The sequence below is a fragment of the Poecile atricapillus genome, chromosome W (assembly GCF_030490865.1).
Source record: "Poecile atricapillus isolate bPoeAtr1 chromosome W, bPoeAtr1.hap1, whole genome shotgun sequence".
Classification (NCBI taxonomy): Eukaryota; Metazoa; Chordata; class Aves; order Passeriformes; family Paridae; genus Poecile; species Poecile atricapillus.
This window is the reverse complement of record NC_081288.1, coordinates 82,118,878-82,695,593: the sequence shown is the minus strand read 5'-3', so window position 1 is coordinate 82,695,593 and position 576,716 is coordinate 82,118,878. Positions and strand designations below refer to the sequence as shown.

Sequence of the window (576,716 nt, the reverse complement as noted above, 5' to 3'; positions counted from 1 at the left end):
GAAAAAGGAATTCAAGCTGGAATTTGGGCATTGCAAGATAGTGAAATAATTACAGGCCAAAATACTGTGACTGTACACATCCAGTACAGTGATGGCTGAAATTCTTCCAGATGGTGTCTATCCCAAAATATTAGCCATGGGGAAAATGGAATTGTTTACACCAATGGATTGCATGGAGGGACTGCAGCTTATTAATCTAGATGTGAACATTCATGTAACAACCTCTGACAATGCAGTATGGTTCTATACTCCATTTTATCCTCTTATTCTACATCTTCTGTTAATATCATATTCTCGAGCTCTTGTATTTCAGGTATATCTGATGATTACTCATGCCTTATCTAGGGGGGATAGCATTGGAGCTATGTTATTAGTGTCACAAACCCAACATTGAACTGAACATCAATCTGAAAAAGCACAAGCCACAGCTCTTCAAACTGTGTGGGCATTAACCCCACCTCAGGCTATCAAGCCTGGAGAAAAATTAGCTGAAGGAGCTGGAGCAACAGCATATTTATTACTGGGAGGAGATGACACTCTTATTTTCCTCCCTTATCACAGCTTGGCTCATGGTGCTTTGTAGGCTTGTACTATGTGCACATGCCTTGGATACTGTCTGCAAGATCAATATGTAAATACTCATGTGCAATTGGATTTTACTGTAAGAAACTTTTTCTTTCTGAGTGGGAAATACAGAGCACCTGGTGTGTGCCCTCACACAAGGTTTAAATGGGATGTATGAGGCAACTGTTGCCTAAAATTTGGAAGTACGTGCTGTATACCAAGGAGCCTTACAATATTGGTTACTGCTGAAAAACTTCCCTCTTTAACATCATAAACACTGTTGTGAGTTTGAAGGCTGCTTCAGCATGATTGCTGATTGTGTTGGTGTAGTGGTTTAGGTTCACCAATTTGAGTTCCCCAGCCAACGCACCAAATAATGTACTGGGTTTAGCTCTGGCTAAAATAGCCAGTGCACCTACTAGAATTATTTACTCATTTCCTGCTGTGAGATATGAATTAGGAGGAGGGAAAATCAGGCCCAAAACTTAAAATGTATAAAGAAAACTTTATTAACAGAACTAAAAAGATAAGAAGAAGCAGAATAAAACCTTCAGAACACTTTTTCTCCACCTTCCTCACTTTGTTTCTTTCCCAACTGACAATGTAGAGACAAAACCTGGGACTTCCAGTCAGTTGCCACCTCTACAATAGTCTTTCATCAGTTCTTGTAGGGAGAGGAGTTTTCTCTTGCCATGCCATGGAGACTTCTCCACAAGAAACAGTAGTCTCGTGGCTTTTTAATTTCCTCAAATAACAGCTGCTCAGAAAATCTGCAATCATGACGGTCCTCCCATTTTCACAGCCTTCCCACAGATACATTTATGGGCCATGTCAATTTATGGGGCATTGTTTTAAGGATGAACTGTTCAAAACAAACGTTCTCTTCATCTATCTCTGTGATCATCTTTATCTCTGGGAACAGAGGTCATCTTCTTTCCCTGGGGGAAAAGGGTATTCATCACTCTCATGTTCAAGTGTCTCATGGGTATTGAGAGACCGCCAGCTATTCACCAGTCCTCACAGAAGTAAATGTGAATGCTGTTTATTTCTATTATTAACACACTTTTTATAGGGTTCTACAGGGTCCGCGGGCTAAGCAAACTACAATTGGCTAATACACACAGGTTTACATTCTTTCTCTTATACACAAGGATATTGTTTTGCTTTACTCTCTCTTCTGCAGGAAGGTTTCAAGGACTTTAGCCTTTAATATCACAACTTATTTCAAAGGCTGGTTTGTGCAGACAGGCCTTTACTAATATATAAAATATATAAACAATTCCCCCTTTGTCTTTTTGCACAAACCAGGCTTTGGATGTGACTCATTTTATACTTTTATGAAGACAAGATAACATAAAACTTAGACTGTCATCCCGATTAACATTATAAGCAAAGTCCGCCCCCCTTCTAGCGTAAGAGACCTCAACCATCCAGTGATGCCCCAGCTGGCGAACCAACTCCTAATAAGGTCACTATCTTCTTTCAGGGCATGTAACCCATCCTGTAGCTGGCGTAGTTGCTTATGGATGGAAGCTGAATGATCAGTAAGATTCAAACAGCACATGCCTTCAAACTCCTCACAACCGTTTCCTTGTGCTAAGAGCAAAAAATCAATTGCAGCTCGATTTTGTAATACTGCATGACATACACTACTCACATCGGCTGAAAGTTCACTTAACATTGTGGATGTTAAGTTCAATTCTTTCTTAGTCTAACAAGCGAGCCTTTTTGGAGTTGCTAGGCCTTAATTCATTCAGGCTTCACTTTGACTGTTTGATGCTTTTTATTTTATCAGCTACATTCAGCAATTGGTGTAAGCTTGGATGGAAAAAAAGTAAATTTCCCAAGATAACAGGGTCTTCTATGTGGATTAGCAGGAATCCCATTCCATGCTCTGTCTCCACAGATTAGGAATATGGAACTAAGTAATCACTTTGGTAATTGTCCTGTGAGATTGCACCGCGAATAAAAGGCTTTACTTTCAGTGGTAGTAACGAGATCAACTCTAGGGTTGACTGCAGCCCAGTGCTGCATTACTTGGTTGGAATGACTTTTTGTCGGGGGTTCAAACATTATCCATCCACCTGAGGTATTGGTGGAACCTAACAAGTCCAATTCTTCTGGGGGCCCTATAGTAACATTAAGAACCTTGATAACTTTTGCTTGCCAACAGGCTTCAAGTTGTCTTAATGTGAAGCCAACAGTGCGATTGCACTCTTGCAACATTGCCAATCGATTCAGTAGAGTCTCATTACTAATTAAACCTTTAAATGCTTGAGGATCCCATTCAGGGACTCCTATGAGACAGGTGCAAAAGGATCTCCTGGTGTGGCTAGGCTCAAACACATTGACCTTTAGCCAGTTCAATGTGCCAGAGTGACTCATATGTTCTGTTGCTTTTGGATGTTAGTTAGCATACAGCTGGTCGGGACTATACACAGCACAATTACCATAAGCAGTTTGTTCCATGTAAATAACATCATGTTTGCAAACTCACAGCTAAAACTTTAACGTTAAATGAACTTTCAAAGATGCTTACACTACCTCTTGAAGGGGGAATACTTATACTTTATACTAACATAACAATTACTACACAGGCTAAACACTTTATCTTAAACTATTATCTAACTACTTTTAACACACGTGCTCTGGTATATATGTAGTCTAAGCACGAAACCAATTTGCTGAAAGGGTAAACACACAACTACAATTTGCTTTATATACAATTAGATGGAGTCTCTACACCTTTCTTAGATCTTCTACAGAATTTCCCTCACAAACAGACTATGATTTAACAGGATTCAGTCTTGGAACGTTCACTGCTCTCGTGATGTCAGCTGGCAGCTGATCGGTGACTGAGGGCTTTGATGTTCAAGTTGTTCTTCACATCCTTCTAAATCTTAAAACAAAAAATAACTGAAAAATTGTTAGAGACACAACATCATAATAACAACATAAAATTTCTGTTGGTAAACTGTCTGTTTAGTGTTCAGACACAACTGTGTCCTGACAGGTCTACTGCTGATCCATGTCTGGAATACCAAGGCTGTGTGGTGACTTCTCTGTTCACTGGATCTCATGTGTTCAGAGGCACACAGTCTGGTCAGATGAACAGGTGACCTTTTTGAACCTGCCAAAAAAACACAGACACTTCTCACCTTGAAGTTAATGAATTACACTAATCAAATGCTTTTAGGGCATCAATTTCCCCCGTTTTCTTAAAAAAAAATAAAAATGAGATGTACTTCTGTTATACATATCAACATCAACACAAAACCATATACACAATTAATAAGAATCTATAGCAGTTAAAAATCAATCAAATTATAAACATTATTAATAACATATGTAATATAAAACTACTATTAATTACTAAAACACTGCACCACCATCCCATAGTTAGCAAACAAACAGAAACAAAAAATCATCAGTGAAGGATTGGATAACCACCTCCGGAAATGATTCTTCAAGCCCACTTCAAAATTGATCCAGCTGTCATATTAATCGGGTCAAATTGCTGAGTCAAAAAGTGACTCAAATACTGATTTGGTACAGAAAACATCTGGATCTGCTGGCAAATATTCCGTCCAGGTAAAGTCAAGGCTTGGACAGGGCCTAGGCTTTTAACTGGAAAGATGCCTCTTAACATATTTCTAAAACAAGGTTCTCAATAATAGCAGCTATGAGATGCTTACAGCACAGCAAACTGTTGAAATGCATTTGTACAAAGCAAATGATCAGAAGCCTTAGGTACCAGACCAATTAAACCATTTATCAGTTGGTTTAATCTGAAGCCTCTCCCATGGCAGCTGATCTTCAGCAATGGTACATCTTCTTAAAATTCTGGAAGCACTGAAAAATAAGAAACCTATAACAAAAAAAACCTGCAGAGATTGCAACAACCAATAGAACTCCCGATGAAGTCAAGGGTGTCACAGACGGCATTCGCTTCTATCCACAACCAGGTGTTCATCAGCGTTCTATCACAGCCGTTTCAGTTGTGGCTATCTTAATTTCTCTAGGAAAACAACTATACTTTGCAGTTTAAACAAGTGTCTCCATTAAAACACAAAACCATTTAAATTAAACAATATTTAAACCTAATAAAATTAATTATGACAAAAGGAAATAACAAAACTTAACCTTAAAAGAATATCCAAGTTATAAAACTTAACTAAAAAACATTCAAGCCTAAACATAATAAAACTTGACTATTCTTAATTCTATTAACACTTAATCTATGCTAAATGAAAACATAACTTAAATTTATTCTGTTACTACAAAAAGCAGCTAAAAGTTTGACATATACCTTTTAAACACAATATAACAATAATATGGATTCACTATAAAGATTATAAAAATTTAACAAATACATCACAATTCTATGTCATCTAGCTTTGAGAATAACTCACAATAATTGCAAATGTTACTAAAAATACTTATTCATAATAGGAATTTGCCTTGTATATGCCTAAATTGATTAGGATTTTAAAGTGCAGTTTTTCTAGAGAAAAACCACAACAACACAGGATTTGGCAAGTTGCCATTCAGCCTTTGTAGCACTTTTCAGAAACATAAAGTCCAATTCTTAAAGTAAAATCCAAAATCCAAATTGGTATATATGCAGTTATATGTGTTTTATATAACAAAAGGGCTCACATTCAAATTACCTTATTAAAATTGTGGAGAAAACAAGCAAATAGGTAATATATTCTCTCACTTAACTTTCGTCTTGTACAGTAAAGTTCTCTTAACTAATTATTTTTTAATCTACAAATCTCTTCTGTAGATAACATTAATTGGAAGGTTTTCCTAGTAGCTATAAATCACACCATATTTTAACCTTAGGTTCTAAAACCAATTATTGCAAGGCAACTTCTGTTAATATTCACCTTAAACACCTTTTTTTTTTTTTAACTTTTTAAGAATCACAAAATTTCTTAAGTAAAACTCTAAAAACTTCAACTGCATAAACTCATAATTACTTAAAACACAAAATTAACTCTAAAAGGGTATATAAAAACATTTTGAAAACCCAATAAATCATGACTTTGTAACAAACTGGGTATTATCCCGGTGCTTTTTCTTAGAGAGGGAGTGGGGGGGATGGACTGTCTGCCTTGCTGCTGCTGCAGCTCTGCTGTTATCTTTCTTCACATTCCACAAATACTCTTGCAGAGAGGAAAAACGGAGAGAAAGAAAAAAAAAAACCCTCACAAAGTTCACTTTAACAAATGCAGTTGTTTCTCTCAATATTTCTCTCTCGTTGTTTGCAGATAGAGGAAAAAGGACACGATTTTACAAAAGCAGGCGATGTTACACGAAAAGTCTCTCAGGGCCAGGTGGTAACAACGGTGACCATTGCAGCTTATCAACTTTTAATTACAGTGATGAATTTTAAACTAGATACCATATAGTTAGCGATTTCTTGGCTATTTTGTCTCTTTTTGAAGCTGTCTGAGCCACCTGTTTCTGCTCAGCTGCTTCTGTAATTGTTCAGCATGGCCTTGGAACTTTTCTTGCACTGCTTCTAGCCCGAGGGTGCCTTTGTTCTCTGCGCACACCTCAGTGCTCCCCCATGTCCCCCTGGTTCGGGTGGAAACCAACCTAAATTTGGTTTCTTTTCTCCCAGGGTAGTAAAGCTGGAACTTAAGTAAGATTGTAGTGTTAAGAGTGTCTCCAAAAGTGAAGCAAATAGTTCCAGATATATCACATCCTGCTATAACTGAACAGATTCTGTTCGTTGTTTCAGCGTTCGCTGTGGAACTTTTTTCTCATTATTTTCTTCTCTTTGACTCTCCCTCCTTCTCTCCAAGGGCAGCATAGATAGGAGTGCTTGCCCAGCAGTGGGAGATAAAGGCATCTGCTGCTGTGATGCAGGTAGAATTACGGGGCTCACAGCCTCAGCATATCTCGCTTTTCTGTTTTTTAAGGTATTAATGACAATGTGCCAAGTTGGACCGAGAGACACAGTGTCCTTGCTCTTTTCTGTGATTGCCATTTCCCTTATCAGAGCCGTTATTTCCGTCCGTTCCTTCACTGCAAAGAGCAGTGAGGGCACTAATAAATGCCTGTGATAATTAGCCCATATAATGAGCATATACAGGTCTTTTTCCCGGGCTGCTTCGCCTCATTTAACGAGAATGCTAAGAAGCAGTTTTTTTCGCCGCTGCAAATTCCACATCCATGCTAGCGGCAAACTATGGGAGGGGAAAGGTCGCGACCCCTCTACAACGCCTTCGCCCCTCAGACTCCCCCAGCGATTCGCCCCCCTTTATTTTTGAGCCGCCTATCCAGTACCGATCCAAGGCAGCATCTATCTGCGCTCAGAACCGCTCTACCAACCTCAGTCCAAGGCTCCGTCTTACTGTGCGTGGACCCACCGAAGCCCCCCTGCCCGCAGGGTGTCCCTGTTCGGGCGCCAAATATTGAGAGACTGCCAGCTATTCACCAGTCTTCACAGAAGTAAATGTGAATGCTGTTTATTTCTATTATTAACACACCTTTTATAGGGTTCTACAGGGTCGGCGGGCTAAGCAAGCTACTATTGGCTAATACACACAGGTTTACATTCTTTCTCTTATACACAAGGATATTGTTTTGCTTTACTCTCTCTTCTGCAGGAAGGTTTCAAGGACTTTAGCCTTTAATATCACGACTTATGTCAAAGGCTGGTTTGTGCAGACAGGCCTTTACTAATATATAAAATATATCAACACATGGGATCACAGCTACTTCAACATCTGCTTTGCTTTATTATGGATACCTCTGCTCACATCTACATTTTGAACACTCCATCCCCCATACTTTTGTTTGGGTCGAAGCTACAGAATGTGTGCCCTTATCTGTGATGCCTGACTCTGACACCCAAGAGAGCACTGAATTTCACATAACACCATGGAGACAGCTGTTAAAGTAGAGAAACTGGGAATGTGTGTAGGTTAGATAGAGTTTTCTTAAGTCACTGAGTGAGAAAGTTAGAGTTTAAGCTTTAAGCTATTTTAGAAAATAATAGACAAGATGGAGGACTTTGGGCGTTGTCCCTTTCTCCTTCTTCCTTCAACTTCTTCTTCTAGGGATTTTTGGGTAATAATAAGTGATTGGATAGAAAATGCCGCAGTGCAGCACACAGGTGTCGGATTATTGGGTCACTAAGAAGAATAATTTACTTAGCATTTAATTGGACAAATAGACATATAAATGACCTTGAAGAGGTTCTTCCTTAGCCATTTTGTACCTCTCTATCTTAGTGTATATAGCTCCTTGTACTCTGTATATATGTAATATAGATAAGGAAAGAATAAAGAACCAAGTCTGAACAAGAGAAAACTGCCTCTCGTCACTCTCAGTCCTGGGGAAAAAAACCCAATCACCAGTGTCGCATCCTGACATACTTTTTCATGAATTAAAGGGGATATTTTAGTGTATCATAGTCCATTTCCATGGCCTTACCAAAAGAACTTTCTGCCCCAATACTAAGGCATTTCTTCATTCTCCTTCCATCTGGGACTTGACTCCTTTACTGACCTTGGTGTCTTCATGTTGTCCTCTATGTGTCTTCACTCTGTCCTTTTCTCTCACTCAAGAGAGGATTGAGGTCTGCAGGCCTCATCTGTGCAGTGAAAGAGTTAATATCTTGCCCAGGCCTGCAGATGGTCATGATGGTTCCTGCTAGGCAGTGGCTGAAGCAGTCATGGTGATGGATTTCAGGCCATGCTGGGCCCCTCCCACTGCCCAGCAGCCACTGGGGCCAGTGCAGGCCAGTGGCAGGGGGCAAGGCTTAGTGTCAGCAAGATGTTAGCAGCCGTGGCCTGGCCCAGCTTCTGCCAGGGCCCCACAGCCTCCCGTCCCCCATCCGGCCATTGGTGGGGTCCAGCCCAGCCCTGCCAGGCCATGCGAGCCATGGCAGAGCGGGGCGGGTCCGACCGGTGCCCAGTTACTTCTTCAAGGTGAAAAATTAATGTGCTGTAAAGGCATTACTTTTTATTTTAAAGTTCTTGAACTATCATAAACTGTTTAAACTGTTTTGATTCTTAGCTTTTCACATAACTCCTGTTACAATAACTTGAAAGTAATTTTAATTTGTCGTATAGTGCCTTTCCTATATGCCTTGAGCTTATTAAATATGATTGCTGTTTCATGTCCTTTTATTGACTAGAGTATTCTTGAAGAGGACGAAGTGTGTGGGTGACTTGCTAGATCTGGAGTCAAGGCTTTTGCCTCATTTTCCCTGAGTCAAAATATAGCCCACATCTCAGTGGATTTGAGAGTCCAGGGAGTGGATGGCCATGCCTTTGGGTTACTCACTGCCCAGTCAGGGCCTGATGATTAGTATTTACTGAGCCCTGATGACCACTATGAAATTAATTGTTTTTTTAAGGTCTAAATCAGAGTTACTGACAAGAAAATCTCATTTGAAAATAAGTAAGTGCTCGGTTTTGGAAGACAGGTGTCAGCTAGGGAGGGCAGGAGCCTCCCTTGGAATGAAAATGTAGACCCCCCTCCCTCCAAATTATTATAATTTTGAAATCAAGTGGCTCTCAGGCAGAGATTTGGGGATAGGAATAACAGTTCTTTACTAGTATGTATAACCAGGCAAACAAACAACACTAACTACAGCGTTAACAACAAAACAGAACCAGGGGCCCCGTGACAGCCTTCTCGGCCGAGACGGGAAAAGATGGAGGAGAGGCTTTGCTTCACAGACCCTCTCGGGCGGGCAGTCCCGGTGCTCCTGCGGGGCTCTGAGGAACACTTAGCTGGAATAGCAGGAATGAGCAGAGATCCTGGGCTGGTGGATGAGGTGTATCAGCAGCTCCACGGCGGTGGCTGGCACTGCCACACATCCCGGCAGGACAGGGGGTGCGAGGCCCAGCAACCAAGAGGGAAGAAGGAGAAGAAGAAGCAGCAGCTCCGTCTGGGTGATGGCAAATTCCCTTCTCCCTGCAGCAACAGTTCCCAGCAAAATGTCTTTCTCTGAAACTGAAGAAACCAGCAAAACTTTCCCCACCTTCCCTTTTTCCTGTCCCCCCTTCTCCCCTGGGCTCAGCTGAACTCTTTGTGTTTCTCAAGCACTCACCAAGTACCAGCAGTCAGGTTTTCCCCACAACTAATGGGTAAAAAATCCACAAGTGAGCCAGAACTAAAGGAAGGACACCTAACCCCCAACAGTCAGCTCCTGCACTTATGCCATATATGTTCTTTCTCTCTGCCAGTGTTCATAGTGAGGCAGGAAACAAGCCTGTTACTTGCCAGTGAGGCTGTTTTTACTGCTGAGCATCATTTCCATAGGCTTTCTGTCCTTGTCCCTTTCATTGCTGTCTTGGTTTAAGGCAATTTAAAGGGGACACTAAAATGAGTTGTCCCCCGTTTTGCCTTAACCAATCCCTTTCCACCAATAAAGAAAGGATACGAGTAGATATAAGTGAAAAAAATAACATTTTTCTTACAAGCTAAACTGCAACAGGAAAAAAAATAACAGTGTTATAAATGACAATATAGTATTGGCTTTCACATTTATGTATTAGCTTTTGCAAGTTATTATTATTAACTGTGGACCTGATTCTTCTGAGCCTGAGAGAGTTACAGCCTGTCAGTGGCTGTTCTGTTCCCAAGGGAAAGTCTCTTGAGACCATCTCTCGCTCAAGGACTATTATTGTAAATAATCTCATTTTCTCAAAACAGTTCTGTACAGATGTGGTTAGTGTGTTTTCTCTTGTCCCACCAATGGGACAGAGAGGTGGTGTTCCCTTTACCAATCATATTAAACCTGTAGTGTAATACTCTATAAAAGGCTGAAAAGTTCGGGGAATAAAAACCTTTTCCTGGCATCTCGTTCGGTTCTGTGAATGAATCTACTTTTACTTCGTGTCCAACAGAGACAACCACAAAGATTTTGATATGGTACAATTTGTAATTCCTTTTAACTACTTTTTGGTAAACTATTATGTCATCTTATGTATGCACCATATAGCTTATATAAATAGTAGTGTGATAAATATATATTAGGCCTTTGCATAATATTAAATTAGGGACTAGGTAATGTTAAAATGCTTCTATTTGTGTAACTAAGATAATGGTGTGAAATAGCTATGTTGTTTCTCACATTTGTGGACCATCTTATCTCAATGATGAGTGACATGAACCAGGACACCAAAAGAAGCATTTGCTACTGACCCTCCAGATTATCAGGAAGTGTCAAAACAACAGAATGGAGCATCAGAAATAAAATATATTTATTTAATCTTCAAGATGGCATGCAGACAAGTCAAAGGTTAAAACCAAGCAAAAGAATTTCTGGAACATCTAAACTCACAGGAATCTTTGAATATGTCTAACTCTCATGAATATGCATTTAACCCATGTAATGTAAAAGGATATAAGAACATTGTTTTAAGCTAACCAGTGTGCTTGGAAATCTGCCAAAAGCACCCCAGCACTGGATATTGTCCCTTTTATCCCTTATTAAAATTTTTAAAATTTTGAAGACTGAACTTTGTTTTTCACAACATTAAATAGTCACTAAGTGACAATATTGATTGATATGGTACATATTATAATTACTTTTTAAATGCTTGTTGGTATAATATAATCTATCAGTTTGTTATAAATTAAATCAACCAGATTTTATCAATAAGAAATTTACTGAAAAATTTGTAAAACCAAATTTCAAAACAGCCACAATCAGTCAATGTCGAGCCCGGGGTCGGCGTCGGGTGACCTTGGAATCAGCCTCTGTCACACTGATTCCCCCAAGTTCACAAACTCTCTATCGGAGTTTGGAGTTTTATACAGTTTTTTCGACCTGAGGCTATGCAGTCTCAGTTTTTTCCTCCTTGATGCGTTGTTGCATATTCATATTTCTGCTGTTGGTCTGTTGATGAGTTTTCCCAGAAGGAGAGAGGGTTTCAGCAGTTTTTTGGGAATCGGGCATTGAGATGTATAGTCGACTGGATCAGTATCAGGCATTGATTACTGAGTCATTAGTGGCTCGTCTTGCCTGGGTGGATCCATCTCTTTCTGGATGCTATCTTTGTTCTCTTGCAAAAATCCTGGGTTCCCAGACTCCTTTTGCAATCCCAAGTTGTTCATGTTTTATTCATAAGACCTGTTTTATACCTGAGTTATATATGTGTACAATAAATGTGAATTATACCAACATATATACATTACAAGTTTATGTATGCACTGCATAGCTCATACAAATAGAGTGATAAATATATCATAGGCCTTAGCAAAATATTAAAATAGAGATTATGTAATGTTAAAATGCTTTTATTCATGTAACTAACTCAGAGAATGGTGTAAAAAAATTATGTTGTTTCTCACATTTGTGGGCTGGCCTATCTAAGTGATAAGGTAACAGTGACAAAAACCAGAGCACCAAGAGAATTTATTGACTGTTATCAGGGAGTGTAAAACGAGGTGGAACCACATGAAGAAATAAAATATATTGATCTAATCTACAGGATGGTGTGCAGACAAGTCAGAGGTTAAAACCAAACAAAAGAGTTCCTGAAACTCACAGGAATGTTTGAATAATGTATAAAACTCATGAATATGCATGTACCCCAGTAATGTAACAGTATATAGGGAACCTTCTTTTAAGCTAACGGTGTTTTTTATGTCTGATCACCAAAAACACCCCAGTGCTGGATATTATCCTTTCTTATCCCTTATTAAACTTTTAAAAATTTGTTTGTTGGGGGTTAGGTGTCCTTCCTTTACTTCTGGCTCATCTGTGGAATTTTTACCCATAAGTTGCAGGAAAACCTGATTGCTGGTACTGAGTGGGTGCTTGAGAAACACAAAGAGTTCAGCTGGGCCCAGGGGGGAAGGAGAGCAGGAAAAAAAAGGGAGGGAGGGGGCAACTTGCTGGCTTCTTCAGCTTCAGAGAAGGACACTTTGCTGGGAGCTGTTGTGGCAGAGAGAGGGGAATTCGCCATCACCCACATAGGGCTGCTGCTTCTTCTCCTTCCTTGTCCGTTGGTGGGCCTCGCACCCCCTGTTCTGCCGGGACGTGCCAGTGCCAGCCACCGCTGCGGAGCTGCTGATACACCTCATCCACCAGCCCAGGATCTCTGCTCATTCCTGCTATTTCAGCTAAGTGTTCCTCAGAGCCCCGCAGGAGCACCGGGACTGACTGCCTGAGGGGGTTTGTGAAGCAAAGCCTCCATCTTTTCCCGTCTCGGCCGAGAAGGCTGTCACGGGGCCCCTGGTTCTGTTTTGTTGTTAACGCTGTAGTTAGTGTTGTTTGTTTGCCTGGTTATACATACTAGTAAAGAACTGTTATTCCTATCCCCAAATCTCTGCCTGAGAGCCACTTGATTTCAAAATTATAATAATTTGGAGGGAGGGGGGTCTACATTTTCATTCCAAGGGAGGCTCCTGCCCTCCCTAGCAGACACCTGTCTTCCAAAACCAAGATATTTTTATAAATACGTAGTATAATATTGGCTTTTCGCAGGTATTAAGATGAATGTTATATGTAAAATGTTAGAATGGCTTTGCTGTGTGAATGTAGTTTTGGGGTTTTTTTTCTCCTATTTGCAAAAATTTAGGCATAAGTGGCAGTAGTCAATATAGTATGTTTGAACTGCCTACCGGTTCGGATAACATCCCGTGAACAGATGATGGGGACCCGGCTGCTATCAACACTCACCACCTGTGGAAAGAAGGAGCCAAAGCCCAAATTAAAAGATGATAAGAAGGGAATTAAAACTGCAAGCCAAGAAATGCGCATGTACTAAAAAGGTGGATCCAAGGAGTGGCCATGCAAAATAGTTCCTGGAAGATGTAAGCTAGTTAATGGAAAAGTTTGAATATGCATAAAGTCTGTGAATATGCATCAAGGTGATGCAATAGAAATGGTATATTAAGGGTGTTCCTGAAACACCAGACATACTCTTGACAGAGCGCCAAGCACCCGGCCATTATTCTTTGCTTTATTATCTGTGTCTCTTATTGTCTTTATTAAACCTTTTCAATTTTACCAGGAGAGTGAACTTCATTTTTCACAAACTTTAAATAGTGAACTTTGTTTATCACAACTAGATACAAAATTGCAAAATCCGTTGAACTCCATGGGAATAAAGAAAATCACAGAATGGTGGGGTAACCCTCCCCACCAAGATGCCATTCTGCAGCTGAGCGCCTGGCTCAAAAGACAAAGGGAAGATGGTGTCAACCTCCCCTCTTTCCACATCTTTTATCTCTCTGGCGACTGAAGCTTCATGAAGAGAAAGGCAACTGGTATTCTCCAGATCAAGGGCTAGATCTCATGGAGGGACTTTGCCTTCCTCACAGCAGGAGATGCAGGAGAAGATGGCTGCAGTGTCTTGGACTCCATGCTTTTTGCGCTTTGGCCAGGTGGTTTTGGTGGGCTGAAGCAACTTGGACTGGAGCAGGGCCACCCTGTTCTGTGCCGCAGCAGCAGGCAAGCACTTGCTGAATTCACCTTGAGGCAGTCCAAGACTGCTACATGCAGCCTCTAGGAGAGGAGGGAGTATAGAGAATATTCTAGCAGACCAAGGACACAATATTTTATTCAAGGCCTGTTTGCACAATCCAGCCTACAGCCCGAGAGGCAGTGTCCTTGAAGTCTCCCTGAATAACGAGCATGAGGGAGAACAGTGAAGTTATAAACAAGAAAGAAGATGATAAGCAGGATGCACTAACTGCAGAATGGGGAGGAGAGATTGATGTAGAGGCGCATGCAGATTTGCATATAACCATTCATGTAAAAGTAGATGCGCGTGATCAAGTTAGTTTAGCCACTAGTAGTTTCGCTTAAGCCGTGTGAACCCTGTCAAACCCTATAAAAATGTACTGATAAAAAATCAATAAACAAAGTTCACTCTTATCTCTATGAGGACTCTGTGAATATTCCTAGTGGTTTTCCTTTAAGGGAGGAAAAATAAACCAAAACAAAACAGAAAAAGAAAACCCAAAAGGGAAAATCTCTGCCTGTGCTGCCTCAGTTCCATAGCAAAAAAACCAAGAAGCAAGCCAAACAGCAAGAGAGGGACTCTGCCTGAGTCCAAAACCCACAGGGTGAGAGAGAGCTCAGTTCTAGTGATTTGACCTGTCAGAGGGACTGTGGCTATAGATGTACAAAGCACGCACTTGCAGTGAGAGACCTCCAGGGTCAAGCTGTTCAGGTATTGTTGCAATCCTCCTCCCGGTGGGACCCCTCTGTCCCACCCTCCGTGGTGAGAGCCCTGATCGTCTCAGGACACAGGCAGCGGAGGGGGTCCTGGAGTGGATACAACACGGACTCAAAGTATCTAGACACAGGAGGCTCAAACTTGCTGGAATAATCCCGGGTTTATTGTCTGTCGTCCATCCGGGGCAAGAGAGAGACGGAAATGCCCTGGGTCTTATCTCTTATACTAGGGGGCAGGGGTAATCAGGGGATACAGAGAGGTCACAGCCAATAGGAAGGGGGAAGGGAAAGAAGGTTTTCAGGTAGGAACTAACATTACACAAACCAGAGGTGAGTTTTACCCTTGGGAAATACCAAGATTTTTTAGATGCACTACAAGGTATAAGCAGTTTATTATTTGGGTAGAGGGAGGAAGAGACCCGTTTTCACCACCAGCGATAGCATACATGTGGTCAGGGAGGGAGAGAGAGAGTGAAGAGGGGAGAGAGAGAGTAGAAGGTAATTAAGGGGGTAGAGAAAGAGGGGCCAAAGGGGGTAAGAACAGGGAATAAATAAGAGCAGGTAAAAGTAAGAGAGATGGGAGAGATGGGGGAGAAGTTAAGAGCGAGGGGAGAGAGCTTAAGAGCTAAGGGTTAAGAGAGGAGAGGGGATAAGGGAATAAGAGTTAAGGGTTAAGAGAAGGGAATAAGAATCAAGAGAGAGAAGTTCTTGTTACAGCACATTATATCCTTTTCTATAGTGAATATTCTAATTCCCAGTAACCAACCACTATGAGACACACATACTAAAGAATTTACATATAGCCTATAAGAACTACTACATTACCATACAGTGTTACATTTTAAACTCTAAAAGCTACCTTTCAAATTCTCTTGCTGCTTGACCTTTGGAGTCTCTATCAGCAGAAGGGTATTGTTCTATCAACAGGCATTCTTTTTTAGCTGTCTAGGCTATTGTTCTTTGGTTATATAGTAGCTAGCACTCAGTATCCTATGACTCAAAGCAAGCTTTCATTTCTATTTCGATTCTAGGCTTCATATTTTCAGAATCTTTTGCTAAACGATCATATTCATAAGGTTTTCCTGTTTCATCTTCCCCAACAGTGGCAAACCTTCTGACCTCATGATTCTGTTTCTGGGTGCACTTCTGTGTCTTAAAGAGACAGTGACAATTTTTGGGCACAGATTGATATAGAATACAATAACATTTTGGGTTACCCCAGGACAATTGCAAATTCTCCTCTAGCACTATACCCTTTTCATCTATTCTTGTGCTTTCCATTCCTCTACTTAAAATGTATTGCTTTGTTCTGCTCTACATCCTCAATTTTTGTAGCTGACTCCTTTCCCTTTAAAAATTTTCTTCCTGAGATTGCTTTTAAAGCCAAAATAGTTATGCGAACAGTATCAGGTCCTTCCCTTTTATCATGTCATTTCCAGCCCTTCCTTCACTTTCATGGCTGTGTTCTTCCAGTGCTTTGTGATAATTTTTTTCTTTTTTTCTTCTTCTTTTCCCTCACAGGTGATGGTTGTCTGCCCTTCTTCTGTGCCTGTCCTTTATCTGCCTTCTCTGACATCAGTTTCTTTCCTTACTTAACTCTTTATTTCTTCAACCAGGTGGCTTTAGCCTCCTGTTCAATCTGCAGCCACCTCATGTCTTTTTCTGTGAATGTAATCTTCCGTATTCTTGGGTGAACATATGTCAAAAGCTGGTTTGCTATCAGAGACTACCATCAGGTACTGGCTTTCTGGATGAATCATTAATTAGAAGCATCTTTAGGCTCTTGTATGTTTGTGTACATTAATAAGAAATGTGTTTCAGTGTTCAGTCTGTTAAACTAATTGGATGTGCCTGGATCTTTGTGTTCCCAATGCAGCTTTGTAAGTAATAATATTTATGTATGATTGGTACTTAAATAACATCATTATTTTCAGGTTTGAAATGTGTTATTTACAATTGAGCCCCACAGCATTTTGGGAAGATGCAGAATTATGTAAAGGCATAAGCCAATAACCCTAAATCAGACTGAAGAGACTGGAACCACTTGATTCTCATCTCTTCTGAAAATCAGGTCTTGAGTTTGACACAGGACACACGGAAGTGTAGTATTCTTTAAAAACGCTAACCTGTGTGGCATATACAAAAATATGCAGGAAGTTGTTGATAGGGCAGAGAACAGCATCCCATTTAACCCTGTGTCACTCCCATGTGTGGTCCTCTATGGTGAGAGGAAATAGCCACAAATGCTGAGATTTAGGAAAGCAGTTATTTTAAATATGATTATGTAGTTTTAATACCAGCTGGCAACTAAGCACCACACAGCCACTCACTCACTCTGCCTTGGTGAGATGGGGAAGAGAATCACAAGGGTAAAAGTGATGAAACTCAGATTGAGATCAAGACAGTTTAATAGGTAAAGCAAAAGCCACATGTGCAAGCAAAGCAAAATAAGGAATTCATTCAGTGCTTCCCATCAGCAGGCAGGTGTTTATTCATCTCCAGGAAAGCAGGGCTCTGTCACACATAATGGTTACTTGAGAAGACAAATGCCATCACTCCAAACATGTCCCCCCTTCCTTCATCTTCCCTGCACTTTATATGCTGAGCATGGCATCATATAGCATGGAATATTCATTTAGTCAGTTGGGTCAGCTGTCCCAGCTGCGTCCCCTCCTAACTTCTCATGCACCCCCAGCCTACTTGCTGGCGGGGCAGTGTGAGAAGCAGAAAAGCACTGCTGAGCAATAATGAAAACACCTCTATTATTAACACTGTTTCAGCACAAATCCAAAACATAATCCTGTACTGACTACTATGAAGAACATTACCCCAGCCAAAACCAGCACATTCTCCACCCCTTATTTATGTCATGCTCAGATTCCACACTGCTCCATATATTCCTTATTGTCCACCACCCTCCTTACCATGTGTCTTGGTTTAAAAGACAAATGTCTGCCAAGAAAGGCAAGAACCTTTCTGGAATGAAAGAAGACCCCTCCCTCTGAATTATTATAGCTTCAAAATTACGGAGCTTTCAGGCAAAATTGTAAAAAAAGGAATAACCATTATTTACTAGAAAATAGACATAGAACAGAACAAAAAACACAATAACAGAAGCTTCCAACCTGCTAGGTACTATTTTAGTTATGACCACAGCCAGCAGGGGATGCTGGCACACTTCAGGAGGCAGAGACTGCAGTGACTCGCAGCTGGCAGGGGGTGCTGGTGGGCGCTGGGATCTGTCAAGACAAAGGCTGTAACTCATTCGCAGATGACAGGGTGCCCACCAATGAGAACTTGGAACTTCCCAGGTGGCGTGGGCTGGCACAGGGAGAGAGGGGAAAAAGGGGGTTGATCCATTTTTCAAGACATTCCTGCAAACTCAAACCCATTTAGTAGCAGGAACCTCAGCACAAAAGGCTGAGCTGATAGCCCTCATTCGAGCATTAGAACTGGCAAAAGGAAAGAAAGTTAATATTTGGACTGATTCCAAATATGCTTATGGAATTGTTCCTGCCCACAGAGCCATATGGAGAGAAAGAGGACTTCTGACTGCACAAATGATTGTCAAATATACAACTGAAATCCTTAAGCTCTCGAGGTGGTGAAACTCCCATTGCAAGTGGCCAAGGGCATTCTAAAGGTAACATCCTCCCAGAAGCAGGTAACAAATTTGCTGGTTATGAAGCTAAAATCGCTGCTGAAAGAAATGAACCAACTGTGGCAGATCTAATACCTACTGTAGTATCAACTAAGCAGCCTGTAAAATACCAACCCTCTGATTATAAATGGATTAATGAAAATAAAAGGACACTTTTAGAGAATAGTTGGGGACAATTAGAAATGGGTCAACTAATAATAACAGAAAAGTTAATGAGATGTTATATGAAATCTGAACAGATAAGACCCACTAGGGAGCAGAACCCTTATACTAATACCTAAGGGAGTTTTGGATAAAAGGAGGCTATGCCCCCCACGACCTCAAGAGGGAAACCCCACAGGCATATGCCCCAGTGGACACTCTCTCCCTTTATTGGAATAAAGTTGCAGGACTCCTCTGTCTCCTTTATGGACACTGATTTTTCATAGCGTGATTTTTCCACACACCAGGGCCATAAGCCATTACTTCTGTGCATTGATTGCTGCCTATTCATCCAGAAGCCACCCCCTCCCAGTGCCTCCCCAATGACAATGAGAAGAAATTCCTTGAGAAATCTAAATACACAACACCATACTTTGATAAAATACACAGATATAATTCCCTTAATCTATGGACCACCCATGTAAAATGTCTGTAAAATGTCCACAAACATCCTCAAAATGGCCACTGAGTTAACTTAGTCCATGATTTTGGGCTCCATCTGTTCTGGTGGTCACTCAGGATAGGAAAGGTGCTGTATTACATGGAATACTAGGCACCAAAACTAGCTGTTGGGGGTTGGGTGTCCTTCTTTTAGTTCTGGCTCACCTGTGGAATTTTTACCCATTAGTTGTGGGGAAAATGTGACTGCGGGTACTTGGTGGGTACTTGAGAAACACAAAGAGTTCGGCTGGACCCAGGGGGGAAGGGGGCAGGAAAAGGGGAGGGCGGGGACAGTTTGGCGGGCTTCTTCAGCTGCAGAGAAGGACACTTTTGCACGGAGACCTGTTGCTGTGGAGAGAAGGGAATTTTTCACCATCACCCAGATGGAGCTGCTGCTTCTTCTTCTTCCCTCTTGGTTGCTGGGCCTCGCACTCCCTGTCCTGTCGGGACGTGTGGCAGTGCCAGCCACCGCCGTGGAGCTGCTGATACACCTCATCCACCTGAAACAGAGGAATTAAGAATTAGGAAGAAATGCTTAAAAGGGGTGTCTGACAAAAACCAGACCCTGACACCCTAATCCACAAGAACAGGAAAAAGAGTCAGACTGCAAGATGAGACAAGGAGCTGGAATACACAAACGAGATGCAAGGACAAAGGCACCACAAGATAAAGGAGATTCCTGGACCCTAAGCCGGAAGAAACGGATTTGAAGTCCCAAAAAAAAAAAAAAGTGGCCAAAGGACTGAAAGGGGCATGGGGCTAATTGTAATATGAAGTGAAGACAGGTGGGGTTAGGAAATTAATATGTATTAGGCGTATCGTGTAAACCTGGTCTGTAAAGGATAAAAAGGGAAAACCCAATCAAAAAGGTGTGCATGCTTTTTGGAGGAGATATCCCCATGCACCTCAGCGCTGAATAAATTCATACCTGCTCTTATAACTATTCTGCTAGTTATAGAGTCCCTTTATTCCGCACATCATTTTGGCGAGCCAGGCAGGAGGGTCTCTGTCTGGCTGCGGGAGCGGCCGAGGAACGGATTCCCTGGCACGCCCCCAGGACTTTCCGGGAGGGACACCGAGCCTCGGTTCGCTCACCGCGGGGATAGACAACAACCTGCCGGCCTGCGGATAAAGGTATGAATTAAATATCAAGGGGAGAGCTGCTGGTAAAGCGACCAGAGACGTCTGTCATACAGCACAGTCCCTGTGGGCTTGCAAGCACCCGGCCAGGAGGGGCCGGGGACAGAGGGAAAGGGATCGATCCTGGCCGATAGCGCGGCCGACAAGGGGGGGGTTCTCGCTGAGCTGATAGGGCAGCCCGCTAGCCACTCTGGGGGTGAGTCAAGCGAACCCTTGTTTTGTGTGAATGCTAAGTCCGGACACGTTGAGTCACTGAGTGAGTGTGGTCTGTGAGTGAGCGAGTGAGACGCGCCAGAGGTGCAGAGCGAGTGTGGAGCCCTATCCACGGTTCTGACCTCGGGCGACTGAGGCGGCCGGAAAAAGGCGAAGCGACTGGAGTCAGTGTGGGGCAAACCCAAATGTAGATGAGGAGTGTTGTGCCTGAGTGCGAAGTGATTAATATTTGTTTTAACCGTGGGTAGATGCTGGTATTGTTGCTTTCATAACCATCAGGGCATATGCTTCACGTGCAAAGTGAAAACTTTGAAGTTTGTGTGTGAAAAGTCACATTGGGTACCCACTAATTGCAATTGTGTGTGAGGAAAAGTTTGGATGGAAACAGGACAGGACAAGAAAGGGAAACAATGGGCACTGGACAAAGTAAAGAAATCCCTAAAGCAAGTCGGCTAGGTTGTATTCTTGCACATTGGAAAAATATTGCTGGACGTGGAGGAACTGAGAACAAGAAGGATTTAATCAAATTCTGTAAGGACTGGTGGCCGCTATATAAATTGGATGAGGGAGCGAAGTGGCCACCTAGTGGAACTTTGGACTATAACACACTATTGCAACTCATGCTCTTTCTCAGGAGGGAAGGGAAATGGGCAGAGGTAACATATGCTGATATGTTTTTCTCCCTTCGAAATCACCCCGAATGTCAGAGGGACTGTGGGATCAGGGCTCCCTCTGACCCTCTGGTATTTGCCCTGGAGAAGGAGAATAAGACTAAGAGGGGGAGGCTTCAGCGGTGTTGTTCAGCGTGTAGCATAGGGCAAAGATGCACAAAATCAGATAAGGTTTACCAGACTGTGGCCCAAGAACAAGATCTGGCAGATGATTTGCTTAAGCCTCCCTACATAAGACCAGAAAGGGATGAGGGGGAGGATGTGGACTCAGGGGATGTAGACATTCCTCCGGTTGCACACCGCACTAGACAACAGACACACATATTACAGGCACTGCTGCGAGAGGCAGTGGCACCAGAGGGAAGAGTGGTATTGGTTAAGGTTCCCTTCTCCACAATCGATTTGGAGGCATGGGAGAAGGTTGCTAAAAATTACCACAATGATCCAGTTAACACAGCTAAACGTCTGCGAAATGTAATAAAACAACACAATCCAGACTGGAGTGATATGCAATTATTATTGGATTCACTGACCAAGACAGAAAAACAATTAATTATAAAAATGGCAGGGGATCTGGCAGAAGATTATTATACAACCCAACAATTGGATGTGAAAGATTATTTCCCACTCCAAAACCCACAGTGGGATCCAAACAGATTAGCAGAATTAAAAAAACTAGAAAGCTATCAGGAATGGATTGCAAAGGGGATGGAAAGAGCCATCCCCAAAACTATAAATTGGTCAGCCTTATATGCAATCAGGCAGGGGCCCTCTGACTCACCATCTGAATTCCTCCAAAAATTAAGAGATGCCATGCGCCGTCACACATCACTGGACCCTGGGTCTGAAGTAGGGATACAGCAGTTAGTTAATTTATTCCTGGGGCAGTCTATGGGTGACATAAGGCGTAAACTACAAAAGCTTTGGGGAGCAGATGGGAGGAACTTAGAGACTTTGTTAGATGAGGCGTGGAGAGTTTTTAGTAACCGGGAAGAAGGATATAAACAAGGAATGAGGAAGTTTGTAGCTGTTGTAAGTGAGGGAGTGAGAGGAAAACGTGGACAGGGATCATATAGACAAGGCCTGTCCTGTCTGGGCAGAGACCAGTGTGCCATCTGTAAGAAATATGGTCACTGGAAAAATCAGTGCCCAGAGCGGAGACGGGGTGGCTTCCAGGAAAAGAGAGACCGGGAAAAAGGGAAAATGATTGCATATGAAGATTGAAGAGGACCGGTAGATCTCACCCCAGAAGATCCACTGGTTATAAAATTGAAACTGGGGGAAAGAGGGAAAGAGGTGGAATTTCTGGTTGACACAGGGGCAACATATTCAGCCTTGAATAAGACTTTGGCACCTGTGGGGAAGGATTATGTTACAGTAATAGGAGCAACTGGTCAACCTGAAAAAGCATATTTTTGCAAGCCATTAAAGTATAAGCTTGGAAAGCAATGGGGTATTCATAAATTTCTATATCTGCCCAGATCCCCGAGACATCTGTTAGGTAGAGACTTATGGATGCGAGCTTCGGAGCAGGCTGCAGGGAGCTGCAGAAACTGCAGGCCCCATGGCCTTTCAGGCCTGCCTGAGAAGCTAGCCTGGGAAATTCAAAGGAGGATTTCAAAACAATCCTTAGAGACAGAAAACAACTGCCAGGTGCTGTTTGTCTGTCCTCTTGTTTTCCTTGCAGGAGAAAGTCAGGGGGTGGTGAACCCCACTGACCAATGATGGTAATGTAGCACTTTACTAACCAATAAGAGTTTCTTTTCTGTACTTTCCACGAACTAGTCTATATAACATAGCTGAAGCAATAAACTAGAGATTCTCTCCTGTTCTGACTCCCTTGAGAGTCCGTGTCGTTCTTTCCGGCCATTCCTTGTTGCCGCTGAAGATGAATAGATCACACGGACACAGATCAAGGTGTGGCGGAAGAAAGAGCTGAGTTTATTTTTCCTGCCAGGATTTATAGGCTTCTCACCACGGCCAGGGATTGGATGGTCAGGATAACACTTTCTCACTGCACTGGCCATGAGAGATGCCCATCACAAGACGTGTAACAGAAAGAATGTACACATATCTATGTTTATAGTTACTGTCCTGGGAAAGTCCTTAGAAAACCATGTCAGCAAGCTCAGAAGCTGAGTTTTCAGGGCGACAGTTCCTAATTAGAACGACAGAGACTTGTTAGAACAATTACAAGTAACTATTAAATTTAAAAATGGAGAGGTTATTCTGGAGGTAAATGATGAACAGTACATAGAGGCATTGAGTCTAATGTTGACAGCCGTCCACACAGAGGGGGAAATTAGTGAAGAAATAATAAATCAAGTATTTCCTGGAGTGTGGGCCTCCAATGTACCAGGGAGAGTGAAAAATGCACTCCCAATATTAATCAAACTCAAGGAAGGAAGACAACCAGTTAGAATTAAACAGTATCCCCTGAAAAGAGAAGATAGGGAAGGAATTAGTCCCATAATTGAAAAATTTTTGCAGTTAGGCTTGTTAAAAGAGTGCCCATCTGAGTTCACTACTCCCATTTTGCCAGTCCGGAAACCTGATGGGTCATACCGGATAGTACAAGATCTAAGGGCTGTTAACAAAATAACTGAGGATCTCTATCCTGTAGTCGCAAATCCATACACTCTATTAACATGCCTGACACCTGAGCTAACTTGGTTTACTGTTTTAGACTTGAAAGATACCTTCTTTTGCCTCCCTATCCATGCGGACAGCCAGAAAATTTTTTGCATTTGAATGGGAAAACCCCAAAAGTGGGCGCAAATCCCAGCTCACCTGGACTGTGTTGCCTCAAGGATTTAAAAAATCTCCTACTCTGTTTGGAGAGCAACTTGCCAAGGATCTGGAGTCCTGGGAGGCTCCCCCAGAAGAAGGAAAGATATTGCAGTACGTGGATAACATCCTCATAGCCACCCGGACAAAAGAGGCATGCATAGCCTGGACTGTAAGCCTGCTAAACTTTCTGGGACTTCAGGGATACAGGGTATCAAAGAAAAAGGCCCAGGTAGTGAAGCCAAAAGTAATTTATCTGGGTTATGAGATCAGTGCTGGACAGCGGACTCTAGGGCAAGATCACAAAGAAGTGATATGCCAAACCCCGAAACCTCAAACAGTGAAGGAGCTGCGAACGTTCTTAGGAATGACAGGATGGTGCAGACTATGGATACACAGCTACGGGTTGCTTGTGAAACCTCTGTATGTGCTCATTACAAGCGGGAACAGAGAACTCCAGTGGACAAAAGAGGCCACACAAGCCTTCCACCAGCTGAAGAATGCCCTAATGTCGGCTCCAGCGCTTGGACTCCTGGATGTAAGTAAACCGTTCTTCCTGTTTTCCCATGAGAAGCAAGGAATTGCCCTGGGAATACTAGCCCAGGACTTGGGTCCATACCGAAGAGCAGTTGCTTACTTCTCCAAACAACTAGATGCAACAGCCAAGGGATGGCCAGGATGCCTTAGAGCTGTTGCTGCAGTGGTGCTGAATATTCAGGAAGCACGCAAATTCACCCTGGGCCAGAAAATGACTGTATTGGTGCCTCACACAGTGTCTGCAGTCCTAGAAGTAAAGGGCGGGCACTGGCTTTCCCCACAAAGGTTCCTGAAATACCAAGCCATCATGGTAGAACAAGATGATGTAGAGATAGTTGTAACTAACATTATCAATCCAGCTTCTTTTCTCAGTGGGAATCAAGGGGAGCCGGTGCACCACGACTGCCTGGAGACCATCGAAGCTTCCTACTCCAGCCGCCCAGACCTGAAAGACACCCTGCTGGACGATGCAGAAACCTGGTTCACTGATGGGAGCAGCTACATCATCAGTGGAAAGTGACATGCCGGGTATGCAGTTACCACCTGCAAAGAGGTAATAGAATCTGGACCCTTGCCAACGGATACCTCTGCACAAAAGGCAGAGATCATCGCTCTAACCCGTGCCCTGGAGATTGCAAAGGGAAGGAAAATAAACATCTATACAGACTTGAGATATGCATTTGGGGTTGTACATGCACATGGGGCCATCTGGAAAGAAAGAGGACTGTTAAACTCACAAGGGAAAAATATCAAACATGTGCAGGAGATATTGCGGCTACTGGAAGCAGTCCAGCTACCTGAGCAGGTAGCAATTTGCACATTAAGGCACACCAGAAGGTGAGCTCAGAATTGGAGGAAGGGAACGAGCTGGAGGACAGAGAGGCAAAAGAAGCAGCAAAAGGTGAGATAACAATTGAGGGAGCCTTAATTCCTGATGGACAGATCTCCCTTGAAGGTAAGCCAGTATATACTAGAAAAGATAGAAAACTAATTCAAGATCAAGGGGGAAAATATAACCAAGAGGGATGGGCTATTACTGCAGAAGGGACAATAGTCATCCCTTCTCATTTGTTATGGTCACTAGTAAGAGAAGAGCACCAGAAAACACACTGGGGAATAGATGCCCTGTATAGCTATCTAATTGAAAAGATTACTGCCAGAAATTTATACTCTACTGTCATTCAGGTAACTCGGCAGTGTGACATTTGCCTCCAGACTAAGCCTAAGAATACCCCCAAACCAAAACTCGGCCAAATTGGAAAAGGCCATGGGCCTGGAGAACAGTGGCAAATTGACTTCTCAGAACTCCCAAGAAAAGGGGGGTATCGATATTCGCTAGTTTTAACAGATACCTTTTCAGGGTGGCCAGAGGCTTTTCCCACCAGGACTGCCAAAGCCCGGGAGGTAACCAGGGTATTGTTACAAGAGGTAATACCACGCTTCGGGGTTCCAGCCACAATATCTTCAGATAGGGGGCCACATTTTATCTCAAAGATAGTACAACAAATCAGTTGACATCTGGGGATAGATTGGGAGCTCCATACCCCTTATCGCCCCCAGTCAAGTGGCCAAGTAGAAAAAATGAATCATTTAATTAAACAGCAAATTGTGAGGCTGGGACAAGAAGCTAATTTACCTTGGCCCCAATCTCTCCCACTGGCATTGATGCAGATCTGAACCAAGCCCAGAGCCAAAGAAAAACTAAGTCCCTTTGAAATGCTTTATGGGAGACCATACGGTGTGCAAAAGGGATTGTCTACCCAAGTGGGGGAGGAGAGGCTGACTGCCTATATGATAGCCCTAGGCAAGCAGCTCAGAGCAATTGAGAAACATGTGGTTGGAACCCGGAGCAGAGGGCTGGATGGGCCAGTGCATGACATACAGCCTGGAGATTATGTGTATGTTAAGTCTCTTACAGAAAAAACTTTAGAACCACAGTGGGAAGGACCGTTCCAGGTGATCCTCACCACCTTCACTGCAGTTAAGATCAAGGAACAGAGCGCCTGGATTCACCATTCTCGAGTGAAGAAAGCTCCAGAAGCCCCTTGGAAAGTAACACTGGGTGACAATGAACTGAAACTAAAACTTACTAGAGCAAAATAAGTACATTGCAGTTGGGAGCATTCCATGATTTAGCTTGCAAAAACCTAGTCAATAAAGTCAGTCTGTTTCTTTTACTTGTAACCACAAGTGTAATTCAAGAATTGGAAAGCACCTCTAGCCAGAAAAATGCTGAATGGCCTTGGTCCCAAGCTTTCATTCAATCCACTGGATTCATGGGAAAACACTCTGATATAAGGGATTTAAACCTATCAACTGTAGTTATGCATGAAAACCAGATATATAAAAAACGAGAATGGCAAAAACAAAGGTTATGGACACTTCAAGGGACTATCGGAGAAGTAATCAGGGTAGGATGCCGGATGATTAATGGGACTAACTATGAAAAGGCAGTCCAAATTAGTGTTTCAGCTTCCCCTACGAGCAAGCACTGGGAAGTTTTTGACCGTTTAAGTAAATTGGATTGTTGGTATAATTTTACATTAGTACAAACAGTGGATGTGGTCTGCCTCTGGGGTCGTGGGGATAAAGGGCTAACATTCAAATTTAGAATGAAAGCCGTGCCTATTGCAACGACCAAATCAACTGTAACCCAAGCTCAGACCACACCATCTAAAGTTAAACCTAAGATTGAACCTAAAATTTATGAAGTTGGTCCATATGTAATAAGGAATACAGGACAACAACAACTGTTATTTAATCCAGAGTGGTCTCTCAAGCGTATTGAATTACTAATGCAAACTAACATCTCTGAGATTCAGCCAGCCTGTTCCTCTTTCCTAAAGACATCATCTGAGGGCTGGGCAACATGGTTACAAAAGCAGATACACTTCAGGAGCAGAATGAGAAGAGACTTAACTGGAATATTAGGAACAGGGTTAGGAGTATTAAATGGAATTGATTCAGAAATATTAATGAATAAATTAGCTGCTGCAACAAGTGATTTGACAAAACTAAAACAGCCCCTACAATCCTCTTTATTAGCACTAGGAACTAACCAATGGGAAGTTTCTAAAATATTACCGAGGTGGAAAGAGGCTGGGGGCCAAGACCACAAGCTAATAATAAAAGCACTAAATATTGCCCAAAATAATGTGTCATTAGCCCTCAGCTGCATACAGGCACAATTATGGATGCAATCAATAGTTGCTTCAGTAATAAGAGAAGTAAGTGAAGGTGCTTTTCCAATTGAAATTAGGAAAATTGTCTGGGACAATGCAAATAATTTAGAAAGAAAACTTCAGTCTTGGTGGACTCTGGTAAATTTTACTTATGACCCTACCACCAAAATAGCTACTGCCTTTGTGCTGACTATACGTAATGCCACAATTTACAATATCCACCCTATTATTGCATTAGGACTGAATCATGAAAGGACAGTGCTCTACCCCTCGGAGCATAGAGCATGGGCCTGGTTGATGAATGGGGGGTGGCAAACTGTGAATTTAGAATCTTGTGTTACCCGGAAACTGTCGTTCTAATTAGGAACGGCGGAAAGAACGACACGGACTCTCAAGGGAGTCAGAAGAGGAGAGAATCTCTAGTTTATTGCTTCAGTCATGTTATATAGACTAGTTCGTCGAGAGTACAGAAAGGAAACTCTTATTGGTTAGTAAAGTACTACATTACCATCATTGGTCAGTGGGGTTTACCACCCCCTGACCTTCTCCTGCAAGGAAAACACGGGAATCAGAAAACAGCACCTGCAGGCTGTTTTCTGTCTTTGAGGATTGTTTTGAATCCTCCCATGAATTTCTCAGGCTAGCTTCTCAGGCAGGCCTGGCAGGCCATGGGGCCCGCAGCTTGCTCTAAAGCTAGCCTCCATAGGAAACAACAAGGGTTTATCTGTGAGGCTAACACGATTGATGCACAAGACATATGTTTAGACACTGAGCAAAGCATCTGCCACTTTGAGATTCATCCTGATACTAGTCATAAGAGTGTGCTTGTATATATTGGCCTAGGCTGTGTATGTCTAAGAACTGTGTGTGTTTCTGTAGAAATAGATTATAACAATGTAAATTTGCCTATTAAGAACCATTCTAACTTTTGGATTTGTAATTTTGTTAAAACTGTAAGGTGTGATTTTTTATATTCAGCACCGGTAACATCCCACCAGTTGATAAAATATAACTATACAATATACCATAAATTATCACCTACACCCATTGGAATGAACCTGACATTAATAAGACAGCTAATGAACCACCAAGATTTGGCAAAAATCCTGAAAGAGATCCAGGAAAATGGGCAAAAGACTCTGATTACTGTCTATCATGATACAAAAGAAATAAGCAAAGTATTACAAAGAGTAAACCAAGACACAAATCATCACTGGTGGGATGCACTCTTTGGATGGTCACCAACTGCAACTGGAATTTTGAACACACTTTGCCACCCTATCATTATAATACTGGCATTAGTAGGTATAAGTCTGGTGCTATCAATTGCAATGCTTGTTTGGAACTGGAGGATGTTAAAATGGATGGCAGTACTGACTTCCCTAGCAGCAGCATATGGTAATGCAATGAGGGATACATACCGAGGAGAGCAAGCTGTAAAAGTAGACTGAAAAATAAAAGGCATTAGTATTGCTAAGTAAAAGAATTTACTGATTTTCTAGAAAAGGGGGGACTGAAATAGAGAAATTAAGAATTAAGAAGAAATGCTTAAAAGGGGTGTCTGACAAAAACCAGACCCTGACACCCTAATCCACAAGAACAGGGAAAAAGAGTCAGACTGTAAGATGAGACAAGGAGCTGGATTACACAAACAAGATGCAAAGACAAAGGCACCACAGGATAAAGGAGATTCCACGGACCCTAAGCCGGAAGAAACGGATTTGAAGTCCCAAAAAAAAAAAAAAAAAAAAAAAAAAGAAAAAGCGGCCAAAGGACTGAAAGGGGCATAGGGCTAATTGTAATATGAAGTGAAGACAGGCGGGGTTAGGAAATTAATATGTATTAGGCGTATCTTGTAAACTTGGTCTGTAAAGGATAAAAAGGGAAAACCCAATCAAAAAGGTGTGCATGCTTTTTGGAGGAGATATCCCCATGCACCTCAGCGCTGAATAAATTCATACCTGCTCTTACAACTACTCTGCTAGTTATAGAGTCCCTTTATTCCACACATCACACCAGCCCAGGATCTCTGCTCATTCCTGCTATTCCAGCTAAGTGTTCCTCAGAGCCCCGCAGGAGCACTGGGACTGCCCGCCCGAGAGGGTTTGTGAAGCAAAGCCTCTCCTCCATCCTTTCCCGTCTCAGCTGAGAAGGCTGTCACGGGGTCCCTGGTTCTGTTTTGTTGATAACACTGTAGTTATTGTTGTTTGTTTGCCTTGTTATACATACTAGTAAAGAACTGTTATTCCTATCCCCAGATCTCTGCCTGAGAGCCCTTGATCTCAAAATTATAATAATTTGGAGGGAGGGGGGTCTACATTTTCATTCCAAGGGAGGATCCTGCCCTCCCTAGCAGACACCTGTCTTCCAAGACACTAGCTCAGGTCAGGTCACTTCTGTACTGCAACTGCTTCTTGTGAGGTTTCCCCTTGATTGATTCAGGTGGTTCCTGTTATAGTAATTCCTGTAACATAAAACTCAAATAATGATTTACATCAATTTAAAGGTATTTCCATTGCAGTCTTCACCCCTGGTCTCTTTGGGCCAGGTTATGGGGTTTAACATGGCAATAAACTCCTCCCCTTGCTTCTAGTCATGCTAGAAACAAGGGGTTCCTGGTATAGTAATTTGTTGTATGTAAGTAAAACCTTACAAAATAAGGGCCTTGTTACCCTTGTAAAATCATGGCTCAGGCCTACTACTTCTGCTAAGTAGAAGAGAACTATGGGAAAGTGACTCAGCTGAATTAGAGGTAGAAAAACAAGTTATATAACCATAATTTTATCTATTTTGGTTGTGGTTCTTATTGTGTTACTTATGTTCTGTTGCCGCCCATATTGCTTGGTTTTATTAAGTTCAGAGGTGGTTTACCCCAGTTGCTCCCCGGTCATAAAGAATGGTTTGTCCCCAGGTGCCCATCATGGTAAACCCTTCCCATTTTTCCAGATTGTTCCCCATCCATCACCCCAATCCTGCCCCTAAGCCCTGTCAATCTATGTGAACCCCCACCTTTTGTTCCAGTTCTTTCCTTGCCTATCATCCCTTCCTCGACGCCCCATTGATTGTACAGTTGCTTTCCCCCCCCCGGGTCCCTACCATTGGTCCTGCATATTGTAATCCCCACCCATAACCCCTCCGTTGCTGTTGTCCCATTGGTCACCATATGAGCCGCCCACGGTCCTTAAAACCTGGCGCATGGGGGTGCCCAGGGTCTCGGCTCAGACCTCTCCCCTGTGATCCCAGCCCTGCACCTGTTGGAATAAACTTGTTCCTGGGAAATTGGGAGAGCTTGAGCACTCTTTCTCCCTTCGTCACAACCTGTGTCGCCCTGTGAGCCACGACGCCAGAGCGCAGAGGAGCTCTGGAGGTTCCAGATTGAGCCTCGCAGTGCTTGCCTGGTTCCCCACTCCTGCCGCTGACATCGGCCACAGCTAGCCGAGGCAAAAGGGGCCGAGCGGGCAGCGACAATGTTCTCCTGTTTAGTTGTGTCTGCATAAATCTATCGGAGTTTAGTAAGACAAAACAGGGGAGTTGAGGAAGCCCTTGAGCCTGCTAGGGGAATTCCTGGGCATATGCCTTGGAAGAGCCTGCCACAGGCTTCAAGAAAGCCTGACTGCTTTACAATGAGGGAAAATGCTTCTTCCATGGTGCTGTGCAACACTAGGTAAATCCACCTTGTCCCCTATAGGTCAGTGACCTTTACCTTGCCCCTGTGCCCCGAGACTATTGCCCCCTGACCCTATACTTAACCTGAGACATGGCAGGAAGTATTGGTCTTTTGTCACTGGACCCCTTCAGTGGGGTTCTAATAAATTTCTCTGGAATACCATACAGGAGACCCTTTCCGTCTTTCTTTGCTGATTTATCCGTGGTGTGCGTGTGAGTTTTGGATACAGTGACTGTGCCAACCCGAGCAGCTTTCTCAAGAGACGTTTTGGACTGGTAGCAGTAACAATATCTTTCTTCCATGCTAATGATAGTAAAAGGTTTTAAAATCATAGAAAATTCAGGGACTTAGAAAGAAAGTTAAGCTTGGAAAGCCCTGGGAAAAGTAGGCCCTGAGAAATGTTAGGCCTTGTGCTTGCTAAAGATCAGGTGAAACTGCACCTGTGTAGTCAGTATATGATAAATGATACAATTGTTAGATGTGATTGGATATAATTATTGTTTGAAGAACATGAGGAACAATGTTAAGGGGTTGAGTGGGATCATGAGAAATCCATGCTTGGGTAAAAACAATGCATACAATAGAACAATGTAAGTTTAATAATTAATATATAAGTTATATAACGATAGAGTATAAAACATGTTCAGCTCAAGACCAAGGTGGGTCAGATTTGGGTATGTGTACCCCTGACACCCAGAGCTCCTAATAAAGCACCTTCATATAATCATTCCGTGATTATGTGTTCCTGAACGCTAACAGTGTAGTATAATTTATATAGCCCTGATCTACTTGACTGGGGATGAAGTAAACTATAGCCCTAAAGGTTGTGTCAGAGTTTGGAGAGCCTCTCGACCTTGGGAATACAAAAGAACTGATGAAGCCTACAGGGAATTCCCTCCCAGTCTGGATTGATGTGCAGTTGCTCATAGTTTACTTGCCACATTGAGCCCGCACGTTTCGTTTCAAAATAATTTTCAGTCCTTCTGTGGAAGTTGTGGGGTTCTTCCACTGGTCCTTTTATTCTGCTAGCATGAGTCTGTCCTCATTCCACAATTCACACAGCTGATTTGGTGGTCGGCAACACCTGAAAGGGACCTTCTCATTGTGGGGTTAAAGGTTGGGCTTTCTATGATTTAATCATTAGCCAGTTCCCAGGATTAACATAAATTTTGAAATCTAGGGTAGCAGTCTGAGGGATTATTCTTTTTTCCCGCATTTCCTCTAGAGCTTGTGCTATAGACAGGACGTATTTCTTGACAGTGTCCTCCCCTTCTTTATAAGTGGCAATATTATTCGGAGAAATCAGGAAAGGTAAGCCAAACATCATTTAATAAGTTGAAACCCCTAAGTCTAATCTAGGTTGTGTTCTGATTTTTAACAAGGCAAGGGGTAGGCATTTTACCCATGACATTTGGGTTTTATCATCAGTTTAGTTAGAGTTCTCTTGAGAATTTGATTCATCCTTTTAACCCACCCCGAAATTTGTGGATGCTATGGAGTGTGTAATTCTTATTCAATACTCAGAGCTTGTACTACCTGCCATAGTATTTTTGATGTGAAATGGGTTCTTTGGTATGAGTCAATGTTGTTTACTATTCTATACCAGGGAATGATTAGTTCTAGAAGAGTTTTGCATACCATACTGGCAGTAGTTGGTACTGCCTCTACCCAATGTGTTAAATGATCTACTATTACCAGTAAAAGTTTCTACTGATGCACTTGGGGGAGTTCAGTGAAATCTACTTGGATACTCCAAAAGGACCGTAAGGCTAATTCTCGCCCTCTTCAGTGTGCTCCTGTCATGACTTTTCTGTTTACTTTCTGACATATTGCACACTTTTCAGTTATTTGCTTAGCTTTTCCAAAAATTTATATGCAACCTCAATTTCTTAGGAACTGATAACTCAGAGCTTGGGTACCCCAATTAATCTTATTGTGCATGCATTGCCAGTGGTTTATTTAATAACTGTCTCTCATTGGATAACACCCACTTCCCTTTTTTGCCTTTTTTTGCTCTTATTTCAAGGAATTTATTTTCTTCTGTTTCACTGAATACTGGTATATCTTGAATTTCTCCTGTAGGGTTCAGGATCATCATCATCACTTTCTCTTTCTCTGACTCAGATGCATTTTTAGCCTCTAAGTCTGCTTAGTTGTTCTCTCATATTTCTAAGGTGGTTCCTTTCTGATGCCCCCAAATGTGCACAACAGCAATTTCCTCTGGCAGTTGTAAGGCTTCTAATACTTCTGTGATAAGCCTCTCATTAATTAATCCTTTCTCTTTTGAATTTAGCAGTCCTCTTTCCTCCCAGATTTTCCCAAAAGTATGCACCACTCCAAAGGTGTACTTGGACTCAGTATACACAGTCCCATCTCCTGCATTAATATTTTGAGGGCTTGTTTCAAGGTGTTCAGCTCACATGCTTGAGCTGACTTGCTGGGGGGTAATTTCTTCTTTTCTATGGTTACTAATTTCTCATCTATTATAGCATATCTTGACATTCGCTGCCCCTGAATGACCCTTGAGGATCAATCAATGTATAATAATTTCTCCCCCTGAAGGGGTTGGTCTGTCAGATCCTCTCTCACTTTGGTCTGATAGTTTATGATTTCTAAGCAATCATGCACTAGTTCTTCTATTGGTTCTTCATACAAAAACTGGATAGGATTGAGGTGTTTATCTGTAATCAGATCTAGATCATCTTTATTAAAATTGCTTCATATTTTAGCACTCGAGAATCAGTGAGCTATTTCTTAGCTTTTTGATTCAAAATATTTCTAACTGCATGTGGGGTGTGCACCTTTAACTTCCCTCTAAAAGGTAATTTTCTGCTTTCTTCTACTAGTAAGCCAGTGGCAGCTACTGCCTGGATACAGGTGGGCCACCCCTTACTAACAGGGTCTAACAATTTTGACAGGTAAGCCACTGGGGTTTTGGCCCCCCCTCCCATTCTTGTGCTAGGACTCCATGGGCTACCCCATTTTCTACATCTACAAATAGGAAAAAAAGTTTATCTAAAGCAGGGAGACTTAGAGCAGGGACACTAATCAATTTTTTGTTTTAAAAATCTTTGTTCATCTTCTTTTCTCTATGTAATTTCATCTTTTACTATTTTTCATATAGTAATTTAACAGCCTGGGTGTACCCTTCTATCCATATCTTACAATATCCCAACAGGCCTAAAAGTTTTCTGATTTTTTTTTTTAAATTTTTGGCTGTGGGAGTGAGGTTATTCCTGTAATCTTTTTCGGATTTAATCACCAGCTCCCTTGGCTTATTATATGCCTGCAGTATTTTACTTCATTCTCTACAAATTGAAGTTTTCTTTCTATACCTGAAACCTTTGGCTTTCTAAGAAACTTATTAACGATATGGTGATTTCTCAGACTTTCTCCTCATCCTCCCCTGAAAGAATTAAATCATCAACATATTGGATAAGATTTACTTCTGGTACAATGGGGGAAAGTTGCAGTACTTCTTCCAAGGATTGTCCAAATAAGTTAGGGGATTCAGTAAATCCTTGGGGTAATTTTGTCCATCTAAGCTGTTGCTTTCTCCCTGTATTGGGATCCTCCCATTCAAAAGTAAATACATCCTTACTTTCTTCTGCTAGGGGACAAGCCTAAAAGGCATCTTTGAGGTCTATCACACTGAACTGCTGATGTGATGGAGGAATTTTACTCAATAGTGTGTAGGGATTGGGTACTATTGGATATTGATCTATAGTTCTTTTGTTCACTTCTCTCAGGTCTTGGACAAGCCTGAATGTCCCACTTGATTTTTTTTTACTGGTAATATGAGAGTAGTGTGGGGAGACATGCACGGTTCTGAAGTTCCATCCTTAATTCTTGAAATACTGTCTGCAACCCTTTTCTCCCTTTTAAACAGTGTGTACTGCCGTACTCAAATTGGACAATCTGTATTAGTTATTTTAACTACTATAGGGGTTATGTTTAACTTGCCCCAATTTCCAGTCTTGGCCCAAACTTCTTCCTCAGTTTGTTTTTTGTCCTCATCTTTTAAATGGAGGAGTTTGACTACATTCTATCCCTTTCTGGAAGCAGCTTGATACCTGGCTGCACTTGCAAATTCCTCCCCAGCAAATTACATCCTGCCTCCAGTACTAATAAAACATCCCCATTTCTATTTTGTTTGCTTCCTCAACTATTACATTTTATATAACTGGTGCTTTAAATCTTTCTCCTTTCGCCCCTACTACTTGAATCGTATTTTGACTTTTTTCACATCCTTTCAGAATTCTACAAACACATGCCCTCTCAGCCCCTGTATCTACTAGAAATTTAAATTCCTCCTCCTGAGGACCTACTTTTACGGTTATCAAGGTCCCTGCTGATATTTTGCCCCCAGGAGATAGAGCCCCTGACTTCCCTATTTGTCCGTTTCTCGAACTTCTTTAAAATCTTTCAAGTCTTTTTCCCTTTGGGTCCAGTTTTGCCTTAAATGTCTGTGGTGGGTTTTAGTGCTGGCTAAAATCACCAGGGCACTTACCCATTTCTTGCTGTGGGATATGGATTAAGAAAAGGGCAAAACAGGCTTAAAAGGAATAAAGAAACTAATAACAGGACTACAAGAATAAAAAGCATCAGAATAAAACCTCCAGAACACCTTTCCTCCCCCTACCCAACTCTTTCCTTTCCCAAGTGACCACATAGAGACAAAACCTCAGATGGTAAAGCAGTACCAACTATACAATAGTCTTTCATCAGTTCTTGTAGGGAGAAGAGTTTTCTCTTGTCATGCCATGGAGACTTCTCCACAAGAAACAGTTTTCTCGTGGCTTTTCATTTCCATGAATAGCAGCTGCCCAGGCAAAAAAGTTCTGCCATCGTGACATTCCTCCCATTTTCACAGCTCTTCTAGAGGTGTGTCCATGGGCCGTGAACTCATGGGGTATTATTTTAAGGATGAGTTGTTCAAAGGCAAAGGTTCCCTTCATCTGTCTCTGTGATCATCTCTGAAAACAGAGGTTTTCTTCTCTCCCTGGGAGCAAAGGAAGATCAACTCTCTGTTCTGTTCTCTGTTCTGAAGCTCTGTTCAGGCTTCTCATGGGATCACAGCTACTCTAACAGCTGCTTGGCTTCCTCAATGGATGCCTCTGCTCAGATCTACAGCTTGAATACTTCATTCCCCCCATAGTCTCTTATGAATTAAAGGAGACATTTCAGTATATCATTGTCCATCTCCATGGTACTACCAAAAGAATTTTCAGCCCATTAGAGCATCTCCTCATCCTCCTGCCATCTGAGGCTTGACTCCTTCTTTTACTGACCTTGGTGTTTTCATATTGTCTTTCTACGTGTTGCCACTCTTTTTCTCACCCTTGAGAGAGGATCAAGGTCTGCAGGTCTCATCTGTGTAGTGAAAGTGCTAAATCTTGCCCAGGCCATGGAAGTTACAGTGTTGGATTTCAGGCCGTGCTGGGTGCCTCCCTCCGCCCGGGAGGGGGGGTCTCGGCCTGGAGCCATCAGTGTGGGCGGGGGGGGGGGGGGTGTTGGTGTTGGTGAGATGCCAGCAGCCATGGCCCAGCCTGGCCCACCCTGGGTTCAGGAGCCACAGCCTCTATTCCCCACCTGGGAGCCACTGGGGTCTAGCCCAGCTCCCCGCCCCAGGCCATGGAGCAGCAGGGCCGGCCTCACCAGAGCTCCATTCCCTACTGAGACGGGAAACAAAGAGGAAAAAGCTCCCGGGGTTGTGTTTCTTAAAAGGTGGAATTCACAGGGGTGGACCTAATTTCTTAATGGTGCAAGATGTTGTCAGTTCTCAGAACTAGCCAGCTATTGGCCTGTCCTAGGAACAGAGGAAACTCCCAGCAGCTTCTCTCAAAGAAATCACTTCCGTGGGTGTTTCTTACTTCTTTCCCGAAATATCAATCAATGTCAAACCACCACAATGCCCAATTTCCTTGCAATAATGACAGATCTGGCCTTGGTTTTTAGATTCACTTTTTCCCTTTTAAGGGCCTCTCCCTCAGGGAGCTCTGTTCCATTAATCCTCCCCCTGGCTCCACTTGTTTTGGCCTGACTGGGGCCTAACCTCCTTATAAAAGTGAGTCCTTACATGGTAGTTTCCCTCAACAATAGTAGCTGCCATTATTTTTGCTTTTGCCTTTTCTTTTTCTTCGTCTATTTGTGCATATACCTTCTGGCTTCTTTTAACAGGACGTTCAATCTTTTGTCTTGTCAGACATCGAATCTATCTTTTTTTCTTATATCTGGCCAAGTTGACCGTGGAGGTATGACTGACACCGAAGTTATTGATGTACAAAACACTCGCTCGTGGTGAGAGACTTCTCCAGGGTCAAGCTGTTCAGGTATAAGCAATTTATTATATGGGTAAAGAGAGGGAGAGACCCGTGTCTGCCGCCAGCCTCGGCGTCCACGTGGTCAGGGAGAGGGGTGAGAGAGGGATGGGGAGAACAGGAGAGATGAGGTTAAAGGTGGGGAGGGAGGGATCAAGAGCGCATGAGAGAGATCGGGGAGAACCAGGGAGGCTTAGGAGAGAGGGGGAGGACAAGAGAGGGGTAAGAGCAGGAAAGAGGGAAAAACAAGAGAGTGAGAGGGAGAGAGGGAAAAACAAGAGAGAGAGCGGGGAAAACAAGAGAGGGGTAAGAGCAAGGAAAAACTAAGAGGGTAAGAGTAGGGAAAACAAGAGAGAGCTAAGTTCTTGTTACTAATACAATATATCTTTTTCTATAGTGAATATTCTAATTCCCAGTAACCAATCACTACAAGATACACCCACTAAAGAATTTACATACAGCCTATAAGAATTACTACATTAACATACAGTGTTGCATTTTAAACTCTACAAGCTTTACAAATTCTTCCCTTGCTTCTTGACCTTTGGACTTTCTATCTGCAGAAGGACATTGTTTCATCAGCAGGGATTCTCCTTTAGCTGGCTAGGCTATTGTTCTTTGGTCATATAGTAACTAGTACTCAGCATCTTATGACTCAAAGCAGGCTTTCATTTCTACTTTGATTCTAGGCTTCATATTTTCTGAATCTTCTACCAAACAATCACATTCATAAGGTTTCCCTGTTTCATCCTCCCCAACACAAAGTGTTATGGCGCATGCTGCAAAAAGATCCCAGAGAGGGACCAGCATTCTCTGAGCACGGAGCACACCATAGAAAATGTTGATGATTTAAGACGAAGGGATGGGTTCCCGTTTGGCAATCCAACAACTGGTTTATCAAACACAGCTTCAAATAGGTGCAGGGGTGAGAACCAAGGATTGGGCTAAAGGCACAGGGTTAAATGAAGGGTCAAGAAAGGCAGATCTGAGGGTCGAGGTCCAATAGGGACAAAGAAAATGGTACAGGGGAGTGGATAAGGGTTGGGAGAACAAAGGGGGTAACAAGGGTGGAACAACGTGGCAAAACAGAGCCAATGGGGGTTAAGGGAAGGAAGAACATTCTAGGAAGGGTACATGAATGGTAAATGGGAGCTGAACAAGGGTAGCATCAATGCTCACACACTATCAGAACACCAGAACCCAAAAGGCACCAACATGTGGCTGCAAAAGATCCATGGGACGGAGGTCTATTCTTACTCTATTCTAGAGAGGCGTCTCTCTCCTTTTGCCTCTGCTCCTCCAGGGTTGAGGCATTTTGGTAACAGGCCCCTGGGCCTCCACACCAAAGAAGGCTTCAAACACCCACACTTTACCCTTTTTAGTGCAACCTTTTATACTATTCATCTTACATGTATTACACCTGTGTGCCCTCTCTACCTTTTGTGATTGGTCAGTACACCACAGCACTCCATATTTCATTGCCTTCAATATTGTTCACCTGTCTTACACAGTTGTAGCCCATGAGGGATGAGGCTCAGCAGCAGCCCCATTCCCAATCACCACAAACTGTGTGCCCACAATTCCCCCTTTCTTTTCTTTTAAATAAATGCCATGTCTACCGTCCTTCAACAGGGCCCTTGCAGAAGAAATATCAAACGTGGTACAAGTATCTGTCTTGGTTTAGGGCAAATTTGGGAGAAAACTTCTAATGGGGCCCCCTTCGGGAAGCAAACTCACGTGGCCCCTTTCTCCCACCCTCCAACTGGTTCGGGAAGAGATTTCTCTGAGAGAAGTGGAAAAAACTTGTTTATTTAATAGGCACAGCACTACCCAGCACAAGAATGAGCAATATCAAATTACAAAACTTCTCGCCGCTCTGAAGAGATGACAAACTTCAGAGGGTCTCTTTCCTGTGGATGTTCGCTCTGTTATCAATCCCTCTGGCGCTGGAAAATGCCGCTGCCCAGGCTGGGCTCTCAGTAGTCCATGGGTGCAAGCTCCTGGTGCTCTCTCAAGTCCTCAGTCCAGAGCAGGTTCAATCTGTTTAAGGAAAAGGGAAAGAAAACAGTCTAGGAAGACCTCACTGCTCCGGCTAGCTGGAAAGCCAAGGCGATCTGTGTTGTTGTCTGTCTGTGCTGTAGTCAAAACCCCGTCCAGGATGTGGGGGGAGCAAGTACAGTCTCTGATAACAGACTCGGTGCTTCTTTTCTACTCACTTTTACTCTTAGATGAAATTTTAAGAATACAAAACCTGTGTCTGGGCTAGGTGGATGAATGGGGATACAATTTAACATCATAATCAACCCAGGACAGTGTCTTTATGTAGGTTCCACTAGCTCTGGAATGCATTCGTGTACTGACCTTAATTCATTCCCCAAACCTACATTATACTTCATCGAAGTTTTTATACTTATGGGGTATTAACAAGCAGTGTCGAAGTCTTTACACATATGTGTACAGAATATTAAGAAAGATTAATGGCTGCAATTCACAAACACAACACATATGTTTCACCAGCAAATAAACACGTATTGAATAATAGAACTACTGTCTCGGGCTTCCACTGCTGCTTTAGTAAATTCTCTTGTTACTTTTTCAGTTTTTGTTGCTTTTGTTTTCTGTAATTTCAGTTCTTCTATCCACTGAAGCAACTTCTCTGCTTGCTGCTTCTCTCCCTCTTGTCTTGTTCTTTTCAAAGCTTCCTCTCGCACAGTTTTGTGCTCGTGTTTATAACATAACTCCCATCCATAGCTGTGAGGGAAAGGCTGTTCCCACTGTTTGGCACAGCTGCAGTTTATCAGGGGCAAGATTGCCTTCAGCACTATCTATCTGCCCCCTCTACAAGTCCCCCTTCCTTTTTTAATTATGAAATTACAGCATCTCTAGAAAGACATGTTTAGGCAAATTGATATTAAGATATATTCACATATTTCACTCAGGACTAATAGGTAGAAAGACATATTGTGAAAAACAAGATTCACTTAATAAATTATAAAAAGTTTAATATAAACAAAAAGACAATTAGGAGACAAAAGAAATAAAGCAAAGGGTTAAAATGGCCAGGTGCCCTGGCAGGTTGCCAGGAACACACCTGGTATCTTGGGAACACTCTTTTTATCCCCTCCTGCTGTGAGGGTTTAATGCATATTCAAACTTTTTAAGAAGTATTTAGCATGTCCCCTCCCTGGTTCTGCCTATTTAGAACATGCTCGGTATGATTTTTATTTCTGCTGTTCAGCACTATTTTTGCTGGTCATCATTATTCTTGCTGATGAGCATTATTTTGAGTCTGGTTTCCTTTCTTCTGCAAATGGTCAGTGTTGATAACAGTCTGGGCCCCTCATCCTGCCCTGGTGACAGCTGGGCTCCACATCCCTCCTTCCGCTGCTGCCACCGGCCTGGTCCTGGCTGCTGGTAGCAGCCATTATTCTTCTGCTGATAACAGCTTGGGCCCCACCATCTTTACCCTCTGGGGTTTCCTTGCTTTGTACTAGGAGATTCCTTTAAGCTTAAAACTTGTTAGCAAGAAAAAAGTACATACATAGCCAAAAAGTATTTAACATATAATATTCATCCTAATACTTGCGAAAGCCAATATCACAATAGAGATTTATAACAGTATCTAAATACAACACATAGGTTTTACTAGCAAGTTAACACATTGTACTGATTATTCAGCTCTCAGTATTTCTGCTTCCATGCTACCACTTCCAAAACTAATCTGCTGGTCTCCTCTGATTTGGCCTCAAGCACTTGATCTTGTTCAAGTTGAGTGTCTTGGGTTGCAATGCAAGATGTAACCAAAAGTATGTATTCTGTTACCTTCTGTTGAAACCAGGTGTGGCAGTGTCCTTTATCTCTTCCATGACCCATCCTCTCTCCAGGGGGATATCTTCTGTTAATGGGTCATTGACCCTCACTGCATGACTGATAAAATTACTGTTGTAATGCATTTAGTAAAATGGTATGACCTGAGAATGCACCCCTGAAATGTAGAATGTAAGCTTCTTTCCCTTATCTCTTTCTCCCCACTTCTCCTTATTGGCTGTGTGAATGTTATCCACCCTCTTCCCCCTGCCTTCAACAAGACACGCGTTATCAATATTCTTCCTCTTTCTCTCCTGCTCTCCTTCTCCAAGGGATCCCAAGAATAAAGCTGAACTTCCATTTCAGCAAGGGAAAGAGCCTTGTTTTAGTTCCTCTGTTCCATGCTGTAATATCTCCCGTTTCCCTGGCTGCAGCTGGGCAGACAGTGGCTACAGAGAAACAGGGGACATAGAAATTATAGCAAATTACATCATCCCATTGTGAGATGCTCCACCCAGGGGAAGAAGCCAAGCATTTCTACCTGGATGTAATCGAGACTTGGAACACCACAGGCAGTTTTTCTCCACTGAATTAGAGGACACCAGACCCATCTACACCACCGGACCTTCAGAGGAAAACTACGCTCTTCTACAGGATCATTACTTCAACAGAACCACATCTGTCACTCCAGGACAACTGCAGCCACCATTTAATTAGACTGCTACCAACACCCTGACCAGCAGGGTGTCAGGTTGTATTCTGACTGTCAATGGGTTGTATTTTGGTTGGTTTTCTTTTTTTTTTGTACTACTGCATTTCTATTTTAATTTCCTTAGTAAAGAACTGTTATTCCTACTCCCATATCTTTGCCTGAAAGCACTTTGATTTCAAGATTATAATATTTGGGGGGGGTTACATTTTTATTTATTTCAAGGGAGGTTTCTGCCTTCCTTAGCAGACACCTGTCTTTTCAAACCATGACACTGAGCCTGTTCTTGTTCTTCTAATGTAATTTCTCTGTTTTCTGTCTACACTGGTATATTTATCTTGCAGAACTACTGCATTACTTTCTAGGTTTCAGATAGTAGATTCGTTTCTGTTTAGGTCTTCTGACTCTTTCATCCTGTCATCTTTAGCCCTAAAACTTCCAACATGCATTCAAAGTCCCTTTCTTCTGCATTGTACCTGGTAACTTTCTCCCATGCTCTATCAAAACCCCTATACCTACACCTATAGAATAGTGACGTCAGTAGCTGTACAACTTGATAAAACATACAAGAATAAGCTAAAGGCCATATATGAGGATATTAACAAAATCAACAGCCATATAGTTCTATCAATAGCTATACAACTTTGACAACATCAGTAACTATACAACTTCATAAAGTAACACTCAAGGATAAAATAGAGTGTATATGTTCCCATCACCCACACATTTCTGTGTTCTCCTTTACATTGCTAATTCTGCTTGCTCCAATGCATCAAGTGCTTTTGGGGACATGCTATTTTAAGTCCCCCAACTCCCCCGAGGCTGTGTTCCGCCCATCTGTGGCCCAGAGGAGGGGGTAGTTATATATATAGCAAGGACTAGAGATAAAACGAGGCTCTTTTCTTCCTGGGATGATATCCCAGCTTTATTCAGGGGAATCTGGTGCAGAAAAGAGGAAGACTCTGATCTTGCGCTGCTTTTTGAAGTGAGGAGAAAAGGGGTAGGGTTACATGTTACAACCAATAGGAAAGCACGACGAGGGAGGAGTCAGGGGAAGGAACTAACACTCTGCAGCTCAGAGGGTATATCTCAGGATTATACCATGTTTCTTAATGTATTACAACAGGGACAAGCTCCTGGAAGATAACAAGGAGGGATCACCTTCTAATAAATCAAAAAGTGGTGCCAACAGCACATTCAATAATTCCAACAATGGTCTGATCCAATTAATTGTACTTAGCAATTTTTGCAAGTCATTAGATGTTTATATAGAATGCAGAATAGTCACCATTGGAAGTTCAACAGTTTGGCCTAAGATTTCCTGTGGGGGCCGGGGAGCCCGCTGGCTCTGCGATCCTGGCTCTCCCCTGGAGGCAAGACACCTTTCACTCAGAGAGAGACAAAGTATCGCTCCCAGGGATCTTTGAGTTAGTTATGTTAAACTGTTGCGCTCCATTGGTGTTCCCCCCTGCTGTCCCACCCTGATACATGTATCCTGGCCTCCCCCCGCCCCTCTCCTCCCCTATAAATATCCCGGTTTTTCCCCTGTTCGGCAGAGTAACTGTCACCGGCTCCCTTTGCTAAAAGCCCTGCCTGAATAAAGGTTAGTGCTTGGCAAAACGCCAGATCAGCTCTTTGGTCCCTTCTTCCATGTCGCCTGCACACCACCGCTGAGCCGAGCCAGAAGAGCTGAGCTGAAATCATTCGCCTGCCCGAAGACACTTCAGGCCAGTTCTTTCCAGGGCTGCTTCTCCAGGGAAGTTGCGGTGCTCCCGCCCCCACCGTCGCCGTGGCAACTGGCGCCCAACCGCGGGGCATTCAAACAAAGCCCTGAAGAAGCGCCCACCTGCAGTTTAACTGTGAAGCATGCCGCTGTTTGAGCCATCGCCCCTCGAGGAAGCTTTCTTGCATTTTAGAAAGAGTTATCCAAGAGGCTGCGACTGGGAACCCTCGCTGACCATCCGGGGCAAGGAAAAGCCCCTGAGGACCGGCCGCCCAGGTGACCACCCACCCAGCAGCTTTTTGTTCGCCCGCCTGCATCTGCTGAAGAGAAATTCTAAGTCGATCCCATGAAGGGTTTTTTTGGACTTTTTTCTTTTTCTTTGCTGTTTTGCTGCTGGGCGGGGAGTGAATAAGGATGGGAAATCAGTCCTTGACGTCGAGGCTGACCCCACCTGAGAGGGACTTTTACATCCAAGTTGTAAGCACCCTAAAAGCGGGAAATTTTAAGTTTTCTAAAGGGGATTTAAAGAGATTTATTCATTGGGTTTTTAAACATTTTAAGATTAATCTGGATTCTGCTAAATCGGGAATTTTTTGGGATAATGTGGGAAGAAAGTTATATACCGTTCAAGCAAAGGGAGATTTTTCTGTTGAAAAATTTTTTCCTGTGTTTCAAAATATTATTTTCTCATTGGAAAAAGAGGGGAAAAAAAGAAAAGGGAGTTTTGGGTCCCCAGTTGAACCCCCCAACGCTGTCAACCTCTCCAAGTGTCCCTAAACCCTCTTCCCTTTCTGAGAGCCATTCGGCAGGTGGACGCAGCCATCAGGCACAGGGGTGCTGCCATCTCCCTGACACCCCCCTACCGTCTCTCTACCCTTACCAGGATGGCAATGGCCATGCTGCTCTGGGTCTTTTCTCTAACTTCTCTCATATGCCCTCACACCCGGTTGTGTCCTCCCCAGTTCCGAGCATTAGCACAGATGGTGCCGTCAGTGTGGCCAGCCCCACCATTTTGTCCCACTCACACCCTGGTTTTCCCACCCTTGAAGCCCAAAATGGCCACTTTCCCACCTTCACCCCTTCTCTTCCTGCCGCGTCTTGTTCTTCCTCCCCCGCCATGGCGTCGATGGGTGGCCCCACCCCATCCATTGGGAAACCCCTCCCTGTCGCGGACCCTGGTCCCGCTCCTTTGTGCCGGGGCCCCGCCCCTGGCGGTGCGTCCGCTCCAGGGTCCCAGTGCCCCAGAGGTTGGGACGGCTCCAGCCAGAGGGGGGAAATCTTGGCTTCCCCACCCGGTCACAAAAGGGCCAACTCTAGGCACCTGAGCCGGCCCCACTCTGTCACCAACCACCCCCCATCTCCACTAAGAGATGAGAGCAGTGAATCTTCTTATTCAGATTCTGAGTATGAAGACCACTGGCCTGAGGTGCAGAGGGAAGCCACACGAACAGGGAACTCAGCTCTATCCCAGAAAATACTTGCCTTTCCTGTAATAATGAGGAGAGACAGGGCAGGGGCACAAGTTGCTGCATGGGAATCCCTTCACTATAGGGAACTGCAGAAACTTTGTAAAGCTGCCGAGGAACATGGCAGGGGTTCACACTTTTTTAAACACTTGCTGGAAGCCTCCTTCTCTGCCCACGTCATGGTCCCTCATGACATCAAAAATATTATGAACTGCCTTCCCTCCCCAGCAGAGTACATGTTGTGGGAGAGGCAGTGGAAAAAACATTTAAAGCAATTGGCAGATGTTTATGCTAAAGATGCCAACAGACTTAATTTTACTTTGGAGCAATTAGCAGGAGAAGGAGATTTCCAAAAGCCCTGAGATCAGGCCCGAGATCTGCCTGAAGCAGATTTACAAGATATAGCTAATGCTGCTAAGATATCTCTTTTTACCACCCCTGATGATAAAGTGCCAACACAGTGTTTCACCAATATTAAGCAAGGGGCAACTGAGTCTTTTATTAAGTATACTGATAAGTTAAAAGTGGCTATTGAAAAGCAGATAGAGAGTCCTCAGGCACAAAAGGAATTATTAGTAAAAATAGCAATGGCCAATGCTAATTCCAAGTGCAAAGCAGTTTTGCGAGCCCTCCCACTGGACCCCAAACCAACCATAGATCAGATGGTTGAAGCCTGCACCAAGCACTCCTCTGCCTCAAGTGAGAATACAGTGGCACTTGCAGTGGCTAAGGGAGTGGCAGAGGAGACATCTGGAGCTTATGCTGCAGACCCCAACACAAATCGCTGTTTTAATTGTGGCGAGCCTGGACATTTTTTCAAGGACTGTCCAGAGAGACATTCTATACAACCACCTGCCCACCAACGGTTACCCAGACCAAACTGGCGTTCGGGAAACTTCAGGCAGAGCGTGGGATGGACCCGCGCTTCGACACCAAATCAAATGCCGCACCGCTCCACCCCTCCTGCCAAACCCACCATCCTGCCTCCACGGGGACCCCAATATCAAGCCCAACAGGTGGAGCGCTTCAGATGGGACCCCAGCGTCAACTGGTAACTAGACTCTCTTTACATATGAAGGGTGACTGTATTTACAAAATCCCCACAGGGAAACATGGACCACCAGGCGGTCCCTCTAACATCTTAATACTTGAGGATCCAACCAACTCTCCAGGGCAAATTCATACTGTTCCTGAGGTTCAGACTATATACCCTGGAGATGAAATTTCCGCCTCCCTGACCTGCACAGACCCTCCTTATTATTTAAAGGAACAGACACCCATGGCACAGGCCTTTTTACTTCCTAGTGACTGCCCAGAACAGGTTCCCCTCAACCCCAGCGCTATGTGGACTCAGGTTGTGGGCTCCAGCAAACCCATCGTGGACAGCAGCCTATTTTGTTATGGAGAAAGGATTCAGCACCCAGGAATGCTAGACACCAGAGCAGATGTTACCATCATCGCCAGCTCGAAGTGGTCAGACAATTGGGAATTACAACCTGTGGCAGGCATGATTTCAGGAATTGGAGGGATGACAGCTTCCATGAGGAGCAAATGGAATATTGTCATCGAAGGACCTGAGGGACAAATGGCAACCATCAGGCCATTTGTGGTGAGAGCACCAATCACCCTCTGGGGATGGGATCTCCTGTCCCAATAGGGGGCTTCTCTGTGGATTCCCAGCAGGGATTTTTAGTTGGGGTCACTGAGAAGCGCGCCATGCCTACCATCCCCCAACTCACCTGGAAACAGCACCATCCAGAGTGGGTTGATCAGTGGCCCGCATCTGAGACCAAACTGCGTGCACTGGAAGCCCTCGTGGAGGAGCAGCTTGCCAGGGGCCACATCACTGAGTCCAACAGCCCTTGGAACTCCCCTGTCTTTGTCCTACGCAAACCAGGCAAGGACAGGTGGAGACTCCTTCATGACCTCTGGAAGATCAACGATGTCATTGAAGACATGGAATCCCTTCAGCCTGGCATGCCCTCCCCTTCTATGCTCCCTCAGGATTGGAAGCTGGCCATCATTGACATCAAGGACTGTTTTTTCAACATACCCCTCCGTCCTGGGGACACCCCCAGATTTGCATTCTCGGTTCCCTCCCCAAACAGACAAGCACCTTTAAAAAGATACCATTGGCTGGTCCTTCCCCAAGGGATGAAAAATTCTCCTACCATCTGCCAATGGTACGTGGCCCACATTCTGTCACCTGTGAGGACCCTGTTCCCAGATGCTGTCATCCTCCACTACATGGATGACATACTGGTTTGTGCTGCTGATGACGACTACCTACACCGGACTTTACAAAAAACTATAAAGACAATTGAGGATGCTGGATTTGAGATCCGTGAGGACAACATCCAGCACACCTGCCCTTGGACCTACCTGGGACTTCGGATCCCTGAGTGGACCATCGTACTCCAGCAGCTGACCATCAGAGACGACCCCAAGACCCTGCGGGACTTACATCAGCTCTGCGGGTCCATCAACTGGATACGCCCTCTGCTTGGGGTAATGACGGAAGTCCTTGCGCCCCTCTTCAACCTGCTCCGCGGCAGCGAGGACCTCGATTGACCGCACTCCCTCACACCGGAGGCCCAGGAATCCATCACCAAGGTCCAGGAGGCCCTGTCTTCGCGGCAAGCCCACTGCTACGAGCCCAGCCTGCCCTTCCAACTGGTTGTCCTGGGTAAGGCCCCGTGCTTACACACACTCATTTTTCAATGGGACATGGCATTGAAGGATCCACTCCTTATCATCGATTGGATTTTTACACATAACCAGCCCACTAAGACTATTACCACTCTGCAGGAAATCATGGCTGAACTCATTAAAAGAGCTAGAGTCCGTCTCTGCACTCTTGCAGCCTGTGAGTTCACATGCATCTTCCTCCCATTGGCAACTGGAAGTTTGGAGCCTTTGCTCCAAACCAGTGAGAGCCTTCAGTTCGCTCTCGATAGCTATTCAGGCCAAATTTCTATACATCCACCTGGCCACAGACTTTTCAAAACCACATTTAATTTGGTCCCCAAATTGTTACAGAGCAAAACACCACTCAAGGCTCTGACGGTTTTCACAGATGGCTCAGGGAAATCCTACAAGTCAGTCATGACTTGGAAGGGCCCCAGGACACAGAAGTGGGAGTCTGATGTCCAAGTGGTCGAGAGATCACCACAGTTTGCTGAGTTAGCAGCCATCGTCAGAGCTTTTGATAAATTCCAAGAACCTTTCAATCTGGTGACTGATTCGACTTCTGTGGCTGGAATAGCTATGAGAGCAGAACATGCATTTTTAAAAGAGGTCTCTAACCCAAATTTATACAAATTGCTTTCTGAATTAGTGTTGAGAAACTGCCCAGCTATTCACCAGTCTTCACAGAAGTAATTGTGAACGCTGTTTATTTCTATCTTTAGCACACCTTTTAGAGGGTTCTACAGGGTCTGCAGGCAGAGCAAGCTACTATTGGCTAACACACACAGTTTACATTTTTTCTTCTACACACAGGGATATTGTTTTGCTTTACTCTCTCTTCTGCATGAAGGTTTGAAGGACTTTAGCCCTTAATATTACGACTTATTTCAAAGGCTGGTTTGTGCATACAGGCCTTTACTAATATATAAAATATAGCAACAATTCCCCCTTTCTCTTTTTGCACAAACCAGGCTTTGGATAAGATAACATACAACTTAAACTGTCATCCCAATTAACACTATAAGTAAAGTCCATCCCCCTTCTAGGACAAGAGACTTGAACCATCCAGTGATGCCTCAGCTGGCGAACCAACTTCCAATGGTGTCACTATCTTCTTTCAGAGCATGTAACCCATCCTGTAGCTGTTGTAGTTGCTTATGGATGGAAGCTGAATGATCAGTAAGATCCAAGCAGAACACGCCTTCAAACTCCTCACAACCATGTCCTTGTGCTAAGAGCAAAAAGTCAATTGCAACTTGATTTCAAAATACTGCATGACATACACTACTCACATCGGCTGAAAGCTCACTTAACATTGTGGATGTTAAGTTCAATCCTTCCTTATTCTAGCAAGCGAGCCTTTTTAGAGTTGCTAGGCCTTAATTAATTCAAGCTTCGCTTTGACTATTTGATGTTTCTCATTTTATCAGCTACATTCAGCAATTGGTGTAAGCTTGGATGGAAAAAAAGTAAATTTCCCAAGATAACAGGGTCTTCTATGTGGATTAGCAGGAATCCCATTCCATGCTCTATCTCCACAGATTAGGAATATGGAGCTAGGTGATCGTTTTGGTAATTGTCCTGTGAGATTGCACCACGAATAAAGGCTTTACTTTCAATGGTAGTAACGAGATCAGCTATAGGGTTGACTGCAGCCCAGTGCTGCATTACTTTGTTAGAATGACTTTTTGTCGGGGGTTCAAACATTATCTATCCACCTGAGGTATTGGTGGAACCTAACAAGTCCAATTCTTCTGAGGGTTCTATGGTAACATTGAGAACTTTGGTAACTTTTGCTTGCCAGCAGACTTCATGTTGTCTTAATGTGAAGCCAACAGTGCGATTGCACTCTTGCAACACTGCCAATCGATTCAGTAGAGTCTCATTACTAATTAAACCTTTAAATGCTTGAGGATCCTATTCAGGGACTTTTACGAGACAGGTGTGAAAGGATCTCCAGGTGTGGCTGGGTTTAGACACATTGACCTTTGGCCAGTTAAATGTGCTGGAGTGACCCATATGTTCTGTCACTTTTGGATGTTAGTTAGCAGACAGTTGGTCAGGACTATACACAACACAATTACCATAAGCAGTTTGTCCCATGCAAATGACATCATGTTTGCAAGCTCACAGCTAAAACTCCAATCGTTAAATGAACTTTCAAAGATGCTTACACTAGCTCTTGAAGGGGGAATACTTATACTTTATACTAACATAAAAATTACTACACAAGCTAAACACTTTTTCTTAAACTATTATCTAACTATTTTTAACACATGTGCTCAGGTATATATGTAATCAAAGCGTGAAAGCAATTTGCTGAAAGGGTAAACACACAACTACACTTTGCTTTATATACAGTTAGATGGAGTCTCTACACTTTTCTTAGGTCTTCTACAGAATTTCTCCAGCACGATTCAGTCCTGGTATGTTCACTGCTCCTGTGATGTCAGCTGGCAGCTGATCGGTGACTGAGGGCTTTGATGATCATGTTGTTCTTCAGATCCTTCTAAATCTTAAAACAAAGGATAACTGAAAAATCGATAGAGACACAACATCATAATAACAACATAAAATTTCTGTTGGTAAACTGTCTGTGTAGTGTTCAGACACAACTGTGTCCTGACAGGTCCACTTCTGATCCATGTCTAGAGTACCAAGGCTGTGTGATGACTTCTCTGTTCACTGGATCTCGTGTGTTCAGAGGCACACAGTCTGGTCAGATGGACAGGTGACCTTTTTGAACCTGCCAACAAAACACAGACACTTCTCCCCTTGAAGTTAATGAATTACACTAATTAAATGCTTTTAGGGCATCCATTTCCCCCGTTTTTCTTAAAAAAAAATAAAATGAGATGTACTTCTCTTATAAACATCAACATCAACACAAAACCATATACACAATTAATAAGACCTTATACCAGTTAAAAATCAATTAAATCATAAACATTATTAATAGGGTATGTAATATAAAACTACTATTAATTACTAAAACACTGCACCAGCATCCCATAGTTAGCAAACAAACAGAAACAAAACAATCAGTGAAGGATTGGGTAATCACCTCTGGAAATGATTCTCCAAGCCCACTTCAAAATTGATCCAGCTGTCATATTAATCGGGTCAAATTGTTGAGTCAAAAAGTGACTCAAATACTGATTTGGTACAGAAAACATCTGGATCTGCTGGCAAACATTCTGTCCAGGTAAAGTCAAGGCTTGGCCAGGGCCTGGCTTTAAACTGGAAAGATGCCTCTTAACTCATTTCTAAAACAAGGTTCTCAATAGTAGCAGCTATGAGATGCTTACAGCACAGGAAACTGTTAAAATGCATTTGTACAAAGCAAATGATCAGGAGCCTTAGGTACCAGACCAATTAAACCATGCAGCAGTTGGTTTAATCTGAAGCCTCTCCTATGGCAGCTGAGCCTCAGCAATGGCACACCTTCTTAAAATTCTGGAAACACTGAAAAATAATAAAGCTATGAAAAACAAAAACTGCAGAGATTGCAACAACCAGTAGAACTCCCGATGAAGTCAAGGGTGTCACAGACTGCATTCACTTCTATCCACAAGCAGGTGTTCACCAGTGTTCCATCACAGCTGTCTCAGCTGTGGCCGTCCTCCTCTCTCTAGGAAAACAACTATACTTTGCAGTTTAAACAAGTGTCTCCAACAAAACACAAAACAATTTCAATCAAACAATATCTAAACACAAAACAATTTTGTCTTGGTTCTAGAAGACAGGTGTGTTGAGAAGACCCCCGAGCTGTTCACCAGTCTTCACAGAAGTAATTGTGAATGCCAACTTTATTTTTATCTCTAGCACACTTTATAGGGTTTTACAGGGTTCGCGGGCAAAGCAAACTACTATTGGCTGGTGCACACAGGTTTACATTCTTGTCCTGATACACAGGAACATTGTTTTACCCTCTACAGGCAAATCTCAAGGACTTTAGCCTTTAATATTGCGGGTTACTCCAAGAGGCTGGTTTGTGCAGACAGGCCTTTACCAATATATCATGTCCCCCATCTGCTAAAAAACTCTCTATAATTCCCCCATTTCCTTTTTGCACAAACCAGGCCTTGGATACAGCTTGTACTATACTTCTACGAATGCAAGATAACATACAACTCACTAGCATTATCACCATTATCCCAATGAGTAGCATCCGTCCCCCCTCTAGCACAAGAGACTTCAACCACCCAGTAATGCCCCAGCTGGCGAACCAACTCTCAATGGGGTCACTGTCTTCTTTTAGGGCATGTAACCCATCTTGTAGCTGGCGTAACTGCTTATGGATGGAAACTGAATGGTCAGTAAGATTTAAACAGCACATGCCCTCAAACTCTTCACAACCATGCCCTTGCGCTAGGAGCAAAAAGTCAATTGCAGCTCGGTTTTGTAATACTGCATGACGTACACTACTTACATCGGCTGAAAGCTCACTTAACATTGTGGATGTTAAATTTAATTCTTTTCTAGTCCAGCAAGCGAGCCTTTTTAGGGTGGCTAGGCTCTTGGCGGCAGCTGCTCCTGGAATAAAGAAGGAGGTTGCCCAGATTATGCCGCGATTCCAAAAGTCTGGGTTTCTAACATCATCACATTGTAACTCATTTAGGCTTCGCTTGGACCGTCTATTGGTTTTCATTTTGTCAGCCACGCTCATCAATTGATGTAAGCTTGGGTGGAACAAGGTAAGTTTCCCAAGATAACATGGCCCTCCATGTGGACTAGCAGGAATTCCATTCCACGCTCTGTCCCCACAGACTAGGAAGATGGAACTAGGTAAGCGCTTTGGTAATTGTCCTGTGAGATTACATCGCGAGTAAAAGGCTTTACTCTCAGTGGCAGTAACAAGATCAACTATGGGGTTAACTGTAGCCCAGTGCTGTGTTGCTTTATGAAGATGGTTTTTTGTTGGGGGCTCAAATATTATCCATCCACCTGAGGTGTTGGTAGAACCTAGCAGATCTAACTCCTCTGGGGGTCTCATGGTAACATTGAGAACCTCAATAATTTTCGCTTGCCAGCAGGCATCAAGTTGCCTAGATGTAAGGCCAATGGTGCGGTTGCACTCCTGCAGCATTACTGATCAATTTAGTCGAGTCTCGTTGTTAATTAAACCTTTAAAGGCCGGAGGATCCCATTCAGGGACTCCCACGAGACAGGTGCGAAAAGGATCTCCAGGGGTAGCTAGGCTCAAACACATTGATTTCTGACCAGTCAGGTGTGCTAAAGTTACCCATATGTTTTGTCGCTTTTGGGTATCAGTCAGTAGACAGCTGGTTGGGGCTACACACAGCACAATTACCATAAGCAGTTTGTCCCATGCAAGTGGCGTCATGTTTGCAAATTTACGGCCAAAACTTTGATCGTTAAGTGAACTTTCGAAGATGCTTATGCTAACTCTTGAAGGGGGAATGCTTATACCTTATACTAGTTTAACAATTGCTACACACACTAAACCTCTTATCTTAACTCTTATCTATCTACTTCAACACACGTGTTTTGGTATATATATAATCTAAGCGTGAAAGCAATTTGCAAAAGGGTAAACACACAACTAAAATTTGTTTCGTGCACAATTAGATAGAGTCTCTGCACTCTTCTCAGATCTTCACAGGAATTTCTCACGAACAGACTATGGTTTGACACAGTTCAGTCCTGAAACATTTGTTGTTCTCGTGGTGTCAGCTGACAGCTGATCAGAGATTGACTGAGGGCATCAATGTTCTGATTGTCTCTCAGATCCTTCGTGGCTGGTTTGGTCCATCGGCTAGGCACCCACAACGGTCCAGTATCTGTGGAAACACAACTATAACCACGCCCGTTAAATAGTAATGGACTTGGTCCCTCCCAGATACCTGTTTTTGGGTTTTTGTAATATAACTTAACTTCTGGGGTAGCTTGCATCTTTACTTGGCTATTGTGAATGACCACTGGGGGCTGCTCTAAATCTCCAACTAAACTGAGGAAATTTAGAGTGAATAACACTTGCTGCAATCGAATGGTAGGGTCTGACTGTTCTGGTGTTTTTTGTTTATTCAAGTACTCTTTTAGGGTTCTATGGGCTCTTTCTACAATGGCTTGTCCAGATGACACATGGGGAATTCCAGTTACGTGTTTGACTCCCCATTTTTGTAAGAAGCAAGAAACTCGTGTTCCTACATACGCAGGCCCATTGTCTGTCTTTAGTTCTTTCGGAACCCCCATTACGGCAAAACATGCTACTAAATGTCGAATTACGTGTATGCCCTTTTCCCCTACTTGTGCAGTGGCCCAAATCATTTTTGAAAAGGTATCTACTGTAACATGTACGTATTTGAGGCGACCAAATTCAGGCACGTGTGTTACGTCCATTTGCCAAATCTCACAGGCTTGAAGACCTCTAGGGTTAACACCTAAGCCTAGAGTGGTTCCATATTGACTGCATTGTGGACAGGACCTTACAATGCCTTGTGCATCTGTTAAGCTGATATTAAATTGTCTCTGTAAGGCTTTTGCGGCTTGATGAAAGAGAGCATGACTCTCTCTTGCAGCTGCGAAGGAGTCTCTTGGTGCTGCTACAACAGGACTGACAAGCGTGTCAGCTCTTGCATTGCCTTCTCCGAGACCTAATTCTGTTTGATGACTGCGGATGTGAATGATGCAACAGGGCTCATCTCTGTCCTCTATAGCCCTCTTGATTTGAAAAAATAGTTGACACAATCGCTTATTATCTGGTGGTTTGATGAGAGCGTCTTCAATGCGTTGTACCACTCCTACCACGTACAATGAATCTGATACAATGTTTAGCTTACTGTCTCGCCAATGAGACAGTGCCCATGCGACGGCTGTAAGTTCTAATGTCTGCAGTGAGTCGTGTGCATCTCCATCTATAACTTTACTTCTCCAGCTCGAGTCTTCTTGCCAGGTACAGGCTGCCTTCCTCCGCCGACTTCCTGCATCCGTATACACTGTAAGGCCTTTCACTGGCTGTTTCACAACTTTGGGCTGTAGCAACCACCGCTGTTTTAAGACAATCTGCAGGCGCGGGTCGCTAGGTTGCTTGTTGTGTACAGTTCCTGGGTAGTCGAGCAGCGCTAATTGGATTGGTTCTGAGTGTCTCAGCATCCACTCAAGATTCTCTATCGTTATTGGTAGACTGATATGTTCCGGTTCAGCACCACTAATCTCCATTATTCGTGTTCTCGCCTTTTTGATGAGATAAGCAATTGCTTCTGTCCTCTGCCAGATACTCATTGGTGGCGTATATGGTGTGAAAATCCATTCAAGGATTGCTAGAGGCTCTGCACTTTTCCTCGCTAATTGCACTAACATTGGCTTCTTGGCAGGCTGCTTGGCACCTCGACGACTCTTAGGTGGGCCTTCTCCCCCTTTCTCTTTTTGCCAAGCAGGCCACTGAAATATGATGGCACATGGTGCAACAGAGTGGTTACAAATCAAAAGTCCTAAAGGCACATCTGGCAATCTTCTATCTGCTAGTGTTGAAAGTAGTTTCTTTCCCAGATAAATGAGACAGTTCTTTTGATCTGCTGAAAGAGTAATTGGGGCTTGTGGGTCTGTACCTTTCAAAAGGCTCATTAAGGGTGCTATCTCATCATTTCGTATACCAGCAATGGATCGTACCCATTGCAGATCTCCAATAAGTTTCTGTGCATCATTGAGAGTGTTGATTTGAGTAGTTAGTTCCAATTTCTGCGGGCGGACTGATGAAGATGTCAAAATCCACCCTAGGTACTTCCATGGGGCTTGTTTTTGGATTTTTTCTGGGGCAACCACCAAGCCTTTTGCTGCGAGCTGGGTGGTGATAAATGTGAGATCTTCATCTTGAAATGGATCGCGTTGACAAAACAAGATGTCATCCATGTAGTGATAAATAATTGTCTGGGAGAGCTTGGCTCGCACAGGTGTCAGTGCCCAGTGCACGAACAGTTGGCACATAGTTGGAGAATTTTTCATTCCTTGTGGAAGGACTACCCACTCAAATCTCTGAGATGGACTTTCTTTGTTGATTGACGGCAAGGTGAAAGCAAATCTCACTGTGTCTTCTTTCCGTAGGGGTATCGTGAAGAAACAGTCTTTCAAATCTATAACTAGAAGATGCCATTCTTGTGGCAGCATTGTGGGAGAGGGCATCCCTGGTTGTAGCGCACCCATCGCCCACATTTGGTCATTTACTTTGCGCAGGTCATGCAGCAATCGCCACTTTCCAGACTTCTTTGGGATGACAAAAATTGGAGTATTCCATGGGCTGAGAGATGGTTGGATATGCTTTGCTTGTAGCTGTTCCTTGACAAGTTCATGTGCAATTGCTAGCTGCTCTTGAGATAGAGGCCACTGCTCAACCCACACAGGCTCATTAGACTTCCACTGAATCCTTGGGGTAGGCGGCCTGTCAGCAGTGGCGACTACTGAAAAGGCGATTGGCTGGGGAGAATTAGCGTTGCTCCGAGCTGGCTGAGAACATCTCGACCAACGAGCCCTCCGAGGGTTCCAGGCAAAGGCATGACGTATGGACATAAGGTGGCGGTCTGTCCTTCAGGAAGTCGAAACTGGACCGGGTGTACACTTCTCAGTGGCGTGGAGTATCCTCCTACACCTTGTACCGAGCTTAAGGCTCTGTGGAGAGGCCATTCTCTTGGCCACCAGACTCGGCTGACGATGGTGACATCAGCTCCCGTGTCTAGCATCATCTTAACTCTTTGTTGCTTTGACCCGTGGCACAGAGTGATTTCGATTACTGGACGATGACTCATTTGTTGAACGAGATTCACCACGGTGTCTCCTGTTGATCCAAACGCTTTGGCTCCGCGTTCAGGAGCGCTTCGAAAAATGTCTTTCTCAGTTGCCACCTTTTGGAGCAACACCAGTTGAGCAATTCTTGTTCCCTTCTTGATTGTAAGTGGAGGAGCTAGAGTGTAGGCACACACTTGGATTTCACCCGTGTAGTCAGCATCGATGACTCCTGGGAGAACAATAAGTCCTGCCATTCCAGCAGATGATCTCCCAATCAGCAAAGCACCAAGCGCACTGGTAGCAGAATAAATGGGGCCTGTGACTCCGGTTGGGATTTTGCGGACGCTGGTGTCGATGAATGTGACATCTACTGATGCTGCCAGATCGAGTCCCAGGCTTCCCCGGGTTGCTGGTGGGTTGAGCTGCTGAATAGAGTTGGGCCGGCAACTTGTGTCCTCGCGCGGCGGCTCCTCGCGCTCTTGATCACGTTTTTTGCAAGGCGACATACCGAGGTAGCATGCTTGTCTGATTGGCAGTGATCGCACCACACAGTAGCTGGACAGGATTTTCGCAAGTGTCCTCTGTTGCCACATCGAAAACAGATGCCTGGAGGTGTGAGGAAGGGTTTGCATCTGCTTCCTAGCTTGCTGACAGCGGCAGCAATCAGACTTGTGGTTGGTTTGATGGCTTCCGCAACAGCATTGGCTACTAGCTGTCCTTGCTGCGTTTGATTTACTCGCAGGGCAATATCTAGCATGTCTCCCACGTCTGCTTGCTTTGGGAGTGTGGCAAGAATAGGCTTTATCTTTGAGTTGGCGTTCTCAAAAGCCAGCAGTTTAAACATGTTCTGCTTTGCCTCTTCTGTCATGTCACTCTGAGCTTTAAGGGCTGCTGACAGACGATCGATGAATTGAGAATACGGTTCCGTGAGGCCTTGCCGTATTGTGGTGAAGGAAGGATGAGGTTTGGAGTCAGGCACAGCATTAAAGGCTTGACGAGCGAGCTGTGCGGACAAATGATGCATTGCGAGGGGATAGTTTAATTGCACGGCCATATGATTGAAAACTCCTGACCCGGTGAGCATGTCAGGATTAAGTCCATACAATACATCATTTTGATCTCGAGGTCGATTAGCTTCTAGGACTGCTAACCTCTTCCATTCCTTCTCCCACACCATAAGCTGTGATGGGGTTAAAAGCAGGCGTGCGAGATTCTGGCTGTCTGTGGGACTGTTAACATCAGAAGTGAACAGCCAGTCCAATGCAGTGTTTGCAGCTTCAGATTTGATGCCATTCTCGGTGACTGTCTTCTTGGCTTGCTGCAAGATTTTCCAGTCATGCTGTTCATAGCGTGGATTCTGCTGGTCATACAAAATGGGACAAGCAATTGCTCCTACTGCGTGCCACTCCCCTTCAAGGATTGCATCTCGGATGATGCCGGACCACCTCTGCTGTGCTCTGTGCTTTCTGTTTTCTCCCTCCAAGGTGACAGAACTGGAACATGGCTGTGGTGTTGGCAGTATTTCCAAAGGTGGAGCAGATGGTTCAGGGCGCAGCATATCCTGTAGCTGTTGGACTGACTCTGCTCGTTGTCTGGGTGTTTGCTGCAGAGCTGCTTTCTCTTGTTGAGGCTGCGCTTTATTTATACATAGGGTTTGCTCAATTCGAGCTTGGAGCTGCTCTACAAGCTGCTCTATTTGATGTTGCCATCCCAGTAGCTCCTTCTTTGTCGCTGCGCTGTCATTAGTTGGCTCTGCTCCCGCTGCAAGCCGTCCGTCATCGGAATGCATAGAGATGTCGTCATCGGAGGGGATAGGGATGTCCTGCGGTTTTCTCCAGTGAACGGTAGATGGCATCGAAGGGTAGATCTTCGGTTTGCACTTTGCGGCTCTTGTTTCTGCTGACGTATCAGGCTCCGCCTGGCTGGAGCTGGCGCCTCCTCCTTCCGGGGGAGCCGTCATTTCTACATCCGCATTCGGCGGGGTAACTTCCGGCTTAGGCTCTGCCGGCGCGGCCGAAGCGGCAGCATGTTCCGCCGGCGCGGCCGGAACCGCGGAGTGCTCCGCCGGCGCGGCCGGAGCCGCATCGGCGCACCCCTGGGATTTTAAAGGTTCCGACACGGTGCTACACTGCTTCCCTTTGAGCCCCTTCGCTGGCCGGACATGCCCCACCCCGAAAAATGCGCTCAAACGACTCGTAGACGCGGCAGGGGGTGAGCGCGGCGCGCCTGTTTCGTGCTGCGCCATGGCATCTATAGCAGCCGCTGCTACTGAGGACTCCGCCTTCATATCCCGTACGGCATTTAACACAAGTTTCCAAACCGGACCGAGGGCTACTACGTCTTTGCTCTTTCCCGTAATGGCCGTGTCCCACATCAGATTCCCGACCTCAATCCACTCTTCCACTGCAAAAAGCAGTGAGGGCACTGCAAAATGCCCGCGATTTTTCGCCCATATAATGAGCTTATCCAGGTCCTTTTCCCTGGCTGCTTCACCTCGTTTGACAAGGATACCGAGAAGCAGTTTTTTGGCCGCCGCGAACTCTGTCTCCATAGCGACGGCAACCCGCAAGGGGGAAGGTCGCGACCCCTCTACTACGCCCTTGCCTTCTGGGCCCCCCCCCAGCAGCCCTACTTCCACGTCTAACCGCTCCGCGTCTCACCGCGCTCAGGCTGCCTATTTGGTGCCGATCCAAGCCCACAACGCAGCGCCCAGATCCACTCCGATGACTCCAGAGTCCTTCTGCCCGCAGGGTGTCCCTGGTCGGAGCGCCAAATGTTGAGAAGACCCCCGAGCTGTTCACCAGTCTTCACAGAAGTAATTGTGAATGCCAACTTTATTTTTATCTCTAGCACACTTTATAGGGTTTTACAGGGTTCGCGGGCAAAGCAAACTACTATTGGCTGGTGCACACAGGTTTACATTCTTGTCCTGATACACAGGAACATTGTTTTACCCTCTACAGGCAAATCTCAAGGACTTTAGCCTTTAATATTGCGGGTTACTCCAAGAGGCTGGTTTGTGCAGACAGGCCTTTACCAATATATCATGTCCCCCATCTGCTAAAAAACTCTCTATACAGGTGTCTGCTAGGGAGAGCAGGAGCCTCCCTTGCGATGAAAGAATGTAGAACCCCTCCCTCCGAATTATTATAATTTTGAAATCAAGGGGTTTTCAGGCAGAGATCTGGGGATAGGAATAACAGTTCTTTACTAGTATAACCAGGTAAACAAACAAACAATAACTACAGCAATAACAAGAAAACAGAACCAGGGACCCCGGGACAGCTTTCTCGGCTGAGACGGGATGGAGGAGAGGCTTTGTTTTCACAAACCCCTCGGGCAGTCAGTCCCGGTGCTCCTGCAGGGCTCCGAGGAAACAGTCAGCTGGAACAGCAGGGACGAGCTGCGATCCTGGGCTGGTGGATGAGGTGTATCAGCAGCTCCACAGCGATGCCTGGCAGGACAGGGGGTGCGAGGCCACCAACCAAAGAGGGGAGAAGGAGAGGCAGCAGCTCCGCGACCCAGCGCACCAACGTCCTTCTTCCCCGAAGCCGAGGAAAAAAGCCAGCCAAAAACTGTCCCCACCCTCCTTTTCTGCCCCCTTCCCCGCCACCCTGGGCCTGGCTACTCTTTGTCCCTTGTGAGCACCCTTAAGTACCGGTAGTTAGGCTTCCCAGCACATAATGGGTAAAAATTCCCACCTAACCCTCAACACTATCCACCCCGAATTTTTTCCCATACCAAAATGTTACATCAAATATTAAACCTTTAAATTATACACTAACACATACTACTTTAACTATATACATATGTACATGCAGATACAGATACAAGCACAGTGTCATGGGTAGTTCACCCTAAAACCAGGTCCCCTTGAGGTATGCACCGGGTTTCTCCATCTTTTTGCATCACCCACCAAGTGCAACCCGGTCCTTGAGCAAAGACAACCCCACGGATTGGATTGTCTTTGCTGGAGGCAGAATTAACCCAAACAGTTTTTCCCAGCATACCTCTCATATGTACCACTGGAACCTTATCTCCATCTGTCGTTCTAAAGGGCTCAGATTGGGCAGGGCCTGCTCGGTTAGTGGAACCTCGGGTGTTCACTAACCATGTGGCTTTTGCTAAATTAATCTCCCAGTTCTTGAAAGTTCCCCCACCCAGTGCCTTCAAGCTGGTTTTCAGCAGGCCATTGCATCGTTCAACTTTTCCAGCAGCGGGTGCATGGTAGGGGATATGGTACACCCACTCAATGCCATGTTCCCTAGCCCAGCTGTTTATAAGGCTGTTCTTGAAATGAGTCCCATTGTCTGACTCAATCCTCTCAGGGGTGCCATGCCTCCAAAGGACCTGCTTTTCAAGTCCCAGGATGGTGTTCCGGGCAGTGGCATGAGGCACAGGGTAGGTTTCCAACCATCCAGTGGTGGCTTCTACCATGGTGAGCACATAGCGCTTGCCTTGGCGGGTTTGGGGCAGTGTGATGTAGTCAATCTGCCAGGCCTCCCCATACTTGTATCTGGACCACCGCCCACCGTACCAGAGGGGCTTCAACCGCTTGGCCTGTTTGATCATGGCACACGTCTCACAGTCATGGATAACCTGAGAAATACTGTCCATGGTTAGATCCACCCCTCGGTCTCGTGCCCACTTATAGGTGGCATCTCTACCCTGATGACCTGAGGCGTCATGGGCCCATCGAGCTAGGAACAACTCTCCCTTGTGTTGCCAATCTAAGTCTGTCTTTGACACCTCTATCTTTGCAGCCTGATCCACCTGCTCATTGTTTCGGTGCTCTTCATTAGCCCTACTCTTGGGGACATGGGCATCTACATGACGGACCCTCACAGACAGTTTCTCTACCCTGGTGGCGATGTCTTTCCACTCATCAGCAGCCCAGATTGGCTTTCCTCTGCGTTGCCAGTTGGCCTTTTTCCACCTTTCCAACCATCCCCACAGAGCATTGGCTACCATCCATGAATCAGTGTAGAGGTAGAGCTTTGGCCACCTCTCTCTTTCAGCAATGTCCAGGGCCAGTTGAACAGCTTTGAGTTCAGCAAGTTGGCTTGATCCACCTTCTCCTTCAGTGGCCTCTGCGACCTGTCGTGTGGGGCTCCATACGGCTGCTTTCCACTTCCGGTTCATCCCTACGATGCGACAGGAACCATCAGTGAACAGAGCGTAGCGTGTTTCTTCTGCTGGCAGCTGGTTATACGGTGGAGCTTCTTCAGCCCGTGTCACTTGTTCCTGCTCCTCTTCATCAGTGAGACCAAAGTTTTCACCTTCAGGCCAGTTTGTAATTATCTCCAAAATCCCAGGGCGATTTGGGTTTCCAATACGGGCGCGCTGCGTGATGAGGGCGATCCACTTGCTCCATGTAGCGTCGGTGGCGTGGTGGGTAGCAGGAACCTTTCCTTTAAACATCCACCCCAGCACTGGCAGTCGGGGTGCCAGGAGGAGTTGTGCTTCTGTGCCAATCACTTCTGAGGCGGCTTGGACTCCTTCATAGGCAGCTAAGATTTCCTTCTCTGTGGGAGTGTAGTTGGCCTCGGACCCTCTGTAGCTTCGGCTCCAGAATCCCAGTGGTCGGCCTCGAGTCTCCCCAGGCACTTTCTGCCAAAGGCTCCAGGACAAACCATTGTTCCCGGCTGCAGAGTAGAGCACGTTCTTCACGTCTGGTCCTGTCCTGACTGGGCCAAGGGCTACTGCATGAGCAATCTCCTGTTTGATCTGAGCAAAGGCTTGCTGCTGTTCAGGGCCCCAGTGGAAATCATTCTTTTTTCGGGTAACCAGGTAGAGAGGGCTCACGATCTGGCTGTACTCAGGAATGTGCATCCTCCAAAAACCTATGGCACCTAGGAAAGCTTGTGTTTCCTTCTTGTTGGCTGGTGGAGACATTGCAGTGATCTTATTGACGACCTCAGTGGGAATCTGACGCCGTCCGTCTTGCCACTTTACTCCCAGGAACTGGATCTCTCGAGCAGGTCCTTTGACTTTGTTCTTCTTGATGGCAAAGCCGGCTTCTAGCAGAATCTGGATGATCTTTTCTCCTTTCTCAAATACTTCCACTGCTGTGTTCCCCCACACAATGATGTCATCAATGTACTGCAGATGTTCTGGAGCCTCACCCTTTTCCAGGGCAGCCTGGATCAGTCCATGGCAGATGGTGGGGCTGTGCTTCCACCCCTGGGGCAGTCGGTTCCAGGTGTACTGCACTCCCCTCCACGTGAAAGCAAACTGAGGCCTGCATTCTGCTGCCAGGGGAATGGAGAAAAATGCATTAGCAATGTCGATAGTGGCATACCACTTCGCTGCTTTGGACTCCAGCTCGTACTGGAGCTCCAGATGTCCGGCACGGCAGCGCTCAGCGGTGGAGTCACTTCATTCAATGCACGATAGTCCACAGTCAATCTCCATTCTCTGTCAGACTTGCGCACAGGCCAGATGGGGCTGTTGAAGGGTGAGTGGGTTTTGCTGACCACCCCTTGGCTCTCCAGTTCTCGGATCATCTTGTGGATGGGGATCACAGCATCTCGATTTGTCCTATACTGCCGGCGATGCACCGTCGAGGTGGCAATTGGCACTCGCTGTTCTTCCACCTTCAGGAGTCCTACTGCAGATGGGTTCTCTGATAGTCCAGGCAAGGTGTTCAATTGCTTAATGTCCTCTGCCTCCACAGCAGCTATTCCAAAAGCCCACCTGAGTCCCTTTGGGTCTTTGTAATAGCCATTTCGAAGGAAGTCCATGCCCAGAATACACGGGGCCTCTGGGCCAGTCACAATGGGATGTTTCTGCCACTCCTTCCCAGTCAGGCTCACCTCAGCTTCCAACAGAGTCAATTGCTGCGATCCCCCCGTCACCCCAGCAATGGAAACAGGTTCTGCCCCCACATGTCCTGATGGCATTAGGGTACACTGTGCACCAGTATCAACTAAAGCTTCGTATTTTTGTGGCTCTGATGTGCCAGGCCATCGGATCCACACCGTCCAAAAGACCCGGTTTTCCCGTGCCTCTTCCTGGCTAGAGGCAGGGCCCCTCTAGCACTGGTCATCCTCTCCTCCCTGGGCATACATGCTAGAGGTTCCTTCAAGGGGATCATCCTCTTTTCTGTAATATCTGGCAGTTTCGTCACAGGAGGTTGAGGCTACCTTCACTTTAGTGGAACCTTTCTGGTTACTGGTTCCCTGCCTGAGTTGACGCACTCGTGCTGCCAGGGCAGAAGTGGGTTTCCCATCCCACTTTCCCATGTCTTCCCCATGGTCACGTAGAAAGAACCACAGCTCAGTTCGTGAGGTGTACCCTCTCTCTCTAGCTGGGGGACGTGGGGCTTGGAGTTTTGGGCTTGTGACCCGCACTGGTGCCATATGGGAACTGCTCTTCCTCATCTCTTCCCTCATTTCCCTCATCTCCTCTTTGAGTTCCTTAATCACAGCAGAAATCTTAGCCTGATGTGGGCCATGGACCATACTGTCATAATTTCTAAGCCTGGTGGCAACAGAACCCACCGTCTCTCGGCCGTTATCGGCATTAATCGTTGCAATATAGGTGGTGTAGTCACGTGGCCCTAGATTTGCCAGACTCCACAACATCTGCCCAGTGCACCTGACTTTGTCGGGGTCATTATCATGCTGTCCACCCCTTCCAAAAAGGACCTCTAATATCGCCACTTCTCTCAGCTGTTGGATCCCTTCCTCAATGGTTTTCCATTCCCTTCTATGATAGTGCTCCTCCATTCTCTCTCTATGGACAAACCTTTCTCTTACACTCATCAAAAGCCGCTCCCAGAGGGAAAGGGGCCCTTGCTCCCTGACGAATATCTGATTCACACCTGAGTCCTGCGTCAAGGGTCCCACATTCCTCGCCTCACCACCATCCAGCTGCACGCCTGTACCCATAAGGTCCCAGACCCGAAGTAACCAGGTGGTATAAGGCTCACGCCCCCGCCTCACAATGTCTTTTTGTAACTTACGGAGACTGTCATATGTCAGAGACTCAGTAATGATTTCAACTTCTGGCTCCCCTGTGGGTTGTGAGGACCCTCCTTTCTTATCCTTATCAGCAGGGTGCTGTGATTTCATCTTAGACTTCCTCGTTTCCACAGGGGCAACAGCTGCTGGCTGTGACTGCCCTTGTGGTTCAGCTGGAACCTGGACGGTTGTAACATCTGTGGGTTCCACTGCTGCACCATCAGACTCTCCCTCTTTGGGGCAGGGGAAGGGTTTCCCTGCAGCTGAGGAAATGCACTCCTTTAGCATCTGGCCCATCTCATGCATCTCCTTCACCAGCACCCCCACCCACCCTGGGTGGTTCATTTCTGAGGTGGGCTGTGGGGCAGGGACAGGCTCTGGAGCAGCACTCCCTGTCTCTGGGGCAGGGGCAGGCTCTGGGGCAGCACTCCCTGTCTCTGGGGCAGGGGCAGGCTCTGGAGCAGCACTCCCTGTCTCTGGGGCAGGGGCAGGCTCTGGAGCACCACTCCCTGTCTCTGGGGTTGTGCCAGGCTCTGGAGCAGCACCCCCTCGCTCTGGGGCTGTGCCAGGCTCTGGAGCAGCACCTCCGGTCTCTTTCCCTTTGTCTCTGAAGGCTAGGTAGAACAGGCCTATCAGCAACACCAGCCACTGTATGATGTCATTAGCATCCAGAGAAGATTTTAGCCCTTTGAAAACTGGCGGGGTAGGCCCAAGGAACTGGGTGAAAGGTTGGGAGAAAATTTCCCCAGCTGTCTTTTTCTCCCAGTAGGTACCATTATTAAAGTAACCTGAAAACCATCCAGTTAGTGTGTGACAGCTCTGAATCCATGAGCCCGCCGTCCAGAGGACGTTAAACATCCATGAGTTCCTCACCTTATCAACCCACAAAACAAGCTGGATAATAGCCACAGTAGCCTTAGTTATAGGACCCATATTTAGGTAAGGTGCAGCAAATGGGAGAAATATAGCTGTGACCACATGGCCCACAAACCTGGGTAAGCTAAACAACATGGTTCTACCTAACAAGGTTTCTAAATCCAGCACACAAAAGTTAGGTTATTTAAGAACTGTTATTCCTTTTTTGCCCTTTTTCTCTCAGTGCCCCACGTTGGGCGGCCAAAATCTGTCTTGGTTCTAGAAGACAGGTGTCTGCTAGGGAGAGCAGGAGCCTCCCTTGCGATGAAAGAATGTAGAACCCCTCCCTCCGAATTATTATAATTTTGAAATCAAGGGGTTTTCAGGCAGAGATCTGGGGATAGGAATAACAGTTCTTTACTAGTACAACCAGGTAAACAAACAAACAATAACTACAGCAATAACAAGAAAACAGAACCAGGGACCCCGGGACAGCTTTCTCGGCTGAGACGGGATGGAGGAGAGGCTTTGTTTTCACAAACCCCTCGGGCAGTCAGTCCCGGTGCTCCTGCAGGGCTCCGAGGAAACAGTCAGCTGGAACAGCAGGGACGAGCTGCGATCCTGGGCTGGTGGATGAGGTGTATCAGCAGCTCCACGGCGATGCCTGGCAGGACAGGGGGTGCGAGGCCACCAACCAAAGAGGGGAGAAGGAGAGGCAGCAGCTCCGCGACCCAGCGCACCAACGTCCTTCTTCCCCGAAGCCGAGGAAAAAAGCCAGCCAAAAACTGTCCCCACCCTCCTTTTCTGCCCCCTTCCCCGCCACCCTGGGCCCGGCTACTCTTTGTCCCTTGTGAGCACCCTTAAGTACCGGTAGTTAGGCTTCCCAGCACATAATGGGTAAAAATTCCCACCTAACCCTCAACAAATTTCAATCAAACAATCTCTAAACCCAACAATAATTATATATGACAAAAGGAAATAACAAACTTAACCTTAAAAGAATATCTAAGTTAGAAAACTTAACTTAAAAACATTCAAGCCTAAACATTATAAAACTTGACTATCCTTAATTCTATTAACACTTAATCTATATTAAATAAAAACACAACTTAATCTTATTCTGTTACTACAAAAAGCAGCTAAAAGTTTGATATATACCTTTTAAACACAATATAACAATAACATGGATTCACTATAGAGATTATAAAAATGTAACAAATCCATCACAATTCTATGTCATCTAGCTTTGAGAATAACCCACAATAACTGCAAATGTTACTAAAAATACTTATAACAGAAATTTGCCTAGTATATGCTTAAATTGGTTAGGATGTTAAAGTGCAGTTTTCTAGAGAAAAACCACAGCAACATGGAATTTGGCAGGTTGCCATCCAGCTTTTATAGCACTTTTCAGAAACATTAAGTCCAATTCTTAGTCTAAAATCCAAAATCCAAATTGGTATATATGCAGTTATATGTGTTTTATATAACAAAAGAACTCACATTAAAATTACCTGATTAAAATTGTGGAAAAAACAAGCAAATGGATAATATATACTTTAACTTAACTTTGTCTTGTACAGTAAAGTTCTCTTAACTAATTATTTTTTAAACCACAAATCTCTTCTATAGATAACATTAATTGGAAGGTTTTCCTAGAAGCTGTAAATCACACCATATTTTAACTTTAGGTTCTAAAACCAATTGTTGCAAGGCAACTTCTGTTAAACACTTTTTCTCTTTTTTTTTTTTTTTTTTAAACTTTCAAAGAACCACAATAATTTCTCCAGTAAAACTCTAAAAACTTCAATTGCATAAACTCATAATTACTTAAAACACAATCTTAACTCTAAAAGGGTATATAAAAACATTTTAAAAACCCAATAACAAACTAGGTACTATCCCGGTGCTTTTTCTTCGAGAGTGAGCAGGGGGGTGGAATGTCCACTCTGCTGCTGCTGCTCTCTGCTCTTATCTTTCTTCACATTCTCCACATACTCTCGCAGAGAAGAAGAACGGAGAGAAAGGGAAAAAAATCTCACAAAGTTAACTTTAACAAATGCAGTTTTTTCTCTCAATCTCTCTTGTTGTTCGCCGATAGAGGAAAAAGGGGCACGATTTTACAAAAGCAGGCGATGTTACACGAAAAGTCTCTCACGGCCACGTGCTAACAATGGCGATCATTGCAGCTTATCATCGTGGCTTTGGAACTTTTCTTGCGCTGCTTCTACCCCCAGGGTGCCTTTGTTCTCTGCGCCCACCTCAGTGCTCCCCCATGTCCCACTGGTTCGGGTGGAAACCAACCTAAATTTGGCTTCTTTTCTTCCAGGGTAGTAAAGTTGGAACTTAAATAAGATTGTAATGTTAAAAACTACTCTAAAAATGAAGCAAATATTTCTGGATGTATCACATCCTGCCATAACTGAACAGATTCTGTTCGTTGTTTCAGTGTTCGCTGTGGAACTTTTTTTTTTTTTCTCATTATTTTCTTCTCTTTGACTCTCCCTCCCTCTCTCCATGGGCAGCATAGATAGGAGAGCTTGCCCAGCAGCGGGAGATAAAGGCATCTGCCGCTGTGACGCAGGTAGAATTACAGGGCTCACAGCCTCAGCATATCTCACTTTTCTGTTTTTTTTTAAGGTATTAATTACAATCTGCCAAGTTCGAACGAGAGACACAGTGTCCTTGCTCTTTTCTGTGATTGCCGTTTCCCATATCAGAGCAGATATATCAGTCCATTCTTGCACCACAAAAAGCAGTGTGAGCACTGCAAATGCTCATGACAATTAGCCCATATAATGAGCATATCCAGGTCTTTTTCCCGGGCTGCTCCGCCTCGTTTAATGAGGATGCAGAGAAGCAGTTTATCTGCCGCCGCAAATTCCACATCCATGCTAACGGCCCGCGGCAGGAGGGAAGGTTGCGACCCTTCTACTACGCCCCCGCCTCTCGGACTCCCCCAGCAGCCTGAACTTCCACGTCCTACCGCTCCGCGTCTCACCGCGCTCAGGCTGCCAATCCGGTGCCAATCCAAGCCCGAGATGTCTAACGCTCAGATCCACTCCACTGACTCCAAAGCCCCTCTGCCCGCAGGGGTGTCCCTGTTCGGGCGCCAGATGTTGAGAAACTGCCCAGCTATTCACCAGTCTTCACAGAAGTAATTGTGAATGCTGTTTATTTCTATCTTTAGCACACCTTTTATAGGGTTCTACAGGGTCTGCAGGCAGAGCAAGCTACTATTGGCTAACACACACAGTTTACATTTTTTCTCCTACACACAAGGATATTGTTTTGCTTTACTCTCTCTTCTGCATGAAGGTTTCAAGGACTTTAGCCCTTAATATTACAACTTATTTCAAAGGCTGGTTTGTGCATACAGGCCTTTACTAATATATAAAATATAGCAACAAATTAGTATATCTTATCTCCCACAGAAAGCAACCTTACTATGTCATGCATGTGAGGGCACATACTGACCTCCCAGGTGCCATTGCCGAAGGAAACAGGAGGGCAGACGCCTTAGCCATGCCTGCTGGAGCAGCCAATGTCCCTGACATTTTCATACAAGCGAAATTGTCCCACCAGTTCTTCCACCAAAACATGCCTGCATTGATGAGAATGTTCAGACTACCCAGAGACCAGGCTAGAGTGATAGTTGCCACCTGTCCCAATTGCCAATCATTCCAAATACTTGTCGCTAACTCCGGGGTTAACCCCCGAAAACTTAACAGCTGCCAGATATGGCAAACCGATGTCACTCAAGTCCCATCCTTCGGGAGAGTTAAATATGTACATGTCTCCCTACACACCTTCTCTGGTGCAGTGTTTGCCTCAGCCCATGCAGGAGAAAATGCCAAGCATGTAACTTTTCTCTAAAAAATCCTTTTTCTGTTTCTCTGTTTCTGCTGCATCTCTTCTGTATTTTTCTTTTTATTCTTGGATTTCTCAGCCTCCTTTGGACTGAATTCTTTTGGAATCCTCCCTCATGGGGAGCTCTGCTTATCTCACTTCTTACGATTTGAAGAAAACTCCCGAGCTCGTTAGAATCTTGTTTGTCGTGTTTATTAACAGGTGACTACAAAACTTAACAGGTCTCTCCAGGCTGGTTACACAAGGTTAATTTTTGTAATTTGGTACATTTCTTTCTTCTGATGGTACAAACAAGGCCTTGTGGCACACTTTGTGTCTGATGCACAAAATGGCCTTGAACTACGCAGTTCTTTTATCTTTATACCTATTTTTACCCAATTAACAATAGACGCCTATATTATTTTTCCTAATGACCCAATGACCCATCACCTCTGTGATGCACTGCGGCATTTTCTACTCAATCACTTACTATTACTTAAAAACCTCTAGGAGAAGAACATGAAGAAGAAAGAAGAAGGGACAAGGGATAACACTCTAAATCTTTCATCTTGTCTCCTGTTCTTTAAACTAACTTTTTCACTCAGTGATTTAAAAAAACTTTCTAATCTACACACTTACACTTTTAGCTTTTTTCATCTAACTTTAACATTTGTTTTCATGTATCACCATGAAAACATGCTCATGAATTTCATATTATATGAAATTTAGTGTTGTTTTTAGATCTTATAATTAAGTATCAGAAACAAGGGCACACACACTGTATTCTAGACTCCAACACAAATCACCACAAACTGTGTGCCCACACCAAGCATGAGTGACAAAGGTCACTTTTAGCGGAGCTTGTTCAACCTCTGAATCTGGGTACATTCTTGAGTACCATCTCATATTTCTTTTTAACCTCTCTAGCTACTACTCCAACTTCAGTTGGAGTCTCATCCTTTTGTAATTCAGCAAATGCTTTATGGGCACTGTGATTTTGGGGAGCAGCTTCCCTAATTCCCTTGATAAATCGTGTCCTATACTCATCCATGTTTTGCCTTCCCCTGGCATTATTGTGGTGCCAATTTGGGCGTTGTAATGGCATTTTCTGCTCCCCAGGGGGTCTGTTTGCATGTTCCCTCTCCCATATCTACATCCCTGCTGCACAGATCATTTGTCTTTTTTCGTGTGTAAACAAGAGGTTTATTACAGATTGCATTTCATCCCAAATATAAACATTGTGTCCCAAAAATTGATCTATTTTTTCTGCTAATCCAATAGGATCTTTTAGTAGGGCTTTTAATTATTTTTTAAATGCCCTCACTTCAGAAGAATTAAGTCAGGCAGTTAAAAACCCGATTCCCCCTTGTGCCCCTCCCAATGGTGCTTCCTAGAGGGGGGATAGTGATGCTGCCTGGTCCTCTTCTTTCAGTTCCTCTCATTGGACCCCTCTTCCCCTGGTATTCTGGCTAGGTCCATCAGGGTGTGGAGGGGGTGCATTAGGTGCTTGTGGATATGGAGGGGGTAGCTAATCTAAGGGGTCCTAGTTTTTCATTTCTTTTCATTTAAATGCATTCACCTCCCTCAGAGAGGCTTCCCCCCCCCCCCCAGCAAGCAGTGTAATCCCTTTCTGCCTGACTGACCATTTCTTTAGCATTGACATAAATATTCAAAGCTTGGCACATCCCCTTCTCAAAGGAACCATCTGTGAAAAACGAGATTCACTCAATAAATTATAGAAAGTTTAATATAAACAAAAAGACAATTAGGAGACAAAAGAAATAAAGCAAAGGGTTAAAACGGCCGGGTGCCCTGGCAGGTTGCCAGGAACACACCTGGTATCTTGGGAACACTCTTTTTATCCCCTCCTGCTGTGAGGGTTTAATGCATATTCAAACTTTTTCAAGAAGTATTTAGCATGTCCCCTCCCTGGTTCTGCCTATTTAGAACATGCTCTGTATGGTTTTTATTTTTGCTGATTATCATTATTTTTTTGCTGATCATCATTATTTTTGAGTTTGGTTTCCTTTCTTCTGCAAATGGTCAGTGTTGATAACAGTCTGGGCCCCTCGTCCTGCCCTGGTGACAGCTGGGCTTCACATCCATCCTTCCGCTGCTGCCACCGGCCTGGTCCTGACTGCTGATAACAGCTTGGCCTCTATTGTTCTTCCACTGATAACAGCTTGGGCCCCACTGTCTTTGCCCTCTGGGGTTTCCTTGCTTTGTACTAGGAGATTCCTTTAAGCTTAAAACTTGTTAGCAAGAAAAAAGTACATACATAGCCAAAAAGTATTTAACATATTCATCCTAATACTTGCGAAAGCCAATATCACAATACAGATTTATAACACATGTATAGGCCAGAATAAATGGTCTGATCTTATCTCCTCTTTGGTCCATTATATCATACAATAATGTATTATTTTGATCTGATTTTTATTCTTTGTGTCAAGGTTATGTTCCCACTGTGCCAATTTTATTCCCAGTGGGCTATTGGAAGGTATACCTATGGATGCTTTCCTGCTTCCCCTTTTCCTGTGAGTTTTCTCCTTGCTTGCTTTGTGTCTTATTTTTATCTGTTTGTCCCAACACCTCCCTCACAACTCCTTTTGTCTCTCTTTTTCTTAGCTTCCACGTTGCCGTGGTTTTGAACCAGTAATTAACAAAAAGGGGAAAAAAGAATTATTTATCTCTTGCTGTGAGATATGGATCAAAATAAGAGCAAACCAGGAACAAAACTTAAAAGGAATAAAGAAAAATTTATTGACAAACTACAAGAATAAGAACACCAGAATAAACTTTTAGAAAAAACCTTTTCATTTCTCACTGCTCACTATTCTTTCGTTCACATGACAACAGAGACAAAAACTTTATAATTTTGATGGTTTAAACAGTTCTAATTCTTTTTATAGTCTTTTCCTCAGTTTCTGTAGAGAAACAGAAGTTCCTTTCTGTTAATTTATGGAGTTTCTCACAAGAAAGCTATTTTGTTATAGTTTTCTGTCTCCTTGATATCAGCTGCTCAGAGCTGCTGCTATCAAAGTTCACTCCTCCCATTCCACATCACTCTGAAATGTGTTATGGGTCATAAGTTTGGGGATAGCATTTTTAAGGATGTTAGTCAAAGGCAAACAGTATTTTTTATCTGTTTCTATGCGCTTCACTAGAAAACAGTTTTCTCATTGCCTCTCAAGGCTTCAAATCTCCCAGCACTTCACTATACTACAATTACTCTGCTTTTTACTCAAATTTACACTTTGAACACTCTATTCCTCCCCATACTCTATTATGAATTAAAGGAGTTCTTTTCAAGACTTCATTGTCCATCTCCATAGTTTTAACAGAAAGATATTTCAGCTTAATTAAAGCATCTTCTTAATTCTCTACCTTTCTTGAAGTTTCTTTTCTTTCTTGCCACTAGTAGTTTATAAAGTCTCTTCTCATGTTGATCACTCTCCTTTTTTTCTCTCTGGATAAAAAGATTAATCCGCAAGTCTCATCTGGATAAGAAAGAGTTAAAATCTTGCCCAAGCTTTTGTAGATGGTTCGGTGATCTCTGCTGAACAGGAGCTGGAGCCGTCTGCGATAGAAAGTCCTTTATAGCTGCTTTAGAGAGCGTAGCCTCCGTCTCTGCTTGCTGCGGGCTTAGAGCTCTTTTCCTTCTTCACTCAGCAGTTTTCTAGTGAATGTAGTTACAGCAAAACCTCCAGCTGAACCAGAGATCGGGCCGGGCCCGGCCCAGCCCGACCTGGCCCGGGGCAAGCCTCATCTCCCGGCCGGGAGACGAGAGACGCGGCGGGCCCGGCCCGCCCCCCCCCCCGGCCGCATGGCCTGGGCAAGGAACCGGAGGCCAGCCGGAGCTCCGCCACCCTTCACAGTCAAGGAACAAAGAACCCCACAGACTTCTGGTTGTACACTTTAAGGTGGGGTTCACAAGTTGATTTTACTTTTCAATGGCTAAAACTGCTGTCAGTTCTCAGCAATGACTGATAATTGGTCAGGAGAAAAGACTCCCAGGAGTCCCCAGCAACTTTAACTTCCTTAAAGGTAAACTAACCCCATGACACACGTGAATCTAACTTTACACTCTTCGCAGGTATTTTCCTAATTCTCAGATACATTCCATATTCTGGGAACAAAATACTGTTTTCTACACACTAATTATTTCCGCCTGTTCTCACTCAGTCTCTGCATCCCTCCAAGCTTTTCCATGTCCTAGGGCTGTCCACTTCCTTGTGTCCTACAGAAATTAGGAAATTTAATGCTCAACATCTGGTTCTTAATTCTGCCCTTTTACACTCCTGCCACCAGGCACTCTTGTGAGTAGTGGTGCAATACCACCTTGTTGGGGAAGATGAAACAGGGAAACCATGTGAATATGATTGTTTAACAAAAGATTCTGAAGGTATGAAGCCTAGAATTGAGATAAAAATGAAAGCCTGCTTTGAGTCATAAGATACAGAGTACTAGTTACTATATGACCAAAGAACAATAGCCTAGCCGGCTAAAAGAGAATCCCTGCTGATAAAACAATGTCCTTCTGCTGATAGAACGTCCAAAGGTCAAGAAGCAAGGAAAGAACTTGTAAAGCTTTGTAGAGTCTAAAATGCAACACTGTACGTTAATATAGGAAAGCGCATAGGCTGTATGTAAATTCTTTAGTGGGTGTGTCTCATAGTGATTGGTTACTAAGAATTAGAATATTCACTATAGGAAAGCATATAATGGATTGTAACAAGAGCCTCGCTCTCTTCCTCCCTCCCTCCCCTTTTCCAACCTCTCCTCCCCTACTCTCTCCGCTCTCTCTCCTGTCCCCTCGGTCCACGTGAATGCCGAGGCTGGTGGCAGACACAGGTCTCCCCATCTCTTTACCCTTATAATAAATTGCTTATACCTGAACAGCTTGACCCTGGAGAAGTCTCTCACCACAAGCGAACATTATAGTCAGCAATACCACCTCTTATGACAGATTTTACACTCACACAATACCCAAGGCTCACACCCAGGTCCACAACTCAAGCACAAAATTTCACTCATATAAACAACAGAAAATCTTTATTATAAAACGACAAGCACTTCCCTTTTTTCTGGCCTTTTTGGTCACCCAAAAATGGAACCATGGATTCAAGACTCCCACTCACTTCATGCTAGTAGTATGTCTCATTCATTCAGCAGTTATACTTGTCAGTCACACTAGATAAGGGACATACACATACACATTACACACATTTACACAATAATAAGGTACCCTTGTTGTTGAATCAGGTACTAATATTCCTTTACAGGTGCTTATTCGTTGCACAATAACCAACCTCCCAATAAAGTAGTCTTAAACCCTTTTGAGATTTCCCAGGCTTAAAACCTTTCTCTCGCCACCCACATACCTATAAAACTCCGGTCATATAACAGTACTTAAAAATAACTACACAGCCCTACTGAAGGGCTATCCCACTTTTTACCCTATTTTCAAGCAGGTCTAATCAGTTTCTCGGATCTCTGAGGCAGTGTTTTCAGCTCAGCAGATTAACACTTTAGATCAGCCTAACCATTTGTGCTTCAAGGGTATATTGGGGTTTCAAGTTTTCAGCATCCCACCTTTTGCAGCCTCTGCACCAATTTTTAACTGTTCCAACACTCAATATAGCCAGGATTCCTATAGGCCATCAGACATGGACTGAGTGCAGTAATAACTGGAATTCTGGTTCATGCAGTCAAAATTAGAGGCAATTTCTCTCCTCTTTGTTTTCTTATTCCCTGTTTTAACCCCAAAGTAGCTAAACCTCCCCCATTTTGGACTCTCACTCGGCCTCTAACATTCACTTCCTCTCTTCGCAGGCCAACCTCCTCGTGAAGAGTGCAAAACCACAGCGGTCAGGACTCCCCACTGGCTTCACAGATCAGAGACTGTCCCATCTGCATCTCATGCACACACGCACTCCCGGATTTTTCGCGACCACCCCCCCCCCTCCCCCCCCCCCTTTTTGAGGTATACTAACCAGTCTAGGTCTTCATGCACAATTTTAGGAGTTGCCATGGTTTATCAGGAAGTTTTTACTTCCTGTTTTCTCTTTTTCCCTTTTATCCTACCGAGGGTTTAACCTGCGGTTGCCAATAACAGCCGGAGAAACCCCAGGCAAGCCGCTTTAAATTAGTGGGGTGCCTCTCGCCCAGGACCCCCCAGAGCCACCGAGACACGAGGTTTATCTCGGTGGAACATTCAATGTGTGAAAACAAAATTCAGTCTTTACAATACTGAAAAGGTTAATAAGGGGTAAAAGGAACAATATCCAGCGCTGGGGTGTTTTTGGTGGTTGGCCAAAGAACACACCGTTAACTTAAAACAATGTTCTTTATATACTGTTACATTACTGGGGGTACATACATATTCATAAGTTTATACATTATTTTCTTGGTTTTAGAAGACAGGTGTCTGCTAGGAAGGGCAGGAGCCTCCCTTGGAATGAAAGAATGTAGACCCCCTCCCTCCAAATTATTATAATTCTGAAATCAAGGGGCTTTCAGGCAGAGATCTGGGGATAGGAATAACAGTTCTTTACTAGTATGTATAACCAGGCAAACAAACAACAATAACTACAGCATTAGCAAGAAAACAGAACCAGAGGCCCCGTGACAGCTTTCTCGGCTGAGACGAGAAGGGATGGAGGAGAGGCTTTGTTTCACAAACTCCCTTGGGCAAGCAGTCCCGGTGCTCCTGCAGGGCTCTGAGGAACAGTCGGCTGGAACAGCAGAGATGAGCAGAGATCCCGGGCCGGTGGCTGAGGTGTATCAGCAGCTCCACGGCGGTGGCTGGCACTGCCACACGTCCCGGCAGGACAGGGGGTGCGAGGCCCAGCAACCAAGAGGGAAGAAGAAGAAGCAGCAGCTCCGTCTGGGTGATGGTGAAATTCCCTTCTCTCCACAGCAACAGCTCCGCGCCCCAAAGTGTCCTTCTCCGAAGCTGAAGAAAGCTTGCCAAACTGTCCCCACCCTACTTTTTTCCTGCTCCCTTCCCCCCCTGGGCCCAGCCGAACTCTTTGTCTTCTCTCAAGCACCCACCAAGTACCCACAGTTAGGTTGTCCCAGCAACTAATGGGTAAAAATTCCACAGGCAAACCAGAACTAAAAAAAAAAGGACACCTAACCCCCAACAATTATTCAAATATTCTTGTGAGTTTTTGATGCTCCAGGGACTCATTTGTTTGGTTTTAACCTCTGACTTGTATGCATGACATCCTGTAGATTAGGCCAATATATTTTATTTCTTCTTGTGGTTACATCCTGTTGTTTCACACTCCCCAATAAGAGGGCAAATAAATTCTCTGGTGCTCTGGTTTTTGTCACTGTTATCTTATCATTTGGAGAGACCAGTCCATGGATGTGAGAAACAACATAATTATTTTACATAATTTTCTTAGTTACAAAAAAGAATTTTAAAATTGCATAGTTTTTATTTTAATATTGATATATTCATATTATATTTATATTTAATATGATATATCTATTTATTACACTACTATTCATACAAGCTATACAATGCATACATAAACTGATAGATTATATTATACTAACGAGCAGCTAAAAGGAATTATAAATATTACCATAATAAAATACTTGTGATAAATAACAACATGCAAAAGCTAATACATAAATGCGAAACCCAATATCATATTGTCATTTATAACACCAGGAATACAAAAGACTTGCAACCAGCCCTGTATTAGACTGCAGATTTTGAATATAAGGCCGAGAAGTTCCAGTCTTTCCTTATCCTTATCTTTATCTCCTGGTTCTATTTGCCTTAACCATATTTCTCCATACTCCCCCTCTACCAATCCTTTCCCAAACCAACACCATATTACCCTCTGGGCATAGGTTGCCGAGACCATTTCTTGGTGCCTCTAATTGCCACCTTAGGGCACCAATGTTGCCCATATTGCTTGCTCTGGGAGCCCAAGTCCTTTTAACTACCTCTAGGAGATTGTGCAAACCATCTCAACATTCTCCTGAGAGGAATGACAGGTTTGTCTTTACAAACAAGCTGTGGGTCTGCTGATAAGATGCAGCTATCAGTGAGAGACAACAGAAACAATGGGATGGATTCCACTAAAAGATCAAAGAGGCACTGAAAGACCACCATGAATTCCACAAAAGTTAAGAATTAAGAAGAGATTATGCATTGGGAGGGGGGGAAGGTATCGAAGGTATCAGGTGTTCCGGGAAGTCTGTACCTCTCAAGTACCTCAGCCTATGGGGAAAGGGAGAAGGGACAAGCGGCCGGGAATTAGGATAAAAAGGAGGCTGTGCCCTCCAAAAATTTGAGAGACCCCAGGGGAATGCCCCATGGCCTCTCCCTTTATTTGAATAAAGAAGAAGGACTCCTCTGTCTCCTTTTTGGACATAAACCTCTGGTGTTTGTGGATTAATTTTCCTGACACTCCTAAAGGACCCTTCAGAGGTATTTTGGGATTGTCATTCCTATAGTCAAGGCCATTTTTTTGACTTTCCTTTCGTTGCCCACCCTGGGTGTCCTGCCATGTTTTACTCCCTGAAGTTCTATTCAATGGTGAGATTTGCTGAGACCCTTCCTGACTTTCCCTTACTGCCCCTGTTTCGTGGAAAAGACTTCACAACTTGTTAAAGCTGTAAAGTAGGTTGTCTCAGTTTTGGAAAACAGGTGTCTGCTAGGGAGGGCAGGAGCCTCCCTTGGAATGAAAATGTAGACCCCCTCCCTCCAAATTATTATAATTCTGAAATCAAGGGGCTCTCAGGCAGAGATGTGGGGATAGGAATAACAGTTCTTTACTAGTATTTATAACAAGGCAAACAAACAACAATAACTACAGCGTTATCAACAAAACAGAACCAGGGACCCTGTGACAGCCTTCTCGGCCGAGACAGGAAAGGATGGAGTAGAGGCTTTGCTTCACAAACTCCCTTGGGCAGTCAGTCCCAGTGCTCCTGAAGGGCTCTGAGGAACACTTAGCTGGGACGGCAGGAATGAGCAGAGATCCCGGCCCGGTGGATGAGGTGTATCAGCAGCTCTGCAACGGTGGCTGGCACTGCCCTCCCTTTCTTCCTGCCCCACTTCCCCCCCCCCCCCCCCCCCCCCCCCCCCCCCGTGATCCCAGGTGAACTCTTTGTGTTTTCTCAAGCACCCTCTAAGTACCAGCAGTCAGGTTTTCCCTGCAACTAATGGGTAAAAATTCCACAGGTGAGCCTGAACTAAAAGAAGGGCACCAAATCCCCAACACAGGTATGCCTTTATTCAGGGCTGGGCATATGCAGAATCAATCCCAAAGGGATATGTGCCATTAGCAACTAGTGTTCTCCTTTTATTCTCTACAATCTAGGATTACACATTATGCCTAATACATATTCAGTTCCTAGCCCTGCCTAGACCTGCTTTGTATCATAATTAGCTCCAGGTCCTGTCTGTGCTTACGCCTCCCCAATTTGGGGGTTGTCAGTGGTCTTTGATGGAGGCTTCCAAGCTCTTCTTCACATCTGAACTTTTCAACTTTGTTCTCGGAGCATGCCCCTTAGTCTCCTGCTAGCATTCCAGGCCATGAGATCAGTTTTCACTGGCTCAGGGGTCTAAAGAATGTTACTTATCACAAGTAGCCTTTGTAATATATGGTTGTATTATTTGTGTTTCATTGTATATGTATATAAGCAGTAAGAAGAAATAAAAACTGGTTACAAGTATCAAACACACATGCATAGCAAGGAGTTGCAACATGACAGCCAGGAGCCGGAGGAGAAGGGTAATTTGAAAAATAACAGAATGGCACCAAGGATAACAAGTCCCACCCAAGCAAGATCGGGTGTACTAAGGACTCAGTGATTTACGCCTGATACCAGCCTGATCTGATTCTCAGGACCATGCATTTCAATACTCAGTTCCCGTAACTCTCCCCCTCCCATGGAACGTCATTAACAAACCACAAAGAAAATATCTCCAGATCATGCATCTCAAAACTCAGTTCCTGTAAAGCCACTCCAACCTTTCCTCCCTTATCGGAAATGTAGTTAACAAACCTACAGTAAATATGAATATACAACAAACCCTAGAAGAAAGAACTGTACAGCCTCAGGCTATAGAAACTGTGTAAAAACTCACTCCTCCAAAGACCAGATGGTGAACTTGGGGGAATCAGAGCAGTAGAGACTGATTCAGAGTTCACCCAGCGCCGATCCCGGGCTCGATGCTTCGACCCTGTGATTGTGGTTGTTTCCATAACGCAATTTTGCAAATTTTTCAGTAAAATTATTATTGATAAATTTGGCTCTATTTCATTTATAACAGCCTTGGAAGAGACTTGTATCCCTGTTATATGCCAGCCGTGGGTGGGGAGACAGAAATCCACAACTCAAGAGCCAAATGCTCATCAGACAACAGCCTCGTTTATTGTTCAGAGCTCACTTATATAGTCAATTCAATACTTCTGGGCTTAGCTCATTAGCTGAGATGTCTCTGGAGAGACATCCCAGATCTCTGGCCAGTGATGTGCTTCCTACTAAGCCTGAATGAGTGTTGTGAATTCATGTTGTAAATATTGGCTTTTCACAATTATTCTGATAAATATATATATTATATGCTTTCACTATATTCTTTTCTCTCTTAGCAAGTTATAGGCTTAGATAGGAATTCTGAATGGTAAGGATATGTTTCATCTGGACAAGGCAAGATAAACAGGCAAGACAATGGGAGGATCAAGCTGTGGAAAACAGGCTATTATCAGCAGCAGGAAATGGAGAGCAAACTCTTATCAAAAAGCCGGTACCAGGACGTTGGCAGGGGGAAAAGATATGAAGACCAGCTGCTCTCAAAGGAAGGATGAGGGGCCCGGACTCTTATCGACCAGTGACCATTTGCAGAAGAAAGGAAGCCAAACTCAAAATAATGCTGACCAACTAGAATAATGATGACCAGCAAAAAATATGCTGACCAGCAGAAAATAAAAAATTGTGCAAAAGAATGATCCAAGAAGGCGGAACCAGGGAGGGGACATGCTTGAATATGCATTAACCCTGTCAGGAAAATTAATCCACAAACACCAGAGGTTTATGTCCAAAAAGGAGACAGAGGAGTCCTTCTTCTTTATTCAAATAAAGGGAGAGGCCATGGGGCATTCCCCTGGGGTCTCTCAAATTTTTGGAGGGCGCAGCCTCTTTTTATCATAATTCCCGGCCACTTATCCCTTCTCCCTTTCCCCATAGGCTGAGGTACTTGAGAGGTACAGACTTCCTGGAACGCCTGATACCTTCGATACCTTCCCCCCCTCCCAATGCATAATCTTTTCTTAATTCTTAACTTTTGTGGAATTCATGGTGGTCTTTCAGTGCCTCTTTGATCTTTTAGTGGAATCCATCCCATTGTTTCTGTTGTCTCTCACTGATAGCTGCATCTTATCAGCAGACCCACAGCTTGTTTGTAAAGACAAACCTGTCATTCCTCTCAACCCCTCACAGCAAGGATGGGATAAAAAGGGTATTCCCGAGATACCAGGTGTGCTCTTGGCAGCGCGCCAAGGCACCCGGCCGTAACTCTGCTTTACTTTATGTCTCTTATTGTCTTTATTAAACCTTTTTAAAATTTTACAGGAGTGAACTTCGTTTTTCACAATGAGGATGGCTGAGGGTCCCCTGTAACTTATTTGGGGACTTGTTCTGGCATGAACTAAGCTAGCTGAATTGGATTTGTGATATGGTCAGATTTACCTTGTAGTAAAGTATTGTCAAAGTACAGACCATCTTTACTTTGACAATATTGTGACTTGCCCCCATCCTGTTTGCGAGTCCTGGCTCCTTTCTTATCTTAGAACAGCCTTCCTCTCATCCTGTCTTTGCAAATACAGTAATTTTTCAGCATTCCTCAATGTCTTGTCACCTACCTCTTAATCAAGTATTTTTTTAACTCTTAAGTCCCCTTGTTTCACCCCCTCTGGGCATCCATGTCCAGTGGTCCTTTCTTTCATGGAACCCCCTGGTCTGCCTCTTTTCTGTCTCCTGGACAGTCATGGGTACCCAATCAATCACCCGGTGCTGGCCAGTGCCAAAGGGAGCTGGTCACCTGTCGCTGCCCGAATCGGCCTCTTTTGCCTCGGCTAGCTGTGGCCGATGTCAGCGGCAGGAGTGGGGAACCAGGCAAGCACTGCGAGGCTCAACCTGGAACCTCCAGAGCTCCTCTGCGCTCTGGCGTTGTGGCTTACAGGGCGACACGGGATGCGGCGAAGGGAGAAAGAGTGCTCAGGCTCCTCCGATTTCCCAGGAACAAGTTTATTCCAACAGGTGCAGGGCTGGGATCACAGGGGAGAGGTCTGAGCCGAGACCCTGGGCACCCCCATGCGCCAGGTTTTAAGGACCGTGGGCGGCTCGTATGGTGACCAATGGGACAACAGCCACGGAGGGGTTATGGGTGGGGATTACAATATGCAGGACCAATGGTAGGGACCCGGGGGGGGGGAAAGCAACTGTACAATCAATAGGGCGTCGAGGAAGGGATGATAGGCAAGGAAAGAACTGGAACAAAAGGTGGGGGTTCACATAGATTGACAGGGCTTAGGGGCAGGATTAGGGTGATGGATGGGGAACAATCTGGAAAAATGGGAAGGGTTTACCATGATGGGCACCTGGGGACAAACCATTCTTTATGACCGGGGAGCAACTGGGGTAAACCACCTCTGAACTTAATAAAACCAAGCAATATGGGCGGCAACATCTCCCCCTTTCCTTTTAAGAAACAGAGGAAGGCGTGGGGTCTAGGGGAGCAGAGGGTACAGCAAACCATTCAGGAGAGGGAAGAGGAGGAGGAGGGGAAAGAGGGTTTACATCAACATAGTTAACTTGCCGTGGGGGGGATAACAAAGAAAGGATAAATTGAATTAAACACTTCCGCAACACCGCGAATGTACCTAAAATAATAAAAAAAATTACAAAAACAATCTATAATATGGTCCTTATAACAGAAGAGAGCCATCCGGAGACACCCCATCCTGCAGGAGCACGGTGGCCAGTGCGACGTTCGGGGTGGTCATCCTTCTGATGGCTCTCTAAAATTAAAGGAAAACAAATACTTCAGTTAACATAAAGGGAGAGCAAAAAATCAATAGAGAAAAGGGGTTCGAGACATTCCTCCTCTTCGTCGTCCTCGGGGGTTACTGGGGCGGCCTGCACGGACACAGCGACATCCTCTTGCTCATCTGGTGGCCTGGTAGGATGTTTTGGGACATAAGGTTTCACCCACTTTTGTGGGATCCACCTTAGTCCCTGGGGCGAGGAGACGCAAGCGTAACCTCGCCCCCAGGTCACCAGATCGAATGGACCCATGATCCTTTGGGTCTCTGGGTCCCGGACCAGCACTGGAGGGCGATGTTGGAGCTCGTAGTTGCTGGTGGAGTTAAAGTGCAGTGCCACTGGAGGATTGGGATTAGTATCAGTACAGTTCAGAAAATTGATAGTAAACAGCGCCTTTGATAGCCTATCCTGAGGGGCGCAACCTTTCATTGAATCCCATTGACGTTTTAGGACGCGTTTGAGCGACTGGTGGGCTCGCTCTACAATCGCTTGGCCGGTGGGGGAGTGTGGGATGCCTCTCTTATGTGTCACTCCCCAACTCTGCAGGAATTCTTCCAGTTTCCTGGAAATGTATGCTGGGCCATTATCTGTCTTTAGCTCTTTGGGGACCCCCAGCACAGAGAAAGCCTGCAAGAGGTGTTTGCAGACATGCTCGGCTTTCTCTCCTGTGTGGGCAGAAGCAAAGACTGCCCCTGAGAAAGTGTCTATGGATACATGTACGAACTTCAGCCCGCCAAATTCGGGAATGTGAGTTATATCCATCTGCCACACCTCACAGCTCCCCAGGCCTCGAGGGTTCACCCCCGCCCCTAGAGAGGGCATGACAGTGGTCTGGCAATGGGGGCATGTGGCCACAATGGCTCTGGCCTGATCCCGCCGCAGGTGGAATTGGCGGACCAGGCCAGGCACATTCTGATGGAACATTTGGTGGCTCAGCTTAGCTTGTTGGAACCGATCGGGGAGCTGAGCCATGGAAACAGGGGCAGCGAGGGAATCAGCCATCTGGTTTCCCTCGGCTACTGGGCCGGGGAGATCTGTGTGCGACCTCACATGCATCACGAAAAATGGTTGCTTCCTGTGGGAAACAGTATATATTAATTTAGAAAGCAACTCGAACAATTTTGGGTTAGAGACCTCCTTCAGGGCAGCGTGTTCTGCTCTGGCAACCACCCCTGCAACATAGGCCGAATCAGTGACTAAATTGAAAGGTTCAGAGAACCTCTCAAAGGCCCTGACGACTGCATCCAACTCAGCAACCTGTGGAGATCCCTCCACATATTGAACATCTGCTTCCCACTGCTGAGTCTCAGGATTTCTCCAAGTCACCACAGACTTGTGAGATGCCCCGGATGCGTCAGTGAACACAGTCAGGGCTTTGAGGGGCTTCCTGCTCCGTACTTCTTTTGGAATTGGTTCGAATTTGGAATTGAAAAATTTGTGGGCAGGGGCATGAACAGAGACCTGGCCCTCAAAACTATCTAAAGCAATCTGGAGTGTCTCATTTTCCCGAAGTAACTGATTAAACATCTCTTTTGTCAGCTTATTTGGGGACTCTTTGTCCCGAGACAAGCTGACTGGTACCCGAATGCATGCAAAGTCGCACCCAGCCATCTCCCGAAGCCTGGCCCGAGCTCTCCCGATGAGCTGAGCCATCAGCTCCTGTGGCCGGGTGACACTTTTGGACCTTTGATGGCTCAAGAAAACCCACTCTATGATTAAGAGGGGATCCTTTGAGCCCTGGTCCCACTGAAAAATCAGCCCACTGAGGTGTGGCATTCTCCCGAGCACAATAAACTCAAAAGGCAGGGTCGGTTCGTACCGATGCGCCTGTCTTTCAACAAGGGCCTCTTCTACTTTCTCCAGGGCTTTCCTCGCTTCTGGGGTCAGGGTCCTGGGAGAACTCAGCTCCTTCTCCCCCTTCAAAAGTGTGAAGAGGGGGGCTAGGTCTTCAGTGGAAAGGCCCAGCCAAGGCCTGACCCAGTTTAAGGTCCCACACAGCGAGTGAAGGTCTGACAAGGTTTTCGGATTGCTGTTTATTGCCAATTTTTGAGGCACAACGGTCCTCTCAGCAATCCGCAGACCCAGATACTTCCAGGGTGGCATCCGTTGAACTTTATCCTCCTGGAGTTGAAAGCCTGCAGATGTTAAAGCCTTAACCACTCGGTCAAGTGATCGGGTGAGTAGATCGTCATGGGGGGCGCACACTAGGACATCATCCATATAGTGATGGATGATGACCTCCCCCATCTCTTTGCGCACGGGAGACAGCAATGAGGAGACATACCACTGGCAGATGGTGGGTGAATTCTTCATGCCTTGTGGCAACACCCGCCAGTGGAATCTCCTCATTGGGGCTTCTCGGTTGAGGGTGGGCACCGAGAAGGCAAACCGTGGGGCATCATCAGGGTGCAAGGGAATTTGAAAGAAGCAGTCTTTTATATCAATTACGGCCAGATCCCAATTTCGGGGGAGCATCGTTGGGGTAGGCATCCCTGGTTGGAGGGGTCCCATGTCAACAATGATCTTATTGATGGCACGAAGGTCGTGAAGGAGCCGCCACTTGTCTTTCCCCGGCTTCCGGATAACAAATACCGGGGAGTTCCAAGGGCTGGTAGTCTCTACAATATTACCTTTTAATAATTGCTCCTCCACGAGCTCGTTGAGCGCCCTTAATTTGTCTTTTCGAAGCGGCCACTGATCAATCCAGATTGCTTCATCAGTGGTCCAATCAAGTTTTTGGAAGGGGCGCTCCACAGTGGCCGCTATTAAAAATCCCGAGGGGTTTTCGGGATGTCGATCTTTACCCCCCATTGTGACATAAGGTCCCTCCCCCACAAGGGAACCTGGAAATCCGCAATGAATGGGCGTAAATTTGCCAATTGCCCATCCGGCCCCATAATTTGCACTACGCTCTTTGAGATTTGTGCCAATTGGGTACCCCCTATACCCTGTATTTTGCCAGCCACGGGTTGCAACTCCCAATGTGACGGCCATCTCCTTTCGGGGATGATCGTCACATCTGCCCCCGTGTCAAGCAGACCTTTCAGATGGACAGATTCCGCACCCTGCTTGATGCTGCAATCAACAATGGGTTTGTCCTCACCCACTACTTCTGTCCAGTAGACGCCTGGTGCGTGGTCGTCTACTGGGACTCCCTCCGGGACAGGAATGTATTGGGCTATGATTTGCCCCTTTGGGAGAAAATATGGTGGGTGAATGCAGCGCGCTAAGAGGATGAGATCTTTCGGACCCTCTGGGAAGGTGATCGGGGAGATCTCAATCTCTGGGGGTGTGTGTTTAGTGTCCCCGATGGCGATGTACTTACAGTCACATCCAGTATTTTTCTTGCCTCCCTCCAGTGGATCCACAGCAACTACTGTCCAGTGCTGGGTTCGAAAGAGGATGTCCTTGGTGGTGGTTAGATGTCGCGTCCGGTTGGGTGTCCAAGCCTGATGTAAAAAGCCCCCCTCCCCCGCGAGACCTGCCCCATTTATTGCTTCGCGCGGGGCAGGCTCGCGCAGCTCCCCTAGTTTTTTTTTTTATTATTGTATTGCTTGCCCTCGCCCCCGCACTGCTCCCTTGGTTAGGATGCCCTGCCGGGCAGTCCCTAGCTAGATGTCCAGGTTGCCTGCAGCGGAAACACAATGGTTGACGCGCTGGTGATGGTGGAAACTGCGTCACTGCTGCAGTAGGCGCTCGTCTCAACTGTTGCGGTGGGATGGCTCTGGACATCCCCATCATCGGCACCTTCTTGGAGCAGGCTTCGATGAGGATGTCTAGTGTCGGGGTTGGATAGAGGCAAACTGAAAATTATCTGTTTACAAATGTCATTGGCATTAGCTTTCGCCACTTCTAATACAAGCTGTTCTTGTAGATTTGCCTCTTCTACTTGCTTCTCTGCCTGGGCTTGCAATCTATTGATAAACTTATTAAAAGGTTCATTAGGGAGCTGGAAAATACTCATTAAATTTATCTGGGGTCCCTCCTCAGGTAATGTATTGAAAACCTTTTCTGCGGCCTCCATGACTTTAATCAGGACAGGCCGGGGTAATGCCCTGGCCTGCTCCTCTGGCTTGTCCCAATTTCCCTCACCGCACAAGTGATCTAAAGTCAGAGGGACTCCATCTATACATCCATCAATACTGTGCAAGAGGCTTGGAAGGATGGTCTCTAATGATCTCTTCCACCCCTGTTTCCACAACCTGAAGTCAGCTGTGGAAAGGAGGCAGGAAAACAGCTCCTTCAGATCACTGGGCACCATTTTGTTCACAGAAAAGGTAGCTTTTAATAGACCTTTAAAATATTCGCTACCCCTCCCGAACTCCTTCTGTGCCTTGCACAGCTCTCTCTTAGTCTGGAAGGAGAGGGCTTCCCATTCCCGGGACCGCCCACCCCTTCCACTAAAAGTCACCGGTGCGGCAAGGGGGATTTCTACCTGTTCCGGGTTCTGGCTTCCAGGCTTACCACCTCCAGCTCCCAAAGCATGGGAACCGGGTGTGGGACCGTGGGAACCGGAAGAAAAGGCGTGGGAACCAGGAGCCGGAGGGGGCGGGACTGGAGGACCGACTGAGGAGGAGGGCAAGGGGGAGGAGCGGCGATCAGAAAAGGCGGGGTTTAGGTGCATGACTTCAGAGGGGCCCGCCCCTGAGGAGGAGGAGGTTTTCGAGGGGAACTGGGTGGAGTTAGGGTAGGGAGAAAGGGTGGAGTCAGGGAGAAAAGGGTTGTTCTTGGGGGTCTGAAAGGGATTATGGGGAGAAGAGGCACGAGGGAAGGTCCCAGCCATGTGGTCCCCGCCATCTTGTGCCCTCCGGGAGCCCTTTTGAGGGTTAGGAGAGGGGTAGGGGAACACAGGGGAACATTGGAAACTGGGGGAAACTGAGGCACGGGGATCTGAGGGTGAAAACTGGGGACTTGCAACCTGGGAAATGTTTAGCTGAGGGTTTGTAACTGGGGAGACGGGGGAATGGAAAAGTGCTCTGGTAACTTGGCCAGGGCTACCAGGGCAGGGGTTCTGGGAGAGACGTGGGGAGCCAGGGATCCTGTTACCCTTGGGGGAACCCTGAACAGGACAATTTGCCCTGCAGGTCGCTCCACAGGTCTCCCTCAACTCGGGATCAGGGGGAGAGGAACACGGGGATGGGAAAACTGGGGAAACTGGGGCAGTTTGTGGCGTTTGCTCCTGCATCATTTTTTTTTCTTTTATTACGGCAGACTGAATTAAGATAAACAATGTTACAAATTTGTCAGCCGATGTATCTCCTTCATTCACTAACTCTGTTAACTTTATTCCGACTTCATTCCAAAACTCTACGGTGTTTGCTCTGTCTGGGGTGAAGTTGGGGAAATGCAGGAACAGCCATCTCACAAACTGTTTCACCCTCCCACGAGAAAACCGTCTACTCTCTCCTTCAAGGGTACCCACAACTTGGTAGAAAACTCTTTTTTGCTGTGCTGACAGACGTGCGCCCATCTTTCTAACCCCAGTACAGCAGTTCCCACCACCCCCTGCAGCTAAAGGCACACGTAACAAAGTACGGGTCTGAACCGGGCTACCCCACACTCCCTCCCCGAGGGATTCTCAACACACAGCAGGGGGAGCTGCACACCAACACACAGCAGGGGGAGCTGCACACACTTGCACACCCCCTCGTCCCCCACGTGGGGGCTACTCACCCAAGTCCGGACTGGTGCTGCAGGAGACGTCCACAAACCCCGAGGCGATCGTCGGCACGTCGACGGTTGCCACCTCGATCCCCGGGAGCAGCACTCGACAAAAATGAGTCTGCTCTACCGGGGTAGCTGCCGCTCACAGTCTTTTGTAAAATCCACACAAGTGCGTAGATTCACCGACTTCTCCGGGGGTCTCCACGCCTCACGAGAGGCCCCGCGTTGAGCGTCATCTGTCGCTGCCCGAATCGGCCTCTTTTGCCTCGGCTAGCTGTGGCCGATGTCAGCGGCAGGAGTGGGGAACCAGGCAAGCACTGCGAGGCTCAACCTGGAACCTCCAGAGCTCCTCTGCGCTCTGGCGTTGTGGCTTACAGGGCGACACGGGATGCGGCGAAGGGAGAAAGAGTGCTCAGGCTCCTCCGATTTCCCAGGAACAAGTTTATTCCAACAGGTGCAGGGCTGGGATCACAGGGGAGAGGTCTGAGCCGAGACCCTGGGCACCCCCATGCGCCAGGTTTTAAGGACCGTGGGCGGCTCGTATGGTGACCAATGGGACAACAGCCACGGAGGGGTTATGGGTGGGGATTACAATATGCAGGACCAATGGTAGGGACCCGGGGGGGGGGAAAGCAACTGTACAATCAATAGGGCGTCGAGGAAGGGATGATAGGCAAGGAAAGAACTGGAACAAAAGGTGGGGGTTCACATAGATTGACAGGGCTTAGGGGCAGGATTAGGGTGATGGATGGGGAACAATCTGGAAAAATGGGAAGGGTTTACCATGATGGGCACCTGGGGACAAACCATTCTTTATGACCGGGGAGCAACTGGGGTAAACCACCTCTGAACTTAATAAAACCAAGCAATATGGGCGGCAACAGTCACCAAAACTGGGTGAGGCACACCTCCAGCTCCTCTTGCTGTGTGCCAACCCATGATGGTGGAAGTATCCCAGATGAAGCTCCCATTTGTCAGGAAAATCCACAAACACCAGACGTTTATGTCCAAAAAGGAGACAGAGCAGTCCTTCAACATTATTCAAATAAAGGGAGAAAGTTCGCCAAGACACATGTCACGATCCACAAGGTGGGATTCGTGATGTGGTTCTTTTATTTGATTCTAGAGTACAAAAGATTATCCGCAAACCAGGGACTCGAACAGCAAAACACACTTTATTGAGTGCTCATCAGCACTAATATGTGATAGAGGGAAAAGAGGAGAAAGCAAAGCATAGGAAAAAGAGAAAGGGGATTATAGCTACCAACGTCGAAGTCCACTTGGCCGTCTGTTGACGCAAAGTCTTCTGTCCGTTGGGGAGATCTCAAAGGAAGGCAAGTTTTGGGTGTATTTTTAGTCTTTACAAAGCTAGGGGCACAGGGCCAAAACCAGAGGAGATTGATGACCATTGTGATGAAACCCATGGCAAAGGGGGGAAGGTGTAGGGTACAACGCAAACCACATCTTACCAGTCTTTGCTCACCAGCAGGAACGAGGAGAGTGTACCGTGCAACCACCTGCAAACAATCACTTGGCAAACATCTACCTCAGCTAGGCCCGAACCCCTATACCACGTGCCTTGGGATATTCAGGGTCTTAGTCTCTGTTCTAGAAATGGTCGTGAGACAGATGAGAGAATCTTCGGACCGTCTCTTACAACATGCCCACAGGATTTTCTCTCTCAAGGTTTCTGAGAGCACAGTGTCCTTTTATCCTAAACTCCTGGCTGCACATTGCTCTCTTCCTTTCCCCATTGGCTGAGGTACTAGGAAGGTACAGCTTTCCCGAACCACCTGCCCCATATCCCCCCTTGAACTTGTCAATTTAACTCAAAGTTGAGAAACTCTGGCTTGTGCAGACCCTTGATGGTTTCAGGCACCAAGCTGTCTGGGCTCTGCAACAAACCTGCTGCCCAAAGTCAGTAGAACCATTAAGACCCATTTCAAAGATGTTAACACCTATACCTTCACCCATCAAATTATTTTTAGACATTAGAACTCATCTTTCCTTTCAAATGGAAAATTACCAACTAAAGCCAACTGTCTTGTAAGCCTACAAACAGTAGTACAAAGTGAGACCCTTTGAGTCCACTTGGACTGCAGTGGGCTGTGACGAGCAACCTTCCTCTGCGTGGGGCCTCTCAGAGCCAGGCAACACTCAAGTTTGCTCTACTGGGAGGATCGCTGAACAACGCCAATGAATCCTGGGCTGATATCCCCCACTCCTCGAGGCTAAACCTTTCTCCTGCTGAGAAGATGCAAAGGCATCTGAAGTGAGTATTTCACTAAACTTAAGGGGAATTTTTCACAGGTACCTTGTACAGACTTTTTATGTCCATGTGCATGTGAGTGTGAATATGCTATAGCAAATGTACCAGTGTTGGGGATTAGGGTTCTTTTAGTTTGTTTGGTTTGGTTTGGCTTTTTTCTTTTTCTCAGGTAATTTTTTTTGCCATCCGGTAAGAAAGAAAGACTATGCGGGGGGAGGGGGTTGCCCGGGGGACAAATAGGTGTCGTTCTAATTGGGAACGGCGGAAAGAACGACACGGACTCTCAAAGGAGTCAGAACAGGAGAGAATCTCTCAGTTTATTGCTCCAGGCCTGTTTTATAGACAGATACGTGGAAAGTACAGAAAGGAAACTCTTATTGGTTAGTAATCTACTACATCACCATCATTGGTCAGTGGGGCTCACCATCCCCCTGACCTTCTCCTGCAAGGAAAACAAGGAGCACAAAACAACACCTGCAAGACTGTTTTGTTTCCCTGAGGATTGTTTTAATTCTTTCTCATGTTTTTCCCAGGCTACTTTCTCAGGCAAGCCTGAGGAGCTATGCGGCCTGTAATTTGTACAGGCACTCTGATTCAGATTTAGCATCCATAATTCACCCCTTTTGTTAAAAAAAAATAAATAAAATAAAAGGGCAGTGTTTGTCATGTCCTGCTGGGCCCTTGCAGGAGAGAGAACAAACACAGCACAAGAGGTTTATTTCAACAGAACTTGGAATGGATGCTGATTTAGAATCTTGACTTATGTTTTGATGTTTAAGGATTGTTCTCCTTGCAAGGATCTGATGGCTGACTCTAACAGAACCGGTTCAGTGAACTAACACACACGCACACGCAACAAAAACCATTGTTAGTCTGTTCCAACTGACGGTCTAACTTGTCGACAAGTAAGAATGTTCAGTCTCTGCTTGTAGAAGGACCATCTGAGTGATGATCGGTATCTTGGTCATCATCTGAGGGTCGCCTGTTGATTGCTTTCTGCCTTTGGTGTCGCAGATCAGGGCGGACACACCTTGCGGGTACCCACCGTACCCCAGTGTCTGTGGAAACGCATGCATACCCGCGACCCCAAGCGATGAGTTCACACGGGCCTTGCCACCTGTTGGTGGTTAGGTCTTTCACCCAGACTTTCGCTCGGGGCAGGTGCACCTCGCCTGAGGACTGCAATGAAAGAAAATGATTCAAAATGACAGGGTTATCAGAATTTTTTTGCACTGTGAGGTGATTGATTGTATACAAGGCTTTCTCCAGCCGGCTGTGTGGAGTTTCTCCAACCATCCCCGTTTTTTGTTTTTCTAGAACACGTTTTAGGGTACCATGAGCGCGTTCGACAATAGCCTGCCCAGTGGGAGAATGTGGAATACCGAATGTGTGTGAAACTCCCCATAACTGTAAAAATCGTCGTGTCTTCTGTGAGGTGTAGGCAGGGCCATTGTCAGTTTTCACAGAAGAAGGTATGCCCAAGACTGCAAATGCAATTTTCCAATGGGCAATAACATCACGACCTTTTTCCCCGGTGTGAGCAGATGCCCACATAGCAGATGAAAAGGTGTCAACAGACACATGCACATACTTAAGTCTGCCAAATTCCGCAATGTGAGTAACATCTGTCTGCCAAAGCTGTAGGGCTTTCAACCCTCTGGGGTTCACCCCCGCTGGCAGAGGTGCTGCAAGTCCATGACAGTCAGCACAAGAACTGACAATGTCACGAGCTTCGGTCGGCATCAAGTGAAACTGTTTTTGCAAAGTATGTGCACTTTGGTGGAAAAAATCATGTGATGCCTTAGCTTGTGCAATTTTGTCAGGCTGAGGTGCTACCCATGCAGGGTTAGCTAACCTATCAGCCCTGGCATTACCTTCTGCTATGAAACCTGGTAGATTGGTATGACTCCGAATATGCAGGATATAATATGGGTGAACTCGAGCTTGGATTACACACCACAAAGACTTCAGCAGCTGAAATAGATGCTCATTATCAACTTCTTTCAGGAGCACACAATCTAGACGCTTAGCAAGATCTGCTACATAAGCAGAATCAGTAACTAGATTCAATGGTACCTGAGAAAACCGCTGGAATGCCATGGTTGCAGCCCTTAGTTCGACTAACTGGGCTGAGCCTGACTCATGGCCTTCCAGCACTTGCCACTCAGACTCATCCTTCCATGTAACAATGGCTTTTCCCGTCCTTCCTGAACCGTCAGTGAAGACGGTGGGTCCCTGCACCGGCACCCGACTACTCTTTTGTCGAAAGGACAATTCAGCTGACCCTGCTAATTGCAACAGTTTGTGGCTGGGCAGATGATAAGCAACCTGCCCTGAAAAGTTTTGCAGCGCACTCTGTAAGGAGGCACTATTAGTCAGACTCCATTCAAATTCCTCCCGCCGTATTGGGAGGATAATTTTCCCAGGGTCGGCTGCCATCAGCTGCAAACACCGTTGATGGCATTTAATTATCAATTGAGCAACCAATTCAAATACCGTGGGCGCCGTCTTTTTCGGTTGATGGGGCAGAAAAATCCATTCCAAAATGTGCAAAGGATCAGACCATTGTTCACTCCATTGGCCAATGATACCTGTGGGATGAGACTCTGGACAAGTAATAAAAACAGTGATATCAATGGATGGATCCACCCGGTAAACCTGCCGAGCAGAAACAGCCTGTTGAACATCCTCCAGCGCTCGCTGCGCTTCAGGAGTCAGCTCCCGAGGGGAGTTCAGATCAGGGTCCCCCTTCAAAAGATTGAACAATGGGGACAACTGTGCCGTGGTCAGCCCTAAGTAAGGACGCAACCACGTGATGATACCCATCAATTTTTGGGCATCATTCAGAGTTTTGATAGAATCCACAAATTGCACTTCTTGATGGCAAATGGTTCGATCTAAGATTTTGACCCCTAGATATTTCCAAGGAGGATGCTGCTGAACCTTTTCCGGAGCTACCTGCAGGCCATGAGAACGCAGAGCTCCGAACAGCTGGGGCTGTATCCTCAGCAGTTCATCCTGGGTGGATGCTGCCACCAGGATGTCATCCATGTAATGATAACAATAAGCTTCAGGAAACTGCTCACGGACTCCTGATAAGGCCTGAGCCACATACCACTGACAAATAGTCGGGCTGTTCTTGCAGCCCTGTGGCAAAACCTTCCATTGATACCTCTGCATGGGTTCAGCGTTGTTGATCGCAGGCACTGTGAAAGCAAACTTGCATTTGTCCTCAGAATGCAATGGAATAGTAAAAAAACAATCCTTTAAATCAAGGATTAGGATTTTCCACCCCGTGGGAAGCATGGTAGGTGACGGCATGCCAGGCTGCAGTGCCCCCATGCTTTCCATGACTGCATTGATCTTGCGGAGATCCTGCAACAATCTCCATTTCCCAGATTTTTTCCTGATCACAAAAACGGGACTGTTCCAGGGACTAGTGGAAGGCTCAATGTGTCCGTGCTGTAACTGTTCTTGGACTAATTCACGAAGGGCAACCAATTTCTCTTTAGCCAGGGGCCACTGGTTTTCCCAGATGGGTTTGGTCACCAGCCACCGCAAAGGCAGCGTGGAAAACTGTGTGCCCTTCGTCACAGTGGCCCCTATCAAAAATGTGTCCCAATCCGCACTCCCCATGCTGCCAAGACATCCCGCCCCCAGAGGTTAAGTGGAGCTGCAGTGACATAAGGCCGGACCGTAGCTGTTTGCCCTTCTGGGTTTTTGATCAGCACGGGCCGCTGGCTCACAAATGTCTGCGTGGTACCTCCCAGTCCCTCAATGGCCGAACCCATAGAAGTCAAAGGCCAGGACGGAGGCCACGCAGAGAAGGAGACGATCGTCACATCTGCCCCGGTGTCGATGAGACCTCGAAGCTGAATTTGCGGCGGGCTGGCAGTCGGCAGACTCAGGGTGCACGTCATTTGAGGACGCTGAGTAGAGATACAGGCAGACCAAAGGACTTGGGGCAATCCGGTAGATCCAAAGCCACCATCCCCACGGGTCCGATCAGCAGTCCTAGGAACACAGGACTTAAAAGGCACAAGTTGAGCAATGCGAGTCTTCTCAGGGATGGTAACGGGGGGGAAGGAGTAGAAACCAGGGCACAAATCTGTCCCATAAAGTCAGCATCAATGACTCCCGGGTGTACAAAAATTCCTTGTAGGGTCGCACTAGATCTTCCCACAAGCAGTGCACTCAAACCGTGACCCAGAGGACCAAAAGCATCCAGGGGAACCTTATACACATGACTAGAATCTAATGTAACTGTTGTTGCGGTGTATACATCCACTCCTGCCGCCCCCTGGGTGCTGCCTCTAAGCTGGCTGAGTAGGCCTGTGGGGGGGCTGTGCCCTGGGAACTCACTTGTGTCAGAGCGCAGGTCCCCTGTGCGCTCCTGTACACGTTTCCCGAATCCCCCAAAGGCTGACCATTGGCATGATATCTAGATCTACATTGATCAGCAAAATGACCTGGCTTGTGACATCTAGCACACAAGAACTTCCCTTTCCCTTTATTATTCTGCTGCACCTGCCGAGCCTTGCCCTGAGCATTCTTTTGCTTCCTGGAACCACCCTGACAGCCTGGTTGTTTTGATGCTAGAGCTGCTGCCAGAGCAGACATTTTGTGCCCCACAGAGCCCACCTTGGCACAGGCTCGGACCATTTCTGGTATTGAGGGGTCCCCTGGAAGAGCTTCTATGATCTTCCTACAGTCCTCATTAGCATTATCCCTTGCCAGCTGTTTACACAAGAGCTGTCTCAGGTTATCATCTTCAACCTGCTTCTCCAAGGCTGCAGCAATTTTTTCAACAAAGGGTAAGAAAGGTTCCTTTAGACCCTGAGTAATCGTTACATATCGTGCCCTGGGAGCAGCCGCTTCTATAGTTTTTAGCAATGCTCCCATACCAATCTTCTGCCCTTGCTCAAGGACTCTGATGTCCCAACAGGCCTGGAGGTCAGGATTGGAAAAGTCACCAATACCCATAAGGGCCTCTACTCTGACCCCCTGTCTGGGATCATGTGCAGGCAGACGCGCATTCCTGTCTGCAGCCCTTTGAGCCATCTGCCTCCAATTGTCTTCAAAAACTTTAAACTGCACAGGCTGGAACAAGACTTGAGCCAGGTGCCTAATATCAAACGGAGCAAGCACATCAGTGTCTAACACCCTAATAATCTGCATAACCTCGGGAGATCCGAGCCCGTATTGTGCCACCTTACTCTGTATATCCTGCACCACTCTCCATGCTATCACATTATGCTTGTCGGCCTGTCCCGTATTCGGGGCGGCCTTAAACACAGGGAAGGCTTGGGCCGCCCCTTGGGGCGCCCCTTGGACGTCCCATCCCAGCCGGACCCAGTCATCAGGAGCCGAAGCGGTTTCCAGTCCTCCCGCCGTCTCCCCCGCTCCAGCCCCTACGGTGTTAAAAATCCCGGTCCCGGGTGTCCCCAGCCTCTCGAGCAACTCCCAATCCCCCACTTCCAAAGCTTGCTGTTTCACCACGTCCCAAAAATGCCCCCGATGCATCGGAGACGCGGTCACCGGACAGGGTGGGGATGGGCCGACATGGCCCCGGGGCGGGCTCGCTGCCGGGTCGTTGCGGGCACCAGAAGAGGTGGACGGGCCGGCCACGTCAGGCGGTGCAGATCTTCGCTCGGAGGCCAAAGCAGGTACAGCAGCAGAACAGCCGCACCGGGCTCGGGGGAGGGGCGGCGCCGGCCCCGGCACGGGCCCCGCCGAAGGCAGCGGGGGGGGAGAAGCCCCCGCTGCCGCCGCGGCAGAGCAGCCACAGTGAGTCTGGGGGAGGGGCAGCGCCGGCCCCGGCACGGGCCCCGCCGAAGGCAGCAGGGGGGCGGGAGAAGCACCCGCCGTCGCTGGCGGCAGAGCCCGCAGCGGCGGTCCTAGGGGGGGGGATTTCTGGCGCGCAGCCCGCCTCCGCCCGCGGCCCAAATCTTCCGGGGACCCGGGCCGCTCCGAGGAAGCCCTACGCCACTCATCCACAGTCTCATCTTCCACCCCGGCCTCACTGTCCTCAGACTGGCTCCGTTCCAGCGCCTTAAAAAGCGCCCCCCAGGTGACTGCCAGGCCGCTCACACTGGTATCCCCATCAGTCAGTTCAGACCATAGACGGTCTCCCACCGACAGCCAAACCTCAAGATCAAAGGCATTATCCATAGTCACAGCAAAACCTTGCTCTTTTATCCACTGAAATAAGGCACGCATGGCATCTTCAGAAACACAGAGTCCCATACGGGGCAGGGCATCCTGCCAAGCGAGGTAGGCAAGTTGTTCATCAGCTGAATTACAGTTCCCCATTATGAGAACTTTATCTTGGTGGCTCCGCGAATGTAATTACACAAACGCTATCGGCTTGGACCCGGGATTTCAAGCTCTGCTTCACCAAGATAGGCCGTTCCAAGCCCGCTCTCTGGCAGGCTCCACTATCCCGTTGGTTAGAAACCAGCTTCCTCTTGGGAAGCCCGGGAGAATTCCACTTTCCCCTCTAGGGGGAAGGGCCGGTGTTTTTCCCGCTCGCTGCTTACCCTCAGGGGTTCAGCGTCACGTCGGTTGTCTTCAGACCTCAGGGGTCAGTAGATACAGTTCACGGCGGGTTACCAGACCTCGGAGGGTCGGTTCATCCTCACGTGGGGTCACCAGATGTCGTTCTAATTGGGAACGGCGGAAAGAACGACACGGACTCTCAAAGGAGTCAGAACAGGAGAGAATCTCTCAGTTTATTGCTCCAGGCCTGTTTTATAGACAGATACGTGGAAAGTACAGAAAGGAAACTCTTATTGGTTAGTAATCTACTACATCACCATCATTGGTCAGTGGGGCTCACCATCCCCCTGACCTTCTCCTGCAAGGAAAACAAGGAGCACAAAACAACACCTGCAAGACTGTTTTGTTTCCCTGAGGATTGTTTTAATTCTTTCTCATGTTTTTCCCAGGCTACTTTCTCAGGCAAGCCTGAGGAGCTATGCGGCCTGTAATTTGTACAGGCACTCTGATTCAGATTTAGCATCCATAAATAGGAGCAATTAGGAAACAAAAGAAAATGGCCCTGCATTCCCACACACCATGGTAATGGCCCAGCCAGAGAAACAAGAGTTGAGGAGTGATGATTGAGGGGGAAGTGGTGCGGGTTTCAGCAGTTTCTTAGTTAGGGTTCTGGCAGTCTTTGCCTGGTCGGGATCAGAGACAGTCACGTGGTGCTGCTTCATTTTGGACCTCTCCTGTGCAGGGATTTTTTTCCAACACTGTGGTCGAGCTTTGCCTGCCACTGGTTTGTGAGCTCATTGCTCACAAGAGAGAAGCACCGAGAGACAAACACAATCCATTTGGATGGCTGGGGGAGTTGTCCCTTCCCCCCATGTTGGAAACAGTATAACTTGTAAATTTTTGTCTCTCTAGTTAGGCTTGACTTGACTTTGCCTTGGGGAAAATAATTTTCTTTAGTGTTTTAGGCCATGTAGCATCACTCTAAGAAGATGGGCTTAACATACCAACAGACTGGGAGTAGCCCAAAGATAATCCAGAAAGATAAAAGGCCATCAACAGAACATAAATGGAACATCAGTGGCCATCAACAAACATCTACAAACATCTACCCTCAGATGCTGCCTCTGGCAGAGTTGAAGACATCTGGTCCAGAAAGGACGGATAAGAAAATCGAAAAATGAAGATCTAATTAACTTCAGAGGGGAGAAGATTCAGATCCAGTGGGAAACTGAATACTGGGGGTTGCTCAACTTAGGACCAATGAACTTTGAAACAGTGCATCTCTATGGGTTTTGACTGTATAAATTTAGGGGAAAATCCTGCAAAAATATGTGTGTTTGGAATATTTTCCTTGGCACATCCGGGCCAGAAAATAAATTAATGCCTGATTCTCTATCCCTTCAAATATAGTGCTAGAGAGTTTTATTTTCTCCCTGATTTTCGGTGACACCCAGAGCCACTGCATGGAGGGCTGCTTGGAGCTGGAGCAACACCCCATTGGACCTGTTCTCTATACAGTAGGTTCAACATCGCAATAAAGCCCTGCCACCTTTCCCAGCATGTACTGGCTGCTGTTAGCAGTGCCAAAGACCAATCACCACTCACATGGGTGGCTGCGAGAGTCAACCGTTCTCGCTCTCTCTCTGAGCAGCCATCACCACCAGGGAGGTCCGGATCTTGCATTGGGAGTGCCCCTGCAGCCGCAGGTGACTCAACACACACTCTCTGCCCCAACACTAACCAACAGCGCCCCCTGCCGGTTGTGGTTGTGGTTCCCAAAAGGGAAATGGCTTGACGGGCAGTAAAAGGCTGTTGTTGGGTTTTCTGTTTTTGTTGTTTTGTTGTTGCCGCTGTTATAAACACATTTTATAATATTGGCTTTTCACAAGTATTAAGTAAATTTTATATGTATAATGTTAGAATGGCTTTGCTGTGTAAATGTAGGTTTTTTTTCCTTCTATTAGCAAAAATTTAGGCATAAGTGGTAAGAGTTGATATAGTATGTTTGAACTGCCTGCTGGTTAGGATAACCTCCAGTGAACAGATGACGGGGACGTGGCTGCTATCAATACTCACTGCCTGTGGAAAGAAGGAGCCAAAGCCCAAATTAAAAGATGGTAAGAAGAGAATCAAAACCACAAGCCAAGAAATGTGCATGCTCTAAAATGGTGGATCCAAGGAGTGGCCGTGCAAAACAGTTGCTGGAAAATGTAAACTAGTTAATGGAAAAGTTTGAATATGCATAAATTCTATGAATATGCATCAAGGTGATGCATTAGAAATGGTATATAAAGGGTGTTTCCAAAACACCAGGTGTGCTCTTGGCAGAGTGCCAAACACCCGGCCGTTTTAACCCTTTGCTTTATTGCCTTTGTCTCCTATTGTCTTTTTTTATTAAACCTTTTAAAATTTACCAGAACAGTTGTCCTGGGGTGACTTTATGATACTGGTATCCCCAGTCGTCTGGTTTATGTTATATATTAAGTTCTGCACCTTTAAGACTGGCTTTGAGAGCAAGAGCGGGGGGAAGAAGAAGCACGCAGTTTGTATTAAAGAAAAACATCACTCCCCCACATCCTGCTCCTGGACTGTGGTGTCTGCAGCACGGACAGACAGCAGGATAGAGCTTCTCTCTGGCTTTTAGTTAGTTTTAGCTAGCTGAGGCAGAGGAGTTCCCTGGACCTTTGTTTTTTCCCTTTTTTCCTGGATCTGTGCAAACCTGCTCTGGACTGAACACCCAGCCAAACCCCGGGAGCTCACGCCTGTGGCCCACTGGGGCCTGGGCCTCAGCACTTTCCAGTGCCGAAAGGACTGATAAGAACCTGAGTGAGCCAAGCTACACCACATGAAAAGGACTTTTCTTCCTAGATTTGCCACCCCATCGAACAGCGAGAGGTTTTATTATTTAATATTATTCAATTTCTGTTAAATAAACAGCTTTTTCCACTTCTCTCCAAGGAAATTTTTTTTTCCTTTTCCCGGACCAGTTCGGGGGGGAAAGGGGTCATTTGAATTTTTTTTTCCTCCCTGGGGAAACCCCCATTTGGAGTTTTTCTCCCAAATTTGCCCTAAACTAGGACAACAGTGAACGTTGTTTTTAACACTGCTGTTGTTGTTGTTTGTCTTAATTTACATATGTATATATATTTTCTAGTAAAGAACTGCTCTTCATTTTCCCATATATTTGTCTGAAAGCCCCATAATTTCAAAGTTACAATAATTTGGAGGGAGGGGGTCATCTTTTCCATTCCAGGAGGGTTCCTGCTTTCCTTGGTAGACACCTGTCATTTAAACCAAGACAACCAGGAATGCTGTTCTCATAGATTCTTAAATATTTCATATTTGTAAGTTAGGCCTGTGAGTTACTGTTGTGGTATAGTAATGTCTATATGAATCCTTTGCTATGCTGTTCAATTTAAGTGACAAGGTGTGGTAGTTTGGCATTTAGGAAAAAAAGTGGAAAACACCAACGGAAGTGATTCCTCTGAGAGAGGCTGCTGGGAGATTCTTCTCTGCTTGAGACCAGGCCAATAGCTAGCCAGTTTTGAGAACTGACAGCATTTTAGACCACTGAATAGTAAGAACACCTTTGTGAATACCACCTTTTAAACCCAAGCCTGGGAACTGCTTGTCTCTTTGTTTCTGGCCTTGAAAGTTATTGGAGCTCTGCTGCGGCTGGTCCTGCTCCCCCGCGGCCTGTGTGGCCTGGGGGGGGAGGGGCGGGGTGTGGCTGGGCCGGACTCTAGCAGCTCCCCGGTGGGGCATGGAGACTGTGTGGCTTCCCCCAGCCCCAGGCCAGGCCAGGCTTGGCTGTGGCCCCCCCTGGGAAGCCTTCCGGGTCCCATTCCAGCAGGGTGGCTTAAGCCCTTCCAAGGGGGGCCCCCGGCCCTAGGCTGGGATGAACCACAGCTGCTGACATCTTGCCAATACCCTCTCACCCCCCTACCATGGCCGGCATAGAGGGCTCCAGGCCGAGGACCATCCTCATCCACTCCGGGCTGAGAGAGGCACCAACACAGTTTGAAATCCAAGACTGTGACTGCTTGCTTGGCTTGGGCAAGAATTTAACCCTTTCACTACACAGATGAGACCTGCAGACTTAATTCCCTCTCCATGAGAGAGGAAAGTTGGAGCGATCAACATGTAAAGAGACAACATGAAACATCAAGGTCAGTAAAGGAAGGAGTTAAGCCTCAGATAGAAGGAGAATGAGGAGATGCTTTAATAAGCTGAAATATTCTTTTAATAGGGCCATGGAGATGAACAATAATGTTCTGAAAAACTCCTTTAATTCATAAAAGAGTATTGGGGGGAATGAAGTATTCAAACTGTAGACCCTGAGCAAAGATATCCATTGCTGAAGCTAAGCAGATGGTGGAGTAGCTGTGATCCCATGAGATGCTTGAAAGGAGAGAGAGATGAGAGCCGATGAAGACCTTTTGCCCCAAGGGAGAGAAGAAGTAAACCTCTGTTCCCAGAGATGATCACAGAGACAGATGAAGAGAACCTTTGCCTTTGAACAACTCATCCTTAAAATAATACCCCATGAGTTCATGGACCATGGACACACTTCTAGGAGGGCTGTGAAAATGGGAGGAAGACATGATGGCAGAGTTTTTTTCCAGGCGGTTGCCAGTCATGGAAATGAAAAGCCACGAGAAAACTGTTTTCTTGTGGGGAACTCTCCATGGAATGACAAGAGAAAACTCCTCTCCCTACAGAGATTGATGAAAAAGACTATTGTATAGTTGGTACTGCTTTAACATCCCAGGTTTTGTCTCTATGGTGTCAGTTGGGTATTGAAAAACCGCTCAGACTATTCACTGAGTCTTCACAGAAGTATGGCAAACGTCGTTTATTTCTATCTTTAGCACACTTTTATAGGGTCCGACAGGGTCTGCGGGCTTAGCAAGCTACTATTGGCTAATACATATCATTTGCATTCTTTCCCCAGTACACAATGCCATTGTTTCCCGTTATTCTCACTGTTCCAAGAGAGTTTCAAGGACACTGATTTTATTTTTGTCGCCTGGATTAAAAGCTGTCTTGTGCAGACAGGCTTTTACTAAAATACCATGCTTTTACTCTGTTAAAATGTTTCTCTAGAGTTGGGAAAGGAAAAAGGTTGGGTGGGGAGAGAAAAGGTTTCTGGAAATTGTATTCTGGTTTCTTATTCTTGTAGTTCTATTAACAAACTTTCTTTATTCCTTTTATGTTTTAAGCCTGTTTTGCCCTTCTCCTAATCCATATCTCACAACAAGAAATGAGTAGGTACTCTAGTGTGTTGCTAGAGTACATGAAGTATTGGGCAAATGTCCGAGCTAGAACACCACACACAACCAGGTTTTCATGTGGCTAAAAGCCTTAATTGCAGGGCTTTTTCAACCCTTGTATAGTTTTTCCAACCAGGTTACCCTGATTGGTAGAAGGAACAACACCCCCTTTGGTCCCATTGGTGGGACCAGAGAAAACACATCAAGAACATCTGTTCAGTATTGTTTTAAGAAATATTATGTATTTACAATAACACAATCCTGGAGAGAAACTGTTCTCAGGAACTTTTCCCCTGGGAACAGATGAGCCCCTGACAGGCTGAAAACTCTCTCAGGCTCAGAAATTCTGTCCACACTGGTGATTTTAGCTACTGCTAAAAACCACCACACAAGGTTTAGGAATGGTATTCCCCAACTTAGTACTACCGCTAAAACCATGTGCTGCTTCCACTCCCCCCTCAATCGAGTTGGAGGAACAAAAGATAAAGATCATGGGTTGAGATAATAAAAATTTACTGGAAACTGTCACCCTGAAAACTCAGTTTTTCCATCTTGTTGACATAGTTTCCAAAAACTTTCCCAGGACAGTGACTGTAAACATAGATATGTATACATTCTTTCTGATACATGTCTTTTGATGGACGTCTTGCTCGACCAGTGTGATTAGAAAGGTGGTAACCTAACTATCCAATCCCTGGTCACTGCCGAGAATCTATAAATACTGAGGTTGTAAGAATAAAACCATTTTTTTCCCTGTCATATGGGAGCCATGTCTGTGTGAGTCATTGCGTGTCCTACAGCGACAGGAAACAGCAAAGAGATAAGAAAACAAACAGTAAAAGCAACAATAGTAATAATATAAGTATACAAAAGAGGGTGATTTATGTAGTAAAACATTTTAACAGAGTAAAAGCATGACATTTTAGTAAAAGCCTGTCTGCACAAGCCAGCCTTTGGTATAATCGACAGTCTTAAAGGTAGTGTCCTTGAAACTCTCTTGGTGCAGCGAGATTAAAAGAAAAACAATAGCCGTGTGTATTGAGGAAAGAATGTAAACCATACGTATTAGCCAATAGTTGCTTGCTAAGCCCACAGACCGTGTCAGACCCTATAAAAATGTGCAAAAGATAGAAATAAACGATGTTTGCCATACTTCTGTGAAGACTCGGCTGAATAGTCTGGCGGTTTCTCAATAGATTTACATGCAAAATGCTCGCTGTACAGCCCATATTTTCTTGACCAGAAGGAACCCCTTCTCCCCAGAAGAGAGTCCCTTTGCCCCCCACCCCTGGCTATGATGTGAGTGGTATAGAATAACAACTGGGCCCTAGCCACATCCCCACCCAGCTACTGCCAAAAACTAATCCTGTCCTGGATAAAACCAGGACACTGTTGTGAATTGATGTTGTAAATATTGGCTTTTCACAAGTATTCTGATAAATGTTATATGCTATATGCTTTTGCTATATTCTTTTCTCTCTTAACAAGTTATAGGCTTAGATAGGAATTCTGAATGGTAAGGATATGTTTCATCCGGACAAGGCAAGATAACTCCAACAGGAAAGACAATGGGAGGACCAAGCTTTCCAACAGGACAGTGGAAATCAGGCTATTATCAGCAGCAGGAAATGGAGAGCAAACTGTTATCAAAAAGCCGTTACCAGGACGCTGGCAGGGGGGAAAGATATGAAGCCCAGCTGCCCTCAAAGGAAGGATGAGGGGCCCGGACTGTTATCAACACTGACTATTTGCAGAAGAAAGGAAACCAAACTCAAAATAATGCTCATCAGCAAGAATAATGATGACCAGCAAAAATAGTGCTGAATAGCAGAAATAGAAATCAAACAGAGCATGTTCTAAATAGGCGGAACCAGGGTGGGGACATGCTAAATACTTCCTGAAAAAGTTTGAATATGCATCAAACCCTCACAGCAGGAGGGGATAAAAAGAGTGTTCCCAAGATACCAGGTGTGTACCTGGCAATCCGCCAGGGCACCCGGCCATTTTAACCCTTTGCTTTATTTCCTTTGTCTCCTAATTGTCTTTTTGTTTATATTAAACTTTTTATAATTTATTAAGTGAATCTCATTTTTAATAACACTTAAGTTATCAACTAAGTATTGTTAAGTTCTTTCAAGTTTAAGTGTTTAGGCTAAGTGTCCTGGGGTGACTTTAGGATGCTTGTATCCCAAATTGCCTTGTTTATGTTACATATGAAGTTCTGCACCTTTAAGACTGGCTCTGAGAGTGAAGAGGGGGGAAGAAGCAGTGCTCAGTTTGTGTTGAGAAAGAGCACTCACTCCCCCAAGTCCTGGTCCTGGACTGTGTTGTCTGCAGCACAGACGGACAGTGGGACAGAGCTCTCTTGCTTTTAGTTAGTTTTAGCTAGCTGAGGCAGAGGAGTTCCCTGGACATTTTTTTCCTTTTTGTTGGATCTGTTTCAAACCTGCTCTGGACTGAAAAAAAATCAGACAAACCCCGGGAGCTCATGCCTGTGGCCCAGCAGGGCCTGGGCCTCGGCACTTTCCAGTACCGGAGGGACTGATAAGAACCCGAGTGAGCCGAGCAACCCCACATGAAAAGGACTTTTTCTGGATTTGCCATCTCATCGAACAGTGACAGGTTTTATTGTTTAATATTATTCAATTTCTGTTAAATAAACAGTTTTTTCCACTTTTCTCCAAGGAAATAGTTTTTCCCAAACCAGTTGGGGGAGGGGCCACTTGAATTTGCTTTCCTGGGGGGACTCCCATTTGGAGATTCTCTCCCAAATTTGCCCTAAACCAGGACACTAAGTAGTGCTGTTGGGGCTTTAGGCATAAACTGTAGGTCAAGTCCAGTCCAGGGCTCAGTTTAGCATGGGGGTCTACTCTGAACCTTGTGACTCAACAGGAGGGTCTTCCATATTCCTTTTTATCCCTACCCTTTCCTATCCTTCCCCTCCCACCTCCACGTACATAGTTTTGGGATTATTTCAATTTGGATTGATTTTGGACTTCTGTTTGCTGTTTCTCTGTGTGTTTATCCATCTAGTAAGAAGTAGAGTGAACCTTGCCAAGGAACTTTGTTGTTGGAGTCTGAGATACAGACTGTGTGCCCTTGTTTTTAATATTTAGTTCTAAGATTCAAGGAAACACTGAATTTCATATAATATGAAATTCATGAGCATGTTTTCATGGTGATACATGAAAACAAATGCTAAAGTTAGATAAGAAAGGTAGGTGTGTAGATTAGAAAGTTTCTTAAATCACAGGGTGAAAAAGTAGTTTAGAGAACAAGAGACAAGATGGAGGATTTAGGGTGTTGTCTCTTGTCCTTCTTTCTTCTTCATGTTCTTCTCCTAGGGGTGTTTGGGTAGTAGTAAGTGATTGGGTAAAAAATGCCGCAGTGCAGCACACAGGTGTTGGGTCATTGGGTCACTAAGAAAAATAATTTAGTTGGCACCTGTTAATTGGGTAAATGGACATATAAAAGACCTTGAAGAAGATCTTTGTTAGCCATTTTACCCCTTTTCTATCATAGTGCACATAGCTCCTTGTACCTTGTAATGCTGATAAGAAAAAATAAACAACTGAGACCGAACGAGAGAAAACTGCCTCCCTCTCATCAATCTTCAGTTCAAAGGGAAAAAGAACCCAAAGCCAAAAGTCCCTAATGAGACAAATGGTGCCCAACGTGGGGCACTTTGAACTGAATGCTCCTGTTGAAAAAAAAAAAGAGAAGACAGCGGAAAGCTGGAAAACTCCCTGGAAAAGAGAAAAAGAAGATCTCGGTAATCCCGGTGCTGGTGAGAGCGGGCAAGCCAAGCCAGACGTCTGTGAGCTGTGGAACGGATCACGGATAGAGGAGCTGAGAGAAAGCTGACCCTGAGGTCAGGTAAGGCGTCAAAAGGGAGCAAAAATATGGAAAACATGTCCAAAACTGAGGGGGAGGTTTTGGCTATTTTGGAAGCTATGGTAAAGGAGCACCCGATCTCTGTATCCACGGATGAGCTTAAAAGCCTTCTATCCTGAGTACGGGTAGAATTCCCTAACGTGAATTCAGAGAAAATTTTTACCCCAAGCCTGTGGGAGAAGATAAACGTGAGAGTATATGAAAAAAACACTCTTAGAGACCAAGCAGTGACTGAACTTCTAACAGCTTCTGCAGTGACTTATGAAGTCATCGCCAGTAAATGGGACTGAAACTCAGACAAGGGACACTATGGGTCTAGAAAAACAGAAGGGTTTGTTTCAGTCAAATGCAAAATGCTTGTTACCACACGCTGTAAAGTCTGTGTCAGCCTTCCTGAATTCTACCTTAGGAAAGAGAATGTCTAAGCCTGTTGAAAGCCCAGAAAAACAACTATACAGAGACGAGGAGGCAACTCTAAAACGTGGGCAGAATCTGCAAAAAAGGGTCTTAGAGCTTTTGTAAGTGTCTAAGTTCTCTTAGAGCTGTTCCAGCACCCGGTATTCTGTTGCAAGCAGAAGAGGGAGGGGAAACTTCCTTGGCCGCCTGCGTGCTGACAGCTGAGTCCCTTTTTGGCCCTAGGGGGGCGGAGTAGACAGCCCTGTCCCCCCTGGGAGGGTACGGGAGAGTTCAGCCCGACCCAGAGCGGTCCGGGACCTCCACGGGCACGGTGGCCCCTGCGCCCCGCCTGCCAGGGGTGGGCTTTGAGCCACAGCTGTCAGTCAAAGTGACATCATCAGTGACGCAAGCACAGCCGGAGCTCTATACCCCGCCTGCGGCACCGCCCCCAGGCCAGCCCTCATCAGGGGCGCCCGTGACGTCACAGGGAGGCGTGGTCCCGTCCCTCCGTGCCCAGCCCGGAGCCGGGGGACAGGCGAGTGGAGAAACCGAGCCTCGGCCTGCGCCGAGCGCTGCAGCGGCACTTTTAAAATTGAATGCGCTTTGCAATACAGCTGCAGCAGAGCAACAACAGCTTGAAAAAACAACAGTTTCACCACAGCAGATAGATTCACTAGACACCACACAAAGCCAAGAGTCTTTTGACCACAGCCGTGCTAATGCACAGTTCTTTCAATCTACAAATCCTCCCACAGACATGGACTAGGGGTCACGGGACATGTCAATACAAAGTCCAGCATCTCTGGAATAGTTTCAAAAAAATAGCCGAAAAGCAAAAATCAAAAGCATTGTAAGATGCATTACTGGCTAATCTGCAAATTATAGCAGTCACAAGCTTCAGAAAGAAGCCCTTATTGAAATGCCTTCAAAAATGGATCAAAAAGTTTAAAAATGTTGCATAATAGAATACATAGAGATGTTGTATTTCTAATGATATCTGTTGAGTTTGTTTTTACAGAATAACGTAGAAAAAGATGATACTTATTCATCCCAAAAAATTTAAAATATTTTAGTTCTGTTTCAGTATTCCTAATACATGAAAGTTTTAAAAATGTTATCTTCTCTATACATCTACTGATAATGTAATATTGTATGATATGGAGTGATCAAGTATTATTACTAAAGTTACAGTTAATTTCTGCAAGATGCATTTCTTTAAAATTGAGTTGAAAAATCATATGATTAACCCTACAGAAAAAAGATTTAATGACAGATTTCTTTCATTTTTAACCTTTCCTTTCATTTGAGTATGTGTATTGTAGATTTAGTTCAATACAGTTTTCAGTAATCTGAAAGTTATGTTAATCATATATTACCCATTTGCTGAGTTGTTTTTTTTTTACAATTTTGATAAAGAAATTTTAATGTGAGTATTTTTGTTATATAAAAAAAACATGTATAACAGCATATATACCAATTTAGATTTTAGATTTTAGTTAAAAAGTTAGACTTAATGTTTCTGAAAAGTACTACAAAAGCTGAATGACAAATTGCCAAATCTGTGGTATTATATTTTTTTCTAGTAAAACTGCATTCTAAAAATCATAACAAATGTAAACATATACCAAGCAAATTCTTGTTATGAATAAGTATTTTTAATAACATCTGCAGTTATTATGAGTTATTCTCAAAACCAGATAACATAGAATAGTGATATATTTGTTGCATCCCTATAATCTCTATAGTAAACCAATGTTCCTGTTATATTGTGTTCAAAGAAGTGTATACCAAACTTTTAGTTGCTTTTTTTTATAATAGAGTAAGATTAAGTCATGTTTTCATCTAATATAGATTAAGTGTTAATAAAATTAATCAAAGTTAAACTTCACTGTTTAAATTTAAGTATTTTTAAGTTATAACTTTAGTATTTTTTAACGTTAAGTTTTGTTATTTCCTTTTATCATAATTAATTTTTAACAAGTTTAAAATTTAAATTGCTTCATGTCTTATTGAAGACATTTGTTTAAACTACATTGTTATTTTCCTAGAGAGATGAAGATAACTACAACTGAAACAGCTGTGATAAAACACTGGTAAACACCTGCTTAAGAATAGAGGTGAATGCAATTTGTGACACCCTTAATTTCATTGGAGGTTCTATTGTTTGTTATAATCTCTGCAGTTTTGGTTTTCTATAATTTACACAAAAAAAACCATAGTGATTGTTATTTACAAAAAATTTAAAAGTTTTTCACCTTATTTCATTTTTAGTCACTAAGACGTGAATGTTTTAAAAATATCTTGATTTCCTCAAATACTTACTAATGACATATTCATTGTATAATGTAAATTTATAGGTTTCTATGATGAGCATTATCTATAAAGTGTTGTTGTATTTACAACCAGTTTTATACATATTTTGATATATCTGTGTAATTACCTTTTAGACACGTGTCATTTGAGATTTTTTTTATTTTCTAACTACAGATGCATCTTAGTAAATAAGTTATGCAACTGCTTCTATACAGAAGTTTTTTTGTTAGTTTTTACTCTTTTCCTTGTTTAAGAAAATTTGCATTTACCTAATCCAATGTAACTTTATTATTTTAGTTTCCAAGATTCTAAGAAAATGTGTCATAGTTAAAAGTTAAGTTTTATGAAAGAAACTTCAGATTAAACCAACTGCTGAATGGTTTAATTAGTCAATTACCTAAGACATCTGATCATTTGTTTTATACAAATGCCTTTTAAAAGTTTGCTGTGTTTTAAGCATCTTACAGCTGCTATTTTTAAACCCCTTGCTTTAAAAATGGCTTAAGAGACATCTTTCCAGATGAGGCCTAAGGCTCTGGCCAAGCCTTGACTTTACCTAGATAGAGAATTTGCCAATAAACCCAGAAGTTTTCTGCATCAAAACAATATTCAAGTCAATTTGACTTGGCAATTAGTGAATTAATATAACAGCTAGATTTTACAGTAGGCTTAGAAAATTGTTATCCGGACATGATTTTCCAATCTTCCATTGATTTATCAGCTGTAGCAGACTCTAAGATGCGAGTATATATTTAGTACATTTAGCAATTCATATTACAGATTATTCAGATAAGTTTAATATAATATAATATTAATTATGCATCTTCTTAATAAGTTTTTAATTTCTGTAAAAGTGATATTTCCTATATGTGTATACATGTGCAAGTGTTTTAATTTGATGGTTTTTCATTGTCATAACAAAAACCAAATACCTTACTTAATTACAAAAAAAGGGGGGAACCAAGGCTATGCCCCAGAAGTATAAAAACCTTATATATCTAAAATTTTTAGAAAAAGCATAAAGATCTTATATCTATTGCAAATAATACTTGAACAGTCCTTTTTAAAAGAAGTCTGTTACAAAGCCAATTCCATCAATTATCAGATATTGTTCTAACAAGACTCAAGCAAAGTCGAGAGAGAGTTCTTTAGTTCTGGTCAAAGGTTCAGAAACAAGAAGATTAAAAAATCATTTCAATTAATAATTTGGAGGAAAGTCTATGTTTTTGTATTCACAGGTTCAAAACAGAATTAACTTCCTAGCAAAGAACGTAGAAACTCATCAGCTGCAGAGACAAACAGACAGCCCAAAGAGCAGAAGAGCGAGCACACAGATGTGAACTGTATCAAGACCACAGTTGACAGCTAAACAGCTTGGATCCCACATGCAAGAGCAATGAACTTTGGGTTTCAAGTGAAAGAGTGGGAAAATTAATATTGTAAAGCCTCATTTGTTAAAACATGAGTGAAGGAAAAATAACCCTTCTTGAAAAGTAATCCAAGAAAAGATTTGGGTTGATTTTTTTTTATTGTTTTTTTAAAAAAAAGAGAGGGGCAGATGTTGGAGTCTGAGATACAGACTGTGTGCCCTTGTTTTTAATATTTAGTTCTAAGATTCAAGGAAACACTGAATTTCATATAATATGAAATTCATGAGCATGTTTTCATGGTGATACATGAAAACAAATGCTAAAGTTAGATAAGAAAGGTAGGTGTGTAGATTAGAAAGTTTCTTAAATCACAGGGTGAAAAAGTAGTTTAGAGAACAGGAGACAAGATGGAGGATTTAGGGTGTTGTCTCTTGTCCTTCTTCTTTCTTCTTCATGTTCTTCTCCTAGGAGTGTTTGGGTAGTAGTAAGTGATTGGGTAAAAAATGCCGCAGTGCAGCACACAGGTGTTGGGTCATTGGGTCACTAAGAAAAATAATTTAGTTGGCACCTGTTAATTGGGTAAATGGACATATAAAAGACCTTGAAGAAGATCTTTGTTAGCCATTTTACCCCTTTTCTATCATAGTGCACATAGCTCCTTGTACCTTGTAATGCTGATAAGAAAAAATAAACAACTAAGACCAAACAAGAGAAAACCAGCCTCCCTCTCATCAATCTTCAGTTCAAAGGGAAAAAGAACCCAAAGCCAAAAGTCCCTAATGAGACACTTTGTCATGCTTTCACTTTTATATTAAATCTGTTTTTGTGAATACTTTTGTTAGTGATTCCTAATGCAACCCTAAAACACTCATTCATGACATCCCCGAAGCCCTCTGACCCATTTCCAGAAAGGTCTGAAAGAACAGATTTCAGATTTTCAGATAACTAATTTGCAGAGAAATTGAGAAATCTATCTTCAGGGCGGGGAAACCTATACATAAGGTATCCCCACCAAGCCTGGGCAGTGCCCCAGCACCCTAGACATCCCATGAGCTGGATTGATGCTGGAATGAAACAGAGAAATTAAGAATTAGAAAGAAATGCTTGACTAAAAGGGGGGTTTGACAAAAACCATACCCTGACACCCTGATCCACCAGAACAGGAGAAGGGTCAGACTGCAAGATAAGATAAGGAACAGGAATACACAAACAAGATGCAAAGACAAAGGCACCACAGGATAAAGGGGATTCCTTGGACCCGAAGCCGTAAGGAACGGATTTAAAGTCCCAAAAGGTGGCCAAAGGTCTGAAAGGGGCATGGGGCTAATTGTAATATGAAGTGAGGACAGGCGGGGTTAGGAAATGAATATGTATTAGGTGTATCATGTAAACCTAGTCTGTAAAAGATAAAAAGGGAAAACCAAATCAAAAAGGTGTGCATGCTTTCAGAGGAGATATCCCCCATGCACCTCAGCGCTGAATAAATTCATACCTACTCTTATAACTACTCTGCGAGTTATAGAGTTCCTTTTATTCCGCATATCAGGAACTAGGACTAGTGATGTCTTTATCTCTCTTTCTCTCTCTTCCTCTTTAATTAATCTATTTTTTAATCTCTTCCTTTTCATTTTACTCTTTTATCTAAACCCCACTGCTGTGTGCTTATATAGTAGGTCAGGGACTCACATATCAATTGCCATGCCAAGCGTGTAATTTACTAATAAAACTTTGTGAGTTTTTGCAGACCCTCTGACTTTTGTAATTCCTTTTGACCACAGGGATTTATAAAATTTGGGTGGTCCCTTCCCTTAAGGGTGGGATGTCACACTTGGTTAGTTATGGATTTCTGGCACATGTTCTGGACTGAGGAAGTAGGCTGCTTTGTTCTGTCATTTCTGGGCCACCTATGCTAACCCTCTTTTCCCCAACCCAAAGATCAAATACATTTGGATTGACATAAACCTGCTATGAAAAAGGTTTTATCTACCAGGTCAGCCTCTGCTTTTAAAGCAAATACTTTGATACTCCAGTAGTAGATGAGATCCAGGAATGAGTGAGCCCTTCATCCTGTGAGAGGATGCACACAGAGATGCCCATGCAGAGCACAAGGCAGACAGTGAGGTCTCACAGACATACATCCACCCACACCACTGCTCCCAGAGTAGGGTTAGGGCCACAAAGGTTAGTAGATAACCTAAGTTAATTGTCTGAACTGAGAGAAGATCAAATAGTTAAAAAAAGGGAAAGTGATAAAAGTTACAGCTAAGTATAATTGAAAGTATTTTTTTTAAAACAGGGATTTCAACCTATCCATTTAGCAGCCTTGAAGATTCTCTGACACACTAGGGACATCTCAAGTGCATTAAAACCTACCCTGGAAGTGTCATACACTGTAACAGTGACAAAAAGGCATAATATAGCGATGACCAAAGACTCTTGTGGTCTCATAGGGCTGCAACAGTACTGTAACAGTGTGGGGTGCTGCAGCTTTAGGACATGTTTGTTTGCCTGAGTAGCATGGCAACACATAGAAGTGCCATGGAACATGCAGGGTATCAGTGGCAGAGTGATGACATACCTCAGTGCAGGAACAGAGTGATGCAACATGATGTAAGGACACAGCAAGCAGTGCCAAGGAGGGACTGTGCCAAGCCCCCATGTCCCACCCAGCCCTGCGGGATTACAGCTCTGTGTCACTCTAGAGGGAAAGGAGCTGGGCTGCGCACGTCAGTGTAACATGTAACAGTGGGAATGGTGATGTCATTGTAGGACTGGTGTCACACCAATGACACATTTGAGGCATGCGCTCAGAGCAGGAGCTGAGGGCAGCAGAGACAGCAGGGCCACATAGTGATGCTCTCTCGTGTGAATCGTTATTCCCCTGAAAAACGAAGCACAGGTGGTGAGCTCACCACGGCACTATCATACGAGAGCGTGGCACAGCCCTGCTACGATACCTGCTCATGTCAGACCCTTTACCTACCGGTGCCTGTCGCCCACCTTGACTGACATGGCAGCTTACCGCAGCGGCTCCCCCGCCACCAGCTGCTCCTCACAATAGCCCCACATCCTTCCGGCAAACGGAAGTCGAGAGTGCCAACCATGGCAGCACGCCGGAAAGCGGCGTGTAACTAATCCGGGCGCTGTCGGCATTGGCTAGTGCTTTCCTCTCCACCTCCCCCTGAAGTGTTCCCGCGCCTCCCGAGGGAGGAAATTCTACGTCCCTGCGGCAGTGAGGCAAGGGCCGCGGAGAACCGAGCTTTTGGACCCGGAATTATTGTCAGAACTCTCGCCTTCATGAATATGCAAATGTAGGGCGGGGCGGTGGCGGCCGGGCCCGGAAGCGGCGCGGCTGAGTCACTTCGGCGGTGACGATGATAAGGCAGAACCTGGGGTGGGCGTCGGCGTTGTTGTAATCTTTCGACGTTTAAGGAGTCTCACCCCGTTCGATCTTCTTTCTTTCCGCCTTGTCTCCACCATCATGATGGAGGAGATAGACCGGTTCCAGGTGCCAGCCGTTCGGGCCGAGATGCAGCCGCTGGTGAGGGGCGAGGGAGGCCGCGTTGTTTCCGGGAACTGCACCCTTGCCATGGGGGTGTGTGCTCCTGTTCCCGTGCGCCGTGATTGTTGTGTAACGGCCGTCATCTCCCTGGGTGTTGTCGGTAGCAATGGGGGGGGGGGGAAGGGAAGGGAAGGGAAGGGAAGGGAGCGGGCGGGCAAAAGGAGCCTTGCTCTTGCCTCGGTTGAAATGTCGCTTCTCCAAACGCAATAACGTCTCGAAACGCCCCAGCCTGACTAATGCATGAAGTGAGTGTTTCGCGCCGCCTCGGCCAGTGGGCTCCAGTGTAGGGGAGGGGAGTGCTCCGGGAGAGTGGGGAGCGGCAGTAAGATTGAGGAGCCTGTCCAAGTAAGGACAGGCAGCCAGAGCCACTGGAGGCATAAAGGACTGGTGAGGTGTCAGTTGATTTTTTCAATATACGTGAGATCTGGGGGGAAAAATTGAGTGATGCTTATGCGCAGTCCGGTCTGAGAGGTTCTCCCTAGGGACGGGATATCCGTACGGGATGGGCGTTAAATACGCTTGTCTGGTGTGAGTTGTATGAAGCTGTGGGACGCTCTCTGTGGCTGATTTTATAGCCACTGCTCTAGGGGGAAAATCTAGGTGTTTTGCAAAGAAACACCTGTGTCAAATTACAGTTTTGCTCACGTAGAACTCTTTACATAAAAAAACAATCTGTAAGGTGTTGGATTTTTTCCCCCACGCCAGAGCATGTTTTTCATTTTGTTTTATTTTTCCACTTCATGGACACAATTATACTCGGTTAATGAGCTCTGAAGAAGTTGACATAAAGGTTACACTACTACTTGGGACCCTGGGGAATCTTTGCAGAGAAGGAAGTATACAGGCTTGTGGGACTTTGTGGCTGCATAACTGGGCAGGTAGAGTGGTCCTGGGCTCTTTGTCTCTTCTGAAATGATGCTTATGAAGGAAGGCCAGCTGGAAGGTAGTCATGGGAGATGCTAGATCATCACCTAGTAGTCTTGGTGATGATTTCTTATGAGTGTGTAGTTGCTTTGATGCTACAGGCTTGCTTGTGTGTGCTGTGCCCCAGCTGCATTCTGCAGAACACTTGAATGTGGTTATCTATTTGTTTCCCATCTGGGAAAGGTTCCTTTGTGTGTTCCTCTCCACTTAATTCAGTCTGCCTCACTCTTCACTTGAAGGTGCATTGTTATGTGCAACCTGGGACCTGTTGAAATACAGTTCACCTTGACATTAAAGTGAAAGCTGGATATGAGCTGATTCAAGATGTTGATTCCCTGTGGCACCTGGAGTAAGCAAATTCCATCTTGGCATCCGATTGCATGAGACAGTGATATGAATTATTTGGAGAAGTGGAAATAACTTTAATAAAGTACTTGTACAGATCCTTTTGACAGCAGCTGAGGATAGGTTATTGGCTGGTTCATGTTAGCACTGAAGATACTACTGAAATTTCCAGTATATCAAACTGTATATAATTTAGAGTTGATGTACCAGTCCTTAGTTTCTCATTGCAGCTAGTATTTGCAAAAAGTTGAGAACAAAATAATTGTCTTGTGAACAGAAAGTTTACAAATTTAAATTACCCCTCAGTGGCAAGAAAGGCACTTTTCTCATGGTGGGAGTGTTGAAAAATTGTGAAAATATTTTTAGCTAGGTGGTATTTTCTTGTTTGCTTTTTCAGCTCCTAACTTTTGTGGTGGGGAAGAAAACCATCCATAAAAGCTGATGTAGACTTGTTGCATGCTTTACTTGGTATATGTGTGTGTGTGTTTTTTGTCAAGCAGAGACAGCAGGCATGACAAGGCTGGCCCTCTTTATTCATGTTGAGAGCAGTAGGTATGGCAGTGAGATTAGGAAGTTTGGAAAAGATGTTGGCAGACAAAAAAAAAATACACATAAGTATTTTCTAGAAACCCCATGATAATAGTAGAGGAATGGAATTTGCTTGTGGATGCATGTTCGCATGGTCATGGAGTGACCAGAACCCAAAGAGATGGTCTGGTCCAGCCCTGCTGTTGCAGGGTAGGAGGGTATATTATTCAGCTGTCATAATAAGCTTTGGAAATAGGTTTCCTTCTTCTTCAGCAGCCAAGAATTAAAAAAAATTTCACAAAGAGATTTAACACTTGCATTAAAAGAATTTTCTGACCCTTTGTTTTGGGATTTCAGTTCATTTTTAGCTAATGGAGTACATAGTAAAAGCTTGTTGATGTTGAAGGCTGTTGCTATGACTGGATATGTGGGATTTTTCTGTGTGCCTAGAAATGCTGACATTTGGCTCAGAAATGGGACAGAACAAGTCTGGTACAACATTTCCAGGTGCTTTGTCTACTTTGTGTAGCTCTTCCTGGTCTGTATTTTGCAAGTAAGGACTGGATACTTGCAAGAATTGCTGCAGTTCAGAAGGTAACTGAGGTTTATCGTACTGATTTGCCACACAGTTCTGCCCTATATTGCTGCTTTATTCTGTTTACAGTAACCATTTGACTCTTCCCTCTCTCCTCAATCACATGCTTTAAAGTATAGAATAACCTTAGCATCTCAGGACTTTTTTCTGTTCCCAGTATAAAAGTTTTCAGTTTCACATGGTCTTGGGGACAGATGAGTTGTCCAGTGTTGAAGGCCAAAGGAGTCTGGCAATGTTTTCCCCATCCAAAGGGCTGAGGTAGAAGTTTATTTTCCAGGCAAAACTTGAGAGCTGTTATAACTACTACTAAAGCTATCAAAAACTGTTTTGAAACATGATCCCTTGCTGAAAGCAAATAGAGGATGGAAGGTCCTTTGCCCAGTCTGAAGTGCATAAACTATAAGAAATATATTTTCATTCTGTTTAGGCTGGAGGGTATCCTAGGAGAGCACTGTTTCCTCTGAGTCTGGCCAGTACCTGGCAGTGTGAAAAGGGTCCTGAAGTGAAGTTTGTAAAGCTAGGCTTTTCTCAAAATCCTTAAAAATTTGCGTTCTTGACCAGCATGCATACTTTTTAATGTCTGTTCATCTGTGTAGGTAAAGTGTCATCTTATCTTTTGATGTCTTCATGCTGAGCTCCAGGATAACTGTCGGAGATCTGCCTAGAAACAATGTGACAGGCAAGCCTGCTGATCTGCTAATGTTCACAATGAAGCAATAGGTTTGCTGTTAAATGCTGAAGGGAAGCCATTCTTAGAAAGTAGTCTGAGGCTTTTCTGAGCCCTTCAGCCCCAAAACTTGCCATTGATACTGGCACTATTGATCAGCTGTCTGAAATCCTCCTGTGTCACTGTCAGACACAAAATGATTCACATGGACACAGCTCGAAGTGTGATGAAAGAAGAAGCAAGTTTATTTGTTCTTTCAGTATTTATAGGTTTTCGACAATGACCAGGGATTGGATAGTCAGGTTACCACCTTCCCAACCACACTGGCCGTGAGAGACATCCATCAAAAGGCATATCTTTAATGGAATGTATAAACACCTATGTTTATAGTTACTTTCCTGGGAAAGTGGCTAGAAATTATGAAAACAATATTGAAAGACCTGATTCTCAGGGCGACACTCCTGAGCCTGTATCTCCAGCATACACCAAGCACTGACTGGTATATGACGGGAAATTGACAGATGATGGTGTTGGATCATATGTTGCTCCCATACACTGATGCAGACAGTTTCTGTTCTTAGCACAAAAATGGAAGTAAACATGCTCTTGCCCACACAGGACCAGTATGACTTTTCTGAAGAAAACACACCTGTCAAAGTGCAGCAGCTTCAGAGGAGCTTTGCTAGAAACTTATGAGACTTTGGCTTGCTTTCTGAAAGCGGCATGTGTAACACAGCATTTTAGTTTCCCAATTCTCTGCCCACATGAAAAGTGGGAGCTCTTTCTGGAGAAATTGGGTTGATGGTTCTTAGATCTCGTTTTCAAGTATTGTGGCCATGCTGGTTCCTTGCAGATGTTTGCCAGGCTGTGGGACCTTGGGCTGGTAGCTCTAGTTGTGATGCCTGCAACTGATCAAAGGATTTTGCTTAGCTGCATCCTACAGTGATGTTGTTTGTTTTCTAGCTGGGATGTCAAATATATGCTACTCCTGGAGGTGTAAAATTTTCTGAAACTTTGAAGGATACAGAAGATGCTTTTCTATACAGCTTTCTTTGAACATTAGAAAAGATAAAAACTGGACTATCTACTGTATGCTTAGCTTTTAAAAACTAAACTATCATTTTAGTCAGTGGACAGTATGAGTGTTCAACATGCTTATCAAATCCACATTCATTATTTTTGGAAAATATTGACTGTTTCATCCTAGGGAAGTTGTGCTATGTGTTAAGACCTTTTTGTTTTGTCTGATGCATCCCTAAAATAGGGGAAAATCTGAAATGAGAAAGTAAGAGTAATGAAGAAGCAAAAAGAAAGGCTATACCTGTAAGGCTTAGAAAGAGTATGTTAATATAACATTAGGTCTAGCATAGATACACAAGAAACTCCTTTCTAGGTGGAAAAAAGTTTCTAAAATGAAAATGTCATCCCTATGTATATTAATTTTAATGTAGCCCAGGGGTTACACAGCTATATGTTTTGTAAATGCCTACAGTACTATGTGTTCTGAAATTAAAATAATTCAGAAAGTGATGCTTTTAGTTACACAGCTTGTTTTGATGTGCTGCTGTATCATTTGTAGCAGTAACCTTAAAATTACCTCCCTGCATGTTTCATTTTTCTCATTGGGATTGTCTTGTTCCTTCTCTGCCCTGTATCAGGTCTTAGGTGCAGAGGTACAGGAGCATTTTTATTATCTCCCCCCCCAGGCCAGGGACAAACTCCAGAAGTGATTCCAGCATAGGCTCCAACTCCTGTCTATGCTTCTCCCCCTCCTCCCCTCCTTGTGCACCTGCTCACTGGCAGAGCATGGTATATTGAAAAGTCCTTGATTTAGAGTAAATCATCAGTGTGTATGATGCCCTACCCTTAAGGGGAAGGGAGCACACAAGATTTGTAGATGGTCACAGTTGAAAGGAATGACAAAAGTCAGAGGGTCCACAAAATCTCACAATTTTATTAGTAAACTACACACTTAGCATGGGAATTGGTATGCTAGTCTCAGACCTACTATATAAGTACATGGCAGTGGGTTTTGGATAAAGGGGTAGGGTGAAAGGAAAGAGAGAAAGTGAGAAATTAATTAAAGAGGGGGAGAGAGAAAGAAAAAGAGATCACCAGTCCTGGTCCCAGTGTCGATACAGCTGGGGTGTCCAGGGTCCTGGGTGTGCCATCTGGGCTTTGTGGGGGTACCTTTTTATATATAGGTTTTCTCCACCCTGGAGATAAGTTTCTTGCTTTCTATGCAAGTTAGTTCTCATGTGCAGTCTGTTCTGGACCTTTATGGAAGTGGGTTGGAGGGCTTCAGGGGTCTTCGGTGGTCTTGATTTCCCCCCTCCCACAGTCTATGCCTGCTTCTTGACTTTATTCCTGCATTTGTGGTGTATTGTGTTGTGCTTATCTCCACAAACTAGAACAAGGACATTTGTCCCAGAAAAGTGCTGCTTTACCTACACATGGCCCCCTTGTCCAGCCACATCCCGTTCTTTCTCACAGTGTGTTATTACCAACAGTCCTCAGCTGTTATTAACAGCAATCATTGCTTGACTCCACAGCTATCTGGCTATCGGTGTTTGAGACATACACATTAGCCCCTTATCTTCTGGGATTCTACACCACTCCATGGCTCAAACACCAATATAGACTCGGTGATCCATTGATAAGAGAAGAGAGTGGGAGAGACGGAAAGGGGCAAATGCATTCTATAAGTAGTCTCTAAATTTTGGGGATAATCTCATTTTAATCCCCCACATTTTAAGGTGTAATTAGATTACCAAAATGAAAAGCAGGGAGATCAACATTAAAAGAACTATCACAGGGTGTAACATCTTGTTAAGAATTCCCATTGCTGTTGGTGACCATCCAAATAAAATGTCCTACCAATGGTGTTCCCTGTTTTTCTTCACTTGTTGCAATACTTGTTGGATTTCTTCCACATCATTAGTCTTTTGTTCATATCAAGGTGAGATTCATTCCAATAGGGATAGGCTGTATGTTTTATATCAGTGTATAATTAAATCATAATAATTGATAAGATATAACAGGAGCTGAGTAAATAAAATTGCATCCTGTAATGTTAACAGAATTATAGACTCAAATATTAAAATGATTACTTGTCTCTACAGTAAAGTTGTCTACAAGTACAAAATCACAGGGGGTTATCATACAGGCTGTCGTGGTTTTAAACCAGTAACAGAAAATTACTTATTTTTTTGCTGTGAGATATGGATTAAAATAAGAGCAAAACAGGCTTAAAACTTAAAAGGAATAAAGACAGTTTATTAACAAACTACTAGAATAAGAATACCAGAATAAACTTTCAGAAAACCCTTTTACTTTTCACTACTTGACTATTTTTGTACACGTAACAACATAGAGACAAAAAATTTTAGAATCTTGGTGGTCAAAAACAGTCTCAATTTCTAGAGTCTTTTCATCAGTCTCTGTAGAGAAACGGAAGTCTCTTTCTGCCAATCTATGGAGTTTCTAGAGTCCACTCCTCCCATCCCACACTACTCCGAGGTGTGCATGGGTCAAATGAGTCCAGGGATGCTGTTTTTAAGGATAAGTTATTCAAAGGTAGAAATCTTCTTCATTTGTTTCTGTGAGCCTTCCTGGAAAACAGCCATCTCTTTGGCCCCTTTAAGGCTTTAAAATCTTCACTTCACTTGTAAGTTCCAGCAACTCACAGTATCACAACCACTCTCTCTTTTTTCTAAAGTCCACACTTTGAATACTCTATTCCTCCCATACTCTAGTCATGAATTAAAGGAGTCTTTTAAACTACTAGAGTCCATCTCTATAGCTGTAACAGAAAGATATTTCAGCTGTAAAGCATCTTCTTATTCCCTCTTTCTTATTTAAACTTAACTCTTTTCTTCACTGTTTTTAGTAGTTCTATGATGTCTTTTGCATGTTGATTGTCTTTCTTTGTCTTTCTGAGAAAAAAGTAATCTGTACGTCTATTCAGGTAGTAAAAGAATTAAAAAGCTTTAGAAAGCTACAAAAGTTCATGGTGTCAGGTTTCAGTCCAGCAGCAGAAACTGAAAACCAAGCTTGGCTGGCCGGCTCTGCTTCTCCCCCCCCCCTCCCTGCGGCCTTGTCCGGCCTGGAGGGGGGGGAAGGCCAAGACAGAGCTTGTTACCTCTCAAAAGCCGGAAACCAAAGAGAACGAGACAGCTCGGAATGTACTTCTTAAGGAGGTGTTTACAAGTTGAATTCACTTTTTAATGGTCAGATCTGCTGTCAATTTTTGAAAATGACTGATAATTGGTCAGGAGGAAAAACTCCCATCAGCCACCAGTAGCTTCAACTTCCCCTCTTTTTACTCTGTCTTAAAGGTGAAGCCACCCCATGACACAGGCACATCCATTCAACTGGGCCTGTACTCTGTTCCAGGGGATAGAGTACAGCTCCATTGTGATTTAATCCCGACACAATGATTGCATATATAGTATATACCAAAGCACTGTGTATTGTTAAAACAAAAACTGGCTTTACTCTTGGTGTGGTCATAAGGGAAATTAATTAGTTGCCACCAAGAGTGGAATTCCCTTTCAAATTTGGTTGCATTAGCCCAGGTTACCTTTTGAATTTCAGTGGACAAATTGCTTTTATTTCCTTCCTTTATAATTACTGCCACAGTAAATTGCACCCACAACTGAGAAACATGTGGGATGCAGAATGTACTATAGTTACCATACTGATTAGCATAAATAAAAGAACTGAGGGTCTCCACCCTCAGGGTTGAGCTTCTTGATGTGTGAACCAGATTTGGTTCATGCTGGCAATGATTGTTCCTGCAAGAAGGATAAGCAGTCCTTTGATGGTTAGCTTCATCTTCAGTGGGGGTGTGCTGGCATCATAAAGGAAAACCGCTCAGAATATTCACGGAGTCCTCATAGAGGTAAAAGTCAACTTCATTTATTGCTATATTTAGTACATTCCTATAGGGTCTTACAGGGTTCACGTGGCTTAAACAAGGCTACTATTGGCTACTACATTTTGTTTATCATTATTTTTCTTGTACACAGCATCACTGTTTTTCTTCATTCTCGCTCCTCCAGAAAATCTCAAGGACACTGTCTCTGGAATTGTACAGTGGGTTGTGCAAGCAGGCTCTAACTAAAATATCATGTCCTTGCTCTGTTAGAATGTACTCTACAATTCCTCTACAGCATCATTCCTGGAAAGAGAAAACTATACAAGTCTTGGCAGGGTTACTCTGGACAGGTTACCCCTCAGTGACTCAAGTTGTCTAACAGCTTGGACTAGTGACAAAATTAATTTTTCCCACTCAGACTATCTCTGTTCTGTCTCTTTAAATGCAGTTGAGTTGAACAGTAAAGATATTTTTGTTCTGACAGGGCCAGTTTGGCTTTGACATTCCTCAGGTAGAATCTCAACTTATACTTCATGAGGTGCTTTCTGCACTGCTGTTGCTGCTTCCACCACCTTTTCAGGGTGGTCTTCTGCAATTAGAGCATTACATAATTTCATGTTCAGAGGGAGTGAGACTGTCTGTAAAAGTTCAGCAAGTGCAGCATGTGCAATCATAGGTGAATGCTTATGCCCCTGCAGGAGTCTCTTAAAAGGTGTATTACACTCCTTTCCAGGTATGTGCAATTTGAGCCTCATGTTCCCAGTGTGGAATCCTAAAAAACATTTTTTACATATAGGGTTGCCATCCACAAGTGGGATGCTCTCTGAATTTGAGTTACCAGTTCTGCAAAAGTTAGCACAGCAGCAGTTAAAGGCATAGTATTGTCAGTCAATTGACTGTAATGAACTGTAAACCACAACTGTCTCTCACCAGCCAGACATAATAATCAGAAGGGGAGTATGAGTGAGTGATACCTCTTTTCTCCAAATCTGTTACCACCCTGTCAATGGCCAAGTACATAGCTGCTGGTAGTGTGGTTGTTAGGTTTGTGGTATTGAGTACCACAGCTGTTAGTGGGGCCAAATCAACTAGAACTTCAGAAATTCCCCCTCATGCCACAGCAAAAATCTGGCATTGCAATACACTGGCAGTCCTTGGATCAGGGACTGCAGGTGCTGCATAGAGTGAGTGCACTGCAGTCTCTGGTTTGGATTAACGTTTGAACTGAAGGACCACAAGCTGCTGTCCACATGTCAGGTTCGATCGTTCAGAACATCCAAAAAATGTTTTCATTACAGTCTTTAATTGCAAAGTGAGTAGCCAACATCTGCTTCTCACCCAGGAGCCATAAATTAACCTTAGGAGCTTGGCAGATAACACTTGCTTTGTTAAATCCAGTGATTTTAATTCTGTTGTCCAGGTCATACATCCAGCTTCTCATCATCCCACTGCATTAATTTTGAATGCTGTGCTCCTGTACCTATTAGAAACTTTATTAATTGTTGATGAGAACCAACTGGAATCTGACTATCTGGGCCGTTTTTATGTATGCATTAATAGGATTCCACTTGCTGGATTTCAGTTTTGTCTGGCTTGTGGACAGAATGCTCACATTAGCCCCTTCTGGGCTTCTAGAGTGTGTTATCAACATTATTCCCAAACTGAATCTAAAACAGAGCACTGTAGCAGTTGCTAAGAAAAAAATGAACTCTATCCCAGCTGCAATGGGGACAGTATCCATCCCTTATTCCATACCATTTACATCATGCTAGATGCCTGACTTTCCACTACACCATTGCCTTTCCTGTCTTTTGATAGATATGCACACAGATATAATTTCATTACCTTAGTCAATGGGCCATCCCTATAAAAGTCTGCTGAGTTCATTTAGTCCATGACCTTGGAATCCTTCTATCGTAACAGCCTTTCAGGCAGGAAAGATAGTGTGTGGTCTTGTCAGATGTTGAAGCCAGTCCTGATTTCATCAAGGCTGCCCTTGTTTGCTTTCATCACAGTTCATTCATCATTAATGTGGTGATTGAAGGGGAGTAGTGTTCGGATCCCCAAATCTAGAGTGGCACAGATGGGCATTGTGAGATGCTCAGTGCACGGATGGGCATATAGCTGCCATAGAAGTGATAATAGTGTTATATAGTTACTATCATCATATAGTTAAATTCATTGTCCGTTCTCATCCAAAATCAAATCCCCTTGAGGCACACACCGGACTTCCCCATCCTCCCACATTACCCACCAAATGCCCATGGATCCTTGAACAAAAGCAATCCCATGGATGGATTTGCCTTTGCCTGAGGCAGGAATAACCCAGACTGTTTTCCCCAGCATATTTTTAATGTGTGTTACAGGAACTTTATCTCCTCCTACAGTATGTAAAAATTTTGATTGGGCTGGGCCAGCCCGATTATCAAATCCTCTGGTGTTGACTAACCCTATGGCCTTTGCTCAATGTGTATCCCAATGTTTGAAGGTACCACCATCCATTGCTCTCAGTGTAGTCTTTAACAGTCCATTACGTCATTCCCTCTTTCCAGAGGGTGGTGCATATGGATGATAGCTTTGGAGCAAGCTGCAGGCCCCATGGCCTGCCAGGCCTGCCTGAGAAGCTAGCCTGGGAAATTCATAGGAGGATTTCAAAACAATCCTCAGAGACAGAAAACAACTGCCAGGTGCTGTTTGTCTGTTCTCGTGTTTTCCTTGCAGGAGAAAGTCAGGGGGGTGGTGAACCCCACTGACCAATGATGGTAATGTAGCACTTTATTAACCAATAAGAGTTTCCTTTCTGTACTTTCCACGAACAAGTCTATATAACATGGCTGTAGCAATAAACTTGAGATTCTCTCCTGTTCTGACTCCCTTGAGATTCGTGTCATTCTTTCCCGCCGTTCCCAATTAGAACGACAGGTGCATGATAAGGAATGTGATATACCCACTCAATGCCATGTTCTTTGGCCAAAGTGTCTATGAAGTTGTTTCAAAAATGAGCCCCGTTGTCTGACTCAATTCTTTCTGGAGCACCGCATTGCTGTAAGACTTGCTTTCCAAGGCCCAGGATAGTGTTCTGGGCAGTGGCAGGGGGAACAGGTTATGTTTCCAGCTATCTGATTTTTGTTTCTACCATTCCAAGCACATGGTGCTTGCCTTGGTGCGTTTGTGGGAGTGTGATATAGTCAATCTGCCAAGTCTCCCCATATTTATATTTCAGCCATTGTCCTCTATACCACAGGGGCTTTAACTGCTTGGCCTGCTTGATTGCAGTGCATATTTTGCATTCATGGATACCCTGTGTGATAGTGTCCATGGTAAAGTCCACCCCTAGATCGCAAGTCCATTGATATGTTGTGTTGCACTATATTGGGAATGGCGAAAGTAACGATACAGACTTTCTTGTGGGTTGTACATGAGAGCAAGGTTTATTATCCCAGATCTTCTTTTATAGACAAGTCCGAGAAGGTCCGGAAAGGTAAAACTCTTATTGGTCAGTAAACTAACACATCACCATCATTGGTCAGTTGGGTACACCACCCCTTGACCTTCTCTTGCAAGAAAACAAGGAAGTGACAAACAACACCTGCAAGGCTGTCTTCTATCACTAAGGACTATTTTGATTCCTCCTTATGATTTCCCAGGCCGCATTCTCAGGCCAGTATGAGAAAGTTATGTGACTTGCTTTTCCACAGACACTGTGCTCCCTGCTTGCTGCTTGCATTTAGCATCCACAATGTTGCATCTCTTCCTTGATGGCCTGAGGTGTCATGGGCCCACTGAGCTAGAAATAATTACATCTTGGTGACCTGATTCACCTGTTAGTCATTCTGATATTCTTCAGTGGCCTGACTTGTACATAAGTGTTGAAGCTGGGTCTAGGGGTCTGTCTGATCCCCAGCTCTGCCATGAATGATCCCAGATAGAAGTCCAGGAAGGAGCAGCCATCCAAGGAGTTTCAGGCAGTTTCCAGCCAAGGGTAACCCTTAGGAGCACGGCCTGAGGCTTCAAGTGATTAGCTCTTTTAGAAGTGATTTTAGCTCTGTGATCAGCTCTGATCAGCCTAGCCAGCTCTGCTTATGGGTTACCCCAGCTGACACATAGATGAAAGACAGGAGACCATGTAGCTTTCTGTGGAGTCCTTTATTGGGAGGCTTCAGCGAAGGGGGCCAGTGACCGTCTACCACTGAACTGGGCAAAAGCCGTGGTTTTTATAGGGAAGGGGAGAATTAGGAAAGGGACCAATGGTCCGAGACCAGGATAAAATGACCAATAGTTAACAGGGAGATAACATGGGGTCCTGAAGCAGGAAGGGGTCTAAAGCTTAGTCACCATGACTAAGTAGTTTTATTTTATCTTAAGGAACAGATTTCCAGGGAAAAAGCCTGTTGGAGGACTGGGCTTCCTCCACACATAAGCATCTACGTGACTGTTGCAAGTGAATGTTTAAAGGTCACCTAAAGCATCACTGGCAATGGTATCGGCAAAAACTAGACGGTTAAAGCACACCAAGAAACAACCAAACAAAAATCCAAAATCAATCAACTCAAATTGAAATAAACCCAAATCTATCTATGTGTAGGCTGGAAGGGGGGTAGACAAAAGGTTATGAAAGGGTAAGGATAAAAAGGAATACACAAGACCCTCTTGTTGAGTCACAAGGTTCAGGGTAGATCCCCATACTAAACTGAGCCAGGATTTGATCAACAGTTTATGCCTAAAGGCCCAACAGCACTTAACTGATAAGTTAAACAATTTAGTAAAGGATTCCTATAGAATTTATTATACCACAACAGTAGCTTACTTACAGGCCTAACTTAGAAATCTAAAGTACTTAAGAATCTAGTAGAGCAGCATTCCTAGCACGTTTGCTATAGCATATGCAGACTTTCACGCACACAAATCTAGAGTTTATAAAAGTTACCTGTGAAACATTCCCCTTAAGTTCAGTGAAATACTCACTTTGGATGCACTTGCATCTTCTCAGCAGGAGAAAGGTTTACCCTCGAGGAGTGGGGGATATCAGCCCAGGATTCATTGGCATTGTTCAGCGATCCTCCCAGTATAGCAAACTTGAGTGTTCACTGTCTCTGAGAGGCCCCATGCAGAGGGAGGTTGCTCATCACAGCCTGCTGCAGTCCAGGAGAGCTCAAAGGGTCTCACTTTGTACTGCTGTTTATAGAGTTGCAAGAGAGTGGGCTTTAGTCATAGTAATTTCCCATCCTGGTCGCATTTTAGGTTGGTAACTTTCTTTGAAAGTTCTATAACAAAAATATTATTCCACTTGGATTGTTATTCAGGCAAGAAAAATAAGTTTCCAAGGCCGTTCCTTAAAAAAGAGGAGCTTGTTAGACAGCCAAAGTTTCTGGGAGCAGTGTTTCTGATAAGCTCAAGAGGAGTTTAGTCCAGATGCTGTTCATTAAGGCTGAGGCTTAAGGAGCATTTCACAGATCATAGTGTGGGAGGAGGTGGGGGTAGCAGGGGGAGATGCACCACCACAGTGATCTTCACCCAGGCAACAATATCATTCCATAATGCAGCAGCCCATATGGGATTACCCTTATGCTGCCAGTTATTCTGCTTTCATTGCTGCAGCCACCCCATGGGGATGGGGCATTTGCTACCATCCGTGAATCAGTGTAGAGGGAAAGTATTGGCCATTTTTCTCATTCAGCAATGTCTAAAAGCCAGCTGGAGAGCTTTCATCTCTGCAAACTGATTCAACACACCTTCACCTCCAGCAGTTTTCACAACGTGTCATAAGGGACTCCATACAGCTGCTGTCTACTTTCTGTCTTTTCCCACAATATGCCAGAGCCAATCAGTAAACTAGGAATATTGCTTCCTACTTTCTGGTAATTTCTTGTACAATGGAGCTTCTTCAGCACATGTAGTGGTTTGACCTTGGCTGGATGCCAGGTGCCCATTAAGCCATTCTATCATTCCCTTTCCCAGTGGGCCAGGGCAGAGAGAATAAGATGGAAAACAACTCATAGGTTGAAATAAGGCAGTTTACTAAAGCAAAGAAAAAAAAAAAGCAAAAGTTTGCGCATGCATAAGCAAAGAGAAAAGTTAATCTTTACTTCCTGTCAGCGAGCGATGTTCAGACACTTCCTGGGAAGCAGGGCTTCAGCTTGCATAGTGGTTGCTCTGGAAGGCAAACATTGTTGAATAATGAATGTCCCCTGTTCCTCCTCTCTCCCTTAGCTTTTATATCTGAGCTGACATCATATGGCATGGAATATCCCTTTGGTTAATTTGGGTCAGCTGGCCTGGTTGTGTCATCTCCCAGGATCTTGTCCGTTCCCAGCCCCTTGATGGGGGAAAGGAGTGTTAGAGGGACAACGTTGTTTAGCAGTAGTCAAAACACTGGTGTGTTATCAACACCCTTCCAGCTACCAATGCAAGGCACAACACTGTGAGGGCTGCTAAGGAAAAATGAACTCTATCTCAGTCAGACCCAATACAGCACATTATGCCTTTCTTTGGTGACATTCCAAAATCTTTGCTTTCTGGACTGTCCATGATCACTTCCAAGATTCCTGGACTGACCCTCCCTTTGATCATCCAGCCCAGCACTGGCAGTCAGCATACCAAGAGGAGCTGTGCTTCAATACCAATCACTTCTGAAGCAGCTCAAGCCCCTTCATAAGATGCCAGGACTGTATATCAGGCTTTGGATCCTCTGCATCCCTTAGTCCAAAAGCCTGGGGGTTGACCTCAAGTATCAGAGGCCCCACGTGGAGCCATTTTCCCCAGCTGCAGTGAAGAGCACAGTTGTTTTTTTTTTTCATCTCTCCCTGTTTGGACTGGTCTGAGAGCTACTGCATGAACTATCTCCTGTTAAATTTCTTCAAATGCTTTTTGTTGCTCAGGGCCTCATTTAAAATTATTCTTCTTTTGTTGCAGCTGGGTCCTGGGGGCCTGTCTGACCCCCAGCTTCTGCTGACAACAAGCCCAGATAGTCAGGCTGTCCCGGGGGGGAGCCGCCATCCGGGGTTTTGCAGGCAATCTCCATCCAGGGGTAACCCTTGGAGCATGGGCAGAGGCTTTAGGTGATCAGCTCTTTTAGCAGTGATTTCTGTTCTGTGATCTGCTCTGTTCAGCCCAGCCAGCTCCGTTCAGGGGTATCCCTGCCAACACAGACAAGAGACAGGAAGACCATATGGCATTCCACAGAGAGTCCTTTAATGCAGGCTTCAGCGAAGGGGGCCAGTGATGGTCTAACCACTGATCTGGGCAAAAGCTGGTGTTTTTATAGGGAAGGAGGGAATTGGGAAGGGGACCAATGGTCTGAGAGGGGATAAGGTGACCAATAGTTAACAGGGAGATAACATGAGGTCCTGAGGCAGGAAGGAGTCCACAGCTTAGTCAAAGTGACTAGGCAGTTTTATCTTATCTTAGGGGGTTGATCTCCAGGGAAGATGCCTGTCAGAGGACTGGGCTTCCTCCACATTCTTCTGGATCAGTTGATAAAGAAGATTTACAATAAGACTGTACTTCAGAATATGCATTCTCCAGAAACTCACAATGCCTAAAAAAGCTTGAGTTTCTTTCTTAACAGCAATATCTCTGTGTAAACTGAATATGTAGATGTAACACTAAGATGGCCATGACCACAGAATCACAGAATCAACTAGGTTGGAAAAGACCTTTGAGATCATCAAGTTCAACCTGTGACCTAACACCACCTTGTCAACTAGACCATGGCACTTAGTACCACATCCAGTCTTTCCTTAAACACCTCTGGGCACAGAGACTACACCACCTCCCTGGGCAGACAATTCCAATGCCCAGTCACTCTTTCTGTGAAGCACATTTTCCTAATGTCCAACCTAAACTTCCCCTGGCACAACTTAAGACTCTGTCCTCTTGTCCTGTCTCTAGTTGCCTTGGAGAAAAAGCCAACCCCCACCTGGCTGCAACCATCTTTCAGGTAGTTGTAGAGAAAGATATGGTCTCCCCTGAGCCTCTTCTTCTCTAGGCTAAACAACCCCAGCTCCCTCAGCCGCTCATCATAGGATTTGTGTTCTAGTCCCTTCACCAGCCTTGCTGCCCTTCTCTGTACACCCTCCAGGATCTCAATATCCTTCTGTCATGGGGTTACTTTACCTTTAAGAAAGTTAAAGTTGCTGGGGACTGCTGGGAGTCTTTTCTCCTGACCAATTATCGGTCATTGCTGAGAATTGACAGCAGTTTTAGCCATTGAAAAGTGGAATCAACTTGTGAACCCCACCTTAAAGTGTACAACCTGAACTCTGTGGTTCTCTTTGTTTTCTGGCTGTGAAAGGTAGCAGAGCTTCGGCCTCTCGCTCTCTGCCCGGTCACGTGGCTGGGCGGGGGCCGGGCTGGGCCTGCCGTTCTCCCGGCTGGGAGATGGGGCTTGCGGGAGCTTGCTCCGAGCCAAGCTAGGCCAGGCCAGTTCCTGGCTTAGCTGCAGGTTTTGCCGTGATGGAATTTACCAGAAAACTGCCGAGTAAAGAAGGAGAAGAGCTCTAAGCCTGCTGCAAGCAGAGACAGTGAGTATGCTCTCCAGAGCAGCTATGAGGAACTTTTCATTGCAGACAGCTCCAGCTCCTGTTCAGCAGAGATCACCGAACCATCTACAAAAGCTTGGGCAAGATTTTAACTCTTTCTTATCCAGATGAGACTTGCGGATTAATCTTTTTATCCGGAGAGAGAAAAGGAGAGTGATCAACATGAAAAGAGACTTTATAAACTACTAGTGGCAAGAAAGAAAAGAAGCTTCAAGAAAGGTAGAGAATTAAGAAGATGCTTTAATTAAGCTGAAATATCTTTCTGTTAAAACTATGGGGATGGACAATAAAGTCCTGAAAAGAACTCCTTTAATTCATGATGGAGTATGGGGAGGAATAGAGTGTTCAAAGTGTAAATTTGAGTAAAAAGTAGAGTAATTATGGTATAGTGAAGTGCTGGGAGATTTGAAGCCTTGAGAGGCAATGAGAAAACTGTTTTCTAGTGAAGCTCACAGAAACAGATGAAGAATACTTTTTGCCTTTGAATAACTTATCCTTAAAAATGCTATCCCCAAAACTCATGACCCATAACACATTTCAGAGTGATGTGGAATGGGAGGGGTGGGCTCTGATAACAGCAGCTCTGAGCAGCTGATATCAGAGAAACGGGAAACTATAACAAAAATAGTTTTCTTGTGAGAAACTCCATAAATTAACAGAAAGGAACTTCTGTTTCTCTACAGAAACTGAGGAAAAGACTATAGAAAGAATTGGGACTGTTTAAACCATCAAAATTCTAAAGTTTTTGTCTCTGTTGTCATGTGAACAAAAGAATGGTGAGCAGTGAGAAATGAAAAGGTTTTTCTAAAAGTTTATTCTAGTGTTCTTATTCTTGTAGTTTGTCAATAAACTTTCTTTATTCCTTTTAAGTTTTATGCCTGGTTTGCTCTTGTTTTAATCCATATCTCACAGCAAAAAAATAAATAATTCTTTTTTTCCCCCCTTTTTGTTAATTACTGGTTCAAAACCACGACACCTTCATAAATTGGGGAGCCCAGAACTGGACACAGTACTCAAGGTGTGGCCTCACCAATGTGGAATACAGGGGAAGAATCACTTCCCTAGTCCTGCTGGCCACACTATTCCTGATACAGGCCGGGATCCCATTGGCCTTCTTGGCCATGTGGGCACACTGCTGGCTTGTGTTCAGTCTGCTGTCAGTCAGTATCCCCAGGTCCCTCTCAGCCTGGCTGCTGTCCAGCCAGATCCACAAGTGAAGTTTGAAGAAAGGATTTATTCCATTATTTTGTTGGCAAAACAGGGACCCATACACTGCTAAGCTTATGTCATTTTAGCAGGGACAAAAAGCACTCAGGCTGCTCCCAGTCTCACATATCAAAGGCCTGCCACAGGTACAATTTTTCACAAGGCTGTGTTTTACAATCTACAAGCTTCTTATTTCCCTTCTCCCCTTACTTCACAGTAGGCCTAGGCCTGTGAAGAATGCTTTTTAAGTCTTTTTACAGCATTATGTTATCTGACTTCTCAAGATAAACAGAAACAACAGTGAATTTTCCCAGCCTTAATATTTTTAGTACCCCCCAGCTGCAAGGTCATCTTGAGCACAACTCCTTCCACCAATCTTCCTTTTTTAACCCTTTCCTCCCCACAGTTGCCAACAACTAGTATCTTGTTAATCATATCCATTGGGATCTGATGATGTCCATCTTGCCATTTTATTGCTAAAAAACTGAATCTCCTGTGAAAGTCCTTTGACCTTACTTTTTTTTATGGCAAAACTGGCTTTCAGAATGATTTGGATTATTTTCTTCCCTTTCTCAAGATTTTCTGCTGTATTGCCTTGCATGATGCTATCATCAATGTTTTACAGATATTCTGGAGGTTCGCCCTGTTTCAGTGCAGTCTGGATCAGTCCATGGCAGAAGGTAGGCCTCTGTTTCCACTTCTGGGCAATCAATCTCAGGTGTAGTGGATACCCCTCTGCTGCCAAAGGGAATGAGAAAAGTGCATTAGCAATATCAATCATGGCATACCACTTGGCTGCCTTTGGCTCCAGTTCATATGGAAGTTCCAGCATGTCTGGTATGTCAGTGCTTGTCAGCAGTGTGACTTCATTCAGGCCACAATAATCTACTCTTAGTCTACATTCTCCATTTGACTTTCACACTGGCCATATGGGACTATTAAAAGGTAAACACGTCCTGCTGATCAGTCCTTGGCCCTCCAGTTGATGAATCAGCTTAAGGATGGGAATGACAGAGTCCCAGTTGGTGTGCCACTAGTAAACCATTATGGTAGAGATTGGCACCTACTGTTCTTCAGCTTTCAGCAACCCCACAACAGAATGGTCCTCCAAGAAGCTAGGTAACAGTCAGCTGTTGGGATACTCCTGTCACTCCAGAAATACAAATGGATTATGCTTCTGCATACCACCCTGCAATTAACATACCCATGCCTCTAGGGTCAAAGTAGGTTTTCCATCCTACTTACTCATGTCTTCTCCATTATGGATGCTAATTTTGAAGCAGGCAGCATAGTGCTTGTGGAATAGCAGGCTGCATAGCTTTCTCAGTCTTTCCTGACAAAGTGGCCTGAGAAATCATGGGGAGGATTTAAAACAATCTTCAGAGACAGAAAACAGCCTTGCAGGTGCTGTTTGTCTGTTCTTTGTTTTCTAGCAAGAGAAGGTCGAGGGGTGGTGAGCCCCACTGACCAATGATAGTGATGTGTTAGTTTACTAACCAATAAGAGTTTATTTTCTGTACTTTTCACATATCGGTCTATAAAAAAGATCTGAAGCAATAAACCGAGGGAAATTCTCCTGATCGACTCCTTAGAGAGTCTGTGTCGTTCTTCTCGCCATTCCTAATAGAGCGACACTCCATGGTCCAGCAAGTAAAAGCACAGAGTACCCTGTGGTGTGTTCTTTCCATATCCTTCCTATTGAGAAACTGCTCAGACTATTCAGCCTAGTCTTCACAGAAGTATGGCGAACATAATTTATTTCTATCTTTAGCGCACCTTTTATAGGGTTTAACAGGGTCTGCAGGCTAAGCAAGTTGCCATTGGCCAATACATATTGGTTTACATTCTTTCTCCTGTACACAAGGATATTGTTTTCTTTCATTCTGTCTGCTTTAGGAGAGTTTCAAGGACTTTGGCCTTTAATATCATTGCTTATACCAAAGACTGCTTTGTGCAGACAGGCTTTTACTAAAATGTCATGCTTTTACTCTGTTAAAATGTTTTACTACAATTCCCCCAATGTCTTTTTGCACAAGCCAGGCTTTGGATGCGACTCGTTCTACACTTCTATGGAGACAAGATAACATACAACTTAAAACCACCATCTCAACACTATAAGTAATATCCGTCTCCCTTCTAGCACAAGAGACTTCAACCATCCAGTGATACCCCAGCTGGCGAACAAACTTCCAATGGGGTTACTATCTTCTTTCAGGGCATGTAACCCATTCTGTAGCTGTTGTAGTTGCTTGTGGATGGAAACTTGTCGCTCTATTAGGAACGGCGAAATGAGCGACACAGACTCTCTAAGGAGTCAATCAGGAGAATTTCTCTTAGTTTATTACTTCAGGTCTTTTTTATAGACCGATACGTGGAAAGTACAGAAAAGAAACTCTTATTGGTTAGTAAACTACTACATCACTATCATTGGTCAGTGGGGCACACCACCCCCCGACCTTCTCTTGCTAGAAAACAAGGAACAGACAAACAGCACCTGCAAGGCTGTTTTCTGTCTCTGAGGATTGTTTTAAATCCTCCTTATAAATTCCCAGGCCACTTTCTCAGGCAAGACTGAGAAAGCTATGTGGCCTACAGTTTCACATGCTCTCTGTTTCAGAGTTAGCATCCACAGAAACTGAATGATCAGTAAGATTCAAACAGCACATGCTTTCAAACTCCTCACAACCATGTCCTTATGCTAAAAGCTAGAAGTTAATTGCAGCTCGATTTTGTAATACTGCATGACGTACACTACTCACATCAGCTGAAAGTTCATTTAACATTGTTGATGTTAAGTTCAATTCTTTTCTAGTCCAGCAAGCGAGCCTTTTTAGAGTTGAAAAGTCTTTAGTGGTGTTGGGTTTTAAGCAAGAAAAACACCCTGACCAGCTCCAGCATGGCGGCTATCCCAGCCACTCGGTCCACATTTCACAGCATCAATGTGATGAATGAAGAATATGGCGATTTATTGCAGGGAAACTTAACATTTTATAGCCTAGGTTCACTGTGTTACTACCATCTACATACGTCACACCTAGGTGCTATTGGCTAATTGCAAGAGGCCTTGCTATCCTAACAGAGAGGGGTGGGTTACTAGCTTTCCGTTACATCCCGAGTTCTTCAGATCGCAAGCCCTTAAACTACAACATATCTCCCCTCTCTATGAATAACTAATTTGCTAAAATATAAGGTGTATTAGTCTTAAAAATTGGTAATATAAAATTGCGTAACTTTTTCTAGTCGGCTCTTAACAAAGGACACAAGCTTATTTAAAACACATGGTCCAAAGATCAGCACAAGTAAGATCATCACAACTGGTCTAATCAGGATAGACACTAGGGTGGTTAGCCACGGGGATTGGTCAAACCAGGACTGGAACCAGCTTTGCTGAGCTTCTCTCTCTGCTTTCCATTGAGACAGCCTGTCTCGTAGCTCTGCCATGGTGTCTCTCACTACTCCGGTGTGGTCAGCGTAGAAGCAGCATTCTTCGTTCAGGGCGATGCAGAGGCCTCCTTGCTGCATGAATAGAAGGTTGAGACCTCACTTGTTCTGCAAAACAACTTCAGAGAGTGAGGAGACTGATTTTTCTAGAAAGGATATGGATTTCTCAATTCTCTGTAGATCTTCATCTACAGTCATCTGTAGCTAAAACAGTCTCTGTTTGGGTCACGATGACAGAGACAGCTGTGGCAGCACCAGTTGCTCTCAGGTTAAGCAGTATCGCTATGGTTACACCTGTCACCACTTCTCTTTTCTGAAGTCGGGTGAGTCTCTCCACTTGCAGGCTCAACTCTTCATCCAGGTGGTATAGGACTCTGGGGATGATAACAGCTAATACACAAAAGTCAACAGAGGAGTTAAAGCTTGGGTATAAATACAAGGGCTAGACTATTAGATCGTGGGTTCTCAGCTTGTACCACAAAATTGGGGCTCACTGCTTCAGGTGTTATGACTATAAACAACACAATTACCATAAACAGTTTACTATATAAATGACATCATACTTATAAACTCACAGTTAAAACTTTAATGTTAAATGAACTTTCAAAAATGCTTACACTACCTCTTAATGGAAAAATACTTATATTTTATACTAACATAACAATTACTACACAGGCTAAACATTTTACCTTAAACTATTATCTAACTACTTTTAACACACGTGTTCTGGTATATATGTAGTCTAAGCGTGAAAGCAATTTGCTAGAAAAATAAACACACAATTACAATTTGCTTTGTATATAGTTAGATGGAGTCTCTACACCTCCGAAATCTTCTACAGAATTTCTCCAGCACGATTCAGTCCTGAAATGTTCACTGCTCCCGTGATGTCAGCTGGCAGCTGATCGGTGACTGAGGGCTTTGATGATCAAGTTGTTCTTCAAACCCTTCTAAATCTTAAAACAGAGAATAACTGAAGCAATTGGTAGAGACACAACATCATAATAACAACATAAAATTTCTGTTGGCAAACTGTCTGTGTAGTTTTCAGACACAACTGTGTCCTGACAGGTCCACTTCTGATCCATGTCTGGAGTACCAAGGCTGTGTGGTGACTTCTCTGTTCACTGGGTCTCATGTGTTCAGAGGCAGACAGTCTGGTCAGATGAACAGGTGACCTCTTTGAACCTGTCAACAAAACACAGACACTTCTCCCCTTAAAGTTAATGAATCATTTTGGCTTAGCTGTGGTATACCCAATTGTAAATTTAGATTATATGATCTTTCTAAACTTTCAATATAAATATTTCATTATTGTGGTCCAAATTTCTAATACACATTATTACACTAATCTAATGCTTCTAGGGCATCAATTCCCCCCATTTAAAAAAAAAAAAAAAAATGAGATGTACTTCTGTCATGCACATCAACAACATAAAACCATATACACAATGAATAAAAACCCTATAGCAGTTAAAAATCAATCAAATCATAAACATTACTAATAACATATGTAATATAAAACTACTATTACCCACTAAAACACTGCACCAGCATCCCATAGTTTGCAAACAAGCAAAACCAAAAAAAAATCAGTGAAGGATTGGATAACCACCTCTGGAAATGATTCTCCAAGCCCACTTCAAAATTGATCTAGCTGTCATATTAATAGGGTCAAATTGCTAAGTCAAAAAGTGACTCAAATACTGATTTGGTTCAAAAAACATCTGGATCTCTTGGCAAACATTCCATCCAGGTAAAGTCAAGGCTTGGCCAGGGCCTAGGCTTTAAACTGGAAAGATGCCTCTTAACATATTTCTAAAACAAGGTTCTCAATAGTAGCAGCTATGAGATGCTTACAGCACAGCAAACTGTTGAAATGCATTTGTACAAAGCAAATGATCAGAAGCCTTAGGTACCAGACCAATTAAACCATTTATCAGTTGGTTTAATCTGAAGCCTCTCTCATGGCAGCTGACCCTCAGCAATGGTACATTTTCTTGAAATTCTGGAAACACTGAAAAATAATAAAGCTATAAAAAACAAAAACTGCAGAGATTGCAACAATCAATAGAACTCTCAATAAAGTCAAGGGTGTCATAGACTGTATTCACTTTTATCCACAAGCAGTTTCATCAGTGTTCTATCACAGCTGTTTCAGTTGTAGTCATCTTCATCTCTCTAAAAAAAATAACTATACCTTACAGTTTAAACAAATATCTTTAACAAAACATAAAACAATTCAAATTAAACAATATTTGAACCTGATGAAAATTAATTATGACAAAAGGAAATAACAAAACTTAACGTTAAAGGAATATCAAAGTTATAAAACTTGACTTAAAAACATTCAAACCTAAACATAATAAAACGACTTTTCTTAATTCTATTAACACTTAATCTATATCAAATAAAAGCATAGCTTAATCTTTTTCTATTATTACATAAATGGAACTAAAATTTGATATATACCTTTTAAACACAATATAACAGTAACATGGATTCACTATAAAGATTATAAAATTGTAACAAATACATCACAATTCTATGTCATCTAGCTTTGAAAATAACTCACAATAATTGCAAATGTTACTAAAAATACTTATTCATAACAGAAATTTGCCTAGTATATGCTTAAATTGATGAGGATTTTAAAGTGCAGTTTTTCTAGAGAAAAACCACAACAACACAGGATTTGGCAAGTTGCCACTCAGCTTTTGTAGCACTTTTCAGAAACAGCATGTCCAATTCTTAATTAAAATCTGAAGTCCAATTTGGTATATATGCCGTTATGCGTGTTTTTATAACAAAAGGACTCACATTGAAATTAAATTATTAAAATTGTGGAAAAAACAAGCAAATGGGTAATATATGCTTTAACTTAACTTTGTCTTGTACAGTAAAGTTCTCCTAGCTAATTATTTTTTAAACCATAAATATCTTTTGTAGATAACATTAATTGGAAGGTTGTTTTCTTAGTAGCTGTAAATCATTCAATATTTTAACATTAAGTTTTAAAACTAATTATTGCAAGGTAACTTTTACTTCTGTTAATATTCACCTTAAACACTTAAAAAGGGGCTTTTTGAACTTTCAAAAAATCACAATAATTTCTCTTGTAAAACTCTAAAAAATTGCAACTGCATAAACTCATAATTACTTAAAACACAAAATTAACTCTGAAAGGGTATATAAAAACATTTGAAAAAAACAATGAATCATGACTTTTTAACAAACTGGGTACTGTCCCGGTGCTTTTTTCTTAGAGAGGGAATGGCGGTGGGGAACTGCCCACTCTGCTGCTGCTGCAGCTCTGCTGTTATCTTTCTTCACATTCTCCACATACTCTTACAGAGAGGAAAAACGGAGAGAAAGAAAAAAAAAACCTCAAAAAGTTAACTTTAGCACATACAGTTCTTTCTCTCAATATTTCTCTCGTTGTTCACAGATGGAGGAAAAAGGACATGATTTTACGAAAGCAGGTGATGTTACACAAAAAGTCTCTCAGGGCCAGGTGGTAACAACAGTGACCATTGCAGCTTATCAACTTTTAATTACAGTGATGAATTTTAAACTAGATACCATATAGTTAGCGATTTCTTGGCTATTTTGTCTCTTTTTGAAGCTGTCTGAGCCACCTGTTTCTGCTCAACTGTTTCTGTAATTGCTGATATTTGTCCAGTGTGGCCTTGGAGCTTTTTCTGCACTGCCTCTGCCCTGGGGGTGCCTTTGTTCTCTGTGCACACCTCAGTGCTCCCCCATGTCCCCCTGGTTCGGGTGGAAACCAATCTGGCTTCTCTTCTTCCAGGGTAGTAAAGTTGGAACTTAGGTAAGTTTATAGTGTTAAAAGTGTCTCCAAAGGTGGAGCAGATGGTTCAGGATGCATCATGTCCTGCAGCTGTTGAACTGACTCTGCTTGCTGCTTCGGTGTTTGCTGCAGAGCCGCTTTCTCCTTATTTTCTTCTCTCTGACTCTTCTCTCCCTCTCTCCAAGGGCAGCATAGATAGGAATGCTCTCTCAGCAGTGGGAGGTGAAGATGGCTGCTGCTGGCTGAGAATTACAGCACTTGCAGCCTGAGCATATCTTGCTTTCCTGTTTTTTAAGGTATTAATTACAATCTTCCAAGTTGGATTGAGAGCCAGTGTCCCTGGTTCTTCCTGTAATCATTTTCTTCCACAAATCCCCCATATCTTTCCATTCTTGAACTGCAAAGAGCAGTGGGGGCACTGCAAGGCACCCCTGTTCATTAGCCCATAAAACGAACCTTTCCAGGTTCTTTTCCATGACTGCTTTGCCTCGTTTAACGATAATACTCAGAAGCAGTTTTTTCGCAGCTGCAAATTCAACTTCCATGCTGGCGGTGCACTGCGGGGGTAGGGGCTCGACCCCATATTTACTCCTTTGCCCCAGTTTCCCCCAGCCGCTCCAGACCGCGTCCCACCGCACACAGACCTGCTGAAGCCCCCTGCCCACAGGGTCCCTGTTCAGGCGCCAAATACTGAGAAACCGCTCAGACTATTCAGCCTAGTCTTCACAGAAGTATGGCGAACATAATTTATTTCTATCTTTAGCGCACCTTTTATAGGGTTTAACAGGGTCTGCAGGCTAAGCAAGTTACCATTGGCCAATACATATTGGTTTACATTCTTTCTCCAGTACACAAGGATATTGTTTTTCTTTCATTCTGTCTGCTTTAGGAGAGTTTCAAGGACTTTGGCCTTTAATATCATTGCTTATACCAAAGACTGCTTTGTGCAGACAGGCTTTTACTAAAATGTCATGCTTTTACTCTGTTAAAATGTTTTACTACACCTTCCTCATGAGTGGGAGGACACTTACTGTTCATGGCTGTGATGCTGGTCCATACAGGTAGGGAGGGAGTAGGATCTATCCTCTGAGTTGCTGGACCAGTTTCTCCATAGCCAAGACAAAGGAGGAAGAGATTGTCATTGTATTCCCAGAGCTGGTGACCTACTTCATCCACCATTGGTGGCCCATTGTCACTGTTATTGCCAGTGGTTTGGCATGCAACAGTGGTGCACTCCATACAAATTTCCACCACATGGGTCACTGGACTTTGTCTGGGTCTGTGGGTAACTGCACATTTTTTGAGTTAAAATAAATCATCTCTTGCATGGCTAATTCTGTATGGTACTGGCTACCTTTCTTTACTTCAATCTACTTGCCTGGGTGACATACAACATCTTCCTTTAATGCTTGATAGAAGTTGCTTCCAGAAGCTAAGGAGTCTTGTCCTTCTTCTAATTGCCTTGTCAATGCCTGTTTGACTAGAAAGTGATCCTAGCTGCTTGTCTTCTCTGTCCTCTAATTCCAAACTGTTAGTCTTGTTATCACCTGTCTGCTCTGATGCTGGGATGATATGTGCACCTGGATGATGGCTGAAATCTTAGTATGTCTTGCAGCTCACTCAAGGATAAGGATTGAGTAGTTACCTTTTGTTCTGGTTCTGCCTTTTCCTCCTGTTCCTTTGATGGCCCTGCTTCATCCTCCTTTACTAAATGATCTGTCTTTCATGTCCATTTCTTCTTGTGTATAGGGGCAACTGATGCTGGCATGGGTTGGTCCTCTGATTTAGCTGCATTACCTACCACTGGGGTCAGACAAAGTGAGCAAAATGCCAGGGTGAGAGAGGGGAATGTGTGCTTTTTAATTCTGAAAGCTTACATTCTAGGAAAGCCCTCAGCTTACCTAGATGGACTGTGAGGTATACTCAGCCTCTTGAATCAGAGAGATCCAAAAGGTTCAAACTTCAACAACTTAGGAGTTTAAGTAATGTCCCTAATAATGACGCTGGCCAGTATTAGGGACAGGCAGTCATTTATTCACCAAGAATGTCTGATGAAACAAAGACTTACAGGGGTTTATATACACTGCAACTTTTATCCCCCTTCTGCTGAGTTCAGCCCACTATTTTGTCAGATACAGGTGTATCATGTTTCTTCTTGCTGTTTTCTCTGAAGCACTATTGCCATCTAACATTATTTTCTGGTAATTTTGAGGAGGGGTCAGGGGGAGATCTCTTACTTCATCGCCATCATCTTTGTCATGCCATCCTCCATATGGCCTTTCTAGCCTCATGCATGTGCTTTTTCTTCTTGTGATATCCCGTTTATTATTGTTCTAACTTCTTATTTAGATATCTAATTCATCTCTAGTTATAACTCCAAGGCTCCTCTAGCTAAAACAATACTCTTTTGACTGAAACTTCTGGGGTATAGCTGCTTTTCCTTATCACAGGTATAATATATTCATCAGAGTCTAAGTCTGAGTTATCCCTGTTCTTTCCCATAACATTCTTCTTATTTTATTAGAACAAAGTTATCCATTCTCTAGAACTAAGAGCAGCTAAAGCAACAAGATTATAAAAACTAAGATAGCAAAGTCACAGAAACACAAATTTCTTAACTAATTTCAATACAGTTCCTTATAAAATTCAAGATCATTAAGTTTCTTAGCTAAATACTGTCTCTCTCTCACTCTCGAGTTGTATCCTCTTTGCTGTGAAATTGAAGACAGAATGTGGTAAGAGAAGAAGATGGGACCTCATCACTGATTTGATCTGTGGAGCAGGAGATTGAGAATGGAGCTGGCTAATGGCAGGACTTGGAGTCAGTCATGAAGGTGTACCTGTTTTTTCCAGACATCTTAAGACTTTGGCTGGAGTATTTGTCTTTGGGCTTCTGTGCAGATTAATTATCTGTCGCTCTCCACAGACTGTAGAAATGCACCTCTTCCCTCACACACACACAGCATGCATCTTCAGTGAAGTCTTGTGCCATTCTGAAAATAAGGTCCCTGTGAGGTTATTGTGTCACTATAAAATTGTCATTGTAGTAATGCAGCCACTTGCAACTAGTAAATCTGTCAGTTCCAGCTCTAGCTGTATGTGGTCTCCCTGACTGTTATTTTCCTTTGAGGTTTTGTCCTGGTTTCAGCTGTGGTAGAGTTAATTTCTTCTCAGTAGCTGGTACAGTGCTCTGTTTTGGATTCAGTATGAGAATAATGTTGATAAACATGTGTTTTAGTTGTTGCTAAGTAGTGCTTACCCTGAGTCAAGGACTTTTCAGTGTCTCATGCTCTGCCAGTGAGCAGGTGCATAAGAAACTGGAAGGGAGCACAGCTGGGACAGTTGACCTGAACTGGTCAAAAGGATATTCCACACCATAGAGCATCATGCCCAGTATATAAACTAAGAGGAGGTGACTGGAAGGGGGGCTGATCAGGGTTCAGGGATGGGGTTTGGCATCAGTCAGCAGGCGGTGAGAAATTGTATTGTGCATAACTTGTTTTTTCTTGGGTTTTTCTAATCTTATTTTTTAAAATATTGACTATTTTTATTATATTTTAATTTTATTTCAATTATTAAACTGTTCTTATCTCAACCTACAAGTTTTACTTTTAATTCTCTTTCCTGTTCTGCTGGGGTGTAGGGGATGAGCGAGCAGCTGCATGGTGCTTAGTTGTCAGCTGGGCTTAAACCATGACAGGTTTAAAGTGTAATCTTGTACAACAGATTGGTGTCCATTTTGGAATATGTAATAAAAAGCAATCATTTGCTTCTTTCCTTTAACTCTAAGGATAGCAAGGTGGAGAGAATCAAATTCTAGGTAGAAGTTTTCTTCAGTTTCAAAGAGTACCTGCTTTTGGACATATCTACCATTTATTCACAGAATAAGTTTATTGCTTCTCTGGGAAGAAATGTTCTCTTAAATGCATGCCAATTATACTGACTCTATCCAAACTGCTTTTACTAAGTGAGATGTAAAGTCCTCTTAGATGAGTTAAGAAAATTAGGAAATTAAGATTTTAACTAGAATAGGAGCAGCTTAAGAAAATTCAAGGTAGAAGAAACATATGAAAATCTAAAGTAGGAGCAATATAGGTAGTTTATGATTACTAGGTGTGATTAGAAGCAAGGCTACATAACTTTTGCTTGTAGAAAGATTGTAAAATAGTCAATGATTGCCAAGATGAAATGAATTGCCCAAGGATATATATAATTTACTTGTCTTCAGTTGTGTTTGTAGAAGGAGACAAGGATGGACTATTGTGGAAAGGAAAGAACTATGTCTGCACCTGCAGGTAAGAAATCTGAACTATGTCCAAGAGGATCAGCAGAGCTGCCAACAGGACACAGTTGAAAAGTTCAAGCCCGAGGAAGATTTCATTATAAAGGACCCCAGACCCATTTCAAAAAAAGAACTGAGCATGCCCAGAGGGGCGTGGAGCTCATTACCATACGAGGTGAGAGAGAGCAGAGTCAGGCAATGAATATGTATTAGGCGCATTGTGTAATCCTATGCGTATGTAATACTTCAGAGAATAAATAGGGAATGAGGGGCAGTAGTAGGGTGCGCACTTCTTTGGGAGATGACTCCGCATGCCGCCCAGCCATAATAAACATACTGCTTTGTAACTTTAAATAGTTGGAGAGTCCTTTGTCTGTGATTTTACTGCTTCATAGGGACTGAGAAAGGTTATTTTCAGCAGTAAAGCTGAAGGATGGAGGGAGGGGAATGATGTTTGTTTTTCCACTGTTTGCCACAGGCACTGGAGGAGCTTTTGATCTGGTATGAAATGGCTTGCTTTGGTGGTAGCCTCTCCTGCTTCTTGCCTTCAAACCAATCTCTTTTATGGTTGGCAAGTAAATGATTTTTTTTTTTTCTTGGTAGACTGAATATCTTCCTTAAATGGAATTATTTTTGTGTCTTCATCAGTTCTTTATTTCACTCCTACACACAGTTGTCTAACTTGAGATTTTTTATGTTTCTGTATGTACCTCTGTGAGGGTGTTCTCACATTTAAGGTACTGTGAATTCCTTTTTTCCTCTCAAAGTGAAGAAGTGCTGTAGTCCTCGCAGAAGAATACACTTCACATTGGATTGTTGGCAGTTGATATGCCAAGGAGAAGCTGCTAGCTACTGATGCAATTTGTCTAAATCTGTGTGTGTCAAAAATTTGATCAAAACCAGAATCTAAATCGTACACTAGGATAAAGGGAGTCGACTGGGTATGGTAAAGGAGTTACAGGACATCCAGCTCTTCTTGAAAATGCCTTATGAGTACATCTGTACTGAGGTTTAACTGTCAAGAATTGACTCTTTCATAGAATAGAATAATTTAGGTTGAAAAAGACCTTTAAAATCATCGAGTCCAACTATTAACCTAATGCTACAAAGTCCACCAATAAACCATGTCCAAAAGTGCCACATCTACACTTCTTCTAAATACCTCCAGGGATGATGACTCAACCACTTCCCTCTTGTCCTATCACTTGTTACTTGGGAAAAGCAACTGACATCCACCTGTCTACAACATCCTTTCAGGTAGTTGTAGAGTGCAATAAGGTCTCCCCTCATCCTCCTTTTTTCCAGACTTAACAACCCCAGTTCCCTCAGCCTCTCCTCATAAGACTTGTTCTCCAGACCCTTCACCAGCTTTGTTGCTGTTCATTGGACGTGCTTCAGCACTTCAATGTCTTTCTTGTAGTGAGTGACACAAAACTGAACAAAGTATTCAAGGTGTAGCCTCACCAGTGCCAAGCACAGGGAGAAAATCACTTCACTAGCCCTGCTGGCCATGCTATTTCTGATACAAGCCAGGATGCCACTGGCCTTCTTGGCCACATGGGCACACTGCTAAGTCATGTTCAGCTGGCTGTCAACCAGCATCCATGGGTCCCTTTCTACCAGGCAGCTTTCCAGCCATTCTTCCCCAAGCCTGTAGCATTCCATAGGGTTTGTTATAAATGCAAAGGCAAATTTGGGATAAAATCAAAAAGAGAAATTTATTAATAAACAGCAAAGAATAACAATGAGAGAAAAAAACCACAATAAAGATGGTCAATGCAGCGCTGGGTGGACAGGGTCTACACCGGAGGTGTAGGGTTCCCAAATCCACGTCTGAGCGCTCTCAAGCTTGGGGTTTTATAGGGATTTTAAGTCCTCAGGCTAAAATTCCAAGCAGGCTCCATTCACCAAGTGTTCTTGATTGTTCGGTGAATGGATTTCCTGGCTTGGAAAAATAGACCTAACCAGTGTCCGGACAGAGTCTCCTCATATGTAAAGAGACTCTGTATGTATTTTAATTTTGGGTTATCAAGGCAGAAGTGGTGTGATCCGGGGTTGGTGCCGATGGAAATCTCGGCAGAGTCTTCCCTTTTGTTCCCAGTGATTGCATCTCCAACACTGGTCTGACAGGTGGGACATTCAGGACTATCGACGGATACTTTTTCTGAGGCTCGTCTTTGTCGACCTTGATTGTTTCTCAGCAGAGATCTGCAGGGACGTTGGTCAGGTCCGGGGGTGGGTTCCTCCTCCGAGCTAGTCCTTTTGTTTTCTTGATGGCTCTCGTCCTGTCTATTTTCCGAGCTAATGTTCGTTATCTGGGTGTTGGCTGCAATCCTTTGCCTTCGGAGAAAACTCCCGGCCAGGCTTGGAAAAAGGGTTTATGTACATCTTTGGATTTTTATTATTTCAACACATATACATCTTATTTATACCTTTACGAATTTTTATTTACAAATAATTTATTACAGTCCCCCGCCTAATAATTCATCTTATTAAAAATTTGTATTCAATTGCTATTTGGAGAGGAATACTAGTATTCCTCTGTATCTTCTTTATTTTCCTGAGTTAACATGTGTTTGGTTTCGAATTCTTCTAATGCTTTGATTGCATTTCTGCTTTCTTTCTCTTCTTCTAACTTCATTAGTTTAGAAAGAAGTGTGGTTTGTCCTTGCGCTTTTTCTGGGTCTTTTGGGAGGGTGGCAATCTGCATTCCTTGTACTACTGAATGTATCAACCTGATCAAACAAGGAATCAAACAAGGTAGGAAAACTACTCCGGCAACCGAACATCCTATAAAGAAGACTAGCTTTTTCCACCACGCCCCCTGTCTAAAAATTTGATCCCACCAGGAAGCCTGTAAAATGGAATTCCACTTTTGGACTGGCACATGTGCCACCTTTTTTATTTCGGCAGCTAGTCCCTTTATAGTTTCTCCATAATCGTCAATTTCCATGCAACACTCGGACTCATTATATCTACCGCACACTCCTCCCTCCTCAGCTAGCAAATAGTCGAGAGCTAATCTATTTTGGTATACAAAACCTCTCATCTGTGAATGCTGTTTCGCTAGGAGTTCTAGGGCTTCTGAAGTGTGGTTTGAGACTACCTCTACTACAGCTTGTAACCTAATAAGTCGATTGAGGAGGTAAATGGGGGTTCGGTAACCCCAGCTGCCGTCATTTGCCCAGGTAGCGGGCCTATAATACTGAATGATTCGTTCGGCAGGCCACTCCTCCTCTTTCCACTTTTGGTTACCTCCAGCCATCGGTAGTTCTCGTTTCAAGTCCCTCTTTTGCCGGGCCAATGTTTCAAAGAGGGGAGCACCTAAAGACTTACTTTCGTCTTTAGGTAATGTAAAGAAAAACGGCCGAATTATCCCAAGTGTGCAAGACCCTTTCCATCTCCTTGGCAATTCACTGTATGCTTTCTTTCCGCATACCCAGTAAATCCCGTCCGATGCCTCCCATCCTTTGTTTGATTTTGCCGGATCCTCCCAATAGTCTCTCAGGCCTACAAATGCATGGAAGGGATTTGCCCCCTGGACTTTATTCCAGCAAAGCCCAATTATGTCTACCCATTCACAGTTATTTTCCCGAGAGTAGCTCCAATAACCCTTGGGTGGTTCTGGTTGCCAGACCTTCGTTTTTTTATCTGAATTTACCGTGAGAGTGTTTACACACGGGGTGTATCCTACTAAATCGGTAAATTCTTTTCCCTCCCGGCTAATGCAAAATGTTTTAATTATTCTTTCGTCAATTACCCAACCCTCGGGTCTCCGTGTTGTTTTAGATAGTTTTAATCCAGTCCATTTTAGTAATTGTTCCGGGGTCAATCCCTCTCCCTTCCATGGCCATCTTTCGGCCGATTTCAGACCACCACATATCCAACAATTGGACAAGCCTAATTCTGTGGCGATTTCTTGCATTAGATCTATAAATAGGTTTTGATTGGGGCTGGGTAAATTCCAGCTGTTGTATTGTTTTTCTAACTGCTCGTATTGCTCACTGAGGGAACTTAGCCTTTCCTGTTCCAATCTCCTTTTCCTGGTTTCCATTTCTCGTTTCTTTAATTCCAGGGTTAGTTGTTTTATTTTACTCTCCGGGTCTAACCCGTCACTGTCTTTCGAGAAACAGAATACTTGATCAAATTGCAGGCACACTCGATTATCATTATTCTCTAGCAAGTCTAAAATTATAGGTTCGTTATTAAATGACATTTTAGTTTCGTGATTTAAGTTTCTTCCCTCCCAATACATTTTTCCACCCATGGTGCACGGCTTTAAGGTTGCTTTATTGTAGCAAATAGGGTTGACTCGGTGATATGCTAAAAAAGTGGATTGTCTCCTTCCCCCAATCCAGACAGTCTTATTACACTGTCCGCAGACCGAAATTGGGGTAACCCCCTTCAATTCTCTTTTGGTTCGGAGGTGATTTATTTGACTCTTTTGTTCCCCCGAGTTCCGAATTTGTTTTTCCGTAATACTTGCTCCTGGGTTGGAACACCAAATCTTTCCCCTTAATTTGCACAAATTTAGTTGGGTATCATTTAACCAGCATACCCCTGCGTGCAGTTCTGGAGGACAAACGGTTAACGGCTCGGTTTTTGTGGCAGCTTGACACTGCTCACACTTCCCCGTGGGGTTCACCCCCGGGGGCACCTCGAGGTTCATCCCCTTGGTCGAGCACATGGCTAGGCTCAGGAACATTAGGATTCCCCACCACTTCATCCCTCTGCCTTGCCCTTCGCCCGTATATAAGCATACGGCGGGGAAAGCCATCTTCTCGGCAGCAGGGATTGTCTTCAGGGGCCCTTGAAGTCCTGATTGCGAACCTTCGCTTAAAGGTCGCCCACCGAGACGCTTTAACCGTGTCAAATCTGCACGGTACTTTTATTGTTCGCCGGCACTCGACTACCAAGGGTTCTGCCTTGCAGTCAAGCTGACCCCTCAATCTGTTTCGATAAAACAGGAACCACTCCAGAGAGTCAAGTTCCAGCAGGCCCGTCCGGGTAGCAAGTATTAGGAATCGATCGGTCTGTTCTAATTCTTTCTCAAAACATTTAGTACATAAACCCCTTGGTTTACGCCCTCTCAAACAGTGAGTTACCCAAATTTGCTTACAATAAACACATTTGAAGTGAATAAAAGGAAAGCAATAACAATTAAAATTTATACAACTTATCCGATCTTCACTCATTTGTGTTGCCGTCGAAGTTTGATCTTCAAATCTCCCGGAGGGGTAGTAACTTTCCACTCTGAGGAATTGTAGTTTGTAACTTTCTTTACTCGAGAGGAGTGTGTCCAGCCTTTCTCTGCAGTCCGAACCGCTGTATCTGTGGTCAGGAGGACGAGGAACGGGCCTTCCCAGTGAGGGCTCAGGGGAAGCTCTTTCCACACTTTGATCAGGACTTTATCTCCTGGTCGAATTTGATGAATGGGAAATCCAAGAGGGGTACTTTGAGGAATCAATCCTCTTCTCCTCAGTTCCTGCAAGTTTTTATTTATAGAAATGAGATATGGTTGCAGTTGCACATCCTCAATTTGGGGATGTGCCACTGGCATTCCATGCTTATATGGCATTCCATATAGCATTTCAAATGGGGACAAGCCAGTTTCAGAATGTGGCATGGTTCTAATATTCAACAGTGCCAAGGGGAGACATTTGGTCCAGGACATTTTTGTTTCAATTATTAGTTTGGACAGTTGTGATTTTAAAGTCTGATTCATCCTTTCCACTTGTCCCAAGCTCTGAGGATGCCAGGGAGTGTGATATTGCCATCTTATCCCTAATGCTTCCGATAATTGTCTAATAATTTTTGAAGTGAAATGAGTGCCTTGATCCGAATCAATATGATCCACTATCCCATATCTTGGAATTATTTCCTCAAGTAGAATTTTAGATACTGTTTGGGCTGTCGCTTTTGCTCTGGGAAAAGCTTCTACCCAATGTGTCAGTTTATCCACTATTACTAATAAAAATTTATTTCTACCAATTTTTGGTAATTCTGTGAAATCTACTTGAATTCTTTCAAACGGTTGGTACGAGAGGGGCCGACCTCCCCAGTTTGATTGTTTAAAATTTGATCGATTCACTTTTTGGCATATCACACATCCTTGCACCTCTTGTTTTGCAAGCTCGAAGATTCCTTTACACCCAAAGAACTTTAAAAATTGTTCAGCCAATGCCCTGGTCCCCCAATGCGTCTGTTCATGTAACCTTTTGAGTATTCCCTTTGCTATTCCCTTTGGGACTAGCTCCCTCCCATCTGGTAACCACCATTTTCCTTCTTTCAGGTAGCCTCCTACCTTTTTGAAATCTTCCAGCTCCTTCTCCGACGGAAGCAAGGAGACTTCTGGTGGTTCCCTAGGGACTATCTCAGGAATACTTACCGTCAACAAAGCCGCTCGTTTAGCTTCTTTGTCTGCTAGATTGTTCCCCCTTGTGTGGAATTGCCACCCCGTTTGGTGTCCCCTTACATGAACAACCGATATCTCTTGTGGCTCTCTGACTGCTTCTAAAATTTGCCTGATTATTTCTTCGTGTATTAAATCTTTTCCTTTCGTGTTAATCAACCCCCTCTCTTCCCAAATTTTTCCAAAAGTATGCACTACTCCAAATGCATACCTTGAGTCGGTGTAAATGGTTCCCCTTTTCCCTTTCAAGCCCTGAAGTGCCCTTAGGAGAGCAAACAGTTCGCAAGCCTGGGCCGACCAACTTGCTTTCAGGGGACCCGATTCTATGGTTTGTCCTGTTATGCCATTTATAATGGCATATCCTGATTTTCGTTTCCCTTCCACCATTCTCGAGGAGCCATCAATGAACCATTTTTCTCCTCCTTCTAATTCCTGATCCTCCAGGTCAGGCCTCACCTTCGTTTGCAGTTCTACTGTCTCAATGCAATTATGAAGCAGCTCACCTGTTGGTTCTCCAAACAAAAATTGTGCTGGATTTTGCGCAGCAGTTGTTTTTAGTTCCAAGTCTGGTGAGCTGATTAACATGGCTTCGTACTTCAGAAGCCTTGAATCAGTTAACCATTTTTCTGCTTTTTGTTGTAAGATATTCCTTACATCATGTGGGGTGAAAACTATCAAAGGAGCTCCAAAAGTTACCTTTTTAGCTTCTCCAACCAGCAAGGCTACTGCCACAATTGCCTGCAGGCAAGTAGGCCAGCCTCGACTGACTGGATCTAGAATTTTTGACAAAAATCCTATAGGCTTTTTCTTTCCTGCCCATTCCTGGGTCAGAACTCCCTGTGCTGTTTGTCCGCTTACGTCCACAAACAGCTGAAACTCTTTATTTGTGTCCTGTAAGGTTAGTACCGGAGCGGTTATGAGGGCATTCTTTAATTCTTGAAATTTAGTTTCATCTTGCATTGTCCATTTCAATCTGTCAGTGTTTAATCTTTCATACAGAAATTTTACCTTCTCACTGAATCCTTCAATCCACTGTCTGCAATATCCCAGGAGCCCTAAAAATTGTCTAATCTGTCTTTTTGTTTTTGGGGCAGGGAGCACGAGAATTCCCGCCACTCTTTCAGGGTCTAATTTCTTTTTCCCCTGAGATATCCAATGTCCAAGATATTTTACCTCGGGCTCTGTGAATTGCAGCTTGGATTTTGATACCTTCAATCCTTTCTGTCCCAGAAAATTCAATAAAGAAATCGTACTCTTTTTCACCTTCTCTTCCAATGCCCCAGCAATCAATAAATCATCTACATATTGCAATAATTTTGTCCCCTCCTCTGGAATAAATTCGGTGAGTAGCTGCTCCAGTGTCTGTTTATGGACTTTTTGATTTGGGTTCTTTTTCCCTTTGAACTGAAGATTGATGAGAGGGAGGCGGTTTTTTCTCTCGTTCGGTCTCAGTTGTTTATTTTTTCTTATCAGCATTACAAGGTACAAGGAGCTATGTGCACTATGATAGAAAAGGGGTAAAATGGCTAACAAAGATCTTCTTCAAGGTCTTTTATATGTCCATTTACCCAATTAACAGATGCCAACTAAATTATTTTTCTTAGTGACCCAATGACCCAACACCTGTGTGCTGCACTGTGACATTTTCTACCCAATCACTTACTACTACCCAAAAACCCCTAGGAGAAGAACATGAAGAAGGAAGAAGAAGGACAAGAGACAACACCCTAAATCCTCCATCTTGTCTCCTGTTCTCTAAACTACTTTTTCACCCAGTGATTTAAGAAACTTTCTAATCTACACATTTACACATTTCCTATCTAACTTTAACATTTGTTTTCATGTATCACCATGAAAACATGCACATGAATTTCATATTATATGAAATTCAGTGTTTCTTTGAATCTTGGAACTAAATATTAAAAGCAAGGGCACACAGTCTGTATCTCAGACTCCAACACTCCAGAGCCTGTCCAAACAGGTTTGGAGATTCTACAAACCCCTGTGGGAGGACAGTCCACCTTAGTTGTTGCTTTCTGTTGGTGTCCGGATCTTCCCACTGGAAGGCAAAGAAGTTCCTGCTCTTTTCATCTAAAGAGCAGGTCCAGAAAGCGTCTTTCAAATCGATTACACTATACCATACATCCTCTGGTGAGAGTCTGTTTAATAAAGTATAAGGATTTGCCACCACCGGAAACCTGGTTTGGGTTCTAGCATTTACTGCTCTAAGATCCTGAACCAGTCGGAAGCTCCCATCCGCTTTCTTTACTGCCAGGATGGGTGTGTTATGTTGGGACATGCAGGGTTCGAGGGTACCCCCTCTGAGGAGGTCATCGATTACTAATTTCAAACCCCTTCTCCCTTCTATCGGGATGGGATATTGCTTGATCCTTATTGGATCCTCTGGGTTCTCTATTTCAATTTTGATGGGAGTAATATTTAACTTCCCCACCTCCCCTTTCGAATGCCACACTCTGGGATCAATTTCCCTTTCATCTTTTGGAGTCAAATGGAATATCTTTATTACCAATTCGGAATTCTTCACAACAATATTTATACCTAATGCAACAATCATATCTCTTCCTAATAAATTGTAATCAGCTTCTTCTACTAACAATAAATTTCCTAAGCATATTTTATTTTGAGATTCAATTTCCACATCCTTGATTACAGAGACCTTGAAGGGATCTCCCTTAGCACCAATTACAACTACTTTTTCTTTACTTGCCACACATCCCCTGGGTAATTTCTGCAGGGTGCTTCTTTCAGCTCCCGTGTCAACCAAGAATTCTATTTCTTGGCGATGGGGACCCACTCTTAATTTTATCAAGGGCTCTTTTGCTGTTACCGTCCCCACCTGAAAAAGCCCAAGACTCCCCTAGTCTTCTTGAAATACCTTTTCATCTTTTAATTTTTGTCGACAGTTCCGTTGAATGTGTCCTACTTTCTTACAGTAAAAACACTCTGGAGGATCCTTTCGTGGAGCGGAACCGTCTTTTTGAGACTCTTGCGGCTTTTTCGGCGCTGTTTTAAACTTGCCTTGTGCCTGTTCTTGTTTTTGGGCCTCCTTTACTGCGGCCACTAATATTTTGGCCTGGAGTTTCTGTTTCTCATCCTCTCTCCTCATGTAAATCTTTTGAGCTTCCCTCAGAAGCTCTTGGAGACTTTTCTCCTGCCACCCATCAATCTTTTCTAATTTCCTTCGGATATCCTCCCATGATTTTGCCACAAATTGGGTTTTGAGCAAGACTTCCCCCACCGGAGAGCTAGGATCAGTCCCAGAGTAAATCTGCAGACTTCGTCACAATCTCTCCAACCATTCGGTGGGTGATTCTTCCTTTCCCTGGCATTCCCCGAATACCTTACTGATATTTTGACCTCGGGGAACCGCCTCCCTTATTCCTTGCACAATGATATTTCTTAAATCAATCATACTTCTCCTACCTTCCTCCGTTTGGGCGTTCCAGCTCGGGCTTACGCTAGGCCATTTCTGATCGCCTGGCGTCCCCTGCGGGTTTCGCCATTCCCAGTCTCTGATACCAGCTTGTTTAATCATTTCTCTCTCCTCTTGACTAAACAGTGATCTCAGGATGGCCATGAGATCCTCATATGTATAAATACTACTACCTAAAAACTCATCCAATCTCTCGGCCACTCCAAACGGATCGTCTAGCAATTGCCCCATCTCTTTCTTAAACGCTCGCACATCCCCTGAGTTAAGGGGTACATTCACTAACCCAATTACTCCAGGGGCAGTTGGCACTTCCCTGAGAGGGAACATTCTGTGTCTATTCTTATTCTCTTCCCACTCCTCACTCATCAGCTTAGATTTAAAACGAGTCCTACTCGCAGGAGGGGAACTGGGGTTTTTGAGGGTTTGTTCTTTTATTATTGATGTACAGTCTGTTGCCACCAGGTTACCGTGAGGGATTCCCTCTGCTAAATTCGAGGGACCTGGCTGCGGCAGTCGGACGGGCAATTGTGGATAGGGTGATCCCCGACCTTGCACCACTATAGACTCTGGAGAGGCGGCGGCGGCTGCGGTTCCCACAGGAGGGGACAAAGGGGGGGCCACCGGAACCACTGCTGGTGCCGGCTCCCCTGTTCGCGATGCGTGTGCTTCACCCGGTTGCCCTGGGGAACCCGTGGGTGCTGACGGCACCACTTGATCCACCGCAGAAGGTTCTGCCGGCCCGTGGTATGGAGGGGGTAAATGATCAAGGGGTTCCCAGGTTTCTGTCTTTGTTCCACCTTTTAGTTTCATTGGGAATAGCCCTACTCTGGCCGTTAGCCAGAGCTTGGCATATTCCTTCTCCTCGGAGTCCGAGGGAACCTTACTCTCCACATAAGAGAGTAATTCGTTACATGTCCACCTTTCAAATGTTCCTAATATCGGCCAAGTGAGATGGGTTCTCAGTTCCTGCCCACCCCAAACTTCAGCACAATAATAGATCATTTTTGCTTTGGATTTCTTTTTCCTTTCAGGGCAATTTTCCCAATATTTCAACATCCATCCCAAAGGACTTTCTGGTGGGATGTCTAACAACTCCTTCGCTTTTTCAGAAGGACTCCTTTCCTCACCTTTCTTTTGTGATTTACTTTTTCTCTGTCCCATATTTTAAACAAAAATCTTACCTATCCTGCGTTGTGTTCGTTCCGCTTTTCTTTACCCAGGAAAATCAAAGACCGTCAATACTCACCTCTCGGTTAGCTGCACCGGGGTCCTCTGTCTCGATTTTCCTCCGGACCTTCTCTTAGGTCCGTTGGCTGAAAGGGTTTACTAATTCCCGAGCTCAACTGGACGTCCTCTTCCCCTTTCAGCCCCTTGTGATCGGTCCCCCAGGACTCCCTTTAGTCCCAGGCTTTACAAACGTGAAGAGAGAGTCTTTCTCACACCGACTCGCTTCCTCCGTGGCCGGCCAATTCCCTCGCGGGAGGATGGAAACGCGGCTTTGGAGTCCGCTCTCGCTCCGTGATTAGATCACGTCTCACACACGCTTGCCCAATCACCCGCTCAACCTCACAATACTTACAGCAATTTTCTTGCGAGGATGTCTTCGTGCACTGTCAACTTTTTATGAGCTACCAAGCTGCGGCTTTTCTCGAAGGCTCCGTGCCTTCCCGAGCTCCTCTGGATCCGTTTTCTCTTTTATTGTGGTTTTTACCCCAGCCTAAATTTGGTTCGGTTGTCGGAGCAAACTGCGGAGTCTCTCGGCTCCCCAGGACGCCGAAATCAGCGGGGGTACCCGACCTGGATAGCGAGGTTCTCCCACAGTTTTTCCGATCCGAGTCACGGCACCAATCTGTTATAAATGCAAAGGCAAATTTGGGATAAAATCAAAAAGAGAAATTTATTAATAAACAGCAAAGAATAATAATGAGAGAAAAAAACCACAATAAAGATGGTCAGCGCAGCGCTGGGTGGACAGGGTCTACACCGAGGTGTAGGGTTCCCAAATCCACGTCTGAGCGCTCTCAAGCTTGGGGTTTTATAGGGATTTTAAGTCCTCAGGCTAAAATTCCAAGCAGGCTCCATTCACCGAGTATTCTTGATTGTTCGGTGAATGGATTTCCTGGCTTGGAAAAATAGACCTAACCAGTGTCCGGACAGAGTCTCCTCATATGTAAAGAGACTCTGTATGTATTTTAATTTTGGGTTATCAAGGCAGAAGTGGTGTGATCCGGGGTTGGTGCCGATGGAAATCTCGGCAGAGTCTTCCCTTTTGTTCCCAGTGATTGCATCTCCAACACTGGTCTGACAGGTGGGACATTCAGGACTATCGACGGATACTTTTTCTGAGGCTCGTCTTTGTCGACCTTGATTGTTTCTCAGCAGAGATCTGCAGGGACGTTGGTCAGGTCCGGGGGTGGGTTCCTCCTCCGAGCTAGTCCTTTTGTTTTCTTGATGGCTCTCGTCCTGTCTATTTTCCGAGCTAATGTTCGTTATCTGGGTGTTGGCTGCAATCCTTTGCCTTCGGAGAAAACTCCCGGCCAGGCTTGGAAAAAGGGTTTATGTACATCTTTGGATTTTTATTATTTCAACACATATACATCTTATTTATACCTTTACGAATTTTTATTTACAAATAATTTATTACAGGTTTGTTGTGACCCAAGTAAAGGACCCAGCACTTTGCCTAGTTTAATCTCATACAATTGGCCTTGGCCCGTCAATCAGCCTATCTGCATACATCCCTCTGAAGACCCTTCCTACTCTCCAGCAGATCAACACTCCCACCCAACTTTGTATCATCTGCAAACTTACTGAGGATGCACTCAATCCCCTTGTCCTGACCATCAATAAAGATATTAAACAGAACTGTCCCCAATATTGAGTCCTTGGAAACACCACTTGTGACCAGCCACCAACTGTATTTGACTTCACTCATCACTGCTCTTTGGGCCCAGACATCCAGACAGTTTTTTACCCAGCAGAGTATGCCCATCCAAGCCATGAGCAGCCAGTTTCTCCAAGTAAAACAAGCGGTTTTCATACAAGTGCATCCTTTTCCAATATATACAAGTATAATTTCTAGGGTTTTATCAGGATGTATTTCAAACTGACAAATATTTTGTTCATTGCCAAGACAAATGTCTTGGGCCTTAATGGTGTTACTTTCACAAATAAATCCCTGTTGTTCCTGTATGTTGGGGGTTAGGTGTCCTTTTTTGTTCTGGCTTGCCTGTGGAATTTTTACCCATTAGTTGCTGGGACAACCTAACTGTGGGTACTTAGTGGGTGCTCGACAAAGGACAAAGAGTGGCCGGGCCCAGGGGGGGGGGAAAAGGGGCAGGAAAGGAGGGTGGGGACAGTTTTTGGCTGTCTTCCTTCGGCTTCCGGGAGAGACATTCCTTCTTTGGGGGCGCGGAGCTGCTGCGGTAGAGAGAAGGGAATTTCACCATCACCCAGACGGAGCTGCTGCTTCTCCTTCTTCCCTCTTCGTTGGTTGGCCTCGCACCCCCTGTCCTGCCGGGACGTGTGGCAGTGCCAGCCACCGCTGCGGAGCTGCTGATACACCTCATCCACCAGCCCAGGATCTCCGCTCATTCCTGCTGTTACAGCCGACTGTTCCTCAGAGCCCCGCAGGAGCACCGGGACTGCCCGCCCGAGGGGATTTGTGAAAACAAAGCGTCTCCTCCATCCCTTCTCATCTCAGCCGAGAAAGCTGTCACGGAGTCCCTGGTTCTGTTTTCTTGTTAATGCTGTAGTTATTGTTGTTTGTGTGCCTGGTTATACTAGTAAAGAACTATTATTCTTATCCCCAGATCTCTGCCTGAAAGCCCCTTGATTTCAAAATTATAATAATTCAGAGGGAGGGGGGCCTACATTCTTTCATCCCAAGAGAAGCTCCTGCTCTCCCTAGCAGACACCTGTCTTCTAGAACCGAGACACTGTACAAGACAGGTAAAGCCAAAGCCGTGCATGCATGTAAAGCAAAACAAGGAATTAATTCACTGCTTCCCATGGGCAGGCACGTGTTTTAGCCATCTCTAGGAAAGCAGGGCTTCATCACACGTAACGGTTACTTGGGAAGCAGACACCATCACTCCAAATGTCTTCCCCTTCCTCCTCTTTCTCTCCCCTCTTTATATACTGAGCATGATACCATATGGTCTGGAATATTCCTTTGGTCAGTTTGGGTTAGCTGTCCTGCCTATCCCCTCCCAACTTCTTGTGCATCCCCAGCCTATTTTCTGGTGGGGTTGTGTGAGAAGCAGAAAAGGTCTTATTAAGTATAGTATAAAGACAATCCATAATTGCTCTTTGTAGTCCTGTGGGTTGTATTTTGAAAAATTAGAATAAGTTTGGGGGTAACCCAATGACTACAGATAAAATGAAGAGGTATTGTAATCAATGGTGACTACCTTATAAATTGGAGGATGGGGAACATGCGTTATTGCAGTTTAATATTAATCTTACAGTTGATGTTGCTTTGCACTGACTTGGTAAATGAGATGAAGTTTTTTATGTTAATGCTTTTATGACATTGTATAGAGATACAGGTATTCAGAAAAAGTGTAAACTGGGGGGGAATATGCTGATGCCATGTATTGAGGAGGTGTAAAGAAAGGGATTGTATGTTGTGGAGGGGATGAACCTGAAGATGTGCAAATGTTAGTTTCCTTTTTTTCATCCCCATATAACATCAAGGTAGGGACAGATAAGGAGAATAAAGAGCAAAATAAAGAGCATATGGGAAGTGCCCATTGTGGGCTCGTCTCAGAGGCATACTCTGGTAGTGATAGATGCCTTTAAGACAAAGAATGGGGGCAAAGGGTCTGCCAATTTTTGTACTGAGACCGAAATCAGCTAGAAAACAAACTTTCTAACATAACTTGAAGCAGGAAGGCTAAGGGCTATTTAGGGCCAAACACAAAGCAAGCAAATGTCTTGACCCTACCTCCTCTTGGAATTTCTATCTGAATGAACATTGCTGAAACCCAGGAGTTGATACCTATATGTGTGCCTTTCTTTATCTCTTCCGTCTTTCTCTTCTTCTAATTCCCTCTCCTTGGAATTTTTGAGTAACTTATAATTGAACAGGCTTAAAGTTTTCTAAGTTGAATGGGCTTAGTTAATGCTTTGGGAAGTGTTTCACATTGATTGAATGCTGCTCTAAACCTTTTGCCAAAGTCCTCTGATTTTCTAAAGTTGCCAGTAAAATTATTTTTGTTGTTTTGACCTCTTGAGGGTATCTAGTCAGTATTTCTCCTGACACACAGAATAAAGACTCCACAACCAGCAAGGTTGCTAAGTAGGTATGTTTTTCTCAGTGCTGGAATGCATGGGGGATAGCTCCACCACAAACGTGCATGCCAAACAGAGCAGACACTCTTTATATACTCAAGTTCATACATATTTATGAAAGCCTATACATATTCATAAATTATGCCCGCCTCCTCTCGTCTCACATGTTAATCAGTTCTCCGTCAATCTGCACTTGCACACTGCCTCCTGGTGGACCTGGGCAGAGGTCGTTGGATGAAGTAAGAAGTCTTCTTCACAGTGTCCGCTGGATGACCTTTGTCTTTGCGCAGGCCTTGGTATCCGGCCGTCCCTCAGGGCTTCTGGCCACATTCTAAACTAGAGATCCAGTTTTTACTGGTTTTTAGAGCACTAGTTCCTGCTTTATTAATTCTTAGAGACAGGCAAAATCCTGTTGTTGCATAGCAAAGGACCATCTGTTCTGAACACACTTGATTACACAGCAAACTATAGTTGCATAAACCTAGTTATAAGTTCTCTATATCACACCTCTGTGTCTAACTCAGAGTACATGAACCACCATAAGCCTTTTTAAGTGTCTCATTGAGCAAGGTTGTTTGGGGCCTGTTATAAATGAAATTCAGTCAAATTTATCGATAACAATTTTATCGAAAAATTTGAAAAATCAAATTTTGGAAACAACCACAATCACGGTCAGCGTCGAGCCCGGGATTGATGCTGGGTGAACTCTGAATCAGCCTCTGTTGCACTGATTCCCCCAAGTTCACCACCTGTCCTTTGGAGAGCTGAATTTTTATACAGTTTTTACGGCCTGAGGCTGTGTAGTCTCAGTTATTTTTCTTTCCTCCAATGTTTGTTGCATATTCATATTTTTCTGTGGGTTTGTTAACAAAGTTTCGGAGAAAAGGGGGAAGAGTCTGAGTAGTTTTACGGGAACTGGGTATTGAGATGCATAGTCCTGGAGAATCGGATCCGGTCTCACCGTGTCGTTGGAGCGCCTATCTTGCTTGGGTGGACCCAGCCCTCCTTGGTGCCATTCTTGTTCTTTTGCAAATTATTCTCTCTCCCTTGGCTTCCAGCTGCTGTGTTGCAATCCTTTGGTGTGTGTGTGTGTTTGATATATGGAACAATTTTATTTCTCCCTTTTTTCTTCTATACATATACAATAAAATGCGAATTATACTAACATATATTACAGGGCATTACATTTTTTTAATGGTGTAGTTGACAGGATATTACTGAGTTGATGAAGAGGTATTTTATATGGAGATAACTGCTCATCACAGAATAAAGGAGAAATTATTTTTTCGTTGAAACTGATATTCTCCAGCAAAAAGGTTATGGAGCCCCGGGTATAAAGCTTAACCTGAACTGCTCTCCGCTAATAGAATTGTTAAAAGCATGTCCAGACCCAGACAGAGAGATGTGGGCTGAGAAAAACTAGCAAAAACTGCAGTTATTTGCAGAGAAAATTAGAACTTTGGCAAAATAAAGGAAAAAAACCCTTGTAAGGGACAAGGCCTGGTATCCACATAGGTGGAGGCTGAACTCAGAGAGCAATACATTGTGTAGTGCAAACATAAAAATCTGGTTGAGTTGCAAATTGCTCTGGAGGCTGAAACAATAGCTCACCTGAAGGCAGTGAGTATTGAATGCTCAGAAGATAGCTCAAAGCTTGAGAAAGCAGTCTGACAAGTTTGTCCAGAGCCAAAGAGGTCTAAAGACTTTCAAATTAACACTGCTGGGGGAGGTGTGGAGGATGAACCAGCATTTTCCAGCCTTGTGGTAGGAGCTGGGCCTCCCAGAACTTGTCGTCCCCGTCCCCCCCCCGCCCCCCCGACAGCTTTGGTGAGGAGTTGGATGCAGTCAAACCCCTCCCTTCACTCTAAACTCTGTCTGCCTGTAAAAAATGAGGAGACGGAGAGGGAGGTGGGACTCCCTGAGCATGATGTCACCTCTCTCCACTCCCTGGAGAAGGGGTTTGACTCAGCAAAACGAACCCCCTCTACCCCTCACCCCAAGCTCTGCCCTCTTGTAGACAGAGTTTGCTTATCAACAGGCACAGCCCATGCTAATGATATCTCATTCTGCAACAGAACTGCTTAAGTTGCAAAGGAACACTTGCAATTGACCAAAGAAAATGAAATAGACAATGTTTTTAAAATTTTACTAATGGGGGGGAATGAAATAAAGCTTTTTGAAGAAGAAGCACATAATGGAGTGCCCTGGTCTTTTGCCCAGGAAGCAACCTGTTGTGTGAAAAGTTTGGACCCATTGGAGGGGGAAGAACCCATCCCTCTCCCCACTCCAACATGTGCTGAAATTACTGGGAGATTGTGGGATGCAGCAGGATTCCAACCAGTGCATGAGAAACAGCCGATGCCCCATCGGCCTTCTCCCACGTTATTGTTATTTATTGCAAAATTTAAGGATCAAGACCGAGAAAACAAACTCTCAGCACCACCTCCAAAAAGTGAGCTGTGAGAGGTTGGCAAATTCAAATACCCTAAAAAGCTCACTGGAAGTAAATGGAAAATTCTTTTCCTGTAATTCCAATGAAGCTTCGCAAAATGCTCCTACACTGCCTTCTTCTGACAATAGTGAATATTGAGCCTTGACTGCCACTAGAGGCCAGAGGCAGAACTGTTGATGCTGTAGAATTTGTAACCTTTAGGGGAAAAATACTTTAATCATTGTACAAGTTTTTTGTTTTTCTCCTGTTAATAACCCCTGATGTTCAAGTATATCCTCATCAGCCAGAAAACTCGGTGCATATCCGGACTTGGAATACAGAGCTGCTTAAGCAGAAGTGGAAAGCACTTTTGAATACCTACATGGTTGTGAGATCTAAGTCTGGAGACTCCTAAATTACGTGAATAAAGTCAGCTCTGAACAAAGAGGAAACATATTAGACAGTACAGTAAACAGTAAATCTGCAGCAGATAAAGCCACAACAAAACCTGAAACTCTAAACTGAAGTACATTAAATGGTTTATTTCTTGTATTTTCTGAGCAATGTCCCCAGTATGGCAGCATGGTTGTTTGTTCCTAGATTAGTCAACTGTCCTAGAAGGACCTTGTACCTAACAATTTTAATAGCAAATATTGCTTCAAATGCCAGAGGGTTAAGTGAGCAAGAAAGAAAAGAGAGCAGTGCCCTTTTCTCTAAGGACCACTCTAACATCACACGCATAGAATTAGTACTATGTTAATAGTTGGCTTGTGGACTTAAGTCCAAATTTGCAAAATAGTATGTAACAGAATATGTAGATTGGAGAAAAAACATTTTATCTAAAGCTGAAAAGGTCTCAAAAGGATGGCTGGCTACTCTAAATCGTTTGCCTACATGATGCTACAGATCCTCATCAGTATTGTTAAGTTACTAGATAATTTAAGTCTTACCAAATAAGTTTTATTTGTAATTGTTGCATTTTTGATGTCTTCTAAGTTTCTTTTCACAGACTGTTATTGTTAGTTAAAGGATCACTAAAACTTTCTATGGCAGAGAACACAAAAGAATACCAGGCAGATAGTTCCTCTTTTTGAAACAGGTACAAGTGAGACTGAGTTTTCTCCTTCTAGAAGTTTTCCATGAGAGGATGAAGTGGCAACTGGACCGAAGAGTTGCTGTTCTTTGCTGCATCAAGTATTTACATGTTTTTATTTTGATAAGTTTCAAGATATTTATGTTTATATATGTTTTATATGTTTGTTCCCAGCAACGTTTTAGGATGCTTGTATTTTCTCTCTGGTTGCCACAGTGGGTGGAAAAGATTCTTCCCTCAGTTTTGGGAGCTCACACAGGATTTAATCTGATTATAGAATCAAATTTGTGTACCTCTTCCTACCTCCTCAGAGCAAAGCATAAAATTGCTGTACCAAAGGAAGCACATGTAGTAATGGTAAGCGATGCGTAAAGTATAATTGGCAGAAGAAGGGGATGTGGAACTGTTTGCAGCCCCTGGAAGGAGGGAGAAAAGGGGATGACAGAGGAGCAGAGGTGGCAGCTGGAAAGTTCTCTCCAGCTGTAGACAAAAAAGGCAAAAGTGGTTAAGAGAAGAAACAAGATTTTGGATTTGAGAACTACTGAAGGGTTTGGTAAAGCTGGAAAGGTATTTTGTCCGAACCCAGGACCCTGACTGAAATTATATGCCGAGTGTGGGAACTGACAATGGTCAACTAAGAGATTTTTAGGCTTCAGGCATTAGCTTGAGCCTGTGTGAAACCAAGTCACATAACTTTCTCAGACTGGCCTGAAAAAGTATGGCCTGAGAAATCATAGGAATCAAAACAGTCCTTGGAGAGGGAAAACAACCTCTGCAGGTGTTGTTTGTATCCTTGTTGTTTTCTTGCAAGGAAAGGTCAAGGGGTGGTGTTCCTACTTGTCCAGTAATAATGATGTGTTAGTTTCATGACCAATGAGAGTTTTACCTTTCAGACCTTCTTGGAACTATCTATAAAAGATCTGGAATAATAAAACCTGCTCTCTTGTGCAACCCAGCTAGAGAGTCTGTGTCGTACTTCTGCTGTTCCTAATAATAGTGCGACATCTGGTAGACCCCGATGTTCCTTGCAGCCAAGAGCTGGACATTGGAGTCTCCCTCCTCCTCCCCTTGAGAGGTAAGGAGTTTTTCCCCATGTGCTCCTGGAGAGCTACAGGTCTCAGTGACCCCAGGTAGAGGACCCTGCCGGTGAGGAGGTCTGGAATGGCATATATCAACAAAGCTAGAGCTTACATTCCTAGGATAAGCCACTGTGTTTGCATATTGCACTCGCCGGCCGTTGTGATACAGGTTTCCCACAAAAGGAAACCGAAATTCCGCAGAGGAACAAACTAATCCTCTCTCTGAATTGGATGTAAGCAGTGCTTGGGACTCACTGTATCAGAAGGCTTTAAAGCCTTACAACTCTGGCCATCTGGGCATGGTAAAATGAGAGCGGATCATCTGGGGTGGGTCCCCATTTGATGGATCCCCGAATAGCCTGGTTCCAGCCAGAGCAGCTCGGCCCCTCAAACCGCTCGTGGATGCAGATCTGGGAGACCATGCAGGGGGTCCGCAACCTCTACTTCCAGCAGCAGCAACAGCAGCAGAGTGTCCCCACTGCGGCTGGCCCAGCCTCCCCACCCAGCTCCTCCACTCTGATATGCAGGGTCTGCGAAAGCGACTCCACCCCCCCCCCCCCCCCACCCCCCCGCCTCCCTGCCAGCAGGGATGGTGCTTCTGGGACAGCCAGCAGGACTTGTCATCTGGCCCTCACCGTCCGCATTGCTGCCTTCCTCGCCAGCCTGTCCGGACTTCTGAAGATATGGACTACCTCCGCTGATACAGCTTTGCACGGAACACTGTGGTCCCAAAGCTGAAAGTCGGACAAAAGATGCTGTAACAGAGGTGTTATAAATAAATCAGTCAAAATTTATCATTAAGGATTTTATTGAAAAATTTGTAAAATCGAGTTTTGGAACAGCCACAATCAAGGTCAGCGTCAAGCCCAGGGTTGGCGCTGGGTGAACTCTGAATCAGCTTCTGTCGCACTGATTCCCCCAAGTTCACAAACTGTCTTTTGGAGAGCTGAGTTTTATACAGATTTTTCAGCTTGAGGCTATGCAGCTTCAGTTTCTTTCTTTTTCTTGTGTTGTTACATATTCATATTTCTGATGCTGGACTGGTGATGAGTTTTCTGAGAAGGAGATGAAGTTTGAGTAGATTTTTGGGAAACAGAGATTGGGATGCATGGTCCTGAGGATTTTGACCATATCAGTATCAGCTGTTAATTGCTGGGTCGTTAGTAGGCTCGCCTTGCTGGGTGGACCCATCTCTTCTTGGTGTTATCTTAATTGCTGGGTCCTTCTCTTGCAAATTCCTGGTTTTCCAGCAGCTGCTTTTACAATCTCAAGTTGCTTGTGTTTTTTACATAAAACATGCTTTTATACTTGATTTTATATGTGTACAATAAAATGCGAATTATACCAACGTATATTACAGAGGTTTCTCCCCATGGTCCCTCCCCGTGGGTTTCGGGGCAAAAAGTGTGTCTTCTGAGTGTTTTTTGCCTTTAACTTTTCCTATGTTTGTTTTAAGGACTGGCCCCTGTGCTCTTTGCCGCGGCACCATGGGCAGAGGTTTTCCCCCCTGCTCTGGAGTTGGAGGGAGCTGGGGCAGTGGCCGGGCAGGGGGTTGAGAGACAACGGCTCAGATTTCTTGGTTAAGGTACCCCCCCCAGACGCGCGTCACGGCAAGCGCCGCTGCTCTGATGTTAGCACACAGCACAGCGGGGGATGGGTACAGCTCCCCTGCTCTAAGGAGCAGCTCTGCCAAGGGGAACGGCTCTGTTCCTGTACCCCCCCCCCCCCCTTCTCCTGGGGGCGATAAAAGGGTAATGATATATTGATTACATAATGTTATTGTTATAAATTATATTGTGATATTGGCTTTTGCAGGTATTAAAATGAATGTTATATGCTAAATACTTTTTAGTTATGTATGTACTTTTTTTCTTGTTAACAAGTTTTAAGCTTAAAAGAATTTCCTAAGTACAAAGCAAAAAACCCCAGAGGACAAAGACAGTGGGGCCCAAGCAGCTTATCAGGAGAACAATAGAGCCCAAACTGTTATCAGCAGAAGATGTGAAGCCCAGCTGCCCTCAAAGGAAGGATAAGAGGCCCGGACTGTTATCAACAGTGACCATTTGCAAAAGAAAGGAAACCAAACTTCAAATAATGCTGACCAGCTAGAATAATGATGACCAGCAAAAAAAAATATGCTGACCAGTAGAAAATAAAATTGTGCAAAAGCATGATCTAAGAAGGCGGAACCAGGGAGGGGACATGTTTTGAATATGCATTAAACCTTCACAGCAGGGGGGGATAAAAAGAGTGTTCCCAAGATACCAGGTGTGTTCCTGGCAACCCGCCAGGGCACCCGGCCGTTTTAAGCCTTTGCTTTATTTCCTTTGACTCCTAATTGTCTTTTTATTTATATTAAACTTTTTATAATTTATTAAGTGAATCTTGTTTTTAATATTATCTACTGATATGATATTTGTGAAAAACGAGGTTCACATAATTTTTATAGAATTTAAAAGTTTAATAAAAAAACAATTAGGAGAAAAAAATAAAGTTAAGTATACAGATATGGCCGGGTGCCTCTCCATTCAGCCAAGAGAGCACACCTTACTAACAAAGGATTGTCCCTTAAAAACAGAACCCTACTACATATCCATAAATTCTCATACATATTCATACATTCTTCTTAGGATCTTTGGTGTTCTTCTGTTTAGTTTTCTCTTGCCCCCTTCCCAATAGATCAATCTTCTTGGCGCCATTGAGATTTACATTCTCTGATACCAGAAATGCAATAAATTCCTCCCCCCAGAGTTCTGGTCACTGCTGTCTTCATCTGGATAAGATAGTTTACAAATGCAGAAGTTCTCTAGCTATTTTTTCCTCAGTCTTTGGGTTATACAAACAAAAGCAGTTTTTATTTTAATACTATGCCATAACCTAACATATATGTATTATACTACTATTTCTAAATTTCATCAATAACAGAAATAAAGAAAACTACATATTAATACAACAAAATTTCTCATTCTTATACACATAACATTCATTTTAATATTTGTGAAAAGCCAACAATATAAAATGTATCTATAACAAAACCCCCCTTTTTCTTTTCATGAATCATTTGGCTTGAGCAATATTTCTTGTCCTCTAGCCTTTATTATTTGCTCATTTTTTTCCTAAATTAATCTTGCTTCTTCAAGAGGATCTTCTATGTTGTTCTGTTTCTTTAGCACCATAATTTTTTGTGCCGCTCTAGATGTAGTCAATTTTGGATCTATAGGCATTGTTGTCACTTGCATACTCTGAACTACTCTGGTGATTAGCTGAATAAAGCAGGGGATTAAACAAGGAAGAAATATCAAGCCAGTTGTAGCACACAAAAGGAAGAAGCCTAACTTTTTCCACCATTCTATTCCCAATAGATTATCCCACCAACTGCTTTTTAGCATTGGGTCCCATTTTTGAACTGGTACATGTGCTATTTTTCTGATATCATTGACTATATCCAGTACGGCATCCCCCTTGTCATCTATTTTTAAACAACAATCTGATGTATTAAATTTCCCACAAACACCTCCTTCTTCAGCTAACAAATAGTCTAAAGCAAACTTATTCTGATATATTGCAGCTCTGGCTTGACGTTGCTGAGTGGATATTAATTCTATTACCTGGGCAGTTTTATTTGTTATTACTTCTACAACTGCCTGGAGTTTTATGATGCGATTTAGCATATAAATTGGGGTTCGGTATCCCCAACTCCCATCTTGTGCCCAGGTGGCTGGCCCATAGGTTTCCAATATGCGCTCAGGGGGCCATTCTTCATCTCCCCATTTTTGAAATCCTCCAATCTCTTCCCTTTTGCTTCTTTTTAGGTCCTCATATACTGGCACTCCTAGTTTGTCTCCATTTGGTCCTGGCAGAAGAAAAAATCCTGGCTGTATAATTCTCTAAGTACAACTCCCTTTCCATCGTGGGGGGAGTTTTGGGTATGCTCTTTTTCCACATATCCAAAATAAGCCATCTGGTGCTTTCCAAAAATCAATTTTCTGTTGATTTAAGTTTTCCCAGAGTTTGGAGATTGCAGGTATACTAAAGTAAGGATTCTTGCCTTTATCCTTACATTGAAACAGTTTAGTTTCATTATTATATATGCAATCTCCTTCCTTTGTTTTTCTGGGAGCCCAGTACCAAGTTGGTTCATCTGGGATCCACCATGTGGAAGTTTCATTACTAACTTTATATCTCTTACAGGGAGTATTTCCTACTTCATTAAGGAAATTCCTCCCCATGCGCCAGAGACATTCTTCTCTTATCACTGTTGAGCTTAAAATCCACCCTTCAGGATGGTTTTCTCTCTTTGTAATTGTCTGGTTCCATTTTAGGAGTTCAATTTGACTTAAGCTGCTGCTTTTCCATGGCCATTCTTCTGATGTCAAAGCCCCTCCACATAGCCAACAGTTAGTGATGTTAAGTTCCTTACTGATTCTCTCTCCCAACTCCACAAACTGTTTTTTTCCCAGTCTTGAGATATCTATTTCTTTTTCTAATTGTTGTTCCAGTTTTGTATACAAATCTTGAAGTGAAACTGGCACAGGATTAGATTGCTGTGCTGGTTTTGCTTTTTTTGCTTATCAGTTGTTCTTTTACTAAATTTTGGGTTTTGCTCCCAATAACATATGTAAAACAAATCCATCTCTCCCCTTTTGGACATTCACTTCCTAACCTATTACTACTTGCTCCCAAATTTTCTGTAACCCAATATTTTTTCCCATTATGCATACAGTTACCTAGTTTGGATGGGTTATAACAGTGACTGTTGATACAGGTATGAGTGACAAAAAAGGAACTTCGGTGTCTTTGCATATACAGCTTTTGGTAGCATTTATGGCACATGTTTGCTGGTATTCCAAAAGAGAAAAGACAAAAAATGAGTGACAAAAAAAGGAGTAACAGAGGTCCGGTATGGCTTGTATTCCCACCTCCCATGCCTATGGGGTTGCTACCTATAGCAGGTGTATAGTATCTTCTTGGTGGCGACTACAGTGGCCAACCCAGTCTTGCCCTCTATTTCCTTATCAACTCCTTTTTGTCAGTTTCCAGGCAAATAGCTTTTGGCACTTCCTCTTTTTTAATTTCTCAGCAAATCCTTTTTTGACACTTTTTAACAGTAGTTTCCCACCATTTCTTAGGTATTTCCCACTCAACAGGCACTAGTAATTTCCCATCTGCAAAGCAAAAGTTATCATTTAAGTTATTTTTAATAGATTTGGTACACAACACTTCCTGCAATGAGAGGCTTAACTTTGTGAACTACAATACTTATTTTTCTCTAATTTAAGTACTTACATTTAATCCAGCTAGCATGTCTTATATTGGGATGATTTAGACAAGGTATATGATGTAGCACTGATGGAAGTTGTGATTTTCTCCCCTCCTTTATACACATCACAGGCAAAAGCAAAAATATATGAGGATTTCCCGACCAAAACAGCCCCAGTCCTCCTGTTTGGGGTGGGAATTTTTGCCCCCCCCAAGGTGGATATCGAAGGTGTCCCAGAACTTGTCCAGGCAGGACTTGAAACTACTGATACAGACTTGGTCTTACTTCCCAGTTAGGCGTGATTCTTAGCTCATCCCTTGGATCATTTGGATTGTCTCAGTTCATTGCCACCCGATCTCTGCTTAAGAGTCCATTTGGTATCACTCGGTTTGGGTGTTATAGTCCAGTCTTATTGGTGTGAATCCAACTTCACTCTGGTCCAGATTGCAGCCTCGCTGCCTTAGTTATCAGTAGTACCTGAAAGGGATTTCTTAGCAACACAGGGAAAGTGAAAACATCACATAAACAAAATTTAACAGTAAACATAGGAGCTAATCTCTTTCTGTGAGTTTAAATTAGTTAAACAAGAAAGGCTAGGATAGTTTTGACTTCAAATCTTTTTAGCTCTTTTTTAAAATCTCTGACTTCTGAGGAACTCAAAGGGGCATTTACAAATCCCATATTTCCCCCTCCCATTGGGACTTCTCGTAATGGGAATAAACTAGTAGCCTTTCTGTATTGTTTTGGGGAGGAGTCAGGGGAAACCCGCTTTTGAACTAAGCTTCCTGTATTTTGGTATGGTACCTCTCCGTTAAGGAAGAAATTCTTTAGGACCACTGCGTCCATGGCAGAGGTTGATGGGACAATAAAGGCAGGGATCCGTCCTGCCGCTGAGTCCTCCAAGGGGGGGCCGTAGGCAGGAACTGTTACCGGAACCACCGAGAGAGCGGAGTCTCTCGGCGGAAACCAAACCGGGGCGTGGACAGTCTGCACGTGTCTCCTGGCGGCAGGAGCAGCGGTGCCCAGCGCAGCCGGCAGGGACACAGCCACCGGGGCCGGGACGGCCGGGGCAGCTGCGGGAAAAGTGGCGGGGGATGGGACAGCAGGGGTGCCCAGTGCGGGTAAAGCAGCCGGGGCCGGGGCAGATGGAACCCCCGGCAGGGCCGGCGGGGCTGCCGAGAGCCACGCGGCTGCACCCGGGGCAGGAGGGACCCCCAGCAGGACATCTGCATCAGGCGGGGGGCCAAGCAGGAGAGGAGGGGGTAACACTTCTAAAGGGTCCCAGCTTTTCTCTTTCCTTTTTTTTTTTTTTCTTCTTGTTTTGTCTTTGAGATTTCTGATATTTCTAGAATTTTTACTCTCTCAGAGTTTGTGTCCCCCATCCAGCATGCTGCATATTCTTTCTCCTCTGCATTAAACAGTTCTTTTGAATTTACAAACACGTTTAAAGCCTGACAAATCCAAGTTTCAAAAGAACCATATCTAGGCTGTTATAAATGCAAAGGCAATTTCGTGATATGAATTGAAAAAGAGAAATTTATTAATAAACAACAACAAGCGAAACAGCGATAAAAACCCACAATAAAAAGATCAGCGCAGCGCTGGGTGGACAGGGTCTACACCAGAGGTATAGGTTTCCCAAATCCACGATCGAGGGTTCCCAAGCCTCGGTTTTTATAGGGATTTTCTGTCCTTAGGCGAAAATTCCAAGCAGGTTCCATTCACCAAGTGTCCTTGATTGTCCAGTGAATGGATTTCCTGACATGGAATAATGACATTAACTAGTGTCCGGACAGAATCTCCTCATATGTAAAGGAGATTCTGTATGTATTGCAACGTTAGGTTTTCATGGCAGAGCGGTGGAATCCGGGCTGGTGCCGATGGATATCTCGGCCGTGCTTTTCCCCTTTGTCTTTCCTGATTGCCTTTTCAACACCGGGATGTTCAGGTCTGGCAAAGCCTATCTTTTGGAGCTTGTCTTTCTTTCGTTGATCAGTTTTTTTCCTACAGGAATCTGCAGGGCGTTGCTCGGGTCCGGAGGCAGATAATTTCCCGAGCCAGCTCCATTGTCTTCCTGATGGTCCGTGTCCTGTCTGTTTGTTCGAGTTGATGGGCCTGCCTGAGTTCGTTATCTGGGTGTTGTTGGCAATCAGTGGTTTTTCGGAGAGAGCCCCGTTCTGCTCTGAGGAGAGGCCTTTTTACATTTCATATTTTCATTGCAAAACACATTTGTCTTATTTATATACTTCGAATTTTTAATACAAACAATAATTTATTACAGTCCCCCACCTAATAATTTATTACATTTAAAAATTCGTTATTTTAACATCAATTCTCTTTGGAAGGAAAGTATTTCTTTTTTATCCTTTTTCACCTTTTCCTTCCTCTGTTACCCAATCATTAATTTCTGTTGACAACATATGTTTGCTTTCAAATTCCTCTAAGGCTTTTAATGCCTTATCACTCTCTTTCTCTTCCTCTAAAATCATTAATTTAGAGAGAAGGGCTGTTTTATCTTGTGCCTTTTCTGGGTCTATTGGGAGGGTGGCAATTTGCATTCCTTGCACCACGGAGTGTATTAATCTAATCAGGCAAGGAATCAAACAGGGCAGAAAGATGATCCCGGCAATTGAACATCCTACAAAGAATACTAGCTTTTTCCACCAAGCCCCCTGCGCAAAAATTTGATCCCACCAGGAGGCTTGTAGGATGGAATTCCATTTCTGGACTGGCACATGTGCCACCTTCTTAATTTCTGCAGCTAGTCCCTTTATAGTTTCTCCATAATCATCTATCTCCATGCAACACTCGGATTCATTAAATCTTCCGCACACTCCTCCCTCCTCGGCTAGCAAGTAGTCGAGAGCTAATCTGTTTTGGTAAACAAAGGCTCTCATTTGGGAATGTTGCTTTGCTAGGAGTTCCAGGGCTTCTGAAGTGTGGTTTGAGACTACTTCCATTACCGCTTGCAGTCTGATGAGCCGATTGAGGAGGTAAATGGGGGTTCTATAACCCCAACTGCCATCATTTGCCCAGGTGGCTGGACCATAATATTGTATGATCCTCTCGGCAGGCCATTCCTCCTCTTTCCATTTCTGGCTCCCTCCTGCCATTGGTAATATCTTTTTTTAGATCCCTCTTTTGTCGAGCTAGAGTTTCAAAGAGGGGAGCACCTAAAGACTTGCTTTCATCTTTTGGTAATGTAAAGAAAAATGGCCGAATTAATCCGAGTGTGCATGACCCTTTCCACTTCCGTGGTAATTCACTGTATGCTTTCTTTCTGCATACCCAGTAAATTCCATCGGGAGCTTCCCAATCTCTATTAATTCTTGCCGGATCCTCCCAATAGTCCCTCAGGCCTATGAATGAATGGAAGGGATTGGCCCCTGGTTTCTTGTTCCAACAAAGTCCAATAGTTTCTATCCACTCGCAGTTATTTTCCCGATAGGGAATCCAATACCCCTCGGGCGGTTCCGGTTGCCAGATTTTTGTTTTCTTATCTGAGTTTACCGTGAGGGTATTTACACACGGAGTGTATCCTACCAGATTGGTAAACTCCTTTCCCTCCCGGCTGATGCAAAAAGTTCCAATTATTCGTTCGTCTATTACCCATCCCTCTGGCCTCCGGGTTGTTTTTGAAAATTTTAATTCTGTCCATTTTAGTAATTGTTCCGGGGTCAATCCCTCTCCCTTCCATGGCCATCTTTCAGCTGATTTCAAACCACCGCATATCCAACAGTTGGATAAACCCAATTCAGTGGCTATCTCCTGCATTAAGTCTACAAATAGGTTTTGGTCTGGGCTAGGTAATTTCCAATTGTCATATTGTTTCTCCAATAGTTCGTATTGTTTACTGAGAGAGTTTAACCTCTCTTGCTCCAATCTTTTCTTTTTATTTTCCATTTCCTGTCGTTTCATTTCCATGGCTATCTGTTTTATTTTATTCTCTGGGTCTAACCCTTCCTCATCCTTAGAAAAACAGAACACTAGGTCAAATTGAAGACACGCGTTTTCATCATCTGACTTCAATAGATCCAAAATTATTGGTTCATTATTGAATGTCAGTTTCGCTTCGTGTTTCAAATTTTTCCCTTCCCAATACATTTTCCCCCCCATCATGCACGGTTTTAAGTTTGCTTTATTGTAGCATGTAGGGTTAACTCGGTGGTAAGCCAAAAATGTTGAATGTTTCTTTCCCCCAATCCAGACAGTTTTATTACACTGTCCACAGACCGCAATTGGGGAAATTCCCTTTATTTCTCTTTTATTCCGGAAGTGGGTCATTGCGACCCCTAATTCTTCCGAGGTCCGAATGGGTCTTTCCTTGATACTTGCTCCTGAGCTCGAGCACCAGACTTTTTCTTTTAATTTACACAATTTGAGCTGAGTACCGTTTAACCAACATATTCCCGCGTGTAATTCTGGAGGACACTCGGTCAAACGCTCGATTTTTGTGGCAGTCTGACACTGCTCACACTTCCCCAGGGGACCCTCCCCTGGGGGCGCCTCGGGCTCCATTCCTTTGATCGAGCACATGGCTAGGCTCAGGGACATCAGGATTCCCCACAATTGCATCCCTCTGCCATTCCCTTCTCCCGTACAAAAGTATACGGCGGGGGTAACCATCTTCTCGGCAGCAAGGACTGTCTTCAGGGGCCCTTGATGTCCTGATGGCAAACCTTCGCTTAAAGGTTGCCCACCGAGACGCTTTAACCGGGTCAAACCTGCACGGTACTTTCACGGTTCTACGGCACTCAATCTCCAAGCGTTCTGCTTTACAATCAAGCTGACCCCCTAATCCTTTTTGATAAAACAGGAACCACTCCGGAGAGTCAAGTTCCAAAAGGCCCGCCCGAGTTGCAAGTATCAGGAATCTGTTGGTCTGATCTAATTCTCTTTCGTAGCACCTAGTGCACAATCCCTTTGGTTTATAACCCCTTATGCAATGAGCCACCCAAATCTGCTTACAATAAGCACACTTAAAATGCACAAACAGAAAACAGTAACAATCACGGATATTACAACTTATCCTTTCGTCACTGTTCATTTGTGTTGTCTCCGGAGCTTGATTTTCAAATCTCCTGGCGGGGTGGTGACCTTCCACTCAGGGGCTTTGCAATCGGGAACTTTCTTTGCTCGAGAAAAGTGAGTCCAACCTTTCTCGGCCGTTCGTACAGCGGTGTCTGTTGTCAGAAGGACGAGGAACGGGCCTTCCCAGTGATGGCTGAGGGGAAGTTCCCTCCACACTTTGATCAATACTTTGTTGCCCGGCTGGATTTTGTGAATTGGAAATCCCAATGACGCGCTTTGGGGAATCAATCCTCTTCTCCTGAGCTCCTGTAAATTTTTATTTACAGAAATGAGATAAGGTTGTAATTGCACATCCTCTATTTGAGGATGTGACACCGGCATTCCATGCTTATATGGCATCCCATATAGCATTTCAAAGGGGGACAGGCCGGTTTCCGAATGAGGCATGGTCCTGATGTTTAACAATGCCAAAGGAAGACATCGGACCCAAGTCATTTTTGTTTCAATTATTAATTTGGACAATTGTGATTTTAATGTTTGATTCATCCTTTCTACCTGCCCCGAACTCTGAGGATGCCAAGTAGTGTGATATTGCCATCTGATTCCCAATGCTTCCGACAATTGTTTAATGATTTTTGAGGTGAAGTGAGTACCTTGGTCCGAATCGATATGGTCTACTATCCCATATCTAGGAATTATTTCTTCTAGTAGAATTTTAGACACTGTTTGGGCTGTAGCCTTCGCTCTAGGAAATGCTTCTACCCAATGTGTCAGTTTATCTACTATCACTAGTAAATATTTATTTCTCCCAATTTTTGGTAATTCAGTGAAATCCACCTGGATTCTTTCGAATGGCCTGTATGAAAGTGGCCGACCACCCCAATTTGTTTGTTTTGAATTTGATCGATTAACTTTCTGGCATATCACACACCCTTGTACCTCTTGTTTGGCAAGTTCAAAGATTCCTTTACATCCGAAAAATTTTAAAAATTGTTCAGCCAACGCTCTGGTTCCCCAGTGAGTTTGCTCATGCAATCTTCGGAGTATTCCCTTTGCTATACTTTTTGGAACTAGCTCCCTCCCGTCCGGCAACCACCATTTATTTTCCTTGAAATATCTATCCACCTACCTTTCTGAAATCTTCCAGCTCCTTCTCCGAAGGAAGCACGGATACTTCTGGTGGTTCCTTGGGGCTAATCTCAGGAATACTTACCGCCAGCAACGCAGCTCATTTCGCCTCTTTGTCTGCTAAATTGTTCCCCCTAGTGTGAAACTGCCACCCAGTTTGGTGTCCTTTTACATGGACTACCGATATCTCCTGGGGCTCCCTGACCGCTTCTAAAATTTGTCTAATGATTTCTCCATGTATTAATCCTTTTCCCTTTGTATTTATCAAACCTCTTTCTTCCCATATTTTTCCAAAAGTGTGCACTACCCCAAATGCATACTTTGAATCCGTGAAAATAGTCCCCCTTTTTCCCTTCAGGCCCTTGAGGGCTCTTAAGAGTGCAAATAGTTCACAGGCTTGAGCTGACCAGCTTGCCTGCAGGGGACCCGATTCAATGATTTGTCCGGTCATACCATTTATGATGGCATAACCTGATTTTCTTTTTCCTTCTACCATTTTTGATGAACCATCAATGAACCATTTCTCCCCCCCTTCTAACTCTTGATCCTCCAGGTCCGGTCTTACCTTAGTTTGCAATTCTACTGCTTCAATGCAATTATGAAATAGCTCGCCTGTTGGTTCCCCAAATAAAAACTGCGCCGGGTTCTGGGCAGTAGTTGTTCTTAACTCGAGACCTGGCGAACTGATTAGCATGGCCTCGTATTTCAGAAGCCTTGAATCAGTTAGCCATTTCTCGGCTTTTTGTTGTAAGATATTTCTTACATCGTGTGGGGTGTAGACTGTTAAAGAGGCTCCAAAAGTTATCTTTTTTGCTTCCCCAACTAACAGAGCTACTGCAACAATTGCCTGCAAGCAAGTAGGCCAACCTCGACTGACTGGGTCTAGGATTTTTGATAAAAATCCAATGGGCTTTTTCTTTTCTGCCCATTCCTGGGTCAGAACTCCTTGGGCTGTTTGTCCACTTACATCGACAAACAGCTGGAATTCCTTGTTCGTGTCTGGCAAGGTTAGAACTGGGGCAGTTATGAGTGCAGTTTTCAGTTCCTGGAACTTACTTTCATCCTGAGTGGTCCATTTTAATCTGTCTGTATTCAATCTCTCGTATAGAAATTTTACTTTTTCACTAAATCCTTCAATCCATTGCCTGCAATATCCCAGAAGCCCTAAAAACTGTCTGATTTGTCTTTTTGTTTTTGGGGCAGGAAGTATGAGAATTCCTGCCACCCTGTCAGGGTCCAATTTCTTTTTTCCCTGTGATATCCAACGACCAAGATATTTCACCTCGGGCTCTGTGAATTGCAGCTTAGACTTTGATACCTTCAAACCTTTCTGTCCCAAAAAATTTAACAAGGAAATTGTACTCTTTTTAACCTGTTCCTCTGTCGTCCCGGCAATTAGTAAATCGTCTACATATTGTAATAGTTTTGTCCCTTCCTCCAGAGTGAATTCAGTGAGTAACTGTTCCAATGCCTGTCCAAATAAATTTGGGGATTCCACGAATCCCTGGGGGAGGACCGTCCACCTTAATTGTTGGTTTCTGTTTGTGTCAGGATCTTCCCACTGAAAAGCAAAGAAATTCCTGCTCCCCTCATCCAAAGGACAAGTCCAGAATGCATCTTTTAGATCAATTACACTATACCATACATCCTCGGGTGAGAGTCTGTTAAGTAAAGTGTAAGGGTTTGCAACGACCGGGAACCTGGTTCGGGTCCTAGCATTTACTGCTCTCAGATCCTGAACCAGTCTGAAACTCCCATCTGCTTTCTTTACTGCAAGGATGGGGGTGTTATGTTGGGACATGCAAGGTTCGAGGGTACCTCCTTTGAGAAGGTCGTCAATTACTAATTTTAGACCCCTTCTCCCTTCTATTGGGATGGGATACTGTTTGATCCTAATTGGATCTTCCGGGTTTTCTATTTCAATCTTGATGGGGGTAATATTTAATTTCCCCACTTCTCCTTTTGAATGCCATACTCGTGGATCAATTTTTCTTTCATCTTTTGGAGTCAAATGAAATATCTTTATTACCAATTCAGAATTTTTCACGACAATGTTTATGCCTAATGCCACAATCATATCTCTGCCTAATAAATTATAGTCTGCTTCCTCTACTAACAATAAATTCCCTAAACAAACTTTATTCTGAGATTCAATTTCCACATCTTTTATTACAGAGACCTTAAAGGGGTCTCCCTTAGCACCAATCACGATTACCTTTTCTTTGCTTGCCATGCAACCCATGGGTAATTTTTGTAGGGTGCTTCTTTCAGCTCCCGTGTCAACCAGGAATTCTATTTCCTGGCGATGGGGACCCACTTTTAATTTTATCAAGGGCTCCGTAGCTGTTACTTTCCCCATCTGAAAGAGCCCAAGACTTCCCTAATCTTCCTGGAACACTTTTTCATCTTTTTGCTTTAGTCAGCAATCCCGTTGGATGTGCCCCACCTTTTTACAGTAGAAACATTCTGGCAGATTCTTTCGAGGAGTGGGACTGTCTTTCTGGGATCCCTGCTGCTTTTTCGGTACTGTTTTACCTTGTTTCTGTTCTTGTTTTTGTACTTCTTTTACTGCGGCCACTAATATTTTGGCCTGTAACTTTTGCTTTTCGTCTTCCCTTCTCATATATACCTTTTGAGCTTCTCTTAGAAGCTCTTGTAAACTTTTCTCTTGCCATCCATCAATCTTTTCTAGTTTCTTTCTGATATCCTCCCACGATTTTGCCACAAACTGAGTTTTGAGCAAAACTTCTCCCACCGGAGAGTTAGGGTCAGTCGCAGAATATATCTGCAGACTTCGTCTTAACCTCTCTAACCATTCAGTGGGGGATTCCTCCTTTCCTTGGCATTCCCCAAATGCTTTGCTAATATTTTGTCCCCGGGGAACTGCCTCCCTTATTCCTTGTACAATCATATTCCTTAGATCCACCATGTTTCTCCTACCTTCTTCCGTTTGCGCGTTCCAACTCGGGATTACACCAGGCCATTTTTGACTGCCTGGCGTTCCCTGTGGGTTACGCCGTTCCCAATCCCTGATACCCGCCTGTTTAATCATTTCCCTTTCTTCCTGACTGAACAGCGATCTCAGGATAGCCATGAGATCCTCATATGTATAAATACTACTTCCTAAAAATTCATCCAATCTCTCAGCCACCCCAAACGGGTCATCCAACAGCCTTCCCATTTCCTTTTTGAAAGCCCGCACATCCCCTGAGTTAAGAGGTACATTTACAAACCCGATAACTCCTGGGGCAGTTGGCACTTCCCTGAGGGGAAACATTCGATGCCCAGTCTCGTTTTCTCCCCATTCCTCACTTGTCAACCTTGCCTTATAGCGAGTTCGACTCGAGGGAGGGGAACTGGGATTCATAAAAATTGACTCTTTTATTTGCGGATATTCCGCGGTAACTAATTTACCAACGGGTTTCTCCTCAATTACGTTTGAGGGTCCCGGTAGTGGTGGCCGTACTGGCAACGGGGGATAGGGTGTTCCCCAGTCTTGCATCAACCTGGCTTCTGAGGAGGTTGTGGCGGCCGGGGTTCCTGCAGGCGGGGACACAGGGAGGGCTGCCGGAACTACTGCCGGTGCCGATTCCCTTGTTTGTGATGTGTGTGCTTCGGCTGGTTGCCCTGGGGAACCTGCGGGTGCTGACGGCACCACCTGATCTGCTGCAGGAGGTCCTGCCGGCCTGTGGTATGGTGGGGGTAAGTGATCCAGGGGTTCCCAGCTTTCTGCTTTTGTCTCACTTTTCTGTTTTACCGGGAACAACCCGACTCTGGTAGTTAACCAGAGCCTGGCCTATTCTTTCTCCTCGGGGTCTGAGGAAATTTTACGCTCTACATGGGCGATTAATTCGCCACATGTCCATCTTTCAAATGTCCCTAGTACTGGCCAAATGAGATGGTTTCTCAGTTCCTGACCTCCCCAAACTTCGGCACAGTAATAAATCATTTTAGCTTTGGATTTTCCTTTCCTTTCGGGACAATTTTCCCAATTCCTCAACATCCATCCCAGAGGACTTTCTGGTGGGATGTCTAACAATTCCTTCGTTGTCTTGGAAGGGTTTTTCTCATCAACTGGCTTTTGCACTTTACTCTTTCTCTGTCTGTTGAGAAGACCCCCGAGCTGTTCACCAGTCTTCACAGAAGTAATTGTGAATGCCAACTTTATTTTTATCTCTAGCACACTTTATAGGGTTTTACAGGGTTCGCGGGCAAAGCAAACTACTATTGGCTGGTGCACACAGGTTTACATTCTTGTCCTGATACACAGGAACATTGTTTTACCCTCTACAGGCAAATCTCAAGGACTTTAGCCTTTAATATTGCGGGTTACTCCAAGAGGCTGGTTTGTGCAGACAGGCTTTTACCAATATATCATGTCCCCCATCTGCTAAAAAACTCTCTATAATTCCCCCATTTCCTTTTTGCACAAACCAGGCCTTGGATGCAGCTTGTACTATACTTCTACGAATACAAGATAACATACAACTCACTAGCATTATCACCATTATCCCAATGAGTAGCATCCGTCCCCCCTCTAGCACAAGAGACTTCAACCACCCAGTAATGCCCCAGCTGGCGAACCAACTCTCAATGGGGTTACTGTCTTCTTTTAGGGCATGTAACCCATCTTGTAGCTGGCGTAACTGCTTATGGATGGAAACTGAATGGTCAGTAAGATTTAAACAGCACATGCCCTCAAACTCTTCACAACCATGCCCTTGCGCTAGGAGCAAAAAGTCAATTGCAGCTCGGTTTTGTAATACTGCATGACGTACACTACTTACATCGGCTGAAAGCTCACTTAACATTGTGGATGTTAAATTTAATTCTTTTCTAGTCCAGCAAGCGAGCCTTTTTAGGGTGGCTAGGCTCTTGGCGGCAGCTGCTCCTGGAATAAAGAAGGAGGTTGCCCAGATTATGCCGCGATTCCAAAAGTCTGGGTTTCTAACATCATCACATTGTAACTCATTTAGGCTTCGCTTGGACCGTCTATTGGTTTTCATTTTGTCAGCCACGCTCATCAATTGATGTAAGCTTGGGTGGAACAAGGTAAGTTTCCCAAGATAACATGGCCCTCCATGTGGACTAGCAGTAATTCCATTCCACGCTCTATCCCCATAGACTAGGAAGATGGAACTAGGTAAGCGCTTTGGTAATTGTCCTGTGAGATTACATCGCGAGTAAAAGGCTTTACTCTCAGTGGCAGAAACAAGATCAACTATGGGGTTAACTGTAGCCCAGTGCTGTGTTGCTTTATGAAGATGGTTTTTTGTTGGGGGCTCAAATATTATCCATCCACCTGAGGTGTTGGTAGAACCTAGCAGATCTAACTCCTCTGGGGGTCTCATGGTAACATTGAGAACCTCAATAATTTTTGCTTGCCAGCAGGCTTCAAGTTGCCTAGATGTAAGGCCAATGGTGCGGTTGCACTCCTGCAGCATTACTGATCGATTTAGTCGAGTCTCGTTGTTAATTAAACCTTTAAAGGCTGGAGGATCCCATTCAGGGACTCCCACGAGACAGGTGCGAAAAGGATCTCCAGGGGTAGCTAGGCTCAAACACATCGATTTCTGACCAGTCAGGTGTGCTAAAGTTACCCATATGTTTTGTCACTTCTGGATATCAGTTAGCAGACAGCTGGTTGGGGCTACACACAGCACAATTACCATAAGCAGTTTGTCCCATGCAAGTGGCGTCATGTTTGCAAACTTACGGCCAAAACTTTGATCGTTAAGTGAACTTTCGAAGATGCTTATGCTAACTCTTGAAGGGGGAATGCTTATACCTTATACTAGTTTAACAATTGCTACACACACTAAACCTCTTATCTTAACTCTTATCTATCTACTTCAACACACGTGTTTTGGTATATATATAATCTAAGCGTGAAAGCAATTTGCAAAAGGGTAAACACACAACTAAAATTTGTTTCGTGCACAATTAGATAGAGTCTCTGCACTCTTCTCAGATCTTCACAGGAATTTCTCACGAACAGACTATGGTTTGACACAGTTCAGTCCTGAAACATTTGTTGTTCTCGTGGTGTCAGCTGACAGCCGATCAGAGATTGACTGAGGGCATCAATGTTCTGATTGTCTCTCAGATCCTTCGTGGCTGGTTTGGTCCATCGGCTAGGCACCCACAACGGTCCAGTATCTGTGGAAACACAACTATAACCACGCCCGTTAAATAGTAATGGACTTGGTCCCTCCCAGATACCTGTTTTTGGGTTTTTGTAATATAACTTAACTTCTGGGGTAGCTTGCATCTTTACTTGGCTATTGTGAATGACCACTGGGGGCTGCTCTAAATCTCCAACTAAACTGAGGAAATTTAGAGTGAATAACACTTGCTGCAATCGAATGGTAGGGTCTGACTGTTCTGGTGTTTTTTGTTTATTCAAGTACTCTTTTAGGGTTCTATGGGCTCTTTCTACAATGGCTTGTCCAGATGACACATGGGGAATTCCAGTTACGTGTTTGACTCCCCATTTTTGTAAGAAGCGAGAAACTCGTGTTCCTACATACGCAGGCCCATTGTCTGTCTTTAGTTCATTCGGAACCCCCATTACGGCAAAACATGCTACTAAATGTCGAATTACGTGTATGCCCTTTTCCCCTACTTGTGCAGTGGCCCAAATCATTTTTGAAAAGGTATCTACTGTAACATGTACGTATTTGAGGCGACCAAATTCAGGCACATGTGTTACGTCCATTTGCCAAATCTCACAGGGTTGAAGACCTCTAGGGTTAACACCTAAGCCTAGAGTGGTTCCATATTGACTGCATTGTGGACAGGATTTTACAATGCCTTGTGCATCTGTTAAGCTGATATTAAATTGTCTCTGTAAGGCTTTTGCGGCTTGATGAAAGAGAGCATGACTCTCTCTTGCAGCTGCGAAGGAGTCTCTTGGTGCTGCTACAACAGGACTGACAAGCGTGTCAGCTCTTGCATTGCCTTCTCCGAGACCTAATTCTGTTTGATGACTGCGGATGTGAATGATGCAACAGGGCTCATCTCTGTCCTCTATAGCCCTTTTGATTTGAAAAAATAGTTGACACAATCGCTTATTATCTGGTGGTTTGATGAGAGCGTCTTCAATGCCTTGTACCACTCCTACCACGTACAATGAATCTGATACAATGTTTAGCTTACTGTCTCGCCAATGAGACAGTGCCCATGCGACGGCTGTAAGTTCTAATGTCTGCAGTGAGTCGTGTGCATCTCCATCTATAACTTTACTTCTCCAGCTCGAGTCTTCTTGCCAGGTACAGGCTGCCTTCCTCTGCCGACTTCCTGCATCCGTATACACTGTAAGGCCTTTCACTGGCTGTTTCACAACTTTGGGCTGTAGCAACCACCGCTGTTTTAAGACAATCTGCAGGCGCGGGTCGCTAGGTTGTTTGTTGTGTACAGTTCCTGGGTAGTTGAGCAGCGCTAATTGGATTGGTTCTGAGTGTCTCAGCATCCACTCAAGATTCTCTATCGTTATTGGTAGACTGATATGTTCCGGTTCAGCACCACTAATCTCCATTATTCGTGTTCTCGCCTTTTTGATGAGATAAGCAATTGCTTCTGTCCTCTGCCAGATACTCATTGGTGGCGTATATGGTGTGAAAATCCATTCAAGGATTGCTAGAGGCTCTGCACTTTTCCTCGCTAATTGCACTAACATTGGCTTCTTGGCAGGCTGCTTGGCACCTCGACGACTCTTAGGTGGGCCTTCTCCCCCTTTCTCTTTTTGCCAAGCAGGCCACTGAAATATGATGGCACATGGTGCAACAGAGTGGTTACAAATCAAAAGTCCTAAAGGCACATCTGGCAATCTTCTATCTGCTAGTGTTGAAAGTAGTTTCTTTCCCAGATAAATGAGACAGTTCTTTTGATCTGCTGAAAGAGTAATTGGGGCTTGTGGGTCTGTACCTTTCAAAAGGCTCATTAAGGGTGCTATCTCATCATTTCGTATACCAGCAATGGATCGTACCCATTGCAGATCTCCAATAAGTTTCTGTGCATCATTGAGAGTGTTGATTTGAGTAGTTAGTTCCAATTTCTGCGGGTGGACTGATGAAGATGTCAAAATCCACCCTAGGTACTTCCATGGGGCTTGTTTTTGGATTTTTTCTGGGGCAACCACCAAGCCTTTTGCTGCGAGCTGGGTGGTGATAAATGTGAGATCTTCATCTTGAAATGGATCGCGTTGACAAAACAAGATGTCATCCATGTAGTGATAAATAATTGTCTGGGAGAGCTTGGCTCCCACAGGTGTCAGTGCCCAGTGCACGAACAGTTGGCACATAGTTGGAGAATTTTTCATTCCTTGTGGAAGGACCACCCACTGAAATCTCAGAGATGGACTTTCTTTGTTGATTGACGGCAAGGTGAAAGCGAATCTCACTGTGTCTTCTTTCTGTAGGGGTATCGTGAAGAAACAGTCTTTCAAATCTATAACTAGAAGATGCCATTCTTGTGGCAGCATTGTGGGAGAGGGCATCCCTGGTTGTAACGCACCCATCGCCCACATTTGGTCATTTACTTTGCGCAGGTCATGCAGCAATCGCCACTTTCCAGACTTCTTTGGGATGACAAAAATTGGAGTATTCCATGGGCTGAGCGATGGTTGGATATGCTTTGCTTGTAGCTGTTCCTTGACAAGCTCATGTGCAATTGCTAGCCGCTCTTGAGATAGAGGCCACTGCTCAACCCACACAGGCTCATTAGACTTCCACTGAATCCTTGGGGTAGGCGGCCTGTCAGCAGTGGCGACTACTGAAAAGGCGATTGGCTGGGGAGAGTTAGTGCTGCTCCGAGCTGGCTGAGAACATCTCGACCAACGAGCCCTCCAAGGGTTCCAGGCAAAGGCATGACGTATGGACATAAGGTGGCGGTCTGTCCTTCAGGAAATCGAAACTGGACCGGGTGTACACTTCTCAGAGACGTGGAGTATCCTCCTACACCTTGTACCGAGCTTAAGGCTCTGTGGAGAGGCCATTCTCTTGGCCACCAGACTCGGCTGACGATGGTGACATCAGCTCCCGTGTCTAGCATCATCTTAACTCTTTGTTGCTTTGACCCGTGGCACAGGGTGATTTCGATTACTGGACGATGACTCATTTGTTGAACGAGATTCACCACGGTGTCTCCTGTTGATCCAAACGCTTTGGCTCCGCGTTCAGGAGCGCTTCGAAAAATGTCTTTCTCAGTTGCCACCTTTTGGAGCAACACCAGTTGAGCAATTCTTGTTCCCTTCTTGATTGTAAGTGGAGGAGCTAGAGTGTAGGCACACACTTGGATTTCACCCGTGTAGTCAGCATCGATGACTCCTGGGAGAACAATAAGTCCTGCCATTCCAGCAGATGATCTCCCAATCAGCAAAGCACCAAGCGCACTGGTAGCAGAATAAATGTGGCCTGTGACTCCGGTTGGGATTTTGCGGACGCTGGTGTCGATGAATGTGACATCTACTGATGCTGCCAGATCGAGTCCCAGGCTTCCTCGGGTTGCTGGTGGGTTGAGCTGCTGAATAGAGTTGGGCCGGCAACTTGTGTCCTCGCGCGGCGGCTCCTCGCGCTCTTGATCACGTTTTTTGCAAGGCGACATACCGAGGTAGCATGCTTGTCTGATTGGCAGTGATCGCACCACACAGTAGCTGGACAGGATTTTCGCAAGTGTCCTCTGTTGCCACATCGAAAACAGATGCCTGGAGGTGTGAGGAAGGGTTTGCATCTGCTTCCTAGCTTGCTGACAGCAGCAGCAATCAGACTTGTGGTTGGTTTGATGGCTTCCGCAACAGCATTGGCTACTAGCTGTCCTTGCTGCGTTTGATTTACTCGCAGAGCAATATCTAGCATGTCTCCCACGTCTGCTTGCTTTGGGAGTGTGGCAAGAATAGGCTTTATCTTTGAGTTGGCGTTCTCAAAAGCCAGCAGTTTAAACATGTTCTGCTTTGCCTCTTCTGTCATGTCACTCTGAGCTTTAAGGGCTGCTGACAGACGATCGATGAATTGAGAATACGGTTCCGTGAGGCCTTGCCGTATTGTGGTGAAGGAAGGATGAGGTTTGGAGTCAGGCACAGCATTAAAGGCTTGACGAGCGAGCTGTGCGGACAAATGATGCATTGCGAGAGGATAGTTTAATTGCACGGCCATATGATTGAAAACTCCTGACCCGGTGAGCATGTCAGGATTAAGTCCATACAATACATCATTTTGATCTCGAGGTCGATTAGCTTCTAGGACTGCTAACCTCTTCCATTCTTTCTCCCACACCATAAGCTGTGATGGGGTTAAAAGCAGGCGTGCGAGATTCTGGCTGTCTGTGGGACTGTTAACATCAGAGGTGAACAGCCAGTCCAATGCAGTGTTTGCAGCTTCAGATTTGATGCCATTCTCGGTGACTGTCTTCTTGGCTTGCTGCAAGTTTTTCCAGTCATGCTGTTCATACCGCGGATTCTGTTGATCAAACAAAATGGGACAAGCAATTGCCCCTACTGCGTGCCACTCTCCTTCAAGGATTGCATCTCGAATGATGCCGGACCACCTCTGCTGTGCTCTGTGCTTTCTGTTTTCTCCCTCCAAGGTGACAGAACTGGAACATGGCTGTGGTGTTGGCAGTATTTCCAAAGGTGGAGCAGATGGTTCAGGGCGCAGCATATCCTGTAGCTGTTGGACTGACTCTGCTCGTTGTCTGGGTGTTTGCTGCAAAGCTGCTTTCTCTTGTTGAGGCTGCGCTTTATTTATACATAGGGTTTGCTCAATTCGAGCTTGGAGCTGCTCTACAAGCTGCTCTATTTGATGTTGCCATCCCAGTAGCTCCTTCTTTGTGTCTGCGCTGTCATTAGTTGGCTCTGCTCCCGCTGCAAGCCGTCCGTCATCGGAATGCATAGAGATGTCGTCATCGGAGGGGATAGGGATGTCCTGCGGTTTTCTCCAGTGAACGGTAGATGGCATCGAAGGGTAGATCTTCGGTTTGCACTTTGCGGCTCTTGTTTCTGCTGACGTATCAGGCTCCGCCTGGCTGGAGCTGGCGCCCGCTCCTTCCGTGGGAGCCGTCATTTCTACATCCGCATTCGGCAGGGTAACTTCCGGCTTAGGCTCTGCCGGCGCGGCCGAAGCGGCAGCGTGTTCCGCCGGCGCGGCCGGAACCGCGGAGTGCTCCGCCGGCGCGGCCGGAGCTGCATCGGCGCACCCCTGGGATTTTAAAAGTTCCGACATGGTGCTACACTGCCTCCCTTTGAGCCCCTTCGCTGGCCGGACATGCCCCACCCCGAAAAATGCGCTCAAACGACTCGTAGACGCGGCAGGGGGTGAGCGCGGCGCGCCTGTTTCGGGCTGCGCCATGGCGTCTATAGCAGCCGCTGCTACTGAGGACTCCGCCTTCATATCCCGTACGGCATTTAACACAAGTTTCCAAACCGGACCGAGGGCTACTACGTCTTTGCTCTTTCCCGTAATTGCCGTGTCCCACATCAGATTCCCGACCTCAATCCACTCTTCCACTGCAAAAAGCAGTGAGGGCACTGCAAAATGCCCGCGATTTTTCGCCCATATAATGAGCTTATCCAGGTCCTTTTCCCTGGCTGCTTCACCTCGTTTGACAAGGATACCGAGAAGCAGTTTTTTGGCCGCCACAAACTCTGTCTCCATAGCGACGGCAACCCGCAAGGGGGAAGGTCGCGACCCCTCTACACACGCCCTTGCCTCTGGGCCCCCCCCCAGCAGCCCTACTTCCACGTCTAACCGCTCCGCGTCTCACCGCGCTCAGGCTGCCTATTTGGTGCCGATCCAAGCCCACAACGCAGCGCCCAGATCCACTCCGATGACTCCAGAGTCCTTCTGCCCGCAGGGTGTCCCTGGTCGGAGAGCCAAATGTTGAGAAGACCCCCGAGCTGTTCACCAGTCTTCACAGAAGTAATTGTGAATGCCAACTTTATTTTTATCTCTAGCACACTTTATAGGGTTTTACAGGGTTCGCGGGCAAAGCAAACTACTATTGGCTGGTGCACACAGGTTTACATTCTTGTCCTGATACACAGGAACATTGTTTTACCCTCTACAGGCAAATCTCAAGGACTTTAGCCTTTAATATTGCGGGTTACTCCAAGAGGCTGGTTTGTGCAGACAGGCTTTTACCAATATATCATGTCCCCCATCTGCTAAAAAACTCTCTATATCTGTCCCATGGTGAAGAGGGAGTCTTACCTGTTTTTTTCTGCGTTGTGTTCGTCCGACTATATTTGGAGAGTCAAAAGTCTGCTAATACTCACCTTCGCGGTTTGCTGTACCGGGGTTTTTCTTAGCGCTTCGACCTCTCCCTTTGAACCCTTCCCAGGTTCTTTTGGTTGAAAGGGTTTACTCGTTCCAGAGCTCGATTGGACGTCCTCTTCCCCTTTCAACCCCTTTGCGATCGGTCCCCCGGGACTCCCTTTAGTCCCAGGCTTGACAAACGTGGAAAGAGAGTCTCACACGGGATCGCTTCCTTCGCGGCCGGCCAATTCCCTCGCGGGAGGATGGAAACGCGGCCTTGAAGTCCGCACTCGCTCCGTGATCAGATCACGTCTCACACACACTTGCCCAATCGCCCACTCAACCTCACAATACTTACAGCAATTTTCTTGTGAGGATGTCTTCGTGCACTTCAGACTTTTTACAAGCTACCAAGCCGCGGCTTTTCGAAGGCCCCACGCCTTCCCGAGCTCTCAGGATCCGTTTTTCTTTTATTGGGGTTTTTACCTTTTCGCCTAAATTTGGTTCGGATGTCGGAGTGGTCTGCGGAGGCTCTCGGCTTCCCAGGCCGCCGAAATCGGCGGGGGTACCCCCCTGGACAGCGAGATTCTCCCACAGTTTTCCTGATCCGAGTCACGGCACCAATCTGTTTTAAATGCAAAGGCAATTTCGTGATATGAATTGAAAAAGAGAAATTTATTAATAAACAACAACAAGCGAAACAGCGATAAAAACCCACAATAAAAAGATCAGCGCAGCGCTGGGTGGACAGGGTCTACACCAGAGGTATAGGTTTCCCAAATCCACGATCGAGGGTTCCCAAGCCTCGGTTTTTATAGGGATTTTCTGTCCTTAGGCGAAAATTCCAAGCAGGTTCCATTCACCAAGTGTCCTTGATTGTCCAGTGAATGGATTTCCTGACATGGAATAATGACATTAACTAGTGTCCGGACAGAATCTCCTCATATGTAAAGGAGATTCTGTATGTATTGCAACGTTAGGTTTTCATGGCAGAGCGGTGGAATCCGGGCTGGTGCCGATGGATATCTCGGCCGTGCTTTTCCCCTTTGTCTTTCCTGATTGCCTTTTCAACACCGGGATGTTCAGGTCTGGCAAAGCCTATCTTTTGGAGCTTGTCTTTCTTTCGTTGATCAGTTTTTTTCCTACAGGAATCTGCAGGGCGTTGCTCGGGTCCGGAGGCAGATAATTTCCCGAGCCAGCTCCATTGTCTTCCTGATGGTCCGTGTCCTGTCTGTTTGTTCGAGTTGATGGGCCTGCCTGAGTTCGTTATCTGGGTGTTGTTGGCAATCAGTGGTTTTTCGGAGAGAGCCCCGTTCCGCTCTGAGGAGAGGCCTTTTTACATTTCATATTTTCATTGCAAAACACATTTGTCTTATTTATATACTTCGAATTTTTAATACAAACAATAATTTATTACATAGGCTAACAAACGTGGTCGGATCTTACTTCCTTGTTTGCCCATTTGATCATGCAAAAATGAATCATCTTTATCTTTTTTCTTTGTACTTGGGGTAATATCTCAATTAGCTAACATAACTCCCAAAGGGCTATCTTGGGGTATTTCTTCTAGAGATTTTTTTTTTGCCTTTGTTTTTTCTCTAAACCCGATTTACTGGTTTTCTGCCCCATTTTTTTTTTTTTTTAATCAATTTATTTCTACTAACCTAAACACTACCTTCTTCCCCCCTTCTTTCCAGGCACTGAAAACCCTTTTTCTTAACAATACAATATAGAACACAATACACTTTCCCCCACAAAAAATAAAATTAAACATAGATTCAACAACATTTTCCTTCATCCATTTCCACCCGCTCTTTTTATTTCTTTGTCTCTTCTCTGCTCCTCCTGAAATCCTAAACTTTAAACCACAAAAAAAAACAAAACAGCCCACTATCGCAAATGCTTGCACACAATCACACAGGAAATTGTCTTGGGACTTAGCAAAACAAGAGCTATAACTATAGGGTGCCCCACCCATTCCTCTTCAACTGCGACTAACACCAGCACCACTCTGCATTCTACTTGCACATCTGGCTTTAGAAAGAGCTCCCTGATAGTCTCACACCAGTCCTTAACCCCTCACCACAACACAAACAACCTAATACAGTCCACTTCCTTCCAAACAAACCAAAATCAACTTTTAAAGTAACAATTACACATTTATTTACTCACATTCACTCACATCTATTTTACTCACTCTCACTCATTTTTACTCAAAGCTAAACAATAAAATACTTTTTATTTTCAAGTTACTGATATCTTCCCATGGGTATTATAAGGCCTTGGATGTTTTAGGTTTCTTTGCTGTACCCCTCAATCCAGCACTGTTAACCCCAGATGCTCTTGGGTGTACCCCTCAATCCAGCACTGTTAACCCCGGATGCTCTTGGGTGTACCCCTCAATCCAGCACTGTTAACCCCAGATGCTCTTGGGTGTACCTCTTAATCCAGCAAAGTGTTGGGGATCCCCTCTTTTATCCCGTTTTCCCAGTGGATTGTGCCAGGAAAACCCTCGGCTCCCTTTCCCGAGGGGCTAACCCCTCCCCTGATACCCAGTCCCAGTAACCCCAGGAGTATCTTGAAACCCCTGCTTCCCGCTCCCCCAAAGATTACTTACAATCCGTCTTCTTCTTTGGGTCTTCGTGCACAAGAATTATGGAGCAAATACCGCGGTTTAGGGAGCCTTTTCCCTTTTCTTTGCTTTATTTCTTCTCCTTCTTGTCCTCGGGGTATTTACCTGCAGCCACTGCTGACTCACACCAGGGGAAATGGAGCGGGTCTGCTGAACTCAGCAGGGTGCGCGCTTTTTCCCACTCAGGATCCCTCGGTGGTCTTCAGAGGCGAGGTATTTATCCCAGGCAATGAGCCCCCAATTGTGAAAAACGAGGTTCACATAATTTTTATAGAATTTAAAAGTTTAATAAAAAAACAATTAGGAGAAAAAAATAAAGTTAAGTATACAGATATGGCCGGGTGCCTCTCCATTCAGCCAAGAGAGCACACCTTACTAACAAAGGATTGTCCCTTAAAAACAGAACCCTACTACATATCCATAAATTCTCATACATATTCATACATTCTTCTTAGGATCTTTGGTGTTCTTCTGTTTAGTTTTCTCTTGCCCCCTTCCCAATAGATCAATCTTCTTGGCGCCATTGAGATTTACATTCTCTGATACCAGAAATGCAATAAATTCCTCCCCCCAGAGTTCTGGTCACTGCTGTCTTCATCTGGATAAGATAGTTTACAAATGCAAGAGTTCTCTAGCTATTTTTTCCTCAGTCTTTGGGTTATACAAACAAAAGCAGTTTTTATTTTAATACTATGCCATAGCCTATATGTATTATACTACTATTTCTAAATTTCATCAATAACAGAAATAAAGAAAACTATATTAATACAACAAAATTTCTCATTCTTATACACATAACATTCATTTTAATATTTGCGAAAAGCCAACAATATAAAATGTATCTATAACAAAATTGTTGATAAGTTACAGTTTTAGGGGTACATTTGGTTTTTACCCCAGGATTTTTGGGAATCGTTTTAAAATTATATCATGTAAGAGATTCTTTTCCAGTTATGGAGGGCACTGGCCACGCCTTAGCTCTTTCTGTATAAGAATTACCAACGGGCCCAGATATTTCTGCAGCAAAAATTACATACGAGTTTTTGACTTGGCAATTTGACTTGTAAATATAACAGCTGAATTGATCTTTAGAGTGAACCTGAAACCCTCGCTTGGGAGAGGTGTTCAGGTCTTTTCACTGGAAAACACTTTAGCTGTTTGCAGTTTCTGGGCTGATCAAATTTATAGGCAACAATTAAAAAAAAAAAAAGATTAATTTGAACAAGGTGTATTTATATTAGAAATTTGAAAAATAAATTACCAAATATTAAAATTTGACTAACAACAGTAAAGCCTAATTAATTTATTAACTTGGGTGAAGATATGCCTGTGTTTTATCATCAGCAGGTTCAAGCAGTTGCATCAGACACCCATCACATTCGAGGAATGAAAAGGAACACGTTGCATGGCTTTGTGGCTAGATCAGTAACAGAAGAGTGACTGAAAAAGAGACAATCATGTGTCTAAAAATTATAGTCAATTTAACAACAAAAGCCCTATATCAGCATCATAGTACTGTGTTTACACTAACCTTCTTCAGTTGTTTCTTGTTTCAAGATTCAAGAAGACATCTAGTGATGCTAAAGATCAAGGTCTTCAGCTGATGGACTTTTCCCTGAGTTTCATTTATTTGAACTCTAAACCAAAAATTATTAGTTTTCCAAAAGAGATGTAGTTGTACTTCATGTAATATCTCATGTGCTTTTGGTGTACCTTGTAGTTACCAAGGGCTGTGGTTTTACTTTGTGGTAATTGGGATCATGTAGGTCTTTGGGAATCAAGTTCATCAAGCAAAATTCCTTCATTGATATTACTGTTTTCAATTCAGATTCTCATCTTACAGGTATCATTGGCAAAATTGAGCGAGCAATGGTCCAATCCTGCACATCCTGCAATGGGTCTCTCTAAAACATACAATCTACAAAGCCCATACAGCTCACTCTGGTATTTTCACCACACTTCCTGCAAAGGTAAAAAGTGTAAGTGCAAATACACTAATTTCCAAAAGCTCTGAAAGTGCTTTGGAGATTCAAGTCTAAATATTTGGCCTGTACAGTCTTGCAGCCTTTATCAGAGTAGACCTTGAAACAATTTGAAAATTGTAAAAAACAGGAAAAGCTATTGACACCTGGAAGGATGAATCTGACTAGCAAGTGCTAGAAGGTCACAAACCAAGCTTGGCCCAGTTAGGTACCTGTCAATTTGGTCGTTGAATCTGCTTATATAGCAGACATAACTGTCCTGGGGTGACTTTATGATACTGGTATCCCAAATCGCCTGGTTTATGTTACATATTAAGTTCTGCACCTTTAAGACTGGCTCTGAGAGTGAAGGGGGGGGAAGAAGTGCACTGTTTGTGTTCAAAGAAAACACCACTCCCCCACATCCTGCTCCTGGACTGTGTTGTCTGCAGCATGGACAGACAGCATGATAGAGCTTCTCTTTTACGGTTAGTTAGTTTTAGCTAGCTGAGGCAGAGGAGTTCCCTGGACTTTTTTTCCTTTTTTTATTGGATCTGTTCAAACCTGCTCTGGACTGAAAAACATCCAGCCAAACCCCGGGAGCTCATGCCTGTGGCCCAGCAGGGCCTCGGCCTCTGCACTTTCCGGCACTGAAGGGACTGATAAGAACCTGAGCGGGCCGAGGTACACCACATGAAAAGGACTTTTCTTCCTTGATTTGCCATCTCATCGAACAGCAAGAGGTTTTATTGTTTAATATTATTCAATTTCTGTTAAATAAACAGTTTTTTACCACTTCTCTCCAAGGGAATTTTTTTGCCCTAAACTAGGACACATAACCAAATGTTTGGATTATTCACTTTTGAAAGAGGTCAATAATGCAACCTTGTTTCATTATTGAATTTTTTTCCTGCACATTCGGAGTCACTCCAGTTTAACTGATTCCTTGCAAGAATGAACAACAAGACTTGATAGTAATGCATGAAGGATTCGATAGCATGTGCCAGAGAATGTCCCTAACCATTCTAAGTCAGTGTCCAAGCAAGGTTCCATCTGGTAATCGACAAGTTACTAAAGGGACCTCTGATGCTGTATTTGTTCTCTTTCCTGCAAGGGCCCTGCAGGAGATTACAAATGCTGCCTTCCACCTTAAAACAAAAAGGGGGAGATGTGGGAACTGACAATGGTCAAGAGATTTTTAGACTTCAGGCATTAGCTTGAGCCTGTGTGAAACCAAGTCACATAACGTTCTCAGACTGGCCTGAAAAAGTATGGCCTGAGAAATCATAGGAATCAAAACAGTCCTTGGAGAGGGAAAAAAACCTCTGCAGGTATTTTTTGGATCCTTGTTGTTTTTTTGCAAGGAAAGGTCAAAGGGTGGTGTTCCCAACTGTCCAATGATGATGATGTGTTAGTTTCATGACCAATGAGAGTTTTACCTTTCAGACCTTCTCGGAACTCTCTATAAAAGAAGATCTGGAATAATAAAACTTGCTCTCTTGTGCAACCCCTCTAGCGAGTCTGTGTTGTGCTTCTACCATTCCTAATATATTGCGACAGCTGAGGAGGTTGGAATGACTTGAGTTTTGTTATATCTTTGACTCCTACCCCTGAGGCAATCCCAGATTATTTTATTTAGTAGAATTTTCTACTGAATGTAATTTTCCCATGGTGCCCATTGATCTTTTCCTCTTTCCCTGGGTACAGGTTCTGGGGAACCCCTGAAACTTGGTTGGTGGGAGGGATAAGGGTGTTAATCTGGGGCATGTATATTTGTTTGGGTTGTGGTGATAGCTGGATCTGTAAGATTACAGACTCCAAAAGGCAAGATGGCCTAACTATTGAGCCTTACAGTTTGTACAAAGAGTACAATACATTGCAATATCAATAAGTAATAAAGAATCTTTAATTGAACTCACCATGCTATTTTGGAGTCCATCTTACAAGTCAACAAATATCAAAAAATATTTTATAAAATTGTCTAATGTTTGAGATGTTATTAATAAATGAGTAAAGAATATATAAAATAACAGACCCCACCAAAGAAGAATATGGTGTCAAGAAATACAAAGGAAATCACAGACCAATCTGCTGGATTTTTTGGTCTCTCCAGCTGAAAGACTGGTTCATGAACTCTCCCTCTGGATCCTGGTTTGCATCGCACCTTGCCTGCAATTTTAGAGATTCAGAGGGTGGGGAGTGATGACCTGCATAGAAGGAAATTGTTATGTTAACTAGACATGCTTTTGATTATTGAGATAGAAATTGTCCGTTATATGATTTCCTGTATACTTTCCTCTTCTTTCCTTTCTCCTCTGTCTGCTATATTAGGATCCCAGTGCTGCCATGAGAGGAAAGGAACCATTACTGTGGTTCTGGTAAATGTCTCAAGCCATGGGGTGGTGTGAGAGACTGGAAAGATTGATGCTTCAAAATATTTTGAGGTGCATGTGTGTGGGGGAAGGGGCAGGTCAGACCTTGCCCTGATGAGGCAGTTTCATGTTGAAATGTCTCAACATACAACCCTCTGTCTGATGACATTCCCAGAGGAGCTCCAAAATGCAAAATTATTTGATTTAGCAATATTTTTATTACTTCTTTTGCTGTGTTTCTTTGACAGGGAAATGCTTCAGGTCACCCAGAAAAGGTATCCACTAAAACTAAAAGATATTTATAGCTCCCTTTATGTGGAAGTTATTTGCCGATAATTTGTATCCCAGCGAATTGCCAGATTTTGTAGCCCCTATTACCACTTTATTTCCAGGATTGTGGTTATTTCTTTTACATGTGCCACACTTTTGAGTCTTTGAATATATGATTTTGGTCATCTTGGAGCTAATTACTGTCTTTCTTAAGTGTTTCAACAAATTTTCTGCACTCCAATATGTAGGCAGGTGTTCTCTGTCTATTTCTCTCATAATTGCCTTGAGAACTATTACTTGTCCAGTAGGGGTGATTGCCCATCCACTGGGGTGAAATCTAGCTTCTGATAGTTAACTGACAATCTTTTGCACTTTATTCTGGCTTGATATATGGTAGACTAGTCTCTTGTTGCAGAACCAAAACACGGATGCCTTTTTCCACAGCTTCTTTAGCCGCCCTGTTGGCTAAGTAATTTCTGTATTTTGGCCCTATTTTATTTGTCTGGTGTGCTTTATAGTGCATAATTGCAACTTCATCTGGTTTTTGTACTGCTTCCAATAAGTCTAATATTTTTGTCCCATGTTTGATTGTCATATCTTGTGCTGATAACAATCCTCTCTCTCTCCAGATTGCTCCATGGGCATGTACTATGCCAAAAGCATACTTAGAATCAGTCCAGATGTTTACTTTCTTTTGCTTAGTTCCAATGCCCGGGTGAGAGCAACCAATTTGGCCTTCTGTGCTGAAACATCTGACATTAGAGCCTTAGATTTATTACCTTGCTCAGGGTAGTTACTGTGTATCCTGATATGCATTTTCCATTGTGAACAAAGCTACTTCTGTCTGTGTAAAGTTCACAATCTGGATCCTCTATTGGGATGTCCTTTAAATCTGGTCAGCTGGAATAAACTTCTTTGATTGTTTGTAGGCAGTCATGTTCTGAAATACTTTCTACTTCGGTGGCTGACAGAAACATAGGATTAACAATAGAGGTGGTTTTGAGGGTAATGTCGTCCTGTTCCATTAGTACCACTTTGGCTGTGAGACAGCCAGTGGTTCCCCTTTTGTTCTAAGACTATCTGTACCATAGGCGGTACATAGACTGTCATGCTTTGTCCCAGAGTCAATATATGAGTTTCCTGAATCAACAGCACTGTAGCTGCAACTGCTCGCAAACAGCTCAGCCATCTTTGTCTCACATTATTGAGCTGTTGAGAATAATATGCAATGGCTCATCTCTGGTCCCCTAGAAATTGTACTAGAACTCCCAAGGTGATATTTTGTCTCACATAAGTGAATAATTCAAAAGATCTTGTGAGATCGACCAAGCCTAAAGCTGGAGACCTCAGTGCTTTCTTAATTTGTTTGAATTCTGCCTGAGTATCATCAGTCCATATAATAAAATCTTTGTGTGTGGTTTTTAAAAGTCCATACAAAGGTTGGACTAGTAATTCATAATTACTGATCCACAAGTGACACTACCCGACCATTCTGAGAAAGCACACAATTCTCTTACAGTTTGTGATTCTGGAAGCCAGCAGATAGCTTCTTTGCTTTCTGTGCTTAGTTTCCTTTGACCTCAAAGAATTTCAAAACCCAGAAAGGTCAGTCTTCATCATTTGCACCTTCTCCCTCAATACCCCGTTGTTGTGGCACAGCATTGCTGTCTTGATTCTTTTCCCCAGGACTGAGATTGACGAGAGAGAGAGACCTGTTTTCTCATATTTGGGCTCCGTTGTTTATTCTTTCCTTATCTATATTACATATTTACGGAGTACAAGGAGCTATATACACTAGGGTAGAAAGGTGCAAAATGGAGAGACGAAGAATCTCTCCAAGACCATTTATATGTCCATTTACCCAATAATCACATGCCAAGTAACTTATTTTCTTTAGTGACCCAATGACCTGACGCCTGTGTTCTGCTATGTGGATTCTTTCATCCAATTACTCATTATTACCCAAAAACCCTTAGAAGAAGAACAAGAACAAGAAGGAGAAAGAGACAATTCCCCAAATCCTCCATCTGGTATCTCACATATTAATATAACTAAAACTCCAAACTCTTAACTTTTTCACCCAGTGATTTAATACAATTCCAACTCACACACTCACATTACCAGTTTCTCTACTTAGTTCTAGAAGCTTTCTCCATGGCTTTAAGTTAAACTGTTCTCTTGGGTGTCAGAGCCTGTCAGCACAGATAAGGGAATATTTCCTGTGCCTCTGACTGCAACATCTCTCCCTCCTGTTTGAACCAAGAACACTTCCTTAGCAGCCTTGTCTACCATTTGTCAGATACTTCAAAGTAGACAGGGCACAAATACCAAAAGGACTACAATGATAACTAACACAAATATACTTGTTCTCATAAGTTCCCTCCACAGTGGTGCAAGGTTCAACCAACTAAATAAACCACCCAACCACAATCCCTTTTCAACTCCAAGTTTGGCTATACCCTCCTTCAATTGTTGTATGCTCTTGTGGATAGACTCCAAATGATTGGATGGATTCATACAACACATTCCTTCAAATTCTTCACACCCGTGTCCATGCACTAGCAAAAGAAATTCAATGACTGCTCTGTTTTGTAGAGTTACGTCTCACAGTTTGAACATCGGTTAACAAATTGCTCAGTGCAAGAGATAGAACAGGATCACTTGCTTAGCCAGCAGCCTAGTCAATCCAATTGTTTCAAGGCTGTCACTGAAGTTGCCTGAGGTAAAAGGAGAGCTGTTACAAATCTCTGCCCAAAATTCCATTAATTAAAATCACGATTGCAATCCGGTGTGTATCGATCTACAAACCGCTTCCCTCTGCGTCTCTTTTCTTTTATTATTTTTATGTTAGGTGTCAGCAGAGAGTTTTCCAGCACTGCATGGACCACCTTTAACATTTGATGGAATGGCGGGCCAAATTCTGTCTCTGCAAAAGAGAAAAGTCCCTTGTGGCAATTGCAATGGAATGTGGTTGGGTAGTGTGGCTATGACTGATGTGAAATTACACCAAGATGTTGCATTTTTGTACAAGGCGTGATTTGGACTGACATCTGTAACTTTGCTTTGTTTTGGCACAAGAGAATTGAATACTATACAAAAATCCATTCTCACTGAGCCAAGGATTTCCAATTCTTTGGGTTCACAGGGTGCCTCAGGGAAGAATTTGGTCCAGATGTCCCATCCTTCAGTGGGGTTTAAAATGAATCGTGAAAGTTTTGGAGGGATCTTTTACTGAATTGGCCAATTGTCTACTGGCAAACTGACCAAGCAAGTCGAGAATGGTTTCCCTGGACTTGAATGAGTCAAACAAATGGCATCCAGGCCTGATGCATTGGCCAGGGTCACCCAAACGTTTTCTTTTAGTTGACTCATGGGCAGGATCGCATTACTTAAAGTGATCAGCAAAGTGATAAGGCACAAGGGTGATACCTGGTTTAATGTTCAATGGCCTTATTTCTTGTGTGAGATTATGAATCATGATACAATCCACACTACACTTTAACAAACAAGATTTTACAATATTAACAATTTCCCACACTTTTTTACATAAAATCCAAAGTTCACTGCTTCTGCATGTGGGATAAAAGAACATGTTGTCAACTGCAGTCTTGATACAGTTCATGTCTGTGTGCTCGCTTCTCTATTCCTGGGGTTGTCTGCTTGTTTTTGTTAGCCTTCGCGAACACACATAATCATAGATTGATTATATGTAGGTGCTTTATTGAAGCATGCGGGAACTAGGGGTATCAGCAACTTAAATCTAGCTCCATCGTCTTTGTCCAAAGTGCACATATTTATACAATTTCAGCTGTAGCAGTAATCACTATAACAACTTTATCAATATTGCTTCATTAATATTGCTTCATTAACTTTATCAATATTGCTTCATGAGAGTTAGCTCATCCTTGTACGAACATATACGAATCTTATTTCTGGGTGGGTATCTTGGAGACCCCAAGTACCAGTTCCCATTACCGTAAACATTTTAGCTTGCTAGACCATCTCTAATACCAAACCTTCTTGCAGCTTACTTCTACATGATTTTCAGAAACATTTTCAGAAACATTTAACCCCATAGTGACATATTTCCTCCTTTGAAAGTATTTCACTTTACTATAATAAATGTAATGCTTTCACTATATACAGTCCTTTTTCTCTGAGTTTATACTTGATGTTCATCTTTGAATCCACAGTTGTCATAAGCGTTGATGCACTCTGGAGGACTTGGAGATGACAAATACGGATGTGGATCTCTGTCCTGTGTCAGTGCCTTTATTATCTTCTGGTTCTAGGATACTCTTTTCTTTATCTCTCTTTTCAGAACTGCATAGATTAACCAGATTGCTAAAAACACAATCAGTAGGATTATCAGACTCAATAACAGATTTGATCCATGAGCTCACATTCCATCTTAACTCTTCAAAGATTTTATCTAATCAACTTGTGGTCAGTTCTTCCTGCTCTTTCTGTGCTTCATGTTCTATTTGTTTCAATTAATTAATGCCATGTTCTACATCTGCAGTTACATTTGGGATGTGGATGCAGCAGTGATCAATTTGTCCTTTTAGGTACCCACATACTCCATGTTCTTTCAACAGTAACATATCTAAAGCCAATCTGTTTTGCAGGGTTTAGTCGTGGCTTGTAATTGTACATTTTGCTCTCTAAATCCCTCTTTGGTGACTTGCCAGTCTTTCTACCTGACTTGTAAGTTTGTACAACATCTTTCTATTATTGTAATTTGCTATTGGACCAAACAAGGATTCCAGAGCCCACTCAAATTTTACACTACTGGAGGGTTCCTGCCATCTTTCTTCATCTTCAATTTTGTTTTCTTGAACTTCTTGTCTCGTCCTTATTTGCAGAAGTTCATGTTCTCCCTTAAATGGGGACCTTTTACAAATTGGGCATAAGGTGGGGAGGCCTAAAGTAATCTCTTTTACTTTTCCACTTACAGGCAGATGTGTTGTCCAGGTGCCATTGTTGCCCGATCCGAAGAAAACACAAACAACCGAAGTTGTTTATGCGGTGCTTTATTGAGGGCCCGGGAGCCTGTGGACTAGCGTCCAAAGACAGAGCCCCATTTCACAGAAAAATCACAGGGTTTTTATATGTTTTCTACATGATTTCTTCATCATCACAAACTTTCACTACTTGGTACGATTATCTCTTTAACCTTTAAATTCTGCCAACAGGTACATTCCTTAGATTATCTCCTAGTTACACTGCTTACATTGCAATATCTGCTATATAGTTCATCTGCAGGTTACATGCGGCCTACCAAGCCTTAGCATGACTACTACTAATGTCAACTAATGCTAACTGTTAACGTTTGCTACTATCTTAATAATACAGTTTATTGAATCAAATGGCAACAATTCCCCCCCTTTTGAGCATTCTTCAATCTTCTGCAAGAATGCTCAACTCTTAGTTCTCATTGGTTCTTTCAAATGCTGGATTATCTCGCCCAACGACATCTTCATATTTCGGAGGAGGTCGGCGTCTTTCGTTGAGGCGTATCTCATTGGTTCTTGCCAAGGCTTTGATCACTCTTCTGGTACGTCTTGTTTCCTTTTCGATGACTCCTAGAACACACTTATAGGCTAACCAAATGATTAGTAACAAGACTGCAAATAACAGAATGTACTGTATCACTGACAAAACCCATCCAGAAACCTGAAGTCCTAAAGACTCAAATATTGCTCCGATCCAATTATGTTGTGCTTCTTTTTCAATTTCTTTTGTTTTGGATTCAATTGCTTCCAATTGAGAAATATCTTTTTCTACTTCAATGGTCACGTTTGGAATATGGATGCAACAATGGTCAATTTTCCTTTTTAGATACTGACACACCCCATGCTCTTTTAACAATAGCATATCCAGTGCCATCCTGTTCTGTAAAGTCATTCGGGATGTGGCTTGTAATTGCAGATTCATGTCTTTAAATCCTTTCTTAGTGGCTGCTGCCAATCTCTCAGTCTGCCCTAGCAATTTGTATAGCATCTCTCTGTTCCTATAGGAGGCCACAGGTGCAAATAGTGATTCTAAAGCCCACCCAAATTTAACTCCACCATCAGGTTCATGCCATTCATCTTCTAGTTCAGCGAATTCATCCACTTCTCTTTTCTTTTGTTTAGATTTTAATTCTGATTGTTTCCAGAGGGGGCAGAGGGTCGGGACTCCCAGAGTGATTTGTGTCACAGGCCCATCTATAGGAATGTGCGTAGTCCATTGTCCATGTCCCATTACCCAGACTAAATTCCCTGGACTTTTGACAGTAGTAACTCTACAACTTACCACACGTCTGATTCCACTGCTTCTGGATGCTTCTCCTGTAATTGTATGATTAAATTTTCTGCATTCACATCCCCACTTGAGTAGTACTCTAAGAGGAGCCAGGCTAATTTGGCTTTCAGGGGTATCACATGTAATGACTTTAGTACAATTCCAATTTTCCTTAGCTGCTTTAATGTCTCTTGTAGAGGTCCCTGTTCTATAGACTTCTTCCGGGGTTTGATTTTTACTTCCTGTCCATTGTATGCACCAGTCCACTGCTCCAATATAACTATAATGTTCTAATAAACTCGGACCCCATACGGTTTTCCACTCATCCCACAGTGTAGTTTGGCTCGTAATATTTTGGCAATCTTGTAATTCATTATACTGACACCACCCTACATCATTAAACCCTCTTATACGGGTAAATTTGCTGTTGGGCAGTTTCATACAATCTTCTTCAGGTCGGGCGGCTACCTTTTGGACAGTCTTTTGACATACTGTAGATGTGTTGTCCGCCGTCTCAGGTAGTAATGGAATGGGAATTATTCCCCACGGAATTGGTTCTCCTGCTGCTTGTGGAAGGGGCAAGCATGCTGTTATTCGGGACACGTTTTGGACTTTTCCGAAATCTCTAATTAACCCCACCACTAAATTCTCTTGTTTGTGACTTTGATGTACAGCTACTCCTGTATCTCTTGGCTCTCTATGCTTCTTCCCTGTTAGAGATACTATGTGAGTAGGCCTGGTCTTTTGTGCATCCTTACCCCAAACTGTGACAATATTTGCTTCTGGATGATCAGCACCTTCCTTCCAGGTTGCTTGCATATTCTGGACTTCAGTTTTCTGGTCATAGGTCAGGTTCACATCCATCTTTTCCATAACACCAACCACTGGTTCGGTAACTGCAACCACAGTAGAGCTGTTAACAGGAATTGGTTTCGTTACTACCAGCAACAATATAATCAAAAAGGCTACTTTTTGCGAAAGATCACCCGAGTTGGAGAGACTATCTGAGTCTCCCATTGTACAGGGACTTTCTTGACTCGGGTGTAGTGGATCCATGAGTCGATTCCTTCGACCTTTACTGCAGTGTAAGTTGTCAGGATCACTTGGCGGGGCCCATCCCATGTCTCCTTCAAAGGGTGGGTGGACCAATTCTTCACATAGACTTGGTCTCCTGGTTGAATGTCATGCACCGGATTTTCCAGTGGTAAAGGTCGGTTCCACTGCAAGGTTCCCCTTAAAGCATTAAGAGTTTTGTTTAGCGACATGATATAACCAAATATTGTCTGATCACCCTGCATGTGCAAATCTCCTTTCAACACATTTGTATGGTATGGTTTCCCATATAGAATTTCATATGGGCTGACACCCACTCGCTCCCTGGGTTTGATTCTGATTCTTAACAATGCCAATGGCAGTGCCTGTGGCCACTGTATTTTTGCCTCTTGGCAAATTTTCTTGATTTGCCCCTTAATTGTTTGATTCATCCGCTCTACCTGGCCACTTGACTGAGGTCGCCAAGGGGTGTGTAAGTCCCAAGATATATCTAACATCCTGGCCACCTCTTGTACTATTCCTGCTACAAAATGTGGGCCTCTATCTGATGACAGTCCTAACGGTACCCCAAATCTTGGAATAATTTCCTTCAACAGTGTTTTGACTACTTCCTTTGCCTGATTGGTTCGACAAGGAAAGGCTTCAGGCCATCCTGAGAAAGAGCATACATACACTAAAAGATACTTGAAGTTCTGTGCTTTCGGTAATTCTGAAAAATCTACTTGCCAGTAGTCTCCTGGTTCTGGTCCCACTTGTAATTTCCCCAACTGGATCTGCTTCCTAACTATTGGATTATTCTTCAAACAAGTGGGACACATGGCATTCATCCGTTTTGCCAATGTTAACATCTGGTTAGAAATTACTTCTTTCTTTAGAAATTTTACCAATGCCTCTGCTCCCCAATGGCATTTATTATGTTCAGTTTCTAAGATGGCTGTCATAATTCGGGTGGGAACCACAACTTGTCCCATGGCTGTTACATACCATCCAGTTGCATTCTTCTGTGCTTTCAGCAGTGATGCTAGTTTTTCATCATCCGGGGAATACTTCGGTTCTTGAATCAAATGTGGAGTTACAGGACTCACCTTAGTGGGTATCAGGGCCATTTGGGTCCACACTTCTCTGGCCACTTCTCGTGCTGTGACATCAGCCAATCTGTTTCCTCGATATATTTTTCCTTCTTCTTTTTGGTGACCTCTCACATGCATTATTGCAACTTTTCCAGGTTGGTGTACTGCATCTAGCAAAGCTAGAATTTCAGTTCTATATTTGATGGTGGTTCCTTGAGAGTTCAATAACCCTCGTTCTTTCCACAAGGCACCATGAATGTGCACCACCCAGAAAGCATATTTAGAATCAGTCCATATATTCACTTTCTTTCCGGAACTTAATATTAGGGCTCTAGTGAGTCCAATGATCTCAGCTCGCTGAGCTGACGTTCCAGGGACCAAGGCCTTTGCTTCCACTACAGTGGTAACTGTTACCACTGCATATCCCGCATACCTGGTACCATTTTCTACAAAGCTGGACCCGTCGGTAAACAGTTCCCAATCCGGGTCTTCCATTGGAACGTCTTTCAAATCCATTCAGCTGGCATACACTTGTTCAATCACCTCCATGCAGTCATGTGCTAACTCCCCTTCTTCTTGCTCACTGCGGAGAAATTCTGCTGGGTTAACATGATTAGTCATTTTTAGATCCACATCATCTTGTTCTCTCAGGATTGCTTGGTATTGCAGCATCCTGCTGGATGAAAGCCAGTGACCCCCCTTTTGTTCCAGGACTGCCAGTACCATGTGAGGCACAAATACCTCTATTTTCCTGCCCAAAGTTAATTTCCTGGCTTCCTGGATGAGGATCACTGTGGCCGTAACTGCCCGCAAGCATGACGGCCAACCAGCACTTACCGTATCTAGTTGTTTCGAAAAATACCCTACCGGGCGTTTCCATGAACCAAGTCTCTGAGCTAGCACTCCCAGTGCCAGTTTCTGTCTCTCATTTACATACAACTGAAAGTCTTTATTTAAATCGGGAAGGCCTAATGCCGGAGCTTCTCTCAAGGCTTGTTTCAAGTCTTCAAAGGCCTTTTTCCTCGGTCGATCCCAGCTCAACTGCGGTTCCTTCAGAGCTTCATATAATGGTTTAGCTAGAAGTCCAAAATTCAGAATCCACAGCCTGCACCATCCCACCATTCCCAGAAAAGACCTTAGTTCCTGATGGTTCCTGGGGAGGGGAATAGCACAAATAGCTTCCACTCGATTGACTCCCAATCGTCTCTGGCCTTGGGTGATCTCACATCCCAAGTATATTACACTTTCCTTTATCAGCTGTGCCTTTTCTTTTGACACTCGGTAGCCAGCCTGGCCCAACATATTCAACAGAGCAATAGTCAATTTCAGGCACAATCCTTTTTCTGCTGTTGCCAAAAAGATATCATCCACATACTGGAGAACAACATAAGAGGAAGGTAACTCTCTTACCTCAGCAGTCTTCCACTCTTCTAATTCCTTTGCCAATTGATTTCCAAATATTGTAGGGCTGTTTTTGAATCCTTGCGGCAGTCGAGACCAGGTGAGCTGTCTCTTCCTTCCAGTGTCAGGATTTTCCCATTCAAATGCGAAATATTTCCTACTTTCCAATGCCAGAGGGATGCAGAAGAAAGCATCTTTCAAATCAATAACAGAGAACCATTTAAACTTTTCTGACACAGATGTTAATAGAGTATACGGATTGGCAACCACTGGGTGAATGTCTTTGACAATATTATTAATTGCCCTTAAATCCTGCACTAGCCGATACTTACCATTCGGTTTTCTAACTGGAAAAATAGGAGTGTTAAAGTCTGATTCACATTCCTGCAAAATTCCTTGTGCTAAAAACTGAGTTATCAAAGGAGCGACACCCTGTTTAGCCTCTAATTTAATTGGGTATTGTTTTATTCTCACTGGCTGAGCACCTTCTTTTAATTCTACTACCACCGGCTGAGCAGCTTTTGATTTTCCCGGGTTCCCCGACTCCCATACCCAAGGTACCACAGCGTGATCTACTTCGATAGGAATAGGAGAGGGATCAATTTCTTTTATTACAAACAATTTAGCAATTTCTTCTCCCGGAACCTCTAATTTTACTCTCCCATTTTCGAATATAATTCTGACATTTAACGATGACAACAAATCTCTGCCAAGCAATGGCTTGGGGCAATTAGGCATATACAAAAACTGATGGTCTAATTCTTTTCCTCCAAATCTCAAATTTAATGGTTGTAAGAAGGGTCTTTCTTCTAATTGTCCCGTTGCTCCCACCACCTGTATGGTAGTATCACTAATAGGTCCCAACCTTTTGTTTAAAACTGAATGTGTTGCCCCCGTATCCATGATAAACTCTTGTTCTTTCCCATCAATATCAATCCTGACCTTCAAGTCCTGGTCTAGTCAGCTTTGATTCTGATAATTCCCCAACACAAATGCTTGGGCGCCACCTTCTGGATTCACAGGGTAACCTGTTGATCCATTCACTGGCATTCCTCCCAGTCCAGCTTTCACTGGGCACTCATTTTTCCAATGTCCTATCTGACGACAGAACGCGCATTGATTGGGAGCAATCCCTCCTTGCTGGGGACCAGGAGGGGCCATCCCCCGTCCCCCGAAATTGACATTCTGGAATCCTGCCCTGCCACGTCCAGAGCCACGACCGCGCCCAAAACCACCTCTGCCTCTTCCTCTATTACCGGCTTGCTGCATTATAGCTAATAGGTTCGCCTGCTGTTTCTTGGCCGTTTTTTTTTCTCTGTTATTATAAACCTTCCAAGCCACTTCTAGTATTTTATCTAAGTCCCGAGTATCCTGACCCTCTAATTTCTGCAGTTTTTTACGTATATCTTCCTGTGCCTGACCCAAAAAGATTAAAGCAAGCTGCAACTTTCCTGCCTCACTGTTGATATCCAAATCAGTGAAGCGACTAGCAGTCTCCTTAAGGTGTTCTAAAAATGCCGAAGGAGATTCATTCTTATCCTGCTTGACTGAATACAACTTTGACCAATTTAATGTTTTAGGCATCCCGGTCCTGATTCCTTCCACCAACAACTCCTGGTACGCCCTGATAGATTCCATCCCTTCAGCCTTGTCCGGGTCCCATCCCGGATCATCACTCGGAACCAAGTCATTCACGGTTTCCCCAACTCGATACAGTCTGATCATTTCCCGAGCACGCTCTTTCATGGCCCGCAACACCATCCCTTTCTCAGTAGAATCCATTAGGGTGTCTAATAAAACCTGCATGTCATTCCAGTCCGGGTTCTGAGTTCTAACAATCATCTTAACCACCCGTGCCACTCTTTCAGGATTCTCACGGTAATTACCTGCTGACTGCTTCCAAATCACCAAATCTCCTGGAGAGAAAGGTACTTTTACAACCACTTTCTCTTTTTGGGGTCCCACCGCTTCCCTTAAAGGGGCGATTAACTGGGGTCCCCCATGATTTTTACGTCCCTGTCTAGTTCGTGCTGCGAGGGGAGTATTTCGCGGGGAAGGGATTGGAAGACGTATAGCAACCTTTTTAGCATTCCCGGGTGCCACTGTAATGTTTGTCGCCTCCTCATCCTCCCCATCCTCCTCCTCCGAACTACTTTCAGGTAACGGCGGATACAGCGAGGGACGAAGTGAGGCAGAAGGGAGGGGTGAAACGGTAGGAAGGGGTGAAGCAGAAGGCGCAGGAGGCGCGCCCGGTGACACCAGTAAAGACAAATCTTCTTCTGTCCGGGATTTTAAAGCTAAACACCGCACACATTTAGATTCCTTTTTACAACACTTCTCCCCCCCGCACTCAGATTCTTTCATCTCCAGCACCATTATTCCGCACTCGGTTTGCCACTCCTTTTTACGACGCAGTAAATGAAACAAGTCTAAATACTGTATTTCATCCCATTTTTCACTGTCCTCTAAATAGCGCATTAACGAATTTATGGTGTCAAAGTCCACAGTACCATTCTCTGTCCATGACGGCCCTTCTCGCTTATATTCGGGCCACCAATGATTACAATAATCAATCATTTTATCTTTACTCATCTCCTGGAAAAACCCTTCACTTTTCCACCTCTTCAGTAAACATCCCAGAGGGGTATTTTCTGGGATACCTTTATCAGATTGAACCATAGACTTATCAGACTGAACCATAAACTTAAGTGCCTTAAATGCCATTTTAAACCTTACTTACAGCCGTACAAAAACTCGGTAACCAATAGCAACAACCAATATGCAACAATATACGAAGTAATAAAAACCACAATCAATACTGACAGCCCAACAAAATCTATCATACCACACACTCACACACAATCTCTCCAATACTGAGGTAGTTTCACTTTTAGCAGCAACAACCTACAAACACCTAAACAATAAATCAACAACACACTATCATATCAACCAATAAGCAGCAATATACAAAACCACAATCAATATTTACAGTTTAACAAATTTAAGCAAACCACATACAGCAACAAAAGGGACTTAATACCAGATAAATACCAGACCAATCCCACTTGCCGCTACCCGGTGCCGCGAGGGGCAAGTGCCGGACTTGCGCAGCTTTCGCCGCGTCTGACAGCCAGCGCCTAGGCTCCCCAGACCACCCAGACGTCTTAGCCCAACCCTGCGAGGATCGCAGCCTCGTCTTATGAGCAGGCACCCAAACCAGAACCAGAAAATAAAGCACCTTCGGGCTTACCTTTCGCAGTCGTCCGCCAGGTGCGGGGGTTGGGCACGAACCGATGACTCCCCGAGAATCACTCGGTGCCGGCGTGGAGTGGATCAGAACGCGAACCGCCCCAGTCACCTTCGGAGTCCTGCCGCGGTCGCCAGAAAACTGTTGCCCGATCCGAAGAAAACACAAACAACCGAAGTTGTTTATGCGGTGCTTTATTGAGGGCCCGGGAGCCTGTGGACTAGCGTCCAAAGACAGAGCCCCATTTCACAGAAAAATCACAGGGTTTTTATATGTTTTCTACATGATTTCTTCATCATCACAAACTTTCACTACTTGGTACGATTATCTCTTTAACCTTTAAATTCTGCCAACAGGTACATTCCTTAGATTATCTCCTAGTTACACTGCTTACATTGCAATATCTGCTATATAGTTCATCTGCAGGTTACATGCGGCCTACCAAGCCTTAGCATGACTACTACTAATGTCAACTAATGCTAACTGTTAACGTTTGCTACTATCTTAATAATACAGTTTATTGAATCAAATGGCAACGCCATCACTTGCTGCCCATACAAATTGGTCTGGACTCAGAATTGTACTTCTGCTCCATACTACCTTTTGGATCACTTGTCCTATCTTGTAATTTATTTCACCTTGTTTATGCTTGATTCCTCTGCAGGCACATCCAATTCGCAGAGCTACCACTAGCGGTGGCATTTGTCTTATTTCTTCATCATCAGAAGTACAGTCATAAGTTTTGTTACATACCCACCAATTAATTCACTTTGCCTCTATTCTATTACTGGTTACAGTGTTCCATACCCCTGGATCTGTTTCATTTTCAGAGCCTTCCCACTTAATGCATCAAGGGGTATCTGCCATATACTGGAATTTCTGAAGCACACTCATTGACCATGCACTGTCCTAAGCCTCAGCTCGATCTTTTCCTTCCTGCCTTTCACACTTCCATACAAGAACAGTATCTGAAACATTTTCCATAACCTTTTTATATTTTGGCAACATACATTCCCACCTTGCCTCGTCTTCATTTAAAGTCATGGAAAGGTCCCAATCTATGATTTGCCTCACTTTGCCATGGCTTATAGCACAATCTTGTTTCTTTAAAGGTTTCATCCATTCTCTCACTATTTTCCAGGCTTCTTGAATTACGTGTCTTGTTTCTGGTACCTGTTTACATGCAATTGTTTTGTTCTTTTGTATTTCAGGTAATTTTGATGTTATAATTCCCCAATTTATTGGGTCCCCTGCTGCCTTTGGTATTGGCAGACAGGCAGTTACTTTGCTGGTGTTTTGCATGTTGGAAAAATCTTTAACTAATCAAATCATCACATTTTCTGCCTGAATTGTGTTGGAGACTTTTATCACTTGTGTTTTTGGCTGCATATCCCTCTTCATTCTAAAATGAAGAGTTGTCAGCTGATCCTTTTGCATTTCTCATCCTAAAGTAACATTGATTCCTACTGATGGCACTAGTGGCCATTAAATAATCACCATTACAAGCACTAGCAACCTAGACATTTGAAACTATCAAACTCGCTTTATCTGCAGCTTCGTTGGTCCTACAATTTGCGCAGTCCACAGTGCAGGAGAAATCTTCTTCACTCTGGTGTAATGTATCCAGGGATCCAGTCCATCTACTTTGACTGCTGTAAAGGTAGTTAACAGACCCTAATAGGGTCCATTCCACCTTTCTTTTAATGGTTCTTCATTCCAGGTTTTAACGTACACTTCATCTCCCAGGTGTATGTCATGAACTGGATTCTCAAGAGTCAGCAGGCTATTCCACACAAGGGTGGTCTGAAGTCAAGCTAGAGCTTTTCCAAGAGACAGAACATAATTATACACCTCTTGCTTCCCTGTAACATGTACATTTGGATTAGGTTCAGGGGATTCATATGGTTTCTCATACAATATCTCATAAGGACTGACTAACATCCCGCTTCTAGGCTTTATCTGAATCCTCAGCAGTGCTATTGGTAAAGCTTGTGGCCACTGCAATTTGGCCTCTTGGCATATTTTACTGATTTGCCTATTCAATGTCTGATTCATCTTCTCTACTTGTCCACTGGATTGGGGTCTCCATGGTGTATGGAGATCTCAAGCTATTCCCAGCAACCTACTCAGCTCTCTCACTACTGTGGCTGTGAAATGTGGGCCCCTATCTGATGATATTCCTAGATGCACCTCAAATCTTGGAATGATTTCTTGCAGTAACCATTTGACTGTCTCCTTTGCTTGATTTGTGCGACAGGGAAGAGCTTCTGGCCATCCTGAAAATGTGTCAACCCCTACCAATAGATATTTGTATCCTCAAGTTCTTGGTAACTCTACAAAATCTACTTGCCAATAATCTCCTGGTTCTATGCCTACCCAAATTCTTCCTAATTGTGCTTGTCATCTAGCCACTGTGTTGTTCTTTAAGCAGATTTTACATTTTGACATTATTGATTTTGCCATTGTTAACATCCGTACTGAAATTAAATTTCGTTTTAACAATTTCACCAATGCCTCTGCACCCCAATGACATTTGTTATGTTTAATTTGTAGAACTGTTCTCATTATCAAGGGGGGTAACACTACTTGTCCTTGTGTAGTCACATATCACCCTTCTTAACTCTTCTGTACATTCAGTGAGCATCCCAGTTTCTCATCTTCTATTGAATATTTTGGTTCTGGAGGTAAATTGAATTGAGATACATTAGTTTTTAAAGGTATCAATGCCATTGCAGTTTGCACTTTTCGAGCAGCTTGTCAGGCTGTCCAGTCTGCTTTTCAATTTCCCTCATGAATTTTGGAGCTTCCTGATCAGTGAGCTTTACAGTGCATGATTGCTACTTGCTCAGGCTTTTGTACTGCTTTTATTAATTGCAGGACTGCATCTTGATGTTTAATGTGCATGCTTTGAGAAGACAGCAGTCCTCTTTCTTTCCACAGTGCCCCGTGTACATGCACCACTCCAAAAGTGTATTTTGAATCAGTCCAAATATTTACTTTCTTCCCTTCACTCAGCTCTAATGCCCTGGTTAAAGCAACCAATTCTGCTCATTGGGCAGATGTGTTTGCTGGTAAGGCCTTTGCCTCCACCACTGCACCTATTGTTGTCACCGCATATCCAGCATATCTGGTCCCATTCTCCACAAAAGTGCTTCCATCTGTAAACAGCTCCCAGTCTGCTATAATTCTATTTGATCCCTGCCTCTCTATAGCCACCGTCTGCCCTGCAGTAGCCAGGGGGGTAGAGAAGAAATTATAGCATGGAACAGAGGAACTAAACCGAGGTTTTTTCCCTTGATGAGATGGAAGTTCAGCTTTATTCTTGTTCTTGAAATCCCGTGGAGAAAGAGAGCAGGAGGGAAAGAGGAAGAATATTGATAACGCGTGTCTTTTTGAAGGCAGGGGGAAGAGGGTGGCTAACATTCACACAGCCAATAAGGAGAACTGGGGAGAAAGAGATAAGGGAAAGAAACGTATATTCTATATTCCGGGGGTACATTCTCTCAGGTCATACCATTTTTATAAATGCATTACAACACCTCACCCTTTCTTATTATATAAAATTTTTGAAGGGTTACAAGCTTATCCTGATACAGAACACGAGTTTGTTCACCACTTGTGATTGGCGGGCCAGTTAGATTGCTTCCAGTTTGCTAGTTCTATGTGGTTGATCTCTGAGGTAGTAGAGACTAAATTCTTGAGAGCTTTTAAAACTAAACAACGGACAATCCCGAATGCTAGCATGTTTAGAAACAGAACAACAAAAAACAACAGGATTGTTTTGACTACTGAAGTCCACCATCCTGTTAGTCCTCAGCCTTTAAACAGCTCACTAAACCAGTCCTCGGCTTCTTGCTTCACTTGTCTGATCAAGTTCTTCATCTCTCAGAAGGGCTCCATGGATGTTGGGAGCAAGGACAGGTTTAGGCAGCAAAGTTCTTCAAATTCCTGGCATTCGTGTCCATGCAGCAGCAGAAGAAAATCTATGGCTGCTCAATTTTGGAGTGTGGCCTGTCTGGTAATTTCTTCGTCTTCGAGGAGGGAGCTGAGGGCAGCTGATGTTAAGTTTGCCTGTTTGACTACCCAGCACTCCAAATGTCCTAATTCATCTAGTGCCTTGGCAGCTGCAACCCACAGAAGAAATAAGGATGCAGCAACTCTTTTTGATTTTGCCCAATGAAAGATGTCAGAATCGCAATTTGAGTCTAAAATATCAGTGCTTCTTTTGTGAATTTCATGGGCTGAATTGTCTTTCCAAGCCCATTTAAAAATTTGGGTTTGGTTGGGTGCTAACAGGAACAGCCGTCTGAAAGTGCAAGGCCCTCCTTGAAGGCGAGATGGGACTCCTGCCCATGCTTTATCTCGGCAAATCAGAAATATACCTTTAGGGAGGATTCTTGGATGTGAGCGGCAAGGATTGTCCCCTAAGACTTGACTTAGCGCACCACACCATTGTTTTGCTTTGTATTCTTTTCAATACTGGATTATGTGGTTGTATAGTTTTGTATCTGGCAGTGAATTGTAAATGAAGTGAACACAGAAAGGTGTGGTGGAGGAACCTAATAGCTCTAATTCTTGGAGCTCGTTATTAGCTCTGGGCAGTACTGGTAACCACTTTTCTATAGGGTTCTTCACTGTCCCATCTCGCCCCTTACCGTTTTCATGTGGCTGGGCGCTGTGTGTTTTAGGAATTGTATTAAACTTGGGATCACTGAAGCTGTCTGGAAAGTCTTCAGCCTGCAGTGGGATTCCTACCAGACAGGTGGACATAGGGTCTTTTGCTGCTGCAGTGGACAGGCAGATATTGTCTTGTTGAAGTGTGTGTTCTAGGGTCACCCAGATGTTCTGTCGTGGCTGAGGGACGATCCAAGCAGCTGCCAGCCTGCTCAGTGTGAGCAGGAGGATAGCTGAGGTAAGGCTCATCATGGGTTTGAGTGTGAGGTAGGTTTTTTCAAAAAGAAATAAAACAAACATTTTTTAAAGCATATTCACAGTCAATGTATGCAGGTCAGAGAGTAACCAGAGGTTAGGAAGGTTTCTTCTTGTTTTTCCTAGCGGCGTCTTCTTTTGGAAGCAACTGCCACTTGTCTCTCTTCTTCTGCTGGGGCTGGGTTTTTGGGAACAAAAGGCTTTACCCATTTTTGAGGAATATATCGAGGGCCTGTAGGGGTGGATACACATGCATAACCACGGCCCCAGGTGACAAGTTCATAGGGGCCCTTGGTTTGCCAAGTTTCAGGGTCCCTGATTAAAACCGGTGGACACTGTGATAACTTAAACTGATCACCACTGTTAAAATGCTGAGTCACAGGAGGATTCATGTTTTCAAATGAACAGTTCCGGAAACTGATAGTAAACATAGCTTTGCAAAGCTTTTTTTGTGGAGGCATCCATACTGTCCCACTACTTTGCCTGGCTAGGACTTGTTTGAGCATCTGGTGGGTATGCTCAATCACAGCTTGACCTGTGGGGGAGTGGGGGATGCCAGTTTTGTGGTCCATTCCCCACTGCTGGACAAATTTCAGGAACTCCTTGGATTTATATGCTGGGCCATTATCTGTTTTAATTTCCCTAGGGATCCCCAGCACTGAAAAGGCCTGTACTAAGTGTTGTTTGGCATGTACAGATTTTTCTCCTGCATGAGCAGAAGCGTGCAATGCTCCTGAGTGTGTATCAATACTCACGTGCACATACTTAAGGCGACCAAAACTGGGAATGTGTGTGATGTCTTTCTGCCACACCTCACAACTTCCAAGGCCTCGGGGATTAACATCGACACCCAGGGATGGCACCGTCTGGAGCTGGCAACTGGGACAGATGGCCACAATGGCTTTAGCCTTATCCTGTGTCCTTTGGAACTAACAGATCTGTCCTGACACATTTTGATGGTATTGCTGGTGATTCAACTTAGCCTGGTAGAATACATCTGGGAGATATACCTTTTCGGCTGGGGCAGCAAGGGAATCAGCTTTCCATTTTCCCTCAGCAATTTCACCTGGTAACTCAGTATGAGATCTTATGTGCATCTCTGTCCTGGTTTAGGGCAAATTTAGGAGAAAACCTCTAGTGGGGCTTCTCCCCTCCCCCCGGGAAGCAAACTCACGTGGCCCTTTTCTCCCACCCCCCAACCAGTTTGGGAAGAGATTTCTTTGAGAGAAGTGGAAAAAACCTGTTTATTTCACAGGCACAGCACCACCCAGCACAAAAATGAATGATATCAAGTTACAAAACCTCTCGCCTTTCAGAAGAGATGACAAAACTTCAGAGGGTCTCTTTCCTGTGGGTGTTTGCTCTGTTATCAGTCCCTTCGTCGCTGGAAAATGCCGCTGCCCAGGCTGGGCTCCCGGTAGTCTACGGGTGCAAGCTCCCGGTGCTCCCCCGAGTCCCCAGTCTAAAGCAGGTTCGATTTGTTTCAGAAAAAGGGAAAGAAAACAGTCCAGGAAGACCTCTCTGCTCTGGCTAGCTGGAAAGCCAAGGCGATCTGTGTCTTGTTGTCTGTCTGTGCTGTAGTCAAAACTCCCGATGCGGGGGGAGCAAGTACAGTCTCTGATAACAGACTCGGTGCTTCTTTTCCACTCACTTTTAGTCTCAGATGGAATTTTAAGAATATAAAACTTGTCTCTGGGTTAGGTGGATGAATGGGGATACAATTTAACATCATAATCAACCCAGGACAATCTCATAGAAAGGATGCTCTTGAGTTGAAACCAAATAAATCAGTTTTGAGAGCAGAGCAATCTAAAGAGATGTTCCTTCTCGATGTCCTTGAGAACTGTCTGCTCCGCTCTGGACACCACCCCTGCGACATAGGCTGAATCAGTAACTAAATTTATCGGTTCTGAAAACTTCTCAAAGTCTCTCATGGCCGTAGCCAGTTCAGCTATCTGGGGTGATCCCTCTACAAACTCAGCATCAGCTTCCCAAAGCTGAGTCTGCAGATTTCTCCAAGTCATCATTGACTTATGAGATGCTCCAGATGCATCAGTGAACACTGTAAGAGCTTTGAGTGCCTTACGGCTCCTTTTCTCACAAGGAATGAGGTGGAATTCCTCATGAAACAATTTGTGCGATGGTGCGTGGACTGATATTTGCCCACTGTCGCTGTCAAGAGCTAACTGGAGGTTAGCATTGATCTGCAGCAGGTGCTCAAACATCTCTTTGGTCAGTTTCTCAAGAGAGTGTTTTCTTTCTCCAGAAAGTCTGACCAGGAGGTGAATACACATAAAGTCACAACCAGCCAGTTCCCACAGCCTCACCCTGGCCTTTTGGATCAGCTGAGTTATCAGCTCTTGTGGCTTGGTGATGGTTTTGGATCGTTGATGGGAGAGGAAGACCCACTCTATGATTAATAGTGCATCTCTCTGCCCCTCAGCCCACTGGAATATCAACTCATGTAGGTGTGGTAGTTTCCCCAGGACAATAAATTTGAAAGGCAGCTCAGGCTTGAAGAGATGTGCCTTGTCTTTCTGTCAAGGCCCTTTGTGCTTCTTCAATTGCGGTTTTTGCTTCTGGAGTCAGTTCCCTGGGAGACAGCAACTCTCTCTCCCCTTTCAATAAATTGAGCAGGGGACTCAGGTCTTCATTAGTGAGACCTAGCCTGGGTCTGACCCAGTTCAAGGACCCGCACAGGGAATGGAGATCCGCTAAGGTTTTAGGATTACTAATGATTTCCAATTTCTGCGGGACAACGGTCCGTGCAGTGATCTCCAGGCCCAGGTATTTCCAAGGCGGCATCTTTTGAACTTTGTCTTCCTGCATTTGGAATCCAGCAGAGGTTGAAACTTTAACCACTAGGTCAAGTGTGTCTTGCCGCATGTTGTCATTTGGACAGCACACAAGCACATCATCCATGTATTGCAGGATGATAGCATCACTTTTTTCAGCACAAACAGGGGATAGTAATGACACCGCATATCACTGGCAGATGAATGGACTATTTTTCATTCCCTGAGGTAATACTCTCCAGTGGTATCGCTTCATTGGGGCTTCTCGGTTAACTGTGGCGATTGAAAAAGCAAACTGTGGTGCATCTCCTGGGTGTAGAGGAATTTGGAAGAAACAGTCTTTAATGTCCAGAACTGCCAATTGCCAATTTTTTGGGAGCATTGTAGAAGAGTTCATCCCTGGTTGGAGAGACTCCATGTCTTCAATGTTTTTGTTTATTTCTCTCAAATCCTGAAGGAGGCACCACTTATCTTTCCCTGGCTTTTTTATTACAAATATCGGGGAATTCCAAGGGCTGATTGTTTCTACTATGTGTCCCTTGGCTAATTGTTCATCCACTAATTTTTCTAGTGCCCTGAGCTTTTGTTTACTAAGAGGCCACTGGTTCACCCACACTGGATTGTCATCCAGCCACGTTAACTTTTGGGTAGGACGCTCTTCAGTGGCCCCCTCTAAAAATTTTTGGGGGTCTCAGGAATGGTTAGTTTGACTCTCCACTGGAACATGGTGTCTCTCCCACACAGGGGGCACTTGCAGTCAGTGACAAACAGACGGACATTAGCCAATCTTTCATCTGGGCCCTCGATTTGAACAATGCTCTTAAAGATTTTTGCCAATTTCACTCCTCCAACACCCTGTATTTTGCCCACCATGGGTACAATTCCCAATGTGAAGGCCACACCCTTTCGGGTATGATAGTCACATCTGCCCCAGTTTCAATCAACCCTTCTACATGGAGATGGTCTGATCCATGTGTCAGGTTGCACCCCATAATGGGTTTGTCCTCACCAACCACTTGTGCCCAGTAAACTCCTGGTGCTTTATCATCTACTGGGACTTCTGTTGGTACAGGAATCATTTGGGCTGTTATTTTCCCCTTGATCAAATAGAATGGTGGTTGAGAACATCTTGCTAGAATCGTGAGATGTGTTAGTTCTCCCTTAATTTTCATGGGGGCTTTTTCAATTTCTAGGGGTGTGTGTGCTGTGTCTCCAATAACAAAATACCTACTCTCCAGTCCTTCCAGGTCTTGTGAATTGTCTTGAATATCCACACCAATGACCGTCCAGCAGTCAGATCTGAAATGAAAAGCTTCAGCAGTTACAGTGTGGATTGCTTTTGCAGTTTCCAGATCTTATTAGGCATGTGTTCCCCACAATTATGTTTCTGCAGACCCACACCCGGCTCTCCCTTTCCCCCCCTTTTTATTATAATAGAGTCTTTTTTCTGTTTCAGGTCTGTCACTTTTGTGTCTTGGCGCTCGATGGAATAGCGCTTTTTTTCTAGTTTTTTTGTTGATTTGCTGCAGCTTCATTCTGGTGTTTCCCTTGTACTGTTTTTGAAAACAATTCTTTGCAAAATGTCCTGGCTTCTTACACTGGAAGCAGATGATGTGCTGCAGATGTTCTGGTGACATCTGTGGCTTTTTCATTCCTGGTGTTGCAGCTTCCACAGTCCTTGGGTTTATCGGTCCCGGCTTCCTGTCATGTGCACTGTACAGATCTGCTCTCTTGGCACAGGCTTGAAATGATTCAATGATTCTGCTATGGTGGGTGGAGGATGGATGGGCAGATTTAAAATCACTCTGCAGCAGGCTTCGTTGGCATTCCTTTGAGCTTTTTCCTTAACCAGTTCTGCCTGTGCCACCAGTCCTTCTACCTGTTGTTGTATATGTCCTCTAAACCGGTCGACGAACTGCAAAAAATTTTCTGATGGAATCTGTTTAATATTAACATAACTGACTTGGGTTTCAAGTGTTGGTCATTTGTTATAAGCTTTTCCTGCTACATCACAGATCTTATCTAAAACAGGTTTTGTTAGAACTTGCGCCTGGTCTTCAGGCTTGGTCCACCTCCCTTCCCCACACAGATACTCAAAGGTAATTTCATTATTTTCTTGCTATAATTTCTAATGTCCCCCGCCTCTCTGCTACCACTGTCTGCCCGCAGCAGCCAGGGAGACAGGGGAGTTAGATTAGCTTGCCAAAGAAGATCCTAAAAACAAGCTCTTTCCCTTAGCTGAGAGGGCAGTTACAGCTTTATTTGTTGGGATCCTTCGGGGTGAGGTTGCAGGAGGGAAAGAAGAAGAGGTATCAATAAGCACCCCTTTTTCAAGACAGGGGAAAGGGTAGGGGAATTTACACAGTCAATAAGGGGAACTGGGGAGAACAAGATAAGGGAAAGAACCTTAGAAGTCTACATTTTTGGGGGTACATTTTTTGGGTCATACCATTTTTCCTAACTGCATTACAACATACCATGGGGAACAAAGAATCATTGTATTCTGGTTTGCTATCATTGGGATCACTGCAGATATCTCCATCCCAATCTTCAGGGCATACTATTAGTTTCCTAATCTGTATGATGCTAGGGGAATGGGGAGCCTGTATAAACATTATTTTAACTTTTTCTCCCAACTTTTGTCTTTTCTTCTTTTCTTCACAGAATGGGTAAGGTTGGTGTTACAAATGAGGGGGGAGAGCTTAGAGAAGTCCCTGTCTTTGCCCAGGTTTCTGGCAGTAGACAGCAGCTTTATTGAGGCAGCCAGCACCCCAAAACCCAGTCTCGCTCACAAGTCCTTAATAATGACCGATCAGGTCTATTAGATCATGAATTATTTATTGAATAGACACAAGGAAAAGACAGACATGAGACTTTAACAGTCTTACTACACAGGATAAACAAACACTACTAGTATGTTCATAAGACAGTGCACGATAATAAAGGTACTTATATTGCAGCTAGCAAAGAAATAGTATAGATTAGGAGTCAATGTCCCTTACCAACAAATGATAGTGGTATCCAGAAGTCTCATAATTTCTCTTAATCCCAGGGAAGTATCTCAATACCGATGTCTCAGTATTGAGAACTCTCCACACACTCAGAGTGTATAAGAGATTTCTGATTTCATTAAAAGCATAGTGGTCTTTTATAGTTTTAAAAGTGCTTGTCTGCCAGTCACTGATTTTTGCTTATCCTTTCCCATGCATGCAAGGCAGGATATTTATTGCTGGCTAATGGTGTTTTCAGCCAAGAAAACTCACCAGAAGGCAAACCATTCTAGCCTAGTTTAGCCATGAGGGAAGTAGATAAGCTTTTGCTGTGTCAGGGGTGAAAGGTCCTGTCACAGTTGGAAGGGATCACAGTGGGTCATCTGGTCTGATCTCCCTGTTCAAGCAGGGTCATCCTAGATCACATTGCACAAAATTGTGTCCAGATGATTCTTCACTATCTCTAGTGAAGGAGATTCTACATCATCTCTGGGTAATCTGTTCCAGTGCTTGGTCACCTGCACAGTAAAGGAGTTCTTCCTCATGTTCAGGTGGAACTTCCTGTGCATCAGTTTTTGCCTGTTGTCCCTTGTCCTATTGCTTGGCACTATTGAGAGGAGCCTGGGTCCATCCTCTTGACACTCTCCTTTCAGATACTTATAGACACTGAAGAGGTCCCCTCTCAGTCCTCTTCTCGAGGCTGAACAACCTCCACTCCCTCAGCCTTTCCTGAGATGCTTTAGTCTCTTAATGGTCTTTAGTGCCCTCTGCTGGACCTACTCTAGGAGCTCCATGTCTCTTGTACTGAGGAGCCCAGAACTGTACACAGCACTCCAGATGTGGCCTCAGTAACACTGAGTGGAAGGGCAGGATCACCTCCCTTGACCTGCTGGCAATGTTCTTAAAGCACCCAAGGTTTCCATAGGCCTTGGCCACAAGGGCACACTGCTGCCTCATGGACAGCTTATTGTCCACCAGGATCCCCCAGGTCCTTATCCACAGAGCTGCTTTCCAGCAGGTGTGGTACATGAATGTGAGACTCACAAGCTGAGAGCAAAATTAATTTGTTTATTGCAGAGTTAAGACAGTACTTATTAATTTAGTGTAAGAATCTTAGTTCAGTCCTTCGCATGCAACCTGGTTGCAGGCCTGGAATAAATCCATTGGTCTGACTGTTAGTTTCCTCAAGGTTTGCAGGCTTACAAAGAAACAGGATGCCTTTCCTGTTCTCAGATAGTGTGTAATCTAGGTTCTTCTGTGCCTTCCAGGATTTTTCTGCAATTCCAGGCTTTGCTGTTTCCTTACATCTTCCCCCCACCTTTCTTTTTTTCTTTTTTCTTTTTTTATTAGGGTCATAGATAAGGCTAAGGTAACCATGACTTGTTTTTGCATGCTTTTAACAGCTCTGATTATGTTCAAAAGGAAAAACAGAAGATTAAAAAGAATATCATTGCCAGACAGCTCAGTTCAATGAAAACCCAAACTCATAAATTTATCCCAGAGAACCATTTTTTTGGATTTAGCCAAGAAAGATAATTTTTCTGATCTGTGAGCACCTTTTGTTCCTGCAGAGTTTGTAAAGTTATGAGTTGATCTTCTAATTGAGTGTGAAGTGACTGTATATTCTGTTGTAAGGATTTATCAAAGGCCCCTTGGCAGTGATTTTTAACTGTCTCCCAATTCTGTTCAGTGTCATTCCATGGAAGGGGAGTGACATGTAAGGAATTATGGATATGTTCCCAATCACAGTTCAGGGATAGCTGAGGTTTTTGGGCCTCGACTGTCGTGCCTAACCATATAAGAGCACTTTCCAAGGCATCTAATCTGGCCATTATTTCTTTATCAATTTTCTTGTATTTTTAATTTTTTTGTGATATTAGTTAAAGCTTGTCCCATGGTATGGGCGGTTTGAATGGAATGAGTTAAGGCAGTGACAGCCACAGAGGCTGTGGTTAATATTATTACAGCAGAAACGATAGCAAAGATTAACCAACCCAGTAATTTGTGAGCCCATTTCTTACTTATTTGGAATTCCTCTAGGACTATTCGAGCCAATTGTGAGAGACTATCCTGACCTTCCCAAGCCTGAGTAAGTTTTACAGGTACCCATATTTCAGATCTTCTTTTAAATGGAAGGACAGAATAGTTACTCTTATCTCCATATGTTATACACGATTTGAAAACAAAAGAATCAGTCGATAAAAAATAAAAAACATTTCTATAATCTATCGAAAAATCATTAGCTAAAGCAAAAACATATGGGTGTGAAGTACAAGTCATTAGTAATTGTTCCTCTTGCAGTGGTAAAGTAGCAATTGTAGCATTCTTATCTAATTTTACTTGGTATATCCTATTGTCAAAAGCAGGTAACAACATTTTCCACAACTGTTTGTTCATATGGGACTGATTATTACCTAAATAATATTGAATTAATGATCCAGCCATTCCACCATCATGCCAAACAGTACTGTGGTTTACCTTTTGGAATGGGAGGTTGGTTGCATTGGTCCCACCTTCTTTATACAGTGTGGTCTCCAATCAATTAGCCTCCCATACTGTAAGAACTGTTGTTGTGGCTGTTGTCCTATACATGATGTCCATTCCAAACGCCATGTATTGGATATGGGTGTAAAACAACATTTGGGGAAATGAGGTGGAGTGGCATCCATAGATTTGTTGGAGGTAGACAGAATGGCCGGCAATGTGATAGCAGTCAATTTTCTTGCGTTGTCTGAGTATACATATATTAAATGCAATTGCATAGAAAAGTTAGCACAAGGTAAAGGTAAAGAGGTACTTGTTTGATTTCATGTTAAGCATATAGGCAGAAAATCTGTAACAAAAGTAGTGTTAATACTATATGTATCTACAATATCTTGATCCAGGGGAGGAAGCCAAGTTCCTCCTACCCATTCTGTTCCATTGTTGCTGAGGGGAGGCTCTGAATCCTGCCAGGTCAGAGGCCAAAACAGTGGAGGTTGAATGATGTGGGCCCACTAGATTCTTCCTTCTATCATTTGATGGCAGTACAGCAGAAGAAAGATGATAAGGTTCATTGTTGTCATCCTTGGCTCGGTTTGATGTATTTCACTGGAAGCCAATATGGTCCTGTAGGTAAAGAAACACACCCATATGCTCTTCCCCAAGCTAACAGTGGAACTGGACCTTTCCACTGACCAGTATGTACATCCTTGTATGTAACTTCTGGGTGAACTCCTTCTCCATCAGCAGTCTGACCCAGGAGCCTTTTATGTGCAGTTAAGTCATCTCTACTGGAGAGATTAAAAAAATTTAAAACATAGGTTGCTTTGTCAAGCTGCTTTTGAGGGAGCATGCCTATCGGATTTCCCCTCTTTTGTTTTTGTGGCATGTTTTTCAATGTGAAATATGCCTTTTCTACTATTGCTTACCCTGTTAAGGAATGGGCAATACCTGTGATGTGTTTGATACTCCAAGTGTGGAAGAATTTTTGTGTTTTATGAGATGTATATGCAGGTCCATTACCTGTTTTTATCTGTTGAGGGACACCCATCGTGCTGAAGGCACAGAGAAAATGTCAGGTGGCATCTCTTGATTTCTCACCCTTGTGTGCTGTTGCTACTATGAATCCTGAAAAAGTATCAATAGAAACATGGACATATTTAATAGCCCCAAAGCTCAGTATGTGTGTTACATCAGTTTGCCAAATGTCATTAGGTTTCAACCCTTGTGAGTTTGTACCTAATATTTTTGGCAAAGAAAGAGTGCTGACATTGTGAGCAAGTGTTCATTACATCCTGTGCTTGTGGCAAAGTCAGATCAAATTGTTTTGCCAGTGCTCGGGAATTCTGATGGTAGAAATCATGAGAAAATTTTGCCTGCCTTAATTTTTGTGGTATTGTGACTGTCATAGTGAGGGCATCTGCCCTTGCATTACTTTGCACTATAGGTCCAGGCAGAGTGGTGTGTGACCCAAGGTGCAGAATGTAATATTCATGAGACCTTTGAAGTAAAAAGTTGTATAGTGTACAGAGTGGTTAATAACACAAAAAGATCTTTGTTAAAGACTTCCTTCAGGAATGAGTGCTCAATTCTCTCAACGATTCCTGTAACATTAAGGGAATTGCAAACAATGTTAATAGGTTCCTGTGAAAAAAGGCAAAATGCTTCTACCACAGCTGCCACTTTGACTAGCTGGGTAGATCTGGGTTGAAAGGTTATCAAATGTTCCCACTGTTCCTTATCATTTCTCCAAAGGGTGACAGCTTTGTGTGTCTTTCCTGATCCGTCAGTTGTTGCAATAATGCAGACAGGACTCAGTTTCTTCATGCAGGAAAAGCTGAATCTTTATTGCATAGTTCATATTTTTATAGGATTAACAGAAGGCACTGTGTTAGATCTAATTGGCTGACCACACACTGACAGTTCATTGGTCGGTAAATGGCATTTTGCATATCTATCAAACCTCTCTATTTTTGGTTAGTGCACATATTTTCTTCACTGATTCTCATGGGACAGATTTCTTGTTTTTGCAGGTATGAAGAGTTCTCTTACCAAAATAAATTGTTGTGTTAACTGACTTTCATTCTTATGATTTTTTTTACATGGGAAGTTACAAGCTAACTGCTAGCATAGCTAGAGTAGCAGGACCTAAACCATATAAGGCCTTTCTTTTATATCTCTACCTGTATGCAACAGTCAGTGAAAACAGTCTTTGCATCAGGGATTGGAGTTTTCATTTGTAGTCATCATTGTTGAAAGGGAAGTTCCTTGAAGGATTGTAGTAGGGCATGTTGAGGCATTGTGTTAAAAAATTGTCCATTATAGTCTGCAAGAGCCATTTGAAATGAGAGTGAATTCCTGAACAGATTCTCTAATTCTGCTGTAGTAATAGGGAGATGTGTGACTGCCAGATCATTTCCTGTTAGGCTTTGGGTGCTTCCAGCTGCTGGGCTATCACAGTAGCAATCAGTTCCACTTTGAATTGTTCCAAGCCGATATTAGCACATGCCTTGATATAATCAGAAAGTTTGACATCAGCACGATTACAAATTGGGTCCAAGGCTTTTTTACAGTCATTGTTAGCATCTTCATAAGCAAGAGATTTTAAGACAGCATCAGCTGCTTCCTGCATACCAATTTTCCATCTGACAGCAGATTGTAATCGATCAATAAAAGTAATATATGGTTCCTGAGGCCCCTGCCTCACAGCAGCAAAACCAGACTCCAACATTTTTCTATCAGGTAACTTTTGCAGTGCCCTCATGATATAAGGAACTCATACTAGGTTTATGCAATTATAGTTTGCTGTGTAATCAAGTGTGTTCAGAACAGATGGTCCTTTGCTATGCAACAACAGGATTTCACCTATTGTTTAAGACTGATAAAGCAGAAACTAACAGCCATAACAGTAGACTTATCCCACGCTTGGTGGGGGAGTCTTAACTGAGCCCAAGCAGTAGCATATATGTCTGTGCCAGAGAGCTGTGATGCAGTGATATTAATGGGTGGTTGTTGATTACCATTATTCAGTGCCTGAGTTTGAGCCAAATCTACAAATTTCTTCCATGAGACAGAGTATTGTCTTCCTGTCAAAATTGCCTTAAAAAATATTTCCAATCCACTAGTGACATAGTATGTCCTTCTGCAATTGCATCCAATAAATTCATAGTAAAGGAGGAATGTAAACCATTTTCTTTCACCGATCTCCTCAGTTCCTTTACTATCTCATATGACAATTGTTTGTGATGTGAGTTTTGATTACAATATACAACAGGCATTGCTTGAAAAAATTCAATATCACCCTCCTCCAGTGCTTGCCTCCTGCATCTCTGTATAAACCTTTCTGATTCAGGTCCTATAGGTGGTATTCTTTCTTCATCATATTTGCTAGAGGAATGGGATAAGGTATAAGAGGGTTGTCGAATTTGTGAAATATTTGCTGCAGCCTTTTTGCGTGCTGTTTTTAGTATTTCTTCCACGCTAGGAGCACCTGCTGCCATAGGATGTACTGGGGCTAAAGGAGGATATAAATCTGGTTCTTGTCCAGAATCAACAGGATCAGGATTAAATGGATCTTTTTTTCCCCAGATCATTATCTTCAGGTGATGTTTCATTAATAAAAATAACATAATCTGATGGCAATGCAGGTGGAGCATCTGCAAGGACACAATCTGCTTCCTTAAATTGTTGCAAAGGAGAGTATACCACATGTCAAGTAATAATGTCATCAGGGTGGACATTGTGATGAGAAATTTGGCAGGTTTGTAAACTTTCACCAACCTTTTGCCAGTGAGTAAGATCATAGGAACCAGCTGATGGATACCAGGGACTATGGATGCTAAATATGAGCAAAAGCAGGCAGCACAGTGCCTGTGGAAAAGCAGGTTGCATAACTTTCTCAGTCTCGCCTGAGAAAGCGGCCTAGGAAATCATAAGGAGGAATTAAAACAATCCTCAGAGATAGAAGACAGCCTTGCAGATACTGTTTGTCAGTTTCTTGTTTTCTTGCAAGAGAAAGTCGAGGGGTGGTATACCCCACTGACCAATGATGGTAATGTGTTAGTTCACTAACCAATAAGAGTTTTACTTTTCTGTACTTTCGCATATTGGTCTATAAAAGAAGATCTGAGGTAATAAACCTCGCTCTCCTGTTCAACTCACAAGAGTCCGTGTCGTGCTTCTCGCCGTTCCCAATAGTGCGACAAGGGACAAAATTGTTTGACCCATATAAGTAATTGGATGAGGCTTTGGGGCTGGAGTTTATAACCCTCTTCCCTGGTGATGCGCAACAGACAGTCTTTATGCAGTTTTTGGGATTTCGTTGCACCTTGTCTCATTATAAAAATGCTGCCCGACCATTCGTAAAAGGCTGACCTGTTATATAACCAGCGATGAAAGGAGCTCCTTCGTGATCAGCTGAATACACACATGCTTAATTCTCTTAGGGTACACCACTGGACTGGATCACATCAGTAGTAATGAAGTCCCTGTAGAATTGGGAGCCATTTGTGGCATATGAATGTGAGACTCATAAGCTGAGGGCAAAATGAATCTGTTTATTGCAGAGTTAAGACAGTACTTATACACTTAACATGAGAATCTTTGTTCAGTCCTTCACATGCAACTCGGTTGCAGGCCTGTAATAAATGTCGGCCTGACACTTTGTTAGTTTCCTCAAGGTTTGCAGGCTTTGAAGAAACAGGATACTTTTCCTGTTCTCAGATAGTGTGTAATCTGGGTTCTTCCATGTTTCCCAGGAATTTTCTGCAGTGCCAGGCTTTGCTGTTTCCTTACAAGCAGGTCACCCTCAGCCTGTGCATGGGATTACTCTTCCCCAGGTGCAGGACTCTGCACTTGCCTTTGGTGAATTTCAGAAAGTTCTTCTCTGCCCATCTCTCCAACCTCTTCAGGCCCTTCTGAAGGGCTGCACATCACTGCAAGGTATCTTCCTCTAATTGTTTTTGCAGCAGTTTCATTTTTAAAGACAGCACTTATATACATTTTCTATTTCCTTCTCTAGGTCCTGTTCCTTCCTTTGTCTTCTCTCCCTTTTTTGATATGCAGCTTCTAAACCAGTATCTAGCATCTCTTTTCCCTTTTCTATCCTTTATGTGACCCCTAATTGCCTTTAAGTGGTCTTCAACAACTTAATTATGCCAATTGTTATGAGCCTGTTCTTCTGAGAATTTGGGACTCATTCACTCTATGCGTCTGTAAATGATATTACTTGCCATCCTGCTGACTACTCCAATTTGTTGCAAATGGCGTGATGCAGTTCACTTGAGAGAAGCAACAATATAGTTTATTGATATAAAATAGTGAGTTAAGAAAATTCAATGGTAAACGTGACAGTGGTTTAACAAAATTCAATGACAAGGTACACTTGATTATTTACTGAATAGAAGACAAGGTCAGGCAAAACTTTCAGGGAGCCTGTCCCCATGAGTGATGAGGTGCAGAAAGTACCCCTTTGCTTTCCAAATGCTTTCTCAGAGAGGAGTCTAATTGCAGCTGGATCCAAGCCTGATCCCAGACTTGGTCAACAGTTTATGTCTAAAGAATTATATGAGCGCAAACAATCCTTTATATCACTTAGCTAAAATTTCAAATAAATGTCGTGGTTTTAAAGCATTAGCTAAAAAATCACTAGAAAACTTATTCATTTCTTGCTGTGAAATATGGATTAGAAGAAGGGCAAAACAGGCTTAAAACTTAAAAGGAATAAAGAAACTTTATTAACAGAACTACAAGAATAAGAAACCAGAATAAAACCTCTAGAAAACCTTTTTCCCCACCACCCAACCATTCCCTTGTTTAATTGACAACAGAGACAAAACCTGGTGGTTAAAATAGTCACAACTTTGCTATAGTCTTTTCATCAGTCTTTGTAGAGAAAAAGAAGTTTTTTGTCAATCTATGGAGTTTTTCACAAGAAAACCATTTTCTCATGGCTTTCTATTTCTCTGATGCCAGCCACCCAGAAAACTCTGCCAACAGTCCTTTCCTCCCATTTCACACTACTCTGAGGTGTGTTTATGGGCCATGATTCAAGGGGTGTTACTTTAAGGATGAGTTATTCAAAGGCAAAAGTTCTCTTCATCTGTCTCTGTAAGCCTCTCTGGAAACAGAAGTTTTCTCTTTGTCTCTTAAGGGCCACAAATCTTCAACAACTCTTACTTCTCCTTTTCTGTTCCAGCATCTCATAGGATCACAACTACTTCACCATTTGCTCAGCTTCATCAATGGACTACCTTTGCTTAGATCTACACTTTGAAATACTTCATTCCCCCCAAAATACTCTTTCATGAATTAAAGGAGTTTGTTCAGAACATTATTGTCCATCTCCATAGCCTTAACAAAAGAATATTTCAGCTTATTAAAGCATTTCCTCATTCTTTGCCCATTTGAAGCTTGATTTCTTCTTTCACTAACTTTGATAGTTTATGTTCTCTCTACATGTTAATCACTTTTACTTTCTTCTCTCTGGAGAAAGGATTAAATCTGCAGGTCTCATCTGGGTAGTGAAAGAGTTAAAATCTTGCCCAGGTCTTGTGGATGGTCACGTGATCTCTGCCGAAGCAGTGGCTGGGGCTGTTTCCGATGGAAGAGTTTCAGTGGCTGTGCTGGGGGAAGGTGGCCAGCATTTCAGTAGCCAGGCTAGCACTCAGAGGCATCATGCCGTGGGCCAATGGCTTCCCTCCCCCTAATTGCCAGTCTCTCGTGAAACCCAGCAGCGGCAGAATTCCAGCCAAGACAGGGACTGGCCTGGCCCAGCAGCACTGCTGTACTGGTGCTTGGTGGGCTTCCTGAGGGGGCTCAGCCCCTCTGGGAAGGGGCTCCTGTCACTTCACAGTTTCCATCCCCCCCCCGCCTGGGAGCTGCTGGAGTCCGGCTCAGCAACCCTCCCCTCAGGCCGGACAAGGCCGCAGGGGGAGCGGGGCTAGCCAGAGTTCTGTTACCTTTCACAGCCAGAAACTGAGAGAGAGGGAAACTCTCGGGCTTAGGTTTAAAAGGTGGTATTCACAGGTTGATCTCCCTTTTCAATGGTCAAAAAACCTGTCAATTTTCAGAGCCAGCCAGCTATTGGCCAGTTCTCAGACAGAGAACTCCCAGCAGCCTCCAGCAGCCTCTCTCAGAGCCCTAGCTTCTGTGGGTATAGTTACTTTTTTTTTTCTTAAATGCCAATCTATCACACTCTCTTATCTGGTTCTTGTGGTCTTGTTTTTCTGTTTCTCAGCTTCTTCTTTCTTATTTTAGAACACTTTATGCTGCAGAAACCTTGAGAAATTCCAGAGGGTCTGATAAGAAACTCTACAGATAGTTTGTCTGGGGCACACTATGGCTTAAGTTGGTTAGATGCATTGCTACAATTCCCTCTTTTTCTTGCACCAGCCAGACCCTCTTTACTGTATTTTTTACCAAGTGAGGCACCAATTTTATTATGCATGGAATAATACAAATCAATATAATAATGACTACTAGTGATAACAAAGCTTTCTTTATGATATCTTTTAACTATATAGTTATTCCTCATCCCTTGAACTATTTATCTAAACTACAATCATTCAGTTAATTTATGTTATTTTGTAGTTGTTTGGGTTTCCTGGGAATGGATGCAGAATGGTTAGAGAGGTTTAAAACAGTACATTCTTTTAAAATCCTTACACCTGTGCCCATGTGCTAACAGCAAAAATCTATAGCAGTTCTATGTTGCAGTGTGCTGTGTCTAATACTGTCTACTTCACGGAGCATTTGATTTAAAACAGCTGAAGTTTCACCCAAACATTGGTTCTAGGCTGGCTAACTGGCAAAGCTAAACTACTAAAAGCAAACAAGGAAAACAAATCAAAATCAAACTTAACATTTGATTGAACTCCATATTTCTCTAAGGTCATCCTTTGGCAAAAGGTTCTTTTCTCAAATTTTAATTCTCAAGCAAAATTTTTAGCACTTTTTTTTTGTTTCTTTCTAATCTCATTTAAATATCACTCAATGATGAGGCACAAAGTTACTTTGTGCACATTCAATTTTTATTTATTTATTTATTAAATTTGGACATCTGATTCTTTTGCAAATTCCTTCTTATATTCTTCCTCAAAAATAGGAAGGCACAGGCTAATACCATGCTTTTGCCAAAAGAGCTTTACAATATTCCTGTTTTTTACACCCTTTACATTGATATAAAGCCCAAGGTTCACAGTTTTGAAAATTGAGCAATAATAACGTCCAGTGTCCTCCAGGGAAATGAGAAAATTACTATTGTTTTCAGGTCCAAATAGTTGAGGCTCCAGATGTGCTGCTTAAGCAGGCAAAAGTCTATCAGTTGAAAATGTTGATCCTTAACATCACTGAATGTTCTTTCAAATCCAGAAACAGGGAATAACTGAAGAAAATTAGTAGAGACACATTATAATGATAACATAAAACTTCTGTTGGCAAACTGTCTGTAGTTTTCAGACACAACTGAATCTTAGCTGTCCTACTTCTGTTCTTGTTTTGACTACATAGGCTATATGGTGTCCTCTCCATTCACTGGGTCTCATGTTTTCAGAGGCAGTCGTGTCTGGTCAGATGAATAGGTGACTCTTTTGAACCTGTCAATAAAACACAGGCTTATTTACTCTTTAGGTTAATGAATCATTTAGGCTTAGCTGTGTTATAAATGAAAATGCTAGACTTGCCAGTATTTCAAGCAATATAGCTGTGAAAAACGAAGTTCACTCCTGTAAAATTTTAAAATGGTTTAATAAAGACAATAAGAGACATAAAGTAAAGCAAAGAGTTACGGCCGGGTGCCTTGGCGCGCTGCCAAGAGCACACCTGGTATCTCAGGGATACCCTTTTTATCCCATCCTTGCTGTGAGGGGTTAATGCATATTCAAGCATGTCCCCTCCCTGGTTCTGCCTTCTTAGATCATGCTTTTGCACAATTTTTATTTTCTGCTGGTCAGCATATTTTTTGCTGGTCATCATTATTCTAGCTGGTCAGCATTATTTTGGAGTTTGGCTTTCTTCTGCAAATGGTCAGTGTTGATAAGAGTCTGGGCCCCTCATCCTTCCTTTGAGGGCAGCTGGTCTTCATATCTTTCCCCCCTGCCAACGTCCTGGTACCGGCTTTTTGATAAGAGTTTGCTCTCTATTTCCTGCTGCTGATAATAGCCTGTTTTCCACAGCTTGATCCTCCCATTGTCTTGCCTGTTTATCTTGCCTTGTCCAGATGAAACATATCCTTACCATTCAGAATTCCTATCTAAGCCTATAACTTTCTAAGAGAGAAAAGAATATAGTGAAAGCATATAATATATATATTTATCAGAATAATTGTGAAAAGCCAATATTTACAACATGAATTCACAACATAGCCAATTTATTAATTTGTTCGATAAAAGGTGAGCAAGTTTTTTACAGCGCCCTGGGTATGTTGAGAGCTTCTACCCTAAGCAACGCACAAATTCAGGTCTCAGAGGTTAGTCTCTTATACTATTCTAGGCATTTTACTTCCTCAAATCTTCAGTTATTTTCTACTTGCTTTTTCTTCATAATCAGTGTTATAAATTGGTGTGACAAAATAAAAGGGACAATTTGAAATAATTTATAAAAGCAAATTTTTATTAATCCAGCAAGCAGTAAAGCAAGCAAAAGACCAGCTAGCCGGGACGGCTGTGAGGGACTCTGCTCCGCTCAGCAGCGTCTCCACCCACAGTGCACGCCTTGGCTGAGGAGGTTCCTCTTTTTATACAGTCCCTGCATCTGTGTCTTCCTGGATCGTGTCAGCGCCTGCACCATCTGTTGCTAGGGGGTTGTCTTCTGCTTCTTGGTGGTCGTGGGTAGGGTCTTCTGCTTCTTGGTGGTCGTGGGTAGTCTTCCTCAGTCTCGTGATCAGGTGTTGGTTTTAAAATGATTAAACAACTCCCCCTTCTTAAGCAACCCCCCTTTCTTGCTTGTGCAGCTGGATACTGTGGGTTTTACCTTTTCTGCAGCTGCAGTAGTTTCTTGTTTTTGCAACAGGATGTTTGTGGTTAGGCATTTTTACAGTGTTAACTCTTAAAACAGCTTTAACAATCATATTATATTTAACAATTATATTAAATTTGATTAACAAACAATAATAATTTATTACAATCAGCAGTTGTGGTTCTTGGACATCTGTTGGGGAGGTGGTCCAGGATGGTCTTCTGATGTCTCCTTAGTCTCTCATCTTTCTCTTAAAATATCTTTTTCTATTAGCAGTTTATCTAATTAAGCATATATTTTGTTAGCATATATTTTGCAAGCTTTCTTTCAATCATTTCACAACTTAAATCTAACCTGTCTAAAAATACCTTCATAGGCTCTTTCCTCAGTTATTACAAAACTCAAAGTTAGCATGTTTTAAAATGCTTTTGTAGAGCTTTTTAGCTCCTGTTGATCTTACTTCCCTTTCTTAAGTGATTACAAATTTTTCTTAAAACTGGTTTATACAAAGGATACAAGATAGTTTAAAGTTTAATATTTTGTTGTTAGAACAAGCTGCTATCTAGAAGCTCATTGTTATATAATTATTTTGTTAATCTTTACTTCCATGCTTTATTTTAGCTAATTTTCAAAACTTTTCTTTGTAATAATCCTGTGGTCTCTGTGTGCATTGCTTGCAGACACACATACATGGGTGAGTGTTATTTGATTGACAAGAATCACCACTTAATTTCTCACAGATGTAGTACACTTAATTGTGAATTAAGATTTTATGATATTTTCTAAATTTTGGGGGTAAATATTTCATCATTCAAAATTAATTGTGGTCTAAATTTCTAATGTACATATTACATTAATTGAATGTTCTCAGGGCATTGATTCCTTTTGCTTTTACAAGTGACATGTACTTCCTTTATCATGCACATGAATATCAAAACAAAACTATACACATAATGAACAAAAACTTACAATAGTCAGAAATTAATCAGATAATAAGCATGATTAATAACACATGTGAGATCAAATGACTATTAACTACTAAAACACCGTACTAGCATCTCAGAGTCTGTAAACAGCTGATAAACCTCAAATTAGTGAAGGATTGGATAACCACCTCCAGAAAATGATTCTCCAAACCCACTTCAGAATTGATCCAGCTATCAGGTCGATAGTGTAAAAAACAGAGTAACTCTCCAGGATTTTTAAAAAGTTTAATAGGGAATAGACAGAAGTCCAGCACTGGGGTGCTCCTGGCAAACAGCCAAAGAACACCTCATAGATTTGAAACAGTTTGTCTTTATCATTCCTGAGGCTCATGCATATTCATATGTTTTATTATTCAAACTTCCTTGGGAATTCTTGATACTCCAGGTTCTCTTCTTGTTTGATTTTTAACCTCTGACCTGCCTGCAGGATATTCTATAGATAAGGTCTTCCTATGTTCCTATCCTGTTATTTCACACTCCAGATGCTTATGCATCAGTTCACAAATGTAAGGAAAATTAGTGTCTTTGCACCATTCTTTAAATTGGTTACATAGAGGTATTTTTAAGTTTGCTAATGCCTACAAACAATGTATTTATTACATTACCATTCATATAAACTATACAGTGTATACTGACAGATTATACTATAAAAAAGCAGTTAAAAGTAAGTATAAATTGTACTATATCCAAACACTTGTGATATAAAAAGTTATTCTATAAATGCAAAAGCCAATATTATATTGTGATCTATAACAATAGGGTTCAATTGCCAAGTCAAAAGCGACTCGAATATTGATTTGATGTATAAAGCATCTGGATTGTTGGCAAACTTTCCATGCAGGTAAAGTCAAGGCCTGGCCAGGACCTAGGCTTTAAACTGGAAGGATGTCTCAACTCATTTTTAAAGCAAGGTTCTTAATAACAGCAGCTATGAGGTGCTTAAAGCACAGCAAACTGTTGAAATGCATTTGTGTAAAGGAAATGATTAGAAGTCTTAGGCAACAGACCAATAGAACTACCTAGCAGTTGGTTTAATCTGAAGTTTCTCTCAGAGTTAGCTGACTTTCAACAATGATACATTTTTCTGGAATTCTGGAAGCACTGAAAAACAACAGAACTGCACTGGATTAAGCAATAGCAAACCTTTTGAAACATGAGGAGGAATTAAAGCGCAAGAAAAACCCTGTACAGGAACAGTTGTGTAACTTGTTTAAGGAGATGCATCTGCAGTTAGAAAACAAAAGGATCTCAAAATGATATGTCTTAAAGGTAATTACACAAAAATGATAAAACATATGAGAAGCCAGCTATAAATACAGTAATAATACCTTATGAATAATACCCATTATAAAAATCAGTGAATTCACATCATGTAACTAGTATATCAGCAACAACTGTCTTAGGAGGTTGAGATAAAACTTTTCTAAACATTTATGTATCTATGACAGTAAGGTGAAACAAAGCAAAACAATAAAAGAGCTTATGATTAATAACAGTCACAATGTAAAACCATCACTCACTTTTCTGAGTTATCTATGAAAGATTAAACAACAGAGACTGTAGTAAAGGATCATATTAAGTAAAAGGTGCAGGGATTTGACAAACTGTATCTTCAAATTGTATCTTCTTATATCTATAAACAGATGTTTATCAGTGTTTCATCACAGCTTTTTTAGTCGTAGTCATCCCTAAAAGAAAACAATTATAATTTACAGCTTAAACAAGAATCCTTTAACAAAACTTGAAACAAATTAAACACCTAAACTTAATAAGAATTAAATTTGACAGAAAGAAATCTTAAACATTATTCAGACCTAAACCTAATGAAACTTAACTGTGCTTAATCCTATCAACACTTAATTTGTATCAAATGAAAATATAACTAATTCTGACTCTATTATTACACAAAGGCAACATAAATTTGCTATATAACAGTTGAACATAATATAGCATCAACACAGATTTACTATAGAGATTATAAGGATGGGACTAATATAGTTGATTTTATATAATTTGGCTTTGAGAATGACTCATAATAATTGCAAATATTATTGAAAACACTCATTTGTATTAAGAGTTTTCCTGGTGTAAGCATAAGCTTATTAGGACTTTTAAAGTGCAGCTTTACTAGAGAAAAAACATAACAACACAGGGTTTGACAAATTGCCATTTAGCCTCTGTAGCACTCTTCAAATATTTGTACAATAAATTTGAGCTTGGTTTTGCAATTATGCTTAAACTATTTTAATATCAAGTCCAATTTTTAATTAAAATTTAAAGTCTAAATAGGTATACATAATTAAAAAGTTGACACATAGGCTTTTATGGCAAAAAGATTCACAATGAAATTACCTGCTGAGTTCCATAGCTGCAGGATCAAGTCCACGGAGGTTATGGATTCTGGTGACTGACATGGGACTCAACGAGACGGGCCTCTGCTTGGTTAAGCTCAGGAAACCATTTATTCAACACAGGAACAAACTCAGCTTAAATCCAGAGACAGAACCCAGAACAGAGGCAGGGTGGGGGTTTTATGGGGCAGAGCCAGGGTGGAGTTTTTTGGTCTGAGTCTAATAGGAATATAGCAAGAGAGAAGACCCAGGGGCACAAACCAATCAGAACCCCTGGGCTGCCACCCCATGAGGGGCCTGGGGGTGGGGCAACTCTTCCCGGGCTCACAGGGCACATCCCCCGAGGCAGAGGTTGGAATTTATTTTTCCCGGACTTTAAAGCCATGCCTCTCACTTTAACAATGCTTATCTAAAACAAAATCTTTGCCTCCCTGGGTGGAGGCACCCCACAATTACCTTATTAAAATTGAGTTAAAAGTAAGTAAATGGGCAATATATAGTTAACTTTGTCTTCTTGTACAGTGAAGCTTTCCTAGCTAATTATTTTTTAAACCATGAATATCTTCTGTAGGTAACATTAATGAGAAGGTCGTTTTATCAGTGGTTGTAAACCACTCAATATTTTGACATTAGGTTTTTAAACTAATTACTGCAAGGTAACTTTTTAATTCCGTTAGTATTTAAACATTTCTAAAGAGGTTTTTTTTGAATTTTCTAAAGGATCACAGTAATTTATAAATAAACATTTTCCTGTCCACAAAAATTACACAAATCCATCTGCTTTTTATAAGGAAGTTCTTATCAGCCAATTAAAAATTGTGGGACAAAAGAACTTAAAATTGATTGTTGCAAATAATCCTGGATAAATAGATCCCCAGTTATTATTTTACTAGTTACTGTATGCACAATCAGTTTGAAATTCCTCCAGTAAAACTGTAAAACTGCAGAAACTTATAATTACCTAAAAACTGCAAAATTAACTCCAAAAAGGTATATAAAGACATTCTAAGAAAACAATGAATCATGACTTTTAAAGAAACTGGGTACTCTTCCAGTGCTTCTTCTTGGAGAGGGAGTGGGGGAGCTGAACTGCCCTGCTCTGCCACTGTTACTGTTATTTCTGTAAAGTTCTTGTGCAGCCTTCACCATCCCCCACACACTCCCGCAGAGGGGAAAAACGGAGAGAAAAAAACCAAACACCCCCCCCAAAGTTAAATTTAACAAACACATTTCTTTCTCTCAGTATAGTCTTATCTCTCGTTATTCGCAGACAGAGGGAAAAGGAATGATTTACAGAAACAGGCAATGTTAGACTGAGAGCCTCTATGGGCCAGGTGGTAGATGCAGCAGCAGCCACTGCAGCTTCTTTATCTCCCTTTAATTGCAATAATAAATTTTTAACTAGATGCCATATAGTCAACAATTCTTTTGGCTATTTTGTCTCCTTTTGAAGCTGCTTGACCCACCATGGCTCTGCCCAGCTGTTTCTGTAATTGCTGATATCTCTCCAGCATGGCCTTGGAGCTTCTTCTGCAGCAGCTCCGCCATGGGGGTACCTCCGCTCTCTGCGCACACTCAAAGGCTCCTCTGCCACGCCCCCCCTGGGTCAGGTGGAAACCGATCTAAATCTGGCTCATCTTCAAAGGCAGAGTTAATATCTTGGCCCTGTATTTCCACAATCAATTTAAAGGCATCAGATATCTCTTTTTTTCTCTCTCTGACCCCATTTTAACAGTCTTTTTAAGACTTCTGCGTCATATTTAATTGCTCTCTTAGAGAGAATATGCTGGAGGATGTTTAGTGTGGCTTGCTTTTCTTTTGACAATTTCTTCCCCATTCTCTCCAGCCCCAGCTGCTCACCTGTTCTGGTGTACCGCTGCAGCATACTGTGTATTAACCAGAGTTTTTTCTCCCTGGGAGCCACTCTCTCCCTCACTCTGTATGGAGCCGTCCTCCACCTCCCACCAAGACGGTCCAACCACGTCAGTCTCTGGTTGGGCCTGCCGCCTTTTCACTCTGCAGGACCCCCTTCAAAGTTCAAAGGGTTGTGGTGCTTGCTTCATATCACGGTGCTGTCATCATGTTGCATTCCTTTGGATCACATTGTTAGAATCATGTTGCTAGGGTCACCAATATGCAGGAGCTCGGGACTTCTGATCAATGAACCAATATGATTTTGCAGAAGCCATTTATTGCTTACATTATGCACTTATTTATAGATTCTAAAACTACTGTTCACGCAATCACGCATTACTTGATTGGTGCCTCTATCTTTTCCAAGCACTCAGCATGCACTCCTCAGGTCCTGTGATTGGCCACGGGGCAGGTATTCAAACGCCCTCCTTTATCTGGTTCTTGTGGTCTTGTTTTTCTGTTTCTTAGCTTCTTCTTTCTTATTTTAGAACACTTTATGCTGCAACAACCTTGAGAAATTCCAGAGGGTCTGATAAGAAACTCTGCAGGCAGTTTGGCTGGGGCACACTATGGCTTAAGTTGGTTAGATGCATTGCTACAATGAGGAAGGAGGGGAGAGAAAGGGGGACCACCAAACCTATAAGTAATAAGACCAAAAAGTGGATGATCCAAGTCCACAAACATGACTTCACCCACAAATGTGATTTTGACTGTGCACACAAAAATAAAGCAATAACCAATAATACTCAAAACCTCAGAAAACATTCAATCAACACTCTCTCTCTCAGTAAACAAAGATTTGTATCATGGGAAGCCCCATGGTCATATGCCAGAAGTTTCAAATTAACACACCACTCTCACACAAACACTCTTGCTGAAATCCCTTTGCTCCCAGCCCTGGGAAATCTTCCGACTAGCTGCAGTCCATCGCGGGTGGGAGGGGGTTCAGCAAGGACAAAGGTTAAAGAGCAAGGAGGCTCTCTCTTCCCGGGACACTGTCCCCAGTTTATTCCAGAACAAACTCCAGGGAAAAAAGAGAGCAAGCAGGAAGTGGCGGGAATTTTATACTGGGGAGAAGGGGGTGGGGGAGAGTAGGCTACAGCCAATGAGGTTAAAATGAAGAGGAGGAGTGAGGGGAAGGATCCAAAACACCACAGACCCAGGGGAGGAGCAACAGGGAGAAACCATTTCAGTGCAAACATAACTAGTTTAGTGCAACAGACATCCCCCCCTTTTTAATTATATAAAGTTAAAAGAAGGGTTCAACTACTGAAGTCCACCACCCCGCGAGTCCCCAGCCTTTGACCAATTCACTGAACTAGTCCATGCAAACAGGATGACAAGTGGGAGAGGGCTCATCACGAGGTTGAGTGGGAGGTAGGTTTTGACCAAAAGGACAAATGAACATTTTTAAAGCATATTAACAGTCAGTAGGTGTCTGCTGCAGAGTAACCAGATGTCAGGAAGGTTTCTTCTCCCTCCTTCCAGCGGCATCTTCTTTTGGAAGCGACTGTCACTTGTTTTTCATCCTCTTCTGCTGGAGCTGGGTTTTTGGGAACAAAAGGTTTTACCCACTTTTGGGGTATCCAACGTGGGCCTGCAGGGGTGGGCACACACATGAAGCCACGCTGTTAAGTTCAATCTTAAGGCAGGAATCAGACAGCACACCAATATGATGTGGAACTGAGACCTTTATTTCTTGCTCTTGCATTACTTATATAGTTTAAGCCAAGCATTTAAAAATAGCATACAAACTTATAGCTCTGATTTATAATATTCTTTGCGTTCTTTTCTATACACATTACTATCTTTATCTTAAAGTAGCCACCAGATGTTTGCAGACCTTTGTTTGATCCTTGTTCTTGCTCAACAAGCAGGAATATTTATCACATTGTTTGCTTTGGCAGTCTACTGTTAGGGTCAGCATGCTCTGTAAAGAGGCTGTAAGCCAAGCACACCTGCAAAAGCCCTAACACCGTGCCCCCAGGTAGCACGTTTATTGGGGCCCTGGGTCTGCCAGATATGTGGGTCCCTGATGAAGACCGGTGGACACTGTGATAACTTAAATTCATCACCACTGTTAAAATGCCGAACCACCAGGGGACTCATGTTTTCAAATTAACAATTCAGGAAACTGATAGTAGACATGGCTTTGCAGAGCTTTTCTTGTGGTGACATCTACACTGTTGCACTGCTTTGCCTGGCCAGGACTTGTTTGAGCGTCTGGTGGGTATGCTCAATCACAGCTTGACCTGTGGGGGAGTGGGGGATGCCAGTTTTGTGTTCCACTCCCCACTGCTGAACAAACTCTAGGAACTCCGTGGATTTATATGCTGGGCCATTGTCAGTTTTAATTTCCCTAGGGATCCCCAGCACTGAAAAGGTCTGTATCAGGTGTTGCTTGGCATGCATAGACTTTTCTCCTGCGTGGGCAGATGCATAAACCGCACCTGAGTATGAATCAATGCTCACGTGAACATACTTGAGGCGGCCATAACTGGGAATGTGTGCAATGTCTGTCTGCCACACTTTGCAGCTCCCAAGGCCTTGGGGGTTAACCTCGGCACCCAGTGATTGCACAGCCTGGAGCTGGCAACTCGGACAGGTAGCTACAGTGGCTCGAGCCTGACTCTGTGTTAGTTGGAACTGACAGATATGACCTGGCACATTCTGATGATATAGCTGGTGGCTCAGCTTAGCCTGCTGGAAGATGTCTGGAAGATGTACCCTTTCAGCTAGGGCAGCAAGGGAGTCTGCTTTACGGTCCTTTTCTGCGATTTCGCCTGGCAAATGTGTACGTAACCTCACATGCATCACATAGAATGGATGCTCTCAAGTTGAAACTAAATAAATTAGTTTTGAGAGTAACCTAAAGAGATGCTTGTTCTCGATGTCTTTGAGGACTGCCTGCTCTGCCCTGGACACTACCCTGGCCACATAGGCAGAGATGGTAACCCAATTGATTGGCTCCGAGAATTTCTCAAAGACTCTCAGGGCCGCAGCCAGTTTGGTTACCTGGGGGGACCCCTCCACAAACTCAACATCAGCTTCCCAATGCTGAGTCTGGGGATCTCTCCAAGTCATCACTGACTTGTGGGATGCCCCAGATGATTCAGTGAACACTGTAAAACTTTGAGCAGCCTACGGCTCCTTTTCTCACGAGGAATGAGGTGGAATTCCTCATGAAACAATTTGTGTGACAGGGCGTGGACTAATAATTGCCCACTGTAGCTGTCCAGAGATAACTGGAGGTTAGCATTGCTCTGCAGCAGGTGCTCAAACATCTCCTTGGTCAGCTTCTCAGGCGAGTGCTTTCCCTCCTCAGAAAGTTTGACTGGGAGGTGAATACACACAGTCACAACCAGCCAGTTCCTGCAGCCTCACCCTGTCCTTTTGGATCAGCTGAGCCATCAGTTCTTGTGGCATAGTGGTGGTTTTGGATCGTTGGTGGGAGAGGAAGACCCACTCTATGATTAAGAGTGAATCTCTGTCCCTCGGCCCACTGGAATACCAACCCATGTGTGGTAGCTTTCCCATGACAATGAATTTGAAAGACAGCTCAGGCTTATAGTGATGAGCCTGTCTCTCAGTTAAAGCTGCTTGTGCTTTTTCAACTGCCGTTTTTGACTCTGGAGTCAGTTCCCTAGGAGAAACCTGCTCTCTCCCCCCTTCAATAAATTGAGCAGAGGATCCAGGCCCTCATTACTGAGACCTAGCCAGGGTCTGACCCAGTTCAAAGACCTGCACAGAGAATGGAGATCTGTCGCTATCCCTCTCCTCGGTGGGACCCCTCTGTCCCACCCCCCGTGGTGCGAACCTGCTCGTCTCAAGGCACAGGCGGCGGAGGGGGTCCTGGAGTGGATACAACACGGACTCAAAGTATCTAGACACAGGAGGCTCAAACTTGCTGGAATAATCCCGGGTTTATTGTCTGTGTTCCATCCGGGGCAAGAGAGAGAGCGAAATGCTCAGGGTCTTATCTCTTATACCAGGGGCAGGGGTGATTAGGGGATGCAGGGAGGTCACAGCCAATGGGAAGGGGGAAGGGAAAGAAGGTTCTCAGGTAGGAACTAACATTACACAGCCCAGAGGTGAGTTTTACCCTTGGGAGGTACCAAGATTTTTAGATGCACTACAACAGAGATCCACTAGGGTTTTGGGATCACTAACAATTTCCAATTTCTGCAGAACAACAGTCCGTGCAGCAATCTCCAAGCCCAGGTACTTCCAAGGTGGCATCCTTTGAACTTTGTCTTTCTGCAGTTGGAATCCAACAGAGGTTAAAACTTTAACCACTAGGTCAAGTGTGTGTTGGAGTATAGTGTCATTGAGGGTGCACAAAAGCACATCATCCATGTAGTGTAAGATGATGATTTCCCTTTTTTTGGCGCGCACTGGGGACAGCAGTGAAGCCACATACCACTGGTAGATGGAGGGACTGCATTTCATTCCCTGAGGCAGACCTCTCCACTGTTATCATTTTATTGAGGCCTTCCAGTTAATCGTGGGAACTGAGAAGGGAAACCGAGACGCATCTGCCTGGTGTTGGGGAATTTGAAAGAAACAGTCCTTGATGTTAGGATCGCCAATTGTCAATTTTGTGGGAGCGTTGATGGGGAGGGCATCCAAGGTTAGAGTGACCCCATGTCATCAATTACTTTGTTTATTTCCCTAAGAACCTGAAGGAGGCGCCACTTATCCTTCCCTGGCTTCTTTATTACAAAGACCAGGGAATTCCAAGGGCTAGTTGTTTCTTCTATGTGGCCTTTGGCCAATTGCTCTTCCATGAGCTATTCAAGCGCCTTGACCTTCTCCTTACTGAGTGGCCACTGAATTACCAAGACTGGATTATCATCCAGTCATGTTAACTTTTGGGTAGGGCACTCCACAGTGGCCCCTTCTAAAAATCCTGGGGAGTCTCAGGGATAATTAGCTTGACTCCCCACTGGGACGTGGTGTCTCTCCTCTACAGTGAGCACTTGTGTGATAGATTGGAATTTAAGAAAACAAAGAAAAACACCTAAGGAAGTTAAAACTGCTGGAGGCTGATGGGAGTTTTTCTCCTAGCCAACAGCTGACCATTTCTAAGAATTGACAGCAGTTTTAACCATTAAAAAGTGAGATCAATCTGTGAACACCACCTTAAGACCTAAGCCTGGGAATTTCTTTGTCTCTTTGTTTCCTGGCTGTGAAAGGTAACTGAGCTTTAGCTGGCTTCCTGTCCCCTGCCCAGGCCATGCGGCTGAGCCTGCCATGGCTCCCGGCCGGAAGATGGGGCCTGCAGGGCTTACCCCGGGCTCTGGCAGGGCCAGGCCAGTCCCTGGCTCAGCTGCAGTTTTTGCTGTGACTGAATTCACCAGAGACTGCCGAGTAAAGAAAGAAAAAAAAGCTCTTGACCTGCGGTGGGCTGAGACAGTGACCACACTCTCCAGAGCAGCCATGAAGAATCTTCCATCACAGACAACTCCAGCTGCTGCTCCGGCAGAGATCACAGAACCATCTACAAAGCCTGGGCAAGATTTTAACCCTTTCATTACCCAGATGAGACTTGCAGATTAATCCTTTTTTTCCAGAAAGAGAAAGAGAGAGTAATCAACATGTAAAGAGACTTTATAAACTTGTAGAGACAGTAAAGAATTAAGCTTCAGAAGAGGTAGAGAATAAGGAGATGCTTTAATAAGCTGAAATATTTTTCTGTTAAAGCTATGGAAATAAACAATAGTGTTCAGAAAAAACTTTAATTCATGACAGAGTATATTGGGAGGAATGGAGTGTTCAAAGTGTGGATTTTGAGCAAAAGGTGGAGTAATTGTGATACAGTGAGGTGCTGGAACAGAGTGGGGAGAAGTAATAGTTGAAGATTTGGGGCCGTTGTAGAGGCAAAGAGAAAACTTCTGTTTTCCAGGAAAGCTCACAGAGACAGATGAAGAGAACTTTTGCCTTTGAATAACTCATCCTTAAAAATGACATCCCTAGACTCATTGACCCATACACACCTCAGAGTGATGTGAAATGGGAGGAGTGAACTATTGACAGGATTTCTGGGCAGCTGGCATCAGAAAAATAGAAAGCTATAACAGAAATAGTTTTCTTGTGAGAAACTCCATAGATTAGCAGAAGAAGACTTCTGTTTCTCTACAAAGGCTGATGAAAAGACTAACAGGAATTGGGACTGTTTTAAACACCAAAGTTCCAAAGTTTTTTTTCTCTATGTTGTCATGTGAACAAGGAAATGGTTGGGTAGTAGGGAATAAAGGAGCTTTCTGGAAGTTTATTCTGGTGTTCTTATTCTTGTAGTTTTGTTAATAAACTTTCTTTATTCCTTTTAAGTTTTAAGCCTGTTTTGCTCTTGTTCTAATCCACATCTCACAGCAAGAAATAAGTAAGTTTTCTAGTAATTTTTTAGTTACTGCTTTAAAACCACGACCTTTATTTGGTGCATTGGCCGGGAAACAAAATTGGCAAATCTAAACCACTACAACTTGTAGTCAGTGACAAATAGATGAACACTGGCCAATTTGCCGTCCGGCCCCCCTATTTGAACAATGCTCTTAGAAACTTTTGCCAATTTTATTCCTCCTACATGTTGGATTTTGCGAGCCACAAGTTGCAAGTCCCAATGTGAAGGCAACACCCTTTCAGTTATGATTGTCACATCTGCCCCCATGTCAATCAACCCTTCCACATGGAGATGATCTGATCCACGGTTTAGGTTGCATCCCATGATGGGTTTATCCTCGCCAACCACTTCTGCCCAGTAGACGCCATGTGTTTTGTCCTCTACTGGGACATCTGCTGTAACAGGAATGGCCTGGGCGATGATTTGCCTTTGGCCAAATAGAAGGGTGACTGAGGGCAATGCGCCAGGTGGGTGAGGTGTGTTAAGTCTCCCTTGATTGTCATGGGAGCCACCTTAATCTCCATGGGTGTGTGTGCTGTGTCCCCAATAACAAAATACTATCCAGTCCTGTCATGTCTCGTGAATTGTCCCCCAGGTCCACTACAATGCCTGTTCAATAAGTAGACCTGAAAAGAAAAGCTTTGGCAGTTACAAGTCTGGATTGCTTGTTAGGCTGCCAGGCTTTGTTAGGCACGCATTTCTCAAAATTATTTTTCTACAGTCCCGCACCTCGCTTCCCTTCCTCCCCCTTATCAATTAAGAGAGAGCTTTTCCCATTCTGGAGCCCGCTACATTTATTTCATTACGCTGGGCGGGGCTGCACTCTAGTTTCAGTTTTTTTCTTGGTTGGCTGCTGCTTCCTTTTGGTATTTCTTTTAATGCTGGCTTTGAGGACAGTCTCTGGTCAAGTGTCCTGGCCTTTTGCACTGGAAGCAGATGATATGCTGGAGCTGCTCTGATGTCATCTGTGGCTTTTTCATTCCTGGTGTTACTGCTGCTACAGTCCTTGGGTTTGTCAGTCCTGGCCTCCTGTCTTGTGCACCAAACAGCTCTGCTTTCTTCATACACGCCTCTGTCATCTGTGCTATGGTAAGGTAGAGGATCAATGGGCTGTCCCAGGATCACCCTGCGACAGGCCTCATTGGCATTCCTGTGAGCCATCTCCTTAATCAGCTCTGCCTGCACCATTGGTCCCTCCACTTGCCTCTCTATTTGTGCTCGTAGCCTGTCCACAAACTGAAAAAAAGTTTCTGATGGAAACTGTTTATTGTTAACAGAGCTACCCTGGGTTTCAGCTGTAGGCAATTGGTTAAAAACCTTTCCTGCCACGCCACAGATCTTATCTAAAATAAATTTTGTTAGCACCCGAGGCTGGTCCTCAGGATTAGTCCATATCCCCTCACCACATAGATGTTCAAATGCGATCTCATTATCATCCGCATGTTTTGCATCTTGTGGGCTTTGCTTTAGCTCAACCAGGAGAATTTTTAAGGATCTCTTCCATGTGCTTTCCCAAAGATTGAACTCTTAGGGGATTAGGAGACACTGGAAGAAGTCTCTGAGAGCAGCTGGAACTAACTCATTAGATGTTAAAATAGCTCCTACCATTTCCTTAAGGATTTCACTATTTCTACCAAACTCTCTTAGGGCTTTACAGATTTCTTTTATGTTTTGGTAAGGGAAATATTGATAGTGTCTATTTATCCTTCTTTTACCAATATATATGACAGGAGCGGCTGAGGGTATAGTTTCGTCATCATCCCCAGGGTCCCCATCCAGTGGGTCACCCCACCCACTCCCACCCCTGAGGGGTCCAGGGGACCCAGCCCCCCCACCGGGTCCAGGGAAGGGCCCAGCCTTACCCCTGTATGAGCTAGGAGGGGATTCACATCCCCCCCCAGGGGAGCAGTGCGGGGACACCCCCCTCCACCGTGGGGAAAGGGGGTGGACCCACCCTCCCCACTGTGGGAACACAGGCTTCCCCCCCTCGCACCCTGTGGGAACAGTTGGCAGACCCGCCTACCCTACGTCCACCCCCCCCGTGGGAACAGGGAGAGGGGGCATTGGAACCAGGGATAGGAAAGGGGGTGCAGTCACCATGGGAACCAGGATTGCAACACCTGAGGGCGGGATCACAGGGTGACGTCAAACACAGTGGGAACATATTGGAGGGGGGAGGGATGTCTGAAGGAAGGAAGGGGTTGTGGGTGGGGTAAGCGTTGTGGTCAGGGACAGGTGGATGAAAGGGATTATGGGAAGGACAAGGAGGGTAAGATGGAGGTTCTGCCATGTGGCCAGCCAGCACGTTGCTGGTGCCCTCTTGGATCTCGTCCATGTGGGGATAGGGGGTGTTATAAATGCAAAGGCAATTTTGGGATAAAATCAAAGAGAAATTTATTAATAAACAATAACAAGTGAAACAGCGATAAAAACCCACAATAAAAAGATCAGCGCAGCGCTGGGTGGACAGGGGTCTACACCAGAGGTATAGGTCTCCCAAATCCACGTCTGAGCGTCCTCAGGATTGGGGTTTTATAGGATTTTTAAGTCCTCAGGCCAAAATTCCAAGCAGGTTCCATTCACCAAGTGTCCTTGATTGTCCAGTGAATGGATTTCCTGGCATAGAATAATGACATTAACTAGTGTCCGGGCAGAATCTCCTCATATGTAAAGGAGATTCTGTATGTGTTGCAATGTTAGGTTTTTCATGGCAGGGTGGTGGAATCTGGGCTGGTGCCGATGGATATCTCGGCCGGGCTTTTCCCTTTTGTCTCTCCTGATTGCCTTTTCAACACCGAGATGTTCAGGTCTGGCGAAGTCTATCTTTTGGAGCTTGTCTTTTTCGCCGATCAGTTTCTTTTCCCACTGGAATCTGCAGGGCGTTGCTCGGGTCCGGAGGTAGATAATTTCCCGAGCCAGCTCCATTGTCCTTCTGATGGTCCGTGTCCTGTCTGTTTGTTCGAGTTGATGGGCCGGCCTGAGTTCGTTATCTGGGCGTTGCTGGCAATCAGCGACTTTTTGGAGAAAGCCCCGTCCTGCTCTGAGGAGAGGCTTTTATACATTTTATATTTTTATGTCCTTGCAAAACACATTTGTCCTGTTGATATACTTCGAATTTTTAATACAACAATAATTTATTACAGGGGGGATTATCACTTTTAAAACTAACAGAACACTGTAAATGAGGAGTAACAACTGGGGTAAAAGGGTGCAGGGAGGGATCTCTGTCAGTCTGTGCACAACCACCAGAGACAGGGTGCTGAAAGGCAGGCAGGGAGCCAGGGCAGCAACGGCTGAGCTGGGTGTCCTGCATTTCTGCCCCATGCATCCCCTTAAGCTCAGGAGCAGAGGGTTTGGGAGAAGGGGTAGGGGAAGCTGGGGGAATCTGCTGTGACTGTCCCTTCACTTCCCTCTTAACCAGCTCTTTCCAAATTAAAATGAACAACGGGAGAAATTTTGAAGCAACTTTGTCTCCCTGTTCTACTTTAAGGGTTAACAAGTTTACGATTCTGTCCCAGAAAGAGACAGAATCCACATCTAGCAGGGTGAGCTAGGGAAAATGCCAAGATAGCCAACAGACAATTTGTTTCAACCAAGTTCTAGAAATCTTAATATTCCCACCACCTAAAATTTCCCGAATTTGGGAACACAAACTCCTTTGGTGTGCAGATAGCTGTGAGCCCATTTTGATGTTAAAAGCTATTTGCACAGTGCAGTTTACCTTCCTTCACATCAAAAACAATACAGCCAGCCCAGGGAGGCTTTTTATCAGTTCCTTTCCCCCACACACTGGGGTAAGAGATGAAACTGCTTGGCAGAGACCGCGGTTTCTTGAAACTCAGGCAGCTGCCGTGTGGGGACAGCAGCCCCACCCCTCCACACACCGAGCCGAACCGCTAAAAACCACGTGGCCAGAGCCGGTGCACTTGCCTCATGCCACTCCTCTGGTGGCTGCCACTTGTGCGGTGCTGGGTACGCCACGTGGCCGCCCGAGAAAACCACTGGTCAGCCCATGGCACCGAGAAGCTGTGCGCCGCACTGTTGAAAAAACCCTTGCAGCTTCCCACATCAGAGCCGAAAAACCGCGGCTCCTGAGTGTAACTTTTCTCTAAAAAATCCTTTTTCTGTTTCTCTGATTCTGCTGCATTTCTTCTGTATATTTCTTTCTCTTCCTGGATTTCTCAGTCTCCTTTGGACTGAATTCTTTTGGGATCCTCCCTCGTGGGGAGCCCTACTTATCTCAATTCTTATTATTCAAAGAAAACTCCCGAGCTTGTTAGAATCTTGTTTCTCGTGTTTATTAAAAGGTCATCACAAAACTTGACAGGTCTCTCTAGGCTGGCTGCACAAGATTATATCTTTGCAATCTGGTACATTTCTTTCTTCTGATGGTACAAACAAGGCCTTGTGGAGCACTTCGTGTCTGATGCACAAAAGGCCCCAAAGTATGCAGTTCTTTTATCTATATACCTATTTTTACCCAATTAACAATAGACACGTATATTATTTTTCTTAATGACTCAATGACCCATCACCTCTGTGATGCACTGTGGCATTTTCTATCCAATCATTTACTATTACCCAAAAACCTCTAGAAGAACATGAAGAAGAAAGAAGGGACAAGAGACAACACCCTAAATCCTCCATCTTGTTTCCTGTTCTCTAAACTAACTTTTTCACCCAGTGATTTAAGAAAATTTTCTAATCTACACACACTTTTAGCTTTTTCTAACTTTAACATTTGTTCTCATGTATCACCATGAAAACATGCTCATGAATTTCATGTTATATGAAATTCAATGTTTTTCTGGATCTTATAACTAAGTATCAGAAACAAGGGCACACACTCTGTATTCCAGACTCCAACACTGAGCTGCCTGTGTGGCAGCCGCTGAGCCACAGGCTGTGATGCTCGCTGGTTGCTGCCCTGTGTGGCGCTTGCCTACGTGCCATGTTTTGGAACACACCTTGCATGGCGGCTGCGCCGCTGCACCTCACGGCTTTGCAGTGAACACACTCTGTAGCTGCCTGCATGCCTCACCCGCCTAACTCGGGCTGCTGAACCTGTGCTGCTCACAATTACTCTTTCCTGGGTCCTCTGCTGGCTTGGGGCTGTGGTAGGAAGTCCTTTACGTCCTGGGACTTACCTTCCCGTATTGAGAGACTGCCAGTGATTCACGAGTCTTCACAGAAGTAAAAGTGAACGCTGTTTATTTCTATCTTTAGCACACCTTTTACAAGGTTTTACAGGGTCCGCGGGATAAGCAAGTTACTATTGGGTAATACACACAGGTTTACATTTTTTCTCCTGTACACAAGTATATTGTTTTGCTTTATTCTCTCTCCTGCAGGAAAGTTTCAAGGACTTTAGTCTTTAATATCATGACTTATTCCAGAGGTTGGTTTGTGCAGACAGGCCTTTCATGCCCACCTTCTGTTAAAATATTCACTACAATTCCCCCTTTCTCTTTTTGCACAAACCAGGCTTTGTTCTACATTTTTGCGAAGACAAGATAACATGCAACTTAAAACTACCATCTCAATTAACACTATAAGTAAAGACCGTCCCCCTTCTAGCACAAGAGACCTAAGCCATCCAGTGATGCCCCAGCTGGCGAACCAACTTTCAGTGGGGTCACTATCTTCTTTCAGGGCATGTAACCCATCCTGTAGCTGTTGTAGTTGCTCATGGATGGAAACTGAATGATCAGTAAGATTCAAGCAGCACATGCCTTCAAACTCCTCACAACCGTGTCCTTGTGCTAAGAGCAAAAGTCAATTGCAGCTCAATTTTGTAATACTGCATGACGTACACTACTCACATTGGCTGAAAGTTCACTTAACATCATGGATGTTAAGTTCAATTCTTTCTTAGTCTAACAAGCGAGCCTTTATAGAGTTGCTAAGCCTTTAGCAGCAGCTGCTCCTGGAATAAAAAAGGAGGCTGCCCATATTATACCACGATTCCAAAAGTCTGGGTCTCTAGCATCATTACATTGTAATTCATTTAGGCTTTGCTTTGACCATTTGATGCTTTTTATTTTATCAGCTACATTCAGCAATTGGTGTAAGCTTGGATGGAACAAAGTAAGTTTCCCAAGATAACAGGGTCCTCTATGTGGATTAGCAGGAATTCCATTCCATGCTCTATCTCCACAGATTAGGAATATTGAACTAGATAATCGCTTTGGTGATTGTCCTGTGAGATTGCACCGTGAATAAAAAGCTTTACTTTCAGTGTGAGTGTCCTGGGGTGACTTTATGATACTGGTATCCCCAATCGTCTGGTTTATGTTATATATTAAGTTCTGCACCTTTAAGACAGGCTCTGAGAGCAAGAGAGGAGGAAGAAGAAGCGCGCAGTTTGTGTTAAAGAAAAACATCACTCCCACACATCTCGCTCCTGGACTGTGGTGTCTGCAGCACGGCCAGACAGCGGGACAGAGCTTCTCTCTGGGATTTAGTTAGTTTTAGCTAGCTGAGGCAGAGGAGTTCCCTGGACCTTTGTTGTTTTTTTTTCCTTTTTCTTGGATCTGTGCAAGCCTGCTCTGGACTGAACACCCAGCCAAACCCCGGGAGCTCATGCCTGTGGCCCACCGGGGCCTGGGCCTTTGCACTTTCCAGCGCCAGAGGGACTGATAAGAACCTGAGTGAGCCGAGCTACACCACATGAAAAGGACTTTTCTTCCTAGACTTGCCATTCCATCGAACAGCAAGAGGTTTTATTATTTAATATTATTCAATTTTCTGTTAAATAAACAGCTTTTTCCACTTCTCTCCAAGGAATTTTTTTTCCTTTCCTGGACCAGTTGGTGGGGAGGGGGCATTTCCCTGGGGAAATCCCCATTTGGAGTTTTCCTCCCTAATTTGCCCTAAACTAGGACAAATACAGTTTTTGGCGCGCAGTGCGGGACAAGAGAAAGTGGAAAAACCTGTACTGATTGTTGGTTGTATTTTTGGTTGTATTTATTCTGTATTGGGATAAAGCAGTCAGTAGCCATGTTGTTTGGATACATAATATCTCTCGGGGTGGAGGCCTTCATGTCGATCTGGTCCCTAGAATTTTTTGAGGTTTTAATACTTGTCTTTTCCCTCTTTCACAGTAGAGGGGCACGGATTAGCATGGTTATTGTGCTGGGCTTGGTGATAATAATTTATAGGAAGTTTATAGAACTACTGAAGTTTCTGTCAGGTATGTTTGGCTTATGGTTTCTTCGCCTGACCCTGCCTCCCAGTCCCAGTAGCACATTTTGGGAGTTTATTAGTAATTGTACCCAGTTTGTTAGAGGAAGAGCAGGGGAGGAGGCTTTTCAGCCTTTTCTTTCCTTCTTCTCCTTTGAATCTGTTATGTCCCTCTTTGAGAATATCCAGTTTCCCCTGAGTGTTAAGAATACCACATTCCTGGTCACTTTCCTGGTAGTTCAGCTGTTAAGCTTCCTCTATACGGTCTGCAACTTCTCTAGAATGAGGGCTGAGATATCCAGAGGAGCCAACGAGACCCCTGTCCCAGAAGTAGACTCAGGTGTGAGAAATCCTGAGTGGAGTAGAGAATGGGAGAGAATTGGCCGAACTCTGAAGGAATTTTCTGATCCCCCAGCCTGGGAATTTTCACGTGAACCAATTCAGAACCCAGATGAAGTAAAGAAATATCTGGAAGAGAATTGCTGTGATGATTCTAAGAAGAAAAATATCATTGCAATAAGCTGGGCCCTAGCGTATGCTTATCGCACGGTGCTAGATACTGTAGGGCAGGCAGATAAATCAGCAGCTACCCCAGTCACTCCGGCTGCAGCCAAGCCAGCAGCCAAAGCAGACAATGAGCCTAAGCCAGCAGCCAAACCAGACAGTGAGCCTAAGCCAGTGGCCAAACCAGACAGTGAGCCTAAGCCAGTCTGTTGCTCCTGCCACGAGAGGCATGAAATTCAAAACCAAAACCGATCGACCAGTAGATGATGATAATGGTGATGCGGGGGAAGGACCCTCAAGACCAGCAACTGATCAAAAATCAGAAGGCGCTGGTGAACCTTTCTCCCTGAAGGACCTTCGTGGCCTGAGAAAAGATTACACCCGACGACCTGATGAATCTATAATTAGTTGGTTAGTCCGTCTGTGGGATGCTGCAAGTGAGGCTACAGTTCTGGATGGCACTGAAGCGAGGCATCTGGGATCCCTGTCACACGATCCGGTTATCGATCAAGAAGTGATGAGGGGGGCTGACCCTTACAGTCTCTGGGAATGGGTCCTAAGAAGTGTGGCACAAAGATATCTGTGTGCAGACGATCTCTATATACAGCAAACTCATTGGAAAACCATAGAACAAGAGATTCAGCGCTTGAGAGAAATGGCAATAGTAGAGATTGTCTTTGTGGGTGACTTAGGTACTAGAAATCCAGACTTGGTGCCATGTACATCTGTAATGTAGCGAAAACTTGTTCGACTTGGGCCACAAGAATACGCTTCTGCTTTAGCAACAATGAAGCGGGATGACCGGGAGGAGACTGTGCTGGATATGGCGAAGAAACTTCGAACATATGCAGATACCGTGCATGGCCCCATACAGGCAACAATTGCAGCTGTGAGAACAGATATGCAAAACTTCCAAGACAAAATAGAGGAGAATCTCAAGAAATTCAGGGTGGACCTTCTTCCAGTCTCGGCAGTACAGACCAGGAGCCCTGGTACTCAACGCAGAAGTTCCCCAGATAGAGAGAAAAAGCTACCAGCTGAGCTGTGGTTTTTCCTATGTGACTGTGGAGAAAACATGAAAAGATGGGATGGAAAATCTACTGCTGCTCTGGCAAAACGGGTGCATGAATTAGAAGACAACAAGACTCAGGGGGGATACTCCACCAAAAAGAAAGCCGCTCCAGTAGCCTGTAGTCAAACTGACAAGTATGATGATGACATGTCTGATTCCCTTGAAGGAACCTCCAAGACATATACCCAAGGAAAGAAGGATAACCAGGCTTGGAGGGGCCCTGCCTCTAGCCAGGTAGAGGCTAGGGAAAATCGTGTTTTTTGGACTGTGTGGATTCGTTGGCCTGGCACATCAGAACCATGAAAATATGAGGCCTTGGTTGACACTGGTGCACAGTGCACCCTAATCCCATCAAGATATGTAGGGACAGAATCTGTTTCTATTGCTGGTGTGACAGGGGGATCACAGGACTTTAGTGGAAGCTGATGTGAGCCTGACTGGAAATGAGTGGAAGAAACACCCCATTGTGACTGGCCCAGAGGCCCCATGCATTTTGGGCATAGACTACCTCCGAAGTGGGTATTTTAAGGACCCAAAGGGGCTTAGGTGGGCATTTGGGATAGCAGCTGTAGAGACAGAGGGCATCAAGCAATTGAACACCTTGCCTGGACTGTCAGAGAACCCATCTGCAGTAGGACTCCTAAAAGTGGAAGAACAGTGAGTGCCAATTGCCACCTCGACGGTGCACCGCCGACAATATAGAACAACTCGAGATGCTGTGATCCCCATCCACAAGATGATCCGAGAACTAGAGAGCCAAGGGGTGGTCAGCAAAACCCACTTACCCTTGAACAGCCCCATCTGGCCTGTGTGTAAATCTGAAGGAGAATGGAGATTGACTGTGGACTATCGTGCATTGAATGAAGTGACTCCACCACTGAGCGCTGCCGTGCTGGACATGCTGGAGTTCCAGTATGAGCTGGAGTCCAAGGCAGCGAAGTGGTACGCCACTACTGACATTGCCAATGCATTTTTCTCCATTCCTCTGGCAGCAGAATGCAGGCCTCAGTTTGCCTTCACGTGGAGGGGAGTGCAATACACCTGGAACCGACTGCCCCAGGGGTGGAAGCACAGCCCCACCATCTGCCATGGACTGATCCAGGCTGCACTGGAAAAGGGTGAGGCTCCAGAACATCTGCACTACATTGATGACATCATTGTTTGGGGAAAGACGGCTGAAGAGGTCTTTGAGAAAGGAGAGAAAATCATCCAGGTTCTCCTGAAAGCCGGTTTTGCCATCAAGAAGAGCAAAGTTAAGGGACCAGCTCGTGAGATTCAGTTCCTGGGGGTAAAGTGGCAAGATGGACGGCATCAGATCCCTACTGATGTCATCAACAAGATCACTGCAATGTCTCCACCAGCCAACAAGAAGGAAACGCAAGCTTTCCTAGGTGCCATAGGTTTTTGGAGGATACACATTCCTGAGTACAGTCAGATTGTGAGCCCTCTTTACCTGGTCACCCACAAAAAGAACACTTTCCAGTGGGGCCCTGAACAACAACAAGCCTTTGCTCAGATCAAGCAGGAGATCGCTCATGCAGTAGCCCTTGGCCCAGTCAGGACAGGACCAGATGTGAAGAACGTGCTCTACTCTGCAGCCGGGAGCCATGGTCTGTCCTGGAGCCTTTGGCAGAAAGTGCCTGGGGAGACTTGAGGCTGACCACTGGGATTCTGGAGCCGAAGCTACAGAGGGTCCAAAGCCAACTACACTCCCACAGAGAAGGAAATCTTAGCTGCCTATGAAGGAGTTCAAGCCGCCTCAGAAGTGATTGGCACAGAAGCACAACTCCTCCTGGCACCCCGACTGCCAGTGCTGGGGTGGATGTTCAAAGCAAAGGTTCCCTCTACCCACCACGCCACTGACGCTACATGGAGCAAGTGGATCGCCTTCATCACGCAGCGCGCCCGTATTGGAAACCCAAATCGCCCTGGGATTTTGGACATAATTACAAACTGGCTGGAAGGTGAAAACTTTGGTCTCACTGATGAAGAGGAGCAGGAACAAGTGACACGAGCTGAAGAAGCTCCACTGTACAACCAACTGCCAGCAGAAGAAACAAGCTATGCTCTGTTCACTGATGGTTCCTGTCACATCGTAGGGATGAACCGGAAGTGGAAAGCAGCCGTATGGAGCCCCACACGACAGGTCGCAGAGGCCACTGAAGGAGAAGGTGGATCAAGCCAACTTGCTGAACTCAAAGCTGTTCAACTGGCCCTGAATATTGCTGAAAGAGAGAAGTGGCCAAAACTCTACCTCTACACTGATTCATGGATGGTAGCCAATGCTCTGTGGGGATGGCTGGAAAGGTGGAAAAGGGCCAACTGGCAACGCAGAGGAAAGCCAGTCTGGGCTGCTGATGAGTGGAAAGACATCGCCACCAGAGTAGAGAAACTGTCTGTGAGGGTCCGTCATGTAGATGCCCATGTTCCCAAGAGTAGGGCTAATGAAGAGCACCGAAACAATGAGCAGGTGGATCAGGCTGCGAAGATAGAGGTGTCAAAGATAGACTTAGATTGGCAACACAAGGGAGAGTTGTTCCTAGCTCGATGGGCCCATGATGCCTCAGGCCATCAGGGTAGAGATGCCACCTATAAGTGGGTACGAGACCGAGGGGTGGATTTAACCATGGACAGTATTTCCCAGGTTATCCATGACTGTGAGACATGTGCCACGATCAAGCAGGCCAAGCGGTTGAAGCCCCTCTGGTACGGTGGGCGCTGGTCCAAATATAGGTATGGGGAAGCCTGGCAGATTGACTACATCACACTGCCCCAAACCCGCCAAGGCAAGCGCTATGTGCTCACAATGGTAGAAGCCACCACAGGATGGTTGGAAACCTACCCTGTGCCTCATGCTACAGCCCATAACACCATCCTGGGACTTGAAAAGCAGGTCCTTTGGAGGCATGGCACCCCTGAGAGGATTGAGTCAGACAATGGGACTCATTTCAAGAATAACCTTATAAACACCTGGGCTAGGGAACATGGCATTGAGTGGGTGTATCATATCCCCTACCATGCACCTGCTGCGGGAAAAGTGGAGAGGTACAATGGCCTGCTTAATGACTACCTTGAATGCGTTGGGTGGGGGATCTTTCAAAAATTGGGAGCAGCATCTAGCAAAGGCCACCTGGATTGTTAACACCCGAGGTTCCACCAACTGAGCAGGCACAGCCCAATCCGAGGCCCTGCATATAGTAGATGGAGACAAAGTCCCAACAGTACATCTCAGAGGTTTGTTAGGAAAGACAGTTTGGATCAATTCTACTTCGAGTGCGGACAAACCCATTCGTGGGGTTGTTTTTGCTCAGGGACCGGGTTGCACATGGTGAATAATGCGGAAAGATGGAACAACACAATGTGTACCTCAGGGAGATCTGATGGTTGGGTGAAGATCATTAATTAATTCCCTTGTCTGTATATAATGTATGTGTTGTAGTGTTAAAATATATATATATTAATTTTGATAATAAGTTGACAATATGGGGATAAGGGGTGGAATGTCCTGGGGTGACTTTATGATACTGGTATCCCCAATCGTCTGGTTTATGTTATATATTAAGTTCTGCACCTTTAAGACTGGCTCTGAGAGCAAGAGAGGAGGAAGAAGAAGCGCGCAGTTTGTGTTAAAGAAAAACATCACTCCCACACATCTCGCTCCTGGACTGTGGTGTCTGCAGCACTGCCAGACAGCGGGACAGAGCTTCTCTCTGGGATTTAGTTAGTTTTAGCTAGCTGAGGCAGAGGAGTTCCCTGGACCTTTGTTTTTTCCCCTTTTTTCTTGGATCTGTGCAAACCTGCTCTGGACTGAACACCCAGCCAAACCCCGGGAGCTCATGCCTGTGGCCCACCGGGGCCTGGGCCTCGGCACTTTCCAGCGCCAGAGGGACTGATAAGAACCTGAGTGAGCCGAGCTACACCACATGAAAAGGACTTTTCTTCCTAGACTTGCCATTCCATCGAACAGCAAGAGGTTTTATTATTTAATATTATTCAATTTTCTGTTAAATAAACAGCTTTTTCCACTTCTCTCCAAGGAATTTTTTTTCCTTTCCTGGACCAGTTGGTGGGGAGGGGGCATTTCCCTGGGGAAATCCCCATTTGGAGTTTTCCTCCCTAATTTGCCCTAAACTAGGACAGTGAGTAATGAGATCAACTATTGGGTTGACTCTAGTTTAGTGCTGCATTACTTTGTTAGAATGGCTTTTTGTCAGGGGCTCTATGGTAGCATTGAGAATTTCGATAATTTTTGCTTGCCAGCAGGCTTCAAGTTGTCTTGATGTGAGGCCAATAGTGCGATTGCACTCTTGCAACATTGCTGGTTGATTTAGTCGAGTCTCTTTACTAATTAAATTTTTAAATGCTTGAGGATCCCATTCAGGGACTCCTATTGGACAGATGTGAAAAGGATCTCCAGGTGTGGCTAGGCTTAGACACATTGATTTTTGACCTGTTAAGTGTGCTAGAGTGACCCGTATGTTCTGTCACTTTTGGATGTTAGTTAGCAGACAGTTGGTCGGGACTATACACAACACAATTACTATAAGCAGTTTGTTCCATGCAAATGACACCATGCTTGCAGAATCACAGCTAAGGCTTTAAAGTTAAATGAACTTTCAACTATGCTCACAATAACTCCTGAAGGGGGAATACTTATACTTTATACTAATATAACAATTACTACACAGGCTAAACTCTTTATCTTAAACTATTATCTAACTACTTTTAACACACGTGCTCTGGTATAAATGTAGTCTAAATGTGAAAGCAATTTGCTGAAAGGGTAAACACACAACTACAAGTTGCTTTATATACAGTGAGATGGAGTCTCTACACTCTTTTGATCTTCCATAACATTCTCCTTACAAACAATGATTTAACGCGATTCAGTCTTGGAACGTCCGCTGCTCCCGTGATGTCAGCTGGCAGCTGATCGGTGACTGAGGGCTATGATGTTCAGGTTGTTCTTCACATCCTTCTAAATCTTAAAACAGAAAATAACTGAAACAACTGGTAGAGACACAACACCATAATAACAACATAAAATTTCTGTTGGTAAACTGTCTGTGTAGTTTTCAGACACAACTGTGTCCTGACAGGTTGTCATGGGGTAGCTTTACCTTTAAGACAGCTTGGAGAGTTAAGGAAGTTGAAGCTGTTGGTGGCTGATGGGAGTTTTTCCTCCTGACCAATTATCAGTCATTTCCAAGAATTGACAGCAGTTCTGACCATTAAAAAGTGAATTCAACTTGTAAACACCCCCTTAAGATGTACAGTCAGAGGTCTCTTGCTCTCTTTGGTTTCCGGCTTCTGAGAAGGTAACAAGGCTCTGTGGTAGCATCCTCCACTCCCCCCCCCCTCCTCTCTCGGCCAAAGAAGGCCGCAGAGGACGACAAGGAAGGGTGGGGGGGGGAGGAAAGGAAAGCAGAGCCTGGCAGCTTGGTTTGGTTTTCAGTTTCTGTTGCTGGACTGAAACCTGACACCATGAACTCTTGCAGCTTTCCTAAACCTTTTAATTCTTTTACTACCTGGATAAGCGTAAAGATTACTCCTTTTTCCCAAAAACACAGAGAAAGAGAGACAATCAACATGCAGAAGACATCATAGAACCACCAAAAACAGTGAAGAAAAGAGTTAAGTTTAAATAAGAAAGAGGGAATAAGGAGATGCTTACAGCTGAAATATCTTTCTGTTAAAGCTATGGAGATGAACAATAGTAGTTTAAAGGACTCCTTTAATTCATGACTCAGGTCTACTGATCTTGTCTGGAGTACTAAGGTTGTGTGGTGATGTCTCTGTTCACTGGATCTCATGTGTTCAGAGGCAGACAGTCTGGTGAGATGAACAGGTGACCATTTTGAACCTGCCAACAAAACACAGACACTTCTCCCTTTGAAGTTAATGAATTACACTAATCAAATGCTTTTAGGGCATCAATTCCCCCATTTAAAAAAAAATAAATAAAAATGAGATGTACTTCTGTCATGCACATCAACATTAACACAAAACCATATACAGAATGAATAAGAACCTATAGCAGTTAAAAATGAATCAAATCATAAACATTATTAATAACATATGTAATATAAAACTACCACTAACCACTAAAACACTGCACCAGCATCTCATAGTTTGCAAAAAAACAAAAAACAAAGCAAAAAAAAAAAAGGTTCTCCAAGCCCACTTCAAAATTGATCCAGCTGTCATATTAATAGGGTCAAATTGCTAAGTCAAAAAGTGACTCAAATACTGATTTGGTACAGAAAACATCTGGATCTGTTGGCAAACATTCTGTCCAGGTAAAGTCAAGGCTTGGCCAGGGCCTTAGGCTTTAAACTGGAAAGATGCCTCTTAACTAATTTTTAAAGCAAGGTTTTCAATAGTAGCAGCTATGAGATGCTTACAGCACAGCAAACTGTTAAAATGCATTTGTACAAAGCAAATGATCAGAAGCCTTAGTGTCGTGGTTTTAAACCAGTAATTAATAAAAAACTTACTAATTTCTTGCTGTGAGATATGGATTAGAACAAGAGCAAAACAGGCATAAAACTTAAAAGGAATAAAGAAAGTTTTGACAAACTACAATAATAAGAACACCAGAATAAACTTCCAGAAAACCCTTTTCATCCCTTATCTACCCACTATTCCCTTGTTCACATGACAACACAGACAAAAACTTTGGAACTTTGGTGGTTAAAACAGTCTGAATTCCTGCTACAGTCTTTTCACCAGTCTTTGTAGAGAAACAGAAGTTTCTTTCTGTTAATTTATGGAGTTTCTCACAAGAAAACTATTTTTGTTATAGTTTTCCATTGCTCTGATGTTAGCTGCCCAGAACTGCTGTTATCAGAGCTCACTCTTCCCATTTCACATCACTCTGAGGTGTGTATGGGCCATGAGTTTAGGGATGGCATTTTAAGGATGAGTTATTCAAAAGCAAAAGTCTTCTTCATCTGTTTCTGTGATCTTCACTAGAAAACAGTTTTTCTCATTGCCTCCCAAGGCTTCAAATTTTCGCTTTACTGTTTCCAGCACTTCACTGTATCACAATTATTCTACTTTTTACTCAAAATTTACACTTTGAACACTCTATTCCTCCCCATACTTTGTCATGAACTAAAGGAGCCTTTTTAAACTATTATTGTCCATCTCCATAGCTTGAACAGAAAGATATTTCAGCTGTAAAGCATCTCCTTATTCTCCCTTTCTTTACTGTCTCTGACAGTCTATTAAGTCTCTTTACATGCTGATCACTCTTTTCTTCTCTCTGGATAAAAGGATTAATCTGCAAGTCTCATCTGATTAATGAAAAGTTTAAAATCTTGCCCAGGCTTTGTAGATGGTTCTGTGACTTCTGCCGGTGCAGGAGCTGGAGCCGTCTGCGATAGAAAATTCCCCATGGCTGCTCTGGAGATGGTAGTTGCTGTTTTGGCCCGCTGCAGGTCCAGAGTATTTTCTCCTTTACTCGGCAGTCCCAGGTGAACTCCGTCACTGCAGCCGAGCCAATAACCGGCCCGGCCCGGCCAGAGCCCGGGACAAGCCCGCCGCAGGCCCCATCTCCCGGCCGGGAGAGGCGGCAGGCCCAGCCCAGCCCCCGCCCGGCTGCATGGCCGGGCAGAGATCAGGAGGCCAGCCGGTGGTCTGTTACCTTTCACAGCCAGGAAACAAAGAGAACCCAAGTGCCCTGACTTTTCATCTTAAGGTAGGGTTCACAAGTTGATCTCCCTTTTCAATGGTTAAAATTGCTGTCAATTCCCAGTAATGACCAATAATTGGTCAGGAGAAGAGATTCCTTTCAGTCCCCAGCAACTTTAACTTCCTTAGCTCTCACAACCACCTTAAAGGTAAAGTAACCTCATGACACTTAGATAACAGACCAATTAAATCATTCAGCATTTGGTTTAATCTGAAGCCTCTCTCCCATGGCAGCTGACCCTCAGCAATGGTATATTTTCTTGAAATTCTGGAAACAAGGAAAAATAATAAAGCTATAACAAACAAAAACTGCATAGACTGCAACAAATAACATAAGTCCTGATATAATCAAGGGTGTCACAGACTGCATTCACTTTTATCCACAAGCAGGTTCATCAGTGTTCTATCACAGCTGTTTCAGTTGTAGTCATCTTCATCTCTGTAGGAAAATAACTACACTTTGCAGTTTAAACAAGTGCCTCCAATAAAACATAAAACAATTTAAATTAAACAATATTTGAACCTGATAAAATTAATTATGACAAAAGGAAGTAACAAAACCTTAAAAGAATATCAGTTATAAAACTTAACCTTAAAAACATTCAAACTTAAACATAATAAAATTTGTATTTTCTTAATTCTATTAATACAATCTATATAAAATAAAAACATAACTTAATCTTATTTTGTTACTACAAAAAGGCAACTAAAAGTTTGATATATACCTTTTAAACACAATATAACAATAGCATGGATTCACTATAAAGATTATAAAAATGTAACAAATACATCACAATTCTATGTCATCTAGCTTTGAGAATAACTCACAATAACTGCAAATGTTACTAAAAACACTCATTCATAACAGAAATTTGCCTAGCATATGCTTAAATCGGTTAGGATTTTAAAGTGCAGTTTTTCTAGAGAAAAACCACAACACAGGATTTGGCAAGTTGCCATTCAGCTTTTGTAGCACTTTTCAGAAACATCAAGTCTAATTTTTTAACTAAAATCCAAAATCCAAATTGGTATATATGCAGTTATATGTGTTTTTTATAACAAAAGGACTCACATTGAAATTACCTTATTAAAATTGTGGAGAAAACAAGCAAATGGGTAATATATACTTTGACTTAACTTTGTCTTGTACTGTAAAGTTCTCTTAGCTAATTATTTTTTAAACCATAAATCTCTTTTGTAGATAATACTAATTGGAAGGTTGTTTTCTTAGTAGTTGTAAATCATACCATATTTTAACCTTAGGTTTTAAAGCTAATTATTGCAAGGTAACTTCTGTTAATATTCACCTTAAACACCTTTTTTTGAAAAGGGACTTTTTAAACTTTCAAAGAACCACAATAATTTCTCTAGTAAAACTCTAAAAACTGCAATCGCATAAACTCATAATTACTTAAAACACAAAATTAACTCTAAAAGGGTATATAAAAACATTTTTAAAAACCAATGAATCATGACTTTTTTAACAAACTGGGTATTATCCCAGTGCTTTTTCTTAGAGAGGGAGCAGGGGGAGTTAACTGCCCACTTTGCTGCTGCTCTCTGCTGCTGTTATCTTTCTTCACATTCCCCACATACTCTCGCAGAGAGGAAAAACAGAGAGAAGGAAAAAACCTCACAAAGTTAACTTTAACAAATGCAGTTATTTCTCTCAATATTTCTCTCGTTGTTCACAGATGGAGGAAAAAGGGCACGATTTTACAAAAGCAGGCCATGTTACACGAAAAGTCTCTCAGGGCCAGGTGCTAACAACGGTGATCATTGCAGCTTATCAACCTTTAATTACAGTGATGAATTTTGAACTAGATACCATATGGTTAGCGATTTTTTGACTATTTTGTCTCTCTTTGAAGCTGTCTGATCCACATGTTTCTGCTCAACTGCTTCTGTAATTGTTCAGCGTGGCCTTGGAACTTTTTCTGCACTGCCTCTGCCCTGGGGGTGCCTTTGTTCTCTGCGCCCACCTCAGTGCTCCCCCATGTCTCCCTGGTTCGGATAGAAACCAATCTGGCTTTTCTTCTTCCATGGTAATAAATTGGGACTTAAATAAGATTGTAGTGTTTAAAGTGTCTCCAAAAGTGAAGCAAATAGTTCAGGACATATCACATCCTGCAGTTGCTGAACAGATTCTGTTCGTTGTTTCAGCGTTTGCTGTGGAGCTTCTTTCTCCTTATTTTCTTCTCTCTGACTCTTCCTCCCTCTCTCCAAGGGTGGCATAGCTAGGAGTGCTCGCCCAGCAGTGGGAGGTAGAGACATCTGCCACTGTGATGCAGGTAGAATTATGGGGTTCACAGCCTCAGCATATCTCGCTTTTCTGTTTTTTAAGGTATTAATTACAATCTGCCAAGTTGGACTGAGAGACAGAGGGACTTGCCTTTCCCTGTAATCATGTTCTTCCACAACAAATCTCCTATGTCTTTCCATTCTTCTGGGCGCCCACGCCTATTATCTCTAGCCCATAGAACGAGCTTTTTCAGGTCCTTTTCCCTGACTGCTTCGCCTCATTTAACGATAATGCTAAAAAGCAGGTTTTTAGTTGCCACAAACTCCACATCCATTTTTCGTGCTGCCACGGAGGGGGGAAGGGCACGACCCCTCACTTACTCCTCTGCCTTTGGACTCCTATAACGATCTGACGTCTTTTTCACCACACTCAGGTCGTCTATCCGGTACCGATCCCAGGTAGCATCTATCCGCGCCCAGATCCGCTCCACCAACCTTGGTCCAAGGCCTCGTCCCACCATGCATGGACCCGCCAAAGCCCCCCTGCCCACAGGTTCCCATTTGGAGCGCCAGATATTGAGAGACTGCCAGCTATTCACGAGTCTTCACAGAAGTAAAAGTGAATGTCGTTTATTTCTATCTTTAGCACACCTTTTATAGGGTTTTACAGGGTCCGCGGGATAAGCAAGTTACTATTGGGTAATACACACAGGTTTACATTTTTTCTCCTGTACACAAGTATATTGTTTTGCCTTATTCTCTCTCCTGCAGGAAAGTTTCAAGAACTTCAGTCTTTAATATCACGACTTATTCCAGAGGTTGGTTTGTGTAGACAGGCCTTTCATGCCCACCTTCTGTTAAAATATTATCTACATTCCCGGGCTGAGGAAAGCGGTCGGTCCCGCCCTTGTAACCGCAGTTACACAAAATGCAACTTGCTGCTACAAAGTAGCTGACAATCCAAAGCTTGTACAACCCACACATGGATTTTCCAGCTGCTACGTAAGGTGTCTGACCTTAAGACAAGGTCCCATGTTGGATGCCAAACTGACGAAATCCCTTTGCTCCCAACCCTGGGAAATCTTATGACTAGCTGCAGTCCACCAGGGGTGCTAGGGGGTTCAACAAGAACAAAGGTAAAAGAGCAAGGAGGTTCTCTCTTCCTGGGACATTGATGTATAAAATGCTCGCTTGCAGTGAGAGACTTCTCCAGGGTCAAACTGTTCAGGTATAAGCAATTTATTATATGGGTAAAGAGAGGGAGAGACCTGTGTCTGCCGCCAGCCTCGGGGTCCACGTGATCTGGGGTGGGGAGAGAGGGCTGTGAGAGAGGGAGAAAAGAGGTTAGAGATGGGGAGGGAGGAAACAAGAACAACAGAGGGAGAGCGGGGGAAACCAGGGAGGCTTACCCCAAGAGGGTAAGAGTAAGAGAGGGAAAGATGGAAAAACTGGAGGGAGAGAGCAGGGAAAACTAGAGAGGGGTAAGAGCAGGGAAGGGCTAAGAGAGGGGGAAAGGCTAAGAGTGGGGGAGAGGGGTAGGAGCTAAGAGGGGGGTAAAGGGGTAAGAAGTAAGAGCTCAGAGGTGAGAGCTAAGAGAGCAAAGTTCTTGTTACAATCCAATATATCTTTTTCTACAGTGAATATTCCAATTCTTAGTAACCAGTCACTACAAGATACACCCACTAAAGATTTTACATACAGTCTATGAGTGTCGCCATATTAACATACAGTGTTGTATTTTAGGCTCTACAAGCTTTACAAGTTCTTTCCTTGCTTCTTGACCTTTGGACTTTCTATCAGCAGAAGGACATTGTTTCATCAGCAGGGATTCTCCTTTAGCTGGCTAGGCTATTGTTCTTTGGTCATATAGTAACTAGTACTCAGCATCTTATGACTCAAAGCAGGCTTTCATTTCTACTTTGATTCTAGCTTTCATATTTTCAGAATCTTCTGCCAAACAATCACATTCATAAGGTTTCCCTGTTTCATCCTCCCCAACACCGGGACACTGTCCCTAGTTTATTCCGGAACGAACTCCAGGGAAAAAAGAGAGCGAGCAGGAAGTGGCAGGAACATTTATACTGGGGCGAAGGGGGCAGGGGAGAGAAGGCTACAGCCAATGAGGTGAAACCGAAGGGGAGGGGCAAGGGGAAGGATCCAACACACCACAGACTCGGGGGGGGGGGGGGGGCAACAAGGAAACACCATTTCAGTGCAAACATAACTAGTTTAGTGCAACACAACACACTCTCAGAGTTAAAGAAGAATGCAAAGGAATTGAACACATTTAATGACAAGACTCCTGCAAAGGATGAGGACAGGCTAAAGTTGTATACTGAGCCTGTTTTTTTCTCTCTTCCCAAGTCAAGATGTCAGAAACTGCTGCCGGACAGGAAAACTTCGAGCTCAGTTTGATGTTACCTCCTGGGGACAACTTCTACTATTATCAGGGGACTTGAACCTCTATTTTTTTTTTTTTCCCAGGTGTCTTGAACCCATAATACTTTTTCAGTATCCCCCCAAGGGGATGGAACTCCCCCCCCCCCCCATTGATAAGCTTACCCAGGGTCTCGAACCTTGTGCTGGGGGAGTCAAACCCCCTTACCAGTAACTCCATGTGGGGATTTGTATCCCTTGTCAATAACCCCAAGATAAATAATTTAAATGATGCCATTACTTACCCAAGGATCTTGCCCCAAGTCCCAGATGGTCATGCGAAAAACAGAGATCACTTTAGAATTCTTAAAAGTTTAATAATGGGATTAAAAGGGACAATGTCCAGAGCTGGAGTATTTCTGGTTATCAGCCAAAGAACACACCGGTAGATTAAGACAGTGTTATTTATATACTGTTACATTACAGAAGTCCATACATATTCATGTGTTTGATACATTATTCAAACATTCTTGGGAGCTTTTGATGTTGCAAAAACTCTTTTGTTGGGCCTTTCATGCTGATTTATCTGCATGACATCCTGTAGATCAGGTCAATATATTTTATTTCTTCATCTTGTTGTTTCATACTTTCCTGATAACAAGGACTTACAAGTTCTTCTCCAACTCTTCTCTGGTGCTCTGGTTTGTGTCACTGTTATCACTTGGAGAGGTCAGTCAGCAGATGTGGGAAAAACAACATAATTTCTTCACACTGCTTACTTAGTTACATAGAAGCATTTTAACATTTCATGTTTTGCTAAGGCTTACAGTATAATACATTCATCACACCACTATTTCTATAAGCTATACAATACATATATAGATATAATATATTCATCACATGACTATTTCTATGAGCTATACAGTGCAGAACTAATAGATTGTGTTATACTAATGAGCAGCTAAAAGGACTTAGAAATTGTTCCGTATCCAAATACTTATGATCAATAACAACATGTAAAGGCTAATACATAAATGTGAAAGACAATATTATATTGTTATTTTTAACAGTCAGAAGTTACAGTCTCCTCAAGAATCCCTTGCAGCCGTCTGGACTGTTAACCACAGATGAGCCAAGGCTCAAGGCTGAGGTCCCAACTGGGGTGCCAATTACTGTCACCAAATCACCAAAATATCAGAATAAGACTCCTTAGCACTAATGCTATGTTAAAGAGGGCATCATTTATTCATGACTGAGGTCCAATGAGGGATACTCCTAACCTTACACAGACACATGATTTTACAAGAGTGCTGCCTATATACAGTCGCTACATGCATATCACAATTTACACATTACCATAAAACCTACTCCAAGTTCCCAGATTCAGTCCTTGTTTTGTCTGTGTGAAAAACAACATTCACTCTTCTGGTAAATTTTAAAAGGTTTAATAAAAAAAAATACAATAGGAGACAAAGACAATAAAGCAAAGGGTTAAAATGGCTAGGTGCTTGGCTCTCTGCCAAGAGCACACCTGGTGTTTTGGAAACACCCTTTATATACCATTTCTATTGCAGCTAAAGTGATGTGCTTTTCTGTTGTCTCCTGAGAAAGGAGTTCCCCAGTGGCACCTCTCTTCTTGAATTTTTTTGAAAGGCAGCAGTGTAGTAGTTTGACCGTGGCTGAATGTCAGGTGCCCATCAAAATGCTCGATCATTTCCCTTCCCAGTGGGACAGGGGAGAAAGAATAAAATGGAAAAAAACTCATAGGTTGAGATAAGGCAGTTTACTAAAGAAAAAATCAAAAGACAACCAAAAGTTTGCATGTGCATAAGCAAAGGGAGAAGTTAATCTCTACTTCCCATGAGTGAGTGATGTTCAGACCCTTCCCAGGAAGCAGGGCTTCAGCATGTGTGGCACTTGCTCCAGAAGGCAAGCATTGTAGAATAACCAATGCCCCACCCACTACCAAAACCAGGCCATGTGTCTTGGTTTTAGAAGACAGGTGTCTGCTAGGGAGGGCAGGAGCCTCCCTTGAAATGAAAGAATGTAGACCCCCTCCCTCCGAATTATTATAATTTTGAAATCAAGGGGCCTTTAGGCAGAGATCTGGGGATAGGAATAACAGTTCTTTACTAGTATAACCAGGCTGTCATGGGGTGGCTTTACCTTTAAGATAGCTTTGGGAGCTAAGGAAGTTGAAACTGCTGGTGGCTGATGGAAGTCTTTCCTCCTGACCAATTATTGGTCATTTCTGAGAATTGGCAGCAGTTTTGACCATTAGAAAGTAGGATCAACTTGTGAACACCTCCTTAAGATGTAAAGTCAGAGCACTCTGGTTCTCTTTTGTTTTCGGCTTTTGAGAAGGTAACAAGGCTCTGTCGTGGCCTCCTCCTTCCCCCCCCCCCCCTCCCCCCCCCCAAGGCCGGACAAGGCCGCAGAGGACGAAGGGGGGGGAGGAAAAGAAAGCAGAGCTGGCCAGCCTGGTTTAGTTTTCACTTTCTGCTGCTGGACTGAAACCTGACACCATAAACTCTTGCAGCTTTTCTAAAGCTTTTAATTCTTTTACTACCTGGATAAAACGTACAGATTACTCATTTTTCTCAGAAAGACAGAGAACGAGAGAGACAATCAACATGAAGAAGACATCATAAAACCACCAAAAACAGTGAGGAAAAGAGTTAAGTTTTAAATAGGGAAGAGAGAATAAGGAGATGCTTTACAGCTGAAATATCTTTCTGTTAAAGCTATAGAGATGGACAATAGTAGTTTAAAAAGACTCCTTTAATTCATGACAGAGTATTGGGAGGAATAGAGTGTTCAAAGTGTGGATTTTGAGCAAAAGAGAGAGTAATTGTGATACAGTGAGTTGCTGGAACTGAGTAAAGCGAAGATTTTGAAGCCTTGGGGGCAATGAGAAAGCTGTTTTCCAGGAAAGCTCACAGAGACAGATGAAGAAGACTTTTGCCTTTGAATAACTCATCCTTAAAATGACATCCCTAGACTCATGGCCCATACACACCTCAGAGTGATGTGAAATGGGAGGAGAAGAACTGATGACAGATTTCCGGGCAGCTGACATCAGGGAAATAAGAAACTATAACAGAAAGAGTTTTCTTGTGAGAAACTCCATAGATTAGCAGAAAGAGACTTCTGTTTCTCTACAAAGACTGATGAAAAGACTGTAGCAGAAATTGAGACTGTTTTTAACCACCAAAGTTCTAAAGTTTTTGTCTCTATGTTGACACGTGTACAAAAAAATGGTCAAGTAGTAGGGGATAAAAGGGTTTTCTGGAAGTTTATTCTGGTGTTCTTATTCTTGTAGTTTGTTAATAAACTTTCTTTATTCCTTTTTAAGTTTTAAGCCTGTTTTGCTGTTGTTCTAATCCATATTTCACAGCAAGAAATAAGTAATTCATTTTTAGTTACTGGTTTAAAACCATGACACAGGCAAACAAACAACAATAACTACAGCATTAACAAGAAAACAGAACCAGGGACCCCGTGACAGCTTTCTCGGCTGAGACGGGATGGAGGAGAGGCTTTGTTTTCACAAACCCCCTCGGGCGGGCAGTCCCGGTGCTCCTGCAGGGCTCTGAGGAACAGTCGGCTGGAACAGCAGGGATGAGCAGAGATCCTTGGCCGGTGGCCGAGGTGTATCAGCAGCTCCGCAGCGGTGCCTGGCACTGCCACACGTCCCAGCAGGACAGGGGGTGCGAGGCCACCAACGAAGAGGGAAGAAGGAGAAGCAGCAGCAGCTCCATCTGGGTGATGGCGAAATTCCCTTCTCCCCACTGCAACCGCTCTGCACCCAACGTGTCTTCTGAAGCTGAAGAAAGCCCGCCAAACTGTCCCCACCCTCTTTTTTTTCATGGCCCTTTTTCCCCCACCCCAGGCTCGGCCAAACTCTTTGTCTTCTCTCAAGCACCCACCAAGTACCCACAGTTAGGTTGTCCCTGCAACTAATGGGTAAAAATTCCACGGGCAAGCCAGAACTAAAAAAAGGACACCTAACCCCCAACACCATGCCAATCCAATACATTCCACTCCTCCCTTCTGTAAATCACATATTTAAGAATTATCATTAAAATCCACATTCAGCATACAACCTTCACTTAAAACAACAAAAACAACCAAAAACAAAAGAAAAAAAAAATCCTCACACCAGAACCAAAATCACATCATTACAAATGTCTTGATTTAAAAGAAAAATTTCTGCCAAGGAAGGTGAGAACCGTGAAATGGGAAGACCACCCTTCTCTCCAAATTATTGTAACTTCAAAATAACGGGTCTTCCAGGCAAAAATATAGGAAAAGGTATAATAGAACTATAGAAGTACAGAACTTAATATCCAGCATAAACAGAACAGACGATTGGGGATAAAAGCATCATAAAGTCACCCTAGGACACAGTTCTTTACTAGAAAAAATATACATAGTATTAAAAACGATTCACTTAATAAATTATAAAAAGTTTAATATAAACAAAAAGACAATTAGGAGACAAAGGAAATAAAGCAAAGGGTTAAAACAGCCGGGTGCCCTGGCAGGTTGCCAGGAACACACCTGGTATCTTGGGAACACTCTTTTTATCCCCTCCTGCTGTGAGGGTTTGATGCATATTCAAACTTTTTCAAGAATTATTTAGCATGTCCCCACCCTGGTTCCGCCTATTTAGAACATTTCTATTTCTATTTCTGCTGTTCAGCATTATTTTTGCTGGTCATCATTATTCTTGCTGATGAGCATTATTTTGAGTTTGGTTTCCTTTCTTCTGCAAATGGTCGGTGTTGATAACAGTCTGGGCCCCTCATCCTTTCTTTGAGGGCAGATGGGCTTTGTATCTTCTGCTGATAACAGTTTGGGCTCTATTGTTCTTTTCCTGATAACAGCTCGGGCCCCACTGTCTTTGCCCTCTGGGGTTTCCTTGCTTGTACTTAGGAGATTCTTTTAAGCTTAAAACTTGTTAGCAAGAAAAAAAAAAAAGTACATACATAGCCAAAAAGTATTTAACATATAATATTCATCTTAATACTTGCGAAAGCCAATATCACAATATAGATTTATAACAAACCCCTCCTTTTTTTATAAATCATTTGGCTTGAGCAATAATTCTTGGTTTTTTTAGCTTGTAGTACTTGTTTATTCTTTTCACAAATTAATTCAGCTTTTTTTTTTTTTTTTAAGGATTTTCTACATTATTTCATTTTTTTAATACTATGATTTTTTTGTTTTTGCCATTCCAGATGTAGCCAATTTCAGGTCTATAGGCATTTGCTATACCCTGAACTATATTGGTGATTAGCCAAATTAAACAGCGGATTAAACAAGGAAGAAATATTAAACCAGCTGTAGCACATAGGGGAAGAAACTTAGCTTCTTCTACTACTCTATCCCCGATACATTATCCCACCAGTTAGTGGTCATCATTAACTCTCATTTTTGGACTGGCACATGGGCCATTTTTCTGATATCCTTGGCGATATCTAGAACGGCATTTTCATTGTCATTGAAAACAAAAATCTTATGTATTAATTTTATCACAGAATACCCCTTCTTTTACCCAATAAATAGTCTAAAGCCAGCCTATTCTGATATATTACAGCTGTGGCTTTGCATCACTGACTGGCTATTAATTCCATAGCTCCAACTGTTTCATTGGTTATGATTTCTACAACAGCTTGGAGTTTCATAATGCGAAAATTGGGGTTTGATATCCCCAACTTCCATCTTGTGCCCAAGAACGTTTCCAATATGTGTTCAGGGGCCATTTCTCATCTCCCCATTTTTGAGGCGCTCCAAACCATTCCCTTTTATTTCTTTCTAGGTCCTCAAAAACCAACACCCCCAATTGATTTCTGTCTCGTCCTGACAAAAGGAAAAATCCTGGTCGAATCATTCCCAGAGTACAACTCCCTTTCCATTGCGAAGGGAGCTTTGGGTATGCTCTTTTCTCACATATCCCAAAATAAGACATCTGGTGCTTTCTAATAGTCATTTTTCTGTTGATTTATATTTCCCCAAAAATTTGGATATTTCTGGGATTCCAGAGTAAGGATTTTTCCCTGTACTATTACACTGGGAGAATCTGGTTCTGTTACCATATACACAATTTTTTTCTTTTACTTTCCTTTGTGTTTAATACAGAGTTGGTTTCTCTGGAACTTACTATGTACAAGTTTTATTACCAACTTTATACTTTTTACCAGGAGTATTTCTCACTTCATGAAGAAATTTTCTCCATTTAATTGCTGTTTGAGCTTTGCTTACAGGTCCTGACATGAGGTTAATACAGGTTTAGGTTGCTGTGTTGGCTTTATCATTTCACTTACCATTTGCTCTCTTACCAAATCTTGGTTCTTTCCCCTGGCAACAACTGTGAAGCAAATCCATCTTTTTCTCCTTTTGGGCAGTTGTTTTCTAATCTGTTACTACTTGTTCCTAGATTTTCTGTGATCTAATATTTTCCCCTTTATGCATACAGGTACTTAATTTGGATGGGTTATAGCAGTGACTATTGATATTGGTGTGGGTAATAAGAAAGAAACCCCGGTGTGTTTCCATGTAAAGCTTTCGATAGCATTTGTAACATGGCTTTGCTGGTGTCCCAAAAGGGAAAAGGATAAGTGACAGAAGAAGGAATAATAGGGGTCCAGTATGGCTTACACCCCCACCCATCCTGCCTATGAGGTTGCAGCTCACAGCAGGTGTTTTATATTCTTCTCGGTGGCGAGTTGTAGTGGTCAGTCTGGTCTTGCCCCCTATTTCCTTGTCACTTCCTCTTTTGTAATTTCCAAGCAAATTTCCAAGCAAATTTCTTTTGACACCTTTTAACAGCAGTTTCCCACCGTTCCTCAGGTATTTCCCACTCAACACGCATTAGTAATTTCCCATCTGTAAAAAAAGTTATCATTTAAGTTATTCTTAATAGATATGGCTCACAACACTTCCTGCAATGAGAGGCTTAACTTTGTGAACCACAATACCTATTTTTCTCTAATTTAAACACTTATATTTAATCCAGATAGCATGTCTCGTATTGGGATGATTTAGACAAGGTATATGATGTGGCACTGATGGAAGTTGTGGTTCCCCCGCCTCCTTTATACAAATCACAGGCAAAAGCAAAAAAATATATGAGGATTTCCCGACCAAAACAGCCCCAGTCCTCCTGTTTGGAGTGGGAGTTTTCCTCCCCAGGGTGGATATCAAAAGTGTTTCAGAACTTGTCCAGGCAGGACTTGAAACTACTGATACAGGCTTGGTCTTACTTCCCAGTTAGGCGTGATTCTTAGCTCATCCCTTGGATTATTTGGATTGTCTCAGTTCATTACCGCCGGTCTCTATCCAAGAGTCCAGTTGGTATCACTCGGTTTGGGTGTTATAGTCCAGTCCTCAGGTCTTTTGATCTTCTTGGTGTGAATCCAACTTCACTCTTTGGTCCAGATTGCAGCTTCTCTGCCTTGATTATCAGTAGTACCTGAAAACGATTTCTTAATAACACAGGGAGAGTGAAAACATCACATCAAAATTTTCCATCAGTATCCTTTAAAATTCTTGGGTTAAACAAAATTTGACAGTAAACATAGGAGCCAATCTCTTTCTGCACGTTCAAATTAGTTAAACAAGAAAGGCTAGGTTAGTTTTGACTTCAAATAAATTACATTTATTACCTTTTTACCCTTTGGTTAATATTTACTTGTTTAGCTTCACAAACTTCTTTTATCAGTTTCTTAGAACAACCCCCTTCTTTTTTTTTTTTAACAACAAGAGTAAAAGAAAGAAAGGGGAAAAAAAAATAAGAGAAAAAGAGATCCTATTTCAAGAAAATAAACACCTTGATGAGGTTTTCAGAACCTAGCAAGCAAGACTACTTTTGCTTTGGTCTCATCATCTACAGGTCTGTTTCTCAGCTTCTGTTCCGTTCCTTCTTTCCCATTCACAGCAGTTTTTCAGGCCATCTCTGTCTCCCGCTGCTGCCACAGGTCTAGGCCCAGCAGGCTGTTTCAGCTGCTCGCTCTGCAGGGAGGGGCCCATGCGCTGTCACTTGCGTGCAAAGCCCGTGCATTATCTCTCCCCGCTGCACCATCCCTTCACACACAGGACTGGCATGTTCAAACACACTCAGCTCCCACTGTTAGCATTCAGGATCACACACACCCACGAATGGTTATATGAAGGTGCTTTATTTAAAGAGCTCTGGGTGTCAGGGGTACACATACCCAAATCTGACCCGATTTGAGTTTTCGAGTTGAACATATTTTATACTCTATCATTATGCAACTTACATATTAATTATTAAACTTACATTGTTCTATTGTATGCATTGTTTTTACCCAAGCATGAATTTCTCGTGATCCCCCCTTAGCCCCCTAACACGGTTCCCCATGTTCTCTAAACAATAATTATATCTAATCACATCTAACAATTCTATCATTTATCATATACTGACTACACAGGTGCAGCTTGACCTGGTCTTTAGCAAGCACAAGGCTTAACATTTCCCAGGGCCTGCTTTTCCCAGGGCTTTCCAAACCTAAGTCCCCGAATTTTCTAAGATTTTGGAACCTTTTACTATCATTCCCCCCTTTGAAAGCATTTTCACTTCACCATAAGTGCAAATGTTTTCACTTGATACAGTCCTTTGTTTCTGAGTTTATACTTGGTGTTCTTCAAATCCTCAATTGATGTAAACATTGTCCTGGATGTTGTCACGAAATGGAGAACCGGAAGATGGTGGGTGTGGGTCTCGCGTCAGTGCCTTTATTATCTTCTGGTTCCAGGACGTTTTCTTCTGTATTTCTCTTTTTAAGATGCTGTAAACTAACCAAATTGCTAAAAATACAATTAGTAAAATTATGACATTCTCAATAATAGATTTAATCCATGAATTCACATTCCACCCTAACCCTTTGAAGATTTTGTCTAACCAACTTGTGGTCAAATCCTTTTGCTCTTCCCGTGCTTCGTGCTCTATTTGTTGCAACTGATTGATATCATGTTCTACATCTTCTGTTACATTTGGGATGTGGATGCAACAATGATCAATCCGTCCCTTTAAAAAACCACACACTCCATGCTCTTTCAGGAGTAGCAAATCTAATGCCAATCGATTTTGTAAAGTCATTTTTGTGGTGGCTTGTAATTGTATGTTTAGTTCTTTAAATCCTTCCCGAGTGACTCTTGCCAGTCTATCTACCTGACCTGTAAGTTTGTACAACATTTCCCTATTCCGATAGTTCGCTATAGGACCGAGAAAGGACTCTAGGGCCCACCCAAATTTCACTCCACTAGAGGGTTCTTGCCAAATGTCATCCTGATTCTCATTGTCTAGAACTTCTCGTCTGGCTCTTATCTGCAGAAGTTCATGCTTTCCATTAAATGGGGACTTTTTCCAAATTGGACATAAGGTAGGGAGGCCCAAAGTAATTTCTTTTACTTTCCCATCTACAGGCAAATGTGTTGTCCAAGTACCATCACTTGTTGCCCATACAAATGGTCCTGGACTTCGGATTGTACTCCTGCTACATCCTACAATTACTTGGTAATCCACTTTGCCTTGTTTATGTTTAATACCTCTGCAAGCACAACCAATTTGTAGAGCTGTTACCAGAGCTGGCATTTGTTTTACCTCTAGGGCATCCGAAGTGCAGTCATAAGTTTTATTACATGCCCACCAGCTTACCTTGTCTGCCTTTGTTCGGCTACTAGTGGCTGTATTCATTACTGCTGGATCTGTTTCGTTCTCAGAGCCTTCCCACTTAATACACCAAGGGGTGCTTGCCATGTATTGGAATTTTTGAAGTATACCCATGGACCAAACACTGTCCCAAGGCTCTATCTGACCTTTCCTATTTTTGGCCTCATATTTCCATATCAGAGTGGTTTCTGTAATGTTTTCTCTGATCTTTTCATAATGTGGCAAAAAGCATTCCCAATTTGCGATATCTTGGTTTTCAACCCACCACTCTATGATTCGTCCTACTCTGCCATGACTTAAGATGCAATCCCGTTTCCTCAGAGGCCTCATCCATTCTTCTGTTATTTTCCAGGCCTCTTTGACTACTTGCCTTGATTCTGGTACTTGCTTACAAATAATTGTTTTGTTCTTTTGTACCTTAGGTAATTTTGATGTTATAATTCCCCAACTTATTGGGTCTCCTGCTGCCTTCGGTATTGGCAGACAGGCAGTTATTCTGCTAGTGTTTTGTATTTTGGCAAAGTCTTTAACTAATCCAATCATCACATTCTCAGCCCGAATTTCATTGGAAATTCTTATCACTTGTGTTTTTGCTTGCATCTCTCTCTTCATTCTAGAATGAAGAGTGATTATTTGACCTTTTTGCGTTCCACATCTCAAAGACATCAATAACCATAAAATGAGCATTGACACAACTACTATTAACACCCTTAAAGCAATTAAATGCATCTTATCTGCAGCTTTGTTGGTCCTACAGTTTACAGTCTGTGATCTGGAACAGATTTTCTTCACTCGGGTATAGTGAATCCAGGGGTCCACACCGGCTACTTTCACTGCTGTGAAGGTGGTCAACAGTACCTGATGGGGCCCAGTCCACTTTTCTTTCAGTGGTTCTTCATTCCAATTTATAATGTACACCTCGTCTCCTGGATGTATATCATGAACTGGATTCTCGAGGGTCAGCGGTCTGTTCCACACGAGGGTGCTCCGGAGCCGGGCTAAAGTTTTCCCAAGAGAAAGAACATAATTATACACCTCTTGTTTCCCTGTGACATGTGCATTTGGGTTGGGTTGAGGAGATTCATATGGTTTCCCATACAATATCTCATAGGGACTAACTGACATTCCACTCCTTGGTTTTATCCGAATCCTTAACAATGCTATTGGCAAAGCCTGGGGCCACTTCAATTTGGCTTCTTGGCATATTTTGCTGATTTGCCTCTTTAGTGTTTGATTCATTTTCTCTACCTGTCCACTTGATTTGGGTCTCCATGGCGTGTGGAGGTCCCAGGTTATTCCCAGCCATCTACTTATTTCTTTTACTATTGTTGCTATAAAATGAGGCCCCCTATCTGATGAGATCCCTAAGGGTACCCCAAACCTGGGAATGATCTCCTGTAATAACCACTTAACCGTTTCCTTTGCTTGATTTGTGCGACAGGGAAGGGCTTCTGGCCATCCTGAAAATGTGTCAACCCCTACCAACAGATATTTGTATCCCCGAGTCCTTGGCAATTCTACAAAATCTACCTGCCAATAGTCTCCTGGTTCTATTCCCATCCTAATCCTCCCTAGCTGTGCTTGGTGTCTAGCCACCGGGTTGTTTTTCAGGCAGATCTCACATTTTGACATTACTGATTTTTCCATTGTTAGCATCCGTACTGAGATTATCTTTTGTTTTATCAGTTTTACCAATGCCTCTGCACCCCAATGACATTCATTATGTTTAATTTGTAGAACTTCTCTCATTATCAAGGGGGGTAACACTATTTGTCCTTGTGCAGTTACATACCACCCTTCTGAATTCTTTTGTGCATTTAGCAAACGTCCCAATCTCTCATCTTCTACTGAATATTTCGGTTTTGGAGGCAAATTAAATTGAGATACATTAACTTTTAAAGGTATCAATGCCATTGTTGTTTGCATTTTCCGGGCAGCCTGTCGTGCTGTCCAGTCTGCCTTCCAATTCCCTTCACAAATCTTGGAATTTCCTGATTGGTGTGCTTTGCAGTGCATAATTGCCACTTGCTCAGGCTTTTGCACTGCTTTTATTAATTGCAGGACTGCATCTTGATGTTTAATGTGTGTGCCTTGGGAAGACAGCAGTCCTCTTTCTTTCCACAGTGCCCCATGTACATGCACCACTCCAAAAGCGTATTTTGAATCAGTCCAGATATTTACTTTCTTCCCTTCACTCATCTCTAATGCCCTGGTTAAAGCAACCAGTTCTGCTCGTTGGGCAGATGTGTTTGCTGGCAAGGCCTTTGCCTCCACCACTGCACCTATTGTTGTTACCGCATATCCAGCGTATCTGGTCCTGTTGTCCACAAAACTGCTTCCATCTGTAAACAGCTCCCAGTCTGCCTGTTCCAGTGGGACATCTTTCAAATCTGCTCTGGCTGAACAGGTGTATTCTATCACTTCCACACAATCATGTTCTAATGGGCCTTCTTCAGTTGTTGTACCTAAAAACAAGGCTGGATTCAAAAGGTTAGTTGTCTTTAGTGTGACATCATCCTGCTCAGTCAGGATTACCTGGAATTTCATCATCCTGCTTGGAGATAGCCAATGGCCCCCCTTTTGTTCCAAAACAGTGGTCACCATGTGTGGCACATAGACATCTATGTGTCTACCCATCGTGAGTTTCCTGGCTTCTTGTATCAGCATCACAGTGGCTGCAACTGCCCGCAGGCATGAAGGCCATCCGGCACTCACATTGTCAAGTTGTTTGGAGAAGTAGCCTACCGGCCTTTTCCAGCTTCCCAAACGCTGGGTTAGTACTCCTAGAGCTAGGTGTGATCTTTCATGCACAAACAGCTGAAAGTCTTTGGATAAATCAGGCAATCCTAACGCTGGAGCAGTTGTCAATGCTTTCTTCAGTTTGAGGAAGGCCTCCTTCTGTGGTTTGCCCCAGGTAAATGGCTGCGTCTTCTGGGCCTCATACAGGGGTTTTGCAATCAGTCCATAGTCCATGATACACAGGCGACACCACCCTGTCATCCCAAGGAAAACTCGCAGCTTGTGTAAGTTCTGGGGCTCTGAAATAGCACAAATAGCTTGAATACGATTAGTACCCAGCTTACGTTGCCCTTGTGAGATTTCACACCCCAGGTAAATCACAGTCTGCTGGCCAATTTGTGCCTTTCCTTTAGACACCTTATATCCTCCCATTCCCAGCTGATTTAGAATTTCAATCGTTACCTTTATGCAGGTTGCTTTTTCTTCTGTAGCTATCAGTATATCATCAACATACTGTAACAGCAGGTATTGTTCTCTCGGTACTTGCCCGTTTTCGGTCCAAATCTCCAGCTCCTTCGCCAGCTGACTTCCAAATAGGGTTGGACTGTTCTTGTATCCTTGTGGGAGTCGTGTCCAGGTGAGCTGAGTTTTCCTTCCATTTTCTGGATTTTCCCATTCAAAGGCAAACAGTTTCCTACTTTCTTTGTCAAGAGGTATGCAGAAAAAGGCATCTTTTAAATCAATTACAGTAAACCATCTATATTTCTCTTTCACGGATGTCAACAATGTATAAGGGTTAGCTACTACTGGGTGAATGTCTTTAGTTATTTCATTTATTGCTCTTAAATCCTGTACTAGTCTGTACTCACCATTTGGTTTCTTCACTGGGAATATTGGTGTATTAAATTCTGATTCACATTCTTCTAAAATTTGGTACTTCAAAAATTTATCAATGGTCTTTACTATTCCTTGCCGTGCTTCTGGTTTTATAGGATACTGTTTGACCCGCACAGGCTTTACCCCATCTTTTAATTCCACATGTATCGGTTGTGCCAGTTTAGATTTTCCCGGTATATCTGTTTCCCATACAGAGGTAATTACTGCATCCTCTACTTCCTTAGGGATAGTAGGGACAGGTTTTTCTTTTATCATTAAAATTTGTCCTGTCTTTGATTCAGGTATTTTCATTAATAGTTCCCCGTTCTCAAAAGTTATTACTGCATCAAGTTTTGCCAATAAATCTCATCCTAAAAGTGGAATTGGACACTCAGGCACATATAAAAATTCATGTGATAAAACTTTGTTTCCAAAACACAAATCTAGGGGTTGCAGGAATGGCCGATTCTCTTCCTTCCCTGTGGCCCCAACTATTGTTGTTGTTTTGTCCCCAATTGTCCCATTCAGGTAATTTAGTACAGAATATGTAGCTTCCGTATCCACCAAGAATTTTACTTCTTTATCTCCCAATTGTATAGTTACTAAAGGTTCCTGTACTGACTTCTGTTCCGATTCTAGTCAGCTGCTGTACTCTCCCAGTGCCATAGCCTTGGCAACATCTTCCTGCTGGAACTGATTGCCCTGGTTAAACCGGTTATTCGGGTTGTTTGGGCATGCCTTTTTCCAATGCCCCTCCTGCTTGCAATATGCACATTGGTTTAACCCTAATCTTGGCAAAACCGATCCCCCTCGTCCTCTGCCAAGTCCGCCCCTCCCAAATTCACGACCACCCCTGCCGTGTCCTGAATTCTCTCTCCCTTGTAATACTGCCAAGAGATTTTGCTGCTGTTTCTTACTAGCTTCCCTTTCTCTGCTATTGTATACCTTCCAAGCTACTTCAAGTAATTTATCCAAATTCCTTAATTCCTCTCCTTCTAACTTCTGTAATTTTCTCCTGATATCATCCTGCGACTGCCCAAGGAAAATAAGAGCAAGCTGAACTTTTGGTGGTTCTGTTTCTATTTGCAGATCTGTATATTTTCTCGCGGCTTCTTTAAGCCTTTCCAAAAATGCAGTGGGGGATTCTTTCTTTTCCTGCCTTATCTCATACAGTTTAGACCAATTCATAGTTTTAGGCACAGCATTCTGAACCCCTATCTGAACCCATTCTTGGTATCTCTTCAGCCTCTGCATATCTCTAAATACATTAGGGTCCCACCCTGGATCCTCGGTAGGAAAATTCTCATCTAAAGTCCCTGTTACCAACCCAGTTCTGAGATCTTCTCTCGCTCTCTCCTTGGCTGCTCTAAGCACCATCTCTTTCTCAGTAGAATCCATTAAAGTATCTAATATTACTTGTATATCATCCCAATCTGGGTTCTGAGTTTTCATAACCATTTTTACCACCCTTGCCACTTTATCAGGATTCTCTCTATAAGTTCCAGCTGACTGTTTCCAAATTACCAAATCTGCAGGAGAGAAAGGCACCTTTACAAACACCAGCCCCTCTACTCCTACTCCTTGTCTCAAGGGGGCAATCACAGTCTGATTTTGTCTGCCCAAGTCTTTTTCCGTTTTATACAGGACCGGGGCAAACTTAGACCGTGTCCGGTGAGATACCGGTGTTGCTGATTTATTATCATTACATCCATTACTACTATTTTCCCCCCCAGCATTTTTCACATTTCCTTGTATTACGGTTAAATTTTGATCATCTTCTGGGGAAGAAGGATCTGGTGAAGGCGGGAGAGGGAGGTAAAGAGGGAAGGGTGAGGTAGGATTAAGTGGACTAGAATTAGGTGTAATAGGGTTAGGTGAAGTGGGGGCAGACAAGACAGAGTCAGGTTCTTTTGGTGTTGTTAAAGCCACTTGTAAATCAACATCCATATCGTTCCCATGACGCAAACTTTCTTTTAATGCCAGGTGTTTTAAACATTTCTCTTTTACACAAACCTCACATTTATCACTCACACACGCTTTAACCACCATCAATCCACACTCAGCTTGCCATTCTGGCTTGTCTCGCAGATAGAAAAACAAGTCAACATACGGAACTTCATCCCATTTTCCCTCTCGCTTACAAAACAACATCAACTGTAAAATAGTATTATATTGCAAAGATCCATTCTTTGGCCACTTTTCTCCACTATCCAGGACATATCCTGGCCACCATGTATTACAATAATCAATTAACTTAGCCTTATGTAATTCTTCCCCAAAATTACCTTGTTTCCAATGTGCTAATAAGCACCCCAAAGGAGAAGTACTTGGTATGGGAGCACTGCTGCCCAAAATCCCTTTAAGCTTCTCCATACTATAACTATAACTATAATATACCACAAATGCCGAACCCACGACGCTTTCGCAGTCGTCTTACAGACGGCGCCTAGGCTTTTTACCAAGAGGAATTCCTTTAGCCCAACCACGCGCAGCTTTCGCCGCGTCTAACTGGCAGGCACCAAAACCAAATTAAAGCACCTTACCTCTTCTCCCGGGGACGTTGTGAGCAGCGGAGACGGTCGTGGCTGATGGGCTCCCCAAGAATCCCTCGGTGCCGGCTGGAGCGTGATCGGGTCGCGAGTTCGCTCAGCAGCACTCACAAGGTCCCATCTGGGTTGCCAAAATGTTAGCGTTCAGGATCACACACACCCACGAATGGTTATATGAAGGTGCTTTATTTAAAGAGCTCTGGGTGTCAGGGGTACACATACCCAAATCTGACCCGATTTGAGTTTTCGAGTTGAACATATTTTATACTCTATCATTATGCAACTTACATATTAATTATTAAACTTACATTGTTCTATTGTATGCATTGTTTTTACCCAAGCATGAATTTCTCGTGATCCCCCCTTAGCCCCCTAACACGGTTCCCCATGTTCTCTAAACAATAATTATATCTAATCACATCTAACAATTCTATCATTTATCATATACTGACTACACAGGTGCAGCTTGACCTGGTCTTTAGCAAGCACAAGGCTTAACATTTCCCAGGGCCTGCTTTTCCCAGGGCTTTCCAAACCTAAGTCCCCGAATTTTCTAAGATTTTGGAACCTTTTACTATCACCACCACAGCCGAGGGGCAGAGCCCGAAGTCCACAGCGCTCTGGTCTGGTGCTCAGCTGCTGGGCCAGCTTGTTCCTCAGCGGCAAACCTCACCCAGCGCCGCTGCCGGGCCGGCGAGCGCTGCCGGCACCCCGCACCCCTCAAGACCCAGGCACAGACACGGTGGGTCCCGCTCCAGCAATGCCCCTCACAAACCGCACTCTGCCACCCTTCACATCGGGTGGGAGAGGACCGGGAACCACCACACCGGGCCCTGCTGTTCACCACTTACATGGGACCGGGTCCTGCTACAGCCGCTTTACATAAAAGCAATAAAACAACATGTAAACCTAGCAACTCCTAACCCAGCGCTCCAGATGCCCCTAACATCCCCCCTTTCTGGCACAATTCTCACCTCTAATCGCTCTTGAAAGTTCTTTTCCCTACAAGCTAGTGCTCACTCTCGGAGCCAACAAGACACTTCCCGCTCTTTTTCTAAAAATTTCTACAGCTCTAATGAAAGGGATTGCAAACCTCTCTCTCTCTCTCTGCCACTATCACCTCGCTACTCTTTACATCACATCCCTCCAGAGTCTCCACTACACAAATTCCTCTGCCTCAGAATCAACTACAAATTCCAACACCTCCTTTTGGGGACCCTCCCCAAAGACATCAAAGGCGCTAGACACAGCTCACATCAATGCAGAGCAGATGACCTCCGCAGAAAGGCTGGAGAGACCAGTCAGCTAGCCAGCTACCTTTACCAACTAAAACAAACCTGCAGTTACCATTTTCACTCCCTTGAACAGATCTTCAGTCAAGCTAGTAATGAAGACACAGACATCATTATTCTCTAAATTTTCTTCTACAAGTACAAAGGAGTCCATCCTCACATAGCTGCTTAATGTGAATAATCTCTAGTGTAACTTTTCTCATGACAAGATATGATCAGGTCTTTTATTCTTACAGGCATTTAGATACATTGACAAGTTTCTGACAATACCTTTATGTTTCAACAGTACTTGCAGCTTATATACTATGAACAATCTGTAGCAAGAACCAGTCTTACAATTGTTTTCAAACTCTTCTTTCACAAAATAAGACTCATCTCTAAATTAACACATGTACTTATTAAAATAGACCAAGTTTAGAGTCTCCACAATTCTCTTCTCAATTCAAAACACCAACAATCCTAGTTCTAATCTTTTAACTGGGTCCACTTCTGCTTCTGTAATAAGCACAGCTACAAAACAACACAAGCACTTCTAGAGACGTGCACTCTCTTGGCAAATTCAAAAGAACAAGAAATCATGGCAGTTCTGAGCCTGATCTTCAGCTAAACACACCATCACAATAACTCTTTAGCAATCATCAGAGAGATGATCAGCATTTCATATTGTGAAAAGAGAGACAAAATAATTTTCAGCAGCAGTAAAAAGATTTACAACAATCCACGGGATTTTGCTTTAAATGCTGGCACCAGGTTCTGATGTTAAGAACCATGGGCTGTGCCATCAGTATGGGATACAAACAACATTAGGGTTAACAGCTCTAACACATTGACAGACTGATAAGTTTTTACCTCAAGGAGTGAGTACTATGTAAATTACTGTAACTTGCCTCTAAAAATAAAATCAACCACAAAATTCTACGATATTCACTAAAGTAAAGGAATTGGAAGGCATACTAAGAAATGGGTTTGTTTCTCTACAAAACAAATATTGCAGTCACCCAAGAAAAAAAACAAACCGAGCTTACTTCTTTTTTCCACTTTCTCCCAGGATGCATTTCTTGGAATTCTTCCAAGTCCCTCTCCAAACTTCTCTGCTCTTCCTGAAATCTCAAATTTTAGGCACTGACACAGCTTACTTAATTTAAAGGGCAACACTCTAAAATTAGTTCTCCCCCTTTGTTTTAACCAATCCCTTTCCATCAATAAGGAGAAATTAAATACAAGTAGATATAAGTGGAAAAAATAAGTTTACTAAGAAGCAAAACTGCAGCAGGCAAAAAATAACAGTCAACAATCACTAGATACAAAATTGCTAAATCTTACAAACTCCCTGAGAACCAAGAGAAACCCAAAATGGCAGAAATACCCTTTCCAAGATGGTGCTTGCCATGGGCTCCCACGTGTAGGGAGACAAAGGAAAAATGTTGTCTGACCGTCCCCCCAAAATCGTGGCCTTTGCAAGTGGGAGATAAAGGGAAAGGATGGCAGCAAACCCTCCTGAGAAGGTAGGAGCTTATGAAGCAGTTCTAGTGGCAGATGAGAAGTAAGTGTGTTGGGTAAGCACCACTGGCCACCACTTTTTCCTGCTGCTCACTAGACTCTGCCAGTATTGGTGCTGCTGTACTCCACACTGCGGGTGTGTTGGGGGGGAAGAACCAGTCTGTCCACACTGATGTCGGGTGAGCCAGTCCCAAGGACTGGCTTGCTTTGCAAAGTTCATTCCAAAACAATTTTTGATTGGAAAATGCAGTTTTTCTGAGTGGCTACTGTTCAAAGCCCAGAAAAAACCCCAACTGCCTGAAGCAACTCATCTGAAGCAGACCCTCCACCTTCAGCAAACACTGCCAGGAGACAGAGAGAGGTCCCTGCTTCTGAGATCCAACTTAGAAAGGGTCCATGGCAACACCCTCCCCTTCCCCCCCCCCCCCCCCCCCCCCCCCGCCAGTTCCATTTTCTGGCTGCAGGGTCTGAAAGAGACAGTAAAAATTTTTGGGCACAGATGGATATGGGATGCAGTAACATTTTGGGTTACCCACAACCTAATATATCAATGATTGAGAGATGGGGACAGCTGAGTGGTGATCAGAATCTGAATTTACTGTGGGCTACATATGCTTATATACCATTCTAGGAAAGATAGTAAATTTTTACTACAATGATTTGGTTAAACATCATACAATCAAGCTTATGCATTTTTGCAACATCTACTTGCAGAAATTGATTCAATCTTCTTCCCTGTCACCAGTCTGATCCAGTCTTCTTGCAATCTTCGAAACTCTGTTCTTGCCAAGACATCCTGATTATCAAATCTCTTATGCTAATCATGTTGAAAGTACTTTCTGTCTTTGCAAAAATAATAGAATGTGAGAACTGACAGTGGTCAAATAAGAGATTTTCAGGCTTCAGGCACTAGCTTGAGCCTGTGGGAAAGTCAAGTACACAACTTTCTCACTCTGGCCTGGGAAATCATAAAGAGGAATCCAAACAATCCTTGGAAGGTGAAAAACCGTTAGCAGGTGGTGTTTTTCTAACTTGTTATATACTTGGAAATAACGGTCAAGGGGTGTTGTTCTAAATGACCAATCATATTCATTGTACCAAAGTGCTGCATAAAAGGAGTGTGTTTCTAATAAACCTTCGCTATATGCCCTCCAATGAAGGCTCGGAGTCTCATATTGTTATTTTGCCATTCTGAATCATAACGATAATAGAAGAATAATTTAATTTTCTATGTTAAAGTCTATTTGCTCTACTGAAAACAGGAAATAGTTCACATCTGCTTGATAACAGAGATGGCTGAGGTGGGAAATTCAAGTGAATTACATTTTCCTATATAAGTACAGGCATATACTCAGTGTTGACTACATTGCTCAGCTTCGAATGTTTACAAATGCTGCAGAATTAGAAGCATAAAAAACAGATAGAGATGGGGTAGATGTACATGAGCTATCATGAAATTAAATACAACGCAATCTAAATGTCATTTTTTGTATATATTTATCCTAGTGTCTGTGCAAACTGGTGAAACACAGGTTACCATTAAATTGTTGATTTCTCTGGCATAGATGAACCACATGAGTTGTTCTGGGCATTTTCTGCTGTCATCCCATTTCTGTGACCTATTATTTTTGGCTTAGGCCACCTTTGTGTGCTGTCTTGAGATCATCACACATGACACTCCTTAACTAAAAACTGGTCTTCTGGGCACTTTACACAAGCTATTGTGATGATGCCAAATTTCCAGACATGATACTGATCATGTGGTCCTGTACCTTAGATTTAAAATGTTGCTTTGGAGATAAAATAGTCAGGAGATGGATTTTTACCTAAAGAATTGTAGACACAGAGAAGTGTTTAAATGGTTCCTGGAGAAGCTATCAGCCACAGCTTGGACAGGTGTGTTCTTTGTTGGGTTAAGAACTAGCTGGATGGCCAGGCCCAGAGAGTGATGGTGAATGGTGCTGCATCCAGTTGGTTTCCAGTCCCTAGTGGTGTCCCCCAGGGGTCAGTGTTTGGCCCAGTCCAGTTTAATATCTTTATTGATGATCTGGATGAGGGGTTCAAGCCTACCCTTAGTAAATTCACTGACAACACCAAGTTGAGTGGGAGTGTTGATCTGTTAGAGGGTAGGAAGGCTCTGCAGAGGGATCTGGACACACTGTATAGATAGGCCTACACCAATATTATGAGGTTCAGCAAGATAAAGTGCCATGTCCTACACTTTAGTCTCAATAACCCCATGCAGTGTTACAGGCTTGGAGAACAACGGCTGGAAAGGACCTGGTCATGCTGGTTGACAGACAGGTGAATACAAGCCAGCAGTGTGCCCAGGTAGCCAAGAAGGGAAATTGCATCTTGCCTTGTGTCAGAAACAGTGTGGCCAGCAGGACCAGAGGAGTGATTTTCCCCCTGTACTCAGCACTGGTGAGGCCACACCTCAAGTACTGTCACAGTAGAGATGGACAAGACACCTTTTCTTCATGCAGCAATAGCCCTCTTTATTGCACAAAGATTATATTTAGATGGTTTCTAAAAGCATCATGTTTAATTCTAATTGGTTAGTAACTTTTTGCTACTCAGTTCATTGGTTAGTAGTTGTTAGTGTACACACTTGCTAAAGGCTTTCTTCTTTGAAGATGCTTACATTCTTTTCTCATGGGTACGAGCTGATTCTCACAGGTGCAGGATGGTTCTCACAGGTACTGGCTGATCAAGTTAAAGTCACTTGTGTCCGTGAGGCCTTCAGGCCAGCTGTTAGATGTCACAGTTCCCCCTTTTTTGTTTTTCAACTACAAAGGCAGTTTTTATCATTCTCTGCAGGGCCCTTTGCAGAGAGTATAACAAACATGGCACAATGAGGAAAATAATTATGATGATACAAAAAATGATAAGTCCAGTATGAATGAGGCTTTTCAACCAGCTCCATAAACCTAGACCTTCTAACCAGTGATCTATCCTCAAAAAATTTCCACTATTTTCTTTGATTTTCTGTGTGGTTGCTATTAAATCCTGTATTTTCTTATGGATAGATTGTGATTGATCATTTAAATATATATGTCGCTCTATTGGGAACGGCAAGAAGAATGACACAGACTCTCTTGAAGAGTTGAACTGGATAATTTCTCCCAGTTTATTGCCTCAGGTCTTTTTTATAGACTGATATGTGAAAGTACAGAAAAAACTCTTATTGGTTAGTAAACTAACACATCACCATCATTGGTCAGTGGGGTTCACCACCCCTCGACATTCTCTTGCAAGAAAACAAGGAACAGACAAACAGCACCTGCAAGGCTGTTCTCTATCTCTGAGGATTGTTTTAATTCCTCCTTATGAATTCCCAGGCCACTTTCCCAGGCAAGACTGAGAAAGTTATGTGGCCTGCTATTTCACAAGCACTATGCTCCCTGCTTCACAGTTAGCATCCATATCTATACAACACATATAATCAAAATTTTCACAACCATGACTATAAGCTAACAAAAGAAAATAAATAGCAGCATGATTTTTCAAGGTAGCATGTTGCATATTATTTATATTTGTAGCTAAAGCACTTATTTTTTGGGTTTTTTTTTAACAACATGTATATTTTTCACTATGAACATAAAGGCAATATAAAAGTAAAACAATACATGTGGTAAAGCAATAAACTCACAATGAACAAAAATAAGTAATGTAATACATGTAATTAGTAGTACATGAGAGATAGGATGGTGATTTAGAAGGATACATTATTAATTCCCTAAATACTGTACCATTACCCAGAGTCTGCAACTCGGGAATGCTTTCTAAGTTTACTTCAAAAGGGGGTCCAGCTGTTATAAGCCCAAATCAGCAAGTCAAAGTGATCTGAGTACAATTTTAGTGCAGAAACACTTGGGTTTGTTGGCATACCTCCTGAGCAGCTAGGGCCAGGGCTTGGCGAGAGCCAAGGTATTAGATGGAAGGGTCTCCCTAACATATTTTGCAAACAAGTTTTTAGTAGGAGCAGTTGAGAAAGTTTCTTAAAATAATACACATCTTGCAGATAGCTATACAAAGATATGTTAAAGTTTGTAAAGCAGCCGGCTTTGTAATTTATTTTTAGTTAAGTAATCAATGGTACTATGAACAAACTGCAAATAACTAAAGGAATTCATACATGTAATTTCAAATAATGTCTTATGGATAATGTTTATCATAAAAAGTTAGTGAATTCATGTTATGACATTAACAACATTCAGAATCATTAATACATTAGCAGTAACTCTTAAGAAATCAAGATAATATTTTTCCACATATCTATGCATATGTGACATTAGAGAACAAAAGGGAGCAAGAAAACACTAAACAGTTTACAACTAGTAACAGCCATAATCTGGAATTGTTACTCATTCTTCAGTGTTACTTATGGACGATAAAACAGCAGAGATTGTTATAAATAATTATGTTAATTAACAAGTGCAAAACATTTATACTCATAGAATCTTTGATGAAATCAAGGATTTAACAAACAGAATATTTGCATATTTTATACAACTTATCTTTGAACAGGTGTTTACCAATGCTTCATCATAATTGTTTTAATTGGTTTCATTTTCTTTATAACAGAAGAACTGTATTTTGTAATATAAATGAGTAATTTCAACAGAAGCTAGTTTCATGCAAACTTCATATTACTCATTTTCATAAAGAAAGAATTGCATTTTATAATTTAAACAAGCATATTTCAACAGAACTTAAAATTAATTTCACTGAAACTTAACATTACTTAATCGTAACAGAAAGTATACTTAAGAGAATTGAAGCTAACATTACTGAAATTGAACAGAAATTGATCTTAATCCAACTAAATAGAATTTTAAATAACAGAACTTAAACTGAACAATGAAACTTAACTTTGCTTAAACTTAACAACACTTAAGCTTGACAGAAATTAATCTTAATAGAACCTAAACTTGGCAGAACTTAAATGTGACAGAATGTTACAATAACAGAACGTAAACTTAACATTACTCAAATTTAACAACAATTAAGCTTAAGAGAACTTAGCTTCAACATCACTTAAACTGTACAGAATTGAAGCATAACAAACTGAAAATTAACATTAATTTAACAAAAGCAAAGTCAGAGTTGAAAGTGTTCTTTTAAAAGTTTCAGATACAACAGAATTTAACTAATTTTGACTCCATCCTTACAAGAGAGCAGCTGAAAATTTGTCATACAACAGTTAAACATCAATGATTAATATGCAGGCAAACAATTGATTTGTAACTGAAATAACAGCAACATGGATTTATTGGAGAGATTATAAATGTGTGGCAAGTATGTTTTGATTTTATGTAATTTAGTTTTGAGAACAGCTCATGGTAACTGCACATATTATTGAAAATACTTATTTGTAGTTAGGGCATTTCTGGTGTAAGTATAAATTTGCCAGGGTTTTTTAAAGTGTAGCTTTATTCAGAAAAATTACAACAGTGCAGATCTTGGCAAATTGCCTTTTAAACTTGCTTCCTTCACAGATGGTAAGACAGCTTTTCGAGATTGTTTTTGCAATAGATTTCAGCTTGGCTTAATAAAGGTAATGGGATATAAATATTTTAGGCTAAAACAGCAAGAACTTAGTTATATAATATTGCTATGAGTTTTGCACATGTAACTTAAATAGATCAGTGGGTATGTAAGACTGACACTTGTATATAAACAGCTGCAAACTCAGGGTTTTAGATTATTCTTATGGAGTGAGCTACTGTTTACTGCACTCGTGGTTTATTAGAGTACTTAAACTGTTTTGATATTAAGACAAATTTCAGTTTAAACGTATGTAGTGGTTTTGATTCACCAATTTGAGTTTCCAGACCAGCGCACCAAATTATGTGGTGGGTTAAGCACTGGCTAAAATCACCAGTGCACTTACTCATTTCTTACTGTGAGATATGGATTAGGAGAAGGGAAAAACAGACTTAAAACTTAAAAGGTATAAAGAAACTTTATTAACAGGACTACAAGAATAAGAAACATCAGAATAAAACTTCCAGAACACCATTCCTCCCCCAGCCCAACTTTTCCCTTTCCCAAATGATGATGCAGAGACAAAACCAGGGATATTAAAGCAGTACCAACTATACAATAGTCTTTCATCAGTTCTTGTAGGGAAAAGAGTTTTCTCTTGTCATGCCATGGAGACTTCTTCACAAGAAGCAGTTTTCTCCTGGCTTTTCATTTCCATGAATAGCAGCTGCCCGGGAAAAAATTCTGCCATAGTGAAATTCCTCCCGTTTTCACAGCCCTCCTAGAGGTGTGTCCATGGGCCATGAACTCATGGGTTATTATTTTAAGGATGAGTTGTTCAAAGGCAAAGGTTCTCTCCATCTGTCTCTGTGATCATCTCTGGGAACAGACGTTTTCTTCTTCTCTCCCTGGGGGCAAAGGGTATTCAGCAACTCTCATCTCTCACTCTGTTCAAGCTTCTCATGGGATCACAGCTACTCTAACATCTGTTTGGCTTCATCAATGGATGCCTCTGCTCACATCTGCAGTTTGAATACTTCATCCCCCCATACTCTCTCATGAATTATAGAAGATATTTCAGTATATCATTGTCCATCTCCATGGTACTACCAAAAGAATTTTCAGCCCCATTAGGGCATCTGCTCATCCTCCTTCCATCTGAGGCTTGACTCCTTCTTTTACTGACCTTGATGTTATCATGTTGTCTTTGTACATGTTGTCACTTCTTTTCTCACCCTGGAGAGAGGAACAAGGTCTGCAGGTTTTATCTGTGTAGTGAAAGGGTTAATAACTTGCCTAGTGGCCAAACAGTCACTGTGTTGGATTTCAGGCTTCACTGGGAGCCTCCCTCTGTCCACCAGCCGCTGGCAGGGGGGGTCTCGGCCTGCAGCAGCTGGTGCGGGCCGGGGGGGGGGGGGGGGTGGGGTGGCTAGTGTCGGCAAGATGCCAGCAGCCGTGGCCTGACCTAGCCTGGGGCTGGTGGACTGCAGCCTCCATCCCCCGCCCAGGAGCTGCTGGTGTCCGGCCCGGCCTCCCCCAGGCCGCACAGGCCATGGGGGAGCAGGGCTGGGCTCACCTCCAAGTGCCGGAAGCAAGGAGAGAGAGTTCCCAGGCTTATGGTTTTTAAAATGTGGATTTCACAGGGGCAGATCGAATTTCTCAATGATGCAAAATGTTGTCAGTTCTCAGAACTAGCCAGCTATTGGCCTGTCCTAGGCACAGAGGAAGCTCCCAGCAGCTTGCCTTAAAGAAATCATTTCTGTGGAGTTTTTTTTTTTACTCCTTTCCCAAATGTCAATCAATGTGAAACTACCACAATGTGGCAAGGAAGAATAACTACAGTTGAGTTACTAAATAGGTGTACCTATCTGAAATGCTGTCTTGTGTCTTCATGGCAAAAGATTAACAATAAAATTACTTTATTAGAGCTGTGGGGTAAAAAGCAAGCAAACTGGTAAAGCTGGCACAGTTTTGACTACCTTTGCAGTGGAGTTTCGTGTACTAATTATAGCTAAGTTTCAAATAGTTGCTGCAGATAAATTTCAAGGTTTGTCTTCAAGTGAGCAAAGGAATGCCTGATTTATGACCTAGCTAATTGCACCTAGTGAATCATGCAGTGTGCTGACTTTGGGCTTAAAAGTTAATTACTGTCCCCTTAACATTTACCTAAAATATTTGCAAGGAGGGACCCCCAGATTTTTTAAGGGGGCACCGTATCTTACAAATATGAACTTTCTTGTCTAGAAACTGAAACATTCACTTGCAAATAGTTTTTTAGGTATATAAGTTTCTAATTGTTGTGGTAATTGCTAACATTATTATAATTCAGCAAAGAATCAGTGTTAATTCAGTCCAATCAGACCTTTAAATCAAAATTCCTGAAAAGGGGGTATACATCTCACATGGCAAGTTCTACTAATTATGCAATATATCAGCATTTCTGTTAAAGAATTTAGATCTTGCTATGTTACTTATATGCAGGATGACACTACATTCACACAGACAGCTTTGAATCTCTCCGGTAAACAATCCTATTAAAAATCACAGCTCATTGAAAATACAAGTTTAGTTTTAACAGAGCTCTGGTGAGTATGTAGCATTACTAGTTAACTGAACGACAAACTTTTCTGTACTAATCTTGGCATCAGTTGGAGTTGCGGGGTGGGGGGGGGCTTTTGTATTGCCCGTACAATTGCGTGCTAAACTGAGGATCAATCCATTCCCTGGATTCATTTAGTGGATCCGTTCTCAGGATCTGTGTCCTGGATCCATGCCTAGGTTTGTTATCAGTATCTTTCTTAGCACTCCTTGCTGCACCTTCACACAAGAGTTTTTAATATCAAGGCCTTTCTTATTTAAGAAAGAGGTATAAGGTTTTTTAAACCGTAATAAAAATTGCTCCAATGTGTTGCTGCTGGCGATGAATAGATCACACGTACACAGCTCGAGGTGTGGTGAAAGGAAGAGAAAGTTTATTTCTTCTCACAGGATTTATAGGTTTCTGACCACGGCCAGGGATTGGATGGTCAGGATAACACTTTCCCAACAGCACTGGCCGAGAGAGATGTCCATCACAAGACGTGTAACAGAAGGAATGCATACATATCTATGTTTATAGTTACTGTCCTGGGAAAGTTCTTTAGAAACTATATCAACAAGCTCCAAAGCTGAGTTTTTCAGGGGGCCATCTCACCCTTTTTGGTTGTAACAAAAAGAAAAAAAAAAGAAAAATGAACAAAGAAACTAGCAACATTCTAAACAATCGAAAGAAAAAATAATAGGAAAACACAATACTCCATACAATCAGAAGGCTGTAATTTCAGGGTGATATCTCACCCTTTCGTTATTACAAAAAAAAAAAAACAAAAACCAAAAATGAAAACAACAAAAAAAAAATTGAAACAAATGTCTAGCATGAACACCTGCTTGTGGATGACTCCCAATTTGGTCACCGAGGCAGAGTCCACGGCCACATTGAAAGGTGCCTGGGAAAACTTCTGAAATGTTATGACAGAAGCCCATAATTCCACCAATTGGGCTGATCCAGCCTCATTACTCTCCAAAACCAGCCACTCAGATCCATCCTTCCAGGTAGCAATGGCCTTTCCAGTCCTCCCTGAACCGTCAGTAAAAACAGTGGGTCCTTGCACAGGCCCTGACTATGTTTGGACCACAAAGAAAGTTCAGTGAAGTTTGCCACTTTCTGTGGCTGACGGGGCAGGAAGAACCCCTTCCAAGACATTCAGAGGATTGGACCATTCATCATTTCATTGGCCAATGATACCTGTGGAATGCAAATCTGGAGTGGTAATGAAAAAACAGTGACATCAATGGAAAGATTAATGTGATAAACTTGATGAGCAGAAACTGCTTGCAGAACCTCCTCCAGCACCTACTGTGCCTCTGGGGTCAGTGTCAAAGGTGACTTTAAATCAGAGTCCCCCTTTAACAAACCAAACAAGGGAGACAGTTGTGTCGTGGTCAGTCCCATATAGGGACGCAACCATATAAAAATCCATCAATATCTGGACATCATTCATTCAATGTCTGCACTGAATGCAAAAAAATTGCACCTCCTGATGCAGGACTGTTCATCCCAAAATTATTTTGACCCTCAAATAATTTCAGGGAGGTTGTTTCTGGAGTCACTTGCAGCCTCCCTCCCCAGGGGGCAGAGCCAGGACACCCCTTCCCCCACCCCCCCCACGGGAGATGAGGGTAGGGCCATCCCTCTCACGCCCCCCCTCCCTGTGGGGACAGGAGGAGAAGGCATGGGGAACAGGGTTGCAACATTTGGAGACGGTTGCAAGGTGATGTCATGTGTGAGCAGGTGTCATAGGGTGACTTTACCTTTAAGATAGCTTTGGGAGCTAAGGAAGTTGAAGCTGCTGGTGGCTGATTGGAGTCTTTTCCCCTGACCAATTATCGGTCATTTCTAAGAATTGACAGCAGTTTTGACCATTGAAAAGTGAGATCAACTTGTGAACACCACCTCAAGATGTAAAGCCAGAGTTCTTTTGCTCTCTTTGGTTTCCAGCTTCTGAAAAGGTAACAAGGCTCTGTCTCGGCCTCCTCCCCCCCCCTCCAGGCCAGACAAGGCCGCAGAGGGCGGGGGGGAGCGGGGGGGGAGAGAAACGAAGCCGGCTGGCCTGGCTTGGTTTGTAGTTTCTGCTGCTGGACTGAAACCTGACAGCATGAACACTTGCAGCTTTTCCAAGACTTTAATTCTTTTACGACCTGGATAAAACGTACAGATTACTCCTCTTTCCCAGAGAGACAGAGAGAGAGAGACAATCAACATGAAGAAGATATCATAAAACCATCAAAGACAATGAAGAAAAGAATAAAGTTTTAGATGGGGAAGAGAGAATAAGGAGATGCTTTAATAAGCTGAAATATTTTTCTGTTAAAGCTATGGAAATAAACAATAGTGTTCTGAAAAAACTCCTGTAATTCATGACAGAGTATATTGGGAGGAATGGAGTGTTCAAAGTGTGGATGTGTGGATTTTGAGCAAAAGGTGGAGTAATTGTGATACAGTAAGGTGCTGGAACAGAGTGAAGAGAAGTAATAGTTGAATATTTGGGGCCGTTAAGAGGCAAAGAGAAAACTTCTGTTTTCCAGAGAAGCTCACAGAGACAGATGAAGAGAACTTTTGCCTTTGAATAGCTCATCCTTAAAAATGACATCCCTAGACTCATTTGACCCATAACACACCTCAGAGTGATGTGAAATGGGAGGAGTGAACTGCTGGCAGATTTTTCTGGGCAGCTGGCATCAGAAAAATAGAAAGCTATAACAGAAATAGTTTTCTTGTGAGAAACTCCATAGATTAGCAGAATAAGACTTCTGTTTCTCTACAAAGACTGATGAGAAGACTCTAGCAGGAATTGGGACTATTTTAAACACCGAAGTTCTGAAGTTTTTTTTCTCTATGTTGTCATGTAAACAAGAGAATGGTTGAGTAGTGGGGGAGAAAAGGGTTTTCTGGAGGTGTTATTCTGGTTTCCTTATTCTTGTAGTTTTGTTAATAAACTTTCTTTATTCCTTTTAAGTTTTAAGCCTGTTTTGCTCTTGTTCTAATCCACATCTCACAGCAAGAAATACGTAAGTTTTCTAGTAATTTTTTAGTTACTGCTTTAAAACCACGACATTTATTTGGTATGGTAGAAGGAAGGGAAATGCATGAGGGAGGGGAGGGGTTATGGGAGGAGTAGGGGAACTGGGCAGAGACAGGTGGGTGGAAAGAGTCATGGGAAGGGGGAGGGAGATACGAGGGAGGTTTCTCCACATGGCTATCTGGCTCATGACCAGCTTCATCTTGGATCCCAGCCACATGGAGGTATGGGTTTTTAATAGTTGGGATATAGGGGTGCATGGGAAGGTCTCTGATAGCTTGTGTGACACTATCAGAGATGGGGGACTGAATGAGACACATGGATCCAGGAATGGCATTATTACAGTGCATTTCCTGAGCTTCTGGATCTGTTCCATGTATCTTTTTCAGCTCAGGGGCAGAGGGTTTAGGGGAAGAGGTAGGGAAACTGATGGAAGCTGCAGTGGCTAGTTTTTTATGTCTTTTTCTCTGTTAATCAATTCTTTTGGAATTATAAGAAAAAGTGGGAGATACTTTGAAGCATTTTCGTCTCCGTTCTCTATTTTAAGTGTTAAAAAATTGCCTATTTTATCCCATGCAGAGAGAGAATTTACTTCTGACAAATCAAGCTCTGCAATGTTATGAGATAGCCATGAGAAGAAATGTTTTAACTTTTTTCTAGAAATTTTAACATTTATGGTACTTAAAAATTCTTGCAATTTGGATTCTAAATTTGGTTGGGGTATAGACAGTTTGGATTCCATTTCTGCTATTAACAGTGTGTTAGCACAACTTGTTTTTATCTTCTTTTACTGCAAAAGCAGCTAAGCAAGCAGTGGCAGGCTTTTTTTCTCAGCTTGCCACCCCCCCCCCTCTCCCCATACACACACTGGGATAAGATACAATCTGTCAAGCTCAGCTGCATTTACTTTGCTGGGCTGCTAAAACCACGTGGCTGAAGCCGTGGGGGGGCAGAACGCTGCTGCTCGTTCCCCACGCCGCGGCTGCTTGGTCCCACAGCTGCCGTGTGCCCGCGCCGCGCGGCTGTCATGTGTAACGTGCTGCAGCCGGCTCTGCGCTCAGCCCGCGGTTCGCACAGTCTAGGGCCACCCCCCGCTGCTACCACCGGGCTCCGCACAGCTCTCGCTACACTGGCCACCCCGCGTAGCCTGCGGGGACACCCCTGCCATTCACGCAGCCTGTTGTTGTCACAGCCGCCGTCCCGGGGGCACGCCCAGCTGATCCACTGGCTCGGCTCTTGCATGCTACTGCCCAGGCCGTGCCTAAGACCCACTCCACTTGGTTTCTCGTTCCCCGCCACCATCGGCCAGTGTGACTCACCACTTTTACGTTGTTGAGCAGTAAAACTGTTCCTGTTTTTGAAATCGACTCTCCCTGGGCTTGAGAAGCCTACCGATTTCTCCCTTGTAGGCTATATTTGAGTTTTAGCTTTTCAAGGTAGCCGACATCTCCAGGCTTGCGAAACATACACATGTGCTTCCAGCCGCTTTTGGGGGTCTCTCAGAGCCGCACCAATGGGCGCCAACTGCTATAATTTCTATGTCTCCTGTTTTTCTGTTACCACTGTCTGCCCAGCTGCAGCCAGGGAAACAGGGGAGATAGTACAGCATAGAACAGAAGAACTAAAAACGAGGCCCTTTCCTTTGCTGAGATGGAAGTGCAGCTTTATTTCTTGGGATCCCGCAGAGAAGAAGAACAGGAGGGAAAGAGGAAGGAGTATTGATAAGTGCCTCTTTTTGAAGGCAGGGGGAAGAGGGAGGATTACTTTCACACAGCCAATAAGGGGAACTGGGGGGAAAGAGAAAAGGGAAAGAAACTTACATTCTACATTTCGGGGGTACATTCTCTTGGATTATACCATTTTTTCTATATGCATTACAACAATAGTGATTTACCAAAATATGGATATGATCTAGTGTCGCTCTATTAGGAACGGCGAAAGAACAACAGACTCTCTTGGGAGTCGATCAGGAGAATTTCTCTCTGGTTTATTACCTCAGGTCTTTTTTATAGACCAATACATGAAAAGTACAGAAAAAACTCTTATTGGTTAGTAAACTAACACATCACCATCATTGGTCAGTGGGGTTCACCACCCCTCGACTTTCTCTTGCAAGAAAACAAGGAACAGACAAACAGCACCTGCAAGGCTGTTCTCTATCTCTGAGGATTGTTTTAATTCCTCCTTATGAATTCCCAGGCCACTTTCCCAGGCAAGACTGAGAAAGTTATGTGGCCTGCTATTTCACAGGCACTATGCTCCCTGCTTCACAGTTAGCATCTATAATTCCCCCTTTTTGTTTTAAAATAAAAAAGCAGTGTTTGTAATCTCCTGCTGGGCCCTTGCAGGAAAGAGGACAAACACAGCACAAGAGGTCTCTTGCAACAGAACTTGGAATGGACACTGATTTACAAAGATTTTCTGGCTTATGTTTTTGATGTTTAAGGATTGTTTTCTTTGCAAGGACTTGATGGTTGACTAGTTCAGTGAACTAACATACACAGCACATAAAACATCGTTAGTCTGCTCAAAACTGACAGTCTAACTTGTCAACAGGGAAGTTTGAAAGAATACCAAACTAACAAATTCACCTTAAGAACACCCAGATCCAGACTCAGTGAAACTCTACTCAATTCTACTATGCAAAATCTATAAATTTTGTACAGATCAGTTAACAATGGAATTCACAATGCTTTGATCCTTTTTTTTTTTTTTTGACCATTGGATTTTCCCCTCAAATATGATTGAGGGACTTGTAGAGTTCACATGGCGGTGGTTAAAAGCTTCCCGACTCTCTGCAATCAGTGAAGTAATTAGGGAAGCTATCTGTGGTGTAGAGATGGTTGTTTCGCCACGTTCAGGCTGCTGTTGTTGTTCATCAGGTTCTGCAGCTGTGTTGCTGAGCGGTTTGAAGTTTGCATGGTTGGAGTAAAGCTGACTCCGTTGTAAAGTTGTCCGTGTTGCTGCTTGCTGAAGCTCCTGCTCAGCTGCTGTTTCTAGCAGTGGTTGCCTTGGCAATAAAGTTGCAGTAGCTGGCACGGGCAGCAGTTTCGCTTGTGGCCCTGTCTGCCCCCCCGCGCCAAGCTGGGCACGGAGAGGAGAACCACGCCTGCCTCTGCCGTGGTGGGCAGTGCTGCTGCCATCAGGGGGCTGTGCGGAGGCCGGAGGGGATGCCCTTGATGAGGGCTGCCGTGATGGGTGTCCCGGCAAGGCTCGCGCATGCGCGGGTTCTGCAGCTGGATGCAGGGGGGCTGAAAGCTGATCTCCTCCCACCGTGCCGGTGGGCCGCAGCGGGGGTGTTGTGCTGTCCCTTGCGGCACAGGAGAAAGGAACGCAGAGAGCGCGGGGGCACTGAAGAACATGATCGACAGTGAAGGGCCCCCCGCGGCCGCTCGCGGCGGTGCTCGCGGCGCTGGTGAAGGCGCCGCAGACGGAGGCACGGACGAGGACGGGCGGTCTCCATTCCCCTGCCGCCTCTCTGTTGGCGAGGCTTGAGCGCCCAGCTCAGCGGGTGATGGGTTCTTGGTCTCATCCCCCAGTCTCTCATGGTATACAAAAGAGGCACCCCCGGCATTCGAATCTTCCATCCCGGCATCACTGTCCCCAGACTGGCCCCCGCTCCAATGCTTTAAAGAGCGCGCCCCAGGTGGCTGCCAGGCTGCACACACTGGTATCTCCTGCAGCTAACTCAGACCATAAGCGGTCTCCCACTGACAGCCAAATCTCGAGGTTAAAGGCATTATCGAGAGTCACAGTAAAACCTTGCGCTTTTACCCACTGGAACAAAGCGCGCATAGCATCTTCAGAAATACTGAGTCCCATGCGTGGCAAGGCATCCTGCCACGCAGAGAAGACAAGCTGATCATTAGTTGAATTGTGGTTCTTCATTGTGAGAACCGTCTATCTTGATGGCCCACAAATGCAATGATGGAGACGCAGTGGCTTAACCTGGGACTTTAAGCTCTAGCTTCGCCAAGATAAGCCGTTCCAAGCCTGCTCACTGGCAGGGCTCCCCTATCCTGTTGGTCTAAAAACCAGCCCCCTCCAGGGGAGCCCGGGAAATTCTCACTTACCCCTTTGTGGGGGAAGCGGCTGGCTTGTCGACCGCCGGCTGCACTGACCCTCGGGGGTCACCAGATGCACATCACGTCGGGGTCACCAGATGTCGCTCTATTAGGAACGGCGAGAAGAACGACACAGACTCTCTTGGGAGTCGATCAGGAGAATTTCTCTCTGGTTTATTACCTCAGGTCTTTTTTATAGACCAATACATGAAAAGTACAGAAAAGAAACTCTTATTGGTTAGTAAACTAACACATCACCATCATTGGTCAGTGGGGTTCACCACCCCTCGACTTTCTCTTGCAAGAAAACAAGGAACAGACAAACAGCACCTGCAAGGCTGTTCTCTATCTCTGAGGATTGTTTTAATTCCTCCTTATGAATTCCCAGGCCACTTTCCCAGGCAAGACTGAGAAAGCTATGTGGCCTGCAATTTCCACAGGCACCGTGCTCTCTATTTCAGGGTTAGCATCCATAATCTAGTATCAATATCCAACTGAGACGGACAAAGACTCTTTAACCATTTTGGGGTTAGAGTGGTATGTTTATTAACAGCATTGGGCCAGTGCTGGGTCTCTCCTTAATATGCACAGCCCTAAATACAGGTGAATACTGTTGCCCTGAGAATTAAACCTTCTGATCTTGTTTTCATAGTTTCTAGACACTTTCCCAGGAAAGTAACTATAAACATAGATGTTTATACATTCCATTAAAGAAAAGTCTTTTGATGGACGTTTTTCATGACCAGTGTGATTGGGAAGGTGGTAACCTAATATCCAGTCCCTGGTCATTTTCATGAATCTATAAATATTGGAGTCTTAGAATAAACCTCTCTTTTTTTTTCTATCGCACATTGAGCTTTGTCCGTGTGAATCAATTTGTGTCCAACAGCGACAAATACAGGCTTTTTATTTATAGAAATATTGAATACAAATGCGTATTCATAACCCAGTTGCCACCCATTCTCCACTTCTTATGCTAATTAGGAAAAAAGCAATTAAGCATGCGTAATTTGTTCCTTGAAATTGGTCGGTGGTCTCATTATGGGGAGGGGTCACAAAAGGGAGGAAGGAATATATCTCTTCCTCATCCTGACCTTTCTGCCTTTTCAATGCAAAGTGACAAATGAACCCTTGGCTGGGCTCCTAGTTTCATGTCTTCAATGAGTTTCTGATTTGCAATTGTCTTATGTCTTTGAAGTTCCTTACCAGATTCTTTGTTTCTCATTATAAGCCCAGCTGAACAAGCATAAAGTTGACAGTTATTAGCCAGTGATTAACCTCTGATTTTAGCAAAGCCTTTCTATCTACCTTTAATTTTAATGAGGCCCATCTATTTATTTGAATTAGATTTAGCAAGGCTTATTTTTAATTAAGGCCTCAGCTTCTCTAAAATCTTAAATTCTTCTAAGTTTATGTCTCAGTAGTGCTGTGCTGAGAATCTCCTAATTCCTCTCAATCCCAGGGATGTAACATCTTCATGTTGAGGAGAACTCTCTACACACTCAGAGAGCATGTAAGAGATTTCTGCTTTTATGACAATCATAGAGGTCTTTTATAGTTGTAAAAGTGCTTGTGTTCTGCAGTCACTAATTTTAGGTTTTCCTTTCTCACCCTTCAAGACAGGATGTGTATTTCTCGCTAAGGAGGTTTTCAGCCGAGATAATTCATCACAGGACAAATCATTCCAGTCTGACTTATCCATATGTGAGGGGAGATAAGGTTTTGCTGTATCATGGGCTGAAAGGTCCTGCCACACAGGGTACGGAGTGCATGTCTTATGAGGATTAGCTGAGAAAGCGGGGATTGTTTAGACTGAAGAGGAGGCTCAGGGGAGACATCACTCTCTACAATTCCCTGAAAGGAGGTTGTAGCCAGATGGAGGTCGTCCTTTTCTCCCAGGCAACCAGTGACAGGACAAGAAGACATAGTCTTAAGCTGTGCCAAGGAAGGTTTAAGTCGGAAATTAGGAAGAATTTCTTCACAGAAAGAATGATTAAATACTTGAATGGACTGCCCAGGGAGGTGGTGGAGTCTCTGTCCCTGGAGGTGTTTAAGGGAAGACTGGACATGGCACTTAGTGCCATGGTCTAGTTGACATGATGGTGCTTGGTCATAGGTTGGGCTTGATGATCTCAGAGGTCTTTTCCAACCTAGTTGATTTTGTCATCAGTACATTATTTCATTATATATTGTAATGAGCTGGGAATCTGCTGCCTCTTTTGAAGTTCATAACAATGCACTTAGATACCTTATGTTTGTACAACATGACAGTATCAGCTTAGATACATCTGTATGCAGTAAAATATGATGAAGATATGCCTAAGGGTTAAGATATATGTAAATGTCCTGATTTAACCCCAGCCAGCAAACAAGCCCCATGCAGCTGCTCACTAACACCCCCACCAGTAAAATCAGAGAATCAGAAGGGTAAAAGCTAGAAAACTCATGAGCTGAGATAAAGACAGTTTAATATGGAAAGCAAAAGCTGTGCACAGAAGCAAAGCAAAACAAGGAATTCATGGCTTCCCATGGGCAGGCAGGTAGTCAGCCATCTCCAGCAGAGCAGGGCCCCATCACGCATAATGGTTACTTGGGAAGACAAATGTCATTACTCCAAACATCCTCCCCCTTCCTCCTTCTTCCCCTCACATTATATACTGAGCATTATGTCACATGGTATGAAATATCCTTTTGGTCAGTTTGGGTCACCTGTCCTGGCTGTGTCTCCTCCCAAACTCCCATGCACCCCCAACTTCTTCCTTGCCAGTGTGGTAGTGAGGAAAGCAGAAAAGGCCTTTGTTTGATGTAAGCCATGCTCAGCAATAATAAAACACCTCTATGTTATCAACCCTGTGTTCAACACAAATCAAAACATAACCCAAATAATAGCCACTATGTATGGAGGCTAGCTTTGGAGCAAGCTGCAGGCCCCATGGCCTGCCAGGCCTGCCTGAGAAGCTAGCCTGGGAATTTCATGGGAGGATTCCAAACAATCCTCAAAGACAGAAAACAGCCTGCAGGTGCTGTTTGTCTGTTCCCGTGTTTTCCTTGCAGGAGAGGGTCAGGGGGGTGGTGAACCCCACTGACCAATGATGGTAATGTAGCACTTTACTAACCAATAAGAGTTTCCTTTCTGTACTTTCCACGAACTAGTCTATATAACATGGCTGAAGCAATAAACTAGAGATTCTCTCCTGTTCTGACTCCTTTGAGAGTCTGTGTCGTTCTTTCTGCCGTTCCTAATTAGGACGACAACTATGAAGAAAATTAATTCTGTCACAGCCAAAACCAGCACAGTATATGAGCTTTTTAAAATGTGAATTTAATCTAAAACATCAGAAGCTGTTTCTGAGCTATGGTGCTGTGGACAGGGACATTATGAGACTGCTTTAATACAGCTTACATACACATTAAGTAGCAGTTGGAAAGACAGCATGTCTTTCAAGTTTTAAGCAGCACTTTCTAAAAGTGCCTTCAATTAACAGCTAATGACAAGCTTTCTTCAGTGCTTCTCTCATTATATTGCATAGCCTGATAATGAGAATGATCACCTGTGGACCTGATTTTCTCTGAGCCTGAGGGAATTGCAGGCTGTCAGTGGCAGATCTGTTCCCAAGGGAAAATTTCTTGGGAGACCTTGCACTCAAGGACATTTGTAAATCATCTTGCTTTCTCAAAACAGTTCTGCATAACTGTAGATAGTATGTTTTTTTCTTGTCCCATCAATGGGACAAGAGGTGATGTTCCCTTACCCAATTATGTTAACCCTGTATCGTAAGACCCTATAAAAGCTGAAAAGTTTGGAGAATAAAGGCCACTTTTCCTCATGGTGTGTGCTGTGAACCCACATTGATACATCATGTCCAACAGCGACAATCACCCAAAGAGACTCAAATTTATTTACCATTTTTTATTTCATTTGAAGGCTTCTAGATATTTGAGCTAGTAACATTCCTGATTTGTGCCTCCAGAAGTGTCTTAAACTATGACAATTATGTGGAGGCTCCAAAATTAGTTACCTCCCCTTTTAGTTTTAACCACTCCCCTTTCACCAATAAGGAAAGATGAATGGGAGAAGATATAAGTGAAAAAAATAAGAGTTTACTAAAAAAAAGTAACAGACCGCATGGACCAGAAGACAAAGACAAGATGGTGGAGAATCCCCTTCTGCAGACCACATTGTGGAGAAGGAGAACAAAGGAAAAACAACATAGCAAACAAGCCTCTGGGTTTGCAGAACTCCCTCCTCCCCTAAACAACAACCAACAAGGAATAGGGACAAAACAAAAACCTGGAAGAACTATTATTTTGTCCAAAAACAAGAGTCAATGCTGCTGGGCTGCTTGCTCCATGCCACCCAACGGGTTTTCCTGGTGGTGGCAGTTCCGTCAGCCATTGGGAGTTGCAAAATACTGGGGCAAAGGCTGAAAAACTTGTGGAGTGAGAGACTCCAATGTCCCAGCATAATCATCCCAAGTGGGAACAGTAAAAAAGGTCCTATGAAAACATCGTTCCCGGCTCCAGAAGTAGTGGTTGCCTCAGCAACAGCAGCCAAAAAAATGTTGCAAAATTCTCCAGTGCCTGGAGAGAAACAAAATAGATCTGCCTCACACTGTCTCAGCTCAGAGACCCTGCCCCAGACAAATCTCTTGGCAGCCTGGAGAGAAACAAAAAAAAGCTCTGCCTCCACTCCAAAACCTGTAGAGAACCAAAAAAGCACTGTGTGAGTCTTCCTTGTCTCTTAAAGAGACCCCTCAAACCCCTGCCTCTGCAAACCCAGGATAAACCACTCCGGTTCTGCTTCTGGCCCCTGGGTCTTAAAGGGACAGTAACAATCTTGGGCAAGTTGGTGTAGAGGCTCTATGGAATAGAAAACACATTTTTTGGGTTACCCAGGACAATAAGTCAAGTACTTGAGTTAAGCTTCAAGCTATCATCGCTCTTAAGATCTAAGTGGAGTGGAATCCAGTTGGAGGCCTGTAGTCAGTGGCATCCTCCAGGGATCAATACTGGGCTGGGTCTAATTCAACTTGTTTATCAGTGACCTGGATGAAGGGATAGAATGTACCCTCAGCAAGTTGATGATACAACTGTGGGGAGTGGCTGATGCACCTGAAGGCTGTGCTGCCATTCAGTGGGACCTTGATAGGCTGAAGAGTTGGACAGAAAGAAACCTAATGAGATTCAACAAGAGCAAGTGTAGGGTCCTGCACCTGGGGAGGAATAACCCCAAGTACCAGTGTGGGTTGGGGGCTGACCTATTAGAGAAGAGCTCTGTGAAGAAGGACCTGAGAGTCTTGATGCATGACAAATTGACCATGAGCTAGCAGAGTACTCTTGTGGACAGGAGAGCCAATGGTATCTTGGGGTGTTAAAAATAACAATATAATATTGTCTTTCACATTTATGTATTAGCCTTTACATGTTGTTATTGTTCATAAGTATTTGGATACGGAACAATTTCTAAGTCCTTTTAGCTGCTCATTAGTATAACACAATCTATTCGTTTTGCACTGTATAGCTCATAGAAATAGTTGTGAGATGAATATATTATATCTATATATGTATCGTATAGCTTATAGAAATAGTGGTGTGATGAATGTATTATATTGTAAGCCTTAGCAAAACATGAAATGTTAAAATGCTTCTATGTAACTAAGGAAGCAGTGTGAAGCAATTATGTTGTTTTTCCCACATCTGCTGACTGACCTCTCCAAGTGATAAGTGACACAAACCAGAGCACCAGAGAAGAGTTGGAGAAGAACTTGTTAACTCCTTGTTATCAGGAAAGTGTGAAACAACAAGATGAAGAAATAAAATATATTGACCTGATCTACAGGATGTCATGCAGATAAATCAGCATGAAAGGCCCAACAAAAGAGTTTCTGCAATATCAAAAGCTCCCAAGAATGTTTGAATAATGTATCAAAGACATGAATATGTAATGTAACAGTATATAAATAACACTGTCTTAATCTACCTATGTGTTCTTTGGCCAACAGCCAGAAACACCCCAGCGCTGGACATTGTCCCTTTTAATCCCATTATTAAACTTTTAAAAATTCTAAAGAGTGAACTCTGCTTTTCACATGGGGTAAATTGGGAAGAGTTTGACCAGCAGGTCAAGGGAAGTGATTGTTCCTCTCTACTCAGCCCCAGTGAGGCTACATCTGGAGTATTGTTTTCAGTTCTGGGCTCCTCAGTACAAGAAAGACAAGGATATACTGGAGAGGGTCCAGCAGAGTGTGACAAAAAAAATTAGGGGTCTGGAGCATCTCTCATGAGGAGAGACTGTGAGAACATGAGGAAGAACTTTTTTACATTGAGGGTGGCAGAACACTGGAACAGGCTATCCAGGGAGGTTATGGAATCTCCCTCTGTGGATACATTCAAAACCCACAACGATGTCTTCTGTGTAACCTACTCTAGGTGACCCTGCCTTGGCAGGGGAGTTGAACTAGATCTCCAGAGGTCTTTTCCAACCTAACCCAGTCTGTGATTGTAGTGGTTTCTTCTTGGCTGTGTGCCAGGTGTCCACCAAGCTACTTTATCACTCCCTTTCCCAGTGGAACAGGGGAAAGAATAAGATGGAAAACAACCAGTAGGTTGAGATAAGGCAGTTTACTAAAGCAAAGAAAAAAACCCCAAGTAAATGTTTGTGCATGCATAAGCAAAGGGAAAAGTTAAGCTCTACTTCCCATCAGCCAGCAATGTTCAGATACTACCTGGGAAGCAGGGCTTCAGCACACAGAGCAGTTGCTTCAGAAGGCAAACATTGTAGAATAACAAATGCCTTCCATTGCTCCTCTCTCCCTTAGCTTTTATATCTGAGCTGACATCATATGGTATGGAATATCCCTTTGGTTTATATGGGTCATCTGGTCTGGTTGTGTCCCCTCTCAGGATCTTGCCTACTCCCAGCCCCTTGATGGGGGGAAGGAGTGTTAGAGAGACTGCTGATGCTGCTCAGCAGTAGCCAAAACACTGGTGTTATCAACACCCTTCCAGCTACCAATGCAAAGCACAACACTGTGAGGGCTGCTAAGGAAAAATGAACTCTATCTCAGTCAGACCCAGTATAGTGATCCACATTTTAGATAGCTTTTCCCATCAGCACAGGTGTTGCAAATCTTTAATGCATGAAGCTGCTTCTACCTTGCAAAAAATGGAAGTAATAGGTAAGAAAAATAGTATTTTTTTTCCATTTCTGCTTTCTTAATAATAATGGAATTTAAAAGGTCTGTTTCAGCTAAATATCTCATGTCTGCCAGTATGTGAAAAGATAATAATGAGCTGAAAGTGTTTCTGTGCCCACCTGCAGTGTTAATTGAAAGTTGTGAAGACAAAGAGGTAGAACCAGGCTCAAGGGATTTTTCTTACAGAAACTTTATGTGAACCATCTCTCCTGTATTTGAATGTATTGTCTAAGCCATCCTTATTAAACTAAAATGCTTCAGTGGTAATGACAGGTTTTAATGCTTCCCCTTGTATTAATTCTTGTTACAAACCAAATTGAAACTCTTGCAGATGGCCCATCTTACATTTTGTTGACTCTTTTCTAGTCTCCACTTTTCCATATAGAGTGCACATAGCAGAAGAAATAGAAACAAACATGGACCAAGTCTCCAAATTTACAACTGAGAAGGTAATTTAGGAAGAAAGTTATACATTTTTCATTTGCTTTTTAAGGTCACGTGTTTTTCCTCCCCTTTTAATTGTTGAGATCCTTATGTAAATGAGACTCATAGGGAGAAGAAATTGTCAGATGTGATAGACTGGTGTATCCTGAACCCAAACTTTAATATGTCTGGGCTGTGAGACTTGTGATTTATTTATGTAATTTTCTGTTTAATATCAAATTCTTGCAGGAAGGGAACACTTTTCAGGACTATAATATAGTACTGAAGTGTAATATTGGTACTTATTGCTTTCTGGTACATGCTACCAAATGTATTAAGTAGAAATGCATTTATGAAGATGCTCCTGTCACAGGGGACAGAACCCTGGAGGAGGACTCAGTTCTCCTGCTCTTGTAGCTTCACCTCTCTGAATTTCAATTTTCTCAAATATAAAATACCTGTGCAAAAACACTTTGAAAGATGAAAAGGAGACCAGAAAAGCTGAGACATAGGGAAAAGAACTCATCACTGCAGGGAACACAAAGTCATCTGTGCAGTGTAATGACAGAGACAATAAGGCAAGCAAAAGTTCTGAGAGATTAAAAGGCAGACAAAAAGCTGTGAAGCCATTCTAGATCATTAATACATTGCCTTGGACATTGCATGTGTTGGTTTGGAAGACAAGTGTTTGTTAGGGAGAGCAGGAGCTTTTTTTGGAATGAAAATGTATACTTTTTTCTTCTGAATTACTGTAATTTTGAAATTAAGGGGCTTTTAGGTAGAGATTTGGGCATAGGAATAAGAGTTTTTTACTAGTATGTATAACAAGGTAAACAAACAATATAGTATTAACAACAAAACAGGACTAGGGACTTAGTGACAGCTTTTTCAGCTGAAATGGGAAAGGATGGAGGAGAGGTTTTGCTTTATAAACCTTTTCAGGCAGTCTGTCTTGGTGTTCTTGTAGGACTTGGCAGAACAGCCAGGTGGAACAGCAGGAATGAGCAGAGATCCTGAGCCGGTGGATGAGGTGTATCAGTAGCTCTGCAGTGGTGTCTGGTACTGCCACATGTCCAGGCAGGACAGGGGGTGCAAGTCTTACAAACAAAGAAGGAAGAAGGAGAAGAAGGAAGAAGAAACAGCAGCTCTGTCTGGGTGATGGCCAATTCCCTTCTCCCAGCCGCAACAGCTCTTAGCGAGAGTTCTGTTTTGAAGCTGAAGAAACTAGCCAGCTCTCAGCTGCCCCCGCCCTTTCTTTTTCTTGCCCCCCTTCTCTCCTGGGCCCAGCTGAACTTTTTGTGTTTTTCAAGTACTCAATAAGTACCAGCAGTCAGATTTTTCTGCTACTGATGGGCAAAAATTCTCCAGGTGAGACAGAACAAAAGAAAGGACACCCAACCTTCAACACGTGTTTCTGATCACTCATCCTAGGAAGGATGTTATGGAATCAGGAAGAGTTTGGGCGTCTGTAACAGGAAAAACAGTGAAAATACTGAGAATGTTTCTTCTTAAAAAACAGTGTCACATACAGAGTGGGAACTTCATTAGAGAAGCCCTCTCATTGAGTCAAAAGGTGCAGAAAGGACCCCCTTGCTTTCTAAACTTCTCAGAGATGAGTCTGGGTCTGGCTGGATTCTATCTTAGTCCCAAACTTTATCAATGGTTTTTGTATATAAGTATAGCAAACCATATATATTTATATGAAAAAAATGAATAATTTAAATTGATTGCAATAATGATAATGATTAGACAAAAATACCCTAATCAGAATTATTTGCTACACAGTATTGATAACTATAACTACTAGTATAGTGCACTATTTCTGAAGCAATATTGAAGCAATTATATTAAAACTAGAAAAATAATTATTAAGTAGAGATTGATGTTACTCACCCATACCAATGAATGTGGGCAAATCTTTTTTGCTTAGCCTCAAGGAGTAACCTTGAGGGGCATCCCCATTCAAGGGAAGAATCTAAACACTCCTTAGGGAGGTATGCTATAAGTCCTTGCTATGTAAAAGTGGAACTGACCTTTTATAGTAGAAAATAATTGATTGTCAGACATATGCATTTTTAGATTATGTGCTGTCAGGCTTACTCAGCAAAATATGCTTTGTTTTGAAAAAGGTGTTAGCAGTTCTTTGGTTTGTTCTGCTTAGCACTTCTGACTCTCACTTCCATATCAAGGCTTGTGCATCCTTGCTGCTCCCAGCCTCAGTTAATGACTGTCTGTCTTGTGTGTCCTCATGGTAGGTCTGATAGTTTGGTCAAGCTGGTCTCAGCACTCTGCCATCACTGATAACTTTTAAACAAGACAAATTTTGAGATGCTGTATCACTGCTTAGGCAGAGTGCCCTGTTACAAGAAGCAAATAGTAGGAGGTATGCTATGAGGAGGAAAATAAACAAGGAGCTAGAAAAAGGAGAGAAGGGGTTAGTAATACCCAAACTCTTAGTTCAAAACACACAAGATTTAAAAAACTTAGTGGAAAACACCAATCCCAAACTTGAGTCAAGGGGGTGAGGGGGAGAAGCTAGAATATGAATCCATTCTTACATCTTATGGACCCAATGACACAAGACACCAGTTAATGGATAAAGAGGATGACCAGATCTACACCAGAGTAAAAAAGAACAGTCTGAGAAGGAATACATGTTCATGTTTCAGCATCTCTGGTAACTGGACTTTAAAAAGGAACTTTCCTGAGTGCCAGGTCATTCAAAAAGAGATTTCCTATATTGTTTGGGATGAATAAGTGCAGGGCTTTAGTATGATCAAGATAAAAATTAGGTTTGCTGCTCTGGTTTTTTATAATACTTCCTTTGCTCTTATTTCACCATGTGCTCCTGCGTTCTCAACTCTTGGTGGAGAACAGCTGTGCAGGCAGTGAGGCATCATTGGCAGGGAACCTAGCAAGGTTGCAAGACATAACAGTGCACCAGTAAACAGCAGTGCAATGCAAGTGAAGGATAAGCCTACTGATACAGAAAGGCATGACAGAGCCACACACAAGAGAAAAGGCATAAATCCAAAATTCCCTCTGATTGCTAACTCAGTCACTTTGTGGGATGCTCTGTGGCACTTGGCACAACAGATAGTGTCTGAGCACTTCAAAAAGTCCTTGTTCATCTATGCATCAATCCTGCTTGGTGAGGGTATGAATTAAACAGCCTCAACAAATTCCCCCAACCCTTTCAAAATCCCTTCCCTCTCCATCATGATCTTGTGACTGGATGGATGGATGAGGGCTTGAGAGGCTGATTAAAGACAGAATATTATTTGGCATTTTTGACTCAACATACCTATAGCCTTATGATATTTCCCCTCCTCCTGATTCATAGCTTTTTATCTAAAGTGCAGTTCCCACTCACTTTGTTAACATTTGTAAGCACTCAGAATATCATGCTCCAGGGCTGTGATCCAGGAGCCCAGCAAAGGAGGAAGACCTTGTTAATTACCCTTTGTTGGAAATCTTTTAGGCACATTTCACATAAGAGTGTAAATATCTCAGTTCTCTAGGACAGCCCCACATTGTATAAGAACAAAATCATCTTTTCTCCTGTGTACTATGCTCCTGTTCCCTACATGACTTGCAAATTCTGCAAGAAATGGTATACTTAGGCTTCTGTTCTTTCATTGCATAACCCTGATTCATCTCCAGCTCATGCTGACCCCTGAATTACCAAGCAAAAGGGTTTACATGAATGTCATTAAAGATTGCTTTGTAGAACATAGGTTTTAGGGGATCAAGTTAGGCTACAATAGCTGTATTTGAGAGCTTGGCAAACCAGCCCTACTGTTTTTTTCTAGCGTCGGTTCCCTGCAGTTTTAACAGAAGAAAATGGACTATAGCGAAACCTCAGCATAGCCTGGCACAGCAGCACCAGCATGGTTCAGGACCCTCTGAGTACACAGCTTCATGCCACCAGCCTTAGCTACATTTAGGCCACAAAGACAGGTTTCTAAATCCCATTGATTTTTCTTCATTGCAAGAATGCTTCTGGAGCTTCACTCAAAGCTAGTCTGAAACCATAAGGAGGAGTAATAGCAATGATCAGTTGTCTTTTTTGTGTGCAAACCCTGGAAGAACACAGAGATGCATCCTATGGCAAATGTCTGACAGCTGTATCCCATCTAGTGCTTTTAACCCTGACTGCCTTTCACTGTTCTGTTTCTTCCTTGTCTTCTTGGATCTGTTCTTCTAGGAACATCTTTCAGCCATTTTTCCAACCCGGCTACCCATCCAGTCTCTCCCATTCCCTTCTCCATCCAGCTCTAATCCTCCTGGAAGACTCAGCCTACCCTCCCTGTTTATCCCCTGCCAGTCTCCTGTCCTCATAAGCCTGTGGTTGCTGAGAGGGATAACACTTAGAGGGCAGGGCTCAAGGTGACAAAATGTGTTCCCAGCACCCCACCCCAATAAATAAATAAGTAAATAAGTAAGTAAATAAATAAATATAAAATTTACATATATTAAATCAGGCTGAGAGAAATATCCAGACTGCAAAATTTCATCCCAAAGACTAGGTATTTGGTAATTAAAAAAAACCTTGTCAGAATACAAAGATTTGCGCAGTCATGCTCAGCAAGCCAAGTAGGCAAAACCCTCTGTGGCTCACAGCAGTCTGCCTTCCAGCAAGGCCTTTGGGAGCTCTAGCACGGGGCTTTAGGGCTGGTCCATGTCCCCATAGCAGAAGTAGCAGCAGACCAGAGTGATCTGAATAAAGAGCAAGAGTCATTGAGCATGTGCCTAAGCCTGTCACAGGAAGCACTGATGTGGTCACTCTTTTACCTCCCTTCCTAGCTCAACCAGGGATCTGGTTTGTCTTTTTGTACATGTAATGACCTCCCTTGACCTGTTTCCACTTTGTGCAGTGCTTCTGTCCCATCCTGCTTGGCAGGTTTAGGGGAAGGTAGTTGGATATACTCTGTGTGGTGCATGGGAGAAACAATAAACTTCTCAAGAGGTTCAATAACAAACATTTTACTTGAAAACTTTAGAATATTTAGATAGAATATGGCACTTTTCAAGGCTTTGACTGGATATTTTAGTCAGGCTTACAATATATTTTGAGTAGGTAGGAGAAGAAAGCAAAAGAGAAAAAGAAAAGAGGAAAGAGGAAAGAGGAAAGAAGAAAGAAGAAAGAAGAAAGAAGAAAGAGAAAAAGAGAAAAAGAGAAAAAGAGAAAAAAAAGGTAGATAGTCACCAATCTAGGATCCACCATGGTCTCTGCAGCTTTTAAATCCAGGGTAGCGGAGTGTGCCACATGGTACACACTTGGCTGTCTTTTATCAGTTTCCTGGGGCCCTCCCCCAGACAGGCCTTTGCTAATTGCAGGACTAGTCTCGCACCTGCGCTTTAAACAGTGCCAGAATGTTCTTGGCTTCATTTTGAGGCTTATGGTGGTCCTATGCAGTCAACTGCCCCCGTTATAGTAGCAGCTGACTTCAAATGGGAATGCTCTATGCAGCGGAGTGTGAGAAGGCTCAAGGAGTAAGCAGGAGTGGGGAGCAGTGCTCCCATTGCTTTCCCACTGGATTGTTCTGAGCCAGTCAACCATCCCTCCAGTCTCCTACAGCTTCTTTCCATGCTCTGCAATATGCTGTGTCTCCTTGAAGGGGATCAGGGACAGATGGTTTGATTTCAGCTGATAAAGAGGCTGCCTTCAAAGGAGAAGCTAGGTGGAAGCCATCTGGTCTGGCCTGATATCTCTTTTTTGTGTTGTCAATGGGAGACCGAGGAGACAAGCTGGAGCCAGATGGAGATCAGCTTCATCTCAGGGAACATGGAGGGGAAACAAACTCTCCTTTAAAAACACTCTCATGCCAGTAAATGGTGTCTGCTTTTCTTTATTTCAAACAGCTTCTGCCAATCCCAGTTTACCTCAATATGTAAGGTATGCTCTGGTCTTTGCTCAGTGTGCTGTGCTATGTGGAAGATAGCAACACTAAATATCTTCAGATGCTCTTGAGGGACAGGCAGGAATATGGCTTGCATTTTGTGTGCTGCCAACTTTAAGCTCAATGTGGTAAAACGCTAACCATGCTGATCACTTCCCATCTGCAGCATCCAGCAGTGCTGCAGCTGTTGGACACCTTGCTGATTCGACCCTCAGTAAGTGGTGTAGGGTTGGCAGGATCTCCAGGCCCTTTGCAGTGCATAAACTGCAGTGCTACAATAACTGAGAGAATTGGGAATGAGCATTGTAAATAGGGGAGAAGATGAGAGCTGCTATTTCTGGGAATAAAAATAGTTTTTTCTTTAGGAACCTCAATTTTACACTTTTTTTTTTAGCATTGGGAGGGGAAGAAGTGTCCCTGTGTTACCAAAAACTGGCAAAAATAAAGCTGCTGACCAGGAAAGGTCACTCACCAAATAATGTCACAGGTAAAACAGACTAGAATTAGAGATATCAATTAAATTTATTGCTAACTATCTTGGTTTAGGGTAAATTTGGGAGAAAACTTGGGTTTTTTTAGAAAGTAAATATAAGTGGCTCTTATTTTAATTGGTTCGGGAAAAGATTTCCATGAAGGAAAGTGAAAAAATATTTTTATTTAACAGAAATTGAATATAATTAAACAATAAAACTTTGTGTTCTTTGAAGAGATGGTAAATTTAGAAAAGTCTTTTTTATGGGGTGTAGCTTGGCTCGCTCAGTCTTTTATTAGTCTTTCTGGTGCTGGTAAGTGCCAAGGCCCAGGCCCCAGTGGGCTACAGGTGTGTGCTCTTGGTGTTTTTTTTGATTTTTAGTTTAGAGCAGGTTTGAACAGATTCAAGAAAAAAAGGAAAAAAATCAGTCCGGAAAACTTCTCTGCTTTAGCTAGCTAAAAATTAACTAAAAGCAAAGGAGAGCTCTGTCTTGCTGTCTGTCCATGCTGCAGACAACAAAGTCTGGAGAAGCATGGGGGAAAGCGAGTGCCGTTTTCTGAAAAAAACCTACATGCTTCTTTCTCTTCTTTGTTCTCGGAACTAGTCTTAAAGGTGCAGAACATAATATGTAACATAAACAGAACAGACGACTGGGGATACAAGCCTTATAAAGTTACTTTAGGACATTCCACCCCTTATCCCTATATTGTCAGTTTATTACTAAAACTAATATATGTTTTAACTTTACAAACACATATTATATTATACATGCATACATATATACATATATACAGACAAGGGTAGTGATATTTAGCAAACAGTGATATTTACTTATGGTTTTTACTTAACAATTAGATTTTATTTGAGGTACACATTGTCTTGTTTTATTTTTTTGCATTATCTATTATGTGTAACTTGGTTTCTGAGCAAAGACAACCCCATGGATGGGTTTGTCTGCACTTGAAGCAGAATTGATTTAAATTGGTTTTTTTTAACAAACTTATGATATGTAATACTGGGATTTTGTTTGTGTTTAATGTACATAAGGGCTTAGATTGGGTAGGGCTTGTTTTGTTGGTGGAACTTCGGGTGTTAGATAGGTGGTTTTTGTTAGATGTTGTTTTTAATTTTTGAAAGATCCCCCACCCAGTGCTTTAAGGTGTTTTTTAATAATCTTTTGTAGTTTTTTTTACTTTACTTGTAGCTGGTGAATGGTAGGGGATATGGTATACTTATTTAATACTATGTTTTTTAGCTTAGGTTTTGTTAAGACTGTTTTTAAAATGAGTTTTGTTGTTTGATTTAATTTTTTAGGGGTATTATGCTTTTAAAGGGCTTGTTTTTTAAGGTTTAGGATGGTGTTTTGAACAGTGGCATGAGGCACAAGGTAGGTTTTTAATATTTAGTGGTGGTTTTTACTATTGTGAGCATGTAGTACTTGTTTTGGTGGATTTGGGGAAGGGTGATGTAGTTAATTTGCTAGGCTTTTTTATATTTATATTTGGATTATTGTTGTGGTTTTAAACTAGTAACAAAAATTACTTATTTTTGTTGTGAGATATGGATTAAAATAAGAGCAAAACAGGCTTAAAACTTAAAAGGAATAAAGACAGTTTATTAACAAACTATTAGAATAAGAATACCAAAATGAACTTTCAGAAAACCCTTTTACTTCTTACTACTCGATTATTTCTTTGTACACATAACAACATAGAGACAAAAAATTTTAGAATCTTGGTGGTCAAAAACAGTCTCGATTTTTAGAGTCTTTTCATCAGTCCCTGTAGAGAAACAGAAGTCTCTTTCTGCCAATCTATGGAGTTTCTAGAGTCCACTCCTCCCATCCCACACTATTCTGAGGTGTGCATGGGTCAAAATGAATCCAGGGATGTTATTTTTAAGGATAAGTTATTCAAAGGTAGAAATCTTCTTCAGTTGTTTCTGTGAGCCTTCCTGGAAAACAGCCATCTCCTTGGCTCCTTTAAGGCTTTAAAATCTTCACTTCACTCGCAAGTTCCAGCAACTCACAGTATTACAACCACCCTTCTTTTCTTTAAAGTCCACACTTTGAATACTCTATTCCTCCCATACTCTAGTCATGAATTAAAGGAATCTTTAAACTACTGTCCATCTCCATAGCTGTAACAGAAAGATATTTCAGCTATAAAACATCTTCTTATTCTCTCTTTCTTGTTTAAACTTAACTCTTTTCTTCACTGTTTTTAGTAGTTCTATGATGTTTTTTGCATGTTGATTGTCTCTCTTTCTCTGTCTTTCTAGCAAAAAGGAGTAATCTGTACGTTTATCCAGGTAGTAAAAGAATTAAAAGCTTTAGAAAGCTGCAAGAGTTCATGGTGTCAGGTTTCAGTTTAGCAGCAGCAGTAACTGAGCAGCTCTGCTTTCTTTTCCTCCCCCCCCCCCTTTCGTCTTCTGCGGCCTTGTTCGGCCGAGGGAGAAGGGGGGGGGAAAGGGAGGATACGACAGAGCCTTGTTACCTTCTCAAAAGCCGGAAACAAAAGAGAGCGAGACAGCTCGGAATGTACTTCTTAAGGAGGTGTTTACAAGTTGAATTCACTTTTTAATGGTCAGATCTGCTGTCAGTTTCTGGAAATGACTGATAATTGGTCAGGAGGAAAAACTCCCATCAGCTACCAGTAGCTTCAACTTCCTCTCTTTTTACTCTGTCTTAAAGGTGAAGCTACCCCATGACAATTATTCTTTATTATATTATAGGGGCTTTACTTGCTTGGCTTGTTTGACCGCAATACATGTTTTACAGTTAGGGATAACTTGAGAAATACTGTTTATGGTTAAATCTACTCTGGTTTTGTGTTCACTTATAGGTGGCGTTTTTATTCTGATTACTTGAGGCATTGTGAGCTTATTGAGCTAGGAATAACTTTTTTTGTGTCACTAATTTAAATTTATTTTTGACACTTATTTTTGTAGCTTGATTTACTTGTTTATTGTTTTGGTGTTTCTATATAGCTGGATTTTTCAGGATATGGGTATTTATATGACAGACTTTTATAGACAGTTTTTTTTACTTTGGTAGTGATTTTTTTACTCATTAGCAGCTTAAATTGGGGGTTTTTTGCACTGCTAATTAGTTTTTTAAATTTCTCCATCAATTTTTACAGAGCATTGGTTATTATTTATGAATTACTGTAGAGGTAGAGCATTGGTTACTTTTCTTTTTTAGCAATGTCTAGGGGTAGTTGAACGGCTTTGAGTTTAGCAAGTTGGTTTGATTTACTTTTTTTTAAGCAGCTTTTGTGACTTGTGTTGTGCCATTATTCTTGTGTCCCCTGCCCCTCTGCTACTACTGTCCACCCGCAGCAGCCAGGGAGGCAGGGGAGTTAGATTAGCTTCCACAGAAGACCCTAAAAACCAGCTCCTTCCCTTTGCTGAGATGGTAGTTACAGCTTTATTTCTTGGGATCCTTCGGGGTGAGATGGCAGGAGTGAAAGAGGAAGGGAAGACTGCTTATCGATAAGCAGTCCTTTTTCAAGGCAGGGGAAAGGGGTGGGGGGGATTTACACAACCAGTAAGGGGAACTGGGGAGAACAAGATAAGGGAAAGAACTTGCAAGTCTACATTTTCGGGAGTACATTTATTGGGTGTCCCTTGGCCAATTCTTCTTCCACCAATTTTTCTAGAGCCCCGAGTTTCTGTTTGCTAAGAGGCCACTGGTTCACCCAAATTGGATTATTATCTAGCCAAGATAGCTTTTGGACCGGACGCTCTGCAGTGGCCTCATCTAAAAATCATGAGGTGTCTCAGGAATTGTTAATTTCACTCCCCACTGGGACATGGTGTCTCTTCCCCACAGGGGGCACTTGTAATCAGTGACAAAAGGTCGGATACTAGCTAACCTACCCTCCGGGCCTTCAATCTGGACAATAGCTTTAGAGATTTTTGCCAGTTTCACCCCTCTGACATCCTGTATTTTGCCTGCCATGGATTGCAGTTCCCAATGTGAATGCCACACTGTTTCAGGTATGATAGTCACATCTGCCCCAGTGTCAATTTACCCTTCTACATGGAGATGTTCTGATTTGTGTGTTAAGTTACACCCCATAATGGGTTTGTCTTCACCCACCACTTCCGCCCAGTATACCCCTGGTGCTTTGTCATCTACTGGAACTTCTGTTGGAACAGGGATCACTTGGGCTATTTGCCCTTTGGCTACATAGAAGGGTGGTTGAGGACATCTTGCTAAGAGTGTGAGGTGTGTCAGGTCTCCCTTAATTGTCATGGGGGCTATTTCCATTTCTAGGGGTTTGTGTGCTGTGTCTCCAATAACAAAATACCTACTATCCAGTCCAGCCAGGTCTTGTGAATTGTCCTGCAGGTCCACTCCAATGACAGTCCAATGGTCAGATCTGAAACAAAAGCTTTAGCAGTTACAAGTCTGAATTGCTTTTGCGGTTGCCAGATCTTATTAGGCAAACGTTCCCCACAATAATATTTGTCCAGTCCTCCACCCTGCTCCCCTTTTTCATCCCTTTTTCCATTAAAATAGAGTCTTTTTCCTGTTTCAGGTCTGTCATATTTATGTCTTCACGCCTGGCAGCAGAGCGCCTTAAATTTTTTTTTTTTTGTTGATTTGCTATAGCTTCTTTCTTGCGTTTTCCTTGTTGCTGGGTTTGAGGACAGTTACTTGCAAAATGTCCTGGCTTCTTGCACTGGAAGCAGATAATGTGCTGCAGCTGTTCAGGTGACATCTGTGGCTTGTTCATCCCGGATGTTACAGCAGCTACATTCCTTGGGTTGTATGGTCCTGGTTTCTTGTCATGTGCACTGTAAAGATCTGCTTTGTTGGCACACACTTGAATCATATCTGTTATGGTAGGTGGAGGATAGATGGGCAGATTTAAAATCACTTTACGGCAGGCCTCGCTGGCATTTCTTTGTGCCATTTCTTTAATCAATTCTGCTTGTGCTGCTGGTTCTTGCACTTGCTGTTGTATCTGTAACCTAAGACGATTTACAAAATGTAAGAAACTCTCAGATGGAAGTTGATTAATATTAACATAACTTACTTGGGTTTCTAGTGTAGGTATTTTATTGTAAGCTTTTTCTGCTACTTCACAGATTTTATCTAAAATAGGTTTTGTTAGCACTTGAGCCTGGTCTTCAGGCTTAGACCACCTTCCCTCCCCACATAGGTGTTCAAAAGTAATCTCATTATTTTCTGCATCTTTTGCATCCTGATTGCTTTGCTTGAGTTCATCTAGGAGGTCTTTTAATGACCTTTTCCATGAACTTTCCCAAAAATCAAATTCAGTGGGGGTTAGGAGGCACCTGAAGAAGTCTTTGATGTCAGCAGGAACTAACTCCTGAGATTTTAAAGTAGCTTTAATCATTCTTTTTAATATTTTGCTATTTTTGCCAAATTCACGTTGTATTTTACACATCTCTCTGATATCATGGTAAGAGAAAGGCTGATATTATCTATTGGTTCTTTTTTTACCAGTAAATATCACAGGTGCAGCTGTAGGTATATCCTTATTTTCCCCAGAGCCTGTATCTCCAGGGTTTCCCTGCTCAGCCCTGCCCCCCCTGGGCAATGGGGGCTTTGTCTCATCCCCGGGCCAGTGAAGGGACTTATCTGCCCCCCCAGTGGGCCCAGGGGGCCTTGCCTCACCTCCAGATGGGTGGAGGGTTCTACCCACAGCCGCACAGGGGCCTGGCAGGGACACATCTTCCCTCCCCAGGGGGCAGGGCCAGGATACCCCTTCCCCCGCCCTCCCACAGGGGCAGGAGGCAGGGGTGTGGAGAGAAAGATTGCAACATCTGGGGGCGGGTTTTCAAGGTGATGTCTTGCTTGAGCAGGGTATTGCAGGAGGGACGGAGATGTGAGAGGGAGGGGAGGGGTTTTGGGAGGAGTAAGGGAAATGGGCAAAGTGTGGTGGATAGAAAGAGTGATAGCAAGGGGGAGGATAGGAAGGGGGTTCCTCCACGTGGGTAGCTGGCACATGGCCAACTCCATTTTGAACTTCAGGCACGTGGAGGCACGGGGATTTCATGATGGGAATATTGGAGTGTAGGTAAGAGTCTCTGGTAATTTGCGCAACACTATCAGAGCTGGGGGACTGAATGAGACACATGGTTCCAGAAATGGCATTATTACAGTGCATTTCTTGAGTTTCTGGATTTGTTCCATGTATCTTTTTCAGCACAGGGGCAGAAGGTATGGGTAAAAAGGTATGAGATACTGATGAAGGCTGCAATGGCTGTTTTTTTAAGTCTTTTTCTCTGTTGATCAATTCTTTTTGAATTATAAGAAAAATTGGGAGATATTTTGAAGCATTTTTGTCTCCTTCCTCTATTTTTAGAGTGCGACTATTGCCAATTTGATTCCATGTAGAGATAGAATTTACTTCTGACAAATCAAGCTGTGGATTGTTATGAGATAACCACACTGAAACATTTTAACTTTTTTCTAGAGATTTTAACATTTATAGTACTTTAAAATTCTTGTAATTTGGATTCTAAATTTGGTTGGGGTGTAGATATGGTAGATCCCATGCCTGTTATTAAAATTGTGTTTTCACAACTCGTTTTTATCTTGTTTTACTGTAAAACAACAAAGCGGTGCAAAGGCAGGCGTTTTTTTTCTCTCTCAGCTTACTACCCACCCACCCACACTGGGTTGAGATAAACTGTCCCACGGCTGTTGCTGCCATGCCACGTGGCTGCCCCGCGAAACGTGTTACGGCCGGCTCTGCACGGAACCCGTGGTTTGGTCCCCGTGCCGTGTGGGGTGGGGTTCTCTCTCCACGGCCACTGGTCACCCAGTCCAGGGTGACCCGGTCGCCACTGTTGGTCCCCGCGCCGCCTGTGCCGAGCCATGCCCGCTGCCGCCGCCCGCGTGCTCCCGCCGCCCGCTGCCGCCGGCCCGCACTGCCCATGCGGCCACCGTTGCCTGGCGCCCGCGCCGGCTTGCTGCCAGTGGGGACACGTCATCGCCGCCAGCTCAAGCCCACGCTCAGCTGATCCCAGCTCAGCTTCTGCCCCACTTTCACGTTCGCTGCGCCAGCCAGTCTGACTCACCACTCTTAAGTTGCCAAGCAGTAGAAACTTCTCCTTTGTGAATTGATTTTCTCTGGGCGTGAGAAAGTTACCAATCCAGTCCTTGTAAACTATATTTAGCTTTTCAAGGCAGCTGACGTACCCAGGCTTGCGAAACACACGTGTGTTTCCAGCTGGTTTTAGGGGGTCAAACCCATCCAGGGATGCCACCTGCTATAATTTCTAAGGTCCCGTGCCCCTCTGCTACCACTGTCCGCCTGCAACAGCCAGGGAGACAGGGGAGTTAGATTAGCTTGCCAAAGAAGAATCTAAAAAAGAGCTCTTTCCCTTTGCTGAGATGGCAGTCACAGCTTTATTTCTTGGGATCTTTCGGGGTGAGATGGCAGGAGGGAAAGAGGAAGAGGCATCGATAAGCAGTCCTTTTTCAAGGCAGGGGAAAAGGGTGGAGGGAATTCACACAACCAATAAGGGGAACTGGGGAGAACAATATGAGGGAAAAAACTTGCACGTCTACATTTTCGGGGGTACATTTTTTGGGTCATACCATTTTTCCTAACTGCATTACAACACAGTACCATAGAGTACAAAACTACCTGAATTAGCTTGTATTGAGAAACCGCCAGACTATTCACTGAGTCTTCACAGAAGTATAGTGAGCGCCTTTTATTTCTATCTTTAGCACACTTTTATAGGGTTTGACAGGGTCCGTGGGCTTAGCAAGTTACTATTGGCTAATACATATGGTTTACATTCTTTCCCCAATACACAAGGCTATTGTTTTTCTTTCACTCTCGCTGCTCCAGGAGAATTTCAAGGACACTACCTTTAATATCACCTCTTATACCAAGGGCTGGCTTGTGCAGACAGGCTTTTACTAAAATGTTATGCTTTTACTCTGTTAAAATGTTTTACTACAAGCTTGTCTGCAAGTAGGCATAATGGGGTATACTCTGTGTTTGAAGAACTTTGGTTTTCAGGGGGATTTCAGTGACAGTGAAAAATGCTGTGTTGACAGATACTGAAATTAAATCTTTCTAGTTAGCCAAAATAAAATAGATCCAGGTTGGGAACTACAGACTTCTTTACTCCTCTCCAAGACAGACTAGAGATTGAATTCTCTTACTCATTCAGTCCTCATTTCTTCTGAGATGGACTTTAACACAGCTGGTCATGAGCTTTTAGTCATGAGGTAGACTGGTCCACTTGGAACTCAGCTGAAAGTGTAAATATGTTTCATACAACACTCCAAAGAGTCATCATATGAAAATTGTTTTGGACTAATGCCAGAGCAGGATGAATTTGAACTGGTGACGCACCCTCTATATTATATTCCCAGTATTATCTATCATATAAGCCAGGTGTTGAAATCTGGTGTTTTCAGGGGTACTGTAAGCATACTAAACATGCTTCCAAAATTTTGTCTAGGTTTCCCTAGGGTTCAGCCATTCAAAACACTAGAATGTTCTCTGTTCCCTCTGAATGTGGATGGGAATGGACTCACCTAACAGTCAGAGAACAGATTGCAGAACTTTTAGCTAAATTATTCTGTTTTGTTTCATTTTCTTTCTCAACAGGATCCAACAGCTGCATCTATTTTGGACAGAGACTGTGGTACAAGAGAAGGAGAGACTGTAGCCATGAACTATAAGCCATCCCCAATTCAAGGGAAATTAGGTGAGTCTGATGATGGAGAATAAAAAGGCTGAATCTAAGGTCTGAAATATGGTGAGGTGTTTGTGGGACCATATGCAGATCTAGACATCATCATGTATATGGCTGAGCATGCCAGCTCAGCTCAGACAACTCCAGAGCACTTTATCAGTGTGATTCTTCTGCAGACATGCAAGGACACTTTATCATGGGCCGTGCTAGAGGAAGAAAACGATGCCTAGAAAGGAAAACAGCTTTTTAAACCTACAGATTTTTATCAAGGCTTTGGTCAGGAAAAGAATGAAAATCATATAGAGGGAGTGTAAAGAAGAGAAGACAGGATAACTGCAAACAAAAGGGAAAGGATCAAAGACTTGGACTCAGGAAGAGCAATGTTGCTGTAAGCTGGAGGGTTTGTAGGTTTGTAAGGGTGCTATTATTTCTATGCCCCCTGTTTCTCTGTTACCACTGTCCGCCCAGCTGCAGCCAGGGAAACAGGGGAGATAGTATAGCATAGAACAGAAGAACTAAAAAACGAGGCACTTTCCTTTGTTGAGATGCAAGTGCAGCTTTATTTCTTGGGATCCCGCGGAGAAGAAGAGCAGGAGGGAAAGTGTTAGAAGTATTGATAAGCACCACTTTTTGAAGGCAGGGGGAAGAGGGAGGATTACATTCACACAGCCAATAAGGGGAACTGGGGAGAAAGGGATACGGGAAAGAAGCTTACATTCTACATTTTTGGGGGTACATTTTTTTGGGTCATACCATTTTTCCTAAATGCATTACAACATCTCACCCTTCATTATTATATAAAAAATCTTTTGACGGGTTATGAGATTATCTTGATACAGGTCACGAGTTTGTCCACCACTCATGATTGGCGGGATGGTTAGATTGCTACCGGTCCGCTAGTTCTATGTGGTTGATCTCTGAGGTAGTAGAGACTAAATTTTTGAGAGCTTTTAAAACTAAACAACGGATAATTCCGAATGCTTGCACGATTAGAAACAGAACAACAAAAAACAAAAGGATTGTTTTGATTATCAAGGTCCACCATCCTGTGAGTCCCCAGCCTTTAAACAGCTCACTAAACCAGTCTTCAGCTTCTTGCTTCACTTGTCCGATCAAGTTCTTCATCTCTCAGAAGGGCTCCGTGGATGTTGGGAGCTTTTGAGGACAGGTTTCAGCAGCAAAGTCCTTCTAATTCCTGGCATTCGTGTCCATGCAGCAACAGAAGGAAATCAATGCCAGCTCGATTTTGGAGTATGGCCTGTCTGGTAATCTCTTCGTCTTTGAGGAGGGAGCTGAGGGCAGCTGATGTTAAGTTGGCCTGTTTGATCACCCAGCACTCCAAATGTCCTAATTCATCCAGTACCTTGGCAGCTGCAACCCATGGAAGAAATATGGATGCAGAAACCCTTTTTGAATTTGCCCAATGAAATATATCCAAATCACAATTTGAGTCTAAAATATCAGTGCCTCTTTTGTGGATTTCATGGGTCGAATTGTCTTTTCGAGTCCATATATTAATTTGGGTTTGGTTGGGTGCTAACAGGAACAGCCGTCTGAAAGTGCAAGGCCCTCCTTGAAGGCGAGATGGGACTCCTGCCCATGCTTTATCTCGGCAAATCAGAAATATACCTTTAGGGAGGATTCTTGGATGTGAGTGGCGAGGATCATCCACTAAGACCTGACTTAGCGTATTACACCATTGTTTTGCTTTGTATTCTTTTCGATACTGGATTATGTGATTGTATAGTTTTTTATCTGGCAGTGAATTGTAAATAAAGTGAACACAAAAGGGTGCGGGGAGGAGCCTAATAGCTCTAATTCTTGGGGCTCTTTATTAGCTCTGGGCAGTACTGGTAACCACTTTTCTATAGGATTTTTCACTGCCACAGCCCGCCCATTACCGTTTTCATGTGGTTGGTCACTGTGTGTTTTGGGAATTGTATTAAACTTGGGATCACTGAAGCTGGCTGTAAAATCTTCAGCCTGCAGTGGGATTCCTACCAGACAGGTGGACATTTGCTGCTGCAGTGGACAGGCAGATATTGTCTTGTTGAAGTGTGTGTGCCAGGGTCACCCAGATGTTCTGTTGTGGCTGAGGGACGATCCAGGCAGCTGCCAGGCTGCTCAGCGTGAACAGGATAGCTGAAGTAAGGCTCATCATGGGTTTGAGTGTGAGGTAGGTTTTTTCAAAAAGAAATAAAACAAACATTTTTATAGCATATTCACAGTTAATGTGTGCAGGTCAGAGAGTAACCAGAGGTTAAGATAGTTTGTTCTTGTTTTTTCCCGGCGGCGTCTTCTTTTGGAAGCAACTGCCACTTGTCTCTCTTCTTCTTCTGCTGGGGCTGGGTTTTTGGGAACAAAAGGCTTTACCCATTTCTGAGGTATCCATCGGGGGCCTGTAGGGGTGGATACACATGCGTAACCACGGCCCCAGGTGACAAGTTCATAGGGGCCCTTGGTTTGCCAAGTTTCAGGGTCCCTGATTAAAACCGGTGGACGCTGTGACAATTTAAACTGATCACCACTGTTAAAGTGCTTAGTCACTGGAGGATTCATGTTTTCAAATGAACAGTTCCGGAAACTGATAGTAAACATAGCTTTGCAAAGCTTTTTTTGTGGAGACATCCACACTGTCCCACTACTTTGCCTGGCTAGGACTTGTTTGAGCATCTGGTGGGTATGCTCAATCACAGCTTGACCTGTGGGGGAGTGGGGGATGCCAGTTTTGTGGTCCATTCCCCACTGCTAGACAAATTTCAGGAACTCCTTGGATTTATATGCTGGGCCATTATCTGTTTTAATTTCCCTAGGCATCCCCAGCACTGAAAAGGCCTGTACTAAGTGTTATTTGGCATGTACAGATTTTTCTCCTGCATGAGCAGAGGCATACGCTGCTCCTGAGTATGTATCAATGCTCACATGTACATACTTAAGGTGACCAAAACTGGGAATGTGAGTGATATCTGCTTGCCACACCTCACAGCTTCCAAGGCCTCAGGGATTAACCCCGATGCCTAATGATGGCACTGCCTGGAGCTGGCAATTGGGACAGGTAGCCACAATGACTTTAGCCTGACCCCGTGTCAGCTGGAACTGACGGATCAGTCCTGGCACATTTTGATGGTATTGCTGGTGACTTAACTTAGCCTGTTGAAAGACATCTGGGAGACATACCTTTTCAGCTTGGGCAGCAAGGGAATCAGCTTTCCAGTTCCCCTCAGCGATTTCACCTGGTAACGGGGCGTGAGATCTTATGTGCATCTCATAGAAAGGATGCTCTCGAGTTCAAACCAATTAAGTCAGTTTTGCAAGCAATCTAAAGAGATGTTCCTTCTCAATGTCCTTGAGAACTGCCTACTCTGCTCTGGACACCACTCCCGCTACGTAGGCTGAGTCAGTAACCAAATTAATCGGTTCTGAAAACTTCTCAGAGGCTCTTAAGGCTGCAGCCAGTTCAGCTATCTGGGGTGATCCTTCTACAAATTCAACATCAGCTTCCCAAAGCTGAGTCTGTGGATTTCTCCAAGTCATCACTGACTTATGAGATGTTTGAGATGCATCAGTGAACACTGTAAGAGCTTTGAGTGGCCTTTGGCTCCTTTTCTCACAATGAATGAGGTGGAATTCCTCATGAAACAATTTTTGTGATGGCGCATGGACTGATATTTGCCCACTGTAGCTGTTCAGAGCTAACTGAAGTTTAGCATTGCTCTGCAGCAGGTGCTCAAACATATTTTTGGTCAGACTCTCTGGGGAGTGTTTGCCTTCTCCAGAGAGTCTGACCGGAAGGTGAATACACACAAAGTCACAACCTGCCAGTTCCCACAGCCTTACTCTGGCCTTTTTGGATCAGCTGAGCCATCAGTTCTTGTGGCTTGGTGATGGTTTTGGGTTTTTGATGGGAGAGGAAGACTCACTGTATGATTAAGAGTGCATGTCTCTGCCCCTCGGCCCACTGGAATATCAACCCATGTCGGTGTGGTAGTTTCCCCAAGACAATAAATTTGAAAGGCAGTTCCAATTTAAAACAATGTGCCTGTCTTTCTGTCAAGGCCCTTTGTGCTTTTTCAATTGCAGTTTTTGCTTTTGGAGTCAGCTCCCTGGGAGACAGCAACTCTCTCTTCCCTTTCAATAAATTGATCAGGGGACTCAGGTCTTCATTAGTGAGACCTAGCCAGGGTCTGACCCAGTTCAAGGACCCAAACAGGTGTCGTGGTTTTAAACCAGTAACTAAAAAATAATTACTTATTTCTTGCTGTGAGATATGGATTAGAACAAGAGCAAAACAGGCTTAAAACTTAAAAGGAATAAAGAAAGTTTATTAACAAACTATAATAATAAGAACACCAGAATAAACTTCCAGAAAACCCTTTTTATCCTATACTATTCACCATTCCCTTGTTCACATGACAACAGAGACAAAAACTTTGGAACTTTGGTGGTTAAAACAGTCTGAATTCCTGCTACAGTCTTTTCACCAGTCTTTGTAGAGAAACAGAAGTTTCTTTCTGTTAATTTATGGAGTGTCTTACAAGAAAACTATTTCTGCTATAGTTTTCTATTGCCCTGATGTCAGATGCTCAGAACTGCTGTTATCAGAGCTCACTCCTCCTATTTCACCTCACTCTGAGGTGTGTATGGGCCATGGGTCTAGGGATGTCATTTTAAGGATGAGTTATTCAAAAGCAAAAGTCTTCTTCATCTGTTTCTGTGATCTTCACTAGAAAACAGTTTTCTCATTGCCTCTCAAGGCTTTAAATCTTCTCTTCACTCTATTCTAGCACTTCACTGTATCACAATCACTCTATTTTTTATTTAAAATTTACACTTTTAACACTCTATTCTTCCCTATATACTGTCATGAATTAAAGGAGTTTTTTCAAGACCTTATTGTCCATTTCCATAGTCTCAACAGAAATTTATTTCAGCTCATAAAAGCATCTCCTTATTCTCTACTTTTTCTGAAACTTCTTTTTCCTTACTGTCTCTGACAGTCCATAAAGTCTCTTTACATGCTGATCACTCTCTTTTCTTCTCTCTGGATAAAAGGATTAATCTGCAAGTCTCATCTGGGTAATGAAAAGTTTAAAATCTTGTCCAGGCTTTGTAGATGGTTCTGTGACTTCTGCCAGTGCAGGAGCTAGAGCCGTCTGCGATAGAAAATTCCCCATGGCTGCTCTGGAGAGTGTAGTCGCTGTTTCAGCCCGCCACAGGTCCAGAGCTTTTTCTCCTTCTTTACTCGGCAGTCCCCGGTGAACTCCGTCACTGCAGCCGAGCCAGGAACCGGCTTGGCCCGGCCAGAGCCCGGGACAAGCCCCCCGCAGGCCCCATCTCCCGGCCGGGAGACGCGGCAGGCCCAGCCCAGCCCCGGCCCAGCCGCATGGCCGGGCAGAGAATGGGAGGCCAGCCGGAGGTCTGTAGAGGCTAAAAGTGCCCTGACTTTTCATCTTAAGGTAGGGTTCACAACTTGATCCCACTTTTCACTGGTCAACACTGCTGTCAATTCCCGGTAATGACCCATAATTGGTCAGGAGAAAAGACTCCCATCAGTCCCCAGCAACTTCAACTTCCTTAGCTCTCAAAACCACCTTAAAGGTAAAGTCACCCCATGACAACAGGTAATGGATATCTGCTAGGGTTTTAGGATTACTCATGATTTCTAATTTTTGCGGAACAACAGTCCACTTAGTGATCTCCAGGCCCACGTATATCCAAGGCGGCATCTTTTGAACTTTGTCTTCCTGCATGTGGAACTCAGCAGAGGTTAAAACTTTGAGCACTAGGTCAAGTGTGTCTTGCAGCATGTTGTTATTGGGACAGCACACTAACACGTCATCCATGTAGTGGAAGATGATTGCATGTCTTTTTTCAGTACGAACAGGGTATAATAATGACCCTACATACCACTGGCAGATGAAAGGACTGGCTTTTATCCCCTGAGGGTGTACTCTCCAGTGGTATCGTTTCATTGGTGCTTCCCGATTGACTGTGGGAATGGAAAAGGCAAACCGTGGTGCATCTTCTGGGTGCTGGGGAATTTGGAAAAAACAGTCTTTATTGTCTAGCACTGCCAATTGCCTATTTTTTGGGAGCATTGTCGGGGATGGCATTCCTGGTTGGGGAGACCCCATGTCTTCAATTTTTTTGTTTATTTCTCTCAAATCCTGAAGGAGGCATCACTTATCTTTCCCTGGCTTTTTTATTACAAATACTTGGGAATTCCAAGGGCTGGTTGTTTCTACTGTATGTCCCTTGGCTAATTCTTCTACTAATTTTTCTAGTGCCCTGAGTTTCTGTTTATTGAGTGGCAACTGGTTCACCCACACTGGATTGTCATCCGGCCATGTTAACTTTTGGGTAGGACGCTCTTCAGTGGCCCCATCTAAAAATCTTTGGGGGGTCTCAGGAATTGTTAGTTTGACTCCCCACTGGGACATGGTGTCTCTTCCCCACAGAAGGCACTTGTAATCAGTGACAAACGGACAGATACTAGACAGTCTTCCATCTGGGCCTTCAATGTGAACAGTGCCCTTAGAGATTTTTTCCAATTTCACTTCTCCAACATCCTGTACTTTGCCTGCCATGGGTTGCAGTTCCCAATGTGAAGGCCACACTGTTTCAGGTATGATAGTCACATCTGCCCCAGTGTCAATTTACCCTTCTACATGGAGATGTTCTGATTTATGTGTAAGGTTACACCCCATAATGGGTTTGTCTTCACCCACCACTTCCGCCCAGTATACCCCTGGTGCTTTGTCATCTACTGGAACTTCTGTTGGAACAGGGATCACTTGGGCTATTTGCCCTTTGGCTACATAGAAGGGTGGTTGAGGACATCTTGCTAAGAGTGTGAGGTGTGTCAGGTCTCCCTTAATTGTCATGGGGGCTATTTCCATTTCTAGGGGTTTGTGTGCTGTGTCTCCAATAACAAAATACCTACTATCCAGTCCAGCCAGGTCTTGTGAATTGTCCTGCAGGTCCACTCCAATGACAGTCCAATGGTCAGATCTGAAACAAAAGCTTTAGCAGTTGCAAGTCTGAATTGCTTTTGTGGTTGCCAGACCTTATTAGGCATGCATTCCCCACAATAATATTTGTTCGGTCCTCCACCCTGCTCCCCTTTTTCACCCCTTTTTCCATTAAAATAGTCTTTTTCCTGTTTCAGGTCTGTCATTTTTGTATCTCAGCGCTTGACAAAAAAGCGATTTAATTTTAGTTTTTCTGTTGATTGGCTACAGCTTCTTTCTGGTGTTTCCCTTGTTGCTGGTTTTGAGGACAATTCCTTGCGAAATGTCCTGGCTTTTTGCCTGGATGTAGTGGATTAGATTTAATAATTTTGTTTCCCGGCCAATGCACCAAATAAATGTCGTGGTTTTAAAGCAGTAACTAAAAAAATTACTAGAAAACTTATTTCTTGCTGTGAGATGTGGATTAGAACAAGAGCAAAACAGGCTTAAAACTTAAAAGGAATAAAGAAAGTTTATTAACAAAACTACAAGAATAAGGAAACCAGAATAACACCTCCAGAAAACCCTTTTCTCCCCCACTACTCAACCATTCTCTTGTTTACATGACAACATAGAGAAAAAAAACTTCAGAACTTCGGTGTTTAAAATAGTCCCAATTCCTGCTAGAGTCTTCTCATCAGTCTTTGTAGAGAAACAGAAGTCTTATTCTGCTAATCTATGGAGTTTCTCACAAGAAAACTATTTCTGTTATAGCTTTCTATTTTTCTGATGCCAGCTGCCCAGAAAAATCTGCCAGCAGTTCACTCCTCCCATTTCACATCACTCTGAGGTGTGTTATGGGTCAAATGAGTCTAGGGATGTCATTTTTAAGGATGAGTTATTCAAAGGCAAAAGTTCTCTTCATCTGTCTTTGTGAGCCTCCCTGGAAAAGAGCAGTTTTCTCTTTGCCTCTTAATGGCCCCAAATATTCAACTATTACTTCTCTTCACTCTGTTCCGGCACCTCACTGTATCACAACTATTCCACCTTTTGCTCAAAATCCACACTTTGAACACTCCATTCCTCCCAATATACTCTGTCATGAATTAAAGGAGTTTTTTCAGAACACTATTGTTTATTTCCATAGCTTTAACAGAAAAATATTTCAGCTTATTAAAGCATCTCCTTATTCTCTCTTCCCCATCTAAAACTTTATTCTTTTCTTCATTGTCTTTGATGGTTTTATGGTATCTTCTTCATGTTGATTATCCCTCTCTCTCTCTTCCCCTCTCTCTGGGAAAAAAAAAGCAATCTGTATGTCTCATCCAGGTAGTAAAAGAGTTAAAGTCTTGGAAAGCTGAAGATGTTCATGGTGTCAGGTTTCAGTTAAGAGGCAGAAACTGCAAACCGAGTCAGGCCGGCTGGCTCTGCTTTTCTCCCTCCTCCACCCTCCGTGGCCTTGTCCGGCCTTGGGGGGAGGGGAAGAGGCCGAGACAGAGCCTTGTTACCTCGTCAGAAGCCGGAAAACAAAGAGAACAAGAAATTCCTGGTCTTAAGTCTTAAGGTAGGTATTCACAAGTTGATCTCACTTTTCAATGGTCAGAATCACTATCAATTCTCAGAAATGGCTAGTAATTGGTCAGGAGAAAAACTCCCATCAGCCTCTAGTAGTTTCAACTTCCCTAGATCTCAAAGCTACCTTAAAAGTAAAGTCACCCCAGGACACTGGAAGCAGATGATGTGCTGCAGATGTTCTGGTGTCATCTGTGGCTTGTTCATTCCTGGTGTTGCTGCTGCCACAGTTCTTGGGTTTGTTGGTCCAGGTTTCTTGTCTTGTGCACTGTACAGATCTGCTTTCTTGGCGCAGGCCTGGATCATGTCTGCTATGGGGGGTGGAGGATGGATGGGCAGTTTTAAAATCACTTTGTGACAGGCCTCATTGGCATTTCTTTGAGCCATTTCTTTAATCAGTTCTGCTTGTGCTACTGATCCTTCTACCTGTAGTTGGATATATCCTCTAAGCTGGTCGACGAACTGCAAAAAATTTTCTGATGGAAACTGTTTAATATTAACATAAATGACTTGGGTTTCAAATGTTGGCAATTTATTGTAAGTTTTTTCTGCTACATCACAGATCTTATCTAAAATAGGTTTTGTTAGAACCTGTACCTGGTCTTCAGGCTTGGCCCACCTCCCCTCCACACAGAGGTGCTCTGTTACCGCTGAAGATGAATAGATCACACGGACACAGGTCGAGGTGTGGTGAAAGAAAAGAGCGAGGTTTATTTTTCCCTCCAGGATTTATAGGCTCCTGACCACAGCTAGGGATTGGATGGTCAGGATAACACTTTCTCACAGCACTGGCCATGAGAGATGTCCATCACAAGACGTGTAACAGAAAGAATGTACACATATCTATGTTTACAGTTACTGTCCTGGGAAAGTCTTTAGAAAACTATGTTAGCAAGCTCAGAAGCTGAGTTTTCAGGGCGACAGTGCTCAAAAGAAATTTCATTATTTTCTGCATCGTTTGCATCCTGAATGCTTTGCTTGAGTTGCTCTAGGAGGTCTTTTAATGACCTTTTCCATGAGGGTTCCCAAAAATCAAACTCAGTGGGGGTTAGGAGGCACCTGAAGAAGTCTTTGACGTCAGCAGGAACTAACTCCTGAGATTTTAAGGTAGCTTTAATCATTCTTTTTAGTATTTCACTTTTTTTTTTTGCCAAATTCATCTTATATTTTGCATATCTCTCGGATATAATGGTAAGAGAAAGGCTGATATTGTCTATTAGTTCTTTTTTTACCAGTAAATATCACAGGTGCAGCTGTAGGCATATCCTTATCTTCCCCAGAGCCTGTATCTCCGGGGTTTCCCTGACCAGCCCCACCCTCACTGGGCCTTGGAGGCCCTGCTTCCCCACTGGATCGATGAAGGGACTCAGCCCTGCCTCCAGCAGGCCCATGGGGCTTTGCCTCACCCCTGGATTGGTGGAGGGACTTAGTTGCACCCCCAGCAGGCCCAGGGGGTCCTGCCTCACCCCTGGATGGGTGGAGGGACCTCCCCACACCCCCACAGGGGCTGGGCAGGGACACATCTTCCCTCCCCAGGGGGCAGAGCCAGGACACCCCTTCCCCCACCCCCCCCACGGGAGATGAGGGTAGGGCCATCCCTCTCATGCCCCCCCTCCCTGTGGGGACAGGAGGAGAAGGCATGGGGAACAGGGTTGCAACATTTGGAGACAGGGTTGCAAGGTGATGTCATGTGTGAGCAGGTGTCATAGGGTGACTTTACCTTTAAGATAGCTTTGGGAGCTAAGGAAGTTGAAGCTGCTGGTGGCTGATTGGAGTCTTTTCTCCTGACCAATTATCGGTCATTTCTAAGAATTGACAGCAGTTTTGACCATTGAAAAGTGAGATCAACTTGTGAACACCACCTCAAGATGTAAAGCCAGAGTTCTTTTGCTCTCTTTGGTTTCCAGCTTCTGAAAAGGTAACAAGGCTCTGTCTCGGCCTCCTCCCCCCCCCTCCAGGCCAGACAAGGCCGCAGAGGGCGGGGGGGAGCGGGGGGGGAGAGAAACGAAGCCGGCTGGCCTGGCTTGGTTTGTAGTTTCTGCTGCTGGACTGAAACCTGACAGCATGAACACTTGCAGCTTTTCCAAGACTTTAATTCTTTTACGACCTGGATAAAACGTACAGATTACTCCTCTTTCCCAGAGAGACAGAGAGAGAGAGACAATCAACATGAAGAAGATATCATAAAACCATCAAAGACAATGAAGAAAAGAATAAAGTTTTAGATGGGGAAGAGAGAATAAGGAGATGCTTTAATAAGCTGAAATATTTTTCTGTTAAAGCTATGGAAATAAACAATAGTGTTCTGAAAAAACTCCTGTAATTCATGACAGAGTATATTGGGAGGAATGGAGTGTTCAAAGTGTGGATGTGTGGATTTTGAGCAAAAGGTGGAGTAATTGTGATACAGTAAGGTGCTGGAACAGAGTGAAGAGAAGTAATAGTTGAATATTTGGGGCCGTTAAGAGGCAAAGAGAAAACTTCTGTTTTCCAGAGAAGCTCACAGAGACAGATGAAGAGAACTTTTGCCTTTGAATAGCTCATCCTTAAAAATGACATCCCTAGACTCATTTGACCCATAACACACCTCAGAGTGATGTGAAATGGGAGGAGTGAACTGCTGGCAGATTTTTCTGGGCAGCTGGCATCAGAAAAATAGAAAGCTATAACAGAAATAGTTTTCTTGTGAGAAACTCCATAGATTAGCAGAATAAGACTTCTGTTTCTCTACAAAGACTGATGAGAAGACTCTAGCAGGAATTGGGACTATTTTAAACACCGAAGTTCTGAAGTTTTTTTTCTCTATGTTGTCATGTAAACAAGAGAATGGTTGAGTAGTGGGGGAGAAAAGGGTTTTCTGGAGGTGTTATTCTGGTTTCCTTATTCTTGTAGTTTTGTTAATAAACTTTCTTTATTCCTTTTAAGTTTTAAGCCTGTTTTGCTCTTGTTCTAATCCACATCTCACAGCAAGAAATACGTAAGTTTTCTAGTAATTTTTTAGTTACTGCTTTAAAACCACGACATTTATTTGGTATGGTAGAAGGAAGGGAAATGCATGAGGGAGGGGAGGGGTTATGGGAGGAGTAGGGGAACTGGGCAGAGACAGGTGGGTGGAAAGAGTCATGGGAAGGGGGAGGGAGATACGAGGGAGGTTTCTCCACATGGCTATCTGGCTCATGACCAGCTTCATCTTGGATCCCAGCCACATGGAGGTATGGGTTTTTAATAGTTGGGATATAGGGGTGCATGGGAAGGTCTCTGATAGCTTGTGTGACACTATCAGAGATGGGGGACTGAATGAGACACATGGATCCAGGAATGGCATTATTACAGTGCATTTCCTGAGCTTCTGGATCTGTTCCATGTATCTTTTTCAGCTCAGGGGCAGAGGGTTTAGGGGAAGAGGTAGGGAAACTGATGGAAGCTGCAGTGGCTAGTTTTTTATGTCTTTTTCTCTGTTAATCAATTCTTTTGGAATTATAAGAAAAAGTGGGAGATACTTTGAAGCATTTTCGTCTCCGTTCTCTATTTTAAGTGTTAAAATATTGCCTATTTTATCCCATGCAGAGAGAGAATTTACTTCTGACAAATCAAGCTCTGCAATGTTATGAGATAGCCATGAGAAGAAATGTTTTAACTTTTTTCTAGAAATTTTAACATTTATGGTACTTAAAAATTCTTGCAATTTGGATTCTAAATTTGGTTGGGGTATAGACAGTTTGGATTCCATTTCTGCTATTAACAGTGTGTTAGCACAACTTGTTTTTATCTTCTTTTACTGCAAAAGCAGCTAAGCAAGCAGTGGCAGGCTTTTTTTCTCAGCTTGCCACCCCCCCCCCCCCACACACACTAGGGTAAGATACAATCTGTCAAGCTCAGCTGCATTTACTTTGCTGGGCTGCTAAAACCACGTGGCTGAAGCCATGGGGGGGCAGAACGCTGCCACTCATTCCCCACGCCGCGGCTGCTGGGTTCCACGGCTGCTATGTGGTTGTGCCGCGCAGCTGTCACGTCTAACGTGCTGCGGCTAGCTCTGCGCTGATCCTGTGGCTTGGTCCCCACACCGCACGGGGAAGGCATCGCCTTTACCCATCTTCCACGCCTTGGCCACTGCTCGCGCCGTCCAGGGCCACCCCCCGCAGCTGCCACCGGCGCCCCACAGCTCTCGCTATACCGGCCACCCCCCGCTGCCTGCTGGGACACCCCTGCCATTCATGCAGCCTGTGGTTCTCACAGCCCCTGGCTTGGGCGTGTGCCCATCTGATCCTGGCTCGGCTCGTGCACGTTGCTGTGCGGGCCGTGCCTGGGACCTGCTCCACCCGGATTTCACACTCCCTGTCGCCATTGGCAGGTGTGACTTACCACTTTTACGTTGTTGAGCAGTAAAACTGTTCCTGTTTTTGAAATCAACTCTCTCTGGGCTTGAGAAGGCTACTGATTTCTCCCTTGTAGGCTATATTTGAGTTTTAGCTTTTTAAGGTAGCTGACATCTCCAGGCTTGCGAAACACACACATGTGCTTCCAGCCGCTTTTGGGCGTCTCTCAGAGTCCCACAACTGGGCGCCAACTGCTATTATTTCTATGTCCCCTGTTTCTCTGTTACCACTGTCTGCCCAGCTGCAGCCAGGGAAACAGGGGAGATAGTACAGCATAGAACAGAAGAACTAAAAAACTAGGCCCTTTCCTTTGCTGAGATGGAAGTGCAGCTTTATTTCTTGGGATCCCGTGGAGAAGAAGAGCAGGAGGGAAAGTGGAAGGAGTATTGATAAGCGCCTCTTTTTGAAGGCGGGGGGGGAGGGAGGATTACTTTCACACAGCCAATAAGGGGAACTGGGGAGAAAGAGATAAGGGAAAGAAGCTCACATTCTACATTTCGGGGGTACATTCACTTGGATTATACCATTTTTTCTAAATGCATTACAACATAAAGGTTCACATAGAAGTACTTGTGCTCTTTCTGAGCAATATTTTTGAGGTTCTGGAAACAGAATTATATTAGCACAATACTTTCTCACAAGGCTGATGTTTACAAGAGGACAGCAATCCACACATGACTGTCTTGTCTCCAATATCTGAGCCTCTATTTTGCCACACAGACTCAAAGACCTGACAAGGGACAGATCAAAGGAAGTGTATGTTTTGCTCAGAGCATGGATAAAATAATGGGAATCTAAGTTTTGAAAATTTCACATAGGAACAGGAAGCAGTCCCCTGGTTATCCTTCACATCAGAACAAATGACATTGACAGGATGCTGCTGAATCTGTTTGAGGTTGACCTGTTGGAGTGGGTCCAGAAGAGAGCCACAAAAATGGTCACAGGGATGAAACACCTCTCCCATGGGGAAATGCTGAGAGAGTTGGGGTTGTTTAGCCTAGAGAACACAACTCTGGGGAGACCTTATTGCAGCCTTTCAGTACTAAAAGGAGGCTTATAAGAAAGATTGGGACAGACTTTTTTATAGGCCCTTTAGCAACAGAACCCAGGATAGTGGTTTTAAAGAGGATAGATTCAAACTAAATATAAGGATTAATTTTTTTATGATGAGGGTGGTAAACCACTAGAACAGGTTTCCAAGAGAGGTTGTAAGTGCCCCATCCCTGGAAACATTCAAGGTCAGATTGGATGGGGCTCTGAGCAACCTAGTCTAGTTGAAGATGTCCCTGCTCATTGTAGGAGTCTTGGATTAGATGACCTTTAAAGGTCCCTTCCAACCCAAATCATTCTATGATTGTGTGCCATGCTAGGCAAGGCTCTGAAAGAAGTGGGTGCCCAGATGTTCAGTGGAATAGCTCTGGCCACTACCAAATTAGTGACAGGGAAGGTCAGCAAACAGCTAAGGTTTGAAGATATGGGGAAGTTTGGGCATTGGTGTATTATTATAAAGATGTTCTCTGATAGATAGGTTTTACCTAAGGACCTGGAGTACTACTGCAAACACTGGTTTTGGCCTCATTTCTAAGAGAAACCTTAAAGAAACACCAGGAAAAAACTGCAAAGTGCTTGTGAAGTTTCAAGGCTCTGCCTGAGTATAAACTGAATAATCACACAAATCTGGTCATGGCAGTGCAGAAAGGAATGTCACAGAGTAGACCCATGGACAGCAAAGGAAAATAAAGTGGTTGAATAAGCAACATCTTGCTGGACGAGTGACTAGGGAGAAGTCAGAAAGTTGAATATGTAAATGTAGCAAGATTATGCAGCAAAGTGGAGGACCTTGAGCTACTGATACAGGATATGAGTGAGTATATTGGGACAGTAGATCTTTCCTGCAATCTCAGTGATGAGCACTCTGAAACCAGTGGCTGCTTCTCAGGAAAAGGCAGGGTGCAGCAGTGTGTATTAATGACAGCACAACTCACAGTTTACTAAAAGATTATCACTTCCAGTATGTCATATGCCATCATGGTCCTTTTTCACTGCCAAAACAGTCCTGTAATGTTATTAGGGATATAATTTCTGCTGCAGCAGTTGTTTTGTATCATTTAATATCAGGAATTAAGTTGGAGAGCAATTAATTCTATGATTGGTAAGTCTGAGATATTCTTGTATTTCCAGGCACTAAAAATAAAAAAAATTCTCCAGAAATTCACTAACATGTCACGAAATTGTACTATTTTAGATCTGGCTTCGGTAAGTCAAGAAGATGCTATAGAAGACCTGATCATAGGAAATAGTTTTGGATACAAGGATAACAAGTTCAATCCATGCAAATTAAATGAAAAATAATTTGAGGTAGATCTATAACAAAAATAAGTTTTATAAGCTAACAGTTCAAGAAGAATCAGGAGATTAAAAAGCCCAGGAACTCAGACATATCAGGTGGTGTTGAAGGAGAAAGTATCAGAAAAAAGGACATTGTTAATGGAGTTGTCTAACAGCCATTTAATTTATATGTTCATTAATGACTTTGAAACAAAAAACAAGTTGTCAAAGAAAATTTAATCATAACAGCAATGATGAAGGTGCAATAAGAAGTCCAAGGGCAATCAAAGGAGAGTTCAGGGTCTTTGGACAGCTGGTTAAGGGATCAGGAGCACAAGTATTTTCTTTCCTCTAACCTTCCAGTTGCAAGGAATGATGTTGGAAGAAACAGGAAGACACAGCTGATCAATACCTGGCTATGTGATTGCTGTCACCAGCAGAATTTGTGTTTTTTTGGTCATGAGTTGGTCTATATAATACCAGGCCTACTGGAGACAGAAATATTCTATAAGCGGTTGGGAGGAGTCTCACAATCAGTAGCCCTTATTCTCAGTGGGGACTTCAACCTACCAGATGTCTGATGGAAATAAAATACAGGAGAGAGGAAACAGTCTCTTAGAATGTGTGGAAGATAAGTTTGTGACAGCTGGTAACTCGGGAAGGTGCCCCACTGGACTTGCTGGTTTTGAACAGGGAAGGACATATGGGTAATGTGATGGCTGGAGGCCATCTTGGGCACAGTGATCATTAAATTATCGAGTTTTCAATTCTCAGGGAAGAAGGGTGGTCAGCAAAACTGCTACCTTGGACTTTTGGAGGGCAAACTTTGGCCTGTTTAGGGGCCTGGTTGGCAGAATCTTTTGTGAGGCAGTCCTGAAGGGCAAAGGAGTCCAGGAAGGCTGGACATTCTTCAAGCAGGAAATCTTAAAAAGCTCAGGACCAGGCTGCCCTCATGCCGAAAGACAAGCCTGCAGGGAAGATCAGCCTGGCTGAACATAGAGATTTGGCTGGAACACAGGAGGGACGGAAGAGAGTTTATGACCTCTGGAAGAAGGGACAGGCAACTCAGGAGGACTACATAGATGTCATTAGATTATGCAGAGAGAAAGCCCAACAATAACTTAATTGCACAAGTACAATGAAAGACAATTAAAAATTGTTCCTATAAATATAATCACAAGAAAAGGAGGGCTAAGGAGAATCTCCATCTTTTTTTGGATGCAGGGGGAAATGTGACAAAGGATGAGGAGAAGGCTGAGCTATTTAATGCCTTCTTTGTATCAGTCCTTAATAGTAAGACTAGTTGTGAGTATCCAGCCTGCTGAGCTAGAAGAGAGAGACAGGGAGCAGAATGAAGCCTCTATAATCAAAGGGAAAATGATCAGTGACCTGCTACACCACTTAGACACACACAAGTCTATGGGGCCAGATGGGATCCACCCAAGAGTACTGAGGAAGCTGGCAGAAGTGCTCACCAAGCCCCTTTCAATCATTTCCCAGCAGTCCGTGTTACGAAGCAGAGCGACACACAGTCCCCAGGCAGGTGCAAGAGGGAACTCTTTATTGCAAAACCCAGGCCTTTTGAAGCAGTTAGACTGTTATCAATTGCATTCCATTTAAGCACAATAAATGTAATTCAACCAACCACCATAAACCACAATGTGAACACGTAATGGTTATAGAACTTGTTTTTCTACCTCTAATTCAGTGGAGTCACTTTCCAATAGTCCTTTTCTACTTATCTGAAGTAACAGGTCCGAGCCATGGCTTTACAAGGGTAACAAGGCCCTTATTTTGTAAGGGTTTATCAATTGGCAACATCTCCCCCTTTCTTTGTTTTTTGTGTAAAGGGTTCATGTACCCTAATGCCAAAACAGTCTGCACCTGTAAGGCTATTATCTTATTATGAATATTACTGGTCATCTGCTGGACACAGGATAAGATACATGGAATACAGATCACAATAAATAAAAACTCATCAAAAACAAACATGCCACTGACAGAGACCCACAGCATAGGAACACAAAAAGATAATGTCCAGTATCTCCAGGAAGTGGAAGTAAATGGCTACTGTTACAAAGTTCATATGGTTGGAGCTCAGGGGCCATGATGCTTAGGCAGGAGGGAGTCCATTAGCTGGAAATGCTGACTTTGATATTACTGAGTGTCTTTATGGAAGCATGGAACAGGGAATAACTGAAGAAGGTCAGCGGGAACACAATAACATGATGGTGGGTGCAGTGGGACACAAGGCAGTTGACAGGCTGCCTCTGTAAGCCTCCAGACACAGCCATGTCCTGGCAGTCCTACTCCTGCTCCTGCCTTGACTATGAGGGCTGGATGGTGATTAGGTCATTTTTCCTCTCACTGGGTCTCGTCTTCTCAGAGGCGATCAATGTTTTTCCAGACAAGCAGGTAACCACTTTAGACCTGTTGGCAATAAAACACAAGTGCACCTTCTCTCTTAGGTAAGTAAATCAGCTAGGCCTTGCAATTGCACACACAATTGTGGATCCTTAGGTAAAACTTTTAGAAACTGGCTCCACACATGCAAATATTCAGAGCAATATTGCTCTGCCAGAGATCAAAATTGATGATCTGCTTTCAAAATTTCTAGTGTAAATACTGCATTATCTAAATGTTCTTGAAGAGCCGTATTCCCCCTTCTTTGTTTTTTTGACAACATGCACACATCTCTTGCTATGAACATGAAAGCAACATGAAAGTAAAGCAATACATGTAACAAAGCAATAAACTCACACTGAGCAAAAATAAGCAAGGTAATACATGTAATCATTAGCACACAAGAGAAAGGATAGTGACATGGAATGATACATTATCAATTGCCTAAATACTGTACCATCACCCAGAGTCTGCAATAGCTGGCAAGCCCTGTTTCACAATGAGGACCTGGAGAACTGTTGGTGGCTGGTCTAGAGGTCTGTCCAACCCCCGGCACTGCCACCGACTATCCTGGATAGGGGTCCCATGAAGAACAGCTGTCCAGGGAGCCTCGGGCAGTTTCCAGCCAGGGGTAACCCTTATGAGTGGTCTGAGGCTTTAAGTGAACAGCTCTTTTAGATGTTATTTCAGCTCTTGTAGTGATCAGCTCAGATCAGCCCAGCTCCACTCATGGGTTACCCCAGCCAACGCGTAGACGAGAGACGGGAGGCTGTGTAGCATTCAGCAGAGTCCTTTAATAGCAGGCTTCAGGGAAGGGGGCCAGTGATGAACTTCCACTGAACTGGGCAAAAGCTGGGAATTTTATAGAGAAGGGGAGAATTGGGAAATGGACCAATGATTTAAAACCGGGGTAAAATGACCAATAGTTTACAAGGAGATAACGTGGGGTCCTGGAGCAGGAAGGGGTCCACAGCTTAGTCACCATGACTAAGTAGTTTTGTCTTATCTTAGGGAACAGATCTCCAAGGAGGAAGCCTTTTGGAGGACTGGCTTTCCTCTGCAGAGAACCATTCCTGGGAAAGGTTTCCAAGTTTACCTCAAAAGAGGATCCAGCTGTTATAAGACCAAATTGGCAAGTCAAAGTGACCTGAGTACAGTTTTAGTGCAGAAAACACCTGGGTATGTTGGCATACTTCTGACCAGCTAGGGCCAGGGTCTCCCTAACATATCCTACAAACAAGCTTCTATTAATAGCAGTTAGAAAAGTCTATTAAAATCATACATGTCTTGCAGATAGCTACACATGGTATATAAAAGTTTGTTAAACATCTGGCTTTGTCATTTAACTAAGTAGTCAATGATACCATGAACAAACTGCAAATAACCAAAGGAATGCATATGTGAAATCTCAAATAATATGTTATGGATAATGCCCATTATGAAAAGTCAGTGAATTCACGCTATGACAATTAATGACATATTCAGGATCATTAATACAGAAGCAGTAACTGTCCTAAGAAGTCGAGATTATATTTTTCTATACATCTATGCATATATGAAAATAAAGCACAATAAAAACAAGAAAGAAAGCACTAAACAGCTTACAATTAATAACAGCCATAATTTGGAATTGTTACTCATTCCTGTGTGCTACCTATGGGAGATAAAACTGTAGCAGTGTGGCAAATGGATATTGTTGCTGCTACCAGTCCAAAGTGTCTCTTGAGAAAGCTGCTCGGGTTGACACAGACAGTCACTGTATCCAAAACTCACAGGCACACCACAGATAGGTCAGCAAAGAAAGACGGAAAGGGTCTCCTGTATGGTATTCCAGAGAGGTTTATTGCAACCCCACCAAAGGGATCCTGTGACAAAAAGACCAAGACTTCCTGCAGTGTCTCAGGTTAAGTATAGGGTCAGGAGCCAATAGTCTAGGGGCACAGGGGCAAGGCAAAGGTCACTGACCTATAGGGGACGAGGTATATTTACCTAGTGTTGCACAGCACCATGGGGGGAAGCATTTTGTCTCATCACAAGCAGTCAGGCTTTCTTGAAGCCTGTGTCAGACTCTTCCAGGGCATATGCCCAGGAATTCCCCTAGTAGTCTCAAGGGCTTCCTCATAAAACAGCAAAGATTATGAATAATTATCCTAATTGACCAATGCAGAATATTTATACCCATAGAATCTTCAATGAAATTAAGTATCTAATAAACTGTATCTGCACATATTTTTACACATCTTATACTCTTAAAATTTGCTTACCAATTCTTCATCATAATTGTTTCATTCAGTTCTATCTTATCTCTATAACAAAAGAACTGTATCTTGTAATTTAAATGAGCATATTTCAACAGAACTTGAACTTATACTCACTCAAACCTAATGTCACTTAAATGTAACAGAAAGTAAACCTAACAGAACTTAGTTAACATTACTGAAACTGAACAGAAATTAATTGTAATAGAACTTAACAGAACTTAAACTAGCAGAACTTAAACTGAGCGACACTTAACTTTGCTTAAACTTAACACTTAAATTTGACAGAAATTAAATTTAACATTACTTAACCTTAACAGAACCTAAATGTAACAGAACGTAAACCTAACATCACTTACATTTAACAACACTTAAACTTAACAGAACTGAACCTTAACATCACTTAAACTGTACAGAACTGAAACATAACACAACTGAAAATTAACATCACTTAAATGTAACAAAACTGTAGCGTTCTGGGGCTGCTGGATCATGTCCAGAGAGACTACAGTTACTGGTGACCGACATGAGACTCAATGAGACGGGTTTCTGCTTGGTTAATCCCAGGAAACCATTTATTCAACACAGAAATAAACTCAGATTAAATCCAGAGAGAGCCCAGAACAGAGGCAGGGTGGTGGGTTTTATGGGGCAGAGCTGGGATAGAGTTTAAGGTCGGGGTCTAATAGGAACATAGTAAGGGAGAAACCCCAGGGCCACAAACCAATCAGAACATCCTGGGCTGCCACCCCACAAGGGTCTGGGATGGGGCAACTTTTCCTGGGCTCACAGGACTCATCCCCCAAGGCAGAGGGATGGAATTTGCTCTTCCCGGGCTTTAAAGCCACGCCTCTCACTTTAACAATGCTTATCTGAAACTAAATCTTTGCCTCCCTGGGCAGAGGCACCTCACACAAAACTGAAGTCAGAATTGAGAATGTTCCTTTAAAGGTTTCAGATACAACAGAATTTAATTCATTTTGACTCCATCATTACAAAAAAGCTACAGGAAATTTGTCATACAACAGTTAAACATCAATTAACAATATGCAAACAAAGGACTGATTTGTAACTGAAATAGCAGCAACATGGATTTACTGGAGAGATTATAAAGGTGTGGTGTCATCCTGGAAATTGAAGCCTTCTGATAATGTTTTCATAGTTTTAGTTACTTTCTCATGAAAGTAACATAAACATAAGTTGTTTATCACATTTCTTCTAAGAAACATCTTTTGATGGACATTTCTCATGACCAGTGTGCTTGGGAAGGTGGTAACTTGATTATCCAATCCCTAGTCATTGTCGAGAAGCTATAAATACTGGAGTCAGAGAATAAAGGGAATTTTTTTTTGTTCTGACACTGAGAGGTGTTTGTGTGAATCATTTCGTGTCCTCTAGTGACAGTGTGGCAAATACTTTATGATTTTACATAATTTAGTTTTGGGACTAGCTCACGGTAAGTGCAAATATTATTGAAAATGCTTGGTCACAGTCAGTACTGTTCTACTATAAGCATGTTTGCCAGGGTTTTTTAAAGTGCAGCTTTACTCAGAAAAAAATGACAACAATGTATATTTTGGCAAATTGCACTTCAAACCCGCTCAGTCCGCAGATAGTAAGACAGCTTTTTGAGATTGCTTGTACAATAGATTTGAGCTGGAACTATTGGAGGTAATGGGCTATAAATATTTAAGGATAAAACATCAAGGACCTAGTTATGCAATACTGCCGTGAGTTTTGCACATGTAACTTGGTTAGGTCAGTGGATGTGTAAGACTGACACCTGTATATAAACAGCTACAAAGCCATAGTTTCAGATTATTCTAAAGAAGTGAGCTACTGTTTACTGCACTTGTGGTCCATCAATGTACTTACACTGTTTTGATATCAAGTCAAATTTCAATTTATAGGTGGCAAGGAAGAATAACTACACTCAAATCACTAAAAAGCTGTACCTATCTGAAATGATGTCACATGTGTCTTCATGGTGAAATATTCACAATAAAATTACCCTATTAAAACTGTGGGATAAAAAGCAAGCAAACAGGCAAAGCCATCACAGTTCTGCCTGCCTTTACATCAGAGTTGTGAGATAATTATATCTAATTCTCAAATAGATGCTGCAGATAAAGCTAAGGGTTTCCTTCAAGTGAGCAAAAGAATGCCTGATTTATGACTGGTATGGGCCTCACCCATGTAAATCATGCCATGTTTTGATATTGGGCTTGAACATTAATTGCTATTCCATTAATATCCACCTAAAATATTTCCAAGGAGGGATCTACCAAATTTTCTAAAGGGCCACATAATGAAAAGTGATGCACTAAGGGTACTGAGCTTGAAAATGTTTTTCCAGGTATACAAGTTTCTAATTTTCATGGTAACAGCTAACATCATTATAACTGAGCAAAGAATTAATATTCAGTCCAATCAGACTTTGAAATCAAAATTCCTGAAAAGACAGTATACATCCCACATGGCAAGTGTTATCAATCATGCAGTATATCAGCATTTCTGTTGAAGAATTTAGACCATGCTAAGCAGCCTCAAAGCATGCGGAAATATATTACATTCACACAGCTAACCTGGAATCTCTCCAATAAACAGTCCTGTCAAAATCCACAGGTCACTGAAAATAGAAGGTTAGTTTTGAGAGTTCTGGGTAATGATATCACAAATATCACAAGGATAGCCTGTCTGAATTCTGGGATTTGAGTATGCAGTGTCACCTGTTAACTGAACAACAAACTCTCCTGTACCAAACTCTGAAGGTCTGATAATAGGGTAGCCTGTCTTTGTAAGTGGATGGGTACGCAGTAATAACCAACAGATCTCTGTGTTGCAATGTGTCCTCTTGGCTTTCTGACAGGGATATGCAGCAGCATGTGTTCCATGTAGGCTATGGATCTGCCATGATCCATGATTTATGGTTCCTGGGTAGGAAGAATAGGCTGAACCAGGGTAGCTATCAAGGGCCAACTGCCTCTAAGTGAACAGGAGCAACTGTGGGAGGAGTGGGCAGTGAAGAAGCCACGGTCAGAGGGACAGGCACTGGAGGAGTTGCAGCAGGAGGGGCACCATGGAGAGCATCCTCTGTGGGGGAGGCAGTCTGCAGTATGCAAGAGGCCTCACTGTGGAAAGCTGGCACCAGGCCAAGGGGGCCAACAAAGCTCGAGGGAGCCGACAGAGGCCTGGGGGGAAAACAGAAGCCCAGGGGCCCTACAAGGGCCAAGAAAGCAGCCACAGCGGGTCTGGCATTGGGGAGATGGCTGGAGAAGGAGCCACTGTGGGGGGCTGGCCGCTGAGAAGCTGCTTGTGTAGGAGGCAACATGCAGAGTGGCAGGGGTGGCGGCCTGCTCTGGGGGTTGCTTCAGGGGGCCTTTGCTCGTGCCCACAACATTGTGCACTACATTGAGGACTGATTCATTCCCTGGATCCATGTCCTGGATCCGTGCCCAGGTTCATAATCAGTAGCCTTTCCAGCAGTCCCTGGTGCAGCTATGCAGAGGACTTTTTAATATCAAAGCCTCTCTCATTTAGGAAGCAGTTACAAGGTTATTTATCCCATAATAAAAGTTGCTCCAATGCGGAGAATGTGCTGCAGTATCTGTAAGCTGCACTGATGCTACCGGGACACCTTCCCAGTCCTAGGATACCCACAGTCCTGTGGTTCTTCATCCAGCGAATACCACTAACCTAATCTTATACACATTTTGCTCTCTGTAGGATTGTGGTTTGCAAAGAATGTCTCCTGTCATTATAGCAAGGTCTGAGCTCTGCTTTCTGCTTGCAGTCTGGGAGTCCAGGATCATAAGGGCTGCCTAGGTGAGTTGCAGTCCATCTCTTCATCGAAGTCTGGTATCCTGGTGTCATGGTTTTAAACCAGTAACTAACAAAAGGAAAAAATTACTTATTTCTTGCTGTGAGATATGGATTAGAACAAGAGCAAAACAGGCATAAAACTTAAAAGGAATAAAGAAAGTTTATTGACAAACTACAATAATAAGAACACCAGAATAAACTTCCAGAAAAACCTTTTCATCTCTTACTACTCACCATTCCTTTGTTCACATGACAACAGAGACAAAAACTTTAGAACTTTGATGGTTTAAACAGTCCCAATTCCTTCTACAGTCTTTTCACCAGTCTTTGTAGAGAAACAGAAGTTTCTTTCTGTTAATTTATGGAGTTTCTCACAAGAAAACTATTTTTGTTATAGTTTTCCTTTTCCCTGATATCAGCTGCCCAGAACTGCTGTTATCAGAGTTCACTCCTCCCATTCCACATCACTCTGAGGTGTGTATGGGCCATGAGTCTAGGGATGGCATTTTAAGGATGAGTTATTCAAAAGCAAAAGTCTTCTTCATCTGTTTCTGTGAGCTTCACCAGAAAACAGTTTTTCTCATTGCCCCCCCAAGGCTTCAAATTTTCGCTTTACTGTTTCCAGCACTTCACTATATCACAATCACTCTACCTTTTGCTCAAATTTTACACCTTGAACACTCTATTCCTCCCCATACTCCGTCATGAATTAAAGGAGTTCTTTTCAGGACTTCATTGTCTATCTCCATAGTTTTAACAGAAAAATATTTCATCTTAATTAAAGCATCTTCTTAATTCTCTACCTTTTCTGAAGCTTTTTTTCTTTCTTGTCACTGGTAGTTTATAAAGTCTCTTTTCCTGTTGATCACTCTCCTTTTCTCTCTCTGGATAAAAAGATTAATCTGCAAGTCTCGTCTGGGTAATGAAAGAGTTAAAATCTTGCCCAGGCTTTTGTAGATAGTTCTGTGGCCTCGGCCGGTGCAGGAGCTGGAGCCGTCTGCGATAGAAAGTTCCTCATGGCTGCTCTGGAGAGTGTAGTCGCCGCCCCAGCCCGCTGCAGGTCCAGAGCCTCTCTCCTTCTTCATTCGGCAGTTTCTAGTGAATTTAGTTACAGCAAAGCCTGCAGCCGAGCCAGAGATCGGCCCGGCCCGGCCCGGCCAGAGCCCGAGAAAAACTTTCCGCAGGCCTGGGCAGGGAATGGGAGGCCTGGAGCTCCGCCACCCTTCACAGCCAGGAAAACAAAGAGCACCTAAGTGCCCTGACTTTACATCTTAAGGTAGGGTTCACAAGTTGATCTCCCTTTTCAATGGTTAAAATTGCTGTCAATCCCCAGTAATGACCAATAATTGGTCAGGAGAAGAGACTCCTTTCAGTCCCCAGCAACTTTAACTTCCTTAAAGGTAAAGTAACCCCATGACACCTGGTGTTCTGGGTTTGCAGGGCTTTGTTGTGTACCAGTTCACCTCCTCACTGTATTCTGATCTCCTGTTGTTGGGCGACAAATGTTATGAAGCAGAGCAACAGAGAGGCCCCAGGCAGGTGAAAGAGAGAACTCTTTATTGCAAAAAACAGGCCTTTTGAAGCAGTTAGGTTGTTATCAGTTACATTCCATTTAAGCACAACAAATGTAATTCAACCAACCACCATAAACCACGATGTGAGCACGTAATGGTTATATAACTTGTTTTTCTACCTCTAATTCAGTGGAGTCACTTTCCCATAGTCCTTTTCTACTTATCCGAAGTAACAGGCCTGAGCCATGGCTTTACAAGGGTAACAAGGCCCTTATTTTGTAAGGTTTTACCTATACACAAGTCCTGACTAAACAGGGAGGCACCAGTTGGCTGGAGGTTGGCCAATGTAATGCCTATATAATGAAGGGCCAGAAGAAGGATCCAGAGAACTACAGGCCTGTCAGCCTGACCTTGGTGCCAGGGAAGATCATGGAACAGATCATCTTGACTGCCATCATGCATCATGTACAGGACAACCAGGTGATCAGGCCCAATCAGCATGGTTTTAGGAAAGTCAAGTCCTGCTTGACCAACTTGATCTCCTTTTATGACAGGGTGACTCATTTAGTGGATGAGGGAAAGCCTGTGGACTTTGTTTACCTGGACTTTAGTAAAGCATGTCACTGTCTCACAAAGCTTTCTCCTGGAGAAACTGTCTACTCGTGGCCTGGATGAGCATACTCTTTGCTGGATAAAAAACTGGCTGGATGGCCAGGCCAAAAGTGTTGTGGTGAATGGAGCCAAATACAGCTAGCAGATGATCACAAGTGGTGTTCCCTGGGGTTCCGTAATGGGGACAATTCTGTTTAATTCTACCAATGATCTGGATGAGAGGACTGAGTGCACCTTTAGTAAGTTTGCAGATGACACCAAGTTGGGTGGGAGTGTTGAACTGATTGAGGGTAGGAAGGCTCTACAGAGGGATCTGGACAGGCTGGATTGATGGGCCAAGGCCACTTGTATGAGATTCAACAAGGCTAAATGTTGGATCCGGCACTTGGATCACAACAACCCCTTGTAGTGCTAAAGGCTTGGGGAAGAGTGGCTCAAAAGCTGCCTGTCTGAAAAGGACCTGGGCATGTTGGATGGCAGCTGTCTGAATATGAGCCAGCAGTATGCCCATGTGGCCAAGAAGGACAAGAAAGCAAATGGCATCCTGGATTGTATTGGAAATTGTGTGGTCGGCAGGACTAGGCAAGTGATTGTCTCCCTGTACTCAGCACTGGTAAGGCTGTACCTCAAATACTGTGTTCAGTTTTTGACCATCGCTACAAGAAGTAGTGACATTGAGGTGCTGGAGCATGTCCAAAGAAGGGCAATTAAACTGGTGAAGGGTCTGGAGACCAAGAATTATGAAAGGCAGCTAAGGGAACTTGAGCTGTTTAGCCTGGAGAAAAGGAGGCTCTGGGGAGACCTTATCACTGTCTATCTGAAAGGAGGTTGTAGCAAGGTGGAGGTCCATCTCTTCTTCCAAATAACTAGTGAAAAGGAGTTATATCTCATTTAGCCAAGAATCTTGTGGTCCCCTGAACTTTTTAAGGAGTTTTTCCCTAGTTACCTAAGGAATTTATGGCTTTTTGGACTTTTTCATTTTAGCCATTTTTGCTTAAATGTGTGTTTAATTTAGTGTCAGTAGAACATGATAAAGAACCTGAGAAAATGAAGGAACAGCTGAGCTTGCACATGCAGGATATAACTCCAGAGACCTATACACCTCAGAAAACTTAATTAATAGAGGGCTGTTTAGCTAAGGAAGCAAATTCAATAAAGAATTGTTTAGGTAAGAGGAGTTTTGGGTTGTCTTTAACTAGATAAATGTAGTGTCTTAGTAGTGACTTAGAACAATAAGATAAGAAACTAGAGGTCAGCAGAAGTAAATTACGCATGCATTGGGAGCTGCCAACACAGAAGAGTCATTCAGCAGGCAGGTGATGAAGACCATAATGAAGACCCTCTGATGAAGTAACAGAGCCCCCTACTTAAAATAATGTCGGGAAAAAGACACTAGATGTCAGCCTTGCTCCACAAAAGAACAGCAAGACAAAATTGGAGATAGGCACCGCTGATGTAATAGACTGGGCAGACTCTGAGATACTGTGAGGAAATCCTAAGTATTACAGTGTATTTAAACCCCAGGAAACTGTGTGTCATTAGACAGGCTCACGAGAAAAATTCCCAGCATGTCTCCAGTGCTGTAGTAAAAGAATGTTTGATCTAACAGAATTTTGATGTTGGATTTGAGTTCTTTAATTCACCAGGGATAGGACAAGGGAAAATGGCCTCAAGTGGTGCCAGGGGAGGTTTAGACTGTATATTAGGAAGAATTTCCTCACTGAATGGGCTATCAAGCATTGGAAGAGGCTGTCCACAGAAATGGTTGAGTCACCATCCCTAGACGTATTTAAAGTATGTGTAGACATGGCACTTATAGGAAGGAAAAACAGTTGTGATATTATTGCAGATTAGTTAGAGGAGAACTAGAGGGGCAAGAAGGGAAGAGGTAAATGAAATGTAGCTGACACAGGCTCAGATAAACAGGAAAGTCATTAAGAGACACTGGAACAGAGCAAGTCACTGGAGTTCAGCAGCCTTTTCATTACAATTGTTACTATTATTATCATTAGTGTTATATTTTACTTTATTTCAATTATTAAACTGTACTTAACCCAGGAGTTTTACTTTTTTTTCTGATTCTCGTCCACATCCCACTGTGGGGGGGGGAGTGAGTGAGTGGCTGTGTGGTACTTAGTTGCTGTCTGGAGTTAAACCATGACACAGTGTTACACCCAGCTATGCACAGCAGAGTCCTAGTGTGCCAAATACAGTAAGTGATGCAGCTAGTTCTTAATGTGTCAGAGAGATGTACAGCATTAAACAGAACAGTGAGGAAATTGGATAGAAGCAGCAACAAACTAAGCCTTTTTTGTTTTTTTTTTTTCCCGTTAGCACAGACTTCATCACATTTATTGGTTTAGGTTTACTTACCACACAAAGGATATAACAATGATTCATAACTACCAAGACAGAATTACAATTTTAAGGCAATTCTACCATAAATCCAATCCCATCATGCTATGTTTGCTGTAACTTAAATTTTTTGTACCTTCTGCTCTGAATGCAAGATAACCCCTGCTTTTTCCAAACAACAAAATACCCTCTTCTTTGCTCTCTGCTATGAAACTGGTACAATCAAGACAGCAGGTGTTGATATCTCTTAAAGGAATTATGCAGTTCTCCAATCTAGCTCAATAGCCTGAAATTCAAGAGCTTAAAAGTGCTTTCTTCCATGAGTAAATGTCCAGCTGGCTAAAACAAGAGAGTTTAATCACACCATGTGTTTCAGAGCTTCAGGCTCCTGGAAGCCTCTTTACTGCTATGGAGCTCCCAAGTAACACCAGCCACACCATGCCAGAATACAGCCTCTCTCAGCTTCTCCATCACTACCCAGACTGAAAATAAGAGCAGATTTTCAAAAAAATAAAGATTTTTATATGGTTTATCTTAAATACTGGTGGTAGGACTAGAAATTTAGGAGAAAAAATAAATATTAAAAGTAAGATAATGGTATAAGTTGATCTGAAAAGCAGTGCTTGACATTAAATTACATTGTGATAAAATGTCTTGAACAAGGCTAGCATATTTAATTTTTAAAGTGATGCTTTCAGGCATGGGTAGTTTAAGTCCAGAATGGAGGCCAACTATTAAAATCAAGATTTTCAGGTTTTGCTTACAATTGAAAAACTCCCAAACAATCAACAGGTATCTTGGGCTTAAAGTATCTAGTAAACCCTATAACTATATTTTTTAACTTCATGTAAAATTATGTAATTGGTAATTTCAAAACTATTCACAAAATTCATGTCTAATTTTCAAGGTGATTTTGGCTATAAAACGTTTGAAAGGCTCAAGTCACAGAACAGCTGTGCCTTTTTTAGCTATATACTTTCAGATAGAACATGAAAGACTCAAGTTTGATTCCTTTTTCTGCCTGAATTCTTTAACTACTAGGCTGAAATGTGGCTTTATGCAGCCTCTGATCTGTGGAGCAGGTCATGAAGCAATTTCAAAATATGAAAACAAAACTTTGATGTAGATATTTCTGTGCAGGCAAATGTTATGTTTTTAGTGCTTCCCAAATCACATAGCTGACTCCTGCCTATGTGCAGAAGAGCACACACTTCCCCACACTTGAAGTCCTTGGATTTGGCTTGAGTCCTTTGAGTTTTACTATACTTCATTGGAAGGGGATGATCAGTAATACAATGAAGTGATCTTGGCTCCTTTGTTGCCAATTTTATTTTTTCTAACTGCAATTCATAGGTACCTGGGAGTTTCCACCTCCCTACAAAGTGGTATCATGGCCACATTAGAAAAGACTATGGCTGCTTTGGGTCTCATTGACTAGATGAAGTATCTCCTACTAAGAAAAAAATTAACTCTATCCTAGATGAAAGCAGGACACATGGTTACAGAAAAATATTACAACTTTTCAAATGCAGGATACAACAAAAAAGCAACTTGTCTGACCTCACAGACCAGCTGTATAATGCAGTGTCATGGTTTGACACTGGTCAAATGCCAGGCACTCACTAAAGTCACTCACAATCCTCTGCCACAGCTGGGCAGGGAGAAAAATTTAATGAAAGCTTCATGGAGTTGACATAAGGACAGGGAGAAAACACTCCAAGGGCAAAACAGGCTCAAGTTAAAGGTACAAAGTGAATTTATTACTAACAAAATCAGAGGAGGATAATGAGAAATAAAAAAATCCCTTAAAAACACCTTTTCTTGTTCCAGCCCTTCCCTCCTTCCCACTGACAGTGCAGGTGTCTTGGTTCTAGAAGACAGGTGTCTGCTAGGGAGAGCAGAAGCCTCCCTTGGGATGAAAGAATGTAAACCCCCTCTCTCCGAATTATTATAATTTTGAAATCAAGGGGCTTTCAGGCAGAGATCTGGGGATAGGAATAACAGTTCTTTACTAGTATAACCAGGCAAACAAACAACAATAACTACAGCATCAACAAGAAAACAGAACCAGGGGCTCCGGGACAGCCTTCTCTGCTGAGACGGGATGAAGGAGAGGCTTGTTTCACAAACCCCCTCGGGCGGGCAGTCCCGGTGCTCCTGCGGGGCTCTGAGGAACAGTCGGCTGGAACAGCAGGGACGAGCTGAGATCCTGGGCTGGTGGATGAGGTGGATCAGCAGCTCCGCGGCGGTGCCTGGCAGGACAGGGGGTGCGAGGCCACCAACGAAGAGGGAAGAAGGAGAAGAAGCAGTAGCTCCGTCTGGGTGATGGCGAAAATTCCCTTCTCCCCATCGCAGCAGCTCCGCGACCCAGCAAACGAATGTCTTTCCCCGAAGCCGAAGAAAACCAGCCAAAAACTGTCCCCACCCTCCTTTCCTGCCCCCTTCCCCCCCTGGGCCCTGCCACTCTTTGTCCTTTATCAATCGCCCACTAAATACCCACAGTTAGGTTGTCTCCGCAGCTAATGGGTAAAAATTCCACGGGCAGGCCAGAACGACAAAACAAAAAAAAAAAAGGACACCTAACCCTCAACAGCAGGGAAACAGGGCATGGGGGTTTTGGTCAGTTCGTCACCTGAGGTTTTGTTTTGCTGCTCAGGAAGAGGAGTTCTTCCCCTGCTACATTGTGGGGTCCCTTCCCACAGGAGACAGATCTTCGTGAACTTCTCCAGTGTGGTTCCAAATCTCCCAAACAGCAGTCCTCCCAAAACTCCTGCAGCATGGATCACTCTTCCATGGGGTGAAGTTCTCCAAGGACAGTCTGCTTCAGCCTGGAAGCAGGGGCCCTCTCTCCACTGGGTCTCCCACTGGATCACAGCCTCCTCCAGGCATCCACCTGCTCCAGCGTGAGCACCTCCCTCACGGGCTGCAGGTGGATCTCTGCATCCCTCGTAGATCCCCATGGGCTGCAGGAGGACAACTGGCTTCACCATGGTGTTATAAATGCAAAGGCAATTTTGGGATAAAATCAAAAAGAGAAATTTATTAATAAACAGCAAAGAACAACAACGAGAGAAAAAAACCACAATAAAAATGGTCAGCGCAGCGCTGGGTGGACAGGGTCTACACCGGAGGTGTAGGGTTCCCAAATCCACGTCTGAGTGCTCTCAGGCTTGGGGTTTTATAGGGATTTTAAGTCCTCAGGCTAAAATTCCAAGCAGGCTCCATTCACCAAGTGTTCTTGATTGTCCGGTGAATGGATTTCCTGGCTTGGAAAAATAGACCTAACCAGTGTCCGGACAGAGTCTCCTCATATGTAAAGAGACTCTGTATGTATTTCAATTTGGGTTATCAAGGCAGAAGTGGTGTGATCCGGGATTGGTGCCGATGGATATCTTGGCAGAGTCTTCCCTTTTGTTTCCAGTGATTGCATCTCCAACACTGGTTTGACAGGTGGGGCGTTCAGGTCTAGCGACGGATACTTTTTCTGAGGCTTGTCTTTGTCGACCTTGATTGTTTCCCAACAGAGATCTGCAGGGAGTTGGTCAGGTCCAGAGATGGGTTTCTCCTCCGAGCTAGTTCCTTTGTTTTCCTGATGGCCCTCGTCCTGTCTATTTTCCGAGCTAATGTTCGTTATCTGGGTGTTGGCTGCAATCCGTTGCCTTTGGAGGAAACTCCCGGCCAGGCTTGGAGAAAGGGTTTATGTACATCTTTGGATTTTATATTATTTCAACACATATACATCTTATTTATACCTTTACGAATTTTTATTTACAAATAATTTATTACAATGGTCATCACCACGGCCTGCAGAGGAATCTCAGCTCTGGCACCTGGAGCACTACCTCCCCCTCCTTCTTCAGTGACCTTGGTGTCTCCATGTTGTTTCCTTCACATGTTCTCACCTCCTCCTCTTTTCTGGCTAGAAAAAACTGCCCATGCCACACTTTTTCTGAGGGTCTGGGGTTCAAGTTCCTGTTCAGGCACCAAAATGACTGTAGTGGCTTGACTTTGGCTCTGTGCCAGGTGTTCACTAAGTTGGTCTCTCACTCCCAATGGGAGAGAATAAAATGGAGAACAACCAGCAGGTGAGATAAGGCAGTTTTATTACAGTGAAAGGAAAGAAATAAGCAAGAATCTGTGTATGCATAAGATAAAGCAAAAAAAAGTCAATCTCTACTTCCTATCAGCAGCAATGTCCAGACACTTCCTGGGAAGCAGGGCTTCAGCACCCGTAATGGGTTCTCCAGAAGGCAAACATTGAAGAAGCATGAATGCCCCCACTTCTTCTCTCCCTTAGCTTTATATATCTGAGCTGACATCATATGGTATGGAATATCCCTTTGGCTAATTTGGGCCAGCTGGCCTGGTTGTGACCCTCCCAGGATCTTGCCCACTCCCATTCAGTTGATGGGGGAAGGAATGTCAGAGGGACAGTGCCACTCGGCAGTAGCCAAATTACTGGTGTGTTATCAACATCTGTCCAGCTACTAATGCAAAGCACAGCACTCAGTCAGACCCAGTCCACAGCAGCAGAATCACAGAATTGTGAAAAATTAAACAGAGAACATTTGAGGATCTAAAAATGAAGGTTTGTGAGTACATTTTTTGTGGTATTTCACCTCACCAAATTATTTACTCTTATCAATGTATATAAATATCTGACTGGAGGGTGTTAAGAGGGTGGACCCAGCCTCTTTTCAGTGGTGCCAAGTGTAGAGAATATTTTAACAGAAGGAGGGTATGATATTTTAGTAAAAGCCTGTCTGCACAAGCCAGCCTTTGGTATAAGTGACAATATTAAAGGCAGTGTCCTTGAAACTCTCCTGGAACCACAAGAATAAAGAAAAACAATAGCTTTGTGTATGTTACCACTGAAGATGAATAGATCACGCGGACACAGGTCGAGGTGTGGTGAAAGAAAGAGCAGAGTTTATTTTTCCTCACAGGATTTATAGGCTTCTGACCACGGCCAGGGATTGGATGGTCAGGATAACACTTTCTCACTGCACTGGCCATGAGAGATGCCCATCACAAGACGTGTAACAGAAAGAATGTACACATATCTATGTTTACAGTTACTCTCCTGGGAAAGTCCTTAGAAAACTATGTTAGCAAGCTCAGAAGCTGAGTTTTCAGGGCGACATGTGTACAGGAGAAAAAATGTAAAACAATATGCATTAGCCAATAGTATCTTGCTAAGCCCGCGGACCCTGTCAGACCCTATAAATTGTGCTAAAGATAGAAATAAACGACATTCGCCATACTTCTGTGAAGACTCAGTGAATAGTCTGGCGGTTTCTCAATAGCCAAGCAGTAAGATGAGGCAATGGGCAGAAATTTATGCCCAGGAAGTTCCAGGAGGAACTTCTTTACTGTGCAGGTGATTGAGCACTGGAATAGATTGCCCAGAGAGGTTGTGCAGTCTCCCTCGCAGGAAATATTCAAGAACCATCTGGATACAATCCTGTCCCATGTGGTCTAGGATGATCCCACTTCAGCATGGCCATTGGACAAGATGACCCACTGTAGTCCCTTCCAACCTTTCCCATTCTGTGATTCTTGCTTCTTGAATACTCAATCATGTAGTTAGCAGTCAAGAGGGTCTTTAGTACTGGTTAACAAAGTGGTTGAAAAACTGAGTACTCTGAGTTGTGCCCTGTGGAGGAAATGTGGTATTTTAGGTGGAAGAAAAGGGTAAGTAGTGATATGTCATAATTTGTAAATGGCCACTATTGTAAAACCTGTTCTTTGGGGCTGTCCTTTAAAGCCTCTGGGGTTTGCTGCATATGGAACCTTCTGCCTGTCCAGCAGTGTTAAAGTCACCCAAGCCTGATTTACAGAGACAGCCCCATAGGCATCATCTGCTGAAGCACTGACTTTTGCTTTGTTCATTTGACCCAACAATGTTTTGAGATATTATTAGGTACCAAAACTGTTTCTGAAACAGTAAGATAAGGAGATCATTTTAGCTGGATGATCATAGTTGCAAATGGTAGCTTAACTTAGACAACGTCAGATATAGCTGGTAAACACAGACTCAGGGTGATGCCTTGCACTGTCATTGACAGATGTTTGTTGACCTTCCACAAGTCTGTGCAGATAGCCAGATTATGGAGCTAGCAGTGAATCTTAAGTATGGTTTTTCACAAGGTAAACCAAAGTAAGCAGAGTGCATTTAACACTGTGAGTAAAATAAGAAAACCATACAGTCACTGTCTCAAGCACCAAGGACTTTCCAGTGAGCAAAGTGTAGTTGGTTTAACCCCCTGTCATGGTTATAAAGCATTAGCTAAAAAATCAGTAGAAAACTTACTCATTTCTTGCTGTGAGATATGGATTAGGAAAAGGGCAAAACAGGCTTAAAACTTAGAAGGAATAAAGAAAGTTTATTAACAAAACTACAAGAATAAGAAACCAGAATAAAACTTCCAGAAATGCTTTTTCCCCACCACCCAACCATTCCCTTGTTTAATTGACAACAGAGATAAAACCTGGTGGTTAAAACAGTCCCAACTTTGCTATAGTCTTTTCATCAGTCTTTGTAGAGAAAAAGAAGTTCTCTTTTGTCAATCTATGGAGAGTTTTTCACAAGAAAACTATTTTCTTATGGCTTTCTATTTTTCTGATGCCAGCTGCCTGGAAAACTCTGCCATCAGTCTTTTCCTCCCATTTCACACTACTCTGAGGTGTGTTCGTGGGCCATGATTCAAGGGGTGTCATTTTAAGGATGAGTTATTCAAAGGCAAAAGTTCTCTTCATCTGTCTCTGTGATCCTCTCTGGGAACAGAAATTTTCTCCTTTTCTCTTAAGGGCCACAAATCTTCAACAACTCTCACTTCTCCTTTTCTGTTCCAGCATCTCATAGGATCACAACTACCTCACCATTTGCTCAGCTCTATCAATGAATTACCTTTGCTTAGATACACACTTTGAAATTCTCCATCCCCCCAAAAATACTCTTTCATGAATTAAAGGAGTTTTTTCAGAACATTATTGCCCATCTCCATCGTTTTAACAAAAGAATATTTCAGTTTATTACTGCATCTTCTTATTCTTTTCCCATCTGAGGCTTAATTCCTTTCCTGACTGGCTTTGCTAGTTTATGTTGTCTTTTTAACATGTTGATCACTCTCTCTTCCCCTCTCTCTGGAAAAAGGATTAATCTGCAAGTCTCATCTAGGTAGTGAAAGGGTTAAAATCTGGCTCAAGCCACAGCAGATATTCATGGTGCCGGATTTCAGCTCAGCAGCGCTTAGAGCTGCCGCCCCCCCCCGCTGCAGCAGAGCCCGGCCCCGGGCTGGGGCTGGGGCAATCCAGCAGGCTCCATCCCCTGCCCGAGATCTGTGGCAGGCCAAGCCCAGCCCCCGCCAGGGCCACATGGCCTGGGCAGGAGATGGGAGCCAGCTGGAGCTCTGTTACCTTTCAAACCTGGAAACCAAAGAGAGAGAGAAATTCCCGGGCTTTGGTTTTAAAGGGTGGAGTTCACAGGTTGATCTCATTTTTCAATAGTCAAAACTACTGTCAATTCTCAGAAGTGGCCAGTTATTGGCCCGGAGAAAAAACTCTCATCAGCCTCCAGCAGCCTTAACTTCCTTAGATGTTTCCTACTTTTTATTAAATGCCAATCTATCGCACCTCCAAATATACCTCTCTGTGTTAATGGAATTTGCTGTCGCAAAGCACCTTCACTAGCACAGGAAGAGCAGATGCACTTTGTTAGGGTTCCTGTTTATTCTAGTTTGCTGCCTTCAATAATCAAATTTATGCAATTTACAGAATAAAAGACTTTCTGTCCCCAGTTTCCAATACCATATTCTCCAGAGACACATGGAAGACCAATGACTTTACCTGCCTTTCCCACCAGATATTGCTGCAGAGGTGACACTGTCAGAGCTGCTCTGACAGCTTTGTCACAGCATGATCAGGGGAGGGGATGCAGCTTGCTCTACCTTATGTTACTGGCCTCTGAAGAGTTGGTAGGAGGAAACCTTGTTTCTGTCATTGGGCTGAGCTAATGTGACAAGGTGCCCAGGGAGTAGATGCAGAGGATAAAAAAATGCCAGCTTGAGTTGTGTTTCTGGCTGTCATCCTTTTTTATCCCTGTGGACTCCAAGTCAGGGCACAGTTCCTCGCTCATCTGAGTTTGCGGGGTTGTGTATTGGGCGATCAGAAAATTATGATTTTTCCTCTCATTCCCCTAATGCACATGATACCCTAGGAGGCTCTTGAAGACAGCTCAGCAGATCTCAGGGCCCAAAACTTTTGGCTTAAGTGCTGTGCCTGGAAACGACATGGTTGTCAGTCCCTGGGATTCCTCCACATCTCTACTGGTGCTGACCTGGAGGTTTTTAATTCCCCAAAGCTTGGTGTTGCCCTTCCATTCACCTTGCAAGTACAGCTGTTAGCAGCCACAAAGGCTTGTTGAAAGCAGAGAGTATCTTCTGCCACTCTTTCACTCTGCTCATAGCTTTTTCTGGTCCTCTGAGCACTGCATATGCCAGCATCCGTGGGGTGGAGAGACTGTTGGGAAATCTGAGTGTCAAAGTTCTTTCTGTTTGGGTCTTGGCAAAACCCAGGCTCTTTCCAGCATACTGTACATGAGAAAGAGCTTTCATGCTTAAGAGCGTTATTGATTGTGTGTGTATGTGTGTGTACATACACCATAGTTCTTTCATCCTCCCTGCACTTGCTTGAACTTCTTGCCTTGGGGGAACAGGTGCATCATTCCTGCTCCCTGTGTCCTATAGATGTCTCAGCTTGTGCATTCAGAGAGGGTTTCTGATGTTGCTTCAAACTGAAATTGTCTCTGGGACAGATAATCCCATTATCCTTACTTTCTGTCCCCAGGATGATTTAAGACTCAGTGTGACCTAAAGTTGCTGATGCTTGTATGAAAATAAATAATGGGGCAAAAAAGACAACAGTTGATACTACTAACCCTGCATGCAGTTAGTCAGTAACTGCTGAAATCCCTTTGCTCCCAGCCCCAGGGGTGGGAGAGGGTCCAGCAAGGACAAAGATAAAAGACGGAGGAGGCTCTCTCTGCTGGGACACTGTCCCAGTTTTTTCACGGAACGAACTCCAGGGAAAAAAAAGACTTAGGGAAGAATCACAGGAATTTTTAAACTGAGGGAAAAAGGGGAGGGGAAAGCAGGCTACAGCCAATGGGGTGAAACCAAAGGGACGGAGCAAGGGGAAGGATCCAACACACCACAGACCTGAGGCTGGTGGGGGGAGCAGGGAAAAACCAATTAGTGTAACATATGTAATATATAGTGCAACATGACATCTCCCCCTTTTTTTAATTATATAAAGTTAAAAGAAGGGTGTTGGGCTTATTCTGAAGCAGAACATGAATTTGTCCACCACTCATGATTTGTGGACTGGTTAGATCACTCTCAGTCTGTCAGTTCTATGTGGTTGACTTCTGAGGTAGTAGGGATTAAACTGCTGAAGGTTTTTTAAATCAAACAACATATAATCCTGAATGCCAACACTATTAGGAACAAAACAACAAAAAACAACAGGATTGTTTTAACTATTGAAGTCCACCACCCCATGAGTCCCCAGCCTTTGAACAGTTCACTAAACCAGTCCTTGGATTCTTGCTTCATTTGTCCAATCAAACTCTTCATCACTCAGAGGGCTACATGGATGTTGGGAGCTTTCGAGGTGAGGTTTAGCCAACAAAGTCCTTCAAATTCCTGGCATCTGTGTCCATGCAGCAGCAGGAAGAAGTCTATGGCCGCTTGGTTCAGAAGCGTAGCCTGCCTGGTGATTTCCTCGTCTTCTAGGAGGGAGCTAAGGGCGGTGGGTGTTAGGTTTGCCTGTTTGACCACCCAGCACTCTTGGTGCCTTAACTCACCAAGAGCTTGAGCAGCTGCCACCCATGGAAGAAATATGGACACAGCAATTCTTTTTGATTTTGTCCAGTGAAAAATTTTGGAATCACAGTTTGGGTCCAAATTGTCAGTGCTTCTTTTATGAATTTTGTTGGTCAAATTGTTTCTACGAACCCATTTACCAATTAGTGTTTGGTTGGGAGCTAACAGGGACAACTGCCCTATGGTACATGGTCCTCCTAAAAGTCGAGATGGGATTCTTGCCCATGCCCTGTCTCCGCAAATTAGGAACAAACCCTTAGGGAGATGTTTTACATGTGAGCGGAGTGGTTCGTCTGCTGTAACATGACTTAGAATATCACACCATTTCTTGGCAGTGAATTCTTCTCAATATTGTAATATGTTGTTAAAGGCTCTATTGTCAGATAATGAGTTGTAAGTAAAGTGAATACAATAAGATGTGAGGGAGGAACCCAATAGCTCTAATTCTTGGGCTTCCTTATCTGCTTTGAGAAGTTTTGGTAACCATTCCTTTAAAGGGTTCCTAATTATTGTCGCTCTATTAGGAACGGCGAGAAGAACGACACAGACTCTCTTAGGAGTCGATCAGGAGAATTTCTCTCAGTTTATTGTTTCAGATCTTTTTTATAGACTGATACGTGAAAAGTACAGAAAAGAGACTCTTATTGGTTAGTAAACTAACACATCACCATCATTGGTCAGTGGGGTACACTACCCCTCGGCCTTCTCTTGCAAGAAAACAAGGAACAGACAAACAGCACCTGCAAGGCTGTTCTCTATCTCTGAGGATTGTTTTAATTCCTCCCTATGAATTCCCAGGCCACTTTCTCAGGCAAGACTGAGAAAGCTATGCAGCCTGCAATTTCCACAGGCACCGTGCTCTCTGTTTCACAGTTAGCATCCACAAATTATTACAGCCCCGCCGCCTACGATTTTTACATGGTTGGATGCTGTGTGATTTGGGACCTGTGTTAGGCATAGGAGTGTCAAAGCTGGCTGGAAATTCTCCAGCTTGCAATGGAATCCCTACCAGGCAAGTGGACATAGGGTCCTTTGCTGCTGCAGTAGACAGGCATATATTTTCTTGCTAGAGTGTCTGTGCCAGGGTCACCCAGATGTTCTGGCATGGCTGAGGGACGATCCATGCAGCTGTCAGACTGCTCAGTGTGAACAGGATGACAGCTGGGATAGGGCTCATCATGGGGTTGAGTGGGAAATAGGTTTTCTCTAAAAGGAAAAAAACCAAGCATTTCTAAAGCATATTAAGTCAGCGTATGTCTGCCGCAGAGTAACCAGATGTCAGGAAGGTTTCCTTTCCCTCTTTCCAGCACTGTCTTCTTTTGGAAACAACTGCCACTTGTTTTTCATCCCCTTCTGCTGGAGCTAGGTTTTTGGGAACGAAAGGCTTTACCCACTTTTGGGGTATCCAATGCGGGCCTGCGGGGGTGGACACACATGCATAGCCACGCCCCCAAGTAATGAGTTCATAAGGGCCCTTGGTCTGCCAGGTTTCTGGGTCCCTGATGAAGACTGGTGGACGCTGTGATAACTTAAATTGATCACCACTGTTAAAATGCCTCACCACCGGAGGAGTCATGTTTTCAAATGAACAATTCAGGAAATTGATAATAAACATGGCATTGCAGAGCTTTTTTGTGTTGACATCCACATTGTTGCACTGCTCTGCCTGGCCAGGACTTGTTTGAGTGTCTGGTGGGTATGCTCAATCACAGCTTGGCCTGTGGGGGAGTGAGGGATGCCTGTTTTATGTTCCACTCCCCACTGCTGGACAAACCCTAGGAACTCCTTGGATTTATACGCTGGGCCATTGTCAGTTGTAATTTCCCTAGGGATCCCCAGCAGTGAAAAGGCCTGTACAGGGTGTTGTTTGGCATGTACAGCATTTTCCCCTGAGTGGGCAGAGGCATAAACTGCACCTGAGTATGTGTCAAAGCTCACATGGACATACTTGAGGTGATCAAAACTGGGAATGTGTGCAATGTCTGTCTGCCACACTTCGCAGCTCCCAAGGCCTCGGGGGTTAACCCTGACACCCAGCGATGGCACGGCCTGGAGCTGGTAACTGGGACAGGTGGCCGCAATGGCTCAAGCCTGATCCCGTGTTAGTTGGAACTGACAGATCAGACCTGGCACATTCTGATGATATTGCTGGTGGCTCAGCTTAGCGTGCCGGAAGACGTCTGGAAGACATACCCTTTTGGCTGAGACAGCAAGGGAGTCTGCTTTATGTTTCCCTTCTGCGATTTCACCTGGCAAATCAGTATGTGACCTCACATGCATCACATAGAAAGGATGCTCTCAAGCTGAAACTAAATAAATTAGTTTTGAGAGCAACCTAAAGAGATGCTCATTCTCGATGTCCTTGAGAACTGCCTGCTCTGCTCTGGACACTACCCCTGCTACATAGACTGAGTCGGTAACCAAATCGATCCGCTCCAAGATGTTCTCAAAGACTCTCATGGCCACAGTCAGTTCGCCTACCAGTAGTGATCCCTCCACAAACTCGACATCAGCTTCTCAGTGCTGAGTCTGGGGATCTCTCCAAGTCATCACCGACTTGTGGGATGCCCCGGATGCATCAGTGAACACTGTAAAAGCTTTGAGCGGCCTATGGCTCCTTTTCTCAAGAGGAATGAGGTGGAATTCTTCATGAAACAATTTGTGTGACAGGGCGTGGACTGATATTTGTCCACTGTAGCTGTCCAGAGATAACTGGAGGTAAGCGTTGCTCTGAAGCAGGTGCTCAAACATCTCCTTGGTCAGCTTCTCAGGAGAGTGCTTTCCCTCCTCAGAAAGTTTTACTGGGAGGTGAATACACACAAAGTCACAACCAACCAGTTACCGCAGCCTCACCCTGTCCTTTTGGATCAGCTGAGCCATCAGCTCTTGTGGCTTAGTGATGGTTTTGGGTCATTGGTGGGAGAGGAAGACCCACTCTATGATTAAGAGTCAATCTCTCTGCCCTTCGATCCACTGGAATATCAACCCATGTAAGTGTGGTAGCTTTCCCAGGACAATGAATTTGAAAGACAGCTCAGTCTTATAGAGATGAGCCTGTCTCTCAACACCCTTTTTGCTTTTTCAGTTGTGGGTTTTGCCTCTGGGGTCAGTTCCCTGGGAGAAAGCAGCTCTCACCCCCTTCAATAAATTGAGCAGGGGATCCAAGTCCTCGTTACTGAGACCAAGCCAGGGTCTGACCCAGTTCAAAGACCCACACAGGGAATGGACATCTGCTAGGGTTTTGGGATTACTAAGAATTTCCAATTTATCTGGAGCAATGGTCCGCACAGCAATCTCCAAGCCCAGGTACTTCCAAGGTGGCATCCTTTGAACTTTGTCTTCCTGTAGTTAGAATCCAGCAGAGGTTAAAACTTTAACCACTAGGTCAAGTGTGTGTTGGAGTATAGTGTCACTGGGGGTACACATGAGCACATCATCCATGTAGTGTAAGATGATGGCTTCCCTTTTTTGGAAGGCACTGGGGACAGCAATGAAGCCACACCACCGGCAGATAGAAGGACTGCATTTCATTCCTTGAGGCAGAACTTTCCAGTGGTACTGTTTCATTGGGGCCTCCCGGTTGATCTTAGGAACCGAGAAAGCAAACCATGGTGCATCTACTGGGTGTTGGGGAATTTGGAAGAAACAGTCTTTGATGTCTAGGACCACAAATTGACAATTTTGTGGGAGCATCGTTGGGGAGGGCATCCCAGGTTGGAGTGACCCCATGTCCTCAATTACTTTATTTCCCCAAGATCCTGGAGGCACCACTTATCCTTCCCTGTCTTCTTTATTACAAGGACTGGCTAATTCCAAGGGCTAGTTGTTTCCTCTATGTGGCCTTTGGCCAACTGTTCCTCCACGAGCTATTCGAGTGCCTTGAGTTTTCCTTACTGAGTGTCCAGTGATTGACCGAGACTGGATTATCACCCAGCCACGTTAACTTTTGGATAGGGTGCTCCACAGTGGCTCCTTCTAAAAATCCTGGGGAGTCTCAGGGATAATTAGCTTGACTGCACACTAGGACATGGTTTTTCTCTCCTCCACAGGGGGCACTTGTAGTCAGTGACAAATAGATGAACACTGGACAATTTCCCATCCAGCCCCCCTATTTGAACAATGCTCTTAGAAACTTTTGCCAATTTTATTCCTCCTACATGTTGGATTTTGCGGGCCACTAGTTGCAAGTCCCAATGTGAAGGCAACACCCTTTCAGGTATGATTTTCACATCTGCCCCCATGTCAATCAACCCTTTCACATGGAGATGATCTGATCCACGGGTTAGGTTGCATCCCATGATGGGTTTATCCTCGCCAACCACTTCTGCCCAGTAGACTCCTGGTGCTTTGTCATCTACTGGGACCTCTGCTGGAACAGGAATGGCCTGAGTGATGATTTGCCCCTTGGCCAAATAGAAGGGTAGCTGAGGGCAACGCACCAGGAGAGTGAGGTGTATTAAGTCTTCCTTGATTGCCATAGGAGCCACCTTAATCTCCATGGGTGTGTGTGCTGTGTCCCCAATAACAAAATACTATCCAGTCCTTTCAAATCTTGTGAATTGTCCAGCAGGTCCACTCAAATGACTTTCGATGGCGTAGACCTGAAAAGAAAAGCTTTGGCAGTTACAAGTCTGGATTGCTTGTTAGGCTGCCAGACTTTGTTAGGCATGCGTTCCCCAAAACTGTTTTTCGGCAGTCCTGCACCACCCTTCCCTTCCTCCCCCTTATCAATTAAAAGAGAGGCTTTTCCCACTCTGGAGCCCACTACATTTATATCATTGTGCTGGGTAGGGCTGCACTCTAGTTTCAATTTTTTTCTTGGTTGGCTACTGCTTCCTTTTGGTATTTCTTTTGGTGCTAGCTTTGAGGACAGTTTCTGGCAAAGTGTCTTGGCCTTTTGCACTGGAAGCAGATGATATGCTAGAACTGCTCCAATGACATCTGTGGCTTTTCATTCCTGGTGTTACCGCTGCTATAGTCCTTGGGTTTGTCAGTCCCGGCCTCCTGTCTTGTGCATCAAACAGCTCTGTTTTCTTGGCACACACCTCTATCATCTGCACTATGGTAAGGTGGAAGCTCAATGGGCAGTCCCAGTATCACCCTGCGACAGGCCTCGTTGGCATTCTTCTGAGCCATCTCCTTAATCAGCTCTGCCTGCGCCACTCGTCCTTCCACTTGCCTCTCAATTTGTGCTTAAAGCCGGTCCACAAATTGCAAAAAACTTTCTGTGGTCAACTGTTTAATATTAACATAGCCGCCCTGGGTTTCAGCTGTTGGCAATTGGTTAAAAACCTTTTCTGCCACGCCACAGGTCTTATCTAAAATGGATTTTTTTAGCACCTGAGCCTGGTCCTCAGGTTTAGCCCACATCCACTTGCCACATAGATGTTCAAATGTGATCTCATTATCATCTTCATCTTTTGCATCCTGAGTGCTTTGCTTGAGCTCAACCAAGAGCCTTTTTAAGGATCTCTTCCATGTGTTTTCCCAAAGATCGAAGTCTGAGGGGGTTAGGAGACACCAGAAAAGGTCTCTGAGATCATCTGGAACTAACTGACAAGATGTTAAAGTAGTTCTCACCATTCCCTTAAGGATTTCAGTATTTCTTCCAAACTCCCTTTGGGCTTTACAGATTTCTTTTATATTTTGGTAAGAGAAGGGCTGGCAGTGTCTCTTTATCTTTCTTTTACCAATATATATGACAGGACCGGCTGAGGGTATAGCTTCTTCATCATCCCCAGGGTCCCACCCCCACCCCAGTGGAGGCTGGGAGACCCAGCTCCCCTACCGGCTCCGGGGAGGGGCCCAGCCCTACCCCATGGGAACAGGGGGCAAACCTGCCCTCCCCACTGTGAGAACAGGGAGGGGACCCAGTCTCCACCCTGTGGGACTGGGGGGCAGAGCCACCCACCCCATCCTCCCTACCTGTCACGATCTGCAAGGTGGGATTCATGATGTGGTTCTTTTATTCGATCTTAGAGTACAAAAGATTATCAGCAAACCAAGGACTTAAACAGCAAAACACACTTTATTGAGTGCTCATCACCACTAATATGTGATAGAGGGAAAAGAGGAGAAAGCAAAGCATAAGAAAAGGAGAATAAGGGGGATTATAGCTACCAACGTCGAAGTCCATTTAGCCGTCTGTCAGGAAAATTAATCCACAAACACCAGAGGTTTATGTCCAAAAAGGAGACAGAGGAGTCCTTTTTCTTTATTCGAATAAAGGGAGAGGCCATGGGGCATTCCCCTGGGGTCTCTCTAATTCTTGGAGGGCGCAGCCTCCTTTTTATCCTAATTCCCGGCCGCTTGTCCCTTCTCTCTTTCCCCATAGGCTGAGGTACTTGAGAGGTACAGGCTTCCCGGAACGCCTGATACCGCGCGGAACGCCTGATACCGGCGGTGATACCTTCCCCCCCCCCCCCCCCCCCCATGCATAATCCCTTCTTAACTTTTATAGAATTCATAGTGTTCTTTTAGTGTCCCTTTGATCTTCTACTGGAATCCATCCCATTGTTTCTGTCGTCTCTCACTGATAGTACACCTTATCAACTGACCCACAGCTTGTTTGTAGACAAACCTGTCATTCCTCTCACGTCCAACGACACAGAGTCTTCTGTCCGTTGGGGAGATCTCAAATGAAAGTAAGTTTTGGGGTGTATTTTATAGTTTTTTACAAAGTGAGGGTCACAAGGCCAAAAACAGAGGAGATTGATGACCATTGTAATGAAACCCATTGCTCAGGGGGGCAGGTGTTCGATAAAAGTCTCTACTCGCCAGCAGGAGCGAGGGCAGTGTACCGTGGCAGAACAGCAAGCACACCTGCAAACAATCACTTGGCAAACATCCACCTCAACCAGGCCAGAGCCCCTGTACCGAGTCCCTTGTGATGTTCAGGGTCTTTCCTTCAGGGACTGGAAAAGGGGTGGGATTACCGTGGGAACCAGGATTGCAACACTTGGGGGCGGGGTTGCAGGGTGAGGTCATGCAGTGCAGGAACATGGTGGAGGGGGGAGGGATGTCTGAGGGAAGGAAGGTGTTTTGGGTGGGGTAAGGGTTGGGGGAAGGGACAGGTGGCTGAAAGGGATTATGGGAAGAAGAGAAAGGATAAGATGGTGGATCCCCCATGTGGCCAGCCAGCACATGGACAGCACCATCTTGGACCTCGGCCACGTGGGGATAGAGGGGGTTCATCACTTTTAAAATTAACAGAACACTGTATCTGAGGAGTGGCCACCGGGGTAAAAGGGTGCAGGGAGGGATCTCTGTCAGTCTGTGCACAACCACCAGGGACAGGGTGCTAAAAGGCAGGCAGGGAGCCAGGACAGCAACAGCTGAGCTGGGTATCCTGCATTTCTGCCCCATGCATCCCCTTCAGCTCAGGAGCAGAGGTTTTGGGAGAATAGGTAGGGGAAAACGAGGGAATCTGCTGTGACTGTCCCTTCACTTCCCTCTTAACCAGCTCTTTCTGAATTAAAAAGGAACAACAGGAGAAACTTTGAAGCAACTTTGTCTCCCTGTTCTACTTTATGGGTTAACAAGTTCCTGATTCTGGGAAAAACGAGATTCACTTAATAAATTATAAAAAGTTTAATATAAACAAAAAGACAATTAGGAGACAAAGGAAATAAAGCAAAGGGTTAAAACGGCCGGGTACCCTGGTGCCTTGCCAGGAACACCCCTGATATCATGGGAACACCCTTTTTATCCCATCCTGCTGTGAGGATTTAATGCATATTCAAATGTTTTCAAGAAGTATTTAGCATGTCCTCTCCTTGGTTCCGCCTATTTAGAACATGCTCTGTATGGTTTTTATTTTTGCTGATCATCGTTATTTTTGCTGATCAACATTATTTTTGAGTTTGGTTTCCTTTCTTCTGCAAATGGTCAGTGTTGATAACAGTCTGGGCCCCTTCCCTCTGCCACCAGTGACAGCTGGGCTTCACATCCTTCTGCTGCCAACGGCCTGGTCCTGGCTGCTGATAACAGCCTGGTTTCCATTGTTCTTCTGCTGATAACAGCTTGGGCCCCACTGTCTTTGCCCTCTGGGGTTTCCTTGCTTTGTACTAGGAGATTCCTTTAAGCTTAAAACTTGTTAGCAAGAAAAAAGTACATACATAGCCAAAAAGTACTTAACATATAATATTCATCCTAATACTTGCAAAAGCCAATATCACAATACAGATTTATAAAAATCTCTCCTCTTCTTTTTTTATAAATCTTTTGGCTTGAGCAATAATTCTTGTTTTCTAACTTCTAGTACTTGTTTATTCTTTTCACAAATCAATTTAGCTTTTTCCAAAGGATCTTCCACATTATTTCATTTCCTTAATACTATGATTTTTTTTTTTTTTTGTTTGTGCCGTTCCAGATGTAGCCAATTTCAGGTCTGTTATAAATGCAAAGGCAATTTTGGGATAAAATCAAAGAGAAATTTATTAATAAACAATAATAAGTAGAAACAGCGATAAAAACCCACAATAAAAAGAACAGCGCAGCGCTGGGTGGACAGGGGTCTACACCAGAGGTATAGGTTTCCCAAATCCACGTCTGAGCATCCTCAGGATTGGGGTTTTATAGGATTTTTAAGTCCTCAGGCCAAAATTCCAGGCAGGTTCCATTCACCAAGTGTCCTTGATTGTCCAGTGAATGGATTTCCTGACATAGAATGATGACATTATTTCGTGTCCGGCCAGAATCTCCTCATATGCAAAGGAGACTCTGTGTGTTGCAATGTTAGGTTTTTCATGACAGGGTGGTGGAATCCGGGCTGGTGCCGATGGGTATCTCGGCCGGGTTTCCTCCTTTGTCTCCCCTGATTGCTTTTTCAACACAGAAATGTTTAAGTCTGGCGAAGTCTTTCTTTTGGAACTTGTCTTTTTCCCACTGATCGGTTTCTCTACCCACTGGAATCCGCAGGGCGTTGCTTGGGTCCGGAGGTAGATAATTTCCCGAGCTAGTTTCATTGTTTTCCTGATGGTCCGTGTCCTGTGTGTTTGTTTGGGTTGATGGGCCGGTTTTGGTTAGTTATCTTGGGCGTTGCTGGCAATCAGCAACTCCTTGGAGAAAAGCCTCATCCTACTTTGAGGAGAGGCTTTTCCATGCTTTATATTTTGTTTTGTCCCTACAAAACATATCTTCCTTATATACACTCCGAATTTTTAATACAACCATAATTTATTACAGTCCCCCACCTAATAATTTATCACATTTAAAAATTCGTTATTTTCACACTTTCTTTTAAAGAACAGTATCCTTTTCTTACTCCTTTTCCATCGTCATTTTTCTTTGTTTAATTGTCAATTTTAGTGGTCAGCATATGTTCGTTTTCAAATTTTTCTAAGGCCCTTAATGCCTTATTACTCTCTTTCTCTTCTTCTAAAACCAGTAATTTAGAAAGAAGGGCATTTTTATCTTGTGATTTTTCCGGATCTATTGGGAGGGCGGCAATTTGCATTCCTTGCACTACAGATTGTATTAGCCTAACCAGACAAGGAATTAAACAAGGCACAAAGATGATTCCGGCTATTGAACATCCTATAAAGAACACTAGCTTTTTCCACCAAGCCCCTTGACCGAAAATTTGGTCCCACCAAGAGGCTTGTAGAATAGAATTCCATTTTTGAACTGGCACATGTGCCACTTTCTTGATTTCCGCAGCTAGTCCCTTTATAGTCTCGCCATAATCATCTATTTCCATGCAACACTCTGATTCATTGAATCTCCCGCACACCCCTCCCTCCTCAGCTAGCAAGTAATCGAGAGCCAGTCTGTTCTGGTAAACAAAGGCCCTCATTTGAGAATGTTGCCTTGCTAGGAGTTCCAGGGCTTCTGAGGTGTGATTTGAAACTACCTCCATTACCGCTTGCAGTCGGATGAGCCGATTGAGAAGATAAATGGGGGTTCTATAACCCCAACTGCCATCATTCGCCCAAGTGGCCGGACCATAGTATTGTATGATTCTCTCGGCCGGCCATTCCTCCTCGTTCCATTTCTGGCTCCCTCCTGCTATCGGTAATATCTTTTTTAGGTCCCTCTTTTGTCGAGCTAATGTTTCAAAGAGGGGAGCCCCTAGGGACTTACTTTCATCTTTTGGTAGTGTGAAGAAAAATGGCCGAATTAGTCCGAGTGTGCATGACCCTTTCCACTTCCGAGGTAATTCACTGTATGCCTTTTTCCCGCATATCCAGTAAATTCCATCGGGAGCTTCCCAGTTTTTATTAGTTTTTGCCGGATCCTCCCAATAATCCCTCAGGCCTATGAAAGTATGGAAGGGATTGGCCCCTGGTTTCTTGTTCCAACATAATCCGATAGTCTCTATCCACTCGCAATTGTTTTCCCGATAGGAGATCCAATATCCTTCGGGTGATTCCGGGTGCCAGATTTTTGTTTTCTTTTCTGAGTTTACTGTGAGGGTATTCACACACGGAGTGTATCCTACCAAATCGGTAAACTCTTTTCCCTCCCGGCTAATGCAAAAAGTCCCAATTATTCGGTCATCTATGACCCATCCTTCTGGCCTCCGGGTTGTTTTTGAGAATTTTAATTCTGTCCCTTTTAATATTTGTTCCGGGGTCAATCCCTCTCCTTTCCATGGCCACCTCTCGGCTGATTTTAAGCCACCGCATATCCAGCAGTTGGATATACCTAATTCAGTGGCTATTTCCTGCATCAGATCAACAAACAAGTTTTGGTTAGGGCTGGGTAATTTCCAATTATCGTATTGTCTTTCTAATAATTCATATTGTTCACTGAGAGAGTTTAACCTCTCTTGCTCCAGCCTTTTCTTTTTATTTTCCATTTCTTGTCGTTTTAAGTCTATAGCTATTTGCTTTATTTTACTCTCTGGATCTAATCCCTTTTCATCCTTTGAAAAGCAGAACACTGGGTCAAATTGAAGACACGAGTTCTCATCATCTGACTTCAATAGTTCCAAAATTATGGGTTCATTATTGAACGTCAGCCTTGTCTCGTGTTTCACATTTTTCCCTTCCCAGTACAATTTTCCCCCCATCATGCACGGTTTTAAGCTTGCTTCATTGTAGCATGTAGGGTTAACTCGGTGGTATGCCAAAAACGTCGAATGCTTCTTTCCCCCAATCCAGACAGTCTCATTACACTGTCCACAGACCTCGATTGGGGGAATTCCCTTTATTTCTCTTTTGTTTCGGAAGCGGGTCCTAACAACCCCTATTCCTTCCAAGTTCCGAATGGGTTTTTCCTTGATACTTACTCTCGAGTTCGAGCACCAGATTTTCTTTTTTGATTTACACAATTCGAACTGAGTGCCGTTTAACCAACAAATACCTGCATGTAGTTCTGAAGGGCACTTGGTCAAGAGCTCGTTTTCTGGGGCAGTCTGACACTGCTCACACTTCCCCTGGGGAGCCTCCCCTGGGGGGACCTCGGCCTCTATTTTCTTGATCGAGCACATGACTAGGCTCAGGGACATCAGGATTCCCCACAATTGCATCCCTCTGCCATTCCCTCCGCCCGTACAAAAGTATACGGCGGGGATAACCATCTTCCCGGCAGCAAGGACTGTCTTCAGGGGCCCTTGATGTCCTGATGGCAAACCTCCGCTTGAAGGTTGCCCACCGAGATGCTTTAACTGGTTCAAATCTACAAGGTACTTTTACGGTCCTCCGACACTCAATTTCCAAGGGGTCTGCTTTGCAATCAAGCTGACCCCCTAATCCTTTTTGATAAAACAGGAACCACTCCGGAGAGTCAAGTTCCAAAAGGCCCGCTCGAGTTGCAAGTATCAGGAATCGATTGGTCTGGTCTAACTCCCTCTCGTAGCACCTAGTGCACAATCCCCTCGGTTTATAACCCCTTATGCAATGAGTTACCCAAATCTGCTTACAATAAGCGCACTTAAAATGTACAAACGGGAAACAATAACAATCGCGGATATTGCAACTTATCCTTTCGCTATTGTTCATTTGTGGTGCCTTCGGAGCTTGATTTTCAAATCTCCTGGCGGGGTGGTGATCTTCCACTCGGGAGCTTGGCAATCCGGAACCTTCTTGGCCCGAGAGAAGTGAGTCCACCCTTTCTCGGCCGTTCGCACAGCAGTGTCCGTGGTCAGGAGAACGAGGAAGGGACCTTCCCAATGAGGACTGAGGGGAAGTTCCCTCCACACCTTAATCAATACTTTGTCGCCCGGCTGGATTTTGTGAATTGGAAATCCCAATGTTGTGCTCTGAGGAATCAATCCTTTTTTCCGGAGTTCCTGTAGATTTTTATTTATAGAAATGAGATAAGGTTGTAATTGCACATCCTCTATTTGAGGGTGTGCCACCGGCATCCCATGCCTATATGGCATTCCATATAGCATTTCAAAAGGGGATAAACCGGTTTCAGAATGAGGCATGGTCCTGATGTTTAACAAAGCTAAAGGAAGACATCGGACCCAAGTCATTTTTGTTTCGATTATTAATTTGGACAATTGCGATTTTAATGTTTGATTCATCCTTTCTACCTGTCCCGAGCTTTGAGGGTGCCAGGGGGTGTGATATTGCCATCTGATTCCCAATGCTTCTGACAGTTGTTTAATGATTTTGGAGGTGAAGTGAGTCCCTTGATCAGAATCGATATGGTCTATTATCCCATATCTAGGAATTATTTCCTCTAGTAGAATTTTAGACACGGTTTGGGCCGTAGCCTTTGCTCTGGGAAATGCCTCGACCCAATGTGTCAGTTTATCCACTATCACTAATAAATATTTATTTCTCCCAATCTTTGGTAGTTCCGTGAAATCTACCTGGATTCTCTCGAATGGCCTATACGAAAGTGGCCGGCCACCCCAATTTGTTTGTTTTGAATTGGCACGATTTACTTTCTGGCATATCACGCACCCCTGTACCTCTTGCTTGGCAAGTTCAAAGATTCCTTTACATCCGAAAAATTTTAAAAATTGTTCAGCCAGTGCTCTGGTTCCCCAGTGGGTTTGTTCATGCAATCTCCTGAGTATTCCTCTCGCTATACTTTTTGGAACCAGCTCCCTTCCGTCTGGCAACCACCATTTATTTTCTTTAAAATATCCACCTACCTTCTGGAAATCTTCTTGCTCCTTCTCTGAAGGAAGCACGGACACTTCTGGGGTTTCTTTGGGACTGATCTCGGGAATACTTACCGCCAGTAACGCAGCTCGTTTCGCCTCTTTGTCCGCTAGATTGTTTCCCCTGGTGTGAAACCGCCACCCAGTTTGGTGTCCTTTTACATGGACTACTGATATCTCCTGGGGCTCTCTGATAGCTTCTAAGATTTGTTTAATTATTTCTCCATGTATTAATCTTTTTCCCTTGGTGTTTATTAAACCTCTTTCTTCCCATATTTTTCCGAAAGTATGCACTACCCCAAATGCATACTTTGAATCCGTGAAAATAGTTCCCCTTTTTCCCTTCAGGCCTTTGAGGGCTCTTAAGAGTGCAAACAGTTCACAGGCTTGAGCCGACCAGCATGCCTGCAAGGGACCTGATTCTATGATTTGTTCGGTCTTACCATTTATGATGGCAAAACCTGACTTCCTTTTTCCTTCTACCATTTTTGATGAACCATCAATGAACCATTTTTCCCCCCCTTCTAACTCTTGATCTTCTAGGTCCGGTCTTACCTTTGTTTGCAATTCCACTGCTTCAATGCAATTATGCAACAGCTCACCTGTTGGTTCCCCAAACAAAAACTGCGCCGGGTTTTGGGCAGTAGTTGTCCTCAACTCGAGGCCTGGTGAACTAATTAGCATGGCTTCATATTTCAGAAGTCTTGAATCAGTTAGCCATTTCTCGGCTTTTTGTTGTAAGATATTTCTTACATCGTGTGGGGTGTAGACTGTTAAAGAGGCTCCAAAAGTTATCTTTTTTGCTTCCCCAACTAACAGAGCTACTGCAACAATTGCTTGCAAGCAAGTAGGCCACCCTCGACTGACTGGATCTAGGATTTTTGATAAAAATCCTATGGGCTTTTTCTTTTCTGCCCACTCCTGGGTCAGAACTCCTTGGGCTGTTTGTCCACTTACATCAACAAATAGCTGGAATTCTTTATTTGTGTCTGGCAAGGTTAGAACAGGGGCAGTTATAAGTGCCGTTTTCAATTCCTGAAACTTGCTTTCATCCTGAGTGGTCCATTTCACTCTATCTGTGTTTAATCTCTCATACAAAAATTTTACTTTTTCACTGTATCCTTCAATCCACTGTCTGCAATATCCCAGGAGCCCTAAAAATTGCCTGATTTGTCTTTTCGTTTTTGGGGCTGGGAGCACCAGAATCCCGGCCACTCTGTCAGGATCTAGCATCTTTTTCCCCTGAGAAATCCAATGTCCCAGATATTTTACCTCGGGCTCCGTAAACTGCAGTTTGGATTTTGATACTTTCAAACCCTTTTTTCCCAAAAAATTCAACAATGAAATTGTACTTTTTCTGACTTTTTCCTCCATGGTTCCAGCAATTAATAAATCATCTACATATTGTAAGAGCTTTGTCCCTTCCTCTGGAATGAATTCAGTAAGTAATTGTTCCAATGCCTGTCCAAATAAATTGGGTGATTCCACAAACCCCTGGGGGAGGACCGTCCACCTTAATTGTTGATTTCTGTTCGTGTCCGGATCCTCCCATTGAAAGGCAAAGAAGTTCCTACTCCCTTCATCCAAAGGACAAGTCCAAAATGCGTCTTTTAAATCAATTACACTGTACCATACATCCTCGGGTGAGAGTCTGTTAAGTAAAGTATAAGGATTTGCCACTACCGGAAACCTGGTTCGGGTTCTAGCATTTACTGCCCTGAGATCCTGAACCAGTCGGAAGCTCCCATCCGCTTTCTTCACTGCCAGGATGGGGGTGTTATGTTGGGACATGCAGGGTTCGAGGGTACCTCCTCTAAGGAGGTCATCAATTACTAGTTTCAAACCCCTTTTCCCTTCTATCGGGATGGGATATTGTTTTACCCTTATCGGGTCCTCTGGGTTTTCTATTTCAATTTTGATGGGGGTGATATCTAATTTCCCCACCTCCCCTTTTGAATGCCACACTTTGGGATCGATTTCCCTTTCATCTTTCGGAGTTAAATGAAATATCTTTATTACTAATTCAGAATTCTTTACAACAATGTTTATACCCAACGAGACAATCATATCTCTTCCTAACAAATTGTAATCGGCTTCTTCTACTAATAACAAATTTCCTAGGCATATTTTATTTTCAGACTCTATTTCCACATTTTTAATTACAGAAACTTTGAAGGGATCTCCCTTCGCACCGATTACCACTACCTTTTCTTTACTTGCTACGCATCCCCTGGGTAATTTTTGCAGGGTGCTTCTTTCAGCTCCCGTGTCAACCAAAAATTCTATTTCCTCGCGATGGGGACCCACTTTTAATTTTATCAAGGGCTCTTTAGCTGTTATCGTCCCCATCTGAAAGAGCCCAAGACTTCCCTAATCTTCTTGAAATACCTTTTCATCTTTTATTTTCTGGCGGCAATTCCGTTGTATGTGTCCTACTTTCTTACAGTAAAAACATTCCGGGGGATCTTTCCGCGGGGCGGAGCCATCCTTCTGTGGCTCCTGCGGCTTTTTCGGCGCTGTTTTAAACTTGCCGTGCGTCTGTTCTTGTTTCTGAGCTTCTTTTACTGCGGCCACTAGTATTTTGGCCTGAAGTTTCTGTTTCTCGTCCTCTCTCCTCATGTAAATCTTTTGAGCTTCCCTCAGAAGCTCTTGGAGACTTTTCTCCTGCCACCCTTCAATCTTTTCTAATTTCTTTCTAATATCCTCCCATGATTTCGCCACGAATTGCGTTTTAAGTAACACTTCTCCTACCGGAGAACTAGGGTCTGTCCCAGAATAGATCTGCAGACTTCGCCGCAATCTCTCCAACCACTCGGTGGGGGATTCCTCCTTCCCCTGACATTCCCCAAACACCTTACTAATATTTTGGCCCCGGGGAACCGCTTCCCTTATTCCTTGCACAATTATATTCCTTAAATCATTCATGCTCCTTCTGCCATCCTCTGTTTGGGCGCTCCAACTCGGGCTTACGCTCGGCCACTTTTGGTCGCCTGGCGTTCCCTGAGGGTTTCGCCGCTCCCAGTCCCTGATACCAGCCTGTTTAATCATTTCTCTTTCCTCTTGACTAAACAGAGATCTCAAGATAGCCATGAGATCCTCATATGTATAAATGCTACTGCCTAAAAATTCATCCAATCTCTCTGCTACTCCAAACGGATCATCCAACAATCTTCCCATCTCTTTCTTAAACGCTCGCACATCCCCTGAATTTAGGGGTACATTCACAAATCCAATCACTCCCGGAGCAGTAGGCACTTCCCTGAGAGGGAACATTCTGTGCCTACTCTCATTCTCTTCCCATTCTTCACTCATCTGTCTAGACTTAAAACGAGTCCTGCTTGCGGGGGGGGAATTGGGGTTTTTGAGAGTCTGCTCCTTTATTGCTGATGAACAATCAGTCGCCACTAGGTTATTATGAAGGATTCCCCTTGCCAAAGTCGGGGAACCTGGCTGGGGCAGCGGGACGGGCAATGGGGGATACGGAGATCCCCTACTTTGCGCTACCATGGTTTCTGGGGAAACCGCGGCGGTTGCGGTTCCCACAGGAGGAGCCAGAGGAGGGGCCACCGGAACCACTGCTGGCGCCGGTTCCCCTGTTCGCGATGTGTGTGCTTCACCTGGTTGTGCCAGCGAGCTCGTGGGAGCTGATGGCACCACTTGATCCACCACGGGAGACCCTGCCGGCCCGTGGTATGGAGGAGGTAAATGATCAAGGGGCTCCCAGGTTTCTGTTTTTGTTTCACTTTTTAGTTTCATCGGAAATAGTCCTACTCTGGCCTTTAGCCAGAGTCGGGCATATTCCTGTTCCTCGGAGTCCGAGGAAACCTTGCTCTCTACATACGAGAGTAACTCATTGCACGTCCACTTTTCAAATGTTCCTAATATTGGCCAAGTGAGATGGGGCCTCAGTTCCTGTCCACCCCAAACCTCGGCACAATAGTAGATCATTTTTGCCTTGGACTTCTTTTTCCTTTCAGGGCAATTTTCCCAATCTTTTAACAACCAACCCAAAGGACTTTCTGGTGGGATGTCTAACAATTCCTTCGTTTCTATGGAAGGGTTTTTCGTATCTACTGGCTTTTGCATTTTACTCTTTTTCTGTCCCATGGTGAAGAAAAAAACAAGAGTCTTACCTAGTACTCTGCGTTGTGTTTGTGGTTTGAGAGTCAAAAAGTCTGCTAATACTCACCTTCGCGGTTTGCTGTTCCGGGGTTTTTTTTAGCGCTTTGATCTCTCCTTCGGACCTCTCCTGGATCCTAATTGCTAGAAGAGTTTACTCTTTCCCGAGCTCTACTGGACGTCCTCTTCCTCTTCCAGCCCTTTTTTGATCGGTCCCCCAGAGCACCCCTTTGGCCCCAGGTTTTACAAACGCGTATAGAGACCCCTCACACCGATTCGCTTCCTCCGTAGCCGGCCAATTCCCTCACGGGAGGATGGAACCGCGGCTTTGGAGTCCGCTCTCGCTCCGTGATCAGATCACGTCTCACACACGCTTGTCCAATCACCCCGCTCAACCTCGCAGTACTTACAGCAATTTTCTTGCGAGGATGTCTTCGTGCACAACTGACTTTTTATGAGCTACCAAGCCGCGGCTTCTCTTCCCGAGCTCTTCCTGGATCCGTATTTCTCTTTTATTGTGGTTTTTACCTCAGCCTAAATTTGGTTCGGATGTCGGAGTGAACTGCGGAGGTTCTCGGCTTCCCAGGCCGCTGAAATCAGCGGGGGTACCCCCCTGGATAGCGAGGTTCTCCCACAGTTTTTCCGATCCGAGTCACGGCACCAATCTGTTATAAATGCAAAGGCAATTTTGGGATAAAATCAAAGAGAAATTTATTAATAAACAATAATAAGTAGAAACAGCGATAAAAACCCACAATAAAAAGAACAGCGCAGCGCTGGGTGGACAGGGGTCTACACCAGAGGTATAGGTTTCCCAAATCCACGTCTGAGCATCCTCAGGATTGGGGTTTTATAGGATTTTTAAGTCCTCAGGCCAAAATTCCAGGCAGGTTCCATTCACCAAGTGTCCTTGATTGTCCAGTGAATGGATTTCCTGACATAGAATGATGACATTATTTCGTGTCCGGCCAGAATCTCCTCATATGCAAAGGAGACTCTGTGTGTTGCAATGTTAGGTTTTTCATGACAGGGTGGTGGAATCCGGGCTGGTGCCGATGGGTATCTCGGCCGGGTTTCCTCCTTTGTCTCCCCTGATTGCTTTTTCAACACAGAAATGTTTAAGTCAGGCGAAGTCTTTCTTTTGGAACTTGTCTTTTTCCCACTGATCGGTTTCTCTACCCACTGGAATCCGCAGGGCGTTGCTTGGGTCCGGAGGTAGATAATTTCCCGAGCTAGTTTCATTGTTTTCCTGATGGTCCGTGTCCTGTGTGTTTGTTTGGGTTGATGGGCCGGTTTTGGTTAGTTATCTTGGGCGTTGCTGGCAATCAGCAACTCCTTGGAGAAAAGCCTCATCCTACTTTGAGGAGAGGCTTTTCCATGCTTTATATTTTGTTTTGTCCCTACAAAACATATCTTCCTTATATACACTCCGAATTTTTAATACAACCATAATTTATTACAGGTCTGTAGGCATTTACTATGCCCTGAACTATATTGGTGATTAGCCAAATTAAACAGGGGATTAAACAAGGAAGAAATCTTAAACCAGCTGTAGCACATAGGAGGAAGAAACTTAGCTTCTTCTACTACTCTATCCCCGATACATTATCCCACCAGTTAGTGGTCATCATTAACTCTCATTTTTGGACTGGCACATGGGCTATTTTTCTGATATTCTTGGCGATATCTAGAACGGCATCACCATTGTCATTGAAAACAACAATCTTATGTATTAATTTTCTCACAGAACACCCCTTCTTTTAGCCAATAAATAGTCCAAAGCTAGCTTATTCTGATATATTGCAGCTCTGGCTTTGCATCGCTGACTGGCTATTAATTCCATAGCCCCAGCTGTTTCATTGGTTATGATTTCTACAACAGCTTGGAGTCCCATAATGCGAAAATTGGGGTTCGATATCCCCAACTTCCATCTTGTGCCCAAGAAGCTGGCCCATATGTTTCCAATATGTGTTCAGGGGCCATTCCTCATCTCCCCATTTTTGAGGTGCTCCAAACCATTCCCTTTGATTTCTTTCTAGGTCCTCATAAACCAGCACTCCTAATTGATCTCTGTCTGGTCCTGGCAAAAGGAAAAATCCTGGTTGAATCATTTCCAGAGTACAACTCCCTTTCCATTGTGAAGGGAGCTTTGGGTATGCCCTTTTCCCACATATCCAAAATAAGACATCTGTTGCCTTCCAATAGTCATTTTTCTGTTGATTTATATTTCCCCAAAATTTGGATATTTCTGGGATTCCAGAGTAAGGATTTTTCCTTGTACCATTACATTGGGAGAATCTGGTTTTATTATCATATACACAATTCTTTTCTTTTACTTTTCTTTGGGTCTAATTCAGAGTTGGTTTCTCTGGAACTTACTATGTACAAGTTCTACTACCAACTTTATACTTTTTACCGGGACTATTTCTCACTTCATGAAGAAATTTTCTCCATTTAATTGCTGTTTGAGCCTTGCATACAGGTCCTGACATGACAGGTCTAGGTTGCTGTGTTGGCTTTATCTTTTTACTTACCACTTTGTCTCTTACCAAATCTTGGTTCTTTCCCCGGCAGCAACTGTGAAGCAAATCCATTTTTTTCTCCTTTTGGGCAATTGTTTTCCAATCTGTTACTACTTGTTCCTAAATTTTCTGTGGTTTAATATTTTTCCCCTTATGTATACAGATACCTAACTTGGATGGGTTATAGCAGTGACTATTGATATTGGTGTGGGTAATAAGAAAGGAAGCCCGGTGTGTTTCCATGTAAAGCTTTCGATAGCATTTGTAACATGGCTTTGCTGGTGTCCCAAAAGGGAAAAGGATAAGTGACAGAAGAAGGAATAATAGGGGTCCAGTATGGCTTACACCCCCACCCACTCTGCCTATGAGGTTGCGGCTCACAGCAGGTGTTTTATATTCTTCTCGGTGGTGAGTTGCAGTGGCCAATCTGGTCTTGCCCCCTATTTCCTGGTCACTTCCTCTTTTCTGATTTCTAAGAAAATCTTTTTTGACACCTTTTAACAGTAGGTTCCCACCGTTCCTCAGGTATTTCCCACTCAACAGGCACTAGTAATTTCCCATCTGCAAAGCAAAAGTTATCATTTAAGTTATTCTTAATAGATTTGGCACACAACACTTCCTGCAATGAGAGGCTTAACTTTGTGAACCACAATACCTGTTTTTCTTTAATTTAAACACTTATGTTTAATCTAGCTAGCATGTCTCGTATTGGGATGATTTAGACAAGGTATATGATGTGGCACTGATGGAAGTTGTGGTTCTCCCCCCTCCTTTATACAAATCACAGGCAAAAGCAAAAATATATGAGGATCTCCCAACCAAAACAGTCCCAATCCTCTTGTTCAGAGTCGGAGTATTTCTCCCCAAGGTGGATATCGAAGGTGTCTCAGAATTTGTCCAGGCAGGACTTGAAACTACTGATACAGGCTTGGTCTTACTTCCCAGTTAGGCGTGATTCTTAGCTCATCCCTTGGATCATTTGGATTGTCTCAGTTCATTACCGCCCGATCTCTGCTCAAGAGTCCATTTGGTATCACTCGCTTTGGGTGTTATAGTCCAATCCTCAGGTCTTTTGATCTTATTGGTGTGACTCCAGCTTCACTCTTTGTTATTTAGTTTTTTTAGTATTGTTGCCTTAGTTATTAGTAGTACCTGAAAAGGATTTCTTAATAACACAGGGAAAGTGAAAACATCACATCAAAATTTTCCATCAGAATTCTTTAAAATTCTTGGGTTAAACAAAATTTAACAGTAAACATAGGAGCCAATCTCTTTCTGCACGTTCAAATTAGTTAAACAAGAAAGGCTAGGTTAGTTTTGACTTCAAATAAATTACATTTATTACCTTTTTACCCTTTGGTTAATATTTACTTGTTTAGCTTCACAAACTTCTTCTAACAGTTTCTTAGAACAAACCCCTTCTTTTTAACAAGAGTAAAAGAAAGAAAGGAAAAAAAATAAGAGAAAAAGAGATCTTACTCCAAGAAGTTAAACACCTTGATGAGGTTTTTAGAACCCAGCGAGAAAGACTACTTTTGCTTTGGTCTCATCATCTACTGGTCTGTTTCTCGGCTTTTGTTCCATTCCTTCTTTCCCATTCACAGCAGTTCCTCAGGCCGTCTCTCTTTCCTCTCCCCCCCCTGCTGCCGTAGCTCTGGGCCGAACAAGCTCTATTCAGCAGCTCACTCTTCAGGGGGGGCCCAAAGGCTGTCACTTGCGTGCAGACCCTGGGGGCAAAGCCTGTGCCCCGTCTCTCTCTGCTGTGCCGTCCCTACACACAGGACTGGCATGTTCAAACACACTCAGCTCCCACCACAGCCGAGGGGCAGCACCCAGAGTCCACAGCGCTCTAGTCTGGTGCTCAGCTGCTGGGCTAGCTCGCTCCTCAGTGGCAAACCTCACCCAGAGCCGCTGCTGGGCCAGCAAGCGCTGCCGGCAACCCCGCGTCCCTCGAGACCCTGGCACAGACACGGCGGGTCCCGCTCCAGCAGCGCCCCTCATGAACCGCGCCCCACACCCTTCACATCGGGTGGGAGAGGACTGGGAACTGCCGCTCTGTTCGCCACTCACAGGGACCGGGTTCTGCTACAGCCGCTTTGCATAAAAGCAGTCAAACAACTCTTAAACCCAGCAACTCTCAACTTGGCATCTCCAGATATTACTGATATCCTCCCTCTCTGGCACGATCTTCATCTCTAAGCACGTTTGAAAGTTCTCACAAGCCAATGCCCATTCCTGGAGTCAACAAGACACTTCCCGCTCTTCTTGCAATATCCACAGCTCCAATGAAAGAGATCGCAAATTTCTCTCTCCCTGCCACCTTCACCACACTACTCTTTGCACCACATCCCTCTAGAATCTCCACCACACAAATTCCTCTGCCTCAGAATCAACTACAAATTCCAACACCTCTTTTTGGGGACCCTCCCCAAAGCCATCAAAGGTGCTAGACACAGCTCACATCAATGCAGAGCAGACGACCTCCGCAGAAAGGCCAGAGAGACCAGTCAGCTAGCCAGCTACCTTTACCAACTAAAACAAACCTGCAGTTACCATTTCCACTCCCTTGAACAGATCTTCAGTCAAGCTAGAAATGAAGACACAGACATCATTCTTCTCTAAATTTTCTTCTACAAGTACAAAGGAGTCCATCCTCACACAGCTGCCTAACGTGAATAATCTCTAGTGTAACTTTTCTCATGACAAGATATGATCAGGTCTTTTATTCTTACAGGCATGTAGATAAATTGACAAGTTTCTGACAATACCTTTATGTTTCAAAAGTACTTGCAGCTTATATACTATGAGCAATCTATAGCAAGAACCAGTCCTACAATTGTTTTCAAACTCTTCTTTCACAAAATAAGACTCATCTCTAAATTAACACATGTACCTATTTAAATAGACCAAGTTTAGAGTCTCCACAATTCTCAGTTCAAAACACCAACAATCCCAATTCTAATCTTTTAACTGGGTCCTCTTCTACTTCTATAATAAGCACAGCTACGAAACAACACAAGCACTTCTAGAGACATGTGCATTATCTTGGCAAATTCAAAAGAACAAGAAATCATGGCAGTTCTGAGCATGATATTCAGCTAAACACGCCATCACAATAACTCTTTAGCAATCATCAGAGAGATGATCAGCATTTCATATTGTGAAAAGAGAGACAAAATAATTTTCAGCAGCAGTAGAGAGATTTACAATAATCCACAGGATTTTGCTTTTAGGCTGGCACCAGGTTCTGATGTTAAGAACCATGGGCTGTGCCCGTCAGCACGGGACACAAACAACATTAGGGTTAACAGCTCTAACACTTATTGACAGACTGATAAGTTTTCACCTCAAGGAGTGACTACTATGCAAAGTACTGTAACCTGCCTCTAAAAATAAAATCAGCCACAAAATTCTATGATATTCACTAAAGTAAAGGAATTGGAAGACATGCTAAGAAATGGGTTTGTTTCTCTAAAAAACAAATATTGAAGTCATCCAAGAAAAAAACAAACAGAGCTTACTTCTTTTTCCACTTTCTCCCAGGATGCATTTCTTGGAATTCTTCCAAGTCCCTCTCCAAACTTTGCTGCCCTTCCTGAAATCCCAAATTTTAAGCACCAACACAGCCTACTGCTGCAGAAGCCTACAGCACAATCACACATGGAATTCTTTCAGAACCCGGGAAAACAAGAGCTTTCAGCTTGCAGCTCCCTTGGTTTGGAGCTGATACCGTACGCCAGTATTGCTCCATATCTCACTTCCACATCTGGCTAAGCAAAAGGTCTCTGAGACAGTCTCACACCAGTCCTCACTCCCGGAATCACAGAACTTAATGTGCCCGAGGTTTCATAAGACCCCGGCATAGAAAACTTGGGTCCCAGAGGGACTCACCCAGCTCCCTCACCATTGGGCATGTTCCCGGCCTGTTTCACAGCTTCAGGAGGTTCCAGGAGTTACTGAGAGCTTCTCTGATCCCCCTGTACCTGGTGCAGGGAACCTGGACCAGCATCCGGAGTTCAATCCAGCCTGCCTGTAGCCACCAGAACAACCTAAACACAGCTCTGCGGCTTGAGAGAGCTCCAAATGAGTTTAAACAATCCAGGAGCACCAAGACCTAGACGGCCTCTGCTCTCACTCAAGAGGGACGAGCTGAACTCATCCCCCCAGGGAACCCTCCATGCCCTGACCTTATCAGGGTCCGGCCCGACTCACCACCAGCTGGAGCTTCCAGGAGTCCCCTTGCACTCCTGAGGCTGACCCGCCACTCTGTCTCAATAGCTCGACAGGGAGTAGCCCTGGGAGCACGGTCTCCCAGAAAAAAACCTTTCACCGCCGCCACAGTGGGGCAAAAAAACTTCTAAAAAAAAACTTCAAACGCTGAATCACATACCAGCTCACCAAAGCGACCCCTCCTCGGCAAGCAGGTCCCGTTGCCCGGGGGGAGGAAAGGCGCAGAGGGAAGATCACCACTAAAGACAACTTTGACTCTGCTCTGAGACCAGAGCTGCTATTTCGCTGAGAACCGATTTGACGCAACACCCCCGCGGCTCCTGGACTACAAGTCCCAGCTCCGGTTTGCCACCCCGGAGCTCCAAGACAGGAGCTCGCAGGGAGGAAGATAACCTCTCCACGTGTCCCCACCGTGACCCAGTCCCCGTTGAAGAGTCAACTTGTGCTCACTCTTACTCCAGCACAGCACAGAAAATCTTTCCTCTTTAACAACACAATTCCACAAAACAAACTTTAAAGCAACAATCACACATATCTACTTACGCATTCTCACATTCGTTCGATTCAACTTCACTCAGTCACAGCAAGACAATAAGGTGCTCTTTACTTCCTAGTTACTTGCTAATATCCGCCCATGGGCATTGTAATATCTCAAATATTCCACGTTTCTTGGATTATTCTTCAATTTGGCTGTTTTAAGTCCAAATTTCTTGGATTTAATCCTCAACTTGACAAAGTTTTAGAGAATCCACATTTAACCCTGTTTTCCCAGTGGATTGTGCCAGGAAAACCTTCGGCTCCCTTTCCCGAGGGGCTAACCCCTCCCCTGAGACCCAGTCCCAGTAACCCCAGGGGTATCTTGCAACCCCCCTTCCCGCTTCCCCAAAGATTACTTACAATCCGTTTTCTTCTTTGGGTCTTCGTGCACAAGAATTATGGAGCTAAATACCACGGTTTAGGGAGCCTTTTCCCTTTCCTTTATTCCTCTCCTTCTAGTCCTCGGAGTTTTGACCTGCAGCCGCTGGCCCACGCTAGGAAAAACGGAGTGGGGTCTGCTGAACTCAGCCTGTTTCCCCGTTCTGGATCTCCGGTGGTCCTAGAGGTGAGGTGCTTATCCCGGGCAGAGCCCCCAAACTGTGAAAAACGAGATTCACTTAATAAATTATAAAAAGTTTAATATAAACAAAAAGACAATTAGGAGACAAAGGAAATAAAGCAAAGGGTTAAAACGGCCGGGTGCCCTGGCGCCTTGCCAGGAACACACCTGGTATCTTGGGAACATCCTTTTTATCCCCTCCTGCTGTGAGGATTTAATGCATATTCAAACTTTTCTAAGAAGCATTTTGCATGGTTACGCCCTGAACCTGCCTCTTCAGAGCATGCTTCGTAAGGTTTTTATTTTTGCTGATCATCATTTTATTTGAATTGGATTTCCTTTCTTTGGAAGCGGTCAGTGCTGATAATAGTCTGGGCCCCTTCCCTCTGCCACCCGTGACAGCTGGGCTTCACATCTGACCTTCCATTGCCAACAGCCTGGTCCTGGCTGCTGATGACAGCCTGGTCTCCATTGTTCTTCCGCTGATAACAGCTTGGGCCCCACTGTCTTTGCCCTCTGGGGTTTCCTTGCTTTGTACTACAAAATTCCTTTAAGCTTAAAACTTGTAAGCAAGAAAAAAGTACATACATAGCCAGAAAGTATTTAACATATAATATTCATCTTAATACTTGCGAAAGCCAATATCACAATACAGATTTATAACATTTTACTAATGTTAGGTTTATTTTAATAGGGATAGGTGACAATTTGTGGTACATTGTGTAATTAAACTTTATTAACTGATGGGATGCAAGTGGTGTTAAATATGAAAAGTTATACTTAATAATTTTAACAAAATTACAAATACAGAAATTAGAGTGATTGTTAACATGTAAGGATATTTTTTAAAAATTATTTTTATAAAAGTATAGACAGTTTTTAAGCATATACTACTATGACTAACGTATATAAGCACAGTTTTTTGGTTGGCTTTTGGGTGGATCTTAACATGGTAAATGTTTTGCTAAGTGTCAAGACATGTCTTGAGCATTAGTTGTATTATTTTTACAAATGAATTTTTGTTGTTTTCGGGTAATGTAAGATTTTAAATTTACAGTTTGCTATTTTTTGCTTACTATTCTGGATTATAATCTACGTTTAGAGGGATAGAATACTGGTTTTTTATGATTTAATGCAATAATGGGATGTATTATGTAGGTCCTGGAATTATGTATAGTAAGTACAAGGGCAGTAGCTATGTTAGTAGTAGGATTATAGGTAAAATTTACTAGATTTTATTAAGATTGGAATTTTTTTTAAATATTGGTACTGTCTTAAACAGTTTTTCGGATTTCAACTGGAAATACCCTTTTACTTTTTTTTTTATAATTAAAGCAGCTGTTGCTTGTATTTATAATTGTGCTTGTGTATAATTGAAAGCTAAAGATGTATTATTTTGACTTGTACTAAGTGCATTTATTATTAATTTGTGGATTTGATTTTTGGCTTTTTTTTTGGTAATACTTTTGAAACTTGTTTTTGACTAGTTTTTAATGCTACTAAAGATGATTATAGGGGTTGGTTTAGTTTTGTTAAATTACTTGTAGTGGCTAGTTTATTTATTAATGCTTTTGAATTGAACTTGTTTAAATTTTGTAATTTTGTTTCTAATATTTTTTTAGATCTCTGTCTTTTGTCTTTGAAGCATGCTTGCTTTGACAACTGTGTTGCTTAGCTTTTCAATGATGTTTTTAAGAAAGGTGAATAAGCTGGTTGAACTTTTGAGATGTTAATTTGTATTGGAAATTTAACATGTTTGAGAGACTAATTTGGGTTAAACAACAGTTGTTGTTGGCTTATGTTTTTTAATACATATGGACTCATTTTATAAATTTTGGGTTTAATTTTAGTTTAGAGTGGGGCTGTTAGTACTGGCATAATTTGTAGGGGGACTAGTTATGGCATTTTAATTTTAAATGAGAGCTTAATAGTATCTTGGGTTTAAAGATAGATTACATTAACAGTCTGCACTAGTGTAAAGTTATACTAACAGTTTATCTAGATGATTATATTTTTGGTCATTGTTTATAGGAGTTGAAACAGTAATTTGAATTGCTTTTTTATAGGTAGTTCTATTAATTATTTGACATCGTATTTGAATTTTTTTTGTCAGTTCTTGACGTGACTATAACTTGATTTTGCTATTTTTGCTTTTTATATAGATGGTTTTTATGCATGATTACAGTTGATAAGTTTAGGTCTTTTATATTATTTTTTTAAATGGATTTAGTGCAATGAATAAAAGCTTGGGACTAAGGCTATTTAGCATTATTTTGGTTAGAGGCACTTTTTAATTTTTGGATTATAGTTACAAACAAAACTAGCTTTTTATTAGATTTTGACAAGTTAAATTATTAAATATTTTTGGCTGCAATGTACTTATTTTGCTTGGGTAAACTTTAGTTTTTGTTTACTATTATTTGGTGTTACTTTTAAGGGGCTTTTGGAGCTTTCTTGACTTGGCTGTGGTGAATCTAAGAATTCTGTTTTTTGATTTTAATCGCAGTGTAGGTGGTTAGAAGCACTTGATATGGTCTTTCTGATTGTGGTTTTAAAGATTTTTCTGTAAGAGACAATATATATATATAGTTTTTAGGCTGTATGTTATGTACAGGTGCATTAAGCTTTATGTTCTGAGTTCTAGCTACATGTTTTTTAATTGCTCTGTTGTTTACTCAGGGCTACTATATAGGCGTTTATTTTCTAATTTGAGTAGACTTTTTTGTACTTTATATGGCTTCTTATAAAGCATTTTAAAGGGACTTAGTTTTTCTTTAATTTTGGGTTTAGTTTGAATTTGCAATAATGCTAGTGAAAGAGATTGGGGCTAGGGTAAATTATCTTTTTGCCTTAGCTTTATAATTTGTTGTTTGATTAAATGGTTTATTTTTTTTTTACTTGACTACTTGATTGGGAGTGATATGGAGTGTGGAGTTTTTAATTTATGCTTAAGTGATGGCTAATTTGCTGCACTATTTTTGAGATAAAATGTGGGCTTTTGTTTGAAGATACTGTGGCTGGAATTTTAAAATGTATTTTTTGGAATAATGCTTTGGTTACTTCTTGGGCTTTGACAGCTTTGGTTGGAAAGGTTTTCTGGCTATTTTGAAAAGGTATCTGTTAACACTAACAAATATTTACACTCTTTTTTTTTGACAGTTTTGTAAAATTAATTTGTTATTGTTGCCTGGGTTTATGGCTTTTTCTAATTTGGTTAAGTTTTGGTTTGGGAATATTTTTGGGTTTAGTCTGGAGACAAATATTATATTGTTGAGTTACTTGGATGATAGTAACACATAAGTTTTTGGCAATAATTTTTTAGCTAGATATGTATGCAGGGTATCTATTTTTTAGTGTGCTTTTTGATGTTTATTTTTTATTAGTGGCTATAATAATTTGGAAGCAATAACTAATTTTTTTCTATTGTGGCCTAGCTATTTTGATCATAAACTTTTTTTCTGGCTATAAATTAATTTTCTGTCTTTTTTATTATATTTTGGCTTACTTTTAAGAGTAATTTGCTTATCTGGAATCAGGAATTTTTTAGTCATTACTTTACTTTTTTCTGCCTTTTTGGCTTTTTTATTTGCTAGTTTATTTTTTTTCTAATTTTGAGCTTACTTTTTGGTGTGCTTTAATGTGCATAATCGCTACTTTTTTAGGTAATTTGATTGCTTCTAATAGTTGCAGCATTTCTGTTGCATGTTTAATGTGTTTTTTTGCAAGTTTAACAGTTGGGGTTTTTTTTCCTAAATGGCTTTATGTGCGTGTACTACTTTAAAGGCATATTTGGAGTTTGTGTAAATGTTTAATTTTTTTCTTTTGCCGTTTTTAAGGCTTGGGTTAGAGCAATTAGCTTTTTGGGCAGAGGTATTTGTGGGCAGGGGTCTAGATTTTATTACCTTTTTGTAGGTAGTGACTGCATACTTAGTATGTTGTTTTTTACTGATGATGTAGCTATTCTTATTGGTGAATTAGATTTTGCATCTTTAAAGGAGGTGTCTTTTAGGTCTGGGTGGCTGGAATAGACAGCTTTAATGGTTTTTAGGTAATTGTGTTTTATTGGTTCTTGATTTTTGTTGAGAAAAGAAGTTGGATTGACAATATTAGTTATTAGTATTTGCATATTATTTTGTTTTACTATAATGGCTTGGTATTTCAGGAACTTTTGAGGGGACACCTAGTGTTTGCTTTTTACTTTTAGTACAGTGGATACTCTGTGGGACACTAGTATAGTTATTTTTTGACTTAAAGTGAATTTACGTGCTTGGATGTTTTATACAACTGCTGTAACAGCTCTGAGGCACTTAGGCCACTTTTTGGCTGCTGCATTTAGTTGCTTTGAGAAAAAAAAGCAACTCTTAAGAAAAGAAAGACTTAACAACTTCTTTCTTAAGAAATTTTCTCTTCTTATCATCAAAGGAGACAAAAAACTTACATTCTTACACGTATTTTTAAGTACAGCAAAAGCTTACATAAAGATAGTAAAAGGTTATAAACAGCATGTGATTTCTATTGTGCCTAATGTATTCTAAAAGCAATATACATTTTTAAGTTAACTATATTCTTAATCAATTAAATCCTAAACTTTCTAAATTCTATGTCTCAGTGGTACCTCTGTGATTACATATTTAAGAAGGATTAAAAGTTATTGTGCAGATGTAATTGTGCTCAGAGAAGAGACGAGTGAAAATACATGAGAGGAGCAGCTATGCAGACACCAAGAAGGAAGGAGAGGACTTGCTCCAGGTGCCGGAGCTGAGATTCCCCTGCAGCCCCTAAGTGAAGACCATGGTGAAGCAGCTGTGCCAATGCAGCCCATGGAGGTCCATGGGGATGCAGAAATCCACCTGCAGCTCATGGAGAAGCCCCAAGCTGGAGTGGCTGGATGCTCAAAAGAAGGTTGCGACCGCATGGGAACCCTGCACTGGAACAGGTTCCTGGCAGGGACCCATACAGAGAGGAGCTCATGCTAAAGCAGGTTTCCTGGTAGAACTTTTGACACTGTGAGGGACCCATGCTGGAGCTGCCTGTTCCTGAAGACTGCAGCCTGTGGAAAAAGAGACCTTCACTGGAGAAGTTTCTGGAGAACTGTCTTCTGTGGGAGGGACCCAAAGCTGGAGCAGGGGAAGGACTCCTCACTGAGAAGGGGCAGAAACAACCTGTTATGAACTGACTGTAAACCCCTTTCCCTCTCCCTGTGCCCCTGAGGGTGTTACCAAAAATTTGGTAAAAAAAACAACTCCTTAACACCCATGTAGCATTAAGAAGCAGGCATTCTTTATTTGGCCAGATACACGGGGGGATAGCTCCTCCCAAAGCCATGAATGCTGAGTTCAATTCCAGGTCCTGGATAGGATCGCTCTTGAGATCCAGTCTACCAGAACACATTTGTTCCATGGTTACCAGGCAGTCATTGCACAAAGGTCTCTGAGCTTCTTCTGAAGCCTGGAGAAAACATGGCTGGGGTTTAAAGTAGTGGTTACTTAAAGTTCAACATTGTCCTGCTCCAAGTGAGTAACCTGGGCCAATGTTTTCTTTTTTGTTCCAAAACCATCTATTACCATGTGGGTTACACATCGGCTTTTGTGCTTCTCTGCAGCTACCACTGCTCTCAGGTATTCAGGTCATTCTTCAATTGTATTGTCCAATTGTCTGGACAGGATGCTTTCATGACCCCAAATGCTGGTCAGTACCCCCAGTGCTAAGTGCCTCCTTTCATGCACAGATAACTCAAATGGTTTGGTTAAGTGTGAGAATCCCAATGCAAGGGTTGTTATTAAGTTTCTTTTAGGGCTTCAAAGGTCCTCCAACTCTCAGGAGTCCATACCAAGTCATTTTGGTGCAAGGGATTTGCTAGTACTCCATAATTGGCAATCCGTAATGGATACCACCTGGCCATACCTGAGGCAGCTTGTAGTCTTTGGCTCTGGAGTCTGGAAATGGCTTATTTTCAGCTGCTTCCCAAGCTTCTTTTTCCTGTGATATCTCGAAACTCGAATATATTATTGCTTCTTTGCCCATTTGTGTCATTTCTTTGACACTTTGTATCTAGATTATCCTAAGAAATGTAACAGACTTGCTGGAGCATTGAGGCATTTACTTTCAGTCCTGATTGCTGTCAGAATACTTTCCAGGGTGGTTTTCTGGTTTTTGTTTTTGTTTTTTTCCACAATTCATGTTAACTACACATTTCACCCTGTGTTTGGATTCCCCTTCTGAAAAGCAAACAATTTTTTAATTATCTGAGCCAAGAGGTATTACAGAAAACGGCATCATTACAATCAAGCACCACGAACCCTTTGTATTCCCTTTTATGTGCTGTCAAGAATGTGTACAGATTAGCTACTACTGGATGAATATCAGGTATTTTTATTAATGCCCCTTAAATCTTGTATTAATCTATAACTGGTAATATAGGTGTGTCCTGGTTTGAGACAAATTTAAGGAGGAAACATCCTGAAGGGGTCTCCTTTAAAAAGGCAGATTCCAGAAGCCCCTCCTTCAACTGGTTTGGGTAAGATTTCCTTGGAGAAAGTGGAAAAAATAACTGGTTTTTTTTTAAAGAGAGAAATAAATTAATAATGTTAAATAATAAGCCTCTCACTGCTCTGAAGAGATGGTAGATTCAGAGATTCAGAGTCCAAAGTCCTTTTTGTAGGTATGGCTCAGTCTCTTCCAGCTAGAAGCTGGCCACTGGCCATGGTCGCTGTGGTGCAGTGTGGGCCCTCCTGGCTAGGAACTGGAAAGGGCCTCTCCCCACTGGGCCACTCTGTGGGAGGGGGCCCTCAATGGTGTTCTGGGCAGGAGCAAAGCTGAACAGTTCCAGAGGAAGAAGCTACAGTCCTGGGAAAAACTTTCTGTTTAGGCTAACAAGCAGAAAAGCTAGCTCAAAAAACAAAAAATAAAAGCAAAGAAAACCACTCCCGCTGGCTATGCAGCAGACAACACACCAGGAGAGGAATCCAAGGGAGGAAGTGAAGCTTCTGCACACACTGCACGCTACCTCTTCTCCCTGGCTTCGCTCTTGGATCTGGTCATAGAGGCACAGAGCTCATATTTGGCAGTAAAGCAAAGCAGATGATCTGGGATACAAGGATACAGCATCACAAAGTCACCCTAGGACAGTGTGTTATACTCTGATTCACGTTCTTTCAATAACCCATATGCTAAAATTTGTTTATAAGTTTTTATGAGTTTTAACAACTTTTTTCTTGCCTCACATTTAATAAGATACTGTTTTTGCTTTACCAGTCTGGCTTCAGGTTTGATAGTAATCCTCACTGGTCTGGCCACTTTTGATCATCTAGGCATCTCAGTTGCCCATACCAACAGGGTTACAGCATTCTCTGCCTCCTCTGAGATTTCTTCCAATTCTGAATCCTGTAACACAAAGTCTTTCCTTGATGGCTTTTGATTATAGTATTTGAATTTGTACTTCCCCATCCTAGAAAGCTATTTGAACAAATTTTCTCAATAAATCTCTCCCCAACAAAGAGATTGGTTATTCAGGCATGTACAAATTGGAATTTCCTCCACCATTTTCTTAATTTAAATAGTAATAGTTGTAAAAAAAGGCCTGTTCTCTCTCCTCTTTGTTGTACCCACACAACTTACAGGTTCCGAGCTAAGTTTTCCTCTGCTCATATTCAGTACAGTTGTTCCTGTATTAATTAAAAAATGTACCTTTTCATTCCCAGCAATAATGTAAGCAGGGCTCAACTGAGGGTGATTCCCCTGGTTCCTTTGTGGGGTTTTTAACTTTTACTTAAGATCTTAAGCTTTCTGGCTTGAAGAGCCTGGTTTATGTTCTTTGTTCAATTTCTCTTGGCTTGGAGACACTCCCTTTTCCAATGTCCCCTTTCTTTACAAATTGCCAAACACATTTCATCTACTGACTATCACAACACAAACTTCCAAATACACTTTAGCCACTAAATATCACAATACAAATTGCCAGGTATACTTCAGGCACTAATTAATACAAATTGCTAAAGTATACTTTAGTCATCAATTATTATAACAATTACCCAATTGTTTCTAAGTAAAGGGGGGTCCCGAGTCCCGAGTATGGTTTCAAATACTTTAGCAACTCTGTCTGGATTTTCCCCATAAACTCCTGACACCTTTCTCCATGACGTTAAATCCACTATTCAATGGAGTTACTGGACCATGATTCCCGACTGCCTGCCAGAGAGAAGACATAAGAACTTTCCTGGCATCTCCCCCAACATGTCCTCTCCACCTTCTGGTGCATCCCACAATTGGACTAAAATCCTTCGATCCCCTAAAACATTCTTTCTGTTCCAATCCACTTTCCCACAGCTTACTCATGCATCTAACTGTATTCCTGGGCGATTCATCATTCATCCCCCACCCCATTCCTTGCCACAGAGGAAGCATCAGCTTTAAATCCTCCTCTTCTTGCCTGCACTTTAAGCACCTCTGTCCTATGCTGCACACAGAACAACACCTTTTTCAACCCTTTGCCTTTCTTTTCCTTTTCAAGTGTATAAGGAACTTCATCCCACTTATTTTCCCTTCTACAAAACAACATTAATTTCAATATGGTGTTATACTGTAAGGTTCCATCTCCAAGAGGCCACTTCTCTTGATCTTACAGCATTAAACTGTCCACAACTGATTACAAACTTTTATAAGTTTTTCATGTGTGAGGTGATCATCCCCAATTTGTTTCCAGTGTTTCAAGATACATCCCAGCGGTGACACCTGTGATACCCCTTTTGAGGTTTTGTTTCCCATTATAACCAATTACTGTTTAGGAGCTCCTTTGAAGGGACTCTAACCCTTCCCTTTTTGAAGAGACTCTAAACCTTGCCTTTTCCCACCTTAGGTACCGTTGTTATAGATGGGTAATGTGGTGGTTGGCTCTACCAATTAAGGGATGAATATTATGTGTATGTTAAGAAAAGTTTTATAGGTGTATAGTTATGTTATTATGTTCTCCCCATAGTTCTCTTTCCCTTCCCCCTTTTATTGTTGTCCATGGTCGGGGCATTTGGGGAGAGCAGGCTTGTTACTAGGAGGTGCGGCATGGCAACACCTGACCTTCAATCAAGTTGTAAGAAAATGATCTCCACCAATGGACGGCAGAAAAGGAGTTGACTGACAAGACTTTGAGAGGAGCCAAGAGTATAAAAAGCAGAACATCCATTGTGTAAATGAGCACATGGTGGTTTAGTCTTATGCTCCCAGTGCTGCTCTTCTCCTTATTCAGTCTTTTGTTGTATTTTGTTAAGGTTTAATAAGCCTTCGAAATTTTAAAAGTGAGCATAATTTCTCACACCTTTAAACCCAACTCTGCAAAGCTTTTTCTGTGCCTTACAGGTCACTTAACAGTTAACACCTTTAAAATAAAGAATGTCTTTATCTTACCAGAGGTCTTTCTCCGATTTCCTTCAGACCAGGGATCAAAAGTTCTCTCCCCCCCCCCCTTCCCCCGTGAATCCCTCGGTGATGGCCAGAGGTCCTGTGATCCCTCGAATTTGTTGAAATTCAGGAGTCTGTTCCACCTGGGTCATCAAAACTGTTACCAAAAATTCGATAAAATAAAAAACTCCTTAACACCAATGTAGTATTAGGACATAGTATAGTTCTTTGTTCAGCCAGATGCACAGGGGGATAGCTCCTCCCAAAACCGTGCATGCTGAGTACAGGAAAGTTTCTGTTTATATACTGTATTCTACATACATATTCATTGATTGTTCTGGACTAAACATACATACAATAATAATTTCCCTGAAATCATTAACATATTTCCCCTCCCCTTTATGCATGCATTCTGTCCTGGGAGTCTCTCTGGTGGTAGTAGACCCCAGTGTTCCAGGTGGCCTGGCTGAGTTGTCAGGACACTGAAGCTGGTGAACTTCCAGTTCTCCTTCTTACACAATGGGCATTGCGCAGATTCCATAGGCCAGTGGTTTTGGTAGAACAAGTGCTGTATTAGCTCACCAGGTGTAGACAATTTATCATCTGGTAACAGAGGGGAAGGACGTAGAGCCTGGAAAAAATGGAGAGGTGGGGCAAAGGTGTTATTAAGATTTGTTTTACTTATCATTATCCCGCTCTGCTTTTGATTAGCAATAAATTAAATTAATATCCCCAAATAATGTCTGTTTTGCCTGTGACAGTAATCAGTGAGTGATATCTCCCTGTCTTCAACTCATGAGCCTTTTGTTATATTTTCTATCTCCTTTCCAGTTGAGAAGGGTCATGATAGAGAGGCTTGGGTGGGTACCTGGCATCCAGCCAGGGTCAACCCACCACAGGATGGGAAAAGATTAAATAATTTATGATAGTTTGGGACTAATCCCTGAGCCCAGTTCTTATTTCTCTGCCAAAGCAGGGTGCAATCTGGAGGAGGAAGATGGCAGCATCCTGTCCTCTGTACAGGTGTACTTTATGAGAAACAGATCACAACACTCAGTGGACTGTCATTCAGAGCACATGGCATAGGATATAAAGCCAGAGATGAAGCCATGAGCTTTCTCTGAGCCCTCTTCCAAAAGAAAGAAGAAAGGAGTTCTTGCTCCTCCCCTGGGGTGGGCCAGCCACCTGAATCTATGTGAGAGAAGTGTGGATATCAAAATGAGAGGCTAGGCCTTTTGAAACTGTACTTGTGAGGTCACCAGCTGCACTGGATAAACCCTGCATACCTCAGTCCACACCATCTGGAGAGATTTCAGAAGAAAGAAGTAGGAGTCTTTGAGGTACACCAGGTATAAGTACTGGGCTGTAATGCTGAAATGTCCCCAGGGGCCACCATTCCCTGGTGATCTGGCAGCAGCCAGATGGAAACTTTCTAACACAGTTTTGAGTATTAGAAAGCAGGCATTCTTTATTACAACATGATGATCACTTGGAGGATCCTTCCTCTAATCGAGTGCCCCCAGTTTTTTATCATACACACTGATTACATATGCATTAGTTATCTCCACTTACTTGATGTATATGTATAATTTTATTTTACATAGTCCCATCCCTTTTCAGAAGTCCTTATATGGTTCTTTGGGATCTGTCTTCAGTGTCCTGTGTCCTTTTGAGGTGGCTGTTCCTCAACCCCCACTTTTGAGTAAGAGCAATATTGTTGTTTTGCATAACTTCTACATTGTCAGCCTTGTAGAGATGAGCTGGAATTCTGTTTGTGTTTTGCATTACTTCTGTTTGCCTAAGTTACATCTTTTATCGATTTCTACAAGGCTGTGCTGTTCTGATCTACTGTCCTTATCAGAGTAAAATGCTGTTCTCTTCTACTGTTATTATCAGCCCCACACACCACCCAAACAGCTTTTACAGGTACTTCTGCAGCAGGAGAGAAAAGTGTTTGGGCATGCCACACACAAAGGCCCACATAGCACATAGAGATCCCCAAATCTGCTCCAAGAGATGTATTAAATTAAGGGCCAATATCCCTCTAAAAAAGAATTCCTGCCAACTTAATTAAGGAAAGCTTAATCAGCAGATTGGTTAATAATAAACTTATTAAATAGCTAATGGAATTCTAAGACTATTGGTCAAATTTCCAGACAATAGCAATCTCCCTAAGGGAGCAATGAAGTCAGTAATCCTGTTAAGGGAGCAGGTTTGTGGTGCAAGATGACTGGCTGAGCTGGTCCTGATTCAAGTACCCAGGACTGGGGCTGATAAACTGAATAGCAGGAAAAAGCACTTCAGACTGTACATATTCTGTTCTCCCATAGACGTTTGGAGTAAACAGGAAATTCATCTAGTGAAACAATGCCTAAATTTCTCTTCTAGTGTGCAGACTATTTGGAGGGTGTCATGTTAGTAACACTTTCTTTCCCTTTCCTGGGAAACAAAAAAATAGGTATCATACTGCAGACCAGTGATTTCTCAAAGCATGATGGAGCAAGAAGTATCCATTCATTCAGCATGTTAACCAGACTGGTTGCCTTTTTTCATCTGCTTTCATTTTATTAGATGGAAAATACAGAATTTTATTTGAAATACCTAGGGTTCTAGATACCTATGCAGCAGATAATAAAGCAGAATGGATCAAATAGATAACATTTTCACAGAATCACAGAATGCATAAAGTTGGAAAGGACCACAGTGGATTGTTGTCCCAGTTTTAGCTAGGGTAGACTTAATTTCTTCTCAGTAGCTTTTACAGTGCTGTGTTTTTTTATTTGGAATGAGAATGGTGCTGATAACACACTGATGTTTTGGTTTTTTGCTAAAGGCATTTTTTTACCTTGTCTCATGCTCTCCCAGGGAGGAGGTACACAACCCCCCCCCCCCCCCAAAAAAAAAATTAAACAAATCTGGTAGGGAGCATAGTCAGGATGGGTGATCCAAACTGACCAAAAGGATATTCCACACCATAGAACTTCATGCCCAGTATATAAACTGGGGGTAGTTACCCAGAAAAGGGGGCTGATCTGGGTTCAGGAAGGGAGGTCTGGCATCAGTCAGCAGGTGGTAAGCAAGTGTATTGTGCATCACTTGGGGTTTTTTTCTTTTTATTATCATCATTATTACTATTTACCATTATTATTGTATTTTACTTGATTTTCAATTATTAAACTATTCTTATCTCAACATACCAGTTTTACTTCAGTTCTCCTCCCCATTCCACCAGGGTGGGGGGGAAGAGGGGGAGGTTGAGCGAGTAGCTGTGTGGTTGTTTCATCTCCAGCTGGGCTTAAAACCGCAACAGACATCTAGTCCAACCTCCCTGCTCAAACAGGGTTGTCCTAGAGCACATGGCACAGTATTGCATCCAGGCAGTCTTTTACTATCTCCAGTGAGGGAGACTCCAGAACCTCTCTGAGCAATCTGTTCCTGTGCTTGGTCACCCACACAGTAAAGAAGTTCTTCCTCATGTTCAGGTGGAACTTCCTGTGCATCAAGTTCTATGTCTTGTCCTATTTCTTGGCACCACCGAGCAAAGCCTGGCTCCATTCTCTGACACCTCCCTGCAGATACTGACAGAAATTGATGAGGTCCATGACATCCCCTCTCAGTCATCTCTTCTTGAGGCTGAACAGGCTCAACTCCCTCAGCTTTTCCTCATAAGAGAGATGCTACAGTCCCTTAATCATCTTTGTCACCCTCTGCTGGACCTGATCCAGGAGGTCCATGTCTCTCTTGTACTGTGGAGACCAGATCTGGACACAGCGTTCCAGATGTGCCTCACCAGGGCTGAGTAGAGGGGCAGAATCACTCCCCTCAACCTGCTGGCAATGATCTTTCTAAAGCACCCCAGGATTCCATTGGCCTTCTTGGTCACAAGGGCAGTGCTGGCTCATGGACAGTTTGTTGCCCACCAGGACCCCCAGGTCCTTCTCCACAAAGCTGCTTTCCAGCATGTCATCCCCAACCTGTACTGGTGCCCAGGGTTGTTCTTCCCCAGGTGCAGAAGCCTGTACTTGCCTTTGTTGAATTTCAGAAGGTTCCTCTCTGCCCATATCTCCCACTGGTTGAAGTCCCTCTGAATGGCAGCACAGCACTCTAGAGTATTGGCCACTCCTCCCAGCTTTGCGTTGTCAGCAAACTTACTGAGGAGGCTGTTATAATCTACTTAATTATGGAGGAGCAAAGAGACCTCTCTGTGAATTGTGGAAAAAACTTCAGGTTCAAATATTCCCCAAAGAAAGATTAAAACTCAAACTAGGTTATATGTTGGTACTGAGTTACCAAAATATGGATATGATCTAGTATCAATATCCAACTGAGACGGACAAAAACTCTTTAACCATTTTGGGGTTACAGAGTGGTATGTTTATTAGCAGCACTGGGCCAGTGCTAGGCCAGTGCTGGGTCTCCCCTTAATACGCACAGCCCAAAATACAGGTGAATACAGTCTTTTTATTTACAGAAATATTGAATACAAATGCATATTCATAACCCAGTTGCCACCTACTCTCTGCTTCCTATGCTAATTAGGAAAAAAGCAATTAAGTATTCATAGTTTGTTCCTTGAAATGGGTTGGTGGTCCTATTATGGGGAGGGGTCACAAATGGGAGGAAGGGATATGGCTCTTCCTCATTCTGACCTTTCTACCTTTTCAATACAAAATGACAAATGGACCCTTGGCTGGGCTCCTAGTTTCATGTCTTCAATGGATTTCTGATTTGCAATTGTCTTATGTTCTTGAAGTTCCTTACCAGATTATTTGTTTCTCATTATATGCCCAGCTGATCAAGCATAAAGTTGACAGACAATTAGTTATTAGCCAATGATTATCCTCTAATTTTAGCAAAGCCTCTCTATCTACCTTTAATTTTAGCAAGGTCCATCTATTTTTTTCAATTAGATTTAGCAAAGCTTATTTTTAATTAAAGCCTCAGCTTTTCTAAAATCTTAAATTCTTCAAAGTTTATGTCTCAGTACCAAAAAATATTTTTTGCTTTATTAATGGTAAAAGAGGAAAAGTGAAAGAAAGGGGAAAAGTAGAGAAAAGTTGGAAATATCTAAGATTATTTTATTTAACAGTAAATGAGACAGAAAGAAAGAGAAAGGAAGAAAGAAATTGCAGAAGAGGTGGGGAGGGGGGGACAGAAAAAGTGACAGAGACAGATTAAGTAGAAAATATCACCAGTCCATGGATCCCAACGGTGTCCTGTTGATCCTCTCCATCTGGTCTTGGTGGTAAGGGTTCCCCCAAAAAACATAGAGTTCAATGGATTAATATACATTTGGGCCAGGTGGGAACGCCCAGGTACCTCCCCTGAGGAGGGGGACAAGTTTGACACTCTCTTGCAACACACTGCATCAGTTGCATCATGTGCAGTCATCTGGTGCAAGGCCTTCGGAATGAGTCTGGGAAACACTTTGGGGGAGCTTTGTTGGACTATGGCATCCCCTCAGCTGCCTCTCATGTGAATGTCCCATGGATGTGGCCTTCCGGGGGGGGGGGGGGATGGGGGTGTTTACTGCTGAGCCAGTTTGTGTAATGTAGGATGGGTGTTCACTGCCTCTGACAAGATGCTATGCCACAAACCCAAAACTCTCCTCCTCCTCCTTTTGCTGGGGGGGAATCTGTGCAAACCTGGCCTCAGTAGATAAGCCTGTGGGCTATGGCTTCCTTCTGGATGCATTCTTCCCCGACAGCCTTATCTGCTTCTTTCCAGACCTGAGATGATTGAACAACAGTCACCGTTATCTCAGGTTTCCTTAGGCGACTTAACTCAGTCCAAGTTTCCAGTCAGGAGGCATATTCAGGGTGGGATGGGTGTCAGTGGTACAGATTCATTATACAGTTTTGCTATAATGGGAAAAAGTCCTTCATAACAATGTGTCTTGGTTTGAAAGACAGGTGTCTATTAAGGAAGGCAGGACCCTCCCTTGTAATGGAAAATGTAACCCCTTTCCCTCCAAATTACTATAATTTTGAAATTAAGGCACTTTCAGGCAAAGGTATGAGCTTAGGTATAACAGTTCTTTACTAATATGTATAACAAGGCAAACAAACAACAGCTATGGCAGTTACAACAAACAGAACCAGAAACCCAGTAACAGCCTTCTCTGTTCAGGCACTTTCCCCTTTGGTGCAGTTCTGGTCACAGCCAGCAGGGATGCTGGTGACTCCTGGTGGGCAGGGCAGGTGTGATGATTCCCCCGTGGCTGCAGGGGGTGCTCTGGTGCAAGCTCAGGAAGCACATGGTAATGGCGGCTTGACCGAGATGGGAAGGGATGGAAGGGAGGCTTTACTTCACAAACCCCCTGGGGCAGTCAATCCCAGGGCCCCAGCAGGACTCTCAGAAGCAGCAAGGTGGAACAGCAGGAATGAGCAAAAATCACAAGGTGGTGGACAAGATGTATCAGAAGCTCTGTGGCTGTAGGTGGAATAGCGGGACATCTCAGCAGGCAGGGGATGTGGAGCTGCAGTGCATGGAAAGCTCGGAGCAGTACTGAAGAAGTAGCGGGGGCTCTGACCAGGGCAGAGAAAGGTGAGCTCAGGATCCCGGGTACCCGAGCAGATGGTGAAAAGTCCCTCTTTTAGTGAGGTAGGGTGTTAATAAGGTCCCAGTTCAGTGTGTGAAAAACAACATTCACTGTTCTGGTAAATTTTAAAAGGTTTAATAAAAAAATACAATAACAGACAAAGACAATAAAGCAAAGGCTTAAAACGGCGGGGTGCTGGGCACTCTGCCAAGAGCACACCTGGGGTTTTGGGAACACCCTTTATATATTATTTCTATTGCATAGACTTTATGCATATTCAAACTTTTCTATTAACTAGTTTACATTTTCCAGGAACTATTTTGCATGGCCACTCCTTGAGTCCACCGTTTTAGAGCATGCGTGTTTCTTTGCATGTGGTTTTAATCCTCTTCTTATCACCTTTTAATTTAGGCTTTGGCTCCTTCTTTCCACAGGCAGTGAGTGTTGATAACAGCCAGGTCCCCATCATCTGTTCACTGGATGTTATCCTAACCGGGCAGGCAGTTCAAGCATACTATATCGACTATTACCTTAATTTTGCTAATAGCAGGAAAAAAACCCCTATATTCACACAGCAAAGCCATTTTAACATTATACATATAGCATTCATCTTAATACTTGCCAGAAGCCAATATTATAATATTGTCTTGGTTCTAGAAGACAGGTGTCTGCTAGGGAGAGCAGGAGCCTCCCTTGGGATGAAAGAATGTAGACCCCCTCCCTCCGAATTATTATAATTTTGAAATCAAGGGGCTTTCAGGCAGATATCTGGGGATAGGAATAACAGTTCTTTACTAGTATAACCAGGCAAACAAACAACAATAACTACAGCAATAACAAGAAAACAGAACCAGGGACCCCGTGACAGCTTTCTCGGCTGAGACGGGATGGAGGAGAGGCTTTGTTTTCACAAACCCCCCTCGGGCAGTCAGTCCCGGTGCTCCTGCAGGACTCTGAGGAACAGTCGCTGGAACAGCAGGGACGAGCTGAGATCCTGGGCTGGTGGATGAGGTGTATCAGCAGCTTTGCGGCAGTGCCTGGCACTGCCACACGTCCCGGCAGGACAGGGGGTGCGAGGACACCAACAAAGAGGGAAGAAAGAGAAGAAGCAGCAGCTCCGTCTGGGTGATGGCGAAATTCCCTTCTCTTTCCCGCAACAGCTACGTGACCCAGAAAACGAAATGTCTCTCCCCGAAGCCGAAGAAAGCCAGCCAAAAACTGTCCCCACCCTCTTTTCCTGCCCCCGCCCCCCCCCTGCCCCACCCACTCTTTGTCCTTTGTCGAGCACCCCCTAAGTACCCACAGTTAGGTTGTCCCAGCGACTAATGGGTAAATATTCCACGGGCAGGCCAGAACAACAAAAAAACAAAAAAAAAGGACATCTAACCCTCAACAAATATGTATTTATAACAATCTCCCCTCTTTTGTCTTATAAATCATTTGGCTGTCCCCCTGAAAACTAAGACTTTTGGTCTTGTTTACATAATTTCTAAGAACTTTCCTAGGACAGTGACTGTAAACATAGATATGTATACATTCTTTCTGATACACGTCTTTTGATGGACATCTCGCACGACCAGTGTGATTGGAAAGGTGGTAACCTAACTATCTAATCCTTGGTCATTGCTGAGAATCTATAAATACTAAAGTTGCAAGAATAAACAGGTTTTTTCCCTGTCATACGGAAGCCGTGTCTGTGTGAATCATTGCATGTCCTACAGCGACATTTGGCTTGAGCAATAATTCTTGTTTTCTGACCTCTATCATTCGCTCATCTTTTTCACAAATCAATTTAACTTCTTTAAAAGGGTCTTCTGTACTATTTTGTTTCTTTAATGCCATGATATTTTGTGCCATTCCAGATGTAGCCAATTTTGGGTCTATAGGTATTGTTACCACTTGCATGCCTTGGACTATGCTGGTGATTAGACTAATTAAACAGGGGATCAAGCAAGGAAGAAATATTAAACCAGCTGTAACACATAAGAGGAAGAAACCTAGCTTCTTCAACCATCCTATTCCCAATACGTTATCCCACCAGCTAGTGGTCAGCATTGATTCCCATTTTTGGACCGGTACATGGGCTATTTTTTCTGATATTCTTGGTGATATTGAGGACGGCACCACCGTTGTCATCGGTTTTTAAAACGCAATCTGATGTATTAAACTTTCCACAAACACTCCCTTCTTCAGCCAATGAATAGTCTAAGGCCAACCTATTCTGATATACTGCAGCTCTGGTTTGGTGTTGCTGACTGACTATTAATTCCATGGCCCCAGCTGTTTCATTGGTTATGATTTCTACAACAGCTTGGAGTCTTATGATGTGATTTAGCATGTAAATTTGGGTTTGATACCCCCAACTCCCATCTTGTGCCCAGGTAACTGTACCATATGTTTCCAATATGCGTTCAGGGGGCCATTCCTCATCTCCCCATTTTTGAGGTCCTCCAAACAATTCCCTTTTGTTTCTTTTTAGGTCCTCATAAACCGGCACTCCCAATTGATCTCCATCTGGTCCTGGCAAAAGGAAGAATCCTGGTTGAATGATTCCCAGAGTACAACTCCCTTTCCATTGTGAAGGGAGCTTTGGGTATGCCCTTTTCCCACATATCCAAAATAAGACATCTGTTGCCTTCCAATAGTCATTTTTCTGTTGATTTATATTTCCCCAAAATTTGGATATTTCTGGGATTCAAAAATAAAGATTTTTTTCCTGTATCATTACATTGGAAGAGTCTAGTTTCATTATCATACTTACAATTCTTTTATTTTGTCTTTCTCTGAGTCCAATACAGAGTTGGTTCCTCTGGGATCCACCATGTAGAAGTTCCATTACTAACTTTATACCTTTTACAGGGAGTATTTCCTATTTTGTTAAGAAAATTTTCCCAGTGCGCCAGAGACATTCTTCCCCTATCACTGTTGAACTTAGAATCCACCCTTCTGGTCGGTTCCCCCCTCTTATATTTGTCTGGTTCCACTTAAGGAGTTCCACCGGGCCTAAGCTACTGCTTTTCTATGGCCATTCCTCTGTCATCAAAGCTCCTCCACAGACCCAACAGTTGGTTATGTTAATTTCCTTACTTACCCTTTCCCCTAATTCCACAAACAGATTCTTTCCCAATCTTGAGATATCTATTTCCCCTTTTAACTGCTCTTTAAGCTTCGTATACAGGTCCTGACATGAGGTTAATACAGGGCTAAATTGCTGTGCTAGCATTGTCTTTTTACTTACCACTTGTTCCTTTACCAAATATGGGACTTTTCCCCTAATGGCAAATGTGAAACAAATCCATTTCTCTCCTTTTGGACATTCGTTTCCCAATCTGTTTCCACTTGTTTCTAGGTTTTCTGTAATCCAGTATTTTTTCCCATTTTGCATACAAGTACCTAATTTGGATGGGTCATAGCAGTGACTGTTGGCATGGGTGTGAGTAATAAGAACGGAACTCTGGTGTCTTTCCATGTAAAGCTTTCAATAGCATTTGTAACATGGCCTTGCCGATGTCTCAAAAAGGAAAAGATGAAGGATGAGTGACAGAAGAAGGAATAACAGAGTTCCAGTATAGCTTACACCCCCACCTCCCCTGCCTATGGGGTAGCTGCCCATAGCAGGTGTATAGGATCTTCTTGGTGGCAAGTACAGAGGTTGACCTGATCTTGCCCTCTATTTCCTTGTCACTTCCTTTCTGCTAATTTCCAGGCAAAATCATCTTTGTCACTCTTTAAATGTAGTTTCCCACTGTTTCTCAGGTATTTCCCATTCAACAGTGTAATAAATTATTGTTTGTATTAAAAATTCGAAGGTTATAACTAAGACAAATGTGTTTGCAATGACATAAAAATATGAAATGTAAAAAGCCTCTCCTTGGGGGGGGGGGGAACGGGATTCTCTCCGGAAAACCACCGATTGCCACCAACACCCAGATAACGAACTCAGGCAGGCCCATCAACTCGGACAAACAGACAGGACACGGATCATCAAGACGACAATGGAGCTGGCTCGGGGAAATTACCTGCCTCCGGACCCGAGCAACGCCCTGCAGATTCCTGTAGGGAACAATCTGATCGACGAAAGAAAGACAAGCCCCAAAAGATAGGCCTTGCCAGACCTGAACATCCCGGTGTTGAAAAAGCAATCATTGGAAACAAAGGGGAAGACTCCGTCGAGATTTCCATCGGCACCAACCCCGGATCACATCACTTCATCCTTGATAACTCAGAATTAAAATACATACAGAGTCTCTTTGCATATGAGGAGACTCTGTCCGGACTCAAGTCAGGTCTATTCTTCCAAGCCAGGAAATCTATTCACCGAGCAATCAAGAATACTCGGTGAATGGAGCCTGCTTGGAATTTTTAGCCTGAGGACTCAAAAATCCTATAAAACTCCAATCCCGAGAGCGCTCAGACGTGGATTTGGGAAACCTACACCTCGGGTGTAGGCCCTGTCCACCCAGCGCTGCGCTGACCATTTTTATTGTGGTTTTTTCCTCTCTGTTTTTTTCTATGTTGTTTATTATTAAATTTCTCTTTGATTTTATCCCAAATTTGCCTTTGCATTTATAACAGATTGGTGCTGTGACTCGGATCGGAAAACTGTGGGAGAACCTCGCTATCCAGGTCGGGTACCCCCGCTGATTTCGGCGGCCTGGGGAGCCGAGAACCTCCGCAGTTCGCTCCGACATCCGAACCAAATTTAGGCTGGGGTAAAAACCACAATAAAAGAGAACACGGATCCAGAGGAGCTCGGGGAGAAAAGCCGCGGCTTGGTAGCTCATAAAAAGTCAATCGTGCACGAAGACATCCTCGCAAGAAAATTGCTGTAAGTACTGTGAGGTTGAGCTGGTGATTGGGCAAGCGTGTGTGAGACGTGATCTGATCACGGAGCGAGTGCAGACTCCAAGGCCGCGTTTCCATCCTCCCGCGAGGGAATTGGCCGGCCACGGAGGAAGCGAGTCGGTGTGAGAGGACTCTCTCTTCACGTTTGTAAAGCCTGGGGCTAAAGGGAGCTCTGGGGGACCGATCACAAGGGGCTGGAAGGGGAAGAGGACGTCCAGTTGAGCTCGGGAATTAGTAAACTCTTCCAGCCACAAGGACCCAAGAGAAGGTCCGGAGGAGAGATCGAAGCGCTAAGAAAAACCCCGGTACAGCAAACCGCGAAGGTGAGTATTAGCAGACTTTTGACTGTCCAAATATAGTCGGACGAACACAACGCAGAAAAACAGGTAAGACTCCCTCTTCACCATGGGACAGAGAAAGAGTAAAGTGCAAAAGCCAGTTGATGAGAAAAACCCTTCCAAGACAACGAAGGAGTTGCTAGACATCCCACCAGAAAGTCCTTTAGGTTGGATATTAAAGTATTGGGAAAATTGCCCTGAAAGGAAAAAGAAATCCAAGGCAAAAATGATCTACTATTGTGCCGAGGTTTGGGGTGGGCAGGAATTGAGACCCCATCTCACTTGGCCGATATTAGGAACATTTGAAAGGTGGACGTGTAGTGAATTACTCTCTCATGTAGAGAGCAAGGTCTCCTCGGACTCCGAGGAAAAGGAATATGCCAAGCTCTGGCTAACGGCCAGAGTAGGGCTATTCCCAATGAAACTAAAAGGTGGAACAAAAACAGAAACCTGGGAACCCCTTGATCATTTACCCCCTCCATACCACGGGCCGGCAGGGCCTCCTGCGGTGGATCAAGTGGTGCCATCAGCGCCCACAGGTTCGCTGGGACAACCGGGTGAAGCACACACATCGCGAACAGGGGAACCGGAACCCGCAGTGGTTCCGGTGGCCCCCCCTCTGGCTCCTCCTGTGGGGACCGCAGCCGCCGCCGCTTCTCCAGAATCTATGGTGGTGCGAGGTCGGGGATCTCCTTATCCCCCATTGCCCGTCCCACTGCCACAGCCAGGCCCCTCGAGTTTAGCAGAGGGAATCCCTCATGGTAACCTGGTGGCAACGGACTTTACATCAATAATAAAGGAGCAGACTCTCAAAAACCCCAATTCCCCCCCCGCAAGCAGGACTCGTTTTAAGTCTAAATAGATGAGTGAAGAATGGGAAGAGAATGAGAATAGGCACAGAATGTTCCCTCTCAGGGAGGTGCCAACCGCCCCAGGAGTGATTGGGTTCGTGAATGTACCCCTTAACTCAGGGGATGTGCGAGCGTTTAAGAAAGAGATGGGACGATTGTTAGATGATCCGTTTGGAGTGGCTGAGAGATTGGATGAATTTTTAGGTAGTAGTATTTATACATATGAGGATCTCATGGCTATCCTGAGATCCCTGTTTAGTCAAGAAGAAAGAGAAATGATTAAACAAGCTGGTATCAGAGACTGGGAGCGGCGAAACCCTCAGGGAACGCCAGGCGATCAGAAATGGCCGAGCGTAAGCCCAAGCTGGAACGCCCAAACAGAGGATGGCAGGAGAAGTATGAATGATTTGAGAAATATCATTGTGCAAGGAATAAGGGAAGCGGTTCCCCGAGGCCAAAATATTAGTAAGGTGTTTGGGGAATGCCAAGGAAAGGAAGAATCACCCACCGAATGGTTGGAGAGATTGCGACGAAGTCTGCAGATTTACTCTGGGACTGATCCTAGCTCTCCGGTGGGGGAAGTGTTACTCAAAACCCAATTTGTGGCAAAATCATGGGAGGATATTCGAAAGAAATTAGAAAAGATTGAAGGGTGGCAGGAGAAAAGTCTCCAAGAGCTTCTAAGGGAAGCTCAAAATATTTACATGAGGAGAGAGGATGAGAAACAGAAACTCCAGGCCAGAATACTAGTGGCCGCAGTAAAGGAGGCTCAAAAGCAGGAACAGGCACAAGGCAAGTTTAAAACAGCGCCGAAAAAGCCGCAAGAGTCTCAAAAGGAGGGCTCCGCCCCGCGGAAAGATCCCCCGGAATGTTTTTACTGTAAGAAAGTAGGACACATTCAGCGGAACTGCCGTCAGAAATTAAAAGATGAACAAGTATTTCAAGAAAATTAGGGAAGTCTTGGGCTCTTTCAGATGGAGATGGTAACAGCAAAAGAGCCCTTGATAAAATTAAAAGTAGGTCCCCATCGCCAAGAAATAGAATTTTTGGTTGACACGGGAGCTGAGAGAAGCACCCTGCAGAAATTACCCAGGGGATGCGTGGCAAGTAAAGAAAAAGTAGTTGTAATCGGTGCTAAGGGAGATCCCTTCAAAGTTTCTGTAATAAAAGATGTGAAAATTGAGTCTCAAAATAAGATATGTCTAGGAAATTTATTATTAGTAGAAGAAGCTGATTACAATTTATTGGGAAGAGATATGATTGTTGCATTAGGTATAAACATTGTTGTAAAGAATTCTGAATTAGTAATAAAGATATTCCATTTGACTCCAAAAGATGAAAGGGAAATTGATCCCAAAGTATGGCATTCGAAAGGGGAGGTGGGGAAATTAGATATTACCCCCATCAAAATTGAAATAGAAAACCCAGAGGATCCGATAAGGATCAAACAATATCCCATCCCGATAGAAGGGAGAAGAGGTTTGAAATTAGTAATTGATGACCTCCTTAGAGGGGGTACCCTCGAACCCTGCATGTCCCAACATAACACCCCCATCCTGGCAGTAAAGAAAGCGGATGGGAGCTTCCGACTGGTTCAGGATCTCAGGGCAGTAAATGCTAGAACCCGAACCAGGTTTCCGGTGGTGGCAAATCCTTATACTTTACTTAACAGACTCTCACCTGAGGATGTATGGTACAGTGTAATTGATCTAAAAGATGCATTCTGGACTTGTCCTTTGGATGAAGGGAGTAGGAATTTCTTTGCCTTTCAGTGGGAGGATCCTGACACGAACAGAAATCAACAGTTAAGGTGGACGGTCCTCCCCCAGGGATTCGTAGAATCACCAAACTTATTTGGACAGGCATTGGAGCAATTACTTACTGAATTCACTCCGGAGGAAGGGACAAAGCTATTACAATACGTAGACGATTTATTAATTGCCGGGACAACAGAAGAACAGGTGAAAAAGAGTACAATTTCGTTGTTGAATTTTCTGGGAAAAAAGGGTTTGAAGGTATCAAAATCCAAACTGCAATTCACAGAGCCCGAGGTAAAATACCTTAGATATCTCAAGGGAAAAAGAGATTGGACCCTGACAGAGTGGCCGGGATCCTCGTGCTCCCGGCCCCAAAAAAAAAAAACAAAAAGACAAATCAGGCAATTTTTAGGGCTCCTGGGATATTGCAGACAGTGGATTGAAAGATTCAGTGAAAAAGTAAAATTTTTGTATGAAAGATTAAACACAGACAGATTGAAATAGACAAAGCAAGATGAAACAAAATTTCAAGAATTAAAGAATGCCCTCATAACAGCTCCGGTATTAACCTTACCGGACACAAATAAAGAATTTCAGCTGTTTGTGGATGTAAGCAGACAAACAGCACAGGGAGTCCTGACCCAGGAATGGGCAGGGAAAAGAAAGCCTGTAGGATTTTTGTCAAAAATCCTAGACCCAGTCAGTCGAGGCTGGCCTACTTGCCTGCAAGCAATTGTGGCAGTAGCCTTACTGGTTGGTGAAGCCAAAAAGGTAACTTTTGGAGCTCCTGTGGCAGTATTTACCCCACATGATGTAAGAAATATCTTACAACAAAAAGCAGAAAAAGGGTTAACTGATTCCAGGCTTCTGAAGTATGAAGCCATGTTAATCAGCTCACCAGACCTGGAACTGAAAACAACTGCTGCACAGAATCCAGCACAATTTCTGTTTGGGGAACCCACAGGAGAGTTACTTCATAATTGTATTGAGACAGTAGAACTGCAAACGAAGGTAAGGCCTGATCTAGAGGATCAGGAATTGGAAGGAGGAGAAAAATGGTTCATTGATGGCTCCTCAAGAATGGTGGAAGGGAAACGAAAATCAGGTTATGCTATTATAGATGGCATAACGGGACAAATTATAGAATCAGGCCCTCTGAAAGCAAACTGGTCGGCTCAGGCCTGCGAGCTGTTTGCTCTCTTAAGAGCACTTCAGGGCCTGAAAGGAAAAAGGGGGACCATTTTCACAGACTCAAGGTATGCATTTGGAGTAGTGCATACCTTTGGAAAAATATGGGAAGAGAGGGGGTTGATCAACACAAAAGGAAAAGATTTAATACATGAAGAAATAATCAGGCAAATTCTAGAGGCAGTCAGAGAGCCAAAAGAGATATCAGTTGTTCATGTAAGGGGACACCAAACGGGGTGGCAGTTCCATACAAGGGGAAACAATTTAGCGGACAAAGAAGCTAAACGAGCTGCTTTGTTGATGGTAAGTATTCCTGAGATAACTCCGGGAAAACCACCAGAAGTCTCCCTGCTTCCGTCCGAGAAGGAGCTGGAAGATTTCAAAAAGGTAGGAGGTTACCAAAGAGAGGGGAAATGGTAGTTACCCGACGGGAGAGAGCTAGTCCCGAAGGGGGTAGCGAAGGGAATACTTAAAAGGCTACACGAACAAACACATTGGGGAACCAGGGCATTGGCGGAACAATTTTTTAAATTTTTCGGGTGTAAAGGAATTTTCGAACTCGCAAAACAAGAGGTGCAGGGCTGTGTGATATGCCAGAAAGTGAATCGATCAAATTTTAAACAATCAAATTGGGGAGGTCGGCCACTCTCGTACCAACCGTTTGAAAGAATTCAAGTAGACTTCACGGAATTGCCAAAGATTGGTAGGAATAAATTCTTATTAGTGATAGTGGATAAGCTGACACATTGGGTGGAAGCTTTTCCCAGGACAAAAGCAACGGCTCAAACAGTATCTAAGATTCTACTTGAAGAAATAATTCCAAGATATGGGATCGTAGACCATATCGACTCGGATCAAGGCACTCATTTTACCTCAAAAATTATTAAACAATTATCGGAAGCATTAGGAATTAGGTGGCAATATCACACTCCCTGGCATCCTCAAAGTTCGGGACAGGTGGAAAGAATGAATCAGACTCTAAAATCACAACTATCAAAATTAATTATTGAAACAAAAATGCCCTGGACCAAATGTCTCCCCTTGGCACTGCTGAATATCAGAACGATGCCACATTCTGAAACAGGCTTGTCCCCGTTCGAGATGCTATATGGAATGCCATATAAGCACGGGATGCCGGTGGCACATCCCCGAATTGAGGATGTGCAACTGCAACCCTATCTCATTTCTATAAATAAAAACTTACAGGAATTAAGGAAAAGAGGACTGATTCCTCAGAGCACCCCTCTCGGATTCCCCATCCACAAAATCCAACCAGGAGATTGGGTCCTGATCAAGACGTGGAGGGAGATCCCCCTGAGCCCTCATTGGGAAGGCCCGTTCCTCGTCCTCCTGACAACAGACACCGCTGTGCGAACGGCCGAGAAAGGTTGGACTCACTTTTCTCGGGCAAAAAAGGTTCCGAATTGCAACGACACTGAGTGGAAAGTCACCACCCCGCCAGGAGAGTTGAAAATCAAGCTCCGGAGACAACACAAATGAACAGTGACGAAAGGATAAGTTGTAATATCCATGATTGTTACTGTTTTCCGTTTGTGCATTTTAAGTGTGCTTATTGTAAGCAGATCTGGGTGGCTCATTGTATAAGGGGGTATAAACCAAAGGGATTGTGCACTAGGTGCTACGAAAAGGAATTAGATCAGACCAACAGGTTCCTAATACTTGCAACCCGGGCGGGCCTTTTGGAACTTGACTCTCCGGAGTGGTTCCTGTTTTTTCGAAAAGGATTAGGGGGTCAGCTTGATTGCAAAGCGGAACCCTTGGAAATTGAGTGTCGTAGAACCGTAAAAGTACCGTGCAGGTTCGACCCGGTCAAAGCGTCTCGGTGGGCAACCTTTAAACGAAGGTTTGCCATCAGGACTTCAAGGGCCCCTGAAGACAGTCCTTGCTGCCGAGAAGATGGTTATCCCCGCCGTATACTTTTATACGGGCGAAGGGAATGGCAGAGGGATGCAATTGTGGGGAATCCTGATGTTCCTGAACCTAGTCATGTGCTCGATCAAGGGAATGGAGCCCGAGGCGCCCCCAGGGGAGGGTCCCCTGGGGAAGTGTGAGCAGTGTCAGACTGCCGCAGAAATCGAGCATTTGACCGTGTGTCCTCCAGAATTACACACAGGGGTATGTTAGTTAAACGATACTTGGTTCAAATTGTGTAAATTAAAAGAAAAAATCTGGTGCTCAAGCCCAGGGGCAAGTATTAAGGAAAAACCCATTCGGACCTCGGAAGAATTACGGGTTACAATGGCCCACTTCCGGAATAAAAGAGAAATAAGGGGAATTTCCTCAATCTCGGTCTCTGAACAGTGTAATAAAACTGTCTGGATTGGGGGAATGAAACAATCAACATTTTTGGCTTATCACCGAGTCAACCCGGTATGCTACAATAAGGCAAACTTAAAACCGTGTGTGATGGGTGGGAAAATGTATTGGGAAGGGAAAAATTTGAAACACGAAACAAAACTGACATTCAATAATGAACCAATAGTTTTGGATCTATTGAAATCAGATGACGAAAGAGTGTGTCTTCAATTTGACCCAGTGTTCTGTTTCTCTAAAGATGAGGAAGGGTTAGACCCAGAGAGTAAAATAAAACAACTGACCATAGAAATGAAACGGCAGGAAATGGAAAATAAAAAGAAAAGATTGGAGCAAGAGAGGTTAAACTCTCTCAGTGTACAATATGAACTATTGGAAAAACAATATGACAACTGGAAATTACCTAGCCCAAATCAAAATCTATTTATAGATTTAATGCAAGAGATAGCCACTGAATTAGGTTTATCCAACTGCTGGATATGCGGTGGCTTGAAGTCCGCTGAAAGATGGCCATGGAAAGGAGAGGGATTGACCCCGGAACAATTGCTAAAATGGACAGGATTAAAATTTTCAAAAACGACCCGGAGACCAGAGGGATGGGTAATTGACAAGAGAATAATTGGAACTTTCTGCATCAGCCGGGAGGGAAAGGAGTTTACTGATTTAGTAGGGTACACTCCGTGTGTAAATACCCTCACGGTAAACTCAGATAAGAAAACAAAAATCTGGCAACCGGAACCACCCGAGGGGTATTGGATTCCCTATCGGGAAAATAACTGTGAGTGGATAGAAACTATTGGGCTTTGTTGGAACAAAAAACCGGGGGCCAATCCCTTCCATTCATTCATAGGCCTGAGGGACTATTGGGAGGATCCGGCAAAAACTATTAAAGGCTGGGAAGCACCCGATGGAATTTACTGGGTATGCGGAAAGAAAGCATACAGTGAATTACCACGGAAATGGAAAGGGTCATGCACACTCGGAATAATTCGGCCGTTTTTCTTTACATTACCTAAAGATGAAAGTAAGTCTTTAGGTGCTCCCCTCTTTGAAACTCTAGCCCGACAAAAGAGGGATCTAAAAAAGGTGCTACCAATGGCAGGAGGAAGCCAAAATTGGAAAGAGGAGGAATGGCCTGCCGAAAGGATCATACAATATTATGGTCCAGCCACTTGGGCAAATGATGGCAGTTGGGGTTATAGAACCCCCATTTACCTCCTTAATCGGCTCATCAGACTGCAGGCGGTAGTGGAAGTCGTCTCAAATCACACTTCAGAAGCCCTGGAACTCCTAGCAAAGCAGCATTCCCAAATGAGAGCTTTTGTTTACCAAAACAGATTAGCTCTCGACTACTTGCTAGCCGAGGAGGGAGGAGTGTGCGGAAGATATAACGAATCTGAGTGTTGCATGGAGATAAATGATTACGGGGAGACTATAAAGGGACTAGCCGCAGAGATAAAGAAGGTAGCACATGTGCCAGTCCAGAAATGGAATTCCATCCTACAAGCCTCCTGGTGGGACCAAATTTTTGGGCAGGGGGCTTGGTGGAAAAAGCTAGTATTCTTTATAGGGTGTTCAATTGCCGGGATCATCTTTCTACCCTGTTTGCTTCCTTGCCTGATTAGGTTAATACACTCCGTAGTACAAGGGATGCAAATTGCCACCCTCCCAATAGATCCAGAAAAGGCACAAGATAAAACAGCCCTTCTCTCTAAATTAATGATATTAGAGGAAGAGAAAAAAAGTGAAAATGCATTAAAAGCCTTAGAGGAATTTGAAAGCAAACACATGTTGTCAACAGAAATTAATGATTAAGTGACAGATAAAGAAAAGGTGAAAAAAAGAATAAGAAGAAATACTCTTCTTCCAAAGAGAAATTGGTTTTAAAATAACGAATTTTTAAATGTGATAAATTATTAAGTAGGGGACTGTAATAAATTATTGTTTGTATTAAAAATTCGAAGGTTATAACTAAGACAAATGTGTTTGCAATGACATAAAAATATGAAATGTAAAAAGCCTCTCCTTGGGGGGGGGGAACGGGATTCTCTCCGGAAAACCACCGATTGCCACCAACACCCAGATAACGAACTCAGGCAGGCCCATCAACTCGGACAAACAGACAGGACACGGATCATCAAGACGACAATGGAGCTGGCTCGGGGAAATTACCTGCCTCCGGACCCGAGCAACGCCCTGCAGATTCCTGTAGGGAACAATCTGATCGACGAAAGAAAGACAAGCCCCAAAAGATAGGCCTTGCCAGACCTGAACATCCCGGTGTTGAAAAAGCAATCATTGGAAACAAAGGGGAAGACTCCGTCGAGATTTCCATCGGCACCAACCCCGGATCACATCACTTCATCCTTGATAACTCAGAATTAAAATACATACAGAGTCTCTTTGCATATGAGGAGACTCTGTCCGGACTCAAGTCAGGTCTATTCTTCCAAGCCAGGAAATCTATTCACCGAGCAATCAAGAATACTCGGTGAATGGAGCCTGCTTGGAATTTTTAGCCTGAGGACTCAAAAATCCTATAAAACTCCAATCCCGAGAGCGCTCAGACGTGGATTTGGGAAACCTACACCTCGGGTGTAGGCCCTGTCCACCCAGCGCTGCGCTGACCATTTTTATTGTGGTTTTTTCCTCTCTGTTTTTTTCTATGTTGTTTATTATTAAATTTCTCTTTGATTTTATCCCAAATTTGCCTTTGCATTTATAACAACAGGCACTATGAATTACAGTCCACAAAGCAAAGTTACTATTTAAATTGTTTTTAATAGATTTGGCATATGACACTTCATGCAATGAGAGCCTTTATTTTGTGAACTACAATACCAATTTTTCCACAATTTAAACATTTCTTTTTGTTAGCGTTCAGGAACACACATAATCATGGAATGATTATATGAAGGTGCTTTATTGAAGAGCTCTGGTTGTCAGGGGTACACATACCCAAATCTGACCCATCTTGGTTTTGAACTGAACATGTTTTATACTCTATCGTTATACAACTTACATATTAATTATTAAACTTACATTGTTCTATTGTATGCATTTTTTTTACCCAAGCATGAATTTCTCGTGATCCCCCCCAGCCCCCTAACATAGTTTCTCATGATTCTTTAAACAATAATTATTTCTAATCACATCTAACAATTGTATCATTTATCATATACTGACTACACAGGTGCAGTTGGACATGATCTTTAGCAAGTACAAGGCCTAACATTTCCCAGGGCCTACTTTTCCCAGGGCTTGCCAAGCCTAACTTTCTTTCTAAGTCCCCGAATTTTCTAAGATTTTAGAACCTTTTACTATCATTTTAACCCAGTTAGTATGTCCAGTATTGGCATGATTCAGACAGGGTATACGGCATGGCACTGATGGAAGTTGTAATTCTCCTTCCTCCTTGTATAAGTCACAGGTTAATGCCAGAATATGAGGATCTCCTGACCAAAATGGTCCTGATCCTTCTATTTAATGTGGAAGTATCTTTTCCTGAGGGGGGGTATCAGAGGTATCAGAATTTGTCCAGGCATCACTTGAAACCACTGATATAAGCTTGGCCTTATTCCTCAATTAGGTGTGATTCTTTGTACATTCCTTGGATCATTTGGATCATCCCAGTTCTTTACCACCCACTCCCGCTTAAGAGTTAATTTGGTATCACCTGGTTCAGATGTTATATAGTCCAATCCTCAGGTTTCTTCACTGGTCCTTTGATTTTACTGGGGTGGATCCACCCTCTTTCTTTGGTTTGGATTGCTGTCCCCAGTGATCAGTAGTACCTGAAAAGGACTTCTTAATAGCACAGGGACAGTGAAAACATTACATCAGGATTTTCCATCAGCATTCTCCAAAACTTCTGGGTTTAACAAAAAAATGCTTTACAGTAAACATAGAGGCAAATTTTTCTTTTTGTGAGCCATAATTAATTAAACAAGAAAGGCCAGGTTAGTCTTGACATGAGATGAATCACATCTATTACCTTTTTACCCTCTGGGTAATATCTGTTTAGCTTCACAGACCTATTCTTCTAACAGTTTCTTAGAACAACAAAATCCCTTCCTCTTAACAATGAAAAAAAAAAGGAAAAAAAGAAAGAGAAGAAAGAGAAAAAGAAATTTTGCTTTAAGAGATCAAAATTAAACAACTCGGCGAAGTTTGGAGAACTAGCGAGAGATTACGGCTACCTTTGCCTTGGTCTTATCACCCACTACTCTTTTTATTCACAGCACCTCTTTCAGGCTGTCCCTCGCTCCTCCCCCGCTGCTTCAGCGGCTCTGACCAGGGCAGGCTCTATTTTAGCAGCTTGCTCTGCAGGCGGGGGGGACTCATAGACTGCCACTTGCGTGGGAACTCTGGGGGCGAAGCCCTTGCCCCGCCTCCCTCTTCTGCTCTGTCCCCGCACACACAGGACTGGCATGCTCAGCGCACCCTGCCCCCACCACAGCCGAGGTGGCAGCACCCAGAGACCACAGCACTGAGCTTCAGTGTACCGGTCAGGCGGCTCTGCCACTGGGCCAGCCTGTTCCTCAGTGGCAAATCATGTGAACCGCCCACCGGGCTGGCGAAAGCGTCCGGCAACCACGCGCCTCTCAAGAACTTGGCACAGCCAAGGCAGTTCCCGACCCTAGCAGCGCCCCATGCAAACTGCGCCCTGTGCCACCTCCACCGGGTGGGTGAAAACTGGAAGCCGCCATGCCAAGCCCTGCCGGCTGCCACCCACACAGACCGGCCTCCGCTGCAGCCCCTGAGATCCCGCTGCTTTCATAAAAGCAGTCAAACAACCCCCAAACCTGGCAACCCCTAACCCAGCATCCCCAGGTGTTCCCGATATCTTTCTTCCCTGGCACAACCTCCATTCATAATTGTATTTGCAAGTCCCTTCCCAAAAAGTTGATGTCTGCTCTAGGAACTAATAAGACATCTCCTGTTCCTATTCTGGTTTCTCCTCCAATTTCTACAGCTCCAATGACAGGAATCTCAACCTCTTCTCCCCCTGCTACTTCTACTTTATTACCACTTACACCACATCCTTCTGGAATCTCTACCACATAAGTTCTTTCTGCTTCAGAATCAACTACAAATTCTAATACTTCTTCTTGGGGGCCTACCCCCAAAGTTATCGAAGGCTTCAGATGGCACTCACCCCCCCAAGAAAAAGAGCTTACTTCCTCCCCACTCTCCCTGGATGCATCCCCTGGAATCCTTTCATGCCCCTCTCCAAACTTCACTGCTCTTCCCAAAATCCCAGACTTTAAGCAGAGATACAGCCCAGTGCTGCAGAAGCCCACAGCACAACCACACAGGGAATTCTCCTGGGACCCAGGAAAACAAGAGCTGCAGCCACAGAGTGCCCCCAGATTGGAGCTGACGTCACACGCCAGCACTGCTCCGCATCCCACTCTCACATCTGGCCAAGAAAGAGTTCTTTGAGATAGTCCCACATTAGTCCCCATTCCCAGAATTGCAGATGCAAATGTGCCCGAGGCTCTACAAGACCCCGGCATGGAAAATTTGGGTCCCAGAGGAAGCCCCCCAACTCCTTCACCATTTGAAGTAGGCACTGGGAACAGCCCACTCCACAGCATATTCCCAGACCATTTCAGAGTCAGGAGGTTTCCAGGAGACACTGAGGGCCCCCCAATCCCCATGCGCCTGGAGCTGGGAGCAGAACACGGGGAACCCGGACCAGCATCTGGGGCTCAAACAGCCCCCCTGAAGCCACTGGAACAACCTGAGCAGGGCCCCATAGGCTGGGAAGAGCCCTAAATGAGTGTAAACAATCCATGGGCACCAAGATCCAGACAGCCCCCACACCCTCCCCACTCGAGAGGGAAGAGCTGAACTCACTCTCAGGGCACTCCCCGCACCATGATCTCATCGCCGGGCCGCAGCAGAGGACCTGCAGAGTCTGACCTGACTCACCGCCAGCCAGGGCTCCAAGAGTCCCACTCCACTCTTGAGGCTGATCCACCACTCCAAGTGCTGCAGCAGGCAGCTCTCCAGGGAGTAGCTCTGGGGGCACCATCCCCCAGGAAAAGCCTTTCATCGCTGCCACCACAAACGCAGTGGGGCAAACCCCCCCCAAAAGAAACCCCTCAAACACTTCTGCTTCTCCTCCCCAAGGCCCTGCCTGAGCCACATGCCAGCCCACAGCACACAGGAGCAACTCCTGCCCAAAGGCTCCCGTTGCCCAGGGGAAAGTGGAAAGTGCTGGGAGGTGGGAATCACCTCTAAAAATAACCTTGACTTATTAAGAAACCGCTCAGGCTATTCACGAGTCTTCACAGAAGTAGTATAGTGACCACTGTTTATTTCTATCTTTAGGACATTTTTATAGGGTTTTACAGGGTCCGCGGGCTAAGCAAGTTACTGTTGGCTAATACACACAGGTTTACATTTTTTCTTTCATACACAAGGATATTGTTTTTCTTCATTCTCTCTGCTTCAGGAGAGTTTCAAGGACATTGGCTCTTAATATCGCCACTTATACCAAAGGCTGGTTTGTGCAGACAGGCCTTTACTAATATATCATGCCCACCTTCTGTTAAAATATTCTCTACATTGACTCCGCTCTGGGACCAGAGCCGCCACCCTGGGGCACAGTTTCTCTGAAAACAAATTTGGGGCAAAACCCTTGCAGCTCCTGGACCACAAGTCCCAGCCCTGGTTTGTCATTCCAAGACTCCAAGACAGGAGCCCACAGGGAGGGAGGGAATAACACCAAATGTCCCCACCATGACCCAGCCCCATCCAGTCCCTGTGGTGGCATTGCCCCTGTCCCAACTCTCACCTCCCCCACAGCACTGAAAATCTTTCTTCCTCAACAACACAATACAATCTACCTTCTTCCAGAAAACAAAGTCAAACTTTAAATCAACAACCACACACATTTATTTACCCATACTCACTGACATCTGTCTCACTCACCCTCATTCATTCTTAGTCACAACAAGACAACAATAAAGCACCTTTTACTTTCAAGTCACTTGTTACAATACCCATGGGTATTGTAAAAAAAAAAAAAAAAGTTCCAGGTTTCTTGGATTTATCCTCAATTTGGCCGCTTTATGCCCAAATTTATTTGATTTAATCCTCAATTTGGTAAAGTTTTAGGGATCCCCATTTTTATCCCGTTTTCCCAGTGGATTGTGCCAGGACAACCTTCGGCTCCCTTTCCCCCAAGGGATCTAACTCCTCCCCTGAGACCCAGTCCCAGTCACCCCAAGGGGTGTCTTGCAACTCCCCTTCACACTCCCCCAAAAAGTACTTAGAATCCTTTTTTCTTCTTCAGATCTTTGTGCACAAGAATTATGGAGCTAAATTCCGCGGTTTAGTGTCGCTCTATTAAGGAACGGCTGGAAAGAGGCGACACAGACTCTCATGGAGTCAGAACAGGAGAATTCCTTAGTTTATTGCTTCAGCCTTGTTTTTTATAGACTGGTTCGTGGAAAATATAGAAAGGAAACTCTTATTGGTTAGTAAACTGCTACATCACCATCATTGGTCAGTGGTGAACAACACCCTCTGACTTTCTCTTGCAAAGACAACAAGAGACAGGAAAACAGCACCTGGCAGTTGTTTTCTGTCTCTAAGAATTGTTTTGATTCCTCCTTAAAACTTCCCAGGCTACTTTCTCAGGCTGGACTTGAGAAAGCTGTGGGGCCTGCAGTGTCTGCAGGCTCCCTGCTCCAAAGCTAACATCCGTAGTTTAGAGAGTGTTTTCCCTTTCCTTTGCTTTATTTGTCCCCTTGTCCATGGGATATTTACCTGCAACCGCTGATCCATGCCAGAAGAAATGGAGCGGGGTCCTCTGAACTCAGCAGGGCACGCCTTTTCTCCACTCAGGGTCTGCCGGTGGTCTCAGAGGTGAGGCGTTTATCCTGGAGTGAACCCCCAGTTGTGAAAAACCATGTTCACTGTTCTGGTAAATTTTAAAAGGTTTAATACAAAAGACAATAGAAGACAAAGACAATAAAGCAAAGGGTTAAAATGGCCAGGTGCTTGGCTCTCTGCCAAGAGCACACCTGGGGTTTTGGGAACACCCTTTATATATTATTTCTATTGCATAGACTTTATGCATATTCAAACTTTTCTATTAACTAGTTTACATTTTCCAGGAACTATTTTGCATGGCCACTCCTTGAGTCCACCGTTTTAGAGCATGTGTGTTTCTTTGCATGTGGTTTTAATCCTCTTCTTATCACCTTTTAATTTAGGCTTTGGCTCCTTCTTTCCACAGGCAGTGAGTGTTGATAACAGCCAGGTCCCCATCATCTGTTCACTGGATGTTATCCTAACCGGGCAGGCAGTTCAAGCATACTATATCAACTATTACCTTAATTTTGCTAATAGCAGGAAAAAAACTATATTCACACAGCAAAGCCATTTTAACATTTTACATATAACATTCATCTTAATACTTGTGAAAAATCAAATATTATAATATGTATTTATAACAGCGAATCCATACTGAATATTCCTAATCATCTTCTTGTCATCTATGTGGATAGAGATGGCCTCCAGAGTGAAGTGTTCCATTACCTTTCTGGGGACTGAGGTGAGATTGAGTGGGCAGTAGTTCCCTGCGTCCTCCTTCCTGTCCTTTTTCAAAATCAGGGTGGTATTTGCTTTCTTCCAGTCCTCAGGCAACTCTCCTGACTGCCATGACCTTTCAAAGATGATCATAAGCAGCCTTGCTATCATGTCCACCAGCTCCCTCAGCATTTGTGGATGCATCTCATCAGGGCCCATGGACTTGTGGATGTCAAATTTCCCTAGGTGTTCTCTAACCCAGTCCTCCTTGACTGAGGGGAAGTCTTCCTTACACCATTTCTTTTCACTGGTATTCTGGGCCAGAGATCCCTGAGGGCTGGTCTTGTTTGTGAAAAGTGATGCAAAGAAGGCATTCAGTAACAAGAAGCCCTTCTAGTTGTCCTTGAGATCCTTGGCTGTATTTTGCTATTTTAAAATCCCCCTGCCCCCCTGAGACTGTGTGTCGCTCTATTAGGAACGGTGAGAAGAACGACACAGACTCTCTTGGCAGTTGATCAGCAGAATTTCTCTCTGGTTTATTACCTCAGGTCTTTTTTATAGACCGATACGTGAAAAGTACAGAAAAGAAACTCTTATTGGTTAGTAAACTAACACATCACCATCATTGGTCAGTGGGGTTCACCACCCCTCGACTTTCTCTTGCAAGAAAACAAGCAACAGACAAACAGCACCTGCAAGGCTGTTTTCTATCTCTGAGGATTGTTTTAATTCCTCTTTATGAATTCTCAGGCCACTTTCCCAGGCAAGACTGAGAAAGCTATGTGGCCTGCAGTTTTCACAGGCACCTTGCTCCCTGCTTCACAGTTAGCATCCATAACTGTGTCCGCCCAGCCGTGGGCCAGAGAAGGGGGGAGTTAATATAGCAAGGACTAGGGATACAAGGAGGCTCTGTCCTGGTGGGATGGAGTCCCAGCTTTAATCAGAAGATGTCCAGGGCAGGAAAAGAGGAAGAATCATGTCCCGTGTTGGCTTTTGAACGGAGGGGAAGGGGGTAGGGAGGGCAGGGTTCAATCAATAGGGAAGAATCAAAGGGGAGGGGTGACCAGGAAGGAACTAACACATTACACGAGAGGGTAAGTCCCAGGAATAGACCATGTTTCTAAATATAGTACAACAGTGTTAAATTCCAGATGGGACTTGGCCTTCCTTGTCTCATTTCTACTTACTCTGACAACCTCTCTATATTCATTCCAAATGGCCTGACCCTGCTTGCATCTCCTGTGTATTTCCGGCTTGTGCTTGAGCAATGATAGGAGTTCCTTGTTCATCCATGAAGGTCTCTTGCCCATGTCCATGGTTACAATCTTGCTGTCTTGCTTCCTCCTTGCCTGATACTGAACTCCATAATCTCATGGTCACAGCAAGCAAGGCTGCCCCAAACCTTCACATCTCCAACAAGGCCTTCCCTGTTTGTTAGTTTAAGGACAAGCAGCACACCATTCCTTGTGGGATCCTTCACTACCCATGACAGGAAGTTGTCATCAATGCTTTCCAGGAACCTTCTGGACTGTTTCTGCTTCATGGTGTTGTTTCTCCAGCAGATGTCAGGGTAGTTCAAGTCCCCCACTAAAACCAGCAGCTGTGACTTTTAGGCTGATTTTAGCTGCCTGTAGAAGTCCTCATCCACTTCCTCCTGATCAGATGGCCTGTAGCAAACATCCACAAACAGCATCACCTTTACTAGTCAGCCCTTTTATTCTAGCCTATAAGGCCAGAAACATTTCTAGGAGTGTCAGCTGCAGTCCAGTCTTGGAAACAGGAAAAGTCCAAGGGTACTTTGTAAGCCGAATGCTGGAGTCAGCAAGCTGTGAAGTTTCTTGCAAGCTTGTGTATTGCCTGTGACATTAGTGCTTCTGTCCTTATTTGTTTTGGCTACCAGATGGAAACTCAACAAGTCATTCTAAGCAGTGGTATCTGCCAGACAGTGAAAGTTTTCCCAATTATAACATTTTAAAAATAAATTAAATCTGTAGTTTATACAGACTATAAAACTCTTGTTCTCTGCCATAGACCAATCATGTAATGTCTATTTTAGACTCGTGCAAGCATGAATATTTGATTGTGCATATGCAGTTCAATCCTACTTGTCAGGCTCTATTCAAGTGAGTTTTTATACAAATATTCACTATATGATGATCTCCTGTGTAACTGAATGCTGTGAATATTCAGATAAGCAAATATGAAATGTTAGTCTCCTAAATAGTTGTCACACTTACTGCATATCTCAGTGGCCTTAATGGTTCTTCACAGAATATCAGGACCCATAACAAATCTGATGTGGGCACTAATATTAACTCTTTAACTGGTATATTATGCCTTTAGCATAAGTGATTGTTGCAATCCTCTCCCAAGGGACCCCTCTGTCCTACCTCCCGTGGTGAGAGCCCTGCTCTTCACGGAACACGGGCGGTGGAGAGGTCCTGGAGTGGATACAACATGGACTCAAAGTATCTAGACACAGGAGGACCAAACTTGCTTGGAATAATCCCGGGTTTATTGCATGTCATCCATCCAGGGCAAGAAAGAGACCGAAAATGCCCTGGGTCTTATCTCTTATACTAGGGGGTGGGGTGATCAGGGGACACAGGGGAGTTACAGCCAATAGGATGGGGGAAGGGAAAAGGTTCTCAGATAGGAACTAACATTACACACACCGAAGGTGAGTTTTACCCTTGGGATATACCAAGATTTTTAGATGCACTACAACAAGTGATGCTTTAAATGAAGAGAGCTATTTAAATTAAGTTCATTTCCATAGACTTTTTTTTTTTTTTTTGTCTGGTACACCATACAGCAGGGTCAAGTAAATAGCTTTGTCTTAAACCTATGTTCATTTAAATAGAAATGATGAGGGGGCATTTGCAGAAGTTCTTTTCAGGTGAAAAAATTTTCTCTGTCCCTTTAAAATATATGAAGAGAGACAGTAGCAAAGTTTTATGGATTATATTTTGTAAAGTTCCATTTATAAACTGAAACTTTTTAGCTGGGCTGGTTAGGTTGCTGTCCTGGTTTAGGGCAAATTTGGGAGAAAACCTCCAATGGGCCCCCCCCGGGAAGCAAACCCACGTGGCCCCTTTCTCCCACCCCCCAACCAGTTCGGGAAGAGATTTCTCTGAGAGAAGTGGAAAAAACCTGTTTATTTCACAGGCACAGCACTACCCAGCACAAGAATGAACAATACCAAATTACAAAACCTCTTGCCGTTCCGAAGAGATGACAAACTTCAGAGGGTCTCTTTCCTGTGGGTGTTCGCTCTGTTATCAGTCCCTCTGGTGCTGGAAAAAGCCACTGCCCAGGCTGGGCTCCCGGTAGTCCACGGGTGCAAGCTCCCGGTGCTCCCCCGAGTCCCCAGTCCAGAGCAGGTTCGATTCGTTTTAAAAAAAAATGGAAAGAAAACAGTCCAGGAAGACCTCTCTGCTCTGGCTAGCTGGAAAGCCAAGGCGATCTGTCTCTTGTTGTCTGTCTGTGCTGTAGTCAAAACTCCCGATGCAGGGGGTGCAAGTACAGTCTCTGATAACAGACTCGGTGCTTCTTTTCCACTCACTTTTGCTCTTAGATGAAATTTTAAGAATACAAAATCTGTGTCGGGGTTAGGTGGACAAATGGGGATACAATTTAACATCATAATCAACCCAGGACAGTTGCAAACATGTCCCTGGTGTCAGAAAAATTAATCCACAAACACCAGAGGTTTATGTCCAAAAAGGAGACAGAGGAGTCCTTTTACTTTATTCAAATAAAGGGAGAGGTCATGGGGCATTCCCCTGGAGTGTCTCAAAATTTTGGAGGACGCAGCCTCCTTTTTATCCTAATTTCTTGGCCACATGTCCCTCTCTCTTTCCTCATTGGCTGAGGTACTTGAGAGGTACAGTCTTCCCGGAATGCCTGATACCTAAGTGTTGGGGGTTAGGTGTCCTTCTTTTAGTTACCTGTGGAATTTTTACCCATTAGTTGTGAAGAACACCTGACTGCGGGTACTTAGTAGATACTCGAAGAACACAAAGAGTTCAGCCGAGCCCAGGGGGGGAAGGGGGCAAGAAAAGAAGAGGGCGGGGACAGTTTGGCAGGATTCTTCAGCTTCGGAGAAGGACACTTGGTGCGCAGAGCTGTTGCGGTGGAGAGGAGGGAATTTCACCATCACCCAGATGGAGCTGCTGCTTCTTTTTCTCCTTCTTCCCTCTTCGTTGGTGGCCTCGCACCCCCTGTCCTGCCGGGACGTGTGGCAGTGCCAGCCACCGCCACAGAGCTGACTTAATTTCTTTTTCTTTTTAATTTCTTTCATTGACTTAATTTCTTTTTCTTGGGTCTTTTTTGGCCTTGCAATTATTTGCAGTGGCATCACTCTTGGCCTTTTTGTAGCCATCTCTGGGTCAGTAGGCACGGCTACTACTTGCATTCTTTTGATGACATGTTGAATGAGTTAAGCAAGGGATAATGCATGGTAAATATTAGAGTTGCTACAACTGGAACAGTCATAAGGAGGGCAGTTGGGGTCTAACAATCTAAACTCAAAGATAAAGTTTAGTCACAAACACTCTTTTCTACATATGTGCTTCCTGTTCTGTTTAGGCAATATATGCTTCTTTCAGAAGAATGAAGCTGCCATGGACTTCCTTCTTTGTCCCAAAATTTTGTTCTATTATGGACTTTACTCAGTGTTAACCTACCATTTAGGTTCGACCGGGCTGGCCACTTATGGCCAGTTTTCAGATCTCCGTGGCCCTCTGCAGACTCAATAACTTCTAAGGTTAAAAGTTTTTGCTACTTCTTCTCCTAAGGTTAAAAAAATTATTTTCCCACTTTAGACTCAACTTAACTGAAAATATAAAGGTAAAATTATTAAGAAAAACATTCTAATAGTGTAATAATCTAATTTCCTAACCTACTTTTCACTTTTACGTTGTCTTCTACACCACCTGTGGCAAGTGAAGGCACAGAAACAGCTTAGCATAAAGAAAGCAATGACAGTGAGGACTGGCTCCCAGTGACTGGAGATTTGAGAGTAGGGATGCCCATACAGACTATTTCAGCAGGCAGTCTGTGGGTAGGCACTCAGGGCTTCCCCCAATGTCGACACATGGCTACTGCTCCAGTCCACCCCTGCAGAGTGTCAGTCACGGCTTCCCATCCTTCTCCTCCTGCCAAGGTCCAAATCTCTGGAGCTTTAGAGACCTTGACCCGAGTGTGATGGGTCCACTCGTGTTCAGCTGTCTCGATGGCTGTTTCTGTGGTCAGCAACACCTGGAGAGGTCCATGCCACTTAGCTACCAGTGGTGCTTCTTTCCACTCTTTAACTAGGACTCAGTCTCTTGGTTCTCACTTGTCCAAAGGCAGGGTCTGTGCCAGCTGAGTTTCCTGTCAAAGAGATTTCACAAGAGACAGTATCCAGGCCACAAATTGTTCTAAATATACATCACTTTACTCCTGCCCCAGGCCGAGAATTACAAGGATAAGGAATTCTAAACATCAGTTCGAAGTGAGATAGTTGAATATCTCTCTTGGGTCTGGCCCTTATTCTTGCTAAAGCTAGTGTCAAGAGCCGCACCCATGGCATATCAGTTTTTATTACCAGCTTCAGAAGATGCTTTTTTATTTCTCCATTCATCTTTTCAACTCGGCCCGATCTTGTTCTAAAAAAAGACTTTAATAACTGACCCTGTAGTTGTGGAAACACCTGGGAACACTTCTGGCTACTCATAACTGACATACTATTACTAAATGATATTTAAATCTTGCCACCAGGGGCATTTCAGTGAAATCTACCTGGTATCTCTGGAAGGGAGGGTACCGACCAAAGCCTTCTCCCTCTGGCAAGTTTCTTTGTAACTGTCATTTGTTTTAGCACAAATCAAACAAACTCTAAAAGCTCGCTTTGCCAGAGCAAAAAGACCCACAGCAGCACACATCTTGAGGAAGGTCTCTGTCATCCCTCGGGAGCCTCGGCACCTCCCACCTCCCCCATGAAGCTGCTTCAACAACTGCAAGGTCAGAGCTCTCGGCATCCACCGCTCACCATCCCTTGCAAACTAACCACCTCCCTTTCCCTCTGCTCCACTCTCCACAACTATCTCAAGGTCCTCCAGTGGAAAAGACACCTTTCTGGCAAGGGGGAAGCCACTGGGAGCAAGGGAAGTATCTAAGAAACTTCCGGCAACAATGCAGCTTTTCACTTCTCCATCAGCCAGTCTGCTTCTTCTTGCCTCTTCTGAGCACCCTGCCTGGTACCTTCTAATGTGCATCATTGCTACTTCTTTTGGCAAATTCACCACTTCCCATAGGTGGGAGATTAAATTCTCATGAGCCAACGTCTTTCCTTTGCAGGTTAATAAACTTTCTTCTCACAGTTTCTCAAATGCATGTATCACCTCATATGCATATTTAGAATCAGTAAAAACATTTACTGTCTTGTCTCGGTATAATTCACAGGCTCTCACAAGAGCATACAGCTCTGTGTCTTCTTTCTATCACCCTTGAAGACCCATCAATAAACACATTTTCCCCCTCAGGCCATGGAATGTCTTGCAAATCATTCCTTGCCCTAGTCTGCAGATCTATTACTTGAATACAGTCATGGAATTTGCCTTGGCTCCCCTCTTCAGGGCCATTCAAACAGGAGGCTAAGTTAAAACCTTCTCTGCTTTTAGATTCTAAATCCTCTTGTTCTAATAAACAAGACTCATATTGCAATAACTGAGAGCTGGTCATCCACTTAGAGGTTCTCTCAGTTAACAAAGCTTTAATCTGGTGTGAAACTTTAACAATCAGATAATCCCCCTTGTCAGCTTTCGAGCCTCAGCCACCATCAGAGCTGTGGCTGCCCAGGTCTGCAGACAATGGGGCCAGCCTCTGGCCACTGGGTCTAACATTTTAGAAAAATAGGCAACAGGTCTCTGTGTTCCCCCATGCTCTTGAACCAAAACTTCTTTTGCATGACTTTGTTTTAACATCCACATAAAATTCAAATTGATTTTCTGTATCTAGAAGAGCTAGGACTGGGGCATTAACCAATTTGTATTTTAATTTTTTTTTTTAATTTTTTTTTTAGCAAGAAACTTAAGCAGTTTCACAGTAGCTCTTTCAACCATCTCCTCCTGTTCCCCTGATAACAGCAAATCATCCACATACTGCAACAACTTAACCCCTGAGGGTGAAGCAAACTCTCCTAACATTTTTCTTCTGCTAAGTTTGCTCAAGCAAAACAGGTGACTTTGTATAAACATGATCTAGTTCTGCAGCAAGTAATGCCACTGCTTCAAGCTAATTACATACATTTCTTCATTTTTTTAGTAACTAACCACTCCCCATCTCAATTTTTGCATCAAGTCCATCTTAGGCATAGGGAGGTGACTAACAAATTAACTTCCATTAAGGAAACTCTAATATTTATAACATTTTATAACTTTTAACATTTAAAACTTTTATTAAGGAAAGAAAACAAAATACTTTCCTTTAAAGTTTTCCCATAACTCCTACAGAGGAAGTGTGTGACAAATACCCAGGTCTTCCATAGGACACTATCTACACAAGGTTGCAGCTACAGAATTTGCTTTAGGTCCACAACAAGCCACAGACTGGTGGGGGTGTTCTCCACAAGGTATGAGTTGCAGCATTGGCTTCATAACTGAAATTTGCCGATTCTGGCTTTTTACAACAAAACATACACAAAGCAGAGGGGTGTGGTCTCCTCTAAACTGGAGCTATTCAGCTCTGCACAAAACCTCATGTAGACAAATTAATTAAATCTCCAAATTAATTTGCTACAATTTTTACAATTCTTTCAGAGAAAGATGTGTTCAAACTTCTGAGCCCACAGAAGAAAATACAATTCTCACAACTCCTTTGAACGATCAAAAAAATTCTTTAGACAATTTTCCCCCTCGGGGATAAAAATTAAGCTGAATCGAGAGGTCTTTGTTTTTACTAAGACACACACCTCTCCTCGATCCAGATCCACTTTTAAAGTTGACAACAGCTCTAGGTTGGTGGATATAATGAGAGCTTTTGACACTCTTAACAATCCATTTCCCTTATCTTCTGGACTTTCTTGACAGTCCAGCTGTTTTTGGCTTTTTTTTGCAGACATTGCCATTTTCAGTGTCCTACGCCCTGAAGACAGCACACTGATCTTTTCCCAACCGCTGTTTGTCTTGGGTCTCCCCTGCTCGGGAGAAAAAGCCTCTGCCACTTCCTTGTGGCCGATCCTGTCCCCTCTGTCCCGGGGGACCCCTTGGACCTTGCGGTTTTTCCCTCTTTGGCCTGAAAAAGGGCATCACCTTCACCTTCCCTCGTGCTCACTCTATTTACCACACATCGAATACCAGAGCTAGTCTCTGTCTTGCCACATTGTCCAAACAGCTCTTCCCCGCTCCAGTGCTCCCGGCGGGCATGGCCGGCAGCACCACAGGCAGCCAGGGCATCCCGCAGCCTCAAAGGGCCGGCAGCTGCTGCTGCCCCTGCCCGGGGCCGGTGGGGTCAGGCACTGCCCAGTGCTGAGTCCCAGCAGCCTCACAGGCCCCCAGCCAGTGCTCCTGGTTCCGCACCTCCACTCCTGATCCCTGCTTCAACCATATCTCTCTACACTCCCCATTAACCAATTCTGTTCCAGCACACCAACACAATACATCCATCCCCTGTTGTCAAAGACTCTTTCTTGACTCCCCTTATTGCCCCCCACCCCACCCCGGGTGTGGATTCTCGAGATCCCTTCTAGTTCTGGAAGGTGAGGATACAGGGTCTTGCAGCTGGCCTTGGGTCAGCTGGTAACACCCAAGGACAAGACAGAGGAAGGTGCTGAAAAACATTTTAATCTTCACTGTTTTCTTCTTCCCCCCCCCTTTTTCCTCTTCTCCTTTTTTTTCTTAACACATAGATTTCTCTTGTTGTTTGTTTAAACCATATCAATCCACATTCCCTTTCAATCCATCTTTTCCAATTCTCTTCTAGATACCTTCACAGAACTCAACACAAATGAATTCTGTTTTCTAAGGTGGCCATATAAGTCCATTTGGCAACTTATATTCTGGCCATACATAATAACAATATTGTACCACTATCTCCATAGTTACCTCTGTATGAATGCATAATCTGTCCCAAGATCTCAGCATTCTCCTCAAGGGACTCTCCGGGGGTATTGTGGGATCGTCATCCCTTTTGCCGAGACCCCTTCCCGGCTGTACTCTTGCTACCCTCCATGGGTGCCCTGTTTAGCCTGTGCTACCCTCCATGGGTGCCCTCCCAGGCTTGCCTGTGCTACCCTCCATGGGTGCCCTCTCAGGCTTCCGCCCCGAAGATCCCATTTTACTCACCGGTGAGATTTTCAGTGGTCCTTCCCTGTGGACTCTTCACGGACCCCCCTGGTCTGCCACTCATCTGTCTCCTGGACAGTCTCGGGAACCCAATTGATCGCCCGGTGCTGGCCGCCACCAAGGGGAGCTGATCACCGAAACTGGGTGAGGCGTGCCTTCAGCTCCGCTCGCTGCCTGCCGCCCCGAACGGTGGAAACATCCCGGACGAGCCCCCAAAATTGTCAGGAAAATTAATCCACAAACACCAGAGGTTTATGTCCAAAAAGGAGACAGAGGAGTCCTTTTACTTTATTCGAAGAAAGGGAGAGGCCATGGGGCATTCCCCTGGGGTCTCTCAAATTTTTGGAGGGCGCAACCTCCTTTTTATCCTAATTCCCGGCCGCTTGTCCCTTCTCTCTTTCCCCATAGGCTGAGGGACTTGAGAGGTACAGGCTTCCCGGAACGCCTGATACCTGGGATACCTCCCCCCCTCCCAATGCATAATCCCTTCTTAATTCTTAACTTTTGTGGAATTCATGGTACTCTTTCAGTGCCTCTTTGATCTTTTAGTGGAATCCATCCTATTGTTTCTGTTGTCTCTCAGTGATAGCTGCATCTTATCAGCAGACCCACAGCTTGTTTGTAAAGACAAACATGTCATTCCTCTCAATCCCTCCTCTTTTAATTTTTGTTAATAATTGTTTTTACAAACTTTAGTTATCATTGACTTAATTTCTTTTTCTTGGGTCTTTTTTGGCCTTGCAATTATTTGCAGTGGCATCACTCTTGGCCTTTTTGTAGCCATCTCTGGGTCAGTAGGCACGGCTACTACTTGCATTCTTTTGATGACATGTTGAATGAGTTAAGCAAGGGATAATGCATGGTAAATATTAGAGTTGCTACAACTGGAACAGTCATAAGGAGGGCAGTTGGGGTCTAACAATCTAAACTCAAAGATAAAGTTTAGTCACAAACACTCTTTTCTACATATGTGCTTCCTGTTCTGTTTAGGCAATATATGCTTCTTTCAGAAGAATGAAGCTGCCATGGACTTCCTTCTTTGTCCCAAAATTTTGTTCTATTATGGACTTTACTCAGTGTTAACCTACCATTTAGGTTCGACCGGGCTGGCCACTTATGGCCAGTTTTCAGATCTCCGTGGCCCTCTGCAGACTCAATAACTTCTAAGGTTAAAAGTTTTTGCTACTTCTTCTCCTAAGGTTAAAAAAATTATTTTCCCACTTTAGACTCAACTTAACTGAAAATATAAAGGTAAAATTATTAAGAAAAACATTCTAATAGTGTAATAATCTAATTTCCTAACCTACTTTTCACTTTTACGTTGTCTTCTACACCACCTGTGGCAAGTGAAGGCACAGAAACAGCTTAGCATAAAGAAAGCAATGACAGTGAGGACTGGCTCCCAGTGACTGGAGATTTGAGAGTAGGGATGCCCATACAGACTATTTCAGCAGGCAGTCTGTGGGTAGGCACTCAGGGCTTCCCCCAATGTCGACACATGGCTACTGCTCCAGTCCACCCCTGCAGAGTGTCAGTCACGGCTTCCCATCCTTCTCCTCCTGCCAAGGTCCAAATTTCTGGGGCTTTAGAGACCTTGACCCGAGTGTGATGGGTCCACTCGTGTTCAGCTGTCTCGATGGCTGTTTCTGTGGTCAGCAACACCTGGAGAGGTCCACGCCACTTTGCCACCAGTGGTGCTTCTTTCCACTCCTTAACTAGGACCTAATCTCCTGGTTGGATGTTGTGAACAGCAAAGTCCAAAGGCAGGGTCTGTGCCAGCTGAGCTTCCTGTCGAAGAGATTTCACAAGAGACAGTATCCTGGCCACATATTGTTTCAAATATGCATCACTTATCTCTAAACCCCCACCACCCCACCCCATCTGGCTGAGAATTACAAGGATAAGGAATTCCAACCATCAATTCAAAGGGAGATAGTTGAATATCCCTCCAGGTCTGGCCTTTATTCTTCCCAAAGCCAGTGGCAAGAGCCGTACTCATGGCATCTTAGTTTCTCTCACCAGCTTCAGAACATGTTTCTTTATTTCCTCATTCATCCTTTCAACCCAGTCTGAACTTTGGGGGTTCCAGGGGGTATGAAGGTTCCATTGTATCCCTAAAGCAGTCATAAGTCCTTTAAGAATTTTTCCTGTAAAATGAGTTCCCTTATGTGAGTTTATTGCTTCCACAATCCCATATCTTGGAATTATTTGTTACAAAAATACTTTAATAACTGACCCTGTAGTTGCTGAAATGTCTGGAAATGCTTCTGGCAACCCTGTTAACTGACATACTATTACCAGAAGATATTTAAATCTTGCCACTTGGGGCATTTCAGTAAAATCCACCTGGCATCTCCAGAAGGGACATACAGCCCAAGGCCTCCCTTCCCTGGCAAGTTTCTTTGTAACTCTATTATTGGTTTTAGTACAAATCAAACAACCCTCAATAGCTCACTTTGAGAGGGTAAAAAGACCCACAGCAGCATACATTTTGTGGAAGGCTTCTGTCAGTCCTCGGGAGCTACAATGACTCCCTTCATGAAGTTGTTTTAACAACTGTTAGGCCAGAGCTTTTGGTATCCACTGCTTACCATCCCTTGTAAACCAATTATCCCCTCTTTCCTCTGCCCCACTCTTTTTAATCATCTCAAGTTCTTCTGGTGGAAAAGACAGTTTTTCTGGCAGTGTGTCTTAGTTTAGGGCAATTTAGGGAGGAAAACTCCAAATGGGGATTTCCCCAGGGAAATGCCCCTTCCCACCAACTGGTCTGGGAAAGGGAAAAAAAAAAAAAAATTCCTTGGAGAGAAGTGGAAAAAGCTGTTTATTTAACAGAAAATGGAATGATATTAAATAATAAAACCTCTTGCTGTTCGATGGGATCAAGTTTAGGAAGAAAAGTCCTTTTGATGTGGTGTAGCTCGGCTCGCTCAGGTTCTTATCAGTCCCTCTGACGCTGGAAAGTGCCGAGGCCCAGGCCCCGGGGGGCCACAGGCGTGAGCTCTCGGGGTTTGGCTGGGTGTTCAGTCCAGAGCAGGCTTGCACAGATCTAAGAAAAAAGGAAAAAAAACAAAGGTCCAGGGAACTCCTTTGCTTCAGCTAGCTAAAACTAACTAAACACCAGAGAGAAGCTCTGTCCCACTGTCTGGCCGTGCTGCAGACACCACAGTCCAGGAGCGAGATGAGTGGGAGTGATGTTTTTCTTTAACACAAACCGCGCGCTTCTTCTTCCTCTTCTCTTGCTCTCAAAGCCAGCCTTAAAGGTGCAGAACTTAATATATAACATAAACCAGACGATTGGGGATACCAGTATCATAAAGTCACCCCAGGACATTCCACCCCTTATCTTCATATCGTCAACTTATTATTAAAATTAATATATATATATATATTAACTCTACAACACATACATTATATACAGACAAGGGAATTAATTCATGATCTTTACTTAACTATCAGATTTTCTTGAGGTATACATTTTGTTGTTCTATCTTTTCGCATTATCTACTATGTGTAACCTGGTTCTTGATCAAAAACAACCCCACGAATGGGTTTGTCTGCACTCGAAGTAGAATTGATCTAAACTGTCTTTCTTAATAAACTTCTGAGATGTACCGCTGGGACTTTGCCTATTACATGCAGGGCCTCGGATTGGGCTGGGCTTGCTCGGTTGGTGGAACTTCGGGTGTTAATTATCTAGGTGGCTTTTGCTAGATGCTGCTCTCAATTTTTGAAAGATCCCTTACTCAATGCTTTTAAGGTAGTCTTTAACAGTTCATTGTACTTCTCTACTTTTCTTGCAGCAGGTGCATGGTAGGGGATATGATACACTCACTTAATGCTATGTTCTCTAGCCTAGGTGTTTATAAGGTTATTTTTGAAATGAGTCCCATTGTCTGACTCAATTCTCTAAGGGGTGCCATGCTTCTAAAGGACCTGCTTTTCAAGTCTCAGGATGGTGTTACAGGCTGTAGCATGAGGCACAGGGTAGGTTTCTAACTATCTAGTGGTGGCTTCTACTATCATGAGCACGTAGCGCTTGCCTTGGCGGGTTTGGGGCAGTGTGATGTAGTCAATCTGCTAGGCCTCTCCATACTTATATTTGGACCAGCGCTCACCGTACCAGAGGGGCTTCAACTGCTTGGCCTGCTTGATCGTGGCACACGTCTCACAGTCATGGATAACTTGAGAAATACTGTCTATGGATAGGTCTACCCTTTGGTCTCATGTCCACTTATAGGTGGCATCTCTACCCTGATGGCCTGAGGCATCATGGGCCCATCGAGCTAGGAACAACTCTTTCTTGTGTTGCCAATCTAAGTCTATCTTTGACACTTCTATCTTTGCAGCCTGATCTACTTGTTCATTGTTTCGGCGCTCTTTATTAGCCCTACTCTTGGGGACATGGGCATCTACATGACGGACCCTCACAGACAGTTTCTCTACTCTGGTGGCGATGTCTTTTCACTCATCAGCAGCCCAGATGGGCTTTCCTCTGCGTTGCCAGTTGGCCCTTTTCCACCTTTTCAGCCATCTCTACAGAGCATTGGTTACCATCTATGAATCAGTGTAGAGGTAGAGTTTTGGCCACTTCTTTCTTTCAGCAATATCTAGGGCCAGTTGAACAGCTTTGAGTTCAGCAAGTTGGCTTGATCTACCTTGTCTTTCAGTGGCCTCTGCGACTTGTCGTGTGGGGCTTCATACGGCTGCTTTCTACTTCCGGTTTATCTCTACGATGTGACAGGAACCATCAGTGAACAGAGCATAGCTTGTTTCTTCTGCTGGCAGTTGGTTGTACGGTGGAGCTTCTTCAGCTCGTGTCACTTGTTCCTGCTCCTTTTTATCAGTGAGACCAAAGTTTTCACTTTCTGGCCAGTTTGTAATTATCTCTAAAATCCCAGGGCGATTTGGGCTTTCAATACGGGCGCGCTGCGTGATGAGGGCGATCCACTTGCTCTATGTAGCGTCGGTGGCATGGTGGGTAGAGGGAACTTTTGCTTTGAACATCTACTCCAGCACTGGTAGTCGGGGTGCCAGGAGGAGTTGTGCTTCTGTGCCAATCACTTCTGAGGCGGCTTGAACTCCTTCATAGGCAGCTAAGATTTCTTTCTCTGTGGGAGTGTAGTTGACTTCGGACCCTCTGTAGCTTCGGCTCCAGAATCCCAGTGGTCGGCCTCGAGTCTCCCCAGGCACTTTCTGCCAAAGGCTCCAGGACAGACCATGGCTCCCGGCTGCAGAGTAGAGCACGTTCTTCACATCTGGTCCTGTCCTGACTGGGCCAAGGGCTACTGCATGAGCGATCTCCTGCTTGATCTGAGCAAAGGCTTGTTGTTGTTCAGGGCCCCACTGGAAAGTGTTCTTTTTGCGGGTGACTAGGTAAAGAGGGCTCACAATCTGACTGTACTCAGGAATGTGCATCCTCTAAAAACTTACGGCACTTAGGAAAGCTTGCGTTTCCTTCTTGTTGGCTGGTGGAGACATTGCAGTGATCTTGTTGATGACATCAGTAGGGATCTGATGCTGTCCATCTTGCCACTTTACCCCCAGGAACTGAATCTCACGAGCTGGTCCCTTAACTTTGCTCTTCTTGATGGCAAAACCGGCTTTCAGGAGAACCTGGATGATTTTCTCTCCTTTCTTAAAGACTTCTTCAGCCGTCTTTTTCTAAAGAATGATGTCATCAATGTACTGCAGATGTTCTGGAGCTTCACCCTTTTCTAGGGCAGCCTGGATCAGTCCATGGTAGATGGTGGGGCTGTGCTTCTACCTCTGCGGCAGTCGGTTTCAGGTGTACTGCACTCTCTTTTACGTGAAGGCAAACTGAGGCCTGCATTTTGCTGCCAGGGGAATGGAGAAAAATGCATTGGCAATGTCAATAGTTGCGTACCACTTCGCTGCCTTGGACTCCAGCTCGTACTGGAGCTCTAGCATGTCCGGCACGGCAGCGCTTAGTGGTGGAGTTACTTCATTTAATGCACGATAGTCCACAGTCAATCTCCATTCTCCTTCAGATTTACGCACAGGCCAGATGGGGCTGTTGAAGTGTGAGTGGGTTTTGCTGACGACTCCTTGGCTCTCTAGTTCTCGGATCATCTTGTGGATGGGGATTACAGCATCTCGAGTTGTTCTATATTGTCGGCGGTGCACAGTCGAGGTGGCAATTGGTACTTGCTGTTCTTCCACTTTTAGGAGTCTTACTGCAGATGGGTTCTCTGACAGTCTAGGCAAGGTGTTCAATTGCTTGATGCCCTCTGTCTCTACAGCTGCCATCTCAAATGCCTACCTAAGCCCCTTTGGGTCCTTAAAATACCTACTTCGGAGGTAGTCTATGCCCAAAATGCATGGGGCCTCTGGGCCAGTCACAATGGGGTGTTTTTTCCACTCATTTCCAGTCAGGCTCACATCAGCTTCAACTAAAGCAAAGTCCTGTGATCTCCCTGTCACACCAGCAATAGAAACAGATTCTGCCCCTACATATTTTGATGGGATTAGGGTGCACTGTGCACCAGTGTCAACCAAGGCCTCATATTTTTGTGGTTCTGATGTGCCAGGCTAACGAATCCACACAGTCTAAAAGACACGGTTTTCCCTAGCCTCTACCTGGCTAGAGGCAGGGCCCCTCTAAGCCTGGTTATCTTTCTTTCTTTGGGTATATGTCTTGGAGGTTCCTTCAAGAGAATCAGACATGTCATCATCATACTTGTCAGTTTGACTACAGGCTACTGGAGCAGCTTTCTTTTTGGTGGAGTATCCTCCCTGAGTCTTGCTGTCTTCCAATTCAAGCATCCGTTTTGCCAGAGCAGCAGTAGATTTTCTATCCCATCTTTTCATGTTTTCTCCACAGTCACATAGGAAAAACCACAGCTCAGCTCGTAGCTTTTTCTCTCTATCTGGGAAACTTCTGCGTTGAGTACCAGGGCTCCTGGTCTGTACTGCTGAGACTGGAAGAAGGTCTTCCTTGAGTTTCTTGAAATTCTCCTCTATTTTGTCGTGGAAGTTTTGCATATCTGTTTTCACAGCTGCAATTGTTGCCTGCATGGGGCTATGCACGGTATCTGCATATGCTCGAAGTTTCTTCGCCATATCCAGCACAGTCTCCTCCCGGTCATCCCGCTTCATTGTTGCTAAAGCAGAAGCGTATTCTTGTGGCCTAAGTCGAATGAGTTTTCGCTACATTACAGATGAACATGGCACCAAGTCTGGATTTCTAGTACCTAAGTCACCCACGAAGACAATCTCTACTATTGCCATTTCTCTCAAGCGCTGAATCTCTTGTTCTATGGTTTTTTAACGAGTTTGCTGTATATAGAGATCATCTGCACACAGATATCTTTGTGCCACACTTTTTAGGACCCGTTCTCAGAGACTGTAAGGGTCAGCCCCCCTCATCACTCCTTGATCGATAACCGGATCGTGTGACAGGTATTGCAGTGTAATAAATTCTCGCTCGCGGTGAGAGACTTCTCCAGGGTCAAGCTGTTCAAGTATAAGCAATTTATTATAAGGGTAAAAGGAGGGGAGACCCGTGTCCGCCACCAGCCTTGGCGTCCACGTGGTCCGGGGGAGGGGAGAGAGAACAGGTAGAGCAGGGGAGGTGAGGTTGGATGAGGGAGGGAGGGAGTAAGAGAGCAGCAGGGGGAAGAGGGAAAAGGCAGAGGGAGAGAGCAGGGAAGACAAGAGGGGTAGGAGCAGGGAGAGGGGGCTGAGAGTTAGGAGTGGGGGAGAGGGGGAGAGGGGTAAGAGTTAAGAGAAAAGAGCGAAGAGGTCAGAGTAAAAAGAGCGAAGTTCTTGTTACAATTCAATATATCTTTTTCTATCGTGAATATTCTAATTCTTAGTAACCAATCACCATGAGACACACCCACTAAAGAATTTACATTCAGCCTATGCGCTTCCCTATATTAACATACAGTGTTGCATTTTAGATTCTACAAAACCTTACAAGTTCTTTCCTTGCTTCTTGACCTTTGCATTCTTTATCAGCAGAAGGACATTGTTTTATCAACAGGGATTCTCCTCTAGCTGGCCAAGCTATTGTTCCTTGGTTAACCAGTACTCAGCATCCTATGATTCAAAGCAGGCCCTCATTTCCACCTTGACTCTAGCCCTCATACTTCCAGAATTTTTCGCCAAACCATCACATTCATAAGGTTTCCCTGTTTCACCCTCCCCAACAGACAGGGATCCCAGATGCCTCGCTTGAGTGCCATCCAGAACTGTAGCCTCACTTGCAGCATCCCACAGACAGACTAACCAAATAATTACAGATTCATCAGGTCGTCGGGTGTAATCTTTTCTCAGGCCACGAAGGTCCTTCAGGGAGAAAGGTTCACCAGCGCCTTCTGATTTTTGATCAGTTGCTGGTCTTGAGGGTCCTTCCCCTGCATTGCCATTATCATCATCTACTGGCCGATTGGTTTTGGTTTTGAATTTCATACCTCTCGTGGTAGGAGCAACAGACACTGGCTTAGGTTCACTGTCTGGTTTGGCCACTGGCTTAGGCTCACTGTCTGGTTTGGTCACTGGCTTAGGCTCACTGTATGGTTTGGCTGCTGGCTTAGCTGCAGCCGGAGTGACTGGAGTAGCTGCTGATTTATCTGCCTGCCCTACAGTATCTAGCACCGTGCGATAAGCATACGCTAGGGCCCAGCTTATTGCAATGATATTTTTCTTCTTAGAATCATCACAGCAATTCTCTTCCAGATATTTCTTTACTTCATCTGGGTTCTGAATTTGTTCATGTGAAAATTCTCAGGCTGGGGGATCAGAAAATTCCTTCAGAGTTCGGCTAATTCTCTCCCATTCTCTACACCACTCAGGATTTCTCACACCTGAGTCTACTTCTGGGGCAGGGGTTTCATTGGCTCTTCTGGATATTTCAGCCCTCACTCTAGAGAAGTTGCAGACTATATAGAGGAAGCTTAACAGCTGAACTACCAGGAAAGTGGTATCCTTAACACTCAGGGGAAACTGGATATTCTCAAAGAGGGACATAACAGATTCAAAGGAGAAGAAGGAAAGAAAAGGCTGAAAAGCCTCATCCCCTGCTCTTCCTCTAACAAACTGGGTACAATTACTAATAAACTCCCAAAATGTGCTACTGGGACTGGGAGGCAGGGTCGGGCGAAGAAACCATAAGCCAAACATACTTGACAGAAACTTCAGTCGTTCTATGAACTTCCTATAAATCATTATCCCTAAGCCCAGCACAATAACCATTTTAATCTGTGCTTCTCTACTGTGAAAGAGGGCAAAGACAGGTATTAAAACTTCAAAAAATTCTAGGGACCAGATCGACATGAAGGCCTCCACCTCAAGAGATATTATGTATCCAAACAACATGGCTACTGACTGCTTTATCTCAATACAGAATAAATACAACCAAAAATACAACCAACAATCAGTACAGGTTTTTCCACTTCCTCTTGCCCCGCACTGGGCGCCAAAAAGTGTATTTGTCTTAGTTTAGGGCAAATTAGGGAGGAAAACTCCAAATGGGGATTTCCCCAGGGAAATGCCCCTTCCCACCAACTGGTCCGGGAAAGGGAAAAAAAAAAAAAAATTCCTTGGAGAGAAGTGGAAAAAGCTGTTTATTTAACAGAAAATTGAATAATATTAAATAATAAAACCTCTTGCTGTTCGATGGGATCAAGTTTAGGAAGAAAAGTCCTTTTGATGTGGTGTAGCTCGGCTCGCTCAGGTTCTTATCAGTCCCTCTGGCGCTGGAAAGTGCCGAGGCCCAGGCCCCGGTGGGCCACAGGCGTGAGCTCTCGGGGTTTGGCTGGGTGTTCAGTCCAGAGCAGGCTTGCACAGATCTAAGAAAAAAGGAAAAAAAACAAAGGTCCAGGGAACTCCTCTGCCTCAGCTAGCTAAAACTAACTAAACACCAGAGAGAAGCTCTGTCCCGCTGTCTGTCCGTGCTGCAGACACCACAGTCCAGGAGCGAGATGAGTGGGAGTGATGTTTTTTCTTTAACACAAACCGCACGCTTCTTCTTCCTCTTCTCTTGCTCTCAAAGCCAGCCTTAAAGGTGCAGAACTTAATATATAACATAAACCAGACGATTGGGGATACCAGTATCATAAAGTCACCCCAGGACACAGTGGTGTAGTTACTGGGAGCAAGGGGAGTATCTTAGATATTTCTGGCAACAGTGCAGCTTTCCGAGCTTCTTCATCAGCCAGTCGATTTCCTATTGCCTCCTTCAAGCACCCTGCATGGTGCCCCTTGATGTGTATTATTGCCACCCTTTTTGGTAAATTCACCACCATCAATAGGCTGGAGATTAAGTTCTCATGAGCCAATGTCTTTTCCCTGCAGGTTAATAAACCTCTTTCTTCCCATAGTTTCCCAAATGCATGTATCACCCCATATGCATATTTAGAATCAGTAAAAACATTCACTGTCTTGTCTCGGCATAATTCACAGGCTCTCACAAACACACACAGCTTCGCTGTCTGAGCTGACCAGGCAGGCAGTAACATCCCCCCTTCCTTTAATTGCTTTCCATTCATGATGGAATATCCTGTAAATTGTTTCCCTTCTACCACCCTTGAAGACCAATCAATAGTCACATTTTCTCCCTCAGGCCAGCAAGTATCTCGTAAGCCTTCCCTGGACTGGGTCTGGAGATTGCTATTTTTAATATCCCCCTACCCCCTGAGACTGTGGTCCTCCCAGCCATGGACCAGAGGAGGGGGGTGTTTATATATAGCAAGGACTAGGGATAAAGAACAAGGCTCTTTTCTGGTGGGACAGAGCCCAGCTTTAATCAGAAGATGCTCAGAGCAGGGAAAGAGGAAAAGAGGAAGAATCATGTCCTGCGCTGGCTTTTGAACTGAGGGAGAAGGGGGTAGGGAGAACATGTTACAACCAATAGGAGAAAACAACAAAGGAGAAGTTGGGGGAGGAAGGGGGGAGGAACTAACAGGCTATAGATCAAGGGGAGAGCCCCCAGGAATATACCATGTATCTTAACATAATGCAACATCTCACCCTTTTTAATTATATAAAAATTAAAAGCAGGGCATTGGGCTTATCCTGATACAGAACACGAGTTTGTCCACCACTTGTGATTGGCAGGCCGGTTAGGTTGCTTTCGGTCCGTTAGTTCTATGTGGTTGACTTCTGAGGTAGTGGGGATTAAATTGCTGAGGGCTTTTAAAATCAAGCAACAAATAATCCTGAATGCTAGAACTATCAGGAACAGAACAACAAAAAACAGCAGAATTGTTTTAACTATCGAAGTCCACCATCCTGTGAGTCCCCAGTCTTTGAACAGTTCACTAAACCAGTCCTTGGATTCTTGCTTTACTTGTCCAATCAAATTTTTCATCTCTCGGAGGGTACGTGGACATTGGGAGCTTTCAAGGACAGGTTTAGGCAGCAAAGTCCTTCAAATTCCTGGCATTTGTGTCCATGCAGCAGCAGAAGGAAATCTATGGCTGCCTTGTTCTGGAGCGTAGCCTGCCTGGTGATCTCCTAGTCTTCTAGGAGGGAGCTGAGGGCGGTGGATGTTAAATTTGCCTGTTCGACCACCCAGCACTCTCGGTGTCCTAACTCACCTAGTGCTTTGGCAGCTGCAACCCATGGAAGGAATACGGATGCAGCAATTGTTTTTGATTTTGCCCAATGAAAAATTTCAGAATCACAGTTCGGGTCCAAAATATCAGCACTTCTTTTGTGGACTTTGTGGGTTGAATTATCTTTCTGAATCCATTTAGTAATTTGGGTTTGGTTGGGTGCTAACAGGGACAACTGCCCTATGGTACATGGCCCTCCTCGAAGCCGAAATGGGATCCCTGCCCATGCTCTATCCCCGCAAATCAGAAATAAACTTTTAGGGAGGTTTTTTGGATGTGAGCGGAGAGGATTGCCTGCTGTGATGTGACTTAGAATACTACACCATTTTTTGGCTGTGCATTCTTCTCAATACTGTAATATGTAGTTATAGAGTTTAGTATCTGACAGCGAGTTGTAAGTGAAATGAACACAATAAGGTGCTGGGGAGGAACCCAACAGCTCTAATTCTTGGTGTTCCTTATCTGCTTTGGGCAGTTTTGGTAACCACTCCTTTACAGGGTTACTAATTATTACAGCACGCTTCCTATGATTTTCATGTGGTCGAACGCTGTGTGTTTTGGAATTGTGTCGGGCCTAGGAGTCTCAAAGCTGCCTGGAAAGTGTCCAGCCTGCAGTGGGATCCCTACCAAGCAGGTGGACATCAGGTCTTTTGTTGCTGCAGTGGACAAGCAGATATTCTCTTGCTGGAGTGTTTGTGCCAGGGTCACGCAGATGTTCTGTCGTGACAGAGGGACGATCCAGGCAGCTGCCAGACTGCAGGATGACAGCTGGGGTAGGGCTCATCATGGGTTTGAGTGGGAGGTAGGGTTTTTCTAAAAGAAAAGAAACAAACATTTTTAAAGCATGTTCAAAGTCAGGGCGTGCAGGCCAGAGAGTAACCAGAGGTTAGGAAGGTTTCCTCTTTCTCTTTCCAGCGGCGTCTTCTTTTGGAAGCAACTGCCACTTGATTCCCATCTCCTTCTGCTGGGGCTGGATTTTTGAGAACAAAAGGCTTTACCCACTTCTGAGGTATCCATTGGGGGCCTGTAGGGGTGGACACACACTTGTAGCTGTGCCCCCAGGTGACAAGTTCATAGGAGCCTTTGGTCTGCCAGGTTTCTGGGTCTCTGATTAAGACTGGTGGTCACTGTGACAACTTAAATTGATCACCACTGTTAAAATGCCTCACCACCAGGAGACTCATGTTTTCAAAAGAACAATTCAGAAAATTGATGGCAAACATGGCTTTGCAAAGCTTTTGTTGTGGAGACATCCACACTGTGCCACTGCCCTGCCTGGCTAAGACTTGTTTAAGTGTCTGGTGGGTGCGTTCAATCACAGCTTAACCTGTGGGGGAGTGGGGGATGCCAGTTTTGTGTTCCACCCCCCATTGCTGGACAAATTCTATAAACTCCTTGGATTTATACGCTGGGCCATTGTCAATTTTAATTTCCCTAGGGATCTCCAGCAGTGAAAAGGCCTGTACAAGGTGTTGTTTGGCATGTACAGCCTTTTCCCCTGCGTGGGCAGAGGCATAAGCTGCACCTAAGTGTCAATGCTCAAATGTACATACTTGAGGTGATCAAAACTGGGAATGTGTGCGATGTCTGTCTGCCACACTTCACAGCTTCCAAGACCTCAGGGATTAACCCTGACACCCAGCGATGGCACTGCCTGGAGCTGGCAACTGGGACAGGTGGCCACAATGGCCTTAGCCTGATCCCATGTCAGCTGGAACTGACAGATCAGACCTGGCACATTTTGATGGTATTGCTGGTGGCTCAGTTTAGCCTGCTGGAATACATCTTGAAGACGTACACTTTCGGGTCGGGTGGCAAGGGAGTCAGCTTTGCGGTTCCCTCCTGTTATTTTGCCTGGCAAATCAGTATGTGAGCTCACATGCATAACATAGATAGGATGCTCTCGAGTTGAAACTAAATAAATTAGTTTTGAGAGCAACCTAAAGAGATGTTCATTGTCAGTGTCTTTGAGAACTGCCTGCTCTGCACTGAACACCACCCCTGCTACGCAGGCTGAGTCAGTAACCAAATTGATTTGCTCTGAAAACTTCTCAAAAACTCTCACGTCCTCAGTCAGTTCGGCTACCTGGGGTGACCCTTCCACAAATTCAACATCAGCTTCCCAATGCTGAGTCTGGGGATCTCTCCAAGTCATCACCGACTTGTGGGACGCCCCAGATGCATCAGTGAACACTGTAAGAGCTTTGAGTGGCCTACAGCTCCTTTTCTCATGAGGAATGAGGTGGAATTCCTCATGAAACAATTTGTGTGACAGGGCGTGGACTGATATTTGTCCACTGTAGCTGTCCAGAGATAACTGGAGGTAAGCGTTGCTCTGAAGCAGGTGCTCAAACATCTTCTTGGTGAGTTTCTCAGGAGACTGCTTTCCCTCCCCAGAAAGTTTGACCGGGAGGTGAATACACACAAAGTCACAAGCAGCCAGTTCCTGCAGACTCATCCTGGCCTTTTGGATCAGCTGAGCCATCAGCTCTTGTGGCTTAGTGATGGCTTTGGGTCGTTGGTGGGAGAGGAAGACCCACTCTATGATTAAGAGTGAATCTCTCTGCCCTTCGATCCACTGGAATATCAACCCATGTAAGTGTGGTAATTTCCCCATGACAATGAATTTGAAAGGCAGCTCAGGCCTATAGCGGTGTGCCTGTCTCTCTGTTAAAGCCCTTTGTGCTTTTTCAATTGCTGTTTTTGCCTCTGGAGTCAGCTCCCTTGGAGAAAGCAGTTATATTCCCCCTTTGTCGTGGTTTTAAAGCAGTAACTAAAAAATTACTAGAAAACTTACTTATTTCTTCCTGTGAGATATGGATTAGAACAAGAGCAAAACAGGCTTAAAAATTAAAAGGAATAAAGCAAGTTTATTAACAAAACTACAAGAATATGAACACCAGAATAAACTTCCAGAAAACTCTTTTATCCCCCACTACTCAACTATTCCCTTGTTTGTATGACAACATAGAGACAAAAAACTTTGGAACTTTGGTATTTAAAACAGTCCCAATTCCTGCTAGAGTCTTTTCATCAGCCTTTGTAGAGAAACAGAAGTCTTCTTCTGCTAATCTTCGGAGTTCCTCACAAGAAAACTATTTCTGTTATAGCTTTCTATTTCTCTGATGCCAGCTGCCTGGAAATCCTGTAATCAGTTCACTCCTCCCATTTTACATCACTCTGAGGTGTGTGTGGGTCAATGAGTCTAGGGATGTCATTTTTAAGGATGAGTTATTCAAAGGCAAAAGTTTTCTTCATCTGTCTCTGTGAGCTTCTCTGGAAAACAGAAGTTTTCTCTTTGCCTCAACAACGGCCCCAAATCTTCAACTATTACTTCTCCTCACTCAGTTCCAGCACCTCACTGTATCACAATTACTCCACTGTCCTGGGTTGTTTATGATGTTAAATTGTATCCCCATTCGTCCACCTAACCCCAACACAGATTTTGTATTCTTAAAATTTCATCTAAGAGCAAAAGTGAGTGGAAAAGAAGCACCGAGTCTGTTATCAGAGAATGTACTTGCACCCCCTGCATCAGGAGTTTTGACTACAGCACAGACAGACAACAAGAGACAGATTGCCTTGGCTTTCCAGCTAGCTGAAGCAGTGAGGTCTTCCTGGACTGTTTTCTTTCCATTTTTTTTTGAAACGAGTCGAACCTGCTCTGGACTGGGGACTCGGGGGAGCACCGGGAGCTTGCACCCGTGGACTACCGGGAGCCCAGCCTGGGCAGCGGCATTTTCCAGCACCAGAGGGACTGATAACAGAGCGAACACCCACAGGAAAGAGACCCTCTGAAGTTTGTCATCTCTTCGGAACGGCAAGAGGTTTTGTAATTTGGTATTGTTCATTCTTGTGCTGGGTAGTGCTGTGCCTGTGAAATAAACAGCTTTGCTCCACTTCTCTCAGAGAAATCTCTTCCCGAACCGGTTGGGGGGTGGGAGAAAGGGGCCACGTGGGTTTGCTTCCCGGGGGGGGGGCCCACTGGAGGTTTTCTCCCAAATTTGCCCTAAACCAGGACATCCACCTTTTGCTCAAAATCCACACTTTGAACACTCTATTCCTCGCAATATACTCTGCCATGAATTAAAGGAGTTTTTTCAAGACACTATTGTCCATCTCCATAACTTTAACAGAAAAATATTTCAGCTTAATTAAAGCATCTCCTTATTCTCTACCTCTTCTGAAGCTTAATTCTTTTCTTTACTGTCTCTAATAGTTTATAAAGCCTCTTTACATGTTGATTACTCTCTTTTTCTTTCTCTGGAAAAAAGGATTAATCTGCAAGTCCCATCTGGGTAATGAAAGAGTTAAAATCTTCCCCAGGCTTTGTAGATGGTGCTGTGATCTCTGCCAGAGCAGCAGCTGGAGTTGTCTGCGGTGGAAGATTCTTCATGGCTGCTCTGGAGAGTGTGGTCACTGTCTCAGCCCGCCGCAGGTCAAGTTTTTTTTCCTTTCTTTACTCAACAGTCTCTGGTGAATTCAGTCACAGCAAAAACTGCAGCAGAGCCAGGGACCGGCCTGGCCCAGCCAGAGCCTGGGGCAAGCCTCGCAGGCCCCATCTCCAGGCCGGGAGCTGTGGCAGGCCCAGCTCAGCCCCCGCCCGGGCCGCATGGCCTGGGCAGGGGACGGGAAGCCAGCTAAAGCTCAGTTACTTTTCACAGCCAGGAAACAAAGATACAAAGAAATTCCCAGGCTTAAGTCTTAAGGTGGCATTCACAGGTTGATCTCACTTTTCAATGGTCAAAACTGCTGTCAATTCTTAGAAATGGCCAGCTGTTGGCTAGGAGACAAACTCCCATCAGCCTCCAGCGGTTTTCACTTCTTTAGGTGTTTCTCTTTGTTTTCTTAAATGCCAATCTATCACACCCCTTCAATAAATTGAGCAGGGGATCCAGGTCCTCATTACTGAGACCTAGCCAAGGTCTGATCCAGTTCAAAGACCCGCACAGGGAATGGAGATCCGCTAGGGTTTTGGGATTACTAATGATTTCCAATTTCTGTGGAACAACGGTCCACACAGTGATCTCCAGGCCCAGGTATTTCCAAGGCGGCATCCTTTGAACTTTGTTTTCTTGGAGTTGGAATCCAGCAGAGGTTAAAACTTTAACCACTAGGTCAAGTGTGTGTTGGAGTATAGTGTCATTGGGGAAGCACACTAGTATATCTTCCATGTAGTTTAAGATGATGGCTTCTCTTTTTTCAGCGCGTGCAGGGAACAGCAATGAAGCTACATAACACTGGCAGATAGAAGGGCTGCATTTCATCCCCTTAGGTAGTACCGTTCAGTGGTACCATTTCATTGGGGCTTCTTGGCTGACCGTGGGGACTGAGAAAGCAAACCGTGGTGCATCTGCTAGGTGTAGAATTTGGAAGAAACAGTCTTTAATGTCTAGGACCGCCAATTGCCAATTTTGTGGGAGCATCATCGGAGAGGGAATCCCAGGTTGGAGTGACCCCCATGTCCTCAATTACTTTGTTGATCTCCCTCAAATCCTGAAGGAGGTGCCACTTATTTTTCCCTGGCTTCTTTATTACAAAGACAAGGGAATTCCAAGGGCTAGTTGTTTCTTCTATGTGGCCTTTGGTTAATTGTTCCTTCACAAGCTCTTCAAACGCCCTGAGCTTTTCTTTACTCAGAGGCCACTGATTTACCCAGACTGGATTATCATCCAGCCACATTAACTTTTGGGTGGGACACTCAACAGCGGCAGCTTTTAAAAATCCTGGGGAGTCTCAGGGATGGTTAGTTTGACTCCCCACTGGGACATGGTGTCTCTCCCCCACAGGGGGCACTTATAGTCAGTGACAAACTGATGGACACTAGCCAATCTTCCGTCCCGGCCCTCAATCTGAAAAATGCTCTTAGAGACTTTTACCAATTCTTCCCCTCCAACACCCTGTAATTTGCCTGCCACAGGTTGCAAGTCCCTGTGTGAAGGCCACACCCTTTCAGGTATGATAGTCACATCTGCCCCAGTATCAATCAACCCTTCCACTTGGAGATTATCTGATCCACGGGTTACGTTGCATCCCATGATGGGTTTATCCTCGCCAACCACTTCTGCCCAGTAGACTCCTGGTGCTTTGTCATCTGCTGGGGCCTCTGCTGGAACAGGAATGGCCTGGGCTATGATTTCCCCCTCAATCAAATAGAAGGTTGGCTGAGGGCAACGCGCCAGGAGAGTGAGGTGTGTTAGGTCCCCCTTAATTTTCATGGGAGCCACCTCAATCTCCCTGGGTCTGTGTGCTGTGTCCCCAGTAAGAAAATACCTACTATCCAGTCCTGCCATGTCTTGTGAATTGTCCTGCAGGTCCACTCCAATGACTGTCCAATGAGTAGACCTGAAAAGAAAAGCTTCAGCTGTTACAAGTCTGGATCACTTTTGAGGCTCCCAGACCTTGTTAGGTACGTGTTCCCCACAATTATTTTTCCACAATCCCACACCCCGCTTCCCTTTCTCCCCCTTTTCAATTAAAATAGAAGCTTTTCTCATTATAGAAGCCTACTGCATTTATATCCTTGTGCTGGGTGGGGCTGTGCTCTATTCCCAGTTTTTTTGTTGGTTGACTACTGCTTATTTTTTGGTGTTTCTTTTGTTGTTGGCTTTGAGGACAGTCTCTGGCAAAGTGTCCTGGCCTTTTGCACTGGAAGCAGATGATATGCTGGAGCTGCTCCAATGACATCTGTGGCTTTTTCATTCCTGGTGTTGCTGCTGCCACAGTCCTTGTGTTTGTCAGTCCTGGCCTGCTGTCTTGTGTACCATATAGATCTGCCTTCTTGGCACATGCCTCTATCATCTCTGCTATGGTGTGTGGAGGATTAATTTGCAGTCCCAGAATCACTCCGCAGCAGGCCTCGTTGGCATTACTTTGAGCCATCTCTTTAATCAGTTCTGCCTGTGCCACTGGTTCTTTCATCTGCCTTTGTATTTGCACTCAAAGTCGGTCGACAAACTGCAAAAAACTTTCTGATGGAAACTGTTTAATATTAACATAGCTGACTTGGGTTCCTAATGTTGGTAATTGGTTGAAAACTTTTTCTGCTAGACCACAGATGTTATCTAAAATTGATTTTGTCAGTATCTGCACTTGGTCTTCAGGTTCAGCCCACACTCCCTCCCTGCATAGATGTTTCAAAGTGATTTCATTATTCTCTGCATCTTTTGCATCCTGGGTTCTTTGCTTAAGCTCCACTAGGATGTTTTTTAAGGACCTCTTCCATGAGCTTTCCCAAAGATCAAACTCTGAGGAGGTTAGGAGACACTGGAAGAGGTCTTTGAGATCAGCAGGAACTAACTCATGAGATTTTAATGTAGCCCTTACCATTCCTTTCAGTACTTCAATATCTCTCCCAAATTGTCTTTGGGCTTTGCAATTTTTTTTTTATTTTTGGAAGAGAAGGGTTGGCAATGTCTATTAATTTTTCTTCTACCAGTATATATTACTGGAGCAGCTGAAAGCATATCTTCATCCTCCCCAGGGCCTGTAACTCCTGGGATTCCCCACCCACCCCCACCCATGCCAGGGCCAGGGGGCCCTGCCCCACCATCGGGTCTAGGGAGGGGCCCAGCCCCACTTTAGAGGGAGCTGGGTGGGGACCCATCCCCCCCTCCAGGGGGTGCAAGGCCGGGACACCCCTCCCCTTGTCCCCCTGCCGGAGCAGGGGGCAGAGCCATCTCTCCCACCACCCCCCCTCCGTGGGGACAGTGAGAGGGGGCATGAGAACCAGGATTACAACATCTGGAGGTGGGGTTTCAGGGTGATGTCATGCACGGTGGGAACATGGTGGAGGGGGGAGGATTGAATGTCCAAGGGAAGGAAGGGGTTGTGGGTGGGGTAAGGGTTGTTGGAGGGAACAGGTGGGTGGAAGGGGTTATTGAAAGAAGGGGAGTACGATTGGGTCCCACCATGTGGCCTGCTGGCACATGGCCAGTGCCATCTTGAACTCCAGCCATGTGGGGATAGGGGAGGGTCAAGGCTGGACAAGGCCGTGGAGGGGTGGGGGGGAAAACGGGGCTGGCTGGGCTCAGACTGGTTCCTGGCTCTGTTTTCAGTTTCTGCTGCTGAACTGAAACCTGACACCATGAACATCTGCAGCTTGAGCAAGACTTTAACTCTTTTACTACCTGGATGAGACTTGCAGATTAATCTTTTTTTCCCAGAGAGAGAGAGAGAGAGGAAGTGATCAACATGTAAGGAGACACCATAAAACCATCAAAGACAGTGAAGAAAGGAATTAAGTTTTAGATGGGGAAGAGAGAATAGGAGATGCTTTAATAAGCTGAAATATTTTTCTGTTAAAGCTATGGAGATGGACAATAGTGTTCTGAAAAAAACTCCTTTAATTCATGACAGAGTATATTGGGAGGAATAGAGTGTTTCAAAGTGTGGATTTTGAGCAAATGGTGAAGCGGTTGTGATACAGTGAGATGCTGGAACAGGGGGGGAGAAGTAATAGTTGAAGATTTGGGGCCTTTAAGAGGCAAAGAGAAAACTGTTTACAGAGAGGTTAACAAAAACAGGTGAAGAGAACTTTTGCCTTTGAATAACTCATCCTTAAAAATAACACCCCTAGACTCATGACCTATACACACCTCAGAGTGATGTGAAATGGGAGGAGTAGACTGATGGCAGAATTTCTGGGCAGCTGGCATCAGAGAACTAGAATGCTATGAAGAAAAATAGTTTTCTTGTGAAAAACTCCATAGATTAGCAGAAAAAGACTTCTTTTTCTCTACAAAGACTGATGAAAAGACTATAGCAGGAATTGGGACTGTTTTAAACACCAAAGTTTTTTTGTCTCTATGTTGTCATGTGAATAAAGGAATGGTTGGGTAGTTGGGGGGGAAAAAGTGGTTTTCTGGAGGTTTTATTCTGGTTTCTTATTCTTGTAGTTTTTATTAATAAACTTTCTTTGTTCCTTTTAAGTTTTAAGCCTGTTTTGCTCTTGTTCTAATCCATATCTCACAACAAGAAATAAGTACGTTTTCTAGTAATTTTTTTAGTTACTGCTTTAAAACCACGACAATTACCTTTAGAACCTTGTAACTGAGGGGTAACAACCAGGGTAAATGGGTGCAGGGAAAGATCTCTGCTAGCATGCACAGCACTATCAGGGATGGCAGTGCTGAGGGAGACACATGGAACCAGGAATGGCATTGTCAAGCTGAGTTTCCTGTGTTTATTGTGCTGTTCCATGTATCTTTTTCAGCTCAGGAGCAGAAGGTTTGGAGGGATGGTATGGGTAAGTCGATGGAAACTGCAGTGGGTGTCTCTTCACCTCCTTTTTCCTGTTAACCAGTTCTTTCTGAATTAAGAGGAACAATGCGAGATAGTTTGAAGCAGATTTGTCTCCCTGCTGTACTTTAACGGTTAAAAGGTTTCCGATTCTGACCCATGCAGGGACAGAATTTACATTTGACAAATCAAGCTCTGGTAGGTGATGAGACAGCCACGAGACAAACTGTTTCAACTTATTTCTAGAAATCTTAACATCTGTAGTGCTTAAAAGATCCTGGAATTTGGATTCAAGATCCTTGTGGGGTGCTGACAGCTGTGATCCCATTTTTGATGTTAAAAAGCTGTTAGCAGAACTTGTTTATCTTCTTTCACTGTGAAAAAGGAGAACAGCCAGCAGCGGCAGGCTTAACTGCCTGCTAGGAACCTGCAGTCTCTTTAAATTTCAGCCATCAGCCATGCAGGAGGGGGGGAGCCCTCTTCTCCCCCCCGCCGGGCCGGGTTTGTCCTGTGATGGCCATGTTCACACCAGGCAACCCATGGCTCCTGGAGACGCCCACGTCGCGGCTGCCGGGTCCCGTGGCACTCACCGCCATTGCTGCCGCCACTGCCCACGCACCCTGGCCCGCGCAGACCGTCACCTCGCAGAGCCGCTCGCCCGGGCTCTTGGCGCTATCCCAGCCACGCCTCTCCTGCTGGCGCTACCCCACTGCCCCAGCGCCACTCCGCTGCCGCTCTTCCTGGCCCCTCTCTTCAGGGCTGTTCAAACAGGAGGCTGGGTTAAGCCCTTCCCTGCTTTTAAATTCTAAATCCTCCTGTTCCATTAGACAAGACTCATGCTGTAATAACTGAGTTCTGGTCATCCACTTAGAGGCTCTCTCAGTTAACAAAGCTTTATTCTGATGTGAAACTTTAACAATCAGATACACTCCCCATGTCAGCTTTTGGGCCTCAGCCACCATCAGAGCTTTGGCTGCACAGTTCTGCAGACAACAGGGCCAGTCTCTGGCCACCGGGTCTAACAGCTTGGAAAAATAGGCAACAGGCCCCCGTGTTCCCCCATGCTCTTGCACCAAAACTGCTTTAGCATGACCTTGTTTAACATCCACATATAGTTCAAATTGCTTTTCTTAGTCTGGATGAGCTAAGACTGGGGCATTTATCACTTCATCTTTTAATTTTCTAAGGCTTTGCTCTCCTTCTAGTGTCCATACCATGACATTAAGACTGTCTTGGGTTAAAAAGTCATATAAAGGTCTGGCCACAACAGAAAAATCCTCTATCCATACTCTGCAGTACCCCACCAACCCTGAAAACTGCCATAACTCCTTTTTTGTCGGGGGTAATGGTACTTGTAAAATCCCTTGTATTCTTTCTGGATCAATATACCATAACCCTCTGTCGAGATTAAATACAAGGGATGGAATCACTTTGTTTTAAGATGATTTATTGCTCAAGTAGCTCGATAAGATATCAGTCTCGAGGTGTGAGGTTTGGAAGCAATACATCAACCATAGCCTTAAGAAGTTACGAGTTTCTTCTCCACAGGGCAATATATAACTTTTTAGTCTAATAGACAGCTGACACAAAGTTTGTTTTCACTTAGTAATCTATCACCTTTACTTAATTTTGCCGCATTGAGTCTGCCTTTTAACCAATAAGCTGACAGGTCACGTATTCACACACACTTCTGTTATAGTTTCTAGATTTCTAACTTACTCTATAAATCACACTATTACAGTTTGTTGTGGTTTTAAAGCAGTAACTAAAAAAATTACTAGAAAACTTACTTATTTTTTGCTGTGAGATATGGATTAGAACAAGAGCAAAACAGGCTTAAAACTTAAAAGGAATAAAGCAAGTTTATTAACAAAACTACAAGAATAAAAACACCAGAATAACACCTCCAGAAAACCCCTTTATCCCCCACTACTTAACCATTCCCTCGTTCACATGACAACATAGAGACAAAAAACTTTGGAACTTTGGTGTTTAAAACAGTCTTAATTCCTGCTAAAGTCTTCTCATCAGTCTTTGTAGAGAAACAGAAGTCTTCTTCTGCTAATCTATGGAGTTTTTCACAAGAAAACTATTTCTGTTATAGCTTTCTATTTCTCTGATGCCAGCTGCCCAGAAATCTGTCATCATATTTTTCTCCTCTCATTTCACATCACTCTGAGGTGTGTTATGGGTCAATGAGTATAGAGATGTCATTTTTAAGGATGAGTTATTCAAAGGCAAAAGTTCTCTTTATTTGTCTCTGTGAACTTCCCTGGAAAACAGAAGTTTTCTCTTTGCCTCTACAACGGCCCCAAATCTTCAACTATTACTTCACTCAGTTCCAGCACCTCACTGTATCACAATTACTCCACCTTTTGCTCAAAATCCACACTTTGAACACTCCATTCCTCCCAATATACTCTGTCATGAATTAAAGGAGTTTTTTTCAGAACACTATTGTCCATCTCCATAGCTTTAACAGAAAAATATTTCAGCTTATTAAAGCATCTCCTATTCTCTCTTCCCCATCTAAAACTTAATTCCTTTCTTCACTGTCTTCAATGATTTTATGATGTCTTCTTCATGTTGATTGTCTCTCTCTCTGGGAAAAAGGAGTAATCTGTATGTTTTATCCAGGTAGTAAAAGAATTAAAGTCTTGGAAAAGCTGCAAGTGTTCATGGTGTCAGGTTTCAGTCCAGCAGCAGAAACTACAAACCAAACCAGGCCGGCCGGCTCCGTTTCTCTCCCCCCCTCCCCGCCCTCTGCGGCCTTGTCTGGCCTGGAGGAGGGGGGAGGAGGCCGAGACAGAGCCTTGTTACCTTTTCAGAAGCCGAAAACCAAAGAGAGCAAAAGAACTCTGGCTTTACATCTTAAGGTGGTGTTCACAAGTTGATCTCACTTTTCAATGGTCAAAACTGCTGTCAATTCTTAGAAATGACCAATAATTGGTCAGGAGAAAAGACTCCAATCAGCCACCAGCAGCTTCAACTTCCTTAGCTCCCAAAGCTATCTTAAAGGTAAAGTCACCTTATGACACAGTTTAAACCTCAAACTATTTTACTTAATATAATTTCTTACTTACTCTATGCATATTCTTACTTGAACTTATAGGAACATAAGTTTATAATTTCTCTACCTAATGTCTGTGTACTTTCATTACTGCATCAATTCAAGTTCTTTCCAATGCTGCAAATTGAACTCTTCAGTATCTGTAGAAGTTTCTATTCCTCGGTTTCCAACAACCCTCCAGTCAAAATGTGTCCCAAATATTTGACCTTTTCTCTACCAACTGCGCCTTCTTTTTGGACACTCTAAGTCTTTTTTTAGCAAGAAAATTAAGCAGCTTCACAGTAGCCTCTTCAACCACCTTCTCCTGTTCCCCTGATAAAAGCAAATCATCCACATATTGCAACAACCTAAGTCCTGAGGGTGGAGTAAACTCTCTTAATATTTTCTGCAAAGCTTGCTCAAACAAAACTGGTTACTCTATATCCCTGTGGGAGGACTGTCCATGTCAATTGTTGCTTTACCATTTTCCCTCCTTCCTCCTGTTCCCACTAAAAGGCAAAATACTGTTTACTATCTTCTGTAATCGAACACCCCCAGAAAGCATCCTTCAAATCCAGTATTGAATAATACTGATGTGAAGAAGGAATCTGGTTCAGGATTGTATAGGGATTGGGAACTGTTGGATGCCTTGATTTGACAATTTCATTTATTATTCTTACATCTTGCACCATTCTGTAGGTTCCATCTGGTTTCTTAACCAGCAGGATAGGGGTGTTATAGGGAGACATACACGGCTCCAAAAGACCTGCTTTCAGCAGGGACTCAATAACAGGCTGAAACCCCTTCTTTCCCTCCCTTGAAATAGGGTATTGCTTTTCAGACACCACTTGTCCTGGTTGCTTCAAAGTAATTTGGAGAGGCTCTCTGTCTAGTTTTCCGTATTTCTCTGGGGCTGCCCACACTTCCGGATCTATTTCAGCATAAGCTTTCTCAGACATTTTACACAAAGATATCACAGTGTTGGACTCTGTGTCATTTTGTACAATACTAATTTGCATTCCCACTTTAGCCATCAAATCCCTTCCCAGTAAATTACAATTAGAAACAAGCAGGAATTCATGCATTTCAAACCTGTACTCCACATCTATTAATAGCTGTAGAATAAGATGCACTCGCTCATCCTTTCTGCTCACTCCTTGAATAACCAATGATCTTTCTGACAGTTTCTCCCTGCTTAGGTATAAAATTTAAGGTGGATTGAGAGGCCCCTGTGTCAACCAGAAAACACACCTCCTCTCTATCCAGACCCACCTTAAAATTATCAAGGGCTCTAGAGTGGTGGGTCCTTGATATAATGGGAACACCTGACACCCCTAACAATCCATTTCCATTATCCTCTGGTCTTCCTCCTCCTGAGGGTCCAGCTGTTTCTGTGGGCATTCCCTTTTTCAATGCCCTTCTGCCCTGCAGATAGCACATTGGTTCCTCCCCAACCACTGTTTGGGTTGGCTCTCCCTTGTCCAGGAGGGAATGCCTCTGCCACTTCCTTGCGGCTGATCCTGTCCCCTCTGTCTTGGGCGACCCCTTGGACCCTGCGGTTTATTCCTCTGGAGCTGCAAAAACACTGCCATAATCTTCGCCTTAGCTTTTACTTTTTCTTCATCCCTTCTTACATATTCTTGCTGTGCCAATTTCTTTCTAACCAATTCCTCCAGATGCTTATTCTGCCACTCTTCATCTTTTTATACTCCTTTCCTTATATCAGGCCAAGCCTTAGTAACAAATTGTACCTTCAGCAATGTGTCAAAGGCTGGCACTTCAGGGTCCATCCCCCCATGCTTCCGCAAGGCATCCCTAATCCTCTCTAACCAATGAGAGGGGCTTTCATGTTTCTCCTGTTCTAACGACATAGCCTTAGCTATGTTGTTAGTTCTGGGAGCCACTGATTTGATTGCCCTAATCAAATAAGCACGGTAATCGCAGAGGCGAGTCAGACTGGCCTGGTTATTTGGATCCCACTGGGGGTCTGCCTGGGGGGTGGCATCATCCACTGTAGGTGCATTAAGTCCAGCCCCCCACACTGCTTGTGGATTTTCATCCTCCCACAGCTGCCGAGCTTTCTGCAAAATCATTTGTTTCTCTCATGACCCAAGCAAAATCCCCAAAAGAAAATCCCAATCCTTCCACGTATAATCCGCATTTCCCAAATATTCCTCTATCTTTTCCCCCACCCCTATTGGATCATCCAAATATGGGGGTAATTCTTCTTTCAACCCTCTTATATCCTGGGTAGTAAGTGGTACTATTACAAATCCAAACCCTCCCCCTTGACCTCCCAAAGGAACTTGGTGGAGTGGCATTTGGTGTACCCCTGTCTCTTGGGTCTGAGTGGCTTCTGATGCCCTAAACTGAGTTCCTCTTCTAGGTCTAGGGGGTGGTATGATATGCTGCTCCCCTACCCCTACACCATTATTATTCTCAGGTGGAGCTGTAGGAACACCACTTCCCTGATCCCTTTGCTCCAGAAGTTGAGGATACAGGGGATCCGCAGCTGTCCTTGGGTCAGCTGGCAACACTGGAGGACAAGACGGGGGAAGGTGTTGAAAAACATTCCAATCCTCACTGTTTTCCTCTTCCTCCCCTTTTTCCTTTTCTCCTTTTTTTCTTAACACATAGATTTCTCCTGTTGCTTGTTTAAACCATATCAATCCACATTCCCTTTCAATCCATCCTTTCCAATTCTCCTCTAAATACTTCCACAAAATTCAATACAAACTAATTCCATCTGTTCCATAAGGTGGCCATATAAGTCCATTTGGCAACTTATACTCTAGCCACACAAAATAACAGTATTTTACCAGCATCTCCATAGTTACCTCTGGGTGAATGCATAATCTGTCCCAAGATCTCAGCATTCTCCCCAAGGGACTCTCTGGGGGTATTATGGAATTGTCATCCCATTTGCCAGGCCCTCTTCATGGCTTTACCCTTGCAGCCCCCCACGGGTACCCTGTTTTACTTGTGCTACCCTCCATGGCTGCCATCCCTGGTTTATATGGAGGCTAGCTTTGGAGCAAGCTGCAGGCCCCATGGCCTGCCAGCCCTGCCTGAGAGCTAGCCTGGGAAATTCATGGGAGGATTCAAAACAATCCTCAAAGACAGAAAACAGCCTGCAGGTGCTGTTTGTCTGTTCCCGTGTTTTCCTTGCAGGAGAAAGTCAGGGGGTGGTGAACCCCACTGACCAATGATGGTAATGTAGCACTTTACTAACCAATAAGAGTTTCCTTTCTGTACTTTCCACAAACTAGTCTATATAACATGACTGAAGCAATAAACTAGAGATTCTCTCCTGTTCTGACTCCCTTGAGAGTCCGTGTTGTTCTTCCTGCCGTTCCTAATTAGAACGACATCTGGTGACCCCGACGTGATGTGCAGCCGACCCCCGAGGTCAGAAAGCAACCTACGTGAAGACATCTGCTAATCCCCTGAGGGTAAGCAGCGAGCGGGAAAAACACCAGCCCTTCCCCCTAGAGGGGAAAGTGGAATTCTCCCGGGCTTTCCAAGAGGAAGCTAGTTTCTAACCAACGGGATAGTGGAGCCTGCCAGAGAGCGGGCTTGGAACGGCCTATCTTGGTGAAGCAGAGCTTGAAATCCCGGGTCCAAGCCGATAGCGTTTGCATAATTGCATTCACAGAGCCGCCAAGATAAAAAAAAAGTTTTCATAATGGAGAACTGTGATTTAGCTGACGAGCAACTTGTCAGCTTTGCATGGCAAGACGCCTTGCTGAGCATGGGACTCTGTATTCCTGAAGAAGATATACGCGCTTTGTTCCACTGGGTGAAAGCGCAGGAGTTTGCTATGACTGTGAATGATGTGTTTAACCTTGAGATTTGGTGGTCAGTGAGAGACCACCTGTGGACTAGGCTAGCTATGGGAGATACCAGTGCGTGCAGCTTAGCAGCAACTTGGGGAGTGATTTTTAAGGCACTGGAACAGTGCCAGCCTAAAAACAGTGAAACCGAGCTGTGTAGCGGTCCTTCAGCTCTGCCCGGACCCTTAGAGAACTTTAGCAGCGGGCAGGAGCAATCCGTGGACCAGAGATCTCCCTCTCCAGAAAAATTTGAGCGCCCGCCATCCGCAGAGCTCGGCGCGCAAGGTTTGCCAGCAGAAAAACAACAAAAGAGCAGAAATCGCGCAGCTCTGCCTTCACCGCACCCGCAGGCGCCGCCATCGCCAGCGCCGCGAGAGCCGCCTCTGCCTGCGCCCTCCGCGGAGTCTCCGCCGCGGGCGGCCGCAGCCGAGCTTCTTTCTTCAGTGCCGCGAGTGAAAACGCAAGCCCAGCGCGTGGGGCCCCATCGCCGGAGCAGCGCGGCCCGCCACCGCCGGGGCGCCCGAGCTGCGATCGCCAACTGCCGGCTCCGGAGCACCATGGGCCGCCGCTGTAAACGCGCTGCCACCGCTAGCAAAACTACAGCTGCAGCAGCAGCAGCAGCGGCGAGAACAAAACGAGAGAGAAAATGGAAAAAAAAAGAGAAAAAAACAAGTTCGGAGCGCCGCCGGAGCTGTCCGGGGCGCCCCTGCCCGCCGCCACCGCAGGGGAACCCGAGCAACCAGTCGGGTCGCGGCCGCCAACCGGCCGCGGAAGCCCTGTAAAAGCCGAGCCCAAGCCTGGATCTGGAGCCGGGGCCAGACCCTTAGCGAGCATCGCCCCCCCCGCACTCATCCAAAGTGCCGGCGGGGAAGCGGCGTGGGGGGAGCAGCGGCCTCGCGCGGGCCGCGCTCGCCCCGCGCGGAGCGAGCCGCGAGAAGCAGCACGGGACCGCGGGGCCCGCACAGACACCTCCGCTGCCCCGCGCTAACTCCGCACTCAACTGCATTTACTCCGCGCGGCCAGCGCTCACTCCGCGCTTGGTCGCGTTCCCTCCGCGCTCGGTCGCGCTCCCTCCGCGCTCGGTCGCGTTCACTCCGCGCGGCCCGCGTTCCCTCCGCTCTCGGTCGCACTCCCCCCGCGCGGCCCGCGCGTGTGCGAACCGTGCTGCGAGCGCCGGGCCGAGTTCTGCGGCCCCGTGGCCCCCCCTCACCCATCTGAGGTGCCAGCAGAAAAGCAGCAGGGGAGAGAAAGAGAGCGGCAAGCCCCCCCCGCCGGGACCTTCCGTGCCGGCTCGAGGGGATGCCTCAGATTCAGTGCCGTGCCCGTCGCCTCCGGCGACCCGAACACCAAAGTCCTGCAATCCCTGCGAGACCCAAATTTGCTCACCTTATACCTTTTAAACCTTGTGTTCACAAGAGCTGACAAACCAGCCGCGAAAAAATAGTAACTTCGAGTTCCCTGAACCTCCCTAAATTCATGAACTACTGTTTTAGCAACCAGAAATCATCCTAAACGAATCTACATCCTATCCAGCCCTAGTGAAATACTGTCACAACCATGTAAACGTTATAAATCCCTCAAAAACCCCTCAATTATATTTGAGGAAAAAAAAAAAAAAAAAAAAAAAGAGGAGATAAGAAGGGGGGAGCAAAGCATCATAAATTGCATTGTGCATTGTTGGTTAATTTGTGAAAAGTTTATAGATTTTGCATAGTAGAATTGAGTAGAGTTTCACTGAGTATAAATCTAAGTGTACTTAATGTGAATTTTATCACTTTAGTGTTCTTTTGAGCTTTTCTATCAACATTTTAGGCTGTCAGTTTGAGCAGACTAACAGTGTTTTGTATAGTGTGTGTTAATTCACTGAATTAGAAATATTAGACTCAACCGTCAAATCCTTGCAAGGAAAACAATCTTTAAACATCAAAATCATAAACCAAAATTCAAAATTAGTATCCATTCCAATATCTAATAAAAGAAACCACTTGTGCCATGTTTGTTCTCCCTCCTGCAGGGCCCAGCAGGATGTTACAAACACTGTACATTTTTTATTTTTTTTTCCTAAACCGAAAGGGTGAATTATGGAGGCTAGCTTTGGAGCAAGCTGCAGGCCCCATGGCCTGCCAGCCCTGCCTGAGAGCTAGCCTGGGAAATTCATGGGAGGATTCAAAACAATCCTCAAAGACAGAAAACAGCCTGCAGGTGCTGTTTGTCTGTTCCCGTGTTTTCCTTGCAGGAGAAAGTCAGGGGGTGGTGAACCCCACTGACCAATGATGGTAATGTAGCACTTTACTAACCAATAAGAGTTTCCTTTCTGTACTTTCCACAAACTAGTCTATATAACATGACTGAAGCAATAAACTAGAGATTCTCTCCTGTTCTGACTCCCTTGAGAGTCCGTGTCGTTCTTCCTGCCGTTCCTAATTAGAACGACAGGTTTACTCCCCGAATATCTCATTTTACTCACCAGTAAGATTTTCAGTGCTCCTTCCCTGTGGACTCTTCACCTCTGGTCCGCCCCTTATCTGTCTCCTGGACAGTCTCAGGAACCCAATCGATCACCCAGTGCCAGCCACCACCAAGGGGAGTTGATCACTGAAATTGGGTGAGGTGCAGCTTCAGGTCCACTTGCTGTCCGCCACCCTGGATGGTGGAAATATCCCAGACAAGAGCCTCCAGCTTGTCAGGAAAATTAGTCCACAAACACCAGAGGTTTATGTCCAAAAAGGAGACAGAGGAGTCTTTTTACTTTATTCGAATAAAGGCAGAGGCCATGGGGCATTCCTCTGGGGTCCCTCAAATTTTTAGAGGACACAGCCTCCTTTTTTATCCTAATTTCCCAGCTGCATGTCCCTCTCTCTTTCCCCATTGGCTGAGGAACTTGAGAGGTACAGTCATCCCAGAATGCCTGATACCTAAGATTCCCCACTAATGTATAACCCTCCCTCTTAATTTTTAATTATTATGGAATTTATGGTGTTTCCCCACCATCTCTTTCATCTTTCAATATCCAATTTCATTTATCAGTAAGTATACAGTTCGTTTGTAAAGGCAAATATGTTTTTTCCATTCATCAATCACTGGAATCCTTCCCATTGTTTCTTTTATCTCTCAGTGCTAGTTTTACCTACCAGCAGACCTCCAGCTTGTTTGTAAAGACAAATCTGTCATTCCTCCCAGTAGTGATGATTTCGGCATTGACTACAAGCAGCCTAATGTCCCTGAGCAAAATGATGTAAGTCAGCTGAAATTGGGACTTGGTCTCAAACTGGAAGTTGTAATCAGCACTTTGTTCTTTCTACCTCTGTTTTCTCAAGACTCTGTCGATCACTTATCAGGATGTGAAAATATATTAATTTTATTTATTGTATAATTTAAATTCTCTGCTGTGCTGGTTTGAAAAGTAAACAAGCAGGAGAAATGAACCCCACTGTCGCTAAAAGACACGGAATGATTGACACAAACACGTCTCAGTGGGTGATAGAAAAAGGAGGGGTTTATTCTCCTGACTCCAGTATTTATAGATTCTTGACAATGACCAGGGATTGGATAATTAAGTTACCACCTTCCCAATCACACTGGTCACGCGAAATGTCCATCAAAAGACGTTTCTTAGAAGGAATGTATAAACATCAATGTTTATAGTTACTTTCCTGGGAAAGTGTCTAAAACTATGAAAAACAAAATCAGAAGGCTTGTTTTTCATGGTGACATCTCACCCTTTCTTCTTTAAAAAAAGAAAAAAAGAAAAAGAAAATGAACAGAGAAAATGAACAATATTCTAAACAATCAAAAGGAAAATAACAAAGAAAATAACCAATGTTCTAAACAGTCAGAAGTCTCTAGTTTCAGGGTGACATCTCACTCATTCTCCATTACAAAAAACCAAAAATGAAAGCATTGTCAGCATCAGTGTCTGCTTGTGGATGGGCAATCAGGGTGATCAGTCATGTCATCTGCATCTGAGTCATCATCCAATGGCCCATCCATTGGAGGATTTTCAATTTGGTCATGGTCCCCAACCTGCTCATTGGCCAGATTCTGCCTTTGCGGTCGCAGGTCAGGATGAATGCACTTTGCAGGTACCCAGTGTACCCCAGTATCTGTGGATACGCACGCATACCCACGCCCCGAAGCGATAAGGTCATAGGGACCTTCCCACTGCTTGGTGACTAAATTCCTCACTCGAACATTCGCTCGAGGCTGACGCATCTCATCCAAAGCCTGCAATGAAAGGTGATGATTCAATATGACCAGGTTACTGGAGTTCTGTGGCACTGTGAGGTGATTGATTATTGATGTACAAAACACTCGCTCGCGGTGAGAGACTTCTCCTGGGTCAAGCTGTTCAGGTATAAGCAGTTTATTACAAGGGTAAAGAGAGGGAGAGACCCATGTCTGTCGCCAGCCTCGGCGTCCACGTGGTCGGGGGGAGGGGAGAGAGTGCAGAGAGAGCAGGAGAGGTGAGGTTGGAGAAGGGGAGGGAGGGATCAAGAGCAACAGAGGGAGAGCGGGGAGAACTAGGGAGGCTTAGGAGAGAGGAAGAAGACAAGAGAGGGGTAAGAGGGGGAAAATCCAAGAGGGTAAGAGCAAGAGCAGGAGAGGGGGAAAAACAAGAGAGAGAAAGAAGGGAAAACCAAAAGGATAAGGGAGGGAAAAGCTAAGAGGGTAAGAGTAGGGAAAACAAGAAAGCAAAGTTCCTGTTGCAATACAATATATGTCTTTCTATAGTGAATATTCTAATTCCCAGTAACCAATCACTACAAGATACACCCACTAAAGAATTTACATACAGCCTATAAGAATTACTACATTAATATACAGTCTTGCATTTCAAACTCTAAAAGCTTTACAAATTCTTCCCTTGCTTCTTGACCTTTGGACTTTCTATCAGCAGAAGGACATTGTTTCATCAACCAGGGATTCTCCTTTAGCTGGCTAGGCTATTGTTCTTTGGTCATATAGTAACTAGTACTCAGCATCTTATGACTCAAAGCAAGCTTTCATTTCTATTTCGATTCTAGGCTTCTTATTTTCAGACTCTTGCCAAACCATCACATTCATAAGGTTTCCCTGTTTCATCCTCCCCAACATCTCCCCTGTCTCGATGAACTATTTAAGATACTAGAAACTGTCTTATTTGTTAGTTTTTGCACACACTGAAGTCTATAGGGTACTGCTGCTAAAACTACAATTATCACTATTAAAATAATTAAGCTTATTTTACAGAGTTCCTTTAGCCAAGGTGCAAAGCTTAAACACTTAAACAAATTGTCCAGCTTTTCTAACTTTTGAAGGTCAGATTGATTCACTTTAGAATTATCAATATGAGTTTGGTTGGCTAAATCTTTCAAATTTTGCAGCTATTTATGAATAGAAACAGAATGGTCAGATAAACAGACGGTATCAAAGCTTGCAGACTTTGGCTAAGGCAATCCAGGCATTTATCTTGGGCTGATTTACAGGTAAGGTTTTACTACAAAAATTTTAAAAAAAGGGTAAAAACAACATGCATTCATGCAAATAATGGAATTTCATTTTTTTTCTTGAACTGTCTCTAGCAGATAATATTCTCCTGGTGACTCTACGCAGTTCAGGTGCTTGTTTCTTGGTTTCTGTTTGCAGGGATGCTGGGAGTTCAGGTGTATGGCAGTGAGGATTTCAGTGAGTTTCTGGTCTCGTGCTGTCTGAGCTTTAAGAGCTTTTTCAATTTTTTCTCCCAAAGTCTTTCCAAGTTCCTTTGCTTGGATTGTCACTGTTTGCTGTGGACTTCTAATCTTATTACAGGCATTCCTTTTATGTGACAATTTGATAGAGACAGGTTGTCGTTCTAATTGGGAACGGTGGAAAGAACGACACGGACTCTCAAGGGAGTCAGAACAGGAGAGAATCTCTAGTTTATTGTTACAGCCATGTTATATAGACTACTTCGTCAAAAGTACAGAAAGGAAACTCTTATTGGTTAGTAAAGTACTACATTACCATCATTGGTCAGTGGGGTTTACCACCCCCTGACCTTCTCCTGCAAGGAAAACACGGGAATCAGAAAACAGCACCTGCAGGCTGTTTTGTGTCTTTGAGGATTGTTTTGAATCCTCCCATGAATTTCCCAGGCTAGCTTCTCAGGCAGGGCTGGCAGGCCATGGGCCTACAGCCTGCTCCAAAGCTAGCCTCCATAATTCACCCTTTCGGTTTAGGAAAAAAATAAAAAATGTACAGTGTTTGTAACATCCTGCTGGGCCCTTGCAGGAGGGAGAACAAACACGGCACAAGTGGTTTTTTTACTAGATATTGGAATGGATATTAATTTGGAATTTTGGTTTATGATGATGTTTAAAGATTGTTTTCCTTGCAAGGATTTGACGGTTGAGTCAAATATCCTTAACTCAGTGAACTAATACAAAACATTGTTAGTCTGTTCAAACTCACAGTCTAACTTGTCAATATAGTAGTTTAAAAGAACACTAAAGTGGTCAGGGTGAGCAAATTTGGGTCTCGCAGGGATCGCAGGACCCCGGTGCGGCTCACCCCCTGCAAGGCGGGGGGGGAACGCGTGCTGGCCAGGGCACTGCTCGAGCCCCGGGACCGTCTCGCGGGGCGGCTCGGGTTAACCTGGCAGCACAAGGTTGGCAGAACCCGGTTCGGCGCCTGTAGCACGGTCCGCGCGCGCGCGGGCCGCACTGACGGGCGCGAGGGGGAGCGAAGTTCGCTCCCCGTCCTCCCCGCCGCTTCCCCGCTGGAGCGCGGGCGAGCGCGAGGCAGCGAGGGTGTTGTGCAGGCCCTGCGGCTCCGCGCCGCCCCTCGCGGCTCGCTCCACGCGGGGCCCGCACGCGCGGGGGGAGCAGGGGCGTCCGCGCGGGCTCCGCGGTTTCGCGCTGCTTCCCGCGGCACAGAAGAAAAGAGCTCAGGGGGCGCGCATGCGCGAGCGAAAGGGGGGCTTGGGCTCTCCCCCCCCCTCCCCCGCCGCTTTTTGGCTGGCACTTTGGACGGGTGCGGGGGGGGGGAATGCTCGCCACGGCTCCGGCCCCGGCTCCAGATCCGGGCTTCGGCTCGGCTTTTAGGGGGTTTTTGCAGCTGACCGGAGCTAGGGGGCCCGGCTGGCCACCCGGCCCGCGGCCGGTGGCGGCGGGCGGCGTCCTGAGTTAGCTTTTTCTTCTTTTTTTTCCACCTTTTCTCTCGTTTTTTTCTCGCCGCTGCTGCTGCTGCTGTGGGGACTCGGGGCACTGGCGGAGGCTCCACGGCGGCCGCTGGCAGCAGTGGTCGCAGCGCTGGTCCTGGAGGGGCCGGCGGAGATTCCGCAGAGGGCGCAGGCAAAGGCGGTTCTCGCTGCGCTGGCGATGGCGGCGCTTGTGGGTGCGGTAAAGGCAGAGCCGAGCGATTTTTGCTCTTTTGTTGTTTTTCTGCTGGTAAAACTTGCGCGCCGAGCTCCATGGAGGGCGGGCGCTCAAATTTTTCTGGAGAGGGAGATCTCTGGCTCACGGACTGCTCCTGCCCGCTGCTAAAGTTCTCTAAGGGTCCGGGCAGAGCTGAAGGACTGCTACACAGTTCAGTTTCACTGTTTTTAGGCTGGCACTGTTTCAGTGCCTTAAAAATCACTCCCCAAGTTGCTGCTAAGCTGCACACACTGGTATCTCCCGCAGCTAGCTTAGTCCACAGGTGGTCTCCTACTGACCACCAAATCTCAAGCTTAAACACATCATTCACAGTTACAGCAAACTCCTGCGCTTTCACCCAGTGGAACAAAGCGCGTATATCTTCTTTAGGAATACAGAGTCCCATGCTCAGCAAGGCGTCTTGCCATGCAAGGCTGACGAGTTGCTCATCAGCTAAATCACAGTTCTCCATTATGAAAACTTTTTTTTATCTTGGCGGCTCTGCGAATGCAATTATGCAAACGCTATCGGCTTGGACCCGGGATTTCAAGCTCTGCTTCACCAAGATAAGCCGTTCCAAGCCCGCTCTCCGGCAGGCTCCACTATCCCGTTGGTTAAAAACCAGCTTCCTCTTGGAAAGCCCAGGAGAATTCCACTTTCCCCTCTAGGGGGAAGGGCCGGTGTTTTTCCCGCTCGCTGCTTACCCTCAGGGGATTAGCAGATGTCTTCACGTCGGTTGCTTTCTGACCTCGGGGGTTGGCTGCACATCACGTCGGGTTATCAGACCTCGGAGGGTCAGTCCTTCATCACGCGGGGTCACCAGATGTCGTTCTAATTGGGAACGGCGGAAAGAACGACACAGACTCTCAAGGGAGTCAGAACAGGAGAGAATCTCTAGTTTATTGTTACAGCCATGTTATATAGACTACTTCGTCAAAAGTACAGAAAGGAAACTCTTATTGGTTAGTAAAGTACTACATTACCATCATTGGTCAGTGGGGTTTACCACCCCCTGACCTTCTCCTGCAAGGAAAACACGGGAATCAGAAAACAGCACCTGCAGGCTGTTTTGTGTCTTTGAGGATTGTTTTGAATCCTCCCATGAATTTCCCAGGCTAGCTTCTCAGGCAGGGCTGGCAGGCCATGGGCCTACAGCCTGCTCCAAAGCTAGCCTCCATAACAGGTGAGCCAAAGGCACGGTTTGTTGTTATTCACATCTTTTAAAACAGATCACTCAATTCTCTTCATAATTTTAGCAACATATGCTGAATCAGTGATTAGGTTAAAGGGTTCTGGGAAGAGCTGAAATGCTCTTACAACTGTTGCCATTTCAACAATTTGAGGAGAGCCTTGAACTTTTTGAACATCTTGTTTCCAGGTTTTAGTTTCTTTACTCTGCCACATTATAACTGAGTTATGTGTTTGTCCTGACCCATCAGTGAAGAGAGTAATCGCATCTAAAGGTTCTTCACTGATCAGGGTTTTCTCTTTGTAGCATAATTGAATAGAGCAAACCCTCGGAAAATCTAACAGGGCATACAGCAGATTTTCTAATTTTTGCATTGCCCAATCAAGATACATTTTGATCAAGGGCAGATAAATAGTTGTGAACTCATGGCCAGATTTTGAAAGAAGTCTTGCTCTGCCTTTGATAATGATTTGAGATATCATTTCTAAAGATGTGAATATTGTCTTTGGTGACCTGTAAGCAAGAAAAACCCATTCAATTATTAATGAAGGACCTTTTTGAGATGAGTCCCACTGAAAAATGGGACCATGCAATCTCAGTTTTTCTCTATACATTGCTAACAGTTCTGAGTATCTTTCTCCATCTGAATTCCCATAGCATATATTGTGAGTCTGTTAGAGTTACACTAGCAAGATTTTTACGGTCATTTGGTGTAAGTGTGCATTCTTCCAGAGTACTTTTCAACAGTTGTTTAAAATGTGGTGAGGAAATACCATTATCTTTGAAATAACCTGAGCTTTTTGGAGATTTTTCCGAATCTGGAAAATTAGCATTTGCTGAGGCAAAGCAGGTCTTTTTCTCTCCTGTTTGCACCACAGTATCTGCTTTTGACGTTTCTCTTTCCTCATTTCTCCCTTTTTCTCCCTCCCCTTCTCCCCCGTTTTTCGTGGCTCCTGGTGGTGGTGCAGAGCAGTTCAAGAGTCCCGCGGGCTGGTTCGTCATCGGTTGTGAGTGTGGCCGCGTAGGTGAACCCGGAAGCGGCAGCACAGCGGTGCACGGCGGCGGTGGCTGTTGCTGTTCCGCGGTGTCGGGCGGTGTTGCTGGCGCAGTAGACGCAGACAAGAGCTATGCCGGTGTCAGCGGCGGGGCAGAGACGGGCCAGACCTGTGTGGCGGGGTCGGGCGGCCACGGCGGCGGAGGCTGCGGCGCAAAGACGCGTGGTGGGGACGGGACAGTGGCTGGGCTGGGCGGTGGCGTAGGTGGCACGGGTGGCAGCAGCTGTAGAGACGGGGTTCCATGCCTGTCCTTTCTCTCCCCCTCCACGGCTTGAGAGGCTGGCACGGAGGGCTGTAGCAAGGCTGTACCGGCGGGGTAGCATGGGAGACCCAAAGGCGGCGGCAGGAGCATCGGCGTTAAAAGCTGTGACTGCGCATGCATGGATAACGTCAGCACCGCAGGGTAGCATGGGAAGATGGTGTGGAGGAGCAGTAGTTCCGAGTCGGGCTGGGCAGCACTTCACAGGATGGCGTCGCTGGACGGTGGTGGCGGCGGGGCTGGCGGCTCCACGAGTGCTGTGAAAGCAGCGCTTGTGGGGGGCCAAGGCGGCGCGGGTGGCACGGAGGAGGTGCACGTGGAGGGGGGCGGTAGGTCAGCGGGCGTGCCGAGCGCTATAGGAGCAGCGGCGGCAGCAGCAAGCGGCGGATTCCCAGGAGGGACGGCTGAGGGCGAAACCGCTGGAGCCGGCGGCCCCGTGGCGGGGGTGCTGGGGACTGGGGCGCGGGGGCAGCGAGGGGTAGGGAGCGGAGCCGTGGGGACCGCGATGCCGAGGGTGGGTGGAGTGGCGGGGCTTGGAAGCACGGGGGTGGTGGGGGAAGACGGGACCGCGGGGACCATGGTGCCGAGGGTCGGCGGGGCCGCAGCGGCGGCGGGGGTTAGAACCGCAGGGACAGTGGAATGGGGCGGGACCGCAATACCAGGGGGAGCTGGAATAGCAGGAGGGGGGCAAAAGCGGAGGGTCGCTAGGATGGGGAAGGTGGGGGGAGGGGTGGGAACTGAGCTTGTTGGAACTGGGACAGAGGGAGCGGGGGCCGCGATACCGGAGGGAGCTGGAACGTAAAGGGGGGGGCGCTAGGACGGGGAAGGCGGGGGGAGGGGTGGAAACGGAGCTTGTTGGGACTGGGGCAGAGGGAGCAGGGGCTGCTGAGTGTGGGGGGACAGCAGGGAGGGCCGCGTGGTCGGGGGTTGGGGGCACGCCGGTCTGGGAGGGTGGAATGGGAACCACGCCGGCTGGGGCGGGGGGAGCGGGGAAAGGGAGTGAGGCAGGAGAGACGGGGGTTGCGGGGTACGGGGGGCTCGTCACGCGTTGTGTATTTGCAGCACACATTTCTACGAGTGCCCTACAGGCTGGGACCATCTTTGCAGCCGCCATATCTCGGCGGGAGATGTTATTAAAAAGCTTATTTCCAACTGTGTCCCAGAAATGTCTAGTAAAGAATTCTGAGTGTTCTGCATTTGGGAAGTTAACTAGGGTCCAGGCTAGGAGATTTTTTAGCTCTTGTTTAGACAATTTACTTTGGCTGGCTTTCAGTAAGAATTTTAGTTGCTTATACAGCTTTTTTTCTGGGGTTGAACAGTTTTGACTCATGATAGACTGATCTATTACTCACCTCTTATTTTAATGATGTTGGCTCATTTCTCAGAGCTCGGGCGATGGGTGCTGACCAGGCACCTCCCATCAGTTCTCAGGTGTCACTTAGTAATACTCGCACATAACCATGCTGCAGAATCTTCTAAAAGCTACGGTTTGGACGCTGCAGCGGAAAAACTTTTAGAGAGTTTGGGGTGCAGACGTTGTGGTAACGCCTGCCCCTTGCTCAACCACGCCGAAGCTTTCCCCGCCTAGCCCAGGTGAGACGTCGCCTTGCAACGCCCTCCTGAACTCGGGGGCTCCACGGAACCAGGGGTTCAGATGCTGCCTGGCAACGCTCAGCCCGAAAAAACCACGCAGGGTATGTCCCGTGTAGCACAGAAGAGACGTGGCTTTGCTACACCTTCCCGTGCCACAGGTTCCTGCAGAAACCAGGGGTTCAAACGCTGCTTGGCAACACTCTCCCCGAATAAACCACGCAGGGGATGTCCCGTTTAGCACAGATGAGACATGGCCTTGCCACACCTTCCCGTGCCAGGGGGTCCTGCGGAAACCAGGGGTTCAAACGCTGCCTGGCAATGCCCACCCCGAATAAACCACACAAGGGATGTCCTGTGTAACACAGAAGAGACGTGGCTTTGCCACACCTTCCCGTGCCACAGGGCCCTGTGGAAACCAGGGCTGCAGATGTCGCCTGGCAATGTGCACCCCGAAAAAACCACGCGGCGGATACCCCTAAAGCTCCAGAGCCGACGCTGCTAAGCAACAGCCAGCCCGTGCCAGAGGGTGCCGCGGAACAGGGGAAAAAGAGTTACAGTGTTAAGTTGATCAGCCGCATGAACTGCACTCGAGATGGCATTAAAGGATAAAAAACCAGTCTTTTTTAGTTACCAGTGATGGAGAAGTGTCTCACTGATGGAGAAGTCGTGGGATGGCTCTCAAACATGTGGGCGCCAGATATTGCTGTTCAAAACACTCGCTCGCGGTGAGAGACTTCTCCTGGGTCAAACTGTTCAAGTATAAGCAATTTATCATAAGGGTAAGGAGAGGGAGAGACCCGTGTCCACCGCGAGCCTCGGCGTCCACGTGGTCGGGGGGAGGGGAGAGAGTGCGGAGAGAGCAGGAGAGGTGAGGTTAAAGAGGGGGATGGAAGGATCAAGAGAGCATGAGAGAGATCAGGGAACCAGGAAGGCTTAGGAGAGAGGGGGAGGACAAGAGAGGGGTAAGAGGGGGAAAGAGGGAAAAACAAGGGGGAGAGAGCAGGGAAAACCAAGAGGGTAAGGGAGGGAAAAGCTAAGAGGGTAAGAGTAGGGAAAACAAGAGAGGGGTAAAAGCAGGGAAGAACTAAGAGCGGGGTAGGAGCAGGGAGGGACTAAGAGAGCGAAGTTCTTGTTACAATCCATTATATGCTTTCCTATAGTGAATATTCTAATTCCCAGTAACCAATTACTACAAGATACATCCACTAAAGAATTTACATACAGCCTATAAGAATTACTACATTAATATACAGTGTTGCATTTCAAACTCTAAAAGCTTTACAAATTCTTCCCTTGCTTCTTGACCTTTGGACTTTCTATCAGCAGAAGGACATTGTTTCATCAACCAGGGATTCTCCTTTAGCTGGCTAGGCTATTGTTCTTTGGTCATATTGTAACTAGTACTCAGCATCTTATGACTCAAAGCAAGCTTTCATTTCTATTTCGATTCTAGGCTTCTTATTTTCAGACTCTTGCCAAACCATCACATTCATAAGGTTTCCCTGTTTCATCCTCCCCAACACTTCTACTTGCAGAAATTGATTCAATCTTCCCTGTCGCCAGTCTGAGCCAATCTTATTCCAGTCTTCAAAGCTGTTTCTTCTTTCCAAGGCATCCTGATTATCAAATCTCTTATGCTAATCAGGTCAAAAGTACTTTCTGTCTTTGCAACACCTCCCTCTTCTTTTTCTACCAAAACCAATCTTATTAATTAATCTCTGCACACATTGAAGCAGTCAAGGTATCATGATTAATACAATTACTATCAAAATCAACACATACATACCTATCCTAAAAAAATCTTTTAGCCAGGGTGCCAAACCCCAGCCACTAAATAGGTTATCTAGCCAAGATCTAGATTTTACTCTTAGTTTAAACACACTATCTTTTAGTTGTTGTATGCTTTTATGGATAGATTCTGAGTGATCAGACAGGTTCATACAACACATTCCATCAAAGTCTTCACACCCATGACCTCGTGCTAAAAGCAAAAAATCTATTGCAGTATTCATCAAATGCATGTAAACTGCACCTTATTATGTGGAGGTAAGAATATCATCCATATAATGATACAATAGAACATCAAGTATACATTCCTGAATCAGGCTCAGGGTCCTTGTAACATACCACTGGTAAATGGTGGGGCCGTTTTTCATGCCTTGGGGTAATATGACCCAATGATATTGAATTAGTGGTGCCTGCATATTAACACTTGTCACAGTAAAACTGAATTTTGGTGCATCGTCCGGATGCAGCAGTATATCAAAGAAACAATCTTTTAAATAAATTACTGTCATATGCCAATTTCTGAGGATCATGGAAGGGGAAGGGAGCCCCGGTTGGAGGGCTCCCAATTCTTCCATTACTTTGTTTATTTACCACAAGTCATGCAGCAGCCTCCACCCTCCAGATTGCTTTCTGATCACAAACACGGGGGAATTCCAAGGGCTATTAGACAGGACTATATGTCCTTATTCTAGCTTTTTCTGTACAAGTTCTTGCAATACTCGCAGTTTGTTTAATGACAGGGGCCATTAGTCTACCCACAAAGGGTCTGAGGTTTTCCAAGTAAATTTGGGGGTGACACATGTCCCAGTGTCCCCTATACAAAATTTGAATGCATAAAAATTCCCCACTGTGTCAACACATCCCTCCCCCACAAAACCAGGGGGACTGACAGCACAAAAGGCTTAACTTTAGCAATTTGGCCTTCAGGTCCTGTATTTTGTACCAAGTGTTGGCTTTGCAGGCTTTGGCTATTCCACGCCTGAGAGAGAGCATCTGAGGCACAGTTGTTAATGGCCAATCACTGGCACATTAGCTTTTTGAGATAAGTCACATCTGCACCAGTATCAATGAATCCTGTTAAGATGATGTCCCTGCCTTTCAGAGTCACTTTGCATTGGCATATGGGATACTGAGACATAATACGCTGTGTCCACAAAATCTGCGTGACCCCTGTGGAACGAAACCCGCTCCCCCTCTGTTCAGCTATTGGGGGTGCAGATAGGGGTGCTGCCAGGAAAAGTATGAGTTGGGCTATATTGCTCCTGGCTGGGACCACACAGGGCAGCTGGGGAGGCCAAGACATAATCTTTATTTCCCCAACCAAGTCAGAGTCAATGACTCCTGGCAGTACAAACAATCCTGTTATTGAGGTAGACGATCTACCTGTAAGCAAGGCGTGGTAACCGGGTTTCAAGGGTCCAGAAATTCCTGTAGGGAGACAAAAAACTGAGCAATCAGACAATGTTACTGTGTTATTGGTTGATATGTCCAGTCTGGCACTGCCTGGGGTGGCTGCACATAGGTTGGCAACGGTCCGATGGGGGGAGGCTGGGTTGGTTGAAAACTGACAGATGCTCCTGGTTGCTGCATCAGCTGTGAGATTTGTGTCTGCATGTGTCACCGTCCTGTGCTCGAAGATAAGTTTCCCTGTAAAGGCTGGCCATTCTGGTGAAACTTGGAGCAGCATAGATTAGCAAAGTAAGGGCTTTTCTGGCAACAAGGGCATATAACTGGGGCCTTGAGCTTTTTTATATTTGCACTTTTTGGCAGTCTCTTTTAATGTGCCCAGGTTCCCCACAGCCAAAACTAATCAACTGCTTTCTGGGGATTAATTTCAGGGCAGCAAAAGCATAAGCTATGCCTTGTCCCACAGCTTGATAGGTAATTACGATAGTTTGTTGCAGTGTCCCTAAGTGGTTGCAGGCATCTATCATTTGAAGCAAATTTGGCTCAGGTTCAGGGGGCAAGGATTTCAAGTGGTGCTTACAGTCCTCATTAGCATTTTCTATGGCAAATTTGAGGAGTACAACTGTAGATGCTAAATGGAAAAAGCAAGCAGGGAACAGAGCCTGTGTGAAACTAAGTCACACAGGCTTCTCACTCTGGCCTGAGAAAGCATAAGAAAGAATCCAAACAGTCCTTGGTAAAGGACAACAATCTTTGCAGGTGTTCTTTAAGAAACAGTCAAGGGGTGGTGTTCCATTTAACCAATGCTGGTGATGTGTTGCTTTAATGACCAATGAGAGTTTTACCTCTCGGACCTTCTCGAACATGTGTATAAAAGAAGATTAATAATAATAAACTTTGCTCTCTTGGACAATGCAGCTAAGAGAGTCAGTGTCGTGTTTATCGCCATTCCTAATATAGTGGGACATACAACCTCTCTCGCCTGATCATTATCTATTTGTTTCTCCAGTGTTTGTTTTAATCTGTCCACAAACTGCATAGAGAGCTCCTGGGGGGTCTGTTTAATATTTATGAAGGACTGTTGCTGGGTCCTGGCATCAGGAACTTTGAGAAGTGCCAAGCGAGCTGCCTCTGTGATCCCCTGTAGCAGCTTGACCATTAGGACATTAGGATCGGTATGTAACCCCCCAGTAGGTGGTCAATGGTTAAGGCAGCCAGGTCTTGGTTTGCATGCCCTGCATATGTTACAATTAAATTCCACAGTCTTTTTTTCCACTGTGCCATAAATATTGTATATTGCCTTGGTATGAGCAAAAGATTTGCCAAAAACTTAATGTCATGAAGAGCCATGAGGTGAGTAGTTGTGGAGGGAGGCCAGTCCTCTGAAAGGCTTCTGCCTTGGAGGTCTGTCCCCTAACATAAAACAAAACTGTTTAGTCATGGTGACTAAGCTGTGGACCCCTTCCTGCTTTGGGATCCCATGTTATCTCCCTGTAAACTATTGGTCATTTTATCCCAGTCTTAGACCATTGGTTCTTTTCCCAATTCTCCCCTTCCTTATAAAAACCCCAGCTTTTGCTCAGTTCAGTGGATGTGACCATCACTGGTCCCCTTAGCAGAACCCTGCTATTAAAGGACTCTGTGGAATGCTACACGGACCCCGTCTCTCGTCCAAGTGTTGGCTGGGGTAACCCATGAGCTGACTTGAGCTGAGCTGATCACTACAAGAGCTGAAATCACATCTAAAAGAGTTAATCACTTGAAGCCTCAGGCTGAGCTCATACGGGTTATCCCCGGCTGGAAACTGCCTGAGACCCCTGGACAGCCGTTCCTTGTGGGACCCCTATCTGGGAAGTCAGTGGCAGATGGGGGTCAGACAGACCCCTGGAACCAGGTGCAACAAGTAGTGAAAGTTGCTCTTAATAAATTACTGAAGTAAGGGGACCCTAAACCATATTCTGCTGCAGTACAGCGCAGTTCCTTAATTTCTGAGTGGCCTAAGTGCTCCCATTGTGGGTTTTCCCCCCTCAGGACAAGTCGCACGGAGGCCACAATAGTTTCTGCTGCAGTATCAAAGTCTCTGTCCTTAAGTGCCGCGGCGACGGAAAGTCCAGAGCACCGCAACTTCTCTGGAGACAGCCCTGAAAAGGGCTGGGCCGAAGCGCGTGCGAGCAGCTTCGGGTAGTCGAGTGATTTCAGCTCACCTCAGCGGCGGCAAGCAGGCAACACAGGAAGCAGGGATGAGAAAGCTGGTCCAGCGTTCCGCTAAGCACAAACCTTTATTCAGGCAGAGCTTTGGCGAAGGGAGCTAGCAGCAGCTAATCCACCAAACAGGGGAAAACCCGGGATATTTATAGGAGAGGAGAGGGGCGGAGGGAAGCCCGAGATACCTGTATCGGGGTGGGACAGCAGGGGGGAACACCAATGGGGCACAACAGTTTAACATATCTAACTCAAAGAGCCCTGGGAGCGATAGTGTCTCTGTTACAGAGAACTATCTTGTCTCCAGGGCAGAGCGAGGATCTCGGGCCCAGCGGGCTCCTCTGTACCCACAACTCCCCCTTCTTTACTTATTAAAAAGGCATCCCCTAGAGAGTTAGCTAATAGCTTCTTAAAACATGAAAACATACTTAGGAAGATAATAACAATCAAGAAAACCCAAAAAATGTTCTTGAGGATGGAGGCAACCCATCTCTCGAGTCCCCAGCTCACAAAAAGGTCTTCAAGCCACTGGGGCTCCTTTTCAGTCTGGAGTTTTTGGACTGCATGTTGGAGTCTCTGGATGCGGGCGTGGATGCCTTCACTGGGGCTGGAGAGGTTAAAGCAGCACAAACCATCTGATTCCTCGCAGCCATGTCCATGGGCCAGGAGTAGAAAGTCTATGGCAGCTTGGTTTTGTAGCGTGGCATGCCTAACGGTCTCTTCATCTGTCAGGAGGTCACTCAGGACAGAGGAGGTCCGGTTGGCCTGCTTACCAAGCCAACACTCCAGGTGAGAAGGCTCACCAAGGGCTTTAGCAGCAGCTACCCACGGTAAAAATGCTGACATCACCACCCTCTTTGTGTAGGACCGATCTTTAATTTGGCTATCGCAATTTTCATCTAATTGGGTGAGATCTTTCTTTTGGCGGGCCAATTCATTCTTTTTCAGCCAATCATGTATTAGAGTTGAATTTGGAGTGAGGATGGTAAGCTGTCCAAACGTGCAAGGACCTCCCCAGAGTCGGGAAGGGATTCCTGCCCACACTATCCCCACAGATCAAGAACACTCCCCGGGGCAGCACTCTGGGATAGTGAGAGGAGGCGTATTGTGTGCTGCTGGTGTAATTGCACCATTTGGACTGATTGTAAATTTTACTGTTGGGAGTCACAATTTTCCTTGATTTAATTGCCTTTTGGTATTTTGAGGCAGGCCATGCATTGGCTACTGGGTGATAATTAAAATTTATGCAATAGGTAGCTTTGGAGGATCCCAAAAGCTCTAATTCCTGGGGTTCCTCTGGTGCATGGGGCAAGATCTTTGTCCACTCATCCCAAATGTCTACCGGGTTGGGTTCTTTCCCTGTGAAAGGATATTCATGGGGCTTTAAAGGAATCCTTGCCAGGCAGGATGACAGAGGGTTGGTGGCGCTGCCCATGGACAAGCACATGTGGTCCTGTTGGAGCGTCTTTGCGAGGGTGATCCACACGTTCTCCTGGGGCTGTGCTACTAGCCAGGCCTCTACAGCTGATGTTTTCAGGAGCATCCAGATAATCAGGAACATCAGGAACTCAAGGATGGTTTTGCTCTCCATTTTCTACAACAGGACATAAAAGATTAGCTCTGATTTTTGGAGGGGGGGGGCTATTTTCTTTTTTTCCTTTTCTCTCCCGTCTCCCCCCTCTTTAAAAAAAAAACAAAAACAAAAAAACCCAAACAATTATAAGCAAGGTTATTCTGTGTATTAGGGACACATGACCCGACACCAGCAACAGCACAGAGGTGCACTTGGGTGTAAACTGGCAATTTGGGCTAAGCAACGAGGGCGAAAAGGGGAAGGGGGAGGGAGTTAAGAAGACTTGTGTACTGTCACGGTGCCAGGCGTGACGTTGGCAGTTGTCTAGTTGCGGCCCTGGTAGCAGGACGGTTTGGCCTCTGTCTGGTTGTTGGTCTGGTGGCAGGTCGGTTCGGTGGACTCCGACAATGTCTCCGTTTCCAGGTTGCAGTGGACTGCTGTTTTTCTGGACCTGTGTAGGTCTCAGGAGACTTTGAAAGTTCTGAGTCTGTTGCAGGGTTTGTAGGGCCTAAATAAGGTTTTACATTTTTCCCTGGGAGACACTTAGGTCCTGATGGTGTGGACACACACACATACCCTCTCCCCCAGGTAATCAATGGGAAAGGTCCTGATGTCCATTGTGATTCAGGATCTTTGATCAGCACCGGCGGCTTCTCTGTGAGTTTGGCATGAGTTGAATTAGAGAAGTGCCGAATTACAGGGGGGTCAGGCTCTGTAGACGAGCAATTTAGAAAGTTCATGACATATAGAGCCTTACAGAGCCTCTCAATGGGAGGAATGATCTCTGTTCCTCCCCTCTGGTGATCAAGGACTCTTTTTAGGTTTTGGTGGGTTCTCTCTACTATTGATTGCCCTGTAGGGGAATGAGGAATGCCCGTGGTGTGTTTCACTCCTCACTCATTGAAAAAGTCTCTTAATTTGTGAGAGGTGTAAGCAGGTCCATTGTCTGTTTTAATTTGTTCTGGGACTCCCAGGGTAGCAAAAGCAAGGAGAAAATGTCGGATGCTGTGCTTGGCATTTTCTCCTGCATGGGCTGAGGCAAACACTGCACCAGAGAAGGTGTCTACGGAGACATGTACGTATTTGACTCTCCCGAAGGACGGACGTGAGTCACATCGGTTTGCCATATCTGGCAGCTGTTAAGTCCTTGGGGGTTAACCCCTGAGTTAAAGACCAGTATTTGGAAAGATTGACAATTAGGACAGGTGGCAACTATCACTCTAGCCTGGTCTCTGGGTAGTCTGAACATTCTCATCAGTGCAGGCACGTTTTGGTGGAAGAACTGGTGGGACAATTTCTCTTGTGCGAAAATGTCAGGGACATTGGCTGCTCCAGCAGGCATGGCTAAGGCGTCTGCCCTCCTGTTTCCTTCGGCAATGGCACCTGGGAGGTCAGAATGTGCCCTCACATGCATGACATAGTAAAGTTGCTTTCTGTGGGAGATAAGATATACTAATTCAGAAAGCAATTTGTATAAATTTGGGTTAGAGACCTCTTTTAGAAATGCATGTTCTGCTCTCATAGCTATTCCAGCCACATAAGCTGAATCAGTCACCAGATTGAAAGGTTCTTGGAATTTCTCAAAAGCTCTGACAACGGCTGCTAATTCAGCAATCTGTGGTGATCCCTCGACCACTTGGACATCAGACTCCCATTTCTGTGTCCTGGGGTCCTTCCAAGTCATGACTGACTTGTGGGATTTCCCTGAGCCATCTGTGAAAACCGTCAGAGCCTTGAGCGGTGTTTTGCTCTGTAATGATTTGGGGACCAAATTAAATGTGGTTTTGAAAAGTCTGTGGCCAGGTGGGTGTATAGAAATTTGGCCTGAATAGCTATCAAGAGCAAACTGAAGGCTCTCATTGGTTTGGAGCAAAGGCTCCAAATCTCCAGTTGACAATGGGAGGAAGATGCATGTGAACTCACAGGCTGCAAGAGTGTGGAGACAGACTCTAGCTCTTTTAATGAGTTCAGCCATGATTTCCTGTGGAGTGGTAATAGTCTTAGTGGGCTGGTTATGTGTAAAGATCTACTCAATGATAAGGAGAGGATCTTTCAATGCCATGTCCCATTGGAGAATGAGCGCGTGTAAGCGCGGGGCCTTACCCAGGATAACCAGTTGGAAGGGCAGGCTGGGCTCATAGCGGTGGGCTTGCCGTGAAGACAGGGCCTCCTGGACCTTGGTGATGGATTCTCGAGCTTCTGGTGTGAGGGAGCGCAGTGAGTCGAGGGCCTCACTGCCACGGAGCAGGTTGAAGAGGGGTGCAAGGACTTCCGTTGTTACTCCAAGCAGAGGGCGTATCCAGTTGATGGACCCGCAGAGCTGATGCAAGTCCCGCAGGGTCTTGGGGTCGTCTTTGATGGTCAGCTGCTGGGGCATGATGGTCCACTCATGGATCTGGAGCCCCAGGTAGGTCCAAGGGCAGGTGTGCTGGATGTTGTCCTCACAGATCTCAAATCCAGCGTCCTCAATTGTCTGGATAGTTTTTTGTAAAGTCTGGTGCAGATAGTCATTGTCAGCAGCACAAACCAGGATGTCATCCATGTAGTGGAGGATGACAGCATCTGGGAACAGGGTCCTCACAGGTGACAGAATGTGGGCCACGTACCATTGGCAGATGGTAGGAGAATTTTTCATCCCTTGGGGAAGGACTAGCCAATCGTATCTTTTTAAAGGTGCTTGTCTGTTTGGAGAGGGAACCGAGAATGCAAATCTGGGGGTGTCCCGAGGATGGAGGGGTATGTTGAAAAAACAGTCCTTTATGTCAATGACAGCCAGCTTCCAATCCCAGGGGAGCATTGAAGGGGAGGGCATGCCAGGCTGAAGGGATCCCATATCCTCGATGACATCGTTAATCTTTCGGAGGTCATGAAGGAGTCTCCACCTGTCTTTGCCTAGTTTGCGTAGGACGAAAACAGGGGAGTTCCAAGGGCTGTTGGTCTCTGTAATGTGGCCCTTGGCAAGCTGCTCTTCCATGAATGCTTCCAGTGCACGCAGTTTGGTCTCAGATAGGGGCCACTGATCAACCCACACTGGATGGTGCTGTTTCCAGGTGAGTTGGGGGATGGTAGGCGTGGCGCGCTTCTCAGTGACCCCCACTAAAAATCCCTGCTGGAAATCTGCAGAGAAGCCCCCCATTGGGACAGGAGATCTCGTCCCCAGAGGGTGATTGGTGCTCTCACCACAAATGGCCTGATGGTTGCCATTTGTCCCTCAGGTCCTTCGATGACAATATTCCGTTTGCTCCTCATGGAAGCTGTCATCCCTCCAATTCCTGAAATCATGCCTGCCACAGGTTGTAATTCCCAATTGTCTGGCCACTCGGGGCGGACGATGATGGTAACATCTGCTCCAGTGTCTATCATTCCTGGGTGCTAAATTCTTTCCCCATAACAAAACAGGCTGCAGTCCACAATGGGTTTGCTGGAGCCCACAACCTGAGTCCACATAGCGCTGGGGTTGAGGGGAACCTGATCTGGGTAGTCACGAGGAAGTAAAAAGGCCTGTGCCATGGGAGTCTGTTCCTTTAAATAATAAGGAGGGTCTATGCAGGTCAGAGAGATGGAAATTTCATCTCCAGGGTATATAGTCTGGACCTCAGGAACAGTATGAATTTGTCCTGGAGAGTTGGTAGGATCCCCAAGTATTAAGATGTTGGAGGGACCGCCTGGTGGTCCATGTTTCCCTGTGGGGATTTTGTAAATACAGTCACCCTTCATATGTAAAGAGAGTCTAGTTACCAGTTGAAGCCAGGTTCCCATCTGAAGCGCTCCACCTGCTGGCCTTGATATCGGGGTCCCCGTGGAGGCAGGATGGTGGGTTTGGCAGGAGGGGTGGAGCGGTGCGGCATTTGATTTGATGTCGAAGCGCGGGGCCGTCCCGCGCTCTGCTTGAAGTTTCCCGAACGCCAGTTTTGTCTGGGTAATCGTTGGTGGGCTGGCGGTTGTATAAAATGTCTCTCCGGACAGTCTTTGAAAAAATGTCCAGGCTCGCCACAATTAAAACGACTTGTATTGGGGTCTGCAGCATAAGCTCCAGATATCCCCTCTGCCACTCCCTTAGCCACTGCAAGTGCCACTGTATTCTCACTTGAGGCAGAGGAGTGTTTGGTGCAGGCTTCAACCATCTGATCTATGGTTGGTTCTGGGTCCAGTGGGAGGGCTCGCAAAACTGCTTTGCACTCCGGATTAGCATTGGCCATTGCTATTTTTACTAATAATTCCTTTTGCGCCTGAGGGCTCTCTATCTGCTTTTCAATGGCCACTTTTAACTTATCAATATACTTAATAAAAGACTCAGTTGCCCCTTGCTTAATATTGGTGAAGCACTGCGTTGGCACTTTATCATCAGGGGTGGTAAAAAGAGATATCTTAGCAGCATTAGCTATATCCTGTAAGGCTGCTTCAGGCAGATCCCGGGCCTGATCTCGGGGCTTTTGGAAATCTCCTTCTCCTGCTAATTGCTCCAAAGTAAAATTAGGTCTGTTGGCATCTTTAGCATAAACATCTGCCAATTGCTTTAAATGTTTTATCCACTGCCTCTCCCACAACATGTACTCTGCTGGGGAGAGAAGGCAGTTCATAATATTTTTGATGTCATGGGGGACCATGATGTGGGCAGAGAAGGAGGCTTCTAGCAAGTGTTTAAAAAAATGTGAACCCCTGCCATGTTCCTCGGCAGCTTTGCAAAGTTCCTGCAGTTCCCTATAGTGAAGGGACTCCCATGCACCAACCTGTGCCCCTGTCCTGTCTCTCCTCATTATTACAGGAAAGGCAAGTATTTTCTGGGACAGAGCTGAGTTCCCTGTTCGTGTGGCTTCCCTCTGCACCTCAGGCCAGTGGTCTTCATACTCAGAATCTGAATAAGAAGATTCACTGCTCTCATCTCCTAGTGGAGATAGGGGGCGCTTGCTGGCAGCGTGGGGCCAGCTCAGGTGCCTAGAGCTGGCCCTTTTGTGGCCGGGTGGGGATCCTGGGATGGCCCCGCTCCGGCCGGAGCCGTCCCGACCTCCGAGGCACTGGGACCCTGGAGCGGGCGGGCCGCTGGGGGCGGGGCCCCAGCATGAAGGGGCAGGACCGGGGTCTGTGACGGGGAGGGGTTTCCTGATGGATGGGGCGGGGCCTGACGCGGTTACACCCAACGACGCAGTGGGGGGGGAGGAGGAACAGGACACGGTAGGAAGAGAAGGGGTGAAGGCGGGAAAGTGGCCATTTTGGGCATCGAGGGTGGGAAAACCGGGGTGTGAGTGGGACAAAATGGTGGGGCTGGCCACAATGCCAGTGCCATCTGTGCTAACACTAGGAACTGGGGGGGACACAACCGGGTGTGAGGGCATGGGAGAGAGGTTAGAGGAAAGACCTGTTATAAATGCAATGGCAAAATAAGGTTAATAAAAAGCGATTTATTATAAAACAATTTAAGCACCTGCAACGAGAGAGAAAAACCACAATAAATAGATCAGCGCAGCGCCGGGTGGACAGGGATCTGTACCCAGAGGTACCGAGCTCCCAAATCCACGCTGTATGTGCTGCAGTCCGGGGTTCTTATAGGGGTTTTGTGCCCTGAGGCCAAAACTCCGAGCAGTCACTGTTCAACAAAGAGTCTTGATGGTTGGTTGAATGGATTTCTTGGAACCGGCAAACTGAATCAATAGACAGTTGGGCAGAGTCTTCTCGCATGTGAAAGGTTCTGAGTGCTTCCTGATTGTATCTTCGGTTGGGCTCTCAGGGTGAAGTGTCCAGGTCCAGTGCAGAGCCGATGGGTATCTCGGCTGGGCTCTTCTCATTGTTTTAGCCTGATTGCACCTTTGGTCGGGGCCTGCAGGATGGAGTGTTCACAACTGTCAGTTTGGGTGCAGAGCAGATGGATATCTCGACAGAGCAGAGTTTTTTTCACATGTGGAATAGCTCCTGATTGCACCTACCGGGGTGGAGTGGCCAGTTTGGGTGCAGAGCCACTCTCATTGTCTGATTTGATGGCTTGTGTCCTGCCTTTTGTTTTGTGTTGGTAAGCGTTGCTGTCGATCGTTGCTGCCCGACTCGGGAAGAAATCTCTGGTTTATTTTACATTTTGTATTTTTACAGTATTATAAATATAACATATAATTCTTTATTCTCTTTCACGAATTTTTATCCAATGTTATATTTATCACAGACCCAAAGCGGCATGGCCATTGCCGCCCTGGTAAAGGTAGAGAGATGGTGGGGGGGTGTCAGGGAGATGGCAGCAGCCCTGTGCCCGGGGGCAATGTCCACCCGCCGACTGGCTCTCAGATAGGAAAAAGGGTTTGGGGACACTTGGAGAGGTTGACGGGGTTGGGGGATTCAACTGGGGACCCAAAACTCCCTCTTCTTTTTTACCCTCTTTTTCTAATGAGAAAATAATATTTTGAAACACAGGAAAAAACTTTGCAACAAAAAAATCTCCTTTAGCTTGAACAGTATATAACTTTCTTCCCACATTATCCCAAAAAATTCATGATTTAGCAGAGTCCGAATTAATCTTAAAATGTTTAAAAACCCAATGAATAAATCTCTTTAAATCCCCTTTAGAAAACTTGAAATTTCCCGCTTTTAGGGTATTTACAACTTGGATATAAAAGTCCCTCTCAGGTGGGGCTAGTCTCCATACAGAGGACTGATTCCCCATCCTTTTTCACTCCCCACCCAGCAGTAAAACAGCAAAGAAAAAAAAGAAAAAAGCCCGAAAAAACCCTTCACAGGATCGACTTACAATTTCTCTTCGGCAGATGCAGGCGGGCGAAAAAAAAAGCTGCTGGGTAGGTGGTCACCTGGGCGGCCGGTCCTCAGGGGCTTTTCCTTGCCCCAGATGGTCAGACAAGGGTCCCGGTCGCAGCCTCTTGGATAGCCTCTTGCTAAAACGCAAGCAGGCTTCTTCGAGGGGCGGCAGCTCGAATGGCGGCTCGCCTCACAGTTAAAGGTGCGGGCGAACGCTTCTTCAGGGCTCCTTCAAAGGCCTCACGTTGAGACGCCAGTTGCCGCGGCGACGGAAAGCCCGGAGCACCGCGACTTCTCTGGAGACACCCCTGAAAAGGGCTAGGCCGAAGCGCGTGCGAGCAGCTTCGGGCAGTCGAGTGATTTCAGCTCACCTCAGCGGCGGCAGGCAGGCAACACAGGAAGCAGGGACGAGAAAGCTGGTCCAGCGTTCCGCTAAGCACAAACCTTTATTCAGGCAGAGCTTTGGCGAAGGGAGCTAGCAACAGCTAATCCACCAAACAGGGGAAAACCCGGGATATTTATAGGAGAGGAGAGGGGCGGGGGGAAGCCCGAGATACCTGTATCGGGGTGGGACAGCAGGGGGGAACACCAATGGGGCACAACAGTTTAACATATCTAACTCAAAGAGCCCTGGGAGCGATACATTGTGTCTCTGTTACAGAGAACTATCTTGTCTCCAGGGCAGAGCGAGGATCTCAGGCCCAGCGGGCTCCTCTGTACCCACACTTAAGGGCTTTCTTTTTTATCCATAACCAAATATTATGCATATGCGAAGGGAATAAGTCTGGATCTTTATCGGGGCCAGGATCGAAAGGGTGCAGCTCCCCTCCACTGCTAGAGTCAGTGTTCACCGCATAAGTGGTAAGCGTCCGGCCACTCTGGGATCCCTGGCAATATAGCGGTGGGGCTGGAGAGGGTGACAGGGCTGTATCCCTGCTGCTCGTTGGGGAGGGCGTGTGGACAAGGGACAGGGAGCAGGACCTGGGCAGGTTTCGGTCTGGCACAGTTTCTGGAGCCATCTAAGAGGTCACTTTGCAAGCAGCCTCACTCCCGCCCCTGCTTTTTAATCATGTCCATGACCCTCCTCCAAGCAGGAAGTATTTGTAGCTCTAGCTCATGGCCAGGGAGGGTGCCCAGGTCGTAAAGCTTAATGCCGACCTTGTCCCAGAAGCAGAGGGTAAAAATAGAAGAAGGGGTGGTATCGGGAAACATGTGTGACACCCATTGTAAAAGTGACTTAAGGTCGTGCTTTAGGATGGGGGAGCCATGCTTGCCCAGAAGAGCGAGCATGGTTTCATAGACATCTCTCTCCTTGGACACATTCTGTCCGATAATTCAGTTCCCCTGGCTCACCTGTCACATCACAGCTGATCAGGTGATTGTGGGACCAGACTCAGTTCTCTCAGCACCACAATTAGTTCCAGGGGGCTTGCCGATTGCCACCAGGTAGGCTGGTCCTTTACCTCACATGAGGCACCAATTATCGGCAATTGAGAGAGACGTGGACAACTGAGTGGTGATCAGAATCCGAATTAACTGTGGGCTACATACGTTTATATACCATTCTAGGAAGGCTTGTAAATTTTACTACAATGATTTGGTTAAACATCATACAAACAAGCTTATACATTTTTGCAACACCTCTTCTACTTGCAGAAATTGATTCAATCTTCCCTGTCGCCAGTCTGAGCCAATCTTATTGCAGTCTTCAAATCTCTGTTTCTTCTTGCCAAAGCATTCTGATTATCAAATCTCTTATGCTAATCTGGTCAAAAGTACTTTCTGTCTTTGCAACACACTACCCCAGGGCTAGGAGTTTCACACTGGAATGATGTAATCCTGTGAGTTACAGGATATTTTTTTGAGTCCTTGATTGTCATTGCAGCTGCTTATTCTGCTGGTGACAGTCAGTTCATTATAGCCCATTAGCAGAGATGACCCCCTCAGGATGAGTGGGATTATGCTGGTGATTCCCCATGATGCCTTTTACTCTGGTCCTCAAAATATGGGCCAGACACAGTTAGGGTGATAAAAAGGGATACCTTTATATGAGGATCCTCAGGTGTGCAAATCTTTCAGGTGGAAAATACTGAAGAAGCACCCCATGAGTAATGTGTGTACAGTCTTTATAGATTCTGCAAATTAGAATTTCTGACAAGAACCCTCCAATTAGAAACCTGCCTGGTGAAATAATCTCCCCAGTTCTAGTGCTTTCTAGATTCTCCCCCCTTGGGATGAGATCCAGGCCCTGTTTACAAAAATATGTCTCAAAAAGCTGGCTTCAGCCTTGGTTTCTAAGGACAACCAAGACAGCATAGGAATCCTGGAATTTGTTTTGTCTTTCTGCCTAGGAAAATATTGAAGCTAAGCTACAATAAGAAGCTACAAAGATGCAAATATATGTGTAAAGAATACAGAGAATATATAAAAGATAAAAAGGTAAAACCCAAAACAGCATCACCCAGATGGAGTTATCACAGCTGAGTCATTGGTGTGAAGAAAAAGAAACACTACCCTGCCTCACAGGGTTTGCCTCTTTTTCCTTATCTCATTTAACACACAGTTTGTAGCCTGAGGTACCAGGTGTGCACTGGGTAGCTACTGCTACTGACCCATCATTAACAGTTTATATAGAAGGGAGTAGAATACACAGTTTGGGTTTCACCCACATAGTGCTAAACTGGCACTATTCTGTAACCGAGACATCTGCTTGCTTGGGAAGGTAGAATTCATCAGGAAATTGCTGCAGTCCTTGGCCTCTGAAGCAATCCTGGCTGGCAGTGGGGAACAAAGAGTCAAATGCATCCCAAATTCTCATCTCATCTAATAGACCTTGAAGATGGAAAAATACAGTTTTGTCACACTGGATTAATTTTACTTTGTCCATCCACTGCAGAAAATCCCATGGACTAACACTGCAATGTCCCCAGTGCAGAAAGTTCCTTCACTTCCTAGTTAGGCAGGTTCAAAAGCAATTGAGTTAGCTAGGTTCAGCCAGTGGCCCTCAGTAGAGACAGAAGCAGTCAGTCTGCATGCTTCCAACACACTGTGCAAAGGAAGCAAATCAGCCTAGTCTACAACCAAATGGCATTCATGTCAATCAAACTGCCTCAAATGAGGATGTAAGTGGTCAAACACGGAAGCAGTGAGAGGTGACGGCATCCTAAACCACTCTCTACCTACCACTCTCCAACCATAGCTAGTCACTCAAAATCTCAGTATCTTGGGGCAAATGTGAACTGTGGATTTGGGTGGTGGTCTGACCCTCCAAGTAGATCTTCAGCATCTCACAGAATGATGTTCACCAATTTCCTGGCTTATCTGCTTTGCCTGAAATCACAAAAGGAGCAGTTCTGTAGGAGACCAAAGCATATAATAACTTTTGACATTTCTGGTTTTGGACAGTGTGTAGGCAAAATCAGTGCCACACATAGCAACATTTAGCAAAGAAGCTGTTCAGCATTTAATTTGTAAAATCAGGAAAATATTATTAAATTTGGCTATGATTTCATTTAACAACTGAAACCCAAGTGTGTTGGTTTTGTTTGGCCTGGTTTTTCGTAGAAGGGGGGGCATGGAGGTGGCATCTGTGAGAAGCTGCTAGAAGCTTCCACCATGTCTGTCAGAGCCAATCCCTGATGGGTCTGAAGACAGACATGCTGCTGGCCAAGCCTGGGCCAAATAGAGATGATGGTAACACCTCTGTGATAACATATTTAAGAAGAAAATCAAGGTGGGGTTGCAATTTGAATTCCAGGTAGAGAAGAGGAGGAGGTGACAACATATGAGGGAAACAACATGGAGACACCAAGGTCACTGAAGAAGGAGGGGGAGGAAGTGCTCCAGGTGCCAGAGCCGAGATTCCTCTGGAGGCCGTGGTGATGACCATAGTGAAGCAGGCTGTCCCTCTGCAGCCCATAGGGATCTACAGGGGATGCAGAGATCCACCTGCAGCCTGTGGGGGAGGTGCTCACACTGGAGCAGGTGGATGCCTGGAGGAGGCTGTGATCCAGTGGGAGACCCAGTGGAGAGAGGGCCCCTGCTTCCAGGCTGAAGCAGCCTGTCCTTGGAGAACTGCACCCCATGGAAGAGTGATCCATGCTGCAGGAGTTTTGGGAGGACTGTGTGCCCATGGGAGGGACTCACGTTGCAGCAGTTTTGGGAGGACTGCTGTTTGGGAGATTTGGAACCGCACTGGAGAAGTTTATGGAGAACTGTCTCCTGTGGGAAGGGACCCCACAATGTAGCAGGGGAAGAACTCCTCTCCCTGACCAGCAGAAGAAAACCTCAGGTGACGAACTGACAAAAAGCCCCATTCCTCTGTCTCCCTGCGCTGTCTGTGAGAAGGAAGGGGCTGGTGGAAGAAAAGGTGTTTTTTAAAGGATTTTTTTATTTCTCATTATCCTCCTCTGATTTTGTTAGTAATAAATTCACTTTGTACCTTTAAGTTGGGCCTGTTTTGCCCTTGGAGTGTTTTCTCCCTGTCCTTATGTCAACTCCACAAAGCCTTCATTAAATTTTTCTCTCCTCTGCCCAGCTGTGGCAGAGGATTGTGAGTGAGCAACTTTAGTGAGTGCCTGGCATTCGGCTAGTGTCAAACCACAACGCCAAAGAATAATTGTTTGGATATATTCCAATCTGATTTTTAACATAGACACATTCACATTAAGTCCATTCTGTTTCCCATGCTCCATTACTATCTTGTCTCATTATAAAGCAGCTAGACACTGCAGGAGCTCAGGAGTTCTGATCAACGAACCAATATGATTTCACAGAAGCCATTTGTTGCCGCCCATTTGCTTGGTTTTATTAAAGCCATTTATTGTTTACATTATGCACTTATTTATAGATTCTAAAACTACTGTTCACGCAATCACACATTACTTGATTGGTGCCTCTATCTTGTCCATGCGCTGAGCACACACTCCTCAGGTTTTGTGATTGGTCACAGTGCAGGTGTTCAAACGTCCTTTGTTATCAGGTTCTTGTAGTCTTGTTTTCCTGCTTCTCAGTGTCTTCTTTCTTGTTTTTGAACAATTTATGTTTCAGCAACCTTGAGGAATTCCAGATGGTCTGATAAGAAATTCAACAGACAGTTTGGCTGGGGAACACTATGCCCTAAATTGTTCAGATGCATTGCTACAAGACACATCCAGCCAGTTAAACAGTTACCCATTTTAAATTGCACTGAGTAATACAGTATTTCTTGAAATAATTCATTAGGTTTTTAGCTGTTCCTGGTGGGAAGGGGGGAATTCAGCCCTTCTTGACTTACATGTAATTTTCTCTAACTGAGGTTCCCTTGGGAGTGTGTTCTCTATTATTTGTCCATCCTCTGACATCCTGGATCAGGCAGGTAAAAGCGCACCAGGGCAGGAATGATTTGCTGAGTGCTTAGCATGCTGGGACACCATCTTGTTGAGGACCTTTGTGTGCAGCTATATCATGAGACCATTGCCAGACAGGATCTGATTATGGTCCTGATCATGTCTGCAGCATGTATTTCATTTGCTCCTATATACTTCACTGTTATTCCTATCTTATTGGAAGCTCTGTGGGCTTCCTTGGCTGTTGTCTTGTCACCGGTAGAGCTTACCTAGAAGCAGCACTTGGAGCAGATGCTAAATGGCCCAGATGGGGTCAGCAGGCAGAACAGGCTAGTGTGAGGCTAGCGGCTTGCTTGTTGAGTGGATTTATCTTCTTTCTTTAAATTATTTTAATGTCATAAGGGGATAAAGTGCCTTAAAGATGAAGTGTCAAGGTAGATTAAGAAAGGAGGGGCAAGATGTGATCTGTTGGTTTGCATGTCCAGACAAAGAGATGTCCCTCATGCTGTACAGAGTAGTATAGTGGTATCAAAAGAATCCTGGACCCCTTCCCCACATACACACACACATGAACACACACGTGCCACTCCACATGTTCCTCTTCTGACACAATGTCCAGGATTTTCTAAAATGAAACTGGTCAGCTGAATTCCCCATTGCATCAGGCTGACAGCACATCTCTTTCTGAGCTCTCCACTGAAACCAAAACTAATCCTGCTTGGCTCCACTCAAGCATGGAGAGCCAGGTAGATTATCCAACACAGCAACCCTGCTAATGAGCAGACAAGATTGTCAGACTCTAAATTAGGCATACTTCTTCATGTCAAAGGCACATGCAGGCTACTTCATGCCCTCTCAGCTTCCTCTGCTCTATCTTGATTCTTCAAGGAAATGTCTTCTGGGAAAATTCATGAAAAGCCAGCAGGAAGCTGTTTCTCCCCAAACTTTACCAGTCCTGCTACCATTGCTAATGATTTCCTGTTGGCTCTGCAAACCATCACACCTGTACTCAGTGTGCTCAGTCACCCATAGCCACTTCACGGGAAGGAGGACAACAAACCCTATGGTTGTATTTTGCTAGGTACAATGATAAAAAGTAGAACAGCCAAGTGAAATGAAAACTAAACAACTTATTTCAAATACTTGCAAATACCATGTAAATAGTATCATTTGAGCACTGATATTTGTTATTTCTTCATTTGTTCTTGTATGTTCCTTTTCCCCTGTATTTGCTGGGAGTGACTGTTAACAACCCTTCCTCATTCTTCTGGTGCCCAAGAGTTGCCCTGAGTTAGCTAGTTTAATAGGATCAACAAAGATTTTTCCATCAAGATGCATAGCCTTCCTGGAAGTTCATTGCACATATTATATACATTTTATATACTGGATTGATGCAAGCAGCACAGGAAGTCCTTGACCTGGAGAGTTTTTTCATAGCCAGAGGCAGAAACTGCCAAGTGCTGAGGGTGAGCTGTGCTGGTTTTGCCTTAATTGATATTTGGTGAAGAAGGAAGAAGCCACCCACGGAGATGATTTTTCTGGGAGGGGCTGCTAAGAGCTTCCTCTGTGCCTAGCAAAAACTAATATAAATAGCTGGCTAGCTCTGAGAATTGACAACCTATTGAACCATTTAGAAGATGGACCCGCCTCTGTGAAATTCAAATTTTAAAGACAGACAAACCCAGGAAATCTCTCTTGCTTCTGGCTTTGAAGAGGTAACTGGGTGCCGGTCGGGCTGGCCCTGCTCTGCCGTGGTGTGTGCGGCCTGGCAGGGCCAGGCTGGACCCCAACAGTGGCTGGATGGGGGATGGGAAGCCACGGGACCCCAGCGGAGTCTGGGCCAGGCTGTGGCTGCTAATATCTTGCCACCACTAAGCCCTGTCCCCGCCACCAGCCCATGCCGAACCAGGGTCTGCTGGGCCCTGGGAGCAGCAGCTACCAGGCAGAGGAAGGGGAAGCCATCACCCAGCAGCTGAAATTGAAGGAAGCAGGGGCCAGAGACCAGCCATGCAGCCAGAGTGGCTGCTACCGTTCTGCGGGCCCCCTGAGATCTTGGCACAGCCCTCAGTGTGGCCTAAAATCCATCACCTTGACTGCTTCAGCCACTGCCTGGCAGAAACCATCATGACCATCCGCAGGCCTGGGCAAGATATTAACTCTTTCACTGCACAGATGAAACTTGTAAAACATTGATCCTCTCTCGAGTGAGAGAAAAGGACAGAGTGAAGACATGTAGAGGACAACATGAAGACACCAAGGTCAGGAAAGAAGGAGTCAAGTCCCAGATGGAAGGAGAATGAGGAGATGCCGTAGTATTGGGCTGAAAGTTCTTTTGGCAAGGCCACGGAGATGGACTATGATACACTAAAATATCCCCTTTAATTAATGAAAAATATTGTGGGATGGAGTGTTAAAACTGTAGACATGAGCAGAGGGATACATAATAAAGCAAAGCAGATGTTGAAGTAGCTGTGATCCCATGAGAAGTTTGAACAGAGAAAGAGATGAGAGTGATGAAGACCCTTTGCCCCCAGGGAGAGAAAAAGATCTTTGTTCCCAGAGATGAAGATGATCACAGAGATAGATGAAGAGAATCTTTACTTTTGAACAGCTCATCCTTAAAATAGTACCCCATAAGTTGACATGGCCCATTAAGTCAGCTGTGGGAAGGCTGTGAAAATGGGAGGACCTTCACGATTGCAGATTTTCTGGGCAGCTGTTATTCATGGAAATTAAAAAGCCATGAGAGAACCCTTTCTTGTGGAGAAGTCTCCATGGCATGGCGAGAGAAACTCCTCTCCCTACAAGAACTGATGAAGACTTATAGAGGTGGTAACTGATTGAAAATCCCAGGTATTGTCTCTATGTTGTCAGGTGGGAAAGAAAAGAAGTCAGGCAGGGGGAGGAGAAGTGTTCTCAAGGTTTTATTCTGATTCTTATTATTCTTTTAGTTCTGTTAATAAAGTTTCCTTTATACCTTTTAAGTTTGAGCCTGCTTTGCCTTCCTTCTAATTCATATCTCACAGCAGGAAATGAGTAAATTCTAGTAGGTGCATTGGAGATTTTAGCCAGCACCAAACCCCTTACATTATTTGGTGCGTTGGCTGGGAAACTCAAATTAGTGAACCTAAACCACTACATCTGCCTATCCTCTATGATGGGGCCATGCCCCCAAGAAGCAGTCGCCTCAAGGCTGGGTAAGACATGTGGGAACGCAATCTGGTGAGGAATACTTGATTACCATACTGGAGTGTCTGAAATTACTGAGAAGGAAAGAGCATCTTAGCTTTTCATTCCCTGAGAATTCCCCAGGTGCATAGTTCCCAGGTTTCACACAAAGGTTGTGGATGCTAAATGCAAAAGCAAGCAGGAAACAGAGCCTGTGTGAAACTAAGTCACACAGGCTTCTCACTCTGGCCTGAGAAAGCATAAGAAAGAATCCAAACGGTCCTTGGTAAAGGACAACAATCTTTGCAGGTGGTGTTTAAGAAAACAGTCAAGGGGTGGTGTTCCACTTAACCAATGATGGTGGATGTGTTGCTTTAATGACCAATGAGAGTTTTACCTCTCGGACCTTCTTGAACATGTGTATAAAAGAAGATTAAGAATAATAAACTTTGTTCTCTTGAACAATGAAGCTAAGGGAGTCAGTGTCGTGCTTATCGCCATTCCTAATATAGTGTGACAAAAGGTTAGCACAGTTGGGTCAATTGAGGGCTGTGATCTTGGGATTCATTCTCATTTGGGTGTATCATCAGCCAATATGGGGCAAACTTTGAAGAAAAATGCCATTTACTTATCGAGGCTAGGTTGTAGCTCCTTGTCTCACCTCTTTACTGTGTTGGTTTATATGTTTGATTGCAGCTTCTATGAGGACTATTTTAATTTGTAAAATCTGATTTTTGTTAAAATCTCAGACCCCAAAAGTCACATCTTCAGAAGTGCCTAAATCGGTCACATTTCTAGAAGGAACTTAGGTACTTAGAATTTGGGGCCCTGGCCTTCAAAGAAACATCTGGGGGCCAAACCAAAAGAACTGGAAGCCTGGGAAATACCTCACTACCTAGAAATGGAGTTCACAAACTCCACCTGCAATGCCAGGAGGAAGCACTGAGCACAAAATGGGCACTAAAATTTCATTCCCCCATTCTGATGGACCTGATGGTTAGTGTGATGGATTTTATAGCCCAGAATTACTTCAGGATATCCAAACAGCTTCTTTGGGTGATGGTGGAAGTTGTAGTGGTTCATAATATTTGTAAGGCTGACAAAGACTGTTTCCTTGCCTCAAAGCCTGAAATTAATCATGTGCATATCTAACACCTTCTAGGAGCCTGTCCCAACACCCCAGGGCTGTGGTGGGGTTGACCCTGACTGGATGCCAGGTGCCCACTAAGGTTGCTCTATCACTCCCCTCCTCAAGTGGACAGGGGAGAGAAAATAAAGCAAAAGGCTCATGAGATAAAGACAGGGAGGGGGTGGACATGGAGGAAGCTTCTAGCAGCTTCTCAGAGAAGCCACCCTTCTAGTCCCCATTAACAAAACCTGGCCACACAAATCCAGTAGATAGATTTCCATTCCTCCTGGTAGCCCTCACTTTTTGGCCCCCAGCAACTCAGGATTCATAGCATCCAAGAGGAAGCTGAACTGTTGATTCATGCTTAAGATATTTAGCTGGGGACACTGGCATGGATGCTCCTACCGCACTTACATTGCTTTAGGAATGTTCACTCCAAGCCACCAAATAAGTGAAAGAAGGGGTTTAATAAGAAATCTCATATTGTTCAGATCCACACATTACAATAGCCCTCAGTAAGAGCATAGAAATAGTCATGGGGAGATCTATTGGAGGAAAAAGACAACAAAAGTCCAGATTCATTGACCAAATGAGTAATCTGAGTTAGAGAAGAGCATTAGTGCTTGTACTGAGCATTCAATAGAAAGCAAAGTGTGATGGTCCATTTAAAAAGCTTCATCAGGCCTAAATGTCTTGGCAGAAAATGAAACTTGTAGCCTTTTTTTCTGAGTCAAGTGCCTTCTGCGAATTATACAGCCTCCTAAAGCATTGGCGGCTTGTCTCAGTGCTGTGTATTTGTGGTCAGTGTGAGAAATTACTCTGATTTTGTATCTTATGCCAGAGAGTTATTAGTCTGATCCTTTTCCTGCCAAGTTCAATGAGCATTTATTCAGCTCAGCCATTGGCAGCAGGAGAACTGGGCAAAATTTGTAGGAGTATGAAGTCTTCTTTCCAGGTTCCTCAGTCATGCTCATCACCACAATCTCTAGACATCTCTGATGTTTATTTGAGCCTCAAAAATGTGGCCTTGGACATGTGTCCCCCTGCTTTTACCTGTGTGGAAAGAATAGAGTTGGCCCATCTTGCACTTATACATTCTGGTAGGCATGCTACTTTCCCAAGACAAGTGAGAGAAGGTCCTTTCTCTCCAAAGGAAATAAAATCCACAAGAGAAAAAAAAAAAAAAAACTATATCAGCACATTCCACACACCACAGGGAAGCAGAAGCAAAACAAATTAGCTATTCAGGTTCCCCAGCGTCTTGGTTTTGAGACAAATTTCAGGAGAAAACACCCTGGCATGAGTGTTTCCTCTGTGAAGAAAGGGCTTCAATAACTCCTTTTTCTTCTGCCAATGGGAGAAATGGAAACCAGGGGGTGAAAGTGAAAAAATCAGTTTATTAACAAAAAAAAAAAAAAAGGTGCTTCCCAGGCACAGAAAAAGAAAAAAAAAATTTGAATAAATGTTAGATATTGAAATTGTATAATCTTACACCCCCCCCCCCCCGAAACCCCATATCAGCCTTCTCTTGGCTGCACTTTGCCCTTTGGTGTAATTATAGTCACAGCCAGCAGGGGCGCTGGTGGCTACCCGGCTGGGCAGGGTGGGTGCGATGATTCCGCCGCGGCTGCAGGGGGCACTGTGGCGCGAGTTTCGGCTGTCTCCCTCTCATGTGGACAATGGCAGATGCTGCTGGCGGAATGGGATGGAGAAGGAGCTTCCTTTACGAACCCCCAGGGGCAGCTGATCCCAGTGCCCTCTCTGGATAGCAAAAGGAGCTGTAGCAGGAACCTCAGGAGAAGCAAGCTGGGGCAGCACGACTTCCTGGCAGGCAGAGGGTGAAAAGCTACAGTGTAGCACAAACCCAGAGCAATGGCAGAGATACGGCTGGGGTTGGGCAGCAGCAGTCCGTCTCCCAAACACAGTAGGGAAAAGGCTCTTTGGGATTTGTCACCGGCACTGGTTGGTCCCTAGGTCCGGGCTGTGCTGAAAGCCCCCTGGTGGGAAAACGAGGGTGTTCCTGTGTCTTGGTGGGGTACACACTGGCTCTGGGCTTCCCGACAGCAGAGCAGCAAAAGAAGCCAAGCCGGCAAGCTCAGTCACAGTGCTGAAGCAAAAAAAAATCAAAAAGAAGCAGGCAAAACTCACAGAAACAGCAGGATCCCTGGTCAGAGATACTGGCCACATGTGTCCAGTCAAACAGCCCACGCTGAAAGAGGAAGGGCAGACTTTCACCCCACCCCAAACTTCCTCCAGAAACCCTGGCTTGGCTCCCAAACATAGTCCCAGAGCCAGGGAGGATGGGGTGGGGTGGGGACAGCAGCCACTCCAGGTACAAACAAAACAGATCAAAACCCCCAACATTTGTATGGGATAATAAACCATCCCCAAGACACCCAGCCAGCAGTCTGGTAAACCCCTATTATTCAGGCATGGCACAAAAATTGTTCCCAACATTTTCTTACATTCTGGAGAATATTTTTAACTAGACCCTTTCCTGCCTTTCTGTCCCCATGCTTGTCTTTTCCCTACAAGCCTTTTCTAGCACTGCAGAATGAGATTGCAACAATTAGCTCAACTTTTGTAGCTAATTGCTAGCTCAACCCAACTGATTTCCCACAAGACACAAGGAAGGAAGGACTTTGAACCAGAAAATTGAATATTAGTTTATATGATGACCCATCGTACACGGGCTTCTATCCCTACTGGATGCAGGAACGTATTAATATAGCACAAATACTGCATACCTGCCAACGGCTTAATTTTTGGACCTGAATTCTAGTTGTGAATCTGTGGTGAGAAGTTATTAAGAAAAATAGTCTATCCTAAATGAGAATTTAAATACCTCTTACACTGAATAGAAAAAGAAAGTTTGATGTACTGTCAAAGTTTTAAGGTACATTTCAGGAGCAAGTAGAACAAGCTCTGAAATTTAAGAAAACAATATATTATTTAAAAATACAGCTGCAAAATGTTTCACTCCCTGGAATCAATGTGAGATAAAAGAGAAAGACACACAGGAGACATCACAAGTTGCTAGGAACAGAAGCAGGGTCAATGTTTTCTGTTCTGAGGTGTGTTAGTCTGTTGAGTTGCCATAAAGGGAAACAGTAATAACTCAGGCCTGGTGTCAAGCTAGGCTGAGCTAACACTAAATGGTGGGTGATACTTTGATGGACACACTTTTCTGTCCCCACTGGGCCCGTCAGTGGCAGCCGCAGTAGGAGGAGAAAAAGTAACACAATAAATGCCCTTTAGCAGGCTTTAAAGCACAGTTTTAGAATCCATGCAGCAACCAGGTGCAGTTAGAGGCAAGGTCTCTACCCCAGCTGGTTCTTATCCAGAAGTTTTATGACCATCTTAGTGTGTGTTGTCAACAAGCTGCTGTGAGTTGGGGTGTAGCATGTTGACCTTGGCTGGCTGCTAGGTGTTCACTAAGTTGCTCTATCACTCCCTTTCCCAATGGGACAGGGGAGACAATAAGATGAAGAACAACTGGCAGGTGAGATAAGGCATTTTTATTACAATGAAAAAAAATATAAGCAAGAATCTGTACGTGCATAAGCTAAAGAAAAAAGGTCAATATCTACTTTCCATCAGTAGCAATGTTTGGACACTTCCTGGAAAGCAGGGCTTCAGTACCCATAATGGGTCCTCCAGAAGGCAAACATTGAAGAATCATGAATGCCCCCCTTCCTCCTCTCTCCCTTAGCTTTATATATCTGAGCTGACATCATATGGCATGCAGTATCCCTTTGGCTAATTTGAGTCAGATGGCCTGATTGTGTCCCCTCCCAGGATCTTGCCCACTCCCATCCCTTTGATGGGGGAAGGAATGTCAGAGGGACTGCACTGCTCAGCAGTAGCCAAATTACTGGTGTGTTATCAACATCTGTCCAGCTACTAATACAAAGCACAGCATTGTGAGGGCTGTGGACTTTACCTCAGTTAGACCCAATATAGAGGGTATGTTAGCTTTAGCCTTTGGTGACCTTGGAGACAACGGGACACAGCTCATCCAGCTGTCCTTTACTGAGAGATGGAGAGGTCATATCTGTTGCTATTAATTCTGCTATGCCTTTTGCTGGTATCAAATCCAGGTTTTTGCAGCTGTATGGTGGCCAACCAGGCTGTTGCCCTAATTGTGCTTTCCCCCTTTGTATCCCATATGCAGAGAAGCAGAGAGAGCTGGCTCAGAAGGGCTCCATGAAGAACGGCAACGTGGGAAGCCCAGTTAATCAGCAGCCCAAGAAGAACAATGTGATGGCACGAACAAGGTAAAGGATTAGAAAAGCACTCCTCTGTGCTCTAAGCTTCAATCCCTAATGATTTTAGGATGGGCAAAGATGATGTTCATTGCTATTTGCCTACTGCCAAATGTAACTTTTTTCTAAAAAAATTCTTTTTCGTTTCTTTTTTCTCTTTCTCTGATTCTGCTGCACTTCTTCTGTATTTTTCTTTCCTCCTGGATTTCTCAGTCTCCTCTGAGCTGAGCTCCTTTGGGATCTTCCCTCGTGGGGAGTCCCGCTTATCTCAGTTCTCTAGGTTTGAAGAAATCTCCTGAGCTTGTTAGAATCTTGTTTCTCATGTTTATTAGGATGTTATCACAAAACTTGGCAGGTCTCTCCAGACTGTCTGCACAAGTTTAATTCACTGCAATCTCGCTTATTTTCTTCTGATGGTACAGAATGGCCTTGTGGCTCACTTTGGCTTTGAAAGCACAAAATGTCCCCAAACTTTGCAGTTCTTTTATCTTTATACACATTCTTATCCAATTAACAATAGACACATATTTTATTTTTCTTAATGACCCAATGACCCATCACTTGTGTGCTGCACTGCGGCATTTTCTTTCCAATCACTTACTATTACCCAAAAACCTCTGGAAGAAGAACATGAAGAAGAAAGAGGAAGAAAAAGAAACAGCACCCTAAATCCTCCATCTTGCCTTCTGCTTTCTAAACGAACTTAAACTCTAAGCTAAATTTTTCACCCAGTGACTTAAGAAACTCTCTAATCTACACACTCACACTTTTAGCTTTTTCTATCTAACTTTAACAGTTGTTTTTATGTATCACCATGAAAACATGCTCATGAATTAAATGTTATATGAAATTCAGTGTTTTTCTGGATCTTAGAGTTAAGTATCAGAAACAAGGGCACACACTCTGTGTCTCAGACTCCAACACCAAACACACTTTGAGAGCAGTGATGACCCTTCCTAGAGCTGACACGCCCAAATGCTGTGTTGCATCCCATACCCGGGGGAGATGCAGGGACAGCTGGCCTCAGGACTGGTGACAATGCAGCCTGAAGGAGGCAGAGGCAGCCCAGCCTGGTTGAAATTAGGGGTTTGATATGACTGTTTTACGTGTTCTGGGTAGTCTCACATAACACCTAATCCTGACAGCAGGAGAATGTATGATGCTGCTTCATGTAACACAAACTGGTTTAGAGCTTAGTTCTGCTTTGGCTGCTTTTATCACAGTAGTTCCCCTGTTCCTTTTTGATGATGACTGCCGCGGCGACGGAAAGCCCGGAGCACTGCGACTTCTTTAGAGAGGCAGCCCTGAAAAGGGCTGGGCCGAAACGTGTGTGAGCAGCTTCGGGCAGTCGAGTGATTCCAGCTCAGCTCAGCAGCGGCAGGCAGGCGACACGGGAAGCAGGGACGAGAAAGCTGGTCCAGCGTTCCGCTAAGCACAAACCTTTATTCAGGCAGAGCTTTGGCGAAGGGAGCTAGCAACAGCTAATCTACTGAACAGGGGAAAACCCGGGATATTTATAGGGGAGGAAAGGGGCAGGGGGAGCCCGAGATACCTGTATCGGGGTGGGACAGCAGGGGGGAACACCAATGGGGCACAACAGTTTAACATATCTAACTCAAAGAGCCCTGGGAGCGATACATTGTCTCTCTCTGAGTGAAAGGTGTCTTGCCTCCAGGGGAGAGCTAGGATCTCGGGCTCAGCGGGCTCCTCCGCACCCACAGATGACCCCTTCTCCATACTTACTGACTTAAAAAAGGCTTATGAACAATCCATCTCTGTGTGCTCTGCTATATACCTTCTCCTCACTTGAAACAACATGGTCATACTTTGCTGGAGCTGCTTTGGCACATCTCTGTATGACAGTATCAGACAGTGCTACAAATTGCTGTAAAAAAGGATGTTATTGTATGAATACTTTCATTTAGGATGTTTCTAATGTTTTCATGCAAGCTTTAGTACACCAATGTATCATTTACCTGCATTCAGGAGGAAGGAACCCCCTGAGTCCACAGGATTATACACTTTGCAGTTTTTAGAGGAGGACTTCACTTAGAATGACAGCAGAATATGATAAAGTTGCTTGAATTACCATATATTACGTAGAACAGGAACTGCAGATCAGAGCCTTTCTGTTAATTAATTCCCAAACCTGACAATAGTAGTCATAAATCATGCCAGGACTTTGTCAAGTTTTATTTGTAAGCCCCTGTGATGTTGTTGGAACACACTGCATTTCTCACTGCTCTGTTTGGTTGTTGAGATCATGCAAAGGAGCCAGACCTTTAGTGGCAGCAAGAAATTGGGCAGATGCTTCCACTGGCTTTTCCATGCTTTTTGTCTTCCAAATACAAGCTGAAAAAAATTGGTTTCTTTTGGTAATAGGCTAAATGCTAGTTTCCCAAGAGGAATGGTAGATTTGCTGCTTGAGAATTTTAGAAACACTGAAGTTAGTGAAGGAAGATGGTAAGGGAGGGAAGATGGGATAAGTACAGGTGCCTACTTGTAAAATTAGTGACTTCTTGGAGAGGCTGCCCTTTCTGAGCTGTCAATGAAAAGAAGAGTGATTTGGGTAGGGAAGGACTGAGCAATGACATCCATCAACAAAAACATTAAACAGCCAGTTCGGTCCATTTGTGTACACCTGAGCACTGTTCAGAGGACATGTGTATGACTCCACAGCCAAGCAGAGCCTGCTGGCAGTAGACTTGCTTTTATTAGTTACTTTTCACACAGATTTTAGAAGCATCTCTTGGGATCTGCAATACAGAGTTTTTCAGCCATTGCTTTAGCAGCAGATGTAGCCAAGCTTCATTGTTCTCACATGGCTGGGAGGTGTCTGGCACAGGGTCTCACTGGCCCATGTCTCTTCACGTCCCAGCTCCCTTGGCTTTCTGAAAGCCAAGCAGCATGACAAGCATAGCCCTAGTAATACTTCAGAATGGTTTAGTCTGTTTTGCCACAAACAGGGAACCCCAGGAAGGCAGAAATACCACAAGCTTGTTCAAGCAACTTTTCACAAGATAATGACTGCAATACAATGGGAGATATTCCAGTGGGCTACTCTGCAAAAAATTCAGATTATGGCAGTTCTTAAAAGTCTAAACTGTTGGCTTCCTCTGGTCTCTGCAGGAGGAGAATAAGCTCAAGCCATTTCCACATTTTTAACAGTTTTGCTCTTCTCCTCATCAAACATGTTTTCCTTGATTCAAGCAAACCACATTACCTCTCCTAGTCTCTACTTCACCTTCTCCTCCTTTCTCAAGGCTTTTGTTCTGCATTTTCTGTATGAATTTCTTACATCCAGCTTCTAGTACCAGGTAGCCTTCGCTATTCAGTCTTCTGGGTCAGGGGCACAGCCAGCCTTATAGGTAAAAGGTTCTGAATCCATAAAACAATCAGTCTCCCTAAGAGCAAATAATATGTGAACCAGGTTGAGGTGTTGCTGGCATACTCACTATGAGCACAGGTATTACCAAAAATTCAGTAAAATAAAAAACTCCTTAACATCAATGTAGCATTAAGAAGCAGGCATTCTTTATTTGGCTGGATGCACAGGGGAATAGCTCCTCCCAAAAGCTGTGCACACTGAGTACAGGAAAATTTCTGTTTATATACTGTATTTTGCATGCATATTCTTTTATTGTCCTGGACTAAACATACATACAATAATAATTTTCCCCCAAATCATTGACATATATCCCCTCCCCTTTACATATGTGTTCTTCTGTCCTGGAGGTCTCTCTGGTGGTCCCTGGTGGTAGTAGACCCCAATGTTCCAGATGATCTGGCTGAGTTGGCAGGACACTGAGGCTGGTGAACTTCCAGTTCTCCTTACACAATGGCCTTGTGCAGTTTCCATAAGCCAGTAGTTCTGGAGAACAAGCACTGTATTAGCTCACCAGGTGTATGCCATTTATCATCTGGTATTGGGATTTTGTGAGAGAGACAGGATCACTTACAGATGTTTCAAAGAATGATTTATTATTCTTGTTCCACAGTCTCATGAAGGAGTGAGTATGTCTTCACCTTATTCACCAGATGTTCTTGGTCAGTGGTCCCAAGAGTACAGTTTACAGGGTCTTTTAAAGGTTATTTAGCCAATAAACTAATGCCACAAAAGAATGTTTCTACTTTTACACCAATAACTAATTATTTTGTTTTATATGTCTTTGCCACAGTGCAGACTTTCTTAACCAATCGTATAACACACAAAGCTAAGCTACTTGTTATACCTTCAACTTCTTATTACTTTTATAATTACTTCTATATCTTAACTTTAAAACCTTAAAACTTCCTACAACCTAACTTGATTGCTATAATTTCTAAAGTCCCCTGCCTCTCTGCCACTACTGTCCGCCCCGCAGCAGCCAGGGAGACAGGGGAGATAGAATTAGCTTGTCAAAGAAGAATCTAAAAACGAGCTCTTTGCTGAGATGGCAGTTACAGCTTTATTTCTTGGGATCCTTCAGGGTAAGGTGGCAGGAGGGAAAGAGAAAGAGGTGTCGATAAGCAGTCCTTTTTGAAGACAGGGGAAAGGGGTGGAGGGAATTTACACAACCAATAAGGGCAACTGGGGAGAACAAGATAAGGGAAAGAAACTTACAATTCTACATTTTCGGGGGTACATTTTTTAGGTGATACCATTTTTCCTAACTGCATTACAACACTTGATGTCTTTCTATTTAAACTCACATTCTTGCTTATGATTTTAAATTTGGAAGTCTTTTCCAAGGCTTCAGGTTGAACCCTCTGTTTATGATTGAGCTTGCATTCACAAGATCTTGAGAATTTTCTGTGCTTAAGATTCCTACAATCTGGTAACATTCCCCCCCTTTGAGGCTTGTAAAGCTTGTCTTCTTTGCAAGCCTTCGTAAGCCTCAATTTGCCATTTTACTAACATCATATAAGTTCTTCATGTTGCATTAGAAATCATGCTTTTATGTAGCTTAAAGCAAGCATCATAATCACAATTATTACTATGATCATAATTATTCTTTGCAAAACCGAGGCTAACAACCAGTTAGAGAAAATCCAAATCCTCTAAATATTTTGTTTAACCAGTTACTTTCTAATCCTGCCCTTAATTCTCTGCTGGATGCAGCAACTGATTTTATCCTCTTTATTTGATCATCCAATTTAGCAGTCACATTTGGAATGTGGACACAACAAGTGTTGTTTAAATTCAAGTATCCACATACTCCATATTCATGTAACAGCAATAAGTCTAAGGCAAATCTGTTTTGTGTGGTCATTTTAGTTATGGCTTACAATTGTTCTTTTATTTCAGTGAACCCCAATTGAGTTGCATTTGCTAAAGTTTCCATTTTCAGAGTCAAACTGTGTATGGTTAGTCTATTCCAGAAGATAGATATCTGTGGAGTGAATATGGATTCTAAAATCCATCCCACTATGGTTCCTGTACTGGGGTATTTCCAAGTTTCATCATGTTTAACTTTTCCCCATAATCGGGTTCCTAATGATGACTCCGTCCACAAGGGACATAACGTTAATACTCCCAGTGTCCATTGTACTCTTGATTCTCCCAAGGGCAAATGTGTGGGCCAGATTCTATTACTTCCTACACATGCTGTGGGTCCTAATGACTTTACTGTGTCCTGTTGACAGGCTATACCTCTCCAAGTCTCGTTTTCTGGGTGAGACCAGGTGTCATTAAGAAAGGTAGAATAATTTCTACAAACACATCCTAACCATAGAGCTTGAGCCACAGTCATGAGTTGCTGTATGTCAGGATTATTACTTGTACAAGTGTATACTTGAGTGCAATTCCACTTTTCTTTTATCTTTGTATACTTTTGCCTTGACCTTATTAAATCATAATATTTTTTACCTACCTGTAAGGGGTCTTCTGGGAGGCCTGGATTCACTTCCCAGTCTAGACACCACTAAACTGGATTGATATATTCCCATTGTTCCATTTGAGGGCTGTTCCATATTTCTGGTATTTGACACCCCCAAGGTGTATTAGTGCAGTCTGTAGGCCAATAAATATTTCTTGAGGTTATTTTCAGATCTGGTTTTGAGATATTACAATTCTCAACAGTATCATTCTTATGTGTCCATTGTAAGGAATATTCTCCTTCCATCCCTGTCCAGTTGGCATGGGTGCTATTTCCTTTCCACATGTGTTCTCAAATTTTTGTCAAATTCCTGACTAAAGCTCCCCATGGAACTGGATTTTCTGCAGAGGTTGGTGTTGGCAAACAAGCTGTTATAGAGGTTTCATTCTATAATCTGACAAAATCTTGCACTAGCTTTAAGATCACATATCCCTTCCCAGAGATTAACAATATAGTTTCTATTATGATTATAATTATGCAATTATTTATCATCTTCATTTAGATCAAATAAATAATATCCCCCTAGAAAATCATGTCCTATACTTAAAATAATAGGATTTATATACCCAAAAAAACCCCTCCACAACGTTAATTAATCTTGTTTCTGCTGTGTTTAATATGGTTGCTGGTTTTACTCACGTGTGATGGACCCAGGGTTTGATTCCTTCTACCTTAAGTGCTGTGTAGGTTACCAGGACTTGAGTTGGTCCTTTCCTCTTTTCTTTCAAGGGTTCAGAGTTCCAGGTCTTTACATATACAAAGTCCCCAGGTTGGTATGGGTGAATAGGTGCATTTGAAGCAACTGGTCCCAATAGGGTTATAAACCAATGGAGTCCAGCTAGAGTTTTTCCTAATGAAATTAAGGATAGATTTAAATCTGTTTCTCCCTTTAAATGTATTTCTCCAGGAATGGATGATGTTTGATACCGTCATCCGTACAGCAATTCATAGGGACTTACTTTCATTTTTGACCTCAGCTGAATTCTGACTCGCAAAAGAGCCAGAGGGAGGGCCTGTGACCATTTTAAGGAAGCTTCTTGGAACATTTTGATAATTTGTCATTTCAAAATCTGATTCATCCTTTCCACTTTCCCACTTGATTGTGGTCACCAAGGTGTGTGTAAGTCCTATTTTCTACCCAGGGTTTTGCTCAGCTGTTGTACCACATCTGCTATGAAATATGGGCCTCTATCTGAGGACATCCCAAGTGGCACCCTGTGGACCTGATTTTTCTGAGTCTGAGAGAGTTCCAGCCTGTCAGTGGCTGATCTGTTTCCAAGGGAAAGTCTCTTGAGAACATCTCTTGCTCAAGGACTATTTTTGTAAATAATTTCATTTTCTCAAAACAGTTCTGTACAGCTGTGGTTAGTGTGTTTTTCTCTTCTCCCACCAAAGGGACAGAGAGGTAGTGTTCCCTTTACCAATCATGTTAAACCTGTAGTATAATACCCTATAAAAAGCTGAAAAGTTCAGATAATAAGGCTTTTCCTGAGCATCTCATTCTGGCTGCTGTGATTGAATCCACACTTCTACTTCGTGTCCAACAGCAACAGCACCCCAAATCTTCATATGATTTCTTTAAGCATGATTTTTACCACTTCCCTAGCTTTATTGGTGCAACAGGGAAAGGCTTCTGGCCATATGGAAAGTGTATCTACCAATACTAAAAGATACCTGTACCCATTTTGCCTGGGTAATTCAGAGAAATCTATTTGCCAATAATCTCCAGGTGAATTTTCCTGTTTAATTGTTCCAGGATGTGGCCTCTTCCTATACATGGGATTGTTTTTTAAACAAATTGGACATTTCACTAGGATTGATTTTGCTATTTCAGTCATTCCTATGCTGAGTACTAAGATTTGGAGACTAGATATCATGGACTCAATTCCCCAATGGGTTTTGTTGTGTTCTTTTTCCATTATTTTTCTCATTACAGAAGTTGGAACTATAACCTGTTGGCTGTCTATTTGCCACCATCTCTCCTGATTCTTAGTGGCTTTTAATGTGCTTGCTAAGCACTGATCCTCACTATCATAATTAGGCTTAAATTCAGATATGTCAGTTTGTCTATGTGGTACTAACGCTAGGATGCCTTTTTCAGCTACTCCTCGAGCTGCTTTGTCTGCCAGTTTCCCACTATAACATTAGTTTGTCCAGGTTGATGTGCTTTGCAACTCACCCCCGCCACCTCCTTTGGTTTTTGAATTTCTTCCAAGAGTTGTAAAATTTCTTCTTTGTGTTTAATAGCTGATCCTTGAGCTGATAGCAGTCCTCTTTTCTTCCATATAGCTCCATGGACATGAATTACACCAAATGCATACCTAGAGTCAGTCCAAATATTCACCCTTTTGCCTGCTGCCAAATTCAATGCTTGTTTTAGTGTTATTATTTCTGCCTTTTGTGCTGATGTGTTAATTGGTAAAGATCAAACTTCCAGTACTTCAGTAACGGTCACCACTGCATATCCTGACATCTGTTTTCCATCCTTCAAGAAACTGCTCTCATCTGTGAATAATTCTCAATCAGTATTCTCTATTGGCTTATCTCACAAATCAGTTCTGCTGGAATATACCTGTTTGATAGTTTGGAGACAATAATGTGCTAGGGCTCCTTCATCCACTGCCTTTGGATCGAGAAACATGGCTGGATTTCTGGCTGCTGTCGTCTTCAATTCCACATCATCCTGTTCCAAAACCACAACTTGGTATTTGAACATCCTGCTGGGGGATAGCCAATGCCCCTGCTTTTGCTCTAATACGGATATCACCATGTGAGGGACCAAAACAGTTATGTGCTGTCCAGTTGTGAGTTTCCTGGCTTCTTGTATCAGTAGAAAGGTTGCAGCAACCACTCACAAGCATCCTGGCCATCCTTTGCTCACGTTGTTCAGGTGTTTGAAGAAATAGCCCACAGGTCTCCTCCAGATTCCTGGCTTTTGTATCAGGACTCCCAGGGCTAAATATTGCCTCTCATGTACAAACAGTTCAAAGGGCTTGGTTTAGTCAGGAAGCCCTAATGCAGGTGCTGTCATTAATGCCTTTTTCAGTTCTCGGAAGGCATTTTGGCACTCAGGAGTCCACACCACTTGTCCTTCCTTTGCTTCTTTTAGGGCTTCATAGAGGGTGTCCTGGGTTGATTATGATGTTAAATTGTATCCCCATTCATCCACCTAACCCAGACACAGGTTTTGTATTCTTAAAATTTCATCTAAGAGTAAAAGTGAGTGGAAAAGAAGCACTGAGTCTGTTATCAGAGACTGTACTTGCTCCCCCCGCAGTGGGAGTTTTGACTACAGCACAGACAGACAACAAGAGACAGATCGCCTTGGCTTTCCAACTAGCCGGAGCAGAGAGGTCTTCCTGGACTGTTTTCTTTCCATTTTTCTGAAACGAATCGAACTTGCTCTGAACTGGGGACTCGGGGGAGCACCGGGAGCTTGCACCCGTGGACTACCGGGAGCCCAGCCTAAGTAGCGGCATTTTCCAGCGCCAGAGGGACTGATAACAGAGCGAACACCCACAGGAAAAAGACCCTCTGAAGTTTGTCAACTCTTCGGAACAGTGAGAGGTTTTGTAATTTGGTATTGTTCATTCTTGTGCTGGGTAGTGCTGTGCCTGTGAAATAAACAGGTTTTTTCCGCTTCTCTCAGAGAAATCTCTTCCCAAACCGGTTGGGGGGTGGGAGAAAGGGGCCACGTGGGTTTGCTTCCCGGGGGAGCCCCATTGGAGGTTTTCTCCCAAATTTGCCCTAAACCAGGACAGAGGGGCTTCACTAAAAGTCCATAGTTAAATATCCACAACGGGCACCACCAGACCACTCCCAGAAAGCCTCGTAATTCTCAGATGTTCCATGGTTCTGAAGTTTGGCATTTTGCTTCCTTTCTGTCAAGGTCAAAAATTCTTTGCCCCTGAGTGATCTCAAAGCCCAAATAGTTCACAGTTGTTTTTCCTATTTGAGCTTTTCTTTTAGTTACTCTGTAACCATTCTGTCCCAGAAAGTTCAACAGACTTATAGTCATTTGTAAGCATTGGTTTTGGGTCTCTGCTACCAGCAGAGTGTCATCCACATACTGTAAAACTGCTCCTTCAGTGTTATTTTTCCTCCATTGTTCTAATTCTTTTGCTAGTTGATTTCCAAATAATGTTGGGCTATTTTTAAATCCCTGAGGCAGGATGATCCAGGTTAAAAGAACTTTGCATCCAGAGGTGGGACTTTCCTATTCAAAAGCAATTATTGCATGACTATTTTCCTCCAAGGGTATGCAGAAAAAGGTATCCTTAAGATCAATCATTGTAAACCATTTATATTCCCCTTTTAGTGCTGTCAAAAGTGTGTACGGATTAGCTACTACTGGATGAATATCTGGTACTATTTTATTAATAGCCCTTAAACCTTGCACTAACCTATATTTCCCTTTTTGCTTTTAACTGGTAATATGGGTGTGTTATATTCTGATTCACACTCTTTCAATAACACATATGTCTTGGTTTGGAAGACAGGTGTCTTCTAGGGAGGGCAGGAGCCTCCCTTGGAATGAAAATGTAGATGCCCCTCCATCCGAATTATTATAATTTTGAAATCAGGGGGCTCTCAGGCAGAGATCTAGGGATAGGAATAATAGTTCTTTACTAGGATGTATAACAAGGCAAACAAACAACAATAACTACAGCATTAACAACAAAACAGAAACAGGGACTCCTTGACAGCCTTCTCAGCCAAGACAGGAAAGGATGGAGGAGAGGCTTTGCTTCACAAACCCCCTCGAGCAGTCTGTCCTGGTGCTCCTGCAGGGCGCTGAGGAACACTTAGCTGGGATGGTGTCATGGGGTGACTTTACATTTAAGATAGCTTTGGGAGCTAAGGAAGTTGAAGCTGCTGGTGGCTGATGGGAGTCTTTTCTCCTGACCAATTATCGGTCATTTCTAAGAATTGACAGCAGTTTTGACCATTGAAAAGTGAGATCAACTTATGAACATCCCCTTAAGATGTAAAGCCAGAGCTCTCTTGTTCTCTTTGTTTTCCTGGCTGTGAAAGGTAACAGAGCTCCAGCTGGCCTCCGGTTCCCTGCCCGGGCCATGCGGCCCGGGCAGGGGCTGGGCTGGGCCCAGCGTCTCCCAGCAGGGAGATGAGGCCTGCGGGGCTTGCCCCCGGGATCTGGCCTGGCCAGGCCAGTCTCTGGCTTGGCTGCAGTTTTTGCCGTGACTGAATTCACCAGAGACTCCTGAATAAATAAAGGAAAAATGCTCTTGACCTGCGGCATGCTGAGACAGTGACCACACTCTGCAGAGCAACCATGAAGAATCTTCCATCGAAGACAGCTCCAGCTGCTGCTCCAGCAGAGATCACAGAACTATCTACAAAGCCTGGGCAAGATTTTAATGCTTTCATTACCCAGATGAGACTTGCAGATTAATCCTTTTATCCAGAGAGAGAGAGAGAGAGATCAACATGTAGAGAGACTTTATAAACTATCAGAGACAGTAAAGAAAGGAATTAAGCTACAGAAAAGGTAGAGAATAAGGAGATGCTTTATAAGCTGAAATATTTTTCAGTTAAAGCTATGGAGATGGACAATAGTGTCCTGAAAAAACTCCTTTAATTCATGACAGTGTATATAGGGAGGAATGGAGTGTTCAAAGTGTGGATTTTGAGCAAAAGGTGGAGTAATTGTGATACAGTGAGGTGCTGGAACTGAGTGAAGAGAAGTAATAGTTGAAGATTTGGGGCCGTTGTAAAGGCAAAGAGAAAACTTCTGTTTTCCAGGGAAGCTCACAGAGACAAATAAAGAGAACTTTTGCCTTTGAATAACTCATCCTTAAAAAGGACATCTCTAGACTCATTGACCCATAACACACCTCAGAGTGATGTGAAATGGGAGGAGTGAAGTGATTACAGGATTTCCAGGCAGCTGGCATCAGAAAAATAGAAAGCTATAACAGAAGTAGCTTTCTTGTGAGGAACTCCATAGATTAGCAGAAAAAGACTTCTGTTTCTCTACAAAGGCTGATGAAAAGACTCTAGCAGGAGTTGGGACTGTTTTAAACACCAAAGTTCCAAAGCTTTTTTTCTCTATGTTGTCATGTGAACAAGGGAATGGTGGGTAGTGTGGGATAAAGCGGTTTTCTGGAAGTTTATTCTGGTGTTCTTATTCTTGTAGTTTTGTTAATAAACTTTCTTTATTTCCTTTTAAGTTTTAAGCCTGTTTAGCTCTTGTTCTAATCCATATCTCACAGCAAGAAATAAGTAATTTTTTAGTTACTGGTTTAAAACCATGACAGATGGCAGAAATGAGTAGGAATCCTGGGCCAGTGGGTGAGGTGTATCAGCAGCTCCATGGCGGTGGCTGGCACTGCCACACGTCCCGGCAAGACAGGAGGTCCGAGGCCCACCAACAGAGAAGGAAGAAGAGAGAAGAAGAAGCAGCAGCTCCGTCTGGGTGATGGCGAATTCCCTTCTCCCAGCCCCAACAGATCCCAGTGAGAGTTCTGCTCTGAAGCTGAAGAAACCAGCCTGCCCCTAGATGCCCCTGCCCTCCCTTTTTCCAGTCCCCTTTCTCCCCTGGGCCCAGCTGAACTCTTTGTGTTTCTCAGGCACCCACTAAGTACCAGCAGTCAGATTACCCCACCACTGATGGGTATTGAGAGACCGCCAGCTATTCACCACTCTTCACAGAAGTAAACGTGAACGCCATTTATTTCTATCTTTAGCACACCTTTTAAAGGGTTCTACAGGGTCCGCGGCCTAAGCAAGTTACTATTGGCTAATACATACAGGTTTACATTCTTTCTCTTATACACAAGGATATTTTTTTGCTTTACTCTCTCTTCTGCAGGAAGGTTTCAAGGACTTTAGCCTTTAATATCACGACTTATTTCAAAGACTGGCTTGTGCAGACAGGCCTTTACTAATATATAAAATATATCAACAATTCCCCCTTTCTCTTTTTGCACAAACCAGGCCTTGGATGTGACTCATTCTATACTCTTATGAAGACAAGATAACATACAACTTAGACTGTCATCCCAATTAACATTATAAGTAAAGTCCATCCCCCTTCTAGCACAAGAGACCTCAACCATCCAGTGATGCCCCAGCTGGCGAACCAACTTCTAATGGGGTCACTATCTTCTTTCAGGGCATGTAACCCATCCTGTAGCTGTTGTAGTTGCTCATGGATGGAAACTGAATGATCAGTAAGATTCAAGCAGCACATGCCTTCAAATTCCTCACAACCATGTCCTTGTGCTAAGAGCAAAAAGTCAATTGCAGCTCAATTTTGTAATACTGCATGACGTACACTACTCACATCGGCTGAAAGTTCACTTAACATTGTGGATGTTAAGTTCAATTCTTCCTTAGTCTAACAAGCGAGCCTTTTTAGAGTTGTTGAGCCTTAATTCATTCAGGCTTCACTTTGACTGTTTGATGTTTTTCACTTTGCTAGCTACATTCAGCAATTGGTGTAAGCTTGGATGGAACAAAGTAAATATCCCAAGATAACAGGGTCCTCTATGTAGATTAGCAGGAATCCCATTCCATGCTCTATCTCCACAGATTAGGAATATGGAACTAGGCAATCGCTTTGGTAATTGTCCTGTGAGATTGTACCACAAATAAAGGCTTTACTTTCAGTGGTAGTAACGAGATCAGCTATAGGGCTGACTGCATCCCAGTGCTGCATTACTTTATTGGAATGACTTTTTGTTGGGGGTTCAAACATTATCCATCCACCTGAGGTATTGGTGGAATTTAACAAACCTAATTCTTCTGAGGGCTGTATGGTAACATTGAGAACTTTGATAACTTTTGCTTGCCAACAGGATTCAAGTTGTCTTAATGTGAAGCCAATGGTGCGATTGCACTCTTGCAACATTGCCAATTGATTCAGTCGAGTCTCATTAGTAATTAAACCTTTAAATGCTGGAGGATCCCATTCACGGACTCCTATGAGACAGGTGTGAAAGGATCTCCAGGGGTGGCTAGGCTCAGACACATTAACCTTTGGCCAGTTCAATGTGCCAGAGTGACCCACATGTTCTGTCACTTTTGGATGTTAGTTAGCAGACAGCTGGTCACGACTAAACACAACACAATTACCATAAGCAGTGGTTCCATGTAAATGACATCATATTTGCAAACTCACAGCTAAAACTTTAACGTTAAATGAACTTTCAAAGATGCTTACACTACCTCTTGAAGGAGAGGGAATGCTTATACTTTATACTAACATAACAATTACTACACAGGCTAAACTCTATATCTTAAACTATTATCTAACAACTTTTAACACGCGTGCTCTGGTATATACGTAGTCTAAGCGTGAAAGCAATTTGCTGAAAGGGTAAACACACAACTACAATTTGCTTTATATACTGTTAGATGGAGTCTACACTTTTCTTAGATCTTCTACAGAATTTCCGTCACAAACAGACTATGATTTAACACGATTCAGTCTTGGAACGTTCACTGCTCTCGTGATGTCAGCTGGCAGCTGATCGGTGACTGAGGGCTTTGATGTTCAAATTGTTCTTCACATCCTTCTAAATCTTAAAGGATAACTGAAAAATTGGTAGAGACACAACATCATAATAACAACATAAAATTTCTGTTGGCAACTGTCTGTGTAGTGTTCAGACACAACTGTGTCCTGACAGGTCTACTTATGATCCATGTCTGGAGTACCAAGGCTGTGTGATGACTTCTCTGTACACTGGATCTCATGTGTTCAGAGGCACACAGTCTGGTCAGATGAACAGGTGACCTTTTTGAACCTGCCAACAAAACACAGACACTTCTCTCCTTGAAGTTAATGAATTACACTAATTAAATGCTTTTAGGGCATCAATTTCCCCCATTTTCTTAAAAAAAATAAAAATGAGATGTACTTCTGTTATAAACATCAACACAAAACCATATACACAATGAATAAGAACCTATACCAGTTAAAAATCAATTAAATCATAAACATTATTAATAACATATGTAATATAAAACTACTATTAATTACTAAAACACTGCACCAGCATCCCATAGTTTGCAAACAAACAGAAACAACAAAAATCATCAGTGAAGGATTGGATAACCACCTCCGGAAATGATTCTCCAAGCCCACTTCAAAATTGATCCAGCTGTCATATTAATAGGGTCAAATTGCTGAGTCAAAAAGTGACTCAAATACTGATTTGGTACAGAAAACATCTGGATCTGTTAGCAAATATTCTGTCCAGGTAAAGTCAAGGCTTGGCCAGGGCCTAGGTTTTAAACTGGAAAGATGCCTCTTAACTCATTTCTAAAACAAGGTTCTCAGTAGTAGCAGCTATGAGATGCTTACAGCACAGCAAACTGTTGAAATGAATTTGTACAAAGCAAATGATCAGAAGCCTTAGGTACCAGACCAATTAAACCATTCAGCAGTTGGTTTAATCTGAAACCTCTCCCATGGCAGCTGATCCTCAGCAATGGTACATCTTAAAATTCTGGAAACACTGAAAAATAAGAAAGCTATAAAAAACAAAAACTGCAGAGATTGCAACAACCAGTAGAACTCCTGATGAAGTCAAGGGTGTCACAGACTGCATTCACTTTTATCCACAAGCAGGTGTTCATCAGTGTTCTATCACAGCTGTTTCAGTTGTAGTCATCTTCATTTCTCTAGGAAAATAACTATACTTTGCAGTTTAAACAAGTGTCTCCAATAAAACATAAAAAAAATTAAATTAAACAATATTTAAACCTGACAATAATTATTTATGACAAAAGGAAATAACAAAACCTTAAAAGAATATCTAAGTTATACAACTTAACTTAAAAACATTCAAGCCTAAACATAATAAAACGTAACTATTCTTAATTCTATTAACACTTAATCTATATTAAATAGAAACATAACTTAATCTTATTCTGTTACTACAAAAAGCAGCTAAAAGTTTGATATATACCTTTTAAATACAATATAACAATAACATGGATTCGCTATAAAGATTATAAAAATGTAACAAATATATCACAATTCTATGTCATGTCATCTAGCTTTGAGAATAACTCACAGTAACTGCAAATGTTACTAAAAATACTTATTCATAACAGAAATTTGCCTAGTATATGTTTAAATTGGTTAGGATGTTAAAGTGCAGTTTTTCTAGAGAAAAACCACAACAACACAGGATTTGGCAAATTGCCATTCAGCTTTTGTAGCACTTTTCAGGAACATAAAGTCCAATTCTCAAACTAAAATCCAAAATCCAAATTGGTATATATGCAGTTATCTGTGTTTTATATAACAAAAGGACTCACATTGAAATTACCTTATTAAAATTGTGGAGAAAACAAGCAAATAGATAATACATGCTTTAACTTAACTTTGTCTTGTACAGTAAAGTTCTCTTAACTAATTATTTTTTAAACCACAAATCTCTTCTGTAGATAACATTAATTGGAAGGTTTTCCTAGTAGTTGTAAATCACACCATATTTTAACCTTAGGTTCTAAAACCAGTTATTGCAAGGTAACTTTTGTTAATATTCACCTTAAACACCTTTTTCTCTTCTTTTTTTTTTTTTTTTAACTTTCAAAGAATCACAATAATTTCTCTAGTAAAACTCTAAAAACTGCAACTGCATAAACTCATAATTACTTAAAACACAAAATTAACTCTAAAAGGGTATATAAAAACATTTTAAAAAACCAATGAATCATGACTTTTTAACAAACTGGGTACTATCCTGGTGCTTTTTCTTAGAGAGTGAGCAGGGGAGTGGACTACCCGCCCTGCTGCTGTTCTGCTGCTGTTATCTTTCTTCACATTCTCCAAATACTCTTGCAGAGAGAAAAAACGGAGAGAAAGAAAAAAAAGAAACTCACAAAGTTAACTTTAACAAATGCAGTTTTTTTCTCTCAATTTCTCTCTCGTTGTTTGCAGACAGAAGAAAAAAGGGCACGATTTTTGCAAAAGTAGGCGATGTTACACAAAAAGTCTCTTAGGGCCAGGTGGTAACAATGGTGACCATTGCAGCTTATCAACTTCTAATTACAGTGATGAATTTTGAACTAGATACCATATAGTTCAAGATTTTTTGGCTATTTTGTCTCTCTTTGAAGCTGTCTGAGCCACCTGTTTCTGCTCAGCTGCTTCTGTAATTGTTCAGAGTGGCCTTGGAACTTTTCTTGCACTGCCTCTGCCCCAAGGGTGCCTTTGTTCTCAGTGCACACCTCAGTGCTCCCCCATGTCCCCCTGGTTCGGGTGGAAACCAGTCTAAATTTGGCTTCTTTTCTTCCAGGGTAGTAAAGTTGGAACTTAAATAAGATTGTAGTGTTAAGAGTGACTCCAAAAGTGAAGCAAATAGTTCCGGATGTATCACATCCTGCCATAACTGAACAGATTCTGTTTGTTGTTTCAGCGTTCGCTGTAGAATTTCTTTCTTATTATTTTCTTCTCTCTGACTCTGCCTCCCTCTTTCCATGTGCAGCATAGATAGGAGTGCTTGCCCAGCAGTGGGAGATAAAGGCATCTGCCGCTGTGATGCAGGTAGAATTACAGGGCTCATAGCCTCAGCATATCTCACTTTTCTGTTTTTGAAGGTATTAATGACAATGTGCCATGTTGGACTGAGAGACACAGTGTCCTTGCTCTTTTCCGTGATTGCCGTTTCCCATATCAGAGCACTTAAATCCGTCCGTTCCTTCACTGCAAAGAGCAGTGAGAGCACTGCCAGATGCCCGTGACAATTAGCCCATATAATGAGCATATCCAGGTCTTTTTCCCTGGCTGCTTCGCCTCGTTTAATGAGAATGCTAAGAAGCAGTTTTTTCGCTGCCGCAAATTCCACATCCATGCTAGTGGCAAACGGTGGGGGGGAAGGTCGCGACCCCTCTACAACGCCCCCGCCTCTCGGACTCCCCCAGCGACTCGCCTCCCTTTATTCGCGAGCCGCCTATCCAGTACCGATCCAAGGCAGCATCTATCTGCACTCAGATCCACTCCACCAACCTCGGTCCAAGGCTCCGTCCCACCGTGTGTGGACCCACCAAAGCCTTCCTGCCTGCAGGGTGTCTTCGAGAGACTCTCTATTGAGAGACTGCCAGCTATTCACCACTCTTCACAGAAGTAAACGTGAACGCCGTTTATTTCTATCTTTAGCACACCTTTTATAGGGTTCTACAGGGTCCGTGGGCTAAGCAAATTACCATTGGCTAATACACACAGGTTTCCATTTTTTCTCCTGTACACAAGGATATTGTTTTGCTTTACTCTCTCTTCTGCAGGAAGGTTTCAAGGACTTTATCCCTTAATATCACGACTTATTTCAAAGACTGGTTTGTGCAGACAGGCCTTTACTAATATATAAAATATATCAACATTGTAGGGTCCTCCAGCATTCCTAATGCCATTCTGGATGATTTCTTAGGGTGAAAAACAAGTCAACATAAGGAACTTTATCTCATTTATTTTCCTTTCTACAAACAACACTTTTTACAATATTGTGTTATACTGTAATGTTCCATCCTTTGGCCACTTCTCTTGACCTTCCAGAGTGTAAAATGGCTGCCATTTATTACAAACTTATAAAATTTTTTCATGCATGAGGGGATCACCCCCAATTTTTTTCCAGTGTTTCAAGATGCATCCCAGTGGTGACACCTGTGGAACCTCTTTCGAGGTTTTGTTTCCCATTATAACCAATTACTGTTAAGGAGCTCCTTTGAAGGGACTCTAACCCCTCCCTTTTTGAAGGGACTCTAAACCTTCCCTTTTCCCACCTTAGGTACTTTTACACCAAACCCTGCAAAGCTTTTGCTGTGCCTTACAGGTCACTTAACAGTTAACACCTTTAAAGTAAAGAATGCCTTTGTCTTACCAGGGGTCTTGCTCTGATTTCATTCAGACCAGGGATCGAAGGGTCTCCCTGAGAATCCCTCGGTGCTGGCTGGAGGTCCTGCAATCCCTTGGATTTGTTGAAATTCAGGAGTCTGTTCCACCTGTGTCACCAAAACTGTTAACAAAAATTCGGTAAAATAAAAAACTCCTTAACATCCATGTAGTATTAGGAAGCAAGCATTCTTTATTCGGCCAGATGCACAGGGGGGATAGCTCCTCCCAAAGCCGTAATGCTGAGTACAGGAAAGTTTCTGTTTATATACTGTATTTTGCATACACATTCTTTGTCCTGGACTAAACATGCATATGATAATAATTTCCCTGAAATCATTGACATATATCCCCTTCCCTTTATACATGCATTCTTTTGTCCTGGGGGTGTCTCTGCTGGTCTTTGGTGGTAGTAGACCCCAATGTTTCAGATGACCTGGCTGAGTTGGCAGGACATTGAGGCTGGTGAACTTCAGTTCTCCTTACTCAATGGGCATTGTGCAATTTCCACAGGCCAGTAGTTTTGGAGAACAAGAATTGTGTTACTTCACCAGGTATAGGCCATTTATCATCTGCTAACACAGGCAGAGTCCACACCACCATCTGCACCACTTCTGCACAGACAAATATTGTAGCCTGCTCTGAGGATAACCTAAACTCAGATTTTGTCATAATGTATTTCATGTTAAGTGATTAAAACCACCAAGATGAGAATCTCATGCTAGGACACATGCAGATGAAAGCAGCTCTGACTGCAATCTGGCTTTGTTCCAAGGACAGTGGAAAGCAAGCATAAAAACAATCAGGATGCAAAGGAAAGATTTAGATTGAGGGCAAAGACATGATTACAATTTTTGTCTGTTGCAAAAACAATGGAAGTTCTGTGTTATTATGAAACAGACATTTCTCAAGAAAAAGATGTAGTATGGAAGATCAGACAATTTCCTTCAATCACCGAAATGTAGTGATTTTTAAAAATTGATTAAATAGCACCGCAAAGGGCTCTTCTCCTAGATCCCCTGTTTTGTTCACTCATGTTCAGTTTTGTGGGTGAAAGAACTTGTGAAGTGGATACCACTGAATTAATGTATTTTCCTTATTGTAAAAGCTATGAAGCCTGTATTTCAACACACAAAATCTATCAAGTAATGAAAGGTGCAGAGTCATCATTAGCCTTTTTTATACTTCTGGTGAAGTAAAAGTATATAAAGTAATAGAATTGTAAAAGGGCTAATCTGACTAGACTTTTGTGTTGCACCCACCAGCTCATATTCCTCATATTACTAAATTTAGGAGTGAGACCTCAAAATGGTTGTATTGTGGAGGACTGTGTAGGAGCTTATGCAGAAAGACCAAATCTCTGATTTTCAATAGAAGAATAGTAGGAACACCAAGCCTCTGCCTTTCCTTAGCTTCCTTCTCACATTTATTTATTGCTAGTGTCATGTACTCATTGCTAGAGGAAAAAAAAGAAATTACTAGAGGATAAAATGAGCAATCTGATACAAGCAGTGCTAGTGTGATGGATTAGCTTTTAAGAAACAAAGGGAAACACCTAAGGAAGTTAAAGCTGCCGGAGGCTGATGGGAGCTTTTCTCCTGGCCAATAATGGGCCATTTCTGAGAATTGGCAGTAGTTTTGACCACTGAAAAGTGAGATCAACCTGTGAACACCACCTTAAGACCTAAGCCCAGGAATTTCTTGCTCTCTTTGGTTTCCAGCTTTGAAGAGGTAACAGAGCTCCGGTTCAGCCTCTTCCTCCCAGGCCAGACAAGGCCGCGGTGGGGAGTGGGGCTGGCCGGAGTTCTGTGGGTCCCGGGGAGGATGGAGACTGTGAGGTCACAGGAGCCCCTTCCCAGAGCACTCGCTGGGCCTTGTACAGCGGGCCTGCCGGGCCAGGCCGGTCCCTGGCTCGGCTACAATTTCTGCCACTGATGAGTTTCACCAGAGACTGCTGAGTAAGGGGAGGGAAAGCCATTGACCTGTGGTGTGCTGAGACAGTGGTCACACTCCTCCAGAGCAGCCATGGAAAAAAATCTTCCATCGCAGACAGCTCCAGCCGCTGCTCCGGCAGAGATCACGGGACCATCCACAAGGCCTGGGCAAGATTTTAACCCTTTCACTACCCAGATGAGACTTGCAGATTAATCTTTTTTTCCAGAGAGAGGGGAAGAGAGTGAGTGATCAAAATGTAAAGAGACAAACTATCAAAGACAGTGAAGAAAGAAATTAAGCTTCAGATGGGGGAGAGAAATAAGGAAATGCTGTAATAAGCTGAAATATTCTTTTGCTAAAACTATGGAGATGGAGAATAGTGTTCTGAAAATCTCCTTTAATTCATTACAGTATTTTGAGGGGAATGGAGTATTTCAAAGTGTGGATCTAAGCAAATGGTGAAGTAGTTGTGATCCCATGAGATGCTGGAACAGAAAAAGAGAAGTGATAGTTGTTGAAGATTTGTGGCCTTCAAGAGACAGAGAAAATTTCTGTTTCCAGAGATGATCACAAAGACAGATGAAGAGAACTTTTTGCCTTTGAATAACTCATCCTTAAAATGACACCACTTGACCTATGGCCCATGAACACACCTCAGAGTGGTGTGAAATGAGAGGAAAGAACTGATGGCAGAGTTTTCCGGGCGGCTAGCATCAGAGAAATAGAAAATCATGAGAAAATTGGTTTCTTGTGAAAAACTCCATAGATTGACAAAAGAGAACTTCTTTTTCTCTACAAAGACTGATGAAAAGACTATAGCAAAGTTAGGATTGTTTTAATCACCAGGGTTTGGTTTTTTTGTCTCTATGTTGTCATGTGAACAAGGGAATGGTTGGGTGGTGGGGAAAGAGGGTTTCTGGAGGTTTTATTCTGGTTTCTTATTCTTGTAGTTTTGTTAATAAACTTTCTTTATTCTTTTTAAGTTTTAAGCCTGTTTTTCCCTTCTTCTAATCCATATCTCACAGCAAGAAATGAGTAAGTTTTCTAGTGATTTTTTAGCTAATGCCTTAAACTTACGACATTTATTTGGTGCAGTGGCCGGGAAATGAAACTGGCAATTCTAAACTACTACAGCTAGTGATCAGGTTCATCAGAAGGAAGTGTGGAGTGTCCAAACTCTTTTTTCTTCCAGGGAGGAGTGTGTTCTCAATGCATGTCCAGTGCTCATCCCTGTGAAACTGCTCTGAACTACCCAGACACACAGCCTGCTTCGTCTGAATTGCACCCATTTAAATGTCTTCAGTGATAAGGGAGGATTTGCAAGGAAGTTGTCTTGCTTTAAAAAATCTAGATGTCTGCCAAGGGAGGTGGGAACCTTCCTGGAATGGAAGCATGACCCCCTCCCTTCAAATTATTATAACTTTGAAATGATGGGGCTTCCAGGAAAAAATATGGGAAAGGAATAACAGTTCTTTACCAGCAAATATATATATGTATATGAAACAGAATGGAACAAACACTAATCCCCAACAACCAAAGTTTTCCCACCTTTTAAGCATCACTTTCCCATTTGGTGTAGTTATGACCACAACTGGCAGGGGGCACTGGTGGCTCTGGTAAGGCAACAGCTGCAGCAACTCTCTTGCAGCCAGAAGAGGGTGCTAGCAGGCACCAGTGAGGCAGGGAAGGTGTGATGATTCCCCCACGGCTTCAGGGGGAACTTCAATGTCAGCTCGGCAACCTCCTCAGGTTGTGATGGAGTTTCAGGTAATGGGGAAGAGAGGAAATTTCTCCTTTTACAAACTCACAGGCAGCAATCAGGTTAGGTACCACCCCTGGCAGCAGGCAAGAGTGGTGAAGGCAGGCAGATCTGATCAGGCAGCAATCAGTCTCTGTACCACCACCACCGGCAGCAATGGTGAAGGCGGGCAGATCCAATCCTGGTGCCAAATTACAATGTAGCAGTACTCCTGGCCAGATACACACACTCCCCCACCCATGCAGCCACTCCCCTTGGTCCCTGAACTGGAAGGGAAGATGTCGAGATGCAACACTGGTGGCTGGGTTCTTTTCCCTCTTGGACTGAGATTGATGAGAGAGGCAGTTTTCTCTTGTTCGAACTTGGTTGTTTATTTTTCTCTTATCTATACTACATATATACAGACTACAAGGAGCTATATACACTAAGATAGAGAGGTGCAAAATGGCTAACAAAGAGCTTCTTCCAGGTCCTTTATATGTCTATTTGTCCAATTAATGAATTCCAAGTAAATTATTTTTCTTAGTGACCCAATCACCTGACACCTGTGTGCTGCACTGTGGCATCTTCTATCCAATCACGTATTATTACCCAAAAATCCCTAGAAAAAGAAGATGAAGAAGGAAGAAGGAAGAAGAGACAACACCCTAAATCCTCCATCTTGTCTTTTGTTTTTTAAAAGACCTTAAACCTTAAACTCTTTCTCACCTAGTGACTTAAGAAAACTCTCTAACTTACACACTCCCACTCCCAGTTTTTCTACTTAACTTTAACAGTTGTCTCCATGGTGTTATGCGAAATTCAGTGATTTCTTGGATGTCAGAGACAGGTATCATAGATAAGGGCACACACTCTGTGCCTCTGACTCCAACAGGAAGAGACAACCTAGCCCCACCCCCATCCCCCCCCAGGGTCCTGGCCTAGCTTACATCTCTTGCGATAACCCCCAAACCGTGAAGGGGGGACTACGAGCGGGGACTGTGACAATTTCTGGTACAAATGATTCTGGTATACACCTTATGAGCCCTCCCCAAAACATAAGTGAAACAGAGAAAGACAAATATCATATGGCTTTGCTCTAGACTATGTGTGGCACTGAGCTTTACTGTGTGGTTAACGGACAACATTTAATTATTTCAGGCTCGTCATTCCCAATAAAGGCTATTCGTCATTAGATCAGAGTCCAGATGAAAAGCCACTGGTAGCCCTGGATACAGACAGGTATGCAAAGGGTTAATAAGATTTTATTTATATATATATACACATATATATTACAGTGCAAGCACTGAAGCTAATTCCTGCTGAAACTGCTTTTGTGGAACACTTGCACTTTTCCTTGCTGTGCCCTTCAGCATATGCTTTAACAAGTCTGTGTGTAAACAAGTAGGAAGAGACATGAGTAAAGAATACTTTGTTGGAAAGGTCTCAGGGTTACAGATGAAAGTTGGTCTCCAGACTCCCTTGATATAATTTCTCTGTGGATGAAGTACAGCTTCATGACACAAGAAAGATAGGGCTAACCATGGAATACAGATCTTTTTAACTTGTTTCCTTCTTTGCTACATCTTGTCATTCCCTGCAGTGATGATGACTTTGACATGTCCAGGTATTCCTCCTCAGGATACTCATCAGCTGAGGTGAGTTATATTCTTTTCTGCCATCCTTGCCATGAATGCTAGTAGTTGAACAGCCAGAAACAACTTAGAATGGCCTTGTGTCACCAGAAACAGCTCCACAAGGAATTTACCAGTGGTGTAGACTCTATGAGCCTGGAAGGGGCCATGGCAGAAACTGTGTCATATTTATGTCTTTCCTGGTGATCCAATTGGCTCCATCCCTATACTTCCATGGCACAGACACAGATCTGCCCATTGGCTGTTATCACAAATACCTTTGGATTCACTCAAGCTTTTCCCAGTTCTGCTCAGTTGTGCAGTGTTGGCCCACGTGGTGCAAATGCATCAACTTGTTTGTCACAGCAGATCAGAAACTGTATGCATGCCAAGAACACAAAGCATCTGAGGATGTGCTGCGATTTTTAGTTCTTGTGGGAGTCAGGGTCACCTAGTGCATGTTTATTTGGAGCACCAGAAATTCTAGTGAGGATTTGTAGATATGAACTTCTGCCCTTTCAAAGGGAAAACACAGGGAAGCTCTGGCTTGTTAATCCCTTTGCATTGTTTATGAATATATTCCCAAGGTCTCTTGTGAATTAGTTGTTCAGACTCCAGGTACTGCTTCTGCAGGATCTGATTTTTCATCCAAGGTACTGAACAGCCATTTTGCACAGAAGCCACTGGGAACTCTTCCCTGTCTCACTATATTAGGAATGGCGAGAAGCACGACACAGACTCTCTGGCTGAGTTGTCCAAGAGAGCAAAGTTTATTATCCTTGATCTTCACTTATTGACAGGTTCGAGAAGGTCCGAGAGGTAAAATTCTCATTGGTCATTAAAGCAACACATCACTATCATTGGTTAAGTGGAACACCACCCCTTGACTGTTTCTTACAAGTAAACAACAAGGATCCTAAACAACACCTGCAAAGATTGTTGTCCTTTACCAAGGATTGTCTGGATTCTTTCTTATGCTTTCTCAGGCCAGAGTGAGAAGCTTGTGTGACTTAGTTTCAGACAGGCTCTGTGTTCCTGCTTGCTTTTTGCATTAAGCATCCACAGTTCCCCTCTGTATCCCTTCCCTGGAAAAATACCTCTGAAATGCAGAGAAATGTCCAAGAGCAGGGACCAGATCAGCTGATCTGGGCCATCTCTGGGCCCTGATGAAGTGTTATTCACCCAGATCTGGATAGTTACTACTTGAATTTGAGATTACAAAAAGCCAAGAAGCTTTACCACCTTTCAACTGCTACAGTGCCCCAGACTGAAAGAAGGGACTGCCCAGCTGCCAGTCAATTTATTATCATTATTATTACATTAATTTAAATGAGGACTAATCTTTATGGAAAGATTATTCCAGAATAAAATACTGTATCAGTTTGCTACTCTGGAATATCTCACTCTAGATATTCCTATTCTGGAAGAAGTTTAAAAAGCAGAAGGCAGCTGTCTTGGTTTGAAAGACAGGTGTCTGCTAAGGAAAGCAGGAGACTCTTGGAATGGAAAATGTAACTCACTTCCCTCCGAATTATAATTTTGGAACTAAGGGGCTCTCAGGCAAAGATATGAGAATAAGAAAAACAGTTCTTTACTAGTATGTATAACAAGGCAAACAAACAACAATAACTATGGCAGTTACAACAAACAACCAGAAACCCAGTAGCAGCAGCCTTCCTGGCAGCTGGCTCTTTCCCCTTTGGTGCAGTTCTGGTCACAGCCAGCAGGGGTGTTGGTGGCTCCCAGTGGGGAGGGCAGGTGCAATGATTCCTTCGCGGCTGCAGGGGGCTCTGTGGCGTGAGATCGGGGAGCACGTGGTAATGGTGGCTTGACTGAGATGGGAAGGAATGGAAGGGAGGCTTTGCTTTCACAAACCCCCTGGGGCAGCCGATCCCAGTGCCCCAGCAGGACTCTCGGAAGCAGCAAGCTAGAACGACAGGAATGAACAAAAATCCCAGGGTGGTAGACAAGATAGATTAGAAGCTCCACGGCTGTAGGTGGAACCACAGGGCATCTTGGCAGGCAGGGGGCGTGGGGTTACAGTGTAGTGAAAACTCGGAGCAATGCCGCAGAAACGGCGCAGGCAGGGCAGTGGGAGCCTGGCTCGGAGCAGGGCAGGGAAAGGCAAGGTCGGGATCCTGGGGCTTTTTCCCCTGAGGCACCCAAGCAGATGGTGAAAACTTACGAGCAAAGCTCCACTCACGGTAGAAGAAAGGCAGCAAGAGACTGAACCCTGCAGTGGTAATGAATTCTCCCCACATCAGCTGCAGCCTCTCTCCCCTCCGAATGCTGAGAGCACAAGAGTTAGAGGCTGCACTGAACCCTATTTTCCCAGTCCAAATCTCGTGGTATTTCTGCCATTCACGAGAAACCCCATGTAATGAGAGAGTAGCCAGCTGCACCCCTCCCCTGATCTGTGACACCTTCTTTTGTCTCTCTGAAGTAGAAAGTCATTATTGTCTCCTAGCAACATGTATGGGGGAAAATTCCTTAAGAGGAAAAAAAAAAAAAAAACCCAACAAAAAAACAGCTCATAAAACCCCAACAGCAGCCCTCGCTTGTGGTCAAAACCTGTGACTCTTTCATTGATGGGACAGCTGCTAATGATAAGGAAATATATTCCAGAATAAAAGACTTCTTTCCTCTTCCAGCCATCAGAAGAAAGAAATCTCAAGTGTTTGTCTGTTTGTTTGTCTGTAGCAGATCAACCAAGACTTGAACATCCAGCTCCTAAAGGATGGGTACCGGTTAGATGAGATCCCAGATGATGAGGACCTCGACCTAATCCCCCCTAAATCCGTCAACCCTACCTGCATGTGTTGTCAAGCCACCTCCTCTACCGCCTGTCACATCCAGTAGTGAGGCCAGCAGGCTGTGATCAATGCTTTCCACTATAAATGTAAAACTTAATGGTCATTGCTTCCTCCTATGGTAGGACATACACCTCTTTGTGTTCATGGAGCCAGAAGAAATAAAAAAAATTATGATTGGTTAATAAGTTATTTTAAACTATGGTAAAACAAAAGGCAAGTTGATCAAAGTGCCAGGCACTGCCTGGAAGAACTGACTGGTCTGGAGAGCAAATGCAGAGGGGTCCAGAGATATCTCCTTGGTTTGTTTAGGCACTGGAGATGTTTTGTAAGGTGTCTATTCCAGAATGGGAGGGGTCAGATGGAGCTGCAGTTACTGCTGCCCACTGAAACCAATTCATCTACAAGATCAGGAGTGAGTCTGAGGTGTCAGAGGGTTTTACCTTTGGGAGAAGGTCAGTTTTTAATTGATTCACTAAACCTGATACATTTGCATAACTATAATTATACTGTAACTGGGACACAGAAATAAGACCAGAGCAGGGCACAATTAATTTACTTGCAAAAGGGACAAATAGGTGATGTTTCACTGTGAGTCAGTACTAGTTAGAGCTGTTGTGTCACATATCCAATGCACTGTCCTTAGCTCCACATGAAATTATCACCAAACACATGGATTCAATCTGCAGTCTATCCATGCTCTTCAGGGATTCAGTCTTTGCCCAAGAATACCATACTCCTGAGTTTAGTCCAACCATGTATATTGACTTCAGCCAATACTTCATTCCTGCAAGACACACACGCTTTCAGAAAGCTTCTTCAGGTAAGAAAAAATTAGTCCCACACAAGACAGAACTAAAACTGTTCAGTCAGGTCAGTGCCAGAAAAAACTAGTTGAAGAAAGCACATTTTCACAGAGCTTGGCTGTTAATATTGTCTTGACACTACATCTCTTGGTGCCCATGGGAGAGATTTATTAATGCTGAAGGTGTCTGTGATGGTGTCAGATTGCTGTTGGCACATACTACGTTTGCTCTAACCTCAGACAACTCACATCCCCTCTTGATATCCATTCCTTTCTGCAGCACAGGGGAGAAAGCTGCCTTCCCAAGTTTCTACCGCCACCCTGCATCCATCTGCATGGATGTTGCCAAGTGTGTGGTGGACACCATTGATAGGCTAGTTTTGCAAGCAAGGTGCAAAAAGCATTCTATAGAAGTTTTGCATGTATTTTCAAAGCACTACGAAGAAAAGCAGCACAACTCTGCTTTCTCTTTACCATTTTCTGATATTGCTTACATGTGTTAGACAGCTGAAGAGTGGAGGTTAGTAAAGAGATTAAACAACTTTGGGAGCAGATGTTTGGCAAGGATGTGTTTCCCACACATTTAGCAGCTGACTCTTGCACAACTGACTTCTCAGTCTGCATGATGCCAGAAAGAATGTGTAAAAAGATTTGGTGGCACAACAGCACCATCCACTGCTAATGAAGTCAAGGAACTTAGAAGTGCAACAAGGATTTAAAATACAGATGTCAGCCCCTGTGAGAAACCTGTACCTGGTCAGTCTGGCATTAGTCTTGTGTAAGTAATCCTAAATCACAACCTCTTTAGCTATGCTGAGTTGCTGACCCTTCTGCTACAGGGCTTGTGCAACTATGTAACAGATGTGTGTTTGTCTGATGAGATGTGGTTCAAGGTTTGGAACAATCCCTCCTCACATAGGAAAGCCTTGAAAGGAAGTGACAAGGATGCCATGTTCTAAAGGTGAAAAGCACCTTAAAATGATCACTTTTCCATGCCTTCCCCTTAGGCTCAACCTAGTCAAGTTTGCCCTATGGCACTGCCCATTTATGCAGATAGTTCTTTCAAAACGTGAGAAGTAGAAATAGGGTCATGTGAAGAGCCAGCTCTGAAGGGTGGTAGAGGTCAAAGCCAGGGTATATTTACATTGGCACATGCAGCCTGTGCTTGCTGAACCAAGCAGCAGCCAGGTGACAAAGCCTACTTCATTCTAGGTAATAGTGGCCATATCCTGTGTGAGCTTTAAGGGAGAATGGTAAAGGAAGAGCCCAGGCAAAAGTGCCAGTTTATACCCTCAGATCATTACATGGATGCTAAAAGTAAGAGCATGAAACTGCCATAGGAATATCCCAAAGGAGCCATTCAATGCTCTCTTCCCTCCCATCAGCATTCACTATCCCAGTTGCACTTTTTCTGAGTGTTGTAGAGCAACATGGGCACCAGCAGGATAAGTTGCATATTTCCCTGGTACCTGTGGAGAGCAGCTCTTCCCATTGCTTCCCAGACCCAGTTGCCAGCAGAAACCAGTGGTGACTGAGCTTTTCTCTTTCTGTAAAAAGCTGCTCCAGTAAAAGATGGATTTGCTTCTGGAAGGAACCCATCTCACCAGTTGTGCCTGGACTCTGGAGTCATTCCAAGTAACAAATGGTGACACAGGCAGTAGGATTGCATCAGGGAGTGGAAGGTGCAAAAGAAGTTTCATTAAAATTTGACTGTCTCAAATGTGCCACTGGAAAACAGCAGAGTAGGCATCAGGAAAAGAAAATGCCATGCTGAGAAAAGTGCTATTATCTGCCAAGATATTTGTCCTCCCAGAGCAGCATTCCATAGTTCCCCATCCAGCTGCCCCAGATGAGCTCACTAGTAAGAACTGCTCTCTACCTGGGCTGCATTCTCCCTTCTGCACTGGTCCCAAAAGAGCTGCAACTCCACCTTCTCCATCTGTTACCCACCTTCTTCAAGCTCACATGATCTAGGAGATATGAAGCTTTTTGGGAGATGTAATATAGACCCACTGAGAGAGCTGGAAAACTTGGACAAGCTCTCTTCACAACCGCCCTTCTGGTTTTTATCACCTTCATCTCCATCCCAATCTCACTGATTTCTGGGCTCAGTTTTTTTGCACAGAAAAGTTGGGATAGCAGCTGTGTTTGGCTTGTAGCTGCCTCTGTCCTGAGACAAATATAAGGCAACCATCAAACCAGCAGGACATCCAACATCCATGATGGTGGTTGAGACAGACTGCGGTTCCTCTTCACCCACCTGAAGGCAGTGGGGCTGAGTGTTAGCTAGGCCAATGTAAAACCTTGGTGTGAGCCAGATGCTTTCATCCTCCCAGGCTCAGCACTGTGGGAGATCTGGGACCCAAGCACTGGGTCCCAGGCCTATAAGCCCATGTGGAATGGACTGGAAACCCACAGCAGAGGCACAGTTGGAAAGCCAGTCATCTATGTCCCCACCATGCTGGGGCAGAGTACACTGGTAGGACTGTAGTTGTGCAGAGAAAAATGAAGGATGAAGTGTCTATACAGAAGAAAATTCAGAAAAATTTTATTCTCCCCCTTTTTTACACATTTTTAACCATTTTTACTCCTTACACAAGGGTTTCTGAACATTCAGTTTAATAAAGAAGGAAATGAGACAACATTAAATAGCTTTCTGAAGGGTTCTGAAAGGAAACACCACTTGCATGCAGTTGGTCTGGGCCTAAGATGTGATTTCTAGACTTCATTGTATATCCTGTAGCTGAGTCACCATCTGTTGTGGGAACTGGGATGGGAGAATCAGTGCTGACCATCATGTCAAACAGCCCCAGCTTTCCAAATTGAAGAAGAATCAGACCATGAAGGGGGGGAAGTAGCAACAATAGAAGGATAGCTAGTTGTCACAGGTAAACTTCAGTATTCATGTCCAGTGGCTAGTTCTAAAGTCTCAAACTTTGTTATATTGCATGTCTTCTTTCCACTCCTCTTTTCTCAAAGCAGCTATCATCTTCACCCTCCCTCATGCACTAGTGATGAGCATCAGAGACAGTTGCAGCAAAAGTGACTCTCAGCCCAGTTCTGCACTCCACTCTCCCACCCAGTCTCAAGGTAGCACAGACAGTTGTTAGCTATCACAAGTCTAAATTTTTAGTAACTCTGCTTGAGTTTCTTTCCTCATGTACCATAGCTTCCTCCCCACACACTCTAGCAAGGCAATACAGCAGGGTCCAACCATGTCCCAAGTAGCTTCTTTGCCCCCGGCAGCACCTTACAGACATGAACCTTAGTGTGAATGTACTCTGTCAGTGCTGGTGAGGTCTGGTGCTGTCGATCTTGCATAGGTGACAGCTGATTGAGATCCATTGGGAGAAATCAGAAGGAAGTAGCTACTGTCCCTTTTCCTTTTTGAGAGAGAGTGGGATTTTTTGGTATTATGAATATTGTCCACCTTCCAGTGGCCAAGTTCTGGGCTGCATTAATAACGGGTTAATTGACTGTTCAGACAGGTATGGAACTTCACACCAACCTTAATGGCAAACACCATGTCTCTATCCAGAGCCTGGATACAGGCTGGGTTTTTTCCATGCTGGCAAAGTGCTTTCAGCAGGCTCCAGATAGCCATTTCTAGCAGACAGGGAAATAGTACTTCTCAGAGTTTGGATCAAATCTCCACTTGCATTTCATGTCCTTAGCTTGAATAAAAATCAACCCAAATACTTCCCAGGTTTCCTTTCCCCATATGGTGTCCAGTGCCTCAGGGGAGGCAATGGTGGAAGGCATTTGGGGGTCACCAAAAGCAGTATCCTTTTTGGATGTATTTAATGGAAGTATCTTTCAGAAGGGGAGACCTCACAACCTTTGTGTAAATCTCAGAGCAGGAGACTAATTTCCAGCTGTCCTTGCATATAGTGAAACATAGTTGAAACATCCAAATGCGAAGTACAGTTAAATATAGGGTTTGACCTGAATAGCCCTTTAATTAGGAATATAAAATTGTTGTAGCTTGACTTTAGTTCATGTAAGGAACCTGTTAATCATTTGACATGCAGAGTGTATTAATGCTGCACTTAACTTGGCCATTGGTTTTATTATCTAAGTTTGGGAGATTTTTCACTCTTGAAACATCAATCTGCATCTTGTATAAGGCAGGGGGGATGTTTCTTTCTTTTTTCCTGTTCAGAACATGTAGCACACTGTTGTACTTCTGTTCCCATCCGTGTAGAGTATTGCCTTAAACAGATCAATTGTGTTGTGGTTTGTTTTGGGTTTTCTTTTTTCTACCATTCATTTTATGCATTAATTTATGGGGGGTTTCAAAAACATGAAATATGTATATTTTTTTTTAACATTTCCATTGCAGTATTTATCATTGTTACTGGTTGTGTTTAGTGTAACAGAATTAGTATTAAAAAGCATACATATGAAAACCAGCCTGCCAGACTGTCATTGGAGTGAACTGTGGTGGGAGGGTATGAACCACACCATCTCGTCTGAGATCCCAGCAATCACAGATACTGAAATCAGGGGGTACTAGCCTTCATGCCATGGCAAATACTAGTTGCTTGGGTCCAGTAGAAGCAGCTGGTGTGGAGCTGTGCTGTATGGCACAGTTAAACCTGCCGGGGCCAGCCAGTCCCCAGACAGCATTTGGGAAGGCTTCTCCTCATGGCAGCAGGACTCATCCCCTGCATCTAGGCTATGCCTCTCCTCCCAACAGTGACAGAAGCAGAAGGAGGTGCTGCATATATACAACATCAATGGGTGAAATAACAAAGGAGGTGCTGGATCTATACAACATCAGTGGGTGAAATAACCTTTTCTCCGGCCTTGCAGCCATTTCTGCTCCTTAAAGCTATTGGCATGAGAGCCGAGCACTGATTTTAGAGTCCAACATTAGGAGCTGGAAATGCTAGGGACTGCTAGGAACAGGGGATAGCCACTGGGAGCCACTGGCTCATAGAATCATAGAATCATCAAGGTTGGAAGAGACCTTTAAGATCATTCAGTCCAGCTGTCAACCTAACACTATCACTGTAACCCCTAAACCACATGATCCAGTGCCAGATCCAGATGTCTCTTAAACACCTCCAGGGATGGTGACTCCACCACCTCTCTGGGCAACCTATTCCAATACCTGACCACCGTCACAGTGAAAAAAATGTTCTAATATCTAATCTGAATCTCCCCTGTCTCAGTTTAAGGCCATTTCCTCTTGTCCTCTCATTGTAGGCACAGCAAGACCAGCCCCCACCTCATGAGAGTCTCCTTTCAGGTAGTTGTAGAGAGTGATGAGGTCCCTCCTGAGTGTCCTCGAGACTAAACAACCCCAGATCCCTCAGCCATTCCTCATAAGACATGTTTTCTAGTTCCTTCACAAGTGTTGCCCTTCTCTGGAAACACTTCAGCTCCTCAATGTCCTTTTTAAAGGCACTGAAGGCAGTACTCAAGGTGTGGACTCAACAGTGCTGAGTACAGAGGGATGATCACTTCCTTAGTCCTGCTGGTTCTACTATTCTTGATACAGGCCAAGATGCCATTGGCCTTCTTGGCCATCCAGGCACACTGCTGGCTCATATTGAGCTAGCTGTCAACCAGCACCCCCAAGTCCCTTTCTGCCGAACAGCTTTCAAGCCACTCTTCCCTATGACAACTGATTGCACAGACAGATTGGTGGAGATATTGAGATGTTTATTGCAAAAAGTAAGCTGTTTTTATACACTTCTTCAATACACCATAATTCTTTCCTTATATGGTATTTCTTCACTAAATGAGCTATCACACATTGCCGTGTCAGCAACATATTTTCCTAATGTCCTTATATGGTGGTGATCACATGTAGTTCACTTGTCTGGCAAGGGTCCTCCCTGAAGGGCATCTGCCATGTTGCATTTCTTCCCCCCAAGGTCAGGCAGAGACAAGCTTCACTGTGCTGCCATGGCATTCTGCAGGCACATCCCATGGCGTGTAGCTCAATTCCATCTTACCTCCCCCTACACTTCCCCATGCCTGTATTGCTGCATGCAGTTGTTGTGACCCAAGTGCAGGACCCCACACTTCACCATATTGAACTTCATGCAGCTGTCTCATACTGGAAGCTGACCTAGTGCAGGGTGAATTCCCCCCAACCAAGAGATTCAAACCCTATCCCTCTGCAGTGATGCTCTCCAGATCTGTGCCCCAGCTGGCTCTGAGGTCATGGGAGTGGGAAGGGGGAGGCATCACTGACATCCCTGTGTCCACCCTTCCCACCCAGCTTCCCACTGGCTCCCAGGAGGGGACAAGACTGATGGAGAATGTGAGCCTGGGTCAACAGAGACCAGTAGGGTGTGAAAATCAAAAGCAACTTATTTTCTTCATTTCAACAGCTTATTAATCACATTTGCCTGGATGCCTAGCCCCACCATTCCTCTCAACAGAGCAGGGCTCAGCAACCCTTCAGGGGGATGGGTTGGCATCCACCCAGCCAAAGTAGACATGGGTCTTCACCCATCATCCCCAAAAATGTGACAGTAGAGGGGTTGGGCTTCTGAGAGCCCTCAGAAGGCTGAAGCCTTGAGCAGAGTGGGGCTCTGAGTTGGTACTGTGAAACAAGCCAAGACAGAACAGGGTTTCTTCTTGCCTTCTCAGAGAAAAGCAAACCTGGTTCATGCAAATCCCTCCTTGGCATAACCTGGCTGCCTTTGCAATGAGATAGATTAGGATTGCCCACTCCAATGGCAGAGCCCATCACAGCACTCAGGACAGGAGAGCAAACAAGCCACACAGGGTCACCCAAATCCAGCTTCTTAATTTAAAAGGGCAGATAGAACAGGCAGTAATTCCCCTGGCTACCCCAGCAGGCTGGGTCAGCAGTGCTTGGTTCTGTGCCCTGAGCACTGGCTGCATGGGTGCAGTGCTGTGCTGTGTGCATACAGCTGGGTTGCTGCAAGATTTCCAAGGAAATGTGGGAAAGAGGGGCTGGAAAAGCAACAATTGACAGTTCTGCACCTCTCAAAATAAAATTATCTTGAAACTGTTTCCTACCATTGTTAAGCTAATTGCCTGCAGAAGGTGAGAAAGCCCAGAGCCAGAACAAAGCCAGGAGGGTGCAGCTGTGCCCATGGAGTGATTCAGTCAGCAATTGTTGCACCCTGACCCAGGGGGTGCAATTCTTGAGAATGAAGCCATAGGACTGACAGCCTCCAAATCTCCCTGGTCTCACACTATGACATCACCAGTGGACTAAGCACCACCCTGGGCTGGCAGAACAGCAGTACCAGGGTCCCATTCCCCTTCCTGAGTGGGCTGAGAGCCTCTAGTTCCACGCAGTGCTGTTGATCCAGCGGGGCACCCTGGGACCCTCCAGGACTCTGAATACCCCTATTCTAGTGGGCTGCTGTACCATGTTCCTCTTTGGCCAAAAACACAAGACCTCTATCAGTACTTGCACTGACTCCTACTGCCTGCCATGCTTTGTCAAAAAGACCATCAAAGAGCAGGTTCCACTGCAGCTCTGGAAAGAAAACAAGTTTGTGATGCAGGTAAATGCTATGGGAGGAGGAAACCTTGGAGTTTCTATTCTAACCTGTTTGTGGATGCTCAGTGCTGGGCAAGTGGCACGGGGAGGAGGAAGAAAGAGGGGTCATGCTCCCTGGTTAGCAAAGCATTTGACACCCCATGGTCTATGCTTGCTATCTTCTTGTCCCCTGGAGCTGCACCCTACAGTGGCTTGGGGCTTGCGGGGCAGGCAGTCACTAGTATAAGTTCTCATGTGTCAACCCTGTCCATCAGTAGGTTTCAGAGTGAGCAGGGGACAAGATCTTGCTGTGGAAGGGGAAACTGAAGCAGAGGCAAGGCTCAGCTTGGGGCTGATGCATGACATGATGATGATGGGAAGCAGATTGTCTGGCTCTGAGATATTGAAAAGCCGCTCAGGCTATTCACGAGTCTTCACAGAAGTATAATGAACGCCGTTTATTTCTATCTTTAGCACACCTTTTATAGGGTTTTACAGGGTTCACTGGCTAAGCAAGTTACTATTGGCAAATATACACAGGTTTACATTTTTTTCTCTTATACACAAGGATATTTTTTTGCTTTATTCTCTCTCCTGCAGGAAAGTTTCAAGGACTTTAGCCTTTAATATCACAACTTATTCCAAAGGCTGGTTTGTGCAGACAGGCCTTTATTAATATATCATGCCCACCTTCTGTTAAAATATTATCTACACTAAGAGCTCCAACATACAGTACACAGGCTTGGTTCAGCTCTGACTTGGTGAGGGAAAGAAGGGGTGCTCCATGCCAGGGGGACTCTGTGGGGGCTGGGGGGAGATCTAAGCACTTCAACACCTCTCCCAGACCTGGTCCTGAAGGAATCCCTGCACCATGGCCTCACTGTGGAGGGGTGTCTGTGGTATATCACATGTATGCTGTAAACATGCATTAGTCTCCACATGGGATAGCAAGCATGCAGGCTCTGATGCAAAGCACTCTGCAAACCAGTTCATGTCTTGCAACCTCATTAGCCTGCACATTATAATGAGGGAGCCAGCAGAAAGCATGGAGATGTCACTACTGTGCAGGGACAGAAATGGTTCATGCAACCAGGGAACCCCTCTCCCCTTCAAGACCCCAGCCCTCTTGGGCTTTGTCAGCTGTAGGAGATTAGCTCCATCCTGTAACTCTTTTTGCAACCTCTGCTGGCCCCATACCTGGTGGCCCCAGTGCATCCAGCCCATTTCCCCCTCTGCAAAGAGCCCAGGAGACTACAGACACCCTGGGTACAGGAGGAAAGAAGCCGTCCTCTGTCTCCCAGTTTTGGGTGAATGTGAAGCTTTGGGGGGGGGGGGGGGGGGGGGGAAGCACAGTGCTGCTCCAACCCTCATGACCACCCACTGTAGAGAAGAGGGGTTTGGCACTTGTGGCAGGTCTCTGGCATTAGACCTTGCTCAGTAACCTGACACCATGACAGCTTGATTATAGCTGCCAAATAAATTTGGCCATACCAGAACCCCAAACTCAACCAGCCTAGAAGTAAAACAAGTCCCCAGGTGGGGCAGGGATGAGTTAGATTCAGACCCAAGCAAGGACCTCAGCCAGTCATGTTCAATCCAAAAAGCAGACATATCACTGGTCAAGGAGCTGGGCGATGCTGAAACCTCAACCAATAAGTTTACTAAGCGCGGGACTTTTGAAAGGACTATATAAGTAAGTTCTTAATGATAAAATGAGGCTGTTTGATGAACAAGAGGACTTGAGTCATGGATTCTGTCTCTTACCCATGACCAGCACGTAACATGTGGTGACCCTATCTGAGACCACAGACATTCCCGCAAGCAGAGCGGAGGGGAGACAGGACAGAGCATGTAGACCCTGTCCAAAACAGCAAAAAGCTGGAAAAAGCAGGTGAGAAGAGGCTGACCTACAGTGAAAAAGCTGGAAAAAACAAAGACAAGTAGAGCCCAATCTACAGCGGAAAGCTGGAAATAAGAGGCGTGCAGAAAAAGCTGTCTAAAATTTATAGCAAGGACAGCTGTTTGCGGTAAAAAAACACTAAAACCCATAATTTCTTTGGACTGAGAGGAATGACAGGTTTGTCTTTACAAACAAGCTGTGGGTCTGCTGATAAGATGAAACTATCACTGAGAGATAACAAGAAACAATGGGATGGATTCCATTGAAGGATGAAAGAGACACTGAGGAAACACCACAAATTCCACAAGAGTTAAGAATTAAGAAGGGGATTGTGCACTGAGGGGGGTGGGGTGTCTCAGGTATCAGGTGTTCCGGGAAGCCTGTAACTCTCAAGTGCCTCAGCCTATGAGGAAAGAGAGAAGGGACATACGGCCGGGAATTAGGATAAAAGGAGGCTGCGCCCTCCAAAATTTTGAGAGACCCCCGGGGAATGCCCCATGGCCTCTCCCTTTATTCGAATAAAGTAAAAGGACTCCTCTGTCTCCTTTTTGGACATAAACCTCTGGTGTTTGTGGATTAATTTTCCTGACAATTTGGGGGCTTGTCCGGGATATTTCCACCATCCAGGCGAGTGGGCAGCAAGCAAAGCTGAAGGCATGCCTCACCCAGTTTTGGTGATCAGGTCCCCTTGGTGGCAGCTGGCACTGGGCGATCAATTGGGTTCCAGAGACTGTCCAGGAGACAGACAAGTGGCAGGCCAGGGGGGGTCCGTGAAGAGTCCACAGGGAAGGACCACTGAAAATCTCACCGGTGAGTAAAATGGGGTCTTTGGGGAGCAAACCTGGGAGGGCACCCATGGAGGGTAGCACAGGTAAAACAGGGCACCCATGTAGGGTTGCAAAGGTAAAGCTGGGAAGGGGTCCTGGCAAAAGGGATGACAATCCCATAATACCCCCAGAGAGTCCCTTGGGAAGAATGCTGAGCTCTTGGGACAGATTATGCATTCACCCAGAAGTAACTACGGAGATGATGGTAAAATATTGTTATTTTGTATGTCCAGAGTATAAGTTGCCAAATGGACTTATATGGCCACCTTATGGAACAGATAGAATTCGTTTGTATTGAATTTTGTGGAAGTATTTAGAGGAGAATTGGAAAGGATGGATTGAAAGGGAATGTGGATTGATATGGTTTAAACAAGCAACAGTAGAAATCTGTGTGTTAAGAAAAAAAAAGGAGAAAAAGAAAAACGGGGGGAAAAGGAAAACGGTGAAGATTGGGATGTGTTTCGGCACCTTCCCCTGTCTTGTCCTCCGGTGTTGTCCACTGACCCAGGGCCAGCTGCAGGTCCCCTGTATCCTCACCTTCCAGAACAAAGGGATTAGGGAAATGTTTTTCCTACAACCCCACCTGAGAATAACAATGGTGTAGGAGGAGGGGAGCAGCATATCATATCACCCCCTAGAACCGGAAGGGGAACTCAGTTTAGGGCATCAGAAACCCCCTGGACCAAAGAGACAGGGGTTCACCAAATGCCACTCCACCAAGTTCCTTTGGGAGGTCAAGGGGGAGGATTTAGGTTTGTAATTATAACACTTACTACCCAAGATATAAGAGGATTGAAAAAAGAATTACCCCCATATTTGGATGATCCAATATGGGTGGGGAAAAGATAGAAGAATATTTGGGAAATGTGGATTATACGTGGAAGGATTGGGATTTTCTTTTGGGGATTTTGTTTGGGTCATGAGAGAAACAAATGATTTTGCAGAAAGCTCGGCAGCTGTGGGAGGATGAAAATCCACAAGCAGTGTGGGGGGCTGGACTTAATGCACCTACAGTGGATGATGCCACCCCCCAGGCAGACCCCCAGTGGGATCCAAATAACCAGGCCAGTCTGAGTCGCCTCTGCGATTACCGTGCTTATTTGATTAGGGCAATCAAATCAGCGGCTCCCAGAACTAACAACATAGCTATGTCATTAGAACAGGAGAAACATGAAAGCCACTCTCATTGGTTAGAGAGGATTAGGGATGCCTTGCAGAAGCATGGGGGGGATGGATCCTGAAGTGCCAGCCTCTGACACATTGCTGAAGGTACAATTTGTTACTAAGGCTTGGCCTGATATGAGGAAAGGAGTACAAAAAGATTGAGTGACAAAATAAGCGTCTGGAGGAATTGGTGAGAAAAACACAGCAAATATATGTAAGAAGGGATGAAGAAAAAGTAAAAGCTAAGGCAAAGATGATGGCAGAGTTTTTGCAGCCCCAAAAGAATAAACCACAAGGTCCAAGGGGTCCCCCGGGGCAGAGTGGATGGGGTCAGCCAAAAAGAGGTGGCCAGGGCATTCCCTCCTTGACAGGGCAGAGCTGACCCAAACAGCAGTTGGGGAGGAACCAATGCCCTATCTGCAGGGCAGAAGGGCATTGGAAAAGGGAATGCCCACAAAAATAGCTGGACCCACAAGAGGAAAAAATCCGGAGGATAATGGAAATGGATTGTTAGGGATGTCAGGGGCTTCCATTATACCGGGGATCCACCACTCAGGAGCCCTTGATAACTTTTAAGGTGTGTCCAGATCGAGAGGAGGTGTGTTTTCTAGTAGACACAGGTGCCTCTCAATCCACCTTGAATTTTATAACTAAAGAGGGTGTAACTTTTCTCTAAAAAATTCTTTTTCTCTTTCTCTGATTCTGCTGCACTTCTGAAATTTTCTTTCTCTTCCTGAATTTCTCAGTCTCGTTTGGGTTCAATTCTTTTGGATCCTCCATCGTGGGGAGCCCTGCTTATCTCAGTTCTTTAGTTTTGAAGAAAACTCCCGAGCTCATTAGAATCTTGTTTCTTGTGTTAATTAGAAGGTCATTACAAAACTTGGCAGGTCTCTCCAGACTAGCTGCACAAGCTTAATTCTTTGCAACTGGTACATTTGTTCTGATGGTACAAGGCCATGTGGCTCACTTTGTGTTTGAAAGCACAAAATGGCCTCGAACTACATCGTTCTATTATCTTTATTCTTATCCAATTAACAATAGACACATATTTTATTTTTAATGACCCAATGACCCATCACTTGTGTGCTGCACTGCAGCATTTTCTGTCCAATCACTTACTATTACCCAAAAACCTCTAGAAGAACATGAAGAAGAAAGAAGGAAAAGAAACAACACCCTAAATCCTCCATCTTGTCTTCAGTTCTCTAAACTAACTTTTCCACCCAGTGACTTAAGAAAACTCTAATCTACACACTTACACTTTTAGCTTTTTCTAACTTTAACAGTTGTTTTCATGTATCACCATGAAAACATACTCATGAATTTCATGTTGTTTGAAATTGTGTTTTTCTGGATCTTAGAGTTAAGTATTAGAAACAAGAGCACACACTCTGTATCCCAGACTCCAAAAGAGGGGAAACTGTCAAGAAGGTCATTGGTTATTCAAGGAGTAAGCGGAAAGGATGAGCGAATCCATTTTATTCAACCACTATTAATAGATGTGGGGGACAAGTTTGAAATGCATGAATTCCTGTTTGTTCCTAATTGTGATTGTAATTTACTGGGATGAGATTTGATGGCAAAAATGGGAATGCAAATTAGTGTTGTAAAAAATGACACAGAGTCCAACACTGTGATATCTTTGTGTAAAATGTCTGAGAAAGCTTATGCTGAAATAGATCTGGAAGTGTGGGCAGCCCCGGGGAAATATGGAAAATTAGACATAGAGCCTCTCCAAATTACTTTGAAGCAACCAGGCCAAGTGGTGTCTAAAAAGCAATACCCTCTTTCAAGGGAGGGAAAGAAGGGGTTACAGCCTGTTATTGAGTCCCTGCTGAAAGCAGGTCTTTTGGAGCCGTGTATGTCTCCCTATAACACCCCTATCCTGCTGGTTAAGAAACCAGATGGAACCTACAGAATGGTGCAAGATGTAAGAATAATAAATGAAATTGTCAAATCAAGGCATCCCACAGTTCCGTATCCCTATACAATCCTGAACCAGATTCCTTCTTCACATCAGTATTATTCAGTACTGGATTTGAAGGATGCCTTCTGGGGGAGTCCGATTACAGAAGATAGTAAAGAGTATTTTGCCTTTGAGTGGGAACAGGAGGAAGGAAGGAAAATGGTAAAGCAACAATTGACTTGGACAGTCCTCCTGCAGGGTTATACAGTCACCTGTTTTGTTTGAACGAGCTTTGCAGAATGTATTAAGAGAATTTACTCTACCCTCAGGACTTAAGTTGTTGCAGTATGTGGATGATTTTCTGTTATCAGGAGAACAGGAGGAGATGGTTGAAAAAGCTACTGTAAAACTGATTAATTTTCATGCTAGAAAAGGACTTTGAGTGTCCGAAAAGAAAGCGGTCAAATATTTGGGACATATTTTGACTGGAGGTTTACGGTGTATTGATCTAGAAAGAATAAGAGGGATTTTACAAGTACCATTACCCCAAACGAAAAGGGAGTAAGGCAGTTTTCAGGGTTGGTGGGATACTGCATAGTATGGATAGAAGACTTTTCTGTTGTGGCCAGACCTTTATATGGCTTTTTAACACAAGACAGTCCTAATGTGGTATGGACATCAGAAGAAAAGCAAAGCTTTAAGAAATGAAAAGACAAATTAGTTAAATCCCCAGTCCCAGCTCTTCCAGACACAGAAAAGAAATTTGAACTATATGTGAATGTTAAATAGTCATGCTAAAGGAATTTTGGTGCAAGAGCATGGGGGAACATGGAGGCCTGTGGCCTATTTTTCTAAAATGTTAGACCCGGTAGCCAGAGGCTGGCCCCATTGTCTGCAAAACTGTGCAGCAACAGCTCTGATGGTAGCTGAGGCCCAAAAGCTGACAAGGGGGGGTTATCTGATTGTTAAGTTCTCACATCAGATTAAAGCTTTTTTAACTGAGAGAGCCTCTAAGTGGATGACCATAGCTCGGCTATTACAGTATAAGTCTTGTTTAATGGAACAGGAGGATTTAGAATTTAAAAGAGTGGAATGTTTTAACCCAGCCTCCTGTTTGAACGGCCCTGAAGAGGGGAGCCAGGGCGAATTCCATGACTGCATTCAGGTAATAGATCTGCAGACTAGGGCAAGGAAGATTAACGAGACATTCCCTGGCCTGAGGGAGAAAATGTGTTTATTGATGGGTCTTCAAGGGTGATAGAAGGAAAGCGTTTACAGGATACTCTGTCGTGAATGGAAAGCAATTAAAGGAAGGGGGAAGGATACCAACCACCTGGTCAGCTGAGACAGCTGAGCTGTATGCTCTTGTGAGAGTCTGTGAATTATACCGAGACAAGTCAGTGAATGTTTTTACTGATTCTAAATATGCATATGGGGTGATACATGCATTTCGTAAACTATGGGAAGAAAGAGGTTTATTAACCTGCAGAGGAAAGACATTGGCTCATGAGAACTTAATCTCCTGCCTATTGGAGGTGGTGAATTTACCAAAAAAGGTAGCAATAATACACATCAAGGGACACCAAGCAGGGTGCTCAGAAAAGGCAATAGGAAACAGACTAGCTGATGAAGATGCTCGGAAAGCTGCATTATTGCCAGAAATCTCTAAGATACTTCCCTTGCTCTCAGTAACTGCCCCCTTGCCAGAGAAGTTGTCTTTTCCACCAGAACTTGCGATAGTTAAAAAGTGGGGCAGAGGAAAGGGGGGGTAATTGGTTTACAAGGGATGGTAAGCAGTAGATACCAAAAGCTCTGGCCTTACAGTTGTTAAAACAACTTCATGAAGGAAGTCATTGGGGCTCCCGAGGGATAGCAAAAGCCTTCCTCAAAATGTGTGCTGCTGTGGGTCTTTTTACTCTGGCAAAGCGAGCTACTGAAAGTTGTTTGATTTGTGCTAAAATAAATAACAAAGTTACAAAGAAACTTGCCAGGGGAGGGAGGCCCTGGGCTGTACATCCCTTCCAGAGATGCCAGGTGGATTTTACTGAAATGCCCCGAGTGGCAAGATTTAAATATCTTTTAGTAATAGTATGTCAGTTAACAGGGTGGCCAGAAGCGTTCCCAGCCATTTCAGCATCTACAGTGTCAGTTATTAAAGTATTTTTGTAACAAATAATTCCAAGATATGGGATTGTGGAAGCAATAGACTCAGATAGGGGAACTCATTTTACAGAAAAAATTCTTAGAGGAACAATGACTCCTTTAGGGATACAATGTAACCTCCACACTCCCTGGCAACCCCCATGCCCAGGCCAGGTTGAAAGGATGAATGGGAAAATAAAGAAACATCTTCTGAAGCTGATGATAGAAACTAAGATGCCGTGGGTACGACTCTTGCAACTAGCTTTGCCAAGAATAAGGGCCAGACCCAGGGGGGATATTCAACTATCTCCCTTTGAATTGATGTTTGGAATTCCCTATCCTTGTAATTCTCAGCCTGAGGCGGGGTTAGAGATAAGTGATGTGTATTTAAAACAATATGTGGCCCGGATACTGTCTCTTGTGAAATCTCTTTGACAGGAAGCTCAGCTGGCACAGACCCTGACTTTGGACTTTGCTGTTCACAACATCCAACCAGGAGATTAGGTCCTAGTTAAAAAGTAGAAAGAAGCACCACTGGCAGCTAAGTGTTGTGGACCTCTCCAGGTGTTGCTGACGACAGAAGCAGCTGTCAAGACAGCTGAACACAGGTGCACCCATCACACTCGGGTCAATGTCTCTGAGGCCCCAGAGGTTTGGAAAAAAGACCTTGATCCTCCCATTGTCTTGCCTGTTGGAGTTATCTTGCCTTGTCCGGATGAAACATATCCTTACCATTCAGAATTCCTATCTAAGCCTATAACTTGCTAAGAGAGAAAAGAATATAGCGAAACCATATAGTATATATTTATCAGAATAATTGTGTGTCTCAGTTCTAGAAGACAGGTGTCTGCTAGGGAGAGCAGGAGCCTCCCTTGGGATGAAAGAATGTAAACCCCCTCCCTCCGAATTATTATAATTTTGAAATCAAGGGGCTTTCAGGCAGAGATCTGGGGATAGGAATAACAGTTCTTTACTAGTATAACCAGGCAAACAAACAACAATAACTACAGCATCAACAAGAAAACAGAACCAGGGGCTCCGGGACAGCCTTCTCGGCTGAGACGGGATGAAGGAGAGGCTTGTTTCACAAACCCCCCTCGGGCGGGCAGTCCCGGTGCTCCTGCAGGGCTCCGAGGAACTGTCGGCTGGAACAGCAGGGATGAGCTGAGATCCTGGGCTGGTGGATGAGGTGGATCAGCAGCTCCACGGCGGTGGCTGGCACTGCCACACGTCCCGGCAGGACAGGGGGTGCGAGGCCACCAACGAAGAGGGAAGAAGAAGAAGCAGCGGCTCCGTCTGGGTGATGGCAAAAATTCCCTTCTCCCCACCGCAGCAGCTCCGCGACCCAGCAAAACGAATGTCTTTCCCCGAAGCCGAAGAAAACCAGCCAAAAACTGTCCCCACCCTCCTTTCCTGCCCCCTTCCCCCGCTGGGCCCTGCCACTCTTTGTCCTTTATCAATCACCCACTAAATACCCACAGTTAGGTTGTCTCCGCAGCTAATGGGTAAAAATTCCACGGGCAGGCCAGAACGACAAAACAAAAAAGAAAAGGACACCTAACCCTCAACATTGTGAAAAGCCAATATTTACAACATGAATTCACAACACAGCCAAAAAGCTTTCAAGAGGAATCGAAAATCCCTCGAGCACCACTGGGACCAGTTCCAGGACAAAAGGTACTTTTTCCACCACCAGAAACAAGAGAAGAGGGTAAGCAAACTCTGACACCAGGCCGGGGCGGAGTGCAGCAGGGTTCCCCTGGGCTGAGGCCACGAAGAGACACGCGTTGGTGAGGTATCCCTCGATGGAAGTTGGGAGCAAATCGACCGCCCTGAAGCCCTGAATCCGAATGGCCGAGGGCCCAGGGTGCTGCACAGCAGCTGTGGCACCCCTTTCCGCATGGTGGCTGTGCCAGAAGGGCCAGAAAACAAAGGACTGGGCCGCGTGTAAAGCGGAGGGAGGAGAAAGTCCCTCTGCAGCCTGGATTACAGGGCCGGCCACGTGCAGCCAGCGGGGGAGGAGAAGGAATTCTCCCTGTAGCCCCGATACAGTGTAGCCAGAGGTGGGGAAGTGAACTCTCTTGTGGCTAAAGCTAGCTGCTGAGTCCAAGAGATTGCTGTAACACTTGTGGTGCCAGTTTGTTTAGTGCAGTAGAAAAAATAGACAGATTGTGTGCATAGCTGCCTTATCCTCACAATGGGATCGCAGCTTTCCACATAGGATGAGTTATACACAAAAAAGACAAGATTTTTTAAAAACCACAAATGTAAGCATTTCAAAAAACAAGTTAAAACAGCTTGTATTATGGTTGTCTCAGCAGAGTGCACAGCTTGAATTGTTACAAATAGATTCAATAACTGCCTGGGACGAAATTGGAAATTTATTATCTTTAAAAATAGAAAAGGGAGACAAATCAGCTTTAAAATATCTCCTGGTTTTTCTTTTAATTTGAAAATAATTGGTTAACAGAGAAATAAAAGTAAAAGAGAAACAGGCACTGCAGTTTTTACCAGATTCCCCTAACCCTTCTCCAAAAGCCCCTGTTCCTCTGCTGAAAGAGGTACCTTGAACAATTCAAGAAAAATACAAAACGCAGCTTAACAATGCCAGTCCTGGTCCCATGTGTCTCCTTCAGCCACCCAGTTCTGATGGTTCTGCACAAACCATCAGGACTCCCTCCCTATATCCTTCTCTTCCCAGTGTTAAAGAAAATGAACTGCTCTACCCCCACGGGGCTGAGAGCCAAGACAGCACTGGCCATATGTTACCTGGCCACATGGGAAATCCACCATTGTACCCCCTTTCTCCTACCCACAATCCCTTTCACCCACCGGTTCCTGCCCACAACTCTTATCACAATCCCTTTCTTCCCTCTGACATTCCTTCCCCCTGTACCATACCCCTGCCCTGCCTGGCACCACCTTATGACTCCGACTCCTGTTGTTGCAATCCTACTCCCCATGCCCCTGCCCCCTGTCTCCAAGGGGGGGAGTGGTGGTGGGAGAGAGAGCTACACCCCTTGCTCCTGTGGAGGAGCTGGGGGAGGGGTGTCCCCACCCTGCCCCCTGGGGGGGAAAATGGGCCCTTGCTCAGCTCCTGCGGGGGAGGAGTTGGGCCTCACCACAGGCCCGGTGAGAGAACAGGCCCCCCAGGGCCCGGCAGGAGTATATGTGGGCTAGGAAACCCAGGGAATACTGGCCCTGGAGAAGATGAAGATATGCTTACAGCTGCTCCTGTAGTATATAATAACAGCAGACGAGCAATGCAAATACAACAGCAGCCTTTTAATTATCAAGTGATAAAAGACTTATGCAAATTTAAAAAAAATTGGTAAAGATAGTGGAATTGTAAGAGGAATAATAAGAACTACATTGAAATCACAGGATTTAATTCCTGCTGATCTTAAAGATTTATTCCGGTGTCTACTGACTCCCTCCGAGTTTGACCTTTGGGAAAGCTCATGGAAAAAAATCTTTAACAGAACTCCTAGCTAAACTTAAGCAAGGCAACCAAAATGCACGTGATGCAGAGAATAATGGAATAACTTTAGAGCATTTATGTGGAGAAGGAATTTGGGCTAATCCTGAATATCAAGTAAAAGTATTAACAAAATTTATTGCAGATAAGATTTGTGATGTAGCAGAAAAAACTTTTAACCAATTAACAACAGTTGAAACTCAAGTTAGCCATGTTAATATTAAACAGCTTCCTGTGGGTACGGAGGAGCCCGCTGGGCCCGAGATACTGGCCCTCCCCTGGAGAGGAGATACTTCTCTGTAAGAGCGACACAATGTCGCTCCCAGGGGTCTTTGAGTTAGTTATTTTAAACTGTTGTGTTTCATTGGTGTTCCCCCCTGCTGTCCCACCCCGATACAGGTATCTCGGGCTTCCCCCCGCCCCTCTCCTTCCCCATAAATATCCCGGGTTTTCCTCTGTTCGGGAGATTCGCTGTTACCGGCACCCTTTGCCGAAGCTTTGCCTGAATAAAGGCTTGTGCCTCGGTGGAATGCTGGACCAGCTATCTCGTCCCTGCTTCCTGTGTTGCCTGCCTGCCGCTGCTGCCGAGCCGAGCTGAGCTGAAATCACTATACTATTACTGAGCTGCGCTGGAATCACTCGACTGCTCGAAGCTGCTCGCATGCGCTTCGGGCCAGCCTTTCTCAAGGCTGCTTCTGGAGAAGTCGCGGTGCTCCGGGCTTTCCGCCGCCACGGCAAGTGGCGACCCGAACGTGGGGCTTTGAAGAAGCCCTGAAGAAGCGTCCGCCCGCACCTTCAGCTGCGAGGCGAGCCGCCGTTGGAGCCGCCACCCCTCAAGGAAGCTTGCTTGCGTTCTAGCAAGAAGCGATCCAAGAGGCTGCGACCGGGACCCTCGCTGACCATCTGGGGCAAGGGAAAGCCCCTGAGGACCGGCCGCCAGGTGACCACCTACCCAGCAGCTTTGTTTTCGCCCGCCGGCATCTGCCGAAGAGAAATTGTAAGTGTATCCCGTGAAAGGTTTTTTCTTCGGGCTTTTTTTCTTTTTTTTTGCTGTTTTACTGCTGGGTGGGGAGTGAAAAAGGATGGGGAATGAGTCCTCTGTATTGAGGCTGACCCCATCTGAGAGGGACTTTTATATCCAAGTTGTAACTACCTTAAAAGCGGGAAATTTTAAGTTTTCTAAAGGGGATTTAAAGAGATTTATTCATTGGGTTTTTAAGCATTTTAAGATTAATTCGGACTCTGCTAAATCAGGAATTTTTTGGGATAATGTGGGGAGAAAGTTATATACAGTTCAAGCTAAAGGGGATTTTTCTGTTGCAAAGTTCTTTCCTGTGTTTCAAAATATTATTTTCTCATTGGAAAAAGAGGGAAAAAAAGAAGAGGGAGTTTTGGGTCCCCAGTTAAACCCCCCAACCCCGTCAGCCCCTCCAGGTGTCCCTGAACCCCTTTCCCTGTCTGAGAGCCAGTCGGCGGGTGGACATTGCCCCCGGGCACAGGGCTGCTGCCGTCTCCCTGACACCCCCCCACTGTCTCTCTACCCGCACCAGGGTGGCAATGGCCATGCCGCTCTGAGTCTTTCCCCTACCCTTTCTCCTATGCCCTCACACCCGGTTGTGTCCCCCCCAGTTCCTAGCGTTAGCACAGATGGTGCCGGCAGTGTGGCCAGCCGCGCCATTTTGTCCCATTCACACCCCGGTTTTCCCGCCCTCGATGCCCAAAATGGCCACTTTCCCGCCTTCACCCCTTCTCTTCCTGCAGCGTCCTGTTCCTCCTCCCCCCCCACTGCGTCGTTGGGTGTAACCGCGTCGGGCCCTCCCCCATCCATCGGGAAACCCCTCCCCGTCGCGGGCCCCGCTCCTGTCCCTTTGTGCCGGGGCCCCGTCCCCAGCGGCGCTCCCGCTCCAGGGTCCCAGTGCCCCGGAAATCGGGACGGCTCCGCCCGGAGCGGGGCCACCCCCGCTTCCCCACGCAGCCACAAAAGGGCCAGCTCTAGACACCTGAGCCGGCCCCGCGCTGCCACCAGGCGCCTCCCATCTCCACTAGGAGATGAGAGCAGTGAATCTTCTTATTCAGATTCTGAGTATGAAGACCACTGGCCTGAGGTGCAGAGGGAAGCCACACGAACAGGGAACTCAGCTCTGTCCCAGAAAATACTTGCCTTTCCTGTAATAATGAGGAGAGACAGGACAGGGGCACAGGTTGCTGCATGGGAATCCCTTCACTATAGGGAACTGCAGGAACTTTGCAAAGCTGCCGAGGAACATGGCAGGAGTTCACATTTTTTTAAACACTTGCTGGAAGCCTCCTTCTCTGCCCACGTCATGGTCCCGCATGACATCAAAAATATTATGAACTGCCTCCTCTCTCCAGCAGAATACATGTTGTGGGAGAGGCAGTGGAAAAAACATTTAAAGCAATTGGCAGATGTTTATGCAAGAGATGCTAACAGACCCAATTTTACTTTGGAGCAATTAGCAGGAGAAGGAGATTTCCAAAAGCCCCGAGATCAGGCCCGGGATCTGCCTGAAGCAGCTTTACAGGATATAGCTAATGCTGCCAAGATATCTCTTTTTACCACCCCTGATGATAAAGTGCCAATGCAGTGCTTCACCAATATTAAGCAGGGGGCAACTGAGTCTTTTATTAAGTATATTGATAAGTTAAAAATAGCCATTGAAAAACAGATAGAGAGCCCTCAGGCACAAAAGGAATTATTAGTAAAAATAGCAATGGCCAATGCTAATCAGGAGTGCAAAGCAGTTTTGCGAGCCCTCCCTCTGGACCCCGAACCAACCATAGATCAGATGGTTGAAGCCTGCACCAAACACTCCTCTGCCTCAAGTGAGAATACAGTGGCACTTGCAGTGGCTAAAGGAGTGGCAGAGGCGATATCTGGAGCTTATGCTGCAGACCCCAATAGAAATTGTTGTTTTAATTGTGGTGAGCCTGGACATTTTTTCAAAGACTGTCCAGAGAGACATTCTATACAACCGCCAGCCCACCAACGATTCCCCAGACAGAACTGGCATTCGGGAAACTTCAAGCAGAGCGCGGGACGGCCCCGCGCTTCGACATCAAATCAAATGCCGCACCGTTCCACCCCTCCTGCCAAACCCACCATCCTGCCTCCACGGGGGCCCCAATATTAAACCCAGCAGGTGGAGCGCTTCAGATGGGAACTCGGCGTCAACTGGTAACTAGACTCTCTTTATATATGAAAGGTGACTGTGTTTACAAAGTCCCCACAGGGAAACGTGGACCACCAGGCGGTCCCTCTAACATCTTAATACTTGGGGATCCAACTGACTGTCCAGGACAAATTCATACTGTTCCTGAAGTCCAGACTATATACCCTGGAGATGAAATTTACATCTCTTTGACCTGCATAGACCCTCCTTATTATTTAAAGGAACAGACTCCTGTGGCACAGGCCTTTTTACTTCCTAGTGACTGCCCAGATCATGTTCCCCTCAACCCCAGTGCTATGTGGACACAGGTTGTGGGCTCCTGCAAACCCATTGTGGACTGTAGCCTGTTTTGTTATGGGGAAAGGATTCAGCGCCCAGGAATGCTAGACACTGGAGCAGATGTTACCATCATCGCCCGCTCCGAGTGGCCAGACAATTGGGAATTACAACCTGTAGCAGGCATGATTTCAGGAATTGGAGGGATGACAGCCTCCATGAGGAGCAAACGGAATATTGTCATCGAAGGACCTGAGGGACAAATGGCAACCATCAGGCCATTTGTGGTGAGAGCACCAATCACCCTCTGGAGACGGGATCTCCTGTCCCAATGGGGAGCTTCTCTGAGGATTCCCAGCAGGGATTTTTAGTGGGGGTCACTGAGAAGCGTGCCACGCCTACCATCCCCCAACTCACCTGGAAACAGCACCATCCAGTGTGGGTTGATCAGTGGCCCCTATCTGAAACCAAACTACGCGCACTGGAAGCCCTCGTAGAAGAGCAGCTTGCCAAGGGCCACATCACTGAGACCAATAGCCCTTGGAACTCTCCTGTCTTTGTTCTGCGCAAACCAGGCAAGGACAGGTGGAGACTCCTTCAGGACCTCCGGAAGATCAATGATGTCATTGAAGACATGGGCCCCCTCCAGCCTGGCATGCCCTCCCCTTCAATGCTCCCCCGGGATTGGAAGCTGGCTGTCATTGACATAAAGGACTGTTTTTTCAACATACCCCTCCATCCTCAGGACGCCCCCAGATTTGCGTTCTCGGTTCCCTCTCCAAACAGACAAGCACCTTTAAAAAGATACCATTGGCTAGTCCTTCCTCAATGGAGGAAAAATTCTCCTACCATCTGCCAATGGTACGTGGCCCGCATCCTGTCACCTGTGAAGACCCTGTTCCCAGATGCCATCATCCTCCACTACATGGATGACATCCTGGTTTGTGCTGCTGACAATGACTATCTGCACCGGACTTTACAAAAAACTATCCAGACAATCGAAGACGCTGGATTTGAGATCCGTGAGGACAAGATCCAGCACACCTGCCCGTGGACCTACCTAGGACTCCAGATCCGTGAGCGGACCATCGTGCCCCAGCAGCTGAGCATCAAAGATGACCCCAAGACCCTGCGGGACTTGCATCAGCTCTGTGGGTCCATCAACTGGATACGCCCTCTGCTTGGGGTAACAACAGAAGTCCTTGCACCCCTCTTCAACCTGCTCCGTGGCAGTGAGGCCCTCGACTCACTGCGCTCCCTCACACCAGAAGCTCGAGAATCCATCACCAAGGTCCAGGAGGCCCTGTCTTCACGGCAAGCCCACCGGTATGAGCCCAGCCTGCCCTTCCAGCTGGTTGTCCTGGGTAAGGCCCCGCGCTTACACGCACTCATCTTTCAATGGGACACTGCATTGAAGGATCCTCTCCTTATCATCGAGTGGATCTTTACACATAACCAGCCCACTAAGACTATCACCACTCCACAAGAAATCATGGCTGAACTCATTAAAAGAGCTAGAGTCCGTCTCCGCACTCTTGCAGCCTGTGAGTTCACATGCATCTTCCTCCCATTGGCAACTGGAAGTTTGGAGCCTTTGCTCCAAACCAATGAGAGCCTTCAGTTCGCTCTCGATAACTATTCAGGCCAAATTTCTATACACCCACCTGGCCACAGACTTTTCAAAACCACATTTAATTTGGTCCCCAAATCATTACAGAGCAAAACACCGCTCCAGGCCCTGACGGTTTTCACAGATGGCTCAGGGAAATCCCACAAGTCAGTCATGACTTGGAAGGACCCCAGGACACAGAAATGGGAGTCTGATGTCCAAGTGGTCGAGAGATCACCACAAATTGCTGAATTAGCAGCCGTTGTCAGAGCTTTTGAGAAATTCCAAGAACCTTTCAACCTGGTGACTGATTCGGCTTATGTGGCTGGAATAGCTATGAGAGCAGAACATGCATTTCTGAAAGAAGTCTCTAACCCAAATTTATACAAATTGCTTTCTGAATTAGTATATCTTATCTCCCACAGAAAGCAACCTTACTATGTCATGCATGTGAGGGCGCACACCGACCTCCCAGGTGCCATTGCCGAAGGAAACAGGAGGGCAGATGCCTTAGCCATGCCTGCTGGAGCAGCCAATGTCCCTGACATTTTCGCACAAGCGAAATTGTCCCACCAGTTCTTCCACCAAAACGTGCCTGCATTGATGAGAATGTTCAGACTACCCAGAGACCAGGCTAGGGCAATAGTTGCTACCTGTCCCAATTGTCAATCTTTCCAAATACCTGTCGTTAACTCCGGGGTTAACCCCCGAGGACTTAACAGCTGCAAGATATGGCAGACTGATGTGACTCACGTCCCATCCTTCGGGAGAGTCAAATACGTACATGTCTGCTTAGACACCTTCTCTGGTGCAGTGTTTGCCTCAGCCCATGCAGGAGAAAATGCCAAGCACACCATCCGACATTTTCTCCTTGCTTTTGCTACCCTGAGAGTCCCAGAACAAATTAAAACAGACAATGGACCTGCTTACACCTCTCACAAATTAAGAGACTTTTTCAATGAGTGGGGGGTGAAACACACCACGGGCATTCCTCATTCCCCTACAGGGCAATCAATAGTAGAGAGAACCCACCAAAACCTAAAAAGAGTCCTTGATCACCAGCGGGGAGGAACAGAGATCATTCCTCCCATTGAGAGGCTCTGTAAGGCTCTATATGTCATGAACTTTCTAAATTGCTCGCCTACAGAGCCTGACCCCCCTGTAATACGGCACTTCTCTAACTCAACTCATGCCAAACTCACAGAAAAGCCGCCGGTGCTGATCAAGAATCCTGAATCACAACGGACATCAGGACCCTTCCCACTGATTACCTAGGGGAGAGGGTATGCGTGTGTGTCCACACCATCAGGACCTAAGTGGCTCCCAGGGAAAAATGTAAAACCTTACTTAGGCCCTACAAACCCTGCACCAGATTCAGAACTTTCAAAGTCTCCTGAGACCCACACAGGTCCAGAAAAACAGCAGCCCACTGCAGCCTGGAAGCGGAGACGTCGTTGGAGTCCACAGAACCGACCTGCCACCAGACCAACAACCAGACAGAGGCCAAACCATCCTACCAGAGCTGCAACGAGACGACTGCCAACGTCACGCCTGACACCGTGACAGTACACAAGTCTTCTTAACTCCCTCCCCCTTCCCCTTCTTGCCCTTGTTGCCTAGCCCAAATTGCCAGCTTACACCCAAGTGCACCTCTGTGCTGCTGCTGGTGTTGAGTCTTGTGTTCCAAATACACAGAATAACCTTGCTTATAATTGGTGGTTTTGTTTTTGTTTGGTTTTTTTTTTTTGTTTTTTTTTTTTTTTTAAAGAGGGGGGAGACGGGAGAGGAAAGGGAGAAAGAAAATAGCTCCCCCCCTCTCCAAAAATTAGAGCTAATCTTCTATGTCCTGTTGTAGAAAATGGAGAGCAAAACCATCCTTGAGTTCCTGATGTCCCTGATTATCTGGATGCTCCTGAAAACATCAGCTGTGGATGCCTGGCTAGTAGCACAGCCCCAGGAGAACGTGTGGATCACCCTCGCAAAGACACTCCAACAAGACCACATGTGCTTGTCTATGGGCAGTGCCACCAACCCTCTAGACCTTTTGCTCCTGGCCCATGGACATGGCTGCGAGGAATTTAACGGACTGTGCTGCTTTGACCTCTCCAGCCCCAGTGAAGGCATCCACGCCCGCATCCAGAGACTCCAACACACGGTCCAGGAACTCCAAACTGAAAAGGAGCCCCAGTGGCTTGAGGACCTTTTTGGGAACTAAGGGCTCAAAGGATGGGTTGCCTCCCTCCTCAAAAATATTTTTTTTTTTTTCTTGGGTTTTCCTAGTTGTTATTATCTTCCTAAGTATGTTTTCATGTTTTAAGAAGCTATCAGGTAACTCTCTAGGGGATGCCTTTTTAATAAATAAAGAAGTGGGAGTTGTGGGTACGGAGGAGCCCGCTGGGCCCGAGATACTGGCCCTCCCCTGGAGAGGAGATACTTCTCTGTAAGAGCGACACAATGTCGCTCCCAGGGGTCTTTGAGTTAGTTATTTTAAACTGTTGTGTTTCATTGGTGTTCCCCCCTGCTGTCCCACCCCGATACAGGTATCTTGGGCTTCCCCCCGCCCCTCTCCTTCCCCATAAATATCCCGGGTTTTCCTCTGTTCGGGAGATTCGCTGTTACCGGCACCCTTTGCCGAAGCTTTGCCTGAATAAAGGCTTGTGCCTCGGTGGAACGCTGGACCAGCTATCTCGTCCCTGCTTCCTGTGTTGCCTGCCTGCCGCTGCTGCCGAGCCGAGCTGAGCTGAAATCACTATACTATTACTGAGCTGAGCTGGAATCACTCGACTGCTCGAAGCTGCTCGCATGCGCTTCGGGCCAGCCTTTCTCAAGGCTGCTTCTGGAGAAGTCGCGGTGCTCCGGGCTTTCCGCCGCCGCGGCAGCTTCCATCAGAAAGTTTTTTGCAGTTTGTGGACTGACTTAGACTGCAAATACAGAGACAGGTAGAAGGAGCAGTGGCCCAGACAGAACTAATTAAAGAGACAGCCCAAAGGAATGCCAATGAATCCTGTTGTAGAACGATTTTGAGTCTGCCTATTAATCCTCCACCCACTATAGCAGATATGATTGAAGCCTGTGCAAAAAAGGCAGATTTGTACAATGTATAAGACAAGAAGACAGGACCCATAAACCCAAGGACCGTGGCAGCTGCAACACCAGGAATGAACAAGCCACAGATGTCATCAGAACAGCTGCAGCATATCATCTGCTTCCAGAGCAAAAAGCCAGGACATTTTGCAAGGAACTGTCCTCAAAACCAGCAGCAAAAGAAACACCTGAAAGAAGCTGTAGACAATCAACAAAAAAACTGGAAATGAAAAGCTATTCCTTCGAGCACCAAGAAACAAAAAAAGGCCTCTATGTCAATTGGAAAAAGGGAGAAAGGGGAGCGGGGTGGGGGACTGCAGAAACATAATAGTGAGGAATGCATGCCTAATAAGATCTGGCAACCGCAAAAGCGATTCAGACTTGTAACTGCTAAAGCTTTTCATTTCAGAACTGACCATTGGACAGTCATTGGAGTGGACCTGCAAAACAATTCACAAGACCTGGCAGGACTGGCTAGTAGGTATTTTGTTCTTGGAGACACAGCACACACACCAATAGAGATTGAGGTGGCTCCCATGACAATTAAGGGAGTTCTAACACACCTCACTCTCTTGCCAAGATGTCCTCAACCGCCCTTCTATTTGATCAAAGGGCAGATAATAGCCCAAGTGATCCCTGTTCCAACAGAAGTCCCAGTAGATGACAAAGCACCAGGAGTCTACTGGGCAGAAGTGGTTGGTGAGGACAAACCCATTATGGGGTGCAACCTGACACATGGATCAGAACATCTCCATGTGGAAGGGTTGATTGACACTGGGGCAGATGTGACTATCATACCTGAAAGGGTGTGGCCTTCACATTGGGAACTGCAACCCGTGATGGGAAAAATACAGGGTATTGGAGGGGTAAAATTGGAAAAAATTTCTAAGAGAATTGTTCAGATTGAGGGCCCGGATGGAAGATTAGCTAGTATCCGTCTGTTTGTCACTGATTATAAGTGTCCCCTGTGGGGGAGAGACACCATGTCCCAGTGAGGAGTCAAACTAACCGTTCCAGATAACCCACAGGATTTTTAAAGAAGGCCACTGTAGAGTGTCCTACCCAAAAGTTAACGTGGCTGGATGACAATCCAGTGTGGGTGAACCAGTGGCCTCTCAGTAAACAAAATCTCAGGGAGCTAGAAAATTTGGTAGATGAACAGTTAACAAAAGGCCACATAGTAGAAACAACCAGCACTTGTAATTCCCTGGTCTTTGTGATAAAGAAGCCAGGGACAGATAAGTGGCGCCTCCTTCAGGATTTGAGAGAAATAAACAAAAAAATTGAGAACATGGGGTCTCTCCAACCAGGAATGCCCTCCCTGACAATGCTTCCACAAAATTGGTAATTGGCAGTGCTAGACATTAAAGACTGTTTTTCCAAATTCTCCTGCACTCAGAAGATGCACCACAGTTTGCTTTTTCCATTCCCACAGTCAACCGGGAAGCCCCAATGAAGCGATACCACTGGAGAGTATTACTTCAAAGGATGAAGGCTAGTCCCTTTATCTGCCAGTGGTATGTGGCATTATTGTTATCCCCTGTTCGCAGTGAAAAAAGAGAAGCCAGCATTTTGCACTATATGTATGATGTGTTAGTGTGCTGTCCCAATGACACTATACTCCAACACACACTTAACTTAGTGGTTAAAGTTTTAACCTTTGCTGGATTCCAACTGCAAGAGGACAAAGTTCAAAAGATGCCACCTTGGAAATACCTGGGCCTGGAGATCACCACGCGAACAATTCTTCCGCAGAAATTGGAAATCATTAACAATCCCAAAACCCTAGGGGATCTCCATTCTTTGTGCAGGTCCTTGAACTGGGTCAGACCCTGGCTAGGTCTCACTAATGAAGACCTGAGCCCCCTACTCAATTTATTGAAAGGGTAGAGAGAGCTGCTTTCTCCCAGGGAGCTGACTCCAGTAGCAAAAACCGCTATTGAAAAAGCACAAAGGGCCTTGACAGAAAGACAGGCACATCGCTTCAAACCTGAGCTGCCCTTCAAATTTATTGTCCTGGGGAAATTACCACATGTACATGGGTTGATATTCCAGTGGGCCGAGGGGCAGAGAGATGCACTCTTAATCAAAGAGTGGGTCTTCCTCTCCCATCACTGACCCAAAACTATCACCAAGCCAAAAGAACTGATGACTGAGCTGATCCAAAAGGCCAGGCTGAGGCTGCGGGAACTGGCAGGTGGTGACTTTTTGTGTATTCACCTCTCCATTACCCTGGTTTAGGGAAAATTTGGGAGAAAACCTCCAATGCCCCCCCTCCCCGGGAAGCAAACCCACATGGCCCCTTTCTCCACCCCCCAACCAGTTTGGGAAGAGATTTCTCTGAGAGAAGTGGAACAAAGCTGTTTATTTCACAGGCACAGCACTACCCAGCACAAGAATGAACAATACCAAATTACAAAACCTCTCGCCGTTCCGAAGAGATGACAAACTTCAGAGGGTCTCTTTCCTGTGGGTGTTCGCTCTGTTACCAGTCCCTCTGGTGCTGGAAAATGCCACTGTCCAGGCTGGGCTCCCGGTAGTCCACGGGTGCAAGCTCCCGGTGCTCCCTCGAGTCCCCAGTCCAGAGCAGGTTTGATTTGTTTCAAAAAAAAATGGAAAGAAAACAGTCCAGGAAGACCTCTCTGCTTCAGCTAGCTGGAAAAGCCAAGGCGATCTGTCTCTTGTTGTCTGTCCGTGCTGTAGTCAAAACCCCGTCCTGGGATGCAGGGGAGAGCAAGTACAGTCTCTGATAACAGACTCGGTGCTCCTTCTCCACTCACTTTTACTCTTAGATGAAGTTTTAAGGACACAAAACCTATTTCTGGGCTAAGTGGACGAATGGGGATACAATTTAACATCACAATCAACCAAGGACATCGTCAGACTTTCTGGAGAAAGAAAACACTCTCCTGAGAAACTGACGGAAGAGATGTTTGAGCACCTGCTGCAGGGCAATACTAACTTTCAATTTGCTCTAGACAGCTACAGTGGGCAAATATTGGTCCATGCACCATCGCACAAATTGTTTCATTAAGAATTCCACCTCATTCCTCACGAGAAAAGGAGCCGTAAGCCATTCAAAGCTCTTACAGTGTTCACTGATGCATCTGGAGCATCCCATAAGTCGGTGATGGCTTGGAGAGATCCTTAGACTCAGCACTGGGAAGCTGATGTTGAGTTTGTGGAAGGGTCACCCCAGATAGCTGAACTGGCTGCAGCCATGAGAGCCTTTGAGAAGTTTTCAGAACCATAAGTTTGGTTACTGACTCAACCTACGTCACAGGGGTCGTGTCCAGAGCAGACCAGGCAGTTCTCAAGGTCATCGAGGATGAACATCTCTTCAGTTGATCTCAAAACTGGTTTATTTGGTTTCAACTCGAGAGCATCCTTTGTAGAAGCTAAGGCCCGGCGCTCGGAAGATATCGGGATGTAACGGAAAGATAGTAACCCCCCCTCCTCCACAGTGTATGGTAATGACTCCTGCAATTAGCCAATAGCACCTAGCTGTGATGAAAGCAGATGGGAGTAACACAGTGGATCTAGGTTATAAAATGTCAAATTCTCCAGCAATAAATGCCATTTTGCCATCTATCACATTGATGCCTTGTGTGCGAATGGACCGAGTGGCCTGAGCGCGGCCGCCGTGCTGCTCTTGAACCAGGGTGTCTGCCTTGCTTAAAGGCAACATTTGGTGCCGAAAACCTGGGAAGCCAAATTCGAAAAGTGGGATTCAAATCCAGAGAGCGAGGATTGCCTGGAAAACGGGAACAGCGGTCAGGACGGCTAGACCAGTCCTGGCGAGGGAGACGTCCCTGAGACCAGAAGGAAGATGGAAGCGCTGATAAAGGTCGTATCTGAATTACATAAACAGTGGGGAATAGATTGTAAATCTAAAGATTTTGCACTTGCTATTGCAAGGCTTTTGCATATTGGGGTCATAGAGCAACCAGTGGAAATTCTCCACCCTGAGGTGTGGGAGAAATGTACCAGAGCCCTCGCTAATGAAACCATAGATTCGGGTAGTGGGAAACATCTTAAGTCATGGGGTAAGGTCGTCAAGGCTTTGCAAAAAGCTAGACAAGAGCAAGAGATCTGGAGGGCGGCAAGAAACTGTCTGTTGGCCACCCTGAAACTGGGGGGTCGATGCTTCTACTCAGACTTCACAGCCCCCAGACAAGAGCGGCTCGGCTGAGCCAAAAGGGGACACAAGAGGGCGATACATCCCCTCAATCCCCAAACCCTGATCTGCTCTCAGAGGGACAACAGAGAGCAGAAGATTTTTGGAGAAAGTTAAGAGAAGAGGCCAGGGGTGCTGCACGAAAAGCCCGGGGGGAACCATCCCCCCAGGTGCCTCAAAATGGTGCTGAGCAAAAAGACATAGGGCAGGAAAGGAATGTCCTTAGTGAGAACAAAGAACAAGCATTGGCATTGAGGGATGAACATAGTCGGGGGGATGTGAAAGATAAAGAATGTGAGGAAAAAAGAGAAACTGAAGTGAAAGAGATAAGATGCGGGGGAGGTGTACAGAGGGAGAGGAAAGGAATGTAAGAGAGGGGGCAGTGAGGAGGAGCCAAGAGGGGAAAAGGAACAGAGGGTGGAGTGAAGGGTGGAGTGAAAGGTGGGGTGAAGCGCAGAGTGAAGGGCAGAGTGGAGGGTGGACTGAAAGGCGGGGAGAGCCAGGAGGGAGGGAACGGCCCACCCACAGGGGTGGTAGGCGGGGCCGGAGCCCAACAAAAAGGCACGGGAAACAGGAAGTAGTCAGCCAGTCGAGTTCCGACTCCGACCGAGATACTAGTGAAGACAAATGGTCAGAGACTGAGTCCTTAGAAGAGGAAACAATAAAGATAAACAAGAATATCCCCCTCCACATTAAAAAAGAACTGAGAGAGGATACCCCTCTCACAGACTGGGGACAGATAAAAGCAGCATGTGCCACCTGGGTCCCCCCAGCTGCGCTAGCATTCCCAGTCCGGGTGTCTTAGGGAGAACAGAAAGTTTACTCACCAATAAATCCTAAAGAAGTTAAAATGATTGTTAAAGCAATTTCAGAAAAAGGGCTTAATTCTGGCGTGGTCACCTCCCTTATCGATGGTCTTTTTGGAGGTGACGACCTGCTCCCTTTTGATATAAAACACACTTGCAGATTGCTTTTTGATGGGGCAGGGATGATTGTTTTTAAACAAGATTGGGAAGACAACTGTGCCAGATACCTAGCCCAAGTAACTGGGGCAGACCATCTGCTACACGGCTCCAGCCTGCCGTGGTTAATGGGCACAGACCCAACATGATTACACCTCAGGCACAAGCCAAGGGTATGCGGGCCCACGAAGTTATGACAACCACTCGTGCAGCCAGAGAAGCTATTCGCTCAGCCTCTAGAGTTATTGCTTAGCCATCACCATGGTCTACCATGAAGCAAAACAAAAGCGAGAGCTTTACACAATTTGTAGACCGCCTTCAGGCAGCTGTTGACTCCTCTGCCCTGCCCCCAGAGGCAAAAGGCCCAGTCATAGCAGACTGCTTGCGTCAACAATGCAATTCGACAACCAAGGAAATCCTCCAATCATTACCAGCAGGGTCAAATATCGCAGACATGATTAAGCATGTCGCGAGGGAGGAACAGATAGCCCCAGTTCAAACTGCAGTCTGCACAGCAATCGCTAACGCGATGGCGTGTTTCAAATGTGGCCAGGCAGGTCACATTGTTGCAAATTGCCCCAAAGGCGGGGGGGGGGTGGCCCTGGCAACAACGCCCACCTCACAGCAGAACCGATTTAAAGGGCCATGCTGGGCTTGTGGGAAAAAGGGGCACCTTGCCAGAGAATGCAGATCCAAGGCTCAGGGAAACGGGAGGGGGAGAGAACAGCAGGGCCGCACACAGTCCTCTCCCACTTGGGATGTGAGGCGGCCCAGCTCTGCCAATCCTGCAAGGATCAAGGTGCTCCCAAATCCATTACCCCCCCGATAGGCGACCACTTTCATGACTCAGCCAGTTACTCAGCCAACCTTGCCTTATCTGCCACAAGGGCAGCAGGGGTCACACTCGGGGGACATGACCCCAAGGTGGCCCTGGCAGTAAGGTGTGACAACCCGCTGGTGGTATGGGGGATCTGCACCCTTAATGACACCTCAGGTGATCAAAGTATCCCCTCTGGGTCTATCAGTGTTCCTTTTCTAATTGATACAGGGGCAGATGTCACAGTCATTCCAGAGACAAATTGGCCTCTGCTCTGGAAACTAGAGGATGCCCCCATGGTAGGCGGGGTTGGAGGGCTGTCACGGGCTCGGAGAAGCGCACAGCTAATAGCCATTACACTCCACACAGAAAAAGGCCTAGAGAAAACTAATGCCCTCTTCCCGTATGTCATGACAGGAATCCCAGCCCTGCTAGGGAGAGACGCCCTAGCCTTGCTAAAAGCCAGGGTGACAAATTTACCCTAAGGGCCACTGCTGCGTACCCGCTGCCACCAATCAAGCTTTCTTGGAAATCATCCGACCCGGTGTGGGTCGAGCAGTGGTCCCTGTCCAAGCCTCGATTAGATGCCCTTCTTGAGTTAGTTAACCGTGAATTACAAGGTCACATAGAGCCATCTACTAGCCCGTGGAATACTCCTGTTTTCATAATCCCTAAACGATCCAGAGAAGGGTTTCACCTCCTCCATGATTTACGTGAAGTAAATAAGAAAATTCAACCCATGGGACCTGTTCAAACACTGTTACCTATGAACTCTATGGTGCCAGAGGGCCAACCCTGTGCTGTTCTTGATATCAAAAACTTGATATCGTCTTAATCCCACCCGAGAAGATGGCCCCCCTGTATGATCTCCTAAGAGGGAAAAATCCATGGGAACACAAAGCCCTGACAGCAGAAGCAATGGACTCTCTTGACTTTATTGAACATCAGGTATCTTTAAGTTCCCTCGCCACGTGGAAGCCCCAGGTACCACTCGATCTGTATGTGCATTTCACAAAGGGACGGGGAGTAGGAGCACTGGCTCAAGGCCCCCCAGAAAAAGCTCACCCAATACAGTGGATAGTCCTGGGAAAACAGACACATGCATTTTCCCCAGGAGCTGAGTACCTCAGCAACCTCATTATGAAAGGCAGAAAACTTGCCCTGAGACACCTTGGCATTGAACCAGCCAAAATATTCCTGCCTTTCTGCAAGCAACTCTCAACACAGTCAACAGTGATGTCGGAATACCTGGCGACAGCCCTGGTCGGATTCGGCGAAGAGATTCAGTATTCTGCAAAGCCCCCTTGGACTCAGATGCTAGCTGTTGTCGACATGGACCTCCCACAAAAGGTCATAGACCGGCCCCAGTCAGGACCAACAGTCTTCACAGATGCATCCTCGACAACCTCCACTGCGGCTGCAGTGTGGCAATCAGAGGACGAGTGGCACTGTGTCAAAGCGACTGATCGTACACTCTCAGTCCAGCAACTGGAAGGACCAGCTGTGGTACTGGCATGCGGACTATTCCCAACAGAGCATCTTAACATTGTAACTGATTCAATGTTTGTATCCAAGCTTTGCCTGGCTATGTCAGGACCCGGCATATCGACATCTACAGCAGCTCTAATGCTAGAAGAAGCGCTCTCCTCTCAAAAAGGTACCATATCAGTCATCCATGTTAACAGCCACGACCCGATCAAAGGGTTCTTCCAGGTCGGCAACAACAAAGCAGATGCTGCCGCAAAAGGATTGTGGACTCTACAAGAAGCTTGTCAGCTACATGAAACCCTGCACATCGGAGCCAAAGCACTAGCAAAGAGATGTGAAATCTCAGTTGCTGATGCAAAACATGTAGTAGCTTCATGCCCCCAGTACCAAAAGGCACTGCTGTGGTCCTGCGGAATCAACCCCAGAGGCCTAAAAGCCTCAGAGATATGGCAAACAGACTTTACATTGTGCCAGCTGTTGAAACCCCGAGCATGGCTTACAGTAACAGTGGATACGTACAGCGGAATGATTGTAGCCACGCAGCACCTGAAAACCAACTCCAAAGCAACGATCCAGCATTGGCTAACAGCCATGGCTTGGCTTGGCATCCCTAAGCAAATCAAAACAGACAATGGTGCAAATTTTATCTCAAAGCCGAGCCAGGAATTCGCCTCCAAATGGGGTATCACTCTGGTGCAAGGCATTGCGTACAATAGCACAGGACAAGCCATCGTTGAGCGAACAAACCAGACCTTGAAAGCCAAGCTAGAAGTGTTAGCAAAAACAGAAGGCTTTAACAATTCCATTCCCCAGGCAGACCAGGTGCGCTTGCTAGCAACTGCACTGTTAGCACTGAACCAATTCCCTAGGGGAGATGAAACAAACAGTCCCTCCCAAAAACACTGGGCCACTCGAACTTTAGAAGAGGGCCCTCAGGTCATAATCAGAAATGAGTTAGGAGAGTGGGAGCAAGGTTGGAGATTGGTACTCACAGGGCGAGGGTACGCAGCAGTTAAAAGAGATGGCAAAGTAAAGTGGTGTCCACTTAAGTCAATAAAACCAGACCTTCAAAATGAGACTGACAAAAACTCTGAAGTTTTGTTTGCAGGACTGGATCATTGGGTGTCCACGTGATGCATATGCTCCAGTGCCGGAAGGAGGCGATGAACCACCAGATTACCCGAAGATGCCCAAAACTCCTGAGCCTGTGAAACCCAAGCGACAACGACTTCTGTGTGTAATCTTGCTTTTAGGACTTGTTAGCAGCGAGCAGGTTAGTGCAGAACATAGCCCCCATCAACCATTCAGGTGGATCTTACGCCGTGTCTCGAACGAGGTGATTAAAGAGGTAGTCACAGCAGGCGCCCCAAGGTTCTTTGTGCTCATTCGAGACATTTTCCCTGGTATAGTAACTCATAACATCCACCCTCGCTTTAAGCTGTACCAGTCATACTGATGCCCAGCCACCAACCCAGGCAAAGACTACTGCCGCCAACTAGGATATTGGTTTTGTGGCTATTGGGGGTGCGAAACAATAGTCCTGAGCAACCGGTGGGCACCACCAAAAGCAGACGAGTTTCTGCAAGTAACCTGGGGTCTGGCAGGCTGTATGCGCCCCAGTTTCAACTCCATAGGGCAAGTGTTTTATGGCTTTTATGATGACCGATCTAAAGTCTGTCATCAAATGATCATGCAGGTCCTGCAGCCAGCAGATGTGGGCTGGACCACCGGAAGAACGTGGTCAGTATTCTTGCACAAGCCTGGCAAAGATCCTGGTGAAGTAGTACAAATTATCCGACTCCCAGTCATGACACCTGAAGCAATTGGCCCCAACCTTGTAGTACAGGCTGAGAACCCACGATCTAATAGTCTGTACCCACTGCATAAGCGAGAAGCTTCTCCCCAAAGATCTGAAGCCACTGCTTTCGATTTGCTCTATCGAATGCTAGATGCCACCTTTTTACCTCTAAATCAGTCCAACCCCAATGCCACAGAGAAGTCATCACACAGCCTTGGTACTCCAGACATGGATCAGAAGTGGACCTGTCAGGACACAGTTGTGTCCTGACACTATACAGGCAGTTGCCAACAGAAATTTTATGTTGTTATTATGATGTGGTGTTTCTATCAATTTTTCAGTTATCCTTTGTTTTAAGATTTAGAAGGGTTTGAAGAACAACTTGAACATCAAAGCCCTCAGTCACCGATCAGCTGCCAGCTGACATCATGGGAGCAGTGAACATTCCAGGACTGAATCATGTTGGAGAAATTCTGTAGAAGATTTGGGAGGTGTAGAGACTCCATCTAACTATATACAAAGCAAATTGTAATTGTGTGTTTATCGTTTTAGCAAATTGCTTTCACGCTTAGATTACATATATACCACAGCACGTGTGTTAAAAGTAGTTAGATAATAGTTTAAGATAAAGTGTTTAGCCTGTGTAGTAATTGTTATGTTAGTATAAAATATAAGTATTTTCCTTTAAGAGGTAGTGTAAGTATCTTTGAAAGTTCATCTAACGCTAAAGGTTTAGCTAAAAGTTTGTAAGTATGGTGTCGTTTATATGGTAAACTACTTATAGTAATTGTGCTGTTTATAGTCATAACACCTGAAGCAGTGAGCCCCAACCTTGTGGTATAAGCTGAGAACCCACGATCTAATATTCTAGCCCTTGCATTTATACCCAAAGTTTTAATTCCTCTGTTGACTTTTGTGTATTAGCTGTTATCATCCCCAGAGTCCTATACCACCTGGATGAAGAGTTGAGCCTGCAAGTGGAGAGACTCACCCGACTTCAGAAAAGAGAAGTAGTGACAGGTGTAACCATAGCGATGCTGCTTAACCTGAGAGCAACTGGTGCTGCCACAGGTGTCTCTGCCATCGTGACCCAACAACAGAGACAGTTTCAGCTACAAATGACAATTGATGAAGACTTGCAGATAATTGGAAAACTGTGTATTTTAAATAAGCTTGTGTCCTTTGTTAAGAGCCAACTAGAAAAGTTATTCAATTTTATATTATTCATTTTTAAAAAAAACTTTTTAATATAGATAAGTAGATAAAGTGTTTAGAGATACGTATATAAAAATAACATTAGAATTTTTAAGACTAATACACCTTATATTTTAGTAAATTAGTTATTCCTAGAGAGGGGGGATATGTTGTAGTTTAAGTCCTTGTGGTGCGGAAGAACTCGGGATGTTACGGAAAGCTAGTAACCCACCCCTCTCTGTTAGGATTGCAAGGCTCCTTGCAATTAGCCAATAGCACCTAAGTGTGATGTAAGCAGATGGGAGTAACACAGTGAACCTAGGCTATAAAAATGTCAAATTTCCCTGCAATAAATGCCATTATACACCATCCATCACACTGATGTTGTGGGATATGGCCCGAGCGGCTGGGGATAGCCACCGTGCTGGAGCTGGCCAGGGCGCCTGTCTTGCTTAAAAACCCAACAGTGGCTGTTCCAAAATTCGATTTTACAAATTTTTCAATAAAATCCTTATTGATAAAATTTGGCTGATTTCATTTATATCAAGAGGAATGACAGGTTTCTCTTTAAAAACAAGCTGTGTGTCTGCTGATAAAATGAAACTATCACTGAGAGATAACAAGGAACAATGGGATGGATTCCACTGAAGATGAAAGAGACTGAGGAAACACCACGAATTCCACAAGAGTTAAGAAGGGGATTATGCATTGGGGGGAGTCTCAGGTATCAGGCGTTTCGGGCAGTCTGTACCTCTCAAGCACATCAGCCTATAGGGAAAAAGAGAGAAGGGACATGTGGCCAGGAAATTAGGGTAAAAAGGTGGCTGCACCCTCCAAAAATTTGAGCCACCCCAGAGGAATGCCCCATGGCCTCTCCCTTTATTCAAATAAAGTAAAAGGACTCCTCTGTCTCCTTTTTGGACATAAACCTCTGGTGCTTGTGGATTAATTTTCCTGACAGACTTACCCTTAAAAATAGAAGAAAACAGTTGCTAGCACCATCAGAGGATGGATATCAGTACAACCTCATCTAGGTTTGAAGCTAATGGTCGTTTCTTTTACAAGAATGGGAGGTAGAGTATGATAAAGATGCATTGTTGGCTTTAATAACGTGGGCTAAGAAGCACAGATTGAACATGTGAAAAACGACGTTCACTGTTCTGGTAAATTTAAAAGGTTTAATTAAAACAAAAAGACAATAGGAAACAAAGACAGTAAAGCAAAGGGTTAAAATGGCCGATTGCTTGGCTCTCTCCCAATAACACACCTAGTGCTTTGGAAACACCCTTTATATACCATTTCTACTGCATAGACTTGCTGCATATTCAAACTTTTCCAGGAACTATACTGCATGACCACTCCTTGGGTCTGCTTTTTCAGAGCGTGCGCATTTCTTGGTTTGTGGTGTTAATTTGTTTCTTATCATCTTTTGGTTTGGGCTTTGCCTCTATCTTTCCACAGGCATTGAGTGTTGATAGCAGCCCTGGCCCCATCATCTGTTCACTGGGGGGTATCCTGCCCGCTCAGGCAGTTAAACACAGTATATCGACCTACGCCTAAATACTTGCTAACAGCAGGAGAAAAAGTAAAAAAACTACATTCACACAGCAAAAGCCATTCTAACATTGTACATATAACATTCATCTTAATACTTGAGAAAAGCCATCACAATATGCATTTATAATAGACACAACCAAAGAGGCTGCCCTTGATATAAATATATGGGAACAAACTGGTCAATTTATAATCCAGGAAGCCTCCAGAGGTGATGAAAGCGCAATAAAAGCTACAAAGCCCTGGAAATTTATTTTGGACTTAAAGAGACTGTTAAACAACAGACTACAGAGCGAGAACTGGGCACTGGAGGAAACGGAGGTTTGGGCACCCTTCCAAGCCCATGGAGGGGGCAGCGGGATAAAATGGCTTCCACACTGTCTTGGTTTGGAAGACAGGTGTCTGGTAAAGAGGGAAGAAGCCTCCTTTGGAATGAAAATGTAGATCACTTCCCTCCGAATTACTATAATTTTGAAATCAAGGGGCTCTCAGGCAGAGATCTGGGGATAGGAATAAGTTCTTTACTAGTATGTATAACAAGGTATTCAGAAACTGCTCAGACTATTCACTGAGTCTTCACAGAAGTATAGCGAACATCATTTATTTCTATCTTTAGCACACTTTTGTAGGGTCTGACAGGGTCTGTGGGCTTAGCAAGTTACTATTGGCTAATACATATTGTTTTACCTTTTTTCTCCTGTACACAAGGCTATTGTTTGTCTTTCATTCTCGCTGCTTCACGAGAGTTTCAAAGACACTACCTTTAATATCCTCACTTATACCAAAGGCTGGCTTGTGCAGACAGGCTTTTACTAAAATCTCATACTTTTACTCTGTTAAAATGTTTACTACAATTCCCCCTTTCTCTTTTAGCACAAGCCAGGCTTTAGAAGCGATTCGTTTTATACTTCTATGGAGACAAGATAACATACAACTTTAAACCACTATCCCAATTAACACTATAAGTAAAATCTGTCCCCCTTCTAGCACAAGAGACTTTAACGACCCAGTAATGCCCCAGTTGGCTAACCAACTTCCAATGGGGTCACTGTCTTCTTTCAGGGCATGTAACCCATTCTGCAGCTGCCTTAGTTGTTCGTGGATTGAAACTGAATGGTCAGTAAGATTCAAACAGCACATGCCTTCAAACTCCTCACAACCATGTCCTTGTGCCAAGAGCAAGAAATCAATTGCAGTTTGATTTTGCAATACGGTGTGACATACACTACTTATATCAGTTGAAAGTTCACTTAACATTGTTGATGTTAAATTCAGTTCTTTCTTGGTTCAACAAGCTAGCCTTTTTAGAGTTGACAAGCCTTTAGCAGCAGCTGCTCCTGGAGTAAAAAGGGAGGCTAGCCATATTATACCATGACCCCAAAAGTCTGGGTCTCTAACATCATCACATTTTAATTCATTCAGGCTTTGCTTTCACTGTTTGATGTTTTTTATTTTACCAGCTATATTCAGCAATTGGTGTAAGTTTGGATGGAACAAAGTAAGTTTCCCAAGGTCACAGGGTCCTCCATGTGGACTAGCAGGACTCCCATTCCATGCTCTATCTCCACAAATTAAGAATACTGAACTAGGTAATCACCTTGGTGACCGTCTTGTGAGATTGCACTGTGAATAAAAAGCTTTACTTTCAGTGGTAGCAATGAGGTCAACTATAGGGTTAACTGTAGCTCAGTGTTGTATCACTTTGTTGAAGTGGCTTTTTGTCATCAGTTTAAACATTATCTATCCACCTGAGGTATTGGTGGAGCTTAACAAGTCTAATTCTTCTGGGGGCCCTATGGTAACACTGAGAACTTTGATAATTTTTGCTTGCTAGCAGCCTTCAAGTTGTCTTGACGTGAAGCCAACAGTGCAATTACACTCTCATAACATTGCCAATTGATTCAATCGAATTTCATTGCTAACTAAACTTTTAAATGCTTGAGGATCCCATTCAGGAACTCCTATGAGACAGGTGTGAAAAGGATCTCCTGGTGTGGCTAGGCTTAAACACATTGAGTTTTGGCCTGTCAAATGTGCCAGAGTGACCCATATGTTCTCTCGCTTTTGGATGTTAGTTAGCAGACAGTTGGTCGGGACTATACACAACACAATTACCATAAACAGTTTGTTCCATGCAAATGACACCATGCTTTCAGAATCACAGCTAAGGCTTTAAAGTTAAATGAATTTTCAAATACGCTTACACTAACTCTTGAAGTGGGAATACTTACACTTTATACTAATGTCTTTTCTAAACTTATCAATAACCTACAAATAACAATTACCACACAAACTAAAACTCTTTATCTTAAACTATTGTCTAACTACTTTTAACACACGTGCTCTGGTATTTATGCAATCTAAGAGTGAAAGCAATTTGCTTAAAGGGTAAGAACATAGCTACAATTTGCTTTTATATAGTTAAATGGAGTCTCTATACTCTTTTGATCTTCTACAAAATTCTTCTTACAAACAGACTATGATTTAATGCGATTCAGTCTTGGAATGTCCGCTGCTCCTGTATGGATGCTAACTCTGAAATAGAAAGCACAGTGCCTGTGGAAATTGCAGGCCACATAGCTTTCTCAGTCTTGCCTGGGAAAGTGGCCTGAGAATTCATAAGGAGGAATTAAAACAATCCTCAGAGATAGAGAACAGCCTTGCAGGTGCTGTTTGTCTGTTCCTTGTTTTCATGCAAGAGAAGGTCGAGGGGTGGTGTACCCCAGTGACCAATGATGGTGATGTGTTAGTTTACTAACCAATAAGAGTTTCTTTTCTGTACTTTTCACATATTGGTCTATAAAAAAGACCTGAAGTAATAAACCGAGAGAAATTCTCCTGATCGACTCCCAAGAGAGTCTGTGTCGTTCTTCCAGCCGTTCCTAATAGAGCAACACTCCTGCGATGTCAACTGGCAGCTGATCGGTGACCAACTGAGGGCATCAATGTTCAGGTTGTTCTTCACATCCTTTTAAATCTTAAAACAGAAGAAAACTGAAAAAAAAATTTTAGAGTCACAACATCATAATAACAACAAAAAATTTCTGTTGGCAAACTGTCTGTGTAGTTTTCAGACACAACTGTGTCCTGACAGGTCCACTTCTAATCTTGTCTGGAGTATCAGGATTGTGTGGTGATGCCTGTGTTTACTGGATCTCATGTTTTCAGAGGCAGACTGGTCAGATGAACAGGTGACCTTTTTAAACCTGTCAACAAAACATAGGCACTTCTCCCCTTGAAGTTAATAAATTATTTTGACTTAGCTGTGGTACACTTAATTGTAAATAGAGCATTCTAAATTTTGATGTAAATATTTCATTATTGCGGTCCATATTTTTAATACACATATTGCACTAATCAAATGCTTTTAGGGCATCAATTCCCCCCATTTTCTTAAAAAAAACAAAAATGAGATGTACTTCCGTCATGTACATCAACATTAACACAAAACCATATACACAATAAATAAAAACCTATAGCAGTTAAAAATCAATCAAATCATAAACATTATTAATAACATATGTAATATAAAACTACCATTAATTACTAAAACACTGCACCAGCATCTCATAGTCTGCAAACAAAAAAAAAAATCAGTGCAGGATTGGATAACCACCTTCAGAAATGATTCTCCAAGCCCACATCAAAATTGATCCAGCTGTCATATTAATAGGGTCAAATTGCTAAGTCAAAAAGTGACTCAAATACTGATTTGGTGCAAAAAACATCTAGATCTGTTGGCAAACATTCCATCCACGTAAAGTCAAGGCTTGGCCAGGGCCTTAGGCTTTAAACTGGAAAGATGCCTCTTAACTCATTTTTAAAACAAGGCTCTCAATAATAGCAACTATGAGATGCTTACAGCACAGCAAACTGTTAAAATGCATTTGTATAAAGCAAATGATCAGAAGCCTTAGGTAACAGACCAATTAAACCATTCAGAAGTTGCTTTAATCTGAAGCCTCTCCCATGACAGCTGACCCTCAGCAATGGTACATTTTCTTGGAATTCTGGAAACACTGAAAAATAATAAAGCTATAAAAAACAAAAACTGCATAGATTGCAACAAACAATAGAATTCCCAATGAAATCAAGGGTGTCACAGACTGCCTTCACTTTTATCCACAAGCAGGTGTTCATCAGTGTTCTATCACAGCTGTTTCAGTTGTAGTCATCTTCATCTCTCTAAAAAAAATAACTATACTTTACAGTTTAAACAAATATCTTTAACAAAACAGAACAATTCAGATTAAACAATATTTAAACCCGATAAAAAATAATTATAACAAAAGGAAATAATAAAACTTAACTTTAAAAGAATATCCAAGTTATAAAACTTAACTTAAAAACATTCAAGCTTAAACATAATAAATCATAACTTTGCTTAATTCTATTAACACTTAATCTATATTAAATAAAAGCATAACTTACTGTATTATTACAAAAAGGTAACTGAAAGTTTGATATATACCTTTTAAACACAATATAACAGTGACATGGATTCACTATAAAGATTATAAAAATGTAACAAATATGTCACAATTCCATGTGATTTGGCTTTAAAAATAACTCACAATAATTACACGTTACTAAAATACTTATTCATAATAGGAATTTGCCTAGTATATGCTTAAATTGGTTAGAATTTTAAAGTGCAGTTTTACTAGAGAAAAACCATAACTCAGAATTTGGCAAGTTGCTATTCAGTTTTTGTAGCACTTTTCAAAAACATCAAGTCTAACTTTTAATTAAAATCCAAAGTCCAAATTGGTATATATGCTGTTATATATGTTTTTTATAACAAAAGGACTCACATTAAAATCACCTTATTAAAATTTTGGAAAAAACAAACAAATGGGTAATATATGCTTAACTTTGTCTTGTACAGTAAAGTTCTCCTAGCTAATTTTTTTTTAAACCATAAATCTCTTTTGTAGATAACATTAATTGGAAGGTTGTTTTCTTAGTAGCTATAAATCATTCAATATTTTAACATTAGTTTTTAAAACTAATTATTGCAAGGTACCTTTTACTTCTGTTAACATTCACCTTAAACACCTTTTAAAAAATGGGCTTTTTTAACTTTGAAAGAATCACAATAATTTCTCTAGTAAAACTCTAAAAAACTGCAATTACATAAACTCATAATTACTTAAAACACAAAATTAACTCTAAAAGGGTATATAAAAACATTTTAAAAAACCAATGAATCATGACTTTTTAACAAACTGGGTACTATCCTGGTGCTTTTTCTTGAAGAGGCAGCGGGGGGGGGGGGGGGGGGGGGGGGAACTGCCCACTCTGCTGCTGCTGCTGTTCTGCTGTTATCTCTAAAAGGTTTTAGTGAAGTCTCAATTATCCCCCACATACTCTTGCAGAGGGGAAAAAAGGAGAGAGACGAAAAAATCACACAAAGTTAACTTTAACAAATACAGTTCTTCCTCTCAATATCTCTCTCATTTGCAGATAGAGGGAAAAGGGCACGATTTTACAAAAACAGGTGATGTTACACAAAAAGCCTCTCAGGGCCAGGTGGTAACAACAATGATCATTTTAAGTTATCAACTTTTAATTACAGTGCTTAATTTTGAACTAGATACCATATAGTTAGCAATTTTTTGGCTATTTTGTCTCTCTTTGAAGCTGTCTGAGCCACCTGTTTCTGCTTAACTGTTTCTGTAATTGCTGATATTTGTCCAGTGTGGCCTTGGAGCTTTTTCTGCACTGCCTTTGCCCTGGGGGTACCTTTGTTCTCTGTGCACACTTCAGTGCTCCCCCCATGTCCCCCTGGTTCGGGTAGAAACCAATCTAAATTTGGCTTCTCTTTTTCCAGGTTAGTAAAGCTGGAACTTGAATAAGATTGTGGTGTTAAAAGTGTCTCCAAAAGTGGAGCAAATAGTTCAGCATGTATCACATCACATTGCTGAACAGATTCTGTTTGTTGTTTCAGCGTTTGCTGTGGAGTTTCTTTCTCCTTATTTTCTTCTCTCTGACTCTCCCTCCCTCTCTCCAAGGGCGGCATAGACAGGAATGCTTGCTCAGCAGTGGGAGGTAAAAGCAGCTGTTGCTGGCTGAGAATTACAGCGCTCGCAGCCTGAGCATTTCTCACTTTCCTGTTCATTAAGGTATTAATTACAATCTGCCAAGTTGAACCGAGAGACAGAGTGTCTTTGCTTTTCCCTATAATCGTTTTCTTCCACAACAAATCTCCTATGTCTTTCCATTCTTCCGCTGCAAAAGGCAGCAGCGAAACCTGAGTGCACGGGCGCCTTATATCTCTAGCCCATAAAATGAGCTTTTCAAGATCCATATGTTTGACTGCTTTACTTAGTTTAACGATAATGTTTAGAAGTAGTTTTTGTGCTGCCGCAAGCCCAACTTCCATGTCGGCAGCCCACGGATGGGGGGAGGGGAGCGACCTCTCTTCAACTCTACTGCCCTCGGCTTCCCCCAGCTGCCCGTGTCTGCATCCTCCCGCGCATGGACTTGCCTACCCAGTACCGATCCGCATCCGTGTCTCTCCACGCACGGACTTGCCAAATCCCTCTGCCTGCAGGGGGTCCCTGATTGGAGCACCAGATATTGAGAAACCGTTGAGGCTATTCACTGAGTCTTCACAGAAGTATAGCGAACATTGTTTATTTCTATCTTTAGCATACTTTTATAGGGTCTGACAAAGTCCGCAGGCTAAGCAAATTACTATCGGCTAATACATATTGTTTTACCTTTTTTCTCCTGTACACAAGGTTATTGTTTTTCATTCTCGCTGCTTCAGGAGATTTTCAAGAACACTACCTTTAATATCATCACTTATACCAAAGGCTGGCTTGTGCATGCAGGCTTTTACTAAAATCGCATGCTTTTACTCTGTTAAAATGTTTTCCTACAACAAGGCAAACAAACAATAACTACAGCATTAACAACAAAACAGAAACAGGGACCCCATGACAACCTTCTCGGCTGAGACAGGAAAGGATGGAGGAGAGGCTTTGATTCACAAACCCCCTTGGGCAGTCAGTCCTGGTGCTCCTGTAGGACTCTGAGGAACAGCCAGTTGGAAAGGCAGAAATGAGTAGGAATCCTGGGCCAGTGGATCAAGTGTATCAGCAGCTCTGTGGTGGTGGCTGGCACTGGCACGTCCCGGCAGGACAGGGGGTGCCAGGCCCACCAACGAAGAAGGAAGAAGGAGAAGAAGCTTCACCTCCGTCTGGGTGATGGGAGATTCCTTTCCCTAAGCAACCACAGCTCCCCACGAGTGTTCTGCTATCAAGCTGAAGAAACCAGCCAGCCCCCAGCCGCCCCCGCCCTGCCTTTTTCCTGTCCCCCCTCCCCCCCTGGGCCCAGACTAACTCTTTGTGTTTCTCAAGAACTTCATAAGTACCAGCAATCAGGTTTTCCGTCAACTAATGTGTAAAAATTACACAGGTGAGATGGTACAAAAGGAAGGACACCTAACCCCCAACACCCACGCGGCTGTGCTACCCTGAATGCGCGCCTCGCCTCGGGACGGCTTTTTAGTGAGGCACTTCCTGCAACCCCTCTATGCCACAGAGCACAGACAGCTGGCGGTACCACGGCAGCCAGGCAGACTGTGCCATGTGGCAATGAGCCAAATTGCACAATCCCGCCATTTGGCTGGATCCCACTCAGCAGTGGTGTGGGACGACAGCCCCGAGCTGTGTCAATACTGCCGCAGTCAGGGGAACCACAACAAGCAGTGAAGGTGCAGCTGCACCGAGGAGCTGTGGTGCAGTGCCAGAGCATCCAACAGCTGCCCCAGACTGTTGTGCCGCATGGACCTGATGTCCCAGGTTGGAGAATGCTGCCATTTTGGCGCCGCAGCCCATGGCCATGACGCAGACCCATGGGGCTCCCGGGACCAGTCCCCCCACCACCAGAGCTGACCATGCCTTTCATCACCATGGAAACGCCCAGACCACCCCTACCCAGAGCTGATTGGGTCTGACCAGAAACCGCTACCACAGTACCACCTCCCCTGGCCATGCCTGTCTGCTGCTGCAGAGCAGGGGCGGGGCCCAAGATGACATCATGTTGAGTGCCCACATACTGTCCCTACGTCATACCCAGAAGTACACCGCAAGCAGGAAGAAACATCATCCTGGCGCCAGACCCTGCTCCTGGCCCCACACCCACCACACACCTGCAGCCAAAGCTCCAACAGCTTGAAGGAACCACACTGCTGATGGAAACATGAGATCCCCATGGAGGGAAACCAAGTCTTCACCCTGCTACCAGCCCCAGAGATCAAGGCCCTGCAACCCAGCTGAAACCAGCTCCAGCTCCACCACCACTCCTATTAAACACCATCCCTGCACGTTAACTTCAGACTTCAACCCCTAATGAAAGCTGAAAACATGTGTGTCGCCCTGAAAACTCAGCTACTGAGCTTGCTGACATAGTTTTCGAAGACTTTCCCAGGACAGTAACTATAAACATAGATATGTATGCATTCCTTCTGTTACACGTCTTGTGATGGACATCTCTCATGGCCAGTGCAGTTGGGAAAGTGTTATCCTGACCATCCAATCCCTGGCAGTGGTCAGAAACCTATAAATCCTGGGAGAAGAAATAAACTCTCTCTTCCTTTCACCACACCTCGAGCTGTGTTCGTGTGACCTATTCATCTCCAGCAGCAACATCTGGTGAGCCCTGACGTGTGCTGAAGGTGACGTTACGAGGCATTCTCTGTCTAGCCTGTAGCTATGGCTGCTTTTGGGTTCTCTCCTACAGAGGCCCTGGTTGTAGAGCTGTGGCATGCTGCTTTTGATCGGGCACGGATTGATTTTTCGGATGCTGACTTTCGGCAATTGTATACATATGAAAGAGCTGAAGGGATTTTCCCTGTGGTTGAAGTGCTTCTTTAGAAGCCGGCTTGGGACACATTAGGCGATTCCTTGGTCGAGGCTATGGTGGCAGATTGAGACCCCCGTCTGGCCTGGCTGCTGGGAATCTGGCGATGGTGCAACCGCGTTCTGAAGAGCTGCGCGTCCCCTTATGCCAGATCGAGAGCTGCTTTCTCTGCCCTGGGTGAGAGGTCTGGCTCTGACTCCGGCTCTGGCTGCGGAAGCGGGGCGGGGCTCTCCCTCTCCCCCGGTGACGCGGAGCCGGGGGGCAGTTGTGTTTCGGGTCCCGAGGTTGGCTCCCCTGGGATCGTCGGGGCCCCCAGCGGGTTGAACGAAGGTGCCACGGAACCGGTGGACGTAACCCCACCTCGCCCGGCGCCCCAACGGTGTAAGCCTGGGGCGGGGTTGCTTCCTTCGTGTGCTCTCCCGGAGCAGGCCGATGAGGGGCTGCCTGAACGGGGGGCGGCGCTGCCCCTGGGGGATGCCTCAGGGACTGTTCCATGCCCCTGCTGAGGCTGGGCTGTGCCCTGCCCAGCGGTGGGGATGGGACAGGCCCAGACTCCATGCTGGCGGCCACATACGCGCACGCTGTTCCAGTGGAGGAACGGCTGGCACCGCTTTTTGGACCTTTCTCCCCTGAAGAACCACTGTTAGAGGCGATTCTGAGCACTGCCCCCCCCATGCCGGATTTGTGGGGCATGGGGATGTGTCCTGTGAGTGGTGCGAACGCTGGGCTGGGTTCTGCCGGCCCCATGCTGTGGGTTTCCCCTCCTTCGAGCCCGGGTTGTTCCCTGGCAGCGGAGCAGGACAGTGCCGTGGCTCCATGGGTCCTGCCTCTACGGGTGCCACGGTCCCCCCGGGCGCTGGAGGCGGGCCGTGCCGAGCTGGCTCCAGCCCACCCCGCCACGGGCTCCTGGGCATCGCCCGAGCCTGTGATTGGGGAAGAGACTTCCCTGCCGCTTCCTACGGCCACGGCGGATCAGGGTCCTGAGCTGGTTACTATTGACTCCGGTGGTGCTGCCCCAGGGGCGAAGCCGGTGGCCTCCACGGGCAAAGGGTCCCAGGCTACTGGAGCCTCTTCGGCTGGCCTGTGGACTTTGTCCCCCTGTCAGATGACTGTGTAGCTGCGCGTATCAGGCATTCCATGTGCTTCCGAATGCTTTGGTCCGGTGGGTGAGGGCATGAGTGCTCTTCTGGTGGGGTGGTCGAATACCACTGCTCAGGGCATCATTGTTCACCTAGAGGACATTGATTCAGATTTCCTGGGGTGCATTTCTGCCATGGGTTCCACACTCACCCCTCCTGTTCCTATCCCTGCGGGACCCGGATTTGCTCATCTTGTGCCTTTTGAGTTTTATGTTCGCAGAGCTGAGAACCAGCTGCGGGGAGATGGTGGCTTCGGGTTCTCTGCATCTCTCTGGGTTCACTGGACTGCTGTTCTGACAGCCAAGGATCGTCCTGAATGGATCTGCACCCTGTCCATCCTTGGTGACATGCTGTCAGAAATTAGCCTCCGCGGGCTTCTTGACACAGGCACGGACATCATGATTGTCAGGTTTGCTGACTGGCCCCCGGAGTGACCCTTGGCTCCGACGCTGGCACATTCAACACAAAGAAATTGAGACTGACTCTTTGTTCAACAGATTCTGTTGTCCTCTCTCATGATAGACTAGTCACCCTCCCTGACTTGATGCAGGAACAGTTAGATCACGGTGATCTGGAGCCTTCCACCAGTCCCTTGGACATTCCTGTTTTCTGTATCAAGAAGTCTGGGAAATGGAGGTTGCTACAATACCTCCAGACAGTTCATGCTATGATGGAAAGCATGGGGATGTTGCAGGCTAGCATGCCTTCACCTGCCATACTTCCTGCTGATTGGCTAGTCCTCATTGTGGATCTGAAGGATTGTTTTTTACAATTCCTTTGCATACCGATGACAGACCGAAATTTGCCTTTCTGGTGCCAGCTATCATTAATGCTGAGCCCACACAGAGGTATCAATGGAGGTTTTGCCATAAGGCTTGTGAAAATTTGCTGGCATTTGCCGATGATATGGGGCTCTAGCCCTCTCTGGAGTTTATGAGCAGTTTCCTGATGCTCATGTCTGCCCTTATATGGATGATGTCCTGCTGGCTACGCCCATCCAGGCTGAATTGCAGCGAATACAGCCTCAGCTGTTCCCTGCCTTGCCTTCTCATGGGCTTCAAGTGACTCCAGAAACAACCTCCCTGTAATTATTTGAAGGTCAAAATAATTTTAGGGACAAACAGTCCTGCATCAGGAGGTGCAATTTTTTGCATTCAGTGCAGACACTGCATGAATGATGTCCAGATATTGGTGGATTTTTACATGGGTGTGTCCCTATATGGGACTGACCACAACACAACTGTCTCCCTTGTTTGGTCTGTTAGCGGGGGACTATGATTTAAAGTCACCTCTGACACTGACCCCAGAGGCACAGTAGGTGCTGGAGGAGGTTCTGCGAGCAGTTTCTGCTCATCAAGTTTATCACATTAATCTTTCCATTGATGTCGCTGTTTATTTTCATTGCCACTCCAGATTTGCATTCCACAGGTATCATTGGCCAATGAAACGATGAATGGTTCAATGCCTTGAATGTCTTGGAAGAGGTTTTTCCTGCCCCGTCAGCCACAGCAAGTGGCAAACTTTACTGAACTTTCTTTACGGCCCAAACATAGTCAGGGGCCTGTGCAAGGACCCACTGTCTTTACTGAAGGTTCAGGGAAGACTGGGAAGGCCATTGCTACCTGGAAGGATTGATCTGAGTGGCTGGTTTTGGAGGGTCATGAGGTTGGATCAGCCCAATTGGTGGAATTACAGGCTGCTGTCATAGCATTTCAGATGTTTTCCCAGGCACCTTTCAATGTGGCCATGGATTCTGCCTCCATGAACAAATTGAGAGCCATCCACGAGCAAGTGTTGATGTTTTCACTTTTTTTGTTTTTTTGTAATAACGAAAGGGTGAGATGTCACCCTGAAATTACAGCCTTCTGATTGTATGGAGTATTGTATTTTCCTATTATTTATCATTTTGATCATTTAGGATATTGCTAGCTTCTTTGTTCATTTTTCTTTTCCTTTTCTTTTTGTTAAAACCAAAAAGGGTGAGATGTCGCCCTGAAAACTCAGCTTCGGATCTTGCTGGCATAGTTTTCTAAAGACTTTCCCAGGACAGTAACTATAAACATAGATATGTATGCATTCCTTCTGTTACACGTCTTGTGATGGACATCTCTCACGGCCAGTGCAGTTGGGAAAGTGTTATCCTGACCATCCAATCCCTGGCCGTGGTCAGAAACCTATAAATCCTGGGGGAAGAAATAAACTCTCTCTTCCTTTCACCACACCCTGAGCTGCGTCCGTGTGATCTATTCATCTCCAGCGGCGACACGTGTACTACAACCCACAGGTACTCAAGCTTAAAACAAAAACTTTTATATATATATATGCTCATGAGCTTCTCATCTGTATTACAGTATTTATTATCATTGTAAATCTCCACCTTTCTGTTATTATTCAGCAGGGGAATACTCACAGGTATTGTTGCAGTCAGCAACCTCAAGATCTTGTCCAGGGAAGCAGCAGGATTCTGGGGACCAGCATGAAACACCAACGAGACGGGCTCCCGGTTCATGAAACCATTTATTCAGCATTGGAACAAACTCAGGTCCAGAACAGAGAGCTCCAAACAGAGGCACAGCAGGGGTTTTTGAGGGACAGAACCTTTAGGGGTCTCCACCCTTGAGGGTGGAGTTCAGGGTCAGGGACCAGTAGAAGCACACCAAGAGAGAACCCCCCAGGGACTCAAACCCAATCAGAACACCTGGGCCGCCCTTCACAAGGGGTTTGGGGTGGAACAATGTTAACTCTTTGTCTCTCTGAGGCACACTGCCACAGGTATGAACCTCTGCACATCCTAGGGTGGATGTTTTTACCTCATCAGACAAAAAAGACAACAGCCTCATTGATGTTCCAAGCAAAAACCATCCCCACTTGAGATCCGTGTGGACAACAAAGCCACATGAAGGTAAACTGTGCACACAAGTCCATTCCACAGGGGAAATCTCAAGGATATGTCCTATGCTTTGCCTGTGACCACAAGCAGCAGCTTCCTAATGGCCCCTCAACAGACGTGGTGGAGCAGTGTGAAGAAGAGTGACCAGTACAGCTAATACACCTACCTCATGAAAATCTGGGGCTCTTGAAATTACAGTTCATTTAAAGACTCTATTTAATTACAAATTATTTTTTCCGTTAAGTTGGTTTTTCTCACAGTTCTAAAGGGTGAATGTTTTTTGTTTATAATTTTAAGAAGTTGCATATATATGTGCATAAAGTTATAGCTATTTACAAGTTATTTATGTATCATTAGTTATTTAGCTAAGGATAGATAACAAAACCAGCAGTTTTATGAGTTATTACTGAAAGAGTTCTTTTAAAGATATGATAGGGAAGCGTTCCCAGCCTAGGTCTTTGTTCTGGCCAAACTGTGACCTTAACTAGGAAGGGAAGATATACTATCAAACCCAGGTGTTTCTGTGCTAAAGATGAAAGCAAGTCACTTTGACTAGTTGATTTGGCTTTAGCAAAAGCTTAACCCCTTTCCTTTGAAATAAACATGGAGGCTTCATCTGGAAGAAGCCTTTCAAGTCCTCATTGCAAAAAGGAGGCTCCTTCTTGCCCTGAGAATCAAGCCTTTTGATATTGTTTTCATGATTTCCAGCCACTTTCCCAGGAAAGTAACTATAAACATAAGTGTTTATACATTCCATTAAAGATATGCCTTTTGATGGACGTCTCTCACGGCCAGTGTGATTGGGAAGGTGGTAATCTAATTATCCAATCCCTGGTTGTTGTCAAAAACCTATGAATAGTGAAAGAACAAGTAAACGTTCTTCTTTTTTCATCACACTTTGAGCTGAGTCTGTGTGAATCATTTCATGTCCGACAGTGACAGCTCCCCAGCAATGCAGACATTGGGTGATAGTAAAGCATATAGGCAGTTTTAAGTTTCACCTTGTTAATTTTGTTCAAAGGTCCATGTTTTATTCCTACTGTAGTTGCTGAAACAAGGAAGGGAGAGGAGGTCTGGGGTGGATGTGCACCCCGCCTCAAAAGTCTTGGGTGCTCTCATGTTCTCATGTTTTTCTCATGTTTTTCAATAAATTCACAACATAACCTAGCAAGCCAATAGCTTGTTGGAAACAGAAGATTGATAATGGTGGGACAGTCTGCCCATCACCCTACTCGAACTCCAAAATTCAAATATCTGGAAGACATCAGTGGTAGAAATATGTGTGTTTTTAATTGAAATAGTTTTGAATTGAGTTGTTTATTGTTCATCGTGTTAAGTTGTAACTTTGTAACTTCCAAGTAGTTAATCTGTGACATATTAGCCTGAAGGATTGCGATATTGGTGGTTTCTCCTGACAGCTCCTAGACCTGAATGCTGCAGCTCCAGTGATACATGGAGCATACCCCTGGCTGGAAGAGCTAAGTTTATGAAATTGAGTAGAAAAGCCTCATTCAAATTAGACTCATGTTATCTTTGTCTTCTTGTTTGCAAGGTGCCTGCAGGAAAGATAAGAACATTTTTACATTTTTTAATATAACTGAAAGGGTGATTTGTCACCATGGCAGCTAGCTTATAGATGCCAAATAAATTTGGCCATGTCAGAACCCCAAACTCAACCAGCCTAGAAGTAAAACAAGTCTCTGGATGGAGCAGGGATGAGTTAGGTTCAGACCCAAGCATGCACCTCAGCCAGTCATGTTCAATCCAAAAAGCAGACATATTACTGGTCAAGGAGCTGGGTGTAGGAGTCCAGAAATGTAGAGACATTTCTCTGTCTATTCTATTTTTTAAAAAATGCATCAATCCTATATGTTATTGACAGAAGGGCTTCCAAATATCCCTGAGCAAACCAAGATTTGTAAGAAATTAAGTAGAAAGTAAAAAAATGTTTAATATATAACTGAGGTGTAAATATAGATTTTAGAAGGGTTTCACACATGGAGCGAAGATGGAGGAAAAAGGGTGTAGTTTTTAATCCTTCTTCTTCCTTCTTCTCCATGCTTCTGCAGTTTTTGGGAGCACAAAGAATGACTGGTTTAGAGTTAGTCGCAGTTTTAATTATGTGAGTAGATATAGAAAACTTATTTGTTAGGATATAATAACAATACACGTGTCTGTAGTTAATAGGGTAAAAATTGGTATAAAAGCGAAGAGACCACATGGTTCAGGGCCATTTTGTATCATCAGAGCGAAATGAGCCAGGTTGTAGGGATTTAGGCTTGTACAGTCAGTCTGGATAGACCTGCCAAGTTTTGTAATGACCTTTCAATAAACACGAGAAACCAGATTCTAATGAGCCCGAGAGTTTTCTTCAAATCATAAGAACTGAGATAAGTGGGACTCCCCACGAAGGAGGATCCCAAAAGAATTCAGTCCAAAGGAGACTGAGAGAGGCAGGAGAAAGGGAAAGAAAAATACAGAAGTAAAGCAGCAGAATCAGTGAAACAGAGAAAAGATTATTTAGAGAAAAGTTATACTGGGCAGTGCTAAAACCTCAACCAATAAATTCTCTAAGCCCAGGGGTTTTAAAAGGACTATATAAGCAAGTTCTGAACAAGAAAACGAGGCTGTTTGATGAACAAGAGGACTCGAGTCGTGGATTCTGACCAGCACATAACAGTAACCCACTTCACCATGTGCCCCAACTCTTATTAAGACAAGCACTGCTGCATGCCACAGGCGTCTCTCCCTACTCGCTTCTGTTTATAGGGACTAAAAATGCCCCTGGTGCAAAATCTGGTGAGCCAAAGTCAGCCTGAACAGATGATTAAGTTGGAGATTGCAGGAGTAATACAGGAATGTTATTGACCCTGCTGGCTGGCCAGGTCTAAGGGTATCACTGAGGTCCCAACTATCCCTCTCCCAGCATCACACAGACCACATAACCATGAGGTTGGGGGACTGAGGGTAGTGGAAGTGTTTCTGTTCATACCCCCTTTTGCATTCTGTGCTCCCCCCCACAGTGCTGAAGATACCCTTCCTCAGCCTCTGCACTTGTGATTTTACCTATTCTTATCCCCACACTGAAACTGTCCTGTTCCCAGGGATGTCTGGAAGTCCCCAGGTCTCACTCACCCAGTGGCCCCTAA

The 576,716-nt window shown here is 44.1% G+C and overlaps 1 protein-coding gene across 7 annotated transcripts; it reads left to right on the top strand.

Moving 5' to 3' along the window:
* Positions 1-113,135: 113,135 nt before the first annotated feature.
* Positions 113,136-521,168, top strand: LOC131592136 (protein FAM219A-like). 7 transcript variants are annotated; one of them, XM_058863437.1, is made up of 6 exons: positions 113,136-113,646; positions 318,906-319,005; positions 493,888-493,990; positions 517,536-517,616; positions 517,978-518,032; positions 520,712-521,168. In XM_058863437.1, the coding sequence occupies exons 1-6, from the start codon at positions 113,587-113,589 to the stop codon at positions 520,865-520,867; spliced, it is 555 nt and encodes a 184-aa protein (XP_058719420.1). In that variant the 5' UTR covers positions 113,136-113,586; the 3' UTR covers positions 520,868-521,168. The 7 variants fall into 7 exon arrangements, 4 of the variants coding, with proteins under 4 accessions (XP_058719420.1, XP_058719419.1, XP_058719418.1 ...); XM_058863436.1 differs by having other exon boundaries at positions 520,709-521,168; XM_058863435.1 differs by lacking the exons at positions 113,136-113,646; positions 318,906-319,005 and adding an exon at positions 464,949-465,120.
* Positions 521,169-576,716: the final 55,548 nt, after the last annotated feature.

Bases quoted from the DNA above. Each gene is read 5' to 3' on its own strand.
- LOC131592136 (XM_058863434.1), top strand. From the start codon at position 464,949: ATGGTGTGGAGGAGCAGTAGTTCCGAGTCGGGCTGGGCAGCACTTCAC. The intron at 465,121-493,887 runs GTAGGTCAGCGG...TCCCATATGCAG, and splicing joins GGTGCACGTGGAGGGGGGCG to AGAAGCAGAGAGAGCTGGCT. The intron at 493,991-517,535 runs GTAAAGGATTAG...TAATTATTTCAG, and splicing joins AATGTGATGGCACGAACAAG to GCTCGTCATTCCCAATAAAG.